The sequence below is a fragment of the Pleurodeles waltl genome, chromosome 2_1 (genome assembly GCF_031143425.1).
Source record: "Pleurodeles waltl isolate 20211129_DDA chromosome 2_1, aPleWal1.hap1.20221129, whole genome shotgun sequence".
In the NCBI taxonomy this organism is placed as follows: Eukaryota; Metazoa; Chordata; class Amphibia; order Caudata; family Salamandridae; genus Pleurodeles; species Pleurodeles waltl.
Window position 1 is genome coordinate 206884081 of NC_090438.1, and position 576716 is coordinate 207460796.

Here is a 576716-nt window from a genome sequence, read left to right on the forward strand (position 1 = left end):
GGTATCATTTTTATCGGGAGACTTGGTGGAACGCTGGGTGGAAGGAAATTTGTGGCTCCTCTCAGATTCCAGAACTTTCTGTCACTGAAATGTGAGGAAAACGTGTTTTTTTAGCCACTTTTTGAGGTTTGCAAAGGATTCTGGGTAACAGAACATGGTCAGAGCCCCACAAGTCACCCCATCTTGGATTGCCCTAGGTCTCTAGTTTTCAAAAATGCACAGGTTTGGTAGGTTTCCCAGGTGCCGGCTGAGTTAGAGGCCAAAATGTACAGGGTGGCACTTTGGAAAAAACAGCTGTGTTTTCTGTCAAAAAATGGGATGTGTCCACGTTGTGTTTTGGGGCATTTCCTGTCGCGGGTGCTAGGCCTACCCACACAAGTGAGGTATCTTTTTTTATCGGGAGACTTGGCGGAACGCTGGGTGGAAGGAAATTTGTGGCTCCTCTCAGATTCCAGAACTTTCTGTCACCAAAATGTGAGGAAAACTTGTTTTTTCAGCCACTTTTTGAGGTTTGCAAAGGATTCTGGGTAACAAAACCTGGTCCGAGTCCCACAAGTCACCCCATCTTGGATTCCCCTAGGTCTCTAGTTTTAAAAAATGCACAGGTTTGGTAGGTTTCCCTAGGTGCCGTCTGAGCTAGAGGCTAAAATGTACAGGCTGGCACTTTGGAAAGAAAAGCTGTGTTTTCTGTCAAAAAATTTGATGTGTCCACGTTGTGTTTTGGGGCATTTCCTGTCGCGGGCGCTAGGCCTACCCACACAAGTAAGGTATCATTTTTATCGGGAGACTTGGGGGAACGCTGGGTGGAAGGAAATTTGTGGCTCCTCTCAGATTCCAGAACTTTCTGTCACCGAAATGTGAGGAAAACGTGTTTATTTAGCCACTTTTTGAGGTTTGCAAAGGATTCTGGGTAACAGAACCTGGTCAGAGCCCCACAAGTCACCCCATCTTGGATTCCCCTAGGTCTCTAGTTTTAAAAAATGCACAGGTCTGGTAGGTTTCCCTAGGTGCCGGCTGAGCTAGAGGCCAAAATGTACAGGCTGGCACTTTGGAAAAAACAGCTGTGTTTTCTGTCAAAAAATGGGATGTATCCACGTTGTGTTTTGGGGCATTTCCTGTCGCGGCTGCTAGGTCTACCCACACAAGTGAGGTCTCATTTTTATAGGGAGACTTGGGGGAACGCTGGGTGGAAGGAAATTTGTGGCTCCTCTCAGATTCCAGAACTTTCTGTCACCGAAATGTGAGGAAAACGTATTTTTTAGCCAATTTTTGAGGTTTGCAAAGGATTCTGGGTAACAGAACCTGGTCAGAGCCCCACAAATCACCCCATCTTGGATTCCCCTAGGTCTCTAGTTTTAAAAAATGCACAGGTTTGGTAGGTTTCCCTAGGTGCCGGCTGAGCTAGAGGCTAAAATGTACAGGCTGGCACTTTGGAAAGAAAAGCTGTGTTTTCTATCAAAAAATGGGATGTGTCCACGTTGTGTTTTGGGGCATTTCCTGTTGCGGGCGCTAGGCCTACCCACACAAGTGAGGTATCATTTTTATCGGGAGACTTGGTGGAACGCTGGGTGGAAGGAAATTTGTGGCTCCTCTCAGATTCCAGAACTTTCTGTCACTGAAATGTGAGGAAAACGTGTTTTTTTTGCACTTTTTGAGGTTTGCAAAGGATTCTGGGTAACAGAACATGGTCAGAGCCCCACAAGTCACCCCATCCTGGATTGCCCTAGGTCTCTAGTTTTCAAAAATGCACAGGTTTGGTAGGTTTCCCAGGTGCCGGCTGAGTTAGAGGCCAAAATGTACAGGGTGGCACTTTGGAAAGAAAAGCTGTGTTTTCTGTAAAAAAATGGGATGTGTCCACGTTGTGTTATGGGGCATTTCCTGTCGCGGACGCTAGGCCTACCCACACAAGTGAGGTATCATTTTTATCGGGAGACTTGGTGGAACGCTGGGTGGAAGGAAATTTGTGGCTCCTCTCAGATTCCAGAACTTTCTGTCACTGAAATGTGAGGAAAACTTGTTTTTTTAGCCACTTTTTGAGGTTTGCAAAGGATTCTGGGTAACAGAACATGGTCAGAGCCCCACAAGTCACCCCATCTTGGATTCCCCTAGGTCTCTAGTTTTAAAAAATGCACAGGTTTGGTAGGTTTCCCAGGTGCCGGTTGAGCTAGAGACCAAAATGTACAGGCTGGCACTTTGGAAAAAACAGCTGTGTTTTCTGTCAAAAAATGGGATGTGCCCACGTTGTGTTTTGGGGCATTTCCTGTCGCGGGTGCTAGGCCTACCCACACAAGTGAGGTATCATTTTTTATCGGGAGACTTGGGGGAACGCTGGGTGGAAGGAAATTTGTGGCTCCTCTCAGATTCCAGAACTTTCTGTCACCGAAATGTGAGGAAAACTTGTTTTTTCAGCCACTTTTTGAGGTTTGCAAAGGATTCTGGGTAACAGAACCTGGTCCGAGTCCCACAAGTCACCCCATCTGGGATTACCCTAGGTCTCTAGTTTTCAAAAATGCACAGGTTTGTTAGGTTTCCCTAGGTGCCGGCTAAGCTAGAGGCCAAAAACTACAGGCAGGCACTTTGCAAAAAACAGCTGTGTTTTCTGTCAAAAAATGGATTGTGTCCATGTTGTGTTTTGGGGCATTTCCTGTCGCGGGCGCTAGGCCTACCCACACAAGTAAGGTATCATTTTTATCTGGAGACTTGGGGGAACGCTGGGTGGAAGGAAATTTGTGGCTCCTCTCAGATTCCAGAACTTTCTGTCACCGAAATGTGAGGAAAACGTGTTTATTTAGCCACTTTTTGAGGTTCGCAAAAGATTCTGGGTAACAGAACCTGGTCAGAGCCCCACAAGTCACCCCATCTTGGATTCCCCTAGGTCTCTAGTTTTAAAAAATGCACAGGTCTGGTAGGTTTCCCTAGGTGCCGGCTGAGCTAGAGGCCAAAATGTACAGGCTGGCACTTTGGAAAAAACAGCTGTGTTTTCTGTCAAAAAATGGGATGTATCCACGTTGTGTTTTGGGGCATTTCCTGTGGCGGGTGCTAGGCCTACCCACACAAGTGAGGTCTCATTTTTATAGGGAGACTTGGGGGAACGCTGGGTGGAAGGAAATTTGTGGCTCCTCTCAGATTCCAGAACTTTCTGTCACCGAAATGTGAGGAAAACGTATTTTTTAGCCAATTTTTGAGGTTTGCAAAGGATTCTGGGTAACAGAACCTGGTCAGAGCCCCACAAATCACCCCATCTTGGATTCCCCTAGGTCTCTAGTTTTAAAAAATGCACAGGTTTGGTAGGTTTCCCTAGGTGCCGGCTGAGCTAGAGGCTAAAATGTACAGGCTGGCACTTTGGAAAGAAAAGCTGTGTTTTCTATCAAAAAATGGGATGTGTCCACGTTGTGTTTTGGGGCATTTCCTGTCGCGGGCGCTAGGCCTACCCACACAAGTGAGGTATCATTTTTATCGGGAGACTTGGTGGAACGCTGGGTGGAAGGAAATTTGTGGCTCCTCTCAGATTCCAGAACTTTCTGTCACTGAAATGTGAGGAAAACGTGTTTTTTAGCCACTTTTTGAGGTTTGCAAAGGATTCTGGGTAACAGAACATGGTCAGAGCCCCACAAGTCACCCCATCTTGGATTGCCCTAGGTCTCTAGTTTTCAAAAATGCACAGGTTTGGTAGGTTTCCCAGGTGCCGGCTGAGTTAGAGGCCAAAATGTACAGGGTGGCACTTTGGAAAAAACAGCTGTGTTTTCTGTCAAAAAATGGGATGTGTCCACGTTGTGTTTTGGGGCATTTCCTGTCGCGGGTGCTAGGCCTACCCACACAAGTGAGGTATCTTTTTTTATCGGGAGACTTGGCGGAACGCTGGGTGGAAGGAAATTTGTGGCTCCTCTCAGATTCCAGAACTTTCTGTCACCAAAATGTGAGGAAAACGTGTTTTTTCAGCCAGTTTTTGAGGTTTGCAAAGGATTCTGGGTAACAGAACCTGGTCCAAGTCCCACAAGTCACCCCATCTTGGATTCCCCTAGGTCTCTAGTTTTCAAAAATGCATAGGTTTGGTAGGTTTCCCTAGGTGCCGGCTGAGCTAGAGGCTAAAATGTACAGGCTGGCACTTTGGAAAGAAAAGCTGTGTTTTCTGTCAAAAAATGGGATGTGTCCACGTTGTGTTTTGGGGCATTTCCTGTCGCGGGCGCTAGGCCTACCCACACAAGTAAGGTATCATTTTTATCGGGAGACTTGGGGGAACGCTGGGTGGAAGGAAATGTGTGGCTCCTCTGAGATTCCAGAACTTTCTGTCACCGAAATGTGAGGAAAACTTGTTTATTTAGCCACCTTTTAAGGTTTGCAAAGGATTCTGGGTAAGAGAACCTGGTCAGAGCCCCACAAGTCACCCCATCTTGGATTCCCCTAGGTCTCTAGTTTTCAAAAATGCACAGGTCTGGTAGGTTTCCCTAGGTGCCGGCTGAGCTAGAGGCCAAAATGTACAGGCTGGCACTTTGGAAAAAACAGCTGTGTTTTCTGTCAAAAAATGGGATGTGTCCACGTTGTGTTTTGGGGCATTTCCTGTCGCGGGTGCTAGGCCTACCCACACAAGTGAGGTATCATTTTTATAGGGAGACTTGGGGGAACGCTGGGTGGAAGGAAATTTGTGGCTCCTCTCAGATTCCAGAACTTTCTGTCACCGAAATGTGATGAAAACGTGTTTTTTTAGCCACTTTTTGAGGTTTGCAAACGATTCTGGGTAACAGAACCTGGTCAGAGCCCCACAAATCACCCCATCTTGGATTCCCCTAGGTCTCTAGTTTTAAAAAATGCACAGGTTTGGTAGGTTTCCCTAGGTGCCGGCTGAGCTAGAGGCTAAAATGTACAGGCTGGCACTTTGGAAAGAAAAGCTGTGTTTTCTGTAAAAAAAATGGGATGTGTCCACGTTGTGTTTTGGGGCATTTCCTGTCGCGGGCGCTAGGCCTACCCACACAAGTGAGGTATCATTTTTATCGGGAGACTTGGTGGAACGCTGGGTGGAAGGAAATTTGTGGCTCCTCTCAGATTCCAGAACTTTCTGTCACTGAAATGTGAGGAAAACGTGTTTTTTTAGCCACTTTTTGAGGTTTGCAAAGGATTCTGGGTAACAGAACATGGTCAGAGCCCCACAAGTCACCCCATCTTGGATTCCCCTAGGTCTCTAGTTTTCAAAAATGCACAGGTTTGGTAGGTTTCCCAGGTGCCGGCTGAGCTAGAGACCAAAATGTACAGGCTGGCACTTTGGAAAAAACAGCTGTGTTTTCTGTCAAAAAATAGGACGTGCCCACGTTGTGTTTTGGGGCATTTCCTGTCGCGGGTGCTAGGCCTACCCACACAAGTGAGGTATCATTTTTTATCGGGAGACTTGGGGGAACGCTGGGTGGAAGGAAATTTGTGGCTCCTCTCAGATTCCAGAACTTTCTGTCACCGAAATGTGAGGAAAACGTGTTTTTTCAGCCACTTTTTGAGGTTTGCAAAGGATTTTGGGTAACAGATCCTGGTCCGAGTCCCACAAGTCACCCCATCTTGGATTACCCTAGGTCTCTAGTTTTCAAAAATGCACAGGTTTGTTAGGTTTCCCTAGGTGCCGGCTAAGCTAGAGGCCAAAAACTGCAGGCAGGCAATTTGCAAAAAACAGCTGTGTTTTCTGTCAAAAAATGGATTGTGTCCATGTTGTGTTTTGGGGCATTTCCTGTCGCGGGCGCTAGGCCTACCCACACAAGTGAGGTATCATTTTTATCGGGAGACTTGGAGGAACGCTGGGTGGAAGGAAATTTGTGGCTCCTCTCAGATTCCAGAACTTTCTGTCACCAAAATGTGAGGAAAACGTGTTTTTTCAGCCACTTTTTGAGGTTTGCAAAGGATTCTGGGTAACAGAACCTGGTCCGAGTCCCACAAGTCACCCCATCTTGGATTCCCCTAGGTCTCTAGTTTTCAAAAATGCACAGGTTTGGTAGGTTTCCCTAGGTGCCGGCTGAGCTAGAGGCTAAATTGTACAGGCTGGCACTTTGGAAAGAAAAGCTGTGTTTTCTGTCAAAAAATGGGATGTGTCCACGTTGTGTTTTGGGGCATTTCCTGTCGCGGGCGCTAGGCCTACCCACACCAGTAAGGTATCATTTTTATCGGGAGACTTGGGGGAACGCTGGGTGGAAGGAAATGTGTGGCTCCTCTCAGATTCCAGAACTTTCTGTCACCGAAATGTGAGGAAAACGTGTTTATTTAGCCACCTTTTGAGGTTTGCAAAGGATTCTGGGTAACAGAACCTGGTCAGAGCCCCACAAGTCACCCCATCTTGGATTCCCCTAGGTCTCTAGTTTTCAAAAATGCACAGGTCTGGTAGGTTTCCCTAGGTGCCGGCTGAGCTAGAGGCCAAAATGTACAGGCTGGCACTTTGGAAAAAACAGCTGTGTTTTCTGTCAAAAAATGGGATGTGTCCACGTTGTGTTTTGGGGCATTTCCTGTCGCGGGTGCTAGGCCTACCCACACAAGTGAGGTATCATTTTTATAGGGAGACTTGGGGGAACACTGGGTGGAAGGAAATTTGTGGCTCCTCTCAGATTCCAGAACTTTCTGTCACCGAAATGTGATGAAAACGTGTTTTTTTAGCCACTTTTTGAGGTTTGCAAACGATTCTGGGTAACAGAACCTGGTCAGAGCCCCACAAATCACCCCATCTTGGATTCCCCTAGGTCTCTAGTTTTAAAAAATGCACAGGTTTGGTAGGTTTCCCTAGGTGCCGGCTGAGCTAGAGGCTAAAATGTACAGGCTGGCACTTTGGAAAGAAAAGCTGTGTTTTCTGTAAAAAAATGGGATGTGTCCACGTTGTGTTTTGGGGCATTTCCTGTCGGGTGCGCTAGGCCTACCCACACAAGTGAGGTATCATTTTTATCGGGAGACTTGGTGGAACGCTGGGTGGAAGGAAATTTGTGGCTCCTCTCAGATTCCAGAACTTTCTGTCACTGAAATGTGAGGAAAACGTGTTTTTTTAGCCACTTTTTGAGGTTTGCAAAGGATTCTGGGTAACAGAACATGGTCAGAGCCCCACAAGTCACCCCATCTTGGATTCCCCTAGGTCTCTAGTTTTCAAAAATGCACAGGTTTGGTAGGTTTCCCAGGTGCCGGCTGAGCTAGAGACCAAAATGTACAGGCTGGCACTTTGGAAAAAATAGCTGTGTTTTCTGTCAAAAAATGGGATGTGCCCACGTTGTGTTTTGGGGCATTTCCTGTCGCGGGTGCTAGGCCTACCCACACAAGTGAGGTATCATTTTTTTAACGGGAGACTTGGGGGAACGCTGGGTGGAAGGAAATTTGTGGCTCCTCTCAGATTCCAGAACTTCCTGTCACCGAAATGTGAGGAAAACGTGTTTTTTCAGCCACTTTTTGAGGTTTGCAAAGGATTCTGGGTAACAGAACCTGGTCCGAGTCCAACAAGTCACCCCATCTTGGATTACCATAGGTCTCTAGTTTTCAAAAATGCACAGGTTTGTTAGGTTTCCCTAGGTGCCGGCTAAGCTAGAGGCCAAAAACTACAGGCAGGCACTTTGCAAAAAACAGCTGTGTTTTCTGTCAAAAAATGGATTGTGTCTATGTTGTGTTTTGGGGCATTTCCTGTCGCGGGCGCTAGGCCTACCCACACAAGTGAGGTATAATTTTTATCGGGAGACTTGGGGGAACGCTGGGTGGAAGGAAATTTGTGGCTCCTCTCAGATTTCAGAACTTTCTGTCACTGAAATGTGAGGAAAAAGTGTTTTTTTAGCCAAGTTTTGAGGTTTGCAAAGGATTCTGTTTAACAGAACCTGGTCAGAGCCCCACAAGTCACCCAATCTTGGATTCCCCTAGGTCTCTAGTTTTCAAAAATGCACAGGTTTGGTAGGTTTCCCTATGTGCCGGCTGAGCTAGAGGCCAAAATCTACAGGTAGGCACTTTGCAAAAAACAGCTCTGTATTCTGTCAAAAAATTTGATGTGTCCACATTGTGTTTTGGGGCATTTCCTGTCGCGGGCGCTAGGCCTACCCACACAAGTAAGGTATCATTTTTATCTGGAGACTTGGGGGAACGCTGGGTGGAAGGACATTTGTGGCTCCTCTCAGATTCCAGAACTTTCTGTCACTGAAATGTGAGGAAAACGTGTTTATTTAGCCACTTTTTGAGGTTTGCAAAGGATTCTGGGTAACAGAACCTGGTCAGAGCCCCACAAGTCACCCCATCTTGGATTCCCCTAGGTCTCTAGTTTTAAAAAATGCACAGGTCTGGTAGGTTTCCCTAGGTGCCGGCTGAGCTAGAGGCCAAAATGTACAGGCTGGCACTTTGGAAAAAACAGCTGTGTTTTCTGTCAAAAAATGGGATGTATCCACGTTGTGTTTTGGGGCATTTCCTGTCGCGGGTGCTAGGCCTACCCACACAAGTGAGGTCTCATTTTTATAGGGAGACTTGGGGGAACGCTGGGTGGAAGGAAATTTGTGGCTCCTCTCAGATTCCAGAACTTTCTGTCACCGAAATGTGAGGAAAACTTATTTTTTAGCCAATTTTTGAGGTTTGCAAAGGATTCTGGGTAACAGAACCTGGTCAGAGCCCCACAAATCACCCCATCTTGGATTCCCCTAGGTCTCTAGTTTTAAAAACTGCACAGGTTTGGTAGGTTTCCCTAGGTGCCGGCTGAGCTAGAGGCTAAAATGTACAGGCTGGCACTTTGGAAAGAAAAGCTGTGTTTTCTATAAAAAAATGGGATGTGTCCACGTTGTGTTTTGGGGCATTTCCTGTCGCGGGCGCTAGGCCTACCCACACAAGTGAGGTATCATTTTTATCGGGAGACTTGGTGGAACGCTGGGTGGAAGGAAATTTGTGGCTCCTCTCAGATTCCAGAACTTTCTGTCACTGAAATGTGAGGAAAACGTGTTTTTTTAGCCACTTTTTGAGGTTTGCAAAGGATTCTGGGTAACAGAACATGGTCAGAGCCCCACAAGTCACCCCATCTTGGATTGCCCTAGGTCTCTAGTTTTCAAAAATGCACAGGTTTGGTAGGTTTCCCAGGTGCCGGCTGAGTTAGAGGCCAAAATGTACAGGGTGGCACTTTGGAAAAAACAGCTGTGTTTTCTGTCAAAAAATGGGATGTGTCCACGTTGTGTTTTGGGGCATTTCCTGTCGCGGGTGCTAGGCCTACCCACACAAGTGAGGTATCTTTTTTTATCGGGAGACTTGGCGGAACGCTGGGTGGAAGGAAATTTGTGGCTCCTCTCAGATTCCAGAACTTTCTGTCACCAAAATGTGAGGAAAACTTGTTTTTTCAGCCACTTTTTGAGGTTTGCAAAGGATTCTGGGTAACAGAACCTGGTCCGAGTCCCACAAGTCACCCCATCTTGGATTCCCCTAGGTCTCTAGTTTTAAAAAATGCACAGGTTTGGTAGGTTTCCCTAGGTGCCGTCTGAGCTAGAGGCTAAAATGTACGGGCTGGCACTTTGGAAAGAAAAGCTGTGTTTTCTGTCAAAAAATGGGATGTGTCCACGTTGTGTTTTGGGGCATTTCCTGTCGCGGGCGCTAGGCCTACCCACACAAGTAAGGTATCATTTTTATCGGGAGACTTGGGGGAACGCTGGGTGGAAGGAAATTTGTGGCTCCTCTCAGATTCCAGAACTTTCTGTCACCGAAATGTGAGGAAAACGTGTTTATTTAGCCACTTTTTGAGGTTTGCAAAGGATTCTGGGTAACAGAACCTGGTCAGAGCCCCACAAGTCACCCCATCTTGGATTCCCCTAGGTCTCTAGTTTTAAAAAATGCACAGGTCTGGTAGGTTTCCCAAGGTGCCGGCTGAGCTAGAGGCCAAAATGTACAGGCTGGCACTTTGGAAAAAACAGCTGTGTTTTCTGTCAAAAAATGGGATGTATCCACGTTGTGTTTTGGGGCATTTCCTGTCGCGGCTGCTAGGCCTACCCACACAAGTGAGGTCTCATTTTTATAGGGAGACTTGGGGGAACGCTGGGTGGAAGGAAATTTGTGGCTCCTCTCAGATTCCAGAACTTTCTGTCACCGAAATGTGAGGAAAACTTATTTTTTAGCCAATTTTTGAGGTTTGCAAAGGATTCTGGGTAACAGAACCTGGTCAGAGCCCCACAAATCACCCCATCTTGGATTCCCCTAGGTCTCTAGTTTTAAAAAATGCACAGGTTTGGTAGGTTTCCCTAGGTGCCGGCTGAGCTAGAGGCTAAAATGTACAGGCTGGCACTTTGGAAAGAAAAGCTGTGTTTTCTATAAAAAAATGGGATGTGTCCACGTTGTGTTTTGGGGCATTTCCTGTCGCGGGCGCTAGGCCTACCCACACAAGTGAGGTATCATTTTTATCGGGAGACTTGGTGGAACGCTGGGTGGAAGGAAATTTGTGGCTCCTCTCAGATTCCAGAACTTTCTGTCACTGAAATGTGAGGAAAACGTGTTTTTTTTGCACTTTTTGAGGTTTGCAAAGGATTCTGGGTAACAGAACATGGTCAGAGCCCCACAAGTCACCCCATCCTGGATTGCCCTAGGTCTCTAGTTTTCAAAAATGCACAGGTTTGGTAGGTTTCCCAGGTGCCGGCTGAGTTAGAGGCCAAAATGTGCAGGGTGGCACTTTGGAAAGAAAAGCTGTGTTTTCTGTAAAAAAATGGGATGTGTCCACGTTGTGTTTTGGGGCATTTCCTGTCGCGGGCGCTAGGCCTACCCACACAAGTGAGGTATCATTTTTATCGGGAGACTTGGTGGAACGCTGGGTGGAAGGAAATTTGTGGCTCCTCTCAGATTCCAGAACTTTCTGTCACTGAAATGTGAGGAAAACGTGTTTTTTTAGCCACTTTTTGAGGTTTGCAAAGGATTCTGGGTAACAGAACATGGTCAGAGCCCCACAAGTCACCCCATCTTGGATTCCCCTAGGTCTCTAGTTTTCAAAAATGCACAGGTTTGGTAGGTTTCCAAGGTGCCGGCTGAGCTAGAGACCAAAATGTACAGGCTGGCACTTTGGAAAAAACAGCTGTGTTTTCTGTCAAAAAATGGGATGTGCCCACGTTGTGTTTTGGGGCATTTCCTGTCACGGGTGCTAGGCCTACCCACACAAGTGAGGTATCATTTTTTATCGGGAGACTTGGGGGAACGCTGGGTGGAAGGAAATTTGTGGCTCCTCTCAGATTCCAGAACTTTCTGTCACCGAAATGTGAGGAAAACGTGTTTTTTCAGCCACTTTTTGAGGTTTGCAAAGGATTCTGGGTAACAGAACCTGGTCCGAGTCCCACAAGTCACCCCATCTTGGATTACCCTAGGTCTCTAGTTTTCAAAAATGCACAGGTTTGTTAGGTTTCCCTAGGTGCCGGCTAAGCTAGAGGCAAAAAACTACAGGCAGGCACTTTGCAAAAAACAGCTGTTTTTTCTGTCAAAAAATGGATTGTGTCCATGTTGTGTTTTGGGGCATTTCCTGTCGCGGGCGCTAGGCCTACCCACACAAGTGAGGTATAATTTTTATCGGGAGACTTGGGGGAACGCTGGGTGGAAGGAAATTTGTGGCTCCTCTCAGATTTCAGAACTTTCTGTCACTGAAATGTGAGGAAAAAGTGTTTTTTTAGCCAAGTTTTGAGGTTTGCAAAGGATTCTGTTTAACAGAACCTGGTCAGAGCCCCACAAGTCACCCAATCTTGGATTCCCCTAGGTCTCTAGTTTTAAAAAATGCACAGGTTTGGTAGGTTTCCCTATGTGCCGGCTGAGCTAGAGGCCAAAATCTACAGGTAGGCACTTTGCAAAAAACAGCTCTGTATTCTGTCAAAAAATTTGATGTGTCCACATTGTGTTTTGGGGCATTTCCTGTCGCGGGCGCTAGGCCTACCCACACAAGTAAGGTATCATTTTTATCTGGAGACTTGGGGGAACGCTGGGTGGAAGGAAATTTGTGGCTCCTCTCAGATTCCAGAACTTTCTGTCACTGAAATGTGAGGAAAACGTGTTTATTTAGCCACTTTTTGAGGTTTGCAAAGGATTCTGGGTAACAGAACCTGGTCAGAGCCCCACAAGTCACCCCATCTTGGATTCCCCTAGGTCTCTAGTTTTAAAAAATGCACAGGTCTGGTAGGTTTCCCTAGGTGCCGGCTGAGCTAGAGGCCAGAATGTACAGGCTGGCACTTTGGAAAAAACAGCTGTGTTTTCTGTCAAAAAATGGGATGTATCCACGTTGTGTTTTGGGGCATTTCCTGTCGCGGGTGCTAGGCCTACCCACACAAGTGAGGTCTCATTTTTATAGGGAGACTTGGGGGAACGCTGGGTGGAAAGAAATTTGTGGCTCCTCTCAGATTCCAGAACTTTCTGTCACCGAAATGTGAGGAAAACTTATTTTTTAGCCAATTTTTGAGGTTTGCAAAGGATTCTGGGTAACAGAACCTGGTCAGAGCCCCACAAATCACCCCATCATGGATTCCCCTAGGTCTCTAGTTTTAAAAAATGCACAGGTTTGGTAGGTTTCCCTAGGTGCCGGCTGAGCTAGAGGCTAAAATGTACAGGCTGGCACTTTGGAAAGAAAAGCTGTGTTTTCTATAAAAAAATGGGATGTGTCCACGTTGTGTTTTGGGGCATTTCCTGTCGCGGGCGCTAGGCCTACCCACACAAGTGAGGTATCATTTTTATCGGGAGGCTTGGTGGAACGCTGGGTGGAAGGAAATTTGTGGCTCCTCTCAGATTCCAGAACTTTCTGTCACTGAAATGTGAGGAAAACGTGTTTTTTTAGCCACTTTTTGAGGTTTGCAAAGGATTCTGGGTAACAGAACATGGTCAGAGCCCCACAAGTCACCCCATCTTGGATTGCCCTAGGTCTCTAGTTTTCAAAAATGCACAGGTTTGGTAGGTTTCCCAGGTGCCGGCTGAGTTAGAGGCCAAAATGTACAGGGTGGCACTTTGGAAAAAACAGCTGTGTTTTCTGTCAAAAAATGGGATGTGTCCACGTTGTGTTTTGGGACATTTCCTGTCGCGGGTGCTAGGCCTACCCACACAAGTGAGGTATCTTTTTTTATCGGGAGACTTGGCGGAACGCTGGGTGGAAGGAAATTTGTGGCTCCTCTCAGATTCCAGAACTTTCTGTCACCAAAATGTGAGGAAAACTTGTTTTTTCAGCCACTTTTTGAGGTTTGCAAAGGATTCTGGGTAACAGAACCTGGTCCGAGTCCCACAAGTCACCCCATCTTGGATTCCCCTAGGTCTCTAGTTTTAAAAAATGCACAGGTTTGGTAGGTTTCCCTAGGTGCCGTCTGAGCTAGAGGCTAAAATGTACGGGCTGGCACTTTGGAAAGAAAAGCTGTGTTTTCTGTCAAAAAATGGGATGTGTCCACGTTGTGTTTTGGGGCATTTCCTGTCGCGGGCGCTAGGCCTACCCACACAAGTAAGGTATCATTTTTATCGGGAGACTTGGGGGAACGCTGGGTGGAAGGAAATTTGTGGCTCCTCTCAGATTCCAGAACTTTCTGTCACCGAAATGTGAGGAAAACGTGTTTATTTAGCCACTTTTTGAGGTTTGCAAAGGATTCTGGGTAACAGAACCTGGTCAGAGCCCCACAAGTCACCCCATCTTGGATTCCCCTAGGTCTCTAGTTTTAAAAAATGCACAGGTCTGGTAGGTTTCCCTAGGTGCCGGCTGAGCTAGAGGCCAAAATGTACAGGCTGGCACTTTGGAAAAAACAGCTGTGTTTTCTGTCAAAAAATGGGATGTATCCACGTTGTGTTTTGGGGCATTTCCTGTCGCGGCTGCTAGGCCTACCCACACAAGTGAGGTCTCATTTTTATAGGGAGACTTGGGGGAACGCTGGGTGGAAGGAAATTTGTGGCTCCTCTCAGATTCCAGAACTTTCTGTCACCGAAATGTGAGGAAAACTTATTTTTTAGCCAATTTTTGAGGTTTGCAAAGGATTCTGGGTAACAGAACCTGGTCAGAGCCCCACAAATCACCCCATCTTGGATTCCCCTAGGTCTCTAGTTTTAAAAAATGCACAGGTTTGGTAGGTTTCCCTAGGTGCCGGCTGAGCTAGAGGCTAAAATGTACAGGCTGGCACTTTGGAAAGAAAAGCTGTGTTTTCTATAAAAAAATGGGATGTGTCCACGTTGTGTTTTGGGGCATTTCCTGTCGCGGGCGCTAGGCCTACCCACACAAGTGAGGTATCATTTTTATCGGGAGACTTGGTGGAACGCTGGGTGGAAGGAAATTTGTGGCTCCTCTCAGATTCCAGAACTTTCTGTCACTGAAATGTGAGGAAAACGTGTTTTTTTTGCACTTTTTGAGGTTTGCAAAGGATTCTGGGTAACAGAACATGGTCAGAGCCCCACAAGTCACCCCATCCTGGATTGCCCTAGGTCTCTAGTTTTCAAAAATGCACAGGTTTGGTAGGTTTCCCAGGTGCCGGCTGAGTTAGAGGCCAAAATGTGCAGGGTGGCACTTTGGAAAGAAAAGCTGTGTTTTCAGTAAAAAAATGGGATGTGTCCACGTTGTGTTTTGGGGCATTTCCTGTCGCGGGCGCTAGGCCTACCCACACAAGTGAGGTATCATTTTTATCGGGAGACTTGGTGGAACGCTGGGTGGAAGGAAATTTGTGGCTCCTCTCAGATTCCAGAACTTTCTGTCACTGAAATGTGAGGAAAACGTGTTTTTTTAGCCACTTTTTGAGGTTTGCAAAGGATTCTGGGTAACAGAACATGGTCAGAGCCCCACAAGTCACCCCATCTTGGATTCCCCTAGGTCTCTAGTTTTCAAAAATGCACAGGTTTGGTAGGTTTCCCAGGTGCCGGCTGAGCTAGAGACCAAAATGTACAGGCTGGCACTTTGGAAAAAACAGCTGTGTTTTCTGTCAAAAAATGGGATGTGCCCACGTTGTGTTTTGGGGCATTTCCTGTCGCGGGCGCTAGGCCTACCCACACAAGTGAGGTATCATTTTTATCGGGAGACTTGGTGGAACGCTGGGTGGAAGGAAATTTGTGGCTCCTCTCAGATTCCAGAACTTTCTGTCACTGAAATGTGAGGAAAACGTGTTTTTTTAGCCACTTTTTGAGGTTTGCAAAGGATTCTGGGTAACAGAACATGGTCAGAGCCCCACAAGTCACCCCATCTTGGATTCCCCTAGGTCTCTAGTTTTCAAAAATGCACAGGTTTGGTAGGTTTCCAAGGTGCCGGCTGAGCTAGAGACCAAAATGTACAGGCTGGCACTTTGGAAAAAACAGCTGTGTTTTCTGTCAAAAAATGGGATGTGCCCACGTTGTGTTTTGGGGCATTTCCTGTCACGGGTGCTAGGCCTACCCACACAAGTGAGGTATCATTTTTTATCGGGAGACTTGGGGGAACGCTGGGTGGAAGGAAATTTGTGGCTCCTCTCAGATTCCAGAACTTTCTGTCACCGAAATGTGAGGAAAACGTGTTTTTTCAGCCACTTTTTGAGGTTTGCAAAGGATTCTGGGTAACAGAACCTGGTCCGAGTCCCACAAGTCACCCCATCTTGGATTACCCTAGGTCTCTAGTTTTCAAAAATGCACAGGTTTGTTAGGTTTCCCTAGGTGCCGGCTAAGCTAGAGGCCAAAAACTACAGGCAGGCACTTTGCAAAAAACAGCTGTTTTTTCTGTCAAAAAATGGATTGTGTCCATGTTGTGTTTTGGGGCATTTCCTGTCGCGGGCGCTAGGCCTACCCACACAAGTGAGGTATAATTTTTATCGGGAGACTTGGGGGAACGCTGGGTGGAAGGAAATTTGTGGCTCCTCTCAGATTTCAGAACTTTCTGTCACTGAAATGTGAGGAAAAAGTGTTTTTTTAGCCAAGTTTTGAGGTTTGCAAAGGATTCTGTTTAACAGAACCTGGTCAGAGCCCCACAAGTCACCCAATCTTGGATTCCCCTAGGTCTCTAGTTTTAAAAAATGCACAGGTTTGGTAGGTTTCCCTATGTGCCGGCTGAGCTAGAGGCCAAAATCTACAGGTAGGCACTTTGCAAAAAACAGCTCTGTATTCTGTCAAAAAATTTGATGTGTCCACATTGTGTTTTGGGGCATTTCCTGTCGCGGGCGCTAGGCCTACCCACACAAGTAAGGTATCATTTTTATCTGGAGACTTGGGGGAACGCTGGGTGGAAGGAAATTTGTGGCTCCTCTCAGATTCCAGAACTTTCTGTCACTGAAATGTGAGGAAAACGTGTTTATTTAGCCACTTTTTGAGGTTTGCAAAGGATTCTGGGTAACAGAACCTGGTCAGAGCCCCACAAGTCACCCCATCTTGGATTCCCCTAGGTCTCTAGTTTTAAAAAATGCACAGGTCTGGTAGGTTTCCCTAGGTGCCGGCTGAGCTAGAGGCCAGAATGTACAGGCTGGCACTTTGGAAAAAACAGCTGTGTTTTCTGTCAAAAAATGGGATGTATCCACGTTGTGTTTTGGGGCATTTCCTGTCGCGGGTGCTAGGCCTACCCACACAAGTGAGGTCTCATTTTTATAGGGAGACTTGGGGGAACGCTGGGTGGAAAGAAATTTGTGGCTCCTCTCAGATTCCAGAACTTTCTGTCACCGAAATGTGAGGAAAACTTATTTTTTAGCCAATTTTTGAGGTTTGCAAAGGATTCTGGGTAACAGAACCTGGTCAGAGCCCCACAAATCACCCCATCATGGATTCCCCTAGGTCTCTAGTTTTAAAAAATGCACAGGTTTGGTAGGTTTCCCTAGGTGCCGGCTGAGCTAGAGGCTAAAATGTACAGGCTGGCACTTTGGAAAGAAAAGCTGTGTTTTCTATAAAAAAATGGGATGTGTCCACGTTGTGTTTTGGGGCATTTCCTGTCGCGGGCGCTAGGCCTACCCACACAAGTGAGGTATCATTTTTATCGGGAGGCTTGGTGGAACGCTGGGTGGAAGGAAATTTGTGGCTCCTCTCAGATTCCAGAACTTTCTGTCACTGAAATGTGAGGAAAACGTGTTTTTTTAGCCACTTTTTGAGGTTTGCAAAGGATTCTGGGTAACAGAACATGGTCAGAGCCCCACAAGTCACCCCATCTTGGATTGCCCTAGGTCTCTAGTTTTCAAAAATGCACAGGTTTGGTAGGTTTCCCAGGTGCCGGCTGAGTTAGAGGCCAAAATGTACAGGGTGGCACTTTGGAAAAAACAGCTGTGTTTTCTGTCAAAAAATGGGATGTGTCCACGTTGTGTTTTGGGACATTTCCTGTCGCGGGTGCTAGGCCTACCCACACAAGTGAGGTATCTTTTTTTATCGGGAGACTTGGCGGAACGCTGGGTGGAAGGAAATTTGTGGCTCCTCTCAGATTCCAGAACTTTCTGTCACCAAAATGTGAGGAAAACTTGTTTTTTCAGCCACTTTTTGAGGTTTGCAAAGGATTCTGGGTAACAGAACCTGGTCCGAGTCCCACAAGTCACCCCATCTTGGATTCCCCTAGGTCTCTAGTTTTAAAAAATGCACAGGTTTGGTAGGTTTCCCTAGGTGCCGTCTGAGCTAGAGGCTAAAATGTACGGGCTGGCACTTTGGAAAGAAAAGCTGTGTTTTCTGTCAAAAAATGGGATGTGTCCACGTTGTGTTTTGGGGCATTTCCTGTCGCGGGCGCTAGGCCTACCCACACAAGTAAGGTATCATTTTTATCGGGAGACTTGGGGGAACCCTGGGTGGAAGGAAATTTGTGGCTCCTCTCAGATTCCAGAACTTTCTGTCACCGAAATGTGAGGAAAACGTGTTTATTTAGCCACTTTTTGAGGTTTGCAAAGGATTCTGGGTAACAGAACCTGGTCAGAGCCCCACAAGTCACCCCATCTTGGATTCCCCTAGGTCTCTAGTTTTAAAAAATGCACAGGTCTGGTAGGTTTCCCTAGGTGCCGGCTGAGCTAGAGGCCAAAATGTACAGGCTGGCACTTTGGAAAAAACAGCTGTGTTTTCTGTCAAAAAATGGGATGTATCCAAGTTGTGTTTTGGGGCATTTCCTGTCGCGGCTGCTAGGCCTACCCACACAAGTGAGGTCTCATTTTTATAGGGAGACTTGGGGGAACGCTGGGTGGAAGGAAATTTGTGGCTCCTCTCAGATTCCAGAACTTTCTGTCACCGAAATGTGAGGAAAACTTATTTTTTAGCCAATTTTTGAGGTTTGCAAAGGATTCTGGGTAACAGAACCTGGTCAGAGCCCCACAAATCACCCCATCTTGGATTCCCCTAGGTCTCTAGTTTTAAAAAATGCACAGGTTTGGTAGGTTTCCCTAGGTGCCGGCTGAGCTAGAGGCTAAAATATACAGGCTGGCACTTTGGAAAGAAAAGCTGTGTTTTCTATAAAAAAATGGGATGTGTCCACGTTGTGTTTTGGGGCATTTCCTGTCGCGGGCGCTAGGCCTACCCACACAAGTGAGGTATCATTTTTATCGGGAGGCTTGGTGGAACGCTGGGTGGAAGGAAATTTGTGGCTCCTCTCAGATTCCAGAACTTTCTGTCACTGAAATGTGAGGAAAACGTGTTTTTTTTGCACTTTTTGAGGTTTGCAAAGGATTCTGGGTAACAGAACATGGTCAGAGCCCCACAAGTCACCCCATCCTGGATTGCCCTAGGTCTCTAGTTTTCAAAAATGCACAGGTTTGGTAGGTTTCCCAGGTGCCGGCTGAGTTAGAGGCCAAAATGTGCAGGGTGGCACTTTGGAAAGAAAAGCTGTGTTTTCTGTAAAAAAATGGGATGTGTCCACGTTGTGTTTTGGGGCATTTCCTGTCGCGGGCGCTAGGCCTACCCACACAAGTGAGGTATCATTTTTATCGGGAGACTTGGTGGAACGCTGGGTGGAAGGAAATTTGTGGCTCCTCTCAGATTCCAGAACTTTCTGTCACTGAAATGTGAGGAAAACGTGTTTTTTTAGCCACTTTTTGAGGTTTGCAAAGGATTCTGGGTAACAGAACATGGTCAGAGCCCCACAAGTCACCCCATCTTGGATTCCCCTAGGTCTCTAGTTTTCAAAAATGCACAGGTTTGGTAGGTTTCCCAGGTGCCGGCTGAGCTAGAGACCAAAATGTACAGGCTGGCACTTTGGAAAAAACAGCTGTGTTTTCTGTCAAAAAATGGGATGTGCCCACGTTGTGTTTTGGGGCATTTCCTGTCGCGGGTGCTAGGCCTACCCACACAAGTGAGGTATCATTTTTTATCGGGAGACTTGGGGGAACGCTGGGTGGAAGGAAATTTGTGGCTCCTCTCAGATTCCAGAACTTTCTGTCACCGAAATGTGAGGAAAACGTGTTTTTTCAGCCACTTTTTGAGGTTTGCAAAGGATTCTGGGTAACAGAACCTGGTCCGAGTCCCACAAGTCACCCCATCTTGGATTACCCTAGGTCTCTAGTTTTCAAAAATGCACAGGTCTGGTAGGTTTCCCTAGGTGCCGGCTGAGCTAGAGGCCAAAATGTACAGGCTGGCACTTTGGAAAAAACAGCTGTGTTTTCTGTCAAAAAATGGGATGTGTCCACGTTGTGTTTTGGGGCATTTCCTGTCGCGGGTGCTAGGCCTACCCACACAAGTGAGGTATCATTTTTATAGGGAGACTTGGGGGAACACTGGGTGGAAGGAAATTTGTGGCTCCTCTCAGATTCCAGAACTTTCTGTCACCGAAATGTGATGAAAACGTGTTTTTTTAGCCACTTTTTGAGGTTTGCAAAGGATTCTGGGTAACAGAACCTGGTCAGAGCCCCACAAATCACCCCATCTTGGATTCCCCTAGGTCTCTAGTTTTAAAAAATGCACAGGTTTGGTAGGTTTCCCTAGGTGCCGGCTGAGCTAGAGGCTAAAATGTACAGGCTGGCACTTTGGAAAGAAAAGCTGTGTTTTCTGTAAAAAAATGGGATGTGTCCACGTTGTGTTTTGGGGCATTTCCTGTCGCGGGCGCTAGGCCTACCCACACAAGTGAGGTATCATTTTTATCGGGAGACTTGGTGGAACGCTGTGTGGAAGGAAATTTGTGGCTCCTCTCAGATTCCAGAACTTTCTGTCACTGAAATGTGAGGAAAACGTGTTTTTTTAGCCACTTTTTGAGGTTTGCAAAGGATTCTGGGTAACAGAACATGGTCAGAGCCCCACAAGTCACCCCATCTTGGATTCCCCTAGGTCTCTAGTTTTCAAAAATGCACAGGTTTGGTAGGTTTCCCAGGTGCCGGCTGAGCTAGAGACCAAAATGTACAGGCTGGCACTTTGGAAAAAATAGCTGTGTTTTCTGTCAAAAAATGGGATGTGCCCACGTTGTGTTTTGGGGCATTTCCTGTCGCGGGTGCTAGGCCTACCCACACAAGTGAGGTATCATTTTTTATCGGGAGACTTGGGGGAACGCTGGGTGGAAGGAAATTTGTGGCTCCTCTCAGATTCCAGAACTTTCTGTCACCGAAATGTGAGGAAAACGTGTTTTTTCAGCCACTTTTTGAGGTTTGCAAAGGATTCTGGGTAACAGAACCTGGTCCGAGTCCAACAAGTCACCCCATCTTGGATTACCATAGGTCTCTAGTTTTCAAAAATGCACAGGTTTGTTAGGTTTCCCTAGGTGCCGGCTAAGCTAGAGGCCAAAAACTACAGGCAGGCACTTTGCAAAAAACAGCTGTGTTTTCTGTCAAAAAATGGATTGTGTCCATGTTGTGTTTTGGGGCATTTCCTGTCGCGGGTGCTAGGCCTACCCACACAAGTGAGGTATCATTTTTTATCGGGAGACTTGGGGGAACGCTGGGTGGAAGGAAATTTGTGGCTCCTCTCAGATTCCAGAACTTTCTGTCACCGAAATGTGAGGAAAACGTGTTTTTTCAGCCACTTTTTGAGGTTTGCAAAGGATTCTGGGTAACAGAACCTGGTCCGAGTCCAACAAGTCACCCCATCTTGGATTACCATAGGTCTCTAGTTTTAAAAAATGCACAGGTTTGTTAGGTTTCCCTAGGTGCCGGCTAAGCTAGAGGCCAAAAACTACAGGCAGGCACTTTGCAAAAAACAGCTGTGTTTTCTGTCAAAAAATGGATTGTGTCCATGTTGTGTTTTGGGGCATTTCCTGTCGCGGGCGCTAGGCCTACCCACACAAGTGAGGTATCATTTTTATCGGGAGACTTGGGGGAACGCTGGGTGGAAGGAAATTTGTGGCTCCTCTCAGATTTCAGAACTTTCTGTCACTGAAATGTGAGGAAAAAGTGTTTTTTTAGCCAAGTTTTGAGGTTTGCAAAGGATTCTGTTTAACAGAACCTGGTCAGAGCCCCACAAGTCACCCAATCTTGGATTCCCCTAGGTCTCTAGTTTTCAAAAATGCACAGGTTTGGTAGGTTTCCCTATGTGCCGGCTGAGCTAGAGGCCAAAATCTACAGGTAGGCACTTTGCAAAAAACAGCTCTGTATTCTGTCAAAAAATTTGATGTGTCCACATTGTGTTTTGGGGCATTTCCTGTCGCGGGCGCTAGGCCTACCCACACAAGTAAGGTATAATTTTTATCTGGAGACTTGGGGGAACGCTGGGTGGAAGGAAATTTGTGGCTCCTCTCAGATTCCAGAACTTTCTGTCACCGAAATGTGAGGAAAACGTGTTTATTTAGCCACTTTTTGAGGTTTGCAAAGGATTCTGGGTAACAGAACCTGGTCAGAGCCCCACAAGTCACCCCATCTTGGATTCCCCTACGTCTCTAGTTTTAAAAAATGCACAGGTCTGGTAGGTTTCCCTAGGTGCCGGCTGAGCTAGAGGCCAAAATGTACAGGCTGGCACTTTAGAAAAAACAGCTGTGTTTTCTGTCAAAAAATGGGATGTATCCACGTTGTGTTTTGGGGCATTTCCTGTCGCGGGTGCTAGGCCTACCCACACAAGTGAGGTCTCATTTTTATAGGGAGACTTGGGGGAACGCTGGGTGGAAGGAAATTTGTGGCTCCTCTCAGATTCCAGAACTTTCTGTCACCGAAATGTGAGGAAAACATATTTTTTAGCCAATTTTTGAGGTTTGCAAAGGATTCTGGGTAACAGAACCTGGTCAGAGCCCCACAAATCACCCCATCATGGATTCCCCTAGGTCTCTAGTTTTAAAAAATGCACAGGTTTGGTAGGTTTCCCTAGGTGCCGGCTGAGCTAGAGGCTAAAATGTACAGGCTGGCACTTTGGAAAGAAAAGCTGTGTTTTCTATCAAAAAATGGGATGTGTCCACGTTGTGTTTTGGGGCATTTCCTGTCGCGGGCGCTAGGCCTACCCACACAAGTGAGGTATCATTTTTATCGGGAGACTTGGGGGAACGCTGGGTGGAAGGAAATTTGTGGCTCCTCTCAGATTCCAGAACTTTCTGTCACCGAAATGTGAGGAAAAAGTGTTTTTTTAGCCACGTTTTGAGGTTTGCAAAGGATTCTGTTTAACAGAACCTGGTCAGAGCCCCACAAGTCACCCAATCATGGATTCCCCTAGGTCTCTAGTTTTCAAAAATGCACAGGTTTGGTAGGTTTCCCTATGTGCCGGCTAAGCTAGAGGCCAAAAACTACAGGCAGGCACTTTGCAAAAAACAGCTGTGTTTTCTGTCAAAAAATGGGATGTGTCCATGTTGTGTTTTGGGGCATTTCCTGTCGCAGGCGCTAGGCCTACCCACACAAGTGAGGTATCATTTTTATCGGGAGACTTGGGGGAACGCTGGGTGGAAGGAAATTTGTGGCTCCTCTCAGATTTCAGAACTTTCTGTCACTGAAATGTGAGGAAAAAGTGTTTTTTTAGCCACGTTTTGAGGTTTGCAAAGGATTCTGTTTAACAGAACCTGGTCAGAGCCCCACAAGTCACCCAATCTTGGATTCCCCTAGGTCTCTAGTTTTCAAAAATGCACAGGTTTGGTAGGTTTCCCTATGTGCCGGCTGAGCTAGAGGCCAAAATCTACAGGTAGGCACTTTGCAAAAAACAGCTCTGTATTCTGTCAAAAAATTTGATGTGTCCACGTTGTGTTTTGGGGCATTTCCTGTCGCGGGCGCTAGGCCTACCCACACAAGTAAGGTATCATTTTTATCGGGAGACTTGGGGGAACGCTGGGTGGAAGGAAATTTGTGGCTCCTCTCAGATTCCAGAACTTTCTGTCACCGAAATGTGAGGAAAACGTGTTTATTTAGCCACTTTTTGAGGTTTGCAAAGGATTCTGGGTAACAGAACCTGGTCAGAGCCCCACAAGTCACCCCATCTTGGATTCCCCTAGGTCTCTAGTTTAACAAAATGCACAGGTCTGGTAGGTTTCCCTAGGTGCCAGCTGAGCTAGAGGCCAAAATGTACAGGCTGGCACTTTGGAAAAAACAGCTGTGTTTTCTGTCAAAAAATGGGATGTGTCCACGTTGTGTTTTGGGGCATTTCCTGTCGCGGGTGCTAGGCCTACCCACACAAGTGAGGTCTCATTTTTATAGGGAGACTTGGGGGAACGCAGGGTGGAAGGAAATTTGTGGCTCCTCTCAGATTCCAGAACTTTCTGTCACCGAAATGTGAGGAAAACGTGTTTTTTAGCCACTTTTTGAGGTTTGCAAAGGATTCTGGGTAACAGAACCTGGTCAGAGCCCCACAAATCACCCCATCTTGGATTCCCCTAGGTCTCTAGTTTTAAAAAATGCACAGGTTTGGTAGGTTTCCCTAGGTGCCGGCTGAGCTAGAGGCTAAAATGTACAGGCTGGCACTTTGGAAAGAAAAGCTGTGTTTTCTGTCAAAAAATGGGATGTGTCCACGTTGTGTTTTGGGGCATTTCCTGTCGCGGGCGCTAGGCCTACCCACACAAGTGAGGTATCATTTTTATCGGGAGACTTGGTGGAACGCTGGGTGGAAGGAAATTTGTGGCTCCTCTCAGATTCCAGAACTTTCTGTCACTGAAATGTGAGGAAAACGTGTTTTTTTAGCCACTTTTTGAGGTTTGCAAAGGATTCTGGGTAACAGAACATGGTCAGAGCCCCACAAGTCACCCCATCTTGGATTGCCCTAGGTCTCTAGTTTTCAAAAATGCACAGGTTTGGTAGGTTTCCCAGGTGCCGGCTGAGTTAGAGGCCAAAATGTACAGGCTGGCACTTTGGAAAAAACAGCTGTGTTTTCTGTCAAAAAATGGGATGTGTCCACGTTGTGTTTTGGGGCATTTCCTGTCGCGGGTGCTAGGCCTACCCACACAAGTGAGGTATCTTTTTTTATCGGGAGACTTGGCGGAACGCTGGGTGGAAGGAAATTTGTGGCTCCTCTCAGATTCCAGAACTTTCTGTCACCAAAATGTGAGGAAAACGTGTTTTTTCAGCCAGTTTTTGAGGTTTGCAAAGGATTCTGGGTAACAGAACCTGGTCCGAGTCCCACAAGTCACCCCATCTTGGATTCCCCTAGGTCTCTAGTTTTCAAAAATGCACAGGTTTGGTAGGTTTCCCTAGGTGCCGGCTAAGCTAGAGGCCAAAAACTACAGGCAGGCACTTTGCAAAAAACAGCTGTGTTTTCTGTCAAAAAATGGGATGTGTCCATGTTGTGTTTTGGGGCATTTCCTGTCGCAGGCGCTAGGCCTACCCACACAAGTGAGGTATCATTTTTATTGGGAGACTTGGGGGAACGCTGGGTGGAAGGAAATTCGTGGCTCCTCTCAGATTTCAGAACTTTCTGTCACTGAAATGTGAGGAAAACGTGTTTTTTAGCCACGTTTTTTAGGTTTGCAAAGGATTCTGGGTAACAGAACCTGGTCAGAGCCCCACAAGTCACCCCGTCTTGGATTCCCCTAGGTCTCTAGTTTTCAAAAATGCACAGGTTTGGTAGGTTTCCTTATGTGCCGGCTGAGCTAGAGGCCAAAATCTACAGGTAGGCACTTTGCAAAAAACAGCTCTGTATTCTGTCAAAAAATGTGATGTGTCCACGTTGTGTTTTGGGGCATTTCCTGTCACGGGCGCTAGGCCTACCCACACAAGTAAGGTATCATTTTTATCGGGAGACTTGGGGGAACGCTGGGTGGAAGGAAATTTGTGGCTCCTCTCAGATTCCAGAACTTTCTGTCACCGAAATGAGAGGAAAACATGTTTTTTTAGCCACATTTTGAGGTTTGCAAAGGATTCTGGGTAACAGAACCTGGTCAGAGCCCCACAAGTCACCCCATCTTGGGTTCCCCTAGGTCTCTAGTTTTCAAAAATGCACAGGTTTGGTAGGTTTCCCAGGTGCCGGCTGAGCTAGAAGCCAAAATGTACAGGCTGGCACTTTGGAAAAAACAGCTGTGTTTTCTGTCAAAAAATGGGATGTGTCCATGTTGTGTTTTGGGGCATTTCCTGTCGCAGGCGCTAGGCCTACCCACACAAGTGAGGTATCATTTTTATTGGGAGACTTGGGGGAACGCTGGGTGGAAGGAAATTTGTGGCTCCTCTCAGATTTCAGAACTTTCTGTCACTGAAATGTGAGGAAAACGTGTTTTTTAGCCACGTTTTTTAGGTTTGCAAAGGATTCTGGGTAACAGAACCTGGTCAGAGCCCCACAAGTCACCCCATCTTCGATTCCCCTAGGTCTCTAGTTTTCAAAAATGCACAGGTTTGGTAGGTTTCCTTATGTGCCGGCTGAGCTAGAGGCCAAAATCTACAGGTAGGCACTTTGCAAAAAACAGCTCTGTATTCTGTCAAAAAATGTGATGTGTCCACGTTGTGTTTTGGGGCATTTCCTGTCACGGGCGCTAGGCCTACCCACACAAGTAAGGTATCATTTTTATCGGGAGACTTGGGGGAACGCTGGGTGGAAGGAAATTTGTGGCTCCTCTCAGATTCCAGAACTTTCTGTCACCGAAATGAGAGGAAAACATGTTTTTTTAGCCACATTTTGAGGTTTGCAAAGGATTCTGGGTAACAGAACCTGGTCAGAGCCCCACAAGTCACCCCATCTTGGGTTCCCCTAGGTCTCTAGTTTTCAAAAATGCACAGGTTTGGTAGGTTTCCCAGGTGCCGGCTGAGCTAGAGGCCAAAATGTACAGGCTGGCACTTTGGAAAAAACAGCTGTGTTTTCTGTCAAAAATTGGGATGTGTCCACGTTGTGTTTTGGGGCATTTCCTGTCGCGGGCGCTAGTCCTACCCACACAAGTGAGGTATCATTTTTATCGGGAGACTTGTGGGAACGGTGGGTGGAAGGAAATTTGTGGCTCCTCTCAGATTCCAGAACTTTCTGTCACCGAAATGTGAGGAAAACGTGTTTTTTTAGCCACTTTTTGAGGTTTGCAAAGGATTCTGGGTAACAGAACATGGTCAGAGCCCCACAAGCCACCCCATCTTGGATTCCCCTAGGTCTCTAGTTTTCAAAATTGCATAGGGTTGGTACGTTTCCCTAGGTGCCGGCTGAGCTAGAGGGCAAAATCCACAGCTAGGCACTTTGCAAAAAACAGCTCTGTTTTCTGTCAAAAAAATGGGATGTGTCCACGTTGTGTTTTGGGGCATTTCCTGTCGCGGGCGCTAGGCCTACCCACACAAGTGAGGTATCATTTTTATCGGGAGACTTGTGGGAACATAGAATAGCAAAACAAGTGTTATTGCCCCTTATCTTTCTCTACATTTTTTCCTTCCAAATATAAGAGAGTGTGTAAAACAGACGTCTATTTGAGAAATGCCCTGCAATTCACATGCTAGTATGGGCACCCCGGAATTCAGAGATGTGCAAATAACCACTGCTCCTCAAAACCTTATCTTGAGCCCATTTTGGAAATGCAAAGGTTTTTTTATACCTAATTTTCACTCTTCATATTTCAGCAAATGAATTGCTGTATACACAGTATAGAATGAAAACCAACTGCAGGGTGTAGCTCATTTATTGGCTCTGGGTACCTAGGGTTCTTGATGAACCTACAATCCCTTTATATCCCCGCAACCAAAAGAGTCCAGCAGACAAAACGGTATATTGCTTTCAGAAATCTGACATCGCAGGAAAAAGTTACAGAGTAAAACATAAAGAAAAATGGCTGTTGTTTTTAGCTCAATTTCAATAATTTTTTATTTCAGCTGTTATTTTCTGTAGGAAAACCTTGTAGGATCTACACAAATGACCCCTTGCTGAATTCAGAATTTTGTCTAGTTTTCAGAAATGTTTAGCTTTCTGGGATCTAGCATTGGATTCATACCCATTCCTGTCACTAACTGGAAGGAGGCTGAAAGCACCAAAAATAGTAAAAATGGGGTATGTCCCAGTAAAATGCCAAATTTGTGTTGAAAACTGTGGTTTTCTGATTCAAGTCTGCCCCTTCCTGAAAGGTGGGAAGATAGTGATTTCAGCACCAGAAACCCTTTGTTGATGGCATTTTCAGGGAAAAAACCACAAGCCTTCTTCGGCAGTCCTTTTTTCCCATTTTTTGGGAAAAAACGAAATTTTCACTGTATTTTGGCTATTTTCTGGGTCGCCTCAAGGGGAAACCACAAACTCTGGGTACCATTACAATCCCTAGGATGTTGGAAAAAAAGGACGCAAATTTGGCGTGGTTAGCTTATGTGGACAAAAAGTTATGAAGGCCTAAGCTCAAACTACCCCAAATAGCCAAAAAAGGGCTCAGCACTGGGGGGGGAAAGGCCCAGCAGCTAAGAGGTTAAAAAAAAATTGGCAAATTGTGCATTTTAAAGCAAATACATTTAGTGAGAAAACAAGGTTTATAAAGCAGTGGACCCGCATAGTCTTGAAATATTACACACATTAAAAACTGTCCCATATCTTATTGCATTATTTTGTTGAACAGTTACCTTAATGTGTAAATCGTACAACGTGACAACTTCAGGCCGTTTAAAGTGGGTGCTTGCCCAAGTTCTTGCACTGCATGCAGCATGACATATAGAAATATGCGCAGAGAAGTTTTAAGTGATTTGAAAAAAATAAGTGCACTCTAACAATGGAACAAGTAAAATGCATTTTTGTGATTCCCATAGTGTGCCACCCTACCAGTACTTAGGTTTTTCTCTGAGACCGTTAATGCATCCAGATATATAACACAATATCTGACTTATACTTAAAATCTACCAGGAGTATTTGTCAATGGATATTAGCTGCTTAAGAAACATGAGTAAAACCATTAATTTGTTATAAATAAATTAATAAATACATAAATAAATATTTTGATTCTCAAATTGTGAGACTGTGATTTAAATATTATTGAGGCAGGTGGAAAGAGTAGGTACAATAGTGTTTTAGACTGATGTTGGGTTTTATTGGCAGTGCGCTTTTTAAGAAGTCAATACACATTTTAATAGTGATTGCTTTGTACTGTGTAATTTGACAAATTTAGCAGTAAACAATAACCAGTAAAACACAGAACAAATGATTGTTGTTTAATGGGGCTTAAAAAAAGTACAGTGTTTTCTAAAAGTGGCTCAACCCGTGGCTTTAGATTTATATAGTCAGTACTAGTTAGTTTGCAAAAAGATAAGGGGTAGTAAGGGTGAGAACTGCCGCACATCCAGGGAGTAAACACAGTATAAGTTACGAATGTAAACACAGTCCAATGTTGGTGCCAAGTGGTCAGGTGCCTTACTGCCCAGTAGACACAAAATTGAGTACCAATGTGCACAATAACAATAAACAAAATGCGACCACAGCACACAAATGTTCAGTCTAATCAAATAGCGAGGATTTGTATCCCTGGTAGGACACTGAGGTTGAGGAAAGAATACGTAAATGTCCCAAGTCTGTTGGAGAAGGTGTCTTTAATTGGAGGCACAGTTTTCCTCAAAACAGATAACGCGTTCTTGAAAATACAGCCAACATGTGTTTCGTCACTCAGGTGACTTCATCAAGGCTAGACCATCCGGCCAGCTAGGAAAAGTTGGAGAGCCTGCGGTTAGGCAAGTAGGTATAGATCTTTAAAAATCTGTTAATGGTAGTGTCTCCAGAACATAGGTTGCTTGGAGTCCCAGTAGCGACTGTGAAGACTGAAAACGGCCCTGATAAGCCTCAAACCACAATACCGTGACACAGTCTGAGACTTGCACACTCGCTTATGGACCGGCCAGACGACCTTTCCGGCTCCACACTGTGACAGCAGTGTGTGAAAGCAGAGTGATAGCAATTGGTGCCTTCTTTTAAGATTCAAATTAATAATAAAATATTTCATGTGCCTATGATTTTTATCTTGCTAACAATTATTTCAAACAATAACAATAACATTGACACCCACCATCTGGAATCATTTCTTAATATCTCATTCAGTATCAAGTCTGTGCCATGAACGGTGCCTATCTTTCGAATTCCAGGCAACATTTTAACTTTTGTTTGATTTGGGTAATGTATATTTCTGCCAAATCTAATACAGAGAGAGCCATGCTGGTTTACTTTAAATTTTCTGTGGTTTCACATGGTGTACATTTTTAATGAAACAGCTGTCTTGTAAAACTCTTCTCCAGAAAATAATCTGTATCATTTATTTGCAGTACTACCTTTACTCTCTCCAACATTCAAACTCATGTGACTTGTTTTCTCTATTTTTTTAAAATCATTTAAACTATTAATTCATCTTAAATATAATTTCTTATTCTGTATTTTCAATTTCACATTGAGTATCCTGGCATTATTATATTTTGGATACCTCCTATAAAATAGACCATTACTTTCTTGTTTTTTTCATGAACAAGAATTGAGCTAGAATTTATTCCACTGGCAGCTGCAAACAAAAACCTTACTAAACCAATAATGCAAATTCTCTCATTCTTCAGATTTATCATGGAAAACTCACTAGAACTTTTCATAATTTGATAGTGTTAGATCTCAAAATGAAACAGTCCAGAAAGGGACCAGAAAGCTACACATGGAAGAGATGGAGGACAGGGCAGTGGAGACTACAGTCATGCATGACAGAGGCCCCCTGGACATGTACACGACTCCAGAGTGGATTAGTGTCAGAGTCACCAGATCCTCAGGGTCTGTGCACGTTCCCAACACGTCCACCACTGAACAGCTCCAAGACTCTGATAGATAAATCACAGAGACTGAGAGAGTTCAAGAGGGGAAGAGGGGATTAGGAGGGGGAACAGCTGGTAAGGAGACCTGTAGTAAGAAAAAGGTTAGAACACATGATATGAAAATTATATCTCCTGAAATCAATACTAGACTATGATTCTAAGCCTAGTCACTCTGAAAACATGAACAATCTAAGAGTTAAGTTTAAAATGACTAAGTTTCAAGATGGCCGGATACCTGTAAGGGAATCAAGATGAATTAAATGAAAACTTTCTTATTCAAGTACTTTCCTTTACATGAGAATCAGAAAAAACATTCTGACAACATTTTAAACCAGTCATATAAATCCTGTTTTGAGAATGTATACTAGGACCATACAATATTGCATCTAGAAACTCTGGCCTTCTGTGTACTCTTAAAATGTTTCAACACAAATTGCGCATATTGCAGATATATATATATATATAGTAAACACCATAAAAGGATTGTGCACCATGAATAACACAATATGGATTCAGGAAACAAATCACACAACTTGTCAACTCGAATATTACATAATAAATATCTTAGAATAGTGGCGTACAATAAACAACATGAATTAAACTCGAGGAGAGAATCGTACGTCTTGCCAATTCGAGTGTCACCATGTAAAATACCAAGAAATGGTAGCACGCAATGAATATCAAAGTCAAATCATCATTAATCGAATTCCGCGTCTTGCCGATTCGTAAAACATGATGTAAATGTCAAGAAATAACAGCTCACAATAAATAACAAGATCAAAGTACAATGAAACGAATCACGCTTTTTTTGGCGATTCTTAAGCCACCATGTAAATGTCAAGAAATGGTGGCGCGCAATGAACAACAAAGTTAAATCCTCATGAAACGAGTTTGCATGTCTTGCCAATTCGTAAAACATCATGTAAATGTCAAGAAATAGTAGCGCGCAATGGACAACAATGTTTAAACACCATAAAACGAATTGCACGTCTTGCCGATTCTTAAGCCACCATGCCAATGTCAAGAATGGTAGCACGCAATGAATAACAAAGTCAAACCTTTATGAAACAAATTGCGCATCTTGCCTATTTGCAAACTACCATATAAATGTCAAGAAATGGTAGCACGCAAGTAATCTGTTACTCATTTAAGAATTAAACCAAGAATATGAAAATTCTCAAAAACGGTGTCAGACAGTCCAACCACCGTCTTACCGCCTGGAACAATGATCACCAATGAAGGATGAAGGGCAGAAGACTGGAAGATCCAAATAGGCCGCCGGGACAGGAGCTCAGGAAGAAGCTGCAGCTCTGCACCGGGACCTCTGAATAGTGAGGACTGGGAGTTGGGCTGGCTCTCTTTTATAGAGCCTTGGCCCAGCCCAGAACCACGCCCAGGCATGTTGCAGGGAAAGTCTCTGGAAGGCCCTGGAAAGGGGCCACACCCTAACACACTCTGAAAACCTGCAGCAATACATTGCAAAAGAACAGTATTTGTAAGCATATTAAAAATAAGTTTTCAGGATTGAACTCTGCAATGCAAAAGATTAAACCACAAAATATCAGCACAATGCATAAATTACGTTGTTTTGAGAGTGCTGGGTTTTTGCATTTTTGTCGCCAATAGAGCGCGTACTTCTCTGGTGTTGACAGTTAGGCAAAGCCCTACAAAGACTATGGGGGTCATTCTGACTCCCGCCGGCGGCGGTAACCGCACGCCCGGCGGGAGACGCCGAATGACCGCACCGCAGTCAAATGACCGCAGCGGTCATTCTGAGTTTCCCGCTGGGCTGGCGACCGACCGCCAGAAGGCCGCCCGCCCAGCGGGAAACCCCCTTCCACGAGGATGCCGGCTCCGAATGGAGCCGGCGGAGTGGAAGGGGTGCGACGGGTGCAGTTGCACCCGTCGCGATTTTCAGTGTCTGCCACGCAGACACTGAAAATCAATGTGGGGCCCTGTTAGGGGGCCCCTGCAGTGCCCATGCCAAAAGCATGGGCAATGCAGGGGCCCCCAGGGGCCCCACGACACTCGTTCCCGCCAGCCAGGTTCTGGCGGTGAAAACCGCCAGAACCAGGCTGGCGGGAAGGGGGTCGGAATCCCCATGGCAGCGCTGCTCGCCGTGGAGGATTCCCTGTTTCCCGCCGGCTTCCCTTTTCTGACCGCGGCTTTACCGCCGCGGTCAGAATGCCCCCGGAAGCACCGCCAGCCTGTTGCCGGTGCTTCCGCGGTCGTTGGCCCTGGCGGTCCATGACCGCCAGGGTCAGAATGACCCCCTATATACTCTTTTACATTTCCACATATTTACAGTTTTAACCTCCTTGGCACCTAATTTAAGGCCCACACATTTATTGTTTTTATAGGTCAGCCAAATAAAGGCTCTGTTTCAACTTAGAGTGGGTGTCTGGCAACGGTGGTTTTTATGAGTCTTTCGTTTTCAGATTAGTTGTGCCCATACTATTTTATTTTTTCCCCTCTTTATTCCCTCATTCCCTTTCCTGTTATCTTGTCCTGTGAGACTGGACTCTGGTGTCTCCTCCACAGTGGTGTGTTCAGCATTCATTATTTAGCTGTCATCACTTTTGCTTCCCATTTTGGATAACCGACCTTGCTCATGTTGCCTGTTCCTGTGGAGTTCATCCATCTTTGGTTCTCAGTCAAGGTTTCTCACTGGCCTGGGGGCTAGTTACAGTGAGACTCCACAGGTCACCAGGTAAGCCACTTAGGGCCTCATTACGAGTGTGGTGGTCTTCAGACCGCCACACTTGCGGTGGCAGTCAGGATCGCCACTGTTGCAGTGGTCCGACCGCCACATTAAAACCCTGGTGCTCAAATTGACAGAGAACCGCCAGCTCATCCAGGATCCTTGATCCCAGTGGCCTGGCGGGAGCAGAGATCATAATCCTCCAGGGCAGCACTGCATGCAGGATTACTAGCTTGTTCTCCGCCAGCCTTTTCATGGCGGCTACACTGCCATGAAAAGGCTTGTACAGAATAGGTGCATTGAGCCATGGGGGTGCCAAGTGGGGGGGGTCCTCACTGCCCATGCACTTGGCATGGGCAATACAGGGGCCCTCCTGCCCAGCACCAAGGACATTAGATCCAGGATTTTCTATAAGTTCAGTTTTTTAGGTCAAGCTTCCGAAGCAGCACAAGCTGCCTGATAGCAAAATACTTGGGGCCTCATCACGAGTTTGGCTGTCGGACCGCCAGACCACCATATTGGCGGTCTTCCAGACCACCCTATTATGAGTAATACAGGCAGGACCGCCAACTGTCAACCAAAAAAGGCATACTTCCAGGCATGGAAATAAGCAGTCCAACCTCCAGCTCCAACAGCACTGCGACCACCACTGATTGTATTACAGGCACACAGTCGCCATGGCAGACCCCCATTGTGGTCAGTGAATGGCAGTCCGAACCACGGCAGGCCTTGGTCACCAAAGTAATACACAACTGCACATTGGATGAATTTGAAAACAACACAGCTGACATACATTGCCACACTAGCCAAACGTGCAAAGGACACTATAAAACACACCACTTCACAGACCGCAATCCTTTGTACATACACTGCAACAAACAGAAGCTAGAGTGAATGTCTTTAACACAGTACAGATACTAGGCACCACTTTTTTCACCATCCCATACAACACCCTGTACACACTTTTGTTCAGTCACACCCTTTTGCACTTCCCCTCTTTAGTAAAACACTGTCACTGGTTTTTTTTATGGCGTGTTAAAAAGAATCTCCATTTCTCAGAAGATTAATTAAGGGTCTTGGTGGATGAAATCATAAGAGTAGACCCACAGTTGTTTAGAGCACAAGTCCAGTATTCTCCTTTCAGTAGGAAAATGGAAATGTGGGGCAGGTTCATTGACAGATTCGATGCTCTAAGGACCACCCTGCACACAAGGGAGGACATTAGGAAGAGGTGGAACAACCTCAGGGGAAAGGTCCATTCCCTGGTCTCCAGGCACCAGCTGCAGGCCAAGACGACTTCCAGTACCCCATTACATCTCTTTCCATGGTGGAGAAGGTCTTGGCTAACCTGCATCTTGAAGGCTTGACAGGAATACCTGCAGGAGTGGAGTCTGTAAGTCACAACACTAAGAATGTCACCAAAAAGCTATGTCATGCAGGCTCAAAGCTTATCTTTTTACACTTCTACCGTTCTTCCACTCACCAGCCCAGTGTCCACCAGTCCAAGAATCTCTATTTGGCAACTCACATTTGAAGTGTACTCACTTGGGGAGATGACATTTGTAGAATGTGGGTAGTACAGGGACTGATGTGACTCCAACTCCCAGCAGCCACTGTTCTATAGTTCCAAATCCCAGACCAGTGGTCACTTCTCCAAATAACCTGTTTTGTACCTATCAATTTAAGCGTACACACCTGGGGAGATAACATTTGTCAAGTGTGTGTGTAGTACAGGTACTGACATGACAATTCCCAGCAGGCACTAGTCCTGTAACTACAAACACGAGCACAGTGGGCACATGCTTTAATACATCTGTTACTGAACTCTCAATTGAAGTCTCCTCACCTGGGGGGAGAACATTAGTCAAGTGTGTGTACTAGAGAGAGTGACCTAACTGCAACACACAGGAGGCACTGTTTCAGCAACTCCAAACACCAGAACAGTGCTCACTTGTCAAAATACCACTGTCTGGCAACTCACAATTTAAGTTTGCTCAGCTAGGAGGACACAATTTGTCAAATGTGAGAAGTAGAGGGAGTGACATGACCACTAAGGTCAGAAAGGCCCTGTGTGTGTAAAACCAACCATCAGCCTAGTGTTCTCCTGTCCAAATACCATTGCTTGTGGACTCTCAATTGAAATGGACTCACCTGGGAGATTAACATTTGTATAGTGTGTGTAGTGTAGGGAGTTACATGACTTCAACTCCCTGCACCCCTGTGTCTATAACTCCAAACGCCAGCACAGTGATCACTTGCCCAAATACACCAATTTGTCATCTTTTCAATGCTCTTCACTCACCTGGGAGTGTACCCTTTGTCAAGTGTTGGTAACTAAAGTGACATGACTGTAACTCCCAGCAGGCCCTGTATCTGTAACCTCAAACACCAGCCCATTGTTGTCTTGTCCAAAGACCCCTGTGTCTTAACTCTCATCTGACGCGTACTCACCTGGGAGGATAATATTTGTATAATGTGTGTAATATAGGGAGTTACATGCAACTCCCAGCAGGCCCTGTTTCACAAACTGAAAACACCAGTTCCATGTCCTCTCCTCCAAAAGAATCCTGTTTGGTAACTCACACATGACGTGTACTCACCGGGGGGGATAATATATGTATAGTGTGTGTAGTACGGAGACTGATATGACTTCAACTCCCAGCAGGTCCTGTTTCTCTAACTCCAAACACCAGCACAGTGGTCACTTGCCCACATATCCCTGTTTGTGAGCTTGCAAATGAAGTACACTCACCTGTGGGAGAATATTGGAAAAGTGTGTGAACTGGATGGAATAACCTGACTGCATCTCACAGAAGGCACTGTATCAGCAACTCAAAACACCAGAACAGTGTTGAAAGACCCCTGTTTGGCAACCCTCAATGTAAGTTTACTCAGCTGGGAGGATACCATTTGTATAGTGCCTGTAGTAGAGGGACTGACATGACTGCTGAGGCCAGGAGGCCGTGTTTCTGTAACTCCAAAGAATATCACAGTGTTCCCTTGTCCAAAGACTCCTGTGTCTGAACCCTCAATTGAAGTGTACTCAAATGAGATGAAGATATTTGTATAGTATGTGTAGGACAGGGAGGTACATGACTGCAAAGGCCAGGAGGCACTGTTTCACTAACTCAAAACACCATTCCAGTGTTCAGTTCTCCAAATGCTCTTCTTTATAAACTAACAAATGAAGTGTATTCACCTATGGGGAAGACATTTATCAAATGTATGAAGTAGCGGGAGTGACATGACTGCTAAGGCCAGGAGGCTCTGTCTCTCTAACTCAAAACACAAGCCCAGTGTTCTCATGCATAAATACCCCTGTGTCTCAACTCTCAAATGGTATATACTCATCTGGGAGGATAGCATTTGTATGGTGGTGGGAAGTAGAGTATGTGATCTGAATGCTGAGCCCAATAGGCCCTGTCTCTAACTCCAAACCCTAAAACAATGCTCACTTTCCCAAATCTATCTCTTTATGAACTCTCTGTTGAACTTTACCCACCTGGAAGGATACCATTTGTCAAGTGTGTAATATGGAGATCGACTTGATTGCAACTCCCAGGAGGCACTGTTTCAGTTCCTCCAAACACAATAACAGTGGCAATTTGTCCAAATACCCTTGTCTGCTAACTCTCAATTGATGTTTACTCACCTGGGAGGGACCAAGATACAGATCGTGCTCAACTTAGTGATGTGTCTGGTCACCTAGCTCTATCTTGACCAGCTAACCCAAGATGAAACTATTGAAGACAGGAAGGATAGCTTACCCAATGTGCAAAACAAAGATCCTAAAGGCCTCAAGATGCATCACCAGAAAGGCAGCAGACACATCCACAATGCACTGACCACATGACGACTCCAGTCACATGAAAAACAAAGTCCTGGGTCTGCCTGTATAACAATCAACTAGGCCTCCAAATGGCCAAATACATATCTTGCTGATCCACTGTTTTGCCTGCACTGGTGGCAAGATGGCACTCTCAGGCCATCCTCCCAAGGGCTAATGATCTGCACATTTTAGCAGCTGTTAGACTTAGATGGAATTGGCATGCTTCACAAATGTCTCATCAATACAACCAATATCATGGGTACTTGCCACAATAAGATTAACTGCAAAATAACTTTGTACCAAGTATATGCTTAGTGTAACATTACATTTATGGAGGCAGATGTCAAAATGCACCAAGTAACATTGTATCTTTCACATCAACAGGTCAAGCTGCCACTGGGCACACAGAGGCCACAGAAGAAACTGCCACTACCCCCCGGATTAAGCCCTCAGTGAAGAAGAAACTCGTGGACATCTGGAAGTGGAGGATGGTTCAGGATCCTTCTAAGCCACCTGGTCAGACACCAATAGTGAGTCTCACTCTGGCCACATCAACACCTCCTGGCCCGGTTGCCTCAACATCACATGCAACCATTCGTCCCCCAGCCTGTGTCTCGAGTACACTTTCTCCCATCATGTGCCACAACGTCCTGGATCCTGAGTTGCAGCGCAACACTTCCGACAATGAGGGTCCAGGAGCCAGTGGGAGAGGGCACTCTGAGGCAGGGGCACATGCCTGTGGGAGTAGGGTGTGTGGGAGGGATGCTGTGGGCCATCATGGTGTGGCCACTGGGGCTAATCTTGGCCAGGACACAATCAGCCATGTCTTGGGGGCCTATCAGGAGCCCCAAGGAGTGATGGGTCAGGTCTTGACTAAACTCCAGGAAATGAAGCAGCTGCAGAGAAACATCCCTAGGGACACGCGTGAACAGTGGGAGGCTCACAATACCAACATGGCTTCCCTAACAGGGGGGTGAGGGACATTAACACTACCCTGAGCATGGCTCTACCACATCACTCTACCCCTTCCTTTGGCACATCAATACAGGCCCTTCTTCATCGGTGCCAGCCACTGGAAAGCAGGCCTTGCCAGAGGAACATGTCCCAGACCCCCCTGCCTCTGTAGCAGCAGATCCCTTCCCCCACACAAGCGGGGACTTCCGGTGAAGAACCCAGGAGGTGCAGATGGCAAGACACCCACCACTGCCAGTAAGTGACCTCTTCCTAAAGGAACTCCCATGTGTGCCACACTTTCACTCTGTTGACTCATCCTGAACTACGTACCTGTTCCAATGGGAGGAGTACTCTGGATTTTGGACTCCCAATGGTGTGGCATCTACTCCAATGATTTTATTCACCATGACAGACACCTTCACTTAATTATTTTTCTTCTTTCTCTGTCCAAATTTTCTTTAGTGCATCAGCACTGTAATTAATTCACTCATCACAAACTCATTGTCTGCTTGCTTGATTGTAACATTTTGCTATATACAGATGTAAGTCCATGTTAACCATGTGAAGAAATATCTTACTTGTACAAAGAGGGATATGTTACAGGTACTTAGTGCCCTGCTCAGGATTACAAACAATACACACAAACACATACGTACAACTGTCTGGTCACACCAAACATTTTATTCCAGTGTACAGCACATAGGTTGTCCATATATCTGGACCTTTGTGACATACGAATGTGTGACTCATACTGAGTCAAAGTACATATTCCAGCCCCCCAGCTCACAGAAGGGAGGGATTTGTCAGACATTGTCCTATAGAATAGGCAAACATTAACATGGATGATATCAGCAGTTTAAGCCTTATCACATACCACACCAAAGTAATCCAACATCACATAAATTCAAGATGCAGACAGATGGCAGTACAACAGTCCTTGATTATAGGCCCATCATAATCCAATGACCATACATCTGGTGGTATGACACAAGCATATGTCAGTGTTGTGGCACAGGCACTGTGGCCTGCAATGATGAAACACATCTACAGCTACATACAGGTCATACAAAAATAGTATTTAGCCATTGTGAACAGGGGATGACTTGCTCACAATGGATGACTGCATATTTCATGCCCACATGATAACAAACATAATGCAATCGGCCCACCACAGCACACAAAACAAGTCCTATGTACACTTCTGACCTTCCACCAAAACACTGCGCAAGCTGCCTTGGCACAGGTCTCCTACACCCCAAATCTGTGACCTACCTTACCAGGAACAATTCATGTGCACTTTGTATGTCAGAATAGCATCAGATACATGCCAATGTCACACATCTGAAATACCCACATGAGGATGTGATGGTGAATGTACCTGTGCAAAAAGAAAACAAGGAGTATAAATAAAAAAAAGATACAATACATTGTGCATGTCTGTGAACATCATGTGTGCAGCTATACAAGTAGCTGTAACCTCACCATCTGACAAGATAGAGGGACAGATCAAGCAGAAAATGATGGTGCGTGCTGCTGTGCCAAATTAGGCAGCATCACGCACAGTCATTTTCAAAATGCAGGGATAGGCCACATACATAAGAATACAGCGCATCCCTGTGTACCCCCATGCACAAGTAGAAATTAGCTGTTGTGCACCAACGCAGCCACCCTTGCACCATAGTGCAAGGATGGCTGCGTTGAGGGGGAGATTGTTTTTATGCAGGAAGGAACACCTTCCTGCACAACAACAAACTTTAAGAGCAATTTGTTCTTCATGCCACCTTGTAAATATAGCACAAGCCATTGCGCCACCTGAACCTCACCAAAAGTGACACTCAGGTGGCGCTTGGGGCACCTACACATGCCCCAAAATACCTAGTGAGCTTGACCCATGTGTGATGCACAATGCTACACATAAGTACAACTTCAACCTTGAGTCAGTAACATGTCACTGAACCTCCAGTGGCAAATAAATGATATCCCATAGCAACAGCCAAAACAATCAAATATTGATTTTACACTCTCTAATTCAGAGGATGATGTCTTACCTCCTGCCAACCTGCCTGTCCTGGATTTTGCAGATGGCATGGAGGACCAGCTGCCAACCATCAATGAACAGTCTCTCAAGGATGTCTTAGGATCACTCTAGACATCACCTCCAGTCGAAGGAAGGACACGCAGCATTGCGGGGTCTCCACACAAACCACCCAACTACCAACACACCCCATTAGCCAGTGCTCAGGCAGCCCTGGACTCCGAGGACCCAGAGATCAGATTTCAGAGGACAGTGGTGGGAGTCCAGTGGGAGCTTGCCAAGCAGGTGCGGATGAGGATGGAGACCATGGCAGGCAACCTAGAGGGAGTGCGGACATGCCTCAGTTCAAATAAGGACAACTCAGCTGCCATCAGAGCCACCCGCTCCCCGCTGCGTGGACTCCTGCAGTCTCTGGCCGACACAGCTGCTGTCATGAAGCAGAGGCTACAACAAATGCCCTCCCATTCTGGCAGCAGCATAACAGACAACAGACTGGGGGCTATGCAGAATACCCTGGAGTCCATACAGCAGGAAGAGGCTGCCTACCACCGAGATGTTGCTGCGGTGTTGAAAAATCATGAGTTCCTCCTTGCTGCAGTGAAGCCTTATGTGTTCCCACAAAGGGCAGCCTTTGACTCCACATCTCTATCCCTTGAAGTGTGTGGCCCCCCTCTACCTCTACAACAGCATCAGCCATGGCACAGGAGGCACCACACACATCAGAGGATGACGATGTGGAAGGAATAACATTCACGAGTAAAAGCACCCAGTAGCACCAGTCTGTGCCACATGGACAGTTTCTCCTTAGTTCTGGGCTTAAGACCATGGCAGTGTTGTTACAGAAGGAAATGTGCCCTCTTCGCTTAACCACTGTTGATTTGTCTGCTATGTACTGTCATTGTCTCTTTCATACAAATTGGCAATGTTTTTAAATCCTCACTAATGCACACTACTCCTAACCATGGCTCATGACATATCCCTCAACCCTGGACACCAATTGTGCTAGATAGGGCTAATATTCACTCATGGGGTCTGTGAACTGGACATTGTATAGAATTCACAAATACAATTGCACCTGGAAATAAAGCACTTTGTACACATGTACCATTTCTATATTTACTGTGATCCATCTAGTCAGCTAAAAGATAGCATAGTGTCAATCCATGTCGGTATGTTCAGAATATCAGTACATGAGCGCATGACTGTCAGACACAAAGCCACACACTAGGACCCTAACATGAGATATCCTTTGAAGTAGACATACGGCATGTATGGCTCTGAACCAAGTCGATGGTAATTCACCCAGATGCGAGCACCAGGACAACTTATTTGTGTGGTACAGAAGAAGCTAACCTTATCAGTGATGGCCACCTGTCAGTGTTGCAGGATGGAGTTCCAAATTTGCCTGTTGTCAAATGTGCCACACTTCCCAACAATGAAATTGCAGGACCCCACCAATGACAGGTAAAGTACCATATTAACCTTTCTAAGATAAAGTATACATATTCACTGTGAATGGCCGGAACACTGGATGGCAAATGTATGCTGACGGTATGTAGCAGCCAATTTGACAGCTCCTTGGTCATAGGGGATGCGCATAGTAATCCTTGGAAATCAAGACAGTAAGCATACCCTAGGCCATTCCTCCAACTTGGCCAGTGCACTCATGAGAACCCCCAGACACTCAATCAATTTACAAAATTATTAGTCTAAGAAAAACAGGATTTATTGTAAAACCAGATACCTACCCTATGCTAAACTAAAAACTAACCTATACTAACTAACCTATTCTAAACCTATCTTTCACATGTAATACCACACTCTAAACATTGCCGCCCCCCCACCCCACTTAAGAAACAAGATACAAGTAGGAGAAAAAACTATGACTACACATACACTAACCTAACCTATGGCCTAAACAAATATATATTTTTTTGGTATTTTTTATTTTTATTTTTGTTCATACAAAAATACCCCAACATGACCCCCACCCAACTCCCTTCTAATAAAAAATGAAGAAGCCCCCCCACTATACTTAACCTAACCTATGCCTACCCTACACTAACATAATACTACCCATCTAAAACATATTCTAAAAATATGTACAACAGTAAAAGGGAGGGGAAGGAACTGGGAGGCTGTAGAATAATATAAGTTAATTTCTTCATTTGCTTTAGTTTCTTTTTTATGTACTGCAACATCCTCCCGTTGTCTGCACTCTCCTTCTCCAATTTGTCGAGTATGGCTAAAATCTTGGCCATGTCCCATCTCATGTCTTGTTCAAATTCGCTTACAACAACTGCAGCAGGTGGCTGAAGAGGTGCCTGGCTCGTGACAGGTGCAGCTGACGTGGAGGGCCTTGGACCACCAAGTGCAAATGCACGCCATTCCCCAGATGCCTTCTCACTGTGGAACCTCCTTCCCACTCAGCGGTATCCTGCTTCCACCTCCATTATGTGCCGGTAATGTTTGGCCTCTTAAGAAATACCTGCCTCTGGGCTGGTGTCATATTGGCAGCGGAAATATGAGGAGACACAAGCATCAGATTCAGCATTGGGTGGAGGTTGAACAGACATATTATGTATACTGCAACTGCAGATAACACATACAGTCCACCACACATTCCTCAAGAATGACTTACTCCTCATCTATGAATATTTCCTACCAGCCATCTACATTATCATGCACATGTCACTAGGATGACAGCTATCTATTGTTAACCAACAGCGCCCAGAGCTCAGTGGACAAAATTGTCCATGATCAACATTTGTGTCATCAAACTTGTGAGGATCATGTACCCCAATTAGTCTGGACTCCCTGTGCCCCTGTGGAGAGGGGGTGCTGTGCATACAATCCCTCACCTCGACACCCCTAGTGAAACATCAAGGCTTGCCTAGTCATCATGGATGCAAGGTGGGGGCCATATGATATGGGGTCTATAAAGTTACCACTGGCTATTCCAAAGTTTGGTAAATCATCATTCATGTGTCCTGATGTAAGACCTGGCATAAGCATATGTTACAAGAGGGCACACCATTGCCCATGATCTGCCCACAGGTACAACTGATGCAGTGACCCCAGAAAGTGTGGCCAAAGCCTGACCTGTGCATCCAAGTTGTCTACACATTACAGAACTAAAGCCCCCTACCATGTGCTATGTTGTACTACATGTGTTAAACCGGCATATACATGGTGGCTGTATGGGAGCCCTTAGAGCCACAGTGAGTTTGGCACTGCACTGGGTCCTGCAACACTATTGTGATACATTGTACATCATATGCACATGCATGTCAGACATCATCAAAGTACCAGGTATGCACACAGCATTCACATCATATGCATATGTGATGTGACCTACATCACTCACAAATATCATGGTGGCAGGGCCATGTTGTGAAAACTGTTGAGATCTGGCATGGGAAGAATCATGGACTTTTCCCACAACCATCTGGAACTGAGTTATCTACTAATTGTGTACACTACTGACTGCTGTCCAGCACAATATGGGTCCTTGCAGTACTACAGCCTCAATACATATCTGAAGGGTACTGAGGCACCTATGGTCCAAGTCTCTCCTATATAAGCCCCATAGAGACCTCTGAAGATATAACCCACATCTGTACTGTCTTGTCAGTAAGTATAAGCTATGTGTGGCACACAGTGGTGTCAATAGTGCTGTAACAAAGTGGCTGTCAACAGGCATGCTATGTACACAAATAGCTGCCCTGACACCTATCATGGTAGACATCAATGAATATGAGGCCAGCCATTACTATTCCTAATACACACAATTCCATGCCAGGACACATTGCCCCTTGTGCTAAAAGCAAGCCATTCTCATTGCACAATATTCTAACAGACTTGGGGGGTCATTCTGACTTTGGCGGGCAGCGGAGGCCGCCCGCCAAAGTCCCGCTGTCAGAATACCGCTGCGCGGTCAAAAGACCGCTGCGGTTATTCTGGGTTTCCCGCTGGGCTGGGCTGGACTGGGCAGCCCAGCGGGAAACACCCTTCCATGAGGATGCCGGCTCCGAATGGAGCCGGCGGAGTGGAAGGGGTGCGACGGGTGCAGTAGCACCCGTCGCAATTTTCAGTGTCTGCATGGCAGACACTGAAAATCTTGGTGGGGCCCTGTTACTGGGGCCCCTGCAGTGCCCATGCCATTGGCATGGGCACTGCAAGGGCCCCCAGGGGCCCCACGACACCCCATACCGCCATCCTCTGCCTGGCAGCCAAAACCGCCAGGAACAGGATGGCGGTATGGGGGTCGGAATCCCCATGCTGCGCCGCCATGGAGGATTCCCCAGGGCAGCGGAGAACCGGCGGTACACCGCCGGTTTTCTGTTTCTGACCGCGGCTGTACCGCCGCGGTCAGAATGCCCAAGGGAGCACCGCCAGCCTGTTGGCGGTGCTCCCGCGGTCGTTGGCCCTGGCGGATTTTACCGCCAGGGTCAGAATGACCCCCTTGATGTCAAAATTCATTCTCCAATGATATCATATCATTGGTCAGGCAAAACCATATTTCATAGCATTCCACACTTCAGACTGACACACCAAACTCTGGATTGGCACACATGACGCACAAGATGATACTTACTGGCTGCATCGGGGTCTTCAAATCAGGCCACCTGCAAGACATGAATGGAAAACATTGCTTAGTGAAATTTGTACATATCAGTTAATGGAAAACATTGTTCACTGTCAACTTGTTAGGCTGAGTGAGCAAGCCATCCTAGTGGTAGATCAGAGTAACTGACAAACATCTATGATCAGGCAATCACACATAGTCTCAGATAATGTAGACCATGCACCTACAAACCATCACTGTCCCTGATACTCCTGTGGTGCTTCTCACTGCACCGTTTATACATGGCAATGTCATGCAGGTGTTAGCCCTACACCTCCATGACCATATGTGACTGCATGACACTGTATATGAATATAATGAATCTGAGGTGCATGAAATGGTTGTTGCAGTGGCTATCCCATTGTGACACTCATCAATCAATCAATCAATCAATGATTTGTTAAGCGCGCTACTCACCCGGTAGGGTCTCAAGGCGCTGGGGCGGGGGGGTACTACTGCTCAAAGAGCCATGTTTTGAGGCGCTTTCTGAAGGTTAGGAGGTCCTGTGTCTTTTGTAGGGTGGTGGGGAGGGAGTTCTGGGTCTTGGCGGCGAGGTGGGAGAAGGATCTGCCACCAAATGTGGTGCGTTGGATGCGAGGGACTGTTGCGAGGTCGAGGCGGCAGGTCGTGATGTGGAAGATAAGTTGTTTGTTGAGGTAGGCCGGTCTGGAGTTTTGGAGGGCTTTGTGTGCGTGAATTAAGATTTTGAAGACAGTCCTTTTGTTGATGGGTAGCCAGTGTAGGGTTCTGAGGTGGGCGGAGATGTGTTCGTGGCAAGGGAGGTTGAGGATGAGACGTGCTGCAGTGTTCTGGATGCATTGGAGTTTTCTCTGGCGCGTGGCTGTGGTCCCCGCCTAGAGGGCGTTGGTGTAGTCCAGTCTGCTGCTGACGAGGGCGTGGGTGACCATTCTTCTGGATTCTGTTGGAATCCACTTGAAGGTCTTGTGGAGCATACAGAGGGTGTTGAAGCAAGAGGACGATATGGCATTGACTTGCTGAGTCATGGAGAGAGTTGAGTCAAGTATGAAGCCAAGATTGCGTGCATGGGTGGTGGGTGTCAGGGGGGATCCTAGGGTGGCTGGCCACCATGAGTTGTTCCATGCTGACTTGTTGGGTCCGAAGATGATGATCTCGTTTTTTCCTGAGTTCAGTTTGAGGTGGTTTGCTGTCATCCAGTTTGCGATGGCGAGAAGTCCGGTGTGGAGGTTGTTCTTGGCAGTGGAGGGGTTCCTTGTGAGGGAGAGGATGAGCTGAGTGTCGTTGGCGTAGGAAATGATGTTGAGGCCATGGGGTCGGATGATGTTGGCAAGAATAGCATTTGAGCCTGCCCCAGATGTTGAAGACATCTACCTCATTGCCACAACAAACTGACAAACAACTGCCCAGGGGTAGTGTGTGTATTACAAAGTGTTGAGGAATGCTGTGATACATCCTTGTGTGAAGTAAGTAATATGTGTGTACCATCACAAGGCACACACACAACATGTGAAAATAGTTATACTTACCTGCACATTGACTGATTGAAATCATATCATAGATGTATTGCCAATAGTGTGTGCCCAGCCATTGTTGGCATGGTACACCATTATTAGTCCAGGGAGGGATAAGAACATGGGCATAGACATATGCCTCAACACAGACACACTTGCTCTGTTATTGAAGGATGCATTTGTTGGTGCAGGTTACTGACTAATATGCCAGTGATGGAGCAGAGACAGGGCAGCCCCATACTGTCAGTGAGAAGCAGCTGGCCTGTGGAACTAATTAAGCACATGTTTGTGTGGTAATAGACATAGTTTAGGGTGTATGTGATGAGGAAAGTGCTAGTAGTCTGGACCCAGTGCATGGTCAAGCTCCCTTAATGACACAAAGGGGCTGATTGAACAACAGTGGTGCAGCACCAAGTGCATCACTACAGTCCTTGTGGCCCTCAGTGCACCCCTTACCCCCGCCATATGTGTGCCTAATGAGAATTAAGGCACAGCATGATGCAGGTAGAGTCCAACTGCATCTATTTATGTGTAGGTAAATGATGTACTCAGCAAGAGTTGCAACACAACAGATCATCACAACTTCTGCTGAGTACATGGGGGCCCATCACATACAGTTAAATAGCCCCATATCACACCTGCTCTCAACAGCCATTCAGAGTGCATGAAATATGGAATTTAGGTATTTCTCATTTTTCCGAGTAGCTTATTTATTTGCCTCACAAACAGGTTTTAGGACCTCCTCCCACACACAATTCATCGTGCAGGCCTCATTTTGTGCTGCTCAATACTGAGTTGCCCTATGCATGCATCACAACACTTTGTAATGGTTGGAGCAGGGAAAATGGTACATCTGCCCTGCCTCTCCTTCATTATTGTACATTTGAATGACAGGCCTAAGGCAGCACTAGGGCTCTTCATACATGTAGCATACAACATGTCCAGATCCATAACCATAACATGCAGCACTCAACCGTATATGCAACTGTCATGCACATGTAAAAAATGGACTTTGTATGGACATGGGATACTTACCAACTGCTCACCAATCACAAAGCCCAGATGATCCAGCAGAAGTTGCTCCCTTGTAATGAGGTTGCCCAGCAGTGCTTCAGTTGGTGGTCATTCCTTCCTGTCACAAACAATCTTGTCCGGTGGTGGAACACCTTGCCCCAACGCAGCTTCCTGGCCTCTGTAGGGTACCCATGAATGACACAGCCACCCAGAACAAGCATCATGGGGAGGTGGTGCTGTACCGCATATGAAACCCCCCATCTCATCGGCCGACATGCTGGGCATCCTCCCTTTCCCCGACATACTGGACTGCAAATGCAGTACACATAAAAAAAAATTAATTCCCTACGACTACCCCAACTATTCAACCCCAGACAAGCACCCCACAATACAGAGACAGAAACAGAACACTTACAACACAAAAGTCAGGTTTAAAGACAAATAAAACACAACAGCTACAGCACACAGCACAATAAACACTATAAACACTCCAAGCACTCCAAAACTTCAAAAGCACCAGCTCTACACAACCTCACACAGTCACAGGCAATAAATGAAAGTGGACTCACTGTACCATGTATGCAGGCAGGGTGCCCTGTATTATTACTTCCTGGGCCTGTGCATCGTGTTTCCAGTCATGCATCATTTCTTTTGATGCATAAAGATCATGCTTTGATTTTTTCCCATTTCGTGTGAAATTGCCTGTGGACGTGCAATTGATGTAGAGGGGCTAGGCGTCTTTTAGCTTAGGAGCATAAATGGTATATGCGTATATGTGCAAATTTTTAATGCATGACAGTCATGTGTCAATTTTTCACCATTGTGTGTGAAATTGCCTGTGGACGTGTCACAGGCATTCAGGGGCTACGCATCTTTTTGCTTAGGAGAATAATAAGGTGTATGCATATTCGTGTACATTTTTGATGCATGGTGGTCATGTGGCGATTTTTCACCATGGTGCGTTAAAAGGCGTGTGAACATGTGATAGACGCTCAGGACTCAGGCGTCCCTTTACTGTTGTTGCAGAGTGTAGATTTGATGCGTTTGCGTCATTTTTTTTTTACACATGACAGGATTGTGTGGAATTTTGCAATGTAGGCCTTGAATACACCCTGATTCACTTACCATGTCACATGGGCTGTGCTACAATGTTGTATATATGGTATGGCTACATGTGTGTAACTATCCAGTCATGTCATAACGGTGACAATGGTATGTTGAATCCATAGGTTTGTTAATGAGTCTGCTGCATATGATTACTCATTCCTTGTGCATATGTGCATGTGTAGCTACACTGTGTCCACCTACATGTTGGCAGATGTGTGCTATGTGTGTACATCTGTGTTTGATTACTAATTTATGGGAGTACAACGTTGTTATGTTTGATATACAAATGTGCACATACCAACAACACAATATATGTTATGGTCTATGTCCAACTCATGGTAAGGCATGTGACAACCATGACAATTTGTACTCAGAGTATACAGTGGACTAGGACTGGGTTGACATCACGTTATCACTGGCAATTTGTGTGTGCATTTGTCCACTCTGTGGTGTGTTTCTGGTTTTTAGTCCCTGATGCTCTGCTACACATATGACATATGCTTCCCCATGCATCTTAGTTGCAGGAGATGTTATGTACACATGTGTTACTGAAGGTTGGTATATGCCGTTTCTGTGTAAAGACATGTGTAGTGTCATTTCTGTAACATATGACCACAGTGGTGTGTTAATGGGATGTGAAACCTCACATTTGACAAATACATGTATAGTGACATCAGTGCCACCTATGTTTCCGTATGTCGAAACACATGTGAAGGTCATTTTTTACAGTCAGTGACCTTGTGATACTTTTTCATTATTTTTGTACTAGGTTGCCTTTTGTTCATGTTAGACCTGACAGCCTTAGGGTGGTCACCGATAACGTTTTGCTTGCCTCCCTCCACTTTTTAGCTACAGTTTTTTGCTGGTTTTAAGACTCTGCACACTTTACCACTGCTAACCAGTGCTAAAGTGCATATGCTCTCTCCCTTTAAACATGGTAACATTGGATCATACCCAATTGAACTATTTAATTTACTTATAAGTCCCTAGTAGAGTGCACTTTATGTGCCCAGGGCCTGTAGATTAAATGCTACTAGTGGGCCTGCAGCACTGATTGTGCCACCCACTTCAGTAGCCCCTTGTCTCAGGCCTGCCGTTGCAAGACTTTGTATGCAGTTTCACTGCCAATTCAACTTGGTATTTAAAATTACTTGGCAAGCCTAAACCTTCCCTTTTTCTACATATAAGACAACCCTAAGGTATGCCCTAGGTAACCCCTAGGTCAGGGTGCTGTGGAGGCAAAAGGCAGGACGTGTACCTGTGTAGCTTACATGTCCTGGTAGTGTAAAACTCCAAAATTCATTTTTACACTGCTGTAAGGCTTGCTCCCTTCATAGCCTAACATTGGGGCTGCCCTCATACATTGTTTGAGTGGTAGCTGCTGATCGGAAAGGAGTAGGAAGATCATATTTAGTATGGGCAGAATGGTGATACAAAATCCTGCTGACTGGTGAAGTAGGATTTAATATTACTACTTTAGAAATGCCACTTTTAGAAAGGGAGCATTTCTCTGCACTTAAATCCTTATGTACCTTACAATCCATGTCTGGCTGGGTTCAGTTGACAGCTCCTTGTGCATTCACTCAGACACACCCCAAACACAGGATACTCAGCCTCACTCGCATACATCTGCATTTTGAATGGGTCTTCCTGGGCTGGGAGGGTGGAGGACCTGACGCTTGCATGTCAAAGGGCAGTAGCCTGCCCTCACACAAAGGACTGCCACACCCCCTACTGGGACCCTGGCAGACAGGATTGAACTGTAAGGTGACCTTGTGCACTTCTAAGCCACTCTTTGAAGTCTCCCCACTTCAAAGGCACATTTGGGTATATAAACAGGGCCTCTGCCCCTACCAACTCAGACACTTCCTGAAGAAGAAACTGGAACCAGAACCTGCATCCTGCCAAGAAGAACTGCCTGGCTGCCCAAAGGACTCACCTGTCTGCTTTTTGGGAAGGACGACTGCCTTGCTGTTGCCCTGCTGCCTTGCTGCTCCCTGGCTGTGGTGAAGAAGTGCTCTCCAAGTGCTTGGATAGAGCTTGCCTCCTGTTCCCTGAAGTCTCAGGAACAAAAAGACTTCATCTCTACAAGAAGGACTCATTGTGAGGCGAAATTCGCCGCACAGCCTGCCAGAAACGACGCACAGCCTGCACCGTGGTGAAAATTTCACTGCACGCCGAACCAGAACGATGCAGCCCGACTTCGCATCGAGCAGATCGACGCTGCGCCAGCGTAGCGACCAGAAATTAGACGCACGGCCCACCGGAACGACGCAGCCTGACTTCCGGGAGGAATTGACACAGCACCTGCCACAAGGTCGAAAATTTCCCGCAACGCCCACCGAATTGGCACAGCTCCTATGACTTAGTCCTGCCAGCGCAGGAAATCCATGCATCGTCCCTGGGGCGTCTGAAAACCCTACAACCTGAAAAGAATCCACGACCAAGCGCTGGAAATCGTGGCACAGCCATCCCTGCGTGAAAACTAAATGACGCATCGCCGTGTGCGGCCCGAGAAATTGACGCACACCCCTTTGTTTCCACTCATCTCCTCCTCTATGGTTTTTAGCGAAGATTTTTCACACAAATCAGGTACTTTGTGCTTGAAAGAGACTTTGTTTGCTTTTAAAAGACTTAAGACACTTTGGCCCTCATTATGACATTGGCGCATACCGCCGGTGCAGCAGATTACCTGTACCCATATTATGATACACACATACCAATCTGTCACTGTACAGCCACACACACAAGTCCGTCAGCCAAAGGTATGCCAAACCCATACCCACACCCAAACCCACACCGTTACGCCAACAGAACTACGCCCACAGCATTATGACCCACGAATCACCGCGGCGGACATTCAACCGCTGCACTCAAAATAAACACACACACATGCAAAACAACACTACATTGGACAATTCAAAATACACACACCTGACACACATACACACACCACACCCACACACTCACACCACTATAAAACACACACACACACTACCCACAACTCACAACCTTCTACAACTAACAAAAATTGTCAACTGAGAGAGATCGACCACGAGCACCCACAGAACCAGGGCCACATAACACCATCACCCATACACCATCCATCCACCTTACAGCACACACCACAATACATCACACCACATACCCTCACCCACACCACTCACACTATACCTATGGCACCACAAAGACACCCCAGGTTCTCAGAGGAGGAGCTAAGGGTCATGGTGGAGGCAATCATCTGGGTAGAGCCATAGCTATTCGGATCACAGGTGCAGCAGACATTCATCGCTTGGAAGATGGAGCGATGGCGGAGAATCGTGGACAGGGACAATGCTGTGGGACAGCACCCCAGAACAAGGGATGACAGGTATAGGTGGAACGACCTACGGGGGAAGGTGCGTTCTGTGGCAGCAAGACACCAAATAGCAGTTCAGAAGACTGGCGGTGGACCTCCACCTCCTGCCCCACAACTAATAACTGGGAGGAGCAAGTCTTGGCAATTATGCATCCTAAGGGCCTGGCAGGAGTAGCAGGAGGACTGGACTCTGGTAAGTCAAATCTTTAATACTAACAAACCCCCACCCGTACCCTCACTCCATCACTCCACCTCCTCACATACACCCCACCATCACAACCCACCCATCATAAATATCAAGCCCTGCACGTAACACCAATGCACAGACCCCTATCACAGACCTGCATGGACACCCATCACTAAAGCATACACACTAGAGACAATCACCTAGCCCACCAAATGACTACTCACATAAGTCAATGCTGCCAGGGCAATCACAACATAGAGGGCAACACACCCATGCACAGGATGTCACACGCAGAAACAATAACACTGCATTTACATTCCCACAGGTCCCCACCCAAACTCACCGGAGAGGAGGTACCAGCAACATCCAGTCCCCCCACAGAAGAGGCCCACAGTGATCACAGCAGCTCTGGATGCCTGGATCTGGATGACCAACCTGGCCCATCAGGGACCTCCGGACAGTCAGTTACCCAGGCATAGTCCCATACCACCACAGAGCCTCCCCCTTCAAGAAACACCAGCACAGCACCTACCCAGCAGACCCATACCTCTGTCCTCATGACACGTCAATCAGCAGGCAACAAAACCTGGCCTTCAGGAGGCCTAGGTCCTCTCGATAATCCTTCTTGTCCGCCCATGTGCTTCATTGTAACGTTCCTCTGCCCTTGTCCTGGCATTTCTCATTGGGGTCAGTAGCCATGAGAGGTTTGGGTAACCAGAGTCACCTGCAAATGACGAGGGACATTATTAAGCCAGACACTCACCCTTAGGGCCGACCCCACACCCATATACCAACATCTACTGAGTGGGACCCATGGGCTCACCTATTAGCCACACCCGGTGCCTCTGGAGTTGAGCCATCACATATGGGATGCTGCTATTCCTCAGGATATAGGCATTGTGCACAGACCCACGATACCCAGCTTTGACATGGGAGATGTACTGGTCCACCAGGCACACTATCTGCACATTTATCGAGTGAAAGCTCTTTCTGTTCCTGAACACCTGTTAATTTCTCCGGGGGTGGGGGGCAAATGCAATATGTGTACCATCAATAGCCCCATTAATATTGGGGATATGTACCATTGCATAGAAGTCAGCTTTCAATGTGGCCAAATCCTCCACCTGGGGGAATACGATGTAGCTGCACATTTGTTTTATCAGGGCAGACAACACTCTGGTCAGCACTATTGAGAACATTGGCTGTGACATTCCTGCTGCCAAGCCCACTTTCACTTGGAAGGAGCCAGTTGCCAAGAAATGGAGCACAGATAGGACTGGACAAAAGAGGGGCGATCCTGGTGGAGTGATGGATAGCAGATATCAGGTCGGGATCCAATTGGGCACACAGCTCTGTGATGGTGGCCCTGTCAAGTCCATAGGTGAGGATGATGTGCCTGTCCTCCATAGTACCAAGTCCACCAGGGGTCTGTACACAGGGCGATGTCTCCATCTCCTATTCATCTGCAGCGATTGTAATCTAGGGGGCAAAACGGTGAGCAGCTGGTCAGTATTCCACATTTCAAAACACTACACTGCATTGCATGATGTGACTGTAACAGTATATTGTTGTATAGGCCCAAATGGTGCCTATGTGTACTGTGACACAGTTAGGTGCCATGTCATTCCCCCCCCCTTGCAATGGCGTCTGCCTGTCCTGTGTGGATGGACATGTGGAAATGAGGTACTTCCACTGACGTTGTGCGCTGTTGCGGGAGGTGGTTGTGTACCGCTGTGCAACTCCTCATTGGTTTTCATTGGGCCCTATGGGTTACAGTGGCCAATGGTGTAAGGGGGGGTTGGTGGAAGGGTCCTGGGCAGCGTGCTGCATGTATGGTGGCCAATGTCTGTGCATAAGGGGATGTGAGGGCTATGGTGGGACATGAGTGTAACAGGCCAGACGGTCTGACTGATACTTTTTTTAGGTGTATTTTTCTGCAGGTCAGCACCAATCAGAAAATGGGTATATGGCGTACCATCGCCAAGGAGGTGCAGAGTCTGGGGGTCTATGGCAGGCGGAGCACCCACTGTTGCAAACGGTGGGAGGACATGAGACTCTGGGCAAGGAAGACGGTGGAGGCCCAGCTGGAGATGGCCTCCCAATGAGGAAGGGGTGCCCATCGAACCCTGACCCCCTTTGATGGCCCGCATACTGGAGGTGGCCTATCCAGAGCAGGATGGGCGCTTGAAGGCATCACAGCAGCCACAAGTGGGTGAGTACAGTTTCCCAATGTACTACTTGCGCGTGGTGGGGTGGTCTCCAGATGGGGGATGTGGGCCTTTGGGTGCCCCAAGGCCAGGCCAGACATTGCAGGGTAGGTCCCATGTTGGGCAGGGTATGATGTGAACCACCTCCAACCAAGCTTGTAGGCATCCACTACTGGTCAGGGGTCTGTGGGTCTCAGGTATGCTGCTATTGGCATTAGGTATTCCTGTCCATGGCCTGGTGACCAGCATTGTGACTGTTAGTGCATTGCCTAGTGCTTAGGGCTGTTCCATGTGTGTGTGTGTGTGTCATGTACGCCAACAGTGGTGTTGGAGCAGCCATTAACCTTCGTCTCTTCCCCCCTTTTTGTTTTGTCACCCTGTTCCTCTGTGCATTAGCATCATCTGGCGGAGGAGCAGAGGCACCGGTGACGGGAGCTGCAGCCTTGGAGGCCGGATCCACCGACGCTGAGGGCACCAGTGGGACGGAGGGCGAGGGGAGCACCACGGCGGAGACAGGAGGGGACAGTTCAGACAGTGATACCTCCTCCGATGGAAGCTCCCTGATGCTGGCAGACACCTCTGTTGCCACCTCAACTACAGGTACATCTGCCACCCCCATACCAGCACTGCCCTACCAGTAGCCCCTCAGCATATTTCCCGTGACCGGGTGGGCATCTCCTTCACCCCAGGCACCTCAGGCCCTGCCCCAGTTATCCCTGCTGCCCTGAGTGAGGAGGCTATTGACCTCCTGAGATCCATCTCTGTTGGGCAGTCAACCATTGTGAAGGCCATCCAGGGGCTGGCAGCCCATTTGAAACAAACAAATGCATTCCTGGAGGGCATTCACTCTGGCATGGTAGACCAACAGACATTAATCCAGGCTCTGTCCTCCTTTCTGATGGCAGCCATTGTCCCTGTTTCTAGCCTACACCCTCCAACTTCCTCTACCCAGTCCCATTACCCTCAACCCCAACCTATCCCAAGCACACAGGCAGACCAGCATGCACCAAGGACATACCAACAACCACTGCCTCCACTATGGCCCCCTCCTCCTTGTCATCCACCTCCCTCCCAGTAGCGTCTACACTCACCCCTGCATGCATTACATCCTCATTCACTACCTCCATCACCAGCACACCTATCACTACCCACCCCTCACTGGCAGTCACCACCCTCACATCCATGCACACGTCCCCTGTATCCTCTCCCACTGTGTCTGTGCCCCCTCCTCCCAAAGTACACAAACGCAAACACTGAGACACCCAACAGTCATCCACTTCACAACAGCCCATGCACCTGCACCCAAACACAGCAGACAGACACCTCCTACAACCACTTCCTCTTCCTCCACTCCCAAACCTTCACCCTCTTCCCACCCCAATGTACCTAAGTAACTTTTCCTCTCCACCATTGACCTCTTCCCTACCCCTCCCCCCAGCCCCCGTCCTTCACGTCAGGCCAGGGTGGTCAGAACCCAGGCGAGCACCTCAGCCACCCAGTCCACGGCCACAGTAGTGTTGACAGCTATTGCAGGTGGGAGAGGATCCCGGGAACCAGCCAGCAGCTCTGAAAGTGTGCCTGCACCAAGTGCATCAAGGAAGGGCAAGGAGGCACCACCACCAGCTTCTAGGAAGGGCAAGGAAGCACCAACAGCTGCGAAAGGAAAGGGCAAGGAGGCATCACCAGCTCCGAAAAGGGAAGGACAAAGAGGCACCATCAGCTGCGAAAGGGAAGAGCAAGGAGGTACCACCAGAGAGGGGCAGGGGGCCTGCACCTGCAGGCAGGAACGACAGGAGGCCTGGTGCTGGGACTCATTCGGAGCCCCCACCACCAACCATGGTGGTTCAGCCATCCAAGGCTGCAGGGGATGGGCTGGAGCCTCCCCCCACCACTGCCAGCACCGCCACCATCACCACCACAAGCACCGCCACCAGCACTGCCACCAGCACCACTGCCAGCAGCCCCAGTGGGGAGCCGTCCGAGGCTGCTGGGGATGGGCTGGAGCCTCCCCCCACCACTGCCAGCACGGCCACCAGCAGCACTGCCAGCAGCAGCATCCCTAGTGGGCAGCTGTCCGAGGCTGCTGGGGATGGGCTGGAGCCTCCCCCCACCACTGCCAGCTCCAACACCAGCAGCAATGCCAGCAGCGGCATCCCCAGTGGGCAGCTGTCCGAGGCTGCTGGGGATGAGCTGTAGCCTCTCCCCACCACTGCCAGCACCGCCACCAGCAACACTGCCAGCAACAGCAGCCCCAGTGGGCAGCTGTCTGAGGCAGCTGGGGATGGGTTGGAGCCTCCCCCCACTACTGCCAGCTCCAACACCAGCAGCACTGTGAAAAGCCCGACGGGTGCAACTGCACCCGTCACACGGCCGCAACACCGCCGGCTCCATTAATAGCCGGCTCCTGTGTTGCGGCCTCATTCCCGCTGGGCCAGCGGGCGCAAACTTGGTTAGCGGCCGCCGGCCCAGCGGGAATGTTGGAATGGGGGCCCCCAACTACTGGAGCATATGTAGGCTCAAAAAATCAAGGGGTCGCTCACCAGTGCAATTCGGGAGGATGCGCCGGCAGCGGCCCAGCCCGCCTCCTCAGCTAAGGCCAACGCTCCCTCGAGCCCGTTTAGGCCCGCCCGGCTCACCTTCCGCCGTCCGAACGGTGCTCCGCCACCACCCGCAGCCTCCTAAAGCTTCCCCGTGTCACTATCAATGTGACCCAGGGATTGGGCGGCTGCTCTTCAGGAGAAGTGGGAGGATTAATTCCCCCGCCAAGCAGAGCCTCACGGTGTGGCGGACATCTTGCTGGTCGCCCACGCCATGCCCCCACTGAGTGCACATTTGAAAGGATACCAAAGACAGCAGAACACAGGCTGCACAAAGTAAAACAATACAGGCTCTAAACACAAATACCAATTTCCATTTAGTTCCTCCAATATAGGTATGCCAACATACTTGCTTCCAGGTTCTCTTGTGCAAGAGCTCTGAAGCGGGCAGTCTGGTTTCTCAGAGCCAGCACATAACTGAATACATCCTGGGATTTACTAGGGGCTTTCTCCAAAGCCTCCTTGACCTGACTCAAAGTCCCCTCACAGGGTCGCCATATAACAGCTCAAAAGGACTAAAGCCAAGCCCTTTTTGAGACACCTCCCTGTAAGCGCACAGAAGGCATGGCAAGAGGACATCCCACTTCTGCCTCAAGGGCTCTGACAGGCCCATTATCATGCCCTTCAAGGTGCAGTTGAATCTCTCAACCAGACCATTGCTTTCGGGGGTTGTAAGGTGTGGTGAACTTGTAAGTTACCCCACGCAGCTTCCACAGAGACTTCATATACGTTGATATGAAGTTGGTACCGCTCTCGGACACCATCTCCTTGGGGAACCCCATGCAGGTAAAAATCCCCGTCAATGCATGGCCCACCACAGGGGCAGTGATCGATTTGAAAGGTATGGCTTCCAGGTACCGAGGGGCATGGTCCACCAAGACCAGGATAAACCGGTTGCCCTTGTCTGTCTTGGGATCCAGAGGCCCCACAATGTCAATACCAACCCTCTCAAAGGGTGTACTAACCACAGGGAAAGGTTGGAGGGGAGATTTACATTTCCCCCCACTCTTGCCATTTGCGTGACAAGTTGGGCAAGACCTACAATGAGCATCAGAGTGCCTGCACATTTGTGGCCATTAGAAGTGGGTGACAAGCCGATTAAAGGTCTTGTCCTGCCCCAAATGACTAGCTAAAGGCACCTCATGAGCCAGACCCAGTAGGAAGGTTCTGAAGCACTGGGGTACCACCAGAACATGGGCTGACCCAGGCTCAGGAACGTTAGGCTCACTATATAGGAAGCCATCCTCCCAGTAAATCAATTGTGATCCAAGCTCCTTGCCAGACGCCTGGTCTGCGGCTTGCTGCTGCAAACCCTCCAGAGTAGGGCATGACTTCTGTGCCTCACAGAATGCTTCCCTGGTAGGCCCCCCTTCCTGCTGCCCCTTGGCAACTCAGGAACCTCACCCAGTTCAGCCACCTGTTCCCCTGTAGCCTCCAAGGCCTCCCCCTCGGGTTCAACCTCCTCCTGGACCATGGGAACTTCTGGGGTGGGTTTCCCGTGCCCCTTGCCCTTCCTCCTTCTGGTAGACATTTGTGCCACTCTTTCAGGCTTTAGAATGCCCTAGACCGGGTAGACCCACAGGCCCACCCAGGCAGTCCTAACATTTCCAAGTGTGACCTCCTTCCAAGGGGAATCCTCCAGGTCACTGCCAAGCAAACAATCTACAGGCATGGTTGGACTCACAGCTACCTTCAAGGGACCAGAGACCTCCCCCCATTCAAAGGGAAACTGTACCACTCTGCACAGGCACTCTGAGTTGTCCACTACAACTACTTGGTGAAGTACATGGGGATTTACCTGCTCTTCAGACACCAGGTGGCTCCTCACTGTAGTCACTCTGGCTCCAGTGTCTCTCAGATCCTCCACCCTCTGTCCATTGATGGTCACCCATGCCTGTACTTCTTAGTGTTATCAGGCACGAGGGTCCTCTGGACAATCTCACTGTCCCCTAGTGAGACAAGGGTCATCTCAGCTGGCTCTCACCCACCTGGAACCAACTCCTCCCCAAGCGCTACACGAGCCAAACCCTGGGACTGAGCATCAGTGAGTGCTGGTGTCCATTTGGGACATTTGGGGTCCCCCTCATGTGACCCTCCTGATCACATGCAGAGCATTTGCGAGACCCCTTCTTTTCAGGCTTCCTTTGGAGACCCATGGTTTCTTTTCTACTTGGGACTGGGATTCTTTACCCTGGGAACTAGGTTGGGGCCCTTTTGAAAACTCCCCCTGTTTACCCTTAGTCCCCCCACTTCTTCTGATGGGGACCCTGCCCACCCTTGGCATGGTCTTCCCCATACCTCTTTTGGATCCTGTTGCTCTCCCAGCAGTCCGCTTCCTGCACAAGGATCCTGAGATCAGTCAGCTTTCTGTCAATTAGGTACTGGCGCAACTCTCTGGAAAACATAAACTGTACAGGTACTCTCAAGCAATCAAATTGTAAGACCCCTCATACGTTGTTACCTTACTGCCCTTTACCCAACCATCCAGTGACCTGCAAAAAGAATCAACATATTACCGCCATATTTGGGATTCCTTTTTCTTATAGGACCTAAACTTGTCCTATACTGATCAGGGGTGAGACTATACCTAGTGATCAGGGCGTCCTTCATGATAGGGTAAACTCCACATGTCTATCTGTTTCCAAAGGGAATCTGCGTTTTAATAATATTTAAAGGCAGCCCCCAGGTTAACCAATGAGAGAGATAGGCCTTGCAAAAGTGAAAAACGAATTTGGCAGTATTTCACTGTCAGAACATGTAAAACACATACGTACATGTCCCACCTTTAACATACACTGCACCCTGCCCATAGGGCTACCTAGGGCCTACCTTAGGGGTGTCTTACATGTATAATAAGGGACGGTTTAGGCCTGGCAAGGGGGGTACAATTGCCAAGTCGAATTGGCAGTTTAAAACTGCACCCAGACACTGCTGTGCCAGGTCCGAGCCATGTTTACAGGCTACTAATGTGGGTGGCACAACTTGTGCTGCAGGCCCACTAGTAGCATTTGATTTACAGGCCCTGGGCACCTCTAGTGCACTTTATTAGGGACTTACTGGTAAATAAAATATGCCAATCATGGATAGCCAATTTACACATACAAGGTCCAGAGCAAACAAAACAGCAAAAACAGAGTCCAGCACGCAGAAACAACCAGTGAACTCTCTACAATGTGTAGTGCAATAAGTTAGTGACTCAATGTGTGTATTACATGAGGCCATGGCAGACTGTCTTTGTGGTCATTTTTCCCCACAGCACTTTATGCTTGACAGTATTTCTATAGAATCTCTGAATTCATTTAGGCGCCAATATTGTATGTTTTCATTAAATGTCTGGGCACAGTAATAAAATCACACACTGCAAGAGTAATAAATTCAGGATCCATATGCTCCAGTGCCAGGATTAAAACATTGAGCTAGTTGTGCAGTCTATTCTCCCAGGGACTGCATAAAGGTTTGTTGAGGTTGGAATCCTCCATCCCTCAATACTCCAAAAATTGCTGCATAAGTCACAGAGTATTGCTGTTTAGTGTCTATAACAGGTTGAACCATCAGTACATATAAAGAATGTATACTGATCAAGAGGAAAAATGTCAATGGGCATGAAGTATTTGTTTCCACTTTGGAGAAATTCTTGAGTTTGTATTGTTGGATCAAAACATAACATATATCAGTGGCAGTCAAGGAAGTGGTCTACTGTATCTTTCTGGCATAAAAGGCTTTCACTTTTGGAACGTTGACCTTCGTGACAGCCTCTAAGGCTGGGACAGGAGTGACAACAATGATGCATTTCCCTTGAACTGGTGGTCTTTACTGGATGACACCCATCTGGACTGCTGTCAGAATTTTCTCAGTGGATGCTAAACACATTTCTGCCTTTGAGATGTGATTTTTATGCAATCGCCACTGTGTCACCTTCATTGAATGCGGCATGAATGAATCCACTGGTACCTGGTATTATCTGCATGACCAAGTTTTATTTATTGACACATGGTTGTAAGTGTCATCCTGCAAACATGTCATTCTGAAGTGACCTGAGAATTTGTGTATGTTCTGGTGTCCAATGTTCATTCGAAAAGTCTGGGTGAATTAAACCATACAGGGGTTTTATGCATTGTGCATAATCGGGGATGTTCTGCCAAAATTAAAAACTCCTTACGAGGATTGCAGTGTTTTGATGGTATTTAGTGATTCTAAGTGTGGTGCCATGCTCTTAACCTCATTTGATAACTTGTATCCCAAGAATAGGACCCTGACAAAAGAAACTTTGTTTTCTTAAAGTTGAATTTGTAGCCATGTTCAGCAAATCCCAAAACAATGTGCTCTACTACGGCTAGATGAGTGTTTAGGACATTGTCTGTTAGATATATGTCATTGACATAAGACAATGCTTCTGGCTCAATGTCATGCAATATCAATGCTACAAGGACAGCAAACAGTCCTGGAATGTTCCCATACCCTTGAGTTGGGGGTCAACAAATCAACGTTGAGAGCTGAGCGCCCTATTTTGGCAGAAAAACACATTGGAAATGTCCAGGTTTGTTTTGTATTTTTTATAGACAATATTGTTTATTAAAGCTATAATATGTGAATTTCCTATTGCAAATGTATGGCTGTTTACATTTCTGTAATCTAAAAGGCATATTTATGAGAGGCTTGCATCACGTTGTGCCAAAACCTTTAACCCACCTTTGGCGCAAGCACCAATCTATGTCTATGAGACGATGCACTAGCCCAAATGCGTAGTTTTATAAGGCTGGCATCGAGTAAAAACTCCACCTAAACCAGCTGTGCCACGCACAAATTAAAATATGCAAGGTTGGCATTGCCCTGCAAAATCTCACGCAAAATCAACACAGTGATTTTATGGGTTTGGCAATGTGTGACGCATTATTGGGATGTGGCCCAAAATATGTGAAATGCACCACAAAATCTGTGCATCAGTAACTCAGGTGTAGGAAATGATGCAATGGCTGTGATATAAAAACCTGAACATCCAAAAATGCCTTTGATAAGCTCAACTACACCATGGAGGTCATGAACCAGCAGCTTGGAGTCACAAGGAGACCACCAACACGTAGGCAGCGAAGGAGGAGGAAGCGTGTATTTCAGTAGCACATCTCCCTCATCGACCTCAGGGAGGATGAGGTCACCATATTCTACAGAGTCAGGAGGGAGCCTATCAGTGATTTGCTCCAAAAGATTGGGTCAAGTCTCCTGCCACCAACTGCTAGGCCCACTAACATTTCTCTAAAGGTTAAACTGATGGCTGTGCTCCACATGCTTGCATCTGGTTCCTTCCAGGTCACAACAGCCAGAGTGGCAGGAATATCGGAGGCATCATTTTCTGCCTTCATACCCTCTGTCCTGGATGCCATCATCCTGCTCACACCTCACTACCTCCTTTTCCCCAAGACCCACCAACAACAGCTGGAGACCAAGCAAGGCTTGTGTGCCATTACAGGATTTCCCCATGTGTTCAGTGCCATGGATTGCACACATGCGCAATTGAGTCCCCTGCCAAAATGTCCCACTTGTACAGGAACTGAACGCACACTTAGTCTATCAAAGTCCAATCCATCATGGAATATCTGGGGGATGTTCACCAATGTGCTGGCCAAATACCCTGGAAGTGTGCATGATGTCTACATCTTCAGGCACAGTATCATCAACAAGCACTTCCAGAATGGCAGATACGGGAATGGCCTACTAGTTGGTAAGTACATCTGGAGTACCCCACTGTTGGAAAATGGGTTATTGGTAAGGGCAGGTAGGTACCTACACATAGCAATAGGCCACTAACCTCCACTTAGGTCCAGTTATGTCTCAGTAAATTAAACCCAGCTCAACCCTTGGTAGCTTGGCAACGAGCGTCAAGGCTTAACTTAGGAGACAGAGTGTAAAGCTTTCAAATATCACAAAACAGTAATTAAATAAAACACAGGAAACAGTTTAAAAATCCAAAACCAATTTATAAAAATAGATTATATTTTTATCTTTAAAATGACACAAAAAACGAATAAAATCAGATAAGGGGAACCGGAGATATGAATTTTTAAAGAATTATATATTTTTTTGCGCCTAGAAACAAAAAGCGTCAATCGGGTCATCTGGTTGCACCTCGACCGGGGCAAAGTCAAAGGCCGACCGCTATGGAGTCCTGCTCGGCTATAGGCCGTGGGAGGCCTCGGTTAAAAGTTTACCTTCACACATAGGTGGTCATTTCAACCTTGGCGGTCGGTGTTAAACCAGCGGCCAAACCGCAAACAGGTTGGCGGGTAAAAAAATGGAATTCCGACCCTGGCGGAAACCGCCAACAGAGACCGCCACATTACCACACCGCCCGCCACGGTGGCACAAAAAAACAGCTCGGCGGTCACCGCCAACAGACAGGCGGGAGTCAATGTTCCGCCCACCCTATCACAACACACCAATCCGCCACCTTTTCCGGGGCGGTAGCCCCGCCGATAAAAACATGGCGGAAACAGCCATTTCAAACGGAAAACGCTCACCTCCATACACCCCACGAGGAATCTGGACAGCATGGAACCCGAACTCCACATCCTCCCAGCGATTGTCTTCCTGCTCCTCTACCAGGAGCACGAACGCCAGCGCAGAAGACAACGGTGAGTACTGCACCTACGACACAGGGGAGGGGGGAGGAGAAAATATTACGGGGACACACATACGCGACACACCCACCCCCACCCTCACCCACTACAACACACACATCAATGCACAGTAATACATCACAGTTACCCCCCCCAAACCCTCCGGAAGAATGCAAAGACAAAAGGAAATGATTCTAAACATTGGAATATATTGTATTACTGGCAGAATTATATATATATATATATATATACACACATCAAAAACACTTATATACATATATGTACAAGTCCGAGCATTGTAGCAGGCATTGTCCGTGGACCACTGGGCCCAAATCCCATGGGCAAAGCCCACACAGGATACCTGACTCCAACGGAGAGAACACTGCAGGGGCATCAGATAGGAAAACTACAGGCACCTCAGGGGGAACGGAAGGGGGGGCACCTCAGCCAGATGAGTGCACAACACCAGATCCACGAGGGGCCTCCATGGCCACTGTTCAATCCTGGGGAGTGCAAAGCCACAGCCTCTCAAGTCTCTGCAGTGGGTGGGTTGCCCACTGTGCCATCCTGTGGAGTGCAAAGCCACAGTCTCTCAAGTCTCTACAGTGGGTGGGTTGCCCACTGTGCCATACTGGGGAGTGCAAAGCCACAGTCTCTCAAGTCTCTGCAGTGGGTGGGTTGCCCACTGTGCCATCCTGGGGAGTGCAAAGCCACAGTCTCTCAAGTGGATAACAGTGGGTGGGTTGCCCACTGTGCCATCCTGGGGAGTGCAAAGCCACAGTCTCTCAAGTCTCTCCAGTGGGTGGGTTGCCCACTGTGCCATCCTGGGGAGTGCAAAGCCACAGTCTCTCAAGTGGATAACAGTGGGTGGGTTGCCCACTGTGCCATCCTGGGGAGTGCAAAGCCACAGTCTCTCAAGTGGATAACAGTGGGTGGGTTGCCCACTGTGCCATCCTGGGGAGTGCAAAGCCACAGTCTCTCAAGTGGATAACAGTGGGTGGGTTGCCCACTGTGCCATCCTGGGGAGTGCAAAGCCACAGTCTCTCAAGTCTCTCCAGTGGGTGGGTTGCCCACTGTGCCATCCTGGGGAGTGCAAAGCCACAGTCTCTCAAGTGGATGCATGTCTCCACTGGTTCTGGAGGGGGACTGGTGCCCAGAGTGCTCGTGCAGCCCTGCCCGACACAGATGCCGGCCTGCCCCTGCCGCTAATGGGCCAGCGGTGCTTGAGACGGCGGTGCCCAGTTCAGCGGTGCTTGATACGGCGGTGCCCAGTTCAGCGGTGCTTGAAATGAAGGGCCCAGTGCAGTGGTGCTTCAGACGGCGGTGCCCAGTTCAGCGGTGCTTGAGACGGTGGTGCCCAGTTCAGCGGTGCTTGAGACGGCGGTGCCCAGTTCAGCGGTGCTTGAGATGAAGGGCCCAGTTCAGCGGTGCTTGAGACGGCGGTGCCCAGTTAAGCGGTGCTTGAGATGGCAGTGCCCAGTTCAGCGGTGCTTGAAATGAATGGTCCAGTTCAGCGGTGCTTGAGATGAAGGGCCCAGTGCAGCGGTGATTGAGACGGCGGTGCCCAGTTCAGCGGTGCTTGAGACGTCGGTGCCCAGTTCAGCGGTGCTTGATACGGTGGTGCCCAGTTCAGCGGTGCTTGATACGGCGGTGCCCAGTTCAGCGGTGCTTGAGATGAAGGGCCCAGTTCAGCAGTGCTTGATACGTCGGCGCCCAGTTCAGCGGTGCCTGAGATGAAGGGCCCAGTGCAGCGGTGCTTGAGACGGCGGTGCCCAGTTCAGCGGTGCTCGATACGGCGGTGCCCAGTTCAGCGGTGCTTGAGATGAAGTGCCCAGTTCAGCAGTGCTTGAGACGGCGGTGCCCAGTTCAGCGGTGCTTGATACGGCGGTGCCCAGTTCAGCGGTGCTTGAGATGAAGGGCCCAGTTCAGCGGTGCTTGAGACGGCAGTGCCCAGTTCAGCGGTGCTTGAGACGGCGGTGTCCAGTTCAGCGGTGCTTGAGACGGCGGTGCCCAGTGCAGCAGTGCTTGAGATGAAGGGCCCAGTTCAGCGGTGCTTGAGACGGCGGTGCCCAGTTCAGCGGTGCTTGAGATGAAGGGCCCAGTGCAGCGGTGCTTGAGATGAAGGGCCCAGTGCAGCGATGCTTGAGATGAAGGGCCCAGTTCAGCGGATCAGGCCATGGCGTGCAGGTCATTTGCCACCTGTCCTGTGGCTGGTGGGGCCTTCCTGCCCATCTGTCGGGTGGCTGGCGGGGCCTTCCTTGTCTGCAGTACCGGGCATGTTGGTGTCCTCCTGCCCACCTGGGATGGGGCTGGCGGGGCCCTCCTGGCCAGCTGGGCTGATGGCGCTCTCCTCTGGCGTGCAGCCCTTCCCAGCCTTCCCTGTTCACCTGTGGCCCTTCCCCACCTTGGGCGGTGTGCCACCTGTCTCCACACTTAGTGCCGGAGCCATGGTAGGGATTTTAGTGCCTGGTGTTTTCACCCTCTCGCGCCGGCCGCTGACTATCTTCGGGTGTTTCTCCGGGGGTGGGCTGCCCGTGCCTTGGCTCCGTACTGAACTGGCTGCCCTTGAGGGTGGGGTACTCCACAGTCCATGCCAGACTGTCATCACAGGGCCCGGTTTTGTGGTGGCTGAGGTGCTGACTGGAGTCCTATGAGATGGACGGGGTGGGGGTGTTGTAGGAAAGAGGTTAAGTTTGGACAGGAATAGCAATTTAGGACTAGTGGGACGGGTAGGTGTAGTGGGTATGGGAGTGGAGGAAGAGGTTATGGTTGTAGGAGTCTTAAGTCTGGTGTCTTTGGGTGCAGGTGCTTGGGCTGGAGGCTGTCGTGAGGTGGAGGGCTGTTGGGTGGGTGGCTGCCTGCGTTTGTGTATTTTAGAAGAGGGGGTGACAGACACACTGGGAGAGGACACAGGGGACGTGTAAATGGTAGTGGGGGTGGTGACTGCACGTGTGCGGGGGGTTCTGGTGTGTGTGCTGGTGATGGACGTAGTGGCTGAAGATGTTGTGCATGCAGGTGTGAGTGGAGACGTGACAGGGAGGGAGGAGGGAGACGAGGAGGAGGGGGACACAGTGGAGGCAGTGGGTGTTGGTATGTCTGTATGTGGATGTTGCTTGTGTGAATGCTTGTGTGATGTGTGGTGCTTATGTCTGGATGAGCTTCCGTTGGGTGTTGAGGTGTGTGCAGGCTGGTCTGATGGTATGTCTGGGATAGGCAGAGGTACAGGTGATAGGGTATGGGTGGAGGAAGGTGGAGGGGGAGGCTAGAGACAGGGACAATTGCTGCCATCAGTGCTGAGGCCAGAGTGTTGAACGATTGCTGAAGGGCAGCCTGACCAGAATGAATGCCCTCCAGGTATGCATTACTCTGGTGCACCTCTCTTTCGACACCCTGGATGGCATTCAAAATGGTAGACTGCCCAACAGTGAGCGTCCTCAGGAGGTCAATGATCTCCTCACTGAGGGCAGCAGGGGTGACTGGGGCAGGGCCTGAAGTGCCTGGGGTGAAGGAGATGCCCACCTTCCTGGGTGAGCGGGCACGGGGCAAACGCTGAGGGGCTGCTGGGAGGGTGGTGCTGGTGCGCTGGGTGGCGGCTGTACCTGTTGTTGCGGGGGGCACGGATGTTGCCGCAACCACAAGGGAGCTCCCTTCAGAAGACGAGTCCGTGTCACTTATGTCTGCCCGAGTCCCCGCTGTGGAGCTCCCCTCACCCTCCGTCCCACTGGTGTATTCTGAATCCGTTGCATGGCCCTTCAGGGCCATGTGGGATGCAGCTCCCTCGTGCTCCGATGCCACTTCTCCTCCGCCTGATGATGCTAATGCGCACATGAACAGGAAGACCACAAAAAAGGGGGGGGGGAGAAAATAAAGACATGTTGAGTGCATGCATTTGCGACAGCGTTGGCGGACAGGACAGACACAGAAGCCCCCTGCACTACGCCGCGCACTTGGGGTCCACTACTCAATCCGTGTGACATGGCCTACAAGCCTATGGACGACATCTGCACACATAGATGACACAGGGCCATGAATAGCTGTACTTGGCACCCTACAGAGGTGGGGGGCGGGGGCACAGGGCCATGCCTTACGGAGAGGCCTAGCCTACAGAAATCGCCCTGGCCTAGGGATACCCACAGCCCTCCTCCCCCACCCAGACCCCTCCACTGCGCGCAAAGTCACCAGAATGAGAGTGTACTCACCCCCTTGTGTCTGCTGTGATGTCCTCACGCGCCCATCCAAATCGTGGTAGGCCCCTGGCAAGATCCGGGACATCAGGGGGGTCAAAGTCCGACTGGCACCCCTCCCACGTTGGGAGGCCATCCCCAGCTGAGCCTCCGCCGTCTTCCTGCTCCAGCGTCGGATGTCCTCCCATCTCTTCCGGCAGTGGGTGCCCCGTCTGTGGTGGACCCCCAGGGCCCGGACGTCCTTGGCGATGGCACGCCAAATGTCGATCTTCTGGTGGGCGCTGACCTATGTGAAATGTACAGGGGGAGAAAAAGAGTCATCACCTTCTGTACCATCAATGTGAGTGGCCCCCATCCCTACCCTTGCCATGTGGCACATCCTGTCATCCGTCGTTTGATGCATGCCTCATTCGCTCCCCTCCCCACCATCTTTCATCCAACCGACTCAACACAGCCATTGCCCCCAAAGCATGGTCCCAGTGTACTTACCTGTTGGTCTGGAGGACCGTAGAGTGGCGCATACTGGGGGAGGACCCCATCCACGAGTTTCTCCAATTCCTGAGCAGTGAAGGCAGGGGCCCTTTCCCCAGTCGCATGAGCCATTGTCTCTTCCAGACCGAGGTCACAGCAGCACTTGCAGTGTAGGTCCTCTCCTGTCGAAGATCAGGTATCGAGTGATTAAGCAGATAGAAAATGACGGTCACGCCCGCGGCGGTGCGTACCGCGGCGGTGCGTACCACGACCGCCGGCGCACATCGTCATTGGCTCCTGAGACCCATAGGGTTCAATGTTAACCAATGCTGTTTTGCGCCGCGGTCTTCGACCGCCTACCACCACGGTGTGCCACGCCAGCACATTTACCTCACATCCCATTGTCACACTTCACAGGTCAGGCAGCCACCATTTCAAGGGCCCACATGGCTTACTTTTAACTGCATCACACATACCTAGGCCTTGCATCAACACTCATACAAACCATTCAATGCATTGGGAATCATGTTATGTGCAAGCTGTGGTTACGTACCTGTGGGTTGATTTACTCTGTGCTCGCTGTTGTCCTTCATAGGCACCGTCTGCTGGGACATGCGAGGAGATGGAGGAATCTTCCCGTGTACAGACCGCTGGTAGACCTGTCGACAATGGAGGAAAGACATGTCATACTGACATACAGGCTTGAGCGAGCCACTATTCATGAACGGTGTGCCCAGCTGGAGCCAGACCTGATGTCACCCATCCGCCAACCCACAGGGATCCCACCTCTAGTGCAGGTGCTGTCAGTACTCCATTTCTTTGCAAGTGGGTCATTTCAAACAACAGTGGCCATATCATCAGGGATGTCTCAGCCTATGTTTTCCAAGGTGTTGTCCAGAGTGTTGTCTGCCCTTCTGAAACACATGCGGAGCTACATTGTTTTTCCTGAGGTGGGGGATTTGCCTACAGTGAAAGGTGATTTGTATGCCCTTGGACATATCCCCAACATCATAGGTGCCACTGATGGGACCCATGTGGCTTTAGTACCCACCCACAGGAGTGAACAAGTGTACAGAAACAGAAAGAGTTATCATTCGATGAATGTACAGAAGGTGTGTTTGGCAGACCAGTACATCTCCCATGTGAATGCCATGTTCCCTGGCTCAGTGCATGATGCCTACATCCTGCGGAATAGCAGCATCCCTTATGTGATGGGTCAACTCCAGAGGCACCGTGTGTGGCTATTAGGTGAGCCCCTGGAAGCAAGACAGTGGGAATGGGTACAACAGTCAAAATGGGGAGCACCCTGTATTCCATTCCAGCATTTGTGACCCCAAGGCATCATGGTAAATGCAGTCATTAGCACGAATTTGAATAGAGTTTTGAAAGTTTTTCACCATAAGTTGGTGCGGCGAGTGCCGTATCTTCGGACACGTGTTTCTGGCTATTTGGCCGTCATCAGCGAAGAGCAACGTGTAGCTGGCGGGGTTGCTTGAAATGCCACCTTGAAAGTATTCACAGGTTTAAGTACCACTCAAGAAGGCGCACAGGTGCTTCATCCGAGCTCGTCAGCTCAGAGGCTCACGGGAGCCTTGATTACAACAGTCAAAATGGGGAGCACCCTGTCTTCCATTCCAGCATTTGTGACCCCAAGGCATCATGGTAAATGCAGTCATTAGCACGAATTTGAATAGAGTTTTGAAAGTTTTTCACCATAAGTTGGTGCGGCGAGTGCCATATCTTCAGACACGTGTTTCTGGCTATTTGGCCGTCATCAGCGAAGAGCAACTTGTAGCTGGCGTGGTTGCTTGAAATGCCGCCTTGAAAGTATTCACAAGTTTAAGTACCACTCAAGAAGGCGCACAGGTGCTTCATCCGAGCTCGTCAGCTCAGAGGCTCACGGGAGCCTTGATTACAACAGTCAAAATGGGGAGCACCCTGTCTTCCATTCCAGCATTTGTGACCCCACGGCATCATGGTAAATGCAGTCATTAGCACGAATTTGAATAGAGTTTTGAAAGTTTTTCACCATAAGTTGGTGCGGCGAGTGCCGTATCTTCGGACACATGTTTCTGGCTATTTGGCCGTCATCAGCGAAGAGCAACGTGTAGCTGACGGGGTTGCTTGAAATGCCGCCTTGAAAGTATTCACAGGTTTAAGTACCACTCAAGAAGGCGCACAGGTGCTTCATCCGAGCTCGTCAGCTCAGAGGCTCACGGGAGCCTTGATTACAACAGTCAAAATGGGGAGCACCCTGTCTTCCATTCCAGCACTTGTGACCCCAAGGCATCATGGTAAATGCAGTCATTAGCACGAATTTGAATAGAGTTTTGAAAGTTTTTCACCATAAGTTGGTGCGGCGAGTGCCGTATCTTCGGACACGTGTTTCTGGCTATTTGGCCGTCATCAGCAAAGAGCAACGTGTAGCTGGCGGGGTTGCTTGAAATGCCGCCTTGAAAGTATTCACAGGTTTAAGTACCACTCAAGAAGGCGCACAGGTGCTTCATCCGAGCTCATCAGCTCAGAGGCTCACAGGAGCCTTGATTACAACAGTCAAAATGGGGAGCACCCTGTCTTCCATTCCAGCATTTGTGACCCCAAGGCATCATGGTAAATGCAGTCATTAGCACGAATTTGAATAGAGTTTTGAAAGTTTTTCACCATAAGTTGGTGCGGCGAGTGCCATATCTTCAGACACGTGTTTCTGGCTATTTGGCCGCCATCAGCGAAGAGCAACTTGTAGCTGGCGTGGTTGCTTGAAATGCCGCCTTGAAAGTATTCACAGGTTTAAGTACCACTCAAGAAGGCGCACAGGTGCTTCATCCGAGCTCGTCAGCTCAGAGGTTCACGGGAGCCTTGATTACAACAGTCAAAATGGGGAGCACCCTGTCTTCCATTCCAGCATTTGTGACCCCACGGCATCATGGTAAATGCAGTCATTAGCACGAATTTGAATAGAGTTTTGAAAGTTTTTCACCATAAGTTGGTGCGGCGAGTGCCGTATCTTCGGACACGTGTTTCTGGCTATTTGGCCGTCATCAGCGAAGAGCAACGTGTAGCTGACGGGGTTGCTTGAAATGCCGCCTTGAAAGTATTCACAGGTTTACGTACCACTCAAGAAGGCGCACAGGTGCTTCATCCGAGCTCGTCAGCTCAGAGGCTCACGGGAGCCTTGATTACAACAGTCAAAATGGGGAGCACCCTGTCTTCCATTCCAGCACTTGTGACCCCAAGGCATCATGGTAAATGCAGTCATTAGCACGAATTTGAATAGAGTTTTGAAAGTTTTTCACCATAAGTTGGTGCGGCGAGTGCCGTATCTTCGGACACGTGTTTCTGGCTATTTGGCCGTCATCAGCGAAGAGCAACGTGTAGCTGGCGGGGTTGCTTGAAATGCCACCTTGAAAGTATTCACAGGTTTAAGTACCACTCAAGAAGGCGCACAGGTGCTTCATCCGAGCTCATCAGCTCAGAGGCTCACGGGAGCCTTGATTACAACAGTCAAAATGGGGAGCACCCTGTCTTCCATTCCAGCATTTGTGACCCCAAGGCATCATGGTAAATGCAGTCATTAGCACGAATTTGAATAGAGTTTTGAAAGTTTTTCACCATAAGTTGGTGCGGCGAGTGCCGTATCTTCGGACACGTGTTTCTGGCTATTTGGCCGTCATCAGCGAAGAGCAACGTGTAGCTGGCGTGGTTGCTTGAAATGCCGCCTTGAAAGTATTCACAGGTTTAAGTACCACTCAAGAAGGCGCACAGGTGCTTCATCCGAGCTCGTCAGCTCAGAGGCTCACGGGAGCCTTGATTACAACAGTCAAAATGGGGAGCACCCTGTCTTCCATTCCAGCATTAGTGACCCCAAGGCATCATGGTAAATGCAGTCATTAGCACAAATTTGAATAGAGTTTTGAAAGTTTTTCACCATAAGTTGGTGCGGCGAGTGCCGTATCTTCGGACACGTGTTTCTGGCTATTTGGCCGTCATCAGCTAAGAGCCACGTGTAGCTGGCGGGGTTGCTTGAAATGCCGCCTTGAAAGTATTCACAGGTTTAAGTACCACTCAAGAAGGCGCACAGGTGCTTCATCCGAGCTCGTCAGCTCAGAGGCTCACAGGAGCCTTGATTACAACAGTCAAAATGGGGAGCACCCTGTCTTCCATTCCAGCATTTGTGACCCCAAGGCATCATGGTAAATGCAGTCATTAGCACGAATTTGAATAGAGTTTTGAAAGTTTTTCACCATAAGTTGGTGCGGCGAGTGCTGTATCTTCGGACACGTGTTTCTGGCTATTTGGCCGTCATGAGCGAAGAGCAACGTGTAGCTGGCAGGGTTGCTTGAAATGCCGCCTTCAAAGTATTCAAAGGTTTAAGTACCACTCAAGAAGGCGCACAGGTGCTTCATCAGAGCTCGTCAGCTCAGAGGCTCACGGGAGCCTTGATTACAACAGTCAAAATGGGGAGCACCCTGGGCCTGATTCCAACTTTGGAGGAGGTGTTAATCCGTCCCAAAAGTGACGGTAAAGTGACGGATATACCACCAGCCGTATTACGATTTCCATAGGATATAATGGACTTGTAATACGGCTGGTGGTATATCCGTCACTTTACCGTCACTTTTGGGACGGATTAACACCTCCTCCAAAGTTGGAATCAGGCCCCCTGTCTTCCATTCCAGCATTTGTGACCCCAAGGCATCATGGTAAATGCAGTCATTAGCACGAATTTGAATAGAGTTTTGAAAGTTTTTCACCATAAGTTGGTGCGGCGAGTGCCGTATCTTCGGACACGTGTTTCTGGCTATTTTGCCGTCATCAGCAAAGAGCAACGTGTAGCTGGCGGGGTTGCTTGAAATGCCGCCTTGAAAGTATTCACAGGTTTAAGTACCACTCAAGAAGGCGCACAGGTGCTTCATCCGAGCTCGTCAGCTCAGAGGCTCACGGGAGCCTTGATTACAACAGTCAAAATGGGGAGCACCCTGTTTTCCATTCCAGCATTTGTGACCCCAAGGCATCATGGTAAATGCAGTCATTAGCACAAATTTGAATAGAGTTTTGAAAGTTTTTCACCATAAGTTGGTGCGTTGAGTGCCGTATCTTCAGACAAGTGTTTCTGGCTACTTGGCCGTCATCAGCGAAGAGCAACATGTAGCTGGCAGGGTTGCTTGAAATGCCGCCTTGAAAGTATTCATAGGTTTAAGTACCACTCAAGAAGGCGCACAGGTGCTTCTTCCGAGCTCATCAGCTCAGAGGCTCACGGGAGCCTTGATTACAACAGTCAAAATGGGGAGCACCCTGTCTTCCATTCCAGCATTTGTGACCCCAAGGCATCATGGTAAATGCAGTCATTAGCACGAATTTGAATAGAGTTTTGAAAGATTTTCACCATAAGTTGGTGCGGCGAGTGCCTTATCTTCGGACACGTGTTTCTGGCTATTTGGCCATCATCAGCAGAGAGCAACGTGTAGCTGGCGGGGTTGCTTGAAATACCGCCTTGAAAGTATTCACAGGTTTAAGTACCACTCAAGAAGGCGCACAGGTGCTTCATCCGAGCTCAGAGGCTCACGGGAGCCTTGATTACAACAGTCAAAATGGGGAGCACCCTGTCTTCCATTCCAGCATTTGTGACCCCAAGGCATCATGGTAAATGCAGTCATTAGCACGAATTTGAATAGAGTTTTGAAAGTTTTTCACCATAAGTTGGTGCGGCGAGTGCCGTATCTTCGGACACGTGTTTCTGGCTATTTGGCCGTCATCAGCGAAGAGCAACGTGTAGCTGGCGGGGTTGCTTGAAATGCCGCCTTGAAAGTATTCACAGGTTTAAGTACCACTCAAGAAGGCACACAGGTGCTTCATCCGAGCTCGTCAGCTCAGAGGCTCACGGGAGCCTTGATTACAACAGTCAAAATGGGGAGCACCCTGTCTTCCATTCCAGCATTTGTGACCCCAAGGCATCATGGTAAATGCAGTCATTAGCACGAATTTGAATAGAGTTTTGAAAGTTTTTCACCATAAGTTGGTGCGGCGAGTGCTGTATCTTCGGACACATGTTTCTGGCTATTTGGCCGTCATGAGCGAAGAGCAACGTGTAGCTGGCAGGGTTGCTTGAAATGCCGCCTTCAAAGTATTCAAAGGTTTAAGTACCACTCAAGAAGGCGCACAGGTGCTTCATCAGAGCTCGTCAGCTCAGAGGCTCACGGGAGCCTTGATTACAACAGTCAAAATGGGGAGCACCCTGGGCCTGATTCCAACTTTGGAGGAGGTGTTAATCCGTCCCAAAAGTGACGGTAAAGTGACGGATATACCACCAGCCGTATTACGAGTTCCATAGGATATAATGGACTTGTAATACGGCTGGTGGTATATCCGTCACTTTACCGTCACTTTTGGGACGGATTAACACCTCCTCCAAAGTTGGAATCAGGCCCCCTGTCTTCCATTCCAGCATTTGTGACCCCAAGGCATCATGGTAAATGCAGTCATTAGCACGAATTTGAATAGAGTTTTGAAAGTTTTTCACCATAAGTTGGTGCGGCGAGTGCCGTATCTTCGGACACGTGTTTCTGGCTATTTTGCCGTCATCAGCAAAGAGCAACGTGTAGCTGGCGGGGTTGCTTGAAATGCCGCCTTGAAAGTATTCACAGGTTTAAGTACCACTCAAGAAGGCGCACAGGTGCTTCATCCGAGCTCGTCAGCTCAGAGGCTCACGGGAGCCTTGATTACAACAGTCAAAATGGGGAGCACCCTGTTTTCCATTCCAGCATTTGTGACCCCAAGGCATCATGGTAAATGCAGTCATTAGCACGAATTTGAATAGAGTTTTGAAAGTTTTTCACCATAAGTTGGTGCGTTGAGTGCCGTATCTTCAGACAAGTGTTTCTGGCTACTTGGCCGTCATCAGCGAAGAGCAACATGTAGCTGGCAGGGTTGCTTGAAATGCCGCCTTGAAAGTATTCATAGGTTTAAGTACCACTCAAGAAGGCGCACAGGTGCTTCTTCCGAGCTCATCAGCTCAGAGGCTCACGGGAGCCTTGATTACAACAGTCAAAATGGGGAGCACCCTGTCTTCCATTCCAGCATTTGTGACCCCAAGGCATCATGGTAAATGCAGTCATTAGCACGAATTTGAATAGAGTTTTGAAAGATTTTCACCATAAGTTGGTGCGGCGAGTGCCTTATCTTCGGACACGTGTTTCTGGCTATTTGGCCATCATCAGCAGAGAGCAACGTGTAGCTGGCGGGGTTGCTTGAAATACCGCCTTGAAAGTATTCACAGGTTTAAGTACCACTCAAGAAGGCGCACAGGTGCTTCATCCGAGCTCAGAGGCTCACGGGAGCCTTGATTACAACAGTCAAAATGGGGAGCACCCTGTCTTCCATTCCAGCATTTGTGACCCCAAGGCATCATGGTAAATGCAGTCATTAGCACGAATTTGAATAGAGTTTTGAAAGTTTTTCACCATAAGTTGGTGCGGCGAGTGCCGTATCTTCGGACACGTGTTTCTGGCTATTTGGCCGTCATCAGCGAAGAGCAACGTGTAGCTGGCGGGGTTGATTGAAATGCCGCCTTGAAAGTATTCACAGGTTTAAGTACCACTCAAGAAGGCGCACAGGTGCTTCATCCGAGCTCGTCAGCTCAGAGGCTCACGGGAGCCTTGATTACAACAGTCAAAATGGGGAGCACCCTGTCTTCCATTCCAGCGTTTGTGACCCCAAGGCATCATGGTAAATGTAGTCATTAGCACGAATTTGAATAGAGTTTTGAAAGTTTTTCACCATAAGTTGGTGCGGCGAGTGCCGTATCTTCGGACACGTGTTTCTGGCTATTTGGCCGTCATCAGCGAAGAGCAACGTGTAGCTGGCGGGGTTGCTTGAAATGCCGCCTTGAAAGTATTCACAGGTTTAAGTACCACTCAAGAAGGCGCACAGGTGCTTCATCCGAGCTCGTCAGCTCAGAGGCTCACGGGAGCCTTGATTACAACAGTCGAAATGGGGAGCACCCTGTCTTCCATTCCAGCATTTGTGACCCCAAGGCATCATGGTAAATGCAGTCATTAGCACGAATTTGAATAGAGTTTTGAAAGTTTTTTACCATAAGTTGGTGCGGCGAGTGCCGTATCTTCGGACACGTGTTTCTGGCTATGTGGCCGCCATCAGCGAAGAGCAACGTGTAGCTGGCGGGGTTGCTTGAAATGCCGCCTTGAAAGTATTCACAGGTTTAAGTACCACTTAAGAAGGCGCACAGGTGCTTCATCCGAGCTCGTCAGCTCAGAGGCTCACGGGAGCCTTGATTACAACAGTCAAAATGGGGAGCACCCTGTCTTCGATTCCAGCATTTGTGACCCCAAGGCATCATGGTAAATGCAGTAATTAGCACGAATTTGAATAGAGTTTTGAAAGTTTTTCACCATAAGTTGGTGCGGCGAGTGCCGTATCTTCCGACACGTGTTTCTGGCTATTTGGCCGTCATCAGCAAAGAGCAACGTGTAGCTGGCGGGGTTGCTTGAAATGCTGCCTTGAATGTATTCACAGGTTTAAGAACCACTCAAGAAGGCGCACAGGTGCTTCATCCGAGCTCGTCAGCTCAGAGGCTCACGGGAGCCTTGATTACAACAGTCAAAATGGGGAGCACCCTGTCTTCCATTCCAGCATTTGTGACCCCAAGGCATCATGGTAAATGCAGTCATTAGCACGAATTTGAATAGAGTTTTGAAAGTTTTTCACCATAAGTTGGTGCGGCGAGTGCCATATCTTCGGACACGTGTTTCTGGCTATTTGCCCGTCATCAGCGAAGAGCAACGTGTAGCTGGCGGGGTTGCTTGAAATAACGCCTTGAAAGTATTCACAGGTTTAAGTACCACTCAAGAAGGCGCACAGGTGCTTCATCCGAGCTCGTCAGCTCAGAGGCTCACGGGAGCCTTGATTACAACAGTCAAAATGGGGAGCACCCTGTCTTCCATTCCAGCATTTGTGACCCCAAGGCACCATGGTAAATGCAGTCATTAGCACAAATTTGAATAGAGTTTTGAAAGTTTTTCACCATAATTTGGTGCGGCGAGTGCCGTATCTTCGGACACGTGTTTCTGGCTATTTGGCCATCATCAGCAAAGAGCAACGTGTAGCTGGCGGGGTTGCTTGAAATTCCGCCTTGAAAGTATTCACAGGTTTAAGTACCACTCAAGAAGGCGCACAGGTGCTTCATCCGAGCTCGTCAGCTCAGAGGCTCACAGGAGCCTTGATTACAACAGTCAAAATGGGGAGCATCCTGTCTTCCATTCCAGCATTTGTGACCCCAAGGCATCATGGTAAATGCAGTCATTAGCACGAATTTGAATAGAGTTTTGAAAGTTTTTCACCATAAGTTGGTGCGGCGAGTGCCGTATCTTCGGACACGTGTTTCTGGCTATTTGCCCGTCATCAGCGAAGAGCAACGTGTAGCTGGCGGGGTTGCTTGAAATGCCGCCTTGAAAGTATTCACATGTTTAAGTACCACTCAAGAAGGCGCACAGGTGCTTCATCCGAGCTCGTCAGCTCAGAGGCTCACGGGAGCCTTGATTACAACAGTCAAAATGGGGAGCACCCTGTCTTCCATTCCAGCATTTGTGACCCCAAGGCATCATGGTAAATGCAGTCATTAGCACGAATTTGAATAGAGTTTTGAAAGTTTTTCACCATAAGTTGGTGCGGCGAGTGCTGTATCTTCGGACACGTGTTTCTGGCTATTTGGCCATCATCAGCGAAGAGCAACATGTAGCTGGCAGGGTTGCTTGAAATGCCGCCTTGAAAGTATTCATAGGTTTAAGTACCACTCAAGAAGGCGCACAGGTGCTTCATCCGAGCTCGTCAGTTCAGAGGCTCACGGGAGCCTTGATTACAACAGTCAAAATGGGGAGCACCCTGTCTTCCATTCCAGCATTTGTGACCCCAAGGCATCATGGTAAATGCAGTCATTAGCACGAATTTGAATAGAGTTTTGAAAGATTTTCACCATAAGTTGGTGCGGCGAGTGCCTTATCTTCGGACACGTGTTTCTGGCTATTTGGCCATCATCAGCAGAGAGCAACGTGTAGCTGGCGGGGTTGCTTGAAATGCCGCCTTGAAAGTATTCACAGGTTTAAGTACCACTCAAGAAGGCGCACAGGTGCTTCATCCGAGCTCGTCAGCTCAGAGGCTCACGGGAGCCTTGATTACAACAGTCAAAATGGGGAGCACCCTGTCTTCCATTCCAGCATTTGTGACCCCAAGGCATCATGGTAAATGCAGTCATTAGCACGAATTTGAATAGAGTTTTGAACGTTTTTCACCATAAGTTGGTGCGGCGAGTGCCGTATCTTCGGACACGTGTTTCTGGCTATTTGGCCGTCATCAGCGAAGAGCAACGTGTAGCTGGCGGGGTTGATTGAAATGCCGCCTTGAAAGTATTCACAGGTTTAAGTACCACTCAAGAAGGCGCACAGGTGCTTCATCCGAGCTCGTCAGCTCAGAGGCTCACGGGAGCCTTGATTACAACAGTCAAAATGGGGAGCACCCTGTCTTCCATTCCAGCGTTTGTGACCCCAAGGCATCATGGTAAATGTAGTCATTAGCACGAATTTGAATAGAGTTTTGAAAGTTTTTCACCATAAGTTGGTGCGGCGAGTGCCGTATCTTCGGACACGTGTTTCTGGCTATTTGGCCGTCATCAGCGAAGAGCAACGTGTAGCTGGCGGGGTTGCTTGAAATGCCGCCTTGAAAGTATTCACAGGTTTAAGTACCACTCAAGAAGGCGCACAGGTGCTTCATCCGAGCTCGTCAGCTCAGAGGCTCACGGGAGCCTTGATTACAACAGTCGAAATGGGGAGCACCCTGTCTTCCATTCCAGCATTTGTGACCCCAAGGCATCATGGTAAATGCAGTCATTAGCACGAATTTGAATAGAGTTTTGAAAGTTTTTTACCATAAGTTGGTGCGGCGAGTGCCGTATCTTCGGACACGTGTTTCTGGCTATGTGGCCGCCATCAGCGAAGAGCAACGTGTAGCTGGCGGGGTTGCTTGAAATGCCGCCTTGAAAGTATTCACAGGTTTAAGTACCACTCAAGAAGGCGCACAGGTGCTTCATCCGAGCTCGTCAGCTCAGAGGCTCACGGGAGCCTTGATTACAACAGTCAAAATGGGGAGCACCCTGTCTTCCATTCCAGCATTTGTGACCCCAAGGCATCATGGTAAATGCAGTCATTAGCACGAATTTGAATAGAGTTTTGAAAGTTTTTCACCATAAGTTGGTGCGGCGAGTGCCGTATCTTCGGACACGTGTTTCTGGCTATTTGGCCGTCATCAGCGAAGAGCAACGTGTAGCTGGCAGGGTTGCTTGAAATGCCGCCTTCAAAGTATTCAAAGGTTTAAGTACCACTCAAGAAGGCGCACAGGTGCTTCATCCGAGCTCGTCAGCTCAGAGGCTCACGGGAGCCTTGATTACAACAGTCAAAATGGGGAGCACCCTGTCTTCCATTCCAGCATTTGTGACCCCAAGGCATCATGGTAAATGCAGTCATTAGCACGAATTTGAATAGAGTTTTGAAAGTTTTTCACCATAAGTTGGTGCGGCGAGTGCTGTATCTTCGGACACATGTTTCTGGCTATTTGGCCGTCATGAGCGAAGAGCAACGTGTAGCTGGCTGGGTTGCTTGAAATGCCGCCTTCAAAGTATTCAAAGGTTTAAGTACCACTCAAGAAGGCGCACAGGTGCTTCATCAGAGCTCGTCAGCTCAGAGGCTCACGGGAGCCTTGATTACAACAGTCAAAATGGGGAGCACCCTGGGCCTGATTCCAACTTTGGAGGAGGTGTTAATCCGTCCCAAAAGTGACGGTAAAGTGACGGATATACCACCAGCCGTATTACGAGTTCCATAGGATATAATGGACTTGTAATACGGCTGGTGGTATATCCGTCACTTTACCGTCACTTTTGGGACGGATTAACAGCTCCTCCAAAGTTGGAATCAGGCCCCCTGTCTTCCATTCCAGCATTTGTGACCCCAAGGCATCATGGTAAATGCAGTCATTAGCACGAATTTGAATAGAGTTTTGAAAGTTTTTCACCATAAGTTGGTGCGGCGAGTGCCGTATCTTCGGACACGTGTTTCTGGCTATTTTTGCCGTCATCAGCAAAGAGCAACGTGTAGCTGGCGGGGTTGCTTGAAATGCCGCCTTGAAAGTATTCACAGGTTTAAGTACCACTCAAGAAGGCGCACAGGTGCTTCATCCGAGCTCGTCAGCTCAGAGGCTCACGGGAGCCTTGATTACAACAGTCAAAATGGGGAGCACCCTGTTTTCCATTCCAGCATTTGTGACCCCAAGGCATCATGGTAAATGCAGTCATTAGCACGAATTTGAATAGAGTTTTGAAAGTTTTTCACCATAAGTTGGTGCGTTGAGTGCCGTATCTTCAGACAAGTGTTTCTGGCTACTTGGCCGTCATCAGCGAAGAGCAACATGTAGCTGGCAGGGTTGCATGAAATGCCGCCTTGAAAGTATTCATAGGTTTAAGTACCACTCAAGAAGGCGCACAGGTGCTTCTTCCGAGCTCATCAGCTCAGAGGCTCACGGGAGCCTTGATTACAACAGTCAAAATGGGGAGCACCCTGTCTTCCATTCCAGCATTTGTGACCCCAAGGCATCATGGTAAATGCAGTCATTAGCACGAATTTGAATAGAGTTTTGAAAGATTTTCACCATAAGTTGGTGCGGCGAGTGCCTTATCTTCGGACACGTGTTTCTGGCTATTTGGCCATCATAAGCAGAGAGCAACGTGTAGCTGGCGGGGTTGCTTGAAATACCGCCTTGAAAGTATTCACAGGTTTAAGTACCACTCAAGAAGGCGCACAGGTGCTTCATCCGAGCTCAGAGGCTCACGGGAGCCTTGATTACAACAGTCAAAATGGGGAGCACCCTGTCTTCCATTCCAGCATTTGTGACCCCAAGGCATCATGGTAAATGCAGTCATTAGCACGAATTTGAATAGAGTTTTGAAAGTTTTTCACCATAAGTTGGTGCGGCGAGTGCCGTATCTTCGGACACGTGTTTCTGGCTATTTGGCCGTCATCAGCGAAGAGCAACGTGTAGCTGGCGGGGTTGATTGAAATGCCGCCTTGAAAGTATTCACAGGTTTAAGTACCACTCAAGAAGGCGCACAGGTGCTTCATCCGAGCTCGTCAGCTCAGAGGCTCACGGGAGCCTTGATTACAACAGTCAAAATGGGGAGCACCCTGTCTTCCATTCCAGCGTTTGTGACCCCAAGGCATCATGGTAAATGCAGTCATTAGCACGAATTTGAATAGAGTTTTGAAAGTTTTTCACCATAAGTTGGTGCGGCGAGTGCCGTATCTTCGGACACGTGTTTCTGGCTATTTGGCCGTCATCAGCGAAGAGCAACGTGTAGCTGGCGGGGTTGCTTGAAATGCCGCCTTGAAAGTATTCACAGGTTTAAGTACCACTCAAGAAGGCGCACAGGTGCTTCATCCGAGCTCGTCAGCTCAGAGGCTCACGGGAGCCTTGATTACAACAGTCGAAATGGGGAGCACCCTGTCTTCCATTCCAGCATTTGTGACCCCAAGGCATCATGGTAAATGCAGTCATTAGCACGAATTTGAATAGAGTTTTGAAAGTTTTTTACCATAAGTTGGTGCGGCGAGTGCCGTATCTTCGGACACGTGTTTCTGGCTATGTGGCCGCCATCAGCGAAGAGCAACGTGTAGCTGGCGGGGTTGCTTGAAATGCCGCCTTGAAAGTATTCACAGGTTTAAGTACCACTTAAGAAGGCGCACAGGTGCTTCATCCGAGCTCGTCAGCTCAGAGGCTCACGGGAGCCTTGATTACAACAGTCAAAATGGGGAGCACCCTGTCTTCGATTCCAGCATTTGTGACCCCAAGGCATCATGGTAAATGCAGTCATTAGCACGAATTTGAATAGAGTTTTGAAAGTTTTTCACCATAAGTTGGTGCGGCGAGTGCCGTATCTTCCGACACGTGTTTCTGGCTATTTGGCCGTCATCAGCAAAGAGCAACGTGTAGCTGGCGGGGTTGCTTGAAATGCTGCCTTGAATGTATTCACAGGTTTAAGAACCACTCAAGAAGGCGCACAGGTGCTTCATCCGAGCTCGTCAGCTCAGAGGCTCACGGGAGCCTTGATTACAACAGTCAAAATGGGGAGCACCCTGTCTTCCATTCCAGCATTTGTGACCCCAAGGCATCATGGTAAATGCAGTCATTAGCACGAATTTGAATAGAGTTTTGAAAGTTTTTCACCATAAGTTGGTGCGGCGAGTGCCATATCTTCGGACACGTGTTTCTGGCTATTTGCCCGTCATCAGCGAAGAGCAACGTGTAGCTGGCGGGGTTGCTTGAAATAACGCCTTGAAAGTATTCACAGGTTTAAGTACCACTCAAGAAGGCGCACAGGTGCTTCATCCGAGCTCGTCAGCTCAGAGGCTCACGGGAGCCTTGATTACAACAGTCAAAATGGGGAGCACCCTGTCTTCCATTCCAGCATTTGTGACCCCAAGGCACCATGGTAAATGCAGTCATTAGCACAAATTTGAATAGAGTTTTGAAAGTTTTTCACCATAATTTGGTGCGGCGAGTGCCGTATCTTCGGACACGTGTTTCTGGCTATTTGGCCATCATCAGCAAAGAGCAACGTGTAGCTGGCGGGGTTGCTTGAAATTCCGCCTTGAAAGTATTCACATGTTTAAGTACCACTCAAGAAGGCGCACAGGTGCTTCATCCGAGCTCGTCAGCTCAGAGGCTCACGGGAGCCTTGATTACAACAGTCAAAATGGGGAGCACCCTGTCTTCCATTCCAGCATTTGTGACCCCAAGGCATCATGGTAAATGCAGTCATTAGCACGAATTTGAATAGAGTTTTGAAAGTTTTTCACCATAAGTTGGTGCGGCGAGTGCCATATCTTCGGACACGTGTTTCTGGCTATTTGGCCATCATCAGCGAAGAGCAACATGTAGCTGGCAGGGTTGCTTGAAATGCCGCCTTGAAAGTATTCATAGGTTTAAGTACCACTCAAGAAGGCGCACAGGTGCTTCATCCGAGCTCGTCAGTTCAGAGGCTCACGGGAGCCTTGATTACAACAGTCAAAATGGGGAGCACCCTGTCTTCCATTCCAGCATTTGTGACCCCAAGGCATCATGGTAAATGCAGTCATTAGCACGAATTTGAATAGAGTTTTGAAAGATTTTCACCATAAGTTGGTGCGGCGAGTGCCTTATCTTCGGACACGTGTTTCTGGCTATTTGGCCATCATCAGCAGAGAGCAACGTGTAGCTGGCGGGGTTGCTTGAAATGCCGCCTTGAAAGTATTCACAGGTTTAAGTACCACTCAAGAAGGCGCACAGATGCTTCATCCGAGCTTGTCAGCTCAGAGGCTCACGGGAGCCTTGATTACAACAGTCAAAATGGGGAGCACCCTGTCTTCCATTCCAGCATTTGTGACCCCAAGGCATCATGGTAAATGCAGTCATTAGCACGAATTTGAATAGAGTTTTGAAAGTTTTTTACCATAAGTTGGTGCGGCGAGTGCCGTATCTTCGGACACGTGTTTCTGGCTATGTGGCCGCCATCAGCGAAGAGCAACGTGTAGCTGGCGGGGTTGCTTGAAATGCCGCCTTGAAAGTATTCACAGGTTTAAGTACCACTCAAGAAGGCGCACAGGTGCTTCATCCGAGCTCGTCAGCTCAGAGGCTCACGGGAGCCTTGATTACAACAGTCAAAATGGGGAGCACCCTGTCTTCCATTCCAGCATTTGTGACCCAAAGGCATCATGGTAACTGCAGTCATTAGCACGAATTTGAATAGAGTTTTGAAAGTTTTTCACCATAAGTTGGTGCGGCGAGTGCCGTATCTTCCGACACGTGTTTCTGGCTATTTGGCCGTCATCAGCAAAGAGCAACGTGTAGCTGGCAGGGTTGCTTGAAATGCCGCCGTGAAAGTATTCATAGGTTTAAGTACCACTTAAGAAGGCGCACAGGTGCTTCATCCGAGCTCGTCAGCTCAGAGGCTCACGGGAGCCTTGATTACAACAGTCAAAATGGGGAGCACCCTGTCTTCGATTCCAGCATTTGTGACCCCAAGGCATCATGGTAAATGCAGTCATTAGCACGAATTTGAATAGAGTTTTGAAAGTTTTTCACCATAAGTTGGTGCAGCGAGTGCCGTATATTCCGACACGTGTTTCTGGCTATTTGGCGGTCATCAGCAAAGAGCAACGTGTAGCTGGCGGGGTTGCTTGAAATGCTGCCTTGAATGTATTCACAGGTTTAAGAACCACTCAAGAAGGCGCACAGGTGCTTCATCCGAGCTCGTCAGCTCAGAGGCTCACGGGAGCCTTGATTACAACAGTCAAAATGGGGAGCACCCTGTCTTCCATTCCAGCATTTGTGACCCCAAGGCATCATGGTAAATGCAGTCATTAGCATGAATTTGAATAGAGTTTTGAAAGTTTTTCACCATAAGTTGGTGCGGCGAGTGCCGTATCTTCGGACACGTGTTTCTGGCTATTTGCCCGTCATCAGCGAAGAGCAACGTGTAGCTGGCGGGGTTGCTTGAAATAACGCCTTGAAAGTATTCACAGGTTTACGTACCACTCAAGAAGGCGCACAGGTGCTTCATCCGAGCTCGTCAGCTCAGAGGCTCACGGGAGCCTTGATTACAACAGTCAAAATGGGGAGCACCCTGTCTTCCATTCCAGCATTTGTGACCCCAAGGCACCATGGTAAATGCAGTCATTAGCACAAATTTGAATAGAGTTTTGAAAGTTTTTCACCATAATTTGGTGCGGCGAGTGCCGTATCTTCGGACACGTGTTTCTGGCTATTTGGCGTTCATCAGCAAAGAGCAATGTGTAGCTGGCGGGGTTGCTTGAAATTCCGCCTTGAAAGTATTCACAGGTTTAAGTACCACTCAAGAAGGCGCACAGGTGCTTCATCCGAGCTCGTCAGCTCAGAGGCTCACGGGAGCCTTGATTACAACAGTCAAAATGGGGAGCATCCTGTCTTCCATTCCAGCATTTGTGACCCCAAGGCATCATGGTAAATGCAGTCATTAGCACGAATTTGAATAGAGTTTTGAAAGTTTTTCACCATAAGTTGGTGCGGCGAGTGCCGTATCTTCGGACACGTGTTTCTGGCTATTTGCCCGTCATCAGCGAAGAGCAACGTGTAGCTGGCGGGGTTGCTTGAAATGCCGCCTTGAAAGTATTCACATGTTTAAGTACCACTCAAGAAGGCGCACAGGTGCTTCATCCGAGCTCGTCAGCTCAGAGGCTCACGGGAGCCTTGATTACAACAGTCAAAATGGGGAGCACCCTGTCTTCCATTCCAGCATTTGTGACCCCAAGGCATCATGGTAAATGCAGTCATTAGCACGAATTTGAATAGAGTTTTGAAAGTTTTTCACCATAAGTTGGTGCGGCGAGTGCCGTATCTTCGGACACGTGTTTCTGGCTATTTGGCCGTCATCAGCGAAGAGCAACATGTAGCTGGCAGGGTTGCTTGAAATGCCGCCTTGAAAGTATTCATAGGTTTAAGTACCACTCAAGAAGGCGCACAGGTGCTTCATCCGAGCTCGTCAGCTCAGAGGCTCACGGGAGCCTTGATTATAACAGTCAAAATGGGGAGCACCCTGTCTTCCATTCCAGCATTTGTGACCCCAAGGCACCATGGTAAATGCAGTCATTAGCACAAATTTGAATAGAGTTTTGAAAGTTTTTCACCATAATTTGGTGCGGCGAGTGCCGTATCTTCGGACACGTGTTTCTGGCTATTTGGCCATCATCAGCAAAGAGCAACGTGTAGCTGGCGGGGTTGCTTGAAATGCCACCTTGAAAGTATTCACAGGTTTAAGTACCACTCAAGAAGGCGCACAGATGCTTCATCCGAGCTCGTCAGCTCAGAGGCTCACGGGAGCCTTGATTACAACAGTCAAAATGGGGAGCACCCTGTCTTCCATTCCAGCATTTGTGACCCCAAGGCATCATGGTAAATGCAGTCATTAGCACGAATTTGAATAGAGTTTTGAAAGTTTTTTACCATAAGTTGGTGCGGCGAGTGCCGTATCTTCGGACACGTGTTTCTGGCTATGTGGCCGCCATCACCGAAGAGCAACGTGTAGCTGGCGGGGTTGCTTGAAATGCCGCCTTGAAAGTATTCACAGGTTTAAGTACCACTCAAGAAGGCGCACAGGTGCTTCATCCGAGCTCGTCAGTTCAGAGGCTCACGGGAGCCTTGATTACAACAGTCAAAATGGGGAGCACCCTGTCTTCCATTCCAGCATTTGTGACCCCAAGGCATCATGGTAAATGCAGTCATTAGCACGAATTTGAATAGAGTTTTGAAAGATTTTCACCATAAGTTGGTGCGGCGAGTGCCTTATCTTCGGACACGTGTTTCTGGCTATTTGGCCATCATCAGCAGAGAGCAACGTGTAGCTGGCGGGGTTGCTTGAAATGCCGCCTTGAAAGTATTCACAGGTTTAAGTACCACTCAAGAAGGCGCACAGATGCTTCATCCGAGCTTGTCAGCTCAGAGGCTCACGGGAGCCTTGATTATAACAGTCAAAATGGGGAGCACCCTGTCTTCCATTCCAGCATTTGTGACCCCAAGGCATCATGGTAAATGCAGTCATTAGCACGAATTTGAATAGAGTTTTGAAAGTTTTTTACCATAAGTTGGTGCGGCGAGTGCCGTATCTTCGGACACGTGTTTCTGGCTATGTGGCCGCCATCAGCGAAGAGCAACGTGTAGCTGGCGGGGTTGCTTGAAATGCCGCCTTGAAAGTATTCACAGGTTTAAGTACCACTCAAGAAGGCGCACAGGTGCTTCATCCGAGCTCGTCAGCTCAGAGGCTCACGGGAGCCTTGATTACAACAGTCAAAATGGGGAGCACCCTGTCTTCCATTCCAGCATTTGTGACCCCAAGGCATCATGGTAAATGCAGTCATTAGCACGAATTTGAATAGAGTTTTGAAAGTTTTTCACCATAAGTTGGTGCGGCGAGTGCCGTATCTTCCGACACGTGTTTCTGGCTATTTGGCCATCATCAGCGAAGAGCAACGTGTAGCTGGCAGGGTTGCTTGAAATGCCGCCGTGAAAGTATTCATAGGTTTAAGTACCACTTAAGAAGGCGCACAGGTGCTTCATCCGAGCTCGTCAGCTCAGAGGCTCACGGGAGCCTTGATTACAACAGTCAAAATGGGGAGCACCCTGTCTTCGATTCCAGCATTTGTGACCCCAAGGCATCATGGTAAATGCAGTCATTAGCACGAATTTGAATAGAGTTTTGAAAGTTTTTCACCATAAGTTGGTGCGGCGAGTGCCGTATCTTCCGACACGTGTTTCTGGCTATTTGGCCGTCATCAGCAAAGAGCAACGTGTAGCTGGCGGGGTTGCTTGAAATGCTGCCTTGAATGTATTCACAGGTTTAAGAACCACTCAAGAAGGCGCACAGGTGCTTCATCCGAGCTCGTCAGCTCAGAGGCTCACGGGAGCCTTGATTACAACAGTCAAAATGGGGAGCACCCTGTCTTCCATTCCAGCATTTGTGACCCCAAGGCATCATGGTAAATGCAGTCATTAGCACGAATTTGAATAGAGTTTTGAAAGTTTTTCACCATAAGTTGGTGCGGCGAGTGCCGTATCTTCGGACACGTGTTTCTGGCTATTTGCCCGTCATCAGCGAAGAGCAACGTGTAGCTGGCGGGGTTGCTTGAAATAACGCCTTGAAAGTATTCACAGGTTTAAGTACCACTCAAGAAGGCGCACAGGTGCTTCATCCGAGCTCGTCAGCTCAGAGGCTCACGGGAGCCTTGATTACAACAGTCAAAATGGGGAGCACCCTGTCTTCCATTCCAGCATTTGTGACCCCAAGGCACCATGGTAAATGCAGTCATTAGCACAAATTTGAATAGAGTTTTGAAAGTTTTTCACCATAATTTGGTGCGGCGAGTGCCGTATCTTCGGACACGTGTTTCTGGCTATTTGGCGTTCATCAGCAAAGAGCAATGTGTAGCTGGCGGGGTTGCTTGAAATTCCGCCTTGAAAGTATTCACAGGTTTAAGTACCACTCAAGAAGGCGCACAGGTGCTTCATCCGAGCTCGTCAGCTCAGAGGCTCACGGGAGCCTTGATTACAACAGTCAAAATGGGGAGCACCCTGTCTTCCATTCCAGCATTTGTGACCCAAAGGCATCATGGTAACTGCAGTCATTAGCACGAATTTGAATAGAGTTTTGAAAGTTTTTCACCATAAGTTGGTGCGGCGAGTGCCGTATCTTCCGACACGTGTTTCTGGCTATTTGGCCGTCATCAGCGAAGAGCAACGTGTAGCTGGCAGGGTTGCTTGAAATGCCGCCGTGAAAGTATTCACAGGTTTAAGTACCACTCAAGAAGGCGCACAGGTGCTTCATCCGAGCTCGTCAGCTCAGAGGCTCACGGGAGCCTTGATTACAACAGTCAAAATGGGGAGCACCCTGTCTTCGATTCCAGCATTTGTGACCCCAAGGCATCATGGTAAATGCAGTCATTAGCACGAATTTGAATAGAGTTTTGAAAGTTTTTCACCATAAGTTGGTGCGGCGAGTGCCGTATCTTCCGACACGTGTTTCTGGCTATTTGGCCGTCATCAGCAAAGAGCAAGGTGTAGCTGGCGGGGTTGCTTGAAATGCTGCCTTGAATGTATTCACAGGTTTAAGAACCACTCAAGAAGGCGCATAGGTGCTTCATCCGAGCTCGTCAGCTCAGAGGCTCACGGGAGCCTTGATTACAACAGTCAAAATGGGGAGCACCCTGTCTTCCATTCCAGCATTTGTGACCCCAAGGCATCATGGTAAATCCAGTCATTAGCACGAATTTGAATAGAGTTTTGAAAGTTTTTCACCATAAGTTGGTGCGGCGAGTGCCGTATCTTCGGACACGTGTTTCTGGCTATTTGCCCGTCATCAGCGAAGAGCAACGTGTAGCTGGCGGGGTTGCTTGAAATAACGCCTTGAAAGTATTCACAGGTTTAAGTACCACTCAAGAAGGCGCACAGGTGCTTCATCCGAGCTCGTCAGCTCAGAGGCTCACGGGAGCCTTGATTACAACAGTCAAAATGGGGAGCACCCTGTCTTCCATTCCAGCATTTGTGACCCCAAGGCACCATGGTAAATGCAGTCATTAGCACAAATTTGAATAGAGTTTTGAAAGTTTTTCACCATAATTTGGTGCGGCGAGTGCCGTATCTTCGGACACGTGTTTCTGGCTATTTGGCGTTCATCAGCAAAGAGCAATGTGTAGCTGGCGGGGTTGCTTGAAATTCCGCCTTGAAAGTATTCACAGGTTTAAGTACCACTCAAGAAGGCGCACAGGTGCTTCATCCGAGCTCGTCAGCTCAGAGGCTCACGGGAGCCTTGATTACAAAAGTCAAAATGGGGAGCATCCTGTCTTCCATTCCAGCATTTGTGACCCCAAGGCATCATGGTAAATGCAGTCATTAGCACGAATTTGAATAGAGTTTTGAAAGTTTTTCACCATAAGTTGGTGCGGCGAGTGCCGTATCTTCGGACACGTGTTTCTGGCTATTTGCCCGTCATCAGCGAAGAGCAACGTGTAGCTGGCGGGGTTGCTTGAAATGCCGCCTTGAAAGTATTCACATGTTTAAGTACCACTCAAGAAGGCGCACAGGTGCTTCATCCGAGCTCGTCAGCTCAGAGGCTCACGGGAGCCTTGATTACAACAGTCAAAATGGGGAGCACCCTGTCTTCCATTCCAGCATTTGTGACCCCAAGGCATCATGGTAAATGCAGTCATTAGCACGAATTTGAATAGAGTTTTGAAAGTTTTTCACCATAAGTTGGTGCGGCGAGTGCCGTATCTTCGGACACGTGTTTCTGGCTATTTGGCCGTCATCAGCGAAGAGCAACATGTAGCTGGCAGGGTTGCTTGAAATGCCGCCTTGAAAGTATTCATAGGTTTAAGTACCACTCAAGAAGGCGCACAGGTGCTTCATCCGAGCTCGTCAGCTCAGAGGCTCACGGGAGCCTTGATTACAACAGTCAAAATGGGGAGCACCCTGTCTTCCATTCCAGCATTTGTGACCCCAAGGCACCATGGTAAATGCAGTCATTAGCTCAAATTTGAATAGAGTTTTGAAAGTTTTTCACCATAATTTGGTGCGGCGAGTGCCGTATCTTCGGACACGTGTTTCTGGCTATTTGGCCATCATCAGCAAAGAGCAACGTGTAGCTGGCGGGGTTGCTTGAAATGCCACCTTGAAAGTATTCACAGGTTTAAGTACCACTCAAGAAGGCGCACAGATGCTTCATCCGAGCTCGTCAGCTCAGAGGCTCACGGGAGCCTTGATTACAACAGTCAAAATGGGGAGCACCCTGTCTTCCATTCCAGCATTTGTGACCCCAAGGCATCATGGTAAATGCAGTCATTAGCACGAATTTGAATAGAGTTTTGAAAGTTTTTTACCATAAGTTGGTGCGGCGAGTGCCGTATCTTCGGACACGTGTTTCTGGCTATGTGGCCGCCATCACCGAAGAGCAACGTGTAGCTGGCGGGGTTGCTTGAAATGCCGCCTTGAAAGTATTCACAGGTTTAAGTACCACTCAAGAAGGCGCACAGGTGCTTCATCCGAGCTCGTCAGTTCAGAGGCTCACGGGAGCCTTGATTACAACAGTCAAAATGGGGAGCACCCTGTCTTCCATTCCAGCATTTGTGACCCCAAGGCATCATGGTAAATGCAGTCATTAGCACGAATTTGAATAGAGTTTTGAAAGATTTTCACCATAAGTTGGTGCGGCGAGTGCCTTATCTTCGGACACGTGTTTCTGGCTATTTGGCCATCATCAGCAGAGAGCAACGTGTAGCTGGCGGGGTTGCTTGAAATGCCGCCTTGAAAGTATTCATAGGTTTAAGTACCACTCAAGAAGGCGCACAGATGCTTCATCCGAGCTTGTCAGCTCAGAGAGCTCACGGGAGCCTTGATTACAACAGTCAAAATGGGGAGCACCCTGTCTTCCATTCCAGCATTTGTGACCCCAAGGCATCATGGTAAATGCAGTCATTAGCACGAATTTGAATAGAGTTTTGAAAGTTTTTTACCATAAGTTGGTGCGGCGAGTGCCGTATCTTCGGACACGTGTTTCTGGCTATGTGGCCGCCATCAGCGAAGAGCAACGTGTAGCTGGCGGGGTTGCTTGAAATGCCGCCTTGAAAGTATTCACAGGTTTAAGTACCACTCAAGAAGGCGCACAGGTGGTTAATCCGAGCTCGTCAGCTCAGAGGCTCACGGGAGCCTTGATTACAACAGTCAAAATGGGGAGCACCCTGTCTTCCATTCCAGCATTTGTGACCCAAAGGCATCATGGTAACTGCAGTCATTAGCACGAATTTGAATAGAGTTTTGAAAGTTTTTCACCATAAGTTGGTGCGGCGAGTGCCGTATCTTCCGACACGTGTTTCTGGCTATTTGGCCATCATCAGCGAAGAGCAACGTGTAGCTGGCAGGGTTGCTTGAAATGCCGCCGTGAAAGTATTCATAGGTTTAAGTACCACTTAAGAAGGCGCACAGGTGCTTCATCCGAGCTCGTCAGCTCAGAGGCTCACGGGAGCCTTGATTACAACAGTCAAAATGGGGAGCACCCTGTCTTCGATTCCAGCATTTGTGACCCCAAGGCATCATGGTAAATGCAGTCATTAGCACGAATTTGAATAGAGTTTTGAAAGTTTTTCACCATAAGTTGGTGCGGCGAGTGCCGTATCTTCCGACACGTGTTTCTGGCTATTTGGCCGTCATCAGCAAAGAGCAACGTGTAGCTGGCGGGGTTGCTTGAAATGCTGCCTTGAATGTATTCACAGGTTTAAGAACCACTCAAGAAGGCGCACAGGTGCTTCATCCGAGCTCGTCAGCTCAGAGGCTCACGGGAGCCTTGATTACAACAGTCAAAATGGGGAGCACCCTGTCTTCCATTCCAGCATTTGTGACCCCAAGGCATCATGGTAAATGCAGTCATTAGCACGAATTTGAATAGAGTTTTGAAAGTTTTTCACCATAAGTTGGTGCGGCGAGTGCCGTATCTTCGGACACGTGTTTCTGGCTATTTGCCCGTCATCAGCGAAGAGCAACGTGTAGCTGGCGGGGTTGCTTGAAATAACGCCTTGAAAGTATTCACAGGTTTAAGTACCACTCAAGAAGGCGCACAGGTGCTTCATCCGAGCTCGTCAGCTCAGAGGCTCACGGGAGCCTTGATTACAACAGTCAAAATGGGGAGCACCCTGTCTTCCATTCCAGCATTTGTGACCCCAAGGCACCATGGTAAATGCAGTCATTAGCACAAATTTGAATAGAGTTTTGAAAGTTTTTCACGATAATTTGGTGCGGCGAGTGCCGTATCTTCGGACACGTGTTTCTGGCTATTTGGCGTTCATCAGCAAAGAGCAATGTGTAGCTGGCGGGGTTGCTTGAAATTCCGCCTTGAAAGTATTCACAGGTTTAAGTACCACTCAAGAAGGCGCACAGGTGCTTCATCCGAGCTCGTCAGCTCAGAGGCTCACGGGAGCCTTGATTACAACAGTCAAAATGGGGAGCATCCTGTCTTCCATTCCAGCATTTGTGACCCCAAGGCATCATGGTAAATGCAGTCATTAGCACGAATTTGAATACAGTTTTGAAAGTTTTTCACCATAAGTTGGTGCGTCGAGTGCCGTATCTTCGGACACGTGTTTCTGGCTATTTGCCCGTCATCAGCGAAGAGCAACGTGTAGCTGGCGGGGTTGCTTGAAATGCCGCCTTGAAAGTATTCACATGTTTAAGTACCACTCAAGAAGGCGCACAGGTGCTTCATCCGAGCTCGTCAGCTCAGAGGCTCACGGGAGCCTTGATTACAACAGTCAAAATGGGGAGCACCCTGTCTTCCATTCCAGCATTTGTGACCCCAAGGCATCATGGTAAATGCAGTCATTAGCACGAATTTGAATAGAGTTTTGAAAGTTTTTCACCATAAGTTGGTGCGGCGAGTGCCGTATCTTCGGACACGTGTTTCTGGCTATTTGGCCGTCATCAGCGAAGAGCAACATGTAGCTGGCAGGGTTGCTTGAAATGCCGCCTTGAAAGTATTCATAGGTTTAAGTACCACTCAAGAAGGCGCACAGGTGCTTCATCCGAGCTCGTCAGCTCAGAGGCTCACGGGAGCCTTGATTACAACAGTCAAAATGGGGAGCACCCTGTCTTCCATTCCAGCATTTGTGACCCCAAGGCACCATGGTAAATGCAGTCATTAGCACAAATTTGAATAGAGTTTTGAAAGTTTTTCACCATAATTTGGTGCGGCGAGTGCCGTATCTTCGGACACGTGTTTCTGGCTATTTGGCCATCATCAGCAAAGAGCAACGTGTAGCTGGCGGGGTTGCTTGAAATGCCACCTTGAAAGTATTCACAGGTTTAAGTACCACTCAAGAAGGCGCACAGATGCTTCATCCGAGCTCGTCAGCTCAGAGGCTCACGGGAGCCTTGATTACAACAGTCAAAATGGGGAGCACCCTGTCTTCCATTCCAGCATTTGTGACCCCAAGGCATCATGGTAAATGCAGTCATTAGCACGAATTTGAATAGAGTTTTGAAAGTTTTTTACCATAAGTTGGTGCGGCGAGTGCCGTATCTTCGGACACGTGTTTCTGGCTATGTGGCCGCCATCAGCGAAGAGCAACGTGTAGCTGGCGGGGTTGCTTGAAATGCCGCCTTGAAAGTATTCACAGGTTTAAGTACCACTCAAGAAGGCGCACAGGTGCTTCATCCGAGCTCGTCAGCTCAGAGGCTCACGGGAGCCTTGATTACAACAGTCAAAATGGGGAGCACCCTGTCTTCCATTCCAGCATTTGTGACCCAAAGGCATCATGGTAAATGCAGTCATTAGCACGAATTTGAATAGAGTTTTGAAAGTTTTTCACCATAAGTTGGTGCGGCGAGTGCCGTATCTTCCGACACGTGTTTCTGGCTATTTGGCCGTCATCAGCGAAGAGCAACGTGTAGCTGGCAGGGTTGCTTGAAATGCCGCCTTGAAAGTATTCATAGGTTTAAGTACCACTTAAGAAGGCGCACAGGTGCTTCATCCGAGCTCGTCAGCTCAGAGGCTCACAGGAGCCTTGATTACAACAGTCAAAATGGGGAGCACCCTGTCTTCGATTCCAGCATTTGTGACCCCAAGGCATCATGGTAAATGCAGTCATTAGCACGAATTTGAATAGAGTTTTGAAAGTTTTTCACCATAAGTTGGTGCGGCGAGTGCCGTATCTTCCGACACGTGTTTCTGGCTATTTGGCCGTCATCAGCAAAGAGCAACGTGTAGCTGGCCTGGTTGCTTGAAATGCTGCCTTGAATGTATTCACAGGTTTAAGAACCACTCAAGAAGGCGCACAGGTGCTTCATCCGAGCTCGTCAGCTCAGAGGCTCACGGGAGCCTTGATTACAACAGTCAAAATGGGGAGCACCCTGTCTTCCATTCCAGCATTTGTGACCCCAAGGCATCATGGTAAATGCAGTCATTAGCACGAATTTGAATAGAGTTTTGAAAGTTTTTCACCATAAGTTGGTGCGGCGAGTGCCGTATCTTCGGACACGTGTTTCTGGCTATTTGCCCGTCATCAGCGAAGAGCAACGTGTAGCTGGCGGGGTTGCTTGAAATAACGCCTTAAAAGTATTCACAGGTTTAAGTACCACTCAAGAAGGCGCACAGGTGCTTCATCCGAGCTCGTCAGCTCAGAGGCTCACGGGAGCCTTGATTACAACAGTCAAAATGGGGAGCACCCTGTCTTCCATTCCAGCATTTGTGACCCCAAGGCACCATGGATAAATGCAGTCATTAGCACAAATTTGAATAGAGTTTTGAAAGTTTTTCACCATAATTTGGTGCGGCGAGTGCCGTATCTTCGGACACGTGTTTCTGGCTATTTGGCCATCATCAGCAAAGAGCAACGTGTAGCTGGCGGGGTTGCTTGAAATTCCGCCTTGAAAGTATTCACAGGTTTAAGTACCACTCAAGAAGGCGCACAGGTGCTTCATCCGAGCTCGTCAGCTCAGAGGCTCACAGGAGCCTTGATTACAACAGTCAAAATGGGGAGCACCCTGTCTTCCATTCCAGCATTTGTGACCCCAAGGCATCATGGTAAATGCAGTCATTAGCACGAATTTGAATAGAGTTTTGAAAGATTTTCACCATAAGTTGGTGCGGCGAGTGCCTTATCTTCCGACACGTGTTTCTGGCTATTTGGCCATCATCAGCAGAGAGCAACGTGTAGCTGGCGGGGTTGCTTGAAATGCCGCCTTGAAAGTATTCACAGGTTTAAGTACCACTCAAGAAGGCGCACAGATGCTTCATCCGAGCTCGTCAGCTCAGAGGCTCACGGGAGCCTTGATTACAACAGTCAAAATGGGGAGCACCCTGTCTTCCATTCCAGCATTTGTGACCCCAAGGCATCATGGTAAATGCAGTCATTAGCACGAATTTGAATAGAGTTTTGAAAGTTTTTCACCATAAGTTGGTGCGGCGAGTGCCGTATCTTCGGACACGTGTTTCTGGCTATTTGGCCGTCATCAGCGAAGAGCAACGTGTAGCTGGCGGGGTTGCTTGAAATGCCGCCTTGAAAGTATTCACAGGTTTAAGTACCACTCAAGAAGGCGCACAGGTGCTTCATCCGAGCTCGTCAGCTCAGAGGCTCACGGGAGCCTTGATTACAACAGTCAAAATGGGGAGCACCCTGTCTTCCATTCCAGCATTTGTGACCCCAAGGCATCATGGTAAATGCAGTCATTAGCACGAATTTGAATAGAGTTTTGAAAGTTTTTCACCATAAGTTGGTGCGGCGAGTGCCGTATCTTCCGACACGTGTTTCTGGCTATTTGGCCGTCATCAGCGAAGAGCAACATGTAGCTGGCAGGGTTGCTTGAAATGCCGCCTTGAAAGTATTCATAGGTTTAAGTACCACTCAAGAAGGCGCACAGGTGCTTCATCCGAGCTCGTCAGCTCAGAGGCTCACGGGAGCCTTGATTACAACAGTCAAAATGGGGAGCACCCTGTCTTCCATTCCAGCATTTGTGACCCCAAGGCACCATGATAAATGCAGTCATTAGCACAAATTTGAATAGAGTTTTGAAAGTTTTTCACCATAATTTGGTGCGGCGAGTGCCGTATCTTCGGACACGTGTTTCTGGCTATTTGGCCATCATCAGCAAAGAGCAACGTGTAGCTGGCGGGGTTGCTTGAAATGCCACCTTGAAAGTATTAACAGGTTTAAGTACCACTCAAGAAGGCGCACAGATGCTTCATCCGAGCTCGTCAGCTCAGAGGCTCACGGGAGCCTTGATTACAACAGTCAAAATGGGGAGCACCCTGTCTTCCATTCCAGCATTTGTGACCCCAAGGCATCATGGTAAATGCAGTCATTAGCACGAATTTGAATAGAGTTTTGAAAGTTTTTTACCATAAGTTGGTGCGGCGAGTGCCGTATCTTCGGACACGTGTTTCTGGCTATGTGGCCGCCATCAGCGAAGAGCAACGTGTAGCTGGCGGGGTTGCTTGAAATGCCGCCTTGAAAGTATTCACAGGTTTAAGTACCACTCAAGAAGGCGCACAGGTGCTTCATCCGAGCTCGTCAGTTCAGAGGCTCACGGGAGCCTTGATTACAACAGTCAAAATGGGGAGCACCCTGTCTTCCATTCCAGCATTTGTGACCCCAAGGCATCATGGTAAATGCAGTCATTAGCACGAATTTGAATAGAGTTTTGAAAGATTTTCACCATAAGTTGGTGCGGCGAGTGCCTTATCTTCGGACACGTGTTTCTGGCTATTTGGCCATCATCAGCAGAGAGCAACGTGTAGCTGGCGGGGTTGCTTGAAATGCCGCCTTGAAAGTATTCATAGGTTTAAGTACCACTCAAGAAGGCGCACAGATGCTTCATCCGAGCTTGTCAGCTCAGAGGCTCACGGGAGCCTTGATTACAACAGTCAAAATGGGGAGCACCCTGTCTTCCATTCCAGCATTTGTGACCCCAAGGCATCATGGTAAATGCAGTCATTAGCACGAATTTGAATAGAGTTTTGAAAGTTTTTTACCATAAGTTGGTGCGGCGAGTGCCGTATCTTCGGACACGTGTTTCTGGCTATGTGGCCGCCATCAGCGAAGAGCAACGTGTAGCTGGCGGGGTTGCTTGAAATGCCGCCTTGAAAGTATTCACAGGTTTAAGTACCACTCAAGAAGGCGCACAGGTGCTTAATCCGAGCTCGTCAGCTCAGAGGCTCACGGGAGCCTTGATTACAACAGTCAAAATGGGGAGCACCCTGTCTTCCATTCCAGCATTTGTGACCCAAAGGCATCATGGTAACTGCAGTCATTAGCACGAATTTGAATAGAGTTTTGAAAGTTTTTCACCATAAGTTGGTGCGGCGAGTGCCGTATCTTCCGACACGTGTTTCTGGCTATTTGGCCATCATCAGCGAAGAGCAACGTGTAGCTGGCAGGGTTGCTTGAAATGCCGCCGTGAAAGTATTCATAGGTTTAAGTACCACTTAAGAAGGCGCACAGGTGCTTCATCCGAGCTCGTCAGCTCAGAGGCTCACGGGAGCCTTGATTACAACAGTCAAAATGGGGAGCACCCTGTCTTCGATTCCAGCATTTGTGACCCCAAGGCATCATGGTAAATGCAGTCATTAGCACGAATTTGAATAGAGTTTTGAAAGTTTTTCACCATAAGTTGGTGCGGCGAGTGCCGTATCTTCCGACACGTGTTTCTGGCTATTTGGCCGTCATCAGCAAAGAGCAACGTGTAGCTGGCGGGGTTGCTTGAAATGCTGCCTTGAATGTATTCACAGGTTTAAGAACCACTCAAGAAGGCGCACAGGTGCTTCATCCGAGCTCGTCAGCTCAGAGGCTCACGGGAGCCTTGATTACAACAGTCAAAATGGGGAGCACCCTGTCTTCCATTCCAGCATTTGTGACCCCAAGGCATCATGGTAAATGCAGTGATTAGCACGAATTTGAATAGAGTTTTGAAAGTTTTTCACCATAAGTTGGTGCGGCGAGTGCCGTATCTTCGGACACGTGTTTCTGGCTATTTGCCCGTCATCAGCGAAGAGCAACGTGTAGCTGGCGGGGTTGCTTGAAATAACGCCTTGAAAGTATTCACAGGTTTAAGTACCACTCAAGAAGGCGCACAGGTGCTTCATCCGAGCTCGTCAGCTCAGAGGCTCACGGGAGCCTTGATTACAACAGTCAAAATGGGGAGCACCCTGTCTTCCATTCCAGCATTTGTGACCCCAAGGCACCATGGTAAATGCAGTCATTAGCACAAATTTGAAAAGAGTTTTGAAAGTTTTTCACCATAATTTGGTGCGGCGAGTGCCGTATCTTCGGACACGTGTTTCTGGCTATTTGGCGTTCATCAGCAAAGAGCAATGTGTAGCTGGCGGGGTTGCTTGAAATTCCGCCTTGAAAGTATTCACAGGTTTAAGTACCACTCAAGAAGGCGCACAGGTGCTTCATCCGAGCTCGTCAGCTCAGAGGCTCACGGGAGCCTTGATTACAACAGTCAAAATGGGGAGCATCCTGTCTTCCATTCCAGCATTTGTGACCCCAAGGCATCATGGTAAATGCAGTCATTAGCACGAATTTGAATAGAGTTTTGAAAGTTTTTCACCATAAGTTGGTGCGTCGAGTGCCGTATCTTCGGACACGTGTTTCTGGCTATTTGCCCGTCATCAGCGAAGAGCAACGTGTAGCTGGCGGGGTTGCTTGAAATGCCGCCTTGAAAGTATTCACATGTTTAAGTACCACTCAAGAAGGCGCACAGGTGCTTCATCCGAGCTCGTCAGCTCAGAGGCTCACGGGAGCCTTGATTACAACAGTCAAAATGGGGAGCACCCTGTCTTCCATTCCAGCATTTGTGACCCCAAGGCATCATGGTAAATGCAGTCATTAGCACGAATTTGAATAGAGTTTTGAAAGTTTTTCACCATAAGTTGGTGCGGCGAGTGCCGTATCTTCGGACACGTGTTTCTGGCTATTTGGCCGTCATCAGCGAAGAGCAACATGTAGCTGGCAGGGTTGCTTGAAATGCCGCCTTGAAAGTATTCATAGGTTTAAGTACCACTCAAGAAGGCGCACAGGTGCTTCATCCGAGCTCGTCAGCTCAGAGGCTCACGGGAGCCTTGATTACAACAGTCAAAATGGGGAGCACCCTGTCTTCCATTCCAGCATTTGTGACCCCAAGGCACCATGGTAAATGCAGTCATTAGCACAAATTTGAATAGAGTTTTGAAAGTTTTTCACCATAATTTGGTGCGGCGAGTGCCGTATCTTCGGACACGTGTTTCTGGCTATTTGGCCATCATCAGCAAAGAGCAACGTGTAGCTGGCGGGGTTGCTTGAAATGCCACCTTGAAAGTATTCACAGGTTTAAGTACCACTCAAGAAGGCGCACAGATGCTTCATCCGAGCTCGTCAGCTCAGAGGCTCACGGGAGCCTTGATTACAACAGTCAAAATGGGGAGAACCCTGTCTTCCATTCCAGCATTTGTGACCCCAAGGCATCATGGTAAATGCAGTCATTAGCACGAATTTGAATAGAGTTTTGAAAGTTTTTTACCATAAGTTGGTGCGGCGAGTGCCGTATCTTCGGACACGTGTTTCTGGCTATGTGGCCGCCATCAGCGAAGAGCAACGTGTAGCTGGCGGGGTTGCTTGAAATGCCGCCTTGAAAGTATTCACAGGTTTAAGTACCACTCAAGAAGGCGCACAGGTGCTTCATCCGAGCTCGTCAGCTCAGAGGCTCACGGGAGCCTTGATTACAACTGTCAAAATGGGGAGCACCCTGTCTTCCATTCCAGCATTTGTGACCCAAAGGCATCATGGTAAATGCAGTCATTAGCACGAATTTGAATAGAGTTTTGAAAGTTTTTCACCATAAGTTGGTGCGGCGAGTGCCGTATCTTCCGACACGTGTTTCTGGCTATTTGGCCGTCATCAGCGAAGAGCAACGTGTAGCTGGCAGGGTTGCTTGAAATGCCGCCTTGAAAGTATTCATAGGTTTAAGTACCACTTAAGAAGGCGCACAGGTGCTTCATCCGAGCTCGTCAGCTCAGAGGCTCACAGGAGCCTTGATTACAACAGTCAAAATGGGGAGCACCCTGTCTTCGATTCCAGCATTTGTGACCCCAAGGCATCATGGTAAATGCAGTCATTAGCACGAATTTGAATAGAGTTTTGAAAGTTTTTCACCATAAGTTGGTGCGGCGAGTGCCGTATCTTCCGACACGTGTTTCTGGCTATTTGGCCGTCATCAGCAAAGAGCAACGTGTAGCTGGCCTGGTTGCTTGAAATGCTGCCTTGAATGTATTCACAGGTTTAAGAACCACTCAAGAAGGCGCACAGGTGCTTCATCCGAGCTCGTCAGCTCAGAGGCTCACGGGAGCCTTGATTACAACAGTCAAAATGGGGAGCACCCTGTCTTCCATTCCAGCATTTGTGACCCCAAGGCATCATGGTAAATGCAGTCATTAGCACGAATTTGAATAGAGTTTTGAAAGTTTTTCACCATAAGTTGGTGCGGCGAGTGCCGTATCTTCGGACACGTGTTTCTGGCTATTTGCCCGTCATCAGCGAAGAGCAACGTGTAGCTGGCGGGGTTGCTTGAAATAACGCCTTGAAAGTATTCACAGGTTTAAGTACCACTCAAGAAGGCGCACAGGTGCTTCATCCGAGCTCGTCAGCTCAGAGGCTCACGGGAGCCTTGATTACAACAGTCAAAATGGGGAGCACCCTGTCTTCCATTCCAGCATTTGTGACCCCAAGGCACCATGGATAAATGCAGTCATTAGCACAAATTTGAATAGAGTTTTGAAAGTTTTTCACCATAATTTGGTGCGGCGAGTGCCGTATCTTCGGACACGTGTTTCTGGCTATTTGGCCATCATCAGCAAAGAGCAACGTGTAGCTGGCGGGGTTGCTTGAAATTCCGCCTTGAAAGTATTCACAGGTTTAAGTACCACTCAAGAAGGCGCACAGGTGCTTCATCCGAGCTCGTCAGCTCAGAGGCTCACGGGAGCCTTGATTACAACAGTCAAAATGGGGAGCATCCTGTCTTCCATTCCAGCATTTGTGACCCCAAGGCATCATGGTAAATGCAGTCATTAGCACGAATTTGAATAGAGTTTTGAAAGTTTTTCACCATAAGTTGGTGCGGCGAGTGCCGTATCTTCGGACGCGTGTTTCTGGCTATTTGGCCGTCATCAGCGAAGAGCAACATGTAGCTGGCAGGGTTGCTTGAAATGCCGCCTTGAAAGTATTCATAGGTTTAAGTACCACTCAAGAAGGCGCACAGGTGCTTCATCCGAGCTCGTCAGCTCAGAGGCTCACAGGAGCCTTGATTACAACAGTCAAAATGGGGAGCACCCTGTCTTCCATTCCAGCATTTGTGACCCCAAGGCATCATGGTAAATGCAGTCATTAGCACGAATTTGAATAGAGTTTTGAAAGATTTTCACCATAAGTTGGTGCGGCGAGTGCCTTATCTTCCGACACGTGTTTCTGGCTATTTGGCCATCATCAGCAGAGAGCAACGTGTAGCTGGCGGGGTTGCTTGAAATGCCGCCTTGAAAGTATTCACAGGTTTAAGTACCACTCAAGAAGGCGCACAGATGCTTCATCCGAGCTCGTCAGCTCAGAGGCTCACGGGAGCCTTGATTACAACAGTCAAAATGGGGAGCACCCTGTCTTCCATTCCAGCATTTGTGACCCCAAGGCATCATGGTAAATGCAGTCATTAGCACGAATTTGAATAGAGTTTTGAAAGTTTTTCACCATAAGTTGGTGCGGCGAGTGCCGTATCTTCGGACACGTGTTTCTGGCTATTTGGCCGTCATCAGCGAAGAGCAACGTGTAGCTGGCGGGGTTGCTTGAAATGCCGCCTTGAAAGTATTCACAGGTTTAAGTACCACTCAAGAAGGCGCACAGGTGCTTCATCCGAGCTCGTCAGCTCAGAGGCTCACGGGAGCCTTGATTACAACAGTCAAAATGGGGAGCACCCTGTCTTCCATTCCAGCATTTGTGACCCCAAGGCATCATGGTAAATGCAGTCATTAGCACGAATTTGAATAGAGTTTTGAAAGTTTTTCACCATAAGTTGGTGCGGCGAGTGCCGTATCTTCCGACACGTGTTTCTGGCTATTTGGCCGTCATCAGCGAAGAGCAACATGTAGCTGGCAGGGTTGCTTGAAATGCCGCCTTGAAAGTATTCATAGGTTTAAGTACCACTCAAGAAGGCGCACAGGTGCTTCATCCGAGCTCGTCAGCTCAGAGGCTCACGGGAGCCTTGATTACAACAGTCAAAATGGGGAGCACCCTGTCTTCCATTCCAGCATTTGTGACCCCAAGGCACCATGGTAAATGCAGTCATTAGCACAAATTTGAATAGAGTTTTGAAAGTTTTTCACCATAATTTGGTGCGGCGAGTGCCGTATCTTCGGACACGTGTTTCTGGCTATTTGGCCATCATCAGCAAAGAGCAACGTGTAGCTGGCGGGGTTGCTTGAAATGCCACCTTGAAAGTATTAACAGGTTTAAGTACCACTCAAGAAGGCGCACAGATGCTTCATCCGAGCTCGTCAGCTCAGAGGCTCACGGGAGCCTTGATTACAACAGTCAAAATGGGGAGCACCCTGTCTTCCATTCCAGCATTTGTGACCCCAAGGCATCATGGTAAATGCAGTCATTAGCACGAATTTGAATAGAGTTTTGAAAGTTTTTTACCATAAGTAGGTGCGGCGAGTGCCGTATCTTCGGACACGTGTTTCTGGCTATGTGGCCGCCATCAGCGAAGAGCAACGTGTAGCTGGCGGGGTTGCTTGAAATGCCGCCTTGAAAGTATTCACAGGTTTAAGTACCACTCAAGAAGGCGCACAGGTGCTTCATCCGAGCTCGTCAGTTCAGAGGCTCACGGGAGCCTTGATTACAACAGTCAAAATGGGGAGCACCCTGTCTTCCATTCCAGCATTTGTGACCCCAAGGCATCATGGTAAATGCAGTCATTAGCACGAATTTGAATAGAGTTTTGAAAGATTTTCACCATAAGTTGGTGCGGCGAGTGCCTTATCTTCGGACACGTGTTTCTGGCTATTTGGCCATCATCAGCAGAGAGCAACGTGTAGCTGGCGGGGTTGCTTGAAATGCCGCCTTGAAAGTATTCATAGGTTTAAGTACCACTCAAGAAGGCGCACAGATGCTTCATCCGAGCTTGTCAGCTCAGAGGCTCACGGGAGCCTTGATTACAACAGTCAAAATGGGGAGCACCCTGTCTTCCATTCCAGCATTTGTGACCCCAAGGCATCATGGTAAATGCAGTCATTAGCACGAATTTGAATAGAGTTTTGAAAGTTTTTTACCATAAGTTGGTGCGGCGAGTGCCGTATCTTCGGACACGTGTTTCTGGCTATGTGGCCGCCATCAGCGAAGAGCAACGTGTAGCTGGCGGGGTTGCTTGAAATGCCGCCTTGAAAGTATTCACAGGTTTAAGTACCACTCAAGAAGGCGCACAGGTGCTTAATCCGAGCTCGTCAGCTCAGAGGCTCACGGGAGCCTTGATTACAACAGTCAAAATGGGGAGCACCCTGTCTTCCATTCCAGCATTTGTGACCCAAAGGCATCATGGTAACTGCAGTCATTAGCACGAATTTGAATAGAGTTTTGAAAGTTTTTCACCATAAGTTGGTGCGGCGAGTGCCGTATCTTCCGACACGTGTTTCTGGCTATTTGGCCATCATCAGCGAAGAGCAACGTGTAGCTGGCAGGGTTGCTTGAAATGCCGCCGTGAAAGTATTCATAGGTTTAAGTACCACTTAAGAAGGCGCACAGGTGCTTCATCCGAGCTCGTCAGCTCAGAGGCTCACGGGAGCCTTGATTACAACAGTCAAAATGGGGAGCACCCTGTCTTCGATTCCAGCATTTGTGACCCCAAGGCATCATGGTAAATGCAGTCATTAGCACGAATTTGAATAGAGTTTTGAAAGTTTTTCACCATAAGTTGGTGCGGCGAGTGCCGTATCTTCCGACACGTGTTTCTGGCTATTTGGCCGTCATCAGCAAAGAGCAACGTGTAGCTGGCGGGGTTGCTTGAAATGCTGCCTTGAATGTATTCACAGGTTTAAGAACCACTCAAGAAGGCGCACAGGTGCTTCATCCGAGCTCGTCAGCTCAGAGGCTCACGGGAGCCTTGATTACAACAGTCAAAATGGGGAGCACCCTGTCTTCCATTCCAGCATTTGTGACCCCAAGGCATCATGGTAAATGCAGTCATTAGCACGAATTTGAATAGAGTTTTGAAAGTTTTTCACCATAAGTTGGTGCGGCGAGTGCCGTATCTTCGGACACGTGTTTCTGGCTATTTGGCGTTCATCAGCAAAGAGCAATGTGTAGCTGGCGGGGTTGCTTGAAATTCCGCCTTGAAAGTATTCACAGGTTTAAGTACCACTCAAGAAGGCGCACAGGTGCTTCATCCGAGCTCGTCAGCTCAGAGGCTCACGGGAGCCTTGATTACAACAGTCAAAATGAGGAGCATCCTGTCTTCCATTCCAGCATTTGTGACCCCAAGGCATCATGGTAAATGCAGTCATTAGCACGAATTTGAATAGAGTTTTGAAAGTTTTTCACCATAAGTTGGTGCGTCGAGTGCCGTATCTTCGGACACGTGTTTCTGGCTATTTGCCCGTCATCAGCGAAGAGCAACGTGTAGCTGGCGGGGTTGCTTGAAATGCCGCCTTGAAAGTATTCACATGTTTAAGTACCACTCAAGAAGGCGCACAGGTGCTTCATCCGAGCTCGTCAGCTCAGAGGCTCACGGGAGCCTTGATTACAACAGTCAAAATGGGGAGCACCCTGTCTTCCATTCCAGCATTTGTGACCCCAAGGCATCATGGTAAATGCAGTCATTAGCACGAATTTGAATAGAGTTTTGAAAGTTTTTCACCATAAGTTGGTGCGGCGAGTGCCGTATCTTCGGACACGTGTTTCTGGCTATTTGGCCGTCATCAGCGAAGAGCAACATGTAGCTGGCAGGGTTGCTTGAAATGCCGCCTTGAAAGTATTCATAGGTTTAAGTACCACTCAAGAAGGCGCACAGGTGCTTCATCCGAGCTCGTCAGCTCAGAGGCTCACGGGAGCCTTGATTACAACAGTCAAAATGGGGAGCACCCTGTCTTCCATTCCTGCATTTGTGACCCCAAGGCACCATGGTAAATGCAGTCATTAGCACAAATTTGAATAGAGTTTTGAAAGTTTTTCACCATAATTTGGTGCGGCGAGTGCCGTATCTTCGGACACGTGTTTCTGGCTATTTGGCCATCATCAGCAAAGAGCAACGTGTAGCTGGCGGGGTTGCTTGAAATGCCACCTTGAAAGTATTCACAGGTTTAAGTACCACTCAAGAAGGCGCACAGATGCTTCATCCGAGCTCGTCAGCTCAGAGGCTCACGGGAGCCTTGATTACAACAGTCAAAATGGGGAGCACCCTGTCTTCCATTCCAGCATTTGTGACCCCAAGGCATCATGGTAAATGCAGTCATTAGCACGAATTTGAATAGAGTTTTGAAAGTTTTTTACCATAAGTTGGTGCGGCGAGTGCCGTATCTTCGGACACGTGTTTCTGGCTATGTGGCCGCCATCAGCGAAGAGCAACGTGTAGCTGGCGGGGTTGCTTGAAATGCCGCCTTGAAAGTATTCACAGGTTTAAGTACCACTCAAGAAGGCGCACAGGTGCTTCATCCGAGCTCGTCAGCTCAGAGGCTCACGGGAGCCTTGATTACAACAGTCAAAATGGGGAGCACCCTGTCTTCCATTCCAGCATTTGTGACCCAAAGGCATCATGGTAAATGCAGTCATTAGCACGAATTTGAATAGAGTTTTGAAAGTTTTTCACCATAAGTTGGTGCGGCGAGTGCCGTATCTTCCGACACGTGTTTCTGGCTATTTGGCCGTCATCAGCGAAGAGCAACGTGTAGCTGGCAGGGTTGCTTGAAATGCCGCCTTGAAAGTATTCATAGGTTTAAGTACCACTTAAGAAGGCGCACAGGTGCTTCATCCGAGCTCGTCAGCTCAGAGGCTCACAGGAGCCTTGATTACAACAGTCAAAATGGGGAGCACCCTGTCTTCGATTCCAGCATTTGTGACCCCAAGGCATCATGGTAAATGCAGTCATTAGCACGAATTTGAATAGAGTTTTGAAAGTTTTTCACCATAAGTTGGTGCGGCGAGTGCCGTATCTTCCGACACGTGTTTCTGGCTATTTGGCCGTCATCAGCAAAGAGCAACGTGTAGCTGGCCTGGTTGCTTGAAATGCTGCCTTGAATGTATTCACAGGTTTAAGAACCACTCAAGAAGGCGCACAGGTGCTTCATCCGAGCTCGTCAGCTCAGAGGCTCACGGGAGCCTTGATTACAACAGTCAAAATGGGGAGCACCCTGTCTTCCATTCCAGCATTTGTGACCCCAAGGCATCATGGTAAATGCAGTCATTAGCACGAATTTGAATAGAGTTTTGAAAGTTTTTCACCATAAGTTGGTGCGGCGAGTGCCGTATCTTCGGACACGTGTTTCTGGCTATTTGCCCGTCATCAGCGAAGAGCAACGTGTAGCTGGCGGGGTTGCTTGAAATAACGCCTTGAAAGTATTCACAGGTTTAAGTACCACTCAAGAAGGCGCACAGGTGCTTCATCCGAGCTCGTCAGCTCAGAGGCTCACGGGAGCCTTGATTACAACAGTCAAAATGGGGAGCACCCTGTCTTCCATTCCAGCATTTGTGACCCCAAGGCACCATGGATAAATGCAGTCATTAGCACAAATTTGAATAGAGTTTTGAAAGTTTTTCACCATAATTTGGTGCGGCGAGTGCCGTATCTTCGGACACGTGTTTCTGGCTATTTGGCCATCATCAGCAAAGAGCAACGTGTAGCTGGCGGGGTTGCTTGAAATTCCGCCTTGAAAGTATTCACAGGTTTAAGTACCACTCAAGAAGGCGCACAGGTGCTTCATCCGAGCTCGTCAGCTCAGAGGCTCACGGGAGCCTTGATTACAACAGTCAAAATGGGGAGCATCCTGTCTTCCATTCCAGCATTTGTGACCCCAAGGCATCATGGTAAATGCAGTCATTAGCACGAATTTGAATAGAGTTTTGAAAGTTTTTCACCATAAGTTGGTGCGGCGAGTGCCGTATCTTCGGACGCGTGTTTCTGGCTATTTGGCCGTCATCAGCGAAGAGCAACATGTAGCTGGCAGGGTTGCTTGAAATGCCGCCTTGAAAGTATTCATAGGTTTAAGTACCACTCAAGAAGGCGCACAGGTGCTTCATCCGAGCTCGTCAGCTCAGAGGCTCACAGGAGCCTTGATTACAACAGTCAAAATGGGGAGCACCCTGTCTTCCATTCCAGCATTTGTGACCCCAAGGCATCATGGTAAATGCAGTCATTAGCACGAATTTGAATAGAGTTTTGAAAGATTTTCACCATAAGTTGGTGCGGCGAGTGCCTTATCTTCCGACACGTGTTTCTGGCTATTTGGCCATCATCAGCAGAGAGCAACGTGTAGCTGGCGGGGTTGCTTGAAATGCCGCCTTGAAAGTATTCACAGGTTTAAGTACCACTCAAGAAGGCGCACAGATGCTTCATCCGAGCTCGTCAGCTCAGAGGCTCACGGGAGCCTTGATTACAACAGTCAAAATGGGGAGCACCCTGTCTTCCATTCCAGCATTTGTGACCCCAAGGCATCATGGTAAATGCAGTCATTAGCACGAATTTGAATAGAGTTTTGAAAGTTTTTCACCATAAGTTGGTGCGGCGAGTGCCGTATCTTCGGACACGTGTTTCTGGCTATTTGGCCGTCATCAGCGAAGAGCAACGTGTAGCTGGCGGGGTTGCTTGAAATGCCGCCTTGAAAGTATTCACAGGTTTAAGTACCACTCAAGAAGGCGCACAGGTGCTTCATCCGAGCTCGTCAGCTCAGAGGCTCACGGGAGCCTTGATTACAACAGTCAAAATGGGGAGCACCCTGTCTTCCATTCCAGCATTTGTGACCCCAAGGCATCATGGTAAATGCAGTCATTAGCACGAATTTGAATAGAGTTTTGAAAGTTTTTCACCATAAGTTGGTGCGGCGAGTGCCGTATCTTCCGACACGTGTTTCTGGCTATTTGGCCGTCATCAGCGAAGAGCAACATGTAGCTGGCAGGGTTGCTTGAAATGCCGCCTTGAAAGTATTCATAGGTTTAAGTACCACTCAAGAAGGCGCACAGGTGCTTCATCCGAGCTCGTCAGCTCAGAGGCTCACGGGAGCCTTGATTACAACAGTCAAAATGGGGAGCACCCTGTCTTCCATTCCAGCATTTGTGACCCCAAGGCACCATGGTAAATGCAGTCATTAGCACAAATTTGAATAGAGTTTTGAAAGTTTTTCACCATAATTTGGTGCGGCGAGTGCCGTATCTTCGGACACGTGTTTCTGGCTATTTGGCCATCATCAGCAAAGAGCAACGTGTAGCTGGCGGGGTTGCTTGAAATGCCACCTTGAAAGTATTAACAGGTTTAAGTACCACTCAAGAAGGCGCACAGATGCTTCATCCGAGCTCGTCAGCTCAGAGGCTCACGGGAGCCTTGATTACAACAGTCAAAATGGGGAGCACCCTGTCTTCCATTCCAGCATTTGTGACCCCAAGGCATCATGGTAAATGCAGTCATTAGCACGAATTTGAATAGAGTTTTGAAAGTTTTTTACCATAAGTAGGTGCGGCGAGTGCCGTATCTTCGGACACGTGTTTCTGGCTATGTGGCCGCCATCAGCGAAGAGCAACGTGTAGCTGGCGGGGTTGCTTGAAATGCCGCCTTGAAAGTATTCACAGGTTTAAGTACCACTCAAGAAGGCGCACAGGTGCTTCATCCGAGCTCGTCAGTTCAGAGGCTCACGGGAGCCTTGATTACAACAGTCAAAATGGGGAGCACCCTGTCTTCCATTCCAGCATTTGTGACCCCAAGGCATCATGGTAAATGCAGTCATTAGCACGAATTTGAATAGAGTTTTGAAAGATTTTCACCATAAGTTGGTGCGGCGAGTGCCTTATCTTCGGACACGTGTTTCTGGCTATTTGGCCATCATCAGCAGAGAGCAACGTGTAGCTGGCGGGGTTGCTTGAAATGCCGCCTTGAAAGTATTCATAGGTTTAAGTACCACTCAAGAAGGCGCACAGATGCTTCATCCGAGCTTGTCAGCTCAGAGGCTCACGGGAGCCTTGATTACAACAGTCAAAATGGGGAGCACCCTGTCTTCCATTCCAGCATTTGTGACCCCAAGGCATCATGGTAAATGCAGTCATTAGCACGAATTTGAATAGAGTTTTGAAAGTTTTTTACCATAAGTTGGTGCGGCGAGTGCCGTATCTTCGGACACGTGTTTCTGGCTATGTGGCCGCCATCAGCGAAGAGCAACGTGTAGCTGGCGGGGTTGCTTGAAATGCCGCCTTGAAAGTATTCACAGGTTTAAGTACCACTCAAGAAGGCGCACAGGTGCTTAATCCGAGCTCGTCAGCTCAGAGGCTCACGGGAGCCTTGATTACAACAGTCAAAATGGGGAGCACCCTGTCTTCCATTCCAGCATTTGTGACCCAAAGGCATCATGGTAACTGCAGTCATTAGCACGAATTTGAATAGAGTTTTGAAAGTTTTTCACCATAAGTTGGTGCGGCGAGTGCCGTATCTTCCGACACGTGTTTCTGGCTATTTGGCCATCATCAGCGAAGAGCAACGTGTAGCTGGCAGGGTTGCTTGAAATGCCGCCGTGAAAGTATTCATAGGTTTAAGTACCACTTAAGAAGGCGCACAGGTGCTTCATCCGAGCTCGTCAGCTCAGAGGCTCACGGGAGCCTTGATTACAACAGTCAAAATGGGGAGCACCCTGTCTTCGATTCCAGCATTTGTGACCCCAAGGCATCATGGTAAATGCAGTCATTAGCACGAATTTGAATAGAGTTTTGAAAGTTTTTCACCATAAGTTGGTGCGGCGAGTGCCGTATCTTCCGACACGTGTTTCTGGCTATTTGGCCGTCATCAGCAAAGAGCAACGTGTAGCTGGCGGGGTTGCTTGAAATGCTGCCTTGAATGTATTCACAGGTTTAAGAACCACTCAAGAAGGCGCACAGGTGCTTCATCCGAGCTCGTCAGCTCAGAGGCTCACGGGAGCCTTGATTACAACAGTCAAAATGGGGAGCACCCTGTCTTCCATTCCAGCATTTGTGACCCCAAGGCATCATGGTAAATGCAGTCATTAGCACGAATTTGAATAGAGTTTTGAAAGTTTTTCACCATAAGTTGGTGCGGCGAGTGCCGTATCTTCGGACACGTGTTTCTGGCTATTTGCCCGTCATCAGCGAAGAGCAACGTGTAGCTGGCGGGGTTGCTTGAAATAACGCCTTGAAAGTATTCACAGGTTTAAGTACCACTCAAGAAGGCGCACAGGTGCTTCATCCGAGCTCGTCAGCTCAGAGGCTCACGGGAGCCTTGATTACAACAGTCAAAATGGGGAGCACCCTGTCTTCCATTCCAGCATTTGTGACCCCAAGGCACCATGGTAAATGCAGTCATTAGCACAAATTTGAATAGAGTTTTGAAAGTTTTTCACCATAATTTGGTGCGGCGAGTGCCGTATCTTCGGACACGTGTTTCTGGCTATTTGGCGTTCATCAGCAAAGAGCAATGTGTAGCTGGCGGGGTTGCTTGAAATTCCGCCTTGAAAGTATTCACAGGTTTAAGTACCACTCAAGAAGGCGCACAGGTGCTTCATCCGAGCTCGTCAGCTCAGAGGCTCACGGGAGCCTTGATTACAACAGTCAAAATGGGGAGCATCCTGTCTTCCATTCCAGCATTTGTGACCCCAAGGCATCATGGTAAATGCAGTCATTAGCACGAATTTGAATAGAGTTTTGAAAGTTTTTCACCATAAGTTGGTGCGTCGAGTGCCGTATCTTCGGACACGTGTTTCTGGCTATTTGCCCGTCATCAGCGAAGAGCAACGTGTAGCTGGCGGGGTTGCTTGAAATGCCGCCTTGAAAGTATTCACATGTTTAAGTACCACTCAAGAAGGCGCACAGGTGCTTCATCCGAGCTCGTCAGCTCAGAGGCTCACGGGAGCCTTGATTACAACAGTCAAAATGGGGAGCACCCTGTCTTCCATTCCAGCATTTGTGACCCCAAGGCATCATGGTAAATGCAGTCATTAGCACGAATTTGAATAGAGTTTTGAAAGTTTTTCACCATAAGTTGGTGCGGCGAGTGCCGTATCTTCGGACACGTGTTTCTGGCTATTTGGCCGTCATCAGCGAAGAGCAACATGTAGCTGGCAGGGTTGCTTGAAATGCCGCCTTGAAAGTATTCATAGGTTTAAGTACCACTCAAGAAGGCGCACAGGTGCTTCATCCGAGCTCGTCAGCTCAGAGGCTCACGGGAGCCTTGATTACAACAGTCAAAATGGGGAGCACCCTGTCTTCCATTCCTGCATTTGTGACCCCAAGGCACCATGGTAAATGCAGTCATTAGCACAAATTTGAATAGAGTTTTGAAAGTTTTTCACCATAATTTGGTGCGGCGAGTGCCGTATCTTCGGACACGTGTTTCTGGCTATTTGGCCATCATCAGCAAAGAGCAACGTGTAGCTGGCGGGGTTGCTTGAAATGCCACCTTGAAAGTATTCACAGGTTTAAGTACCACTCAAGAAGGCGCACAGATGCTTCATCCGAGCTCGTCAGCTCAGAGGCTCACGGGAGCCTTGATTACAACAGTCAAAATGGGGAGCACCCTGTCTTCCATTCCAGCATTTGTGACCCCAAGGCATCATGGTAAATGCAGTCATTAGCACGAATTTGAATAGAGTTTTGAAAGTTTTTTACCATAAGTTGGTGCGGCGAGTGCCGTATCTTCGGACACGTGTTTCTGGCTATGTGGCCGCCATCAGCGAAGAGCAACGTGTAGCTGGCGGGGTTGCTTGAAATGCCGCCTTGAAAGTATTCACAGGTTTAAGTACCACTCAAGAAGGCGCACAGGTGCTTCATCCGAGCTCGTCAGCTCAGAGGCTCACGGGAGCCTTGATTACAACAGTCAAAATGGGGAGCACCCTGTCTTCCATTCCAGCATTTGTGACCCAAAGGCATCATGGTAAATGCAGTCATTAGCACGAATTTGAATAGAGTTTTGAAAGTTTTTCACCATAAGTTGGTGCGGCGAGTGCCGTATCTTCCGACACGTGTTTCTGGCTATTTGGCCGTCATCAGCGAAGAGCAACGTGTAGCTGGCAGGGTTGCTTGAAATGCCGCCTTGAAAGTATTCATAGGTTTAAGTACCACTTAAGAAGGCGCACAGGTGCTTCATCCGAGCTCGTCAGCTCAGAGGCTCACAGGAGCCTTGATTACAACAGTCAAAATGGGGAGCACCCTGTCTTCGATTCCAGCATTTGTGACCCCAAGGCATCATGGTAAATGCAGTCATTAGCACGAATTTGAATAGAGTTTTGAAAGTTTTTCACCATAAGTTGGTGCGGCGAGTGCCGTATCTTCCGACACGTGTTTCTGGCTATTTGGCCGTCATCAGCAAAGAGCAACGTGTAGCTGGCCTGGTTGCTTGAAATGCTGCCTTGAATGTATTCACAGGTTTAAGAACCACTCAAGAAGGCGCACAGGTGCTTCATCCGAGCTCGTCAGCTCAGAGGCTCACGGGAGCCTTGATTACAACAGTCAAAATGGGGAGCACCCTGTCTTCCATTCCAGCATTTGTGACCCCAAGGCATCATGGTAAATGCAGTCATTAGCACGAATTTGAATAGAGTTTTGAAAGTTTTTCACCATAAGTTGGTGCGGCGAGTGCCGTATCTTCGGACACGTGTTTCTGGCTATTTGCCCGTCATCAGCGAAGAGCAACGTGTAGCTGGCGGGGTTGCTTGAAATAACGCCTTGAAAGTATTCACAGGTTTAAGTACCACTCAAGAAGGCGCACAGGTGCTTCATCCGAGCTCGTCAGCTCAGAGGCTCACGGGAGCCTTGATTACAACAGTCAAAATGGGGAGCACCCTGTCTTCCATTCCAGCATTTGTGACCCCAAGGCACCATGGATAAATGCAGTCATTAGCACAAATTTGAATAGAGTTTTGAAAGTTTTTCACCATAATTTGGTGCGGCGAGTGCCGTATCTTCGGACACGTGTTTCTGGCTATTTGGCCATCATCAGCAAAGAGCAACGTGTAGCTGGCGGGGTTGCTTGAAATTCCGCCTTGAAAGTATTCACAGGTTTAAGTACCACTCAAGAAGGCGCACAGGTGCTTCATCCGAGCTCGTCAGCTCAGAGGCTCACGGGAGCCTTGATTACAACAGTCAAAATGGGGAGCATCCTGTCTTCCATTCCAGCATTTGTGACCCCAAGGCATCATGGTAAATGCAGTCATTAGCACGAATTTGAATAGAGTTTTGAAAGTTTTTCACCATAAGTTGGTGCGGCGAGTGCCGTATCTTCGGACGCGTGTTTCTGGCTATTTGGCCGTCATCAGCGAAGAGCAACATGTAGCTGGCAGGGTTGCTTGAAATGCCGCCTTGAAAGTATTCATAGGTTTAAGTACCACTCAAGAAGGCGCACAGGTGCTTCATCCGAGCTCGTCAGCTCAGAGGCTCACAGGAGCCTTGATTACAACAGTCAAAATGGGGAGCACCCTGTCTTCCATTCCAGCATTTGTGACCCCAAGGCATCATGGTAAATGCAGTCATTAGCACGAATTTGAATAGAGTTTTGAAAGATTTTCACCATAAGTTGGTGCGGCGAGTGCTTTATCTTCCGACACGTGTTTCTGGCTATTTGGCCATCATCAGCAGAGAGCAACGTGTAGCTGGCGGGGTTGCTTGAAATGCCGCCTTGAAAGTATTCACAGGTTTAAGTACCACTCAAGAAGGCGCACAGATGCTTCATCCGAGCTCGTCAGCTCAGAGGCTCACGGGAGCCTTGATTACAACAGTCAAAATGGGGAGCACCCTGTCTTCCATTCCAGCATTTGTGACCCCAAGGCATCATGGTAAATGCAGTCATTAGCACGAATTTGAATAGAGTTTTGAAAGTTTTTCACCATAAGTTGGTGCGGCGAGTGCCGTATCTTCGGACACGTGTTTCTGGCTATTTGGCCGTCATCAGCGAAGAGCAACGTGTAGCTGGCGGGGTTGCTTGAAATGCCGCCTTGAAAGTATTCACAGGTTTAAGTACCACTCAAGAAGGCGCACAGGTGCTTCATCCGAGCTCGTCAGCTCAGAGGCTCACGGGAGCCTTGATTACAACAGTCAAAATGGGGAGCACCCTGTCTTCCATTCCAGCATTTGTGACCCCAAGGCATCATGGTAAATGCAGTCATTAGCACGAATTTGAATAGAGTTTTGAAAGTTTTTCACCATAAGTTGGTGCGGCGAGTGCCGTATCTTCGGACACGTGTTTCTGGCTATTTGGCCGTCATCAGCGAAGAGCAACATGTAGCTGGCAGGGTTGCTTGAAATGCCGCCTTGAAAGTATTCACAGGTTTAAGTACCACTCAAGAAGGGGCACAGGTGCTTCATCCGAGCTCGTCAGCTCAGAGGCTCACGGGAGCCTTGATTACAACAGTCAAAATGGGGAGCACCCTGTCTTCCATTCCAGCATTTGTGACCCCAAGGCATCATGGTAAATGCAGTCATTAGCACGAATTTGAATAGAGTTTTGAAAGATTTTCACCATAAGTTGGTGCGGCGAGTGCCTTATCTTCGGACACGTGTTTCTGGCTATTTGGCCATCATCAGCAGAGAGCAACGTGTAGCTGGCGGGGTTGCTTGAAATGCCGCCTTGAAAGTATTCACAGGTTTAAGTACCACTCAAGAAGGCGCACAGATGCTTCATCCGAGCTCGTCAGCTCAGAGGCTCACGGGAGCCTTGATTACAACAGTCAAAATGGGGAGCACCCTGTCTTCCATTCCAGCATTTGTGACCCCAAGGCATCATGGTGAATGCAGTCATTAGCACAAATTTGAATAGAGTTTTGAAAGTTTTTCACCATAAGTTGGTGCGGCGAGTGCCGTATCTTCGGACACGTGTTTCTGGCTATTTGGCCGTCATCAGCGAAGAGCAACGTGTAGCTGGCGGGGTTGCTTGAAATGCCGCCTTGAAAGTATTCACAGGTTTAAGTACCACTCAAGAAGGCGCACAGGTGCTTCATCCGAGCTCGTCAGCTCAGAGGCTCACGGGAGCCTTGATTACAACAGTCAAAATGGGGAGCACCCTGTCTTCCATTCCAGCATTTGTGACCCCAAGGCATCATGGTAAATGCAGTCATTAGCACGAATTTGAATAGAGTTTTGAAAGTTTTTCACCATAAGTTGGTGCGGCGAGTGCCGTATCTTCGGACACGTGTTTCTGGCTATTTGGCCGTCATCAGCGAAGAGCAACATGTAGCTGGCAGGGTTGCTTGAAATGCCGCCTTGAAAGTATTCACAGGTTTAAGTACCACTCAAGAAGGGGCACAGGTGCTTCATCCGAGCTCGTCAGCTCAGAGGCTCACGGGAGCCTTGATTACAACAGTCAAAATGGGGAGCACCCTGTCTTCCGTTCCAGCATTTGTGACCCCAAGGCATCATGGTGAATGCAGTCATTAGCACAAATTTGAATAGAGTTTTGAAAGTTTTTCACGATAAGTTGGTACGGCGTGTGCCGTATCTTCGGACACGTGTTTCTGGCTATTTGGCCGTCATCAGCGGTAATGGGTGTCTGGGGTTGTCCCTACAGGTTAGTGTGTGTCTAACAGTTGTCCCTCGCAAATTTGTAGGTGACTCTGGGTACCCCAACCTGTCATGGCTACTGACCCCAGTGGGGAATCCCAGGACCAGGGCAGAGAAACGCTACAATGAGGCCCATGGGCGAACTAGGAGGGTGATCGAGCGGACCTTTGGCTTCCTGAAGGCCAGGTTCAGGTGCCTGCACATGGCAGGTGGATCCCTATTCTACTCACCAAAGAAGGTGTGCCAGATCATCGTGGCCTGCTGTATGCTTCACAACTTGGCTTTGCGACGACAGGTGCCTTTTCTGCAGGTGGATGGTCCAGATGTCGGTGTTGTGGCAGCTGTGGAGCCTGTGGACAGTGATGAGGATGAAGCAGAGGAAGAAGAGGACTCAGTAATCCTGAAATATTTCCAGTGAAACACAGGTGAGAATACATTCCTGCCTACTACATGTAGTTTTACACTTCGACCTCTATCCTGTCTGTCGTTTTCACCCAGTGTATGGTCACTGAGTTGTCACTTTCCCTTACGGTTTCACAGATGTGGGTCCCAACGTGTGTCATCTGCTTAAATTCCTCATGGACAAGAGCTGTGTGATATAGGTATGTTGACATTACTATTTGAAGAACATTTTGACACTGTAATTGCAAATACACTATTTCGAAATCACAGACAGACTCCAGATCTTTTTGTGCTTTAAGTGTGTTTATTTAAATGCAAAATATTGGAGGGGGAAGTTAAATGGTGAGGGGTGATGGCGGAGGAGTGTCCATGGCAGAGTCCAGTCTATTAGTCTCACAGGTGCATTGCACATATGGGCATAGGAAGTGGAGCTGGGGCAGTTTAAATATGGACAGGGTGACAAAGTGGGACAGTGGTATGACAATCAGGGTGGTCTCATTTCTTGGCGGGAGTCTTGGCATCGTGCTCTGTCCTGTTCCTGGATCTCAGGGATTGTTTGCTGGGTGGTTCTCCGTCTGCAGGGGGTGGGGTGCTGGTGTGGTGGTCCTGTGGCGGGGCGTCCTGTCCACTAGTGCCGGTGGAGGTGGTGGGCAGGTCATCGTCCATGCTAGTGTCAGGGGCCCCTTGTAGTGCCACAGTGTCCCTCCTGGTGTTGAGTACTTCCTTCAGCACCCCTACGATGGTGCCCAGGGTGGAGCTGATGGTTCTGAGTTCCTCCCTCAAGCCCAAATGCTGTTCCTCCTGCATGCGCTGGGTCTCCTGAAACTTGGCCAGGAGCGTTGCCATCGTCTCCTGGGAGTGGTGGTAGGCTCCCATGATGGAGGAGAGGGCCTCGTGGAGAGTGGGTTCCCTTGGCCTGTCCGCCCCCTGTCGCACGGCAGCCCTCCCAGTTCCCCTGTGTTCCTGGGCCTCCGTCCCCTGGACCGTGTGCCCACTGCCACTGCCCCCAGGTCCCTGTTGTTGTTGGGGTGGTGGGTTATCCTGGGTTCCCTGTAGTGGTAGACACACAGCTGATTGACGTGTCCTGGGGACGGAGGTATGGGCCCGCTGGGTGGGTGCTGTGCTGGTGTTTCCAGAGGGGGTAAGGTCTGTGGTGGCCTGTGCCTGTATGAGGGGAACCAACTGTCCCGAGGCCCACGATGGTCCGGGCTGGTCATCTAGTTCCAGTTGGACAGAGGTGCTGTCATCACTGTGGGCCTCTTCTGTGGGTGGAGTGGACAGGTCTGGACCCTCCTGTCTGGTGACGTTGTGTAGTGGTCCTGCAGGGGTGGAAAGGCATGATTATTGCATCTGTGTGTGTCATGGTGTGCAATGGGTGGGTGACCGTGTACCCCAGTGGTTGCATTCCTGTGTGTGAGCTTGTGTGATGATGGGTTAGGGGGATGTATGGGTATGTGCAGTGGGCATGCTTTAGTGATGGGTGTCCATGCTTTGTTGTTGCATGCAGGGCTTGGTGTTGGGATGTGTGGTTTGTGATATTGGTACATTTGTGAGGAGTTGGAGTGATAGGGGTGAGGGCGAGGGTGGGGGTATGTGATAGCATGCAGGTAGGGTGGGGGATGTAATAGGTTAGATTTGACTTACCAGAGTCCATTCCTCCACCGACTCCGGCGAGGCCCTCAGAGTGCAGAATCGCCAAGACCTGCTCCTCCCATGTTGTTAGTTGTGGGTGAGGAGGTGGGGGTCCGCCGCCAGTCCGCTGAAGCGCCTGGTGGTGTCTTGAGACCACGGAACGCACCTTTCCCCGTAGGTCGTTCCACCTTTTCCTGATGTCCTCCCGATTTCTTGGGTGTTGTCCCACTGCGTTGACCCTGTCGACTATTCTTCGCCGTAGCTCCATCTTCCTTGCAATTGAGGTGTGCTGCACCTGTGATCCAAATAGCTGTGGCTCTACCCAGACGATTTCCTCCACCATGACCCTGAGCTCCTCCTCTGAGAACCTGGGCTGTCTTTGCCGTGCCATGGGGTGGTGTAGGTGATGTTTGGGGTGGTGTGTGTGGTGATAAGTGTGGTGATATGTAGTGGGGTGTTTTGTGAGGTGCGTGGAAGTTGTGTGGGTGATGGTGCTGTGTGCCTGTGGATGCTAGTTTGTTGATGGTGGTGTCTCTCTCTGGCCTTCGGTCGTGAATTTTGGTCGTAGGGGTTTGTGGGAGATGTGGGTGATGTGGGTGTGTGTTTTATATTGTATTGGGTGTGTGGGAGTGGTGTGTGTATGTGTATCAGGTGTGTGTATTTCAAATTGTCCTATGTGGTAGTGTTTTGTAAAAGTGAGTGTATTTTGAGCGTGGCAGTGTGTACCGCCAATGGAATACCACGTTTGAAAGACCGCCGCGTGGATTCGTGTGTCGTGATAGTGTGGGCGTATTTCTGTTGGCGTGACAGTGGAGGATTTGTTTTCGCCAGTTTATCACTGACCTTTGGTGTGGCGGACTTGTGTGGGTGTCTGAATTTTGGAGGATTCCGGGCAGTGGGTCATAATGACCGTGGGGGAATTCCACGGCCGCGGCGGTGTGTTGGCGGTCTTCTGCACGGCAGTAAGCGGCTTTTACCGCCAATGTTGTAATGACCCCCTTAGTCTCTTTTTTTGAGATTTTCTTTACCAGGATGAACCAGCAAATCAGGCCGGGTCGCGGTTGAGGCAAGCCGGCAAGAGTTGCCGCGGTGGGTCGGTCCCTCTATGGAGCTTTTTTTCAAAAGTTCTCCAAACTTCTCCAAACTTCTGGGGCTTCTCCCAGATGTCCTTTTAAGGTTCTTTTGAGTTCCACAGCTTTGAAGTTCTGGGATGGTCCTTGGGGGTGCGGACTACAACTCCCAGAATGCACCTGGCGCAAACTCCTTTTTGGCCACTGGACAGTGGTCAGCTGGTCGCTTTCTTCAGGAGTTGGTGCAGGGGACTCTGGTTAGCAATTTTTCACCTGTAGCAAACAGGGAGTCCCTCCTTGAACCAGTTGAAGCCAGGCAAAGTCCTTCTTGTGGTGAAGCCCAAGTGTGCAGCTGGTGCAGTCCTTCTGAGTGCAGGTTCCAGGTGCAGGCCAGGGGTCCAGCAGGGCAGTCCTTCTTCTTCTGTAGTTCTTTCTTGTTGGATGTGGTAGTGAACTGAGGTGTGGGTGCAGGTCTGCCAGTTTTATCCTTGCTCCTGGGTGAAACCCAGGGGGGTCCTGGTTCTCCAATCAGGTGCAGGGTCCTTCCCCCTGTGATGACCACTTCTTGGGAAGTGTGGCAAAAATCAGTCCCAGGAGGCAACATTCTCCAAAAATCCATCATGGCTGAATCTGATTTTTGGAGCTTACATCTGGCTGATCCCACCCACTGGTGTGGCTAAAAATCATAAACACACCCCTCTCATGCCCTCTCTTAATCTAATCAAGGGGGCACCTAGTTGTTTGGGGTTGCAGGATGTGGGGGTGTTGCTGGTTGCTCCAAATGTCCTTCTCTGCCTTTGAAAACCAGTTTGGCAGCCCTCCCCCTTCCTGCCTCACCATCTGCTGAGCGGAGATTCCCTCCCTCAGGCACATTCCTTTGTGTGAAGCCAGGCCACTTCACACCTCATCAAGGCAGCCTGGCCAGGCTGCTAGAGGCTGGCCAATCAGAGCACAGCAGCAAAAACAATGCAGGTCTAGAATTGGCAACTTTTCAGGTAAAGTTTAAAACTCTTTACCTGAACAAGTTATATTAAATCCCACAACTGGAAGTTGTGGGATTTATTACAACAATTAATTTGATACCAAACTCTTGGTATCCATCATTTAAGGGGACTTTAAAAATTAAAATAAAGTCTCCCCATTGTAGCCTATGAAGGCCATTTACTACAATGAGGGAAAAACGAATTTGGCTGTTTTTACCTCACCAGGGCTTATAAAACTATTTTCATAAGGTCCCTGCTTATAGTTACATGGCACCCAGCCCTAGGGGCACATAGGGCACACCTTAGGGGTGACTTATATGTAAAAATAAGGTAGTTTAAGACTTTGGAACTACTTTTAATTCCAAAGTCGAATTTGCATATAACTTTAATTTAAAAGCAGCCAGCAAGGAAGGCCTGCCTTTAAAATGACATGTATGTGTATGTGTGTACCTAGGTTGTTAATAGGTGCGAGGAGTGGACGAGTCAGGAGAGAGACGAGAGAGACGAGAGAGACGAGACGCTGGAGACGCTGGTGCTGGTGACGCTGGTGCCGGGTGGCTCGCGTCGCGGTTTGCTCACCGCGAGTGCGAGCGCGAGGTGCACGGTCTGGGGGCTGCCGCTGCTAGCCGCTGCTAGCCGCTGCCCGTGCTAGCAGGAGAACAGCCGCGGGAAGCCGGGAAGCCGAGTGTGCACGGTCCGGGACAGAAGCTGCTGGCAGGGGGGGAGCAGCTTCCGCGAGCAGGCGGGTGTGACCAGGGCTGCTGCCTGTTTTTTCATCAGCGCTCTTCGCTGTTACAGTGTGGACTACGGCGTGGTCTGGACACTAAGTAAGCCAGAAGGAGCACCAGAGGAGTACCGGAGTCCCAGAGTCCCAGAGCACGAGAGGAGTACTAGAGGGGTACCAGAGGAGCTTGGAGTTGCTGCCCTGCCCTGCCCTGCCATCACATGGACTAGGTGAGCCAAGGAGGTGAGCCAAGGAGGGTATCCGCTGTTTTTCAGCCACCTCAGTGGCACCTAGCCATATTTAGTTTTTCTCTGACCTAACCCAACCTAAGGATATTACCCCGACCTAAGTGACATAAGTGACCTAAGTGACCTAAGTGGCTCCTGTGGCCTGTGGCCAGGCCTGGCCGTGAGCGGATCAAGAGTGGGCCACACAAAGTAGCGCATCAAGTAATGCATAAGCAATGCATAAGCAACGCATAAGTAACGCAAGTAGGCGTAAGTAGCCTTCACAACAGAGACAGAGAGGATCTGAAGGGGCCAGATAGAGAGAACCAGTGAACCAGAGGAGGCCATTAATCGACACATTAAACTGCGCTAGAGGGACAGTTATAATTCGAACATTGCGCTTTTTGTACGGCATATTGTGCATATTGTGCATATTGTGCATATATTGCGCGTCACCACACAGCAAGGCAAGCAAAGCCAAGCTCTATACATTTTAGAGAAACATCCTACAGATCCCGGAAATTGTTGAAGTTGCTGGTCCTGATCTTTTCAAACAATAAGGAAAAAAAATGGTTGGAAAACAAAGAAAGCCAGACAGGCCAACGAGGCACTTGGTAATCCAGTGAAACCCCAAAGACCAGAGCAGGAACCCAACAGCTTACAAGATCTGGGGTCAGACCAAGACCAAGACCTGGACCCTAGAGCCACTAAGTCATCCCGAGGGGAATTTATAAACCAAGGAGTGGTCGCAGCAGCAGAGGAAGCCCATAATGGGATTCCCAACGATGAAAGCAAACCAGGAGAGGAACCGGGTGGGACACCCGAAGCGGCACCAGGGTCTATGCTGTCTATGCTGCTAGTCCATACTGACTCTGACGACATGGGGCATGTATCACTGAATGCAGGTGAAACGGCGGGGGGCCCTGCAAGTCCTCCGCTCAGGAGACAACAGTATATACCAACGCACCTGGGCCCAGGTGGGACCAGGGGAGCAAGGGAAATTAAATCAAAGATAAATACTATTACCAACTATTACAATCATATAAATCTAAATACTGATTGGCTGCAGATGCAAAGCTCTAAAGCTAGCGACCTCCCATCACAGCCATCAGGGGAAAAAGGTGACAATAATGTGGAGGGCGAGCTGGACCTCTTAGAGACCGGGCATCAGGATTCCTGTCCATCCCAGCAGCGATCTGCCCGACCATCACGACTACCCTGTGGAACGAACGACTCCTTTGTGGGTAGTGAAGTGGGGTCTATTAGTTCCCCAGAATGGGGCAGTTTCTCGGAAGAACAAAGACAAAGAAAAAGAAAAAGAAAAAGTAATGAATCACCTCAATCGGAAGCCCTAATGGGACCACTACATTCAGGGAGCTCTCCACTGATATTCCCTTTACCTCATCTAAAAGTAGAACCTACAATCCTTCAAAATGTAAAGGGGCCTGAAACAGAACAATCATTACAGAAATACTCACACAAGCTCTCTACGCCACAGCTTCACCATGGAAGCCAAATTGTAAAAACGAACCTAACGTTGAGCAGATTTCATCATAGTTCTTGTAGTCTGGAGCTCTCTTTGCCTGACAACTCCGTAATTGGTAGTATAGAGCCCCAATTAAACAGTATAACATCGGAAGACTTAAACCTCTTGGAAGGTAGTATAATGTTAGGTCATAGAGGAGAGGACGACAAGAACCTAGAAGGCCAGACAAATAATGAGCAAAGTGAGCAAACCTGGGGAAATAGAGACGATCCCCCATTAGATCAACCAATTCTAAGCATCATGAAAGTTATATGCACAACATTGGACTCAATTGCAACAACGATCATGGTCCAGTCTCAAAAATTTGATGATCAACTTGAGCTAACTAAGCAATTTACTAACTCATTACAGACCATAGACCATAGGATGGCCTTAGTAGAGGGTGTAATAAGGGAAAATCTGTTACTTCAGGCAGTGGCTGAAAAAATGGACAAGATGGACAGGCAAGCTTGTGGCCCACTGCTGGAAAAATTACTGGAAGTTCCGAAAGTAATTAAAGACATAATTGAAGATTGCAAATCTAGTCTCAAAAACACACAGGCGTGCAATCACGAGTCAGCAAAAACAGAATCGAGATTAACTGAAAGACCAATAGATAGCGAAGATAAAGAAGGGCCCTCTGGTACGGGACGAGACGAGCACCCAGACGCAAAAACCCACATAGACAAGACGGAGAGAATCAACAAAAGTCCTGTATCAGCAATCGAAATCTCAAATATAGTAAAAAAAAAGTAAAGGGCATCAACAAACAGGTAGATGGAAATACACATGGAAAAAACCTAGAGGAAACAACAAAGTACCAGCAAAAAAGGCTCTAAATATGCCGAAACAGGCAAGCCCAACAGGGCAGACCAGGAACACAGGCGATGAGTCTACTCAACAGCAGCCTAAAGATCAGTGCATCAAGCCCGAGAGTCTCGAGAAACCAACTGACAAAGATATTAGTTTTATAAATAAAAATCCTGGATTATTGTGCGACAAAAGCTGCACCCACCATTCTCATATAAACCAAATTCCCATTGGCCCTAGGGGCTACCAAGTATCTGGGCATGACTTAGACAAAGGAAAGAGGCCAGAAAAAGACTCAGGTACAAATCACGGGATCAATGAGGCAAACGATCCCCTAGCCAATGGACAATACAAATGGAGCCCAGAGACAACAAAATCAAGTACCGGCATTGATAAGCACCTCCCAGCCATAAAAATAGAACACTCAATTCAGGCGCATTATCCAAATACAGTAGGAGTCCATAATGGAAAACGTCAGCAGCCTCTGAACTTTATTACCGAGGGGGTAGAACAAGAAAACAGCAAAAGTGAAAACGGAAGGGCAGAGAGCCCAGAATGCACAAGAAGCAAACAAAGCACAAGAAAAACCATGTGCATGGATAATATAATAGCCCCGGTTCCCGCACCTCGGTCAAAAGTAAAACACTGCTCTCAGGCAAGTTCGGGAAACCACAACTTTAGTAGCCAGCCAGGGTGGGTTACTGATCCACCTGCTCCACCGCGTCCGGTGCTTGACTTGGAAACTAAAGGAAAAAAGGATAATTGGCCTCCAAAAAGACAACCTCATGAGGAACATAGGAACAAGGAGTTGCAATTCGGGAGGGAAAAATGCCAGGTAGAACGAACATTGACTAGTCGGGCAGCTACTATTTACAATAAAGCAAAGGAAGATAATCAATCTCAAGGAAGATGGTCACAGGAAGGTAACGGGCATACCGAGATTCGCACTGCGATAATTAAAGAGCCTGATGCCACAATCACGTTTATTCCCGAGTACTCCTCAAGAGGAAGTCATGACATTCTAAATAGGACTAACATCCTACATTTGGTCAATTCTCTGCCAGCTCTGCAGAATGTAACAACTAAAGACCTCCTCTCAGTAAGATTTATGCAAAGGAAAGAATCGGAGAACGGGGAATCAACAGAAACAGTCTGGGCTTCACCCTGGATAGTAGAACAGATTTTAAAATGTTCTAACATGATGAAGACATGGGGAATATCTACTGCTATTCCACAAAAGGAACCGTATCCAATAATATTTCTTGAAAAAGCTCCAAAGCAAAATGTTTCGGGCAGGCAAGAGGTAGAAGGCAATTCTGGTTCGATACTACAGGGAGCAATTAGTTCCAAACAACAACTCCCTGAACGAATAAACCTGAGTAATATGAGGTTCTGCCTGCTTGTCAACTCCCCTAGAAACAGCAGGGGCAATCCCCCACAGTTGCAGAATGATGAAGACCAACCATCTAGAAATTTGTAGCAACAAATGGGCAGCTCAAACATAAAAAATAGTACTAGTCCTACATTAAAAATTTTAAGCTGGAATATTGGAGGCCTAAAAAGCAAAATGGAAGATAAGGATTGGGTTGAATTTATTAAACAGCAAGATATCAGCTGCTTCCAAGAAACTTGGTCTACCAACGCCATTGACCTAGACGGGTTTTCCACTTTTTACATACCTGCTATCAAACAAAAAAAAGGAAGACCATCGGGAGGTCTGATCATTTGGATCAGAACTTCGCTATTGGGAAATTCTGCTGTAACTCATGCTATACTAAGCAAGGAAATCCAGTTGCTTGCAGTAAAACATGAGGAGTGGTCACTTGAAATAATAAACGTGTACTTCCCTCCCATTAGCCGGGCCGAAATCACGCCTGGTGTGCGGCTCCTCGAAGAACATATTTTAAATAAAAGATCTAAGGGTTGGAGGAACCCAACACTAGGTTACGCGAACAACCGTCCCCCTCAGTTTTGTAAAACCCTTCTACTAATATGTGGTGATTTTAACACTAAACCCCATTCTATCCTTTGGGATGAACAAGTAGTAGAGGAAGATCACGCTTGGAATATACCAACGCCCCTCATCCAATGTTGTCAAGATTCTAAAAAAGGGGAACTAATCTTTGAAGTACTAATAGAAGGCGGAATTCGCACAGTAAACGGAAGAACCAACTCAGATAGAACTTTTAAATCTACCTTTCGAACTGGAAAAAGACACAGTATAATTGACTATATGGCAATAAACATCGAAGCCTGGCATTATGTTATCGATATGGAAATAAGGGACAGGATCGAGAGTGACCACGACCCATTGCTAATGGAGATAATCCATCCGGACGCAAGCCTGGGGAAGGTTGAGTTTCCATCTAACGGAAATTGCTTAGCAATAACCATGAGACCAAATAGGAAAAACATACTAAGGTCAAACGTAGATGAACCCTATTTGAGCGTACCTAGTCAAACCTGGTTTCTATCACTTAGTACGTTTTTAAACCTACCAGTTAATGAAGCTTTACCCCTCCTGGATAATTTTAACAACTTGCTATTACAAACAACAAAGGAAAGAATTAAGCATCCCCAAACTAACCCTAATACGATGGAAGGCTGGTTCGATGAAGAGTGTTTGAAATTAAAAAATACCTTATCGCAAGCACTAAAGAATCGGCATTTGAATAACCATAATGAGCAATACTTTTATGAATGCAGGCAACAGTACAAAAAATTACTAAAATATAAAAGAAAGACATTTCCACATAAGCTCTGGAAATCCCTCCTGCAGGCAATATCGGCAGGAAACTGCAAAAAGTTTTGGGAGATAGTCAGATGGGGATGCGAAGGCCCTTCAAAAAACCTAGAACTGAATATCAACCCACAACTCTGGGTAGAGCATTTTACCGCCTTGTATCAGGATGAGGTCAAGACGGCATCCCGGAGCACAAGTAACTCAACCAGCCTCATCCAATGACTGGAAGGTAGTAATCAAAGATCAAACAAGGTAGTTCCACTTCAAACGACCTATGTAGCATCATCAAAAAGGTTTGTTAGATCGACAAATGGAACCCAGAATGAATTAGTCCCAAATGAACTCCCCGGCACAAATGCCATGCAAGTAACCCATGCCATCCCTTGTGCAATGGAGCTGATACCGGAATTCAGCGAGAAAGAGATTAAACAAGTTATTCTCCTTCAAAAGCCGTACAAGGCTGCAGGCCCAGACGGTATCCCTTCAGACGTCTATCGTAATCAGTTAACGCTATGGCTGCCGCCTGCTCTAACACGTATATTCAACAGTATTTGGCACCACGAGGTAATTCCTACATCTTGGAAGAAATCAATAATTGTCCCAATTCACAAAAAAGGACCTCGGGACATGGTGTGCAATTATAGACCTATCTCACTGCTTGACAGCGTTGGAAAAATCTTCGCCAAATTGATCCAGCTGCGTTTAGATCAATGGCTGGAGGATGGAGATTTAATATCGACACACCAAGCTGGCTTTAGGAGAGGCCAAAGTACAATAGACCAACTTTTTAAGCTAAATATGATCTGCGCGAAATACGCCACCCTAAAAGATTGTGCATTATATCTGGTCTTTGTGGATCTCCAAACAGCTTTTGATAGCGTCAATCGCCAAACATTATGGCAGTTATTGTCGGAAATGGGCATACAGGGAAAAATTCTAAGGCTGCTAATTCTACTGCATACAGGGAATACTGCCAGGGTTAGATATTCTATGAGAAATGATTATACAGCAGAAATTCCAATCCAGCGTGGTGTAAAACAAGGATGTGTTTTGGCCCCAACCTTGTTTAACTGTTATATAAATAAAGTAAGCCAAGATCTGAGGAAATTAAATCTGGATGTGCCAAAACTAGCCAACGAAAGTATACCTATCCTGCTTTTTGCTGACGACGCTGTACTACTGGCAAGAACAGAGATAGCAATGCATCGTCTACTTAGGGGTTTCGAATCATTTTGCACTTCAAGGAGCATGGTAATTAATGAGGGGAAAACAAAGTTTATGATTCTTAACCCAAAACAAACAATGCATTCGACTTTTAGGGTAAACAACAAGCCCTTGCCCCGAGTGACTACCTATGACTACCTGGGTTGCAGATTGGATGAAAAACAGACATGGAAATCACAAATCTACAAAAGTAACATCTCTTTGGCCCAGCACGCTGGAGCGGTACTTAGATTTGCTAAAGCCACAGGCAATCATTCTGTGAGCTCTGCACTGCTTGCTTATAAAACCAAAGCAAGGACTGCAGCACTTTACAGCGCAGAGATCTGGGGATTTAGAAAGACCCCATTAATACAAGTAACCGAGAATAATTTTCTACGCCGATTACTTTGCTTAGGCACTGCAGCACCAATGATTGCGTTGAGAACTGATCTACAAATGAGAAAGGTCGAGGATTACATTGCACTGGCCCCAATAAGATATTGGATCCGTATCTGGGCAAAAGAGGAACTCAAACCATACAGAGATACACTCATGGACATCATGAAGCTACAAAATCATCGAAAATTGCCTTGGTTTAAACACATCTCAACTACCCTGGCTGCTATTGGCCAAGAAGACCTCTGGCTTCATCCAGGGAAAATCAGAAGGCCCAGTTTATCTGTCATTAAAAAGGCATACTGGGACCAAAAGACCCAGAGTATGTGTGAGATACTTAGCCCTTTACTCAAGCGGTACATTTTGTTCAATCAAGAGCTTAAACCAGCAATTTTCATTGACTGCATTTATCCGGAAGAAAAAAGGGCTCTCTATTTTAAATTTCGTATGGGTACATTACCAGTGATGGCGGTGACTAACAGATGGCAAGCCGTCTCACAGCGCGGTTCAGACTGCTGTCCTTGCCTTCATGGTGGTCAAGAAACATTATCCCACTTCCTTTTATTATGTCATTTTACGCTTAAACTCCGCAAATTGTACTTACGTCCGCTTTTTAGATTATACGGAATCAGGAAATGTAATGAGGCGGAAGTGCTTTGTATGCGATCAGATGAGAAACATATTGTGGCGAAGGTTTCAACTTATATATTGGAAGCATGGAAGCTACGTTCATTAATGTACTCACAGTTGGCCTAAGTATAATTACTTGTGTTATCCTAGCTATCATTTATATGGGAAACCGTTGAAGGTTGCTGATTAAACCGGGCTAGGTCCTGGGTTATTATTATATTGCTGGCAGGTATTGCAAGAACCCAAATGATTAGCGCAAGAATAGGATATTTAAATTTTAGACCTATAATGCTTTTAGAATAAGTAAAGAGTCTTATGCCAATTATGGCTAATTATCAAGTTTTATGATATTGCAGGGTATACTGGATTCACCTAGGGCCATGTAAAATCAAAAACTCAAGTATAGTCTTTCTTTTATTATAATGTTTTATTTAATGTAATTTTATTGCGTGTGATGGATTGATACTTATTGTGAACTATTGTTAAGGCCGGATAGGCTGACAACAATTAAATAAATGGTAAATGGTTAAAATGACACTGGGCACCTCAGCAGTGCACCTAGGGGTGCACTACCTATGCTGTGGTCCCTAAACCTACATGCCCTACCATATACTAGGGAATTATAGGTAGGTTAACTTCGCCAATTATAATTAGCCTAATTTGCATATTGATTTTACACAGAGCACAGGCCCTGGGACTGGTTAGCAGTACCCAGGGCACCATCAGAGTCAGGAAAACACCAGCAAAAAGTTCAAAATGGGGGCAAAAAGGTAGGGGGCCTTTGCAGTCAGCCCTGTTTTCTCACGCCCACATTCCAACAAACATGTGGAAAGGTATGACATAATGGCCATCTCTGTGTTTGTTGATGGAGTGGATGACTCATACTTGAACCATGCATTTTGGTACTGACTCCTAAGTCAGATATTTTAGGACATGCCAAGCCAGTTTTTGACACTTGGAATGGTTTCCAAAATCTGGAGTAATGCAACACAGCGATAAATGCTGTGTTGCATTTCTATGTGTAAGGGAGGTGTTTCATGGGTGTTGTGTGGGTGTATCCAAGCAACTCCCATGGTTGATGAAGTATATCATGTATATCAAACTTGGTAAACCTGGGAATGCCTAAAATAAATATGCCTTCCCAGGAGATGTGTAACAAGGATAAATTATGTCAGTCCTCCAAGTCACTTCAGCTTCCCATGTGTGTTGCATTCTGTGGCACACATACAAAGAGGAATATGCCTCTAAGGATTGTTTATGTGCCAGAGGGTGCTCTTTCCTGCACTAAAACAATCGTTCCTGCAACAAAGTTACACTTGCACCATGGTTCAAGGGTGTCTGTGAATGTGCTAGGCAGACCATGGTGTGCCACTGCAGGGTACAGGAGACAAATGTATGGTATGGCTTGAATACTGTGCATTCCTGGCCTTTCCCAGTGATGCAGTGCAGCACATCAAAGTCACTTGCTGTCACTTGCTGTTCTGCACTCTGCCACTTTGTCAAATATCTGGCCCCTAGTGCAACATGTAGACAATGATTTCCCATTCTGTCAGACTCTCACTAATCCTGTAATGGCAGTAGCAGCAGAAAATCCGTGCTTAGTACTGTGTCATATCACACTGTCTGAATAGACTGAACCACATCATCTGCACTGGCTAACACATCAAGATAATAATCATGTGGTCTACAAGACAACTTAATATTAGTACAAAGTGCACGTGATGTCTAAGTGTGAGATGGGTATTTCTTCAGTGGTGTACCTTGTCTCAGTATCAGTTAAACTTCAAAAAAATATAATGGTGTGTGAACTGATCCTGTGTACATAAGTATGTATGTCACATATGGCTGAATACTTTTATGTAAAACTCTGGGAGTAGTATTTATAAATTCAGTTTGCATCATGCAATGTAAGTGAAGGCACCGGTGATGTGTAAAAGTCAATTTAATACACCAATGTGAGATCCAACACTTTAAAACACACATATGTCTCAACCACACTGACAGTCTACGTACATACTCATGCATATGTATCCAGCCACATTGACATATATAACCAATATGATAGATCACCAGCATAGTTTTGTAACTAGGCCAAATTCCCAGCATATGAAGCCTTCAATGATAAACTCACAAAATCAAACACAATGCTGTCACACATGGCATAAAAACATGGCAAACACCAGTACCTAATGTAGAATGAAATGCAACCAGGGCACGATCTCCCAATGTTTTCCGGATCCCAATCTCAACCTTCTCAAGCCACACCAATGATGACAGAATCAAGACATAGTATTACAGCACCTCCTACAAAGTAGAATCATATACATACAATCGAAACGATAAAGTATTGTGTCCTGGACTCAGCAAATCTCAAGTGAAGGGGCGGGCAGGGGGAGGGACAGGGGTGGGGGAAATATAAAAACAAAAATGTACCTTTTGCAATCGCCCACCCCTCCTGCCATTTTGATCCTCTTTCTTCCCTTGATGTGGTGTCCCAGCATTCACTGGGACACCAGCACAGGCTCCCCAGCAATCCTGGTTCTGCTTTCATGCTAACGCTTGCATGAAATCAGCATGAGGATTGTTTTGTGTGGCTTGGACTGCCACTCAGACACAACCGTGGGGCCTGTGCAGTTTCTCCAGCTTTGCTCTTGTTGAACAGCAGGGCTGGAGAAACCTAAGTGCTCATGTGTGTTTGGCTGGCCTGAGACAGCCTGCTAAACACACATGCGCACTCTCTCCTCCTCCCCTTCCAGATCCCGTGGACCAGCCCGCCCCTCCCTGAACATGCTGCTGGCTGAACCAGCAGCTGAAAGATAAAACAATAATTAAATATTGTTTTATCTTACAGGTCCAGGCTTAGCCGGGGGGTGATGCTCCTTTGCCATTGCGAAGGAGCTGCCTCTGCCTGTGTTGTGATGGAAACCTACTTGTATCTTTATCAGGGTGTCCTACATAATAATTGCTCTCCTCATCAGACCTATGCGTCCATCTAAGTTTAGCATTACTTGTCTAACAGCAAGCATAAATTGCAGGCTGACAAAAAAGGGCCCGAGAAACAAAGGTAAACTTAGATCAAAAGTCTAGGTTTAGGACTTTTGGTATTCACAAAAGTAAGTTGTGAGTAGTATCATTACTACCAGAAGTCAGTCCTAGTTAGACTCTCATGTGTCTCATCTGTCTATTGGAGAATCCTTCGTGATGGAAACAGTAACATCAAATTTCTCATTCACAAACAGTGGCCCATCACTGCTGGTGAATTCATTTCACACTGGAAAAAGGCACTAGAACATGTGGCTGAGTTAGTAACCATCACCGTTGTCTTGTAGATGCAATTGAGTGATTATGTGAATTGTACATAATCATCATTTGTTGCTATTTTCTGTTGACTCCTCGTTTTCATTGCCAAATACAGCAAGAAAAGATTCACCCACTGGAACACAGGTCCCTGCACTTGCAGGGAGGCAACATCATGGGGCACATCAACCCATTCCACCAGCACATCAACCTATTACACCAGCACAAACTGTTTCATACATATGGCCTGAAGAGGGTCCCTTCTAGTACATTGTGATCTGAGAACCCATAGATATTTTACATAGAATCCGTCAATAGTATCAAACTGAACTAGGAAATGTGACACATTAAATGGGTCAACTTCAATGTAAACTAAACACACTCATTTCATTTTAGGCCCTATGACGTTGGCCAGAAAAAGTTAAATTACAGTGCCTTTTGCTCCACCGATGGGTGTGACATCTGGTTCGGCATCACACACCGGGAAGATGGCAGACCCTTGTAAGTACACGTAATAAGGAATATGTAAAAAGGTTATGCTCTTACATAATGGATGATATGTCAGTAGTATGCAGTGTGTGTCTCATGTCCCTGTTACCACTCATTTCCATATGCTCAGATATGTCTCATAAGAGTAAACTACTTCATAACACGAAAACATTTATACCAAAGTCACATAGTATGTACCACATTGCCTATACTGTCTCATCTAAGGGGAGTACCCACAACTGGCTTTAAAGTCTATAACATGGATACTCTCAAACACTTTCCTGGGGGCAAATATGTCTGCCAGCAGGGTGGCAGTTGGTGTTTGGGGGGTGGAGGGGTTTGGCGATAAGGTAGGTGTAGGTGAAGTAAAGCATATATCTGATAGCTGAACTGCACAACATGAAACCTGATCCATGTCATCCGTTTCCCCACATTACCAAAATGTGTGATCCTAGGCAATTGTTTCATTTAACCTCCCCTCCTCTTTAATCATGATTACATATCAGAGACCTTTGAAATACATGGCTTCAGGATGTGTGGTGTCCAAAACTGTTTAATAGGAATGCAGGCCAGTCAAAGAGTGCACATTACAATTGATTAACCTCTACTGATTAACTTCACTATTGCCAATGTTGTCATGGGGTTTAGGGGAGTTAAACACTGAATGCTACCAAATTCATCTAAAAAAATTATCCTTTTTAAAAACGACTCTGTAATTCACCAATATAAACTGATGTACTAAGGTGAAATAGTTTTGCATGTCAATGAATATAATACTGAAGATACTTTTCCATACTTTTGTACGTATGCTGCAAGATGTCTTTACAATTGAAAGTGTTTCTAACATTACGCAATGCAGGACATCCCAGTTACTTCCTTTTTTTAACCTACATTCACATTCATACACACATCTATACTTTTGCACGTATGCTGCATGATACCGTTACAACTGAAAGTGTTTCTAACATTAAGCGATGCAGGACACTCCAGTTACTTCCTTAGTTTAACCTATATTTACATTCACATAGATGTTTCGCTGTGTATTTCACATCTTTTCAATGTCAGTGCTATGTTGAGTTAACAGCAGGCCAGTGCTGCTGTTGAGAAGGGTGGCCACATGTAAAGGGCCACTTGTGGTCCCTGGACTGTACTTAAAGTATCACTGGTCTATACCTATGACATATAATTGTAAAATGATTACCATCTTCCATTGTATTGAAATATGGAAATGTATGCCACAATACAGCTGCTGTTAGGACCTCCTCTGTGATCCACACTACACCATCCAGGGATTTGAGTGACATCCTGGCTGTAGCAGTCAGACTCACCACCATCCGTCCCTCAGGTAAGTGTGCCATATAGTGTTGTAAAGTATTGATTCTCAAATGGTGCCCATAAACCAACTCCTTGTGATAGGATATTAGTAGATGTTATCATTCTTTTTTATAGCATCTGAAGTTGGTGTGTAATATGTAACCAACATCATTAGGAATGTCTGTGTTATACATTACTGTACACATATCAATCATGCTGTCACGTCGTCCTCAAGCTGCTGGATTGAAGACCACATCTTCTGCAAGACACTCAAGGAGCCAAGCTCAGCAGCTGACATCATGGGAGGGCTCTATGCATACTCTATATACTCACTGACACTATGTATAGGCATCAATCATTGTGACACTTGGGGGTATATGTATGGGGGTTTGGTGTAGGACAGCACAGCAAGTCGCCTTGCTGCGCTACCCTGCATCAAAGTTAAAGGGCAGGAGAACGCCATATCTATAACATAAAGCACATTCCTATTCCTTCCCCCTGCACTTGTGTACAATGGGCTGCCTAGTGCCAATGCAGGCACCCTTGCACCAAGATGCAATGGTGTCAGCGTTGCATGCAGGATTGTTCTTGTTGCACCTCCAATGGAGAGGCATATGGTATAGGTGCATCTCCAGGTTGATAAGCTCTTGTAAATCTGGGGATGCGTCAAAATACATGGGTGTTGCGTGAGAACATCCACTGCAATGCCCATGGTATACCGTCCTTGCATACAGTAAGGCAATACAGAGATTTGCACTGCCTTGCCTTACTCCATATCTATGAGGCCAGTCAAATCCACACAAAGTGGCTTTGCATGGCGTCATAGATATGGTTGCAAGGTTTCTGCCATCTTGTGCCACAAAAAGTGATGCAACAGTGGCGCCAGAGGCTCATAGATATGGCCCTTGGTGCATAGAAAGTTTAAGATGTCAATTGTCCAGGTAGATCACACAAATTAACTGACATGTATTCCCCTCAGTCAACTAAGTCATTTGCAACTTTGTCAAGACTATACACTGACATGGACACAACATCTGTAGCAGGCACTAGCTTGTGAGTTCTGAAAACATGTATTGTTGGCCAACTATATGTATGGCCTACAAGGAGTATCAGGATGGAACTTATGGACAGAGTGCTAAATGTCTACCAATCATCATTGACAACAGACTGTGCAACCACCTAAAGTCCGTAAAACAGCTAGTAACTCAAGAGAAAAAAAGTGTCAAACTGCTGGTCAAGCACCTGCATACCCTACCCTCTGTTAGGTAGAATTGCTCTGTTCCCTTAATTCAGACCTAGGTGAGGGTTCAGAGGTATATGCAAGCCCTGTTATACCGCAATATTGTGTGGGACAGGCCACTATTATCTTGTACAGAACTACAGGGGAGTATAGCTGCACACCCCCTGTTCGATCAAGCCACGTGAAATGTGACGTTAGGAGTCCAAAAGTGCACTTTATGGCTCATGTCTGTATCTGTGACCTATTGTACCTCAGCTGCGGTACAGTTCTTGCATGTCTGTGTGGTATGAGGTGATGAGAAGAGACTCCATATGCAGCCTTACCCAATGAAGAAAAAGGACACATTTTGGTGCATGACCCTGTTGCATACTTTAATACTAAGTTATGAAATGGTACATGCAGTGTTTGTTGGCATCATGTATGTGTCACACAAAATATTACATTGTGATACATGTGTATTAAAACAGCTTTACACATCTGTAAACGTGTCAGTAGTTTGAGTGCTTAACCAGAAGCCTTATGTTGTCAAATGCCAGCCACAGGGCCTTAAGTGGCCTACGTAATATGTAGCTGTCATGTGTACTACCAGAGAACACTGTGGGGGTCATTCTGACCCCGGCGGTCTAAGACCGCCGGGGCCAGGGTCGGCGGGAGCACCGCCGACAGGCCGGCGGTGCCCCGCAGGGCATTCTGACCGCGGCGGTTCGGCCGCGGTCAGAAGAGGCAAACCGGCGGTCTCCCGCCGGTTTACCGCTGCCCTTAGAATCCCCCATGGCGGCGCAGCTTGCTGCGCCGCCATGGGGGATTCTGACACCCGCCAGGAACAGGATGGCGGTAGGGGGTGCCGCGGGGCCCCTGGGGGCCCCTGCCGTGCCCATGCCAATGGCATGGGCACGGCAGGGGCCCCCGTAAGAGGGCCCCGAAAAGTATTTCAGTGTCTGCTAAGCAGACACTGAAATACGCGACGGGTGCAACTGCACCCGTCGCACCCCTGCAACTACGCCGGCTCAATTCTGAGCCGGCGTCCTCGTTGCAGGGGCATTTCCTCTGGGCCGGCGGGCGCTCCTTTGGAGAGCGCCCGCCGGCCCAGAGGAAATGTCTGAATGGCCGCCGCGGTCTTTTGACCGCGGTGCGGTCATTCAGCGGCGGTACCCTGGCGGACGGCCTCCGCCGCCCGCCAGGGTCAGAATGAGGCCCTGTATGTACATGCGTAAAGCAGCCACTGACATCACATACACCCTGCACATTGATGGAGTGGCAGCAGTGTCTGTTGAGGAAGATGCGGGCATTGTGGCGAGGTGACTGATATGCTACATGAGTGCAATCAATTGCACCACCCACAAGTGGGAAGCACATGTAAAAATTCCTGGCAACCCTTTGCCTTCCTGCCTGTGCATAGGGCATATGTATGTACTGATGCACTCTCCTATTTAGGCAGTTAAGTCTCTGATGCAAGCATCTGGACAGGCTTGCCGGAGATATGACCACAACCAGGTCTAAGTTTACCATTGCCAATCAGGCCCAAAATGTATAATCATCCATGTCACATGTTGCAAATACAATACACATAGGCAGCAATTTTCAACGTCAAAGTGAACAAATCAAAGGCTGGGTCAATGTCATGTAGCCAAGCAACAACTTTCAGATGGTTCAAAAAGACATGTATGTGTGAGTGTCAAGCAGGTTGGCACTGTCCAAACCTACCTAGTGCTGAATATGTGATACAAATGTTGATCACTACTTTGGGTCTGATATAGAGTTTGGTGGAGGGGGTTACTCCGTCACAAATGTGACAGATATCCGCTGTATTACAGTCCCATTATAGCCTATGGAGATTGTAATACGGTGGACGGGGTATCCATCCCATTTGTGACAGAGTAACCCATCCACCATACACTAAATCAGGCCCTTTGTATTACATTTAGTGAGTGCACATAACATAGAATTGTCCACAACTTTTAGAAATGGCTACCACAGTAATCTACTGTCTAAATATGAAAGTCAGCTTGCAGAAGTGTCCAAAGTATCAGGCCATGGACAATATTAGCATTGACATAGATAACTGGGGCGACATGTGCCATACCATGGTTAACCCATAAAGTTCAATACTGTAAGAAATATCTGAGTTAGTCAGTATTCATAACACACATGAACAGGTATGTCTCTGTAACAATGTGCATAATCATTAAAGTTATTTTCTACTTTCAGCTGACCAAGGGTATCTTCTGTAGCCATCGGTCATGGCCTCATTTCCCCATCCCCGGACGGAGGCCAAAAAAACAGTTCAACCAGGTGCTGACCAGGAAAAAGGAACGTGGTAGAAAGGACTTTTCAGAGTTTTGAAGTCCAGGTTTAGGTGCCTCGACATGTCTGGGGGAAGATTGCTATAAACCCCCCTGTCCCCCCCATGGTATGCAAGATAATTCTGATTTGTGCAATCCTGTACAACATCTGTGCCAGAACAAATGTCCCATGGAACTTGAAAGGAGGGGAGAGTGGCACAATGGAGGAGGAGGATGGCAATGGTGGAGACCTCCAACAGACAATGGTTGGTCGGCTGTAATGTAACATTGGACCAATTTTTTTCATAATTAATTTATCTAATCGACAAAATGTTAGAAATGTTCAGCATGAGAATAAACGTTTGAACTCATTCACTGTGTTGTCCGTATGTTACAGTCAATGTAAATATTAAGTCAATCAAATCCCCTCAAGCAGAACTAGGCCTAAACGTGTATCAATCATGTTGTGAGACCTATTGAGCAAAATGGTGCCATGGCTCCAAATATTCAGTCAGCCAATGCAGCAATGCAATATGATGCGGTGTACTACATGTAAGGGACAGGCCAGGCTTGCCACATATCAACATCTAAATAGTACATTCCTGTCCTCGTGCTCTTGAGCAGAGTAGTGCTGCACAGTTACCTTTCTTTTTGTGCCATGCAGCAGCACTGTTTTTTGTGCAGTACTCAGCAAATGTTGCAACACAGATCTCACAATACATACATACCTGAGACAAACCACTCACTGTAGTGTGTCTTACCAATGTGGAAGCATGCAGAATGGCAGCACTTTGCAGGAGCAAATGTTGTAGCACATACTATCACAGATCATGAGTGACAGTTGTTATGGACAAAGGCCGGTTACGATGTATAAAAGTTAAAACTTTGTACAGAATGCATACATGAATGTGTGGGGATCCTCAAAACACTAGACATGAGTCAATTCTTGGCAAGGTTGTCAGGTATACCACTCCAGGCCAGAGTTGTCAAAACATACATTTCAGTGGCATTGCACAGCAATGTGATGAGACTCAAAGTACTGTAACACAATATTATGAGCAGGTGACGTTGCAATATGAGGAATTACCCAGAGAGATCATGTGGGTTTTGCAGCATGATGTCCATTAGACATTAGCAGTGTACATGTGACCCTGGTTCACTATAGAGTGTCCTACTGGCTCACTCACCTATTCCCAAGGTCTGTTGCTGTGTGTTACACTCACCTCTGCCCAACATCATTTTGAGCAACGTATGTGTGCATGGTAACACCATGTGCAGAACACATGCCTGTGCAAGACATACACAACACAAAGGTTGTAATGTGGAACAGTGTGAACATGCTGACAGTGAGTGTGCTTGTAGCATGTGTTCACATTCAGACACTCTAGCCCAGTCCAAAGGGAGTGTAGAACCAAACAGTGTGCAATGTCTAACTCTTTTTTATGCCAGTCCTGGGCAGATAGTACTTACTGGTGCATTTCCAGGTTTGCCTGGTTTAATAAGTTTGGAAATGCATCTAAAATCATGGGATGTGAATGGCTACCCTCATGCAATGGCCAAGGATCCTCTCTCTGGTACAGTGTAAGACAATGAATTGTTTAGTAAAACATTGTGTCACTTGGGATTAATGACACTTGTCAAGCCTGCTCAAGCTGGCCTTAGTTGGCTCAAACAACATACAATTAGATTTGCTTAACAAATTTACCATGGAACATTGTGCAAGTGCCACACATATTGGTTTCTGAATATACCCCTGAGAGAAGATGTGTCTTTACCACCACATCACAGGCAGACCCTGCCCAGTTTTGTGCACAAATACATGGCTTCCTGACAATCACATGTGCAATTGTGGACTTACACCATATGATTGTTAGAAATTCAGTATATATGCAACCTGGGTGGCATATACACTGTAGTATGGGTGAGCTAGCCTGACTGTAGTGTGGGTGAGCAAGCCTGTCTCAGTGCTTCCCTAAGTGTGTGTTGCATCTGTAACACAGACTGAATTAGTAAAGAGATTGGGCAGAATAGGGCTGCAATAGTCTGTGCCATATCCCCCCTGAGTAATCGTCACATGAACATATGATTGTGGGTGACATTCAGGTGTGCATCTGTGGTAACAACTGTGACAGCTGAAGTGTGATCAGACAACTCCTGATTCCTGCCTTGCTGTGCTGTCATGATCCCTGCTGTTCTCCTGTCTGGGTGAAAAGGAATTCACATGCACTCCTTGAACCCAGACTAACTCCACAGCCCATGTGCCCGCCCACCTGTCATTAAGTGACAGGGGCTTTAACAAATTACAACCACCCAGATTCACAACTTGAACACTGCCCTTTGTCACACAGACCTGCCAAGTGTGTCCAAGGTATGATTTTCTGCATTTCACAGTCCTCTACATGAGATCCCACACATTAGGCCAGATGTGGGTCAGAACCCATGCATCACCCCTGTTGTATGGTGCACGGTGCATTGCACCAGTTGCATCAGTATTAAGTTGCACATCAACACCAATGTATGAAAGTGACTGTAGAAGTGCTAATGCACTGTGCGTTCATCACATAATGGCCACTTCAGCAGTGATGTGTCATAAAAACCTATGCAATTGTCGAAAGTGAGCGGGATACACCCAGGAAATGATGCAATGGGTGTGCAGGCTGCATACTAGGAAGTTTGAAGTTACTTTCACTTTCTGTTACTCTCTGTTAGTTTGTGCTAGGTGTTGTAGGAGTTTATTAGAGTGTCTGTGCCTTTGATGTTTTTTGGGCCTTGTCAGTGTGTGATCTGTCCCTGTCTTGTGTCCTTGTAATACCTTTTTGTCCATTTTCATTGTTTTGTAAAGATATTTGTCACTGCATTGTTAGGAGTTTGTCTTTTTGGGATTTCGTCTGTTAGGGGTAGCTATAGTTGTAAGGGACATTTTGGGGGGGTTTAGTATGTGTGGGAGGGATAGGGACATGCCAGGGAGGTGGAAGAATAAATCCAAGTTGAAGATGGGTAGACTAATCAAGCTGACAGTCCATTACCTGCTCTAGATGCTGGCCTCTGGGGATAGGGTCAGCCAGGGCTACCCACCTAAGGTTAAAAAAGAGCAGTGGGAGCGTGTGTGCTCCCATCACTCGAAGACATTTGGGGTGGATCTGTCCGGCATCCAGATTAAACATCAATGGGTTGACGTGGTGGTGCAGGAGGCTGCTCTCATTAGCCAACTTGGACTGGAGATTGCCAGACCAGTAGGTATGTATGTATGTTCCATCTGCATGTAGTGATGTAGTTATATCACGAATGCCAAACAGAAACATAGACTGTACATCATTTGTTTTGATTTTTAACATTGCAATGTGCACAATGCATACAAAATATATATTAATGTAAGGAATTGAAGCTAACTAAGTGAACTTTGTGTGCCTCAGAGTGACTACATTAACCAACCATAAAGCAAGCACAGTGGCATATGCTCCGTTGCCATACTCTGGCACAAGGGGCTGTTGAATAGATAGTCGGTTGCAGTTTTCAATGAAAATGCATGGAATTATGAGCATTCCCTCATGTAGCATACATGAATGACCAGAGGATGCTTCCAAATTGCCAGAACACCACTGTTGAAGGCTAAGCAGGAGATCTATGTCCAAATTCCATTTATGTTTAATCTTCTATGTGTGCTGCATAGTGCTACACCTGTACACAGATTAATATGCCTTTAAATATCTGCATGTGCAGAACTGTGTGTTTTTCAGGGCAACACCAAAACATAAAACTTGCTTACCAGGCATGCATCCTTGCACTAAGTTGGAAGGTACAATAATTTACCAGTAGTCAGCACTCTGTGCACCAGTGCCAGAAAACCTGTATTTTTTTAAAAAAATATGTTTTTAATATTATATCGCCCAATAGGCAACACTAAAGAAAATACAGGTGCTTATAATTTGCTCCAGGAAATAGTTACAATGAAATTTTCTTGGTTTGCCACATTTCCTATTCCTGTGCGGTCGTTTTCCTCCCCGTGCGCGCACGGAAGCGCTGGAACAACGCTCCCGAGCGCAAAAGGGCGATGAGATAATGTACATTTGAGATACATAATTGGTGCACCATATGAGATAGCAATAAAAGGAATTAAGGATATAGAGGAAGGACACAAAGAAGAGAGCCGGAGCGGATCGAGCGGGCGCTACCGGGGAGGTGGGGAGAGGGGGGAACACAGAGGAGAACAGAAAGGCGCGGCAGGAGTGCTGCCCCCCCCCCAGGCCCGACAAGCCAGCCCCCAGACCAGGGCCGCGCAGCCGCTCCTGCAGCCCAGGAGTGATTCAGGGAGGGACCGGGCATCCAGCCCCCATTCGGGGAGAAGGCGATGGCGTTGCAGTCCCAGAGCAAAAGAAGCATCCACCGCGGTTAGACCCACTAGGGCAGGCCGTGTAATCAAGTACTCCGGTCCCCTAATAATATACCTGTGCTGTCCCCATAGGCCATATCACGGTGTGTGTGTTGGTTTATGATTTGTAATGTGTATGGCAATGAACACTTGTGTTAGTGTCTTGGAGTCATCGTTTGAGTGTCAGGTGTCGTCTGTTATTTACTATTTTCAGGGAGGACGCTCATCGTTCTTACTTTCTACAGCAATCATGAAAGAGTTCCAGGTGTCTAGGACCTTGACCAGGATTCCTCTGTCCAAGAGGAGCAGCAGTGTCTGCGCTTCAGCTTTGGTCCACCGTAGCAGCTCAGCCCGCCACTGGACAATACTTGGAGCGCTCGGCGCTTTCCATTGCATGGCTATAAGGCGCATGTACATCACCAGTGCTAGGGCAATACATCGAAGTGTTTGCTTGCGTTTTTTGTAGCACGGCCCTATACCTAGTAAGCACAGTTCGGGGCTGGGAATTAGTGTAGTGGCTGTCCATTCGGCTAGCAAGGTTATTATGTCATTCCATGTATTTCGGATTGGGGACAGTCCCATGTCATGTGGAAGAAAGTGGCTTCTGCGGTTCCGCATCTGGGGCACGACTGTGGCGATCGGGGGAACATGCGTGTTATGCGATGTGGTGACAGGTATGTTTGGTGCACATAATTGAACTTTGTGTACCGGATGCGGGGGTTATGGGATACTTCATAAATCATTTTCATAGCTTGGTTCCATGTGTGTTGTGTTAGGGGTTCTGATAGCACATTGTCCCATCTGTTTTTTGTTTGTTCCTGTGTTTGTTCGATATGAGTAGTGAGGGTTTTATATATGTTCAATACACTTATTGGGGCGGTTATACTTTCTAACAAGTCGTGAAGTATGGGAGAAACATTAGGTTCCGCGTTGCCACATTTCCACTGTGATCGTATTACTTGTCAAACTGCTCCGTAGGCTATGAAGCTACCTTGTCCCAGGGTATATTTGCGGCCAGTGCCTCATATGTTTGGAGCTGCCCGTCATTATATGTGTCACCGATTGTACGTGCGCCTCTGTGTCCCCATATGCTCAAACCCACCTTGGTTGCTATTTTTGCAAGTTTCGGAGGAGCCAACAATGGGATCCTAGGAAAGTACTGCGGGGTTTTATCGTTTAATAGTACAAATCGGCCCCAGGCCCAGTGTGCAGTAGTCAATACTACTAGTGCGCGTGCTTAGGTCTCTCGCGGTTCATGAGATAATGCAATACCTCGGTATTGCCGAGATCTAATAGAACCCTTTGTGTTTCTGCGCTAGTGGGGTTCCCGATCCAGTTGGATATCCATTGCAGTTGAGCGGCTGCGTAATATAATTCAAATCTGGGGGCCCCTAGTCCCCCCAGAGTAAGTGGTTGGTATATTTTGGATAACGCTACGCGCCTTCGGCCATTGCCCCATATTAGCGCAGTCAGTAAACTGTTCAGAGGTTTGAAAAAGGAAGCAGGTAGTACCAACGGCAGGGCCATAAAGAAATACAGGAGGCGTGGTAATAGTATCATCTTTGCTATGACCACTCTGCCCATAGGCGATAGTGGGAGCGAGCACCAAAAGGGCAGGGAGCTTCTTATGGATCTAATCGCTTGGCCGAGATTGCCGTCTCCTAGATCCCGGTTATCATGATATATGTTTATTCCTAAGTACTTAAAGGTGGCATGGCACCACTTCAGGTCTCCCGGTCTAGAGGGCGTCCTGTGGTTTTCAGGGACTGGGCGCATGGGGAATATGCATGATTTTGACCAGTTCACCCTCAATCCGGTCACCGAGCCAAATCGTTGCAGTAAGTTCCATAGGTCAGGCAGGGATTCCGTGTGATCGCGGAGAAAGATCAACGCATCATCTGCATACAAAGATACTATCCGCTCGGCCATCCCGGACGCCCCAAGACGGGGCCATTGTGCGGAGACGGGCAGCCAGTGGCTCAATGGCCAGAGCAAACAGGAGCGGGGATAATGGGCATCCCTGCCTGGTACCTCTTTCTATGCTGAGCGGCTCGGAGATCATGTCTCCTGTCTTGACCCTCGCCGTTGGATTAGAGTATAACACTTTCACCCAGGCAATATAAGTCTGTCCAAAGCCCATGCGACTGAGCTTTTCAAGCAAAAAGGGCCATCCTAGTGTGTCGAACGCTTTTTCTATGTCTAGTGATACTGCTACTTGATGATAGTCACCCTCAGGGGTATTTTCCATTAGACGCAATAAATTCCTAATGTTGCTAAAAGTATTGCGGCCATGAATAAAGCCTGATTGGTCTTGATGGACCAGTTCTGATATGTATGGGAGCAGGTGGTTGGCTAGGATTTTACCAAGTAATTTGCAGTCTGTGTTTAGCAACGATAATGGCCTGTATGAGCGTACATCTAATGGATCACAGCCAGCTTTAGCTAACACTGCTATCAGTGCCTCATGGCAAGTCTCAGGAAGCTGGCCCCTTTTTAGGGCCTCCGTTAATATTGCTAGCTATGGGGTTAAAGATTGAGACGAGAACGTACTGTAATATTCAATGGGTAAACCATTGCTACCAGGTGCCTTGCCATGTGTTAATTGCTGTAGTGCCTGTTGCACTTCTGTGAGATCTATCAGTCTGTCTAGGTCCGCTATCTGATTAGGCTCTATGCGGTTTAGGGTAATGACGTTAAAGAACTTGCTTAATTGTGTTGCAGTAGGTGGGGGTCGCGCCTTGTATAGTAAGCCATAGCACTCTCTGAAGGCACTCTTTATTTCTGCTTGTGTATTGACTATTAATCCTGTATCAAGGCGGATGGCGCCTATAGGGGAGTTCCGACGTTCGTTGCTTGTGAGCCATGCTAACAGTTTGCCGGCCATGTAATGTCGATGATCAAAGTGCTTGAGCTGATTATCTGTCTCATTCCATTGAGTGAGAATGCTAGAGAGCTCCGCTTGTGTGATCGTGCCTTTTGCAAAGTTACACTCTGAGGCGTGAACCTCTTGTTCTAGTTTACGGAGCTCGCGTGTCAGTGTTTGGCGTACTCCCACTGTCGTTGATATGCATATCCCCCTTATGACTTTCTTGTGTGCATCCCACTCAATAGCTCTGGAGCTTGTTGTTCCATCATTTTGGGTGAAATATGCCGAGATGTGTGTGGCTATCTCTTTTCTGAACGGAGGGTCGTGTAGTAATTGCGTTTGTCGGCGCCAGGTTGGAATACAGGCACGAGGTCTGCCCCATCTAATATGTGTGATAAGTGGGCAGTGGTCCGAGATTACCCTGGCGGCGTAGTCTATACTTGTTATTTTATGCGTTAAGTCCTGTGATGTAAGAATGAGGTCAATACGGGTGTGGAGGAGGTGCACTGGGAAGTTGTAGGAGTATTCTCTGTCGTGTGGGTGCAAATGCCTCCATATATCTATCAAGCAGCGATCTGTCATCCATGATTGTAGTGTCTGTGAGTTTCTCGATAGTGGGGCAGCCACCAGAGGGGGATGTGACCTATCCATCTCTATTTGCGGGACGCAATTCATGTCACCACCCCATATGCAGGATGTCGTTAAGTCATTTGTTAGTTGTGATATCGTTTTTTGTAGGAATTCGCCTTGTCTAACGTTCGGGATATATGACCCATTAATCGTTAACACCTCCCCATCTAACAGCCCCGTTAGTTGTATAAACCTGACATCCTTGTCCGTTATGCTGCATTGTACCGTGTAGGGGACCCCCGGGGCTATCCAAATCAGCACCCCTCTAGCGAAGGACGAGTTTCCAGTGCCATATATTAGTCCCGCCCATCTCTTTTCTAGCCATGTAATGTCTTCCAGTGTGATGTGTGTTTCTTGGAGAATTGCTATATGAATATGGTGGCGTTTTAGATATGCATGTATCCTATTTCGTATATTTATTCCCGCCATACCCTTCACATTCCAGGTTATTATATTATAAACGGGTTCCTTCTTCATTGTATTGAGTGGCGTTGTGAGGAACTATGTGGACTTTCCCAGGGATCCCATTCCTACACTTGTCAGTCATTCGCCGCCAGCCCGCCGCGCCTCCCCCCAGCCCCTCCCATCCCCCCACACCCGCCCGCAAACAACCCTGATCCTAAGAGAGGAGGAATAGACTCAAGATGGGAAAGTGAAAAGAAGAAGAACCACAACAAAAAGGATATTCCGGGCGATGTCCGGTTTTAAACAAAGTGGCACAACCGGTGCCTACGCTAGCGTCCAGAAAGCTCAGTTCCATTCGGGTACCATTCAGGTAGTTGGGGACGTGGATTGATTGAGGTCAGGCCCTTAGTTGGCCCACCTCCAGGATGTTGTTTTCCCTGCGTGATCCTGTGTACGGCAGTGTCATTTAGTAGGAGACAGTTAATGCTTCCAAAGCGGCCATCAGCTGGCTCCCTTCTGATGGCCGCCGCAGTCCTTGACGTGTGGCTACTGAGGGGGGAAGGTCCCGTCCCGGTTACTGCAGCGGACATCCATAACGGGCCCCTAGATTTCGTCCGCCGAGCGCGGAGTAAGGTCAGGGCCAACCAGCAGCGGGGAGGGGGATGGGCTGGAGTCCCTTCCGTGTGAGGCTGTTTCATTAGTATCTGTTTCACTTCTGGAGTCTATTAATGACCGGGTGAATGAGCTGGTTTCCTTTAAGATTTGTGCTTGGTCTGCTGCCATTTGTGATTTTGTTGGGCGCAACGTTGCTTTCGATTTTTTCTTCTTTCTGGAACTAGGGGTGGTCCATTCTTCGTTCGCTGCATCTTCCTTGGCTGGGTCTACCAATCCTTTGGCATGGATCCATGTCCATGCTTCTTCAGGTGTGGAGAACATGAGATTTTTTTCATCTATGACTATGCGCAGGCGTGCTGGGAACATGAGTGAGTAGGTGATATTGTGCTCAAGCAGTAATTGTTTGATCTTAACATATGCGAGCCTTTTATGCTATACTTCCATCGTATAGTCTGGGTAAGCCGTTACATTTCTATTTTCCAGACTGATTGGGTTTGAGGTTCTAAAGTGTTGGAGAACCAAGTCTCTTTCTCTGTAATTTAGGAACCGTGCTATCAAAGGGCGAGGTGGCGCTCCAGGCCGAGGGGGTCTGCCCGGAATTCTGTGGGCTCTCTCTATCACTGGAGCTTTGGTGGGGTCCTGCATGTTCAGTGTGTCTTTCAGCCAACTCTCTATGAATTCCTCTGCTTTTGGGGACTCAATGCGTTCTGGGATGCCAAGAAATCTGATGTTGTTACGTCTTGGGCGACCCTCCGCGTCTTCAGCCCTGCGTTGCAGTTGAGCTATTTCCGTTTCCATTTGTTGTATTTTGGTTCTCATGTCTGCCACTTCAGGTTGGACGGTTTTTAATGCCGATTCTGTATTGTGCACCCTTTCTGTTAATTTGCGATGGTCGGCGCATAGCAGTGAGACTTCCAGTACCGCGGTGTCGATTTTCCCCTCCACTGAGGATTTAGTGTCCATTATTGCTTGCATGATTTTGTCAAACTGGAGGGAATGAGCGCGTAGTGTTTCATTCAGTTGAAGAAGTGTTGCTGATTGCATGTTTGATTGACCTGCAGACGGGGGGGTCTCCATCCATGGAGGTCCCTGGTTTGGGGTGTTTCGGTTTAACCATGATTTTTCCCAGAAGCGGCCCGCCAGATCCGCAAATCAGGACCAAGTGGGATGGAGTCGACGGGGGGCACAGGCAGGGTGATTGCGGGGGCCCCCGCGCAACAGGGAGGCGATGCGGAGCTGTCAGGTGGGCCGATGTATTCTGCACGGATGATGCGGCAGGTAGTGCTGTGTATCTGTGGGCCGGAGGCAGTGCCCCAGAAAGTTTGTCCTCCCAAGGCTTCGGCCGATCCTGCGCCCGTCTGGGCTGTCGCTATGTTATAGTTTTTATAGAATGCTGTCCTTACTGGTAGTCCGCCTTACTCAGTGGCCGCGCCCTCAGCCCTGCTCACCCTTGGGCCATCAAGTATGCATGCCCCGTCCGCTCCCAGCTCACCTTATTTCTTGTTGCCCGCTTCCTGTCCTTCCCGGTGTCCTATGACTTTGTCCCCCTTTCAGGCTGTGCCTTGTGCCTCCTGTTGTTTTACTACAGGTTATGTCTGCTGCCTTTCCACCAATCTGGAGTCTGCTTGTTGTACTGTACGTATCTTTGGTCTCCTTTGTTCTTGCTTTTTATTTTTATTTTTTAATTTTTTACTTTATCCTCCTTTGTGGTTATTCCGTCTCTATGTTGAGTTTCTCATTGCACCACTTTCCTGCAATTCAGTTGGCTCCACAGCTGCTGCGGTCTCCATGTTCTCCGCCCTCTGCAGGGGGGACAGCCCCCGTCCGTGCTGCCGCGCGCTCGGCCCAGGTCCCAGCGCACGCTGTGCCCGTTCCAAATGGGGGCCGGGGAGCCACGCTCTTGCCCAAGTGAAAGCCCAGCGTGATCCCTCCAGGAAAGCGCCGATCCGGTGAGTGAAGTTAGGAGCCGGCTCCGGTGCGTTGTGTATGTTCGCTTGTGTCGCGTATGCCCTCAGGCTGCCCGGCAGGGGCGCGGCCAGCCGGCCTAGGGCGCAGTGCGTGCAGCTCACCTTAGCGGGGCCAGCCCTCGGCACCGCGGCTCGCGCCCACAGGCGTCCCCGCGGCGCCAAGCGAGAAAAGCCCCGAGGGGGATCCAGGGGAGCCAGGCAGGCCCCGCGATGCTGCCGCCCAGTGCACGGCGGGCCCCGCGGCCCCTTGTGTATGTGTAGGCCGCACCGCCGCCTCAGCGTCCCCGGCACCTCAGACCAGGCACCGCCCTCACGAGCCTCGAGTCCTCAGTTCCGTCCCGGCAGGAAAGGGGGACCTTTGCCCACATCAGTCATCGGCTTAGGATGCGGCAGGGAACAGGATCTTTAAAGTGTTGGTGGGCCGTGAGCGGAGCTCTTCGTTCAAGCGTCCGCTCCGGCAGCCATCTTGGCCACGCCCCCAGTAAACCTGTATAAGGCTTTTACATGCCTGTCCTTTCTATTCAAAGCAATACTTAGTTCTTCTGAGGGACAATATAGTCACCCATGGGTCATGGTACAATGGAGTCTGACAAGATGCTGGCCAGCCTTACTGCTGCACCCAATTATCTTGTCATATTTAGATATGAGTTTCAAAGCTGTTGTGTGTACCTCAAATACTGGGATACCATTCTTTGTTAGATATGAATATGAGCAGATTTGAAAGCATTATTTACAATGCAATGTCCAAATTCTTGTCTTCTCTGTGGAAATCTCCCATTCACATGTGCTGTGGTGGACACTTTCCAGGACCCCCATGCTACCAGTAAATGTCATATGAACATGTGTTTGGCATTTTGACTTCTGTGTGCAATCTCTGTGAAATGTAATATTTTATGATGTGTTCTGGGAGTTAACATTCACCTACTATCAATTTGCTGTCAGTGTGCTAAACACAAAATAAACTGCCCACAGATTCATTTGGAATAAACAAGGAGAAAGTGCATTGTGAATGCAGGGTGTATGTAAGAAGGGCCACAGGCTCTAATCATCTTTACATTTGCGTTAATGTTCGTACAGCTATAGTCATGCAGCTATTGATACAGTAAACATCATCTGGTGCATAATCTGAATGCGTTCAAAACAAATACATTAGGCCATACAAGTAATGGGACAGACCATAAGAATTGTGTTTTAATGCATGTTGCAGGATCAGTGAAATATGTGTTGCTAAGCACATATGGGCAGGGTTCTGTTGTGCATGTCCAAAATTATGTATGACTCAGGGGCAGATGATGTACAGTATTAATACACAGACACAGTTAGCAAGTATGAACAGGTAGATATCATGGAATCAGAATCACAAACTGTGAGTATACCATATATTTTCCATCAACATACAGCATACTTTGCTCAGACATGCTGAATACTTTTGAGGTCTCCTGTAACACCATTTTAGTGTGACTGACCATAAGCTTGGCCAACCATGCCTGCTATGTTACACCTAATTTGGTTGGAGACAACATACCTGTCCCTGTAACAGTATGTCAAACTAAAAGCTAAATTGTGTAAACTTGTATGACGGTGTCAGCAGGATAGCCATCACAATCTAAACAATTCTGAATATGATAGATGCAGCATATGCTTTTGTGATGGGCCACATTCATCATATTTGATGGATCTGGCCCATGGCAGACAACAAAAGATATGGCTAAATGTGTGTCTGTTGGTGTGTCTATACATTATCATATGGATATCTAGATCTTTAATATCTTAGCCTACCACGAGTTATAGCTTTGTAATCCCACCTCAGGGTTACTTGAGCCTCCCTCAGAGTCATGGTGCAAGGGTCCCTGCATTATCTGTAACAAAGGTCTTGGTTAGATGAGTACTCCAGCATGCATATACACAATACTGAGAAGCACTGTGTTATTTATAATGTGACCAGATGAATGCAGCCTTGGGATGATGTGTGTATAGAAATAGAAACATGTTTAATTAAGACTCATCAAGATTTTAGCTGCAACTGTGAACCAGAAGCTACATGTCAGCTTTCAGTACATCTGCCTGAGGGTGAAATATTGTAATGTACTTCAGTCATGGTTTGCAGAAGATAAATGACAACCCCTTATCCAGGTATTGGCTATCAGACTGAGTAAGTGAAACCAGCAATGTGTGCTGCCGTCTGTGACTCCAACACAGTGCAACACAGAGACACACTACCTGGACTGTACCACCTTAATGCTTTCACTTGGGTTGATGAGCAAGGATCAGCCCACTTGCATGATGCAATCCCAATACTAAAAATTTCAATTTCTGGACCATGTGTCCAATTTAAAATCTGGACATCATCATGAGTGTGAATCATCGTTCTGTATGATATGATTGTAATCTCATTGTGACTATATTTCCATATTGTACACCTACACAGATGGCATATGCCTAAGTTTTCCCTGCTCAAGTAGTGGATGTCTAAGTGGTAACATTATATTGTTCTTATATCCATCTCTATTTCTGGAGTTGGCCTGGTCAGGCACATTTGACTGTTTCATAATGTCAGCCTACTTTCACACACCATGTACATGTACAGATTGAGCTAAAACGGCTTTTAGAGTACCACTCTAGATAACATGACAGCTGAAGAGGCCTAGACATTGATGATGTGCCGAGACCATTACCGTCACATAAGAAATGTTGGTAAGGCCTAATAGAAGATGGGCAAGCTATACGGGCGTGCAAAGGCTGCAGTGTCCTTGAATGTCCTTCATACAATAGCATCTTCTACTTCCACATATGCCTCAACCCCAACCATGGGTGGGCCAAGCCAGAAGCAGCCACCCCAACCCATGGTACCAACGGCTACACCTGTAGCCACACATCTCACAACTACATGGGCCAGGAGGCCCAGAAGAAACTGGGAGTCTGTTTTTAAATACAGGATTTTATGTGAGTTGTACATAATTACAAAACGGCTGGATGGGATACAGAAGGAGCAGACCAGCCTGGGGGAACATGTAGAGACGGTGGAGGAGGCCCTAGTTCAGGTGTCCTAACTCTTGTAGACTCTGCCTTGGACAATGTTGTTGTTTTGTTACCTTTCTTGTTTGGATGTTTAGCAGTTAGGCATAGAGTAAGTTAGTGATAGGTTTAGTGTAGTTAGGTTTTAGCTTTTAGAAATTTTTATTAGTAATTGTTTTATTTCAATTTTTCTCCTTTTAAACATTTTAGTGTGTGGGAGTTGATGTGTAGTATTTATTAAAAACTATTTATAAAAAGAAAATACCAAAAAATATATATTTGTTTAAATTTACATTTGAAGGTAGTATTTGTTTAGGTGTAGTCCCTATTTGTATTGTACCAATCTATGGCCCTCATTATGACCTTGGTGGTCAGATGATCGCCATGCCGGTGATAGCAGTAGTACCGTCGCTAGGCCGGCAGTAATGACCGCCAAATAATGACCATGGTGGTGATCCTTCCCATAGTCAGCCAGTGTACCAAACCAACCGCCAGAGCAGTACGAACACTGAACACGCCAGTAGCCACCTACAGGCAGGCGGAAGACAAGGATCCGCCCACCTTATTATGACATAGCATACCACAGGATTACCGGGGCGGTAGCAATGCCACCAAAAGCCTGGCGGAAACACATCATATAAAAGGAGACACTCACCTCTGGGGACACAGAGGAGTCAGCGGCCGCCATGGAACCTGAACTGCAAGTCTTCCCGATGCTGTACCACACCATGGCCATCCTGGAGCACCAACGCCGACGATGACGGTGAGTACAGCTGCCTAGCACACAAGGGAGGGAGGGGAGAGTGACACACACTCACACAACACACACCATACACACACACCACACACCCAGAAGCACCTGAAGCTGCAGAGTAAATCGACTTTAACAGGACCCAGGAGCAAAGAAAGCCAGGACACATACCTCTGTTCCAACCACTGTAATCCTGTTGGATGAAGAACCCACATCTAAAATATACAGAACTGCATATTTCCATGCAGGCCAAATGACCAGTTCAAAGTCTGTAATGCCCACAAGGCAAAGTCCAAGCCCACAAGGCAAAGTCCAAGCCCCAACTTGACTCCTGACAACATCAGGACTCCACTGTTCAGGGGCATCATGTTGGAAATAGGCAGGCACCTCAGGGGGTGGGGGTGGGGTCATGGGGAGGTTCTCATTGGGAGGAGGCTCCTTGGCCTCTGTTTTGAGAGGGGATTCCTCGGCTTCTGGTTTGGGAGGGGGCTCCTTGGCTTCTGGTTCAGGAGGGGGCTCCATGGCTTTTGTTTTGGGAGGGGGTACCCTGGCTTTTGTTTTGGGAGGAGTCTCCTTGGCCCTGTGTTTTGGTAGGGGTCTTCTTGGCTTTTGGTTTTTGACGTGGCTTCTTGGTTTTGGGTTTTTATATGGGAGAAGGCGGCACTTTAGTCCTCTGTTTTGGGGGCGGAGAAGTGGCCTTGGGGCGGGGAGGCCGGCATCACACTCATATGCCCCTTAGTGGCAGCTGAAGACTTTGGGGGTGGAACAGGGTCAGACTGGGTGCTGGAGGTACTGGTCTGAGGGGGTGGGACCTTCCTCTTACAGGCAGGATGGAGGGAGGGGGAGAGAAGATGTCAAGGTGGGAAAGGAAAAGCTTCTTAGGACCAATGGGGTCGGATGTGGGAGGAGGGATGGGAGTGGAGATAGAGGAAGCAGTTGTAGGAGGAGGAGGTGCACTGGTCTTGGGTGCAGGTACAGGGACAATGGATGTGTGTGAGGTAGATGGCTGTTGGCATGCGTGCGAGCGTCTGTGTGTCTTTGGAGGGGGGCAGACAGGGTAGGGGAGGTCAAACAGGATGTGTTGATGGATGTTGTGGTGGTGTCTGCAAGTGAGGTGGGTTTGCTGCATGAGGTGGTGATGGTGGTGGTGGTGACTGTGCATGTGGTGTGTAGGGTGCATGGCTGCGGGTCTGCTGTTGTGGTGACTGTGGACAAGGCTGTGCAGGTGGCAGAATCAGGGACTGTTGATGCAGTGCATGCAGGTGTGAGTGCAGATGTGACTGTGAGGGAGGAGGAGGAGACAGTGGAGGCAGTGGATGATGTTGTATGTGCATTTGTGTGTTTGCTGTGTGAGTGCTTGTGGACTGAAGTGTGCTGCCTGTGTTTGTCTGTGCGAGTCTTGTCTGTTTTTTTGTGCGCATGCTTGTCAGAATGTGTGCACGGGTGGGCTTGGGGTGAGGACACTGGGACTGGGAAGTGGTAGTTGGAGGAGGGAACGGAAGACACAGGGACACTGACTTCCATCAGTGAAGAGGCCAGACCCTGAAATGATCTCTGTAGGGCTGCCAAGCCACCATGAATGCCTTTGATGAGCCTCTCCAACTCCTCCAACGTGACGTCTGGGGCCCTTTCCCCTGTTGCACTGGCCATGGCAGGTTCCAGACACAGGTCACAGCAGCACATGCAGTGGAGATGTGGTCTTGTGGAAAGTCAGGAATCAAGTGAAGTGGTAGAAAGAAAATGGCGGTCACATCTGCGGCGGTGAACACCGTTACCGCTGGCGTTGATCATCATTGGTTCCCATACTCCATAGAGGGCCATGTTAGCCAATGAGGAATTGCACAGTGGTGCAGACTGCCTCCTACCATGACGCCTAACGCCAGCTGAGTGAGGTCACTTTCACCTGTCCCTGGATACAGAACAGCCAGTTGCCATTTTCTACTGCTAGTACACATGTGCTGATTTAGAAGGGAGTCATTGTAGTCAAATGTACACACCAAGACAATTCCAGTGTTCAACATACAAACATGATCTGTGTAGACTGCTGTAGTGTGTTCATAGTTCCTGTTGTCACTCCCTTCTTACTTTTGGGTCCCTTAGGTACCAACCACTGGGGAGGAATAGGAAGAGGAGGCAAGCACCTGTGTACAGCCCCCTTGTGGAATTGGCTACACTGGAGGACAGGCACATCATACTCACCTATTGTCTGGACAGGGCCACAATCACAGAGCTGTGTGCACAATTGAAGCCTGATCTGCTACCTGCTATCCGTTGCACAACAGTAATACCCCCTCTTGTGCAGGTACTCTCAGTGCTCCATTTCCTGGCAACTGTCTCTTTCCAGGTGACAGTGGGCTTGGCTGCAGGAATGTCACAGCCAATGTTCTCTATCATGCTTGCAAGGGTTTTGGGAGCCTTGCTCAAACACATGTGCAGCTACATCGCATTCCCCCAGGTAGATGAATTACCCACTGTGAAGGCTGGATTCTATGCAATGGGACATATACAACAGGTTATTGGGGCCATTGACAGGACCCATATTGCCTTAGTCCCTCCCAGGGCCAATGAACAAGTGTACGGGAATGGGAAGAGTATCCACTTCCTCAATGTCCAGATGTGTGCCTTTTGGACCAGTACATCTCCCACGTCACTGCCAAGTGTCCTGGGTCGGTGCATGATGCCTTTGTCTTGAGGAATAGCAGCGTTCCACAGCTGATGGTACAACTACAGAGTCACAGAGTGTGGCTTGTATGGGAGCCTGAGTCCCCACCCAATGTATGTCAGTGTATGCCTTCAGGAGTCATACCCCCTTCCATTGTGCAAGGCTAATGTGTGTCCCTCACTTTTTGCAGGTGATTCTGGCTACCCAAACCTGTCCTGGCTCCTGAACCCTGTTAGGAATCTGAGACCAGGGGCTGAATATAGGTAATATGATGCTCATGGGTGTACCAGGAGGATTGATGAAAGGACCTTCGGTTTCCTGAAGGTCAGGTTCAGGTGTCTCCATCTGACAGGTGGATCCCTATGCTACTCCCCTGAGAAGGTCTGCAGGATTGTTGTTGAGTGCTGCATGTTGCAAAACTTAGCACTCAGACGCCATGTACCCAATCTGCAGGAGGAGGTGGGTGACAATGCAGCAGTGGACAGCAGTGGACACTGAAGACAGTGAGGAGGAAGAATAGGAGGAGGATGTGGAAAACAGGACACATGTGATACAGCAGTACTTCCAATGACACTCAGGTAAGACTGTTGAACTAAACATTTCTCCATTTCAGTGCTGTGCTGTGTGGCTGTAGCATAATGCCAGTCACTACATTTGCATCCCACCTGAATGTCACCTATGCCTTCCATTATTGCAGATGTTGCTGTGGTTACAACAGTGTAGTGCTGTGATGTGTACAGACTGCTGAGACACATTTGTAGGATGGATCAACATATTACTGGACATTTGCACAGGATCAAGCAGTTCATTACAGTACAATACATTGTACATTACCTTCAAATAAAGCACTATTACTCAAGTTGTGTCCTTGGGTGTTTATAAAACATTGGTATACAATGCAAAGTGCAATAGAGTGGTGTGATGGTTGGGAAAAGTCCAGTGTAGTGGGCCAGTCTGTTTGTTGCACAGGTCCAGTGTCCAAGGGCCCATTGGAAGGGGAGCAATGACAGTTCTACGTGGACTTCAAAGGCCAGTGGTCTGTCCTCACACAACAGACTGATAACCTTCTACGGGGATCCTGGCAGGGAGGGCTGGATTGAAAGTTGAACTTGTGCACTTCAAAGCCACTCTTTGAAGTTTCCCCAACTTCAAAGGCATTTTTGGGTATTTATACTGGGTCTCCTATCCCACCAAAACAGACACTTCTGGACCTGCAACTAAATTCTGTCTGAGGGACTGCTTGGCTGCCCAAATAACTTATTTGGGCTGCTTTGCTGAGAAGGACTGCTGCCCTGCTTGTTGCCCTGTTGCCTGCTGCCTGCTGGCCCCTGGTTCTGCTGGAAGGACTCTGCCTTTCCCACAAGTACTCTCCAAGGGCTTGGATTGAGCTTGCCTCCTGTTCTGAAGCCTCAGGGCTACAAAGACTTCACAAAAGAGAAGAAAATCCCCTTTTGTCAGAAAATCGATGCCACACCTGCAGAAATAGATGCAGCGCCTGCCTCACGGCTGAAAAATCACTGCATCGCCTACTGGATCAAGTCAGCACCTGCTCCTTCTCACCAGCACATCAAGGATTTTCTATGCATCGTCCCTGCGCATCAAAATATCTCTGCATCTCAGTGAGGATCCAAGGCTGCTCTCCTGGAAATCGGCGCATCACCGTGCAGCGTAGACAGAAGTGATGCATGGTATGTGTTGCGCCAGAAAATTCGACACAGCACCTTATTTTTCAACACATCTCCTCCTCTGCTACCCTGTGCGTTGTTATTTTTGACGCATCCCATGTACTGTGTGTTACAAGGATACAACCACTTATTCTTAAGAATATAGGCTCATTTAAACTTTTAAAAAGTGATATCTTGACAAGCTACCATAGGGTGAGCACAGGATAATCTGGATTGTGTTGTGGTTTACGCTGACTAGGATTAAGGATAAGGATGTGTAACTCTGCCAACTATAGACCCAATTTCTAACCCAGACTTTGTTATCATTCACTGTATGTTACACATAAATGTGTTGAACATGTTTTAACAACAGTAAAGGAGGGTAAGTCACACTGTTTCTGCCTTGCACATGGCAGTATCTGTACATTGTTCACACTGCCACTGTGTGATAATGAGCCATAATTGTGTCATACAACACACTGCAAGGCAACTACGCAGCTTACTGGCCTGCCCTGGCTGAAACGGCGAATGCAGATAAGTGCCCCATTTACAATGTTGTTAGAAATGGGGTCTTTGGTTGGCAGTTAGGTTACCCCCTGTCCAAGCAAGGTCCCTCACTATAGTCAGGGTAATAGAGAATCACCCTCAGCTAAACCCTGCTTATCCCCTTGGTAGCTTGGCACGAGTAGTAGGCTTAACTTCAGAGTGCTAGGTGTAAAGTATTTGTACCAACACACACAGTAACTTAATGAAAAAAATACAAAATGACGCAACAAAGGTTTAGAAAAATAGGAAATATTTATCTAAACAAAACAAGACCAACACGACAAAACTTCACAATACAGAAGTCATCAATTAAAAAGCAAAAAGAGTCTTCATGTAGGTTTAAACACACACTAACACTGTTAGTGTGAAAATGTACCTCGGGTGCATCAAGAATAACCCTGCACGGGCGAGTGTGCGTCAAAAGGGGCTTGCGATGCATCGATTTCACTCACGCCCCAGACCTTGAGTCGTTTCTCCTTTCGTACGGTCAGGCGTGTCGTTTCTTTTCTCTGCAAGAGAGTGATGCGTCGATCCAGTCAGCACTCTCGGGTCCGGGCAGGCCTTGCATTGTTTTTACATGCCCAGCGGTGTTTGTGTTGGAAATCCAGCCGCACGATGATCAAAAAACCACGCAGCACGGGTTGCGATCTCACCAGCCTCTGTCAGCAATGCTGCACGCCGTTTCTCCAGCTCCGTGCGTCGATTCTTCAGTCGCGTTACAGGCGAGCGACAATTTTCAGCTGCGAAGCCAGCGGCACGTTGATTTCCCAGCCGCAGATCAGAGTTGTGTCGATCTTTTCCCCGCACGACATTCTGTGCGTGGATTATTCCTCTTAGGCTGCCAGCTTCTCCTTTCAGGGTCCCAGGAACTGGATGGGCACCACAGGGCAGAGTAGGAGTCTCTCCAGGGACTCCAGGTGCTGGCAGAGAATAGTCTTTGCTGTCCCTGAGTCTTCAAACAACAGGAGGCAAGCTCTAAATCAAGCCCTTGCAGATCTTCACAAGATGGGAGGCACACAAAGTCCAGTCTTTGCCCCCTTACTTTGGCAGAAATAGCAACTGCAGGATAGCTCCACAAAGCACAGTCACACGCAGGGCAGCTCTTCTTCCTCAGCTCTTCAGCTCTTCTCCAGGCAAAGTTTCCTCTTGGTTTCCAGAAGTGTTCTAAAGTCTGTGGTTTTGGGTGCCCTTCCTACACCCATTTTGCCCTTTGAAGTAGGTCTACTTCAAAGCAAAGTCTCTCTTGTTTGTGAAATCCTGCCTTACCCAGGCCAGGCCCCAGACACACATCAGTGGGTTGGAGACTGCATTGTGTGAGGGCAGGCACAGCCCTTTCAGGTGTGAGTGACCACTCCTCCCCTACCTCCTAGCACAGATGGCTCATCAGGAAATGCAGACTATACCCCAGCTCCCTTAGTGTCACTGTCTACTGAGAGGTGCAACCAGCCCAACTGTCAAACTGACCCAGACAGGGAATCCACAAACAGGCAGAGTCACAGAAATGGTTTAAGCAAGAAAATGCCACTTTCTAAAAGTGGCATTTTCAAACACACTGGCGGTCATTCTGACCGCGGCGGGTGGCGGTGACCGCCCGCCATGCGGCCACCGCCATTTGGCCGCTCCGCGGTCAAAAGACCGCGGCGGCCATTCTGGCTTTCCCGCTGGGCCGGCGAGCGCCCGCCAAAGGATCGCCCGCCGGCCCAGCGGGAAAGGCCCTGCAACATAGAAGCCGGCTCCGAATGGAGCCGGCGGTGTTGCAGGGGTGCGACAGGTGCAGTTGCACCCGTCGCGATTTTCACTGTCTGCTAAGCCCCACGACACCCGTTCCTGCCATCCTGTTCCTGGCGGTAAAAACCGCCAGAAACAGGGTGGCGGGAAGGGGGTTGGAATCTCCATGGCGGCGCTGCTTGCAGCTTCGCCATGGAGATTCAGCCTAGACAGGGGAAATCCGGCGGGAAACCGCCGGATCCCCTTTTCTAACCGCGGCTTTACCGCCGCGGTCAGAATGGGCAGGGAAGCACCGCCAGCCTGTTGGCGGTGCTTCCGTGGTCCTCCACCCTGGCGGTCGATGACCGCCAGGGTTGGAATTACCCCCTATATGTCCTACCTTAACCATACACTACACCTTGCCCTTGGGGCAACCTAGGGCCTACTTTAGGGGTGTCTTACATGTAAGAAAAGGGATGGTTTAGGCCTGGCAAGTGGGTACACTTGCCAAGTCTAAGTTACAGTTAAAACTGCGCACACAAACACTGCAGTGGCAGGTCTGAGACATGATTACAGAACTACTAATGTGGGTGGCACAACCAGTGCTGCAGGCCCATTCATAGCATTTGATTTACAGGCCCTGGCACTTCTAGTGCATTTTACTAGGGACTTACTAGTAAATCAAATACGTCAATCATGGATAAACCAATCAACAATACAATTTACATAGAGAACATATGCACTTTAGCACTGGTTAGCAGTGATAAAGTGCTCAGTGTTCAAAAGCCAACAGCAATGGTCAGAAAAAATAGGAGGCAGGAGGCAAAAAGATTGGGGGTGACCCTGCATAAACTCAAAAGTCTAACACATGTTGTTTGGCTTATTTTCATATAATGGCTATAGTGATGTAAGGTTCACTTATTGACACTACTACTTCCATTTTGTGGTTTTTCAGAGCTCTCCAGCTGTGGAGATTCTTCCTGTGATTACATTTTTTTTATTATTCCTTTGTTTGTCCCAGCATTTTTTAGAAGACTCTGGTGCTTGCTTGGTATTATGCTTTTCAGGATTATTCTTAAGCTATCACTTATTTGGTCTGGCCCCTAGGTTATTGTGACCTGTAGACGAATACGTTTCAGCAATAATGTTTGGGTAAATTATGTTCCTTGTCTATTAGTGAAACCTGTGTGAGGTGTTGGTGAACTGCCGGTGCTGCTACTTCCCCTTTAATGTTTCCTAAAATAATTGAGGAGACCGTGGCAAGGTTGCTAATTAATTTCATCCCCAAGTCCATGGCTGGGGTAGCCCCATTTTCATTTTGTATCTGGTAAAACAGCAAGAGATAGTGAACCATGAGCTAAGGTATAGTTTGAAGCAAAGACTGTACCCCATGTGGTACAGTTGTCAATTGAGGGAACCATCCCAAGTGGCAAGCAGATTTTGAGAATTCTATGTTTATTCCAAGTGTAGCCAATTGTGGCTCAGCAGCCCTTGCTGTGGTAGTTGTTAAGGTGTGTACAGCAAACTATGTTAAATGTCTGTGTAATCTAACCAGATTATTATATAAGGGTTGCAGATCGCCCACTGCTAAATTTTGTATGTTTTGATATGTTGTGTAGCCAGCTAAAACTGGCCATGTGGCCCGTCATTGCTGAAGGAACCCAATCTAATGTTGTCTCCCACTTGTAGTAGGGCACTGTGAAGCCAATTTTGATGTTCCTGAAATGATAAGGGTATTTCTAAATGTTGATATGGTCTATATTGTTCTAATACATTGGCCAATGTGTATGTATGAAATGTATTTGATTTGCATTGACTGCAGGAAAAGTGACCCATGAATAATCAACAACAGTTTTGTATGCATGGTGTGCCTCAACCTCAAAGGTAATATCTTCACCCCCATTAGCAAGCCCATTTTGAAGTAAATGTTGTGTAACGGCATGTCTGCTCATAGCAAGAATATTAATTGGATTCAGCATTTTAGTTACGGAATTCAGAGAAGGGAAGTGCTAGTGTGGGGTATCCTTTTAAGGCTCAAACTTGAACAACCTACATATAAATGTACTGCTGATCCCTAAAACCACAGATGTCTCTGACTTGTTAAATAAATGCCTGACCTATGTACATTGGTGGCTTCATGTCATACGGTTCCTACTAAGATAGGATTTAGGATGGCAGAATTTCTGAATGTGGGGAACCGAGTCCTTCCACACCATAAGAAAGTGTTGGCCGAAGTCCTGGCTAGTTTACAGTGCCTCACCTACACCCCCAACCCTGCAGGGGTTAAAGGTGATTATGGACATCTGAATATGACACTTTGACTCCTCAAGGAAGTTGTGGTAAGAGATCTCACCCTTTCGGTATATTACTCATGCATGCCCAGGCAGAATGCAAGAGAGATACAGGAGAGGTTTTCAATACATTTATTGAAACAATCATAATATTGCATAGAGAGAATGAGCTGCAGTAATTAGGCGATGAAACAAAGCAAGGTAACCAGTATAATGAACATGGTAAAGATAATAAACAATCCAACCATAGTAAATGAGTTCTAGAGGTTCTAGAGTGTCCCATTTAACCCTAAGACTATACGGAGAGCATAGTTGGTGTACCCTACTGCCTGCCTAATCTATGGATTAGCCGTAGTCCCATGCCTGGAAATGGTGTCAGGAGTCTGACTGTAGTGTGGATGGCAATCCTTTCTGAAAGATTGGTAGATAACCACCAGCAGAGCTGCATGTTGAAAGCAGCATTCATCCCAGGATGGTTGCAGCTGGAGTGCTCCCCTCCCCCTTCCAGGTCAGTGTATCAATTATATAATGAACAACTCTGTTTTAGAAGCACATTTGTTAGCAGCTGTCTCCTTAACAGGCAAACCACACACTAGGATATTGTGTACTGTGTTCTTAGCCATGGACAGAACATACTGATTATATGTTGAGAAAAGGCTAACTAAAACCAGCAACGCGTACAGTATACGGTCCCAGAACAGTATCATGCAAGCAAAGTGAAGTAAAGTGTGTAAAATGTCTTTGCTAAAAGTGATGCAGCTAAAATGTATAAATTATGAAATATAAAATGAAGCTAAGAAACGGGGGGGATAACTTGGGTCCTAGAGGTCATCATGACAGGTGTCTGTGTGGGAGGTGGTACAGGACCTCGCCTGGCCTGCCCTAAAGTAACTATAACTCTCACCCTCAGCACGCACTGCTAATTATCTCCGCTGTTACATCACTCATGACATATTCTATGACTTCACCGGTAATGGCACTGCAACATATAAAATTGCATCTTTTATGACACTACTGTGCAGGGCAGGGGCATAAGTTATACTTACTTTAGAGCACAAGTTACAGTTACTTGAGATAACTATAACTGGTCAAGGTCAGTGCATTTGTTTGTTTGTTTGTATGTGTTTTTGCCAATATTTTTAGCAATATAACGTTCCTTTAAACTTTCTCTTTTTCAGTGAATTTCTAAGGTTTTCTTTAATGAGATATTATTACAATTCCTAACTATAATGTCACTTTTTTTGGTCAGTGAATGTAAATATATATGTAATATATTTAATTGATCTCTAAAACAGACTCTTAATTGACATCAGTTTCTAGTCAGAACTGGTGTAAATTGACCCTATATGTGTTAATTTTCTTAAAAAGTATTCAGACTTTTTAATTGTTCTATGGATGGTGCATGACAGCTCAATTTACTAATGTATCCACTAAAATGAGTAGTGTGGCCTGGAGATCAGAGGCTGAGGCATTTTACATCTCTTGCCAAACAGGATCAAACACTAAGGGCCTGATTTAGATGTTGGCCAGTATCGGTCCCGCCTTTGAGTTTTTGACTGAAAACTCGTCCACCATTTGACGGTCCACCCCCTGTATTTAGATGTTGGTAGTCCAATAGATGAAAGCCCACATTCACACGCCACCTCTGCCAAGGAATACCGCCCACGTCGACAGCAGGCAAGGGAAAAGGGGATGCCAGCGGGACCCCAGCCACCCTTCCTACTGTGCAGAATTGGATGTGCCTTACCACTAAGAAAAAAGTGGCAGATTGACCTCCATTTCTGAGTTGGTGGATTGGGGCAAAGGGGTGAAAACTCACCTTTTTTCCCAATACCACCTCCATCTTCGACTAGACTGCCGTCACTGCTGTCACAGACCAACAGAAAAAACACAACCCCCCTGCCCCCATCACCAGACTCAAAGGTAGGGTATGCTGGGTGGACACTGCATGGGAGGTCAGGACCACTGCAGGCATATACATGTCACAGTAATTTTATAAATCACTGTGACATGCATATGTCAGGGAGATAATTGTGTCACACATGGCTCAGTACACACTGGTACAACAAGCATACAACACACATACACAACTATCATTGTGGTGTCATCATTCATTGCAAAATGAATGCTGGCACCCCAATGATTGTACAGTCACACTGGACAATGATGTCCATGTCTGTGCATTGCAAGGGGACTTGAATAGGTAGGTTTGTGCTATTTATTGTATATGTGATGTGTGTAGTTTGGCTGTTTGAGGTGGAGGAAGCTGGAGTGGGTGATGTGGTTGTGTCTGTACCTGTGTCACGTACATGTGAGAATGATGTTGTTGTGTATGTTGTGTTGCTGTATGACACATTCGAGTGAGTGTTGTGGTATGGCAGGCATTGTCATGATATTGTGTAGTTGCATGTGAGTGTGTTTGTGTAGCTGAGAGTGTAGTTGTGCTGGTTGTTATGGTTGTGTCATGTGTGGGTGTTAATAGTAAATGTATGTTGTGTCATCGATGTCCATCAATGTTTGATTGCGGCATGCACATGTGTTGTTGTTGAATGGCAATGGATACGGGTGTGTATGTGGTGTGTTGTGTGTGATGCAGGGAGACATATATGGCAAAGATAAAGTGTGTGTGACTTACCTCTATTCTACAGCAACTGCCTTTGTCCGCTGTCCATTGGGTCCAGCAAACCGCTGCCAGTCCACCACTTGTAGAGCTGTAACATCTAACTATGGCAGACGGAACACCATCCACTTGATGGTCTTCTCGGGTCCATTCACCAGTGCAGCATAAGGTTGCAACCGCCGAGATCTAAATCAGGCCCTAAATCTGCTCCCAACTAGTAGGAGATTTAAAAATGCTTCTGCTGACTAAGAACAGACTTGTGGTCTGTTTCCCTGACCACACTGAATCAGGGGGAAAAGAACCGATATTTCTCCCACCCAGAGGGGGCAAGCATAAATAGCTGTTCCCTCTAGGCAGGAGCCATGCTGGCTCCTAAATCATGTAGAGCCAGCTGGGCCAACAGGTGCTCCGGGTCTTCCCCTGTGGCTCCCAACATATGCTTTTTGGTGCCCTGGGTGGGCACTGCAGCAAACAACACTTGCCCCAAGGGATGATGTCCCCGGGATTGGGAAAACTTGGGGGTGGGGTGCGAGAAGTCCACTACCCCTTTTAAACAAAAAACAGCCCCAGGAGACGGGGTCCCCTGGTGCAATAAAGGTTTGGGTAGGGGGGCTGTGTGGCCCTGTTCCCCTTTTTTATTTTATTTGGCCCTGATGAATTTAGGCTCGGGGAGGGGAGATGTATGCCCACTCCTCTAAGATTCTGGCCCCAAGGTTAAAGTCCACAGGACCCAAGCAGGCTTGGAGACAGAGGGTTTCACAGCCCCTTCCCCTTTTTTATTGGTTTGGTTCCAGGGAATGAGGACCTCAGAACCAAAACTGGCTCAGGGAGGGGCCCCTTTCCTCTTTTAAAAAAAACACAACACACAGGGATGGGGTCCCCGGGGCCTAATGATGATCAGGAGAGAGGCAGCACAGCCCCCTACCCTTTTTATCATATGTGGCTCCAGATATGGGAACTTATTGATGACGGTATATTTGCAGAAGAACTATAACGTATCCATGTCATTTTCAACAACTGGGGGAGAAGTGGTTAATCATAGTGCGTGGTCATTTGCACAGGAAAAAAAACTGTGGGTGTACCGAAGAGGATTTATGTGTGTTTCCGGCAAGATTGGATGATGTACAAGTTACTTTGAGGGAAACGGACTATAAAATGGAATACCATTAGACGTAAGCAGGGTGTGGTGAGAACGTATCTTTCAAAATCGCGTGTTACTAACCGGAGGCAGGATTCAAGTCTCGTTAACGCATGAAGCAGCTGTTGTTCAGCAACGTTTTGTTGGAACCTTCTGGTTGCCCTGAGTGTCAGTCGCGTCGGACAATTGTGTGAATGTGCGTCGTATACCTCATGTTGTACGCAAGAAGTCACAATCTCACGTGCGTTCTGCAACACGAGCAGGAAGTGCAGACACATTATGAGCGTTGCAACGCTACATTCAGTGCTTCATGATTAAGTGGGTGTTGAAAAAAGTAATCAATGGACATAGGGGGTCATTCCGACACCGGCGGGCGGCGGGCACCGCCCGCCGGGCGGAGACCGCCAAAAGACCGTACCGCGGTCAAATGACCGCGGCGGTCATTTTGACTTTCCCTCTGGGCAGGCGGGCGACCGCCAAAAGGCCGCCCGCCCGCCCAGCGGGAAAGCCCCAGCAATGATGAAGCCGGCTCCGAATGGAGCCGGCGGAGTTGCTGGTGTGCGACGGGTGCAGTGGCACCCGTCGCGATTTTTAGTGTCTGCTTTGCAGACACTGAAAATCTTAATGGGGCCCTGTTAGGGGGCCCCTGCAGTGCCCATGCCAGTGGCATGGGCACTGCAGGGGCCCCCAGGGGCCCCACGACACCCGTTCCCGCCAGCCTCTTCCTGGCGGTGTAAACCGCCAGGAACAGGCTGGCGGGAAGGGGCTCGGAATCCCCATGGCAGCGCTGCTTGCAGCACCGCCGTGGAGGATTCCCTGGGGCAGGGGAAAACTGGCGGGAAACCGCCGGTTTCCCTTTTCTGACCGCGGCTTTACCGCCGCGGTCAGAATTGCCCCTGAAGCACCGCCAGCCTGTTGGCAGTGCTTCCTCCGACCGCCAGGGGTCGGAATGACCCCCATAGTGCCTGTTCATTGAGGATATTGTCATAGGAGCTAGTCAACAAGGTAATTTTTGTAAATTTTACGGAAGCAATAGTTTTGGAAGTATTTATCTTCAAAGGAGCATACACAAAAAGTGAAGGCAAAGACAGTGGTGACCACATTATTTGTTTTAGTTAATTATTTTGTGGGGAAAGTGTTGTTATTATATAACTTGTAATATCAGCATACTAGCATTGCATGACAGCGATTTAGTAAGTGTCTGATCCAAGGACTGTGAATACTCATTTAAAATGGATGTTTCATCAATTATTGCCCCTAAAAAATGTTTACAGAATCCTGGTACTCCTGATATGGTATCGGAAGAATGGGGTGAATCTTTCTAAACATATTTACAGGCAATAGATGGTGAACAATTTGATGCATCTAGAAAATTAGCATTGTTGAAGCAAAATTTGGCAGTCAAAGGATGGAAAGTTTTAAGAACTTTACCCAAATCTAGTTGTGCTACATCAAACAATGCAGATGGTGAAGGAGATGAGGAGCCAGTATCAGAAAACATGTCAACTATGGAAGAAAGGTTAGCGTAGTGGTGGAAAGGCATAGGTTTTTCTCCAGAAGTCAATTGCTAGGCGAATCTGTGAACAATACACATCAGAATTAAGGACGTTAGCTACCTTTTGCAAATTTAAGGATTTGCAAGACAAAATAATAAGAGATCAGTTCATTAACAGAATAAGCAGTGCCAAAATACAGGAAATACTGTTAGAATGAAAAGACCCTTCAATGCAGAAAACTATAAACATAGCGAGATGTATAGAGAACACGTCAAAATATTTGAAGGATCTGAGCATAGACCAATGTCATAATAGCAATGAACAAAACAAGGTAAGTTTTGTGAGCAAATCAAAAAAGGAATCATATAATGCTGGCAAATTGCAAACACATAAGGATAAATGCACATGTTATAGATGTGGAAGTTTCAATCACACCGCTGACTCTGCAAGATGCCCCGCAGTATCTGTGAAATGTTTTGATTGCAAGAAGCTAGGGCATTTTTCACATGTGTGCAAGTCAGAAGGGCAAAAAGGAAGAAAGCAAACAGTGAACGTAGTTAAACAGCAGGTTGAGGAACATTCAGATGATGATGGCGATGACAGGGTTGAAGTCTTGGTTATATATAATGATGATGAAATAGGTGAAATAAAAGAAGGGTATCGTCCACCACGATGCACAATGAAGATCAATGACAAAGAGGTGACAGTTTGGGCAGATTCATGTTCACCACATACCATCATTGATGAACAAGTATGGAATTAAATAGGTAAATATAAATTGTCTCCACCTGACATAGAACACATGTGGTAAAACAAGGGAGAGCTTTATTAGGGTGGAGACAACAAAAAGCATTAGGAATAGTTTTGGATCCTAATCATCCAGATCAGGTATTATCTACGAGCGAATGTGAAAAAGACAAGTGGAGCACAAGGTTTTCTGAATTGTTTGGGAACAATTTAGGATGTTTAAGAAAATTTGAACATCTCATAATCTTGAGAGCAGGATGCACACCAAAAGTGCATAAAGTAACAAACGCACCATTTGCATTGAGGGAACAACTGAAAGAGGAATTAAATAGGTTATGTGAAGCCAAAGTTATAAAGCCTATAGAATTATCAAAATGGCTTAGTCATAGTTTTGGCACACAAACCAAATGGAAAATTGTGCATGTGCATCGATTTGAGAGATTTTAATCAGTGTATTTGGGTAGGTCAACATCCCTTACCTCATATAAATGAATTAATATCCAGCGTAAATAATTATTTTTCTTCTATAGATTTATCTAATGCATATCACCAGATACTATTACATCCTGAATCTAGACATCTCACATCTTTTATTGCAACCAAAGGTGCATTTCAATTTATATGAATGCCTTTCGACTTAGCATCAGCATCATGAGTATTTCAGAGTTATGAATAACATTTTGAAGGATATAATTAGTGCTGTAGTATTTCAAGATTACATATTGGTATGGGGAGCAGATAAGACTGATTATGCTATTGTAGTGAACAAAGTACTGCATAAACTGCAAGATGCAGGACTTACTGTGAGTGCTGACAAGTGTAAATTTGGAGTGAAATAAATTGAATATTTAGGACATACGTTGTCAAGTGAAGGAGTGAACCCTAAGTTGCAATTTTTAGAAGGCATTGAACAAGCGTGTTGTGCTGGCAAAGACTGGCAAAGGCTGGCAAAGATCATGAGTAGTTTTAGACGTTTACTTTGTACAGATGTAAAGGAGCCACCCAACAACACGTCCCGTATTCTCACAAACCATCCTCATTCACTCAAATACAAGAGCTCAAGAATACGGTTTTAAACATTACAATATAACTTAGCTACAACATATTCTCTTTCCTTTTTAAAAAAACCTAAAACAACATTCATAAAACTATAAAGACCATAAAAAAGTCTTAACATAATAGGAACAACCCATTCTTAAAACTATAAAGACTACACAAGAAACTAAACATAACCTAAACAAAAAAAAAATAGCATAGACTCAGAAACAAAAACAAAAACAAAAACAACAACAAAATAAATAAATAAATAAACAAGCTTCCAAGGCAAATATCTTCCCCGGGTAGAACTTATACATTCGGCTTCAGCTTCCAAGGCAAATATCTTTCCCGGGTATATCTACATACACACACCTTCCCCGATTCCATAGGAAGACTTTTGAAAAACCTAATACCCTCCATCACATTCAACACCTGAGGGAAACTCCTCTGGTAACTTTACAATCTTGGCCATATTCCACCAATGACCCCCATTACTGCAGTGCCACATGTTTTTTTCATCCTTACAGGGTCACTGACACAGACATCACCTTTTCTTACAAATGTGCTTTTTTTACAAACCAAGTCCCCCGGGAGTATCATTCTTTGTTTAGTGGCTTTTATGGAGTTGTATCTTTTCTTCATTTCCACCTCACCCAAACCAGCGTCCTGCCACTTGTAGACACACCTCACATCTCTTGGAACCATATCTCTTACAGAACTTGCTAACCAAGCAGGAAACAAAATGGAAGTTGGTTTGCGACCTCTTAACGCTTCAAAGGGAGGCACCTTAGTCAATGAATGCGGTGAAGAACGGTAAAACAACAACATGCTCTTAACCGCTTCTTCATTATCAAAGTTGTTGTTCCTTGCTCATTTTATAAAATCCCCAACTACTTTGATCATTCTCTCGACCAAACCATTAGTTTGAGGATGGTAAAGGGAACTCTTTAAGTGCTTAATACAGATTGTTTAAAAAAAACTTTCCATCTCAAGATTAACAGATTGAACCCCATTGTCTGAAATGATAGCTTCTGGAAAACCTTCCCGCATGCAAATGTCTTTCAGGAAACTCACAGCATTGGATGTGGAAGGTGTGGCACAAAAACGTACTTCCGGCCATCTGCTGTGATTATCCATGAGAACAAATGCACACCACAAGTTACGAGGAAGAAAACTAAATGGGCCAATCATGTCGATACCCAGCTTTACTCAAGGTCTCTCTGGAAGGCTCATGGGTTGCAAAGGTTAAATGCTAACCTTTAACCCTTTCTCAGCACTTTTGCAAACTACATACTCTTTTACCACAGCATCCACATCCTTAGCCATAGAAGACCACCAATAATGCTCTCTTAATCTCCGTTTCATCATAGTTGCCCCAAGGCGACCTTCATGGGCAGAATTAATCAATCCAGCATGAACACCATACAGTGGAATATACTTCTCACACCTCAAAATTACCCCATCCTCAATAGAAATTTCCTCTGCGAGTTTGCAAAATGGTTGCAAAGACCACGTCAAATTTCTCTCTTTCGCCAACCATTAGTCACACATTCCCTCACCCTGGCTGGTACTTAATCTTCTCTTTCAGCTTTCTTCCAGTAAGCTTCACTAAAAGCTTTACATGTAGGTAAATCCACACAAGCAACAAAGCAATCTTCTCTTTCTTCCTCTTCACCCATCTCATCCAACTCATTGATTGGTAACCTTGAAAGAAAATCAGCTCTATCATCAACTCTACCTGGTAAGTACCTAACTTCCAGATAAAACTGCAGAAGTTTCGTGGTCAAGCGTGCAATACGTGGTGTGGTGTAATTAACCTTGTCACCTCTCAAAATATACATGATGGGTTTATGATCAGTTAGAATTACAAATCTTCTACCCCAAACATAACTTCTAAACTTCTCACTTGCCCAGACACATGTAAGAAGTTCCTTTTCAGTCACCGAACAGTTTAACTCAGCGGCTGTCAAAACTCTTGAAGCATACTAATGATGACTCCCCCCTGTAATGATTCCTGGGTTAAAACTGCCTCGAAATCACACTTGCTGGCATCTACCATAATAATACACATCAACTGGGAATCATACAAATGTAGCGCCTTAGCATTTGCCATTTCTGATTTCACCAACTCAAAGGTGTCCTGACAATCCTTGCCCCACCCAAAAGCAACACTATTTTTTAACATATTGGTTTCATTTCTCATTTTAGACGCATAGTCAGGGATAAACCTGGCTTAGAATTCGCACAAACCTACAAAAGAGAGTAACTCCTCTTTGTTCTTGGGTGGAGGGCACTGTCTAACCGCCTTGACTAAACATGGTCTGGGTTTGATACCATCAGAGGATATAGCATGTCCTAACAACTCAATTTCTTTCTTCCAAAATTTGCACTTTTCTCTTTTGAGTACCACACCATATTCCTCAAAAATCGGTGAAACTGACCTGAGAATAGCATCATTTCCCACTAATTGTTTTGCAAAAATGAAAAAATTGTCCTGGAAAATCAGAACTCCATGAAGCTCCTTTAGTAGCTGAGACATAATCTGCTGGAAAACCAAAGCCGCAGAGGCGAGACCAAAAGCCAAAAGGCATTCTACAAAATTGGAAACTGACAAAAGGTGTGTTAAACACTGTGTAATGCCTAGAGTTTTCCTCAAGCACCACTTGGTGGTACGCCAATGCCAGATCAATTTTCGAAAACCACTCTCCACCATTAAGTTCTTCTAAGAGATCGTTAATTCTGGGAAGAGGAAATGAATCTTCTTAAGTCAATACATAAACACATCTCCCCATTAGGCTTGCACGCCACAATAATGGGTGACAACCACAGACTAGATTCAACTGGTTCAATCACCCCACTCACTTGCAACTTCTCCAACTCTTGCTCAAGATCATCTCTCAAACTGAAAGGGATTGATCTCAATTTGTGTTTGATAGGAACTGCTCCTTGTTTAACATTAATTCTGTGTTTAAATCGCCTCGTACACCCTAATTTACCCTCAAAATCATTAGGGAATTCATTGTACAGACCTTCTACATCCAACACACTTGGGCCCGTATTTATACTCCGTTTGCGCCGAATTTGCGTCATTTTTTTCGACGCAAATTCGGCGCAAAACTAACGCCATATTTATACTTTGGCGTTAGACGCGTCTAGCGCCAAAGTATGAAGAAAGAGCGTCATTTTTTTGCGTGAACGCCTTCCTTGCGTTAATGAGATGCAAGGAAGGCGTTCCCGTCTAAAAAAATGACGGCGACGCAAATGCGTCGTATTTATACTCCTGGGCAAAAATCACGCCCGGGAGGTGGCGGGTCAAAAAAACCCGCATTTGCGCCTGAATTTAACGCCTGGGTCAGGGTAGGCGTTAAGGGACCTGTGGGCTCAGAATGAGCCCACAGGTGCCCTCCCCTGCCCCCAGGGACATCCCCTGCCACCCCTGCCCACCCCAGGAGGACACCCAAGGATGGAGGGACCCATCCCAGTGAAGTACAGGTAAGTTCAGGTAAGTATAATTTTTTTTATTTTTTTATTTTTTTTGTGGCATAGGGGGGCCTTATTTGTGCCCCCCTACATGCCACTATGCCCAATGACCATGCCCAGGGGACACAAGTCCCCTGGGCATGGCCATTGGGCAAGGGGGCATGACTCCTGTCTTTACTAAGACAGGAGTCATGAAATGGCATCTGGGCGTCGAAAAAATGGCGCAAATCGGGTTAAGACGATTTTTTAGCGTCAACCTGACTTGCGCCATTTTAAGACGCCCTAACGTCATTTTTTCCCAACGCCGGCGCTGCCTGGTCTACGTGGTTTTTTTCCACGCACACCAGGCAGCGCCAGGTCTGATTGCGCCGTCTAACGCCATTCCATAAATACGGCGCCTGCATGGCGCTTCAGAATGGCGTTAGACGGCGCAAAATTTTTGGACGCTAAACTGCGTTAGCGCAGTTTAGCGTCAAAAAGTATAAATATGGGCCTTGGTTCTTCGACCACCATCAATTGTTCACTAGTGACAGGTTTCAGCACCATTCCAAAAAGGCCCTGATGGAACCAACCCAGAATATTAAGTCCCTTGACCACCACATAAACCTCACCATGGATCTTGCGCCCTTTAAACTCCAAAATGTCTTTAATGTAACCATCAAGCTCTATTTTTCTGCCTTCATACGAAAATGGAGTTCGATCAGGAGGAAACAACTTCCTAGTACTCCCATGTTCTCTTAAATAATTCTGAAGTCACCATAGTAATACGTGCACCAGAGCAAGCAAGTTGCAGGGCCTTACCCCCAACCACAACATCCACATAGGGATCCACACACTCACCAGGATCATCTGTGAAAATAGCATCATCCAACACAACCACAATCATATCTTGGAGCTCACTTTCCAATTGCTGATCTGAAACAAGATCAGCTTCAGAGATACTGTTAACCTTTACATTTTTGTTCGTGCTGCTCTGACACACTTTGGCAAAATGTCCCATACGTCCACACCTGCGACATGCAACAGTTCTTGCAGGACAACCCTTAGAATCTCTCCCATGTAGTAAATTGTCACATCTAAAACATATATTAGTACGTTTAAAGAATTGATTTTTCACACTTTTGTACTCTTTACGTGTAGATGCATTGCTAATGGCACTTACTTCCCCCTTTTTTCTAGACTGTGAAGCTAGTTCCTTGAGAGCTACTTGTGCAAGTTCAACGCTCTGTGCCACTTTAATAACTTCTTCAAACAACAGGTACCCCATAGTGAGCAGCTTCTGCTGAATCCGCTTGTCAAGACAATGGCCAATGAAATGATCTCTGACCAGATGATCATGAAATGCCCCAAACTGGCACTGTGAACACAACTTCCTTAGAGCGCTAATAAAGTCATCCACTGATTCTTTGTCTAGTTGGGACATTGTAGAAGAATTTGTGACGTATAACCACAAGACTAGGTTTTCTGTCAAACCTCAAAGCCAGCTTCTTTACAGCTTCCTGATATTCATCCAGCTCTTCATCCTCACCAAGCACTACATCCGGGAGATGTTTTTAAATTTCTCTTCCTTGAAAGCCAAGAGAGTGCATCAAAAGAAATGTTTTCCTTTCAGGCCTGAAGCGTGAAGCACCAATGGCACCCAAATATGTTTAGAAAGCATCCAGCCATTGTCTCCAAAATACTGGAGACTCACCTGGAGATACCAAAAAGGGCGGTGGAGCAGAAACAGATTGCACAATGCCAACAACACAGTTTTAAAAACACACAATGCTGTGCATAAAGAAACAAAGATTACACTTACAGCTGAGTGCCCGCAAGAGGGTACAGCACAACAAAAAGCAGAATACAATTTTATTTTTTTTTTAAAACCCTTAACAACATGTAGGCAGCATGCACATTATCACTCCTAAGCTGTGCACATCAGCATAATTTATCCCAATCCAAAGTGACAATTGCAGAGAAAGCTCTGTGCATCAGTGAAAATCATGAAAGGTGGGTCAAATGCGCTTAAACCATAAAAGCTGTGCGCATAAGCGAAATTGATATAATGCAGTTATGGGCATTGCTTAGCAACCATTCTAGGAAACATCGTCATACGCATTCATGCTTCACCAGAAATTGCTGTCAGTACCGTCAGGAGGCACTTTTTCCTTGCTCGCGCTTCCATCTCGCGCTCCCAATGTTTAATGTTACTCGTGCCTCCAGCTCCCGCTCCCAAAGTTTACTCAGAGATCCTGAAAAAGGGGCAACACGGACAAAATTCCCATTCGCTGAACTACCACACACAGCCTTCACCATCAGAAAGGCTTGTGCCGATATTTGTGCTGAGCGATGTGACGGGACATGAAGCCTCAATTGCAAACTTCTGAAAACAACACATGGGCTCCTCAGGTGGCTCCAACCTCTTGTCGCTAATCTATGTTGTGCTGCCAAAGACTGGAACACAGATCGTGAGTAGTTATAGACTATTATTGTGTACAGATATAAAGGAGCCACCCCACGACACGTCCCATATTCTCACCAATTGCCGCTCCATATCCTCGTTCACTCAAATATAAGAGCTTGCGAATATGGTGTTAAACATTCCAATAGAACTTAGCTACAACAAAGCTTGATAAAGAACAATTGTGATGTTTTCTTGGATTGGCTGAATATTATTCAAAATTTGTTCACCAATTTTCAGAAAAGGTTCACGTGTTGAGAAATTTAATGAAGGCCGGTGTCAAATTTGTATGGTCAAATGAATGTCAGTTAGCATTCGAGGGTATAAAAAAGGAAATCGTGAATGCTGTGGCATTACAACCATTCGATCCTCTTGATCAGGTAATCATCGTGGTTGATGTCAGTGCATATGATTTGGGGGCAGTACTATTACAAAACAAAAATGGTCAGGAGCGTGATGTAGCATTTGCATCACGGACACCTAAAAGAGCAGAACCCTCATATTCTGTCATTAAAAATAGGCCTTGGCGTATTGGTGGTATCAACTATTTCAAAACACACATCTGGGGAAACAAATTTGAATTTAGATCAGATCACAAACCTTTGTTAGACATGTTCACCACTAAAGAAGCTAGTAAGGCTAAGCCTAGGGTAGCCAAATGGTTATACCGATTACAAGAATATGATTTTGAGCCACAATATGTTCCAGACATCAAGAACAGAAATGCAGATTGTTTATCTTGTCTTCCAGAACAAATGTCAGCAGAAAATGATGACATGCAGGATAGCAAAGAGTGGCTAGTAGCCACTGTAAGTGAATCATGTGCTTGTGCTATAAATCTTAATGAGTGGAAGCAAGCCAAAAGAGATGATGCCATTTTGAAAGATGTGTGCAAAGGTTAATGTGTCGGAGAATGTAATGAGAGATTTTGGTGATTATAAAATGATATGGTCTGAATTATCATTAATTGATGGGGTTTTTGTTGAGACTGGCCACTCACCTGAAAAGCTTGATGTCTGCAGGGGCGATGGTATGGCCCCCGACCTCCTGGAACACCTCTCAGCACTTCCTGGTGGACACGGCAACCCCGGCAGGTGTCCCAAAAGGAAATGGGGAGTGGAAGAGAAAGAGACAAAACACTGCCACGTCTTGCGGGTCCAGCCAGGCACCCTGTATCTTCGGGGGGCAGGTCATTGTTGACAGAGTGAGAGTAGAGTTTGTGCACTCAACTTCCTTGAAACTGAATCTCTCTTTCTGATATGGGCACGGGAGCAGTATAAGAACACTAGGATGCTCCAGCACTTTTCTTGGATAATAATAACTGTTGGCACAATTACCAACAGTGCATTTACCAAAAACACAAACTGAGTACCATAACAATAAGTACTGTGACACTAGGGCTGGCTTCACAGAGATTCACTGTTGCACACTACAATTAGAACTGTGGTTGCACTTAACATGCACAAGAAAGACAAACAAGGGCATTATTATATCACGTATAAATTTCCTGCATGCATTGGGATAAAGTAAAAGGAACAAAAACAATCCAAGAAATACAAATGTCCACTCTGGGTTTAAACAGTTAGGGTGGTACAGTTTGGTTGGTTTCACTGTGTATGTGAAAAACCCTTCAAAAGCAAATTCCTCAAACCTGAAACACAGGCATGAATGACACAATTTAAATCCAAGAGTTATGCTATTAGAGAAAGAAAAGTCACGTAAATGCTCTTTTAAAATTGCACTGTCACTTTTTGTAGTACTTGAGCTCAAGCAGATTTCCTGAAGCACATTTAGGCAAGTAACTACAATAATAATGTAGAATGTTCAGAAATGCATTTGTCTCCTCAAGATAAGCACTCTGCCAAAATACGAGGTCTGAAATACACCAGATGTTCTAGGAAAGCGCGGCGCTCAAGGAACAAACTCCCTGGAGAATACTAGTCACTTAGGTGTAGTCTTTTCCGGAATGATGGAGGAATGCCTGGAGTCAGCTGGCACAGGAACGAAGAAACAAATTGCCTCAAAAGTCCTGAATACGAGGATTACAGCAGAAGCTGGACTGCCAAATCAGATGCTGAGATCAGGAAGCAAAACAAAGCCAAGCAGGGAGGCATGCTTCACTCTGCTATTTATAACCAATCAGGAAAGCAGTTAAGTTTCCACATGTGGATGAGTCACCACACACAATTAGAAGCACATGTCTACACCACGCGCAATTAGAAGCACATGTCTAAACCTGCTCACATTAGCAAACACGCATTGGTAAAACAACTATTGATAAAACTAATTGTGTAACACAGCACATAATGTTTACTTAGAAACATGAAGGTTTAACCAAGAACAGAGATATGATTTAACCCTAATCGCTGAGGATGCTGACAGATAACGCAGGAGGCACCTTGTGGAATTTTGACAGTCCTCCCCACCAAGGACCCTCTCAAAGGGTGGGGTTTGGAAGGGTGCAGGAGATGGAATTATTTTAGCAAGTCATGGAACATGAACTGTGGACGTGGATTCCCAGGAATTGTCCTCAGGCCCATAGCCTTTCTAAGCCAATAAATAGTGTAGAACACCACGGACGCGCCTGGAGTCAATAATTTTGGCCACTTCACATTCCCTTTGCCTGTGTACTTTTACCGGGTGAGGTGGTGGGGCATTGCGGGTATCAGGGGAATAGGGACGGAGTAACGACACATGAAACATGGGTGTGCCTTGAAATCATCTGGCAATGTCAGTTCTACTACCACAGGATTGATGATTTTGGCAATAGGAAAGGGGCCTAGAAATCAGGGGTTTAATTTTCTGGATCCTGCAAGATGGAGATTTTTTGATGAGAGACACACCTGATCTCCTATCTGATAAGAGGGAGCAGGTCTCCTTCTTTTGTCTGCTTGTTTTTTTACTTGAGCTTTGTAGAGTTTGGTGGTGTTGTACATGTTTTTGAATCTCTTGTAACTCTTTATGGTGTTTCTGTAGTGATGGGACTCTTGTGGATGTTTGGGACCCAGTTATATGTAGCATTCTTGGGTGCAGACCAAACAAACAGTAAACTGGGGATACTCCTGTAGCCATGTGGACACTGTTGTTATATACAAATTCAACAAGAGGTAAAGCCTTATCCCACTCAGTAGACCATATGTCAATGTAACATCTCAGGATTTGCTCCAGCGATTGGTTGGCACGTTCCGTCTGCCCATCCGTTTGTAGATGATATGCAGAGGACAAGTGGACGTCCATACCGACAAAGGAACAGAAGCGACGCCAAAACCGTTAAATAAATTGGGGCTCATGATTAGAAACAATTGTGGTGGGCAACCCATGAAGCCGTACAATGTGTTGGACAAACAATTCAGAGAGCTTGGAAGCCGTCAGGAGACATTTTAATAGAACAAAATGAGCCATTTTTGTTAGGTAATCTACAACCACCTGTATGACAGTGTGTCCATTGGAAGCTGGGAGATCAGAAATAAAATCCATACTTATGGTATGACATGTGGCCACTGGAATTGACATGGGAAGTAACAATCCTGTGGCTGGAGTATGTGGGGTTTTAGCCCAAACACAGGTGGAACAAGTCTGGAAATAGCTTCTGACATCCTGCACAAATGTGGGCCACCAAAACCATCTTTGACAGCGATCTAACATCATTTTCTCACCTGGATGACCTGCGAGGACAGAATCATGTCCCCAATGTAACACTGTATCCCATAATTCTTTGGTAGGGCCGTACAACTGATCAGCATGGTATAGTAAACCCTCTTTTTCATACACATCAGTTGAACAGGGAACCTTGTGTTGGGCTCCCCGTATTTTCTCAAGGAACTCTTGGGAAGTGCACACAGCCACGATTTTTTCTGGGGGTCTAATGCTTCTGACCTGTTCTAGTGTAACCTCAGAGGACAAACCCATCTTAGACAATGGGGGATCATTACAACCCTGGCGGATGGTGTTAAAGCAGCGGAAATACCGCAAACCGGCAGGCGGACAAAAAACTGTAATTATGACCCTGGCGGTCATAATTCCAGTAATTCAGGAAGGATTCAGGAAGACAATGTACCGCCCACAGTATTACAACCCGCCAATCCGCCACCTTTTCCGGGGCGGATTCACCGTGGATAAAAACCCGGTGGAAACAGCTTTTGCAATGGGAAAACGCTCACCTGAACATATCCCACGAGGAATCCATGGAGCCGGAACTCCAAATACTCCCTGCCTTTGTGTTTCTGCTCTTCTACGACCAACAGCTACGTAGGCGCCGCAGACAACGGTGAGTACTGCACCTACGACATTGGGGAGGGGGGAGGCAAAAGTTAGGGGGACACACACCAAACACCCCCACCCCCAACCTCGCATATTACAACATACACACCAATGCATTCACAAAAATCACAGTTCCAACCCACAATCCCCCCGGAAGAATGAATACACAAAGCGAAAATCGTCAAACAATGTAATGTGCCAATATACATGTCATACAAAAATACACAGATATATATTTGAAAATCAGTCAGAATTATATACAATACGAGAAGTAGTGCAGATATGTACATAACAATGTCCGTGCACCATCAGTCCAAAAATACATGGGCGAGGCCCACAAACGATACCTGACCACAATCGGAGAGAACACTGCCGGGGCATCAGATAGAAATACTACAGGCACCTCAGGGGAAGGGAAGGGGGGCACCTCAGCCGGATGACTGCAAAGCCAGATCCACGACGGGGCTCCATGCCCATTTATGCCCTCCTGGGGAGTGCAAAGCCACAGTCTCTCAAGTCTCTACAGTGGGTGGCTTGCCCACTGTGCCATCCTCGGGAGTGCAAAGCCACAGTCTCTCAAGTCTCTACAGTGGGTGGGTTGCCCACTGTGCCATCCTGGGGAGTGCAAAGCCACAGTCTCTCAAGTCTCTACAGTGGGTGGCTTGCCCACTGTGCCATCCTGGGGAGTGCAAAGCCACAGTCTCTCAAGTTGATGCAGGTCTCTACTGGTGCTGGGGGGGACTGGTGCCCAGACTGGATAAGTCTCTCTGCGAAAGGTCGTGTCCTGTCACTGTCCCAGCTGCACATGGGATAAGGATGCCTGATGTGGCGGCCCATTCATTCCTACCCGGTGCATTGCCCTGTTCAGCGGTGCTTAGCCATGGCGGTCTTTGCCCTGTTCAGCTGTGCTTTGCCATGGCGGTCTTTGCCCTGTTCAGCGATGGTTTGCCATGGCGGTTCGGGACTGTTCAGCGGTGCTTAGCCATGGCGGTCTTTGCCCTGTTCAGCGATGGTTTGCCATGGCGGTTCGGGCCTGTTCAGCGGTGCTTTGCCATGGTGGTCTTTGCCCTGTTCAGCGATGGTTTGCCATGGCGATTCAGGACTGTTCAGCGGTGCTTTGCCATGGCGGTCTTTGCCCTGTTCAGCGGTGGTTTGCCATGGCGGTTCAGGACTGTTCAGCGGTATTTTGCCATGGCGGTTCAGATAAGGACATTGGTGTGTGGCATGACGTTCTATACACTGGACATTGGTGTGTGGCATGACGTTTCATCATTGCCCAGCGGGGCTGTGGCAGCCGGTGCCCTCCTGGGCACTGACTCCGGCGGTGGCCTCCTGACCAGTGACGATACTTGGGCCCTCCTGGGCTGTGACTCTGGCGGTGGTCTCTGGACCAGTGACGATACTTGGGCCCTCCTGGGCTGTGACTCTGGCGGTGGTCTCTGGACCAGTGACGATACTTGGGCCCTCCTGGGCTGTGACTCTGGCGGTGGTCTCTGGACCAGTAACGACGGTGCTGGCGGTTGTGTCTCGACCGCCGGAAATGATGGTGCACTCACAACAGGCTGGGCAGACTTACTCTGGCCCTTCCCCACCTTTGGTGGAGTCACAGCTGACTCTCCAATCCCCTCGGAACCCATGTCAGTTGTTTTCCCACCTGGAGTCTTAACATGGTCCCGTCGTCCACCCTCCAATTTTATTGCCTTTACAGGGGGGGCTGCCAGTGCCTTGGCTCCGGGTCCTACTGCCTGCCCTGGTGGCCGGTGCACTCCAAAAACCTTGAACAGGCACCACTGGTATTGGAGCCTTTTTGGCTGAGGCGCTACGACAGGACTGATGAATTGGAGGGGGTGGGGTGGGGGCAAAAAGGTCAACTTGACAGAGGGACAGTTTCTGATGAACACTGGGATGGGTAGCTGGAGGGGGTCTGGGAGTGGAGGAAGAGGAGGTGGTTGTCAGAGGTGTCACTTTAGGTGTTTTGGGTGCAGGTGCAGGTACTGGAGGCTGTCGTGAGGTGGAGGGATGTTGGGTGAGTGATTGCCCGCGTTTGGGTACTTTGGGAGGGGGCGTCACAGACACACTGGGAGAGGACACAGGGGACGTGTAAATGGCAGTGGAGGTGGTGAGTGCAGGTGAGCGGGGTGTGGTGCTGGGTGTTCTGGTGCGAGTCCTAGTGCCTGTAGATGTAGTGCATGCAGGTGAGAGTGTAGACGAGACTGGGAGGGAGGAGGGAGAAGAGGAGGAGGGGGACACAGTGGAGGCAGTGGATTTTGTTGTGTCTGTATGTGGGTGAGGCTTGCGTGAGTGCTTGTGGTGTGTGTGGTGCCTATGTCTGCTTGAGCTACTTGTGTATGTTGACTTGTGTGCATGCTGGTCTGTAGGTGTGCTTGGGATGGGCTGGGGTACAGGAGATTGGGTCTGGGTGGAGGAAGTTGGAGGGGGGAGGCTAGACACAGGGACAATTGCTGCCATCAGTGCTGAGGCCAAAGATTGCAGGGTTCGCTGAAGGACAGCCTGACCAGAATGAATGCCCTCCAGGAATGCATTACCGTGTTGCAACTCTCGTTCTTCACCCTGGATGGCATTCACAATGGTAGACTGCCCAACAGTGAGTGACCTGAGGAGGTCAATGGCCTCCTCACTGAGGGCAGCATGGGTGACTGGGGCAGGGCCTGAGGTGCCTGGGGCGAAGGTGATGCCCACCCTCCTGGGTGAGCGGGCACGGGGCGAACGCTGAGGGGCAGCTGGGAGGGCGGTGCTGGTAGGGGAGGTGGCGGCTGTACCTGTAGAGGTGGGGGGCACAGATGGTGCCGCCACCACAAGGGAGCTCCCATCGTCGTACGAGTCCGTGTCGCTGCTTGGTGATCCGGTGGCCGACGTGAAGCTCCCCTCGCCCTCCGTCCCACTGGTGCATTCAGAGTCTGTGGTGTGGCCCTCCATGGCCATGTGGGATGCAGCTCCCTCGTGCTCCGGTGCCACTGTACCGCCACCTGTTGATGCTGATGTACAAAAGGACAGGGAGAGCAGACAAAGGGGGGGAGACAGAAGAAAGAGGGTTTTAGTGCATGGCATACCGCTACCGTTGGCGGACAAGACAAACGCAGATGCCCCCTGCATTACGCCGTGCTCCTGCCCTCTGCACATGCAATTTCTGGGATATGGCCTATATGGCAATGGTGGACATCGGCGCACATGGATGCCACAGGGGCAACTATACCTCGACTTGGCACTCTGCTGAGGTGGGGTAGAGTGCCACATGGGCTACATTACGGAGGGGCCTTGCCTACCGAACTCGCCCTGGCCTAGGGACACCCACAGCCCACCTCCACCACCCAGACAACACCACTGCACGCAAAGTCAGCAGAATGAGGTTGTACTCACCCCCTTGTGTCTGCTGTGATGCCCTCAAGCGCCCATCCAACTCCGGGTAGGCCACCGCCAGGATCCGGAACATCAGGGGGGTCATGGTGCGACGGGCACCCCTCCCACGTTGGGAGGCCATCCCCAGCTGAGCCTCTGCCGTCTTCTTGCTGCAGCGGCAAAAGTCCTCCCATCTCTTACAGCAGTGGGTGCCCCGTCTCTGGTGGGCCCCCAGGGTCCGGACCTCCTTGGCGATGGCACGCCAAATGTCCCTCTTCTGGTGGGCGCTGACCTACATGACATGCACAAGGAAAGAGGACCAGTCATTACCAACTGCACCGTCGTTGTGAGTGGCCTCCTTCCTACTCTGCCCTTGTGGCCCATTCATTCCCATGCATTAATTTTCTATGGACTCTGCCCACTTCCCTCTTCCAACCAGCCCTCTCCACCCAGGCCTAGCCCATACAATGTGCTCCCTGTGTACTAACCTGTTGGTCTGGAGGACCGTAGAGTAGCGTGTACTGGGGGAGGACCCCGTCTACCAGTTTCTCCAACTCCTGTGCAGTGAAGGCAGGGGCCCTTTCCCCAGACGCAGCAGCCATCGTCGCTTCCAGACCGAGGTCACAGCAGCACTTGCAGTGTAGGTCCTCTCTGTCGAAGGTCAGGTATCTAGTGATTGAACAGATAGAAAATGGCGGTGACGTCCGCGGCGGTGACGTCCGCGGCGGTGCGCATCATCAACGCCAGCGCACCTGTTCATTGGCTCCTGGGACCCATTGCGGCGCAATGCTGCATGTTAACCAATGCAGCATTGCGCCGCGGTCTACGACCGCCTACCGCGACGGTGTGTAACGCCAGCGCTGTTACCCCACAATCCCATTGTCCCAGTTTAGAGGTCAGGCAGCCGCCATTTCAGGGGCCCACATGGCTTCATTTCATACTGCGTCACACATAGCTAGGCCTACACTCAACACACATACAGGAAGGGTTATGTGAGTGGTGTAGTCTTGTGTGTGACTGTGGGTACATACCTGGAGGAATAATAACTGGTTCTTCGCTGTTGTCCTTCGTAGGCACCGTCTGCTGAGACATATGAGAAGATGGCGGAATCCCCCGGTGTACCGACCGCTGGTGGACCTGTTGACAATGGAAGAGCGACATGTCATCGTAACCTACCGGTTTGACCGTGCCACAATCCAGGAACTATGTACCCAGTTGGAGCCAGACCTGATGTCACCAATCCGCCATCCCACTGGAATCCCCCCTGACGTGCAGGTGCTGTCAGTGCTCCATTTCCTTGCAAGTGGGTCTTTTCAGACAACAGTGGCCATGGCATCAGGGATGTCCCAGTCTATGTTTTCCAACGTGTTGTCCAGAGTGTTGGCTGCCCTGCTGAAACACGTAAGGAGATACATCCCTTTCCCTGAGGTGGAGGATTTGCCTACAGTGAAAGGTGACTTCTATGCCCTTGGACATATCCCCAACGTCATAAGTGCTATTGATGGTACCCATGTAGCTCTGGTCCCTCCCCACAGGAGCGAACAGGTGTACAGGAACAGGAAGAGTTATCATTCCATTTATGTACAAATGGTATGTTTGGCAGACCAGTACATCTCGCAGGTAATTGCTCTGTTCCCTGGCTCAGTGCATGACGCTTACATCCTGCGGAATAGCAGCATCCCTGATATGATGGGTCAACTCCAGAGGCACTGTGTATGGCTTTTGGGGGACTCTGGTTACCCCAACCTTTCGTGGCTATTGACCCCAGTGAGGAATCCCAGGACCATGGCAGAGGAACGCTACAATGAGGCCCATGGGCGGACTAGGAGGGTGATCGAACGCACCTTCGGCCTCCTGAATGCCAGGTTCAGGTGCCTCCATATGACAGGTGGATCCCTATTCTACTCACTGAAGAAGGTGTGCAACATCATCATCGCCTGCTCCATGCTCCATAATTTGGCTTTGCGACGCCAGGTGCCTTTTCTGCAGGAGGATGATCCAGATGACGGTGTTGTAGCAGCTGTGGAGCCTGTGGAGCCTGTGGACAGTGATGAGGATGAAGCTGATGAAGAAGAAAACAACAACAGGGAGTCAGTCATACAGCAATATTTCTAGTGAGACACAGGTGAGAAAAGTTTCATTTTTAGCATTACATTAACTTTCACACGTCTACCTCTCTCCTGTTTTTCGATTTAAGTCAACATTTGGTAACTGAGTTGTACCCTTCCATTACGGTTTCACAGGTGTGGTTACCTACGTGTCAACTGCTTGCATCCTAGCTTTAGAATGGTACACCCATATTGACACTGTCATTGATAATACATTTTCACTAAATCACAGACTGACTCCAGCATGTTTTGTGTTTCAAGGGTGTTTATTGAAGTGCTCAGAAATGGGAGGGGGTTGTAAAATGAGGATGGGTGATGGTGGAGGAATGTCCATGGCAGAGTCCAGTCTATTAGTCTCACAGGTGCACTGCCCATCTGGGCATAGGAAGAGGAGCTGGGGCAGTTAAAGTATGGACAGGGTTACAAAGTGGGATAGTGGGAGGACAATCAGGGTGGTGTCATTTCCTGGCGGGGGTCTTGCCATCGTGCTCTGTCCTGTTCCTGGATCTCAGGGACCGCTTGCATGGTGGTTGTCCGTCTGCAAGGGGTGGGGTGCTGGTGTGGTGGTCCTGTGGCGGGGCGTCCTGTCCACTAGCGCCGGCGGAGGTGGTGGGCATTTCATCGTCCATGCTAGTGTCAGGGGCCCCTTGGAGTGCCACGGTGTCCCTCAAGGTCTGCTGTATGTTCTTCAGCACCCCTACGATGGTGCCCTGGGTGGAGCTGATGGTCCTGAGCTCCTCCCTGAACCCCAAATACAGTTTGTCCTGCAGGCGCAGGGTCTCCTGAAACTTGTCCAGAACCGTCGCCATTGTCTCCTGGGAGTGGTGGTATGCTCCCATGATGGAGGATAGGGCCTCGTGGAGAGTAGGTTCCCTTGGCCTGTCCGCCCCCTGTCGCACAGCACCCCTCCCAGTTCCCCTGTGTTCCTGTGCCTCCGTCCCCTGGACCGTGTGCCCACTACCACTGCCCCCAGGTCCCTGGTGTTGTTGGGGTGGTGGGTTATCCTGGGTTCCCTGTAGTGGTGGACACACCGCTGATTGACCTGTCCTGGGTAGGGAGGTTTGGGCCCGCTGGGTGGGTGCTGTGCTGGTGTTACCAGAGGGTGGAAGGTCGGTGTTGGGCTGTGCCTGTGCAAGGGGAACCGACAGTCCCGAGGCCCACGATGGTCCGGGCTGGTCATCAGGATCCAGTAGGGCAGAGCTGCTCTTGTCACTGTGGGCCTCTTCTGGGGGTGGAGTGGTGTTGTCTGGACCCTCTGGTGTGGTGATGGTCCTTCGGGTTCCTGCAGGGGCATAAGAGCATGATTATTGCATGTGTGTGTGTTATGGTGTGCAATGGGTGGGTGTTTGTGTATCCCAGTGCTAGCATTCCTGTGTGGGGGCTTCTGTGATGATGGTTGGGGGGGTGTACTGGGTATGTGCAGTGGGCATGCTTTAGTGAGGGGTGTCCATGCTTAGTTGTGTCATGCAGGGCTTGGTGTTGGGATGGGTGGTTTGTGTCATGGGTACATTAGTGAGGAGTTGTAGTGATAGGGGAGGGGTTGAGGGAGGGGGTGTGTGATAGCATGCAGGTAGGGTGGGGGATATGATAGTTAAGTATTGACTTACCAGTGTCCCATCCTCCACCGACTCCTGCGAGGCCCTCAGGATGCAAGATGGTCAAGACTTGCTCCTCCCATGTTGTTAGTTGTGGGGAAGGAGGTGGGGGTCCGCCGCCAGTCCGCTGTACCGCGATGTTGTGCCTGGAGACCGTTGAACGCACCTTCCCCCGTAGGTCGTTCCACCTCTTCCTGATGTCCTCCCTATTTCTTGGGTGCTGTCCCAGGGCGTTCACCCTGTCCACTATTCTGCGCCATAACTCCATCTTCCTGGCTATTGATGTGTGTTGTACCTGTGAGCCAAATAGCTGTGGCTCTACCCGGAGGATTTCCTCCACCATGACCCGCTGCTCCTCCTCGGAGAAGCGGGGGTGTCTTTGGCGTGCCATGGGGTGGTGTGGGTGATGTGTGGGGTGGTGTATGTGGTGATGAGTGTGGTGAGTGTAGTGGTGTGTGGTGCTTTGTGCGTGGATGTTGTGTGGGTGATGGTGTTGTGTGCCTCTGTGTAGTGGGGTTGTCTATTCTGTGCTCTCTCTCTGTCGCCTTCGTGTCTGATGTTTTGGTCGTAGGGGTTTGTGTGTGATGTGGGTGTGTGTTTTATATTGTAATGGGTGTGTGGGAGTGGTGTGTGTATGTGTATCAGGTGTGTGTATTTGGAATTGACCAATGTGGCGGGGTTTTGTAGGTGTGTGTGTATTTTGAGCGCGGTGGTGTGTACCGCCAATGGAATAACGCGGTTGAAAGACCGCCGTGTGCATTCGTGGGTCGTAATGGCATGGGCGTGTTTCTGTTGGCGTGGAGGTGGAGGATTTGTTTCCGCCAGTTTATCACTGACCTTTGGTGTGGCGGTGTTGTGTGGGTGTCTGAATTTCGGCGGATTCCAAGATGTGTGTCATAATAGCTGTGGCGGGATGCCGCCGCGGTGTATTGGCGGTCTTCTGCACGGTGGTAAGCGCCTTTTACCGCCAATGTTGTAATGACCCCCAATGTGTCTGCCTTTTGTTGTGTAGTACCTGGCCTATAGGTGATTACAATGTCAAAGTCGTTAAAGAATAGAAGCCAGCGTAATTGACGAGGTGTCAGGGCCTTCGTCGCGTGAAAAAACTGTAAATTTAGGTAATCTGTGTAAATAGTTATGGTGTGTCTAGCTCCTAGTAGGTGGTGACGCCATTCCTGGAAGGCAAGCTTGATGGCCAGAAGTTCCCGCTCCGCCACCAAGTAATTTTGCTCTGTGGGAAGCAATTTCTTTGAGAAGTAAGCTACTGGATGGAAATGCCCAGACTCAAGATCTCCTTTGGGACAAGACGCCACCCACTGCCATTTGGGAAGCGTCTGCTTCCACAAAAAATGGCTGAGCCGGGTCGGGATGATGGAGAATGGGTTCTTCAGTGAATGTGTTTTTAAGATGTTGGAAGGCTTTCTCAGCTTCTGCATCCCAGAGGAACTTAACCCGCTTTCGTAGGAGACGAGTTATGGGAGATTCCACAGTAGAACAGTGGGGTATAAATCTCCCCAAAAAGTTTTTGAAGCCCAAAAACTGTTGCCCTTCCTTGATGGATCTTGGGGCTACTCAATGCAGGATGGCCTGTACCTTGGACCTATCTATGGAAATTCCATCTGGAGTGTTCAAATATCACAGGAATTCTACAATTGTAGTGTGAAAAACACATTTTCCAGATTGGCGAAGAGACGATGCTCACGAAGCCGTTGTAAAACCGCTCTTACATGCCCTATATGTCCCTCAGTGGAAGATGAATAGATCAAAATGTCGTCTATGTATACCACTACACATATATCCGGAAATTCCTGCGGCACTTCATTGATGAAAAATTGAAACGCTGCAGGAGCGTTGCACAACCAGAAGGGCATCACTGTGTACTCGAAGAGTCTGAATTTAGTTTGGAATGCCATCCTCCACTCATCCCCCTTCATCACTCGGATCAAGTGGTAGGCGCCCCGGAGGTTGAGTTTAGTATGAATGGTCGACTGATGTACCTGATCTAAAAGTACCGGGATCAAAAGAAGAGGATACCGATTTTTTATGGTCACTTTGTTCCCTTCGCGATAGTCTATACAGGCGTGCAGCTTGCGATTCTTCTCGGGCACAAAGAACAAAGATGACGATACTGGTGATGTTGAATGACGAATGAAACCCTTAGCCAATAGATCATCCAGGTGGTCTCGTAGGTATCGATGTCAGGCTCAGAAAGAGCATACACCCTACTACATGGTAGCGTTGCCCCTGGAATCAAGCCTATACGACAATCGTATGACCTATGTGGCGGAAGCTGGGTGGTCTTCTGTTCACTAAAGACATCTTGGAAGTCTTTATATGGTGCAGGAATGGCCAGTGTGTTGTCTGGCTTGATAGCTGCACTATGTGTGGACCCACAATGCCAGGGTGTCACTAGTAATGGTTTGTCTTGGTAACAGGAGTGCCAGCAATGTTTAGAGTCTAATGTCACTGTCCTTGCTGCCCAGTCAATTTTGGGATTGTGTAACTGAAGCCAGGGTATCCCAAAAATGGCTCCAAATACAGGGGTATCTATGAGGTCAAACTGAATTTGTTCTGTATGGTTGTTTGCACAAAGCATGGACAAGGATGTCGTTTGATAAACGATAACCCAGGAGGACAATTCTGAGGTTGAGTTTAGTATGAATGGTCGACTGATGTACCTGATCTAAAAGTACCGGGATCAAAAGAAGAGGATACCGATTTTTTATGGTCACTTTGTTCCCTTCGCGATAGTCTATACAGGCGTGCAGCTTGCGATTCTTCTCGGGCACAAAGAACAAAGATGACGATACTGGTGATGTTGAATGACGAATGAAACCCTTAGCCAATAGATCATCCAGGTGGTCTCGTAGGTATCGATGTCAGGCTCAGAAAGAGCATACACCCTACTACATGGTAGCGTTGCCCCTGGAATCAAGCCTATACGACAATCGTATGACCTATGTGGCGGAAGCTGGGTGGTCTTCTGTTCACTAAAGACATCTTGGAAGTCTTTATATGGTGCAGGAATGGCCAGTGTGTTGTCTGGCTTGATAGCTGCACTATGTGTGGACCCACAATGCCAGGGTGTCACTAGTAATGGTTTGTCTTGGTAACAGGAGTGCCAGCAATGTTTAGAGTCTAATGTCACTGTCCTTGCTGCCCAGTCAATTTTGGGATTGTGTAACTGAAGCCAGGGTATCCCAAAAATGGCTCCAAATACAGGGGTATCTATGAGGTCAAACTGAATTTGTTCTGTATGGTTGTTTGCACAAAGCATGGACAAGGATGTTGTTTGATAAACGATAACCCAGGAGGACAATTCTGAGCCATCCACGGCTCTGACTGGTTCAGGGACGTTTTCTCTGACAGTCGTAAAATGTTAGGTTTTAGCCAAACCCAAGTCTAAAAAGTTTCCGGTAGCCCCAGAGTCAAGCAATATGGGAATGACCTTATGAACCTGAGGGGACAACACTAACATCACAATAAGAGTTAGATGTTGAGGTACTGGACTGGTGGTATTAACCAGAAGATGTGAGACCATATTGAAAGAAGCGCTCAATAAAATGGTCTCAGAAGTTATCAAGCCAGACAGTTTTCTACCTGGTCAGGAAGAGAGAATTCAGGCCCTGTTACCGCTCTGATGGCTTTCTTTGGAGCAGTAGGCGTGTTAGGACATGCCCGAACAAAATGCTCTGCCTTACCGCAGTATAAACACAGTTTCAAATTTTTCCTCTGTTCTTTCTCTTCCTTAGATAGTGGGCCCCCGCACACTGCCAATTTGCATGGGCTCAGGTGTATCAGGAGTGGGAATGGTGGACTCCTTTTTCTCAGTTTTGAGCACCACTAAGCGTGTGTCACCCCAGAATTTTTCTCCCTTACGTTCACTGAAGCGGTGATCCAATCGTACTACCAGGTCAATGAACTCGGAGGTTCCACAATTTGGGCTAGAACATCCTTGAGATCGTCCCCGAAGGCCACGATAGGAGAGGGAGGTTCTCTTCTCCTCGGGCCACTCAGTGTCTGCCACCAATCGATTGAAAGAGGTGATATAGGACAGTGGATCCTTGTTTCCCTGGCACAAATTCAGCAACGCCTTGTCACTGGCTTGCAAAAAGAGATGTTTGGTGAACAGTTTCCGCAAGGCTTCCTTGAACCGGTTGAAATCATACAGTATAGGGTCATTGCGCTCCACCAGCGGAATAGACCAATTAGCTGCACTGCCTCCTAAATAAGAGATAATAAAAGCTACCTTTGCAGCATCATTGAGGAATGCAGCTGCCCGACATAAAAACTGTAGCTGGCACTGGTTAAGAAAAATGTTGAACTTGGCACTGTCTCCAAAAAACCCTTTCTGGAGGAGCTAAGGGCACAGGGGTTGGTGTTGTGGCCATTACCTGCATGGGTTGTGTGGTGGAAGTAGTTGGGCCTGAATCGGGTCTGGGAACATGATTAGAAGGGTCAAACCGAGGGGCCTGAAGCACTGGAGATCTTTGTTTTAGTTTGACTCCTCCCCAGGGGGTGTCTTGTGGTTTATACCATTGTAGTTCAGTGTGCAACTCCAGGTTCTCTTGCTTTAAGGAAAGAACTTCCTTCTGTAATCCCGCTAGGGCCCTGGTTAAATCTAATAAAGATGAAGCATCTTGATCAGCTGGTAAAGCCTGCGCTAAACCTTTGAAAGTACTCATTGAGGAATCCATCGCCCAGGCAGCCCTGTATGTTGTGGCTTGGCTTTATGTCGAGATGGGCCACTCACCTGAAAAGCAGGATGTCTGCAGGGGCAATGGTATGCCCCCGACCTCCTGGAACACCTTTCGGCACTTCCTGGTGGACACAGAAACCGCGGCAGGTGTCCCAAAAGGAAAGGGGGAGTGGAAGAGAAAGAGACAAAACGCTGCCATGTCTTGCTGGTCCAGCCAGGCATCCTCTATCTTCGGGGGGCAGGTTGTTGTTGACAGAGTGATAGTAGAGTTAGTGCACTCAACTTCCTTGAAACTGAATCTCTCTTTCTAATATGGGCACGGGAGCGGTAAAAGAACACCGGGATGCTCGACAACTTTTCTTGGATAATAATAACTGTTGGCACAATTACTAACACTGCATTACCAAAAACCCAAACTGAGTACCAAAACAATAAGTACTGCAGCACTAGGGCTGGCTTCACAGCGATTCACTGTTGCACACTACAATTAGAACTGTGGTTGCACTTATCATGCACAAGAAAGACAAACAAGGGCATTCATTACATCACATATAACTTTCCTGCATGCATAGGGTTAAACTAAAAGGAACAAAAACAATCCAAGAAATACAAATGTCCACTCTGGGTTAAACATTTAGGGTAGCACTGTTTGGTTTGGTTTCACTGTGTGTGTGAAAAACCCTCTTCAAAAGCAAATTCCTCAAACCTGAAACACAGGCATGACTGACACAATTTAAATTCAAGAGTTATGCTATTAGAGAAAGAACAGTCACGTAAATGCTCTTTTAAAATTGCACTGTCACTTTTTGTAGTACTTGAGCTCAAGGAGATTTCCTGAATCACATTTAGGCAAGTAACTACAATAATAATGTAGAATGTTCTGAAATGCATTTGTCTCTTCAAGATAAGCACTTTGCCAAAATACAAGGTCTGAAATACACCAGCTGTTCTAGGAAAGTGAGGTGCTCCTAGAACAAACCCCTGGAGAATACTAGTCACTTAGATGTAGTCTTTTCCGGAATGCTGGAGGAATGCCTGGAGTCAGCTGGTACAGGAACGAAGAAAAGAATTGCCTCACAAGTCCTGAATATGAGGATTACAGCAGAGGCTGGACTGCCAAATCAGATGCTGAGATCAGGAAGCAAAACAAAGCCAAGCAGGGAGGCATGCTTCACTCTGCTATTTATAGCCAATCAGGAAAGCAGTTGAGTTTCCACATGTGGATGAGTCACCACACCCAATTAGAAGTACATGTCTACACCACAACCCAAGTAGAAGCACATGTCTACAACTGCTCACATTAGCAAACAAGCATTGGTAAAACAAGCATTGATAAAAACCAATTGTGTAACACAGCGCAATTTGTTTACTTAGAAACATGAAGGTTTAACCAAGAACAGAGATATGATTTAACACTAATCCCTGGGGATGCTGACAGATAACGCAGGAGGCACCTTGGGGATTCCTGACAGTTTTGAGGAGAGGGGAAAGGTTAGTGGTTCCTGTATGTTTAAGGAGCAGATTGTTGAAGTTATTACATAAAGGTCACAGTGGTATGTCAGGTATGAGAAGAAGGGCCCGAGTGGATTTTTGGTGGCCTGAGATGGATAAAGGAATTGAAAGATGTGTGTGGAATTGTATGGCATGCATGTGTTGTGACCACTCTCATCAGTCAGTAGAATCCCCCATATGGTCCACTACATTGCCAGAAAAACCTTTGGCAAAGAGTAGCAATATACATTTGTGGATCATTTGTTGCTAGGGGAGTTGAAAATAATTATGCCATTGTATTAATAGATTATTATTCAAAGTGACCAGAGGTAGCTTTTATGAGGGAAACTAAAGCCAGTAACGTCATACATTTTTGTGAAGACATTTTTCAGAAGGAAGGATATCCTGATTGCATTGTTACTAATAATGGGCCACCATTCACTGCGGAGGAGTTCAAAAGGTATCTAAAAGAGTAAGGAGTAGAACAGCATACCATTGATGTATATAATCTAGGAGAGAATGGTCTTCTTAAGAGATTTAATTGTGTATTGAAGGAATGTGTACAATTATCTGAGGAGCAGGGTAGTGACTGTAAAAAAGTTGTCAAGGAAATGATTTGGAGTTATTGCAATACTCCCCACTCTGTTATCAAAGTTTCTTCTTTTAGTTTGTTAAAGGGAGGAGTAGCAAGAACAAGGTTGACACCTGCATGGATGAACAATCCCATTTAAAAAAAAAAATAAAGAGAGAGGATATTGAGTCAAGAATGAGAACATATCAGGAGAAATATGCAAGCAGACATAACTACAAATTGAGGAACAAAATTCACAGGTTTAAGTGTTGTGATTGGGTAAGAACTTTTCAATTGCAAGGTCATATGTCTCATTCATCAAAATGGTCAAAACCAAAACAAATCAAGAACATAATGGGTAACAATGTAAGGCTACACAATGGTAAGGAATTGAATGTGCGTAGGATAATGTTATGTAGTAATTTAGAATATAAGGAGCATGACCGGGAAAGATCTTTTCCTCATGTAGAAAGCAGCAATAGATTAGGACGGATCAAAACCAAACCTGTATGGCAGAAGAATTACATTTGCAAGTGAATCACCTATGTAATACTGTATAAAGTTATTTTAGTTGCAACCAAAATGTTATGTTTTATAAAAAGAGGAGATGTGTTGTATCTGAATAATCTTGTGCTTAGGGTGCTTAGCAGCTTATGCTCTTCCACAGAATTCTAGATTGTGGATTCCTGGGGCAGAGAGAGCAGACAGTTGCTGAGCAGGGAGGTTTAGAAGGGGTTGTTGTCCTGTACTCAATAAAACTCTTAAAACATGCATGGATGGAGTCTTTGAACTTAAAACCTACCACCAACCGTACCACTAATTTTAGATTTTGCCATTTGTTAAACACCCCTTGCCCTACTATGCCATGCATTGCTCTTTTGTACAAAATGTCTGTTCGAAATGTTTTGTCTGCTAAACATATAGCAAGTTAAGATAGGTAATTTGTGGCCTGTCAGAGGTGATGGCTGGATCTGCGAGGGCGTCTGCCACAAAGCAAGCTCCTATAGCAAGGGGAGCTATTACACTGGCTGTCAGAGATGTTTTACAAAATCCAAAGTCAATGTTTATGTGTTTGTTTAGGTAAAACATCACTAACCATCGTTTAAAATGATGGAAAGTAACACACTTTGATAATGTGTAATATGGAACAAAATAGCACCTCCGTGCATATTAACAATATCCAGTTCATTTATATAGTGCAGTTGTAGGAAATGTAAAAACACAACATAACAAGCATTGCCAAGGGCAACAGTCCTGGCATTTTCTTTTGTGAGTGATAGTGCTTTTTACTGATTGTTTTGTGAACAGCTGTATGCATAGGTGAGTGGATGAATTCAAGAAAATCAACCATTAGAGGAATAGATGGATGAGTGAATGCGTGGGTGGAAGGATTGATCACTGGATAAATAAGTTAACATATCTGCCCCCAGATACGTGTAGAACTGGCAATAGAAGACGTCCACCCGAATTCTGTTTTCTTTCCCAGACAGCTAGCACATCACGTAGGCGATGTGGGGATAATTATCATTACTTTTTGGTTATCTAGAACCTGTTCACAAGTCTTTGGTTTGCAACAGAAAGTTCTTGTCTCTGTTGGTGCCTGATTCCCTTTAATGAGTATGGTACCAGAAAATCGTGGACTTTGCAATATTCAAGTCATGTAATTTCATTGATCTAAAGGATAAGGCCCTGGCCTACTTAGTCAGGGGCGAGGGTTTAAGGCTAAAATATTATTTTTACATATATTTGTTTTTTACATAATACATTCCAGGTGGGTTTATATAACATTCTCAGTGGCAACAAATGGTAGGCTCTGTTTCCAGCCTATGACAAAAGGAGGAGGGAACGCAGAAGCCAAATACGATATCTAACAGCAGTGTGTGGCACAGGAATCAGCAATTTATTTATAGCTATTCAAAGCAGCTCTGCTGGTCAAATAGACAAGGCACTGGCTACCTAAGACGAAGTTTGTGGGTTCAAATCCCATCTTGGTGGAAATCTCGTTTTTGAATATGTCTCTGAAAGCCTTAACCTTTCGGAAGTCGTTGCTGAGATGCTTTGAGGAGTAGCACAGGTCAAAGTAGGTGTTAGGACTTCTGGGTACTAGAGAGTAGAGGAGAGGAGAGCACTGCAGAGAATCTGCTGAACTATTGTGAGCTGTGGAGGCGAGGATGGTCAGAGAATCTCAAGTACTAAAGCCAGACACAGAGAAGATGACATTGAGGCAAGGAAGCTGGCACACCTATCGTGAGCTATGGATAGAAGGAATGACATGCAGAAATGCTGTCAGGACGTCTTTGCTGTCCAATAAGGCAAAGGATCTAAAAACACAGCATGGCCATCCCAGTGCCATGTAGGGGGGGTGTATTTTAGGGCCCCCAATGGCACTTAAAAAAAAATACTTACCGGTACTTACCTATACTTACCTGGGATGGGCTCCCCCATCCTCCACTGTCCCTCTGGTGTGTGTGGGGGGGTGTCCCTGGGGCCTGGGGAGGGCACCTATGTGCTTATTGCATGGTGCTCCTATTTTTTGACCCCCTCCTTCTCCCCGTGCATGATTTTTGCACAGAAGGATAAATAAGGTGCTAGGGCCTTAGAGTCATTTTCTTTGTCCAGGAACGCCTACTTTGCATCTCATTGATGCAAAGTAGGTTTCCACATCCACAAAAATGACTTTAACTCCATAAGTTTGGTGCTAGACAGGTCTACAGCCAAAGTATAAATATGGAGTTAGTTTTGCACCACATTTGCGTAAACAAAATGACTCCAATTCGGTGCAAAACAAGTATAAATATGCCCCTTTGTGAGGTAAAATATCTCAAACACTGTTTTTTCTTTCAGAGAAAATCTAATTACAGAAACAGATAAGACAAGCATGAAAATATGTTACTTACTAAACAATTGTTTCACCCAATTTAAATTATGTAATATAACAAAGATGTGTGGCGGTTATTACATACAGGAAAACATTAGAAAACTGGATGCGATATTGATTGTTACTCGGAACGAAAATGTTAACTAACAGAAACTGTTAGCAATTAAGAGGCAGTGCAATAACGTTTCCAGTCTTGCTTGCAACTGCTCTGTGGCAACATAGAATATGCCATTCCTTAGAAAAGCATATGATTACAATTTTACATTTTGGAACCATTGTGGGTTTCAGTTTGTACAGTTTCCAATTGCTCTTGCATGCTTGGTTACAAGAAAGCTTATTGCTGAAGCGACGCCATCTGTTGTTATTGTTAAAACGGTTGTCATGTGGATAACAGAAATGGAAACATTCTTTAATATAAAATAGTTGAAAAGTGTGCTGGTTACACAGTATTAACATTTTCACTGCTCAGATTCGTCTAGCTTTAGCATCAAGGTGACATACCTTCAAGGTAAACTTATCATTTTAGATTTATATTTCAGATAGCTACAATTAACAAAATGCAGCAATTATTAAATATGAATATTTGTTGCCAAGGCATGCAGAGTATTCGATCATGCACAATGCTAACGAGAAGATTACAAAATTTACACGAACTAGCATTTTATGGTAACAGGCCTGCACAGTGCATTCTCAATTCTTAGCCCTCACTTAATTTACAGGCCGAACCAGCAAGCATGCCAAATCCATGATGTATATGGGCCTTCACTTAAAGTGCATAATGAGATGGGCTTGCTCATGTGCAAATACAAGAGCCGTCGTTCTGATCTTAGATTTGTCAAGCCTAGACTGTGGAAACTCTGTTTCTGTAGGTATGTCCAGAACTGACCTTCTCCCTTTCAAAGCAACATTACATATGACATCAACACTGGACACTGAGTCAAAAAATCTTTCACCTATTCTAATCTCTCTGTGATGGCTTCCCTCCGTAGCACGCAATATATTCAACTTGCCTGCATCCCACACACAACACTTTAAAAAGATATTCCAATTACCTCTCTCAGAACCTGCAGACCTTGGATGGATAGTGGTTACTTGGGAGGTAGCAGATCATTCAGCAGCCTTTAAAAATATGAATGACACAGGCCCTCATTATGAGTCTGGTGGTCGTAGGACCCCCAGACTCGCGGTGGCGGTCGGACCACCGCCAATGCGGCAGTCCAGCCTCAACATTATGATGTGGTGAATGCGCCAAAGTCAGACCACCAGAATCGCCACTTTTTCGCCAGCCGATGGCTGGTTGGTTCCAGGGGTCTTAATCTGCCAGTGCAGCGCTGCAAATAGAGCTGCCCTGTGGATTACGAGCCCCCTCTCCACCGACTTTCTGCTGGTGGAGACGGGGTGCCAGGGACCCCTGCACTGCTCATGCACTTGGCGTGGGCAGTGGAGGGGCCCCCATGGACAGCCTCCTCACACTTTTCACTGTTTGCTTAGCAAATTCTGAAAAGCGTGATGGCTGCTGTTGCACCCTACGCACCGCAACATTGCTGCCGGCGCGGTTAGGAGCCGGCATAAATGTTGTGGGCTGTTTTCCGCCAGGCCAGCGGCCCAGAGGGAAACTTGTAATAGGGGTCGTGGGAAGGTCATCGCACTGGCAGTGATCTGACCACGGGAGTTTGGCGGGCGGTCTATTCTGCCCGCCAAACTCGAAATGAGGGCCTCAATCACTCTCTGGAAGCACGCCTAAAATGTGGTCCATTCCCCAGAGCATCAGGTAAACCGAGTCCTGAAAATCATTCTAAAAATTCAATCAAAGTAAATCATTTAAATCATGTAAATCATTTGGAAAGAGTTGAAGACTCATCTTGTTAAATAACACCTCAATACAACAACACATTAACCGTCCACAACTTAGCTTCCTCTCCTCTTCTCTTACTCACATACGTTATACATGCCTTTGACCTTATATCATGGTCCACTGGCTGTTGGCTAGATTCATGCTACACAAAAATACCAGATACATGCATACATACAAAAAAGAACTGAAAAAGCTACTTTTCAGAACATACATCAACACATAAATAGAACAGAATACCTGGATGCAAGTCTTCCCAAAGCTTCATATGATTTGCCAAATCTAGGTTAACAAAAACAATCTACCCTAATATAATGTGGATACTGTACCCCAATGTTATAATCCTTTGGTTACACTCCTATGTAAAGTACTCTGTTACTTGGTCTTAATCTGTGCTCTACAAAACTGTCAAAAATAAAGGAAAAGAGAAGAAATTGTGCAGTATAAAGAAATTAACATCGGCAATAGGTATATTATTAGTATGTGTCTGCCTCAATCTCAACCCTTTCTGACATCCAACTACCCAGTCTACTTCATGCCTCTGTTTAAGAATTTATATAGGAACTTACTACAGAGGCGAACAGCAGTAGGCTATACTAGCAATCTAAACCTTTCTATTGCCCAGGTTGCCTTCTATTTAGTGTGCAAGCAATAGTCATTGACTGCAAATATGATTGATCTGATTTGTTATTCGATTTGAACATTCCCAAAAGGGTGGAAGGTGTTATGATTAATATTACAGCAAATTAATTTTGTTGACACTGTAATGGGCTACATATTTTTGATTCCAGAGTGTTTAACAACAGTAATGTTTCAGCACAATATTTTGTGCTTGATATTGTGACATATCACGTTGGCTTGGCTGCCATTACCCCGTAATTCACTTTATGAACTGGCCACATGATATGCATCAAATAACTTTGTTGCCGCAAGAAGAATCTTTACAAAATTTTCTAAATTTATAGTTTGCTAAGTTCAGCTTCTGTTTTGATGGTTTCAGGGTGATCTGTCAAGTGGGGACTAAGAAAAAGGGGGGCTCAAAACATGTTTCCCCACTCATTTTTCCTTAGGACTTTTAGACATGCTTACAGCCCGAACTGAATTAATTACACCAAATTTGGCACAAAGCTAGGTTCTGTTCCGCAGATCACACTTTTTGTTGTTTGGTGTAAATGCCTTCAGTAGTTTTGGAATGATTTAAGGCCAAAAAATATAGATATATGGGGACACAGATCCTCTACAGGTCCAACTGTCCCCGTGCTGATATCTGATTGGCTGCAAACACTTGAACAAGGAAGTGTTGGGGGCCATATTGGGACTTGACCTCAGCTGAGTCCCAGAAAAAAAGGACAAAAGAAAAAAAAAGGGGCTAGCGTAGAGTCACCCTGACCCCTTAGCCTGGGTGCTGGGGCCCCCTAGGGACCCTGCCAGAGCTAAAAAAACATTTTTTAATAAAAAATCAGAAAACTCTGTGGGTGGATCCGCTGATTTTTCCAAGATTTATTTTTTTTTTAAAGCGGTCTCCCTCACTTTTTAAAAAAAATTGCCTCCCAGTGGGAGAGGTCCCGAGAGCATTTGGTGTTAATGTACAAGAGGAGCGCATGGGGCCCTCCTCCTTGGGGTTTAATAAGCCCCAGGGGCCACCACCTCCCTGGGGTGATTGAGCTAATGGGTTCGGAGGTGGCACATGGCTCCGGTGCCCCAGGGACCTCCAACCTCCAGGGCAAATTGCTTTTTTAGGACTCCCCTATAGCAAAAATGGTTTAAGTAAGTTGGGAGAACCAATGGCCTCCCCCACACCCTGAGGGCCACCACCTCCCCAGGGCTACACTGACTAATGAGTGGGAGGCCGAACAGCCCCCCCGCTGCCCTGGGAACAACCACCCCCGGGGCAAATATTTAAAAAAACAAAAGGGGACCACTAAACCCTGGGGACCACCACCTCCCAGGACTACACTGATTTATGAGAGGGGGCTGCGTGCCGCCGCTTCTCCTGGGACCACCATCCCCCAGGGCAAATATTTAAAAAAAGAAAGAGGGTCCCTTTGGGATCCCCAAGCCCTGGAGACCACCACCTCCCTAGGGTATGCAGACATTGGAGGGGTACCACGCGGCCCCCCTCGGGGCGCCTTTGATGGCCCTGGGCCCGCTCCTGCTATGTCCCGGGGTGCCCACCAAGCCACAGCAAACACTTCAGGTTTTGACAGTGGGACCTGTAAAGCAGATCCCTCTGTCAAAATCCGAATCTTTCATCTCTGTCCCGTGCACGCGTGCAGGGAGATGCTTGCTGAATCGCTGGCAGCGCGGGAGAAGCCTTAAGGCTTCCCCGCGCTGCCAAATAGCCCGTAAGGGCACTTTTAGTAAATATATATTGTTTTAAAAAAAAAAGTAAATAATTAAATATGTTAGTGGCTAAGAAAAGAAAATGCAACAATTAAAACGTTTAGCTCAGTATGAAGTTAGCTAGACTTTCAAACTAAGCAGTTAGGGTTCAGGTCCAGCGGGACTCATTTCCCTTTTTTAAATTATTTTTTTGTTTTTAATCAAAATAAATTACTATATATTTTTTGAAATAATAAATACATTTTTTTTGCAAATTGTACAGAAATATCTCATTCTAAGTATCTCAGCCATCAAAGCCTAACAAATTCTCTCTCTCTCTCCCTCTCACTTTCTTTCTTTTTGTCTCTCTTTCAATCAATTTCTCCCACTCACACACCCATTCAGACACTTACGCATCTACTCACAGACCCATTCAGACACTCATGCACCCACCCACAGACTCACTCAGACAGTCAGGCACCCACTCACAAACCCACTCATTCCCTCATGCACTCACTCACTCACAGCCCCAGTCAGACCCTCACGCAACCACTCACAGACACAGACAGTTGCGCACCCAGTCACACACCCACTCAGACTGTCACACACCCACTCACAGACCCACTGACACCCTCATGCACCCATTCACAGACCTACGCACACATTGCTCACCAACTGAAACACTGATGTATGCACTCTCATACCCGCAGACAATATGACAGCTACTCTCACCCCGAGATAGAGCCTTCCACACCTATTCTCACACCCAGAGAGGCTGCGGACAACTCCTGCCACGCACGGGCAAAGAGCAATGCACAGCATGGGGTTTGGTGGTTAGGGAGGTTGGCCTCATGGTCTGGCTGCAGGCCAGGTTTTGCGGGCAACCTCCGGTGCACATGGGTGAAGGCAGTACACGGTGTAAGGTTGGGTGCTTATAGGGGGTTGGCCACAGGGCCGAAGGTCATGCGCGGCAAAGTTGGATTCACGTATAGTCATGAAAAGAACTATCAGCGAAAAAAAACATAGAAATTAACTGAAAAAAACAAAGGTTTAAGGATGTTATACTTAGGCTCATATTTCAAACGTACAAAATCTGAGAAATTAGCCAGTTATAGTTAGAGGTATTCCAACTAACTATAACTCATGCCCTAAGGTACCTATACGTCATACCCTCGCCATGCACTGCTAATTACCCCACAAATTACGGCACTCATGACATCTTTGATAACATCATTGATAATATCAGGGTAATATTTGCAATAACATTTTTGACAAAAAAACTGTTTATGGCAAGGGCATGGTTTATAGTTACCTTAGGGCAAGAACTATAGTTAGTTCAGATAACTCTAACTGTAACTGGTAAATTTGAAAAGTTTAGAATGTTTAAAATGAGAGCTTAACTTTAACATCCCTGCAACCTTTCTTTTTTCAGTGAATTGTACATATACATATGTATATATAGGTGGTGTAAAATACACTAATTTTCAAGTATGATTTTTAACTTTCACACCACTGGTGCATTTTGTGTGCTTAAGCCTTTACATGAAAGTTAAATGAGCCATTTAGGTGAAATCAATGCACAGTACATGTTTTAGGGGAAAAGTTTAAATGTTATACTACTATTTAGCTGGGGGCAACTGGACAACAAAAATGGGGGCCTTTCAGATCTCAAGGTAATTAATTTATGCTATGATACCCCATATGCGATATAATATAGTCAAAGAGTACATAATAAATTGTGTAGTGTGTGTCCAAAGCCTGTCCACATTTCCAAGAGAACAACTGGGTATGTAGCCTTTGTCTACACCACACCATCCTTAGTTTAGAATGTTAATGTATTTCATAGTTGAACCCTCAACTCATACTTTCTTATGGGACATTGTATATTTTTTTAAGCTAGTTCACCTTGTCCCCTTGACTAAGTTGCCAATAGCTGTAAAACTAGTTAAACACTTTATGGAAGATGATGTCAGGCCCCATGTTCTGACCGAAGAAGTCAGTTGGAGCTTAGCAACTTTGAATCATCTAGCAATCGACCCAACTCATACTGTCTTATCCAACACTGTAAAATATTTTTTTTAACTAGCTCACTGGGTCCTCTTGACCAACTTTAAATCATCCAGCAATCACCCCAAACAAATAAGCAGACTAACAGACTCAACAAGACTCAACTAGATCAAACAATATATATGTTGCTTTAACTCAGAGCATCGGTTTAGCATCTTTGATATATTTGGCTGAGCATGCCTACAACGCTTTACTTATGTCTTTGGAGTTTTCCTTCTTTTTACTTTAACTATGGGTTCCATTCCTGTATTTTTGATTGTGATTTATTCATCAGTACATGTGCTCAAAGGGCACTCTTTGTTACAGCCTTTACTTAGGTCTTACAAGTCAGAGGTCCCCAATTTGCTCTTGGCCAAGTCCACCTGTAAGAGGCTTGTAGACCCTTTATGAACCTTGCAGCTAAATACAGAATAGGAGATTGAGTTTAATTCTCTGAAATCCATTTAAAGATCCCTAGTTCCAATCTAAAGTTCACTCCATGCTTTGTTAGTCCTTTATTTACTAAATGATTAGATGGCATTGCAGCCTACTTTGAAAATACATCCTTTCTTCCACATATATAAGACAGAGGAGAAGGCCTCACCCAGGGGTTTAGGCCTCCTCCTGTTGTTACTGTGCAAGTGCATCCAACATTTGAACCTGACGCCAATCTCTAAAGTAATGTTCGGAGAGGCCTTCTTCAAAATCACATTACATTAAGAGGATTCTATGTGACAGGTAGATTTTGGGTCCCCTCTTCATTTGTTCATGCCCTTAGATTGGTGAAGGATTTTCATTTTTGCTTTCCTTACGTGCCAACTGGTAGCATAGAGAAGTGGGTGTTGGCTGGGGGTACTGTCAGGAAAAGGCAAAGCTGGGCACTTACCTCACCTCATAGCCTATGTAATGCATGGAAATACAAAAAAGTGATGGATGAAATATTCGAATTGATCTCAGACATTGGTAATCAATGAGAACCACATACTAGTTCATCATTTTTTATACACTATGGCAGCTCAGATTAAAGGTAGCTATATGCTAATCTTCCTTGGTTCACCTCCTCTAGGAACAGTCCAGTCAGTCCGAACTGCCAAGGTGTCTCTGAACTGCAACACAAGCAATCCAAAACTGGTTTCAGCCTAACTGGGACTCTTCGGTTGGGTGCAGCTTGGTTTCAGTGACCTTTGCCTGGGCATAACAGTTGCACATAGGAAATTGTACTGCAGAATGCAAAAAGCTGATGGAATACTTGAATTATTTCAAGTCACTGTTAATTACTGGTGTATCACCCCAGTGCATTGCTTTTTTGTCCACCATGCCACCAAGATTGTACCCAGCCATATGCACTTCAGCCTTGGTCCTGCTCCAATAGGAATAGTTGATCCCAAACTGCCAATTCAAGTCCTCTCTGAACTGGAATATGAATGAGGCTGCAGAGGCAGGGGTTGTAATGAAGAGCCTGGAGAATGTGGCAGACCGTGTTCTGGAAGCTGCAGCGCCCCTAAAGTCAGGAGGTCTTTGGGGCTGCACATGGATATGAGACTAATCATACAGCAAATGATCAGCAGAGCATTGCTTTTGGAGTAGGATATGAAGTGCCAATGGGAAGCTTTTCTTGCCTTACAACTTAATTAGCTGTATGGTTACCGCTGTTGTCTGTTTGTTCATGGTTCTGTTTATCACGCCTTTTTTGTTTAAATTCTTCCCCTCTCTAATTTTTCCATTCCCTGAGTTTTAATCTATGGTATCTTTCTGGAACTCTAGAGCATGGTAATTTTTCCTGGTTCTTCAAGGATTGGCAGCTTGTCAGCCATACTGGCAAATATGCCTACCTAACTGAAATGCTCTAGCCAACTATGGTCACATAACTTGCAACACAAAACAATAAATCCTACAAATTCCAAATAATTTAAACAGTAAACTAAAAAACATTTTTAGTAGATATAGTAGATAAGTCTCCTGGAAAGTCTGGAAAGAAGAGGGTTAATGAAGAGAGGAAGAGAGGTAACTGAGGACCCTAGGTCCCTGCCTGAGAGTCCAAGGCCCAAATTTATGGGTTTTGTGGCACAGAAAGTACTCTGTATCACAAGGAACGGGCAGGAATGTACCATATTTATCCAGTATGGTACATTCCTGCCCTGCTCCCTGCGCTGGTGCCCTTTTGGCAGCCTAGTGCCAATGCATCCTCCCTTGCACCGTGGTGCAAGGATGCCTGCATTGCATGGAGAATTTTTTTGCGCAGGATGGCACACGTCCGGCACAAAAACAATCCTGAGAGGCTTTTTCTCTTTCTATGTGTTCGCAGAATGCAGCACACATTGAAAGAAGGAAAAACAAGGAGAAACAAATATATTTTTCTTGTTATGCCTCACCTGCTTGCAGGGGGCTAGCTCTCTATTTAGTGTATGAAAATGACGTGCACTGTGCGGAGAGTCTAAGCAACCCCACTTTAGTATCCAGAGGTAAAAGTAGACCATGTTCTGCTCTGATTTTGTGGTAGTGTGGGCGGGGAGTTAGGCTTATTTTGGGGATGTGGTAAGCATTTGTTGTACTCACAGTATCAATAAATGTGGACATTCGGAAGAATACTTCAAGTACAATTTACAAAAATGCTTCAGATTTTTATAAACTTTTTAAGACAAAAATTCAGCAATATATAGTAAGCATTTCTTTTGGTATGATTTTTCAAAGTTTAGAAAATATATGCTTTTTGTCCATAATAACACATCATAGGAATGAGTGGGAAAATATTTTAAAATGCATATAAAATCAGGCAATGCTCTCACAAGTCTCACCTTCTACTTTTAGGTTGAGCTCGTTGAGCCAGCCAGAGATGTTTGTTTGGTTACCAGTTCAAGCGGGAGCAGCGGCTAAAAGTCTTGGAGTTGGGGCACAATGGAGAAGGGGACCACTTGGAAACACCCTGTAAAGGTAGACTTGGTGCTTGCTTCTCTTTGGAGAGTCTGGAGTGGACTTTGAGTCTGGATGTCCAACGTTCAAGGTCCAGTACACAGGGCAATGGTACGTCTCTGGTCCTGAAAGTCCCAGCGCCACCAAACTTGGCACAGGCTGATCAGGCTGCTGGGTCTGGTTCATTGGTCAGCAGCCAGTCAGAATACTTCACTGGTTTCTTGCTTGCAGGTTGCAGGGGAGTTATATCCCTTCACTCTGAGGGAGGTTCTTGGTGATTTTCAGAATGCTTGAGGTGCTCCGGGGATTTTGTAAGGTCCTTCAGGTTTCCAGGCGACACCTCAGTGGCAATTGTCAACTCCTAGGAGAAGCAGGCAGGGTTTGGCGCGTTTTTTTATGTGAAGCAAGACTTCTGTTCTTGTGCCTCGGGTCTTCTTTGTTCCTGGTCTTCTTGTGTCTATCAAATTGGATCTGTTCATCTAGGGATGTCCACTAAATACTGCATTTAGGAGGCGTTCAGGGGAGTACCCGGTAGTGGTCAATGGGCCACCTACCTTAGGGTGGCTACACCCAATAATGACCACTTCCTGTGGGAAGGGACACATCCCTAACCCTGACAGGCTATTTCCCTTCCATCCAGGATGAAGGAAAATGAAATGGAGTAATCACCTCGCCTACCACGCCTAAGGGATGATGCAGGCTAGGGATGGCCACTCCTCCCAACCTTGCTAGTTTTCCCACCCAAAGTGGGTGGAAAACCATTGGGTGGACATCGGCTGCTAAAAGCAGAGGCGGAGATCTGATTTCAAAGGTGGTGACGCTGCAGGGTGCCTCCCTGGGGAAGGAGGTGTAAGACCCCCACCCAGGAAAGGCTTTATGTTCTGGCTCCTGAGAGCAAAAGGCTCTCACACCAGGAGTCCAGACTTGTGTCTGGTGATGGCAGGCTGGACAGGACCAGTCAGCAACCATGCCATGGCTGTTAGATTTTGCAGGGGCACCTCTTAAGTGCCATCTGGGTAAATTTTATAATAAATCCAAAACTGACATCAGTGTGGGTTTATTATTCTGAGTTGTTTGATACCAAACAACCCAGGGTTCAGAGGGGCCATCATGTAGCTGGGGAACTCGCAATGACCAGTGTCCAGCAATGTATTGGCTATCGCTCCCCTGTACACTTACTATGTCTTAAGGTTTAGCAAAGACACATTAGGGGCCTATTTGCTCATGCACACATATACCCTCACATGTATTATAGTGCACCCTGCCTTAAGGCTGTCAGGCCTGCCAGAGAGGTGACTTACCTGTATTGTATTCAACATTAGTGGGCATGGCACTCTGAAGGAGTGCCATGTCGAGTTTGTAGCTTTTGAATACACCTTGTCATGCACTTGCAATTGCAGTCTGCATGAGGCTGGTGTGGTTCCTCTCAGAGTGGAACAATTGGTGCTGCAGCTCTGGGGGCCCTCTTCAGTACCCATGCTTTAGGTACCAGGAGTACCATTTACTAGGGACTTACCAGGGTGGCTGAAGTGCAAACATAGTACAGTTTTAAAGAAAGACATCTGGCCCTGAGAACTTGTTTAGCAGGGGCCCAGAGTACTTACAGGTTGAAACCACCTCATTTACTAGGCAAAACGTGGGGTGCTACTATGTCAAAAGAGGCCCTTTCTCACAGGGGGGAAGGCGTATGTTTTGGTGCATTCCCAGGTTGAGCAGCTTTAGAAAATCTGGAAATGCATAAAAAAACATGTGAGTTGCATAGGAATACTCACGCAATGCATGTGGAACACCTCCATTTTGCGGAGTATGGCAACGCAGTGATTTGTGCTGCCTTGCCTTACTCCATATTTTTGAAGCCATGCAAAACCACACAAAGTGGCTTTGTGTTGCTTTAAAGATATGACATAGTGCTTTGTGCCACGCATGTACCACGTTGCCTGGTGCAAGCATGGTGCAAACTGCTCATAAATATGCCCCCATTGTCTTTATGGTGAAAGGTGGAGATCTGAATTGATGCACAGAGTGGATTTGTTGCTGTCAGTATGCTTTTGGAAGGCTATCGGAAAATAGTAGAGTGAAAGATGGTTGTATACAAGGAACTAGAATATAATTTTATCATTGCAATTTTAAAGGAATAGCAGGATGTGACGTTTTCAGATGAAAAGGTGGCAAGAGAGTGAAGAAAGAAGTGACTATGTAGCATAGTTTCAGAAGGCGGGGTCTATGATAACTGTCCATAGAGAACTTTTAAATTGGTTGAGGTGAGGGCCAAGTTTATGGCTTTACTGCTCTCTTCACAAAAAGTACTACAATTGTGCAATTTACACCTGACCATTATATGGTTTTTGCATATATTGCTTTCTGATAAAAAAGGTATATTGCATTTAAGTGGTGAAATACTGACATTTGAGTGCCATACATGTAATCTGATCACTGACTGAATTATACCATCAATGTAAACCATGCCAGAAAAAGTATACTGCATTTTGAATGCATTTGCCCTTAACAAATCTGCTCCTGAACAAATGATTGTTTTGTTTGAATGATGTACACTGAATGAATATATATTTTGCTTTGTGATTAAAGCTTCACAAATTTGTAACGTAGGTATGACTTAAACATCCTGGCTTTCATAGATCCATATTGATTTGGCTATCTACAAAAATGTTTGATATTTAAGCAAACATCCCTCCTTCTGCTCTCTGGTACAGTTAGCATCTCAAGTCAATTGTACCTGTACTACACCACTGCCAGACTCACGAAAGCAATAAAAACCAGCCTTGTGTATCATACCCCCTACTTCACTTCCTGTCCATTCAGTACACAATCCACACTCCCAAAATATCCATTTCTGTAAGCGGTTTCAATCCAACATCATACACACTGCCACCCATATGTGCATCTGAAAGCTAGCTACTGCTCTCAGTAACGTCCATGTATCCCGATCCACAAACACTAAGCCATCATTTCTGGCCTTCTTATACACCACCACCTTAACATTCTCTCCATCACTGAGACCTTGCTGCCCGCTTCCTTCACCATCATACATAAACTTTCACTCCATTGTTCAGCTCTCCTCGCCTCTTGACTTCCACCACATACAGGTTTGATTGTCTCTCAGCTCAGCTCACAGTCTACACCACACAGTATGCGACTTTTCACCTCATGTACTGATCCCCCATCTATTAAAAACACCTCATAAATTATATCTCCAACTGTATCACCCTATTCAACACTTTTAATATCATCTACATTGTGCATTTTAACATCTCCAAAACAAAGAATACCAGAGACATTCAAGACTCCTTCTAGACCTCTTTCTAGAAATGTAAGACTCACTCATCAATCTCACTTAGCAACCCACCGACCCCTTTCACATTCTTTGCACTTATCTTGTTCCCATTCTCTTTGGCTCACTATCTCTAATCTTCCCTTATGTCTTCCCTGACACAGCTGGATTGACCGTTGTTCCCTACCCTTCCAGATTACACAGTAAAAAAAACCTTCAAAGATAATTTAAAATTGCTCCATATTGTTCTGATTTATTTGTAAGAATCTTCTCATAGGAGTACTTCAGCATACTCTGACCTTCCTCCACATCCAATGATGCAACTCCCATTGCTACAATCACCGCCACTACCAAAGCCAAAATACACTCTTTCAAGCAGGAAAATCAAAACCAAACTTAAAGCCTCTTGGTGTTTCTAACACCATCCAAACACATCTCAATGACTCAGGAAAACTGTTAGTCTTCCAAATCACTCTAAAAGCATGTTCTGTTAGAAAATCAGGCATTTCCACTCCCAAGTTATACAAACTGCATTGATCCTATTAACCCTAGAGTAGTGTTTCAGAACAAAAGCAAAGCTCTTTTTAAAGCAGTCACACACTGCTTAATCTCACTCCTGTCACTCATCATTCATCACCTACTGAGCTAGCCATAGTGTTGTTTATGGATTTGTCATTCATTCCATATGTTAATTTTGTACTGGTTAAAGGCTGCAAGCAAACATTGAAATTTGCACTGCACTACTGCAATATTGTCAGCCACATGTGTGATCTTTGCAAACTGACCTATGATCAATGAGGGGCTTGTGCCAGATAGTTGTCTTTCTCACACTACCACATTTGTAGAACCATTCATTGCTCTTTCATACAAGAGTGCAATGGGATTTGAAAAGACTGCACCCTCTTAATTTGTTTTGTGACCATTGGACAGCTGGTATTTATGGGTGATATGTCATTCAGATTGTGTACCACACGTGAGAAAACAGCATTTTATGTCTATGTTTAAAAGTTCTCTTGTCATAAAAAGTATAGTTTCTAATGTACATACAAAGCTTATTAGGTCCTCCTTCATTAATCATTGGTGTTTTGCTTCCAGCCTTGTTTGGCCTTTGACTTGAGACTTTGGCTTAGCCCAGTGGAGTATTTTGCTCTCAAGTAATGTGTTTAGCTGTTTGGAAGCACCATTCTGCCTCCAAATAAGTGCTTGGATTGAACTACGTGAGGGACCATTTTACCACTACAGGCCTCCCTGTTGACACTTTGATGGAGGTTTCCTCCTGTGTCCATGCTCAGCCTCCTTGCCCCTCCCTCTTTCCCATGTGTCATTTTCCCTGTTCACCCAACTGTGTGCGGTGGCACATCCCCTCACCCTTACCTCATGTATGTCACTACTCATTCCTCCACCCCCTCTTTATATTGTATCTCTCTCCTCACCTCATGCCCCTCCTGCCACATCTTTCCCTCATTACCGCTTCCACCTGGTTTCTTCTTCTCTACTCACCATCACTTTCCTCACATATTTCCTTTCACCCATTCTCATCCATCCCTTCTGCCTAACTCCCTGCTATCTTTCCCTCCACCCTATCTGCACTCCCAGGCCCACAAAAACATGCACTAAACTGGACAAGCTCCCTTTCTGCAACTTTTGTTTCTCACAGAAGTAAAGGAAATTTGAATTCAAGATTTCCCTTGCCTTCTTTAATGTACTCTTTGTTTCGATACGAAATGAATGTTGGCCAACAAATGATTCTTCATATTAATACTATCTCCTACTATGTCATAGAAGTTATAGAAGGCCTTTAGTTTATGCTTGCTTGCTGTCTGCAATGAAGAAAGGGGGACTTTAATGTAGACTCCCTTTCATTCCTTAAACCTTTATTGGGAAAAAGCTGTCTCTATGTTCTAGTACATTTAACCCAGACTTATAGTCTCTGCCAGTGCCTGTAATGCTTGCCAATGAATGGGAAGTATGTTGCGATTTGTAACGAGATGTTAGCAATCAAGCAGCTCACATGTTTGCACTTTCTTGGTAGTCTCCAACTGCTGAAAACATCCTACTGTCTGAAAATAAGTTGTGTTACCATAAGGTGGTTTTGTAAATGGACCTTTCCCCTCTCTGTCACTTTTCAATGCGATCTATTTATTATTAGGCCATGTCACAAAATGCCCATGTTTCCCATTTGGGAAAACATCGGAGGAGTATGAAGTGGTTCACTGAACGACTTCCTGTTCTCCCTGAAGGCACCTCACACGAGTCCAAAGGAAAAGCTGTATCTAGGACATTGTACTTGTACAGGTAGCAAACTGCAGGCAGTGAACCATTGATTATTGTCGTAAATGTGTATATTTGTGGGCATTTTCAACCCCCTCTTGCGTCCTTTTCACTTTAGAAAGGAATGCATTTTTACTCAAGGCAATGGTTGGTGTTCATCCCTTTTCAGGGTGGGATGTGGGTTGAATCACCCACAGATTATGGGAGGAACGGCATGGGGGAAGGTGCTTCGTCGTAAAAAACAAAACAAAAATATGGTTGTACAGGGGATCCTATTTTCTTTTGTGGAGATATCTGCGATGAAAAACTACGCACAGTGGGAATATGAATCCACTCAGGATGTCACATGATCTTCCCAGGAATCTGCCTGGAATTTGGCATGTCAGAAGCATTAGTGGGGCTTTAGGTCAAAACTTTTTTCAGGGCATCTCTTAAGTTCTAACCCAAGAAGCATCTCTTGATAAGGAAGACGTACTCTGGGAAAAGTGAAAATATGGTATTTGGTGCCAACTAGTGTGGTTGTCATTTTATCTGCATTATTTAAAAACAGGAGACGCCTTCTGTTTAATTATTAAACATATGGTGTAATAATGTCACATTACCTTTGACCCTGATCACATCTCTGGAAGTACATCACTAAAGTTAAACACCTTTTAATAAGTGCAACATATTAAAATATTACAATAGTTATTTTAATCACCAAATATATTTTAATCAAGGTGCTAGCGTTATATGCCAAGGAACAATCATCACCTATTTAAGTACAGCCAATACACACGAGACACATTGTTATGAAATTACGGCCTGAAATGCCTATGTACAACCACTATACGCCCAGACATTTAGCTACATTGCCCCCTTGATCATTTTTCCTTTTCTGCAATTTGTGGAACGCATAAAACACCACCGACATGAACATTTTAGTTCTTGCTCTATGAAAAACTGAATATGTTGTCATTTAAATTTGATAAGAATGTCCCAATTGTCGTGTACAATAAATCATTTAGTAAATAATGCACATAATGTTTTTTATAGATTCTTATAAATGCCACGTCATGTATAGAACTTCTGATTCCAATGAAATGTGAAATCGAAAGCTGAACAATAGAAAAGTCACACAAAGCTTACCACATTATTTTTCACAAATATGGACAAAGTCCCACTTCTCAGTGCAAACCTCAAATACTAAGTCCAATCATCCACTGCATTCTGCAAACGTGTGAGGTGCAGCGCTAGCATTAATTGCCTGTTCTTATCTGACAGGCAGATTCGTCAAGGTTAGAAACTGGCGCAAAGTCACTACATTTATGCAAACTCCCACAAAATCTTAATAAAATATTTACTTTCCAAGGCAAAACTTGTTTTGTGCTATAAAATTGCCAAAAACAACTCAAATAGATGTTTGCGCTACTTTGCATTAAAAGGGTGTTTCATGGGTGATACATGGCCATTCCCATTAAATTACCCACGGGTTTTGGCACATAGCCCCATCTATTCACAATGGAAGACATGGTTTTGCACCATAAAATAAATTCTCCTTGAGGCAGTTGTTAAAAAGGAGAAATGTCTTTATTTTTCCAGAATTTTTCCAACATTGCTTGTGGGCAGTACTATACAGCATACATCAAATGTAGGAAAACGTTTTAAGTTAATGAAAGGATAGATTATGGAACTGGGAGGCTACCACATTTTTTTTTAGATACGGCGCTGGCTGACTCTCCTCTCTGATGGAATGCAGTACAGCTGTTCTGGTTGATGCACTGTGTTGTGCGACATATTTGTAAACCTGCCCCTGGGTGAACCACAGTTGATGCTTTTCTTGAGGTATACTGCTCTGGCATGTTGCTGCACTTGAAAATAGCAATAGATTACCTATCGACTGTCATTGCTATCATGATTAGCCACAGGGGTTTACTTTGCAGATAATGTATATTTAATTTGCTAAATTCAATGACATTTATTTGATCAAATTTAAAATGATGTAAGGTAGAGGGAGGTCGCCACAACGGAATACTATGGCCATGGGGTCAACACAGAAACCAGTGGCAGGTGCATTATTCCACTGAATCATCAGACCTGGGGGCATATTTATACTCTGTCTGCGCCGAATGTGCGTCAAAAATTTTGACGCACATACAGCGCAAACCTTGCCCCATATTTAAACTTTGACGCCCGAGCCCGCGGACATCAAAATGCCGCCATGTGCATAATTTTTTGGATGCGGGAACCCACCTTGCGTTAATCATATGCAAGGTAGGCGTTCACGTTCAAAAAATGACTTAAACGGCCGTGCGTTGTATTTATGCTTCCGGGCAAAAATACCGCACGGCCGGGAGGCGGAGCCAGAAAATGACGCACGGCCCGATTTGCGTAAAAAATTAATGGCTGGGTCAGGGCAGGCATTAAAATGGGGCAAACACACCTGTATTTAATCAGAACACAGAGAAGCAACAGCAGAGCAGCAAAAGGGAGACATAAAGGTGCTTCTCATCCAGCGTGCCCGCAGACGCAGAGCCCAGCAACAACAACAACAGCTACCACAACACCAGCAGGGACCCCAAAGGCAGCGCAGAAGGCAGGAGAGAATATTCCGCACCAGAACAACCCTTCATGGCCTCAGGGAACATGACATCATCCAGAGGAACAGGTTGAACTGGCCGGCCATTCAACAGCTGCTGCTCAACATAGAGCCACAGTTGGCACCCACCTTGCTGACACGCCGCACCATCCCAACAGAAACCAAGCTGCTAGCTGTACTTCACATGCTGGCAAGTGGCTCCTTTCAAAGCACTGGCGCCCTGGTTGCAGGAATATCACAGTCATCATTTTCTGCCTTCTTACCCAAAGTACTGGATGCCATCATTGGACTCACACCCGCCACATCAGCTTCCCAAACACACTGCAGAAGCAGCAGGAGACATGAGGTTTTACCTCATCAGTGGCTTCCCAGACATCCTTGGTGCCATCAACTGCACACATGTACGCCTTGTGCCACCTGCTGCAACTGAACACCTCTACCGCAACAGGAAACACACACATTCCATCAATGTGCAGGCCATTGTCGATAACCAAGGATTGTTCACCAACATCGTGGCAAAGTATCCTGGGAGTGTCCATGACTCATTCATCTTCTGTCACTGTACCATCAATCAACACTTCCAGGATGGACGATATGGCAATGGCCTACTTGTTGGTAAGTACAGAAACCGACTACACACTGCACAGCAACCCTCTAGGACACACAACACATACACCACAACAGCAACATGTGGACAGGAACACACTGAGGTCATGACATCACTAGCCATGTTTCATAGGTCTGCAGTGAACCTGTCACACATCTAAAATTAGTGTACAGTCTAATGTCAATACATCAATGATCACAATATATGGAGAGGTTTGGCCAATTGTCACCTTGCAAAATATAAGTGACTCACTGATGTTTAAATTAATCCATTGCATATGTCTAAAGGTCTGGGATGTCCAGGGTAAATAGATGCTAACGTGTTACCACCACTGTCAAAATGAATCTGTGGATGGAACTATCATCTCACCCCCAGTGAAGACACAGGGACACCTGTATCACAAGTCACAATGCTAGGGAGTGTACACTACGGCAAATACCCAAACATACTGCTGACAACCGGTCAGCAGGCAAACACTTGTTCAGCCAAGGAAACAACCCAACGCAGATGGTACATCCTACAAGCCTAGGAAGGAACACAATAATACAAAAGACTCACAGACAACACAAGACAACTACTACCATGCAAGCTGATATCAATCGGGCAAGCTACATAAACATGATCCCATTAATTTTCTTTTTCAGCTGATCAGGGATATGGGATCCAGCCATGGATTATGACACCATTTGGCAACCCAAGCACGCAGCATAGTCGAGAGGACCTTCGGCATCCTCAAGTCGAGATTCAAGTGCCTCAACATCACTGGTGGCAGCCTCCTATATTCCCCAGAACTGGTCTGTAAAATCATTCTTACATGTGCCATCCTGCACAACATTTGCATATGAAGGAACATTCCCCTCTTAGAACCAGAGCCGCACATGCCTGAAGAGGAGGAAGAGGAGGATGCTGGCCTGCAACATGAGGGGGAACAACAAAACACAGCTGCTGGAGTGCGTAGGCGCCAATATATTGTGAACAATTTCTTTTAAACCAACTCACCATCACCACTGTATTAACTAATGTAAATAAACACCAATAATAATCACCATATCATGGTTTGGCTAATCATTTTTGCTCACCTTCATCTCTAACTATCAGAATAATAGTGTAGCCTCATGGAGCATTGCTGATATACCGATCATGACACAGAAAGTTCCTGAGGAATTGTGATGCGTATCATACAACAGTCACATATACACACAATGTAAATGACATATATCCTGTGCGTTTCACCTTTGAAGGGCAACAGCAGAGGACCACACATATTTCACACATACATGTTGGCAACATGGTTCATTGCAGCATATGGCACACAACTAAGACACCATCAGTCACTAAGGGAAAAAATGCCTCATACATGACGCAGTGGATGTGCAATTGCATCGGTAACAGGAATGTCTGACCAGACCCTTCACAGCAGTAAGTCGTACAGCACCTATCTTTGCAAGGACTATCTATGACTAGAGTTCCATAGAAGCAGAACATAGACAGTACAAGTGCCACACCTATGACTTGCATTGCGCACATGACATTCCATCTACATGTCAGCCCATTTCCTAACTCTTGACACACCCATGCCCCTGGTCTCAACCCACCTGTCTGAAGAGGTCCCTGGAATGGTAATATGTGTACCCCGTAATTCCCTCCTCTACAAACACAGACTAACAATAGTCATCCAGTGTGCTACACCCTTTCCTATGGTATGCCATTGTCATAGAACACCTGACTGCATGGACGTCAGGTCAATTAATGCACTGGCTTGTAGTTTCTAAGCCCTGTTATCACCTGTAGATTGCTTCCTGTGTGAAAGGTACTGTTGGCCATTTGAACTCGGATCTCACCTATAGGACTTGTGATAAACTGATGCAGCACACACCTGTGATCACCTCCATGCACACCACCCATTTCAGCATGCACTGCCCATGCAGGTGATTAGAACAGCATAGAATTTGCCATTTTGTCAAATACACTGTTATGCATTGCTAGTATTTAAGCCGTGTAACACAGCCCTTGGGCTTATGTGTCACCTTCAAAAGCACAGGACAAACACAGTTTTCCTTGTCAACTGTCTTGTTCTTCCTCCTACCATTCTTAGTCAGACCACTGCGTGTGTACCTTGTGAATTTCCGAATCCTGATTGACCCTGCATCCTTTCAGCCTGACTGGCACCTGTCTGTGCTTTACCCTAAAGGTCCCTTGTGGCTACATATGCACCACACTTGCATTGCCAAACCTCGCATTCCTCGGGGGTATTTTGTCAGGTGCTTCCTCATTGCATACCCAAATACATTGTATAGCATCATCTGCTTTTTAATTGCACCATATTAGTAAAATTGTCTTTGAATACCAACATCATGGCCTATCTCTTGTCTGGGTCTCATGTATGCATGAACGACAAGGTGTGTCAGTGTACCAGGGCTGTATGCAGGGATTGGGTATGGTGCCTCCAGCAGAACCAGCAGAACCAGCAACCTCTGATAATGTGCATGAAAAGTCCACACATGTTAGGACCCCGATAGTTCACACGCAGAATCACATTGCTCACAACGTATTGAAGGTCTGTGAGTGATGAATAGCTGCAAGATTAATCAACACAGAGGCTATGATGTTCCCAGATGCAGTGGGAACTTTACAGGCCAACCTGTGTACAAATGTTGTAATGACACCTGCCGGAACATGACTCCTGACATGTGATCTCACTCAGCACACCAAGGTTGCCCTGTTGACAGTCTCATAACACGTCTGCAGTGACAGGGTGGGACCATCCCCATGTAGGTTATCATGTCCTCATTGACTTTACTCACATTGATCTCCGAAGGATACTCAGCAGATACAGGAATAGGCACAACTGACTCATGATGAGACCTGGACGTAACGGTGACAACATACACCCCGAAAAATATACTGGATCAACATTGGACTACACACATGAACCAGACACCTCTGTGCAATTGACCACTGGAAATATGTGTCCATGTGCTGCCTCGTCTGCTGGTCCACCCCTGCCACTCGAGAGTTGTGGCTTAGTCATATGACCACAACTGTGGCGTGATATAACAGTTGGGGGGTCACCTTTGGCTGTCTGTGCCAATAACATGGTACCCACTTAGTCTGTACATGTGCCAGATTCACGGTGGGTTCACCAACAAGTGCCTAGGAAGCAGTTACCAAATTTCTTGGACAAGGGATGGGCAACTTGCGCACAATTGACATGAACAAGCGTCTGCCATCTATCCGGTGCATGCTCTGTCATTTGTGGTGTCTATGTTACCCAAATTCTTGGAAGTGCACACAACAGATGTTGCTACATGTATGACTAGCACATGTCCTCTCTCATTTCCACACTGACTTGCATCTAAGGTTTGACACATTGACTTCACATTCATACAAGCATATTTTCAATAATGCATCTTGTGATGCACACACACTGGGTCAACAACTACATTAGTAGCCAATGCGCACACATTGAGCCATAGGCATTGAGGTATTGTACTTATGTGCATCACCTTGCTATCCTCTCCTGACACCAAACATGTCCAATTTGTGCAATACATATATGTAGGCCACACATATGGCCATCTAGTGTGTCAGCCAAGCGTGAGAATCATGTTAAGGAAGTAGCGGATCATGGTCCGCAGCAGTATGATGTCTCACATGTGTCCATACACTGTCAACATCAAAGTGGGTGCAATCAGCCTATCTCAGTTGTGTCACAAATGTAACATTACATAAAAATGGCAAAATTACCCAAACCTAGTTACTGCCCTGAAATGTTGACGCATACGCGTCAAAAAATGACGCACAAGCATAAAAAAATGACGCTCATGCCCGAAAAACTATGCATTATGCCCTTAAAACGGGTTGACTGTTAAGACTATTTCAAAATATATGGATGTGGCCTAATTTTTACTCCTGTGCATCTAAACAAATGACGCACATACTGTATGCGTAAGAAATGACGCATAACGATAAAAACGGCTGCCATTTTATGCAGGAGGTGATGCAATAGGATATCCTGTTTACAGAATATGTACAGTGGGGGTACTTTCACTTTCACTTTGCAGTCTGTGATTCTTCTAGACTGTGTGGCTGTGTTCTGAGTTTTGTCCAGTGAAACTGTGCTTTTGTCTCCTTTGTGCTCCATTACTTGTTAGTTTGTTATTTAAAATTGTTGTTGTATACTGTCTGAGTATTTATTGGGTACTATTGTCCAGTATTGTATTGTCTTTGTTTTTTGTGGGAGTCTGTTGTGAATAGTGCTAGTTTGGGGATAGTTGGGCTCTTTTAGTTGTTAAGTTTACTTTTTTGTCATTCTACTTTCCCCCTTTTCTCCTTTGTTCTTCTTTATCCCCTATTCTCCTTTTTCGGTGCTAAGATGTTGGGTTGGCCACGTCTTGGCAAGATGGGTGAGGAGGAGCTTGTGGGTTTATATGGCTGGTGTGCCATTTCCTCCCACTGATGACTGAGGCAGGGGGCCGGGTGATACAGTGGTATCACACCGAGGCACGTAGAATCCGGTGGGGAAAGGTCCTGCATCACTTGCAGCGCGTGTATCGGAGCCAGAGGAATGACCACCAGCTGAAGCACCAATGGGCTGACCTCATCTCCAGGGAGCAAGATCTGCTTGACCACCTGGGAATAGTGATTGGTGGCCCTGTTGGTGAGTACAAATCATGTAAATGTGCACGATTAAAAGCTCTGTTGTGACATCAGATGATTTGTACAATATCTGCCGGCTAAGATGTTGAGTGTGTGGAATGCTTCGGAAACATACAGGGTCATTGATGAACTATGTGAAGTGCTCTGCAAACTTACTGAATATTAGCAACCTTTGTTGACGCAACAGCTAGACTGACTTTAGAAACACTACATGGTGCAGAAAATGAGTGCAGGCTTCACGTCAATTGATGATAGCAATGCGGCCCAGACATATGTCTCATGTGTGTCTGGTGAGTGTGTAAGGAAAGCGTTCACGGAAGTTCTATGAATGTTAAGGATTATTGTGGTCCTTCATCATCTTGGATACATGTCAGATCTGGATTTGGAAACAAAGGGAAAAAGTGTAAGGTGCCCTCAGCTAACATCTTACACTGGTATTTGGTGTTTGGTGTTCCACCTTTCGTTTAGGGATGGCAGGCCAAAGGTATGCACATGGGTTCATATCTCTATGGTTGGTGCAAATCACCATAGCTGGGCCACATCAAATGAAGAAACTGTAACAACATGAGGGCTTACAAATGTCCCTGCCCCTCTGTACATTGTACCTATGTATCATAAATTTGTCATGGCCACAATGGCTGTTTGACTGGTAATGCACTCCTCAAGTAAACAGGCTTTGGATGTCTCTCTTGGATGCACATGATGAGACAAATACACGCCATTATTATGTCTGCTCACTAATCAAGGAGCATGTTTGCCACCACATGATAGTTAGGGCCACTGCATGTGTGCAGATATGTGTGTAATTGTCACAGGAGACCCATGCTATGCACATGTTAGCCGTGCTATATCGGATGCAGTATCATCATGTCTGAGTGGCTTTACTTACTTATGTCATCTTACACATAGTTTTTGTCTTTGGAATTGTTGGGCAGTGCACAGATTTTGAGCACATTTCTTCCTTCCATGCCTTACAGGTGGACCGGCACCCTACACCGTGGGAGAGGTGGCTTCATTTGAGGACCCCGACAACTCAAGTAAGTGTTGATATGTCTGTTATGTGTTGTGTTTGCTGGTGATGTGTGATGGACTCCAGTGTGTTGAACACATAGCAAGGTGTGATGCGCTGGCCCATCATTTGTCTTGTTCCATGAGTGGGATTTCATTTTCTCAGCAGTTTGGAGTTTGCCAATGCTTATCCTATTGTCTTATCTAGGGATTCTAGGTCATTCCTGTAGGCCCCGCAATGTGAATTGGGGTGAGTCATGTGGATAACACTTGTATCAACAAGAGTCGCACTGGACCTAATCTCAGATTTAGTCTGCCTGTCAGACCCACATTCTCCCAGAATGGGGCTGCAAAATGCTTACCCACAGACTTCTGCTTCCCTATTCACTAATGTACTTATGAAACTGTAGGTTGAACTTCCTAGCAGCATGTAGCTCCACATGTAGTGCTACAAGTATGTGACACTTGAGTGCAATGGCCTAGGTGTGCATGCAAATAATGGCCAGGGGTGTTCTTGAAACTCTGTGTCTGTTGTAAGTCATGCCTTACTGGAAGTATATGATGTGGACAAAGGTCTGCATTACCAGACATGTGTGGCGCTGGGATTGGTCAAGGGTTTTCTGTCTCCTATTTGTAGATACACCTTACCTGTGGTGTGTGTGTAGAGCCAAACACATGTCCAGCTTTCCTAAGCTTCCTGGGTGTCCATGTTGTTTGAAATTGTTAGTTGTTTCTCCACCCCCCACCCACAAACACAGGCATGGGTTTGTGAATATTGTACCTAGGACTGATGATACAAGTATGTTACACAGACATGTAAATCAGTGAATCTTTGGTCGGAACCTAGTATACACACTCAGGTATAGCACATGATACTATACTAGCAAGTCCATTTACAACTTGCAGATCATGTGGCCCTAGATTTCCATCCCGTACACTGACATTTGTAGCCCTGGCATTGGCGGAGGATGTGCTGCATGATTGTTAGCTGACAACTGTCAGAACTCTGATGCCAATTTCATTCCAGTTGTTACCCATCTTGTAGGGTTTGGATTACTATGTGTGATATGACCTTTGCAGGCTGGTCTGCCATGTACTTCCTCAAGGACATTCAATCCTGTATGATGATATGAGCTGTTACAAGTACAGTAGATGTACTGTCTGATTTATTTCTTGTGCCATTTCACACAATGCAGTTCCTAATGTAATTTTTTGCCTTCGTCTTCACAGCTGCTAACATGACACCCATCCAGGTCCGTGAGTTCCAGAGGCGGGCAATGCGTTACCAGCATATTCTGCTGGTAGAGTCGGGGTACAGACGGATGGCCCGAAGATACAGGACTGAACGTGCCTCCGGGGCATGGAGGGCTTTCCCACAGGGTGGCCCTACTTTGCCCACACCAGCCACCACCAGCACGACCACCACTTCCACCCAGGTGGCACCACCCACAGCTGGGACTGTTGTCCCAACAACGTCTGCAAGTGCTCCAGGCCCTAGCAGTGGACCACCTTTAGGGCAGCCCACAGGCATTGACAATACACGGCCACACACGTCCCCAGCTGGTACCCAGACCGCCCCAGCTGCAACAATTGACCCTGCTGCTTTTCAGGACATGCAGCGCAAAATGGACCGTGTCCTCTGGAAAATTAGTCACCTGAGCCGGGATGTTCGCCATATGAACAGGCGTGTGCTGTCCATAAAGCGGACCCTCCGGAGGGCCAACCTCTAGACTTTGTCAATGGACATGATTCCCTCCCCTCCCTCCTCTTTCCTTGTTCTTATACTTAGTGGGCTTAGGGGGCTTAGTGTTAGGTTAGTATAGGCTGTTAGTTTAGTTAGTGTTAGTGGGTCCTGATTATTTCATTTTTTTCTTTTTGAGTGTGTGGGTGGGTGTGTGGTCGGCTATGTTGGGGTTCTTGTGTGTTTAGAAAAAAATAAAAATACAAAAAATACAAAAAATACAAAAAATATATATATTTGTTTAGTATAGGACAGTATGTGTTTAGGTTAGTATCTGTTGTCCTCCATGTGTCCCGTCTCATAATGGGGGTGGGGGTTTATGTTTAGAATGTTTTGTTACATGTGATAAGTAAGTTTAGCTTAGGTTAGTTAGGGACAGTTGTGGGTAATGAGTGGTTAGGGTAGATTAGGGTAGGTAAGACTTTTCCCCCAGTTTCCTCTTCTGTTATTAACATTTAATAAATATGTAGTGAACCCTTTACAGTATGTGTAAAATGCTTGTTGATCAGGGCCTTGGCATAAGTGTACTGAATTTTGTTCTATTACATTTGTGTCCTATGCTACGAACAAATCCCAACTGAGCTGTAAGATTGGCAGCTACCCCAGAGCTACCTTGCAAAGATTCCACCATTCATTGCAACCACCAATCACAGTTACTATGGATCCCAACGTTTTTTTTTCATTACGTATGTTTTCAAAGTCACAAACAGTGCTTCCAGATTTGGTATTGGGGAAACAGTTTTTATGTCTGACTGCAGTGTGATGTTCAAGGAAACCCTTATTAGCTGAGTGGTGGTAAGCACTCTTGTAGTATCATGTTCATGACTCACAGACATCATTTGTGACACTGTTTGGCATGATTACTTTTTTGGATGTAAACTCAGACACCTTCATTCATGCAGTTTGTTGACTGTTTGCTTAGATTTGTGGGCACTGTTATATGTGTTAGTATTGCATGGTGGCAACATTTTGCTGCCACTATTTGATGGCTTAGATATCCCTTGAGGAATCATTATTCTGTCCAACACAGCATGCTGGTGTATGGTTTCTCTTTTTTTATCAGATATTTCCCTCATGAAGGGCAGCGTATGGTGCAATCCAGGCCACTGGGCATAGTTATCAGACTATATAATTTCAGGATAGTTGTATTGACAACCTATGTAATTTGACAGGAGGCACCTTTCAGTTATCTACTGCACAGTTGATGTGTCACATTACACAGAGACAAAGTGGTTGTTTAAGTGCTATTTATTGAAAAGTGCTGCAGTGGTATATGTATATTGTCCATGATTGGGAGTCCATTATAGTGACATCTTCCATTGTGATCCTACACAAGTGCTAAAGGAAAATGCATTTGACATGCTGGGGTGATGTGTCAGACAGTGCAGAGGGACAGGATTTGCCATTGAGTAAGTGAGAGACAATGACTGGGCAGGATGACAAGATAAACAGTGGTTTGCAGAACAGTCATTGAGTACAGTTGTTGTGATACTGGCATGTTACAAAGCACTGGACCTTGGTAATAGTTGGCCATGTGGCAGGGACTAGTGCTTCCGGATACTTTTCCGTGTGAAGGTGATCTGTTCCATGTCTTCTTCTTCTGATGTGTGTGTTGCCTCCTCTGTCCTTGGTGGTGGTGGTTGTGAAGGGGCAACACACACCTCAGTGTTAGAAGACGTAAAGTCAGACGTCCCGTTGCTGCTACCTGAAGATCTTAAGGGCAGTACTGCTGCAAGGAGGATCTGCTGATTCTTAAGAATAGCAGCCACATCACAATGGTAGGCAGCCAGGTCGGCCCTGAGGGGGTCATGATTGCATTTGTGCATGCAGTGGAAGGTTTGGGGTGCGAGGTGTTGTGGCAACTCCCTTACTACAGTGGTGAATTCCTTGACCGTTTGTTGTAGTCCTTGCAGGATGGATGTTATTGCTTGCATGGCTGCTGCCTGATCTGCAGATGACATCATGCACGAACGCACCCCTTCTAGGCTGGCTGCCATAGTTTGCATCCCCACCCGCACCTCCTTGGCCAGCTCCCGCTGTACTCCGACTACAGTTCTCTCAAAGCTGGTGCCTGTGTCGTCTGAGTCCTCAGCTGTAGTGGAGCTGGCAGGTCTTACAATTGGTGTTGTGGGTGGGTCCTCTGTGATGGCTGCTTGTTCTGAGCTCCTCCTTGTGACAGAAGGTGGGGTCTGGAGGGTTCCAAGGACCTCTTGGAGGGTCTGGTGGCTGATGTTTTTCAGCTCGTCATCCATGTCATCAGGGTATTCCTGGACAGGCATATCCGCAGGAGATCCATCATCCTCTGCAATGAAATAGGGTACAATTAGTGTGTCTGTGTTGTGGCATTAGTGATGTGACATGCCTGCATTGTGATGTTTTCACATTGTGATTTTGTTTCCTGTTCATAGCTCCAGTCTTTCAGATGGGCATTCTCCCAGGCCTATGGCCCACCTGTATGTCATATGTATTGTAGTAAGCTTTTAGACTTGTCGGCATCATCTCCTCTAGTGTTCTTTTAGGCCAAATAGTGAATTGCCACCTTCTTGTCCTACTCAACCCTCCGTCTACATCCATTCTAATGGTGAGGCCTTTCACTGGCTGTGGGTGTTCTGATGGCACTAGCAGCACACTTAACAATCTGGACCTGCCCCAGTCTCTGATCTTTCACATCCACTTATATGTAGTTGACATGTAGCGTATCCTATGCATAGCATTGTTATGGCACGATATGGATGTTAGCATTGGTAATGCGTACAGCTGATGTTGGGGAATGTGTGGAGATTGGATTGCCCTGATAGTCGTAGCAGTGTCCTATTTCCTCCTCTGACTGTGCAGGTGTATTTCAGTGACCAGTTACATGTGTCCTCCCCCTCAATGCTGTTGTCTGAGCAGTATGACATTTGGGATGTTGCATTGTGACCCAGGCACAGGATGGAGCCTGGCATATGCAGCATGGGTGTGTCCTTAGTGCTGTGTAGCTCCTACTGTTGATGACATTGGCTGATGTTTGCGGCAACTATGGGCATTCACAATTGCAAGGACTGGAGCATTTGTCTTGTTTCAGGGGATTGTTAAAGTTGTCGTCCTCAACCCACTAATTTAGGTGTGTATGATCCATGGGGACGTTACTGCCATTGGCAACTTGAGCTGCACACAGAGCGGAGGTGGTAGTGGCAACTGTTGTCACTGTTACATTCCAGTTGTCGGTATAGCTAGAGGTTGTTAACTGGGCCCTAGTTAATGTAGGGGGTATAGTGGCTGACGTGTGATGGGATGTCAGTTTGACGTTGTGCCCTGCCCTCCTGGCGTGGCTTTACCTTTGCTCCATCGTTGGCATGGTAGCATGCCCCCATGGGACTGTTGTTGGTGTAGTGTTATGGTGTGCCCCAGCTTCTCTCTGTACAGGCCATGCCACCATGCCATATCCCTTTACCAGTGCCACTCCATGTGTATGATGACTTCCATGCATTTTGTGGTCGGTATTCCCCCCGCTTACAGTTGACAGTGCATTTTAATTCCCCATGCGATTTACCCTGCATGTGCGTTGTCTCCTGCTAGTCTGCGCTGTCCTGTCCTTGAATCCCTGTGACGATCTCCTCTGGGATGACGGCTGATACCATCTCCTCCATGTGGTCCAGGGCCTCCTGGTGTGCTGGACTCCCACCTCCAGTCTGCAGTGCTGCCTTCCTGTTCCTGGCCATTTTTTCCTTGATCCTGCGCTTGCAGTCATGCCAGCGTTTCTTGCACTCGATGACTGTTCTGCGTACTTCTGCCACACTGTTAATCTTGTCAACAATTTGTTGCTATATTGCCTCTCTCCTACTGATTGGCAACTTTGAGGTGACAAACAGTTGGTGCTGGTGTTCCGTCACCTCTTTAACCAGAATTTCCAGTTCCTCTGCACTGAAACAACACTTTCTTTTCTTCTTAAAACTGTCCTGGGTCTTGTGTGGGTCCTCCTGGCTGGTTCCTGGTCATCTTCCTGGGGTCTGTACAGGCATCTGGGATCCATTTTGGCTCTCCTCTGCTGAAATGGCTGTGTTTGCTGGGAATAACGCTGCATATCCGGTGTGACCCAGAGTCATTTCCGCCGCGTTAACATCGTTTTGCTTTACGACTTGACGCTGCGGTGTGCGTCAAAAAAAATTACTTACACCTGTGGTTACGCCCTCACGGTGCACCGAAATGGCGTTAGACGGCGGTAATATTTTTGACACAAAACTGCGCCGGCGCAGTTTTGCGTCAAAAAGAATAAATATGGGCCCTGGTTTTTAGTAACCCACAGGGCCAACATTTTTCTCTCGCGACATTATACTTGTAATGCACAGTGCAAAATAATTGTTCTTGTATGTTATACTAGTAATTAAAAATATCAGCATGTCCACACACAGTTCTTTTAATGGAACTGTACTAGCACCTTTCAATGGGGCTGCCTTATTAATATCTGAAAATGGGACTGCGATAGCACTTCTTTGCAGACATTAGTGACTCATTAATTACACCTGTCTCCTAAACACTGCACTCGGAATTGAAAAACATCCACGCATATTGTAAACATTGAATATTATAATATTACTTTTAACAATTTAAAGTATGAAAGAGAAGACACATTTTGTTAACAGTGTGTTTTAAAAACCATGCTTTATGTGCCTATAACTCATGGGTCTTTTATGAAATATCATCGTACAGGATATGAGCCGGACAACTACCTCCTTTCCTCCAACGTGCCATATTAACTCTAGAAACTCCACACTGATGCTCAGAAACCCTCAGTTGGACTTCACCATGGTACAGCTTACCCCCAACCAGTAAAACTGTCAAAACACAGTTATCAGGCTCTTGTAAGAATGAAATGAATGAAAATCATGAAAACACGCTCTAAACACACGTATTACTAATTACTCTTTATCTATGTGACTCCTCTCTTTCCGTCGCATCGCATGCCCAAAGGTCAGAGAATACAACAGCACCCTCTATGGTACGTTGTTGTTTGACACTTCTGGAGCTAGACTTAGCCCATTTGACGTGAGTCCAGGCCACGTAAAACTAGTGTACAATCTTAGGAACACCGAATGAGCACAGAAATTAGATATGCAAAGATTTTCTAGTAAAGACCGACTGCTTTATTATTTGCCAATGGGACAGCTAGCACTTCTCTTTCTCAGCTTTTCATTTGGAAAGCAGGAGGACAAACAAAACAGAGTAATCACTTGCGACCTGCCCACACCCAACAGCAGCGACAATAAACTAAAAATGACATATTACAAATAAAACAATAATTCCTAACTAGTTAATGCCCAATTAACCTGTACATAGGAATGTTCTTCAGTGCATCAGAACAGTGCACTGTGGCCAAGAACTGTGTCACTGTTAGGCTGCAGGATAGCATTAATACATCACCAGGCATCTCAAGTGCATGTACACGTCCTTGATTTGGCGGGGCAGAACTACCTCCACTCAATCCTGGGACTAGGAAACAACAAGTATCGTCAAGGACCCCAAGCCAGGAGAGAATGGCCTGCTGCTGTGCCCTGTGCAGAGAGCCCACTGAAAGGGAGGGGCAGGAAGATTTCAAACGGGACAATGGGAAAGCAGTCTAAAATGGAGGAGAGACATGTCGTTTGGGACAGGTAAGCAACAGAAAGAGAGTGGAGAGAGAAAGAAGGCACCAGAGCCAAGAGAAAGAGAAATTAAGAGAGGAACGGAGGAGGGGAAGGAAGGCAGTGGAGATAAAGAACAATAGGAGAGAAAGCATAGAGACAAAGAGAAATGGGGAAGAAAAGAAAAACAGGAATAAAGAGAGAAACGAAGGGAAAAAATGGAGGCAAAGGGAAAGGGAGATGAAGAAGAGAGCGAGAGAAAGCAAGGAAAAGAAGTGGAGTGAAGGAAAAAATAGGGAAAGAAAATAGAAAGATTGGGAAGGAAGACGAACAGAAGAAAAGAGCTAAGAGAAGGGGAGAACATGGCAGAATTACAGCAGAGTGCCTAGTGCGTGCCAAAATTACCACAAAAGTAGGTCACGGGAAAAGGAATAGGATATAAGCTATGAGATACCAGTTGGGTTGTATGTGCTTTACAAATACAATTAAATAAATAAGTACAAACATAAAGACGTAATCTCAGCACATAGGCCCTCATTACAACCCTGGTGCTAAATCCCGCTGACCGCCGTGCCGACAGCCACCAACATACCGTGTCCGCGGCGGAAATGACCCACACTGAGAATTCCACCACTATACAGACACCCACACAAGTCCGCCACACCAAAGGTCAGTGATAAACTGGCGATAGCAAAACCCACACCGTCACGCCGTCACGCCAACAGGAACATGCCCACAATATCACGACCCACGAATCAACGTGGCAGTCATTCAACCGTGGTAAACCATTGGCAGTACACACAACCGGGCTCAAAATACACAAACACTTACAAAACACAACCACATTGGACAATTCAAAATACACACACCTGACACACATACACACACCACACCCACACACTCACACCACTATAAAACACACACCCACATTACCCACAACCCCTTACAACGAAAAAGTTTCAAGAAGCAGAGAGAGAGAAAAGCAGAGACCACACCAGCATCCAGAGGCACACAACACCATCACTCATACACCATCCACGCACACCACACCACACACCACACACCCCAACACATCACCCCACACATCACATCTACCATCACCTCACACATCACTCACACCACATCGTGGCACCTCAAAGACACCCCAGGTTTTCAGAGGAGGAGCTCAGGGTCATGGTGGAGGAAATCATCCGGGTAGAGCCACAGCTATTCAGATCACAGGTGCAGCAGACCTCCATTGCTAGGAAGATGGAGCTATGGCGGAGAATTGCCGACAGGGTCAACGCAGTGAGACAGCATCCAAGAACCAGGGATGACATCAGGAAGCGGTGGAATGGCCCACAGGGGAAGGTGCGTTTAGTGGTATCCAGGCACCAAATAGCCGTACAGAGAACTGGCGGTGGATCCCAACCTCCTTCCCCACAACTAACAACATGGGAGGAGCAAGTCCTGGCAATAATGCATCCTGAGGGCCTCGCAGAAGTAGCAGGAGGACTGGACTCCGGTAAGTCAAATCTTTATGACTATATCCCCCCACCCTACATGCATGCCATCACATATTCCCACCCTCACCCTCATCCACACTCCCATCACTCCACCATCTCCCACACACCACACCATCACGCCCCACCACTCCCACAACCAAGCCTTGCATGCAACAACAATGCATGGACACCCATCACAGACATGCCTGGACACCCATCACCAAAGCATGTCCAAGAGAGAGACTCACCCAGGGCACACAATCACCACTCACACAAGGGCCAAGGCGATATTGCAAGCCCAGTAATAGAGGGAAACACACCCATTGCACAAGATGGGACACACAGATAAAATAACAATGCATTTACCCCCCAACAGGACCCCTACCCAACGTCACCAGACAGGAGGTGCCAGCCATATCCAGCCCCCCACACCCACCACAGTAGAGGCCCACAGTGATAACAGCAGCTCTGCATGCCTGGATCAAAATAACCAGTCTGGCCCATCAGGAACCTCTGGACAGTCGGTTCCCCTGCCACAGTCCCAAGCCACCACAGAACCTCCCCCCTCAGGAAACACCAGCACAGCACCCACCCAGCGGGCCCATGCCACTATCCACAGGACAGGTCAATCAGCAGTGTGTCCACCCCTACAGGGACCCCAGACCACCCACTAACCCAAGAAAATCAGGGACCTGGGGTCAGTGGCAGTGGGCACACGGTTCAGGGGATGGAGGCACAGGACAACAGGGAAGCTAGGAGGACTGCTGTGCAACAGGGGGAGGACAGGTCAAGGGAACCCACTCTCCACGAGGCACTCTCAAACATCATGGGAGCATACCACCATTCCCAGGAGACCATGGGCACGGTACTGGCCAAGTTTCAGAAGACCCAGCGGCTGCAGGATGGACAATACATGGGGATCAGGGAGGACCTCACCAACATATACACCATCCTGGTCACCATTGCAGGGGTACTGGCTGACATAGGCAAGACCATGAGGGAGGCAGTGGCACAACAAAGGGCCCCTGACACTAGCCAAACCGATGAACAGCATTCCACCTCCGCCGGCGCTAGTGGACAAGAGGCCCCACCACAGGAACAACAGCCCACCAGCACCCCACCTCCTGCAGAAGGAGAACCACCCCGCAAACGGTCCCTGTGATCTAGGCAGAAAACAGAGAACATTGCCAAGACCCCACCAGGAAATAAGACTCTCCTGATTGTCACCCTTCTGTCCCACTATGTCACCCTGTCCACCTTGAACTGGCATTACTCCCCTTCCTATGCCTTCTTGGACAATGCACCTGTGATACCAAGAGACTGGACTCTACTATGGACCTTCCTCCACCATCACCCTAGCCCCTTCCACATACCCCTATACACATTAGCCCCTAAATAAACACCCTTGAATCACAAACCAATCTGGAGTCAGTCTGTTCTTTCACAAATGTATAATTACAACATCACCAACAAATATGAATGTAAATGTTCATTTGCTCATACCAATGTATGACAGTTGTTGGGCAGCTGTACATATAGCAGAAGGCAGAATGAGGTACCCAGATCTGTGAAATGGAAAGCCAAAGTGAACTGTCAGTGTCCATAGACAGAGGTTAAGAGGCTGACTTATACAATGTCCTACAGTAGTCAGATATGAGAGGAGCAGTGCCAGTCTCTTAACTGTGTGTCACTGGAAGTACTACATGATGATGTTCGTTCGGTTGTCAATATCTACTTCCTCTACCTCTTCTTCCTCACTGTCCACAGGCTCCACCGCTGCCACAAGACCATCATCAGGCCCATCCTCCTGCAGAAAAGGCACCTGGCGTCGCAATGCCAGGTTGTGCAACATGCAGCATGCCATGATTATCTGGCACACCTTCTTCGGTGAGTAGTATAGGGAGCCACCTGTTAGATGGAGGCACCGGAATCTGGCCTTCAGGAGGCCGAACGTCCTCTCAATAATCCACCTAGTTCACCCAATTGCCTCATTGTAGCGTTCCTCTGCCCTTGTCCTAGCATTCCTCACTGGGGTCAGTAGCCATGAGAGGTTGGGGTAACCAGGGGTAACCCTGCAAATGTCGAGGGATATCTGTTAGACACACACTAACCCTTAGGGATGACCCCATACCCAGACACCTACTCATAAAGTGTGGGAACCTTGGGCTCACCTATTAGCCACACCCGGTGCCTCTGGAGTTGGCCCATCAAATAAGGGATACTGCTATTCCTCAAAATGTAAGCATCATGCACAGAGCCAGGATACTTGGCATTCACATGAGAGATGTACTGGTCCGCCAAACACACTATCTGCACATTCATAGAATGGTAGCTTTTTCAATTTCTGTACACTTGTTCATTTCTGCAGGGGGGGGGGACAATTGCTACATGTGTACCATCAATGGCACCAATGATGTTGGGGATATGTACCAGGGCATAAAAGTCAGCTTTCACTGTGGACAAATCCTCCACCTGGGGGAACACGATGTAGCTGAGCATGTGTTTCAGCAGGGCAGACAACACTCTGGTCAACATGTTAGAAAACATTGGCTGACATCCCAGATGCCATGGCCACTGTAGTTTGAGAGGAGCCACTTGCCAGGAAATGGAGCACTGACAGGACCTACACTAGAGGGGGTATTCCTGTGGGATGGCGGATAGCTGACATCAGGTCTGGCTCCAATTGGGCACACAGGTCTTAGATTGTGGCCCAATCAAGTCTGTAGGTGATAATGATGTGTCTGTCTTCCATTGTCGACAGGTCCACCAGGGGTCTATACACGGGAGGATGACGCCATCTCATCATCTGCCCCAGCGGATGTGTCCTATGGAGGAGAATGGTGAGCAGAGGGTCATGTACCACATAGGTTGCACAAGTGTGTTTTCAGTAATGTGAGTAAATCCGTGTGTGGCGTAGTTTGTCCTTATATCTGCTAAATTGTGCTGTGACGCAGTTAGGTGCCATGCCATGTGCCCCCCTGAAATGGCGGCTGCCTGACCTGTATGGAGGGACAAGGGAAAATGAGGTAACTGCGCTGGCGTTGTGCAGCGTCACGGTAGGCGGTCAAAGACCGCCGCGCAATTTAGCATTGGTTATCATTGGGCACCGTGGGTTCCAGGAGCCAATGATGATGTACGCTGGCGGTGAAGGTACACACCACCGCGGACGTGACCGCCATTTTCTATCTGTTCACTCACTTGATACCTGACCTTCAACAAGAGAGGACCTACACTGCAAGTGCTGCTGTGACCTGAGTCTGGAAGCAACAATGGCTACAGTGTGTGGGGAAAGGGCCCCTGCCTTCACAGTGGAGGAGTTGGACAAACTGGTGGATGGGGTCCTCCCCCAGTACACGCTACTCTACGGTCCTCCAGACAAACAGGTGGGTACACTGTGAGCATGATGCGTGGGAAATGCCTGTTTTAAGTGGTGTGGATGGAAGATACATGGGCTGGAGGGGGCTGAGGCCTGCATGTGAGGATGGTGGGTGTATGTGCGTCAGGGCATTGGTGGGAACTGGTGGGCAATGTGTATGATGGTCCAGACGGGTGAGTAATTTCCTTTCCTCCTGTACCTTTCCTCTAGGTCAGCGCCCACCAGAAGAAGGGTATTTGGAGTGCCATCGCCAAGGAAGTGCGGACCCTGGGGGTCTATCATAGACGGAGCACCGACTGCCGCAAGAGATGGGAGGACCTGCACCACTGGAGCAAGAAGACGGCAGAGGCCCAGCTGGAGGCCCAGCTGGGGCTGGCCTCCCAACGGGGAAGGGGTGCCTGTCGCACCATGTCCCCCCTGATGTTCCGGATCCTGGCGGTGGCATATCCGGAGTTGGATGGGCACTTGAGGCCATCACAGCATCCACAAGGGGGTGAGCAGTGTCATTAAGCTGACTCTGCATGCTTCACGAAGTGTCTGGGTGGGTTATGTGGGCTGTGGGTTCCCCTAGGCCAGGGGGAACTTGGTAGGGTTGGTCCCTTGTAGGGCAGGCTCTGAAGCACTCCAACCCCAATAGTGTTAGTGGGCATCTACAACTAGACAGGCTCCTGTGGGTCCCAGGTGTGCAGCAAATGGTGTTAGGCATAGTACCCCATGGCCTGGTGAATTTCCTACAAACTGCTAGTGCATGGCAAACTGCATAGGGCTGCTCCCTGTGTGTTGTGTTATCCAACGGAAGTGGTGTTGCTGGGATTGACCATATGTGTCCTCTGTCTTTCCCCCCTTCTTGTTTTGTCACCCTGTCCTTGTGTGCATTAGCATCATCTGGCGGAGGAGCAGAGGCTCCAGCAACGGAGGGAGCTGCATCCCACATGGCCCTGGAGGGTGAATCTACAGAGTCTGAAGGCACCAGTGGGACGGAGGGCGAGGGGAGCTCCATGACAGGGACAGGAGGGGACACCAGTGACAGCAACTCCTCCTCAGATGGAAGTTCCCTGGCGGTGGCGGACACCTCTGTGCCCACCCCAACAACAGGTACAGCCGCCACCCCCCTACCAGCACCACCCTCCCAGCAGCCCCTCATTGTGTTTCCCGTGCCCGCTCACCCAGGAGGGTGGGCATCTCCTTTGCCCCAGGCACCTCAGGCCCTGCCCCAGTCAGCCCTGCTGCCCTCAGTGAGGAGGCTCTTGACCTCCTGAGATCCCTCACTGTTGGGCAGACCTCCTGAGATCCCTCACTGAATGCCATCCAGGGTGTCAAGAGGCATTTGCAGCAAACAAATGCATACCTGGGGGGCATTAATTCTGGTGTGGCGGCCCAACAGAGAGCATTTCAGGCTCTCGCCTCAGCACTGATGGCAGCCATTGTGCCTGTGTCCAGCCTCCCCCCTCCAACTTCCACTACCCAGACCCAATCCCCTCTACCTCAGCCTATCCCAAGCACCCCATCAGACCAGCATGCAAACACATCAACACACAAAAGTGGCTCAGGCAAACATAAGCACCACACATCCCACTGGCACTCACACAAGCACCATACCCATGCAGACACACCAACATCCACTGCCTCCACTGTGTCCCCCTCCTCCACGTCCTCCATCTCCCTCCCAGTCTCGTCTCCACTCACACCTGCATGCACTACATCCTCAGCCACTACCTCCATCACCAGCACGCCCATCACTACACACCGCTCACGTGCAATCACCACCCCCACTTCCATTCACACGCCCCCTGTGTCCTCTCCCAGTGTGTCTGTGAGCCCTCCTCCCAAAGTACACAAACGCAGGCACACACCCACTCAACAGCCATCCACCTCACAACAGCTTCCAAACCATGCACCTTCACCCAAACACAGCAGATGTACACCTCCTACAACCACTACCTCTTCCTCCACTCCCACACCCCCTCCATCTTCCAGCCCAATGTGACAAAAAAACTTTTCCTAGCTAACTTTGATCTCTTCCCTACACTTCCCCCCCATCCTTCCCCTCGGGCCAGGATGTCTAGATCCCAGGCCAGCACCTCAGCCACAAAATCTGCATCCGCTGTGGTCCCTGCTACTCCAATACGGTCTAAGTGGGCACCCGTCAGAGCTGCCAGTGTGCCACCGACAGAAAAGAAGGACCACCTTATTCCACCACCTGAAAAGGTCAAAAAGGGTCCGGCCTCCCCTTCCTCCTGAGATGCCTGTTTTTTTTCCGACCTGATGCCCCTGCAGTGTTCTCTCCGTTTTGAGGCAGGTGTCATGTGTAGGCTTCACCCATGCTTTTTGGGACCACTGGTTGACGGACATTTCATGGGACAGTGTACGGACTTGTGTACTTGCTGTAAATATTTGTATATACAGATTATTTTCTGTTCTCTTGGTCTATCTGATTGTTTGAATATTACACTAGTTAAACTCATTTTGTTTGGTCCTTGCGTTCTTCCAGGGGGTGACGGGGTGTATCTGTGATGTTATTGGATATGTGTGTGTGTGTGTTGTTGTGGGTGGGGGTGTTGCGTTTTGCGTGTGTGTGTCACTCTCTTTTCCCTCCTCCCCTCCCCTGTGTGCTAGGTGCAGTACTCACCGTCGTTGTCGCCGCCGTCACCTTCTTTCTACTTCGTGGTGTATTAATAGATACAGCAACATGGGTAGGATCTCCAATTCGGGCTCCGTGGCGTCCTAGTTCTTCCTTGTGTGTCGAGAGGTGAGTGGTTTCACTTCCAAGTACTGTTTCTGCCGTGCATTTGATGGTGTTGGTACCGCCCCGGAAAAGCTGGGGGATTGGTACCTTGTAATAGTGTGGGCAGTACACTGTCTTCCGCCTGTCTGTTGGCGGTTACCGCCACGGTGTTTGTTACTACCGCCATGGTGGTCGGAGTGTTATAGTGGCGATCTGTGTTGACGGTTTCCGCCATGGTCGTGATTTCATGTTTTTTACCACCGGCCTGTTGGCGGTATTACCGCCACTTTAACACCAGCCGCCAGGGTTGTAATGAGGGCCATAGTGTTCCAAAACATGGGTTTCGAGAAAAAAATTGTTGGACATATAAATTGCTCGAATGCACACAAAACCGTTTTGGTGGGGTAGCACCAACTCTGCTGACCCCAGGAGAAGAGCAAAGAACAAGAACCTACGAAGAGCTCAGTTAGTAGAGATTCATTCATACATGTTAGAAATGGGATCAGGGTAAGTCACACACAATCCAAATTATCCTGTGCCCACTCTCTGGTAGCTTCACACTGAGCAGTCAGGCTTAACTGAGAAGGTAATGTGTAAAGTATTTGTGCAATAAATCATACAATACCACAATATAACACCACAAAAATACACCACACAGTGTTTAGAAAAATAAATAATAGTTATCTGGTTAAATGCAGGTCAAAACGATTAAAGATGAAATAAGCAAATGTAGGGATATCACTGAAAGTGTCTCAGAGTTTAAATATTACTGTAAAAGCAATAAAAAGTGTCTTAAGTTCTCCTAGAAACAACAAGTGTCTCTTGCAGGGCAAAGTACCTGGTTTGTGTTGAAAAATCCTTTCACGGGACCTCAGAGGAGGAGGAACGTGGAAAACGGTGAGTATGCGTCGGTTTCGCCCCTTCGCACACGGACTTGCATCGTTATTTTCCACGTGGGGAAGACGCTGCATCCATTTTCGACGTGCGGAGTCGGATCCTCTTCGGGTTGCGGGCTTTTCAGACGCCCCGGGGATGATACATGGAATCCTGGGCTTGTGGAGCGAAATCACAGGGGCTGCGTCGATTCGAGTTGGCGATGCATGGAATTTTCTTCCACACAGCAGGCGCTATGTCGATTCCTCTCAGGAACTCAGGCGGGGTCGTTCTGAGTCAGCTTGCGTCGATCCAGTAGGGCCGTGCATCGAAGTTCTGGTTGTGTCGCTGGCACTGCGTCGATGTTCTGTCACGAAGTCGGGCTTGCGTCGCTCCGGTCTCGCGTGGGGTGAATTTTTCACCGTGAGCAGGCTGTGCGTCGTTCTTGTCAGGAGGTGCGTCGAATTTTCACCGCACGGGGATTTCAGCTGCAGGAAGAAGTCTTTTTGGTCCTGAGACTTCAGGAAACAGGAAGTCCGATTGGGAGCACACTGCCTAATATTCCAGTCGAGTTCGCCCCAACTACTGATGAAGGGCACTAACCCAGAAACACGTGTCTAGAGATGAACAGTACTGTCTGCACTAACTTTAGTGAAATACTACAGATTTTTTCGAGGAAGCGTTAATTGTTCAAACTGCATGTACCAGGATGCAAGGGGCGAACTCGACTGGAATGTTAGGCAGTGTGCTCCCAATCGGACTTCATGTTTAAAAGGCACCCTCGAGCCATTGAGCTGATGAGCTCTGGAGACGCACCTGTGAGCCGGGGAGTGGTACTAAACCTGAGACAATATCGGCGGCATTTCCAGCAACCCCAGATATTTTTGTTGCTCTTTGGTCTCTACTGATGAAGGGCACTAACCCAGAAACACATGTCTAGAGATGAACAGTACTGTCTGCACTAACTTTAGTGAAATACTACAGATTTTTTCAAGGAAGTGTTAATTGTTCAAACTGCATGTACCAGGATGCAAGGGGCGAACTCGACTGAAATGTTAGGCAGTGTGCTCCCAATCGGACTTCAGGGAACAGGAGGCAAGCTCTATCCAAGCTCTTGGAGAGCACTTCTGCAGCACATCAAGAGAGCAGCAAGACAGCAGGGCAACAGCAAGGCAGCAGTCCTCTTCAGAAAGCAGTCAGGTGAGTCCTTTGGGCAGCCAGGCTGTTCTTCTTATCAGAGTGTAGGTTCTGGTTCAGGTATCTTCCCCAGGAAGTGTCTGAGTTGGTAGGACAGAGGTCCTGTTTTTATACCCAAATGTGCCTTTGAAGTGGGGGAGTCTTCAAAGAGTGGCTTAGAGGTGCACCAGGTCCCCTTTCAGTTCAATCCTGCCAGGGTCCCAGTAAAGGGTGTGGCAGTCCTTTGTGTGAGAGCAGGCCCTCCACTCTCTCAGCCCAGGAAGACCCATTCCAAATGCAGATGTATGCAAGTGAGGCTGAGTATCCTGTGTTTGAGGTGTGTCTGAGTGAATGCACAAGGAGCTGTCAAAGAAACCCAGCCAGATGTGGATTGTAAGGCACAGAAAGATTTAAGTGCAGAGAAATGCTCACTTTCTAAAGGTGGCATTTCTAAAATAGTAATATTAAATCCAGCTTCACCAGTCAGCAGGATTTTGTATTACCATTCTGGCCATACTAAATATGACCTTCCTACTCCTTTCAGATCAGCAGCTACCACTCAAACAATGTATGAGGGCAGCCCCAATGTTAGCCTATGAAGGGAGCAGACCTCACAGTAGTGTAAAAACGAATTTAGGAGTTTTACACTACCAGGTCAGGTAAACTACACAGGTAAATGTCCTGCCTTTTACTTACACAGCACCCTGCCTCAGGGGTTACCTAGGGCACACTTTAGGGGTGACTTATATGTAGAAAAATGGGAGTTTTATGTTTGGCAAGTACTTTTAAATGCCAAGTCAAATTGGCAGTGAAACTGCACACACAGGCCTTGCAATGGCAAGCCTGAGACAAGGTTAAGGGGCTAATGAAGTGGGTGGCACAATCAGTGCTGCAGGCCCACTAGTAGCTTTTAATCTACAGGCCCTGGGCACATATAGTGCACTCTACTAAGGACTTATAAGTAAATTAAATAGCCCAATTGGGTGTGATCCAATGTTACCATGTTTAAAGGGAGAGAGCATATGCACTTTAGCATTGGTTAGCAGTGGTAAAGTGCACAGATTCTAAAAACCAGCAAAAACAGTACCTCAAAAGTGGAGGGAGGCAAGCAAAAAGTTAGGGGTGACCACCCTAAGGCTGTCAGGTCTAACAATACGATATTATTTTTTTCATATCAGTCTCAGGGCCATAGTTATGGAAGCTTAGTGTTGCCTTAGTGCTATTTATTTTGGTGCTAAAGCCATGCAAACTGTACTCCATATTTATATTGTGACACTAAACCCATCTAGCGTCACAGTATTGGAGTTAGTGCCCTTTTTAGGATTTGCGAACCCACCTTGTGTCAATGAGATGCAAGGTAGACGTTCCCGTCCTAAATATGACACTAGCCACCAGCGTCATATTTAATTCATGGCGCACAAACGATGCACGGGTGGGAGGTGGCCCTAATAATGGCGCTAAGCCTGCTTAGTGCAATTATTTAAAGCCTGGTCAGACCAGGAGTTAAAGTGCAGGTAGGTCCATTTCCATGCCTAAACACTGTGGAATGAGCACAAAGATGCCCACCCCAAGCTCCAGCAACACCACCACCCATACCAGTGGGACACTACTGGAAGGGGGAGCCCATCCCAGGTAAGTTGCAGGTAAGTGTTTGTGTAAGTGTGTGGTGTGTCATTCGGGGTCCCTTACATGGGGCCCCCTGTCTGGCACTGGGTATGTAGGGCTTGCCCAGGGGACACTGGTCCCCTGTGCTGGGCATTGGGGTGGTGGCAATGACTCCTGTCTATACTTAGACAGGAATAATTTGTTGGCTGCTTGTGCATCAATAAATGACACTAGGCTGATTAGTGGCAGAAATATTCTTGCTAACCACCGTAACGTCATTTCTGACCCACTAGCCCTATTTGCTCTAATGCCATCCCCCTACCGGCTTGCGACTTTTTTTGTGACGCTAGCCATTCCTTAGCACCATTGTGCGTCATTTCATAAATATGGTGCACGGATTGCCTTAAGGAATGGGGTTAAAAGAATAATACTCAAGTGCGGTAGGGCAGTTGTGCGCCATTTTTCATAAATATGGGCCTCAATGTGCATACTGCAGTCTATCTCCGGACCAGGCCCTCAATGGGCTCTGCAGGATTAGCATCAACATTTTTTACACTAATCCTGCAAAGCTCCAAACTAGCTTCAAAAATATTGACACTAGTTCCCTAACTACCTCCATGGTGCGTGGTATCTTAGATACGGCACACACATGGTGGCATTAGAGGGGTGCTAAGGGGTGTGAGAAAAGTGGCCCTACACTGGGTGCAGAGCTACTTTTCTTAAATGTGGCCCTTAGTGTTTTGATCCTGTAGGAAGGTAGCCTCTTTCTAGCCTTGTTAGCCCCACTTTTGTTTCAGTGTGTTTGATATGTGTCACTGGGATCTTTCTAGCCAGGACCCCAGAGCTCATAAGTTTGTGGCCTATATGTGTTCCCTGTGTAGTGCCTAACTGTATCACTGAGGCTCTGCTAACCAGAACCTCAGTGTTTATGCTTTTTCTGCTTTTAAAATTGGCACTGCAGGCTAGTGACTAATTTTACCAATTTTGATTGGCACACTGGAACACCCTTATAATTCCCTAGCATATGGTACCTCGGTACCCAGGGTATTGGGGTTCCAGGAGATCCCTATGGGCTCCACCCAGCGGCATTTTGCCACCCATAGGGAGCTCAGACAATTCTTACACAGGACTGCCACTGCAGCCTGAGTGAAATAACGTCCACGTTATTTCACAGCCATTTTACACTGCACTTAAGTAACTTATAAGTCACCTATATGTCTAACCCTCACTTAGTGAAGGTTAGGTGCAAAGTTACTTAGTGTGAGTGCACCCTGGCACTAGCCAAGGTACCCCCACATTGTGCAGGGCAATTTCCCCAGACTTTGTGAGTGCGGGGACACCATTACACGTGTGCACTACACATAGGCCAATGCTTATATGTAGCGTCACAATGGTAGCTCCGAACATGGCCATGTAAAATGTCTAGGATCATGGAATTGTCACCCCAATACCATGATCCTAGACATGGGGGTACAATTCCATGCATCCCCGGGTCTCCAGCATAGAGCCCGGGTACTGCCAAACTAACTTTCCGGGGTTCTCTCTGCAGCTACCGCTGCTGCCAACCCTCAGACAGGTTTCTGCCCCCCTGGGGCCTGGGCAGCTTGGTCCCAGGAAGGCAGAACAAAGGATTTCCTCTGAGAGAGGGTGTTACACACTCTCCCTTTGGAAATAGGTGTGAAGAGCCTGAGAGGATTAGCCTCTCCTGGCCTCGGGAAATGCTTTGAAGGGCACAGATGGTGCCCTCCTTGCATAAGCCAGTCTACACCGGTTCAGGGATCCCCCCCCCAGCCCTGCTCTGGTTCAAAACTGGACAAAGGAAAGGGGAGTGACCACTCCCCAGACCAGCACCTCCCAGGGGAGGTGCCCAGAGCTCCTCCAGTGTGTCCCAGACCTCTGCCATCTTGGATGCAGAGGTGTGAGGGCAGAATGGACAGCTCTGAGTGGCCAGTGCCAGCAGGTGACATCAGAGACCCCTCCTGATAGGTGCTTACCTTTCTCTGTAGCCAATCCTCCTCTGAGGGCTATTTAGGGTCTCTCCTGTGGGTATCTTATCAGATAACGAATGCAAGAGCTCACCAGAGTTCCTCTGCACTTCCCTCTTCGACTTCTGCCAAGGATTGACCGCTGACTGCTCCAGGACGCCTGCAAAACTGCAACAAAGTAGCAAGAAGACACCAGCAACAGTGTTACGCCAGACCCTGCCGGCTTTCTCGACTGTTTCCTGGTGGTGCATGCTCTGAGGGCTGTCTGCCTTCACCCTGCACTGGAAGCCAAGAAGAAATCTCCTGTGGGTCAACGGAATCTTCCCCCTACCAACGCAGGCACCAAACTTCTGCATCACCGGTCCTCTGGGTCCCCTCTCATCCTGACGAGCGTGATCCCTGGAACACAGGAGCTGGGTCCAAGTGTCCCCGACAGTCCAGTGGCCCTCCTGTCCAAATTTGTTGGAGGTAAGTCCTTGCCTCCCCACGCCAGACAGTAATCCTGTGTCCTGCGTGAACTGCAGCTGCTCAGGCTTCTGAGCACTTTTGCAAGACTTTCTTTGTGCACAGCCTAGCCCAGGTCCCCACCACTCCGCACTGCATTGCCTAACTCGCTGAGTTGGACTCTGACGTCGTGGGACCCTCTTTTTTTGTTCTGAGTTGACTGTCGTCCTCAGATCTTCTAAGTGCCTGTTCAGGTGCTGCTGTGGGTGCTGCCTGCTTCATGGGCTCTCCATGTTGCTGAGCACCCCTTCTGTCTCCTCCTCCAAGGGGCGACCTCCTGGTCCTTCCTGGGCCCTAGCAGCACCCAAAACCTTCAACCGCGACTCTTGCAGCTAGCAAGGCTTGTTTGCAGTATTTCTGCGTGGAAACAACTCTGCATCCTCCAGCACACCATGGGACATCTTCTGACCAAAGGAGAAGTTCCTGGCACCTTCTGTTGCAGAATCGTCAGCTTCTTCCACCCGGAGGCAGCCCTTTTGCACCTTCATCCGGGGCTTAGTAGGCTCCTGCTCCCCCCGGACACTTGCGTGACTCTTGGACTTGGTCCCCTTCCTTTACAGGTCCTCGGTTCCAGGAATCCATCTTCAGTGCTTTGCAATCAGTTGTTGTCCTTACAGAATCCCCTATCTCGACTTTACTGTCTTTCTGGGGTAGTAGGGTAACTTTACTCCTACTTTTCAGGGCCTTGGGGCGGGGTATCCTGGACACCCTAAGTGTTTTCTTACACTCCCAGCGACCCTCTACACACTACACTAGGCCTGGGGTCCATTTGTGGTTCGCATTCCACTTTTGGAGTATATGGTTTGTGTTGCCCCTAGGCCTATTTCTCCCTATTGCATTCTATTGTGTTCTACACTGTTTGCACTACTTTTCTAACTATTACTTACCTGATTTTGGTTTGTTTGTGTACATTTTGTTTATATTACTTACCTCCTAAGGGAGTATAACCTCTGAGATACTTTTGGCATATTGTCACTAAAATAAAGTACTTTTATTTTTAGTAACTCTGAGTATTCTGTTTGCTTCTGATATAGTACGAAGTGATATAAGTGGTATAGTAGGAGCTTTGCATGTCTCCTAGTTCAGCATAAGCTGCTCTGCCACAGCTACCTCTCTCAGCCTAAGCTGCTAGAACACCTCTAACCTACTAATAAAGGGTAACTGGACCTAGCACAAGGCGTAAGTACCACAAGGTACCCACTATAAGCCAGGCCAGCCTCCTACAGATCCCAGGTAAACTTACTCTCACAAAGTAAATGAAGAAACAATCGAACATTAATGTCTAAAACAAATGCTTACTTTGGGGGCGAAATCTGGATGGAAAAACCAGGCCTGGAGTCGATATTAGTGATGAACGGAGAAAATACCTCCTTAGAATCTCGGGAGGAGGTCAGAATAGGCTGCCACCCCTTCCTGAGCACACACGCACCACACCCAGTGAGCTCCTGCAGATGGACAGAGGTATAGGTTTGTGGAAAGGTGAAAAGGGTAGAACGCATGAAATTACAATTTAGTCTGAAACAGGTGAAAAAGGTGACATGCCACTGAGAGTCTGTGCAAAGGAATAGGCTTAAATTCAACATGTACAGAACATTAAAACTTACACAAATATAAGTTTTTAAATCAGCAAACGGAAGAAACATAATCAATTAGCAGATGTAACTGTAGGAAAGGGAAAGGGATGGCTGAGGGGGCGTCACTACCTCAGGGACACCATTCTGTACAACCTAGGATTACCACCACTCTATGTCAGGACCCCCAAGACAGGCCTCACTCTTAGAGATTTTCTGTCTCGCTACAATCACGAAAGAGCCCCTGTCCACACGCGTCAATCACAACAGCAGCAGAAAAAGTGAACCACAATTTACTGCTGACTCCTAGAACTAAACGGCAGCCTCCGTGCGCCCAATCTCACATCTGAGATCCTTAAGGCATTCTATGAGGGGCCATTTATGTGTGCATCGCGTTGCACAATGACCACCGAGGTTTAATAAAAAATGGTGCCAGTGCGTAGACTGGAAGAACATTCTTAGACAGCATGTTTTCTCACATCTGCTAGTTTCAATTTTTTTTATATTGGTGTCAATTTTTTAGAACCCCATCAGTCAACCTTTTCAATACCCCATTATGTGCCTTCAATCTCAGATCTTCTTTTATTATGGATAAAAATAAAATCAAACGCATATTTACAGAGACCGAATGTCTACAAAGAGCAGATCTTCCAAATCCCTTGGGCAAAGAACAGACCAGCATCAGGCAGCCTTGTGAAAAGACTGAAAAATGCTCAGCTTAATTACACTACCAATGAATTGAACAGAAGTAATTCAAGTTTATATCATATCTTTAAGCCCTTTAACATTAAAACCTTATTAAATCTTAACTGAGATTTACTTTGTGTACAACAGAGCCTCTAAATGTGCGACTAAAATGCTCAATGTAGGTTTGATTTCAAACAATAATCCGATTACTTTAGGTCAAGTTGATGAAACAGAAATACCTATTAATATTCAAACCCACTGCTGTGAATCTCCTTTGCCGTGTAATGTAATGACACACAGAGACGTAGAAACGCACAGCTTGTACCTAACAAAGCAAACATACGTGTCTTGTTTGCACAGCGTTCCTCTCCACATGTTTCAGCCAGTGTCTACTACATCATTAGGCAGCCAAATAAGCCCAGACCACCTTTTGAAACCCATGCATATATGTTGTACACTTTACCCACGTGCTAGCAGTTATAGTGTGGCCCAAATACAAACATCTTAACTTTATAACTTTGACAGCTATCATGAAAAAACATTAACTATATTGCAAACTAATCACAGAGCGTATTTGGAGGCCCTCGTTGAAAGTTAGATAGACTTAAAGAGATAGACTCTGGATAGTGACAGCACTTTTAAAAATGTCAAATTTGCATGAATAGTTTACGTATCCCATACTAAGGCCATCATTATGAATATGGCGGTCCGTTCCGAGACGCTGGTGGTGGCGGTAAAAACCGCCAACAGAGGAACGGGCTGGACCGCTAAATAATGAACCAAACGAAAGACATGCACCCCGAAAACCACCCACCGCCAGCAGAGGAGTGCTGACGACAACGGCAGAGTCCGCCCATAGGCCGAAGGAAAGGCCCAACCCACCCATCAAATAATGAACCACCTGTCCGCCGCCAGTTCCGGGGCGGGAGCCACCGCCACCCAAAGCCAGACGGAAATGAACCAAATATAAGGAAACACTCACAGGGCCCACACAATGCACCAAAACAGACATAGATAGAGAGCTGCAGATCATGCCAGCCCTGCTCCTTGCCATATACCTCCACGACCGAGACCGCCAACAAAGACGACGACAGTAAGTACTGCAACCTACGAAACAAGGGAGGAAAGGGCACAGTCACATACCCACCCACTCCACCCACCCTGCAATGACCCCCCAAACCTTCACATCAGCACAAGTCATACACCCCACATCAAGAGGTACTTACCCGACACAAGGCAAATCCAACTTGACCATAGTACATACAAATGCCCCACACCCATAAACAATGAAACGAATGACCAGGGTTCAACAGGCCACACAGATATTTTTAATGAAAGCTCACAGAGCCAAATAGTCCAAACAAGGACAATGGCCAGTCCATACGGCTACAATTGCCATGGGCCACAATGGACCCAACCTGACTCCCAAAAGTGCACGGTACTCCACCTAATGGGGCAAAAAAGGGGAATCCAGGCACCTCACGGAACGGGGGCAGGGGGTGGTGGGGCTGGGGATTAGCGACGGGGGTGGTCCTTGGACTTTCGTTTGGAAGGTGGAGGGGGGTGGGCTTGTCCTTTGAAGGGGGGGTGTTTTGAGCTGGTGGAGCCAGATGGACTAGGCTCTGCCCGGGCCTTTTTTTCCTCTGGGGAAGGGGCACGGGAATGTGAAGGGCGGACAGGGGTGGGCTGTGAAGTGGAAGGAGTGGAAAGGGCAAGGAGGTGAGCACGCTTGGGGACAAGACAGGGTGGGCCAGTGGGTTGGAAGAGGTCAGCACGGGAGAGGAAAAGTTTCTTTGGAGCAATTGGGGTGGTCCTGGATGAGGGCGTGGGAGTGGAGGCAGAGGCAGTGGATGTATGTGGTGTAAGGGTGCGTGTAGTGGGTGCAGGTGACTGGACGGTATGCTGTGGTGTGGTGGATGTGTGATGGGTGGGTGTCTTGGTGCGTTTGTGTGTTTTTGGAGGAGGGGTGGACACAGTGGGAGAAGACAGGCAGCTAGTGTGGATGTATACTGTGTGGGTGTCTGCAAGTCTGGTGAGTGTGCTGCATGTGTCAACTACAGTAGTTGTGGTGAGTGCAGGTGTGGTGCATGGGGTGCATGGGGTGCATGTATGGATGTCTGCTATTGTGGTGAGTGCAGTAAGAGGAGCAGCAACAGTGACTGCAGGTGCAGTGCATGAGGGTGTGGATGTAGAGGGGACAGACAGGGAGGCGGAAGAGGTGGGCACACTGGGGGAAGTGGATGTTGTTGTGTGTGCATGTGTCTGTTGGCTGTGTGAATACTTGTGGTGGCAGGTGTGATGCTTGTGTTTAGAAGTGTGCTTCTTGTGTGTTGACGTTTTTGACTGCGTGTCCGAATATGTGCCATGGACGGGTGAAGGGAGTGGGTTGCTGGAAGGGGTAGAGGATGTTGGCGGGGGGACGGAATGAGCAGGGAAACTGGCTGCCGTCCAAAAGGAGGCCAGAGCCTGAAAAGATCTCTGTAGGGCAGACACAGCACTGTGAATGCCATCCAGATAGGCATTTGTCTGCTGCACCTTTGATGCTAGCCCCTGGATGGCATTGAAAATGGTTGTCTGCCCTACAGAGATGGTTCTGAGGAGATCAATAGCCTCCTCTGTGAGGGCAGCAGGGCTGACTGGGGCAGGGGAGGAGGTGCATGGGGCGAAGGAGACACCCACCTTTTTGGGTGAGTGAGCACAGGCAACTTTGTGGGGAGCAGAAGGGAGGGCAGTGATGGAATGGGGGGTGGCGGAAGATGTCACTGCAGTGGTGTGGCCAGTAGGGTCTGCCACCGCCGGGGAGCCTCCATCAGAGGAGGTCATGGAGTCACTACCTCCAGTGGTAGTTGCCTCCTCCGTGGAACTCCCCTCGTCCTCCCACCCACTGGTCCCCTGGGAGTCGGATGTCTCTGCCTCTGAGGATCCATGAGCCGCTGCTTCCCCACTTGCCGGTGCCTCAGCTCCCTCGCCAGATGTTGCCTCTGTACCAACCAAAACAAGAGAACAGGGATGGCGAGACAAAACAGGAGAGACAATTGTAAATAGCTGAATGAAGGTACATAATGGCCAGACATACACCCACCCAGAAGACACACCCAACAGGTAACACTGTTCACTATGCCCAGGGCCATGCCCCTGACTACTGACCAGAATACTGTTCTACACCCATCCCCTGGACTACCTAAGGAGGCGACGTGTGGGAGACCTGACAAAGACACCCCTACACCCTTTGGGGACCATAATGTAGATGGAAACCAGTCGAAGTCCCTGCCTCTAAGCAGCATGAACCCTAATGCACACACAGACATCCTTCCAGACTGAGGTTTGTGAAATGAGTACTCACCCCCTTGTGACTGCTGTACAGCCTTCAAGCGCCCATCCAGGTCTGGGTACGCCACCGCCAGGATACGTCGCATGAGGGGGGGTCAGAGCCCGACGGGCACCCCTTACACGTTGGGAGAACTTCCCCAGCTGGGCTTCAGAGATCTTACGCGTCCAGTGCCGCAGGTCCTCCCACCTCTTTCTGCAGTGGGTGCTCCGCCAGTTGCAGACCCCCAGGGTCCGCACCACCTTGGCGATGGCATGCCAAAGTGCCCTCTTCTGGTGGGCGCTGACCTAAAAGGGTGACACAGATGTGGAACACAGAGGTCAGGCACTTGCAAGATAGGTACAGCTGGCTAATTGACCACTATGGGATGGACAGTACTCTCAGACTTACGGGTTATACGCACGCAGCATGCCATGCACCACGGCCCATGCAGGCTCAGAGGTGCACACATATGTCCATTCAACACCATCCATTACACCCAAACAGTGCCCCCCAGACTCACCTGTACCTCTGGCCGTCTGTACAGTTTTGATACAGGGGCAGGACCCTGTCCACTAGCCTCTCCAGTTCCTCCTGGGTGAAGGCCGGGGCCCTTTCCCCTGCAACACATGCCACATCCATTACCAGAGGCAGGCCACAGCAGTACACACAGTGGAGTACCAGTCCGCATGAGATCAGGGCTTCAAGTGATTAATCGATGACGAAATCGCATGCGTACTGTGGCGGTGTGCACCGTCACCGCCGGCGGCGATCATGATACGCCAGGATTCCCTATTGGCATCCATGTTAAGCAGTGAGAGTGCGAACGGCGGTAAACACCGCCTTACGCTGTGATGTCAGCCGCTAGCGGCATGAGGTCACTTCCACAACGAAAGGCCTGGATTACAGTGGGCAGACATTTTGGCAGTAACTACGCATCTATAAATAATGTGTTATATAGGTATGTTCATTTTATTAGTCTATATCTTATGTCTTCTATTTTTTTCTTTATTACATCTTTATTGTTCTTTTTTCCTCCTTTCTTTGTTCTTTTATTCATTCCTTTTCTTAGTTTCCTTCTTCATAGCTCTATCTATACATTTTGTCATCTTTTTCTGTTTGATTTTAATGATATTTCATTTCTTAGTTTATTGATATTTTTTCAATTGTTATATACTATTCATTTATTTCATTTTATATTTAATTATTACCTTGTCATTATCTTGATTCAATGGACATTTTATATGCTCCTATGTACACAGGTTCTTTCTTTCTATCCTAAGGGTTCTCTTATAGAAATTACTATATTTGCTTATTTGTATACTAAGCATAGATATAGTGTTATTCTTGTAGAATTTCTTAATTTTAATATAAATTATTTCTTATGTTTCTTCGAATAATTACATAGAACGTTAAAGTGTTAGGTTCACCTATTAAAAGGCGAAGGGCACTTACACATTTAGACAAATTGAATACAGACATAGCATTATTACAAGAAACACATGTTATTGATAAAGAAGTTTGTTTTATGTAAAAAAAATGTAATGTTAATTATTATCAAAAGAAAATGACACGGAAGGCCGTTGGCTATTTTTAAAACTTATTATCAATAATACACCAATAACAATTTTTAATGTATATGCACCCACTCATCTGGATAAAACTTTTTGGCCAAATATTGCCAATAAGTTGATGTCTATTACAGATGAGGTGGAGGTGATTGTAACCTTGTCTTTGAAACTTTTTTAGATTGTTCTTCTAAAACTAATTTTATTCCCACATCCATACATAACCAATTAACTTCAACTATTACACAGGGAGCTCTTATTGATTCATGGAGACTTAGCAATCCCATGTTGCGAGAATACACTTTTTTTTTCTCCTGTACACTTTCCCCAATCCAGGATTGATTATGTATTTATATCTAAATCATTATCTCAACATATTTTATGTTCTGAGATTGGTACTATTTTAATTTCAGATCATGCTCCAGTCACACTAGATCTGTAATTACCTTCCGTTACTCCCAAAATTAAACGTTAGACGCTTTAATACCTCTCTTTTAACAGATATTACATTTATTAAAAACTTTCAAGATTTTATACACAAATATTTTTTATTAAATGATACATCTGAAATCTCTTTTCAGATAATTTGGGATTCTTTTAAAGCCGCCTTACAGGATTTTATTTTGACATATGTCTCTAATGAAAAGAAATAAAACAATAGAAAATTACTTGACATTATTAAACATATTAAATCCCTTGAACAAACTTATTATACATCCAAATCCAAAGAATGTCTAAATGAATTAGTTAAAGCTAAATTACAATTCAACAAATTCCCTACAGTTAATGCTGGCTCATTTTTTTTTAGGTTAAGTGCCAACTATTATGGAGGACACAACAAAGCGGGCAAGCTCCCAGCAAATTACCTGAAAATGTAGATTTTCCTAGTAATTTATGACGGAAAGTCTTAATTTTATTAAAGACACGGAGGCAAATATTATGCGTTCTTTTCTTACTTTAATTTCAACAGCAGCAGTCAAGAAACTACAGCTCCCAAGAGGATTAGCTGTCGGCTAACCAATGGGAGTAAAACAGGAACTAGAATTGAACCAATCGGAAGAGGACATAAACCATAGAGAGCATCCTTGACTGCAAGCAGCCCTCTTTTCTTGAACAAGCAAGTCAAATAGAGTCATAAAACAAAGGGTAAATAAGTCCAACAATTGCCAGAGACAAAGAAATGGTACACAAGTCTTGAACAACAGCGATGAGCCGAGAGGGCGATGGCTGAGAAAGATGATCCGGAACGGGTTGCGATGACGCTTCCAGAGGACTCTTCTTGAAGAAGGAACTGATTGAGCCAACGGCGTTATCCGGAAGCTGGAGGCAATGCTGGAGTCGCTGGGAGTGAAAGAGAAAGTACATATTAATAAAAGTACTGAGGTGGGATAATATTCGCCTCCGTGTCTTTAATAAAATTAAGACTTTCCGTCATAAATTACTAGGAAAATCTACATTTTATGACAAGACCGGAGGCTCTATTATGCACGTTTAAAGCTTGTCAATAACTAAGGAAGAAGCCGTTCTAACGGGTTTACAATAAAAGGTTTTAAAAACATTATCGTTTGACCAATCTGCCGACCTGAGAATGTCCTCTAAACTGGACCCAAGGGCAAAAGCCTTAGAGGCCATGGCCCCCCTGGAAGAATGTACTCCAAAAACAGAAATATCTATTCCCGCTAGGGACAGAATCCATTTGATCCAGTGGGCCAAAGTTGCCGAAGTCACTGGCTTGTGGGGTTTGCGAAAAGAGATCAACAATTGATTGGAAGAGGACGTTCTCAGGTTAACAGTTCTCCTTTCATATTCTTTTAAACAAAGATCCACATATAGTTTTGGCCTGTCAGGAAAGAAAGGGTAGAAAACGGAATGTAAATTAGTTTTGGTGCGTTTGGAAATGTGAAATAAAACACCTGAAGGTAAGAACTGCCGGGCAGAGACTTCTAAGGACTTAACGTCCGAAGTCCTTTTAATCAAAATTAAGCATAGCAACATAGTAAGCTTGGCAGAGAGCATTTTGAGGGAAAGACATGAATTATCTGGCCAGGAAAGGAATAAATTGAAATCAAGAGAAACGTCCCAGATATGTGAATACTTGGCGGCAGGGGGTCTGGAAAGCTTGACGCCTTTCAGGAGACGGCAAATCAAGGGATGGGACCCAATAGGATTGCCATCAACATTTGAGTGGTTCATGGATATAGCGGATCTGTAAAGATTTATTGTGCGATATGACTTACCTAAGCCCGCCTGGGCGGCTAGGAAATTAATAATTAAATTTAGATCTGCTGAAAAGGGATTGGAACATTTTCCCAGACACCAGCTTGACCAAAGAGCCCAAGCCGATTTGTAGGCTCGTCTTGTGCCGGGTGCCCATGCGTTATTAATGAGCTCTGAAGCTTCTGACGAAATAGCGAAGGGCTGTTGGGAAGACCGGAAATGAGCCAGGCTGAGAGGGTTAAAGATTGGTCGAGAATTAGATTGTGGGGGCAACCAAAAGGATCCAGAATGAGGGATGGAAAGGTCGGGAGTAAGAAGGGAAATCCACTGCCAGTTCGAGGAGGGGTGGAAACCAAACTTGAGATTGCCAAAAGGGAGTCAAGAGGACGAGAGACGCCTTCTGACGTCTGACTTGGTTTAGGACCCTGTTGATTAGGATAAAGGGAGGGAAGGCATAATTGAGGGATCTGGACCAATCTTGTAGGAAAGCGTCTGTAGCTAAGGCTAGCGGGTCCGGACGCCAGCTGAAGAAATTGGGAAGCTGAGTGTTGAGCCTGGACGCAAAAAGGTCTACTTGAAAAGGACCCCATTTCCTTTCTATCTGACGAAAGACTGACTGGTGTAATTTCCAATCGCTGGAGTCTGAGAGGTGGCGTGAATACCAGTCTGCATTGGAATTCAATGATCCTGGTAGATATTCGGCTATGAGGGAGAATTTGTGGGACAGGCAAAAGTCCCAGAGGCTCTTGGCCAGCAGGGCCAGAGGTCTGGATCTGGTGCCTCCTAAATGGTTGATGTAACGCACCGCTGATATGTTGTCCATACGGAGCAGAATGGAGCATCGCGCTCTGTTTTTTGTGAAGCTTTTGATCGCAAAGGAGCCTGCAAGAAGCTCTAAACAATTTATGTGCAATCTGGACTCTTCTGCGGACCATGTACCGCCAGTCGATATCGAACCACAGCGGACGCCCCAGCCCGTGAGACTTGCATCTGATTCTAACACAAGATCGGGCACAGAGGGGAAGATGGATCTGCCGTTCCAAGCCTCTAAATGGGATATGCACCATTGAATTTCCAATAGGGATTCCTGATCCAAGGAGATGAGGTCGGAAAAGGCCAACCCCCGACGAAGATGAAGGATCTTGAGGTGCTGGAGGGCGCGGTAGTGAAGGGGTCCTGGAAAGATGGCCTGGATAGAGGAGGAGAGAAGGCCGACCACCCTTGCGAGCGTTGTGAGTGAGATAGTGTCTTTTTGAAGAGTTTGGATTAGTTCTTTTTTGATTGCGGAAACCTTGGAACGGGGAAGGAATGAAGAGGCCGAAACGGAATCTATTTGGAAACCCAGAAATTCTATTTGTTGAGAGGGCAAAAGTACGGACTTTTCGTGATTTATCATGAAGCCGAGGTCTGAAAGGAGAGAGGATGTTATCTGTAGATGGGTCAGCAAGGAGGATTTGCTCTGGTGCATGATCAGAATGTAGTCGAGATAGATAATCAGTCTGATGCCTAGGGATCGAAGGTAGGTGACGACCGGTTTCAATAGTTTTGTGAAGCACCAGGGTGCGGAGGATAGGCCGAAAGGAAGGGAGGAAAAATGATAAGTTTTTGAATCCCAATGAAACTGCAAAAACTTTCTGAGACTGATGAATGGGAACGGTCAGGTATGCGTCCTGTAAGTCTAGTCTGACTAGCCAATCGAATTGGAGCAAAATATCCCTGAGATGGATGATGGTTTCCATCTTGAAATATCGATAGATGACAAATTGGTTGAAAGATTTCAGGTTGATTACCGGCCTCAGCTTTTTGTTCTTTTTGTGGACGAGGAAGATAGAGCTGATGAATCCGGAAGGGTCTGGAGTGCAATGGTGGATGGCATCTTTTTCTAAAAGGGATTGAATCTCTAAAGAAATTAGAGAGGACATTTCGAGAGAAAACTTTGGAAGAGGAGGAAGACAATATTGGTGGGGAGAAGAAAGGAGTTCGATATGATATCCCTGAATAGTGGAAAGGACCCAAGGGTCTGCTGAGATTGACTTCCATTTTTGAAGAAAGAAACGAAGGCGACCTCCCACGGGAGGGCCAGAAAGTTGGCTTACCTTGATTATTGGGCGGTCTGGAGAAGCGCTGACCACGGTTGCGGAAACCCCTTGATCTTTGTGGGTAGAAGTGGGTTTTAATTCCTGGAAATAGGTATTGAAGGAGTTGGAATATCCTCTTGAGCCTTGATTTCTGTATGTGCGGCCGGTAAAGCGGCTCCTACCTCTACCGGCCTGGGAAAAAACACGTTGGTTGAATACTTTCTTCAGGTTTTGTTGGGCTTTGTCCAAAGAAGAAAAGGTTGAAACAAATCGGCTAAGATCCTTGATAAAATTGTCGCCAAAGAGTTTACCGTCGGCCTGGATGCCGGGGTCCTGAGTGGCCAAGTTAGCCAACTTAGGGTCCATTCTGAGCAGAAGGCCCTTGCGTCTCTCGTGAATAATAGCAGAGTTCGCATTGCCCAATAGGCAAAAGGCTCTCTGGGTCCAAATGGAAAGATCTAAGGGATCAATAGGCGATTCATCAGATCTGGCTGATTCGGCTATATCAAAAATCCTTGCCAGAGGACCTACCACGTCCAGGAGTTTGTCCTGACACGTGGTCCAGGCTTTGCCTACTCCCATACGGGGATCCTTACCAAATTTGGTAAAGAAAGTGATTAGAGAGTCATCAATGGTTGGTGTTACTGTAATATTGGAGTCCAAAGACGGTCTGGGACATTCCGATTTTAATTTGGATCTCGTCTGTTTGTCTAAAGGAAGACGTAAGCGGGAAGCAATATAATCACCTACGTGTTCCAGGGGAAGCCACTCTGTTGAATTAGGATGGTGGATTAGGGATGGGTCAAACATGGGAACACCCTCAGAATCGACCACACTGGTAGAGGGGCCACCTGACGCCAGTTTGATACGTTTGGGAGAAGGAGAGGATGGGGAAAACGTATCATCAGGATTATCGGATTGAGATAAATCGTCCAAGTCCTCATCGTCCAAGTCCAATATTTTTGAAATTACAATCTTTTTTGGCGCATTTATATGTTTTGATTTTGATTTACATTTTGATTGAGATGCCGTATTTTTGGTGAAATTCCCCTCCTTAGTAGGAGGCCTGGGAGGAATCAAGTCCTCAGTCTGGTGTGAGGCAAGCTCACTTTCTGCCTGTGCGCCTTTACATGGCTTAAAAGAGGATAATTTCCGTTTTCTGCTTTCCCCCGCAGAATGGGCCATAGACTTGGACACCATGGACATAACTGAATTCTCAATATTTTTTTAAATTTTGTCCATAGATGCTTTCATAGCATGTTTCACTGAGGACTGGATACATTTGTTTAAATCCTGTCTGAAGGATTCCTCATCCTCTTCAGAGGCAGACCTTGAGGGAGAACTCCCCAGTTCCATAGCAACAAATATAGGTACTGAGGACAGAAAACCAGAACAAATAAGCACCAGAAATGTGCTGTAAACAGAAATCCGATTGTGGTGAGTTAGGGGTTAAAAGGAGCAAGACGCTCCCAGAACAGTGGAAGAGCTCCGGGAGAAAGACAATTCGGGAACGAAGAGGCACTAGGAGGAGGCAGCGATGCAAGCGCTGTCCTCCGTGTGCAAGCGGAGACCTGCCAAGCCGCTTGAGAAGAGCTGCGCCAGTCCCGAAGGCCGGTAAGTGGTTCCCTGTCAGACGCGCGTTGGCATATAGCGCGCACTGACGAACGGGGAAGCGAAGGGCACAATAGAACGCTCGGCGGAGCGCGAGCTGGAAACGACGGTTGTACAAAGGTGGAGGGGGGAGGGTGGTGAGGGAAGGATAATAAAAGCCGCGAAGCGGCAAAAACAGCAAAAGTATTACTCCCAAATTAAACAACAGTAAAGTGACACCAAAAGATAAATAGTTTGTAATAAAACATCTAAGGAAACAGTAAAAACGTAGAAGACCAAAGGAGAGTACTTATCTTGACTGCGAGCAGCAAGAAAAGATGGCTGCTTGCAGTCAAGGGTGCTCTCTATGGTTTATGTCCTCTTCCGATTGGTTCAATTCTAGTTCCTGTTTTACTCCCATTGGTTAGCCGACAGCTAGTCCTCTTGGGAGCTGTAGTTTCTTGACTGCTGCTGTTAAAATTAAAGTAAGAAAAGAACGCATAATAGAGCCTCCGGTCTTGTCATAAAATTAAAAAAGATAGAACTAAAACAGAAATGATTCTACATGATGATCACACACAAGCAACCAATGATAGGGATATCTTGCATGAATTCTCTGATTACTATAAAAAGCTTTAAACACCAGAAAATTCTCCATCTAATATAGACATTATTTCGTACTTAAAATCTATTAAACAAGAGTTTGACCTCAAACATTGATTTTTCTCCTCTAGATGCTGAAATTTCCTTCAAGGACATTGAGGGAGCAATTAATTATATTAAAATAAATAAAGCCCCCGGTCCAGATGGTTTTCCTGTTGAGTTCTATTTACATTTCTCACAATTATGAATTCCCAAATTGCACAAACTCTTCACCTTTTTTGCAACATCTAACACAGCTTCTGGCACTTTTCAAGATGCTTTGATTTGCCTTAGCCCAAAAGAAGGTAAAGTAAATCATGCAAAAATTATCGACCAATATCCCTAGTTAACACTGATTACAAAATCTTTGCTAAAATTCATGCAATTGGATTAAAATCTTTCCTCCCCAGTTTAATAGGTAAGGAACAGTCAGGTTTTATGAAAGGTAGATACCTTTCAGATAATACTAGACTTTTCTTTGATGTTTTGAATAAATCTAAAACATATTAGAAATTATTAGCTGCTACATCCTTAGATGTTGAAAACACGTTTGATCACATTAATTGGGATTATCTCTTTGCAACCCTTTATTGGTTTGGTTTTGGCCAGAAATTTATCAGACTAGTATCTATTCTATATTGTTCCCCTAAAGCGTCAGTTCCTGTTCATGGTGTAACCTCTCCATCTTTCTCTCTTCACAAAGAAGTCAGACAAGGATGTTCCTTGTCTCCTTTGCTTTTTATTTTGGCACGTGAACCCTTCTTATCTTCTATTCGCCAAAAGTGCTAACATACAAGGATTTAAATTGAGAGACATACATATCAAATGGTCAATATATGCTGATGATATCCTATTATATTTAACTTCCCCTAAACTTTCCTTAAAACCTTTTTTGGATACAGTCTCAAACTTTGCAATAATTTCAGGTTACAAGCTGAATACAGATAAAAGTGAGATTCTTCCACTTAATAAATGGTGTTTCAAACATGAATTTGCATTTTCAAACTTTCTGTGGAGTCCTACAAAAAAAAAAAAATATCTAGGTATCTGGTTCACAACTTACTGTTTCTATTGACACTTAAAAATCTAACAACAAGATGGAATCCTTTGTTTCTATCATGGTGGGGTAGATTAGGTTCATTTAAAATGATGCTTGTTTCTGTAATCATTTTCTATCTCTCAGATATTCCCATTAATATTTCCTTTTCCATTTTTAAGAAATGTAATTCTATGTTAACCTTATTTTTATGGAATAACAAAAAACCTTGAATGTCTCTTACGAAACAACAACGATCTAAACATAATGGGGGAGTTGTTTTTTTTTAATTTTCAACTCTATCATACTGCTTTTTTGTATTAAATATTCATCCCATTTACATCAAGAAGATCCTTTACATCAAAAACGTTTATGGGTTAATTTAGAATTATCTTTTATTCCCCATTTTATGTTTATGGAATGTATTTCTCTCACTCAACGCCCAGCTAATATATCATTACCTGTTCTTAAAACTGCTTGTAAAATATTACATCCCATCTTTAGTTCTAAGTTTTCCAATTCAGATAAATTTCTTATTCTTCAATGTGGTACAATAAACTTATTAAGATTAATAATAAATGTGTTTTATGGAAGTCTTGGCATAAAAAGGGCTTAGGCCCTCATTCCAACCGCCAAGGCGGAGGGCAGCGGAAGCACCGCCAACAGGCTGGCGGTGCTTCCTGGGCTATTCTGACCGCGGCGGTAAAGCCGCGGTCAGAAAAGGGGAACTGGCGGTTTCCCTCCAGTTTTCCCCTGGCCCAGGGAATCCTCCATGGCGGCGCTGCTTGCAGCGCCGCCATGGGGATTCCGACCCCCTTCCCGCCAGCCTGTTTCTGGCGGTTTTCACCGCCAGAACCAGGCTGGCGGGAACGGGTGTCATGGGGCCCCTGGGGGCCCCAGCACTGCCCATGCCATCGGCATGGGCAGTGCAGGGGCCCCCTAACAGGGCCCCACAAAGATTTTCACTGTCTGCTTAGCAGACAGTGAAAATCGCGACGGGTGCCACTGCACCCGTCGCACCCCTGCAACTCCGCCGGCTTCATTGTTGCAGGGGCTTTCCCGCTGGGCCGGCGGGCGCTCTTTTGGAGGGCGCCCGCCGGCCCAGCGGGAAAGTTGGAATGGCCGCCGCGGTCTTTTGACCGCGGGCGGTCATTCGGCGGTGCCGCCCGCCGCGGTCAGAATGACCGCCTTAGTATGGATATCTCAATTTTTAGATGATCATTCAATACTTTCCTTCTCGCAGGCCAAGAAGTTATTTAATTTTCCTAACTTTTTTCAAAACAAATATCAACTCTTAAGCACAGCTATTTTATAATCGTATATCTCTCTCTTGTCTGTAACTTTCTCTGTACTACAGATTTTACAAACCTTTTCCTCAGCCTCCAAAATGTACTCTCACCTTAACTATGTATCTCAACCTAGAGAGAAAACATCATTGGAATTACAATTGGAAAATTACTTACAAACTTTTTCCTATCCCTTTATGGAATAGGAGAGGGACTAAAATTTGCAAAACATTCCGTGCAGCTAACACTACTCAAACATTATCTTTTATATATAACAGATTACTACTTACACCACATATTTTAAATACAGAAAATTCTTCTATAATGCCAATATGTTGAACATGTCAAATCTGTAATTCAACTTTAAAACACATGTTATTTCAATGTCAACATACGTATCAATATTGGCTTCAGGTATGGACTCAAATTAATATCAGATTAATTTTCATACCTCCATACCCTTTTCTTTCACAAATGTATTTTTGGGAAGCCTTTCCGATATTTGAATAAATTGTGAAATGAATGTGCACATTGTGGATTTATTATTTGCTGTAGCTTTCCAACAAGTAACAAAAACATTGCAAAAATGCACTTACCATTTTATGATCATAGGTAAGTGTGTCTGTCACTAACTGACACATAGCAGACAGCCAGGCTGTCTGACTAAGGGGCTTAACAATGACAACTCTGTATTGCACCTTTTTCTAGGTGATTCTGGCTATCCAAACTTGCATTGGCTCCTGACACCAGTGAGAAATCCCAAGACAGATGCAGAGAGGAATTACAAAGAGGCCCATGGACGTACTAGGAGGGTGATAAAGCAAACAATAGTTCTCCTGAAGGCTATATTTCGTTTTCTACATATCTCTGGGGGTTCCCTGGCCTATGGGCATGAAAAGGTGTGTAGAATAGTGGTGGCCTGCCCATGCTGCACAACGTGGCAGTGAGACATTCTATCCCCCTCTTGGAGGTGGAGGGTGCTATATGTCTTGACCAGCTACCTCAGAGAGGTGAGGAGAGTAATGGTGATGATGAGGAAGGGGAAGATGTCAATTCCAGGACCCAACTGATACAACTATACTTCCAGGAACTGTATGGGACTTTGGCCTGACATTGGGGTTTGTGACACATACTGGCAGTGTGCTCAGTCATATGGGGGGGTTGATAATGATAGGTGAAACATGGTCCATTTCTGCATGGTACAGATTGACATTTTCTGCATTTACTTATTGCCAACATTTAGGCACACAGGACTCCCTTGATGCACAGATTTCACAATAAAGTAGTTATCAGCCAGTTGCATCCATACTTCACTTTGTTCACATTTTAACACAGGGGACAGTGTTACAGGTGTGATATGTGTTTTATTGGTTGCAGGTATAGGAATAGTGCTATTTACAGTGATGGCAAGTCGTAAGGGGTGGGTGTTCTCAAAACCAACATGATGGCAGCCTTGTTGGTAGTAATGATGGGTCCATCTTTTCTTACATTAGTTAATTTTGCCTCTTAGCAATGTGTGGTGGCTGATTGAGTGGGATGATTGCTGTGCAAATTGTTGCTGAGTTACTTCTTGAAGGGGGCCTTGTTCTTTGCTGGGGTTCCAGTGCCATATCTTGGTCTGAGGGTCAGTTTGGGCACCTGCTGTTGATCTTCAGGGGATTCAGGATTTCCTGTGAGGGTAGTTCCTGGGACGTTTCTGCTGATGGTGAAATCTCATGGTGGGTGTCTGGTGCTGTAGTGGGGGCCTCTTGTCCTGTGTGGGTGTCAGACTGGGTTTGGACCAGCTGCAGCAGTGCGCCTGCTATGGTGGACATTGTGGTGTTGTGCTGTTTCCACTGCTCCATGGCCTGTTGGTGGTGTTCCTGCTGCATCCACTGACTGTGTTCCAGGGTGGACACAATCTGTGCCAACCTGTCATGGGTATGCTGGTAGGCCCTAAATACCTCAGATATCGCGTCCTGGGCTGCTGCATCCATCCTGTGGCCTCCCCCTTGGCCCACTGCCACCCTTGCACTTGCCCTAGCCCCCTGTGCCTGTGTCCCCTGCACAAGTCTGGCAGTACCACTTGTACTGGGGGCCTCACCTGCATATTGTGAGTGGGAGACTGTGACCTCTGTACCTGTGTTCCACCAGTCTGTGGCCTGGATACACTGGTGTGGGGACACTTGCCCTGGGCTGCTGGTCTTGACTGGGTGGTAGGGGTGACAGTGGTTTCCTTGGTGGGGCTGCTGCATGGTGACAGTCCAGGACTGTGTGAGGGGCCTGCCTGCTCATCAGTGTCCAGGGATCCTTCACCAATGTCCTGTGAGGTGCCTCTGTCTCCCTGGGGGTCACTGCCACTACTTGTCCCGTCCATTGCATGGGTGGTGGTGCCTGTTGGGGGACATAGACATGTCTGTTACAGCTGCATGAACGTTTGAGGTGAACGGGACTGGGCTATTTTGTGCTGGGGTTACTTTCAGTGGCCTTACAGGGTGCCTTTGTGAGGTTGACACTGCATTTAGCGTTGACTGTGGGTTGCATTGTGGTGGGGGTGTTGTTCCATTGTGGGTACTTGCAGGGGTAGGTGACTGTGCATAGAGGGATGGATGTGGTCCTGTGGTCATGCAGGGGGTGGATTTAGTGGCTGATGTCTGGGTGGGGTGTTGGTCCTGGTGGGTGTGGGTGGGGTGGTGCATGCATTGCAGGAATGGTGTATATGGGGTATATGTTGATGACTTACCTGAGTCCATTCCTCCAGTTAGTCCAGTGAGTCCCTCAGGGTTCAGGACGGCCAGTACCTTTTCTTCGCAGTCGGTGTATTCGGGTGGTGTTGGTGGCGGTCCTTCCCCAGTCTTCTGGACTGCAATGTGGTGCCTTGATGCCATGCCCCTAACCTTCCCCCACAGGTCGTTCCATCTCTTCCGGATGTCATCCCGGGTGCATGGATGGTGTCCCACTGCATTGACCCTGTTCACAATGGTCTGCCATAGCTCCATCTTCCTTGCGATGGGTGTGTGCTGCACCTCAGCCTGAATATTTGTAGCTCCACCTTCAGGATCTCATCCTCCATGGTCCTTAACTCCCTTTCTGTGAAGCGTGGATGTTTGGGGGTGACATGGTGAGTGTGGTGAATGGTGTCGGGCTGGTAACGCGGTGAGGGTGCTTTTCTGTGGGTCGGTGTGCATCTCCTGGCTGCTGGTGTTCGATGTCTGCCTCTGGTGCTCTCCGTCTTCTTGGCCTGGTTTTCTTGCAAAGCATTGTGGAGTATGTATGGGGGTGTTTTATGGGGTTATGGATGTGTGTCAGGTGTGTGGGTTACATGCTTATCCAATATGTGCACTTCTTGCTGTTAAGTCCACTTGCCACCCGTGGCGGTCGTAGCCGCCAATGGTCTTCCGCCCTCCACTGTTCGCCAAGGTGATTTGTGCATCATTATTTGGAGGTCGGTATGTGGGAGTGCTCGGCGGTGGCGGGTGGGGAGGTCCGGGATGCCCGCCGACAGGGTCATGGCAGGGAGTGGTGGTCTGGTGATTTCTGGCGGGATTGGGATTTTCGTTCATTATATGGCGGGTTTCCATTCACCTCCAACGGCGGCCTTCTGTTCACCGCCGCCACAGCGGTCGGCGGTGTTTGCCGCCGTGTTCATAATGACCGCCTAAGTTTCTCTGAAAGAGCGGCCAACTCGCCAACTGCCCGAGCTGTATTAAGACACACGGACTTCAGACCCACCCCATAACTCTTCGACCTTTCGTTATCCAGTGCATCTCCCAACCTCTTCCCCCAAATAGATTGAATTGCATTCACACACTCTCAACACCACCACTACCCTCCACCTCATGCTCCGTTCACAGAAAGTATCTGTAGCCTAGAATCCCAGGACTTTTGTAGCCGACAAATAGCTTTGTACTTGAAAAGGTGCAAGTAAGAAAAGGCAAGAAGTAATGATGTAGTTGGTGCAACTTGGAACGTATGCTATAGCCATTGAGGCTGAATTACTGTGGTCATAGTACACAATACTACTTTGTTTTTTTTACCCAAGCTGGAACAGTTGCTGCCTTTGTTGAGGGCCACTGGCATGATTTTTAAGCGGTTAAGAGTTGTAAGTGCAGTTACTCACCCCGCTGGCTAACACAAATTGTCATATGAGTTTCATGTGATTCTCCAAGCCTAAGATTGTCCTTGGACAAAGAAGATTTTTTAAATTAAATTGTAATAGGAGGTTAGAACTTAATGTGTTTGTAAGCCCACATCCATGCACTTCATACCAGCCTCTTGGTCCAAATTCCAGACGTCATCCTTGATCCAGTTATTTTGACAATCATGATCTCTAAAATATTTCTTCATCTCTAGAAAAATCTAAAACAATCAGAATATTGTGAGGCTGTCATATTAGCTAACCTGATATCCTGCAACCTCATTTTATGTCTTTGAAATAAAAAGGAGATACACTGAGATACAACATTTCTAACAGTTCAGAGTCCTCCTATGTGAGGGAACGTAACTGTTCTCCAGAAATAATGGCTCTTGTAGCCCTTTCATTGAAACCAAAGGACAGCACTTTGTTCTCAGTGAGTCTCACCAGAATACAGTCAATAGATATGAAGTAAGAAACTCCTTCACCCTAACCTTCAGTCATTGAACTCCACAACGAATGAGCCATTCCTTTGCGTAACCCACCTATTTCACCGGATCATCTAGCATCAACCAACAGCCTCATCAAACTTCCTCTGCTAGAAAACATCCTTGTGCGTATCCTATTTAATGCTACATTCAATATTGAAAATGTTGCCAGCATGAATGACCTACTCAAAGAAGAGCTGTCTGGGTGTGTGGCTTGGTGCTGATTCAAGATGTCCGCACCTACGTGAGCTCCGACGCGGTCGTGGGAGAAATCGCCTGTTTTTCCTATCAGAAAGGGCAAAAAAATCTATTGGACTGCAGGAAAAACACCAATACCATTTCTACTACCTGTAGAGTCATTTTTCTTCTACTTGACATGCCCTTGTCTCTATTTATTGAATGGAGTGGATACTCTGAGGAGAATATTTACGCCGCCATTTTGGATTTAAGCAACACTACATTTCTTCATAAGCAATGCTGTTTTCTCTTTAATAGCCTTCAGGTTTTCAACAAAACTGTTTTTACTATCTGTTCCAACATTTCTGGCTCCATGTTTTTTTATACTTTAACATATATATTTTGCAATGTTAGATGCAGTCAAAATCTCTTGCAATATCTACTAAATGTGAGAATAATCTTTTCTCAATATTTCCAATGAATAATTTTAATCATACATGAACATATTTTATGGGAAGAGCTAAGAGCCAGGCACGGCCTTCTGTTTTAGCTGCTGCTGCCATGGATTTCTTAATTAATTCCTTCTCAATACCTGCAGCAAATATGGATAGCAATATTTTGGAAACTGTGGCATCCTCTTCTCCCACTGGGACTATAACGCAAAATAAGAAGTCAACTTCCAAACAAAAGGATGGCATTACTTCAGCAACTAAATGGGCTAAAAAAGACCCTCCATCACCTATTAAACCTATTTCAATTGAGCTACTGTTAGAGGAAATCCATGCCTTAAGACATTTTATGGAAGAAACCAATAACAAATTGCAGACTTTAACATATCATTGATCTCTTATTGAAAATAGAGTCACTCAAGTGGAGCAACAAGTCAGTGATGTTGAGGATACAGTTCAAAGTTTGCAATCACCTAAATCCGAAGTAATTCAGCTTAAAAAACATGCTGAAGACCTTGAAAATCGGAGTAGAAGAAATAATCTACCCATTTATGGCTTATCAGAAGGTATGGAAGGCTCAGGTCCTATTACATTTTTTCAATTTTTTCTTCCTAAGCTTTTAGATCTTCCTTCTACATCATTATTGAATAAACAATGAGCCCACAGACTAGGACATTCATCTCATCAAGCATCTTCGTCACAAAATCCAACAGGTGTTATTATCTACTTTCCAGAATATGTTGAACTTCTTCAAGTTCTTAGAGCTGTTAAATACAAAGGAAGAATTTCATGATAAGGTTCACATTTTTTCTTCTCACAAGACTATGCTAAACTTACAGCTGACAGAAGAAAACAATTTTTGGGTATGAGACCTGCTCTTCGTACTCTCAATGCAAGATTTGGCCTATTCATCCATGCTCTTTTAAAGTAACCTATAAAAATAAAACCACGGTGTATGAGGATCCCAAGGTTTTGCAACGCTTCATCGACTCATGTAGAGGAGAAGACAAGGACATCTCAAAACAACCTGCAGCTTAAATTCGATTTAATCTTGTTTCTCTTCCAGATAGTATTTTCTTCATGTTTAGTTAATCGTTATTAGCAACATAAGTAATGTTTCCTCAGGTATCCCATACCTCTTAATGATCTTTTGTCTTTCTTATCAGGTATTGGTTGTTAGATATCTCCATGATGACTTTGTCGTCTCTGTAATTGTTTCCATCCCTCTCCTGTGGATTTTTCTGAAGTTCCAGTCGTGCCATCTTCCCTTCGTGGTATTATCACCCTCAATTTCATTTCTGTCACCACCCTCAATTTCATTTCTTAGTTCATTAATATTTTTTCAATTGTTATATACTATTCATTTATTTCATTTTATATTTAATTATTACCTTGTCATTATCTTGATTCAATGGACATTTTATATGCTCCTATGTACACAGGTTCTTTCTTTCTATCCTAAGGGTTCTCTTATAGACATTACTAAATTTGCTTATTTGTATACTAAGCATAGATATAGTGTTATTCTTGTAGAATTTCTTAATTTTAATATAAATTATTTCTTATGATTCTTCGAATAATTACATGGAACGTTAAAGTGTTAGGTTCACCTATTAAAAGGCAAAGGGCACTTACACATTTAGACAAATTGAATACAGACATACCATTATTACAAGAAACACATGTTATTGATAAAGAAGTTTGTAAACTCATACGTAATTGGGTAGGTTATGCTTTTACAGCCCCTGGCATGGGTAAACATAATGGTGTTGTTGTTTTATGTAAAAACAAATGTACATGTTAATTATTATCAAAAGAAAATGACACGGAATGCTGTTGGCTATTTTTAAAACTTATTATCAATAATACACCAATATTTTTTTTAATGTATATGCACCCACTCAGCTAGATAAAACGTTTTGGCCAAATATTGCCAATAAGTTGATGTCTAATACAGATGAGGTGGAGGTGATTGTAACGTTGTTTTTGAAACTTTTTTAGGTCGCTCTTCTAAAACTAATTTTATTCCCACACCCATACATAACCAATTTATTTCAACTATTACACAGGAAGCACTTATTGATTCATGGAGACTTAGCAATCCCATGTTGCGAGAATACACTGTTTTTTTCTCCTGTACACTTTCCCCACTCCAGGATTGATTATTTATTTATATCTAAATCATTATCTCAACGTATTTTATGTTCTGAGATTGGTACTATTTTAATTTCAGATCATGCCCCCGTCACACTAGATCTGTAATTACCTTCTGTTACTCCCAAAATTAAACGTTGGCGCTTTAATACCTCTCTTTTAACAGACATTACATTTATTAAAAACTTTCAAGATTTTATACACAAATATATTTTATTAAATGATACATCTGAAATCTCTTTTCAGATGATATGGGATTCTTTTAAAGCCGCCTCACAGGATTTTATTTTGACATATGTCTCTAATGAAAAGAAATCAAATAATAAAAAATCACTTGACATTATTAAACATATTAAATCCCTTGAACATACTTATTATACATCCAAATCCAAAGAATGTCTAAATGAATTAGTTAAAGCTAAATTACAATTCAACAAATTCTCTACAGTTAATGCTGGCTCATTTTTTTTTAGGTCAAGTGCTAACTATTATGGAGGACACAACAAAGCGAGGAAGCTCCCAGCAAATTACCTGAAAATTAAAAAAGATAGAACTAAAACTGAAATGATTCTACATGATGATCACACCCCAGCAACCAATGATAGGGATATCATGCATGAATTCTCTGATTACTATAAATAGCTTTGTACACCAGAAAATTCTCCATCTAATATAGACATTATTACGTACTTAAAATCTATAAAACAGGAGTTTGACTCAAACATTGATTTTTCTGCTCTAGATGCTGAAAATTCTTTCAAGGACATTCAGGGAGCAATTAATTCTATTAAAATAAATAAAGCCCCTGGACCAGATGGTTTTCTTGTTGAGTTCTGCTTACATTTCTCACAATTTTTAAGTCTCAAATCACACAAACTCTTCACCTTTTTTGCAACATCTAACACAGCTTCTGGCACTTTTCAAGATGCTTTGATTTGCATTATCCCAAAAGAAGGTAAAGTTGTTAAATCATGCAAAAATTATCGACCAACATCCCTAGTTGACACTGATTACAAAATCTTTGCTAAAATTCTTGCAATTGGATTAAAATCTTTCCTCCCCAGTTTAATAGGTAAGGAACAGTCAGGTTTTATGAAAGGTAGATACCTTTCAGATAATACTAGACTTTTCTTTGATGTTTTGAATAAATCTAAAACACATTCGAAATTATTAGTTGCTATATCCTTAGATGTTGAAAACGCATTTGATCACGTTAATTGGGATTATCTCTTTGCAACCCTTTATTGGTTTGGTTTTGGCCAGAAATGTATCAGACTAGTATCTAATCTATATTGTTCCCCTAAAGCATCAGTTCTTGTTAATGGTGTAACCTCTCCATCTTTCTCTCTTTACAGAGGAGTCAGACAAGGACGTTCCTTGTCTCCTTTGCTTTTTATTTTGGCACGTGAACCCTTCTTATCTTCTATTTGCCAGAAGTACTAACATACAAGGATTTAAACAGAGAGACATACATATCAAATGGTCAATATATGCTGATGATATCCTATTATATTTAACTTGCCCTGAACTTTCCTTAAAACCTTTTTTGGATACAGTCTCAAACTTTGCAAACATTTCAAGTTACAAGCTTAATACAGATAAAAGTGAAATTCTTTCACTTAATAAATGGTGTTTCAAACATGAATTTGCATTTTCAAACTTTCTGTGGAATCCTACAAAAATAAAATATGTAGGCATCTGGTTCACAAGTTCTCTGAAAGATACTGTTTCTATTAATTTTGACACTATTTTTTCTACCCTTAAAAATCTAACAACAAGATGGAATCCTTTGTTTCTATCATGGTGGGGTAGATTAGGTTCATTTAAAATTATGCTTGTTTCTGTAATAATTTTCTATCTCTCAGATATTCCCATTAATATTTCCTTTTCCATTTTTAAGAAATTTTATTCTATGTTAACCTTCTTTTTATGGAATAACAAAAAACCTTGAATGTCTCTTACTAAACAACAACGATCTAAACATAATGGGGGAGTTGTTTTTTAAAATTTTCAACTCTATCATACTGCTTTTTTTGTCTAAAATATTCATCCCATTTACATCAAGAAGATCCTTTACATCAAAATCCTTTATAGGTTGATTTAGAATTATCTTTTATTCACAATTTTACATTTATGGAATTTATTTCTCTCACTCAACGCCCAGCTAATATATCATTACCTATTCTTAAAACTGTTTGTAAAATATTACATCCCATCTTTATTTCTAAGTTTTCCAATTCAGACAAATTTCTTATTCTTCAATTTGGTACAATAAACTTTTTAAGATTAATAATAAATGTGTTTTATGGAAGTCTTGGCATAAAAAGGGCTTAGTATGAATATCTAAATTTTTACTTTCCTTCTCGCGGGCCAAACAGTTATTTAATTTTCCTAACTCTTTTCAAAACAAATATCAACTCTTAACCACAGCTAGTTTACAATCGTGTAACTCTCTCTTGTCTGCAACTTTTTCTGTACTACAGATTTTACCAACCTTTTCCTCGGCCTATAAAATGTACTCTCACCTTAACTATGTATCTCAACCTAGAGAGAAAACATCATTGGAATTACAATGGGAAAATTACTTACAAACCTTTTCCTATCCCTTTACGGAATAGGATAGGGACAAAAATTTGCAAAACATCCTGTGCAGCTAACACTACTCAAACATTATTTTTTATATATAACATATTACTACTTATACCACATATTTTTATTAAAACAAATTCTTCTATAATGCCAATATGTTGAACATGTCAAATCTGTAATTCAACTTTAAAACACATGTTATATCATTGTCAACATACGCATCGATTTTGGCTTCAGGTATGGGCTCAAATTAATCTCAAATTAATTTTCATACCTCCATACCCTTTTCTTTCACAAATGTATTTTTGGGAAGCCTTTCTGATATTTGAATAAATTGTGAAATGAATGTGCAAATTGTGGATTTATTAATTGCTGTAGCTTTCTAACAAATAACAAAAACATTGCAAAAATGCCCTTACCATTTCTTTCCAAGCATGGTGGTATGGTGTTTGCTATAACCACAGATTAGCTAATAATACTTTTGTTACTCCATTATCTTTAGCTATTAAAAGACAAGTCTGTTGCTTGCCTGTAACAAATTTACTAAACTGTTCTGCCTTAAGAGCTAATTTACACCAACCCATCTTTGAAGAAGTGTCAAAACCTCCTTGAAACTCCCTTATTACTTATCTAAATGCTGATTGTTCAATTGGTTATATTTCTCAATCTACTGTTCAATTTATAAGGCTAATGTAGTTTTATATTATAAAAAATGCTTATTCACAGTTTACTTTTCTTTTTTCTCTTTTTATTCTTTGTTCTCATATTTTCTTATTACGTCTTGATTTGTAAATTATTTTTATGAACATAATACTTGTAACAAGATATTTGTTTTGATCCTATATTTTATCCATTTTGTTTTGTTCTCATCAATTTTAACATGTTATTTGTAAATTTGTAATAATATTCTTTCACACTTAAAAAAGAAAAGCTGTCCAACTACTCACACTCACCAAGACATCTTTCATGGATTTAGGCACACCAAACCTTACAGACCACCTTTGGGCCAACTATCACATTCTCTTCCGAGAAAACCCATGGTGTTGCCATGATTTATCAAGTATATTGTGTTTAGGAAGAATAAACACACACTAACTCATTTTATCATCTTGTAATGAAATGTATCAGCATCCAAACCACATCCTTCTTTTAGATCTTAGTTTACAATGACCTACAGGAAAAAGCTGGCCAAATAAACAATCAGAAAATCACATCAATGTGCTGTACAAATGTAGTGTCAGTTCTCACTGTACAAAGTGTATTGTGATTTGTAATGACCGTTAGGATGAACAATTTAATTCCTACAAATCGGTGCACTTTACAAGGGAATTCGTGGCAATATGTCATGACTGACAAGGTGCGTGCACAGATGCTTTACAAAATGTTCTTGCAGTCACAAAGAATATATACAGAGGTATGTATAAATCTTTATTGCTTGATTATTAACACTGTTGCAATGCAGTACATAATAAATATGTTAAAAAGAAAACACATGTACAGAAAACCGGCACAATTCCTGCACTATTGCTTGTTCTAAACTGGCACAAAAGCAAGGTATGGCAAGTATCTCAACTGCCAAGATATGTATAGATCTGACACACCAGTTGAATATTGTGGATTTTCTAAGCATATCAAAATCAGTAAAACCAGACGCAGTGAATAAAGTGTAGTAAACCTTATTAATAATCCGACTAATGGTCGACATAAATTAAGACAGTGGTTGAGTAAGGTGCTAGAAGTCTAGTCAGAGAAAAGTGTTGGTGCAGTGGTCTGGGCATCTAAAGCTTTATTCAGTCAGTGAGCCATCATACACAGGCTGAGACGGGGTAAAGCCTTTGTTTGAAATCCAAATAATAAACAATAAATGTGAAAAGAATTAGGTAGCAGCGGCCAAGGACGGGGTGTATTAAATGCATTAGTAACTAATTACTTCCCCCAACTTGTGAGGCTTCCATGGTGCGTTTGTGCATTACTAACTTTGTACTTCTCCCAGCTTTTAAAGCCTACATGCCCGTAAGGGGTCAGGAGCAGGGTTTAACCTAAATGTTAAGGAGTGTATTATCTAGTACCACCGCCCCTTCCACTACTTGAGACTTGGCCTCAAACATTTTTGTAAACCTCTGGAGAAATTTCACCAACAAACAGTTTAACCTGATGCCAAAGGGATCAAAGCACACCATCACTAACTCCCTCCAGGGAATATGACACTAAACCACTACTACCTAAACAACTACTACTTAAACAACGACTTCCGAACACCGAAAAAACCTATAAAACGAATTATTTTACAACGAAAAAAAACATTAACTAAATTATTCCTGAACAACGAACACCTATTTAACGACTACGAAAACCACTAAATCACGAATATTCAACTAAACCACTACTATGTAAACCACGACTACCTAAACAACGACTCCCCAAATAACTACTACCTAAACAACGACTACCCAAAAAAAATATTACCTAAATAACGACTACCCAAATAACGAATACCCAAACAAACTACTACCCAAACAACGACTACTTAAACAATGAATCCTAAAATAACTACTACCCAAACAAACGACTAGCCAAACAATGAATACCCAAATACTACCCAACACCGAAAACGCCTAAACACCTAATATATTTAAAACGAACTCCAAACAACGAAAAATATTAATAATTAATATCACAACTAAACAATAACGATTAATAAATAAAATATTAAAACCACTACAGTACTGCGTAAAAAATAAACGAAATCGAAAATAACAATATATTTCCTACATACAAAAAACAAAACATCACAAAAATCCAAAACATATAAACACCGTTTTAAATCAAAATAAATAATACTTAAATAATTATAAAACAAACACAACACAAAAAAAAAAACCTACATAAAACGATAGTCCTACAACACTTTCTACATGACCCATGAAGTACTTCCTCTACTAAACAAACGAGAACGAACATAAAAAGAAATACAAACTACAAAACAAATACACTCCACAATTATATATATCTAACATCACAAACGAATTCATAATAAAAAAACACATTGAAAACACATTCAATTTACAAGTAAAACAATACTTACAAAAACACATATAAATACCAACGACCTCCATTTTCTACTCATTACTACACCGAACAACTTACAGAGAAGACGAGCATATCACTACGGAAAAGAATTAAAATATAATTTATCCAACACCGCCATCTACTGAGATAACAAGGTAAAATATCCATAAATAAATATAAAGAAATGTACTAACCTATACCACAGCTAAAATAATATATAATTAATGTACCTTTCGTACTATTTTGTTACAGGCATAAATATCAAGAATCTGACCAAAAAGATAAACACCACACCTTCACCATCAAAGGTAAACCATTACCATTATTCAAAAACAATTTCACTAAACCATAAACAATTGCATTAAAAAAGTTGTTAAATAACGAATACCATAATATAATTAAAATATATATATAAAATATTAAACCTACAAATTAGTTACAAATAAAAATTAATTCACCTAATAAATTTAACCAAAAACCAAATATTATTCACCAAATTTCAAACCTATTAAAAAAATTACTTCTAAATCAAAAAATTAATAATTAATAAAACAAAAGAATAAACTAAATAATACACTCTTTCTTATTTCTTACAGACTCCAAGAACCCCAAAAAACACCAGAAGACATAAAAAAGTGAAATAAATCAATTAAAAAAAAAAATAACATTTAAAATAAGAAAATAAAATCAAAGTAAGTATAATATTTTCATTATAACATACAACCAGATTTTCTAGTTAAATAAAACTGAACAAACATTCTTATTCAAATACCCCTTAACTTAACACCAAACACATAAATTCAATGAAATTAAAAACACTTCACAAACACAGTACATATATTATATAAAAAAAATAACTATTACAACTCCACCAAACACTTACCTCTAAACAGCTGCTGGACTATAAACATAAATAAATTTCACAACAAAACACCAACTTCCAAAACAACTAGTACCTTAACAACAAGGACAGAACACCAACCTTGTTCTTACTACTAATAATTTTACCACAAATGCCTTAACAACAATATTTCATTGTAAAAGCATTCTTAATAAAAGCATTACTAATAATCACCATTCACCCTACATCCCTCACCCCACCCCCCAACCACACCCCAAAACCTAAAACCCCCTGACCCCCCACCCCCTCCCCAAAACCAAAAACGGCCCACCCCCCCAACCCCAAAACCTAAAACCCCCTAACCCCCACCTCCTCCCCAAAACCAAAAACGCCCCACCCCCCAACCCACCCAAAAACCTAAAACCCCCAAACCCCCCACCCCCTTCCCAAAACCAAAAACACCCCACCCCCCCCACCCCACCCCAAAACCTAAAACCCCCTGACCCCCACCCCTTCTCCAATACCAAAAACGCCCCAACCCCCAACCCCACGCCAAAACCAAAAACCCCCTCACCCCACACCCACTCCACAAAACCAAAAACACCCCACCCCCCAACCCCACCCCAAAACCTAAAACCCCCTCACCCTCCACCACTTCCCCAAAACCAAAAATGCCCCACCCTCCAACCCCACCCCAAAACTGAAAACCCCCTACCCCATCACCCCTCCCCAAAACCAAAAACGCCTCACCCCCCAACCCCACACCAAAACCTATCCCAAAACCTAAAACCCCCTCACCCTCCACCCCCTCCCCAAAACCAAAAACACCCCACTCCCCCAAACCCACTGCAAAACCTAAAACCCCCTCACCCCAACCCCCTCCCCAAAACCAAAAACGCCCCACCCCCCCAACCCCACCCCAAAACCTAAAAACCCCTAACCCCCCATCCCCTCCCCAAAACCTAAAACCCCCCACTAACCTAATTACCTCAATAAATAACACACAATCACCAAATATAAAAGATAACAAACCACCTACACCAAACACTTACAAATAGAACACATTATATATCAATTAACTTACTAAGTAGTAAACTAAATCCACCACAAATGTCATAATAAAAACTGCAAACTTCTTTTAACCTATTTCTTTTATATTATTTACAGATATTTCACAAATGGCATCGCAAGGAGAAGCAAGTTACATAACCTCAAGAACCGGAAACCAGCTACTAAAATATGAAGGTTATCTTTATTGCAGAGACAAGGTTGTCAACCTCAGGAGCCATTGGAGGTGTGTACAATTCTACTCTTCACATTGTAGAGGCAGAGCTGTAACTCTAGAAAACACAGTTGTTAAGACATCAGATCACAACCACTCTGCCTCTGCAATAGAAATTGAGATAAGAGAAAACATACAAAAAATAAAAAACATTGCACACACCTCCAATGACTCCTGCGGACAAGTTATAAGGGAGGTAGTACAATATATTCCAGTACAGATTTCTGGTAGCATGCCCTCTGTACCAAACCTTAGGAGAATATTTCAACGAGAAAGACTGGCAAGTAATCCCCAACATATAACACCACAAACCTATGAAGACATTAACATCCCCCCAGGACTAACAATTACCTTCTCCAAAGAAACTTTCCTCATTAACGACAACGAAAACCCTCAAAAAAGAATTTTAATATTCAGCACAACATCCAACTTACTAATCCTACAAAATAGTGAAATTTGGATGATGGATGGAACTTTTAAATCTACACCCCATCCATTCACTCATATTTACACCATACATGCCACAAAAAATAACACTACAATCCCCCTAGTGTATGCATTACTACCTGATAAACATTCCTCTACATACAATGAATTTTTATCAACAATCAAAAACAAAACATTAAATAAAACACCTAGAAAAGTAATACTAGATTTTGAATTATCAATGATAAATACAATACTAAAAATATATCCATAAACCCAAATTCAAGGATGCTTTTTCCACTTTTCACAAGCATATTGGCGTAGAATACAAAAATCATCCCTAAGTAGAGAATATTTCTCAGATTGCATACTACAATTTGAATTAAAAAAACTCACAGCATTATGCTTTGTACCACCTACAAAAGTAGATGACTATTACACCGCAATAACAGAGTCTAACTATTATACACAAAATGAAGACAAATTAGAACCCTTACTAAATTACTTCGAAGAAACCTGGATTGGACACCTAAACAGATCTGGTCGCAGACGAAAACCAAGATTTCCAATAGAATGGTGGAACTGCTACCAAACCTGTTTAGAAGGTGGTGCAAAAACTAATAATGCCATTGAAGGATGGCACAACGCCTTCAATAAAGTAATAGGTAAACCCCACCCAAACCTGTATCATTTCATGGAAATTTTGAAAAAGGAACAAAGTTTCCAAGAAATGAGACTTGCTCAATCACTGTCAGGTAGCCTGAACCCTCGCACAAGTAAAAAAAGCAAAGAAATGACCGAAAGAATTTTGGCAAAAATACAACAATTTGATACAATAACACCATCAGAGTACCTCAACAGTCTAGCATATATTCTACATTACTAACAACCACTAACCTACTGAAAAATTACTTGCCAGTTCTAAAAAACACCAAACACCATCAATTAAATTGGCATTTTTCAATTTTTTTTTACACTAAATTTACACAACAAAAATTGTTCTTACCTTTCAAGTTTTCATGTCTTTATCCAAACATGTGATGCTGAATAAATCTTCTTCATTAATATAGAAAGAAGCATCTCATACTTAGAAAAGAAAAAAAAAAACATTAGTCATCCAAAAACAAATAAAAAATATTCACATTGCATGGATGATACAAAAAACAACTCTATATACTATAAAAACAATGAAAGAAATAAAATATAATACTTTACCAAACCAGAAATTCGAGAAATATCTAAAAAACGTAAAATACCAAATATACTTTTTTTTACCAAAAAAAAGTAACAAAATGAATCACCTACTAACCAAAGCCACATCATTAATTAAAACATTAACTATCAAGAAAAAGACATGAAAACAATATAAAGGATACTACTAACACAAAATAAAAAATTTATCACAAAACCTATTAATCCCAAAACTAAATTTATCAAAAAAATATACATTTCTTTCCAACTACTACAAAAGCAGTATAATCATTTGTAAGATAAAACACTGCTAAACAAATTTGTTTACTTTTACGAAACCAACTATCGTATTCAAAAATATCCGATAAAAAATAATTAAACATAAGAAACATAACAAACACCAAAAATCTACTACCTACCTTATAACTACCTCCAACAACTATTTCTGTAATAAGAATACCATACTGCATACTGTAAAAAAAATTATAATCCCACTTACCTGAACGAGGTCTCTGCTTCCGTCCTATCTTGACCGCGACGCTCCACCGACTGAACACAGAAGACGTCAAACAATGTAAACATGGAAGAGCACTAAAAATAGAAAACGGACTATTTCACTCATAGACTATAATAGGGAAAATAAGAAAATACCACAGAAAATAGATAAAGAAATATAAAAAAAAAAAAAAAAAAAAATCCATAAATCTGTAAATATCAAACAATAATTTAAAACATTTTTTTTGCATTTTTTAAACTTGATTATGTTACAAATAAAACATATTTAAAAAAAAAGAATGGTATTTTTATTTTTTTTAAATTACATTTACATGAAAAAAAACATTATTGCAAATGCAAACATTTCTAACACCAAAACAAAAAAAAATTCTATATATAATCTACAAATAATTCTTTAATTAATTAATTTTTAGAAATAATATTAAGACACATTAATATATGTATACAATTATACATCCAAAAAAATAAATACAAAATATGAATAATATTAATTACATCAGATAAAAAAAAAAAAAAAAAAAAAAAAAAAAAACATTTTAACACATTTTAAAAATCACAATTTCTTTTTTAAATCTAATAAATATTTAAAATAAAAAAGTAACATTATTATATTCCAAAATCTACTATACCAACTACTATACTATTAAAAAATCAAATATACATTTTTAAACATAACTATTTTTAAACACAATTATTTTTACACCTTCAATAACAACAACAAAAAAATACAAAACCTAAAAATATAACACAAAAAAATAATTCACCCATAATAAAAAATTATAAACTATCAATACATGTCCAAATCATGATCCACCAATAAACCAAATTGCATCCCCAAAAAAAGAAATAACATTAAAAAAAAAACTCAAACATAGAACAACAAAAACTAATCATAAGAACAATACCCCAACCATAAACCCTACATCCCCTATATCACACCCCTAATTCTAAATATACTTTCAATAAAAAAAAATAAAAAAATAACCAAATACAATAAATAATACCAGACTACTAATATACTTCCCACCCATAACTCCTAGATCCCATATGTCCCACCCCTAAACCCACAACATAAATTCCAAATTTTAATAAAATACAATAACTTAAATTAATACCCAAGTATTAATACACTTCCCCACCCATAACCCCTACATCCCATATATCCCACACCAAAACCAACAACATAAATTGCAAAATTTAATAAAATACAATTACTTAAATTAATACCCAAGTATTAACACACTTCCCCACCCATAACAACCACAACCCATACATTCCAAAAATTAATCCACAATATACCCTTAATAAAAGATAAAAAAAATACTTAAAGTCCTAATAAAATACTAAAATATGAATATACTACCCCACACCAATTTCACAAAACAAAAACAAAAATACCCAACTATGTAAATTAACACCCAATTACTAATACACTTTACCACCCATAAGCCCTACATCCTATATATCCCGCACCTAAAACCACAACATAAACTACAATATAAAAAAAATACATGTACTTAAATTAATACCTGAGTATTAATACACTTCCCCACCCATAACCCCAACATCCCATATATCCCGCCCCTAAACCCACAACATAAATTACAACATATAAAAAAACACAGTACTTAAATTAATACCTGAGTATTAATACACTTGCCCACCCATAACCCCTACATCCCACATATCCCGCCCCTAAACCCACAACATAAATTACAACATATAAAAAAACACAAGTACATAAATTAATACCTGAGTATGAATACACTTCCCCAACCATAACCCCTACATCCCACATATCCCGCCCCTAAACCCACAACATAAATCACAACATATAAAAAAACACAAGTACTTAAATTAATACCTGAGTATTAATACACTTCCCCACCCATAACCCCAACATCCCATATATCCCACTCCTAAACTCACAACATAAATAACACCATATAAAAAAACGCAAGTACTAATACACTTCCCCACCCATAACCCCTACATCCCATATATCCCGCCCCTAAACCCACAACATAAATTACACCATATAAAAAAACACAAGTTCTAAAATTAATACCTGAGTATTAATACACTTCCTCACCCATAACCCCTACATCCCATATATCCCGCCCCTAAACCTACAACATAAATTACAACATATAAAAAAACACAATTACTTAAAATAATACCTGAGTATTAATACACTTCCCCACCCATAACACCTACATCCCATATATCCCGCCCCTAAACCAATAACATAAATTACAACATATAAAAAAACACAAGTACTTAAATTAATACCTGAGTATTAATACACTTCCCCACCCATAACCCCTACATCCCATATATCCCGCCCCTAAACCCACAACATAAATTACACCATATAAAAAAACACAAGTTCTAAAATTAATACCTGAGTATTAATACACTTCCCCACCCATAACCCCTACATCCCACATATCCCGCCCCTAAACCTACAACATAAATTACAACATATAAAAAAACACAATTACTTAAAATAATACCTGAGTATTAATACACTTCCCCACCCATAACCCCTACATCCCATATATCCCGCCCCTAAACCCACAACATAAATTACACCATATAAAAAAACACAAGTTTTAAAATTAATACCTGAGTATTAATACACTTCCCCACCCATAACCCCTACATCCCATATATCCCGCCCCTAAACCTACAACATAAATTACAACATATAAAAAAACACAATTACTTAAAATAATACCTGAGTATTAATACACTTCCCCACCCATAACCCCTACATCCCATATATCCCGCCCCTAAACCAATAACATAAATTACAACATATAAAAAAAACACAAGTACTTAAATTAATACCTGAGTATTAATACACTTCCCCACCCATAACCCCTACATCCCATATATCCCGCCCCTAAACCCACAACATAAATTACACCATATAAAAAAACACAAGTTCTAAAATTAATACCTGAGTATTAATACACTTCCCCACCCATAACCCCTACATCCCATATATCCCGCCCCTAAACCCACAACATAAATTACACCATATAAAAAAACACAAGTACTTAAAATAATACCTGAGTATTAATACAATACCCCACCCATAACACCCACAACCCATAGAATCCATTACTTAATCCACACAATATACTTTAAAAAACTAAACATATAATATTTAAACCCTAAACAAATAAAAAACAAAACACAAAACTCACCTTAAAATTCATCAAAAAATAATTCACTTACTTTAAAATTCGTTGTTCTGGCATTAGTTGTTAAGGTAAAATCGTTGTTAAACCAGTAGTTGTTCAAAACTTCGTTGTTAAGACCCAGTAGTTCTTCAAGATTCACTGTTAAAGCAAATAGTAATTCAAACGTAGTTGTTAAGGTTGTTTCCCCCTCCAGGACCTAATGCCACATTCATTCCAAATTCTTCAAAGGAGATCTCGCTTATCCCTCAAAAGTGCAGCGCACAAGCAAAGAACATGAACAAAGTTTTCTTGAATCTGAGCACATAGCTGACGAGACTCTGGACCTCAAGTCTTTTCCATGCTAACCAGTGATATATGATCAGTAAAAACCCGATCCTGTATTTCATAAACTGTACCTTTGTCCAATCGTTGAAGGGTTTGCTTAAGTACCTCTGTAGTTTCAACCTCCTGTAATTATAAAGCATCATCCAGCCATGCCTGCATCAAGAAAGAGAGTCCTTATCATCATGCAGTGAAAGCAGATGTGAACTTTCTTTTGCCAGGCTTTTAAACTCCTGGTGGCAAATAGGAAGGTCCTGGCGCTTGTAAAATCAAGGGTGTTCAGGGCCTGCAACAGGTAGGTCCTGGTCTGGGAGCGATAGTTTGTTTCCAGTTCAGACCAAAGATGATGACCCAGTGAGCCTTCCCTTGCCTGCTTGAATTTACGGCAACAAATCATGAACGTCGCCTTCTGTGCAAATGACTGCTTGATGATGTCAAACTTCAGCCTAATCTTGGCTGGGGATTAGCAGGAGGGTAGTTGAAAGGTTGATCTATAGACCATGAGTAACATTTTGTCCAGGTTATCGCTGTCCCATCCCCTGAGTGATTAACTTCCATAGGCTAAGATAAGGAGAACCTTTGATTGAGCTACCTGAAGGATTAGCCTGAGCATAGGGCCTTTCAATTTTATGTAGAGAGACATTAAACCATAAGCCAATGCATTGCCCTTTTTTCTAATTTCTTCCAATTGATCACTGTACCGCCCATTCACATTGAAGAAAACTCCAAAACATTTGAATCTTTTAGTTGACCCTAATTTCCTTGATCCAGGAACCAGATAGGTTTATGTGGTCTGGAACTTTCAATTGCAAGGACTTTGGTTTTCTTCCTGTTGATCGTCAATCCATTACTTGCTGAGTAAGCTTAAGTTGCATCATGCAGATACTGCAAGCCAACCATTTGACAGATGGAAGCCCCCCAGTTTGGGAGGATGGGAGCTCACTGCATTTATAAAGGGAGTAAGATCTGATAAAAACAGGTTCAATAATGGAGCAAAGACACAGCCCTGCTTGAGGCCTTGCATGGTTAGGTCGCCCATCCCAAAGTCAGAATCAGGCTCCTTGGGAGGCACGTTCCAAGGACTCAAAATAACAACACTGGTTGATGGTCCTCCGCCGTGGACCTACCGTCTGGAAGAGCGTCCCGTAGGTGCCTCCCAAGGAGCTTTACTTTAAGTTTACTTAAATGTAAGTGACCGTTTTTTTCTAACCCAAAATTAAGGTTTTTTTCTGTATTTGGAGAAGAGTTGATTAAACCCTTTATTTCTGGTCCTGATGAAGCGTCAATGGATCCGGCTGGACCGTAAGACGCGAAACATGTCGACCCCGGTTTAGAGGTTCTATAATAATTATAGTCCTCTGTAGTTTGCTGCTCTTTGAGAGTAATTGAGCATTATCACTCATTTTGTTACTTTCCTTCTTGTTTTTAATCTTGGTCTTCATCCTTTTGTACTGATTAAAATTATGATGTGTATTGCGAGATGAATAACCAATTTTAAGTATATTTTTCTGTTCTCTCCTATGTGTGCTGGTGCCTGAATGCAGGTATCCTCTGTCTGTATAGTTTGAACCCACCAGTCACTATCAGAACAGTACGGCTTAGAGCCCCCCTTTCGGGGAGCCCGTCAGGCGTTGCAGTGCCGGTCTGGTGAGGAGCATTTCCCGATGATGATGCTAGTCATCCATTGTGATGCTTGAGGGCTCTTGCTGCTGAGATTTTAGTCTCCTAGGTGGTTAGAGGATTTTGGAACAGTGTACCTTTATTTATATTACTATAGCTGGGAGACTTTACACTGGACCATATAACCTCCCGGTCCCTCCCCCCTCTTGTATTTAGATACATTGGACATGCCCTGGTCTCTACAGGCTGAGCATACAGTACCTACATGACACTCACATTTCCATCACTTCCATGCATGACATTACATAATGTGGACATCAGTAATGTGGGTTGTGGGGCAACCTGAAGGGCACAGTGAGTCATGATATGCCTTCCAGACAACAGTTTGGCAAGGCCATATGTGGGGTGAAAGATCTGTGGCACAATACACATTGCTTACAGGATCCTCAAATGACTCAGACAAGATGCATACACAGCTCATGCTGTCATGCACCTCTCATGCAGATACATGTTGTCTAACATTTACAACCATCATAAACAAAGATATGTCATTGTATGGCAGTAAAATCTCCTTGCTTAGTAATGTGCATCCAACACAATGAGGATCTAGGGCCTCACAAAACATCACACAACACAACGTGAATGACCACAATATATAGTACTGATCTCCAGTATGGGCACCATGTGCATCCTATTGATGCCAAACAAAGTGCAACAACAGGTACACAGGAAGTCTAACTGGCACACAGGGGCATATTGTAGCCTGTGAAGAGGGAAAGTATGGAGTTCAACCGAGTCAATTTTGCCTTTGAGGTACTTACCTGCTCCTCTGGTGAACCATAGAGCTAACCATAAAGGGGATGGACCTCCCTCACAAGCCTCTCCAGCTCCTCTGGGAAGAAGGCAGGGGTCCTATCACCTGCTGGATGTGGCATGATTGCCCCCAGAGGTGACACACAGCTGCTGAAGTGGTGGTGGTGTTGCTGGCAGCCGTGCCAGGAGTCAAGTGACTGCTTTTGCACAACGCAGCATACAAGTACATGATCATCACTGCCGAAGGACAAAGCTATTGGGCCATGACCACCACAGCCAACAACATTAGTTTATGGCTGTGTCTGCCAGGGTTGGTTCCGCCCACCGTGTGGACGACTTTCACCAGCAGATGTGGGCGGTTCCTGATGTCCGGTGAAGTAGGTCAGGCATCCGCCATTTTGGAGGTTTGAAATACTGTATATGGCCCTGTTAAATGTACCACAACAACAATATACGTTGAGAATCATCACAAACATAATTAATCTGTCTTGTTGTGTAATTCTGACTACACAACCACCAGTGTAGTGTTTTTCAGGGCACCGATGGCATATGACGGTGGTGCATGGTCCACTGGCGGTATTTTTAGTGGTCGGAAAAGACTGTCACATTGTATAGGGGCAATTGAGTAGCAGATAGTTGGGTATCACCCAAATCCATGTTGTGGACACATATGTTCACAAGCATGGGGCCAAATTTGACGATTGTGTAGTTGACAGCTGTGATGTGTACTGAGTGTAATGTATTTCCAGTCAGAAATGCTTTGTCACATGATATTGTTGTTATGCATCATGCATGTTGCTTTGGACACAATGAATAATGTTTCAAATTATGTATTTTCACACATAGGTACCATAAAAGAAGGAGTATGCGACAACCACCTGTCTACCATTGCCAGACCTCCAGACTATGGAGGAATGCCAGATCATCCAGATGTACTCTCTGAATAGACAAACAACAGTGGATTTATGCCATCAGTTGGGGCCGGATCCGATGCCAGCTAACAGTAATCCATTCTGCATACCACCCATTGTTCAAGTCATGTCCCTATTGCACTTTCTGACCACAGGGTCCTTCCAACATGCAGTTGCCCTATCTGGTGGTAAGTCCCAACCTATGTTCAGTCTGATGTTGAGAGATTTCCTCTCAGCAATGTTCTAACACATTGACTGCTATATCAGGTTCCACCGAAGTTAGTGTTCAGCCAATGAGAATACTGACTGCTATGGTTTTGCCCACCTCCCACATGTGGTGGGAGCCATTGAATTAACATGTTGGCTTGGTGCCACCGCCGGCCACTGAACAAGTCTATCCCAAAACAAAAACTTCCATTCGATCAACGTGCAAGTTGTCTATTTGGCGGATCTCTGTATCGCAAACACATGTGCCCATTTTCCTGGATCAGACCATAATTCATTTATAATGCAGGACAGCACCATACCCCAGCTGATGTCAGAACTGCAACCAGAGAGGATCTGGCTGGTTGGTAAGTCACTCATTGTTGCACTTATGTCCCATTCCTTAACAGGAGACTCAGCATATCCAAACTGTCCATGGTTATTAAAGCAGCTGAGGAATCCAACTACGCATGGGGAAGTCTGCTTCAATGGGGCCTATGGAAGAACACAGCGGGCAGTAGAGTGGGCTTTTGGGCTCCTAAAGGCCAGATTTTGCTGTTTGGGCAGAACTGGAGGAGCCCTCCTCTGCTCATCCAGAAAAGGGTGTCAGATTGCTGTGGCATGCTGCATGCTCCACAACATAGCCCTGAGGAGTAATACCCTGCACATCCCAGAGGAGGGAGAGCCTGCAGTGCCACCGGGTGAGAATCCTGAAATGCAAACTGAAGGTGACAGTGGTGAAGAGTAAGAAGCTGCGATGTGAGAAGATCTGATCCACTGCTACTTCTATGAGTGTAAGTATGTCATGTAATGTCATGTCTGTGACTGTACAATGAAATGTAGTTGCTAGAATATGTGGAGATTAGTGTTTCTGAAACAGGGAGCTGATGCCCTGCAAAAAATCAATTGATGAGATAGCTTTTGACACATCCCCACCTTGATGATGTTGCTTTGTTTGTGTCAGTTTCCTTGCAATGTAATTTGTTTTCCAGATGCTTGCTATGTGACTTGTGTCATATGTATGGTTTCAAGCGTATACTCCTTGTTTTGTCCTTTGTACAGGTACCTTCACCATGACATATTCATGTGGCCATTTCAGAGTTGTGACATTGGCAAGTATGTATGATGTTTTGACATACAAAGTGGACATGAATTGTTCCAGGTAATGTAGGTCACTTAGTTTGTGTGTAGGAGACCAAGACAGCTTGCACTGTGTTTGGATGGAAGTTCAGGAGTGCCCATTGGACTTGTTTTGTGTCCTGTGGTGGGTCTGATGCATCATGTTTGCCATCATGTGGTCATAAAATATGTAATCCTAGGTTGTGACTAAGTCAGTTCCCATTCACATTGGATAAACACTCTTTTTGTATGACCTGTATATTGCTGTAGATGTGTTTCATCATTGTAGGCCACAGTGCCGGTGCCAAAACACTGATATATGTTTATATCATGCCACCAGATGCATGAGTGTTGGAACATGATGACGCTGTGATCAGAAATGTTCGTACTGCCATCTGTCTGAATGCCTATTCTACAAGACAATGTCTGGCAAATCACTTCCTTCTGTGATCAGGAGGTCTGCACCTGTAAATATATTCATTTACTCAGTATGATTCAATCATTTATGATTTCCAACTGTTCAGACATATTAACAGTTTACTTACTGAACACTAATACATTTTCAGTTTGATCAGATGTGTGTATGTATGTGTTTGTGTGGGATGGCTGTAATCCTGAGCTACATACTGTGTACATGTAACATATACCATTGTGAACAAGTACCTTGGATCATCATTGTATGGTTCACGTGGTCTGACATATCTATATGGCTAAATATGACATCAAAATCAGCAGACAATGAGTCAGTGATGGGTGATTTCATTGTGCAGTTATGACTAACAGAAGATATAGTGACATGAATCAACAAAAAAATAGGAAATTTGAAGGGTCAGTTGTGGTGAATGAAATAATTAGAGTAGATGCCACACCATTGAAAGTCCAAAGTCCAGAGTACTCTTCCCATTGGAAATGGAAGGTGGTTCAGGATCAGTCCACAGGGTGAATGTGTAACACACAAGGGAGGATCTTAAGGAAGAGGGTTATTGCTGGCAGTGGTGGGTGTCTTGCCATCCACACCTCCTGGATTGTTTGCTGAAAGTCCCCGCTTGCTGGCTGTTCCTCTGGCAGGGCCTCCCTTCCTGTAGCTGGTGCTAATGTAGATGGGCCTCCTGTTGATCAGCAAAAGGAAGGGGAAGACAGGTTTTGAAAAGCCCTGCTCAGGGTTGAGTGTATCCATCACCACCCCTATTTGGGAGGCCATGTTGGAATTGTGGGCCTCCATCTGTTCACGCATGTCCCTATGCATGTCCCTCTATAGCTGCTTAATTTCCCGGAGTTCAGTCAGCACCTGGCCCATCACACCTTGGGACACCTGATAGACCCCCAAGATGTGTCTCATAGTGTCCTGGCTGACAGCAGCCCAGGTGGCATCACTCTGCTGGCCCACAGCATCCCTCCCACACACCCTACCCCCACGAGCCTGTGCCCTTGGCACAGTGTGCCCTCACCAACTGGGTCTTGGAACCTCAGTGTCCGAAGTGTGGAGATGCAACTCAGGATCCAGGACTGGCAGGCACAAAATGGTGGAAACTGTGCAGGTACACAGGTTGGAGTTAATGGTTTTCTGTGATATTGATGCAACACGGCTGGGAGGTGATGTTGTGAGCACAGTGAGACTCACTGTTGCCACCTGACCAGGTTGCCCAGATGGGCCAGAACCTTCTTCCATGTCCACAAGTCCAGGAGTGGCCACAAGTCCAGAAGTGAAGATCAGGGCTTCATCCAGGGAGGTAGTGGTAGTCCGTTCTGGGTCCTCCATGTGCCAATGGCAGATCCATCTGTTGACGAGAAGGTAACACTGTTACTGGTTGAATTGTGACATCTACCTCCAAAGGTGTTTTATTACAGTAAGTACAGACATTGCGAAAAGTTAAGGTAGGTAATCCAATTGTGCCAAGTAACAATGGTCCCCGCTTGCTGGCTGTTCCTATTGGGTGATTTGATATGACATGTGTGAAACATGCCAAACCTATTTGAATCAAGCAGCTGCTGAGGTGTGCAGATTAGTTGCACTTGGGAAGATTTCCTGAAAAATACATCTTACCACCAGTGCAGCCAACATAGTGGATAGGCAATATGTGACTTTGACCATTTGGAGGCCTAGTTGAGTGGGATGCAGACAAACCCACGACTTTCTTGTATATGTGACTGGAGTCGTCATGTGCAAAGTGCTGTGTCAATGTGTCTGCTTCCAATACCAATCTGGTGATGCATCTTGAGGCCTTGGGAATACTTGTTGTACACACTGGGTAAATTGTAATTCATGTTCTCAATAGTTTCATCTTGGGTAAGCAAGTCAAGTTGGAGCTAGGCAGATACACATCTCTAAGTTGAGCATGATTTGTATCTTGGTCACTCTCAGATGAGCAAACCTCAATAGAGAAATAGCAAACAAAAGTATTTGGACAAGTGACCACTGGGCTGGTGTTTGGAGTTACAACAACAGTGCCTCCTGGGAACTGCAGTCAGATTACTCCCTCTACTACACACACTATACAAATGGTATCCTCCCAGGTGAGTACACTTCAATTGAGAGTTCACAAACAGGGGTATTTGGACAAATGGACAGGGGGCTGATGTTTTGAGTTGGACAAACAGGGCCTCCTGGGATTTGCAGTCAGGTCACTCTCTCTACTACACATACTATACAAATAGTATGCTCCGTGGTGAGTACTCCTCACGTGGAAGTTCACTAACAGATGTATTGGGCTAAGTGGACACTGGGCTGTGTTTGAGGTTACAGCAACAGGGCTTATTGGGCTTTGCAGGCAGGTATCTCTCTCTACGTCACACACTAGACAAATGAAATACTCCCAGGTGAATAAACGTAATTTGAGAGTTAACAAACAGGTGTATTTGTGCAAGTGTACACTGGGCTGGTGTTCGCAGTTACAACAACAAGGCCTATTGGGCTTTGCAGTCAGGTCAGTCCCTCAACTTCCCAATGCTTGGCAAATGGAATAGTCCAAGGTGAGAACACTTCATTTGAGGGTTCACAAACAGGTATATTTGGGCTAGTACACAATATGCTCGTGATTGGAGTTGGAGGAACAGTGCCTCCTGGGAGTTGCAGTCATGTCATTCTCTCTACTACACACACTGTACAACTGGTATCCTCCCGGGTCAGTAATTTTCAATTGAGAGTGCAGACACAGGGGTAATTGTGCAGGTGAATACCGGGCTGGTGCTTGGAGTTACAACAACAGGGGCTAATGGGCTTTGCAGTCAGGTCAGTCCCTCTACTTCCCAGCACTAGACAAATAGTATAACCCTAGGAGAGTACACGTCATTTGAGAGTATATACAAACAGGTATATTTGGGCTTGTTCACAATGTGCTGGTGGTTGGAGTTACCAAAACAGTGCCTCCTTGGAGTTGCAGACAAGGCACTCCCTCTACTCCCCAACACTTAACAAATATTGGGTATTACATATCTGTATGCAGGCTGCATTTAGGTTTGAGCATACATTTACATTTTGGGACGTACCATGAATCCTAGAATCTGTTTTTGGTATTGTGACATTTACAGGCACTATTTGGACTTATGCATGTGATGGGCCTTGGTAGCTGTGATGTTGGGTCCAATAATCCACAGGGACGGTGTTTAAACGTAGATACTCTGGGTTTTGAATGTTGGGGAAGTACATGAACAAGACAGTGACAAAAGATGTGCTGTAAGCATGCATGACATTGTATTTGTGCACCATTTTGTGTGTTGTAACTTACCCACTCTCCAAGGTATTCCTGTCAAACCAATAGGATACAGGATGGCCAAGACCTTCTCCTGACGAAAGGGTCCTAACAGGGTAATAGTAGGCCACTGCCAGTCTTCTTGACCTCCCGCTGGTGCCTGGAGACCAGGAAATGGACCTTGACCCTGAGATCATTCTAACTCTTCCTGGTGTCCTCCTGTGTGTGCAGGGTGGTCTCTACAGCATTCACTCTGTCAACTATCCTGTCCCACATTTCCATTTTCCTACTGAGAGGAGCATGCTGGACTTGGGCTCTAACAACTGTGACCGTAGTATAATGATTTCATCCACCATGACTCTCAACTCATCTTTGGAGAAACAGGGATTTTTTGAACATGACATGGTGGAAAACAATGGGCGACAAGGACTTAATTAACAGAAGAAGTGCAATAGGGAGTGGATGGGCAAAAGTGTGTGCAGGGTGCCTAATCTATGTAATATACAAAAAAGGTGCTCAGGGTTCTTTGTCTTCCAGTGGAAATGCAAATGATTGTTGTCTGTGAAGCAGTGTGTTTTATCGTATGCTTTTCAGGTGTGTTCACTGGAGCAATGTGTGTCAGCTGTGTTGTTTTTTGTTGTTTGTTGTTGTTGTTTTTTAATTCATCCAATGTGCACTTGTCTGTCACTTTGCTGAATGTGGTCCGTGGTTGTCGTCTGCCATTGGCTAACTGCTGCCAGGAGACCACCATGGTGGCTATGTGATTGTAATAGGCTTGGTCGTTGGCCATAGCACTGAACACTGGAGGTCTGCCTTTCTTGCTTGGTGGGCAGCGGTCATGCCTGTTTGCATCATAATATGGCTATGTGGAGACCCCTGGAGCAGTGGTCTTTTTGGGACCGCCAACATGGCCGTCTGTCAGTCTGACCGCCAAACTCATAATCAGGCCCTATTTATTTGTCAAAGTCTGGCACACAGATTGTGTGTGAAACTGTGCAGGACCCTGCACAAGATTTCGTTTCTGTGCCATCATCTGTCTCCTCTGTTGACCGCAGATCGATTCCTGGTACAGATTCCACTTCAAATCATAATAACGGACACCCTGCTAAGAGAAAAAGGCACAATGGGTTAAGTAAGCTTGATCCTTCTTTAGCCTCTCAATTCCACAAAGCTGTAGACTCTATTCCGCTCAGTTCAATGGACTTTAATTCCTTCCAGAACAACTTCTTGGATAATGTGAGGGGTGTAATTGGAAGTTTGCTTGTTTCCGTATGTTCTAGGCTGGGAGCTATTGAAGATCTTTTAGCTAGCGTTAATCAATCAACCAAGAACACCCAAATGCAGGTGCTGGGAGAGCCGCAAATACATTGTGACCCTTTTGTAACACCATCCCATGGTTATTGTTGGGAGAGTCATACCAATAGCCCAAATGCACTGTCACCTCCACAATTTTGTCTATTTGAAGCTGTCTTTGAAGTGGCAATTTCTGCAGGGTCACCCCCAAACTTTTGCCTTTTACCCTCCACTTTTTGCTGAATTTAGTTTTGCATCCTTCGGAGTCTGAGAACTTTACAATTGCTGACCAGTGCTAAAGTGAAGTTACCCCTAAGGTGGGTCCTAGGTTGCCCAAGGGCAAGGTGTTATATATCTAAAATGTAGAATATGTACTTTTAAGTTTTAAATGTCTGGTAGTAAAAAACTCCTGAAGTCGTTTTTCACTACTGTGAGGCTACTCCTCTCATAGTTCAACATTGGGAATTCCTTAATGCACTTTTAAGCTGTAATTCCTAATTAGAAAGGAATAGCTGTCTCATGTCCATATCTCTGCAATGGTAATAATGACTCCTCTTTACTGATAAAGCTGGATTTACCATTACTATTTTAGAAATGCCACTTTTAGAAATGTGTCATTTCTCTGCTCTTATAGCTCTGTGTGCATGCAGTCTGTCTCCAATACACATCTGGGGTAGATGACAGCTATACTTTGTGCATCGCCTCTAGACAGCCACCAACACAAGTGTGCCTAAGTGTTCATCTGCATTCTTCTGTATTCTGGTGGCTCTTCCTTGGCTGGAAGGGGTGACACTTACATCTGAATAGGTAGTGCTTGTCCTCACACAAAGGTCTGAAAACCCCCTCCCGATAGACTACAGCCAGGGCTGAGGAAGAAAGAATACTTGTGCACTTCAAAGACCCTCCTTTGAAGTCGCCCTAACTTTGGGTATAAGTACTAGGGGCTATATTTATACTCCATTTGCGCCGGATTTGCGTCGTTGTTTTTATGCAAATTCGACGCAAAACGATCTCCATATTTATACTCTGGCGTTAGACGCGTCTAGCGCCAAAGTCCATGGAGTTTGCGTAATTTTTTAGCGTGGACACCTACTTTGCGTTAATGATATGCAAGGTAGGCGTTCCCGTCTAAAAAAGTGACTCCAAGGCATGTGCGCCGTATTTACACTCCCGGGCAAAAATGACGCCCGGGAGTGGGCGGGTCCAAAAAAATGACGTCCAGCCGCTTTCGCGTCGTTTTTAGCGCCTGGTCAGGGCAGGCGTTAAGGGACCTGTGGGCTCGGAAGAAGCCCAGAGGTGCCCTCCCATGCCCCCAGGGACCCCCCCCTGTCACCCTTGCCCACCCCAGGAGGACGCCTAAGGATGGAGGGACCCATCCCAGGGAACATAAGGAAAGTTCAGGTAAGTAATTTTTTAAACAAAAATTTTGTGGCATAGGGGGGCCTGATTTGTGCCCCCCTACATGCCACTATGCCCAATAACCATGCCCAGGGGACAGAAGTCCCCTGGGCATGGCCATTGGGCAAGGGGGCATGACTCCTGTCTTTGCTAAGACAGGAGTCATTTTAATGGGGGTTGGGAGTCAAAAAAAATGGCGCAAATCGGGTTGAGGCGAAAATTTTGCCTCAGCCTGACTTGCCCCATTTTTTGGCGCCCAAGCTCCATATTCCCCTACGCCGGCGCTGCCTGGTGTATGTCATTTTTTTTTATGCACACCAGGCAGCTCCGCCGGCTAACGTCATTGAATAAATACGGCGCCCGCATGGCGCTTCATAATGGCGTTAGCCGGCGTTAGATTTTTTGACGCACAACTGCGTTGGCGCAGTTGTGCGTCGAAAAGTATAAATATGGCCCTAGGTCTCTAAACCACGAAATCAGACACTTCCGGACCTACAACTGGACTCAGTCAGAAGAACTGCTCTGTTGCATCAAGGACTGTCACTCTGCTGGAGTAAGAACCGTACCGTGAGAACCATCATACCATGAACATACAAGTGATTAGCAATGCCTCCAACATCATAGCCAAAGTCGTGGCCAGATACCCAGGTAGCACACATGACTCGTACATCTTTTGCCACAGCGGAATTCACACAAGACTACTAGCTGGGGAGTTTGGCGAAGGATATCTACTGGTTAATTTGATAGTTGACAATGTTGCATTGATATATATGTGATGTCAGATGTCACAAGTACTCATTTTACTCTCTTTTCATTCCAGGAGACAGTGCCGACTCAGTGTGGACCTATATACTGACGTCCTACCTGAGCCCTGCAATGCCAGCCGAGAGGAGGTACAATGCAGGGCAACCCGCAGTGTGGTGGAGAGGACGTTTGGACTGCTGAAGAGTCTCTTCAGGTGGATCCATAAGAGTGGAGGTGCACTACAGTACAGCCCAGAGACGACCTGCAAAATTGTGGCTACATGTGCTATGTTGCACAACATTGCAACAACAAGGGGCATACCTGTGGAACCCACAGAGCCAGACTCAGATGAGGATGGTGATCCCTTACAACCCTTTCACCCAGTAGACAGGAGCAGTGCAGCATAGGGCAGGCTAAGACGTAATGACATCACGTGCAACCATTTCTGATGTAAGTAATGACAACACCACTTTAATTGTATGTATTTCTGTAGTTAGCACCTTTATTACCTTGACTTCAAGTAACATATGTGTCAATAGGACATAGCTATGCACTATAGGCAAACATGTGCGAGTAACAGTGTCACACTATTAGCATCATAGTATAACTGTATCGTTACATGTTAAGGTAGTCCCCTGTAGCCCTCAACATCACTTCCATTGTCCATGCACTCCACTTGAGTGTTCAGTGGCCTCGCTGGCACCTCTTGTAGCGGGTGCCAAGACAGTACTGTGTCTGGTACTGCAACATCTAGGATCCATCACAGGGGCCGTACGACTGCTGAGACTAGAGAGCTCCTCACTATCCCTACCACCAAGGTCGCTATTTGTAGCACTGCACGCTGTCTGCATTGCATCAAGAACAGTGGTTATCTGCACCAATCCCTGTGCAACGTCCGACTGCAATGTGCCATCTCCACCTGTATGCCCACGGCACATCGTGATAACAAGGCAGTTGAGCTAGCAAGCCGATTGAATGATCTGCAGAACCCATCAAACCTTCCCATAAATTGTTGATGGCTCCTACGATGGCTGACACACTCCTGCTGAATCTCAGTGCAGAGTTCCCTAATGGCGTTTGTCAACTCCTTTGAGTTTTCTGCTGCTGTTTGCTGTCCCTCATTCAGAGGCTCCATTTGCTTGTGCATGGATCCCATGTTTTTAATGAGTGTATCCAACTGCTTGTGCAGTACTCCCATATTGTCATTGTGAGACACCAACTGCCTGTGCATTGACCTCATGTGTTTGCATTGCAGGTGCTGCACTTTCAGCATGAAAGCTTCAAGGCCGCCAAGGATTGATGGCCCCTCTCCTTCATCAGTGCACTGTCTGCCTGCATCTTGGTGCCTCCTGGGGGGAGTTGACTGACGCTGGGGCAGGGACTGATGTCTTCCTGTGGATCTAGCATCTGGGGGTGGTGTGGGTACTTCCTCCAGCAATTCATCCAAAAAGTCCAGGTTATACTCTGGGAGAGGTAACACCCTTGCCCTGCGTCTAGTTGGTGCAATACTGAAGGACTCACTGGTGTTTGAGTTGGACTGTGGCTGTATTTCGCCACCACCCACATTTCCACCTTGTGCTGCGTCAGGGCCTGGGACATCTACAACGAAAATGTGCAGCATGTCATTTATGAATATTTCACAAAATGTTGCACAATAGTAATGACCGTACACTAACATCGTCTCACTGTGAGTTGTTTGTGTTGTTCCTCTCTGTGGCTGTACACTAACTTGCTATATATGTTGTTTTAGCACTTTAGGGGTGTGGACTACCACTCCCATAAGGCATTGTTGCGTTGTATGTAAGATGTGGCATAGACTACTTATCACAATGCATCGTGCTAATAGCTATTGTCTAAGGGGCATTTGTACATGGACATATGCAGATACACATCATTACTGCCCTTACCTTTGTTGGTGCTGGGTGTCCCTGAGGTGTCACTGTCAGTGACACCACTGACAGCTTCAGGAAGCAGTGTAAACTCCACCATATCTTTTATTGGTGTAGATGGTGTCTGGGTGGGTGGTCCTCCACCGGTGCTCCTTGCATCCTTTTGCCTGCTGGCCACCCTCTCTTTGGCACGAGAACGCAAGTCGTACCATCGCTTGTGTATCTCCTCAACAGAGCACTGCGCAACACACACTGCGCATATTTTTTTGTCTGGATTTCTGACCACAGTTTCCTCTTCTCATTTTCAGGTACCTGGAGAGAGTACTTCCCAAAATGTTTGTCGTGGTTGTTTATCACCTCCTCAGTGAGCACCTCCAATTCCTGCTCTCTGAATTTGAGCTTGCGCTTCATGACTCTTTTCTTCTTCACATTCCCATCATTGGCCATGTTGCTGTTTGGTCCTGGCTGACTCACACAACTGCCTCCCTGGTGCTGTGTTGTGTCTCTCTACTTGCTCCTGTGGGTGTGGCTCCAGGAAACAGCATGGGCTGACTCACTTCCTGGCTGTGATGTCATCAGCCTGTTCAGGTTTGCCATTTTCGCAATTTGCGATTTTCAAGTACTGATTCGCTAGTTTTTTGCGATTCGGTATTTGTAACTTGCATTTGCGAATTTGAAGAAATAGCTATTACCGACTCGCAATTTTGATACATCCCATTTTGCATTTCTAAAATAGCGTTTTTTAAAAATGTGCTATTCAAGAAATACAAACTGGGAGCTTGATACATGTGGCCCATGTCTTTTGTTGGTGGAAGACTACAATTCTTCATCGAATACACACCCATACTTTTGTTGGTATAAGTGCACATACCACAATTGATAATTTTCAAATTAGCTCTACTGCTAGCCGTCTAGTCTCTAATATTGGGGTAAAATAAACTGCAATAAGTGATCATAACCCAACTATGTTACTTATGGTCCTCAATGCTATCTGCCCTAGAGGCCCTAATTGTATAGCTAAACCTTTTTCAATTATTATTCCAGTTAGGCTGCATGGAATTCTTATTTAATAGACTTGTGTTGACCCTATGTGTGTGCTGAGAAGGTTGTAAGTTATTAATGCAGGACTGCTCCCCACAGCATCCCTAGGGACTATCTTGTCATCAAGTCTCTAAGGAAGCAAGATAATGAGGGGAGTTTCTAAGAAAAAGGAGCTCAGGTGATCCTCATTCAGGCAGCTGAGACTGGTGATGATATCCTGTTCTTGAATATGGTAAATGCTCTGCTTTTGAAAAATGACTCCTTTCCAGAATTCACATCACACGTCCCCCTTCATGCCTCGGTTGATCATATTGAAAGGGTCTTCGACCCTTCAGCTAATATGCTGACACACACTCCCCCAGCCTTAGAGGAGACAAAAGTGAGTGTTACCTGTATGAGTAGTAGGCCCTTTGAGTTTACCCTAGACAAAGTTCTTGATGCACTGAACGGATGTGTCAAAGGTGAAGCTACCGGACCAATGGGGTTCCGGGTGATGCTTTTAAAGACTTGAGTGCGATATGGGGATCTATTTTGACTCTAGTTGTTTATGCTGTGGTAATTGGCACAGTACCCTCTACTCATTGTCCCCATTTTTAAGAAGGAGGACAGGTCTGACCCAAAGCGTTATCACTCCATTTACCTCCTGGATTCATCTGTGAAATTCCTGAGTAAGGTTGCCAAAACGGTAGGAGGATTGAGCTATTGCTAACTCCATCATGTCGGTTGTCCAGTATGGATTCAGGAGGGGTCTGGGGAAGGTGAAACAATGTGTAAATCTTGACCTTCTTATTCGGAAATATACTAAGGCCAAGCGTAGATCACTTTAGTTGTGTTTTGCCCACCTCAATATCACAATTGATTTGGTGAACCATTTGATTTTTTGGCAAACCCTGATTTCATACGGGTCCCCCCAAAAATATTGTCTGTCTTCCCGGCTGTACAAGAATCTCTTAGACAAGGTACAATATGGCCCCAATGGGGAATGTTCCCCCTCCTTTAGAATTAAGCCGGGCGTTGAACAAGGGTGTGTGTTGGCCGTATTTTTATTCTCACTTTATATAAATGGTGTTGATGATGTTGTTCAGTCCTTGCGGGCCAATCCTCCAACTACTGCTGGCCGTATGGTCCCTGTTCTCTTGCGTCCCAGCAATGTGGTCCTAATTTCTAAGACCACTTTTGACCTACAGCGGTTAATGGTCACCATTGCTAGTTTTATGGCAACCAAGAAATTAAAAATCAATAAATCAAAGACATTTATATTGCCCTGTGGGAAAACGGCCCAGAAGATCAGGTACACCAATTGCAAAGGGTATTCAGGTTTTTCCACAAGCTTGGATGCCACCCTATTAGGGAAGTGACTACAATCTCTATAGCGCAAGTACCGTCAGTTGCAATGTATGGTGGGGGTGTGTGAGGTTATGCACCTGATAGCCTTCTTGGGATGAGAAAAATGCCTTCCTAAGGCATCTCCTGTGCACTCTCTCCTCATCATCATCCTCTACTGTTCATAAGGAAGTGGGGTACCCCCACCTGGACGTTCTGTGGCCAGTCAACCTATATTATTGTGGCATTCAATATAAGCTAAACCTCAGACCGAATTTACGAAGACAGTTATCCGGGATTGCTTAGTGCTAGTTTATGCTTGTAACATCAAGTGGCTCTCCTACATCAACAACACTCTTGAGCAGGTGTTTGGTTTCCCTGGGCTCCAGGAGCCCTCTAAAATTATTGTGCCCCAGAAGTCTGAAGTTAAGACATTTTTACTGGGTGTTAAGGTGGGAAAAAGAGCTCCTGTTCATTCTAGAAAACCCAAGGTTCTTACATATATGTTGAGTGCCCTTCCCAAGGGTATTCAAATGTATCTGTCCCTGGTAACAAGCATCCAACACCATTTTGCTTTAGCAAGATTGTGGCTGGATATTGTTCACCACCTTATTACTTTCCTATTATTAACTAGGGATATTGAGCATTGGTTCCATGACCATATGGAGTTTGTATGATAGAATCACGCATGCCGGAACAACACATGCCTTAACACGGTTGGAATCATGACGGTGCCGTTTTCATGCATGCCTTTATCACACATGCATTTGCAACACATTTTCATTGTAAAAGCATGCCTAGTAAAGGCATGTGTGGAAATGGCATGTGAAACGGCATATCATGCAACCCCCACCCACCCTGAGGCCCAGAACTACCCCCACCACTAATACCTAAACTATCCCCCCAAAAAAAAAACTATCCCAACACAGCCCCTAAAAACTAACGTACCCTGACCTCCCCACCTGGCCTAAACCCTAAAAAAACTTCCCCAACCCCCCACCGCTGCCCCAGAAAACTAAACTACCCCCAACTGCCCGAGCCCTAAAACAAAACTGTCCCAACCCTTCACCTCTGCCCCTTAAAACTAAACTACCTGACCCCCTCACCCACCCTGAGCCCTGAAAAAAACCTGCCCCTGCTCCTACCCCTAAAACTAAACTACCCCAACACCCCCACCCACCTTAAGCTCTAAATCCTTCCCCAAATAAGTAAACTACCCTGACTCCCTACCACCCTAAGCCCTATAAAAAACTATCCTGATCCCCACCCCTGCCTCTAAAAACTAAATTAATCCAACCCCTCCACCCCTGCCCTTAATAACTAAAGTACCTTGACACCACTCCCACCCTATGCCCTAAATCCACCCTATCACTAAAAACTACCCACCAACCCTGCCCCAATCCCACTTACTTCACCGCTTCCTTTTCTGATCCTTCCTCCTCTTCTCTCCTCCCTCCTCCCACCCTTCATTAAACCTTCTGCCAACCCTATAAAAATAAACTACCCTGCCCACCCACCATAAGCCCTAAAAAAAAAATACCAAACACCCCCACTCCCGCCCTAAAAAAAAATAGCCCGAACCCCCCACCCTAAACCCTAAAAAAATACCCACCCCTTAAAAAAAATAGCCCGCCCTGAACACCCCACCCACCCCAATCTCTCAATCCATCCACCACCCCTGTCCCAGCCCCACTTACCTCACCGCATCCTCTGCGTCCTGCGCATGGCTTTTTCTGTGCCTTAAACACACATATGCATAGTTTAGCTCATGCGTGGTTAAGTCACAGACAAAGCCATGCGTTGTACCAGCAAGCGTGGTTAGGCTTGCATGGCAAATTATTGTATCAAATTATTAAAATGCAAAGAAGCCAAATTTGCCCACCTAATCACCAATTAATTAAAAAATAATTTAAAATATATACTTGTACAATTGATTTTCAAACACTTTCCACCCTTTTCGCATGCAAATACAGCAAGCCCCCCCAAAAAACACATAAGCAAAACAAAATCAAATACATGTAACACAACAATGAAATATTTTACCAATATATAAAAAACGTAATTAAATGGAACAAAAAATATAAAAATTAATTTTGCAAAAATAAAACATAAAAAACAACTTTACTTACAATGATTTTAAAGTAAATAATATTTTCACCAACAGTATATTTTACTACATCCACTAAATATATTGATTTTAAATTGTCCCCTTTCCCAAATTATAAGGCAGATTTACTGATATTTCATGCGACACAACACAGCAAGGGAACTTGCTGCTTTGCATTTCATGGAAAGGAGAGAGCAGAAATGCTCCATGCTTTCAAAGATATATACCATATCTGCTCTGTCCTAGTGCTGATGCACTGTGTGCAACCTCCAGCCAAAGTAGACACCCTTGCACCATAGTGTAAGGGTGTCTGTGTTACGTGCCATATTGCTTTTGTGCTGGGAGGGATAAAAATCCTTAGAGACATATTCCTCTTTCTGTGTGCTGACTTGATTTATTTCCTGTATTGCCTACTTGCATAATTGATGAGCCCCCAATGGTGATAACTATGGGTACCTTATCTTCACGTCCTCACTTTCTTTGTCTGAATCTGAATTTACGTTGGCAACTTCTAAACAATATTTTACTCATTTCATTTGGAGAGACAACCATCAAACCAGACTCATAGCGTTTGATGCATGGAGTATGGAGCATGCATTTTAGTAAATGGAAAAGAACACCATGAGCAAGACTAGGGGTAAGACCGAGGTTCTAATGACACGAGGAGCAGAATGTAACATATTATTCCTTTATTGACCTCCTAATCAAGCAGCACATAACTTCTTTAAAATGAGGGTATGGGACACGAATATGTGACAGAACAACTAGGTCCTAAATAACTATAGCCTAAACCACTACTGCTAAACAACTAAAAAGTCTCTACAACTAAGTACTGAACAACTACTGTCTGAACAACTACTGTGTCTGAATACCAATTGCCTGAAGAACTAATATATATATATATTCTAAACAACTAATAAACCATAAAAACCAAAAGGAAAACCTTACCTTAAAATTAGTTGCTCAGGCAATTGTTATTCAGACACAGTAGTTGTTCAGACAGTAGTTGTTCAGTACTTAGTTGTAGAGACTTTTTAGTTGTTTAGCAGTAGTGGTTCAGGCAAGTAGTGGTTTAGACCTAGTTGTTCAGGATGTTTCCCATGGGACACGGGGGCCCTTTTGGATTCCAAGCATTCATTGCATAAATCAATGCAGTGGTCAATTGCATCAATCTGCCACTATCCTTAGTATGTAAAATTATTATTTTTTCCAAATGAAAGATCAGGTGGAATTTGTGATGGCACTCATAGATTATTGCAACATCGTGTACACATGGCTCCAAAAGAATCTCATTGAACGACTACAAAGGATCCACACCCAGCCAAAGGTTTCCTCAGTATACCTAGGCATGGCCAAATCAATAAGCTCTCAGAATCTCTAGAGGGAAATGGTGGATAAAAATAGGTTTAAAAAGTTTCTATACCATGCATGCAGACTTTTTTGCTAAAAATGACAGATGCCTGCAGAAACTCAAGGTGTGGTACTACAATATTGTACTCTGAATATTGTTTGACATAAGTAACATGTTCTAAATACATTTTACATAAATAATAACTGACTGGAGTCAGAATTAGAAAATCTACAGCCAAAGGAATCATTTTTGTAAACAAAATTAAGCACACAATATTTAAGTGAAACATTTTTCTGACTATGATATTTCGGCGTACAATCAAAATTAAAACCCCATTATGCTCAAGAAAGGAACTCATACTTGGTAATTACACATCTGAGCTCTATCTTGGCCTTCAGAAAGTGGATGCACCTAGAAAGGGCCCTTGGAGACCAAGGCCTAGGATCTGAAACGCACTATAGACAACATGAGGGCAGAATTGAACTATAAGGTTTCAGGAAAAAGCTTGTAAGAGACCTGTTACAGTTATTTACTGGTATATTCTATGTTTGTTTGTCAGGTGATAGGAGGCTTGGAGCACTATGCTGTGATTTTTCTGGGATCAAATGAAAAATAAAAAGTCGTTCGTAGTGAATCACACAAGCATGCATGCCTTCCATACTGTCCTATGCAGGTAGGTGTGAGTAGCTCATCACGGGGGTCAGACTGGGACAAAAATAGGCCTTCTTTAGCGAACCATATAGCAAAAAGTGGAAATATAAGGGAAATCAACAGTAAAAACCGGCCCACACATTGATCTGTCAGACCAGCCCATCGGGCTCTGCATGATTGCCCCATAGGCCAATCCGACCCTGTCATCAAGTTCCTTTTTCATTAGAATTGTGGAAGCTATAGTCCTGTGTTAGCTATAGGGAAAATAATCTGCAAGAGACTGGAAAGAATAAAACCACGACTGAATAGGATACTTGGGCCATAAATGAATCCTATGTTCACAGAATTATTGGTGGTGCCTAGTTTATGTGCACAGCTCCACCAAGGCTTTGAGATACTGGGGCAGTACCAGACCGCAAACCGAGCAGCTCTCCTTTCCACATCATAAAGATTAGACTTTCCACTAGCAATGTGCTGCTACAAGCACTGAAAGAAATATGTACTTTAATTTAATAGTTTACTTGATGAAACAGAATATTTGACAATTTAGTCGTGTGGTTAGGTCAGGGCAATGGGAATCACCTTCTGTGAGAGGCAATATCAAAAACAATATCCATACACTATAAATGTCAAAGTACAGGGAGCACTGTTGCTTCTCTCTGTGTAAGGAGCACTAAAAGTTTTACATTATTGTTTGTAACGTGTTAAATCGTATGTATATGACATCATGAAGGGGTAGGAAAAAGTAGAGTAATTAGTGCGGGCACTGCTGCGCAAATATAAATACAGTGGGCAATAATATTATCAAAATATTTTCTTTTATAATTGAGGACTGCTCATCTTTTAAAGTCAAGATGCAAAATCGGTTGATAAAATAGTCAAATAACCATAAGATTTTTTTGGATGTGGTTTCAGTTGTGCAGATCAGAAGAACAAAGCTGCCCTTGTTTTAAAAAAAGGACAATAAATCGAAAACTGCCAACTGGAAGGTTCTGTTTAGGCTTGATTTATGGAAGGTCAGTCTGTGAAGTATTCTGAGCGATAATCACCCTTTACAGATTGAAGCAGAGGTAAACCTATTTAACAAACAAACACACAGGCTTTGAGCTGTCTTTTGGCTCTACTGTGTTTCTTGCAGGCCGGGGTCAGGGTAAATAACATGCCCATTATAAATTGCTTGAATCTGATATAATTTTTCTAACAGAATTAGACATGTTTCCGGATCATGCTACCTGGTATATGTCTGTCCATTTCACAATGATTGGCATCAACTGGTGACCTTTGTAATCAGTGAGAAATGACAAAGTAAGTATGTTCTTTTTTTCAGTAAACTTGACAATACTTCATGACTTTAAACAGTTCATTGCGCCATCTGGTGATCAGAATGGGACAAGATTCCTTGGAACTACAGCCCCAATGTAATATAATTCTTGGAATTTACAAGCCACGCAAAGTCTATTTGATTGACTTTGCATTCGTTAGAAATTGGGTCTCTGGTTGCAGAGGTATGCACCCTGTCCAAGTAGGGACCACAATCCTAGTCGGAGTAAGTGAGATGCTCACTTTAAAGTGTCCTGTTGTCACCCTAAGGTAGCTTCACACAGAGCAGGCAGTCTTCAGTGGCAATGGGTAAAGTATTTGTGCAACCCACACAGACAGTAATGCAATGCAAACACAACAAAAATACTTTATCTGAGTAAAACAAGGCCAAAACGACACAAATCCAATCAGTAGAATTCAAGATATGAATCTTTAAATATTAAATGTGTGATAGCGCTTAGAAGTCACTAGCGATCAAATAGTTACTTGAGGTTGTGAGAGACCAGTGCCTATCCAAAGGGTAGGCCAGCTACAGAACCCACACAGGGCCCCCTGAAACAGTACCTTTGAGGGAGCAAAGAGTCCACATCAAGGGCACGATGTGTTGGTTACAATCGTCGTAGTCAGGTACCACGTCGTACTTCGTTGAAGTGAATGGGATGCATCATCGTCAAGCCAGGCAGAGCGTCGTCATCGAGCCTCACAGACTGTGAATCTGCTGTCATCGAGCAGCCTCTCTGTCGGCATTAAAATTTCTCTTACGCTTGAGGCGATATGTCGTTTTTTGCAGAAATCAACTGCAGAACCCACTTCTGATGCCTAGGAATGAAGTGAGCACCTCAGACAAGCACCAGGAGAGTTGCAATCAGAATTTGATTTCCCTGAGACTACAGAAGAACAGGGGGCAAGCCAGCAAGCCCTCTGAGACACTCTGGGTCAGCAAGATGGGTCCAGTCCTTGTCCTCAGCAGGGTACAGATTAGAGGCATTAGGGCAGCTCAGCAATGCAGAGAAGCAGTTCCTTGGAGCAGCAATCCAGGCAGAGTGTCAGTCTTTACAGCACAGCAGTCTTTACTCCAGCAGAGTTCTTCCCAAATCCAGTAGTGATCTAATCGGCCAAGGTCAGAGCTCCAGTACTTGTTCCCAAAAGTGCCTTTGAAGTGGGGGTGACTTCAAAGCAGCTCCTTGAAGTGCACAGGACCCTCTTCCATCCCAGCCCTGGCTTCAGAATATCAGTAGGGGGTAATCAGCCTTTTTGTGTGGGGATAGGCACTTTCCTACTGAAGTGTGAATGTGAGCTCCTCTCCACCTTTCCAGCCCAGGAAGGCACATCCGAATGCAAATGAAAGCAGATGACTCCTTTGTCACACCCACCCATCCTGTGTTTGTAGCGGTTTGGGGGGAATGTATAAAATGTAGCTGTCACCTAGCCTAGACATGTATTAGAGACAGGCTGCAAGGCACACATAGCAGTAAGAGCAGAGAAATGTCCACTTTCTAAAAGTGGCTTTTCTAAAAGAGCAATGTTAAATCTGATGTTACCATTAAAGAGGATTTATCATTACCATTCCAATGATATGAAACATGATGTAGATACTCCTATCTTATCAGGAATCACAGCTTAAAAGTATATTAAGGAATTCCCAATGCTGGACTGTGAGAGTAGGTCTCGCAGTAATGAAAAACGACTTTGGGAGTTTTTCATTACCAGGACATGTAAAACTTAAAAGTACATGTCTTGCCTTTTACTTACTTAACACCCTGCCCTATGGGCTGCCTAGGGCCTTCTTTTAGTGGTCATTTGTATGTAATAAAAAGGGAGATTATGGCTTGGGAAGAGGTTTTAAATACCAAGAAGAAGTGGCAGTGAAACTGCACACACTGGCCCTGTAGTGGCAAGCCTGAAACATGTTTACAGGGCTACTTAACTGGGTGGCACAATCAGTGCTACAGGCCCACTAGAAGAATTAATTTTACAGGCCCTGAGTATATGGGATTCCACCTTACAAGAGACTCACAATTAAATTAAATATGCCAGTTGTGGATACACCAATGTTACCATGCTGAGCGGAGAAGCACATGCACTTTAGCACTAGTCAGCAGTGGGAAAGTGCTCAGAGTCCTAAGGCCAACACAAAGATACAGCAAAATTGTGAGGCAAACAGGCAAAAATGATCACGGGAAGACCACCCTAGGGCTGCCAGGTCTAACATTGTGCTTTATCAGACACAAAGGAATCCAAGGCAGTGGATAGCGTAACTTGTTTCAGGTAGGGGGTACATAGGTGGAACATGGTTGATCCTGTGCCTCCACCCATGTATTTCTGAGAAATGTAGATTTGCAAAGACTTGCATCCCTGACAGAGGTGCAACAAGGAGAAATGTCTTTATTTATTTTAGTTTCTTTCTCTTTGTATGTGTAGAACATTCTACATGACACATAGAAATAGGAAATTGTCTCTAAGTATTGTTTTATTGTAGGAAGATATTCAATGTGGAGCAGGTGTAGAGGGGTGGTGTGGACACTAAACCAGGGACCACTAAACTATGGTCATGCGGACTGGTACAGAAAGAGGGAAATCTGTAAAGCAGAAAGGAGGTGCTCTTAACTCACAATCATACACTGCCATTGCAATTTGAGGGTGCAGGACACCCCACAATTTTGATACCCCAAAAATTACCTTAATAGAATGCCCACAATTTTGATGAATTGGAGGTAGTGTTAAACCTCAATTTTGTGAGGCAATGTGCCCTATGAGTAATACACCTCCCAGTACACCAAATAGATCAGAAATGCTGTCAAAAAAGTAAAAATGTCCACACAAACGCTGAGCCCTAGATCAGTGGCTAGTTTAAAACTTTATTACAAAAATTCAAAGTACACTACAGAATAATTGCCATGAAGGCTTTCAGCAAATAGAACAATGCAGAGAATTACAAAATCAAAAATATTTTAAGTCCCAAGTGGACAGCAAAATCAGGGTAGAAACAGACAGCATCCCTAATAGAACAAGAAAGGTCTCTTGTTCACCTCTAAAATCTGGGGATTTTATACATAATTTTTGCAGATTAAATTAGTAGAAATGCAGAATTATCAAGGTATGATTGAAAATGTTACATTCATAGCAAATCTGAGCACAATCTCATTAAGTGTCCTATTGCTTTGACACCTAAACAAGTTTCCACTCCATAAATGATTATTCCGCTCATTCTATGCTAATGCCATTCGGAGATGGTAGAATAAACTAGATACATAAACAACTTTGTGTTAATATGAATGAATAGGGTACCGTGGTCTAGGGAAATACCTTGAAGTAATAGTTGAAGTTTTATGACTGAGCCATGAAAGATTCATTGAGAACTGTATATACAATGACAATTGAAATGCTAGAAAACATGCTGCAGAAATACCAGATAGTGAAATGTGTAGGAGGAAGAGAAGGATGTCATCCATTTTGAAAAAATGCCTGCTAGGCCCCAATTGAGTGCTAGTTAAAAGAGTCATGAAAACACATTTCTGCACATCATAGGAAACGTGTTTGAAAGACAACAGTGCTATATAATTGTATATATGTATAATCAGTCTCCAACTGTATTCTGCACATTGGTAATGATGCACAAAAATATAAATCCCTAAAAAATCTTCCACATCAGGAAGAAATGTGGTGTGAGTGAGAGGGTAACAGCAGCACATGAGGTGGGGGAGAAACACACAAAGCAGAAGGCAGCACAGAACACAAGGAGCAATACACAAGACAGCTTACAGTGCTTGAGGTAGACAGCAATAAGGAAAGTGTGGGGAGATAATAATAAAAGGGAGAGAGCTGGAAAACACAAGTACTCAGTCTCATAGTACTCGTTTTCATAGTACTCATTTTCATAGAACGCTTAAGCAAGATGAAAAAACTTGAAAGTGAATGCTCAAAGGAGCAAAGTTGGCCAGTCACACAAATGGGAAAGAGGCTATGGTCCATGAGCTGGACAAGCTAAGACAAGGAAATCCATTGAATAAAAAGCAATCAAACAACACTGAAAATAAAGCCAAAATGGTAAGCAATAAATGGGCTTCAGGCCCCAATATCTTCTTGGTAAGCCCACATTAAGGGCCTCATTATGGGTTTGGTGAGCTGTCGACTGCTATGGCAGCCTTGGCAGTCCGACCTCTGTCTGCTTCGACGTCTGGCCTATGGAGCAAAGACCACCGCAGTCCAACCAACACCGCCAGGCAGCACACACCATTGCAGTCATGAGGCACCACATGCAGGCCAGCAGAGCCTGTGATGCCCCCAGACACATTGGGCCGTATTTATACTCCGTTTGCGCCGAATTTGCGTCGTTTTTTTCGACGCAAATTCGACGCTAAACTAACGCCAACTAACGCCATATTTATACTATGGCGTTAGAGGCGTATAGCGCCAAAGTTCCCGGAATGTGCGTCATTTTTTAGCGTGAACCCCTTCCTTGCGTTAATGATATGCAAGGGAGGCGTTCCCGTCTAAAAAATGACTCCCAGGCCTTTACGTGGTATTTATATTCCCGGGCAAAAGAGACGCCCGGGAGTGGGCGTGGCTAAAAACGGCGCATTTGCGCCGCTTTTTAACGCCTGGGTCAGGCATGGCGTTAAGGGACAAGTGGGCTCAAAATGAGCCCAGAGTGCCCTCCCCTGCCCCCAGGGACCCCCCCTGCCACCCTTGCCCACCCCAGGAGGACACCCAAGGCTGGAGGGACCCACCCCAGGGACATTCAGGTAAGTTCAGGTAAGTATTTTTTTATTTTTTTTTAATAATTTTTTTTGGCATAGGGGGGCCTGATTTGTGCCCCCCTACATGCCACTATGCCCAATGACCATGCCCAGGGGACAGAAGTCCCCTGGGCATGGCCATTGGGCAAGGGGGCATGACTCCTATCTTTACAATGATAGGAGTCATGTTGATGGGGGATGGGCGTCGTTAAAAAATGGCGCAAGTCGGGTTAAGACGATTTTTTTGCCTCAACCTGACTTGCCCCATTTTAAGACGCCCTAACGTCATTTTTGCCCAACGCCGGCGCTGCCTGGTCTACGTGGTTTTTTCCACGCACACCAGGCAGCGCCGGTCTGCTTGCGCCGGCTAACGCCATTCCATAAATACGGCGCCCGCATGGCGCTTCAGAATGGCGTTAGACGGCGCAAAATTTTTTGACGCTAAACTGCGTTAGCGCAGTTTAGCGTCAAAAAGTATAAATATGGGCCATTGTGAGGCTGCATACCGCCAATGTGCCCGTGGAGATCCAACCACCACATCTTATCAGGAGGTAACAGGGACTATAAAGGTAGACACTCCCCTGCAGGCAGCCTTACACATCAGGTGCCTCCATGGAGCCCATCACAGATCTCCTGCCACTGCTGATGATCATCGATGGAGCACAAAATCTATGCCGCCATAGATGCAACTGACCTTAAGTACTTACACCTGCCTGGGTTTTCCCACCGGGATTTCTCTGACTGGGTTTTCCCACTCACCGTTCTTCCCACAAACAGAACTACACTGACCTCACTTCACTGACCTCTGTTCAGCATTTGCATTGCTCCCCCCATGCAGCACCCACCACCTGTTGCTACTGCTGCCCTTCATCCTCTGAGCGTGCCTAGCTAGGTGTGTTTGAGGTCCTTCTCCACTGCAGGCACCCACCTGTGCCTTATCCCTGGTGGCCAGTGCTGACCTTCTGCCTCTCTGCTACCTTCTGCCTTTCTTTTTTCTTTCTTTTCTTTTTTTGCTCTTTTTGCCTTTCTTATCTTTTCTTTTCTCTTTTTGTACCTCTTTCACCCTGTTCCTTGTTTTGTCCTTTTCATGCCTCCTTCGGTGATCCCCGCGCTCCCCTGCCTCTACTGGCCCTGTGGCCCCATTCCCCATCCCAGCACTGTGGTTCCCGCCATCCGGCCTCCCCGCTGAGTGACCCCCACCTCCCTCTCCTGTCTAATGGCAGCCACTGCACGTTGAAGGGGCAATTTCATTGGCCTGTGGTCAGCGTTAGCATCACTCCCCCGCGCAGCACCACCTGTTGCTGCTGCTGCCCTTTGTCCTCTGACAAGGTGTGTTCGAGGTCCTTCTCCACCGCAGGCACCCACCTGTGCCTTATCCCTGGTGGCCAGTGGTGGCCTTCTGTCTCTCTGCTGCCTTCTGCCTTTTTTGCCTTTCTTTTCTCTTTTTGCTCTTTTTAGCCTTTCTTTTCCTTTCTTTTCTCTTTTTGTACCTCTTACACTTTTTTGCCTTGTTTTTGCCCTTTTCTTGCCTCCTTCGGTGATCCCCGTGCTCCCCTGTCGCTTCTGTCCCTGTGGCCCCACACCCTCCCAGTGCCATGTTTCCCACCCTCCAACCTCACAGCTGAGTGACTCCTCCCTCCCCCTTTTAATGGCAGCCACTGTGCGGGTGCGCTGCTGGTGTGCCAAAGGTGCACCATAGGCAAACCCATCTGCGCCCGGACCGCGCCCAGTACCACGTGTAGGAAAGTACCATCTTGCCTGGCATGTTACCCCCATATTTCACTGTATATATGTTGTTTTAGTCTATGTGTCACTGGGAACCTGCCAGGCAGGGCCTCATTGCTCATAAGTATGTGCCCAGTATGTGTTCCCTGTGTGATGCCTAACTGTCTCACTGAGGCTCTGCTGACCAGAACCTCAGTGGTTATGCTCTCTCTGCTTTCCAAATTTGTCCCTAACAGGCTAGTGACTAAATTTACCAATTCACATTGGCATACTGGGACACCCATATAATTCCCTAGTATATGGTACTGAGGTACCCAGGGTATTGGGGTTCCAGGAGATCCCTATGGGCTGCAGCATTTCTTTTGCCACCCACAGGGAGCTCTGACAATTCTTACACAGGCCTGCCAGTGCAGCCTGAGTGAAATAACGTCCACGTTATTTCACAGCCATTTACCACTGCACTTAAGTAACTTATAAGTCACCTATATGTCTAACCTTCACCTAGTGAAGGTTGGGTGCAAAGTTACTTAGTGTGTGGGCACCCTGGCACTAGCCAAGGTGCCCCCACATCGTTCAGGGCAAATTCCCCGGACTTTGTGAGTGCGGGGACACCATTACACGCGTGTACTGTACATAGGTCACTACCTATGTACAGCGTCACAATGGTAACTCCGAACATGGGCATGTAACATGTCTAAGGTCATGGAATTGTCACCCCAATGCCATTCTGGCATTGGGGGGACAATTCCATGATCCCCCGGGTCTCTAGCACAGAACCCGGGTAATGCCAGACTGCCTTTCCGGGGTCTCCAGTTCAGCTGCTGCTGCTGCCAACCCCTCAGACAGGTTTCTGCCCTCCTGGGGTCCAGGCAGCCCTGGCCCAGGAAGGCAGAACAAAGGACTTCCTCTGAGAGAGGGTGTAAAACCCTCTCCCTTTGGAAATAGGTGTGAGGGCTGGGGAGGAGTAGCCTCCCCCAGCCTCTGGAAATGCTTTGATGGGCACAGATGTTGCCCATCTCTGCATAAGCCAGTCTACACCGGTTCAGGGATCCCCCAGCCCTGCTCTGGTGCGAAACTGGACAAAGGAAAGGGGAGGTGCCCAGAGCTCCTCCAGTGTGTCCCAGACCTCTGCCATCTTGGAAACAGAGGTGTCTGTGGCACACTGGACAGCTCTGAGTGGCCAGTGCCAGCAGGTGACGTCAGAGGCTCCTTCTGATAGGCTCTTACCTCTCTTGGTAGCCAATCCTCCTTCCTAGGTAGCCAAACCTCTTTTTCTGGCTATTTAGGGTCTCTGCTTTGGGGATCTCACCAGATAACGAATGCAAGAGCTCAGCAGAGTTCCTCTGCATCTCCCTCTTCACCTTCTGCCAAAGGATCGACTGCTGACTGCTCAGGACGCCTGCAAAACCGCAACAAAGTAGCAAGACAACTACTAGCAACCTTGTATCGCTTCATCCTGCCAGCTTTCTCGACTGTTTCCAGGTGGTGCATGCTCTGGGGGTAGCCTGCCTCCTCTCTGCACCAGGAGCTCTGAAGAAATCTCCCGGGGGTCGACAGAATCTTCCCCCTGCAACCGCAGGCACCAAAAGACTGCATCACTGGTCCTCTGGGCCCCCTCTCAGCACAATAAGCGTGGTCCCTGGAACTCAGCAACTCTTTCCAAGTGACTCCCACAGTCCAGTGACTCTTCAGTCCAAGTTTGGTGGAGGTAAGTCCTTGCCTCCCCACGCTAGACTGCATTGCTGGGTACCACGTGATTTGCAGCTGCTCTGGCTCCTGTGCACTCTTCCAGGAGTTTCTTCATGCACAGCCAAGCCTGGGTCCCCGACACTCCTTCCTGCAGTGCACAACCTTCTGAGTTGTCCTCTGGCATCGTGGGACTCCCTTTTGTGACTTTGGGTAGACTTCGGTTCACTTTCCTTCTAAGGGCCTGTTCAGGTACTTCTGTGGGTGCTGCCTGCTTCTGTGAGGGCTCCCTGACTTGATGGCTGCCTCCTCTGTCTCCTCCTCCAAGTGGCGACATCCTGGTCCCTTATGGGCCACAGCAGCACCCAAAAACCCTAACCGCGACCCTTGCAGCTAGCAAGGCTTGTTTGTGGTCTTTCTGTGTGGGAACAACTCTGAAAGCTTCATCGCGACGTGGGACATCCATCCTCCAAAGGAGAAGTTCCTACTCCTCTTCTTTCTTGCAGAACTCCAAGCTTCTTCCAACAGGTGGCAGCTTCCTTGCACCCTCAGCTGGCATTTCCTGGGCTCCTACCCACTCTCGATACTGTCGCGACTATTGGACTTGGTCCCTTGTCTTACAGATACTCAGGTCCGGAAATCCACTGTTGTTGCATTGCTGGTGTTTGTTCTTCCTGCAGAATCCCCCTATCACGACTTTTGTGCTCTCTAGGGCTAGTAGGTGCACTTTACACCTACCTTTCAGGGTCTTGGGTTGGGCTATTTTTCTAACCCTCACTGTTTTCTTACAGTTCCAGCGATCCTCTACAAGCTCACATAGGTTTGGGGTCCATTCGTGGTTCGCATTCCACTTTTGGAGTATATGGTTTGTGTTGCCCCTATACCTATGTGCTCCTATTGCAATCTACTGTAATTTTCCACTGCTTGCATTACTTTTCTTGCTATTACCTGCATAATTTTGGTTTGTGTACATATATCTTGTGCATATATCTTATCCTCATACTGAGGGTACTCACTGAGATACTTTTGGCATATTGTCATAAAAATAAAGTACCTTTATTTTTAGTACTTCTGTGTATTGTGTTTTCCTATGATATTGTGCATATGACACCAGTGGTATAGTAGGAGCTTTACATGTCTCCTAGTTCAGCCTAAGCTGCTTTGCAATAGCTACCTTCTGTCAGCCTTCGCTGCTAGAAACACCTCTTCTACACTAATAAGGGATAACTGGACCTGGCACAAGGTGTAAGTACCTCTGGTACCCACTACAAGCCAGGCCAGCCTCCTACACCACGGATCCTGGATCCCACACCACCCTTTGTTACCATGCAAGCACTCTGCACGCCCTCAACTCCGGATGCTCCACTGCCCGCCCAAAGACACTCTCAGCCTATTCTCCTAGCTCAAGTGCACCTTCACCTGTCCACGCACACTAAACCCCCCCTCCGCTGGACCACCTCAACACCTCAAATGTATACTAATCAACACCGGCTCCCTCATCAAGCATGCAATAGAAGTTTGGGACCTCCTCAACTCCACCGCCCCCAACATCGCCTTCTTCACTGAGACCTGGATCACCACCTCCTCAGCACTGGACATTGCCACTGCCATCCCTAATGGCTACAAAATCATACATCAAGACCATGTCAATATACCAGGAGGAGGTGTTGCCATCATACACAAAAACTCACTCTTTCTCAAGACCAGCATTGATGTCCAGACCCCCATCGCCGAACACCTGCACTTTCAGATCTAGACAAATTGAACACCACCCTCTGTTGCACCCTCATCTGTAGAGCCCCCTGGCCCTGCCCATCCTTCAGTGAAGCCCTGGTTGACTTTATCATTCCCCATGCCATCACCTCAATGCACTACATGCTCCTCGGCAACCTCAACTTCCACCTCAACAACCACAGAGACCTGAACACCTTATCCCTCATGGACAACCTCGCCACCCTCAGACTCAAATAACTGGCCAACCTCCCTACACCCTCAGTAGGACACACCTTGACCCCGTCTTCTCCGGAAACCACATCACCTTCTCACACAACTCCGAACTCCACTGGACTGATCACCACTGAGTCCACTGTGCCTTCACCAAGACAGTCAAATGGGCCCACCACACCACCCCCTCGCAAGAACTGGACCAAGATCACCAAAGCCCAGCTTACCACCACTCTCAGCCACTCCCCAACACTGGATACCACAGATACTAACACCCTGGTCCACAACCTCCACCAACAGATCACCGACTGCCCCAACATCCTAGCCCCCTAAGGAAACCCACTTGCAATTAACAACACAAGAGATCCATCTGGTTCTCCTCTGACCTCCAAGAATCCAAGAGCACACGCAAACCACTCGAGAGAAAGTGGAGAAGCAGTAAAAGCCCAACAGACCACAAAGCCTTCAAAGACAGAGTCACATCACACCACCGGCTCATCAGAGCAGCTAGAAAATCAGCCATTCAGGAGTGAATCAACACCAACTCACACAACAGCAAGCAACTTTTTCCCATAGTGAAGGAATTAATGAAACCTGGCACGGACACCAACAACATCCCACCCTCCCAAGACCTCTGCAAAAACCTCTCCACCTTCTTCCACCGTAAAATACCGGACATCTTTGAGGGATTTGCAAGCAGAGACCCGCACCCCCATCACCAACCAATAGTGAACCACTGGACCCTCCTCACCCCGGAAGACACTGTGAAGCCCATGAACACCATCCACTCTGGGGCACCCTCGGATCCATGACCCCACCACATCTTTATTCGTGACAGCACTACCATTGCACATGAACTATGCCGCACCATCAACCACTCCATTGAGACGTCACCTTCCCAGACACCTGGAAAAATGTGGAGATAAACCCCCTACTGAAGAAGCCCTCTGCAGACCCAACGGAACTGAAAAACTACAGGCAGATCTCACTGCTCCCTTTTCCAGCCAAGGGAATTGAAAAAGCAATCAACGCACAGCTCACCTACTCCATCGAGACCAACCACATCCTTGACTCCTCCCAATCCAAATTCAGGCACAGACACAGCACCTAAACTGCACTCCAAGCTCCCCCCAATGACACTCATTCTCCACTGTACTGCGGCGAAACAGCAGCCCTCATCCTCCTCGACCTCTCCACCACCTTTCACACCATCTCCCACATCACCTTGTACACCAGACTACACAACGCTGGCATCTGTGGCAAAGCCCTGGAGTGGATCCGCTTCTTCCTCACCAGCCGAACCCAGAGAGTCAGGCTCCCACCTTTCACCTTGAAGCTGACAGAAACCAGATGCGGAGTTCCCCAGGGATCCTCCCTGAGCCCCACACTCTTCAACCTCTACATGACCCCGCTCACCAAGATCGTCAGACACCACGGGCTCACCATCGTCTCATACGCCGACAAGCACACAGCTCATTCTCTCCCTCACAGATGAATCAGCAACAGCCAAAGTAAACTTTCACAACTGAATGAAGGCAGTCGCCGACTGGATGAGAGACACCTGCCTCAAGCTCAACTCGGACAAAGCGGAGATCCTCATCCTGGCCCCCACCAGTACTGCATGGGATGACTCCTGGTGGCCAAGCGCCCTTGGAACTGCTCCTTCTTCTACTGACCATACATGCAACCTCTGCATCATACTCTAATTGTCACTATCCATGACCTGCCAAGTCAACACCGTCTCATCCTCATGCTTCCATACTCTCCACCTACTCCGGAAGATATTCAAGTGGATACCCATTGACGCAAGAGGGCAGTTACTCATACACTCGTCAGCAGTAAACTCGACTATGGCAACACACTCTATGCCTGAATCAACAAGAAACTCCAAACTAGAATTCAGAGAATACAAAATGCTGCAGCAAGACTGATTCGGGACAACCCCTGCCACCGCCAAATGTCCACCCACCTGAGAGACCTACACTGGCTCCCAGTTAACAAACGCATCACCTTGAAGCTCCTGACACACACATACAAGGCCCTTCATAACATCGAACCTGCCTACATCAACCAACACCTCTCCTTCTACACGCTATCTAGGAAACTCTACTCTGCTCATCTGGCCCTTGCCACCATTGCCAGGATCCAGAAAAACACAGCCTAGAGGAAGATCGTTCTCCTACCTCGCTGCGCAGACCTTGAACACAATGCCGCTCCACCTCAGGAAGTCCCCCTTGCTGGCACAGTTCAGAAAGGACCTCAAGACCTGGCTCTTTGAATGACTCGCGTCCCCCAGCTAGCGCCTTGAGACCCTGCTGGGATAAGTCATGATTTATAAATGCCTATTGAATGATTGTGTCATTACTCAAAAACAGATCATTGCACCGTCAGCCACATTATATGGGGGTCATGCTACAGCCTCCAAGTACACTTGGCATCGTGTTCCGCAATGAAATCAGACACAAAGAAGGACCCATTCACAGTCACAATACACACCCTATGGACAGGTCACTCACACTGTCCCACAATACTACTCAAAAACACCTCTGCACAGGGACAGTGAAGTGTACCCAACATTGTCTCACACAACACCAACAACACACCAACATCACATCTACAAACGTAACTCACACATTCACATTCCTCACATGCCATGGACTGTCGATACATTCAACACACATATGTATGGATATTGCATGGAACACAAACACTATTTACAGTAAACAGCCCTGCAATGGACACACACATCACCCACATTGCAACACAATGGAAGGACAATGGGTTGCACAATAGACAGAGACAAATATACAAAGATCACTATACAAACAATACCTGCACAATAGGGATGGGGCATCAGGAGCACTTAGGGAAGGAGGCTGCTTTGGGACACATGTCACTTTGCACATGCCCCAAAAACAACATTTGCACAGAAACCGGCCCTACATGTATCTCGGGGACAAACAGTACTAGACCCAAATGACAAGCCTATCTGCACAATGTGGAAGTGAAAGTCAACAAAGTACATGCAAATCCAACTGCATGGGCCAGACATCTACATAAAGTAGCTGCAAAGTACACACTGCTTAATGGACACATACACAGTGAAATGCAAACGAAGGTAGCACAATTGAACACACTCCATGTCCACACAAACAAACCTCAAGCTCACACATAGTAGATGAATCCATAATCCATATCAAGGGGAAAAGTCTAACACCATACATGCTCACATTGGACAACACAAGATGAAATACCATGTCAAACAGTGCACAATGCAATGACACCACCATTTCATTTAAACCCTCATATCCAGACAGTCAACATATAACCTTGTCTTGGGGGACATCAGCACTGCCCACAAAGCAAGATACTGCAAACAATAGCAAATGGATCAGCAAGCAGGCTAAAACACACACACAACTGTAGGCAAACAACGTAAGTCACTCAAGAAAAACATAAAGGTAGAAAAGGAATTGCAGGACAAAGGTATACAAAAAATAAACTGTTTGGGTTTATCGAATTCAAACTTTTTACAGTTTGGCCAGTCCATTTGGTTCTGCACAGGCACATCACCGTGCTGTAACTTGACTCCTAACTGCCAGGGAGCCTCCACAGAAAGGGGCATCAAGTAGGCAGGCAGGCACCTCAGGCATCATCTTAGGGGGGTTCAGATTTGAGAGGGGTGGGTTTGGGTTTGGGAGGGGGGGGCTTCTTGGGGAATATGGATATGAGTGCTTGCAGGTGGGGCAGATGTGACGGGTAGGACTTGGAGGTGGAAGAGAGGGGTGGAGGAGTTTGCCTCTTGGGTTTAGGACAGGAGTGGGGGGAACATGGGAAAGATCAAGGTCAACCCAAAAAACTTTTCTTAGGTACATAGGGATAGTCAGCAGAAGGGGTTGGGGATTTGGAGGTCGAGGGAGTGGTTGCTGTGTTGGTGTGGATGTCTTGGGTGTGTGCATGTAAGAGGTATGCGTGAGTTTGGGTGGTGTCTGTTGCATGGATGAGTGTGTGCGTTTGTGTGTCTTGGGGGCTGGGAGGTGGAGGTGCTGCAGGATGTAGTGGAGGATATGTGTGTGTCTATTGGGGCAGTGTGTGCAGGTATGCTGGATGTGATGGATGTGTCACTGACTATCGTGGTGGTACCTGTGGGTATACTTGATGTCATGTGTTGGCCAGTGGGGGTCGTGGAGGTGTCGGGGGAGAAGTGGTGACTGTTGTTGTGTCTGGGGTGCAGGATGTAGTGGAGGATATGGGTGTGTCTGTTGGGGCACTGTCTGCAGGTATGCTGGATGTGTCACTGACTGTTGTGGTGGTACCTCTGGGTATACTTGATGTCATGCTTTGGCTGGTGGGGGTCGTGGAGGTGTCGAGGGGAAGTGGTGACTGTTGTTGTATCTGTGGGTGTCTTTTGTTTGCTTGTATACCAGTGTATTTTGTGGTGCTTGTGTCTGTGTGTGCTGCTCTTGTGTGTTGAGGTGGGTGCATGTGGATCGGTCTGTGTGGTTCTGGTAGGTAGGGGATTGGGGGATTTTGATTGGGAAGATGGAGGTGGAGGGAGGACGGAAGGTGGGTGATCGGCTGCCATCAGTGTGGAGGTCAGAGCCTGAAACGATCTCTCTAGGCCAGACATTGCACAATGAATGCCTTCCAGGAAAGCATTAGTCTGCTGCAGTTGGCTTGCCAATCCCTGGTTGGCATTCATAGTGGCTGTCTGACCCATAAAGATACTTCTCAGGAGTAGCCTGGGCAGAGTTCACGAATTTTGGCTTCATGGAATTCTGCTGAGTTGAATAAAAACTCTGTGGAATCCTGTGGAGGCGGACTTCCATGACCCACAGAGTCCTGAATGCGCTGCCGAGATCGGGCTCATTCAGAAGAGGGTTCTAGGCAAATAAAGCTGCTGGTTCAGGCTTCTTGTGCATCGGCCTGTTCATTGTGCACTGCAAACGGGGCAGGTCGGTGCACTAGAGGCCTGGAATGGCAGCTTTCAATGCCTACGGCCATTGCCTGAATTCAGGCCAGGGCCATAGGCAGCGAAAGCTGCAGTTTCAGTCCTTGTTTGTGCACCAGTGTGCAAAAACAACAAAAAGAAAGAGAATTGCAGACAAGGACTTCCCTGGGTCCTTGTCGTCCTTCCCCCAGCAGCCTGTTTCTCTTTGCCTCCCTCTGCCCCCTGCTCCACGGTTGGTAGAGGGAGGCCTGGCCCTCCATGGATCCATCACCGGACCCTGTGTGCACTGCAGCCCACTTATGGGGTACACCTCTCAAGCACAGACTGTCTGCGCTTGCTCTGTGTAGCCCATAACAGGGCTGCAGGGCGCACTGGGTGAGTTCCGCTCCACTGGTGTGGCTAGCAGAATTTTTGGTGAACTCAGCAAGCATGCCATCTGAACTATCAACAGTTGCCCAGAGGAAAATCAGGATCTCAGACAACTACAGTTGCATGGCTGAAGTTGTGCAATCACAGTAACCATTGAACTAGTAAGAGACCTCACCACCCTCAAAGCTTTGCCCTATGGAGCAGACCTCAGTTACCTGTTGTCATACAGTAGTATGCCAATGACAACTGCATACCCAGAGATCCAACACAAGGTGATGCACACATTTATTTGTCACATGTATTACGACACAACCATAAGAAATGATGCTTCAAAATCCTGCCATGGTGTTGACAAAAGTGCAATAGCCTGGAGAAGGTGGCATAGAAATACTCATGTCACACTGGAAGCAGTTCCACAATGCACATCTCACCAAGTGATATTTGTCCCAATAGTCATGGAGATAGTACTGATGTTGCTCAGATAGGCCACTAATGTGGCATGGAAATGGACACTGAAGACATTATATGCAATAAATATGTCAGGGAGAGATGTCCCTAAAAACCACAACACAATGAGTCAGGAAGCAACAGGGAAATCACCACTAATATCTGGTATCCCTTATGATGACTTTGCATCAGGAGACCCCATTAGTCCCTTAGATATTGGCAAAGCCAAGACATTTGCAAGCACTTGTTGAAGGCCCTCAACATGTTGCCCAATTGGAAGCTACATCATTGTCTCCATTATGGCCATGCAGACCCAGATGTCTGTGGATGAATGCTTGTACTCAAACACATGGGATTTCAACATTACTGCACGTCACTCCTAGATGAATGCCAACAGTCAGGTTACAAACCTTACCCATTTCACATGTGCAATGCACTTTGCTACATTATGCCACATCAATGGCATAGAAATGCACATTGTGGCTCAAAACTCTAGGCCTACCTGTCAGGCCCATCATTGCTACTGCAGTTGTACATGCGAAATGAGATGCTATGATGCATGAGGGAGTGTGTCAGCCAATAAACAATGGTGAAACTCTGCTGTATGTGGCACAACGTAAAATGTACCCCCATTGTAAATGTCTTATTCCACACTGAGGTTGCCATGCACATATATGTGAGGGAATATAGACATCATCTCATCAACACATGTAGACCATGCATAAATCAGCAGCTAACAAATGTTTTGCTGATGAGAAAGGGGCACATGCTGACATATAGGCACAAGGAATGTTGGCAGCAGTGATGGCACATAAAACATGTCAATGGGCATAAAGGAAAGTATTGATAGGTAGCCGCACCCAAAGTACAATGTATGCTCTTTCACATCTATGATGGCCATCTTCATATTGCAGACTGTAGTGCAACACCAACACCGTCATCCACTGAAGACAAGTGGTCTCTGGGTGGCAGATGCCAAAATACTCATTTACCCAGACACATGGCATAGGACAATGATCCATCACTTCATTACCCTTGACCTGTAATATTGAGGAGTAGTCGTCTGTTGAATAAAATTTACACCCACTACAACAACAATTAGTACTTAATTGATCACTGTACACAGCCGTATGTTGTCCCTGGATAGCAAGTTGTTTGTGGATTGTACACAATTGTGTCCTAGGTTCGTGGACCAATAGGCAAGGCACATCCATGTACAACACATGACACGTCTACACAAACAATCACTCATGTACTGTCTTACACCTGGTTCATCCCTAATCGTCAGGGGGAGCTGTCAGACCCATTCACTTGACAATGTGACAGGCAGGAATATGCCCTGTACTGACCCCCTCGTGTCTGCTGTCTGGGTAAGGCACCGCCAGAATGTGGGCCATTAGGGAGGGGTCATAGTATGACGGGCATCCCACCCACGTTGGGAGGACATCCCCAGCTGAACCTCTGCGATGTTCCGGGCCCAGCGTCCCAGGTCCTCCCACCTTTTCCTGCAGTGGGTGCTTTGCCGGCTGTGGACCCCCATGGTCCGCACCTTCTTGGCAATGGCTCTCCATAGTTAATTTTTTTTATGAGTGTTGACCTGCATGTATGCAAAAGACAAATCAGGAGATTATAAGCACAAGTTTCATCACAAGTGGTTGAGTCACATACATGTCAGTAACACCAAGCCAGGACCTTTCTATTTGTCAGTACTCTCCAAGTGTGACACACACAAGCCAAAAGGTACAGGGACATGACTATAGACATATGTATTTGCTTCTGCAGACTAACCCACTACCCTGTTCATGGCTTACAATGACTAAGCAAGTTTACTGACATCAGGTAGCCCATGCTCTAGCAACCTGTACTATGTGGCTTATGAAGGATAAACTCCTTAGACATGAATGGACCAACACATTCACACTCTGTGAGAATGACACACTGCATGCAGTCTCTACAGGCAACTGCCAGAGTACAAACTTCAACATTACACATGAGTAACAATCGAGGGGCTGGTATGGTGGGTACAGAAAGCATTTTCCTTGTGCATGTGTGGTATGTGGCCTACCAAATGCAGACTCATGCCACTTCAGCTAGTGGGGTTCTGTGTTATGAACCTGTGCCACGGAACACTCCTTTAGACATATGTATCTATCATGCAGCGGTAGCAGCCAACAAACAAAGGTATGCATTGTACAGCTTCTGCTATGTGATTAAGTTACTAAGTCACATGTTATGGCCTCCCAGGCATCAACACACTGTCTGCACTGTGGACTGTCCTCTATGCAATACGCCTGTACAGGACTAATATGTGTGAAGGTGACAAAAGAGCTGTGGTAGTAAGGGACGTGTCATGAGTCTAAGACACACATTGACATATGCTAAATGCACATGTGGACTAGATTAATGATTTACCTCTGAACTCATTCCTAATGTAGTCAAAGGAACAAGGCATTTAGGGCAGGTTTTGCCACCAGAGCCTCATATTGGCCACATGACAGGATCTGCTGGGGTACAGGGAGTAGGCACAGCACCACAGTTGCATATCCACAGTGACTCTACCCCAGCCTAGACTAGGTCCCATGCTGAGTGATACATTTGACATTCGAGCTGGCAGAACCTACATGACACTCCATTCCCATCACTTTCATGCATGACAGTACATCAGTACATCATGTACATGACAGCAATTTGTCATGTGGTGTGTGTAGCGACCTGAAGGGCAGAATGACTCATGATATGCCTTCCACACAACAGTTTAGCAAGGGCAGATGTTGTTTGAAACATTTGTGGCACTATACACATTGCTCACATGACACGCAACTGACTCATACAACATGCACACACAGTTCATGCTGGCATGCACGCACATGTTATATGATATTTACAAACATCATTAAGAAAGAGATGTCAGTGGATGGCAGTGATGTCTCCTTACCTAGTTATATGCGTCCAACACGAGGATCTAGGACCTCAAAAACATCACACAATACAATGTTACTGAACTTAACATATGGCACTCGCTACCAATACCTATACATTGTCCATCCTATTGATGCCACAACGACTGCAACCACAGGCACACGAGTAGTCTAAATGGCACAAATGAGCATATTCTAGCCTGTAAGGAGGGAAAGGATGGTGAAGAACAGAGAAAATTGTGCACATGAAATACTTACCTACTCCTCTGGTGAGCCATGGAGCTGGTCATACAGGGGTAGGACCTCAGTCGCCAGCCTCTCCAGCTTCTCTGGTGAGAAGGCAGGGGCGCTACTACCTGCTGGACATGGCATGATCTCTCTCAGAGGCAACACACAGCAGCTCAGGTTGTGGTGGTGTCAGGAGTCAAGTGAGTGAAGCTGCAGAACATAGCGGTCATGTCTGCCATGTACGTGGTTGTCACGGCCAGTGGACACAGTGAGAGGCCCGAGACTGCCACTGGCAACAACGTTAGGCTATAGCGGTATCCGCTGCATTTGCAACCGCCTAAAGCTATGATGACTTCCATCGGCGGTCGCGGGCAGTTCCCAATGTCAGCAGAGGAGGTCAGGCAGCGGCCATTTTGGCAGACTGAAATGCTGTATTGGGATTTAGGAACTGAGACAAACCTAGAAAAAATGATTTTTGACCTCCCAAACACCCCTATTCTGTCTTGTCATATAGGTCCTACTACTCAGACACCATTGTATTATGCTACAGGACACATGTGACATTTGACAGTGGGGTACAGTCCACCACCGCTGATGGTCATTTTGGCAGTCAGGATATCCAGTCACATTTTGAGGGGCTATTGTGTTGCACATCTTTCAGTCTGGTCCATATACATGTTGTGGAAACATGTATTGAAAACCATGGGGGTCACATCTGACCTTTGTGTTATTTGTGGCTGTGATGTGTACTGGTTGATTTGTCTATCCAATCAGAAATGCCTTGTCACATGATATCATTCACATGCATCATGTATGCTTCTGTGGACACACTGACTAATATTACAAATCATGTCTTGTCATACATAGGTACTCATGGGGAGGGAGGAAGTGTCAAACTCCTATCTACCGCCCACTGACAGACCTTCAGACCATGGAGCAATGACACATAATAACATATTACCGCCTGGATAGGCAAACAATCGTGGACTAATGTCATTGGATGGAGCCAGATCTGATGCCAGCTATTAGTTATCCAACCAGTATACTACCCGTTGTAAAAGGCATGTCAGTATTGCACTTCCTAGCCACAGGGTCCTTATGGCCCGATATGCTGGTATGTCCTAACCTATGTTCAGTCTGGTGTTGAAGAATGTCCTCTCAGCAATGTTGAAACACGTTGACGGTTATACCTGTTTTCCCCGGCGTGAGGATTTAGCCCATGTAAAAGCTGACTTTTATGGTTTTTCACGCATCCCACATGTGGTAGGGTCCATTGATGGTACACATGTTGGCTTGGTCACACAGCTGGCAAATGAACAAGTATATCGCAACAGAAAGAACTTCCATTCTAACAACATGCAAGTTGTCTGTTTGGCGGAGCTGTACATTTCACATGCCCATGCCCATTACTAGGGTTAAATCCATGATTCCTTCATAATGCAGAACAGCACCATACCACAGCTGATGTCACAACTGTAACCAGAGAGGGCCTGGCTGGTTGGCAAGTCACATCTGTCCTGTTTGTGTGTGTGCCATGTCTGGTGCCACAATCATTAAGTGAGTAGCTCATTGTTGCACATATGTTCCATTACTTAACAAGAGACTCTGCATATCCAAACCTTCCTTGGTTGTTGACACCACTAAGACGTCCAACTATACAAGGGAAAGTCTGCTTCAATGAGGCCCATGGATAAACAAGGTAGTTAGTGGAGCGGGTTTTTGGGCTTCTGAAGGCCAGATTTAGCGCCCATTTTTATGAAATGGCTTCACCGCGTTAGCGTAATTTTTTTTTCTGCTAAAGCAGCTGAAACCTAACTCCATATTTATATTTTGAAGCTAGACCCATCTAGCATCAACATTTTGGAGTTAGCACCATTTTTAGGAAGCACCAATCCCCCTTGCCTCTCATTGCGACAATGACATGCAAGATAGATGTTCTCTTCCTAAAAATGACATTAGTCCTCTAGCGCCATATTTTCCTCCTTTCCTCCCCATGAAAAATACGACACATACCATGGAAGCAGACTGAAAAATGGCACTAAGTACGATTAGCATCAAGATTTTATGGATGGTTAGACCAGGCGTTGAAAAGAGGCCCACACACCACCACTGAATGAAAACACAAAGAAGGTGCATTTGAAACCTCCAGGAAAACATGGAAGTGCTCCAACTTGGCACATGCCGCAGACGGCAGCGAAGACAGCTGGTCCCTCCACCATCACCGCAGCAACCCCAAACACCACCACAGTAGCCACAAAGGCAGCACAGAAGGTGGTAGAGGATCTTCAGACAGCGCACAACCATCCTTGGCCTCAGGGAACAAGATGTGATCAGGATATACCAACTGAACCAGGAGTCCATTATGCTGGTGTCTGGATCTTTTCAGGTAACGGGTGAACAAGTGGCTGGTATGTCCCATCCATTCTTCTCAGTCCTCCTACCTAAGGTCCTGGATGCCATCATACGCCTCACACCCCAACACATCTGCTTCCCAAACACCCAGCATCTGCAGCAGGAGACCAAGCAAGGTTCCTACGGAATTGCTGGGTTCCCGCATATCCTGGGTGCAATGGACTGCACCCATGTGCAACTGGTGCCACCTGCAGCAACGGATCACCTATATAGGAACCACAAGCACACCCATTCAATCAATGTACAGGCCATTGTGGACCACCATGGGCGCTTCACCAACATCCTAGCAAAATATCCTGGTAGCTTCCATGATGCATATTCTGCTATTGCATTATCAACAAGAGGTTCCAGGATGAGCAATATGACAATGGTCTACTCATAGGTAAGCCACCATACCAATCATTACACACACAACACACCAACCATGTAGGACAAACAAGACAAACACCACATTAAATACACATGGGCAGGCGAACATAGATGTACAGGCAACAACACATATGTAACATGCCACATTATACCGCAATCATTGCACACCATGTGTGGGCAGGTGGAGCTATGTCCCCTTTGCACACAAAGCTGCTCACAAACTACTACATGTGTCCACTGGTTGACAACTAAATACAGATCACACACACATTACACCAAACAAAGAATAGCTCAGCCATGCCAATAGCATAGGCCATGGCCAGTTAAAGAAAGTCACACATAGGCACAGTCCCATGTAAATCATGGTGTGCAAGCCTCTGGCAGAACCTATATCAAATGCCACCCAAGTGGTGCCATTACCATTTACATACCTGACATACCTGTAGTGTGCACATACTCATGTCTGCTGCAATGTGTTGCACACATACATATACAAATTGACCTGCCATGAAAGACCATGGGGTAGAATCATGAGAAATGGGGCAGCACCTACTCAAGTGCCACCTCACATGCACCCCTAGCACCCCCTAACACCACCATATCTGTTCTGTATACTAGAAACGGTTCACCATGGTGCAAAGTTTGTGAAAAACTATAAAAATCATAGATGCCATAGTAGGACTCAGTAGGAGTATAGCGGACATACCTGACTTTACATGCACCGTACTAAGGGACCCATGCGAAAAATAGCTGTGCCCCCTCCCAAAGCCTGCACTGTACATGTGTTTAAAGTGTCTGTAATAAATCATGTATTGGAAGCTAGTAGATACTACTGCACCAAATTAGATCACCCTACAAATATGTGATACACACCCTTGTACACTTCAAGGTTGGCACAACCATCATCTGCCACAAAGGGTCACTAAGGGGGTCATTCTGACCCTGGCGGTAATTACCGCCATGGCGGAGGTCGGCGGTAGCACCGCCAACAGGCTGGCGGTGCACCGCTGGGCATTCTGACCGCGGAGGTTCAGCCGCGGCCAGAAATGGAAAGTCGGCGGTGTCCCGCCGACTTTCCGCTGCCCTTGAGAATCCTCCATGGCGGCGGAGCGCGCTCCGCCGCCATGGGGATTCTGACACCCCCTACCGCCATCCAGTTCCTGGCGGTTCTCCCGCCGGGAACAGGATGGCGGTAGGGGGTGCTGCGGGGCCCCTGGGGGCCCCTGCAGTGCCCATGCCAATGGCATGGGCTCTGCAGGGGCCCCCGTAAGAGGGCCCAAAAAAGAATTTCAGTGTCTGCCTAGCAGACACTGAAATTCACGACGGGTGCAACTGCACCCGTCGCACCTTCCCACTCCGCCGGCTCAATTCTGAGCCGGCGTCCTCGTGGGAAGGGTGTTTCCCGCTGGGCTGGCGGGCGGACTTTCGGCGGTCGCCCGCCAGCCCAGTGGGAAAGCCAGAATGACCGCAAGCGGTCTTTCGGCGGGAACCGCGTGGCGGGCGGCGACCGCCGTCCGCCGCGGTCAGAATGAGCCCCTAAGTGTCTCACTGCATGTGTAGGGTCACATAGTAACATGGATGGCACAGTTTGCTTTGTAGGGCTACTATTGTGTCTCTACATCTGACACCATTGTGGTGCAAGGAGGTGGTAGGTTCCATCTAACAATAGGACACTGCTTCAAATATGGACTACACAACACATTTTTGCTAAATTATAACCATAATTTTAGAATCAATATGAAAATTCCCAGGTTCTTGAGACAATACCCAAAATTGTCATGTCCATCAACACAGTCCAATGAAACCATTTCACAAGGACAGGAACGTACGCTATACCACAAGCAAGTCTGAGTCATCACTCCAACTACAACTAACAACTGCCATGGTATATTCCAAACCACTATCAAGTTTTACCAACATATCTTCTCTCATTCCTTTGCAGCAGATCAAGGTTATGGCATACAGCCATGAGTAATAACTCCATTTGCCATCCCACAGCGGTGGAAGAGCGTGCCTACAACGAAGGGCACAGAAGAACACGCAATGTGGTGGAGAGGACATTTGGGCTACTGAGATCAAGGTTCAGGTGCCTGGCCGTGACAGGAGGAAGCCTTTTGTATGCTCCTCCACTCGTATGCAAAATCATACTGGCATGTGCAATCCTCCACAACATCTGTGTCAGAACAAATGTCCCCTGGGATGAACAGGTTGATGTCCCCAATGAGGAGGAGGAGGACAATGATAGAGCAGATCATTTGGAGGGGGAACAACCGAACACGCCTGCAGGAGTTCGCAGGAGAATCCACATTGTAGAGAACTTCTATATATACTGACTGGACTAACATCATCACATTGTAAACAGCACAAATAAAATACTTTGCACCTGATTCTCCTTGGTCTACTCATTCTCCACTACATATACCATTATAATGTGACTCAAACCTCAGGGAGCAGGTAAGAAACACAAAAGTTGCAAGTATGGTAGCAACATTGTGATATACGAGGGTTTACTGCCTTCATCTCACATATCAATGACAGACAATTCACAGGCATGTCACGCCTGGAGGCCTAGATCCATGTACCACTACACATATTGTGCTGTCAAGTGGCCAAAGAGATAATTCCTAGCCCATTCCCCACAACAACATCATGCCCACCAGAATGTATACAAGGGGAGCACACATGAGGTAGGGGCTGTGAACAAATGAAGTTTAAGTAAAGGCAGAACTGAACACTGTCACATCTCAGGGTGATTGCTGCTTTGCCTGCACTGTGCATGCGTGACAAGGGGGGGGGGGGAGGACATCATAGGTAACTATGGACCTGCAGTAATTTTCCAATCAATCAATCACGTAATTTATAAAGCGTGCTACCCACCCATCAGGGTCTCAAGGTGCGGGGGGAGAACTACTGGTAGAATAGCCATGTCTTGAGGTGTTTCCTGAAAGTAAGTAGGTCCTGGGTGTGGCGTAGGTGGAGCGGTAGGGAGTTCCAGGTCTTAGTGGCGAGGTGAGAGAAGGATTTTCCTCCGGCGGTGGTGCGGCGAATGCGGGGGACGTAGGCGAGAGCGACGCTGGCAGAGCGGAGCTGGCAGACGGGAGTGTGGAAGGTGAGTCTGTCATTGAGGTAGGCCGGGCCTGTGTTGTGGAGGGCTTTGTGTGCGTGGGTGAGTAGCTTGAAGGTAATCCTCTTCGATACGGGTAGCCAGTGTAGGTCTCTGAGGTGGGCAGAGATGTGGTCGCAGAGTGGGACGTCGAGGATGAGTCAGGCGGAGGCATTTTGGATACGTTGCATTTTCATTTGTAGTTTAGCTGTGGTTCCAGGGATTGTAACCAATGTCAGATGCAGAGTCTGCACAGTGTATCCATGGAATTATGTCCTGACACTGCCATTGGGCATAACCCTGACACATGGTGGACTGTACTTCACTTATGACACACACACGTGGGCTGTGGAGTACGCAATGTGTTGCCAGACAAATTAAACAGCTATAGGTGAAGAATCACTATCCAAACACATGACCATTGTCAGGATCTAAGAATTTTATGGGACAATGCATCACCAAATAATTGTCTTGGTGGAATGTAGGCAGAGTATGTTACACTCCCTATGTACACAAGATGTCACATTAATCTACTGTCTTGACACATGCCTACAGCAATTCCAGATAAACATGTGCAGACTGATGTACGGATGTATGTCCTAGGTAGCAACGGGTTTGCTAGCATCAACAATGCTTGACATGTGTCAGCTTGTTTACCTAGTATGCTCTGTATAACAACATCACACAGCACATAGCAATACACACCACTCTTTGTCACTCACATGACAGAACAAGTGCATGGTAGCAACAGTAACAAATTATCCCATACATGTTTTGGGCTCAAACATCGCAATCAGGTGTGGGATGTGCAACTATGTCCAGCCTTGTTCAATAATGTCAGAGACCCATCATTAAACTAAATGGGAGTAGCACTAGCCATAGATTTTGCATTTGGCTAATGATAATTACACCACTGAGATGATTTCACACCTCAACATCATTCAGTCATGGTAAGAGTTACCTATGTTGTGGCGTTCTGGAAGAAATGCATACCTATGTTCAACTGAGGATGTGGATGGACAGCTGAGAGACACCCACAGATACTTCCAAATACAACATGGGATGTCACTTGGAGACAACACATGTGCTGTGGCAGGTGTAATGTCATGTGTGCATGGCACTCATTACATCTCACAAATATCACCAATTGGACGGTAACTATTAAGTAGTCAGTACTAGGAGGTGTGTACATCTACAAATTACACAAGTCACATGTGGCATCCTGTCCATGTCTGATCATACAATGTTGCTGTAGAAGATGTGTACAAAGTGCAAGCAGCCTAAAGAATGGGAGCAATGTAGGAGACAATACATATCTTACCAGTACTGCGGGAAAACATGGAGAAGGAACACACATAGACCAATACTGACTCTGCAACACATTAATGTCTACATTTCAACATTTCACATATGTGCAGAGAGGATGGCCAGGCCAGTACATAACTCAGTCATGTTTGCCACTACCATACCCTGGTATTTGCCTATCGCATGCCACCATGACAGGAGGCAGTACCAGACAACACCATCTGTACCCTGGCACATTCCCAAAATTGAAGTCACAACTACAACCCCTAAACAAGCTACCCATGGAAATAACTAAGGACATCAAATAATGAGACATGTTCTACACATGCAAGCACCCAGACCTCTGTACATGAGAGTGGAAGGCTGACATCAAGTACCGCAGAGGAAAATGTGATATCCCAGTGTTGGACTTGGCCCTTTTAGCAGGGTCATCCCCAATTTGTTTTGCCTCCTTTCTCCTATTTTTTCTGACCTCTTGTTGTTGGCTTTGGGACTCTGGGTACTTTACCACTGCTAACCAGTGCTAAACTGCATATGCTCTCTGTGTAAATTGTATTGTAGATTTGCTTTCCATGACTGGCATATTTGATTAACTAGCAAGTCCCTAGTAAAGTGCACTAGAGGTGCCTAGGGCCTATGAATCAAATGCTACTAGTGGGCCTGCACCACTGGTTGTGCCACACACATTAGTAGCCCTGTAAACATGGCTCAGACCTGCCACTACAGTGTCTGTGATTGAAGTTTTAAACTGCCAAATCAACTTGGCAAGTGTACTTACTTGCCAGGTCTAAACCTTCCCTTTCTCTACATGTAAGGCACCCCTAAGGTAGGCCCTAGGTAGTCCCATGGGCAGGATGTAGTGTATGTCAAAGGTGGGACATGTACGTATGTGTTTTACATGTCCTGACAGTGAAATACTGCCCAATTCGGTTTTCACTGTTGCAAGGCCTATCTCTCTAATAGGTTAACATGGAGGCTGCCTTTAAATGTTATTAAAGCTCAGATTGCCTTTGGGAGCAGATAGACATGTGGAGTTTGGGGTCTTTGAACTCACAATTTAAAAATACATCTTTTAGTGAAGTTGGTTTTTAGATTGTGTGTTTGAAAATGCCACTTTTAGAAAGTAGGCATTTTCTTGCTTAAACCATTCTGTGACTCAGCTTGTTTGTAGATTCACTGTCTGGGTCAGTTTGACATTTGGGCTGTTTGCCCCTCTCCTCTAGACAGTGACACTAAGGGAGCTGGAGTGTAGCCTGCATATCCTGATGGGCCATCTGTGCTGAGGGGAGGGGAGGAGTGGTCACTTACACCTGAAAGGGCTGTGCCTGCCTTCACACAATGCAGTCTACAACCTCCTGGTGTATGTCTGGTGCCTGGCCTGGGCAAGGCAGGATCAGGAAAACAACAGAGACTTGTCTTTGAAATAGGCCTACTCGAAAGGCAGCAAGGGGTATAAGAAGAGCAACCATAACACCTAAAAATCAGATTACTTCTAGAACCAAGAGGAACCACTGCCCGGTAGAAGAGCTGGAATAGCTGCAGGAGGAGTACTGCCCCTTGGCCTGTGACTGTGCTTTCCTGGGTTGGCCTGCAGTAGCTGCTTCTGCCTGAGAGAGGACAAAGAATGACTTTTGTGTGACTTTTCACTGGTGAAGAATCTCCAAGGGTTTGAACTGAGCTTGCCTCCTGTTGTTGAAGTCTCAGGGACAACAAAGACTTTTCTCTGCCAACCTGTCTCTGGGCCCTTGAAAGGTGCAGCTGATGGAAAAGGACAGAAATCCATGCAAAGACTGCCATGTGGGTAAACTTTCGATGCACCACCAGCCTTGTGGTTGATAAACGATGTGCCGCCGGCCTCGCAGCAAAAATCGACGCTCCACCTGCATCGCAGCTGGGAGATAGACACAGCGTGGCTGGAGAAACGATGCGCAACACCCGCAGCGGCTGTTGTTCATGACACAAGCCCCCACGCAGCGCGGTTTCTTGACACTGTGCGACCGGATTTCAACGCAATATCGCTGGGTCCGGAAAATCAACGCAAAGCCTGCCCGGACCCATGTTCACCGCTCTACTGCGGGGGAGAAGAAACGACGCACGCCGACCTGACCGGAGGAGGAACAACACACGTCTCACCTGCGGGTGAAAAATTGACTCACCGCTGCGCTTTATTGACACACACTTGCCCATGCGGCTTTATTTTGACACTATCCAACTACTTTTGTGCAATAACAGCATTCTCACTATTTTCTAAGGATTAAGGCCCTCATTATGACATTGGCGGTAAATCACACTTACCGCCATGCTGACTGCCACTAACATGCCACCGCCGCAGCGGATATCCGTTCACCATATTATGACACACACACACACCAATCTGTCACTATTCAGCCACAGACACAAATCCGCCACACTAAACGTCAGTGATAAACTGTTGGTATCAAAACCCACACAGTTACGCCAATAGAACAACGTCCATCACATTATGACCCACGAATCACCACACCAGACATTCAATCACAGTAAACCATTGGCGGTACATACCGCCACGCTCAAAATACACACACTCAAACAAAACACCACTACATTGGTCAATTTAAATAACAGACACCTGACACCCATACACACACCACACCCACACGACTATAAACCACACACCCACATTACCCACAATGCTTCACGAATACAAACCATTGCCAACATACTGACATCACGACTACAGACAAGACCAGACCCACACACCACCATCACCCATGCACCCCACATCACACACCCCGACATATCACCTTACACACCCTCACCCACACCACCCCCACAACACCCATGGCACCACAACAATACCCCAGATTCTTTGAGGAGGAGCTAAGTGTCATGATGGAGGAAATCATCTGGGTAGAGCCACAGCTATTTGGAGCACAGGTGCAGCAAATATTCATTGCTGGGAAGATGGAGCTATGGCAGAGGATCGTGGACAGGGTCAACGCCGTGGGACAGCACCCAAAGAACCGGGGATGACATCAGGAGGAGGTGGAAGACCTACGGTGGAAGGTACATTCCATTGCAGCAAGACACCAACTCGCTGTAAAGAGGACTGGGGGTGGACCCCCACCTCCTCCCTCACAACTAACAACATGGGAGGAACAAGTCTTGGCAATCATGCATCCTGAGGGAATGGCAGGAGTAGCAGGAGGACTGGACTCTGGTAAGTCAACTCTATGTCTATCACCCCGCTACCTGCAATCCATCACATACTCCCACCCTCACTCCCATCACATCACCACCTCCCACTCCCCCCACCATCACATCTCACTCATCCCAATGCCAAACCCTGCATGCCATACCGATGCATGGACACCACTCACAGACCTGCATGGACACCTATCACTAAACCATGCACACTAGAGAGAATCAGCTAGCCCACCACATAACTACTCACACAAGTGAAAGCTGCCAGGGCAAATACAACCAAACAGGGCAAGCCACCCATGCACCATATGTCACACACAGAAACAATAACAATGCATTTACATCCCCACAGGTATCCCAGCCAATGTCAGCCGAGAAGAGGTGCCAGCAACTTCCAGTCCCCCCACAGAAGAGGCCCACAGTGATGACAGCAACTCTGGTTGCCTGGATCTGGATGACCAACCTGGCCCATCAGGGACCTCTGGACAGTTGGTTACCCAGCCACAGTCACACATCACCATAGAGCCTACCCCCTCAGGAAACACCACCACAGCACCCACCCAGCGTACCCATACCTCTGTCCCCAGGACACGTCAATCAGCAGTGTGTCCACCACTACAGGGACCCCAGGGCACACCTCATATCGAAGACAATCAGGGACCTGGGTTCAGTGGCAGTGGGCACACGGTTCAGGGGACAGAGACACAGGACAACAGGGAAACCGGGAGGAGTGCTGTGTGCGAGGGGGAGGACAGGCCCAGGGAACCAACCCTCGAGGAGGCACTCACCGAGATCCTGGGAGCATACCAACATTCCCAGGATTCGCTGGGCCAGATCCTGGACAACGTGCAGGAGAACAGGCGACTGCAGGAGGGACAGTACCAGGGGATCAGGGAGGACTTGCAGGCCATCAATACCACCCTGGTCTCCATAGCAGCGGTGCTGGCAGACATGGCCAACATTATGAGGGAGGCAGTCTTACCACAGGGGGCCCCTGCCACTAGCCAGACTACTGAACTGCCCTCCACCTCTGCTGCTGCTAGTGGACAGGAGGCCCTGCCACAGGACCAACATGCCACAAGCACCCATCCCCCTGCAGAAGGAGAACCATCCCACAAACCTTCTCTGCGATCCAGGCAGAAGCCAGAGACTATTTCCACAACCCCGTCAGGAAATAAGACTCTCCTGTTTGTCACCCTTGTGTCCCACTCTGTCACCCTGTCCACCTTGAATTGCCTTTGCTCCCCTTCCTCTGTCCCCTTGGACAACGCACCTGTGCTACAAATACATGGAACAATACCCTGGACGTTCCTCCATCATCACCCCAGCCCATTGCACTACCCCCTTTTCTTCATAGCACTCCAATAAACACACTTTGAAAAAAATAGTATGGAGTATGTTAAATGATTTAAGTATGTATTCGTTTAACAATGTTATGTGCACATAGAATAGACCTGTAGTTGGCTGCAGTGAACACACCAGAAGCGATAGTGGGGCACCGACATCTGCAATAAGAGTATTCAGAAGGGTACAGTGAGTGAGCTTAGAAGTGGGAAATCACAGCCTGCCAGTGACATTGTGAAACAAACAAATTACATTGAAATGTGAATTTACACTGTCTTACCTATGTGTCATTGGAAGTATTGTCGAATCCCTGTAGTTCTGTTGTCCTCATCCTCTGCCTCCTCATCCTCACAGTCCACAGGGTCCACTTCTGCCACACAGCCATTTCCAGTCTCCTCCTCCTGCAGAAATGGCACATGGCGTCTCAAGGCAAGGTTATGCAACATGCAGCATGCCACAATTATCTGGCAGACCTTCTAGGGTGAGTAGCACCTGTTAGATGGAGGCACCGAAACCTGGCCTTCAGGAGGCCAAAGCTACATTCTATAATCCTTCTTGTACGTCCATGTGCCTCATTGTAACGTTCCTCTGCCCTTGTCCTAGGCTTGCTCACAGGGGTCAGTAACCATGATAGGTTGGGGTAACCTGAGTCACCTGCAAATACTGAGGGACAAGATTTAGCTACACACTATCCCATATGGCCCACACCATACACCAACATCCACTAGGGGGAACCAGGACTCACCTATTAGCCACACCCTGTGCCTTTGCAGTTGGGCCATCACATTTGGGATGCTGCTACTCCTCAGGATAAAGGCATCATGCACAGTCCCAGGATAGTTAGCATTGACGTAGGAGATGTATTGGTCCGTCAGGCACACCATCTGGACAGTCAATGAGTGAAAACTCTTTCAATTTCCGAACACCTGTTCATTTTGCCGTGGGGGGAACAAATGCAATATGTGTGCCATCAATTGCCCCAATGATGTTGGAGATATATCCCATTGCATAGAAGTCAGCCTTCACTGTAGCCAAATCCTCCACCTGGGGGAAAACAATGTAGCTGCACATGTGTTTAATTAGGGCTTCCAGCACTCTTGTCAGCACTATTGAGAACATTGGCTGTGACATTCCTCCTGCCAATCCCACTGTCACTTGGGAAGAACCAGTTGCCAAGAAATGGAGCACAGATAGGACTTACACAAGAGGGGGGATCCAAGTCGGGTGACGGATAGCAGATATCAGGTCAGGCTCCAATTGGGCACAAATCTCTGTGATTGTGCCCCTGTCAAGTCTATAGGTGAGGATTATGTGCTGGTCCTCCATTGTTGCCAAATCCACCAGGGGTCTGTACACGGGGGTATGGCTCCATCTCCTATTCATCCGCAGCGGTAGCAATCTATGGGGCAAAAGAGGGAGGAGACGGTCACAAACTGTACATTGTAGCCACAACAGTACACTGCATGAAGTTAATTTGAAATGTATAATTGGCATCTGTCCTGTACGTACAATTGTGAACTGTGACGCAGTTATAATACAAGGCCTGTCTCCCCCTGAAATGGCGTTCACCTGTCCTGTGTGGAGGGACAGGTGGAAGTGAGGTAATTCCGCTGAAGTTTGGTGCATTTGAGGGAGACGGTCGGGAACCGTCGTGCAACGCCTCATTGGATAATATTGGGCCCTATGGGGTACTATGGCCAATGGTGATGTACACCGGCAGTGACGGTATGCACCGCTGCGGACGTCACTGCCATTTTCCATTTGTTCACTCACTTGCTACGTGACCTTCAACAGGAGAGGACCTACACTGCATGTGCTGCTGTGACCTGTGTCTGGACCCTGTCATGGCGCGTGTGACTGGGGAAAGGGCACCTGCCTTCACGTCAGCAGAGTTGGAGAGACTGGTGGAAGTGGTCCTACCCCAGTACGGACTGCTGTATGGGCTGCGTGGGGCATGAATGCATGGAGTGGTGTGTGTGAAGGTCTTCTGTGGGGGGTTGGTGGATGTCACCTGGGCAGCGTGCTGCTTGTGTGCTGGGCCAGGTCTGTGCAAATGGGGACTGGAAGGGGTATGGTGGGCCACGAGTGTAACAGGCAGGACGGTCTCACTAATACCTTTCCCTGTGTGTATTTCCTCTTCAAGTCAGCGCCCACCAAAGGAAGGATAAATGGCGTGCCATCGCCAAGGACGTGTGGCCCATGGGGGTCTAGGGCGGTGGGAGCACCTGATACGCTGGGCATGGAAGACGGCGAGGCCCAGCTGGGGATGGCTTTCCAACGAGGAAGGGGTGCCCGTCGAACCCTGACCCCCCTCATGGCCCGCACACTGGCAGTGGCCTGTCTGGAGCTGGATGGGTGCTTGAGGGCATCACAGCAGCAACAAGGGGGTGAGTACAGTGCACATCATTACTACTTATGCCTGGTGGAGTGGTATCCGGGTGGGGGATGTGTGTCTGTGGCTGCCCTTAGGCCAGGCCTGACATTACAGAGTAGGTCCCATGTTGGCCAGGGTTGTGATGTACTATTCCTCCTACCTAGGTTGTAGGCATCCACTACTGGGCAGGGCTGTGTGGGTCCCAGGTATGCTGCAGTTGGTGGTATGTGTCCCTCCCCATGCCCTGGTGACTAGCATTGTTACTGGTAGTGCATTGCATAGTGCTTAGGCCTGTTCCCTGTGTGTGAGGGTGCTGTGTACGCCAACGGTGATGTTGGTGCAGCCAATCATAAAGTGTATCCTTTGTCCCTCCCCCCTCTTTTTGTTTTGTCCTTATGTCCATTACCATCATCTGGCAGAAGAGCAGAGGCACCCGCGATGGAGGGAACTGCATCACACAGGACCCAGGAGGAAGAGTCCACCGACGCTGAGGGCACCAGTGGGATAAGGGCGAGGGGAGCACCACTGCGGAGACTGGAGGGGACAGTTCAGACACAGATACCTCTTCTGATAGAAGCTCCCTGGTAGTGGCGGACACTTCTGTGACCACCCCAGCTACAACATCCGCCACCCCCGTACCAGCACCACACTCCCATCAGCCACTCATCGAGTTGCCTGTGCCCACTCACCCATGAGGGTGGGTATCTCCTTCGCCCCAGGCACCTCAGGCCCTGCCCCAGTTAGCCCTGCTGCCCTGAGTGAGGAGGCTATTGACCTCCTGAGATCCATCTCTGTTGGGTAGTCAACCATTGTGAATGCCATCCAGGAGTTGGCAGCCCAAATTCAACAGACCAATGCATTTCTGGAGGGCATTCACACTGGCTTGGCGGCCCAACAGAGATCAATCCAGGCTCTGGCCTCCTCTCTGATGGCAGCCATTGTCCCTATTTCCCCCTCCCCCCTCCAACGTCCTCTACCAAACCCCATTCCCCCCAACCCCAACCTATCCCAAGTACACAGGCAGATGTGCATGCACACAAGACAACACACAAGAGTGGCAAAGGCAAACACAAGCACCACACATCATCCCACAGGCACTCATACAAATACCATCCAGAAGCAGACATACCAACATTCACTGCCTCCACTGTGTCCCCGTCCGCCTCCTCCACCTCCCTCCCAGTTGCATCTGGACTCACATCTGCATGCACTACATCCACATCCACTACCGCCATCACCAGCACACCTATAAGAGCACGCACCTCACTGGCAGACACCCCCACAACAGCCATGCACACGCCCCCTGTGCCCTCTCTCACTGTGTTTGTCCTCCCTCTCAAGGTACACAAATGTAAGCACTCAGACACCCAACAGCCATCCACCTCACAACAGCATCCAACCCAGGCACCTGCACTCAAACACAGCAGACTGACACCTCCCACAACCACTCCCTCTTCCTCCACTCCCATACCTCCTCCCTCTCCCTGCCCCATTGTCCCTAAGCAGCTTTTCCTCTCCACCATTGGCCTCTTCCCTAAGCCCTCCCCCATCGTCCACATCTGCCCAGGGTGGCTAAAACCCAGGCAAGCACATCAGACACCCAGTCCACGGGCCCAGTAGTGTCCACACCCACTCGTGGTGGGAAAGGAAACAGGACACTAGGCTGCCTCACGGAAAGGGTGCCTACCCCAAGTGCTGCCAGGAAGGGCAAGGAGCCATCCCCAGCTGCTGCCAGGAAGGGCAAGGAGACATCCCCAGCTGCTGCCAGGAAGGGCAATGAGCCATCCCCAGCTGCTGCCAGGAAAGGCAAGGAGCATGTACCAGCAGGCAGGAAGGAGAAGGGGCCTGGTGCTGGGACTCAGTCGGAGCCCCCACCACCAACCATGGTTGTGCAGCCATCCGAGGCTGCAGGGGATGAGCAGGAGCTTCCCCCCACAACCACCACCAGCAGCAGCAACACCCACTTGATAGTCTGTGACCTTGCCCCCCCCAAGATATGCATCACAGGGTACAATGCTCCCTCCAAAACCAGTGGGTATGGCGCCCACTCACCCCATCCTCCCCAGGATGAAGATCACAGGGCATGATGTCCCCTCCAGATCTAGTGGGTATGGCATCCACTCACCCTATCCTCTCCAGGATGAAGATCACAGGGCACAATGCCACCTCCAGAACCAGTGGGGATGCCACCCACTCACCCCATCTTCCCAGGATAAAGATCACAAGGCACGATGCCCTCTCCAGAGCATGTGTGCAAGTCACCCACTTGAGAGAATGTGGCCTTTCACTCCCCAGGACCAAGCACAGGACATGTCGCCCCCTCCAGAGCATGTGAGCAAGTCCCCACTTGAGAGACTGTGGCCTTGCACTTCCCAAGACCAAGAATACAGTGTGTTGCCCCCTCCAGAGCATGTGGGGAAGTCACACACTTGAGAGACTGTGGCCTTGCACTCCCCAGGACCAAGCACAGGGCATGTTGCCCCCTCCAGAGCATGTGGGCAAGTCACCCACTTGAGAGACTGTGGCCTTGCACTCTCCAGGACAGAGCAATGGGCATGGTGCCCCCTCCAGAGCATGTGGGTAAGTCACCCACTTGAGAGACTGTGGCCTTGCACTCCCCAGGACCGAGCAATGGGCATGTTGCCCCCTCCAGGACCAGTGATGTTGTTCAATCTGCCGGCTGAGGTACCCCCCCGTTCCCCTGAGGTGCCTGCCTATTTTCCAGCTGATGTCCATGCAGTGTTCTCTCTGTGTTGGTGCAGGAGACAAGTGGGGCCTTTGACTTTGTCATGTGGCCCTGTGGCCCACGCACATTGAGGACAGGGCAGTGTCCCTTTAATTGTGCATATGTATATAATTGTACATATGTATATACTTTTAGATTGGATGTATTTATTTCTACTGTATTGTATATTAGTACACTAACTTTCATCTATTCCTGTAGTCATTGCATTATTCCTGAGAGGTACGGGGTATATATGTTTTCTTACTGCATCTGATTGTGTGTATGGTTTTGGGGGTGGGGGTGTGTGTTGTGCGTGTGTGTGTCACTCTCTTTTTCCTCCCTCCCTCCCCTGTGTACTAGGCGGCTGTACTCACAGTGGTCGCCTTCACCGTTGTTGGTGTTTGTGGTGGAGGAGGACATAAAAATTAATCGGAAATATTTGCAGCTTGTGCTCCATGGCGGCGTGGTTGTTGTCTGTGTCTCCAATGGTGAGTCCTTTCCCTTCTGTGCAGTGTTTTTGCTAGGTTTTTGATGTCGTTGGTACCGCTCTGTAAAAGGTGGCAGATTGGGCTGTCATAATACGGTCTGCAGAACATTAGCTCCCGCCTAACTGTAGGTGGCCACCGCCGTGGTGGCTGTTATTTCCACCCTGGCGGTCTGTGTGATAAAGTGGCTGTCTATCTGAGCTCTTTCTGCCATGGTCATAATTTGGTGGTAACTACCGCTGACCGGTTGGCAGTACTACCGCCACTTTATCACCGACCGCCAGGGTTGTAAAGAGGGCCTAAGACTCTTATTCTTTTCAAAACTCATATCTTGACTTGTGTATGTCAGTTTTTTTTTTGTTTTGGCCTTGTTTTGTTTAGATAAATATTACCTATTTTTCTAAACCTATGTTGTGTCATTTTGTAGTGTTTTCACTGAGTTACTGTGTGTGTTTTACAAATACTTTACACCTTGCTTCTGAAGTTAAGCCTGCCTGCTCATGCCAAGCTACCAACGGGGTGAGAGGGGGTTAACTGAGGGTGATTCTACTTTACCCTGACTTGAGTGAGGGTTCTCGCTTGAACGGGGGTAACCTGACTGCCAACCAAAGACCCCATTTCCAACACCCGGTCTGTTTGATCACAATTGTGTATGTGTCTGTCTGTTTGATCACAATTGTGCATGTGTCTGTCTACAGGGGACTGTGCATAGTTTGTTGTATAGCTATTTTAGCCATGTTTTAGACATGTTAACTTAGAAAACTAGGCCTCCTGTTGCGCATTTTAACCCAGTTACATTTTATTCAGAATCGCTTTATTTTTCTGGCATTAGCCACAATTATGGTGTTTTTATTTTCTCTATCTAGTTGTTCTTTCACCTAGGAAAGCATCACGTTCTTAACAATGCATTCATTTGCTTTGTGCTTTCCTCAAGGCTGCAGTCAGACAGGATTGCCAGCAAAAGAGGTACGCTGTGTCTCCGACATTCACAGAAACATACACATCCTTATGTGGGGACATTCTTCCTGAAACATCCTTTGTTTTATTATAAAACACTTCTCCGTCCCATACACGTTAGAGGAAAATTCCTGCCAGATGATCACAACTGCATGCCTATTGCTGATCTTCTTTGCTACAGCTGCTTGCTTAGACTGCTGAATTCCTGGCCTGCACAGGGATGGTGTCTTTTTAGACAACAGACTTCCTTGCTCAGGTATGGGGGATAATGTTTCCCCAGGGGGGAAACCTGAATGGTCCATTAGGCTTATTAAGCTGTGCTCTAACATAGCTTAGGTAGGAAACAATTATGTCCTTCCTAGTGACAGTATGGTGGGACTGTTTTTGTGTTTCACTCTCCTTGTCACAATTTTGCTTCTAGCGTGTTTTATTATCCTAGTTATTGCAATGCATGGCATTGAATCAATGATCCAGTTACTTAAATAAACCTTATTGAACTATACTCTGTTTCTGTTTGTCTTTGCATGTGAGAAACTCATGTAACTGAGAGAAAGGGATGAGATCTGATCGACCACGATTCCCCTGAGGAGTCCTCACTGTCATGTGCCCGGTTGCCACAATTAACCCCGCTCTCAGGTGGAGATGAGGCACTGCTAGTTGGCCGTAAAAACCTTGATTGGGCCCACAGGTGTCACATGGTGTGGGGTGGGACTCAGTACCCTACAATTCAGGTGATTCTGCTGCCCAAATCCAGTCTCATTGGGATAATGAGAACATACGTGACATGGCACCACCAACATTTGGTGAGGCACTCATTTTAGGATCCTCCTAAGTATCTCTGTCTCACTGAGTTCTAAAAGCACCTCATTACTATATATGGAGAGATCCGTGGTATTGAGGATTTCTTCCTCAGCTAAGTAGGTAGTACCTAACTAACGCTGTAGGTTGATCAAGCTTGAACCATAAAAGCGTTAATCCCCATTTGGTGTCCTTATCTCTGAGCAAATACCTTTAGCATTACCATGGCGAACCCGCAACAGATTTTAATTGCAGCAAACATCAACCCATTCTGCACACTTATTGGCAATTGGCCTAACAGGCTGGGGGAGGGGTCAAGTTACATTTGTTGTTGAGGCTCATCCAGCCTACAGAACAGAAACCTTTTATTCTTGGGTTACTTTTCAGCAGTTGATGGGAACACAAATACATTTAATCACTACACACCTGTTAACATATCTGCACAATATAGAGCATATGCATATTTAGATGTACCTCTATCTTATCAAGACCATAATAATTGGATTGATGGCGCCCTACCACATACAATACTGCACGTTAGGTTAGGTCCTCTGAGCAATGATGGCCCAACCTGGCCTTTATTGGCCACATATGCAGCGCACCCTGAAGCAGCAACCTTGGAGGTAGCTGAGGTTCGCCACCTATGTACAGAACTCATGGCAATATACAGACTGTTAGTACAGTTTGCAAAGCAAACATTAAATAGAAACCCAGCATATGGTGCCCGAGCGCAACCACATGTAGTTACGCCAGGCATTAATCCTGCAACTGTACATTTGATCAAGGGTAAATTACCCACCAAGTGGGAAAAAAATCAGTTTTGGTTAGCTCAAAAGATCAATGCGCTGGAAGCAGTTTTTCACCATACGGGGCCTCAGGATAAACATAGAATAATCACTATGTGCTTGCCATTTGGGATTATTCCCACAGTAGATAACTGCAATACTTGGGGCATGATATTTGCCATGCTTTATACCACAGCACATGGTACACCAACACTTGCCAATCATCCTGAGGTGTTGAAACAATTTCAAGACAAATACGTGGCTTCCCTGGCCCTGGATTTGGGGGTGCAATAATGGGCTATTTTGCCACAGTATCCTCAAAAATATTGAGTAATCTCAATGGGGAGGCAGTTGCACTAGTGGTGCGTATGCCGTATGCCACTCTGGGACGTTCCTGCACAGGATCAAGAATGTGAGCTGCCAAAGATTATTGCTGAGACCTACTCTAGTATTGCTCGAGATAGTCTGGGGGCCACACCCATTAAACCAGAATTACAAGGTAGATCTAGTAAATGTTCTACTAAGCAAGCACCAGAAGGATCTAAAAAATGCTGGGGAAAAAACTGCGAACATCTAAAAAAGAAAGGGGAGAATCTCTGCACTCGGAGAACTCTCAAAAGCCCTATAATCGTAGAAATAGAAATAATATAAAAACACCTGACAGATATCAGTATACTGATACACGTCAACCTTGTTCCTTTCAGGACTCACCGGAAAAACACATTGAGAGAGGTGGGAAGTCAGAGCAGCGAACAGAGTACGTGAACCGAGGAATGACTTGCAACACTCGTCTGAATTTTCAGTTAAGAAAGAAGATAAACTTTACCAACAAAAACCCCAATTCAAAACGAAAAAAGTGGCAGCAACTGCACTTTGACATACCACTTAGGAAGAGGGATTTACTGGACACTAGCACTGCTAGACAGTGCAGCAGAGGTCACAATAGTACATTGAGATCTTCAAGAGCATCTGGAGGTGAAAGCTACTGATGACTTCTTACAAGTTGAGACTGCGGACATGTGTGTCTCATGCCCAACAGGGTTTACAATGTAACTATACAATTAGAAGGAGACACTGAACGCACAATTGACGCCATCTTTTAGGATTGCATCATTACCATTTGTGGTATCTTGCTGGCCGAGAAGGATTGGCCACCAGAGTTTGTCCGTAATCTCCCTTATGAGGAAGAAATAATTGAAAAATCTTTCTCTCCTCTTGCTTCCAGAACGCTTGTAAAAATTCATGTCATTGATTGTTATATCACAACCACAGAGGGTGGGATAAAGATTCCCCCATCATGTAATACCAATTAAATCCCAACCTCAACCACAACCCCAGTATCCAATAAAACATGAAGCTAAAGCATGCATGAAAGAAAATCTCATACAGTTTATAGCAACAGGGCATAATTGAACCCCTCGTCTCACCAATGAACAATCCATTGTTCCCCGTCGCTAAACCCAAACATTCATACAGAATAGTCTTAGACTAAAGACATTTAAACAGTCACACACACACATTTCCTATACAAAATGCACACAGCACACCACTTATGAACAGCATAGTGCGCAAAAAATGCAAAACATCCCTGGATATTTCCAATGGGTTTTTCTGCCAAAATATAACACCTGAAAATAGGGACTTGACAAGTTTCAACGCTTTAGGCTCTCAGAAAAAAACTTGCCAACTCCCACAAGGTTACAAGAACAGTCCAGAACTGTTTTCAGCTTGTGTCACATCTATTTTATAGGATAATGATCCTGAGGCGTTGTCCTACGTGGATGATATGTACCTTACGGATGATAACATCATGCAACATATAAGATGGGTAGCCCGCATTGTTGTGGGATTTACCTAATTCGGCTACAGATTCAATTAGAAAAAAACAAAAATAGCCTTTCTCAGTGTCCTGTTTTTGGGATACCAATTATCAGATAAAGGCAAGAGCCTTGCGCCCCAATTTTTTTAGAAAAATGTGCACAACTACAAACTCCAAACACCATCAAAAGGTTCAAGTCTTTGTTGGGCTTTTTAAATTTTGGCAGAACATACACTCAAGATTATGCACAATACCTTAAACATTTATACGACATGATACGTCCTGACTTTTCCATCTAAGACTGAACAGTCGAACACACATGCATTCTCAGAGCATTACAACAAGACATGCTTGCAGCTAAACACCTACACACAAGGGACAACGAAAAACACTTGGTCATCAGAGTAATTGCTGGTGCCATTGGTTTTACCTATGTAACGTTCAATGAGGGTGAGGCCATCCCGATTACATACAAATCACATCTATACTCTACAGCAGAACAACGCTTTGCTCCCACTGAGAAAACTCTCACTGCAGTTCAGATGGCTGTCATTAAAGAGAGACCTCTGGCCCAGGGGAAACGTATCATTGTAATATCCCCCATTCCGGCCCTTGAAGCTGTTACCAAATCTAGCGTTCCTAATGCTAAAGCATTACATCCACGTTGTTTTCAATGGCCAATCTCTCTGACAGCCACTGATATTGACTATATATTTAACTCAAAATTACAAACTCAAGAATTTTTGCAATACAAACTTGAATACCCAGTTCCAGCAAACACATTGCCTATTGAACAATATCAAACAACTATGTACACTGATGGTTCAGCCCAACCAGCTCTAGACACAAAACATCAATCATCGTGCGGGTTTATTTTTGACGTTAACCAGGTACTTTGTACAAAATCATCGTTTCCATTGTTTTCTATGGAGTGAGGCTCTTATTCTTTTGAAAATTCATATTTTAGCTTGGATATGTTGGATTTTTGTCATTTTGGTTTAGATAAATAGTACCTATTTTTCTAAACTGGTGTGGTGTCTATTTTGTAGTGTTTTCACTGTATTACTGTGTGTGGTGGTATACATAATTCAGGCCTTCCACTTGGACCAGGGCCCTGCTTTTGACTCAAGGGCTTTCAGGGTTGCCATGGCTTTGTTAGGGGACCAACTGCATTATTCGTCTCCATTTCATCCGGAGGAAAATAGTGTTCTGGAGCAAAGAAATGGGGATCTAAAACAATCCTTAACAGCCAGACTTTTAGGCACGGGTCATAGATGGCTTACACACCTGTATGGAGTCCAGAGAGCACTTAATAATCTTCCCAGAATGTCCCTGGGGGGCGTACCTCACACAAATGCCTGTTCGGAACACAATGCATGTTCCACATCTTGAAGGTCCTGGAATGGAGGTGGCAGATACACCTTTTGACATAAATGAATGTGTCACTGTCTTGCAGGACTTACAACAGCTCAGTGATGACAACTCATCTTCCAGTGCCACCTCCTTGGGAATAAGGGATGTACGAATACCATCTACTGGTGGATTCTAAAGGTTGGGGATCTAGTTTGTAAAAAGATTGCTGTGAAGAAGGAGTTTGGTCCTTCCTATCGTATACTGGTTCCAGTCCTGGGAATACACAGTACCAGAACTGCCATTCTACCACCGCTGCCTGGCTCTAAAGAAAAAGACTTTGTCACCATTGATAATGTCAAGCTACACCATATGGCTGATCCTGCACAGCAGACTTAAGGCACTCCTGGGTAGTACCCTAATCCCTCTTACTACAGACCAGGATGTTCCCCTACAGGTTTTAGGCAGCAACGCTGAGACCTCTCTGAGCTTGGGGAGGGTGGGAAGTGATCTTTCATTAGTTCCACTAACTTCTTCTGTGACAAGTAACGTCAACAACATTGAGCGATTCTACTCAAGTTCTACACAAATGGATGGTATAGTCTACTATAAACCACCGAGGGAGACTTCTGCTAGCTCTCCTCTTCCAAACACGGCTCCGGTCTTTGCATGAACTGCTTCTGGATATTTTGCCGACATCAATGACACTTTCACCTACTCACCTGCCTCTATTGCAACAGACCTGTCAAGAGCACAAAAGCTGATAATTTGGCTAAAAATGAACTACTTTATTCTTCCATGGAACTATCTATGTCTCTTATTAATAGTACTTGCATTTCTCCTTTGGATTGGGTTTGTCATTGTTTTCTTTTTACTGATACATGGTCATTACCTTCCTGAACGGCCTACAGTTGAACCGGTGGATGAAGTCCTAAAACCACATTTTTCTTCTCACAAAGATCGCAGAAACTTGTCCCTAGTGAACATTTCAGCTATACCAATTCCTGATGAGATTGTCTGGGATAAAGTATCATTTGATATATACGGCTCGACGGAGGTCGTTCGAATTCCTTATGTATTTAAACTTTCCAAGAACTATGTAGTAACACCCGGAGATGTTTCTGATGATTGGGATATAAAAAACGTTGATTCTATGATGACTGATCTGCAATATTTCACTGTATTTGAAAGTGAGGATGTTTATCAATCCATAGAGAAATTATGGAGATATATTCTGTTATAATGATTATGGACATCATTTCCTTCACAGAGCAAGTACCCCAAAAGCTATTTTTAATTTTACTCAGTGGGAATACTGTCCGACTCTTCCAAAACGTATACAGAAAAGTTTGCATATTTCTCTGGGCAGAGTGTTAAAAATACTGAGTCATATTATTTTCAATTGCCAGTAATTGAAAGTCAATACATTTTATTGACTGATACAAATTAATTTATGCTGATTCCTTTGTTTCCCAGTTAGCTATAGAAGGCTACGAATATTGGTTGAAATCGATAGACTTAAAAAGTGTGTGGGGAATTACATTTTGGAATTGAATATGGGCAAACAAGGGGGTAGAAAGCTTTATTTAGAGCATGCCTGATACTTGTTCAAATGCTATTTTTAAATGAAACTGTACAACAGACAAGTTGTTTAGGCTTGGCAAAAATGTAAAATTTGAATGTACCCAGTAATCCTGCTCCTGCAAAATTTTGCAAATGGCAAAAATACGTAAATGCATCTGAAAAACAGCTCAATGGGTGGGCCCACAATGGCACATTTAACACACCACTTTCACATCCTGGTGGCTAGTTATGGAGGCCACTGGACACCAATGGGTGCCATAAACGTTTTGTAAACTCGATGGAGGGTTTTAGAACAAGTAGGCCAGACCCTCGCTATGCCTCATCCGAACACTCAAGTATAGTAACAACATATAGGGGGTGATTCCAACCTTGGCGAACCCCCTTCCTCCTCTTGGCCCACACATTCGGTGGCCTGATTTCTTACCCCTGTGAGGCCTGTTAGGTGGCCTGGGTGGGCCGCAGGCACCTGCAGGGGTGTGGGCCCCTCGTGGTGCAGGAGGCTGGCCATCTCCGGCATGCCTCTCTTGAGCTCGGGCACTTTTTGGAGCTTGCTGCTGCCTGGGGCCACGGGGGTGTGGGGCTCCCCCCTTTTTCTTCCTGTGTGGAGAGTTGGTGACAGCTTGAGGAGCAGTGGCCCGGCACCTTGGCCTGGATAGGGGCCTGGCTACAGACAACTGGCGAGGCCTGATCGGCGGCGGGACTCAAGCCGCGTGACCCTGAGGTGGAGTGGACTTGTCGCCCGGGGCTGCCGCTGTGGACTCCTGCGGCTGGATTCAACTTTGAGGGGGGTAAAAAGAAGAGCGGTGCTGCCGGACATTTGGCAGATGACTCGCTACCTGAGGAGGGGGCTTGGGCTTCCTCCAAAAAGGCTATGTTTTTCGATCTCAAGCATAGCCTGGCTGGTATCGATGCTAAGCTTGACCATTTGACTGAGCAGATAGATCGTATAAATGAATGGGTGGATAGTCATGATACTCGTTTCGAGCAGCTGGAATCTCGCACCTCAGACTTGTAAGATGGATGCAGTGGAGACGGGTAACAGTTGCTGCGCATGGAACGTGTGCTGGAGGTGATCCGCAACAAGAACGAGGATCTGGAGGCCTAGTCCCGCCGCAATAACATCTGCATTCTTGCCCTTCCCGAGTCGACGGCTATGGGCCGTATGCAGGACTATGTTGAGACTATGTTGCCTGAGCTATTTCCCGGTAAACTCTCCCAGGTACTGGTGGTGGAGAGGGCCCACAGGTCCCTGGGTCCTCGCCCACTGCCGGGAACTCCCTGCACCCTATAGTTGTTCGTTTGTTGAACTATCATGACAGGGACACCGTACTTAGACTGGCCAGAGAGCATAGACCTGTGATTTAGAACAACACTGAGCTTAACATTTTTCCTGACTATACCCTTGGGGTGCAGGCTGCCCGTAGGGCTTTCCTGCCAGTAAAGCGCACTCTATGTCAGACGGATGCTAAATACTCCCTCATTTATCCAGCTAAACTACGAGTGCAGCATAAGGGCAAGTTGCATTTCTTCACTGACCCGAAATTGGCTGCTAAGTTAGCAAAATCGGTTCCCAAAAAGGCACTGGCGGAGGGTTCAAGGGATTCTGGTGGAGAGAGAGGTGCCCTGAGTGACAATGTCTAAAGGGTTTCTGCTGCTCCGGGGTGATGGTAGCCCTGCTCGCTGCCTTATTACTAGTACACTGGTTATTGTTTCCAATATGTAAGATGGCTGCTCTATTGTACTTTTTGCATTGTGAGTTCCCCTGCCTCCCATCCCGCATGGGATGGTGTTTCGGATGGCCTGTTCCACGCCACTCTGGATGAGTCCTTTGATACTGCTTAATCCTGTTGTGTGGGATGTGTATTTGGGGATGGGTGAGATTGCACCACAGACCCATTTGGGTGGTCAGCATGGGTGGGAGTTTGGGTTGTTCTGGTTTTGTAATGCTTCCTGTGTCTTTCTTTCTTTGTATTTACCCCACCATCTGCATGCTGACAAAGCCTGGATTTTGATGGTGTGGAAGGTGATGTGACTGGATGACTGTTTGGAATGTTGAGGAATAGCGTGACGCCTGTGCACTGCCTAACTTGGAATGTACGTGGGCTGAATGACGGGCGCAAGACGAGACTGCTGTCTGCTTATATGCAGCATCATGCGATTTGCATGTTGCAGGAGACCCAGCTGGTTGCGGCCACCCAAATTAGGATAGAGGCTGGCTGGATTGGAGAGTGTCATGCTGCACTGTATTCGCGCTATGCTAGAGGTGTGGCGATTCCAATTAGGAAGGGGCTACAGTGGCGCACCAAAAAGACGGTTGTGGATCCGGCCGGTCGATACGTCATGCTGCACGGCCTGCTGCTGGATAGGACTTGTAGGTTGGTGTTGATTAACGGTCCAAATACTAACGACCCTGATTTTTTCCGGGAGATGGGTCGGCTGATTGACTCGTTGGGCTCTGGGACCTTGCTGGGGGGGGGATTTTAATGTGATATTGGGTCCTGTGGCAGATCGTGAGAGTCAAGCTCAGCCGCAAGATGTGGGGGCTGCTAGGGCTCTTTTGCATGTGATGGCTGAGGGTGCTTTGGTAGACATATGGAGGGTGAAGCATGGTATGATAGGGAGGGCACCAGTGTCAATAATGCTCATAACAGCTGGTCCCGTATTGACAGGTGGCTTGGTACCAGGGATGTTGAGCTTTGGATGAGGTCGGTTGAGCATATGACACGCACTTTGTCGGACCATTCTCCAGTTCTGCTGGAGTTGGCTATACCAGGAGGCCCCTCGTGGGTCTTCATGTGGAGACTTCCTCACGGTGCTCTTAGAGATCAGGTATTCCGAAATGAGATCCGTGACGCCATCCTGCATTATTTTGCTGAAAATCCGGGGTCGTGGCTTCTGCTGGGATGGTGTGGGAGGCTTTTAAGGTGGTGATTCGTGGCATTTGCCTCTCTAAGCAGCATGGAGTGCTGAAGGTGTTGAGGAGGGAGTTGGCGGAGTTGGAGGCCCAGCTTGTTGAGCTGGAAAAATGCTAAGCAGTGGATTGGTCAGGCGCTACTCTGGCCACCCTGAGAAATAAAATGACACAGTATGAGGAGGCTGCGTTGGGAGAGGTTTGCTTCTTGGAGAAGCATACTGTGGCGAGAAGATATGGAGAGGGGGAGAGGGGGAGAGAGCTTGTCGTACACTAGCGGGCATGATCCGTAAGCCGTGGGCAAGCAATTATATTGTTGAGTTGTCGGATTCAGCCGGTGATCGCCACACTGGCACTGAAGAGATTAAACGTGTACTCACTAATTTCTATGCAGATCTGTGTGCTGAACCTCCTGGGTAGGACTCGGCGGCGTCTGCTGATTATTTTGAGGATATCAGTTTGTTGTGGTTTAAGAATTCACATCCGTTATATCTGGATGCCCCCTTTTCGGTGGAAGACGTGGTTCAGGTGATCCACAGCTTGCCGGGTGATAAAGAACCTGGGCTGGATGGCTTAACAGCATCCTTCTATAAGGAATATGCTGATATCCTTGTGCTGCACCTCCTTGAGGTTTATGCGGAAGCGCTGGATGCCGGGGTTCTTCCTCCCTCACTGCGAGAAGCCCTCATTGTGACTATTTTAAAACCTGGGAAAGATCCGTGCAGCTGTGACTCCTCTTTCATTAATTAACATAGATAATAAGATCCTGGCGAAATTACTTGCTGCCTGTTTACAGCCTTTACTCCCATGCCTGGTGTTGCCGGACCAATCTGGCTTTGTACCTGCCCGTTACACCTTGCACAATTTCCGTACCTACATCGTGGTCTATGGCGCGATCGACCCTGATGACCACTCAGCGGCGGTTTTATTGGATGCTACCAAGGCTTTTGACTTCCTTGCGTGGCCGTACATGTTTGCCCTGCTGGCTCGGGTGGGACTGAGTTCCAGGTTTCTCCAACTGATTTGCTTGCTGTATTCAAGACCTTCTGCCCAGTTGAGAGTGAGTGGGACCATTTCTGAACCCTTTCTGATAGCTAGAGGCACTCGCCAGGGCTGTCCACTGTCTCCGTTGCTTTTTGCAATAGCGATGGAGCCGCTGGTTGCTCGTTTGAAGCAACATCACAATCATAGAGGATTGGCATTTCAGCAGCGAACAGTACTAATTTCTATGTAAGCGGATGATGTTGCTCTGTATGTCCGAGATCCGCTGTGACATCTTGATGGCATGCTCAATGAAATAGTGAGTTTTGGACGGCTATCTGGGATTATCATCAACTGGTCCAAGTCGGTCGTGTTGCCTTTCTCTGCGGATACAATACAGTTCCCCTATGAATATCCCATCGGCTGGGCTGATGGCCTGATGCAGTATTTAGGTGTCTGGCTGAGCAGGGACATCACTACGCTTTTGGTCAGCGAATTACGGCAGAGCTCTTGGGTGGTTGGAAGACAAGGTTGAGATGTGGCGCTCGCTGCCATTGTTGTGGACGGGTCGCATCGCGTTAGCGAAGATGGTTAGCCTGCCAAAGTTTCTATATCTGTTTATAAACCTACCCCTTGTTCTCACTGTGAGTTTTTTAAAAAGGCTTAGGTCCACTCTGGTGAAGTTAGTCTGGGCGGGTAGACAGCCCAGAATCTCGTGGGAGAGTTTGACACTTTCGTTCGCGATGGGCAGTTTGGCTGCTCCGGATTTAGAGCTTTATTAGTACTGTGCGCAGGTGCATTTCGCGCATTTCTGGCTGTATCCCGCATTGTATCTGCCACACTTGGCACCTGAAAGTGACGCTATATGGCCTGATAGACTGCTGCATGTGCTGGGGAGCCCGGTTGGGCCCAGGCCGCGTGGGGTTAATACTGTGGCTTGCACGGCGAGGGCTTCATCTGCGCTGTTGCGGCGTGTTAATGTGTGTGGGCCGTTTGCCCCTGCAATGCCAGTTTTGGATGTTGCGGACGGGCAGCTTTTGGGAGATGCCCGTGTGCATGAGTTTCTCCGTGAGTCTGGTTTGACCACCTTGGGTTCTTGGTTTTCTGATGGGCTGGTCATCACGTCTCGGGTGGTGCTCGGTGATGGGCGAGACATTGTGATGAACCGACTTACTCACAGAGGTTCTTGTGGTTCTGTCATCTGTGGAACCTGGATCCCTTCTGGATTCTATTGACATTGTCAATATGGATGACATCTTGGAAGCCTCTTCTAATTTCAATTTGGCTATTGTTTTTAAACAAATTATTTATGATTTAATTGGTTTATTTTTAAATTTTGTTTGTTTGCGTTGTTTTTTGGGCTGTTGGAGTGAACATTTTGGGGGTCATTCTGACTCCCGCCGGCGGCGGTAACCGCAAGCCCAGCGGGAGCCGCCGAATGACCGCACCGCGGTCAAATGACCGCGGCGGCCATTCTGGCTTTCCCGCCGGCCCAGCGGGAAAGCGCCTTCAACGAGGAAGCCGGCTCCGAATGGAGCCGGCGGAGTTGAAGGCGTGCGACGGGTGCAGTGGCACCCGTCGCGATTTTCAGTGTCTGCTTGGCAGACACTGAAAATCAATGTGGGGCCCTGTTAGGGGGCCCCACGACACCCGTTACCGCCATCCTGTTCCTGGTGGTGAAAACCGCCAGGAACAGGATGGCGGTAAGGGGGTCGGAATCCCCATGGCGGCGCTGCTTGAAGCGCCGCCGTGGAGGATTCCCTGGGGCACCGCCGGTTTCCCTTTTCTGACCGCGGCTGTACCGCTGTCAGAATGACCCCCTTTATCTCTTTTATTCCTTTCATAATGGGTTTTTTTTAACCTGTTTTTTTCACGAGCAAGGGAAGGTATCGTGAAGACCTCTTGGACCCTAGTTGGCCACCCAAAGTTTTTTACTTTAAAAAAATATTAATAAGAACTCCAAAGCCCCTAAAATTCCTGCTGGCTCCTCACCCATACTGGCATTTTTTTAAGTAGGTGCCAAGGTGCCTAACTGGGCCACCCACAATTTATGCTAGTGCTAGGGGATGCAGAGGGAGTCCATGTGCCCCACAAATCGGCCCTGGCTGGATCTGTCTTTTTTGTGGGTGTCTAGTGCCCACTTTGGGTACCCACATATCTGCAAATCACTGGTGACCCTGGAGAGGGACCTCCAATGCCCCTGCAATCCCAGCTGGCTCCATAGCAAACACCCATTGTGGAGCTGGCAGGAGACAGCTTTTTAACTTTACTCCCACCCAGTTAAAAACAGCATTTCCCTCTCATCCCTCTCAGGTGGGGGTAAAATTCTGTTTCCTGTTTGGGAGATTGTAGAAGGGAATGTTCACACTTTCCTGGACAGGAAACAGCAGTATTCTGGTGAATGGGGACCCCAATACATTGCTCACATCGAGCCTTGAGGGATGGAGTTCCAGGGGCCACTGACCAGCTCGGAGAGGAGGGCTGCACACTTCCCTCTCCTAATTATCATTACTAGCCTGGGTTATCGGGCCCGATGCCTCACTAAGTCCCTGGGAGAGGGGGTACACACCTCTCTCCCTTAATTATGAGGATCAGTCTCAGGGGCTAGTGTTGCTGGGGCCTTAATAATGTTTGTGAAAGGACCATACACCTCCTTCCCCAATCAACAATAAACCTACAGACCCCCCGGGCCCTGGCCCACCTCAGGGACCTGAGATTCAAAAACGGCCAGAGCCCACAGTTTGTTTTTTTGTACTGGAGTATCAGGTCATCTGAGCTAAAGAACCATGGATCCTCTGCAAATCTGCAACATGATAAAAGATTTGCAATTTAAAATCCAACTTCACCGTAAATTTGAACTTGATGGTGTTATCGCTCCTATTTGGAAATCACACTTATAGAGTGTAACAAGGTAATTGTAATGTTAACCTATGGGAGGGATAGGCCATGCAGTGGTGAAAAACGAACTTAAGAGTTTTTCACCACCACGACATGTAAAACTTTGCATCTGTCCTACTTTTTAAATACATTGTATCCTGCCCTCTGGGCTGTCCAGGGCATACCCTAAGGGTTTTTTATAATAGAGGGCTTGAGCCTGGCAAAAGGTTTATTTTGCCAGGTTGACCTGGCAGTTTAAAACTGAACACATAGATTTTGAAATGGCAGGCTTGGTACATGTTTAAAGGGCTACTTGAGTGGGTGGCACAGTTAGTACTGTAGACTCACTAGTGGCATTTAATTTACAGGCTTTGGCCACATGTAGTTTACTTTTCTAGGAACTTATAAGTGAATTAAATATGCTAATTGGGCATAGGCCAATTCTAATGTCTTTTATGGAGCGAGCATATGCACTTAAGCACTGTTCAGCAGCGGTACAACCCACTACAATGCAAGGAGATTTTGTTTCTTGCCTCATTGAAAATGAATTGTTTAAAAAAGATAGCTTATGTTGCTGGTTCTGATGCTCATCTCGCAGAAACAGATAATATAATGTCACTTGCACATGCATTTCAATAGCTGGTTAACTAGACAGATGTGATGCCTGACCAAGGTCTGGCCCAAAATAGTCAACGGGGCTATTTGCTGCACACAGTATTACTCGTGTTAAAAAGTCTAGACACATAGAAGTAGGACTTCAGAAAATAACAAACTTGGAGCAGATAGTCAATAAATAAGACAAGTGTTGGACCTGGCCCTTTTACAGGGTCATTCCCAAGACTTTTTGCTTCCTTATTTTTCTGACCTTTGTTGGCTGACGTTTTGACTCTGAGCACTTTTTCACTGCTAACCAGTGCTAAAGTGCATGTGCTCTCCCTCACAAAATTGGTATGATTGGCTTATACCTAATTGGCATATTTAATTTACCTATAAGTCCCTTGTAAAGTCGTATCCCTATACCCAGGGCCTGTAAATCAAATGCTACTAGTGGGCCTGCAGCGCTGCTTGAGCCACCCACTGAAGTAGCCTGTCAAACCTATCTCAGGCCTACTAGCGTAGGGCCTGTGTGCGCAGTTTTCTGCCACAGGTACCTGGCATCTAAATGTACTGGCCAGGCCCAGAACACCCCTTTTACTACATGTAAGTCACCCCTAAGGTACGCCATAGCTAGCCCTATGGGCAGGGTGCCCTGTATGTAGAAGGCAGGACATGTGCCAGGTTGCATGGCCTGTCCTGGTAGTGACAAACAGCCTAACGTGGTGTCTCACTGCTGTGAGTGCTGCCTTCTCATAGGATTGCATTAGAAATGCCCTGCCTTATGTGTAAGGGGTATTGTCTGATTTATGAGGGGTAGAGTAGGCATGCTTGGTATGGTTGTGATAATGATAAGAAATGCTGCTTACTGGTGTAGGTGTATTCTTTATTACCATTACAGAAATGCCACTTCTAGAAAGTGCACATTTATCTGTGCTTATGACTCTGGTGTTTTGCAGCTTGCCTCCAATCCACATCTGCACAGACTGACAGGTGGGACTTTGTGCATACTTTTCAGACAGCCTGTACACAGGGAGGGTGGCGGTGTCACAGAGGTGCATCTACATATTGTATAGCCTTCCTGGCCTGAGAGAAGGGAGAGGCGGGGCACACCTGCATTTGTAAAGGCTGTGCCCTGGCCTCGCACAATAGGGTCGTTTACCCCCCACTGATGTTTGGAGCCTCTGTTGGAGGAGAGAATGGACACTCCCAGAACCAGTTGTAACTGGTTGGAACCCCTTCTCCTCCCCATTGTAAAACACACTGTAAACTTAGTACAAGTACAGGGGAATTTTCCCCACCAGTTAGACATCCTTTGGACATTCTTGGGACTCCAGAAACCTTACCTGGAGCTGGACACAGGAGGCTGTTGAGAGAACTCACCAGGACCACCTTGGACTGCTGCTGCTGTGCTAACCTGTTACCTGCCTGGTCACAAGGAGAAACTAACACTGCTGACATCCACTTGTGTGCTGGCCTGTAGCTGGGTTCACCAGCCCTGCATCCCTTCTTCATTGTTTCTTTTCTCCAGAGGTAGGGTGCTGTGGCCCCTGACCTCTGTAAACTTATTCTTGCCCAAGGAGGGCTGTTTTGAGGATGAAGCGCTGGGAGAGCGCAACTGAGTGCCCTGCACACTTTTAAAGCTCTTTTCCTGGCCCAAAATCATCACCCCAGCCCGGGATCACCATTGTGCCCCTAACGCTGTTTTGAGCGCTCTCTTGTGCCTGAAAATCATCACCCCGGTGACCCAGGGTCATCTGCGCTCGAAAGCGCTCAATTCTGCTGCCGGGATTCACGGCCGCAGCCCAGGGGTTTGTTGTGGCCTGAGCACATCGCACTCCATCGAGTGCCCCCAGGGCACCCAGAAAAGAAGAACAGGAGTGAGCGTGATCCAACAGTGGCCCTGGGGCGAAGCACGCTTTTTGACGCCCCCCGGGGCACCTGCATGCACCATCCTTGGTGCCTGCGCCACGCAACAGCCCAGGTCGGGCTGGAGAGCGGCTCGTGCACCATGCCGGATGCGGCCGCTTTGGGAAGCAGGAGGGAAGCCTCATCGGAGGCCCCTGCTTCCCTCCTTATTTTTGGCAGCCGCACCGAGGACGATGGTGGCTGCCTACCACCACGCAGGACACAGGGTGGAAAGGGAGTTCCCTTCCCCCTCGATCACTGCCCTAGGGGTGCGATTGCCCCAGTTACTTAATCTTGTTGGGTTTTGGGCCCCCCCCTTTGGGAGAGGGCCATTGGAGGCCCAGGAGGGCCCCACAAACATTGTGGGCCACAGGAGGGGCCCATTTTGTCACCACAGAGAGGGTGCAGTCCACCCCTCTGCCCCAGGAGCATTGCGTGGCCCCCGTTTCGAGCATAGGAGCACCGGGCCCCTATGCTCCTCTTCTTGGCATGAGGAGTGCCTCTTCTTAAAAAAAAAACAGGTACTTTTCAGGAGATATTGGCTCCATGAGCCTAGTATGGACCTTCGGGGGTTTATATGTTTCCTACCTGCTTTGGTGACATTACATATATGTGCTGATGTTCCTTTTATGGGCATGACCTGCTGATATGTATTTTTTATGACTTGTGATACATTCTCTAATGTTCCTTTTATGGGTATTTATGAGGTATTCATGACAAGTGCATAGAATTCTTACTGTAATTCCTGACTACTGCTTATGTTGCAGAATCTTGAGTACTTACGTGTTCTAACGTGACAACTGCGTATTCTTGCAGAGTATTAGTAACTCGTGTAACGTTGTGACAACTGCTAAGGTAGCAGGGTATTACTAAAGTGTAATGTTGGTCTGATTATGTTTTGTGCAATACAGTTTATTTTTACATAGCTCAGTGTTGTGTTTACTTTGTGGTGTATATTTTGCGTCACACGTGTTGTGTGTGTTGTGCAAATGCTTTACACATTGCCTCCGGGTTAGGCTTGACTAAGTCCTTTGGGGCCCTCCGTGGTTTTCCATGGCACCAGTGTCCATTGCTCTCAGGTCTGCCTGTGAAAACTGCACGAGTAACATATTTTTTAAAGGACATTTCCTTAACAATGTAATCCTAGTGGTCGATGGGATATCTATCTCTCTGTCCTCCATACCACATGTACTTTACAAATCATGGGCACATTTATTATCAATCTAATGAGCAGTCTTTGTTGACACATAGCTTTCTACCAGGCAGGACACACACCGCCAAGTGTTGGGAGAAGGATTACACTCTACCCAAGAAAAGCCTTCCGTGTTTGTATAGATGTCGTGACGCCTGATTTCTTTCATTAAAAGAGAATGTAATTAGGATCTAATGAGAATGTCATTACGACAAACACTGAGGTGTAAAATAATAATTAAACACACGTTTGTATACTCACTCGACTACGTCTGTTGTGCGGAATGGTCCAAACCTCCTCTATTACAGAGACGAATGTCCTACAACTAATTACGGCAAAAGAGCAACAGATTCTAAACATCGGAACAATTTGCCATAATTTAGAGAAAGACCCCTGAAAAATAGCTGCAATCGCCATGTCGTAAAATATGCAGTTTAAAAACAAATGAGAAGCAAAGATTGATACTGAGAAACCAGTCACATAGAAGGTGACAATGCACTTTTTTAGTTGTCTGAGCACTTTTAAAGCTATGAGAGTTCGGAGGAGTATGGAAGCATTTCCAGCATAACACAGAATACTGGGCAAAGGGCTTCAGTCGGACGAGATGCTCCTCCAGAGACAATGTGACCGATTGTCACAAATGTAGAATTCGAAGCTACCCACAGCCTCAATTTATATCTCCATCCATTTGCAAGTTCCCCCAAGCCATGGATTAATAAACAGTCCATCAGGAATATTCGACAAGCTCAGGCATAAGCATTTTTTCAATCTAGACTGGGAATTTAGGGCCATATTTATGAACTAAGTTGCTTCGCAATTGCACCAAGAAACTCAAAAATGAGATTTATCAGGCCAAGCAAAGCCACACTGCCTGGAGTAAAGCAACACAGCATAAATCACTACGTTGCATTATTTTGGCCCAGGGAAGCATTTCCTGGGTGTTGCATGGGTGTTCCCACACAATATCCGTGGATTTTGAGACATTCCCAGATTTACCAGAAATGGTAGACCTGGGAATGAGCCAAAATGCTACACCTTCCTAAGTGAGGCGTTGTGAGGAGAAATATCTTTAGTTCTCATTGTGTCTTCCTCCTTTTTGTAAAACAATCCTCATTACAACTCAGGCACCCTTGCACCCTTGTGTAAGGATGACTGCATTGGTGCAAGTGCACGGACAAAAATAGGAATGGACTGTATTCTTTTAAATACTGTGCATTACTGCCCTTCCCCTGTGACGGAGCTTTGTTATCAATATGTTCCTTACTGCACGACCTTATACTTAAGTATGTATATGCGAAATGTAGGTGGTTGGACTCCTTGATGTAAATAAACAAGCAAACACTTATTCACAAAGACACCCAATTGGCAGTTGAAAACTCTCTGCAGAAGCCTAATATGAAAATTCCATTGAGATCAATAGATCCCATGGACACAGTTGTCTGAAAACATCAACAACACAAAAATTGCCAGGAGCCACAACAGGGGATATTGGGCCAGATGTACGACCCAGAGTTTTGAGACTCACAGTTTGTGACTCATTTGTGAGTTGCCAATTGCAAGTAGCAAAACCATATGTACAACAGTGTACCTCACACTGTTTGCGATTCCCAATGGGGTCACAAATGACCTACCTCATTAATATTCATGAGTTAGGATGCAATTTGCGACCCCATTGGGAATGGCTGCACTCACAGGGATGGTGGCCTGCTGGGGACAGCAGACCACCATGTCTGTGACTGCTTTTAAATAAAGCAGTTTTTAAAAAAAAATGCAACCTGTTTTTCTTAAAGAAAAACGGGATGCATTTCAAAAACAAAAATGAAAAGTTTTCTTTTCATTTTTTCAGAGCAGGCAGTAGTCTGTGCGACCACTGGCTACTCTGAAAAAATATTTTCGCTACCATTCACAAAAGGGAAGTGGTCCCTTGGGGACCTCTTCCCGTTTGCGAATGAGTTAGCACCAATTTGAAAATTGGTGCTAACTGCAATTGTTTTGTGACTGTGTTCACGGTCACAAAAAATCATACATCACACTATGAGTCGCAATTAGGAAGGGAACGCCCCTTCCTAATTGCGATTCGCAAATCCTATTTGCTATTCGGTAAAGAGATTAGCAAATATGGGTTTGTGCATCGCCAAATGCTTTTTTCTTGGCGCAAACTTTGCGATGAGAAAAAACCATTGTACATGTGGCCCAATTTCTTTTTCAGCTCCACATAACTGCGTGAAGAGACCAAAAACACTGTGGACAGGAGAATGTAACGAGAACAATGTCTGGGCCCTCTTTGTCTGTTCTCATTGTCTTTGTTGCAAATCGATATGTAGATCAAGGTGGCTTAAAACATCAGGAGCCAGCATCGCTGTTTAGGTAGCCACTCTGACGTCCACTAGATAACATCGGGTTTTCCACCATATGTGGTAGTTACATCTGTGACTAGAGGATGAACTGAGAGAAAATACACTGTGGAAAATATGGGAATGTGTTGTATTGTGCTCTCCTGTGCAGCCAGGAGCTAAGCTAGGAGGACATGCATCACAGGCTCTTAAGTGTGTATGTATACTACTACTGACACTTTTGTGCAACCCTGCACTGACTGTAAACAGACTTTGCTAAACTTCATTTGGGCACAGGCCTGACTGTTGTCTTTATGTTGTGCTGGGATTTAGCTGCACGATGCTCTTCATCATGCTGAGCATGAATGAATTGCAAATGTAGAAACGCAGAGCTGACATGATAACGTTGGAGTCTCAGCATGTCATGACTGGCAAAGTGGCAGCAACAATTTAGAATTATTGAAGGGCAATTGAGATGCCACTGGCATGGGTACATCACAAGAGGAACGAAGTTACTGGTTCATTTATATCAACATGGGAGCAGGTTCTGGGCGTCTACTGAGCCAAAGATTGATAACGCTCTTTATTTACTGATGCAGTGCAATATCATGAAACGCCCAACAGATAAGATCGATCTTTTACATTGCTGTGGTGGAGGGGATATAGGAGTTCTTGTACAGTGTGCAATAATTACAGAAAGATTTGTGATTTCTATTACCTGCTCGTTAATGCAATGGGTGGATATGTGTGATGTTTATACTGGTTTTAATATATTTACACCTAAAGCAAGGCAGAAGATATAGGTTTCGGGGCAGATGCTTTCACCTGAAAACGAAATGCGGTAGCAAATGCATTGTTTTATGTGCATTTGTGTAAAGGAATGTAATTTTTGGACTTACCTGCGCTGGCTGTCTGCCCTGGTGGGGCTTGGTGTCCCAGTGCCCTCTGCTTCGCCCTAACTGGCCGCAGCTGCTGACAAGGGAAAGCGCCTACATCGCACCACAGAGCGCTGCCTCTCTTCTGTAGCACGGGGTTTCTTGGACTTACCTGACCTGCTGTCTGTCTGCCCTGGTGGGACATGGTGTCCCAGGGCCCTCAGCTTTGTCCTTACTGGCCGCAGCTACTGACAGTTGGAGGGGCTTACATTGGGCTAAATAGTGCTGCCACTCCCCCTAGAGCACGGGTTGTGCCTGGGTGAAGACTGGGACAAGAGTGGGCCCCTCTGTGCCCGTCGGAGCCCGGATGAGGGTGGGCTGGGGCCAGTCTCTTTCGCCCCCATTCCTTTTTTGCCTTTTTATCATTGGCCCCATTTTCCTTTGTGAATCTATGCTATGTTAGGCATTCTGTGTGATGGACTTGAATAATTCTTAAAATACTGCTGCTATCTTTTATCCTGGGGTGTTTTTGTGGGTAATTATTAATTGTGAAGGAAATGGGGAGACGTCTGAAATTGCATTACCCAGTGTTTTTTTTACCATCAGGGGAGTGTGGTAAGTTACCAGCAATAGGGAAGAGCAAATGTACTGGAAAGGGGGAGTCCCCGCTACCTGTGCCAAAACCAACTTCAACTGACTTGATGCTAAAAAGGGACATAGGATTGGTTGCCTCTGAAATCACACTTACAGAAAGGCACTTGTTCCTCAGACAAGACGCGAGTAGTGTACCCATGGCACCCGCTCCCCTGCCTCTACTAATCTGGCCATTCTGGACAATGTTGAACCGCTGGAAGAGCCTCAGCAGCATGGTATAGACACACCGAGACTGAATAGTGCCACAGACTGTCTGCTCAAAGGCAGTGAGGAAGAGGGGAGCTGAGCTACTGCCATTGGTGGAATGGTTGTCATTATTGGAGACTGCTAATAAGACTGTAATAAATTCTGTTTCTGCAAAGGGGGGAGGACAAAGAGGATATAGGGACACAAGTAGATCTCACCCCTGCTAATAAAAAAGATGGGATTAAGTCGCTGACTACCAATGAGAAGGGGAGGGGTGAGAGGGGGTCTGGTTGCTTGCTGCTCAGTTTTAGACAATCAGGGGCAGGTGGAGGGGAGCAAGGTTCTATACCAGGGGAGTGTTGGTGTTTTTTCTAGGCCAGCGGATACAAAATGGAGCACGAGAATGAGGGTGTCATGATACTCCCCACTATCAACCTCCCACCAGCTTCTTGTCCCTATATTGTGGTTCTGGCAGTGGTTCCCACATTGAAAGGGAGTCACAGCAAAAGCCATACAACAAATGCCTGCATTGGTTTGTTAAGAGTGGTAAGCTTCCACTCAACCTGGCCAGTAATATTATTATGGCCTGGAGAGTCAGCTGGATTGGGCCAGGTCCTGTTGATCAGCCCAGTGATTGTGTTATTGTAAATTTCAGAGATCTGTGGCTGGTCCATAACATTTTATTAGTCGGTCCAAGAGTGCAGGAGATAAGTTCATCCATTTGTGCACTTCCCCTGGGGTACTTTTTTAGGCCCGCCAATAAAGAGAGAGTTCTCAGGAGTAATTTCCCTCCCCTACACTGATAAACCATTCTAAACCTACAATACCCACCTCTAACCAGTATGAAGTCCTGGGTGAGGTGGATGGACCTTTAGGCATCAGCTCCCCTTTTGCCCGTAAGATGAAGGAAAGTGTTAAGGTGGATAGGCTTAAGGGGGGGCTGGACCTGCCTGAGGTTAAACAGTATAGTGGTGGGCAGAGTTCTATCACTCAGAGCAGGATACAGGGTACAGAAGTGTCCTGGTATTCCTACCTTGGCACTTAATTCCACCGTTGTTGGTTTAGTTGGGTGCCCTAATCTCTGTGAAACTGCTTCCAAAACAACCAGGGGCTTCAAAATGATGGGTGGAGATAAGTTAGTTGTGGAGAAAAAGTCTACCTTAGGGGGAATCATTAAAAATTGTGTAAGGAATCCTGAGGCTGTGGAGTTGACCCAAGTTCAAGGCCCACCCAATGTTCCATTAGGTAGCATGGTTCGGTTTAAAATAGCCTCATTTAATATTGCAGGCCTGAGGAACAAACTGACCTGCCCAGATTGGGGTAACTTTATTGAACAGTATGATATTTACTTCTTACAAGAAACTTGGATGACACAGGAGTTTCAGCGTCCAGGACTCACAGTTTTTAAGAAAAAGTAGCAGTAGGAGGAAGGCGAGGAAAACCGTTGGGGGGTCTTTCAATTTGGGTTGCTACCCACCTGGGTTGTAGGGTTGTTCCAGTGGAACTTTGTTCCAACAACATGCTTTGCCTCTTACTTAATTTTCCCCCTAGATTAAAATTGTATGTGATTAATATCTATTTGAGACCGGTTAGTTTGAACTGTAAGTCAGGTGTGGTGGAGTAGTTAGAAGAACTTCTTTCTACACTCTCAGTGAGTGCATATAAGGTAAGGTCAGTGTGTCAGACGATTTTAATTGTCAATCCGAGCCTTTGATTGTGGAGCAAGATGGCACATCAGGTATGGCAGATAAGATCTGGGCTATTCCAGGGTTACTCATTCCCTCAGTTAAAACGTGGTCTCCACTGGACTTACAATTGAATGCGTTTACACTAAACTTTTCACTACATGCCTGTAACAGGCAAACTGAGTCTGACTGCCATGGGACCCACGGTTTTAATCGTGTTATTCAAACTTCTTTGATAGATTACATTTTGGTGGATATAATGTTGTGGCCTTGGATATGGAGGTTATATTCAGACAGGACAGTGACCACAATGTCCTCTCCTTAGAGTTAATGCTTCCTCTCAATAAGGCCACAGGAATGCTATCTGCCCCATTAGATGATCGGCTCACACTGGCCCAAAATCAGTAGAGAGTTAAATTGTGTGAATTGGAGCAATCATCTGACATTATCAAAGCACTGTGTAATTCAGTAGGAGCTGCACTTGATGAATTGTGTAAGGTTACAGAAATTGACGATGACCCAGGGCAAATGGCAATAGTGGCCAGTGTTCATCAGAAGTTGACAAGCACTCTGGATAATTTATATAATGCATGGATTCGACCTACGGCCAGGAGGAAAAGTAACTTGGCCAGGTTTAGGAGCCAGTATCGAGAAGCTAAGCTCTAACTGGTAAAGGCCTTATGATCTAAAGAAAGCGTCTCAATCCATTTGGCTAGGGCTTCCTACAAATATGCTGTCAATTGCGCCAAAAGAGAATGGGAACGAGATAAGTGGGAGTTACTGCTCACTGCTCTAAAAAACAAGAATTGTAAAGCATTTTGGTGCATAATAGCCACTGGTAGCCCAGAGTCATGTCCCTGGATTGAGAACAACATATTTGCAGATATGTGGAAAGAACATGTTCGATGCTTGTATGGGCTGGAAGATTGTGGGTGAAGAGGTATTAAAAGCAGTTGGACACGAGGGGGACCTCCCATGCCAGGGTTGTTTTTTTTAATTTTAAAACCCTTGAGTATATTGAGAGGGCTATTAATTCAATTGCCCAAGGGAAGGCACCAAGAATGGATTAAATTCCAGGTGACTTTTTTCACGCAGCACCTGAAATTTGGGGTCTATATCTAGGCCTTGTGTTTAATGCCATCATGGAAGGGATGCTAATTCCACATTCATGGCTAGGAGCTGTTTTTATTCCTGTTTTTATTACTGCTACCCAGTAATTACAGGCCTACTAGTCTGATTGATGTCCTGCAAAAAATCTTTTCTGGAGTGTTCCTTGAGAAGTTACAGGACTGGATGGAGGACTTGAATGTTCTTAGCCCATCTCAAGTGCACTTCGACCATTACGCAGTTTTTTAGGCTACATCTACTTTATTGGAAGTCCGTTGTCCTGGAGGGAGGTAGTCTGTATTGATCTATGCTCCACTTTTGATCTGGTCCCTAGGGACAAGCTTTGGCATGTTTTTAGTCGACTTAGGGGTTCCCACCCTATTTGTGTCATATTTTACAAAGACTCCATAAAGGGAATTTTACGCAGGTTCGCTGTGGCCAAATAGAAGAGCTTTCAGATCCTGTCTGAGTTTTAAAAGCTGTTTGACAGGGTTGTGTGCTGGCACCTACGTTATTCTCTTTGTTTGTTAACAGGTTAGTTGATTTCTTGCAAGGCATAAGCAATACCGCCCCTAAGTTAGAGAACATTAAGGTACCATCTCATATGTTCGACGATCATACCCTCCTACTCACAAAGACCCCTATGGGAATTCAACGGTACTCAATAGTTTCCACACTTTTTGTAGGTAAAGGGGTCTAGAGCAATGGAAGCAAGAAAAAATGGATGATTCTGAACCCCACTAGGACTACGCGCTCCAATCCTGCCTTGAACGGGATTCCATTAGAGAGGGTCTTAATCTTTGAATATCTATGGATTACTCTCAGTGAACGTATGGACTGGCTTTTCCATATGGAAAGACAAAGATTGAGGGTAGACTTTCAAAGGTGCACAGGGGGTCACTGCTCAAGCCAATTATCCCCGTAACTGAGATATATAAAATGCAAGCTGTAGGTGTGGCCATGTATGGGGCCGCACTATGGGGCCATAAGACACTGGCAGAGTTTATGAGCATTGAGAATAGGTTTATGAGACAGGTGCTGAGCCTTCCAGCCAGTACCCCTCTATTGCCCCTTCGTTTGGATTTGGGTATAAGACCTCTAGCAGAGGACATTAGACAGTTAATTTCTTATAGATCTGCCCCTGAGGAGGTTCTAGGGATTGCTGGGGTGAAAAGATTACCTTGGTTGAGATATGTCAAGGTTACTTTGGAATATATGGGGAAAGCGTAATATGTGGGATAATAAGGTAGAGGCTGTCTTTCCATCCATGAGCGGGATTTATAAAATGCTACAGGGATTATATGTTTTCTAACTTGTTAAGGGTGCATTCCCGGTGATCGCGCGCCGGAGCAGCTAAGATGGCCGCTCGATAACGACGCTCCCGAGCTGCCAAGGACGTTTTTCTATCGGAGGGAGGCGTTTTTGACAGCTGGCTATTTCTTTTCCCAGAATTTGATGTTGGAACAAGCATGGAGCAATATGGTGAGTTTTTTCTTTTTTTAAAACTCTGGTATTTTACAGAGTTTAATCTTTTCAACCTACTGCTCCCTTTCTGACAGGAATGCGGCCGCCATTTTGAGAGTATTTTTTTTCTTTATTCCTAAAAAATATTTTCTTTTTTGTCTTTTGGCTACTTTAATTAATGTGGAGCACTTAATACTTTTTTGACACTCTACGATGCCACCCTTGAAGCTGGTATAGTCATTTTATTCTGGATTTTCTACTATAATTTTCAATATTTGTCCTCTGAGGTGACTTAATCGATGTTGCAGAAATATTAACTAAACTATTATATTAAATATATACTGTGTGGCTGAAATGGAAGCCCTTCACACGTCCAAAATATCTGTATCCTCTGTCTCTAACTCTAATGGTCGTAAAGACTCTGGGGGGCACAAAAGAGTTAAAAAAGACCCATCCTCTCCAACTAAGTCTCCATTGCCCCTCACATTGGATGACATTATGGATGAGCTTAAGCTAATAGAGCCTTTTGTTATGGAGACAAATATTGCGTTACAGCGAATTGAGGAGAAATGGTCACGTCTGGATTCTAGACTTTCTGAGGTGGAACAGAGGATCAGTGACATACAAGATACTACTACTAAAGTTGATAACTTGACTTAGGAAGTCGTACTACTTAAAAAACAGACAGAAGATTTGGAAAATCGCAATCGGCGAAATAATCTTTGCATTTATGGCATTCCGGAAGGTTCAGAAGGCCAAGATTTGATAACATTCTTGCAAACTCATATTCCAAAGATTGTTGGTCTTCAGAATACTACTGCTCTCAACATCCAGAGAGCCAATCCAATTGGTCTCGTTCTCCATCAAAACCAAGAGGAATTATCGCCTACTTCCTACAGTACTCAGATTTAATGACTGTTTTGACTGCCGCCAAACAACGTAAACAAATGTTGTGGTCGGGCCAAAAGATTTTCTTTAGCCAGGATGTGGCCACGGCGACCGCCAAATGAAGGAAGGAATTTCTGGATCTCCGACCAGCCTTAAGATCTATGAATGGTAGATTTGGCCTTATTCACCCTTGCTTCTTTAGGGTCACCTTCAAGGACAGAACAACTACTTTTGAAAATCCCTCTGATCTGAAACAGGTTATATATACTCACAAAGGGGAGGCAATGGAACTCAGCAAGACTTGATTGGTTAATGTGAAATTCTTAAATTATTTATTTCTTCTTTACAGATATTGAAACCATTGAAATCGCAGGTTGAGAAAATCCTCTTTCCGATTGTGCCTATATTCCTGTATATCTCGACATCATAGTGTTCTTTCCCTTGTTGGTAAGTCATGTCGTCAGTTGTTCATATTGTAATGTATTTATTCTGTTCCTTCGTCTCTCCTCTCTCTTGTTATCCAGTCATTGTAGTTCCTCGGGGGTACTGTTGCTGATTGGCCTCTTTTTCTTTTCTTGCTCCTCCCTTTCTCCCATGCAAAGTATTTTTCTTTTCTTAAAGACAATTATGACTGAAGCTTCTTGGCTTTTTGTCATTTTTTCTTTGTTTTATCAATGGGGTGTTTTTTTATCTTTCTACTTTTCTTTCTTCCTTTATTATTTTTTATGTCCTACAATGCAAGATTGGCATCAACACATAACCTCACTTAGATATATGTTCATAAGTTTCCCTTCCACCTTCTTCTATGATTCACATGTTGTTTGTTTCTTAGGTTTCTGTAAGGTTCTGTTGTCTACATGTCTTCTACTAGTTAAATGACCAGTCTTCGTATTATCTCATGAAATGTTAAAGGTTTATGTAATCCAGTTAAGAAACAAAGAGTGCTCCAACATCTCTCTAAATTGAATTGTCAAGTTGCTCTAGTACAGAAACCCATCTTAAAGAGCAGGATTTTAAAAGTTTGAATAGAAATTGGGTTGGCCATGTTTTTGGATACTCTGCAGCTCATAATAAGAATGGGTTAATAATATTGTTTCATAGATCCTTACAAATACAAGTTTTGGAGTAGATTAAGGATGATATAGGAAGATGGATTTTACTGACAGTTAAGATTAATGGTATGCTGTTTTCCATCTGCAATGTTTATGGTCTAACTGGAGTAGAGCCTCAATTTTGGGTTAACTTTTCTTCTTTATTATTATCTTGCAACTCTGAAAATCTTGTGGTAGGAGGTGATAGCAATCAATTTATGGATCCTTTTATAGATCGTCACTCTCAAACTTGTTATATCCCTAATAAAATGCAAAAAACATTTTATCATGCAATCTCCTCCAGAGGTTTACGTGATGTATGGAGAATTGCTCACCGAGATGTATTAGAATTCACGTTTTATTCTCCAGTACATCACTCATATTCTAGAATAGATTATGTATTTGCTACACAAAGTGTTATACAAACAACTTCACATGCTGATATTGGGTCTATTCTTTTATCAGATCACGCCCCAGTAATCATTGATATGAACCTTCCAGGAAATTCCTCCTTTTCTAATCGCTGGAGGTTTAATAACACTTCATTGCAAGATCATTTATTTATTGAACAATTTACAATGTTTTCTAAAGAATTTTGTATGCACAATTTACCTTCTAATACTCAGATGAACTTTATATGGGATGCATTTAAAGCTACTGCTCGAGGCTTTATTATAGATTATGTTGCCATTAAAAAGAGAGAAAAAACTAAAGTTTACTCTCAACTGCTCACACAAATAAACTGTCTTGAGCATGAATATTTCTCATTTAACAAACCAGACACCTTATCCAGGATGATTGATGCTAAATTACAATACAATAAGCATTCCTTGGAAAGTGCATGTGAAACTCTACTAAAAATAAATTCCAAATTTTACGGGGGGGGGAAATAAAGCGGGTAAACTATTGGCAAATTATTTAAAGATCAAAAAACAAAAGTCTAAAATTACTGTTATCACAGACACATTTGGAAATAGACACACTAAAGATTCAAAAATCCTAGAATGCTTTACCAACTATTATACCACATTATATACTCCCGAAAATACTCCTAATATGACTGAAGTAGATACCTTCTTCCACTTCATTCCTTCGAAACAAAAAGTAGATTTGTCACCATTAGACTCTGACCTATCAGAAACAGAAATTAAAAATGCCATTACCAAGCTTCCTAAAGATAAGGCTCCTGGCCTAGATGGCTTTTCAATAGAATGTTACTCAACTTTTGCATCTATTTTAGTTCCAAAGCTATTAACACTAATACAATATTTCACATCAAAAGATCAAGCAATGTTGTGTTTGATTCCTAAAAAGGATAAGGATGTATCCAAATGCAGTCATTATAGACCCATATCCCTTATTAATGTTGACTGTAAAATCTTTGCAAAAGTCCTAGCCTTACGGATTAATCATTTTATCCCAGACTTAATAGACATTCATCAGTCAGGTTTTGTTAAGGGGCGATACATATGGGATAATTCTAGAACTTTTCTCAATATTATCCATCTTGCCTTTAAGTCCAGGGATCCTATAGCTGCCATAACTCTAGATGCTGAAAAAGCCTTTGATCAAGTTTGTTGGGATTTTATGTTTTGAGCATTAAAATGGCATGGTTTTAGTCCTCATATTATTAAACGTATTAGACTTTTATACTCTTCACCCTCTACATCAATTTTAGTCAATGGTAAACAATCCCATGACTTCCCCCTGCACAGAGGTACTAGACAAGGTTGTCCTCTATCACCTCTGTTATTTATATTAGCCCTTGAGCCCCTTCTAGAGAAAATACGCAGGTCATCTGATGTTTATGGTTTTAAGCATAAAGACACTGAGATTAAATTCACAGTTTATGCTAATGATATTTTACTTTTTATTTCTAATCCTCACAAGACTATTCCGGAATTTTTTAAATTATTACAAGAATACTCAAGTATGTCAGGGTATAAGCTTAATGTAGATAAATCAGAGGTTTTGCCATTAAAGGCTTACTGTCTACCAGACATGTTTAAAGATACTGGGTTTACGTGGAACTCTTAGCATATCAAATGCCTGGGCATATCCTATTCCAACTCTCTTACACTATTCGATCTAATCTCAAAGAGATAGAGTCAAGGATTGTGAAATTACTTCACAGATGGTATCCTCTTGATTTAACTTGGTGGGGAAGACTGCCCACAATTAAAATGATGTTGTTGCCCATTTTACATTTCTATTTATCTATGCTCCCAGTTCAACTTCCTTCTAGTTTTTTAAAAACTATAAATGCATTATTTATGACATTTTTATGTAACAAACGTAAATCGTGTATATCTCTAGCTAAACTGCAGGAATCTAGAGATAATGGAGGTGTAAATTTTCCATGCCTTAGAAGATATCACTCTGCATTTGTTTTAAAACAAGTATGGTTGTCCTCTCTCTCCCACATTTCATAAAGGGACCTATCTATGGAGTCAATTGGAACACTCACAAATTACACCATTTACATTTAGAGATGCAGTTCGGCTTTCAAAACCTCCTAAATCTCTTTTCTCTCCGATAATAAATCATTCTATTTCTATTGCCAGGCCATTACTTCTTGCCTCTCACTCCTCATATGAGAACCTTAGGCAAACTCCTATATGGTACAATAATGATATTAAATTTCATAATAGATTTTTAATATGGAAAGAGTGGATGCACAAAGGCATTATAACTTTAGATCATTTAATTCTAGATAATGCTGTACTTGAATTTCAAGATATTCAACGGACATTTCATATCTCCACTTATTACGCTGTGCAATATCATACTCTCTTTGCTATCCTCTATAACTTATTGTCTCAATCTTTGGTGGCTCCCTCTTCTACACAGCCTAATTCCCAACCTTGTAATTTTTCCTCACAAGTCCCAGCGTCTTTTATATACAGAACCCTTACACATACCAGTCTTGTGAGACCAAAATCTAAAATAGAATTAGCATGGGAGCAGGATTTCAATCAAAACATTCCTATATGTACATGGAAAAAAATATGATCAAAACTCCATACAACATCCTGTTCAGCATCCACAACCCAAACGTTATTTTACTTTTATAATAGGTTGTACTATACTCTTGTAGACCTTTATAAATTTAAACTTACTACAGATAGCAAGTGTTGGTCGTGCTCTAAAGAAAACAGTCGTAATATGCACATGTTTTTTGAATGCCCTGCAGTTCATACTTTTTGGGAACAAGTTTGGGTTAAAGTTAATCAGATTTTCTCCATCAATGTACCTTTCAATTTATGACATGTTTTTTTGGGTAGTACTTCATCTATTTGGTATTCCCAACCACTGCTTGGTAAATTGGCTGATTTGCTCATTGCTAGTGCACTGCAAATTATAACTTCTAATTGGAAAGATACTACAAAAATATCTGTTGTAACTTGGTGGAATCTGATCTGTTATAATCACAGAATGGATCGAGCAAATGCTAATACTACTCAACTGTTAATTAAAAGGGACATGCTTTGGCTTCCTCTCACCTCTTTCCTTTCGCAACACAAGACCTTTCATAATACTGTTAATACTTAATGATTGCTTTATTGTAACTATGTGATTTTTAATTTGCATTGTTTTCATTTTTCTTTTCTTTTCTTTCCTTTCTCTCTTCTCTTTCTTTCTTTACTAAAACATAACAAAAAATTATATTATTCTACGGTACAATATTATAGTCTGGTTGTGTATACAAATTGTTTCTTATAGTTATAATTATCTTTATGATTATGATTATAATTTTTATAGATTTTTTTTTCTGGTTACAATGTATTTATTTTATTGTACCAGTGTATGCTAACTTATACAATAAAGCATTATTAAAAAAAACAAACAAAAAAAAAAAAAAAGCATTCCCAAGGCAACATGATCAGACTATTCTTAAGTTTTAAGTATTTTTACTGTTTTGAAAGATGCCTTGACGTAAGTCAACAGGCTCTGGCGAGAAAGTTATATCTACAGTTTAGGCATGGTATTCTCCCAGTTTGTTCCTTCACAAGTAAGTGGAGTCAGGGGAAGCAGTTGATGGTGGATAGCTTGTGTCCATAATGCATTCAGAAGGAAGAGACAGTGGCACATGCTTTCTTCTTTTGTCCAGTTTATAGGAGATATAGATCTGCTTGGATAATTCCAGTTTGTCGCAATTTTGGATTTAATCACTGTTTTGAGGCACTAGGAGGTTTGAGGACAAATGTGCACCAGCCCATATTTTTTGCTGTCTCCAGTTATTTATTCAAGGTCTGGTGCGTAAGATAAAGGGTGCTGGGATGATATGAACCCTGATATACACTTGTTTATGGCTTGTACAACATTTTGTTTTTATCTAGTAAAGTTGTAAGATGCAGGTTGCACTCAGATTTTACGGTATGTATAATACTTTGTTTTTATTTAATTATGTTGGTGGGTGCATGATGCATCCAGCTTTAGAATGAGCTGGAATGCATGGTTTGTAGAAAAATTGTCCTCAGAACTAATGTCAGTCTTGGTAGTGTAACATGCGTGGATTCATTTCCCAGGAGTTGGAAGTCAACGCAGCAATCCATGGCTACTCCTATTTGGAAACCTTGATGTCTCATCATCTTATAATAGTGGACGCTTTCTATGGAGAAAGTTTTAGATATCTCTGTTAATTTAATACTGTGCATGGTTTTATATAGATTTGATTTGTGTAAATGTTATTATTTTTTTTTTTTTGCACTTTTATGGCCTTGAGTGCCGCAATAAAGTATTGTATTGATTGGTATTTCACAATCTGCACCACTAAATAATTGTTCCTTCAAAAAGTGTGTGCCACCTGTTTTTGGGACTGTGGTCATTGCATAAAGCTATTATGCATTGCTATCTATGCAGAATCTCAGAAAGCGGTTCTGTCACAGTCACCAACTGCTGGAAGGATTCCAGGGGTTTGCTAAATGTTTCACTCAGAAAACTGTCATACATGTGTTGTCTGTGTCCTGGCTTTGCAGATTTCTTGTACATTGACGGTGTGCCAACTATGACTTTTCTGAAATAGATTTTGCATGTGTTTTGGCGGCTTCAATGCTACAGGCAATAAAGTATTCAATGGAAATATCATATCATAGAGCTATTGTAGCACAATTCTCTGTTATGCACAGACTGTGGCTTGGTGTCAAGAAAAATACAAAAGGTTATGGAAGGATTGCTTGCAATAAGTTTAAGCACCTGGAACGCTCAGGGTAACATTCCAACCTATCATTCAGTGGCCCACCACCTCAGTTTGGCCCCATCCATATCCAAATCAATATTGAACATCCTGAACTTCCAGGCCTGGTCTTGCATGAACTGAAGCAACCCAAGACCAGCTTGGTTTCATACTGTGGCACAGGACTGAGGAGACACCCCGACCTCTGAAGCAAGTGTCTCAGATGTTTGGCTTGCAAGTTGCCAAATGTGATGCCACTGGCCGTCTTGAAAGCGACAGCTTGCTGAGCTGTGTGAGACAAAAAAGGGCTTGAGCCAAGGTTAGTGCTTGGCTAGCTATCCTGCATTAGCACTGTAACACTTTTATTTGCACTCAAATAAGTTTGTAATATTTTAGTATATGCTATATGTAATTTTTTCTTCTATGTCAATGCTGAAATGCATGTTGACATAGCTATTCTGTAGGTTTGCTGGAAATGAAGGAATTGTGAGTTATATTTTATGCTGTTGTGCTGGTAGCTTGCCATTTGTTCTCCCTGGTATCTGTGGGTTCTGGTATTTACCCTGGGACTGATCTCATATGAAGATTTATAGTTGTGATGGTTGCAATACAACGTGTATCCAATTCAATGCACAAGGCAAATGTGGAGAATAGACCCTAAGCAGTCAGCTCTGAGGTTTTGTGAATTAGCATTTCTTCATTCTGATTTCATGATTTTCTTTAGAACGCCCTTATAGATAAAAGACACATTATTTTGGTCATCAAAGGATACCCACTCTTCACTTTCATCTATTCACAATTAAAGTGTGGATATCTAGAAATTCAAGACACATACACAAAGTATATATTGTGCCGGAGGATACATGCATATACACCTTAGGGGTGGGCAAAGATTATACTTTACTGCAAAGTCATGAAACTCTGCCATTTGAAAAGATGGGCATAGTTTGCTGATATTGTCTCAGTTAGCCCTAGGGGTGGGATTACTGATGAGCAGTGAAAGGGTGATGAGTGACAGTGTGCAGCTTTGCACTAAAGGCAACTTATGGCACTGAACTGAAGCAGGAATGGTTTCAGGCTGTCAGCTTTGGTCCTATTTTAGCATATTTTTGTATTAAATCTTCACTAGCTTTGTACTTTGAAAAGGCATAAAAGCTTAAACATATTCAAATATGCAAAGGTGTTATGCCTCATTTATACATTGGGGGCAGGCATACTCAATTGCAATGGAGACAGAGTATGCTTACCGCTAATATAATGGTCTGACCACCAAATTTATATGCAGGCCAGTCTGCATAGACTACTCCATTTCTGGCGTGGCCAAACTACCCTGACAGCCCGATAGAGTGATGGCTGTTGGCGAACTGGTTATATGTTTGTCTGCCCAATTTAGATTGGCGGATATATAGCTGCTTTTTGCTGCATTTTGCTGCCAGGGAAATCCTGATGTAAAGGGGCAGCAAGACACTAAAAATTCCATTCTTTGCCATGGGAAATGATTCTAATGGTCGGAGAGGCATTGTTTTTTTTATTTCCAAAAACAAAAACCCACTTTGGGGTTTTGTTTTAGAAAATAAAAATGTTCTTTAAACATTACCATACAGCTGTGTCATGTTTGATGGAGCCATATGGCAAAGCTCTAATACATTCACAAGAACTGCTTGAAGGCAGTTCCTCTAATAATAGAAATAGCCATCAGGCTGATGGACATTTATCAATTTGGCAGGCAGGCACTTCATCAGGGTGTCGGAGTAATTTATTCCTTCGCCCTCTCGGAGTACACTCCATCTAGTAAGTTATAAATAACTGTTAGTTTTCACAATTTCACGCATGCCTCATAATTCACACTATCTTTAAAACCTGTAATTGAAATTGCATATCAATATGTGTCACCAGGGAGAAATGAAAATTGAATGGGTGCTCACCTTAGATACATTGAGAATCTCTGTTCCTGTCTATCACTACTTAATAACATATAGTAGTACTAATCTAAGCACCTATTCATGTGTAGTGTGGCATTTATCTCTTCAACATAGTGATTGTCTAGTAAAGTGGGCATCAAGATTATAAGCCTGCTTACAAGGCTGGAGGTCCGAAGACTGCCAGCCTCGCGGTAGCGGTCAGACTGCTGCATCTGTGGCGGTCCGACTGCTACATTACTCCATTGCAGAATTGCCAACCTACCACCACTGTGCAGACAGTGGGCATTACAAGGGTGCTGGTTCCTCCTGCGTGTGGCAGCATTGCAACCAGCACTATTATGAACCAGCAACAATACTGCCACATCTTTCCCACTGGGCTGACTGACAGAAACCTTGGGTCTTAATGGGGCCGGCGGGGAGGTTGCCAGCATGAGTTTGCGGCAGGGTTTTTCCATCCACCAAACTCCTAATCGGCCCCTATGTCTACCAATGACCCTCTGAAGTCCCAAACTTTTTTGCTTATAACAGAATAACAGTTTGTGATATTTTTGTGGTTTGCAGAAGTAACTAAAATAGCATCCATATCGTATAGGCATTGTTATTATTTGAGTAAAAATACATTTTATATACAATTATCTTCATTGATCTCAATCAGAGAGTTGCTTTTAAAAGAGAAGTTAGTCTTCCCAGTTCTCACAATAATTATACTTACACAAACTTACATTGAACTGTTGATTCCCACAGGGAATGATGGTTTTGGCTTTTTCTGCATAGTTTATCCAGAGGGCATACCATATGTTCTTAGATTGTTTTTTCAGTTTCATTGAAAATGAAACAGCCTATTGCTGGCATTTTTTAAGGACTGGAATCTTAGTTCAGGCAGTGTACTCAAATATTTTCTCAATATATTCCTTTATAGAGTAAATGTATAAAATCCTTATTGTGGTGTACATCAACTTATTAAAGAGACTAATAACTCGACTAAATATGCTCTATGTCACAGTTCCTCAAGAGGCCCCTCTTCCGCAACTGTTTTGTCAAAGTATAAAACTGACAACTCAGCTTGTAATAAATATTTTTAGAAAGGTTTTGGGATTGAACATAGGCTATTCAAAGTTATATTCTCTATATTAATAAATACTCCAACACATAAGTGCTAAATAGTTAAGTTCACATATTAACTGAATAATCATGCATGAATCCTATTAATGGGTACCATTCATGACAGGATGAGTTCTTTTCAACTAATTTAAAAGTTTCAGTTCTTCATTATCAGATAATGAGCATCTGTTGAGCTAGAAGGACTAGGCTCAGTAAGCATATATCAAAACTATATAACCAGTCATCATTTAATCTGGCTACATGGGCACTCCTGTTGGAGACCCATTTCTGCTCTCTTCTATGCAGAATAATCTCAGTGTCACCTCCTCCGAGTTCGTTGTGCCAGGATAAATTGTGGTCAATTCTTTGTCATTATAACTGTGTTGCAACCCGTTGGAATTGTAGGAATTCACAGTATTTCATTTACCCAGGCATATAACACATTTATGTTCAATAATAATGTGTGTTTAAAAGTGTAGTACCTGAGATGATAATCAAGTAGACAACATTCTTTGGTTTACAGTTAGTGCTTTTTAACTGTATCCATAGGTTACTGATGGGTATGCTGGCAGTTTTCACATAATAGATGGTGTATATATAGTCATGATGGTCACTAAAAATTGTTACGTAGGTGACACTTTGCTGTTTGAATTGTCTCTGTTTTTTAATTCAAAAACACGTAGGACAAGTTTTTTTGGTAACACATTGAAGATTTAAACTTTCCTTAGTATACTTTGGTTACTGTGAAACCATACTGTGAAACAATAGTCATAACACAAGAAAAGCTGTTGAGTTCATGGCTCAAATACAGCCTTTGTGTGTTTATTTTGCATGTTTTATCACAGTCAGTAGATAGCAACATTGTTAATTTGTTACAGGGCATTATATTACGCACCAAAAGTATTTAGGAACAGTTTATTAAAGGGGGATTCACTTTTGCACCACGCAACAGGCTGAAAAAGCAACACAACCCTTAAAGAGCAATTTATCAAGCCATGCAAGCCCACCTTGCATGGCCCTGAGTGGCGTTATAAATCCAGAGTAATACAACGCAGCACAAATTACTGTGCTGAATTATTCTATCCCAGGACACAGGTCATTGGTGGTGCGTGGGTGTTCCCACACAACATCGAGCTATCTTAACACATTCCCAAATCTACCATAAGTGATAAACCTGGGAATGTGCCAAAACTGCTACATCTCCCCAGCTGAGGTGTAATGAGGAGAAAGATGTATTTGTCCCTGTTTTTTCCCCTTTCTATGTGTGCTGCATTTTGCAGCATGCATAAAAAGAAGAAGATGCCTTAGGGCATTGTTTTTGTGCTGAAAGCTGCCCTCTGTTGCGCTGGGTGACTTTTTAATAAATGTGCCCCTTAATCTTATAACGATTCTTGCAATTCCTGTGGAACTGGTAATCTAGTAGATGGTTATGACGAGATACTGTAAAAAGGTGTAAAATTCTAAGAAAGAGGTTTATTTTCCAAGGGCTTGGTATAATTCTTTGTTTCCAACTTAACATGTAATTTTTCATAATTGCAAGTGACAGTGATTTTGAGTTTTTCATTGAGGAGCCAGTGATAGAATTTTGTGAATCATTATGGTAGCTACCTTGGAATGTTAAAATAAAAAGGTTATGGATGGAATGCTTTAATTAATCTCAGCAACTGGCAATCACTCTGGCCTCATCCCAATCCATCGCTTTTCACCCACCATGCCTCCTCAGTTTGGACAGAGCAAAATGCAAATCAGTCTTGGCCTTTCTCCTCATGGGAATAGTCCAGCCTAAACTCTCAGGCCAGCTACTCCTGGAAACGGAACACAAGGAACCTAACACTGGTTTCACCCTAGTTACTGTTATTAAGCCAGTCTTTGCTTGGTTCTTGTGCCACAGTGACCCCATGACTCACATCTGGGCATACCTTGTCACTTAAGGCGTCAAATGTTAAAACAACAAGAGGATGGATGGAATGCTCAAATTAATCTCAGCCATTGGTGATAGTTCAGGCCGCATACCAATCCATCATTTTTCATCCATCATGCCACCTCAGTTTGGACCCAGCCATACGCAATTCAGTCTTGACCATGCAAAGCATGGGAACAGTCCAGCCCGAACAGTCAGCCCAGGTCCTCCGTGAACCAGAACACAAGCAACCTAGGACTAGTTTTGCCCTAGTTAGGGCTCTTCAGCCAGATATAGCTTAGGTTCAGTGGTACAGTGAGCCCGGACCTCATGTCTGGGCATACCGGGCACACTGGCGGCATCAAACGCAAAACAGTAAGGTGATGGATGGAATGCATAAATTAATCTCAGTCACTAACGATCGCTCAGGCTGCATCCCAATCCATCATTTTTCACCCACCTTGCTACCTCAGTTTAGACCCAGCCATATGCAAATTAGTCTTGGATCTGCTCTGCATGGGAACAGTCCAGCCAGAATTTTCAGGCAAGGCCACACCTGAAATGCAACACAAGCAACCTAGGACCAGTTTTGCCGTAGATAGGGCTCTTCAGACAGACATGGTTTGGTTCCAGTGGCAAAGTGAGCTCAGGATCCCATCTGGACATACCTGGCACACTTATGGCGTCAAATGCAAAAACAACAAAGTGATAGATGGAATGCTTAAATTAATTTCAGCAATGACGATTGCTTGTGCAGCATCCCAATCCATCAATGTTTTCCAACCATGCCACCTCAATTTGGACCCAGCTTTATGCAAATCAGTCTTGACACTGCTCCTCATGGAAATCGTCCAGTACAAACTATCAGTCCAGGTCCTCCCTGAACCAGAACACAAGCAATTTAGGACCAGTTTCACCCTAGTTAAGGCTCTTCAGCCAGGTATTGCTTGGTTCCAGTGGCAAATTGAGCCTGTGCCCCAAATCTGGGCTTTCATGGTGCACTTTGGACATCAATTGCAAAAACAACAAGGTGATGGATAGAATGCTTGAGTTAATCACAACCACAGGCAATCACTCAGGACCCCATCCCTATCCATCATTTATTGCCCACCATGCCACCTCAGTGTGGACCCAGCCATATGCAAATCTGTCTTGACCCAGCTGCTCATGGGAACAGTCCAGCCTGAACTGTTAGACCAGGTACTCCCTGAACCGGAAAACAAGCAACCTAGGACCAGTTTTATCCTAGTTATTTTGCTTTGGAAGTCTGACTGGCCTATGAGGAAAACCACATTGCAGAATAAAATATTAATTCTGCTGACTTGGGTTTCTAGAACAAATTTTCAATCACTATTTTATTATTAAAAATACAATTAATAGGTGAAGTTAGATTTTCAATACATATTTAGGAAACGTGACCTTTGGAAAGTTACCTTTCCTCTGTGTGAAGTTCCTGGAGGCTAATTTGTGTTAGCCTGCCAACAGCTATTTTATCAGTGCTTCATATTAATGAGGTGTGAAAACTGCTCTCAGAGCAGAGACAAGGGCTTAGGCTTGGTGACTGAACAGGCTGGGTATGGTGAATGTGATACAAATCAGCTCATTAAGGGCAGCTAGGGATGTTCCAGGTACCACATTAACTAGAAAGGGACAGAGGTCAAGCCATTTATAGTTTAGTTGTCTTTAGGCCCAGTTGGGGAATTGGAGCTCGTCACAGAAACAGCCTGGTGTGGCTTAGGAGGAGGGGACTGCTTATTCCCCTATATAATATCCCTGACTGGCACACAAGCCTCTTCTAAGGGTAGAACTATGACATGATAATTTCCCACAGAATAGTGCACTCTGGTATGTCCCCCAGTAAGGCAAACAGGATGTTCCGTAAACATTGCATGGGTTAACCCTGGAACTTTTTCTCTATTGGTTAGAAAGTGTCCAGAAGTCACTCCCACCCACTGGCTATTGAACTGTACAAACATGAAACTCACCACCAGCCCTTCAGAACACTGTGGAAGAACAGTCAAAAGACCAGTGAGCAAGACCTGTGAAGAGGATAGAAGGTCTGGATCTTCTTCCACTTGTGCAAGTAGACCCCATGGCTCATAGGACTGACATCCTGCTTGGATACAGGCACACAACAAGCTTCAACAGGCCTTTTCTTTTTCCTGGAGTAACCAGTGGCCAGTTGCAACTGGAAAAGGACTAAACACTACTGGTAGCATTTGCTGGAATTGCTGACCCCTAAGGTCATGGGAGCCTTATTGGTGTCATTAAGGACTTTTACTGAACTATCTAAAAATTTGACTTTGAGGAATGTTATACTTCCAGACATCAGAGAGTTTGGACCACCACCCCAAGTCAATCCAACCTCGCTGGGAAAGTAGATCAGGTTGGTCCAACATATAGGAGGTCATTATGATCCCAGCGGTAGGTGATAATGTGGTGGTAGTACAATATAGCCACATTATGATATTGGCGGGTTGGCTGCAGTCAACCAGCCAATTTACTGTTCCTAACGCCATTGCGGTAGCAGCCGCAGGGCTGGAGATAACAATCTTCACCTGGCGGCCAGCATTGTACCGCCGGTGGCATTTTGAGTCTGCCTACTGCCATGGTTTTCTTCGCACTCGTGGCTGTCACTGGTAGGAGGCTTACCCAAACCCCCAAAATTCCCCACATGCCCACCACTCCCCCTCCATCCACACTCCGCCCTTCCAAACCCCCGACCCCCATACACACACACTCGCAGACACGCACCACGCATGCACACACTCACTCACACTGGCATACATGCATTCATTCATGCATGTATCCTTTCATTCTCGCACACATCCGTACACACATTCACACTGACATGCAGACACATGTTCACATTTCCATTTGAACACGCATTCTCACACATGCATACACCACAACACTACACACACAGTCGCATTCACGCACTCACTCACACATACATACACACAACCCCACACACAACACCCCCCTCCCCTGTCAGAAGCCCAACTTACCTGCATTCAGGGGGTCTTCCGGCAGGCAACAGGATGGGGTGCTGCTACCGCCAGCAGCGCCCGCCAGCAGACCACCAGCAGGCCGTATCATGTGTCATGATACGGCTGGCGGCAGTCTACTGGCATGGCACTGCTGGTGGTAGCAGCACCACCATAGCACCATCTGCCAGTATGGCCACGCCGGATTTCCGCCCTTCTTGTGGTGAAAACCCCGCTGTGGTCATTATTTGGCGAACGGATGGTAGCCGCAACTACTGTCTTTTGGCGGCCATCGCCGAGAAGGTAGGTGGCTTTTACTGCCAATGTTAAAATGAGGGCCATAGTGATTTGTTGCCTGAAAAGCCAGTTCAGTGGGCCCTCAGGGCCGACCTATCTGACTTCGATGAACCTTCCTGCATGATGCCTGTAGCATTGTTCTACCAGAGAATTTTGAGCTCCAAAAATGCAACTAAGTATGACGGTAGAACTTGACTGGCTGAAGGTACCAAAAGTAACTGGCAGATGAGATGACTTCCCTGGTCATGAAAGTTGAACTCCCACTCTCAGATTTTCTCATTAAAAGCAATGATTCAGGTATGCCTTGCTTGATGTCTATCTGGCTTCGTAAGGATTTCAGTGGCTACTTCCTACAGCCCTGACCTGCTCAAAGACTTTCACCTCCATTTTAGAGACTAAGGGCCTGACTTAGAGTGTGATGGATGGGGTTATTCCATCAACATGTGATGAATAGCCTGTCCGCCATATTACGATCCCATTACATCAAATGGGAATCGTAAAGCGGCAGACAAGATATTTGCTATGTTTGTGACAGAGTAACCCATCTGCCAAACTCTGAATCAGCCCATAGTCCCAACGTAAAATTTCCAACTGGGGCAAACCTGCTTGGTGTATCCTTCTCATACTCCATCTTGATTGACCTTAAGTCAAACCTATGTGCTGTGCCAACTGAGAACAGTGACTATTTATTGGTGCTTTACAAGGCACTTGTTCTTTTAGATCATTAAAAATTCATAGCTTTTTATTCTTTTGGTACTTCCAAATGCAATACACGGTTCTGTGAGGTTCTCCATCATACTATGTCAGGATTTGATCAACCCGATGAGGCTTTCAGTCAGGAGCTGTGCAGCTCTGCAAGCCTTTGTGTCACTTTGCAGTTGGTCTGGTAAAGCCTTCTATGAGGAGCTTCATGGTGCAAATCTGCATTTCTCTGCATTTCTCTGCATCATGCTGCATTGGCTCCAGTGAGGCTTCCAGTTGGGAGCTACACAGTATGGTTCTGCAGGGCTCTGCATCACTCAGTGTCAGTTTGTTAAAGCCTTTAGTTAGGGGCTGCGAGGAGCGACTCTGTGGGGCTTTGGGTCATGCTGCAGCTGATCTGCCAAAGCTTTCAGGTAAACAAGATGAAGTACAAGCCAGGGATCCATGACTTTGGAGACAGAACTTGGGAGGGTCACTCCTACGGAGCCCAGCAGAGGAAACAAAATCTCGGACCAGTCGGGTCTGGCCAACTGGAAAGCAGGAAATGCTTTGGAAACTCCAACCGGGGCATACTGGGCATACTGGTTCTGGTCAGTTCTTCCAATTCCCCTGGGTATGGCTGTAGCCTGGCTAGTGAACCAAAGGGCAGGGAGGCCAAAGTGAGGTGTGAGATCCATTTGCCATTGACATAGTAGGCTTCTTCTGAAGTCAGGAAGAGCTGGATACAGCCAACAAGCTTGTCTTTGAAGTGCAACCAGGGTAGGGGCAGAGCCCCTTCTGAGCCATACTGTCAGGAAGACCACTCTCCTCTACACCTAGGTCCATTGTCTATTGTTTGGTTCCAATATACATTTCCCACTGTCCTAGACATCAACAGTCAGGAGTCCCTGACCGCTGGCAGAAAAGTACATTTGCTTAGGCACAAAAATGCCAAATTTCTCAAAGTAGGATTTCCAAAATAGTAATATAAACGCTAATGTTAATCTTTAAGAGGATTTAAAATTATGATTAAAATGGGTGGAAGAAGTATTTTAATAGCTGTTTCCAAACTGAATTTAGCACTTTTTAAAAGACAGCCGAGGTTACTCCGGCTTAATACCGCCAGTGGTGGCAGTCTCCCGCCTATCGTATCATGACTGCTGGCAGCTCTCCGCCCTTTTTTGGAAGGCGAGCTGCCAGCAGCCATACTGGCGGTCGGTGGTGAAGTGGAGGCTGTTCCACCACCACGTCATCAGAGCACCGCCCGCCGAATCACATCCCAGTATTCGGCGTGGCGGTCTTCTGGTGACGGGGTGCTGGCGGCGGAGCAGCCCCCATGGATCCTGTTCCTCCTGGAGGATCACCGGGCCAGGTAAGGTGATTGTCCGTTGGGGGTGTGGGGGGTGTTGTGTGCATGTGTGGGGGTGTGCGTGTGAGTATGTAGAGGGGTTGTGTGAGTGCGTATATGCATGCGGGGTGTATTGTGTGTATGGGAAATATGTGCGTATATGTCTGTGTGCATGTGTGCGTGTATGTGTATGAGTGGTGTGGGAGTGCGTGTGGAGGGTGGGGGTGTGTGGATGTTTCTGTTGGGGGTGGGGTGCGGCGGTGGGGTGGGGGTCCTGCCACCTTTGGGGGGTGGTAGGGGGGTCGTGGGTGTTGGGGGAAGACTCAGGGGAGGGGTGGGGGGAAGGGGAGACCCCTATCAGTGCCAGGGAACGAATTCCCTGGCACTGATAGTGCCTACCGCCATGGATTTCGTGCCAGTACAAAACCCCACGAAGTCCATGGCGGTATGCGGGGTGCTGATACCGGCGGCGGTCTAGTGATGGCCACCGGGTTGGAGACTGAAGTCTTCAGCCCAGCGGTCGTTACCACCCTGGCAGTAGCAGTGTAGAAGTGGCGGTTTTGCATGGCGGTAATTAGGGCCTAAATGTGCATGTCACCTGTGGGGGGTCGTAGGGGGGTCGTGGGTGTTGGGGGAAGACTCAGGGGAGGGGTGGGGGAAGGGGAGACCCCTATTAGTGCCAGGGAATGAATTCCCTGTCACTGATAGTGCCTACCGCCATGGATTTCGTGGCGGTACAAAACCCCACGAAGTCCATGGCGGTATGCGGGGTGCTGATACCCCTGGCAGTCTAGTGACGGCCGCTGGGCTGGAGACTGAAGTCTCCAGCCCAGCGGTTGTTACCACCCTGGCAGTCGCAGTGTAGAAGTGGCGGTTTTGCATGGCGATAATGAGGGCCTAAATGTGCATGTTCTACTTTTTAACTACCATGCACCCTCCCCTATGAGCCTTTAGGTCCAACATTATGGGTGGCCTCTAAGTTTTAAAAAGCAAGGCTTAGGACTGGCAAAATATTTATTTTGCTGTGTAAAATTGGCAGTTTAGGACTGCACTATAGGCTGCAGTGGCAGATCTGAAACATGTTTACATGGTATTTAGGCGCAGGATACAATGAGTGCTGCAGGCTGCTAGTTCTAATTAGTTTGCAGTCCCTGGGTCTATAAAGTACCATATACTAGGGACTTGTATGTAAATTAAATGTACAAATTAGTTTCATATCACTTTAACCATGTTTTTAAAAGGGAGAACACAAGTGCTCAGAGTCCTAAAGCCAACAAAATGGGATTCAGCAAAATAGGGTAGTGAAAGCAAAGATCTGATAGAATTTCCCGCAGAAGATCATCATCTCCAACAACTATATTTAGATCAGATAATATTCAAAATGAGAATGAAAAGTATTTGCTTATAAAAAGATAGGGTTTTAAAATACATATTTGTGTGGCTGCTGACATGTAAACAAAATACTAATAGTGTGACATTGCTATTTAGATATAAGATTCTAAATCTAGTAATAATAAATGCAAGGTTGTGATACCGGGACCCTATAAATGGGTTAATTAAATCAATTAATGTTTAAACTGTACAGATTAGGACAAAAGTGTTAGGAAATATTGACATTTGTTAGAAATAAAGATAAAATTGACAGCGAAAATAAAAACAAATCAAAGATGGGATTTATATCTCTAATACTTAAATAAAAAATTACAACCAAAGGGTTCTTTAAGAATATAAAAAGAAATTTGGTAGGGCTTCTAGTGGAGTTTAAGGAGAGAGTACTTTCCAAAATAATCCTTTGTTGTTGAACAAAATCCAGGGTCATACCCATTTCCCCTGAAACCGGTAAAGAATATCTAGGTAAATTGTAATTTGAACGAACCTGATCTGGAAATATATAACTAGGCATAATTCTCAGGGTAAATATCAAAAATTTAATTTTGTTAATTGAAAACTCTGTAAAGCAGTAATGAGAACAGGTGAACAATACTACAAGGGCATTCACAAACACATCTTTGTCTTCCTTTGTGAATCAGCAAATGTATGTTACTTTACTACCCCTAAAGCACTCTTTGGCAACTACTCATTCTAATTTATAATTTAAAATCAGTTGCTCACACTTACACCTTATTTGAACATTTGCCTACATTTTGTGAAATGGTACTAATGTAAATTAATCATCTGAAGTGGGTTAAGTACCAAATGGAATCATTTACCCCTAAACGCACAGGAATATAGTTGTATTATACTCATTTAATTATATAATATTTGAATGTGTATGAGCTCCCAAACATTTAAGTTGGGAGCTAAACTGGCACCTAATCACTTCATGCACATATAGCTTAACGAATCCTAGGAAGGTTTTTGTACTGCCATAGAAAAGCACTATGTGTACCTTCCTCCTTGTGAAGTTGAGTTACTAATAAAACCTAAGTAATTGGAAATATACTAATTTTAGGTCTGGTTCTTTCATTTGAGTAGAACTGCCATTGGCGAGAAAGTTACTCAAGACAACTGACATAAATCAGTGCAAATTTGACAAAAAGTCCCTAAGGTCTGTCTATATTAGCTAGGCCCCAACTCCATCTTAGCTTATGGATGTTGGCATCTTCTCCATCTCGAACACTGGAGATCTCCATGTTCCCTGTTTCTGACTAATCATTGTCATGTCTGTATGCTAACACAGTTGTCGCCAGACATTATGGGGGTCATTCTGACCTCGGCGGTAAAAGGCCCTTACCGCCGGTCAGAAGTCCGCCATACTACCGCCGCGGCCGCGGTAGACCGCCACGGGCATTCTGACCATCAACTGTGAAACCGCCAAAAATCCGACATCCAAGGAAGGCCGCCACATCAGCGGGCCGCGGAAAACTGGAGATGACCAAACCTCCACCGTCACGCCAACACAAACATGCCCATGCCATTCTGACCCACGAATCCACGCGGCGGTCTTTCAACCGCGGTATTCCATTGGCGGTACACACCACCGCGGTCAAAATACACACACAGCTCCAAAACACTGCCACATTGGACAATTTGAAATACGCACACCTGACACACATACAAACAACGCTCCCACACATCCAATCAACTATAAAACACACACCCACATCACCCAAAAACCCCCACTAGTTGGAAATCGGAGCGAAGGCGAGAGCGAGAGCGAGAGATAGCGATAGCGAGCACAGCATTAGAAAACCCCAACACACACAGGAACACAACTTCATCACCCACACCACATCTACGCACACATCACCACATATCACCACGCACATCACCACAAACACCACCCCACACCTCATCCACACCACCCCATGGCACCCCAAAGACACCCAAGGTTTTCGGACCAAGAACTCCGGGTCATGGTGGAGGAAATCATGAGGGTTGAGCCCCAGCTCTTCGGCACACAGGTGCAGCACACCACCATAGCAAGGAAGGCTGAACTATGGCAAAGGATCGTAGACAGGGTCAACGCTGTGGGACAGCATCCCAGAAATCAGGAAGATATCAGAAAGCGATGGAACGACCTACGGGGGAAGGTGCGCTCGATGATCTCCAGGCACAACATCGCTGTGCAGAAGACTGGCGGCGGACCCCCACCCACCCCACCCCAATTCACAGCATGGGAGCAAGGGGTGGTAAACATCCTGCATCCTGATGGCCTCGCTGGAGTACAAGGAGGAATGGACTCTGGTAAGTAGAATCTCAACTACTTCACCCCCCCAAACACCAGCATGGCAACCCCCCCCCTCACCCCCAATCTCACCCCCAGCACATAACCTCCCTGCCAATGTCTCACCAGCACAACCCACTCTAAACAAAACCAACCCCTGAATGCCAACACAAACCATAGACAGCCACCACCAAAGCATGACCATTGCACATACCCATACACCCCCCCCAAACCCTCACAACACCTCCCACAAGGGAATTCCAGCACTGGGGGACAAGGGCACCCAAAATGCACGCCATGGCACACACAGAAACAATAACCATACTCCTTTACCCCTGCAGGGCCCGAACGACAACACACCGCCACAGAGGGTCCAGAGATGTCCATCCCACCCCCAGAACAGGCCCCCAGCGAGGACAGCAGCTCTGTCGACCTAGAAACTGACGACCAGCCCGGACCATCGGGGACCTCTGGACAGTCGGTTCCCCACACACAGACACAGGCCACAGCAGACTCAAACCCCTCTGGGAACACCAGCACAGCTCCCACCCAGCGGGCCCATGCCTCTGTCCCGCGGACGCGTCAATCAGCGGTGTGTCCGCCACTACAGGGCACCCAGGCTGACCCAACACCCCAACAACAACAGGGACCTGGGGGCAGTGGTAGTGGGCACACCGTCCAGGGGACAGAGGCCCGGGGAAACAGGGCAACTGGGAGGGCTGCTGTGCGACAGGGGGGGGAGGACAGGCCCAGGGAACCGACTCTCCAAGAGGCCCTCACCACCATCATGGGAGCGTATCATCACTCCCAGGAGACGATGGCGACGGTACTGGCCAGGTTCACTGAGATCCAGGCACAGCGGGAGGAACGGAACATGGGGTTCAGCAACTCCGGGCCATCGCTACCGCAATGGGGACCATAGTCCAGGCCCTCAACCGCATTGAAACCACATTGGCACCGCAAAGGGCCCCTGTCACTAGCCAGGAACAGCCTACCACCTCCGCCGGCGCTAGTGGTCAGGAGGCCCCCACAGAACGACGGGCCACCAGAACCCCACCTCCTGCTGAAGAACAACCACCCCGCAAGAGGAACCTGAGATCTCAAAGGAAGACAGAGTAGGATGCCAAGACCCCCGCCAGTCTAATATCCCCCCGGATGTCATTCCACTGTCCCACAGTGTCACCCTGTCCAACCTTGAACTGCCCCTGCTCCATCCTTCACCGTTTTAAAATCATGTACCAAAATATAGCACTAAAAATAAATCACTCATTGCACATAAATCATTCTGGAGTCAGCCTGTATTATTTACAAATGTATAACACATTACTTATCAATAATGTTCTGTTATATATGTGTGGACAACATACCGATGTCAATAAGCATTAGTCCATGGGCTAACCAGGCAGAAGTCACGCAGTGGGTCATACAGCACTGAAAAGGGAAGGGAAAAGTAAACTTCAGCTTAAAAGAACTGGGGGGAAATACACAAAGTAAAGATGCAGGGGGCATTCACTAAATGGTAAATGGTGTGGGTGATTCCTACCTGTGTGCTACTGAAAATACTGTAGGATAACTCTGTCCCTGTTGTCTGGGTCGTCCTCTTCGTCTTCCTCCTCTTCACTCTCCGCAGGCTCCACAGCTGCTTCAACACCACCATCTGGACCATCCTCCTGCAGGAAGGGCACCTGACGTCGCAATGCCAGATTGTGAAGCATACAGCAGGCCACGATGATCTGGCACACCTTCTTTGGTGAGTACATCAGGGATCCCCCTGTCATATGTAGGCACCTAAACCTGGCCTTCAGGAGGCCAAAGGTTCTTTCAATGACCCTCCTAGTTCGCCCATGGGCCTCATTGTACCGTTCCTCTGCCCTGGTCCGGGGATTCCTCACTGGGGTCAATAGCCAAGGTTGGTTGGGGTAACCAGAGTCACCAATTAGCCACACACGTTGTCTCTGTAGCTGTTCCATCACATAAGGGATGCTGCTATTTCGCATCACATACGCGTCATGCACTGACCCAGGGAACATGGCATTCACATGGGAGATGTACTGGTCAGCCAAACAGACCACCTGATCGTTCATCGAATGGTAACTTTTCCTGTTTCTGTACACCTGCTCATCGTCTTTTGGGGGTACTAAAGCCACATGGGTCCCATCAATGGCACCAATTATGTTGGGGATATGTCCAAGGGCATAAAAATCACCCTTCACAGTGGCCAAATCAACCTCCTCAGGGAATACAATGTAGCGCCGCATGTGTTTCGTCAGGGCAGACAACACTCTAGACAAGATTTTTGAAAACATAGGCTGAGACATTCCAGATGACATGGCCACTGTTGTCTGGAATGAGCCACTTGCCAAAAAATGGAGGACTGACAGAAGCTGCACTAGAGGGGGAATTCCTGTGGGTTGGCGGATGGGGGACATCAGGTCTGGCTCCAGCTGGGCACACAGTTCATGTACAGTGGCTCGGTCAAGTCGGTATCGTAGTATGATGTGGCGTTCTTCCATTGTCGACAGGTCCACCAGCGGGCGGTACACGCGAGGATTCATCCTTCTCCTCGCAAGTCCCAGCGGACGGTGCCTAGGAAGGACAACATGGAGCACAGAGTCAAGCAAGTCACAGGTACGTTCACCACTGCATGCACAGTACACAAAAAGGTATGGATGGCTATGTTTGGATGTGTGGCAATGCAAGGCCTAGGCCTGTGTGACGCAGTTGAAATTAAGCCATGTGGGCCCTTGAAATGGCGGCTGCCTGACCGGTGAAGTGGGACAATGGGATGTGAGGTCAATGCGCTGGCGTGGCACACCGTGGCGGTCGAAGACCGCTATACGAACCCGCATTGGTTAACATTGAACCCTATGTGATTCAGGAGCCAATGACGATGTGCGCCGGCGGTCGCGGTACGCACCGCCCCGGTACGCACCGCCGCGGTACGCACCGCCGCGGGCGTGACCGCCATTTTCTATCTGCCTAATCACTCGATACCTGATCATCCACAGGAGAGGACCTATACTGCAAGTGCTGCTGTGACCTCGGTTTGGAAGTGACAATGGCTGCTGCGACTGGGGAAAGGGCCCCTGCCTTCACGTCTGAAGAGTTGGAGAAACTAGTGGATGGGGTCCTCCCCCAGTATGCGCTACTCTACGGTCCTCCAGACCAACAGGTGAGTACACTGAGTGCACATTGAATGGGTTATGCCTGTGTGGAGTGGGGTGGATGTAAGTTGTTGGGGTGGGGAGAAAATGAGGACTGCAACGCACGACAGATGAGAGAATGGGCCACATGGCAAGGTTGGGGGGGGGGCATGTACTCCAAACATGCCGAAATTTCACGTATTCTCTTTCCCACCCTGTACATGTCTAACAGGTGAGCGCCCATCAGAAAATCGACATTTGGCGTGCCATCGCCAAGGAAGTCCGGGCCCTGGGGGTCTACACCAGACGGGGCACCCACTGCCGCAAGAGGTGGGAGGACATCCGCCGCGGAACCCGTAAGACCGCCGAGTCACTGCTGGGGATGGCCTCCCGACCTAGGAGGGGTGCCAGTCGTACCCTGACCCCCCTGATGTCCCGGATCCTGGCGGTGGCCTACCCTGATTTGGATGGGCGCTTGAGGACATCACAGCAGACACAAGGGGGTGAGTACCTGCACATTCTGCTATCCTTAAGCGCAGTTGAGGCGTCTGGGTGGGGGAGGAGGGCCGTGGGTGACACTAGGCCAGGGCGCTTTCTGTAGTGTAGTCCCCTCCCTTAGACATGGCCCTGTGCCCCCGCCCCCCACCTCTGTAGGGTGCCAAGTACAGCTATCCATGGTCCTGCATCACCCATGTGAGCGTCTGTTGTCCCTAGACCTGTTGGCCTAGTCAGAAGTACTGAGTAGTGTACCCCAATTTCGCGGCTTAGTGCATGAGGCACCTGTGTCTGTCCTCTCCGCCAACGGTATTGACAAGGCATACACTCAACTTTGTATTATTTCTCCCCCCACCCTTATTCTTTGTCTTCTTGTGCATCAGCATCATCAGGCGGAGGAGAATTGGCGTCGGAGCACGAGGGAGCTGCAAGTCACAATGCCCCGGTAGGCACTGGAACAGACACCAAGGGCACCAGTGATCCGGAGGGCGAGGGGAGCACCACAACGGGGACCGGTGAAGACACCAGCGACACGGACACGTCCTCGTTTGGGAGCTCCCTAGCGGTGGCGGCAACATCCGGGCCCCCGCCTCCACAGGTACAGCCGCCACCCAGCGCTCCAGCTCCGCCCTCCCAGCAGCCCCTCAGCCTTCGCTCCGTGCCCGCTCGCCCAGGAAGGCGGGCGTCTCCTTCGCCCCAGGCACCTCAGCCCCTGCCCCAGTTACCCCTGCTGCCCTCAGTGTGGAGCTCATTGACCTCGTGAGGATGCTCATTGTTGGGCAGACTACCCTTTTGAATGCCATCCAGGGGGTGGAAAGGGAGGTGCATCGGAGCAATGCCTACCTGGAGGGCATTCATTCAGGTCAGGCTGCCCATCAACGATCGTTCACTGCTCTGGCCTCAGCACTGACGGCAGCCATTGTCCCTGTCTCCAGCCTCCCTCTTCTAACTGCCTCCACCCTTTCTCTGTCTCCTGTCCCTCAGCCTATCCCATCCACACCATCAGACCAGCCTGCACACACCTCAACACCCAAGGCCAGATCATCCAGACACAAGCACCACAGGACACACAAGCATTCACCCCAGCAACACCCAGATGCAGACATTCCAACAGTCACTACCACCTCTGTGTCCCCCTCCTCCTCGTCCCCCTCCTCCCTCCCTGTGACGTCTACACTCATACCTGCATGCACACCACCATCAGCCAGTGCTTCCATCACCAGCACACCCTCCACTACAGTCCTCACACGTGCAGTCACCACCCCCACTGCCATCTACACGTCCCCTGTGTCCTCTCCCACTGTGTCTGTCACCCCCTCTTCCAAGACACATAAACGCAGGCAGACACCCAAACAACAGCCAACCACCTCACGACAGCCTACGCCTCAGTCACCTGCACCCAAAGACAGCACACCTGACTCTCCTACAACCACATCCTCTTCCTCCACTTCCATCACCACTACTCCTACCCTTTACCTTGGTCCTAAGAAATGTTACCTCTCTAATCTTAACCTCTTTCCCTCCCCTGACCCACCCCCTCCATCGGTTAAGAGTCCCAAGAGCACCTCAGCCACCACCAGCCCAGCTTCGAGTGTCCAAGTGGTGCATGGCTTCTGGAGTCCACCCTTTGGCGGCAGTGACACTTCACTGAGCAGCAAGGGGACATCCAGCCCACCCCCAGGCAAGAGGACACGTAAACTGAAGGGCCTCCGTGAGAGGACTGAGATGGCTGCCCCCAAGGAGCCAACAACGGCCACTTCACCTGCCACAACAGCCAGGGGAGGCAAGGGCCCGAGAGCCCCATCTAAGGAGCGAAAGGGCAGCAGGGCGGAGAGGTCATCCATCAGGAGCGCGGAGCTGGAGGGCCCCGCAAGCCCCATCCCGCCTGCAAGGGACGACAGCAAAGGGCCCAGGACTCCGTCCCCGAAGGGGCCTGCCACTGCACAGTCGGAGGGCGAGTGATCAGGGTGTCCAGCCCAGGTCTGGCTCCCTAGACTTCCTGGAAGAGTACCGCTGAAGAGGGCCCCGCCGTGCAGAAGAGCACCGCTGAACAGGGCCCCGCCGTGAAGACAGGCACCGCTGAAGAGGGCCCCGCCGTGAAGACAGGCACCGCTGAACAGGGCCCCGCCGTGCAGAAGAGCACCGCTGAAGAGGGCCCCTCCGTGAAGACAGGCACCGCTGAAGAGGGCCCCGCCGTGCAGAAGAGCACCGCTGAACAGGGCCCCGCCGTGCAGAAGAGCACCGCTGAACAGGGCCCCGCCGTGAAGACAGGCACCGCTGAAGAGGGCCCCGCCGTGAAGACAGGCACCGCTGAACAGGGCCCCGCTGTGCAGAAGAGCACCGCTGAACAGGGCCCCGCCGTCTCAAGCACCGCTCCGCTGGGCCCTTCCTGTCAAGCACCGCTCCGCTGGGCCCCGCCGTCTCAAGCACCGCTCCGCTGGGCCCTTCCTGTCAAGCACCGCTCCGCTGGGCCCCGCCGTCTCAGGCACCGCTCCGCTGGGCCCTTCCTGTCAAGCACCGCTCCGCTGGGCCCCGCCGTCTCAAGCACCGCTCCGCTGGGCCCTTCCTGTCAAGCACCGCTCCGCTGGGCCCCGCCGTCTCAAGCACCGCTCCGCTGGGCCCTTCCTGTCAAGCACCGCTCCGCTGGGCCCTTCCTGTCAAGCACCGCTCCGCTGGGCCCTTCCTGTCAAGCACCGCTCCGCTGGGCCCCGCCGTCTCAAGCACCGCTCCGCTGGGCCCTTCCTGTCAAGCACCGCTCCGCTGGGCCCTTCCTGTCAAGCACTCCCCAGGATATGGCAGTGGGCAATCCAACCACTGTAGAGACATTGAGAGACTGTGGTTTTGCACTCCCCAGGATATGGCAGTGGGCAATCCAACCACTGTAGAGACGTTGAGAGACTGTGGCTTTGCACTCCCCAGGATATGGCAGTGGGCATGGTGGCCCCTTCGTGGGTCTGGCGTCGTGGACTCATGTGGCTGAGGTGCCCCCCCTTCCCTTCCCCCTGAGGTGCCTGTAGTTTTGTCATCAGATGCCCTTGCAGTGTTCTCTCCAAAGGACTCAGGTCTCGCGTGTGGGCTTTGCCCTTGTGTTGCTACACTTTGGCCCACGGACAAATCGTTACTACGTAAAATGTGCAGGACTGATTTCTGCAGTTGTCCACTGCTGTGTATATAGACTTTTTAAATGTAAATATTCTGGCTAGTTGACCAATACTTATCGGAGGCTATTTTGGACAGAAATATTTATTGACAATTTTGAAATGTCATTGCATTTTTTACGGGGGTTTGGTTGGTGTCACTGTGACTTGTTGCTCTGCATTGGTGTGTACAGATTGGGGGGGGGGGGTTGCATATGTGTGTGCCCGTAACCTTTCGTCCTCCCCCCTCCCGTGTGTCGTAGGTACTGTACTCACCGTTGACGTCTGCGCCGGAGTTCGTACTCGTGATAGATGAGCAGGTAGACGAGAGCAGGTATGATGTTCAATTCGGGTTCCATGCTGTCCTCCGTACTCGTGGAGTGCGTAGAGGTGAGCGTTTTCACATTCGTAGTCTGTTTCCGCCGTGTTTTTATCGGCGGGGCTCCCGCCCCGGAAAAGGTGGCGGATTGGTGGGTCATGATAGTGTGGGCGGTACATTGTCTGCCGCCTGGCTGTTGGCGGTGACCGCCGTGCTGTTTGTCGGTCCCGCCGTGGCGGTCGGAGTGTTATTGTGGCGGGCTGTGTTGGCGGTTCCCGCCAGGGTCAGAATTCCATTTTTTGGACCGCCAGCCTGTTGGCGGTTGGGCCGCCGCTTTATCACCGACCGCCAGGGTTAGAATCACCCCCTATGTTTCTAAGAAATGTGATATTGTCCAGTACATTGATCAATGACATAGATACAACATCTAAGGTGACATTTGTCTGGTTCAGATGTTGATTTCCTATTATGTCAAGGATAAATGACAACTGATATAGATATTTAGTGAAAAGAGTGTAGTCTGAATTGATGGCTTTCTTCCCTCCATGCCCATAAAGACAATGTCAGATTCATATACTTTGATGTTGATAATGCTTCGATATTCATAATCTAGTTCAGCCATTCCAATCTTTGATAAGATTTAGGATATAGGAACTGTCATTCACTTACTTGGCAGAGAGTTCCTTCACCCAAATTATCATCTGAAAATTTTACACAGATGATTCACCTACTATCTGTGCACTTCACACTTTGCAGTTAACACATCTTGAATGAAGCTGATAAAGCCCAGTGCCGGAGGAGGACCGATTGACTTCTACTGCAGGTTGCCCTTCATGGGGAAAAGTCTTCATGCCTCTGCTGCTGAAAACAGCTTTTGCTGTCAAGAAAGTATGTAGTGCATTCCCACTCCCTCAGAAACTCTAGTTTGCAAGTTCCTTTGCCTTTCTGCTCTCAGGGTTTAGCACACAGAATCAGGCAATAGGGTGCTAGGCTCTAGATAATATTTGTAATGATGTTTTAGAAATGCTGGAAATGTTCATTTTATTCTTGTGACTTGTAACATGTCTCATGGCCATTGTTATAATATCCGTGCAGTTGTTTTAAATATGCTAAGAAATAGATTATTTCTGTAGTAATAAATACTTTTAACATGTGTTCATTCTTCTTACTACAGTGTGTGTGATACTCTGAATAATGAAATGAGGTTACTGTTGTTTCCAGAGTGTCCCTGACCCCTTATATGAATGTTAGTAACTCAAAAGCAAAACCTCTGTGTCAATTACACATTGAATAATGTCTTGCAGGGCTACAATGAATTGTCTTTCACACTCAGTGTTGGAGTGTTGAAGTAAGTTCACTTTTGTGTCCCATGGGTTGGGAGGCACCTCTTGTAGAGTTACACCAAAGTCATAAATTATGCAACAAGTCAGATATTTGCATGGGTACTAATGCTGTCCTAAACAGTCTTATGGTAAACAATGTGGATGAATATATTTGGAGGCCAAATGCGGGTGTGGGTGATCACACAGCGCTGTGCAATTTTGTGCTACATCCATGGGCTTTCATATTGGTAAAAGAATTGATGCAGTGCTGGATCTAGCTTTGAGACACTAATCCTTTAAAAAAGACAAGTGCTAAAACAGAGAACCACAGTTCAGAAATGAGCCTCTCATGTAATTACCAGGTGTGCAACATAATTTGTGTGAGGCTCTCTGCAATTAGAAACTGTTCTAGCTTCCCAAAACACAATAGTAAGTAAAATGGCTAACAGTTTAGTCTTGTACAGTAATATATGATGAGCAATGTGCAAGGACAGTAAATGTCTCAAAGCAGAAACTGATATTTTGCATTCTTCCAAGGTCGACTGGGAAAAAAAGAGAACTGCACAGATATTGTTGGTGTCAAAGAGAAGAGCACTGGTCAGGAGGTCATCTACACACACACACACTGTCACCTACACACATACACACACACACACACACACAAACCCCCCCCACACACACACACAGAACACACACCCATACACACACACAACCGCACAACCACACACATTTTATTGTTGTTTTCTCATCATGGGCACTGTTGTGTCTACCATTTATCTACCACATGATTATGCCTAATACAAGTTAGAGCTATTTTTTACTAATGAGACCACAAACATTAATTGATAAACAATCAACAAACACCTGATTACTGTTACAGAAATTGATATCTTGAAAGTGGTTTCTCAGACTGTGGCCTAATGCAGAAGCTCTTGGTGTCTGTCCTGTCTCAAAAGAGAATCTGCCAGTGATACTGATGCTGAATAGTCTTTAGATGCTGGTTACTATCATGGTTAGACCCATCTTCTTCCAAATGTAGATACTGAACAATATGTTTCTTCTACTAAGGGTCTTTCAAAGTCTGCGCAAAATATTTAAAGGCTGCTTTATTCTGTTTCTGCTTCCATTTACTAGAAGCGGGCTGTAAAAGAACTTTGGACCTAGCATTGTGCCCTAGCCTTTGGTGGTCTCATGATCTTGAGCAAAACCTTGGGAATACCACCACTTGCTTCCTGCACTCCACACACCCAGAACTTTAGCTATTTGGTGCTTGTGTGTGCAGCAGGAGCCTGGGGTACCCCTACTAAACTGTGTGTACTAGGGTACACACTGTCTACTGCCGTCCAAGGTTATCACTTTCTTTTAGGGTCTCCAGGAGGTCCACCTTCTACTGTACCCAGGAGAGAGGTGGGAAGCTACTGGCACTAACTCTGGAGACAGAGCCCAACAAAAGCCCTTAAGCTACAAGTCTTGAGTGTCCCCCCATTTGAGACACTGGTTCATCCACACTGTGAGTCCACCCTTCAAGCTCTTTTCTTACACATTGGTTTAAAAATGCAGGTGGGGAATTCCAGAATGTGGAAGTCCTTGCCCAATAAATAGACTCCTTTGCCCTGACTTACTTTTGCTTCATGCAGTCACTGGGCTGTCCAACCCCTCCAACAGCAGTCTGATAATTTTTAGGATGATAGATTGAAGTGACATTGAAAAGGATGCCTCTGTCTTACTCAAACTCAACCCACCCAGGATTGGTTTCTTTACTCCAAGCCTCAAATAAAAACCCTGTTGTGACTGGAGACAGTGGTGCGCACCCTACCTTTGTCTTCTGTGGAAGTACTCTACCCAAATGTGGTAGAGAAAGGTAGATGGACAGCTTTTAGAGATTTTTCTCCCCTCCTTCCTTTCCCATTAGATAAGTAGTCCCTAAGGATCCTCATATTGTTCATGAGAGAGCTTGGAACAGTCAGGTAGCCAGCAGAGTAACTAACGTGAACCTGCAAAATGTTTCCAGTTTTAAAACTCAAGAATAAGTACATGCAGGGCAATCTTTAGACTGGATCCATGGTCAGAACAGAGGAATTATGAAGTCAACCCTTCATCATACCAATTAAAAGTTACAATCTAGGTACATTTTCCAAAACTGTAAAAACAGTTTCAACATTCCAACATTGACACTTCAGCCAAGAAAATAATAGGTATTTCTTCTTGGATCCCAAATTGAATAATGAGGTCTCAGAGGTCATTATAAGTCACTCCAGGTCCTAACAGGAACCGTTCTACTTGTGTGCAGTTAGATAAGCAGTCCATCTGCCTGCCTCTAAAATCCTGCACACATGTGAATCTGTCAAGTGCAACCTATTCAGAGCCCATTATCCCAACTGTACACAATAGCTAACCTTGTGGTAAAAGGTAAGCACAGACAATTCCAGCACAAGACAATTTTAAACAAAATTGGTGAGGCTTCATTTGGAATTACAATGCAGAGGTCCACCATCCAAGTGATCCAAAAAAACATATGGGTTTTTAACCTGCTCTCTCACAATTAACTAAGAGTTTAATGCATCATGTTATTTCAATCCTTGTATCATGCTCTATGTGCTCTTAATGTGAAACGCTTTCCATTCCTGCACCGAAAGTCAGCTTTATCAACCCTCACAGGTGCTTTGCTATGTGCGTGCATGCCAACCCTCAATCCCAAGATATAGGATGACACAAGCAGTTGTCTTCTTCTTTACCGAGATGGCTGTGTAAAATTGGGAGGCTCCTCTGCATTTGCATCTTGAGGAAGACCATGTGCCCCTGAAGATTCAGTCATTTTTGCTACCTTCCTTGCATTTTGTTTGTTTTATTTTCTTCCTGGAGATCTATGATGTATCAAGCTTTACAAGAAATTCTCACAGTAACATTACAAAGTAGAATACTGATAATGTGACAGAAGAGACTGATGAGTGTACAACATTTAAGTATGCATTTATAAAAAAAACTAAGCTTATAGAAACAAAACAAGTAAAGTGTATGGTATGGCTAAGGAAACAGGAGAATGCAACACATTTATTGGTGTGTGGCCATCTATGTTTCCAAACAAACCTAGTATAGCATTGATATGATACAGAGCATACTCCAAGGCTATGATCTGAACACTCATCTTCTTTAATGTTGCCCAGATTTTTAGAATGCATGTGAGATGGTCAGTGATGCAAGATCAATGGCCGGCCTCTGGCTACATCTTTATTGTTTCCACCTACTGTGACAAGAACCACTTCTTTAGGCTAATTTGTACTCTGTTGTAGTGCTGACAGTTATTAAGGGGACCATCTCCTATTGATTTGCTCTTTAAGGATCTAAATACAAGTTGCACGTTTCCAACAGGCTGGTAAATCTGGATGTAAAATACTGTGCTAGTAGCATACCATTATGAGTTTAAACAGTTGCAAAACCACACTGAATTCCCAATTCTGTGGAGTTTAACACATACATTTACTACCTGTTCTGAACAGGGGTAAATGTGTCTTGTGGCTTTTGGGTGGGGTGGGAGTGGACGGATCAGGTGTGGCATATAGGGATGGGATGGAGAAGCTACTTTCTGGCAACATTTTATGCTCCCCCTGACAGAAAAAAGGAGAAATAGGCTTAGTTGCTGCAAAAGCTAAGGTCTTGTGCACTTTCTATGTTTAGAGTTATCACCCAGTAATATCAGACCAGTGTTCAAACATCCAGGAGAACTGGGTACAGGAACACAGACCTACTCAGAATCAGATGGAGTGGAATTCCATATAGTAAGTTCACTCTGTCTGACTCTTATTAAGGGTCAAAGTTTGAAATAAAAAGCTAATATGTTGTTAATATCCAGACAGTATTTACCCTACCATTCCTATTTTCAATACTTTCTGTCTTTGTGTCTCTCAAGCTCCACACAAATGTCATTCCCTGCAACATGCCCCAAAGAACTCTTTTCATTCTTTCCTGTTCAAATATGGTTAGCAAGACTGACAAAAAGGTGAAATTATCTGCAGGACTATTTATTGATTATGTGAGAAAATACTGACCAAGGATGGCTAGAGACATGGGGAATTAAAATGGAAACAACAGCACCATCTTTTTAAGAGTGCATACTAAGTTAGGCTTTGCCATTCCTCCTCTCTGTAGGAGGCCTTGCCAAGTGCTAGTTCAGGGAGTAGTTTTCCTTTCTAGCCTTTATAGTTAGATAGCTGAACTGGGAAGTGTCACGTTTGCACTTACCTGTGGGGCAGTGCAAAAAACTAAATTTATTAAAACCACATGCCACTTTGGCACTCTTAAGGGGAATAAACCTTTGGGGTGGTATATAAAGTAAAATGGCTGCAATACAAACCTTTGTTATTCAAAACACTTATCTCTATGAGAGTCAATGATGAGAGTTTAAGTTGTAGCTTTACATTTTATTTAAAATATTAAGTTTAATCATTTTTATTAGTCAAATCAATTTGCTGAACATTGCATAAAGTGTGTCCTGAAATCTAGCCCTATTCTAACACTTCAGTCTAGACAGTAAATGATATAACTCATAAAGAATACAGTAATAGTCTTTGATAGAAATAGTCTAACCAGCTAGAAAGTCTGATAATAATAGTTCTTAAAAGAAATTAAATTGGTTATTCTGTATGCTATCTTCCTTTCACTCAGTAATACAATCCATCAATTCAACAGCCTTCACTGCTCTCTCTCTCTCTCTCTCTGTATGGACCGTTGCTTGAAAGTAACCTTCCTACTCACTCTCGTCTCTGCTGTGCATTCTCTCTGCATGCTGTATTTGTTGAGCTGAGTTGTATCTGCTCTTTCCCTAGGACACTTTCATAACATAATTCCAGAAATAAACATTTTAATATGTTTCATTTCATGTTCAGTTTCTTAATGATTGGAAGACATTTGCTCGATGTAGCTTTTTCATAAACAAAGAACATCTCAAAATTGTGGATACATTTGCAACATGCATGCATTTTCACACTTGCTTTGCTTCTGAAAAACTAAGTATTTGTATGAATTCAACAGTTTATTTTCTTTTTTCGTCTCTGTAGGAAAGTCCTCCTTTTTGCCCTGGTCACCCCCATACTTTGTAGACAGGTATTGGTGGTTACTGACTCTTGGCTGTGCCCTGGGTACTGCTTACCAGTCCCAGGGCCAGTGCTCTGTGTAAAGTGGATAGGCAAATTAGTCTGATTATAATTGGCAAAATTGACCTACCTATAAGTTCCTAGTATATGGTAGGGAATGGTAGGGACCCCAGCATAGGTAGTGCCCCCATAGGTGCACAGCTGAGGTGCCCAGTGTCATTTTAAAGGCAGGCCTGCCTTGGTGGCTGCTTTTAAATTAAAGTTACATGCAAATTCGATTTTGGAATTAAACATAGTTCCAAAGTCTTAAACTACCTTAGTTTTACATATAAAGCACCCCTAAGGTGTGCCCTATGTGCCCCTAGGGCTGGGTGCCATGTAACTATAAGCAGGGACCTTATAAAATAGTTTTATAAGCCCTGGTGAGGTAAAACAGCAAAATTCATTTTTCCCTCATGGTAGTGAATGGCCTCCATAGACTAGAATGGGGAGACTTTATTTTAATTTTAAAAGTCCCCTTAAGTAACAGATACTAGCAGTTTGGTATCAAATTCATTGTTATAATAAATCCCACAACTTCCAGTTGTTGGATTTAATATAACTTGATCAGGTAAAGGGTGTTAAACGTTACCTGAAAAGTTGCCAACTTCAGCCCTGCAGTGTGTTTGCTGCTGTGCTCTGATTGTCAAGCCTCTGGCAGCATGGCCAGGCTGCCTTGATGAGGTGTGAAGTGGCCTGGCTCCACACAAAGAGATGTGCCTGGGGGAGGAGATCTCCCCTCAGCAGATGGTGAAGCAGGAAGGGGGAGGGCTGCCAAACTAGTCTTCAAAGGCAGGGAATGACATTTGGAGCATTCCAGCAACACCCTCACATCCTGAAAACCCAGACAATTAGGTGCCCCCTTGATTAGATTAGGAGAGGGCAGGAGAGGGATGTGTTTAGGATTTTTAGCCACACCAGTGGGTGGGCTCAGCCAGATGTAACCTCCAAAAATCACTTTCAGCCATGATGAATTTTTGAGGAATGTTGCTCCCTGGGATTGATTTTTGCTACACTCTGCCCAGGAAGTGGTCATCACAGGGGAAGGACCCTGCACCTGATTGGAGAACCAGGACCCCTGTGTTTTTTACCCAGGAGCAGGGATAAACTTGGCAGACCTGCACCCACACCTCAGATCCCTATCAGATTCCAACAAGGAAGAACTACAGGAGAAGAAGGACTGCCCTGCTGGACCCCTGACCTACACCTGGACACTGCACTCTGGAGGACTGCACCAGCTGCACACTTGGGCTTCACCACTAAAAGGACTTTGCCTGTCTTCTACTGCTTCAAGAAGGGACTCCCTGTTTGCTACAGGTACAAAGGAGCTGCCCAGAGTCCCCTGCATCAAGTCCTGCAAGCAGAGCCCAGCTGACTAGCGTCCAGGAGCCATTTGAGGATTCTAACGGGGTGCATTCTGGGAATGTAGTCCCAACTCCGAAGGAGCAACTCAGAGCTTCTGGAACCTTGGATCAAGTTGTGGACACTTCAAGGACACAAAAAGGACCTCTGGAAGAAGATCCAGAAGTTTAGAGATGTTTGGAGCAACTCCATAAGTTGAAGAGGTGCATTGTGGGAGTTGTAGTCCCAGACCCCAAGAGGCACACCATAGCCTCTGAAATCTTGGCTGGTGCTGTGGACCACTTTCCTGAATCAAACACTTCTGAAAGTAAGTGTGACAGTGTTACCTTGTGGGTGGATGAACTCTGGACTTTGTTCCTTTCCAGTGTGACCTTTTTTTAACCCTTTAAGCGCTAGTTGCTTCTCTGTCCTAGAAAGCATTAATTCTTTAAAAATTCATATCTCCGGTTCCCCTTATCCGATTTTATTCGTTTTGGTGTATACTCTATTTTTATAAATTGATTTTGGATTTTTAAACTGTTTCCTGTGTTTTATTTAATTACTGTTTTGTGATATTTGAATGCTTTACACTTTGTCTCCTAAGTTAAGCCTTGTCACTCGTTGCCAAGCTACCAAGGGTTGAGCTGGGTTTCACTGGACCTAAGTGGAGGTTAGTGGCCTATTGCTAAGTGTAGGTACTTACCAATAACCCATTTCCCAACAATCTCCCTTTCACCCATACTCACTATAACCTTATTCATAAAATATGCAACTTTATAGATTAAGCCAATTAATTCCTGCATTCCAAAGCAGGTCAGTAAGGCTTAATACTGTTGTCTTTGTTGTAGCAAGGATAAATTGTATTATGCATAGGCCATGCAAAGGTTAGGACAGAAACTTGTATGTCAAGGTAAGTTTTAAAGAATGTGTTAACGTTAGGAGTTGAGCAAGTCAAGCAACAAAGATCATGCAAAGTTTAAAATGAAAGCACACTTTCATGGGCAGCTTTGGTTAGGCCTAGTTTCAGTCATTCAAGTTAATTAAATATTTTGATTTTTATGTTTTAAGGAAAGATTTTATACACCCCCTTCAATGTTTTGGTCCCCCCGCAAAATAATAATAATACATTCATTAATTACAATTCACCTTTATTTTTATCATCAAAACATTCTAGTCTTTTTCTTTTCAGGTTTTCTTTTTTATTTTCTTATATTCCTCATTCAATCTGTCACTCAATTCTAAATCTCTCTTCATTCTTCTGTTCATTTCTCTTTCTCTTTTTTGTCAGAATCATTTTTATTGCATTGTATATATATTTATAGTTAGTGTAGGCAGGAAACAAACTATTAGAACTAATACAGGTACTAGTATAGTTTTAAGAATTCCTCCTCCTAATGCTCTAAGCCAGGTAGCTAATGTTGCAAATCCTTTGGAAAAGCTTTGAACTATACTAGTATTTTTGAGAGGTTCAAGATCAAGCTTTAAGTCAGTAATGTTTTTTACGTTCTATACTATATTTCTGCTCTCAACAGGAATGTGGCTACAGCAATTTTCAATTTTCAGCATCTTGCAGATACCCCTTTTCTACATGAGGAATGTCTCATGCATAACGGTTTAGCAGAACCATAGATCTAATAGGTATGTAGCTACAGCAATTTTCAGCATCTTGCAGGTTCCTTCCTTTTCAGCAAGAAGAATGTCTAATGCATCACAGTTTAGCAGAACCATAGATCTAATAGCTACAAGCTCTGAAATTTCTAACAATATTGCTCAAGATGTACTTGTTGCTAATCTATCAACTACAGTTGAAAGCTTTCTTATCTTCTCATTATTCAGAATAACACATAGAGTAGGTATCATGGCTCCAAATATTTGAGTTCCTTCATTCCCACCTTTTCTACGCCTTTTGTTTGCTGGTGTCATTGTTAATGTATCTAAAGTTTGTACATGATACATTTTAAGAAACAACAATCCTAAATAACAAATTCCCTCCCAAAACGCAGGCAACCTGAAATATGCATTCTCTCCACATATAAAATACACTCCTCGTACTGTTGGATCATCCTCTTGTAAAATCTGTCATGATCTACCAGATAATTCAAATATATGCTCACAGTTGCTATTTCACTCTGGTACTTTCATCCTACGTGTTATTCTTTTGAACACACGCACACCTTCCCCTTGTGTTATCTGCCTAGCTTTAGTTTAGGTACATATATTTTCTTTCTAATGTCATCCTCTTCCTTTTTCCACACATTCTTTTGGACATCTTCTTTCTTATATGTACTTCTTGTAAGTTGCTAATTTCTCTCCTCAAACATTTGGATAAAAGCTTTTTCTTGTGAGTTCAGTAAGCAAGTTAAATGTGCCTATACAGTATTCACAGGAAGAAATGGTCTACAATAATGCCAAGATGTCTCCATTTCTCTAGATTGGGGATGTAATTTCATACTTTTAATGAATGGTACTTTAAAGAGTACCATGTAAAAATTAGAATAATAATATTCAAAATGTTGAGCTAAGACGAATATTACAAGAGATAGCATATGAAAGTGGAATGCAGTGGTAGAAGCCTGCTCATCAGCTGAAGATGGCATGTGTGCACAAACAAAACAGTCCTTAATTTCTAAAGCTTTAGTGTATTCTTGTACTAATCTAGAATAGACATTCACTGAATAATATTCATACATATAATCTACAAATTATGTTTTTAAATCATATTTAATTTAATCCTACCACAATTATTAATGTAAGTAAAGTCCCTAAGAATATCTTAACTCTATTTTTATTTGCGATACACGTTGTCTCTCTAATCATATCTACTACCAGAAGCCATTTGTAACACCAAACACAGCTTGTCTAGTTGGACAATTTCAATGCACTTCTTATTCAGGTTAGTTTTTCTTCTGAATTAGTCTTTCTTTATAGTCTTTTACTTTGTTAATTTACAATAAATCTTCATATAGACAATTCTTAACCCTACTATCGCATCTTCTTTTACTTGGACCTTGGTATGCTTTTTATCTTCTTTTTCAATGTACTTTCTATTAGTCTTTTTTTATTGTTTTAGCCGTAATACACTGTATCAGTCTTTGAGTGTCTCACATTCTGTGATCACAGTCAAAATTATTTTTACAAATGGAAATTTCAAGGAGGTTCTGGCAGTTCTGTGCTCCAAACAAATAGATCATAAATAGGAACATTCAAGATATGGTTTAGATAATATGTCCTTTCAGGTGATTAATATCTTCAACAAGGTACTCTATCTCTTTTTGATCTTCTAACTGTGTTTAATTCTTCCTCAGCATCGCTTGTGCCACTTGATTCTGCTTCTTCTTTGATTAAGTGGTTCTGATTCCGCAGGCACACTCAACGTTTGTTTCTTTTTGTTAGTATATTTCAGGTCATCTTTCATGATATGGATTTCTTTTTGTACTTAATCCAGAATGTGCGCCTTCTCTTGGATCAATGGGGTGTTCTGCTTGCTCTATGAATATTTTATAATTTTGTTCTCCAAAGGATACATTCAGTATTCCTCCATCATCACTTTGTGAGATGTTCAACTATTGGACCACTTCCCCTTTGGTTCTTCATCTTTTTTTCCTTCGGACAGTCTTTGATCGCAATCTTGTCTTTCTTGTTTTTCTTCTTCTGCAGTGTGCTGAGGCACATACACAGGGGCACTTGGTTCTTCTGGGCCACAGAACACTATTTCTTCATGGGTATTTCTTGTTCTTTGGGTGTGTGATGTTTGTACCCAATTTGGAACCCTGCACACTTGACTGCTGTATTCGTGATCAGTATTACTTGAAAGGGGCCTTTTCAACATGGCTCTAAACGGGGCTTTCTCACATGCTTTTTAGCAAGGACCCAGTCTCCAAGACTTAGGTTGTGACATAACCTTGACTTGGATTCTCAGTCACAGTTTCAATCTGTCAAGAGACAGAACATACCACATCAGCCAATTCCTTGCAATAATGGAGTACTATGTCTCCTGTGATATTCACAAGTGCATTTGCTGGAACTGCAGGCAGTATTGTTGCTCGACCCATTAGGACCTCATGGGGTGATAAACCAGTCTTCTTGTCAGGTGTACTTCTCAGACTCATCAGTACTAAGGGCAAAGTATCAGCGCATTTTAATGAAGTGTATGCACAGACTTTTTGCCTATCTTGATTTGATAGTGCCATTCAATTGCTCCACTATTCCTGAGGCTTCTGGATGGTACCTGCAATGGATCTTGGGCTCTACTTGTAATGCTGCATATAACATTTTAATAATCTCACTGTTAAAGTGAGTATCTTGATCTGACTCTAGAGAGACAGGCTTACTGTACCTAAGTACTAACTCTCTCAACAGTAACTTTGTTACAGAGAGACTATAATTTCTCGTTGTTGGATAGGCTTCTACCCATCAGGAGTAAATGTCTAGAATTACAAGAACACCTCAAACCATTGCAAATGGGCATTTTGATTAAATCCATTTCTATCCTGCTGAAAGTACCTCCTGATCTTCCGATATGACTCAATGTAACATGTGTTCTTTTAGCAACGTTTATTTGTTGACATTTCATACATCTGTGGCATACTCCTCTGCTTGAGCTCTCAATTTGGGATTAAACCAGAATTGTTTAAAATTTCTGACCATTGCGCCTCTACCCAGATGAGCTTGGCCATGAAAGTGCTTTGTCATTGGAAGAAGTAAACTGTTTAGCAAAATTGATCCTCTACTTATTAAAACCCAGACATTGTTTTCATCATTCCTACAACCTCCTCTGATCCAACCTTATTATTCTGGAGGTAACCACAATAGTCCCCTAATGAACCTATTTCCTCTTAGCGTGGGCTGTTTTGGGTAACGTATACCCCTTAACTCAGCCCCATATAAAGCTGTGGCTTGAGCCTTATGTTTGTATATCTCCAGGGCTGGAGTAACCGTTTTGGATTGGGTTCCTTGATATTTTTTCAGTGATAGCCATTGAGTTGGGTACAAGGAACACTTTTGCTTAGCTCATATGGGAAAGCCATGATAATCTAAAGTTGAGTGTTACACAAGGTAACTGCAATTGGATACAGTTTTTGTTTTTGGACTGTAAAAACTTTCCTAAAGGTCCTATATGGTTTGATGGCCATATACGTGGTATTACTGGTGTTGATTTCTAATCCCTTTGCAGCACAATATGTATTAAACCCATCAAGTAATTTTGGAGACCCCCTTCGTGTCTGTGACACCAAAATGGTTTTATCCGCAAGCAATAGCACTGGAATGGGGGCACCATTATGCTTTGGGAATCAAGGCTATACTTCTTAAACTGGTCAACTATATCATTCATAGAGTGAGAACAGGGTAGGTGCGAACACACACCCCTGCCTCACTCCCCTATTAATGGGGATGGGTTCAATGAGTACCACCATGCAGACCCCAACACACCTTGGCACAGTTGCCTTGATGTAATCTAATTATCTGGGTTAAGGGATCATTAAGTACACCTTGATTCTTTAGCATGGCTCATAAGGAGCCTCTTGGGACAAGAACGAAAGCAGCCCTTAAATCAATGAATGCATTATGCATATGCCCTCCCCTCGATTTAGTGTATTTCCACAGGAGACGGAGAAGCCTGAAGACCTGGTTGATTGTGCTTGCGTGGGTCCTAAATGCTGCTTGATAGACTGATAAGATGTCATTATCACCCATCTAGTCATTCTGTTTTCTCAGTACCTGCCTGGCATGTATATGTTTGCAATACATCTATGAGGCTGCTTGGCCTGTAATTAACGGGTTTCTGTTTGTTCCCTTTTCTTTGGATCAGGACTATTTCAGCCCCTTTCCATGTAGGAGAAGCTGAAGCGCCTGATGCCACTGCGTTGCTGATCACGTTTCCATAAGGAGTCCATACTTCTTTGCCATGTTTGAATAAATCTCAGGATTTTATCCAAACCAAGGGGCTTTCTCTGCCTAGTGGCATCTATGGCCTTCAGCATTTTGTCCATAATAAAGTAAGCTGTAAATTCCATGGCTTTATTTATACAATTATTCTGAGCCCAATGTGATTCTTGGGTATGCTCCAAAGATTCAGTGTACAGGGCAGTAAAATGTCAAAAAGTGTTAAGATCCAAGTATATGCTGTGCAGGTTAATGCGTCTTTACTTCTATGAGCAACTATTTTCCAAATGTGATGGTATCTTTGCATTTAGCTGCTTGGAGCAGATTGTTCTAATTCAACTCTTTTCATTCCTTTCAAATCTAAATAATGCTTTTTTTGTTAGCCCTGGCCTCTTGCACTGGTGTTTCATTTTTGATCTTTAAAACTTTGAGTAGCAACTTCTTGGCCTCTTTGCATTCCTTCGTATATCAAGGATTACACAAAAGATCCTTCTCAGCCCCTTATCTTTCCTTCTATGCTGGAAGCTTAGTTAGACACAGACTAAGGGCTGTAATCAAAGATTAAAGAATATCCATTGTTGGTATATTAGATGAGATACAATTATCTTAAGGGATAATTATGTCAGAAAATGTGTTTTAAATATTAGCCAAAGTCCCTAAATTGTTCAGTATGGAAGACCATTTTACAAACTTACAGTCGTTTCCAATAGACGGTTGTGTTAATAGTGTACCCCTTACCAAGTGATTGTATTTCTGGGAGACTCCTTGACATCCCTAGACATAGTGGCAAGTGATCGCTGTCTTGTCTACTGTCTATTTTAAAGACAGTTATCATATTTCATATGTACGATGTAATCTAATTTTTATCAAATACTATGCCTCTTGAATGTCTATAAATTGGGATTATCAGAATCAATCCTCCCATTACATGCTCTCAAGCCATGTTGTAATGTAAGAGGTATCAGTTACATAGCTGCTACCGTGCATGGTACAAGTGGACCAGCTATTAGTTGAGTGATACCTCTTCCGTATTCTCATCCTCCATGATAGATTCTAAGCCATTTATTTCCTCTTATGTGTTGTTAAGTCCCTGCCTATAATGGTCGTGTCATTGGAAGCTATAGTTTTGAGGGTGTTATCTAATGTTTCTACAGTCTGTGAATCCTGATTACTTCTCCTTGGTCTTATGGACATGTTAAACAAATGTAGTAGGGTCTTGATATGTATGTGTAAGTTTACTCCTAGAATATATGGTGAATCTATAGGGTACGCAGTGACTGTGACATTTAGGGAGATTTTTAACCAGAGGACCCCCCACCCCCGATGGTCCGCCACTCGGTTAGGGAAGTTAATTAATATAATAGGTTTTATACCCTAACTTATATTGTGGATTCAATAGCCAAGTCTCCTGAAAAAGGCCGAGATGGAACTGGTCAATGTACTTATGCCAGTCAGGGTCCATTTGCTTGTATCTTAGTGCTTCCACATTCCATGACACCCGGAATAGTGGTTCCAGTTCAGATGGTATTAGGGTACTTGGTACAACCTTTTGCCTTGCCTTGGTGCCAACACTGTTAGGTGGCTTCCTCTTTTCTTTTCCTCTATGGTGCGTGGTTCGTGGTCTTATTCAGGATTATATCTGACATTTCCTTTAACGTTCAGCCCTGATCAGTTGGTGGCTTTCTACTACCTGTGCTTGCTAGTGCAATGTAGCTCAGTCAGTCTACTTCTTCAAGATTTGTTGTATGTTGGTTGTGTGTTAGTTGGCTAATCGGGACATGCTGGTTTCTAGATGAGTCATTTTCATCAATCAATGGTTTATGTAACTTACACCTCATTGTGAGTTTTAGGATTGAGCTAGATCTTAAAACCATGGCAATCAAGCCATCTACTACTGTTTTATCACTAACCATGAGGGCAATAGTATTATTGCTTCCAGTCCTACTAGATAGCCATTCTGCTTTCACTATATCCTAGCACACAATGGATGAAGATTGCTGGATGTGCCTGATACAGTGAATGACATTATTTTTGAGAGACTCCCCATCCTCCTGACTGCCTTGGCCTAGCTTTGGAACATTTCTTAGGTACACTCTATGTTCCCTAGTTATAACTGAGTGCTTGTTAGAGTGTTGTGTAGCTTTGAGGCTAGGTTCCCACCTAAACTGGGTCATATATCATGTGACAGGTCTATATTTCTCAATTATTAATTCTATAGGCAAATAATGTATCTTTAACTTGGGGAACGATCCTGCTGTTTCTTGCTGAACTAATTTATACTCAGCATCCTCATCATGTGTCTAGAATTTAATTCCCTGTGTTGTACAGCTTATGGTGCAATTTGACTTGCACAATAAACCTCTTCCTAGTAAATTAATAGAACTTGAATCACACACCACAAATTGATGATTTTGGTCAAATGAACCTATTTTTACAGGTAGTTCTTTTGAAATTGGAATGGTAAATTGTTTATTTGTAACTCCCACAACTTGAATTTCTCTTCCTGAGAGGGGTAGGTCTGGTACTTCCACTGTTCGTACAGTGGAACAGGTAGCTCCTGTGTCAATAAGATATGACACTTGGTGGCCATTCACTTCTCCATCTAAATGTGGTCCACTCTGGTCCATATCTAAGACTGCACCAAGCCTGCAATCTGCCTCTTCTCTCAGGCATCCCAATTGGGACGTGCCAGAGTCTAGCATTTTATATTTATCAAACATTGGTAATTGCAGGACTGATTTTGAACTTGCATCACATTTCAATTCAATTTGGGTAACTAATATTGATTAAACTTTACACTATTCATAGTTGGCTGAATCATAGAGGCTTGTGGCATGGACAGGACCCGATTTTGATTTTGCATGGCTACTTGCATTTGTTGCATTGGAACATATGACATTGGCACTTGATTCACTCCCAACATCTGGTTATTAAAATTTTTATCTGGAATAAACGTACACTCACGCTCCCAATGCCCCACCTTATTACTCACATGACAATGTGTCATTTTAATCAACATTGCAACATCAACACCTGTACTCAGATCCAGCAGAGGCACCACTTCCTCTCCCTGAAGACCACATCATACCTCCTTGAACTCCCTGCATTCCTCTTGTACTGCACAGCCATTTTGGACAGCCGACTGATTATATTAATCTTGCTGTGCAAACTTTGTCTTAGCTAACATTAATTTCTTTTTAATGTTATGCTCCTTTATCTCTTGCTCATCACTACAGTACTGAACATACTTCACATACTTCAAAATCTCATCTAATGTTTTCATTTGCCAATAAATCATATTCTTCTGTATGTTTGACAAACCTCAGGCCTCAATCCATGCACAAACTGTGTAATAAAAAATCCCAGAACTGCAATATTAAAATGGATTTGCACTGTATGCTGTTGAAAAGCTTTCAACAACCTTTCAAGAAATAATTGACAGATTCTTTAACTTCCTGTTGCATTTGATTCAGCTTCAAATAATCTAAATCCTTGGGTGGAACTCTGCCTTTCAAAAATATTATCACCTCCTTATACTTAGTCATTACCACAGGCAAAGGTGCATTTATAGCTGGATCTCTTGTTGGTTCTGTACCTGGCTATTGAACAGCAATCTTTCATTCTGCCCACAAATCACAGTATCAAAAAATGTGTCTGAATCAGTCCACAACACATTTGACAATTTAACAAATCTCTTAACATGTGTATACGACTGCACTGCATTGGGCACTCTCTCAATTTTGAAAAAAAAAAGATTTGCAAATGATGTAAGATCTCCTCTACTTCAATACCTGGAGGGTATGTACAAGTCCCTTTAAGGATATGCTGAAGCTTTCTTTTCTGGTCATTCTTTCGGCTTTCTTTTCTCTTGAGCTTCTTCAGTTTGCTTCTTATTCTTGTCTTGTGTATGTGCACATTCATTTCTATATTTATCCATTTCACTCCATTTACTTGCACATTTTATTAATTTCACAAGAAGTGTTCTGCACCCTGGGGAATGCATGTTTTTGATAGATTTCTCATCTAGCTGCACCCTGATGCTTCTCTGCAAAGGCACACTCTTAGCAAAATCCACATCATATTTGTTTGCAAATTTAGTTAATTTGAAGTGTGCTGTGGCAGCTTTTCTTGTAATCTTCGTAGACAGAGAGATTGATTCTTTTTCTTGGTATTGTTCTATGTGATCAAGAATTAAACATCTTAAAATTTCTTCCAATTCAACCTTTAGCTTGGGCAAATTTAAAGGTTTCTCATCTTCAGAAATTTGGCTAGTCTCTATACTTGTGTTGGTGTCCGGTCTTTCTGCATCCTCAACTTTTGCATAATTTCAGGCAACTTATTCAACCTTCTTCTAAGTCAACTTCCTGTGAAATTGTTTGCATTGTAAAGACAAATTGCCTTCCTTCCCCTCATGCCTAATAATTTGTAGTGGAGTCCACTCTGCAGTATGTGAATTCTGTGGTCGGGATAAATCTGTGTACTGTATTACCCCCAGTTGTTTGTTGAACCACTAAAGTCTGTGCAGCTACCATTTGTTGAGTAACCAATCCAGGAACCTGTGTAGTTGTGTCCATCTGGAACATTTGGTGGAGATATCGTTCGGGCTATACTCATTTGTGCTGGGGCACTGGCTATTGCTCGCTTTGATACAAGCTTGGTAATAACAGGCTGTTAAGCTGGTTGTACATTTACAGGCAGCACTGCTTGCATCTGGCTAGTGTTAATGCTGATTTTATTAATGAAATTATTAATGAATATTAATGTACTTTGGGTGTTGAATTTGCGTAGAAATTGTAATAACTTAGAGAAAAGTAATGCACGCATTTAAAAGCATGACCATGTGAGTGGGCGCTAATGTTCACGAAGTGTACTTATTAATATGAAATATTGAGCTTATGTTTGATTAATATAGTAATATGTCATATTTAGGGCTATGTATTATGTATTAGCTTTATTAATTGCAGGCCTTAACTTAGCAGAGGTCTTGACCTAGTTGCACGGCCTCATGTTTCTTAGGCGTTTAATAAAATGTCTGCTTAAAGAATTAAATTGTGATTTTCCACTGTACTATCCATGTGCTGAAAGTCTTTCTCATGAGAACTGCTTGCTGGGAGATTTTGTACTTGCTGGAGATGATGTACTTGCTAATGCAACATTGTTTTATGTAATGCGTGTAAGACTGACTTTATCAGGAGAATACAATGGACACTCTAACTGGAGTATAAGCGCAGCAATATTGTTTCCTGTCGAGCCGGATGATGAGAACAGTACGAGATGAACCAATCATCGACATGTGAACCATGTACTAGTGAAAATGTAGATTTGAAGTTTTGGTTTTATTGAAAAAAGTGTGAACATGAAATCCTTTGACCAATAGGGACTTGGGAAATAGTTTTAGGAAATCTAAACTAACCAGACTGCACAGAGAGGAGAGACCCCCATTTCTTTCGAACTGCCCAACGAGCCACTTTGGCCCATTTTTGCCCATTTTCCGTCTTGAGAAGAGACATGCTTAACTTTATTGCTTAAAGACTTTGCCTTTTCTGAGCCTTGATGCTGAATCCTGATGCCTTGCTGACCACACTGGTGTCCTGAGGACAAAGACTGTCACAGCTTGCTGATCCAAACTGAGGATAGGTATATTGACTATGATGTTGTATGCTATCCATTTGCTTTTGTTTCTAGGTACCAGCCACACTATTTTGATAGAGTATAGTTCGATGTTTTTCCAAATTTGTGTTGACTAAATTGTTTTGCATGAAGCCCAAACATGCTAATTCTAATCTGGTGTTAGTTAGGGTTCTCACTAATGAAGTTTGCTATATGAAATAACAGCTGATATCCTTTTCTTTGCTGAATTTAAATGTATGTAATATCGTTTGCGCAGTTATCCTTTGTACTGTAATCTTAGAATGTGTAGTAGCTCAAGCCTTGATTAGATTGTGTTTCTTTCGCCTCTTCGGACAGCCAGTATTGTTTTTGTATGTTTATCAATTGATTTTGAAATTAACCTACATTACATTAGAATTGTTAATATAAAGAAATAAATATTCAAACCTTTACATAAAGGTGTGGTTATTCATGACTGCAAGGTCATGGTGTGTGATAATTACTGACTCCTCTTGATTGCTAATGTTATTGACTGTTATTGATTATTGATCTGCATGTATGGGATATGTGGTGGAAACATCTTAAGCGTAGTCAAAAAGTTCATCGGCCTATTCACGTCCCCTTGTAAGTTTACTTATTAAGGTCAGACGAGCTATCACTAGTGATTTGAAAAACATCAGGTTCAGTGGAAGCTGTAGCTGTGATCACATTATTTATCAGCTGATTTCCATCAGTTGGTGTTGCACCCACATATGGTGGTGGGCGTGTCAACAACATTTCTTCCAATATATCTTCTCCTGAATCAGATTCTGAATCTATTAGTAATTCAACCTTTGATTTTTTTTCTCCTTTACATTTTTCCTTACTGTATTTTTCAGAATATTTTGTTCCAATTGTTTCTTCTCTTGTATGAAAAGTATATAATCTAGTACCTTCCGCTATACCTTTTCTCCATATCTGTGCCCTACTGTCCCAAATTGCATCTGCATCATTTCTTGCTGATCTTTTAGTTCTTCTTTCAAATCTCTCTTTATGTTGTTTCAATGCCATCCTTTCCCATTCACTCTCTGCCTCAAATTGTGTAGGTCTAGGAGGTTGCTTCATTTCATGTAAAATATATCTCAATTTCCCAACAAATCCCAAATTAAATACACCCCATCTAAGCAAATTCACTGACCCTTTATTTCCAGTGATCCTACACCATTAACAAAGCCAAATACATGTATGTAATAATTTCTCAACCATCATGTGATATGCTGGCATACCCTCTGAAGATGTCTCTTCACTATCTCTAACCGGAATCCCTACATCACCTCTTATTAAGCTCCTTGCAGACCTTAAACACTTCATGAATTGAATTGAATTGAATCTAATGTCAACATCACAGTGTTTTATGTTTTGAATCTATTCTGTATATGTCAGGACTCATACCCATTTTGCCCCTTCCTGCACAGCAACAATCCTGTCTACAACCCAGACACCCTTGCACCACGTTGCAAGGGTGCCTGCGTTGGTGCTAGGCTGCCAAAATGGCACCAGTGCAGGGGGAAAGAGGAGCAATGTGGCATTTGCCATACATATGGTGCATTCCTGCCCTCTCACTTTGACCCAGGGCAGCGCATCAAGTTATCTAGAACTGGACACTGCTGGAAAGGACAGAAAAAACTGAATGTTTAGGGTTATGTGTCTTGCATAGCTCTTATCCTACATAAAAGCAAGGATTAAATAAAGAAATGCACATGTCCAATTCCATACATGTGTGAGAAATTACATCCAGAGGCAGCTTTTAAACTCTACATCATAGTTTAATGGATTTGCTGAATATGCTTGTGTTCCACACTTTGCATGTGTGTTAAAAAACTACACACATTCCAATATGAACATTATATACTGAGCTAATCATAAACATAAAGATTACCATTCAACAAAATCAGAAAGGTCTTTAAAAGATCATATCCAATGCCACTGTGTTGCCCGTGTGTATGTGTATCCACATGATAGGAGATATGTCTTAATTTACAAACATTTCAACAATCAAATTAATCTTTTAAAGTATGTGATTGTTCGAAGCTTCAGGATATTTAATACATTTGGAGAATGCATTCATCAAACAGACAATACTGTGTAGTGTTTCTAAGAAATCTGTTTCCTTGACAAGTGACCCTTATTCCTGTGTTCTTTTACTTTCATTATGAAAAATGGAACTTGAATGTTTTCCTTTACTCTTATGTCAGTAATACAATATATGATTCATAGATGTACTTTGAAATGTAACAAATTATGCTCACATTAGCACACTTTTTGTGAATCAATGTTAATTAGATACTGAAGGTAATAGTAAAATGATTGATGATAAAATTGATATGTCATAACATTTCAATGTTCAGGCAGAATGTGTAGTTATAATCATATGTCCATATAGGTTGGTTTGATACAGTAAAAGCATATAAGTAAAGGTAACATACACATTTAAATTAATGCCATTTACTGCTGCTATGTGCTTACTGCTCCCTTGGACTACATCATGTTGGTATTATCATGTTGTGCTGTATAGTGTGTGTATGTGTGTGTCAGTGTTTATGTGATGTGATGTGTGTGTGGCACAGTACCTGCTGGGCTGCATTTTTAAAATTAAATATAGGACATGAATGCATGGGGAGGTGGAGGACCAATCTCATCCAGATTTAGTGATTCCATGCAATCCTGATAACGGAATGTTAGACACACTGTTGGAAGGGATTGTCAGTGAAAATCCAAAAAGCTGTTTGAACATGCACACGACAGTGGGCATTGGGTAACACCCTTTGTTATTAATTGAATGTGCCTGCTAAAGCAAACACTGCAGATGGAGTGAGGTATAAAGAGCATGACTGGTGCATATTATTTTCAAAGTTAGAGTCGGACACAATTCCATGTGTGATGCGTTACACAGTGTAACATGTCCTGGGTTGTGGGCCTTTTGATGTATTTGCTTGAGGTGTGACAGTCTGCTTCATCAACATTGGACAGGACAGAGAAGTGTGTACTTTGAATGAGGCATCAAAAAACACCAATTCATACTATACATACACTACAGTATATCATATCTGGCTATGAAAAATGACATCAAAAAAGAAAAACAGTGAATCTAAAATTGAAGTAGTCAAATAGTTATAATGTGCCTGAACATTAATATTAATAAGCTTCTGCGTGCTGTGATCAGAACACACATCCAAGGTGTGTTACTTTTACTGTTGTATCAAAGACCATGGGAATGAAAAGCACGTGTTCAGGAACACCAGCATCTGCTTGTCTGACAATAACAGGGGAATCTATGAGATGGAGGACATTGCATGGTGATTTTGTGGGCAAGCAGTGATCCTGATGAGTAGAACCCCATTAATCAAAGTCTGTGTTTCATGTTCCACTTGGAAACACCCTGCAGTTTGTGAACTCTGCCTATGTGCCATTCCATTATTTTATAATGTGAAGAAATAAATGAAATTATAACAGATATTGAAATTTGGAAACATTTAAAATGTGATCTATTTATGTTAACAGAACTCTCATAATTAATTAAGCATGAGAACAGTAGTGATGACAGAACCTGAAAGTAAAAAGATATTTCCTATGTTAACTGATTACAATTCAAACATTACTCACCAGCAGCAGCAGGATTCTGAAATTATGCAATGTCTTGATCATCAAAAGGAGAGGAGTCACCTGAAGCAAAATATTGGAACCATTATAAATATTAACTACAAAAAATAATTTTAGCATAAAAACTATACTGTTAAACAGTACATTACTGTATATATTAAAACAATGTTAAACAAGCACTGTAAACATCCTCAGAAATTATGAAAGTTCTGATAATATACAAGTTCAATGTAAATTCCTATTAATTTCTAAAAGGCATAATATGGTAATGTACTAAAAACACCTACTTTCGACATTGATGTTACACCAAAATTCAGGTCCCATAGTGGATATGTTTCTGTGTTGGTGTATGGCTAAGGAGAACAGGGAACCACACCATGAAAAAATGAATGCACCAACCCATTTATATTTGTGAAAAAATATACTCCCACCAATTCAGCCCAAATAGCCCATAAATGTGAACTACAGTGCTATAGAAATCTAGGCTGTCTTACAAGGTGACAAAAGAGCCTCTTGTTTGCAATTGAGATTCTGGCTTTAAAATACCTAACTCTAATAAGGCAGAAACAAAATTGTTTTGATTTTGCTTTGTTTTTTTTTCTTTGGACCCCAGACAAAGGGGCTCATTATGAGTTTGGTGGCCCCATTTTGGCACCGCCATGGCAGTGGCATCCCCCCATCCTATCACAAGGTTTCCGTCGGCCTGACCTGGCAGACCAGCAAAACCTTGAAATAGAGCATGTTTGCTTGTCCAAACAGTGCTACAAGATTGCACTCGGCTTTCTTAAAGGAGCCGAGAGCTATCTTGTAACACAGAGGGGACTGACCAGCACCCTCTGAATGCACACTGTCTGCAAAGCAGTAAGGGAGCATTCCAATGGTGCTGGGCATAGGGGCCCCTGCACTCGTTTTCTACTAGCCTTTTCATGGTGGAGAAACTGTCATGAAAAGGCTGGTGGAGAACAAGGTTATAATCAGTAGGGAGGTGCTGAGTTCAGCGCCGCCCTGGCTGATTACAACCAGGACCACTGTCACCCTGTCAGGATCATTGATCCTGGTGGAGACGGCGCTGGTTGGCAGTCAAATCACCGCACTTGTAATGTTGCAGTCGAACCACCATAGCAGTGGTGAGCGGTCCACCACCGCAAAGCTGGTGGTCTTTAGACTGCCAGACTCATAGGGCCTCAATACGAGTGTGGCGGTCTCAGGACCACCACACTCGTAGTGGCAGTCTGGACTGCCGCATATGTGGTGGTACGACCACCACATAAAAACCCTGGCAGTCTAACCACCAGGGAACTGCCAGCTCCGCCAGGATCTTGGATCCCAGCTGTCCGGCAGTGGTTAACATCCTAATCCGCCAGGGAAGCACTGCATGCAGCGCTGCCCTGCAAATTACGACCTCATTCTCTGCCAGCCTTTTCATTGCAGTAACACCGCCATGGTAAGGCTTGGGGAGAACAGGTGCAGGGAGTTACAGGGGGGGCATGCATTTGGCATCTGCAGTGCAGGGGCCCTCCTGCCCAGAACCATCGCAATGTTCACTATCTGCTTTGCAGAAAGTAAACATTGCGAGATTGCTGGTACACCCTGCTGGCTACAGCATTTCCACCGGCTCTATTACGAGCTAGAAGCAATGCTACAGCCTATTTCCAGCTAGGCTGGTGGTTCCGTCCACCAGTCTAGCATGAAACTCTTAATGGGCCCGGTGGGGAGGTAGCCAGCTCATTTGAGGGCATTATGAAGCCAAAGAAAATGTGTAATTGAGTTACTTTGCAATAAAAAAAATAACACAAACACAACGGTTTGTGCTGCCTTGCATTACTTTAAGTCACAAAGGGCTTCTATGGGTGGTGCATGTGTGTTTTCATGCTTCCACCCATGGAATAATATGCAAATCCATATGAACCATGAATAGTGTACATGATTTACCATCATAGTAGTATGCTTGCCTGAGGGCACCATAACATGCAGAACAATTGTATTTGAATCACATTATGGGGGTCATTACAACCCTGGCGGACGGTGTTAAAGCAGTGGAAATACCGCAAACAGGCCGGCGGACAAAAAAAGGGAATTATGACCCTGGTGGAAACCGCCAACAAAGACAGCCACTTTAACACTTCGTCCGCCATGGCGGTACAGACAAGCAGCGCGGCGGTCACCGCCAACAGACAGGCGGAAGACAATGTACCGCCCACAGTATTACAACCCGCCAATCCGCCACCTTTTCTGGGGCGGATTCACCGTGGATAAAAACACGGCGGAAACAGCTTTTGCTATGGGAAAACGCTCACCTGAACATATCCCACGAGGAATCCATGGAGCCGGAACTCCAAATACTCCCTGCCCTTGTGTTTCTGCTCTTCTATGACCAACAGCTACGTAGGCGCCGCAGACAACGTGAGTACTGCACCTACGACATGGGGGAGGGGGGAGGCAAAAGTTAGGGGGACACACACCAAACACCCCCACCCCCAACCTCGCATATTACAACATACACACCAATGCATTCACAAAAATCACAGTTCCAACCCACAATCCCCCCGGAAGAATGAATACACAAAGCGAAAATCGGTCAAACAATGTAATGTGCCAATATACATGTCATATAAAAATACACAGATATATATTTGAAAATCAGTCAGAATTATATACAATACGAGAAGTAGTGCAGATAACAATGTCCGTGCACCATCAGTCCAAAAATACATGGGCGAGGCCCACAAACGATACCTGACCACAATCGGAGAGAACATTTCCGAGGCATCAGATAGAAATACTACAGGCACCTCAGGGGGAAGGGAAGGAGGGGCACCTCAGCCGGATGACTGCAAAGCCAGATCCACGACGGGGCTCCATGCCCATTTATGTCCTCCTGGGGAGTGCAAAGCCACAGTCTCTCAAGTCTCTGCAGCGGGTGGGTTTCCCACTGTGCCATCCTGGGAGTGCAAAGCCACAGTCTCTCAAGTCTCTACAGTGGGTGGGTTTCCCACTGTGCCATCCTGGGGAGTGCAAAACCACAGTCTCTCAAGTTGATGCAGGTCTCTACTGGTACTGGGGGGGACTGGTGCCCAGACTGGATGAGTCTCCCCGCGAAAGGTCGTGTCCTGTCACTGTCCCAGCTGCACATGGGATAATGATGCCTGATGTGGCGGCCCATTCATTCCTACCCGGTGCATTGCCCTGTTCAGCGGTGCTTAACCATGGCGGTCTTTGCCCTGTTCAGCAATGGTTTGCCATGGCGGTTCAGGACTGTTCAGCGGTGCTTAGCCATGGCGGTCTTTGCCCTGTTCAGTGATGGTTTGACATGGCGGTTCAGGACTGTTCAGTGGTGCTTTGCCATGGCGGTCTTAGCCCTGTTCAGCGATGGTTTGACATGGCGGTTCAGGACTGTTCAGCGGTGCTTTGCCATGGCGGTCTTTGCCCTGTTCAGCTATGGTTTGACATGGCGGTTCAGGACTGTTCAGCGGTGCTTTGCCATGGCAGTCTTTGCCCTGTTCTGCGATGGTTTGCCATGGCGGTTCAGGACTGTTCAGCGGTGCTTAGCCATGGCGGTCTTTGCCCTGTTCAGCGATGGTTTGACATGGCGGTTCAGGACTGTTCAGTGGTGCTTTGCCATGGCGGTCTTTGTCCTGTTCAGCGATGGTTTGACATGGCGGTTCAGGACTGTTCAGCGGTGCTTTGCCATGCCGGTCTTTGCCCTGTTCAGCGATGGTTTGACATGGCGGTTCAGGACTGTTCAGCTGTGCTTTGCCATGGCGGTTCTGATAAGGACAATGGTTTGTGTCATGACGTTTCATCATTGCCCAGCGGGGCTGTGGCAGCCGGGGCCCTCCTGGGCACTGACTCTGGCGGTGGCGGTGGTCTCCTGACCAGTGACGATACTTGGGCCCTCCTGGGCTGTGACTCTGGCGGTGGCCTCTGGACCAGTGACAATACTTGGGCCCTCCTGGCCTGTGACTCTGGCGGTGGCCTCCTGACCAGTGACGATACTTGGGCCCTCCTGGGCTGTGACTCTGGCGGTGGTCTCCGGACCAGTGACGATACTTGGGCCCTCCTGGGCTGTGACTCTGGCGGTGGTCTCCTGACCAGTGACGATACTTGGGCCCTCCTGGGCTGTGACTCTGGCGGTGGTCTCTGGACCAGTGACGATACTTGGGCCCTCCTGGGCTGTGACTCTGGCGGTGGTCTCCTGACCAGTGACGATACTTGGGCCCTCCTGGGCTGTGACTCTGGCGGTGGCGGGGGTCTCCTGACCAGTGACGATACTTGGGCCCTCCTGGGCTGTGACTCTGGCGGTGGTCTCTGGACCAGTAACGACGGAGCTGGCGGTTGTGTCTCGACCGCCGGAAATGATGGCACACTTCTCCGCCGTGACACTCACAACAGGCTGGGCAGACTTCCTCTGGCCCTTCCCCACCTTTGCTGGAGTCACAGCTGACTCTCCAATCCCCTTGGAACCCATGTCAGTTGTTTTCCCACCTGGAGTCTTAACACTGTCCCGTCGTCCACTCTCCAATTTTATTGCCTTTACAGTGGGTGGGCTGCCAGTGCCTTGGCTCTGGGTCCTACTGCCTGCCCTGGTGGCCGGTGCACTCCAAAAACCTTGAACAGGCACCACTGGTATTGGAGCCTTTTTGGCTGAGGCGCTACGACGGGACTGATGAATTGGAGGGGGTGGGGTGGGGGCAAAAAGGTCAACATGACAGAGGGACAGTTTCTGACGAACACTGGAATGGGTAGCTGGAGGGGGTCTGGGAGTGGAGGAAGAGGAGGTGGTTGTCGGAGGTGTAACTTTAGGTGTTTTGGGTGCAGGTACTGGAGGCTGTAGTGAGGTGGATGGATATTGGGTTAGTGATTGCCGGCGTATGGGTACTTTGGGAGGGGGCGTCACAGACACACTGGGAGAGGACACAGGGGACGTGTAAATGGCAGTGGAGGTGGTGAGTGCAGGTGAGCGGGGTGTGGTGCAGGGTGTTATGGTGCGAGTCCTAGTGCCTGTAGATGTAGTGCATGCAGAAGAGAGTGTAGACGACACTGGGAGGGAGGAGGGGGACACAGTGGAGGCAGTGGATGTTGTTGTGTCTGTATGTGGGTGAGGCTTGCGTGAGTGCTTGTGGTGTGTGTGGTGCCTATGTTTGCTTGAGCTACTTGTGTATGTTGACTTGTGTGCATGCTGGTCTGTAGGTGTGCTTGGGATGGGCTGGGGTTCAGGAGATTGGGTCTGGGTGGAGGAAGTTGGAGGGGGGAGGCTAGACACAGGGACAATTGCTGCCATCAGTGCTGAGGCCAAAGATTGCAGGGTTTGCTGAAGGACAGCCTGACCAGAATGAATGCCCTCCAGGAATGCATTACCGTGTTGCAACTCTCGTTCTACACCCTGGATGGCATTCACAATGGTAGACTGCCCAACAGTGAGTGACCTGAGGAGGTCAATGGCCTCCTCACTGAGGGCAGCATGGGTGACTGGGGCAGGGCCTGAGGTGCCTGGGGCGAAGGTGATGCCCACCCTCCTGGGTGAGCGGGCACGGGGCGAACACTGAGGGGCTGCTGGGAGGGCGGTGCTGGTAGGGGAGGTGGTGGCTGCACCTGTAGAGGTGGGGGGCACAGATGGTGCCGCCACCACAAGGGAGCTCCCATCGTCGAACGAGTCTGTGTCGCTGCTTGGTGATCCGGTGGCCGACGTGAAGCTCCCCTCGCCCTCCGTCCCACTGGTGCATTCAGAGTCTGTTGTGTGGCCCTCCATGGCCATGTGGGATGCAGCTCCCTCGTGCTCTGGTGCCACTGTACCTCCGCCTGATGATGCTGATGTACAAAAGGACAGGGAGAGCAGACAAAGGGGGGGAGACAGAAGAAAGAGGGTTTTAGTGCATGGCATACCGCTACCGTTGGCGGACAAGACAAACGCAGATGCCCCCAGGGGCCTTTTCCCCAGATGCAGCAGCCATCGTCGCTTCCAGACCGAGGTCACAGCAGCACTTGCAGTGAAGGTCCTCTCCTGTCGAAGGTCAGGTATCTAGTGATTGAACAGATAGAAAATGGCGGTGACGTCCGCGGCGGTGACGTCCGCGGCGGTGCGCATCATCAACACCAGCGCTCCTGTTCATTGGCTCCTGGGACCCATAGGGTCCAATGTTAACCAATGCAGCATTGCGCCGCGGTCTACGACCGCCTACCGCGACGGTGTGTAACGCCAGCGCTGTTACCCCACAATCCCATTGTCCCAGTTTAGAGGTCGGGCAGCCGCCATTTCAGGGGCCCACATGGCTTCATTTCATACTGCGTCACACATAGCTAGGCCTACACTCAACACACATACAGGAAGGGTTATGTGAGTGGTGTAGTCTTGTGTGTGACTGTGGGTACATACCTGGAGGAATAATGACTGGTTCTTCGCTGTTGTCCTTCGTAGGCACCGTCTGCTGGGACATATGAGAAGATGGCGGAATCCCCCGGTGTACCGACCACTGGTGGACCTGTTGACAATGGAAGAGGGACATGTCATCGTAACCTACCGGTTTGACCGTGCCACAATCCAGGAACTATGTACCCAGTTGGAGCCAGACCTGATGTCACTAATCCGCCATCCCACTGGAATCCCCCCTGACGTGCAGGTGCTGTCAGTGCTCCATTTCCTTGCAAGTGGGTCTTTTCAGACAACAGTGGCCATGGCATCAGGGATGTCCCAGCCTATGTTTTCCAACGTGTTGTCCAGAGTGCTGGCTGCCCTGCTGAAACACTTAAGGAGATACATAATTTTTCCTGAGGTGGAGGATTTGCCTACAGTGAAAGGTGACTTCTATGCCCTTGGACATATCCCCAACGTCATAGGTGCTATTGATGGTACCCATGTAGCTCTGGTCCCCCCCCACAGGAGTGAACAGGTGTACAGGAACAGGAAGAGTTATCATTCCGTGAATGTACAGATGGTATGTTTGTCAGACCAGTACATCTCGCAGGTAAATGCTATGTTCCCTGGCTCAGTGCATGACGCCTACATCCTGCGGAATAGCAGCATCCCTGATATGATGGGTCAACTCCAGAGGCACCGTGTATGGCTTTTGGGTGACTCTGGTTACCCCAACCTTTCGTAGCTATTGATCCCAGTGAGGAATCCCAGGACCAGGGCAGAGGAACGCTACAATGAGGCCCATGGACGGACTAGGAGGGTGATCGAACGCACCTTCGGCCTCCTGAAGGGCAGGTTCAGGTGCCTCCATATGACAGGTGGATCCCTATTCTACTCACCGAAGAAGGTGTGCAACACTATCATCGCCTGCTCCATGCTCCATAATTTGGCATTGCGACGCCAGGTGCCTTTTCTGCAGGAGGATGATCCAGATGATGGTGTTGTAGCAGCTGTGGAGCCTGTGGGGCCTGTGGACAGTGATGAGGATGAAGCTGATGAAGAAGACAACGACAACAGGGAGTCAGTCATACAGCAATATTTCCAGTGAGACACAGGTGAGAACAATTTCATTTCTAGCATTACATTAACTTTCACACGTCTACCTCTATCCTGTTTTTCGATTGAAGTCAACATTTGGTAACTGAGTTGTACCCTTCCATTACGGTTTCACAGGTGTGGTTACCTACGTGTCAACTGCTTGCATCCTTCAAGGGCTTGTGATGTGTGACATAGGTATGTTAGCTTTAGAATGGGACACCCGTTATGACACTGTCCTTGATAATACATTTTTACTAAATCACAGACTGACTCCAGCATGTTCTATGTTTCAAGGGTGTTTATTGAAGTGCTCAGAAATGGGAGGGGGTTGTAAAATAAGGATGGGTGATGGTGGAGGAATGTCCATGGCAGAGTCCAGTCTATTAGTCTCACAGGTGCACTGCCCATCTGGGCATAGGAAGAGGAGCTGGGGCAGTTAAAGTATGGACAGGATTACAAAGTGGGACAGTGGGAGGACAATCAGGGTGGTGTCATTTCCTGGCGGGGGTCTTGCCATCTTGCTCTGTCCTGCTCCTGGATCTCAGGGACCGCTTGCGTGGTGGTTGTCCGTCTGCAGGGGGTGGGGTGCTGGTGTGGTGGTCCTGTGGCAGGGCGTCCTGTCCACTAGCGCCGGTGGAGGTGGTGGGCATTTCATCGTCCTGGCTAGTGTCAGGGGCCCCTTGGAGTGCCACGGTGTCCCTCAAGGTCTGCTGTATGTCCTTCAGCACCCCTACGATGGTGCCCAGGGCGGAGCTGATGGTCCTGAGCTCCTCCCTGAATCCCAAATACAGTTCGTCCTGCAGGCGCAGGGTCTCCTGCAACTTGTCCAGAACCGTCGCCATCGTCTCCTGGGAGTGGTGGTATGCTCCCATGATGGAGGAGAGGGCCTCGTGGAGAGTGGGTTCCCTTGGCCTGTCCGCCCCCTGTCGCACAGCAGCCCTCCCAGTCCCCTGTGTTCCTGTGCCTCCGTCCCCTGGACCGTGTGCCCACTACCACTGCCCCCAGGTCCCTGTTGTTGTTGGGGTGGTGGGTTATCCTGGGTTCCCTGTAGTGGTGGACACACCGCTGATTGACCTGTCCTGGGTAGGGAGGTTTGGGCCCGCTGGGTGGGTGCTGTGCTGGTGTTACCAGAGGGTGGAAGGTCGGTGTTGGGCTGTGCCTGTGCAAGGGGAACCGACTGTCCTGAGGCCCATGATGGTCCGGGCTGGTCATCAGGATTCAGTAGGGCAGAGCTGCTCTCGTCACTGTGGGCCTCTTCTGGGGGTGGAGTGGTGTTGTCTGGACCCTCTGGTGTGGTGATGGTTCTTCGGGTTCCTGTAGGGGCATAAGAGCATGATTATTGCATGTGTGTGTGTTATGGTGTGCAATGGGTGGTTGTTTGTGTACCCCAGTGCTAGCATTCCTGTGTGGGGGCTTGTGTGATGATGGTTGGGGGGGTGTACTGGGTATGTGCAGTGGGCATGCTTTAGTGAGGGGTGTCCATGCTTAGTTGTGTCATGCAGGGCTTGGTGTTGGGATGGGTGGTTTGTGTCATGGGTACCTTTGAAGTATAATGCAAATGACTCTGTGTAAAGATCAGTATACAGTACTTTTAATACAGTAAGCGTTACCTTCATGCATTAAATATATACTTAGGAACTTTTAACTCTTTGCATGTATTTTGCTGAATGCATCACACATGCATAAAGGATATAGGAGGTCATTACAACATTGGCGGTAAAAGGCGCTTACCGCCGTGCAGAAGACCGCCAATACACCGCCGCCGCCGCGGCATTCCGCCACAGCTATTATGACACACATCTTGGAATCCGCCGAAATTCAGACACCCACACAACACCGCCACACCAAAGGTCAGTGATAAACTGGCGGAAACAAATCCTCCACCTCCAAGCCAACAGAAACACGCCCATGCCATTACGACCCACGAATGCACGCGGCGGTCTTTCAACCGGTACACACCGCCACGCTCAAAATACACACACACCTACAAAACACCGCCACATTGGTCAATTCCAAATACACACACCTGATACACATACAAACACCACTCCCACACACCCATTACAATATAAAACACATACCCACATCACACACAAACCCCTACGACCAAAACATTAGACACGAAGGCGACAGAGAGAGAGAGCACAGAATAGACAACCCCACTACACAGAGGCACACAACACCATCACCCACACAACATCCATGCACAAAACACCACACACCACTACACTCACCACACTCATCACCACATACACCACCCCACACATCACCCACACCACCCCATGGCACGCCAAAGACACCCCCGCTTCTCCGAGGAGGAGCTCAGGGTCATGGTGGAGGAAATCCTCCGGGTAGAGCCACAGCTATTTGGCTCACAGGTACAACACATATCAATAGCCAGGAAGATGGAGTTATGGCACAGAATAGTGGACAGGGTGAACGCCGTGGGACAGCACCCAAGAAATAGGGAGGACATCAGGAAGAGGTGGAACAACCTACGGGGGAAGGTGCGTTCTGTGGTCTCTAGACACCAGATTGCAGTTTAGAGGACTGGCGGCAGACCCCCACCTTCTCCCCCACAACTTACAACATGGGAGGAGCAAGTCTTGGCTATGCTGCATCCTAAGGGCCTCGCAGGAGTGGCTGGAGGAATGGACTCTGGTAAGTCAAATCTTAACTACTTCATCCCCCACCCTACCTGCATGCTATCACATACCCCCACCCTCACCCCCATCACTCCAACTCCTCACACATGTCCCACTATCACAAACCACACATCCCAAACCCAAGCCCTGCATGCAACACCAAAGCATGGACACCCATCACCAAGGCATGGCCACTGCACATACCCATACACCCCCCTAAACCATTATAAACACAAGGTCCCACACAAGAATGCAAGCACTGGGGTACAGGGTCACCCACCCATTGCACACCATGGCACATACAGATGCAATAATCATGCCTTCACCCCCCTCCCGGACCCCTACCCAACGTCACTGGACAGGAGGGTCCAGACATGTCCAATCCACCCACAGAAGAGTCCCACAGTGATGACAGCAGCTCTGTCCAACTGGATCTCGATGACCAGCCCGGCCCATCTGAGACCTCGGGACAGTCGGTTCCCCTCACACAGTCACAGGCCACTACAGAGCTTCCCCCCTCTGGAAACACCAGCACAGCACCCACCCAGCAGGCCCATACCTCTGTCCCCAGGACACATCAAGCAGCAGTGTGTCCACCACTACAGGGAACCCAGGCTAACCCACCACCCCAACGACACCAGGGACCTGGGGGCAGTGGTAGAGGGCACACGGTTCAGGGGACAGAGGCCCAGGAACACAGGAGAAATGGGAGGGATGCTGTGCGACAGGGGGAGGACAGGCCCAGGGAACTCACTCTCCACGAGGCCCTCTCCAACATCAAGGGAGCCTACCACCATTCCCAGGAGACGATGGCAACGGTACTGGCCAAGTTTCAGGAGACCCAGCGGCTGCAGGAAGAACAGTATTTGGGGTTCAGGGAGGAACTCTAATCCATCAATACCACCCTGGGCACCATTGTAGGGGTGCTGAAGGAACTCGTCAACACCAGGAGGGACACTGTGGCACAACAAGGGGCCCCTGACACTACCCTGGATGATGAACTGCCCACCACCTCCGCCAGCGCTAGTGGGCAGGAGGCACAGCCACAGGACCACAACACCAGCACCCCACCCCCTGCAGATGGAGAACCACCCGCAAACGGTCCCTGAGATCCAGGACAAAGACAGAGAACAATGCCAAGACCCCCGCGAAGAAATGAGGCCACCCTGAATGTCATCCTTCTGTCCCACTTTGTCAGCCTGTCCATACTTAAACTAACCTAGCTCCACTTCCTATGCCCGTTTGGACAATGCACCTGTGAAACTAATAGACTGGACTCTGCCATGGACATTCCTCCACCATCATCCCTGACCAATTTACAACCCCCTCCACTATTTTACACTTAAATAAACACCCATAAATCACAAAACAATCTGGAGTCAGTCTGTGCTTTCGAAAATGTGTATTTGCAATAACTGTGGAAAAATGCTATATCCATTGTATTGTCAATATACCTATGTCACACAGCTCTAGTCCATGCGGAAACAAAGCTGATGTCACACAGTGGGACCCACATCTGTGAAATTTAAAGGAAAAGTGACAAATCAGGGTCCATACAGTGGGTGAAAGTGACGGACAGATGAGAGGTAGAAGAATTAAATCAGATGTAGCAGGCAGTGTTGTCTTCTTACCTGTGTCTCACTGGAAGTATTGATGAATCACCGTGTTCCTGTTGTCTATGTCCACTTCTGCTTCCTTGTCTTCACTGTCCACAGGCTCCACAGCTGCCACAACACCTCCATCTGGACCATCCTCTTGCAGAAAAGGCACCTGTCGTCGCAAAGCCAAGTTGTGAAGCACACAGCAGGCCACGATGATCTGGCACACCTTCTTTGGTGAGTAGAATAGGAAACCTCCTGTCATATGGAGGCACCTGAACCTGGCCTTCAGGAGGCCGAAGGTCCTTTCTATAATCCTTATAGATCGCCCATGTGCCTCATTGTAGCGTTCCTCTGCCCTTGTCCTGGGATTCCTCACTGGGGTCAGTAGCCATGACAGGTTGGGGTAACCAGAGTCATCTGCAAATGTCGAGGGACAACTATTAGACACACACTAACTCTAAGGGACATCCCCAGACATAGACACCTAGTCACACTGTATTGGGTCCATGTCCTCACCTAACAGCCACACACAGTGCCTCTGGAGTTGCCCATCACATAAGGGATGCTGCTATTCTGCAGAATGTAAGCATCATGCACTGAGCCAGGAAACTTGGCGTTCACATAGGAGATGTACTGGTCGGCCAAACACACCATCTGCACATTCATAGAATGGTAACTCTTTTGGTTTCTGTACCCTGTTCACTCCTGCGGGGGGGACCAAGGCCACATGTGTCCCATCAATGGCACCTATGATGTTGGGGATATGTCCCAGGGCATAGAAGTCACCTTTCACTGTAGGCAAATCCTCCACCTGAGGGAACACGATGTAGCTGCGCATGTGTTTCAGCAGGGCAGACAACACTCTGGACAACACGTTGGAGAACATAGGCTGGGACATCCCTGATGCAATGGCCACTGTTGTTTGAAAAGACCCACTTGCCAGGAAATGGAGTACTGACAGGACCTGCACTAGAGGGGGGATTCCTGTGGGATGGTGGATAGCTGACATCAGGTCTGGCTCCAACTGGGCACACAGTTCCAGGATTATGGTACGATCAAGTCTGTATGTGACAATTACATGTCGCTCCTCCATTGTTGACAGGTCCACCAGCGGTCTGTACACCGGAGGATGCCGCCATCTCCTCACCTGCCTCAGCGGACGTGCTCTATTGAGGAGAACAGCGAGCAGAGAGTCAACCAACACCGAGGTACATAAACACAACTTTATTCCATAATTTTTTTTAATTGATATATGCCTGTATTAGTGTTTATGCAAGGCCTAGATATGTATGACGCAGTCAAAATTAATCCCATGTGGCCCCCTGAAATGGCGGCTGCCTGACATGTAAGGTGGGACAAGGGGATATGAGGTAACTGCGCTGGCGTTGTACACCGTCGCGGTAGGCGGTTGACGACCGCGGCGCAATCCTGCATTGATTAACATTGGACCCTATGAGTCCCAGGAGCCAATGACGATGTACGCCGGCAGTGACGGTACGCACCGCCGCGAACATCACCCCATTTTCTCTCTGTTCACTCACTTGATACCTGATCTTCGACAGGAGAGGACCTACACTGCAAGTGCTGCTGTGACCTCAGTCTGGAGGAGACAATGGCTCATGTGTCTGGGGAAAGGGTCCCTACCTTCAGTCGGAGGAGTTGGATGGGGTCCTCCCCCAGTACACTCTACTCTACGGTCCTCCAGACAAAAAGATAAGTACACTGTGAGCATGCTGGATGGGCAATGCCTGTGTGGAGTGGTGTGGATGAAAGATGGGGGGGGGGAGAATGAGGCGTGCATGAAACGACAGTGAGTGCATGTGCGTCATGGCAAGGGTAGGGATGCGGGCCAATGACTGTGACGGTGCGGAGGGTTATATCTTCTCCTTTTCCCCTGTACTATTCGTGTAGGTCAGCATCCACCAGAAGAAGGATATTTGGCATGCCATCGGCAAGGAAGTCCGGACCCTGGGTGTCCACCACAGACGGAGCACCTACTGCCAGAAAAGATGGGAGGACATTCGCCGCTGGAGCAAGAAGACGGCAGAGGCCCAGCTGGGGATGGCTTCCCAACGTAGGAGGGGTGCCGGTCGCACCATGACCCCCCTGATGTTCCGGATCCTGGCAGTGGCCTATCCAGAGTTGGATGGGCGCTTGAGGGCATCACAGCAGCCACAAGGGGGTGAGTACACTCTCATTCTGCTGATTCAGCGTGCATTGTAGGTTTCTGGGTGGGGGAGGTGGGCTGTGGGTTCCCCTAGGCCAGGGCGAGTTTAGTAGGTAAGGTCCCTTCTTAAGGCAGGCCATTTGGCACCCCACCCCACCTGTATTCAGTGCCAACTACACCTAGTCAGGCTCCTGTGACTTCCATGTGAGCAGCAATCGGGCATAGGCCTTGTACCCCATGTCCCTGTAATTAATTAGGGAACTCAAAGTGCACGGCGTAGTGCAGGGGGCTTCTGTGTCTGTAGTGTCCGCCAACGGTAGCGGTATTGCATGCACTCAACATGTCTTTCTTCTGTCTTCCCCCCCTTTTTGTGGTCTCCCTGTTCTTGTGTGCATTAGCATCATCAGGCGGAGGAGCAGTGGCACCGGAGCAGGAGGGAGCTGCATCCCACATGGCCCTGGAGGGTGACACAGCCAGTCAGAAGCCACCAGTGGGACGGAGGGCGAGGGGAGCTCCTAGGCGGGGACAGGAGCTGAAACCAGCGACACAGACTCCTCCTCTGATGGGAGCTCCCTTGCGGTGGCGGGCCCTCTGTGCCCCCGCATCTACAGGTACAGCCGCCACCCCACTACCAGCACCGCCCTCCCAGCAGCCCCTCAGCGTGTGCCCCGTGTCCGCTCACCCAGGAGGGTGGGCATCTCCTTCACCCCAGGCACCTCAGCCCCTGCCCCTGTCAGCCCTGCTGCCCTCAGTGAGGAGGCCATTGACCTCCTCAGGTCCCTCACTGTTGGGCAGTCTACCATTTTGAATGCCATCCAGGGTGTGGAGAGGCAGTTGCAACAGACGAATGCATACCTGGAGGGCATTCATTCTGGTCAGGCAGCCCAACTGCGAGCTTTTCAGACTCTGGCCTCAGCACTGATGGCAGCCATTGTTCCTGTGTCCAGCCTCCCCCTCCAACTTCCTCCACCCAGACCCAAACACCTGTACCTCAGCATATCCCAAGCACACCATCAGACCAGCATGCACACACCTCAACACACAATGGAAGCTCAGGCAAACATAAGCACCACACATCCCACAGGCACTCACGCAAGCATCATACTCATGCAGACATACCAACAACCACTGCCTCCACTGTGTCCTCCTGCTCCTCGCCTCCCTCAACCCTCCCAGTTTCATCTCCACTCACACCTGCATGCACTACATCTTCAGACACTACCTCCATCACCAGCACACCAACCACCACACCCCGCTCACTTGCACTCACCACCCCCACTACCATTCACACATCCCCTGTGTCCTCTCCCAGTGTGTCTGTGAGCCCACCTCCCAAGGTACACAAACGCAGCCACACATCCACCCAACAGCCATCCACCTCACGACAGCCTCCAGCCCATGCACCTTCACCCAAAGTCAGGCAACGTACACCTCCTACAACCACTAACTCTTCCTCCACTCCCAAACCCCCTCCATCTATCCATCCCAGTGTGTCCCAAAAACTTTTCCTGTCCAATCTTGACCTCTTCCCCTCACCTCCCTCACCCCTTCAGTCCCCTAGGGCACGCCTTTCCAGGTCCCAACCCAGCACCTCAGCCACAACATCTGCGGGAACAGTGGTGCCAATAGTAACCGGCTTCTGGAGTGCGGCAAGCACCAGGGCAGCCAGTGGGCCAAGGAGCCAGACCACGGACAGTCCCCCACCTCAAAAGCACAAAAAGTTGGCCACTGCCCGGCGGTAGAGAGGCACAACATCTACCACCAAAGCCTCTCCCAGGAGTGCAGTTGGGAGTGGGAAGACAGCTGCGCCACCATCCAAGGTGGGGAAGGGGCACAGAAAAACAGGCAAGTCGCCGAAAACCTGCACGGCGGACAAGACCGCCACCATGACCGCTGAACAGGACACCACCACCACCAGCACCGCTGAACAGGACACCGCCGCCACAAGCACCGCTGCCAAGGACACTGCCGCCACAATCACTGCTGCCAAGGACGCCACCAGCACCGCTGAACAGGACACCGCCGCCACCAGCACCGTAGGCCAATGAGCGCTAAAAGCTCTGACGCTACTGAGGCCGCCACGAACAAGATGAAGCACTCTGGGCACCAAGCCCCCTCCAGAACCAGTGGAGTATCACATCCACTACCTTAGTCCTTGGCAGGATGAAGCACTCTGGGCACCAAACCCCCTCCAGAACCAGTGGAGATTCACATCCACTACCTCAATCCTTGGCAGGATGAAGCACTCTGGGCACCAAGCCCCCTCCAGAACCAGTGGAGAAAGGCATCCACTACCTCAGTCCTTGGCAGGATGAAGCACTCTAGGCACCAAGCCCCCTTCAGAACCAGTGGAGAAAAGCATCCACTCACCTTGTCCTTGGCAGGATGAAGCACTCTGGGCACCAAGTCCCTCCAGAACCAGTGGAGTATCACATCCACTATCTGAGTACTTGGCAGGATGAAGTACTCTGGGCACCAAGCCCCCTCCAGAACCAGTGGAGAAAGGCATCCACTACCTCAGTCCTTGGCAGGATGAAGCACTCTGGGCACCAAGCCCCCTCCAGACCCAGTGGAGAAAGGCATCCACTACCTCAGTCCTTGGCAGGAGGAAGCACTCTGGGCACCAAGCCCCCTCCAGAACCAGTGGAGATTCACATCCACTACCTCAGTCCTTGGCAGGATGAAGCACTCTGGGCACCAAGCCCCCTCCAGAACCAGTGGAGAATGGCATCCACTGCCTCAGTCCTTGGCAGGATGAAGCACTCTGGGCACCAAGCCACCTCCAGAACCAGTGGAGTATCACATCCACTACCTCAGTCCTTGGCAGGATGAAGCACTCTGGGCACCAAGCCCCCTCCAGAACCAGTGGAGAAAGGCATCCTCTACCTGAGTCCTTGGCAGGATGAAGCACTCTGGGCACAAAGCCCCCTCCAGAACCAGTGGAGACTGTTATCCACTTGTGAGACTGTGGCTTTGCACTCCCCAGGATAAAGCAGTGGGCAAACCACCCACTGTAAAGACATGTGAGACTGTGGCTTTGCACTCCCCAGGATAAAGCAGTGGGCAAACCACCCACTGTAAAGACTTGTGAGACTGTGGCTTTGCACTCCCCAGGATGCAGCAGTGGGCAAACCACCCACTGTAAAGACTTGTGAGACTGTGGCTTTGCACTCCCCTGGATGCAGCAGTGGGCAACCCACCCACTGTAAAGACTTGTGAGACTGTGGCTTTGCACTCCCCAGGATACAGCAGTGGGCATGGAACCCCCTCGTGGATCCGGCGTCGTGCACTCATCCGGCTGAGGTGCCCCCCTTCCCTTCCCCCTGAGGTGCCTGTTGTATTTCTATCTGATGCCCCAGCAGTGTTCTCTCCGTTTTGATCGGGTATCTTGTGTGGGCCTCGCCCATGCATATTGGGCCTAGTGGTCCACAGACTTTAATGGTGGAATACCTTGGACTTGTATTCTTGGTGTATATATTTGTTTATAGTGCAAATATATATATTTTTGATTACTGTATTTTAATAGATTACAAACGTTCAACTCATTTCCTTTTGTCCTTGCATACTACCAGGGGGGGTTGGGGGTTGTAAATGTAATGTATCAACATGTACTTGTGTGTGTGTTGTAGTGTGTGAGGGTGGGAGTGTTGCGTGTTGCGTGTGTATGTCACTCTTTTTTCCCTCCCCTGTGTCGTAGGTGCAGTACTCACCGTGGTCTTCGCCGCCGTCTTTGATGTTCCTGGTAGAGGAGCAGGAAGACAAAGGCTGGGAGTATCTGGAGCTCGGGTTCCATGGCGTCCTGGTTCCTCGTGGGGTGTGTAGAGGTGAGCGTTTTCCCTTCCAAGTCCTGTTTCCGCCGTGTTTTTGTTCACGGTGAATCCGTCCCGGAAAAGGTGGCGGATTGGACTGTTGTAATACAGTGGGCGGAACCTTGTCTTCCGCCTGTCTGTTGGCGGTTACCGCCGCAGTGTTTGTTTGTACCGCCGTGGCGGTAGAAGTGTTAAAGTGGTTGTCTATGTTGGCGGTTTCCGCCACGGTCGTGATTCCATTTTTTTTACCGCCGGCCTGTTGGCGGTTTTACCGCGGCTTTAACACCGACCGCCAGGGTTGTAATGACCACCTGTTTTTTAATTTTAAAGTCACTAGTCAAATTAATATTATTTTAATAACAATCTGTTATAAAATGTTATATAGATTTAATTTTGATATGTTGTTGTTCATATATGTTTTTTTAATGTTAATGTTTTCCTTAGTTTTAATACTATTCTTCTTTTCTTTATTTTTATGTATCTCTTTTCAAATTTAAATATATATATATATATATGTATATATATATATATATATGTAAAAATTAAAACTTTGTTTAAGAATTTTAAATTCATTTTAATATTAACATGAGGATATATATATATTTTTGGATCTGTGCAAGTTTGCACATTTTTTATTTCTTATTATTGTTTATACATTTAGTGTAATCTATTATGTACATTGTTTCATTATTGTTTTATATGTGTTAAAGAGTATATTAATGTGTATATTTTACTAACATTACACATTACAACAATTTTCTTAATTATATTATTATTTTGTATGTTAGTATTGTAAATAAAGTATGCATAAAGCTATATATAATACAATTTCGACTTACCTTTTTTTACAATATTATGTTGCACAATACTTTCGAAACAATATTTTGGTAGTTTACATTCAAAGTATTTTAACTCACTATTTGTGTAGACAATATTTTTCACATGGTATTCTGATGTCACCATATTGTTGTTCCTGATATTCTGTAATACAAACCTTCTCAATTTTGGCAAGCCCATTGTATAAAAATGTACTAATCTGCTAAAAAAATGCAATGCTAGCCTGTGCTCCATTTGATCATTTTTTTAACAATAGATGTTGTTATGAAATGTAGGCTAACACCAAACGTTGCTATGCATTTTGCAAGGTCAACAATAAATCACTAACTCTTGTCCCATCTATAAATACTAAAGGGTAGACTTTCTGGTTTGAGTGAAAACATGAAGCACCTAATGTAAACTTTTTTTGTAGTTAATAGTGGTTCCATGTGTCGAGAAAAGCCATGTGTGGAATTCCAATTTCCATAGTGTGTTTGGTAGTATAATGAAAACCTCTCAGATATATTGACAAAATTCCTTCAGTCCATTGAATATTCCACTCCAACGGCATTGTGAATCTACCAAATTCCTTCAGTCCATCATTTTTTTCACTCCATACTCTATCGCTATCTACACTACAATTTTATCTTGTCTTGTCAAATGTGATCATATAAAATATACACCTGTTTTATCTTACGTACAAACACATTTGCATGTATATTGTCATGCTGCTTTACACAACAGTGCTATCCATTAGTGAATAAAGCACTTTTTGTAATACAAATTCATGGTACAACATTAAATGAAGCTAATGTATGGGAGCCTGCAATTCCTCTATAAAAACGGTCTCTAATTTCTTCATTATAGTTGAGACAATGTTTGCCTGCACATTCTACACATGAAAAAATGCTGAACCTCACAGAAACTGTAGCTCCTAGACCACAAAGTTAGTATCTATGTACGTTTACCTGCACAAATCTTACTTCCAACTTTAAAATCCCACAAGATGCTCAGACTGTTTATTAGTTGTGAGTGATACCAAGAGAATGGAAAGTGGGCCCCAAGTGGTGTTTCAAGAATGTGGGCAATTAAAAATGGTATGAACTCACTCAAATTACTATCTTTGTTATAGTGACAAATATTTGCAATCTCTTTATAACATTGCAGTACACTGAAATAACAAACAGGAAGTGTCTATTCTGGTCTAGAGTTCTTGTAGAGCACATGGGAACCCAAAAGCCTCCTAGTGCTAGATCAGACATTGCAGGTCATCAAATCACTGCAAAGTGAAAACATTGTTCTTAAACAGCCAGGATTTTAGAGCACATGGGAACCCAAAAGCCTCCTAGTGCTCGATCAGACATTGCAGGTCATCAAATCCCGCAAAGTGAAAAATTTGTTCTTAAACAGCCAGGATTTTAGGGCTTTATGGAAAGAAGGTTCATGCTCCAGTTGGCGTAATTCTGAGGGTAAGGTGTTCCAGAGTTTGGGGGCCAAATAGGCAGTTGAACGACCACCCCATTAGGATCAGAGGATCTTAGGGACATTCAACAGATGTGCCAGGGAGGATCTGAGAGGACTTCCAGCCATGTATGGGGAAGCTGGAGGTCTTAACAATAAGGGGGCTTTTTTGATGAGTGCCCTCTGGATAATGCATAAGGTCTTAAATTGCAATTCTTGCTCCACCGGGAGCCAGTGTAGATCTGCCAGAGCCTTTTTGGTAGATTGGTGTCCCTGGATGTTCATAGGGAGCTGGGCAGTGGTGTTCTGGACAACCTGCAACCTTCTGACCACATATTGGGGCGAGCTGAGGTACGGGGCATTCCCGTGGTCCAGGCGCATTAACATGAGGGCCTGAACAATCAATCATCTGGTGTGAAAGAGAGAAGATTTAGCACCTTCCTCAGCAGTCTCAGGATGCCAAAGCAGCTGGCTGTAAGCTTTTGCTTGGTCTATTGTGAGGCTAGATTCTGGCCACATCCCAAGGCTCTTTATTGAGCATTTTGGGGTAGGAAGCCTACTCAGACATCGAGCATGGGAGTTGAAATTTGGTTACAGAGATTGTCACCCATCACTACAACCTTTGTCTTGTCTTCGTTAAGTTTTAATCAGCAGTTAGCCATCCATATGACTACTTCCTGAAGGCAAGGGGTTAGAGGTAGCTGGCTTGAGCTGGGGTCAGGAGAGATTGACATGGACAGCTGAGTGTCATTGACATAAGAAACCTGTGAAAACCCCAATGAATGCACAATTTCAGCCAAGGGTTACCTATAAAGGTTAAAAAGGGTAGGAGGGAGAACCCCTGAGGTACCCCACAGCTAAGAGGAAGGCTGGTAGAATAGCAGGACTGGTCCACAACCTGGAAAGTTCTGCTCTCCAAAATGGAGGAAAGCCACTTTAGTACTCTGCCCTCAATACCTACATTTGAGATTTTCCAAATTAGTGTAGAATGATCTATTGTATTGAAAGCCACTTTTAGATCTAAAAATATAATGGCTGCTTAACCTCCTTAACTCAGAAGTGTCTGAAGTGTATGTACTGCTGAAAATACTGGAAAAGTGCATTGGATTTCCCTCTTTTAAGTTTACATAGGGGAAAAATATACAAGAAAAATATAAAAATATGAGATATTACACTCGACTTAATTCTTGACCTACCAATGTTCTGTAATATGTTGGGTCCACTTTAGTTGGTTATGGTACATCGAGGTATGCTAGGAAAATTGTGAGTTTCTTAGTATGTGAGTTCTCTTTCCATGTTCTAGAAAAAGGCATATATTGGCATTTAAGGTTTGAACTTAGTCTGTGCTCTGGATCCAAATTATCAGCATTATAAAAGGTATTAAATAAAAAATGGATTCTCTTCATACATTTTCTTCATTGGATTTCTGAATTTAATAAGTTATCAATTACCTTTGCAAATACATCACAGTAAAATCATAAGATGAACAGCAAATAATTTACATGTATATTTGAACATTGAAAAAGACTGACTAGGTTGGGGGATGATAAGGAAGGAATAAGAAAAGGAAAAGTTGGTGATTTTTCATGGAACAACTGGCATGGTAAACCCCAATGATTATGGAGACAATGGGCCTGATTACAACCTTGGCAGACAGGATACTCCATCTCAAATGTTACGGATATCCTGCCTGCCATTTTACAAGTTCTGTAGGATATAGTGGAATTGTAAGACGGTGGACAGGATATCTGTCAGATTTGTGACAGAATATCACATCCGCCATGGTCGTAATCATGCCCAAAGTATTTGTGATCCTTTCGTGAATGTCACATTAGGACCAAAGAGATTCTGGCCCCAATTTACCAAGCCTTTGTATTATCTTTGCGTCCCAAAAGGGGATACAAGGAAAATGCAAAGCCTTCAGCAATACTGGCAAAGCCACGTAAGAGGCATTTTGCACCACGCTCTGTTGCTTTATAAATAATGTAATGCAATATAGCTGCTTGTTCTGCGCTACATTACATGTGAAGCAGGGAAGCTTTCCAAGGACATTTCCATGCATCCACCCATGAATTTTGATGCATTCCCAGATTTACAAAAGCTAGTAACCCTGGCAGTGCATCAGAATGCTACGCCTTTCCCAGGCAGGACTAATGAGGAGAGGAAGTATCTTTATTTCTCCTTATTGTTTCCTCTTTTCACGTGTGCTGCATACTGTAGCACACATAGAAATAGGAAAATTACTCTAAGTATTGTTTTCATGAAGGATGGTGTCCCTTCCTTCACAAAAATAATCCTGCCTGTAACGTAGACACCCTTGCAGCATGGTGAAAGGGTGCCTGTGTTGACCCTAGGCTGCACACATTTCTGCTCTATCCCTTTCATGCAAGGAAGAGAAGCAAGTTTTCTTGTTGTCCTGTGTTACATGAAATGTTAGTAAATGTGCCCCTCTGTCCTTTTACACACAGTGGCCCGGGGGTTCAGCTGGTGTGTGTATCCACTTTGTGTGACCTTGCTGCACTGAGCTTTATCTTAAGAGGTCATAGATGTTTGCACAGCTATTTCCAGTTCATATCAGTGATCCATGTGTCTCAGTGCCATGTCCAGCGGGGGTTCTCTCATTTGCTAGAGGTTGTTTCCATGCAAAGGACGAAACACTTTGCCTCTGCTCTCATGCTTTATTTTAGAAAAGGGCACAGAGGCAAAGGAGCCCTCAAGACGTAACCTAATTGTGTGGCACAGAGAGGTGGGGCACTGTTAGTGAGCCCCAACAAGGAAAACCTTTGGAAATGGGAAAAGCAGGCTCTATGAATCCTTCAAATATCCCCCTGCAGGCGGGTGCAGTTTCTCAAAACACCCACATGCAGGGCGATCCATGCCCCCCTTTGAAAGGCATGCAACGTTGGTGCCTGCAAAGTGTAAGGCAGACCGTCTGCTTCAAAGAACCCGTCTACCTTTCAATAATGTGCGTTCCCCCTGCTCAGGCAGGGCCTGGGGAAGCACAAACCTGTAATAGCGTGCACTGTCCCAGGCTGTGCTCAGGATAGCCAGTTACATGTTTTCTACAGCGGAGACAAGGGCAGTGCACCTTTTACATCATATGGCCCCTAATGAAAAGGTTGCAGAACAACCTACGCCACACTCCGCTCCTCGGAATGGAGAACAGCATGTGCAAGGAATGAGTTGTCTCCTACTCTGAGCTCTGAAACCCGGAATGGTGCTGTAATACCGCACTTGCCCAGTAGCACACACCATGCCATAACAATTGTGGGTGTAGTATTACCATATCGGTTTGATGCAGGTTCATAATGACCCCTTTGGTGGTAGTTTCGTGACAACTTCATAAAGTTGTAGGTGTCTGGCTGCAGCTGGACTCTGCTAAAAAAAATCCAAAGACCCTTTTCAAAATCTCCTATTGTTTTTTTAACGTTTTCTAATGAAACACTTGTTTAAGGGTGATAAAAAAGACAGTTATCTCTGACCCACCAAATGTGCTGCGATGCCACAATAACGCAGATATTGTTTGCAATATAAATTACAAACAGCGATTTCTATTTATGAATAGTCTCTGTAAGGGTAACATGATTTACATTATTCGACTAGGCTTAATAACGCATGTGACTGCAATAACGTTGTATGAACAGCATCCACTATTTTAAAGCATTGGCTTCGCTTAGGCAGATTGAAGCCGGGAGCCACGATTGCGTCTGCATATTTGAACACTGTGGCCCGTATTTATACTTTTTTTAGCGCCGCATTTGCCCCGCTTTTTGACGCAAAACGGCGCAAACCTACAAAATACAATGGTATTTTGCAAGTTTGCGCCGTTTTTGCGTCAAAAAACGACGCAAATGTGGCTCTAAATACGTGTGTATCTCAAGGACAGAGCTCTAGATAACAAACAAAGAGACCAGATTTAAGGTCATGTGCATTCCTGATAGCTTGTTATATACATGAAGAAGTGAGAATGAATATGGAAATCGAAAGTGATTTGCAAAATGCTACGATCTGGTTTTCATGCCTTTCAAGCCCAGTACACTAAATTAATTTTGCATAAATTTGTCGAAATGTATGAGTTACACACATTTGTATCTCGAAACCAAGTTTTGCTACCAAAGCAATGATCATTACTTCGCAAGGCATCGTAACAGAAACAGCTAGTAAAAGTCAATGTTAGACATAAGAGTTCGAAAACTGAATGATAATGGTGTTTAGTTATTTTTTATAAATACATTACGGTTTCATTACAGTATACCACACAATTTTATGTTATACCATTTTGACGATTTTAACATCAATCTCATTTATTGTACCGAATTTTATTTCAAAGCTAATCGTGCGTTTCAAATACTTTACAGGTATAGTATGTCACCTTTTTGCCAGCATTATGGTACAACCATGATTCGGCTCATTTAGGGGTATATTTAAGAAAAGTGGCGCTGCACTGTGTGCACCGCCACTTTTCTTGCAGCCCTTACCGCCCCCTAACGCCACCATGTGTGCGCCATATTTAAAATACTACAAGCATGGTGGTAGTTAGAGGACTAGTGTCAGAATGCTTGACACTAGTCTGCAGCTTTGCAGGATTAGCGTAAAAAAAAAAATACGCTAATCCTGCAAAGCTCATTGCGGCCCAATGTAATCAAGGGTGTTAAATCAGTGTAATTTTAGAAATAGGCAGAATAACGTAACAATAATAAAAACAGTATCTACAAAAATATGCAATATGTACGTAAGGCGTACATTGTCCCTTCCAAATGTCCGTTGGCCACTGGGCCAAAAATCAAAGGCCAAGCCCACACTTGACTCCTACCTCAATACGGAGAGAACACTGCAGGGGCATCAGGTCAAAAACACACAGGCACCTCAGGGGGACGGGGAAGGGGCGGGCACCTCAGCCGGAAGATGGTACAACACCACTTCTCCTTGAGGGGGCTCCATGCCCACTGCTTGGTCCTGGGGGGTGCATAGCCACAGTCTCTCAAGTGGGAGGTTTGCCCACTGCTTGGTCCTGGGGAGTGCAAAGCCACAGTCTCTCAAGTGGGTGGTTTGCCCACTGCTTGGTCCTGGGGAGTGCAAAGCCACAGTCTCTCAAGTGGGTGGTTTGCCCACTGTTTGGTCCTGGGGAGTGCAAAGCCACAGTCTCTCAAGTGGATGCCTTTCTCCACTGGTTCTGGAGGGGGCCTTGTGCACAGTCTGCTTCATCCTGCCAAGGATTGGGTGAGTGGATGCCTTTCTCCACTGGTTCTGGAGGGGGCCTTGTGCCCAGTCTGCTTCATCCTGCCAAGGGGGGTGAGTGGATGCCTCTCTCCACTGGTTCTGGAGGGGGCCTTGTGTCAAGTGATGCAGCACTTGGGTTGTGGCAGTTCTCATTCCCTCACCTGGGTGTCTGAGGCACGGGATTTCCAGGGACCAGGTTGCATGATAGTTCATGGAGGCAGGGCTAGACTCCATGCTGCAGCAGCCAGGGCTGCAAACTGGTGGTGTTGCCGGTGCTGGTGGGGGTGCTGCCACTGGTGGTGGGAGGTTCCAGCCTGTCTCCTGCAGCCTCGGACGGCTGCCCACTGGGGATGCTGCTGCTGGTAGTGGTCCCACTGTCAGTGGTACAGGTGCCGGTGCTTGCGGCGGTGCTTGCGTCGGGGCTGCTGGCGGTGCTGGCTGTGGTGCAGGTGCCGGTGCTGCCAGTGGTGGAGGTAGGCTCCAGCCCTTCTCCTGCAGCCTCGGACGGCTGCCCACTGGGGATGCTGCTGTTGACAGTAGTGGTGGCAACGCCAGTGCAATTAACTCATTTTCACTCGTCCCTTCTCACAGGTCAGGCATTTGCCATTTCAGGCAGACATTGGCACGGCAACTGACAGTTGGTTTCAAATTTTGGTTCTGTAAAGTAAACAAATCATCACTAGTGCAATAAATGTGGGAATATGACCCTCTGCTCACTGTTCTCTTCCTTAGGCTTCAACCGCTGACGTTGAATGTGAGATAGCGTCATCCCCGGTGTACAGACCCCTGGTGGACCTTGCGACAATAGAGGACAGACACATTATCATTACATAGAGACTTGATCGGGCCACCATCAAGAACTGTGTGCCCAATTGGAGCCAGACCTGATGTCAGCAATCCGTCAGTGCTCCATTTCCTGGCAAGTGGTTCCTTCCAAACAACAGTGGCCATGGCATCAGGGGTGCCTCAGCCAATGTTCTCCAACGTGTTGACCAGAGTGTTGTCTGCCCTGCTGAAACACATGCACAGCTACATCGTGTTCCCCCAGGTGGAGGATGTGGCCACAGTGAAAGCTGACTTTTATGCCCTGGGTCATATCCCCAACATCATTGGTGCCATTAATGATACACATGTGGCATTTGTTCCCCCCCTGGAGAAATGAACACGTTTTCAGGAATAGAAAAAGCTATCACTCTATGAATGTGCAGATGGTGTGTTTGGTGGACCAGTATATCTCCCATGTGAATGCCAAATATCCTGGCTCTGTGCATGAATCCTTTATCTTGAGGAATGGCAGCATCCAATATGTGATGGGCCAACTCCAGAGACACCGGGTGTGGCTAATAGGTGAGCCAAAGGTCCCCACACACTATGATTAGGTGTCTGGGTATGGGGTTGTCCCTAAGGGTTAGTGTGTGTCTAACAGTTGTCCCTCGATATTTGCAGGTGACTCTGGTTACCCCACCCTCTCATGGCTACTGACCCCAGTGAGGAATGCCAGGACAAGGGCAGAGGAGCATTACAATGAGTCACATGGGCGTACAAGGAAGATTATTGAAAGGGCCTACAGCCTCCTGAAGGCCAGGTTCTGTTGCCTCCATCTGACAGGTGGATCCCTGTACTACTCACCAAAGAAGGTGTGCAGATCATCGTTGCATGTTACATGTTGCATGTTGCACAACCTAGCCTTTTCTGCAGGAGGGTGTGCCTGGAGATGGTCTTGTGGCAGCGGTGAAGCCTGTGGACAGTGAGGAAGAGGAGGCAGAGGAAGAAGATGTTGACAACAGAATCAATATTATTCAGCAGTACTTCCAGTGACTCACAGGTAAGACACTGTAGGTTCACTTTACATTTAATTTTTCTATTGGACATTGAACATGGCAGCCTGATTTCCTTATCTATATGCCACTGACTGTACCCTTTGGCATCTCTATTTTCAGATCTCTGTGTCCCACTCTGGCTCCTGCTATGTGTACTGCTGCCCACCAAAGGTCATTCAAAAGTATATTTCAGTGTACATTTGAGTTGCAATGTTTTGATAATGTTGTACTAATAAATTTGTGAATCATTTGACAGACCGCAGATTAGTATTTGTTCCAAGGGTGTTTATTTAAGTGCTTATAAGTAGAGGGGGATGTGCAATGGTATGGGGTGATGGAGGAGGCATGTCCAGTTAGAGTCCAGTCTCTTGGTATCACAGGTGCATTGTTCAATGGGGTATAGGAAGGGGAGTAATGGCAGTTCAAGATGGACAGGGTGACAGAGTGGGACAGAAGGGTGACAATCAGGAGAGTCTTATTTCCTGGTGGGGGTCTTGGCAATGTTCTCTGGCTTCTGTCTAGATCGCAGGGGCCGTTAGCGGGGTGGTTCTCCTTCTGCAGGGGGTGGGGTGCTGGTGGCCTGTTGGTCCTGTGGTGGCTCCTCCTGTCCACTAGCACCAGTGAAGGTAGAAGGCTGTTCATTGGTTTGGCTAGTGTCAGGCGCCCTTTGTTGTGCCACTGCTTCCCTCATGGTCTTGGCCATGTCAGCCAGCACCCCTGCAATGGTGACCAGGATGGTATAGATGTTAGTTAGGTCATCCCTGATCCCCAGGTACTCTCCCTCCTGCAGCCGCTGGGTCTCCTGCAACTTGGTCAGTATCTGGCCCATCGTCTCCTGAGAATGGCGGTATGCTCCCAGGATGTTGGAGAGTGCCTCCTGGAGAGTGAGTTCCCTGGGCCTGTCCTCCCCCTGTCGCACAGCAGTCCTCCCAGCTTCCCTGTTGTCCTGTGCCTCTGTCCCCTGAACTGTGTGCCCACTGCCACTGATCCCAGGTCCCTGATCATCCTGTGTTTGTGGGGTTGCCTGGGGTCCCTGTAGTGGTGGACACACTGCTGATTGACGTGTCCTGGGGACAGTGGCATGGGCCCACTGGGTGGGTGCTGTGCTGGTGTTTCCTGAGGGGGAAGGCTCTGTGGTGGGTTGGGACTGTGGCAGGGTACCTGACTGTCAAGAGGTCCTTAATGGGCCAGGTTGGTCATCCTGATCCAGGCGTGCAGAGCTCCTGTCGTCAATGTGGGCCTCTTCAGGGGGGGGAATAGATGTAGCTGGCACCTCCTCTCCAGTGACGTTGAGTAGGGGTCGAGTGGGGCTGAAAATGAAGTGTTATTTTGTCTGCGTGTGCCATCTTGTGCATGGGTGTGTTTCCCTGTATGGTTGTGACTTCCCTGTCAGCTTTGCCTTGTGTGAGTGGTGATCTTGTGGGCTGGGTGAGTCTCTCTACTGGGCATGCTGTGGTAATGAGTGTCCATGCAGGTCTGTGTTGGGGGTCCATGCTTTGATGTTGCATGCAGGACTTGGTATTGGGATGGGTGGGTTGTGATAGTGCGGTATATGTGAGGTGGTGGAGTGATTGGGTGAGCGTAGGGGTAGGAGTTAGGGATGGCATGCAGGTAGGGGGGGATAAAGTAGTAAAGATGTGACACCAGAGTCCAGTCCTCCTGCTACTCGTGCAAAGCTCTCAGGATGCATTATTGCCAAGATTGGCTCCTCCCATGTTGTTAGTTGTGGGGGAGGAGGTGGGGGTCCACCGCCAGTCCTCTGTACTGCTACCTGGTGTCTTGCAACCACGGAACGCACCTTCCCCTGCAGGTCATTCCACCTCTTCCTGATGTCATCCCTTGTTCTGGGTGCTATCCCAAGGTGTTGACCCTGTCCATGATTCTCCGCCGTAGTTCCATCTTCCTTGCAATGGACGTCTGCTGCACCTGTGATCCGAATAGCTGTGGCTCTACCTGGATGATTTCCTTCACCATGACCCTTGGTTCCTCCTCAGAAAACCTGGGGTGTCTTTGGGGTGCCATGGATGTGGTTTGTGTGATATGTGTGAGGATGTGTGGGGTGATGTGTGGGGTGATGTTTTGGGGTGTATGCTGTGATGTGCGTGGATGGTGTTTGGGTGATGGTGTTCTGTGGCTCTGATTGATTGGGTGCTCCTGGCTTGTGTCTCTCTGTGTAGGCAATCTTTTTTTTTTCATTGAAAGGGTTGTGGGTAATGTGGGTGTGTGTTTTATAGCGGTGTGGGTGTGGTGTGTGTGTGTGTCAGGTGTGTGTATTTTGAATTGCCCAATGTGGTGGTGTTTTGTAAATGTGTGTGTATTTTGAGCGCAGCGGTATGTACCGCCAATGGTTTACCGCGATTGAAACACCGCTTCGGTGATTCGTGGGTCTTGATACTGTGGGTGTATTCCTGTTGGCGCAATGGTGTGGATTTGGCTATCTCCAGTTTATCACTGACCTTTGGTCTGGCGGACTTGTGTGAGTGTCTGTATTGTGACGGATTTCTCAATGTGGTCATAATACCCATAGCAGAATACCGCCACGGTCACGGTATGTTGGCGGCCGTCAGCACGGCGGTAGGTGACATTTACCGCCACGGTTGTAATGAGGGCCTATGTCTGGCACAGGCATCATGTAGCGCAAAGGGTTACAAAGTGGCTCAATGTGTGCATTGCACCACTTTGTAAATATGGCACAGGGATTTTGGCCTCGTTGGGCCACATTAGCGTAAAACAAAATGACGCTAATGTGGTGCAAGGAGGTATTAAGGGCTCTGAAATATGCCCCTTAGAGTCCACAGCTAAAACTCGCAGTAATACCGAAATGCAGTCCTCAATTTACCATCCATTACTTTGTGACTTGCCCATAAAAACCTGAATTAACTTGTGGTGCCAACATGAAAGAACTTTTAATTTCTGTGTGGTGTTTTGTTTTCATTAGTCTAACCCTCGTGGAAAGCTTTAACAGCATTACTGTGAGTAGTAAGTAACAAGATCATTCTATGATTAGGTTAGAAGTAAAATTCTGATATATTTCTACACATTTTCTGCAATCAAGGAACATTGCTTTCTTGGCTGTAACTTTAAATAGCCCTGTTTCAAGTTCTGGCTGTGACTGTGCCTAATAGATATCACCTGGCTAGGAGCCAATCAAAATGCAGCATTTTGTACTATTCTTTATACATGAATCCAAATATTTGGCATTCCTGCACAATATCTTCCTTTTCCTGAGAGAAAACCAGAGATGGCACGCAAGCTGGGTACTGAGATCATAAATTAAAGCATGTTATGACAACACAATGCAAGAACTGGGAAGAAGAATTAAGATACTAACAAGCATTGACTATACCAATAGGTATGGCTTATAAATGAAAGTGCCTTTTTGTGTCACTGATGGGTGTAGGCACTTTGTCACTCAAATAAAAAATCATTCATCCATTCATCAGTTCACTGATTCATCCTCTCATTCATCCTCTGACATAACTGCAAAAAACACACACATTCAAAATCACATTCAATATAAATTAAAAGAATACAAGTATAAAAACAGAAAACATGCTGCCTTCGAAACATAGCGGGATGTGTTTGCAATAACAAACCTAACATAGCAGTGGCTGTCCAGATTGTGAAGGTATTTTAAATAGTCTGTCATTGTTTTAAAGTTCAAGGATGGTCACCATATTAAGAACAGTCTTAGCCATCTTGGAATGGTAAATCAATGATACGCTATGGACAACAGCATTCCATAATGATCCCCTCGCCCAGGGGAAGTGGCCATGTGGAATGAGGCTCACTACAGATCAAATGAAAGGCAAGCAAGCAACCCGCTAGCACCAATCGGAGAGCTATAGTGTCCTCTTAAGAAACATTAAAATAAAAAGAGAAGGAGCAAAGCAATGAAAGGGAAAATATAAAAAGAGAAAATTCCAAACTAAAGGCCTGGTCAACCAGCTCTGAAATTGAAGGACACATGTTTTTACGTGAATATGTATACATGATCAGATAATGTCATCATTCACAGGGCAAAGGAGCCAATGACTGATGTAGACTGAACATTGTCCCATGCAGTATGCTGTCATGGAGGGAAGCAGAGTGTAAATGACACTCAGAAGACCAATGGCAGAACAGAGTTGGTCCAAAAACTCTTTGTGCATCTGTGCGGATAAATATATATATACGTGTAGATGTATGTATTATTAATGATCTTTTTATTACAAAATCCTGGCAAATATCTTAGAAGAGATTTTAACAAGAATTATTACTTAGCAAATCTTCTACCCTAGGGCTTGTCAGAGGCAGTACCCAAAAAAGGTAATCTGACATTTTGTGTAACAAAATAACTTTGTGTAGGTTTTAAACAGAAAAATAACAATGCACCCTTAAAAGCCAGTTGATTTTGGCACATGCTTTTTACAATCAATATGTCAGTCCTTACGTGTTTATCTTAACTTTTCATAATAAACAGATCAGACCTATGGTATCCTAAAGATGTTTTCCTAGTAAATCAATCAGGTCTGTAGGTGTTATCAATGTCTTATCACCATAACCATCTGAGGCCTCCCGTACTGAGCATAATCTTTCCCACAAGGCAACCATTAGCACCAGTCATAAAATTACATAGGGTACAAAATTACAGCTGGCAAAATACAATGCGTCTCTCCTACGAAGGTCTAACAAGGATCCTTACAGTACAAGTCTTCTATACCACTGGTTTGTCACAGGGGGTAACAAGCAAATTACTTATCTACTATGGTAATCTGTGAAATTCCACTTACCTTTATGCTTTAATACAGATTAATAACAATTTATCTTTAAGCACCTATTAACTTTAACATATGCTTTTCACAATCACTATGTCAGGCCTACTGACTTTATCATAACTTTTCATTACAAACAATCAAACCTATAAGCTTTATCACTGTCTTGTCACCAAAAGCAACCCATTCCTTCTGTGTTGGTTCATAAGCCTTCCTACAAGGCACCCATTAGGTATACCGTAATACAGTTACAAATATGGACAAAATGCAGCTGTCAAAACAATACAAAATCCCTACTCGTAGAGCCACATAAGGATCACCTTAGTGCAAATGGTCTGTCCCCATAGTTTGGCCACCAAAACATATGCCTAATACAGCATTCTGTCTCTCTGCCTGCAGGCTTTAGCACAGTGTTGTAACAATCCACCCTTAAAGGCCCTTCACAGATACTTTTTACAATAAGTAAGACCTACTTGCTTTGCCATAACTTTTCATAAAAAATAGAGCAAACTTAAGGAACCTGATATATCTTTTCCCAGTAAACTTTAAGGACCCCATCATTTACCAAGGACCTAAGACTAAGTACAACTCAGGCCTACAGAAATGTACAAAAGCTGCAACCATCAAGCATGCATGTATATTATTTAAAATGTGCGCAAAATTACAGTTGGCAAAATAATATACAGCCCCTCAATAGGCCCTAACAGCACTGTGAAATTCTAGTCCCAGGGTTTGTCAGAGTGTGTGTCTAACACTATGACCCTTGCCTATGATGGTAATCTGTACAATTGCATTTATCCAAAAACTTTTCTACAACCTGTAACATTATGGGACAAAAAGTCACTGTTAAAGCCCTTCTAGCTTCACCATATCCTTTTCAAAATACATACGATAAGCTTACTGCCTTTATAATAACCTTTTCATAGTTAATAGGGCAGACCCATGGCATAAAATTTCCCTGCACAAACTTTTTCCACAATGCAACCATTAGGCATCTTGTGATAACGTTTCAAATGTATACAAAATTACAGTTATCAAAGCAAAATATTTGTAGGCTTTTAATTCAGAGCAATAACAATCCACCCTTGAATGCCTAATGACTTTAACATATGCTTTTCACACTCAATATGTAAGAGATGTTGGGGGTCATTATGACCCTGGCGGAAGGCAGAGAAGCGGCGGTAAGACCGCCAACAGGCTGGCGGTCTTTTTTTTTGTATTATGATCCGTCGGTTCTCCGTTCCGCCCGCCAGGGCAGAGACGACTGCCGAGCTGGAGACCAGGGTCTCCAGCCCGGCGGCCGCCACTATACCGCCGGCGGTATTTGGACCCGGCTGACCGCCATGGATTTCATGCAGTTTGAAACCGCCATGAAATCCATGGCGGTAAGCACTATCAGTGCCAGGGAATTCCTTCCCTGGCACTGATAGGGGTCTCCCCCACCCCCCACCACCACCCTGATTCCCTCCCTCCCCTACCCCCCCACCACTCCTGCCACCCCCCAAAGGTGGCAGGACCCTCCTCCCCACCCCGACCCCCAACATAACATCACTCATACACACACGACAAGCACGCAGGCACCACCAACACACATAAACGCACACACACCGACATACATGCAAACATCCACACACACAGTCAGACACGCACATCCACATTCAAACATACACGCACACATCCATACAGACATACCTACAGACATACACGCACCCATTCCCAAACACACAACACCCCGCAAGCAAACACACACTCACACACCCCCTCTACATACACAGACGCACACCCCCATGCACGCACACAACATACAACACCCCTCCACCCCCCTCCCCTCACGGACGATCGACTTACCTGGTCTGACGATCCTCCGGGAGGGGACGGGAGCCATGGGGGCTGCTCCGCCGACACCACACCGCCAACAGAACACCGCCACGCCGAATCACAGGACGTGATTCGCTGGGCGGGGTTCTGTTGGCGTGGTGGTGGAGGTGGAGCAACCTCCATTTCCCAGCCGCCCGCCAGTATGGCTGTTGGCTGCTCTCCATCCGTAAAAGGACGGAGAGCTGCCAACGGTCATAATAGGCCGAGCAGCAAACCGCCACCTCTGGCAGTCGCACGGCGGTCCCTCAGTGGTCTTGGAAAAAGACCGCCGAGGTCAAAATGACCCCTCATTGCCTTTATTATAACATTTCATAAAAAAACAATCCGTCATACAGCCTTTATCATTGGCTGGTCACTATAAACAACAAAATACCTATCTGTACATTTAATAAAGAACAATAACAATTCACACCTAATTGCCTATGGAAACAATGTTTTCATAATAAATATGTCAGACCTAGTTCCTTTATTGTAACATTTCAAGAGCCATGATCATTCACTTGCCACCAGAACCAAGTGCTGCCTCATAGAGTATAAACTTTCAACAAGACAAAGAGTGCAACACATGCAGTCTTCTTATTTAAAGTATTTAAATTCGGCCCAACCTAATTCTGTACTCAGGGAGACAAACAGGTGACTACAACTTAAGACCCTTTTTGAGTAGCACTCTGAAAGCTCTTTTTTGCTAATCATGTAAGATCAAATGACAGATGCACTGTCAAACATGACCTACAAATTCATGTGGGTTAATGACTATCGTCCTCCCATCTTTGCTGCTGCCAAAGGAAAATACTGTAAATATATTGTTTTCTAAGACACTTTGATAGCATTAAAATGTCATGTGTGTATTTCTGAAACTTCAATCGCAGACAGCTGGATGAATAAATAAAATGATCACACAAGCACTTTTTTGCGGAAGCATAAAAATTCTGCACTCATGTATTCCTGTCTCTCAACACACGGGTGGGGCCAAAGCCCCTCTCGTTATAATTATCACATAAGTGCCTGGCAACGGTTGTCAGCCAGGCCATAAAAACGGTCTCACAGTATTCCAGGAGATGTGTATGAATTAATGGAAAATGAAAACTGAGAAACAACATTGGAAGAAACCAAATTACGGAAAACTGATTTTAAAGAAAGACAATTTAAAGGAAATGCAAAAAAATAAAGAAAATATAATTTTAAGGAGAATCCAACATTATGTTAAACTTTGTAGGATTATTAGACTACTGTGGTGGTTTGGTGTTCAGGGATAGGTAATGTTTATGGTGTTGAGCATTTTTTAGGGGTCAGGAATAATTGGAGTTTGGGCTTAGAAAGTGTTTTTTAGGGTTCAGAGATGGGCGTAAGGGTGGTGAGAGGTTTTTAGCATTCATGGATGAGTGGTGTTTAGGTGTTTTTAGGTTTCAGGAATGGGTAGAGTATAAGGTTGTTGAGGGATTTTTGCATTCATGGATGGGCAGAGTTTAGGTCTGGTGAGGGTTTTGAAGGTAGTGGCTGGGGAGGTGAAAAGGCTTTAGGGTTCAGGATGGCGTGGAGTTATTGTGGTGAGGGTTTTTAAGGATTCAAGGATAGGTGGAGTTTAGATGTAGAAAGGGGATTTTAGGGTTCAGTGGTCAGTAGTATAGGATGAGTTCTTAGGGGTCATGGATAGCTGGTATTTCAGGGCTTTTAGGGTTCAGTGATGGGTGTACTTTGGGTGTTTTGAGTTGTTTAAGAGGTTTGGGGTGGGTGGGATTTAGGCAAAGAAACTGACTTTAGGGTTCAGAAATTGGTGGAGGTAAGGGTAGTGATTTATTTTATTGTTCAGGGATGGTGGATTTCTGGCGTAGAAGGGGCTTTTAGTCTTCAGGGATAAGTGTAGTTTATGTGTGGGGAGGGTTGTAGGAAACAGTGATTGACGGTGCTTAGGGGTTGTGAGGGGTCAGCAATGGTTGGTGTTTACAGGTGGTGATGGGTCAGCAAATTAAAAGCATCCAAAGTATTGTATGACAATGTACAAATATAAATATGAAATAATGCCCCCTGGAGTAAAGCACTGAAAAATATATCTCTAGCAAAACTGTTTCTGAAAGTAAGAATTGCAACCATTGCATTTATGCTTAAAAAATAAGCATTCAAAAGCCAATTTTAGCCAAAAAGACATTCTATTAAATAAGAATAGTTTCTTATTAAATGCTTTAATGGGAAATGGCCCTTAGTGCAGGGTCATCTCCAAATGTTTTGTCTTCCTCCTCCTTTTTTTCTGACCTTGTTCTTGTTAAATTTAGGATTCTGGGCACTTTACCACTAGTGACCAGTGCTAAGGTGCAGTTGCTCCGTACTCTAAACATGGTAAACTTGGATTGTCCACAATTATCACATTTAATTTACTTGTAAGTCCCTAGTAAAGTGCACTGTATGTGCCCAGAGCTTGTGAAATAAATGCTACTAGTGGACCTGCAGCACTGATTAGGCCACCCACTACACTAGCCTTTAAAACAAGCCTCAGGCTTGCCACTGAAGAATCTGTGAGTGCAGTTTTAAACTGCCATTTAGACCTGGCAAGTGCACACACTTGCCAGGCCCAGACCTTCCTTTTTATTATTACATTTAATTCACCCCTAAGGTAACACCAGCCCCCGCCCTGCCAGAAAGACTCCACCAGCCATATTATGACCTGTAATACAGCCTGGCGTTGTCGTGATGGCGGGGCACTGCGGGCCGTGGAAGCTCCTGTTCCCATTCCCTGCCGGGAGACCTCCTCCCCGTACCACGTAAGTCAATCACCTGACAGGGGAGAGAGGTGGGAGGGTGGGGGTTGTAGTGCGGGCGTGTGTGAGTGGGCGTTGTCTGCGTGTGTGCTTATATGTGTGTATGCGTGGTTGAACGCGTGTATAAATGTAGAAGTGAGTACGTGTATGCGTGTGTGTATGCGTGTGTATGCATGGTTGAATGCAAGTATGAGTGTTGTAGTGAATGCGAGTATGATTGTAGTAGTGAATGCGTGTACGAGTGTTGCAGTGAATTCGTGTATGGATGCGTTTGAGTGAATGCATGTATGTAAGTGTAGGTGAATGAGTGTATGCAGGGAGCGTCTGGGTGTCTGTGTGCATGTGCATGCATGAGGGGAGGATGTGATGTACCTGAAGGGGGGAGCTGGTGCTGTACTTGAAAGGGGTGGGGGGGCTGTACATGGAGGGGGTCGGGAGGAGGGGGTGCTGTACAAAGTAGGGTGTGGGGGGCTGGGGCGGTTTTGTGCTTACTGGGGGGTGGGGAAGTCATCTGCTGGTGACAGGGAAGAAATTCCCTGTCACAGGTAGCCTTTCCTCCAGGGTTTCTGTGGCAATGCTACTGCCACGGAACCTCTGGTGGAAAGCCCGGTCTTAATACCACTGGCGATCTTCTGTTGACCGTCAGGTCGGAGATGTTCATCTCCGGCCCGGCGGGTCCAACCACCCTGGAGGTATGAGTGGGGATGTGGCGTACTTCACCACCAGCCTGTTGGAGGTGAAACCACCACCTTTGCCCTTGCGGTCAAAAGACTGCCAGGGTCATAATAAGGGCCTTTGTTTTTATGAAATCATCACACAAGTAATTTCTAATACTACATTGAATAAGGGTGTTGTTGTTTGTTTGAGCATGCACCAGTATTTCTTTGTACTTTAACTTGATTTAAAAATGTATAGTGGTAGCGGTTGGCCTGGAGTTTAAGTATGGGCCTAGCTTTTATTTATTTTGCATTTCATGTATTTTTCACCTTTTGTAAAGGAAAATTGTTGCACAGCTCAGTACCTTTTCTACATGTTTCATTTTGCAATATAATTTTACCAAGTGTTCTAGAGTCCAAAGGGCCATTAGCCAGTCATCCCAGGACAGTAATAGTAGTCATCAGTGCATGAAATAAATGTTTCAGCAGTATAGGTTTGTAAAACTTCATTGTTGGCTATTGTTTGCATTTCATGTTTTTTTTCCAAAGGATTTATATCTTGTGGGCTAATAATATTTGAAGGCATAGGAGGATGTATTTTGACCATGTCGCTGGCTGACAGCCATTTTGTCCATGCAGCCAGTGTCCTTTGCCATAGGCTTACATTGCTCTTTGTTTGCCATGCCTCCTTGCTCCTTATTGTTGTTGTTTGACCATGTGGCTGGCAGCACTTTTGTGCATGTAGCCAATATCCCTTTGCCTTAGGCTTGCATGTGTTCTTTGTTTGCCATGTCTCCTTGCTCCTTTTTGTTTTTGTTTGACCATGTGGCTGGATGGCAGCCATTTTGTCCCTGCACCTGCAGTCCTTTGCAATAGACTTGCATGTGTTCTTTGTTTGCTATGTCTCTATGCTCCTTGTTGTTTGACCATCTGACTGGCAGCCATTTTGTGCATGCAGCCAGTGTCCCTTTGCCACAGGCTTGCATGTGTTTTTTGTTTGCCATGCCTTCTTGCTGATGTTGTTTGACCACGTGGATGGCTGGCAGCCATTTTGTCCATGCAGCCAGTGTTCCTTGCCATAGGCTTGCATATGTACTTCTTTCTCCATGCTTCCTCCTTGCTCCATATTGTTGTTGTTTCACCATGTGGCTGGCTGGTAGACATTTCAGCCATCCAGCCAGTGTCCTTTGCCATAGGCTTGCATGTGTTCTTTGTTTGCCATGCCTCCTTGCTCCTTGTTTTTGTTGTTTGAACATGTGATTGGCTGCCAGACATTTTGTGTGTACAATGTGCAGCCAGTGAGACTTTGAGTTGACAAAGGCTTACATATAAGCATTATTAGTTATTGATCATTTCTGATTTGATTAATTTCTATTCTTTTTTCCATTTTTATTTTTAATTGTAATTAGATTTGTATGCCATTTTTATTTGTTTGTTTTACATTTTGAATGTTTATTTTACGTTTAATTTTTAAAATGTTTTTCATTTCAATTTTTATATTTCATTTTGTATTTTGTATTTTTTCTTATTTCTTTTACTTTTTTCTTTTTCTTTTTACTTTTATCCATTTTTTATTTTTATATTTTAACTTTTTTTAAATAATTTTTAATTAGAATTTGAATTTTTATTTAATTCTGCTTTTTGCCTTTATCTATCCATCCAATCCATTCCATTCATCCATCCATCCATCCACCAAAGCATTTTCCCAGGACCACTTTGCCACATAGGTTAATTAATTTAAAAGATTATTCCATATACCGATGTACCACTCCCTGACTACCCCAGATGTCTCCTAAAACAGATGTAAATAAAGCAAAGAGCTAGATCTGCCTTTTGTGCTGTCTGATTTGAAATGACATTTTTTATGGTGTGGTGGTGTGGTTTGTCTTTACAAAAAATTCAAGGTATATTACATAAATAATTAACCGCACTAAGATTGCATTTCTCTGTACTATTTTAAACCAGTTGCAACAATGGTATGCCACATTTCATTAGCTTCATGTTTTTCTTGCTTGGCTGTTTTTAGGTGTTCAAGAGAAGAGACCCCACATCACCTGCGGAACTGCCAAAGAGAAGGCCCAACAGTTACTTTGGACCACAGGCACCAATCTATTTCACTTGTGCATCTTAGTGCCACTGCCAACCTACAGCAAGTTAAGATACCCCCAAAGAAAGTTGCTCCCAAGAAAGTGGCCAGTGAGAAGAAGTAGCTTTCTGCCAGTGGGGTGCCAACTGCAATCCTTTTTGGGAGACGTGTTTCTGCTGCCACACTGGCCTCCAGAGAAGAACCTCAGAGCACTCCTGCATCAACAACAGCATCACCCCAACCCAAGCCCAAGCCAATGTCTGGTAGTAAGGCAGCCACTGCAAACATGGCAACACCAACGAGCAGTGATGTTGAATTGGATTTGTCCCTTCTACAAAGTAGTACCCAATCAGTTCAAGAAACAGAGCAAAGTGGACAGTAGCTGCAGCCAGATCTACCCGAAGTTGGAGCAGAACAGGAGGTCCAGCTTTCTGTTGAGCAAGATCCTCCTATTTTAGAACTAAGGGCTCCCAGCTCTCCAGCAAGAAAAAGGAAGGATACTACTCTACCTTCTTCTTCAAGCACTACTTCTGTTGACAATGATAGGGACATGAAGTGGACCCCAGCAGAGTCCGGGAGATGCAAGGAGAGGCAAGGGAAAAGAAAAGTTCCATAAAGCCTTAGAACCATGTAAAGGGATGATGATGAGGATGATGACAACAACACAGTCATTGTAGAAACTGGCAAAGAGGAGTCTGACATTACAACCCAACCTGCTTCGAGGAATGTGGCACAGACAGCACCACCAGCTCTATATTTGTAAGGTCAAGCAGAGACCTGCACCAAACCCTACCTCAAGAAGGGTATGCAGTGGAAAGACACAATCGACACACACACGACCATCTACATCCAATTCTTTTTCAGGCATTGTCATGACTAATAAGAAAGTACTCCTCCCCAGTTTGGGACTTTTTTACAATTAGCAAACAGGAGGAGAACATTGCCATATGCTCCATTTGCCATGCAAGTGTTTGTTGAGCTAAGCCTGGTTCACATTATGGTACTGAATGCCAGATAACCCATATGAAGAAACATCATGCAATCCGATGGGAGCAGCACCTTAAATGGCTCAACGTAGTCGTGGTGGTGAAGGTGAGGAGAGCCAGGAAACATCAGCTATACCTGGTCAAATCACACTGGAAGGTGAGAAAGAAGAGGGTAACATCATTCTCACTCACGCAAAGCAGCCCTGTTCTCAGAAGTACACCAAAATTACCCGCCTCAGTGACCCCACAATGGCACAGGAAGACTCAGAGTCAGATGGAGAAACCACAGCATATAGTGACTGCAGCACCACGATGGGCACTGAGTCAACCACCACCTACATCTGAAAAGTCATCTGCATCAGTGGCTCCACAAAAGAAGTAAGTCCAGGCTATAAATTCGGGCATGTTTAGGCAGGAGGGGCCGTATGACCGCAACCACCCAATGGCACGTTTGTACAATAGCAGGCTGGCAAAAATGTTAGCGCTGGACCTCCTTCCTTTTTCTTTTGCGGAAGGAGTGGGATTCTTACAGTTTGTGGCAGCCCTCTTCCCAAAATGGAAGGTTCCAAGCCAGAGCTATTTTGCCAGAGTTGCTGTTTCAGCACTGCATCATGATGTGCTGCAATTGGTTGGACAAGCTTTGCAGCAAAACGTTATCAACACTATTCATCTGATGACACACATGTGGACCAGTTGTCAGGCAACTGATTACAAATGCATCACTACACACTAGCTATCTTTTCTGGGGGTAAAGCAAAAGCTATCTACAGGTCATGGCGATGAAGACATTTTTAAAACCATTTAGCGGCATGCAACAGTAGCCATGTTCACCATGGAGAAGTCATGCACAGCTGCAAACATCTCAGAGGAATTTAATAGCATGGTGTCTAAATGGCTGCGACCCAGAGGTCTTTAAGTAGAATTTGTTGCTATGGACAATGGCAGTTACATAGTCAAGGCCATGGCAGATGGTGGCTATTTCAGGGCCCTGTGTTTGGCTCACTGTATCAACCTGGTTGTGCAAGACTTTCTTAAAAAAAAAAAGAAGGCATAGTCAGCAACATACTGACCAACTGCAGATGCATCTGCACTCATTTCAGCTATTCTTTTAAAGCCTGGAAACAGTTGCGGATCATTCAGCAACATAACAGAGTACCAGTTAAAGCCCTTGTACAGGAGGTGCCAATACATTGGAACACAACCTATTATTTGTGTTGCAGTGTCTGTTTGAGCAGTACAAACAGATCAATGACTATGTCATTGAAAGAGGAGCTGATGTAATTGGGAGAGCTATGACCATGGATGCAGACAAACGGAGCATAGTCAAATGCCACATACAGATGCTGCTCCATTTTGAGATTTTCATATGGGAAGTTAACAAGGAGGACAGTACAATGGGCCAAGCTGTACTGTTACTGCATCTGTTACAGGAGCAGCTAAAGATGGTGTCTGAAAGGTTCACATTCATGGGTACGAACAAAAACCCTGAAGCACATGCAGTGGTTACTAGCCTAAGCTATTGCTTGATTAGTAATGCAAGGCTGCAAAATGATATCATCTCATCCAAAGAGTACATTTGTGATCGACTACCTGATCCACAATACAAAAAAAATCTTCCCACTATCATTCCTTTTTCTGAAGGGGATGTTTCACAATACAAGAGGTGGATGGTTGAGCAAGCAGAAAACTAGAGGAAGAACGGCTGGAACTTAGAGTCCCACCTTCCACTTCCAGAGAGGACAGTGTTGTCTCACATCCACCAACCCCACCAACAAGAAAACCAGTGATAACAGCAAAAGAAAAATGGGACCTGTAATGGGTTCTTTGCCTCCGGGGAGTGATATTGGTATAACGCTATAGGCCCAGGACTGAGGTGATAATAATTGTATTTGTTATGGATTCAAAGTTGTCCTCTTTGTTTCTTATGTTTCCAGTTGGCTTGTGATTATATTCATCCGGTTCTTTTCCCTCTTGTAGGTTTTTGGGTCGAGGTTCCAGTCCAGCCCGTCCCCTTGTTGAAGAAGGCCACCTTTTCTCCCTCGTGACGACCAACGGGTTTTCTCCCCAAAACAAAAAGAAGAACGGGACAACAGGTAAGTGTAGAGGTAAGGTAGGGGATTTAAGTGGGTTAAAAGGGCAGGTGGGAGGAGTGGACTGTGCAGGGTTGTGTTTGGGGGACTTCACTCAGTATTGCGTTTCACCTTCCCGTGAACCTTTCTCTTTCCTTCCGCCCCCCTTCTTATCTTTCTTTAGCTAGGAGAGATTTTCCCTGCAGTGATGTTAATGGTTAGAGATCAGTAGATTTCCCCTTCTCTGCAGCACCTCCCCTCCCTGTTCCCCGTATTTCCCTCAGTCGGCTTTCCACCCTTTAGCCAAGCCGGCAAGAAAACCAATGCTAGGTACGATCGTACCTGTGATTGCCACGCCCCTCCTGGGACGTGGCTGGCCCCTTCGTGGTATACGGGTTTCTCCTCGGCGGTTGCGGAGATGCTCCGAGGCTTCCCCTTCTCTCCGGCTCCTTTCTCCTCGATTTGCGGTCTTTCTGGGATTCTCCCTGCAGTGGCGTGTCTTTCCTCTCGGTCCGTGTTGGCAGGGTTCCTTCCTGCTTTCTTGAACGCCGGTATTCTTGTCCATCGTCTATTTCAGTTTCAGAGCAGACGCCGTCCGCGTCTGACGTCATCCGTTTGGGACTCCCAGGAGTGCCCCGGGGGTATGGTGTTACGGGCCCTGTTGGAGAGAAAGTAACCGCGGCGATAGACGCCCGGTTACACATCCCCTCCCAAGAATGGGGCTGTTCGAGTCCCAGAGAGGCCGGATACCGGGACAAATAGTCAGCCTGACCCATTGGTTCACCTAGAAGGTGGCAGACCTGGAAAGAAAAAGGTTGAAGTTCCATAAACCATCTCAGAATACGGACGTTGGTATCTTTGTATCTTGAGAGCCATGTAAGAGGAGCGTGGTCAGTATAGAGTAAGAAGGACCGTCCCAGGAGATAATACTGCAGGCTTTCAATTGCCCATATGATGGCTAGGCACTCCCTTTCTATGATAGGATATCTTTGTTCCCTGGGGAAGAGTTTGCGACTAATAAAGACTATAGGGTGGCTTACGTTCTCTTTGTCTTTTTGGAAAAGACCTGCCCCCAGGCCTACATCAGAGGCATCCGTCTGCAGGTGAAATGGGAGATTAAAATCTGGACACCTCAGTGCCGATTGAGTAGTAAGACACATTTGTAAGGTTTGGTAGCTATGGGTTTGGACCGGGTTGAGACTCACAATATTTTTGGGTTGACTTTTGTTCAAAAGATCTGTTAAGGGAGCCGCCAAGGTGGAATAATGCGGTATAAATCTCCGATAGTACCCCACCAGGCCTAAAAAAGAACTTACCTCTTTCTTCGTGGTAGGAGCTTTTATGCGAGTAATAGCCTCTACTTTGTTCATCTGTGGTTTAATGATACCTCCTCCGATGTGATACCCCAAGTAGGAGATTTCATGAAAGGCAAGTCGGCTTTTGGAGGGATTGGCTGCAAGTCCCGCCTGCTGTAAGACTGTAAATATCTTATGTATATGGGATAAGTGGTCCTCCCAGGTTTCGCTATAAATAACAATATCATCCAGATAGGCAGCTGCGTATCTGGTATGAGGTAGCAATATGGTATCGATAAGACGCTGGAAGGTGGCCGGAGCCCCGTGTAACCCAAAAGGGAGAACATTAAAATGATATAGGCCTGAGGAGGTAGAGAACACCGTTTTTTCCTTATCTTCTGCTGCTAAGGGAATCTGCCAGTACCCTTTTGTCAAGTCAAGGGTAGACATATACTTGGCTTTCCCTAATCTTTCTATGAGTTCGTCTACCCTAGGAAGGGGGTAGGTTTCAAATTGGGATACTGCATTGACCTGTCTGAAGTCAATACAGAAGCGTATCGACCCATCCGGTTTGGGAACTAATACCACCGGGGAACACCAGGGACTCTTTGAGGGCTCTATAATGCCTAGGTCTAACATTTTCTCTATTTCTTTCTCCACTAGGATTTTCCTGGCCTCGGGGATACGATAGGGTCGTAACCGGACTATTTTACCAGGTTGGGTTACAATTTGGTGCTGTACTAAAGTAGTTTTACCCGGTTGTGTAGAAAACACTTGGTTATGACAATTGAGTAGTTGGGTTAACTGGCTATTCTGCCTTGAAGTGAGATCTGTATTTCTTTGGGGTTCTTCGGTTTTGGAAGGTCGGTCGGTAGGACACCACCCTATCTATAGTTCCTTAACCGTATTGACCAAATATCCAGTTGTTGGGGCTACTATAGGTTCTTCCCATTTCTTTAGTAGATTGATGTGAAATATCTGGGTTCGTTTGGGATTATCAGCCAGTTGGATGTTATAGGTAACAGGGGTTACTGCTCCTATCACCTCATATGGCCCCTGCCATTTTGCCAATAGTTTGTTATCGGAACTCGGTAGAAGTACTAACACTTTTTCCCCTTTTGTTAAGGTCCTCATTCGAGTGTTCCTATCATAATAATGTTTTTGTTTATTTTGGGCTTTTTCCATATGTTCCCTTACATCTTCCCATACAGTTTGTAATCGAGATTTTAAATCGCTGGTGTATTCCAAAAGGGATTTATCCCGGTATCCTCCTCCTCCCACAGTTCCGCTGCCATATCTAATAATGTTCGGGGTTGTCGTCCGAACATTAATTCAAAAGGACTATGTCCTGTGGAGTCTTGCTCATGTGTCCGGATGGCATACAGTACTAATGGTAACCTTCTATCCTAGACCTTGCCTGACTCCGAAACCGATTTTCTTAAGAGGGTTTTCAGGGTGCGGTTGTATCTCTCCACCAAACCATCGGTTTGTGGATGATAAACCGCAGTCCTTATTTGTTTAATTCCCAGAAGTTGACAAATCTGGGCCATTAAATTGGACATGAACTGGGTGCCTTGGTCTGTTAAAATTTCTCGGGGAAAGCCTATTCGGGAAAAGAACCCTATCATTGCATTAGCAACACTTTTGGTGTTAATACTGGTGAGAGGGATGGCCTTGGGGTACCGAGTGGCGTAATCTACTAATACTAATATATATCGATAACCTTTTGAGGAAGGTATAAGAGGACCTATGATGTCCATCCCTATCTATGAAAAAGGTGTTTCAATAATGGGAAGAGGCTGTAAGGGAGCTTTTTTCTTGGGTCCAGGATCGATAAACTGGCATTTAGGACATTGTTGACAGAATTTTCTGATCTGGGAAAAGACACCAGGCCAATAGAACCTTCTTAACAGATACTCTTCCGTCTTCTCTCTCCCATAGTGACCACCCCCCGGCTGACTATGGGCCAGATGTAACACCTGTTGTCTATATGGCTCGGGAACCAGTAATTGTTTCTTTTCCTGCATGTCAATGTTAGTGATTCGATACAACAGGTTTCTGATTATGGAAAAAGAAGGACCCTTATCATCAGGGTTTCGAGGTCGGGCGTTCTTCCATGCTTTAAGCAGGCTTGGATCTTCCCTTTGGCAAGTACGGAAGGGGGAAGACTGTTGAGGGTATGAACTCGTGTAATTACCCTATTATAGTACGTGTCCCTTTTTCCATGAAGTCTCCTTGTTTCCCGTTTCTCTTTCCTAGTAGGTTTATACCGGCTAGCCTGGGTTTGTATTTGTACGTTAGAAAAGGGGGCACTCTTCCACCAGGAACTCATATCGTCTTTATTCTTGGTGCTATCCAGAAGGGTAGCAAAGTCCTTGAAATCTGTTCCAATTATGGCTTCTTCAACCAGCCGTTCAACTACTCCCATTCTTATGGGGGTTTCTTTTCCCTCCCAGGAAAGGATGGCCCAAGTCATGGGGTACTCTCTGGTTTCACAATGGATACAACAAATGGAGACAGTAATCCCTGGTGTAAGGGTGTGACAGTCTATTAAGTCAGCCCTAATTACTGACTGACTACATCACGAATCGATAATGCCACAGTTAGTCTCTCATTGATAAATAGCTCTTTCTTGTAATGGGTATCTTTTCCCCCTGTAAAGAAGACTCGTCCTCTAGTAACCATAGGCTCTGGTTTCTCAGTTTTAAGGGGACAGACTCGGGCTATGTGACCCCATTCCCCACAACTATAACACTGGGGTTGCTGCAAAAACGGTCTCTCGACCCCTCTGGGTTTTCCTGGGTCTTCGACCTGTCTTCTCCCCAGGGAGGGGTTTTGTCCTAGGTTTTGTCAGATTGGGGTAGGGGTGGTGCGATGGAGAGGTGTCTTAAACTCGAGGGAGCGGTGGAAAGCACAGGCCAACTCGATGGTAGTATTCGTGTCGGGACTTGGATGTTGTTTGATCCAGTTGCGGGTAGTGACAGGTAGAGCCTCTAGATATTGTTCCAAGAGGATGGCTTCAATAATATCTTCCCTATTAGTCCCTATGGGTCCTAGCCATTTGAGACCCAAATCTTTTATCTGAAAATACAATGCTCGGGGGTTCTCAGAAGGTCCCCACTTGGCTTTCCTGAACCTAACCCTATAATGTTCTGTATCTAACCTTACCCTCTCCAGGATGCTCTTTTTAATATCTTGGTAGGGCGTCGTACCTCCCAGGTTGACTGCTTGATAGGCTGCTTGAAGGGTTCCAGTTAACAAAGGGGCAATATACTGGCCCCACCTATCCTGAGGCCAGGTAGCTGAAGTAGCGACTCACTCAAAGTTTGTAAAAAAGGCATCCAGATCTTCGCCTTCCTGGTACTTTTGTAACACTGAGCTTGGTACATTCTGATGTACTCGAGTGGCCGCGATGGTGTCCGTTTAGGATTTTAGTGCATTCTCATGTACCAACTGATTGTTGGCCATGATAGTGGCCTGACTTTTAAGAGCGCTTTGTAGGGCTTCCCTTTCCACCTTTGCTTCTTTCTGTTGTTCTTCCCACACGATCTGAAGATGCCTCTGGCCTTCAGCCAATTACTGCATCATGTCCGCTATGGTGGGAGTACCTTCCATAGTCTCAGTCTGTCCTGCCGCCTACTCCAAATATCCCACTTCTGACACCACTGTAATAGGTTCTTTGCCTCCGGGGAGGGATATTGGAATAACGCTATAGGCCCAGGACTTAGGGGATAATAATTTTATTTGTTATGGATTCAAAGTTGTCCTCTTTGTTTCTTATGTTTCCGGTTGGCTTGTGATTATATTCATCCGGTTCTTTTCCCTCTTGTAGGTTTTTGGGTCGAGGTTCCAGTCCAGCCCGTCCCCTTGTTGAAGAAGGCCACCTTTTCTCCCTTGTGACGACCGACGGGTTTTCTCCCCAAAACAAAAAGAAGAACGGGACAACAGGTAAGTGTAGAGGTAAGGTAGGGGATTTAAGTGGGTTAATAGGACAGGTGGGAGGAGTGGACTGTGCAGGGTTGTGTTTGGGGGACTTCACTCAGTAGTGCGTTTCATCTTCCCGTGAACCTTTCTCTTTCCTTCCGCCCCCCTTCTTATCTTTCTTTAGCTAGGAGAGATTTTCCCTGCAGTGATGTTAATGGTTAGAGATCAGTAGATTTCCCCTTCTGTGCAGCACCTCCCCTCCCTGTTCCCCGTATTTCCCTCAGTCGGCTTTCTACCCTTTAGCCAAGCCGGCAAGAAAACCAATGCTAGGTACGATCGTACCTGTGATTGCCACGCCCCTCCTGGGATGTGGCTGGCCCCTTCGTGGTATACGGGTTTCTCCTCGACGGTTGCGGGAGACGCTCCGAGGCTTCCCCTTCTCTCCGGCTCCTTTCTCCTCGCTTCGCGGTCTTTCTGGGATTCTCCCTGCAGCGGCGTGTCTTTCCTCTCGGTCCGTGTTGGCAGGGTTCCTTCCTGCTTTCTTGAACGCTGGTATTCTTGTCTGTCGTCTATTTCAGTGCCAGAGGAGACGCCAACCGCATCTGACGTCATCCGTTCGGGACTCCCAGGAGTGCCCCGGGGGTATGGTGTTACGTGCCCTGTTGGAGAGAAAGTAACCGCGGCGATTGACACCCGGTTACAGGACCCAACCACTGCATTGGCTTGGTTTGAAGTGGCAGGTCTTAAGTCCAGTTCAGACGTGAAGGAAAAAGCGGTCAAGCAGGTGGCAGCACCAATGACCATTCAGAGGATGTTCCAGGAGTATCTCAATGACCCAAAAGAGGTGCATGTGGATCAAAACCCATCTGTGTATTGGTATGGGAAGATGCACCAATGGCCAGAGCTCAGTATGCTGGCCATAATGTTTCTGGCTTGTCCTGTAACCTGTGCATCTGGTTCAGTTGTTACAGTGAGAAGGGCCAGTCTCTCTCCTCAAAACATGGAGAGATTAACCATGATCACAATGAACGAGCATTTCATACCATCTGATTACACCATTCCTAAAACACCCACAACAAGGAAACACCACAGGAGGAGGACGAGGATTATTGGTCCGAACCAAGCAAGTTAGCTGACCAACCTCTGGTTTATCCACCAGAGTTTGAGGATTAATTATATTGCCCGGATTGAGTATGCCAGTGCCACCACAGAACTTTTTCATTATTTCTAGGTCAGCCTCTTTTTCTCTTTCGTTGTTTTAAAGAAAATGCTAGTGCAACATTATTTTTATGTCAGATTTATGCTGCCCCACCTTTGATTTTAAAGTCACATACAAGCCCGGATTGGAGTTGGACCCATGTGCGTTGAGGAAGCCCCCACATACCATTACCTGCATGGGTTGTGTGGTGGAAGTCATTGGGGCTGAATCAGGTATAGAAACATGATTAGATGGGTCAAACCGAGGGGCCTGTAGTACTGGCGATCTATGTTTTAGTTTGACTCCTTCCCAGGGGGTGTCTTGTGGTTTACACCGCTATAGTTCAGTGTGCAACTCCAGGCTCTCTTGCTTTAAGGAAATAACTTCCTTCTATAATCCCGCTAGGGACCTAGTTAAATCTAATAAAGATGGAGCATCCTGATCACCTGATAAAGCCTGTGCTAAACCTATGAAAGTACCCATTGAGGAATCCATCGCCCAGGCAGCCCTGTATGTTCTGGCTTGGCTTTATGTCGTGACTTGGCCACTCACCTGAAAAGCAGGATGGCTGCAGGGGCGATGGTATGCCCGACCTCCTGAAACACCTCTTGGCACTTCCTGGTGGCTACAGAAACCCCGGCAGGTGTCCAAAAAAGGAAAGGGGGAGTGGAAGAGAAAGAGGCAAAACACTGCCACGTCTTGCCGGTCCGGCCAGGCACCCTGTAACTTCGAGGGGCAGGTCATTGTTGACAGAGTGATAGTAGACTTAGTGCACTCAACATCCTTGAAACTGAATCTCTCTTTCTGATATGGGCACGGGAGCGGTAGAAGAACGGCAGGATGCTCCAGCACTTTTCTTGGATAATAATAACTGTTGGCACAATTACTAACACTGCATTACCAAAAACCCAAACTGAGTACCATAACAATAAGTACTGCAAAACTAGGGCTGGCTTCACAGAGATTCATTGTTACTCACTACAATTAGAACTGTGGTTGCACTTATCATGCACAAGAAAGACAAACAAGGGCATTAATTATGTCACGTATAACCTTTCCTGCATGCATAGGGTTAAACTAAAAGGAACAAAAACAATCCAAGAAATACAAATGTCCACTCTGGGTTTAAAGAGTTAGGGTGGCACAGTTTGGTTTCACTGTGTGTGTTAAAAACCCTTCAAAAGCAAATTCCTCAAACCTGAAACACAGGCATGAATGACACAATTTAAATCCAAGAGTTATGCTATTAGAGAAAGAAAAGTCACGTAAATGCTCTTTTAAAATTGCACTGTCACTTTTTGTAGTACTTGAGCTCAAGCAGATTTCCTGAAGCACATTTAGGCAAGTAACTACAATAATAATGTAGAATGGTCAGAAATGCATTTGTCTCTTCAAGATAAGCACTCTGCCAAAATACGAGGTCTGAAATACACCAGCTGTTCTTGGAAAGCACGGCGCTCAAAGAACAAACTCCCTGTGGAATACTAGTCACTGAGCTGCAGTCTTTTCCGGAGTGCTGGAATGCCTGGTGTCAGCTGGTACAGGAACGAAGAAAAGAATTGCCTCAAAAGTCCTGAATATGAGGATGACAGCCGGGGGTAGACTGCCAAATCAGATGTTGAGATCAGGAAGCAAAACAAAGCCAAGCAGGGAGGCATGCTTCACTCTGCTATTTATAGCCAATCAGGAAAGCAGTTGAGTTCCCACATGTTGATGAGTCACCACACCCAATTAGAAGCACATGTCTACACCACGCCCAATTATAAGCACGTGTCTACACCTGCTCACATTAGCAAACAAGCATTGGTAAAACAAGCATTAATAAAACCAATTGTGTAACACAGCACATTATGTTTACTTAGAAACATGAAGGTTTAACCAAGAACAGAGATATGATTTAGCCCTAATCCCTGGGGATGCTGACAGATAACGCAGGAGGCACCTTGGGAATTCCTGACAATACCCTTCAGGATGTTGGAGATGCTGCCTGTAGGGCTGCCATTGAAGATCATTGATTAAAAGACTGCTAGTGCCAATGTCTAATTCCAATGTGTGGATACCATCAAAGAGGAGGTATTATGTTCAACCACCATGCTTGGTTTGGAAGAGGTAACTAAGTAACTATTGCACCAATGAGTGATGATAGATTGATTGATTGTGATTGTGAATTTGTGAGTGATAACTGAGGTATGTGCTGGCTGACAGTGAGTGAGTGAGTTCAACAAAACTGCAAACTTGTTTCTGATGATTTGCAATGTTTGGGGGCTCATGGGTGATACTTTTTTCCTAAAAGTTAATAGCTTTTCAAAAGTGGCAAAAATTACTTGGAGGGTCCAATCCTTTTTTCTGGTTCCTCGTAACAAACCAGCCACTTTACCTACAGAACACAAATCTACACAAAAAATATTCCAGCTCTGTTTCACTATTTGTTCTTCAATGGTAGTGCACTTCACAAGTCTACCTCGCTCGGTTTGGGACTGGGACAGATTTACTCATCGTGGGACTACCTCAACAACTAGAAAGGAGAAAGTTTTCAACTTCAAAGAGAATCCAGGATGATGGCAAAGACTCTGGGGCCTAATGCTCAGTCAGCTCTGTAAAATGGAGAGAGGTGTGTTGATTTAGAAATGCTGCTGAGTATGTGGTTGCTGCATTGCTAGCTCAAACGGGAAACTCTGCTTGTGATCTTGCTCTGCCTCTGAGATTTCTTTGTACACTCCTGGGTCCTCCTGATTCCTCATAAAGCTTACCTTGATTTATTTTGGTCTTTTCATTTACTCTATAATACAACTACTGTTTTTATCAATACATAGGCCTTTCTATTCCTCTCCTTGCAAAGCCCAAGACCCCAGCTTCCCTACAGGACAGGTTCAGACAGGTACCAGAGTGACTGACATTGCAAAAAGAATGGAGATGCATCACCAAATTTGGCAGTACAGTATCTTTTTACTTTTAACAATCATAATTTTTAGAACTGGGTGGGTTACATTCAATCTTCCATATTTCAATACTGGAAGACATAACAGTTAAGATATGCTATCTGGGCTTTCTCTGGGGCAGAAGGACTCTTTCCAATACATTTAATGAACTGTGTCATACTCATCCCTTTGTTTTCTTCTACAGCAGATTGATGATGGTGTGCTACTAAGTGGCCTAACAAATATTGTTGTGGTTTCTTTTGTGTAGTGTTTGTCTTTGTCACGCCTTTCCCCAAATCCCCTTTCCCATCCATTCATTGAGCCCTTAACTCTCCACTTGCTGTGTGAGTTATTGAGGTGTGACCTCATTTTACACCATAAATAAATCACACACTTGTTGGGGCGGATGTGGTGAACGCAAGTAAGCAACACCAACTCACTGCATGGCCTTCTATTACCTGAGCAATATTCCACACCGGCTCCATCAACATCTTCATTCATGTCTTGTGTGTTCCATTAATGCTTAACCTGGTTGAAACACTCTTGAGTCGGAGTCCGCTTCTGAGTCCATGATCTCATTTCCTAAGTTTAGTTTTATTATATTATAACTCTCCATCATTGCTCAGAAGAAATTGATATTCCTATAGTTCATTATCATATCAGCTCTTTTTCTTTGTTTTGTGTCAACTCTGTCATTGTGGTAGTCTTGTCTCAGTCTTCCCACAGTTATGATATATGATGATGACCCACTAATGCTCTATTTTCTTTCAATCGATTTGACAGTGATTTATAAAACTTTGATTAGTCCTGTAGTTGGAGTTCACATAGGTGGAAGTGGCACTTTCTGTCAAGTTCTGCCTTCCCTGTTAGCATGCTAGCCTGATACTACTACTACCTACCTACCACTACTTTAAGATACCATCTTGAGAAAACCGTTCAATAAGAAGAAGACTCCCTCACTTTATCTATTCAGGTAGGAGAAGTACTATGGATTGTGGTGAACTTGTTTAGTTAGCATTTAACTCCTACTGAAGAAGATGCTGTCTGTCTGTAGGCAAGGGCAATCATCCCCTAGTGGTTAAAAATAGTTGCAGCGGGCAATGGAGCAGGGGTCTAAGTAAATGACATACATTTTTTTAGCTGATTAAAAATAACAGGCTACACTAAAAGGCAGCGGTGCAAACTAAAAGTCTAAAACACCAAAAAAAAAGATTTGCAAAGCAAATGAAGTAAACAAATATCCATCTTATTCTCCACCCACAACTTTCCCACCCCCTCCCTGAACAAATGTAACCCCATCCACAAAAGGTCCAATGAAAACTCCAAACTTGAAATCAATCCCAACTGCCTCCCCCCCCTCCACCCACAACAAGGCACTCCCACCAAAAAAAAAAAAAAAAAAAAGGGCTTAAAAAATGCACTGTTTATATGGGTCCTGAGCTGGTCAATACTCTGCTCTATCCTGGTCAGCTGGCTCACCAAACGGTCCATCCGCTGCAGGATGTGTCTTTGAAATGCCCTGGTGGAGCGGAGGATACAGCAGAAGATGCAGTCAGGGACCCTGACTGATGGTGGCAGTGCCGGCGATGTAGTGGCTGGGAGGCTGGGGGTTGGCATGCTCTTCTGCTGGGTCCTGGGTCTGAGGGAGTTGTTTCAACCTCTTCCTCCTCCCGGATCACTAGGCGCTGGTACTCAGCCCGAATGTTGCCAAGCCTCTGCTCTCACAGACAGCACATTATCTCCTGCCTAGTTAGCGGTGGTCATCAGGCAGGAGTAGCCATACTGAAGAAAAGAAAAATAGCAAAAGACAAATTGTAAACAATGGTCTGAACAAACACTTGTTCAAATGATAAATAGTGGGTGGCACAGTAGCACTACATTGCTGGTCCCCTAGAGATGATGGAATGTGATGTGATTATTACTTATGATTTGGAGAGTCACAGGACTGACATTTTATTTGTTTAGCTACACATGTCTCACATAAGAAACACTAAGGGCCTCATTATGACTTTGGCGGTCTAATGGCAAGACTGCCATGGTGGCGGCTGCCAAAAGACCGCCATGTTGGCGGTAGTCCGACCACTGTGTTGTGTCACACCATGAAGACTGTACGAAAACAGCCACAAATCCAACACTGCCAGGACTCAGGAGGGTGTGAAAGAGGCAGTTCCACCACCAACACCGCCACACTGACAAACTTCCACCCACCAGTTTACAACCCACAAATCGCTACAGCATTTCTTCCAAGGTGGAAAACCATTAGGGGTCCAAACCACCACACTCAGAACTCACTCCTGTCAGATTACAACACCACATTGGGCAGTTCGAATACTCTATACCTGACACACATACACATACCAGGCTGCACTATAAAACACACCCACACACAACCCACAATCCTTTGCAACACAAACTACCACTGTATACACCAAGAAGCCACAATCTCACTTAGCACTCACACACCATAGGCACATTTAAACTTCACACTCACCACACACAACACAACTGCACAAAGAACACTCTACATACATCACAAATACAACAACCTACCGACACTCACAACCAAACACTCCCACCCCACCAAGCACCCAACACAACACCCATAACACAACCACCATGTCACATCAAAAGCACCCATGCTTCAGTGACAATGAGTTGAGGGTCATGGTCAATTACATTTTCATAGTAAAGCCACAATTCTTAGAAGCACAAGTACAGCAAACCTCCATAGCCAGGAAAATGGAGTTATGGCAGAGAATAGTCGATAGGGTCAAATCAGTGGGCAACCATCCACGCACAAGGGAGGACATCAGGAAGGGGTGGAATGCCCTAAGGGGGAAGGTACATTCCATGGTTTCACAACATCAGATAGCCGTGCAGAAGACTGGCGGTGGGCCCCGACCTCTTCGCACAGAGCTTACATCGTGGGAGGAGAAGGTCTTGGACATTCTGCATCCTGAGGTCCTGAGTGGAATACCTGTAGGACTGGACTCTGGTGAACACCTACCACTCCCCTGGTACTAATTCCACCTGTCCAGCATGCTTCCTCACCGTCCAAACACCCCCAATACACCCCATCTCCCACTACACCTCCCACCTAATCACCCAATGCCCCTCTCATGCATGCCACAACACCACCCTGCTCCAATGCCCACACACTCCCTGCCAAGTGCATGGATAGTACAGCCAATTACTATCACTACGATGCACTAGCCCATCTACATCAAAACCGGCAACGTGCACTTCACATCACATCACTTGCATGTATGACTATTGCACTAGCTACAACAACTGGATGCTTTGACTGAGGACAACTATATGGCAATGATAGCAATGCAATGGCACAACACAATGCCAAACAATGCCAAACACAGAACCAGCACTGTCACCATACCTAAGGGCCACTTATTCAGATCAACAAACCTGAAATGCACTGATCCTGGACATGAAACTAAGAAGGTAACTCCATGCACAACATGAGAGGACGAGCTACCTTGCATACACACATACTCACCTCCCACCTGGACAACATGCTCCAATGTACAATCATTCCCACTCACATCTAGCACGCCAGAATGGCCACCTGCTAACAGGCCACACCTGTCATGTGAACCATCACACTGTAACAGTACCCACCCACAGAGCTAAAGTTACCAAACCTGAAACACAACAACCCCTATGGAGCATGGTAAACATGTCACAATCCACTATCCACAAACTGTATTAGCACAGCTGCACCTGTGACTCCCCTGCCACCCCTCCCTCACAGACACTACACTAGACACACCTGCAGCCACCAACCACACCATCATGTATGGATCCAGCCACCAGTCCCATCTTACCCACAGTGCACAATAGCAGACGCGCAGACATCGACCCAATCACCACATCCGCAGCCACCACAACCACTGACACCCCCATATGCAGCACATGTACCAAACCTGTAAACACCACCCCAACAGACAGTCACCCATCCACCATGGCATCTCCCAGCACCTCATCTCCCTCCTCCCAAAATACCTAAACACCCACACTCACCCATCCCCGCACACATCAGCATTCCATGCACGCACCTGCACCCAAGACATCCACTCCTTCACATCTGACAACCACTCCCAAACCCTTTTGCCATGACCGCCCGGTGTGTCAAAGAAGAATTTCCTTGCAGAGTTTTCCCTGTTCTCTACCCCTCCCCCACCCCATGAAACCCCCAATTGCTCTTTGTTCCTGCCTAAGTCCAGCCCTTCCAACCCCAAGTCCTCCCCTGACCCCGCTAGTGCCCATGCCCGTCCCCTTGCCAAAAGGTCTGACCCTCCGAAGCCGAGGTCCAAGGACCCCCTTCCCAAGCCCAAGGATACCCTCCCTAGCCCAAGCTCAAGGACCCCCCTCCCAATTCCAAGCCAATCCCCCCTTCGCCCACCCCAATCCCTGAGGTGCCTGCCTCCTTGATGCCCCTACCCTGTGGAGGTCATTTTGCAGTCAGGAGTCAAGCTGGGGTACAGTGAGGTGCCATTTGGGTCTTGCCCACCTAAGACTAAAGACTGGTTAATGGCCTTCTATTTCTATATAGTTAGTTTTATATCTTTTATTATTTTAATATTTTAATGGTTATTCAATATGCTGTTGATATCAATGGCAACATACTTGTCCTGCCTTTCTTTCTACATGGCTGTCTAGTGTTTGTTGTCTTTGGTTTGAATGCCTGTAAGATGTATGTGTGTGTTAGTTGTGCTAGCTGTGGTGCCTGGTCTGCATGTGTGTGTATGTCCCTCCCATTGGTCCGGCTGTCATTGCTGTGTTTTGTGTTTATGATATATTTGTGTTTGGTACATGCATGAGTGTAGCCAAATTGTGTATAGTTTGTGTTGGCATGTGTAATGGTGGGCTTGTGTGCCCTTGTGTGGATGTTGTGTGTGCGTCTGTGTGTGTTGGCTATGTCCTATGCATTGCGTGTGGTTTGTGTGTTGTGTGATAAATAGTTCGTTGTATGGCAGTGTGGTAGTGTTGATTGGTATTGTGGTGTTGTTACATGTTGTTGTATGTATGTGTAGTCATGTGGAGGTCTACATTGAGAGTGCTTGGCGAAGCATGTGTGTAGTTGCAGTTGTGATGTCGCTGTGTAAGTCAGTGGTGTTGTGTATGATTGTGTTAGACAGGGGCGGTGCTGCTTGTGTGTGGGTTGGTATGTGTATGGTTGTGGTGTGTGTAGTTTGGGTATGCATGTGTGTATATAGGTGTGTGTGTTCATATGGGCGTGTGGTTACATGTGTGTGTGTCCAACACAAGCCATTCCAGATGTGTGCGTGTGTACTAAAACCTTTCCCTCCAGTGTGTGCTAGGTGTCTGTACTTCTGGTAGTTGTCTTCATCGCCATCGATGGTTCAGGAGTCATGCAAGCAGGATCAGTGAGAGTACTTCGAGTTCAGGCTCCATGGCAGGTATGTGTTCCTGAAGGTGAGTGTTCCCTTTTACAGAGTTGCTTTCTGCCAGGGTTTTGGTGATGGTGCAACCACGGCAGAAAGGCTGGTGGTGTGCAGCCTCGTAATGTGTCTCGCAGAAATATGCTCCCCGCCAGTTTGAAGGTACCTACCACCGTCTGGGGTGGCCTAGCAGCACTGGCGGTACTGGCGCTAGTTTGGCTCTGTTCTGTTGAGAACACCGCTATGGTCATAATTTGGCGGTCTTCACCGCGGGGCAGTTAGTGGCACAACCGCCACCGCAAACATGGCAATCCTGAGACCGCCAAATTCATAATGAGAGCCTAACTGTCTGGTAGATAAGAAGTAAGGCAGAATAAGACCAGATAAAAAAGCTGATGATTTCATTTTGTTTCTTTTAAAGGCTTTTCTAGTAACTAATTAGACACATTTAGTGGAAAAATAAAAAAATAATTACTTCTCATTAAGATGAGTAAGGCATTATGCATTATAGAGTATACATTGTTGTGCCAAAATTATTGGAGGCATGCTAGCCAGCGATTCAAGTACGTTGCTATTGACTGCAGCTCAGGCAGCTGTACCTGACAATTATCTATCTTTTATTCCAATGGCCCTGCTCGTCCCCACATGCCTTTCACTTAGTTTAGTTTCTACCCTAACTCCAAAGAGGCAGATGAATAAAGAAGACACATCACACATGTTGTGTATAAAATGCAGATATATTTTCCTGTCTGCCGTAAGAAGATGGAGGAGGGGGACAATGCACTGCACTACAGGGAAAGGAGTGGGCTATGTAGATTGTATTTGGCACGTTCCTCACAGACTATCCCCTACGCCAAACTTGAAATCAAATCAAGCACTTACTAGACCCACTTTACTCACTGGTCTTGCCCACCATCACAAATTCTTTCCAACAAATTGATTTGCTGGGCAGTAAGGAAAGTAAAGAAACGTGACTTATTCTACTGCAGAGTAAGGCAGATGGATTAGGCACGCTCCCTTCTTTATTCATCCAAACAATTATTCAATCATCCTTTTATTCTTCCTCAATATACAGTATTTACCCATAGCCACCATGATTTAAGCTTTACATTCTCTCATCCAATCTTCCACCCAAATTCACAATCCTTTAACCATCAAATTCAGTATCCACAATATCCACCCTTTCTTTCAATCATCCTTTCACCTATCCATCTATTTACCCAATACTAATACTAACCAACGCATCCTTTTTCATCTACCCACGCACCCTTTCCTTTCACTCTTTTCGCCCATTATTTTCTTTTAACCTTCTGTTCCTTCCCATTTCCATCAAGCTATCATTTTTAGCATACATTATGTGTGCTTTTGCTGAGTTGCAGATAGAAGAGGCCATAAGTAACCCAACCATTGCTGCAGCTATAATGCAGGGGGTTTATGAATCCGATCACGAAATCGCCCTTGTAGCTAGTGAGTAACAATAATTGTCAATAAGCAAGCAATTTGACTTACCAGCACCCGTCCCTGCTACCCCATCTCCCTCCGCTCCATCTGCCCCGGCAGCAGTGGAACTTGAGCTGGCTCCTCCTACTCCACTGTTGTTTGGTATGGCTATAAAAAACAGTATACAGTTTTTAGATGCCAGATCCCATTCTTAATTCTTAAAATAAAAAAACTACAACCACAATCGTCACAGTTGGGTTAGCTCTTCAGTATCTTCTGTCAAAAATATCACTCTGGCCATTTTGTTGGAATGTTAGAAAAGTCAGCCAAAAGCTTTGTGTAATAGAGGGGAAGATATATAGCCTATGATCGACGATGACTCGGAATCATTGAAGAGCAATGAAGGGGTGGAATACAAAATGGTCAATTAAAGACAGAAAAATGATAATGAAGGGATAACAGGAAATAAACAAAACTTGGTTGGGGAGTTGGAAAAAAGGAAGACAGTATAGAAAAAATAAACAAGGCAACATTAAAAGTAGTATAAAAGTGGGGAGAAGTACAAGTTAGGGAAATAATAATAATACTATTAAATAATAGGACTTATTGGGATGTGCAGAGCAATCAGCATCTGTGCTGGTGGTCGGCGCCTCCCAATCTCCTGCTGGAGCCACCTGTGAAGTGCCCTTCTTCTTGACCTCGGGTGCTGATGTAAGATTAGAAAGAAGATTAAAAAATATATTAGTGGTGCCATTAATCTCTACAAAAGTATTATATAAGAGCCAAATGCAATAACATTGTAATTAAATCAGATCACCTATAGTATTATACTAGCATCATCAACTTTCATTGGGTTGGCTACACTCCTGAAAATCCTTATTTCACATTTCCTTAAGAAAATCTATATTTAGAACTAATGCATTTCAATGAATGATTTTTCATTTTATTCTCATTTATCATGTCCCTTGATGGACCTACTCAGTCTCCTTTTTTTTACAATGCATGCATGCTCACATCAATGTGAAGTTGCTTGGGACTGTATGTGCTACATAAAGTCACACAGAACGCTAAGTTACTGATAGCACTAATTCACTATGGAGTGAGGAGGAGGACAGAGGAGTCTGCGTTGCAATGGCTTCTTAAATAAACAACCAAAGAAAGTGCCTGCCTATGAGTATAAAAATCAATGATGTAGCACTGAGCACCTGGCTAGTTCTAATTAGATCACATAATAAATAATAATCTAACGTAAAGTAAACATGACTTGCCTCTGAGTGGAAGCTGCATGCTATTCGGAAAAATAGCTAGCTTTGCAGAACACAAACACAATAAAAATATAATACTCGCCAAGCCCTGGGATCTCCATGCCTAGCAGGTAGAGCAGGTTTAGAAGGGGTGGTTTTGGGTTTGGGCAGGGTGGCTTTGGATTTGGAAGGGGTGGGTTTTGATTTGGGAGGGGTACGAAGATGTTTAGGTGGAATGGTCTGGAATGAGGACAGGGCACGCATGAGGTCTTCTTTAGGAAAACATGTAGGCTGTTCAGGAGGCAGTTGCAGTTAGGATATAGAGGGACTGGCTAAGTCTGTTATGTGTGTGTCTGTTGAAGGTATGGGTGCCCGATGGTCTGTTGTATGTACTGTATCTTTAGGTTTTTATCTCTTACTGATTGTCTGCTGGGTGGGTGAGTGTGGGTGTTTGGGTGTAGTATGTCTGTGTGTGGATGTGTTTGTAGTGGATGAGGTATGTGTGTGTGGTGTCTATGGGTGTGTGGTACATGCATTTGTGGTGGTGGGTGTGCTGATTGGGGGATGTGCTTGTGGGGTGTGTGGGTGTTGGTGTGGTGGTGGTTGTTGTGTCTGCGGGTGTGCTGGTGGTGGGGGGGGTGTGTTGCGATGGGTGTGATGCTTGTTAGTATGCTTGTGGTAGTGGTGTGTGTGGTGTCTGCATGTATATGTCTGTTCCTGTGTTTTTTGCAGTGTCAGTGTTGGGATGTGCTGCTCGTGGTTTTTGTTGTGTGTACATGCATATGTTTGCTTTTGCTATGGATAGGGCTGGGTTGAGGGATTTGGGATGAGGAAGCATTGGGAGTATGGGCACAAGGTTGGGATGTATGGGAGGCTGTTGCTAATCAGGAGCCCAGACCCTGGAATGACAGCTGCAGGCCAGACAGGGTACCATGAATGCCATCCAGTTAAACAAGTGTTAGAAATGGGGTCTCTTCTTGGCAGTTAGTTTGTATTCTGTCCAAGCAGGGACCCTCACTTTAGCCAAGGCAAGGAAGATCCTCACTTAAAATAACCCCTGCACACCTCCTTCGTAGCGTGGCACAAGCAGTCAGGCTCATCTCAAAGGCAATGTGTAAAGTATTTGTACCAACACACACAGTAATACAGTAAAAACACTACAAAATGGACACCACACCAGTTTTAAAAAATTGCCAATATTTATCTAAATCAAACAAGACCAAAACAACAAAAATGTAATATATGCAAATACAGTTATGAAGTTTTAGGATAAAATAATCTTACTCCATAAAAAGCAATGGAAACGTTGTTGTTACACAAAGTACCTGGTTTGTGTAAAAAATAAAGCCATACAGGCGAGCGTGCATCGGAAAAGTCAGCGAAATGTCAATATCTTATTTGCAGGTGATGCTGTGTGTCATTTCTTCTCTAGTAGGATAAGCGATGTGTCGTTTTTCTCTCCCACAAGAGAGTGATGTGTTGATTTCTGAATGGGCACCTCAGGTCTGGGCAGGTTCACGTCAATTTGATGCCCAGCAATGTTGGGTGTGCAATATGGCCACACGAGGACGGGAATCCACGATGTGTGGGGTTTGCGTCGATTTTAGCAGCCACAAGTGGGTGTTGCGTCACTTTTCCAGTCGCGATGCAGGAAATGCATTCATTTTTCTGCTGCAATGCAGGTGGTGCATCGATTTCAGTTGTGATGCAGATGGCGCGTAATTTTTACAGCTGCTTTGCAGGAGGTGAATCGAAATTTCCCACCACGGATCCTGTGCATGGATTTCCACCTTGGTTCCACCAGCTTCACCTTTTAAGGGCCCAGGGACTGGATAAGGCACCACTTGGCAGGGCAGGAGTCTCAGCATAGAGTCCAGGTGTTGGCAGAGGAAGTCTCTGATGGCCCTGAGACCTCAAAACAGAAGCCAAGCTCAGTTCAAGCCCTTGGAGACACTTCACAAGCAGGAATATAGTACAGTCTTTGTCCTCTTTCAGGCAGAAGCAGCAACTGCAGGTCAACCCAGCAAAGCACAGTCACAGGCAAATGGGACAGTACTCCTCCTCCAGCTCTTTTCCGTGGCAGAGGTTCCTCTTGGTTCCAAAAGTATTCTAAAAATCTGGGGATTCGGGTCCACTGCTTATACCCCTTTCTACCTTTGAAGTTGGCAAACTTCAAAGGAAAGTTTCCTTTGTTCACAAGATCCTACCTTGCCCAGGTCTGGCCGCAGACTCACAGCAGGGAGTTGGAGACTGCATTGTGTGAGGGCAGGCACAGCATTTTCAGGTGTAAGTGTCAACTCCTCCCTCCACTCTAGCCAGGTGGCCCATCGGGTTATGCAGGCTACACCCAGCTCTCTTTGTGTCACTGTCTAGTGGAGATTCAAAAACAGCCCAACTGTCAGTCTGGCCCAGACAGGGAATACATAAGAAGGCAAACTCACAGAATAGTTTAGGCAAGGCAATGTCCACTTTCTAAAAGTGACATTTTCAAACTGACAATTTAAAAACCAACTTTACCAAAATATATATTTTTAAATTGTGAGTTCAGGGAGCCTAAACTCCATACCTCTAATGGGAAACTGCACTTAAAAGACAATCCCCATGTTAACCTATGAGAGAGGTAGGCATTGCAACAGTAAAAAACGAATTTGGCAGTATTTCACTGTCAGGACATATAAAACACATTAGTACTTTTAACATACACTGCACCCTGCCCAGGGGGAGACCTAGGGCCTAACTTAGAGGTGCCTTACATGTACAAAAAGGGAAGGTTTAGGTCAGGCAAGTGGGTACACTTGCCAGCTCAAATTGGCAGTTTAAAACTGCACACACAGACACTGCAGTGGCAGGTCTGAGCCATGTTCATAAGACTACTCATGTAGGCGGCACAATCAGTGATGCAAGCCCACTAGTAGCATTTGATTTACAGGCCCTGGGCACCTATAGTGCACTGTACTAGGGACTTACTAGTAAATCAGATATGCCAGTCATAGAAAAGCCAATTACACATGCAGTTTACACAGAGAGCACTTGTACTTTAGCACTGGTCAGCAGTGGTAAAGCGCCCAGAATACCAAAAGCAGCAGAAACAGAGTCTAGCACACAGTCAAAAACACAGGCAAAAAGCTAGGGAGTCTACACCAAGGCTGCCAGGTCTAACAGCCAGAATCTGGGTGTTCTGGCCAGCCAGCCCCGGGATGGCATTCAGAAGTGCAGTCTGGCCTAGAGCAATCATCCGTAAAAGGTCCACAGCCTCCTCACTGAGCGCAGCCTGGGACATCGGGCAGTGTCACGGTCTGCACGATGCTTCTCACCTTTGGCTGAAGAACTTGAAAGAGCACCCGGTCTTCTGCTGGTTCTGGACTGACCAAGATAAGGGTGACCCTTTCTAGTAGCCATGATGTTGCTTGACAAAGGAACGTCTAAGCAGACCGTACCCTCCAGAAGGAGTCCCAGAGGAAAAAAAAAAAAAATGTGGGAAAAAAACTCTGCACAGGAACTCCTAGAAAAGAGGAAAAAACAAAGGATGAAAAAAGGTAAAAATTGGAAAATCTCAATCAAAGCAACAGGAACAGGAGAAAAACACGATAAACAGGAGCGAGGATCACCACCAAGGGGAAGTGTTTGCAATGCAAAGAAGACCAGAACTAAAAGGCTTCTATACCAGGAGACAGGAAGTGACAAACAAGAAGAAAGAGCGACATATCTTGGATTGGGAAGGCCAATGTGTTCTCTTGGCTGCGCCGTGAGAGAATACAGGCAGAAACGTGATACTCGGAGCAGAGGCCTGACCACGGCTCGCAGAAGGGAGGCCGCAGTAGAGTGCAGCGTCACAGTTGGTCCCCTCCTCAAGGCCCCAGGATTATCAGGAAAATGAGAATAAAAAATGCTAACCAAACGGGGTGCATGGACTGATGATGCATCCTCCCAAGAGCAGTCACTGAGAGGATAACCCTTCCAGTGGATCAAAAACTGTAGTCTGTTCCGAAACAATTGAGAATCACAGATCTCTTGCACCTCATATTCAGGATGGCCATCCACAGAGAGGGTAGGAGGTCGTTGAAAACGTTGGTTGTACGGATCAGGAATGAAAGGCTTTAACTGGGGCACATAAAAAAACAGGACGAACTCTCCAAGTTTGAGGCAACTTTAGCCTAACAGCAACAGGATTCAACACTTGAAGTATCCAAAAGGGGCCATAAAAGTGAGGTTTACATTTGTTTTGAGAGAAACTTGAGGGCAGAAATCTAGATGAAAGCCATACTTTGTGTCCTGGTTGATACAAAGGTGCCTCCTGACATTGACGATCCGGCTTCATTTTCATTGCTTGTTCAGAAGCCAAAAGGGTGGTTTGGATTAGGCCCTGGATATGGCAGATTTGTCATGTGAATGACGTGAATGCAGGAACAGACAAAGTTTTACAAGGAATAGTGGAAAAAGCCCTAGGATGGAAACCATAGGTGCAATAAAACGGTGTTGCTCCAGTTGCGCTATGTACTGTATTGTTGTAGGAAAATTCAGCAAGAGAAAGAAAGTCTGACCAGTTACTTTGAGTGGCATTACAGTAACATCATAAGTATTGTTGGAGTTCTTGATTCACGCGTTCTGTCTGACCGTTGGTTTGTGGATGAAATCCTGATGACAGGGACACATCAATGTTTAATAAAGCACAAAAGGCTCTCCAAAATCGTGACACATATTGTGGACCTCTATCAGAAATAACCTCTTGTGGAAGGCCATGGATGTGAAAAATATCTTGCTATAATATAAACGACTCATTTCAGGGGCTGTGGGTAATTTCTTTAGGGCTGTGAAATGCGCCATTTTGGTAAAGGAATCAACAGTTACCATGATGACATGATTACCTGAAGACGACGGTAGAGAACATATAAAATCTGTGGGAAGGGTGCACCATGGAGCTGAAGGAACAGTTAAGGGCATCAATAAGCCTGCTGGCTTGGTTCGGGGTATCTTGGTTAGGGCGCATACAGGACATGCTAATACATAAGTTTCAGCATAGTTCTTAAGGGAAGGCCACCAAAAAGAAAGTTGAAGCAGCTCCTGGGTCTTCTTGACTCCTCAATGCCCAGCTACAGGAGAATCATCACACATCTGTAATGCCTCAGTTTGTACCTTTTTAGTAGGTAAGAAAAGAGTGTCTTGATGATAGCTTTAATCTTGCTCCTTTTGTAAGAGAGGTGTCAATGTATCCCACTCTTCAAGTGGAAGGAACTAGTACTCAGATTTAACACAATCCAGAAAAGATTGAGTGACCACCATGATTCGACTGGATTCAGTGATGTGTGGAGAGGAGGTATTGGCGCTTTCAGGATATCGACGGGATAATGCATCTACCACTAAGTTCTGGGATCCGGGAATGTGGGTTATCACAAAATCATATTGACTAAAAAAGAAAGGCCATCTTGCTCGACCACTGTTACGGCATTGGAAGCTTCGAAGACATTGTAAATTACGATGGTCAGTTCTTGCTTCAAAAGGTTCTCTAGAGTCCATCAAGAAGTGTCTCCATTCTTTGCACGCCACCTTGAGAGCAAGTAGCTCTTGTTCTAATACTGAGCAATTGCATTCTGCTTCGGTCAGTGTGTGTGAGAGGTAGAAGATAGGATGTTCCAATCCATGGTCGTCATGTCTTTGAAGTAGAACCAACCCTATGGCTCTTTCCAAAGCATCAGCTACTACTATAAATTTCATTGTAGTATCAGGGTGTCACAAAATAGGTGCTTGAGTGAAGGACGTTTTTAGATTTTGAAAGGCCCGTTCTGGATATTATTGGTCCAGACAAATCCCTTCTTCAGATTTTCTTTTTTAATAGCCTGGGTGATATAACTTTGTTGATGGGCAAAGTCCTGGATAAATTGTCGATAGAAATTCGAAAGCCCAAGGAAACACTGAGGCCCTCATTACAACCCTGGCGGTCGGTGATAAAGTGGCGGTAATACCGCCAACAGGCCGGCGGTAAGAAAAATTGAATTACGTTCATGTTGGAAACCGCCAACACAGACAGCCACTTTAACACTCCAACTGCCACGGTGGTAGAAACAAACACTGCGACGGTAACCGCTAACAGACAGGCGGAAGACAATGTACCGCCCACACTATTACAAGGCACCAATCCGTTAGCTTTTTCGGGGCGGTACCAACGCCATCAAAAGCACAACGGGAACAGTACACAGAAGGGAAACAACTCACCTCTCGACACTCAACAAACAACCAGGATGCCATGGGGCCCAAGTTACAGGTCCTGTCCATGCTGGTCTACCTCCTCATCTACCAGGAACATCAAAGACGGTGGCGATGATGACGGTGAGTACTGCACCTAGCACACCAGGGAGGTGAGGAGGGAAAAGAGAGTGACACCCGCACGCAACACCCGCACCCCCTACTCCCCACCCTCAGCAACACAGACACACATATCCAATCACATCATAGATACACCCCGTCACCCCCTGAAAGAACGCAAGGACCACATGAAATTACTCTAACAAGTATAATAATCGAACAATCAGATAGGCCAAGATAAATTTAAATCATCAGTATATACAAATATTAACAGCAAGTACACAAGTCCTTACACTGTCCCATTAAATGTCGTGGGCCATTGGTCCCAAAAAGCATGAGCAAAGCCCACACATGACACCTGCCTCAAAACAGAGAGAACACTGCAGGGGCATCAGGTTGAACAAAAACAGGCACCACAGGGGAAAGGGGAGGGGGGCACCTCAGCCGGATGATGGGACAACGCCATTGCTCCTCGAGGGGGCTCCATGCCCACTGCTTGGTCCTGGGGAGTGCAAAGCCACAGTCTCTCAAGTCTCTCAAGTGGGTGGTTTGCCCACTGTTTGGTCCTGGGGAGTGTAAAGCCACAGTCTCTCAAGTCTCTCAAGTGGGTGGTTTGCCCACTGTTTGGTCCTGGGGAGTGCGAAGCCACAGTCTCTCATGTCTCTCAAGTGGGTGGTTTGCTCACTGTTTGGTCCTGGGGAGTGCAAAGCCACAGTCTTTCAAGTCTCTCGAGTGGGTGGTTTGCCCACTATTTGGTCCTGGGGAGTGAAAAGCCACAGTCTTTCAAGTCTCTCAAGTGGGTGGTTTGCCCACTGTTTGGTCCTGGGGAGTGTAAAGCCACAGTCTCTCATGTCTCTCAAGTGAGTGGTTTGCTCACTGTTTGGTCCTGGGAGTGTAAAGCCACAGACTTTCAAGTCTCTCAAGTGGGTGGTTTGCCCACTATTTGGTCCTGGGGAGTGAAAAGCCACAGTCTTTCAAGTGGGTGACTTGTTCCACAGGTTCTGGAGGGGGCTTTGTGCTCAGAGTGCTTCATCCTGCCAAAGACTGTGTAAGTGGATGCTTTTCTCCACTGGTTCTGGAGGGGGCATTGTGCCCAGAGTGCTTCATCCTACCAAGGACTGTGTTAGCAGATGCTTTTCTCCACTGGTTCTGGAGGGGGCTTTGTGCCCAGAGTGCTTCATCCTGCCAAGGACAAGGTGAGTGGATGCTTTTCTCCACTGGTTCTGGAGGGGGCTTTGTACCCAGAGTGCTTCATCCTGCCAAGGACTGTGTTAGTGGATGCTTTTCTCCACTGGTTCTGGAAGGGGCTTTGTGCCCAGAGTGCTTCATCCTACCAAGGATTTTGTTAGTAGATGCTTTTCTCCACTGGTTCTGGAGCGGGCTTTGTGCCCAGAGTGCTTCATCCTGCCAAGGACAAGGTGAGTGGATGCTTTTCTCCACTGGTTCTGGAGGGGGTTCTGGTTTGTGCCCAGTGTTGCAGCACCAGGGGTGTGGCAGTTCTCATTCCCTTACATGGGTGTCTGAGCCACAAGATTTTCCGGTAACAGGTAGCATGATACTCCATGGAGGCTGAGCCACACTCCACCTTGCGACAACTTAGGCTGCAAACTGCTGGTAGTGCCAGTGCTGGTGGTGGTGCCTCATGTAGTGTGTGCAGGGTCCAGGACATCTCCTGCAGCCTCGGACAGCTGCCCACTGGGGATGATGCTGATGTCCGCTGTAGTGGCACTGGCTGGGCACGTCCCGGGGCAGGTGGCGGGGGCTGCGGCGGTGTCTGCGGCGGAGATGCTGCCGGTGGTGCCTGTGGTGCAGGTGTCTGTAGTAGTGGAGGGAGACACCAGGCCGTCTCCTGCAGCTTTGGAAGGCTGCCCACTGGGGATGATGCTGGTGACTGTAGTTGTGGCAGCGGCGGTGCAGGTGGCGGTGCAGGTGGCGGTTGTTGCGGTGGTGCCCACAATGGTAGAGGTTGTTGGCCTGTCTGGAGAAATGGGGGTCACCAGTCCCTCAGCTGAGGCTCCGTGCCCTGAGGTGACTTTCCTTTGCTTTTGTGTCCCTTCCCCACCTTGGCAGTCGCTGCTGGGACCTTGGCACTGTCCACTGTGGTTCTGGAGCAGACCTTGCTGGGTGGGTGGTGCGGCTTTTCTCTCCTGCATGCCAGCCCCTTTTTAGCTTGGCAGGTGGAGGAATAGGGTGGTCCTTGGCTTCAGTAGAGGGCACACTGGCAGCCCTGATGGGTGCCCCATTCGATCCTCCCGGACTTGCAGACACCACAGTGGACGACGATTTGGTGGCTGAGGTGCTGGTATGGGCTCTAGACAGCCTGGCCCTAGGGGAAGGATGGGGGGTAGGTTTAGGGAAGAGGTCAATGGTAGCCATGATGATGGCCATAGCTCCATCTTCCTAGCAATGGATGTCTGCTGCACCTGTGATCCGAATAGCTGTGGCTCTACCCGGATGATTTCCTCCACCATGACCCTGAGCTCCTCCTCAGAACACCTGGGGTGTCTTTGAGGTGCCATGATGTGGTGTGGGTGATGTGTGAGGTGATGGTTGTTGTGATGTGTGGGGTGATGTTTTGGGGTGTGTGGTGTGTTTTGTGTGGATGGTGTATGAGTGAAGCTGTTGTGTGCCTCTGGATGCTGTTGTTGTCTTAGCTTTTCTGTCTCTCTGCTTCTTCCAAAAATTTCGTTTTAAGGGATTATGGGTAATGTGGGTGTGTGTTTTATAGTGGTGTGAGTGTGTGGGTGTATGTGTGTCAGGTGTGTGTATTTTGAATTGTCCAATGTGGTTGTGTTTTGTAAGTGTGTGTGTATTTTGAGCGCGGTGGTGTGTACTGACAATGGTTTACCGCGGTTGAAAGACCGCCGTGTTGATTCGTGGGTCGTGATAGTGTGGGAGTATTCCTGTTGGCGTAACGGTGTAGGTTTTGGTACTGCCAGTTCATCACTGACCTTTGGTGTGGCAGACTTGTGTGGGTGTCTGTTTAGTGGAGGATTTCTAACTGTGGGTCATCATACCTGTAGCGGATTTCCGCCACGACACAGTATATTGCGGCCGTCGGCACCGCGGTCAGCGGGATTTACCACCAGGGTTGTAATGAGGGCCTGAGTTTCTTTTACAGAAGAGGGAGAGAGCCAGTCTAGGATGGCTCTTACTGAGTCTTGATCCATGGCTATTCCTGTCTGATTGATGCAGAACCCTAGATACATTACTTCAGTCTTGTGAAATTCACATTTCTCTGGTTTACAATATAATTGATTCTTTTTTAGTCTTTTCAGAACCTGCAGTACATGTCCAGTATGTTTTTCAGGGTTACGGAATATATTAGGATATCATCCATATAGATCACCACGCTTTGATTCAATAAGTCAGAAAACACAGAATCCATGAATCGTTGGAAAATAGAAGGTGCATTGGTTAAGCCAAAGGGCATGACTCGATATTCATAGTGACCAAATGGAGTACGGAAGGCTGTTTTCCATTCAACTCTTTCCTTGGCAAAAGATGATAGGAACCTCTTAGATCTAACTTAGTGAACATCTTGGCTCCTTGGATGGTGTCCAGTATATCCCTAATTAAGGGTAAGGGATAACGATCTTTGATTGTTATCTTATTAAGTCCGCGAAAATCGACACAGGGACGGAGATCTTTTGTCTTCTCAGGAATGAAGAGGAGATCAGGAAGGAGCAATTAACCCATGCTTTAAATTGTCATCTAAGTATTCTTTGAGTACTTTCTTTTCTTGGTCAGTCAAGGAATACATCCAACCAAATGGAACCACTTCATCGGAACCAATGGAATAGCACAGTCATAGATACAATGAGGAGGTAAGATGGGGTTGCAAGGCTTCTGAAAGATGTCAGAGTATTCTTCATAACAACTAGGTACTCCCTGAATCATATTAATAGAGTTAGCTTTATTCTTGGGAGAATGATTGAACCCTTTAGGAGACTAACACGAGTTGGTAGAATAGCAATTATGTTGACAAAACTGAGATGTCAAGGATACTGTTCTCATTTCCCAATTTATATATGGGTTGTGCCTAGTCAGCCAAGGTATTCCTAAAATCATTGTGTGGTTTAGCGAGGATATGAGATAAAATGCGATAGGTTCTCGGTGTCTCCCAAAATGCAGACAGAGTGTAGAAGTAGACTCCACTACAGGCCCTGAGGTTAAGGGGGAGCCATCTACTGTGTGTACTTGCTCTGGCGTTTCCTTAGGAATACGTGGAATACCTCAGTCCTTGGCCCAGGTCTCATCCAAATAGATACCACTGGCTCCACAGTCCACAAGAGCAAAGAGCTGCTCTTCTTGACCTTGTGAACATTGTAATGTAACAGATAATATGAACAAGGTGGAAACATTTTCACTGGAGGAACATATTGATGGTACTTCAACTCCTCCCGTCCCCTTCCTCCTCACAGGGGGTGGAAGTTGGCATTTCCCGAAGGCCTAGAGGGACGGACAGGACAACTACGAATCAGATGTCCAGCCTTGCCACAATAAAGGCAAAGACCTTTTTGCCTCCTGTCCTCCTTTTCAGAATCGGACAGAGGACCACTAACACAATCAATCTGCATGGGTTCTTCCTTGTATATTGAGATGCTTCAGAATGGACTTCGTCAGATCGTCGGCTTGTGGTACGGTGTGCTCTGGACTGATATGGTAATCGTGTTCTTCGTCTTTCCATGTTGCGTTCTTGTTATCTATATTCTATGTTCATTGATTGGTCCATCAGTTCTTTCAAAGATCGAGTTGGAGTGGAGTGTACGAATTCATCCTTAATTTCTTCTTAAAGTCCTTGGCCGAACAGGGTTACAAAGGTGCGTTCCACCCGTGTGGTTTCAGCTGCCAACTGTTTGAAGCGAGATATATATTGTAAGACATCCTGATTGCCTTGCTGTATGTCACGTAAGGCCTCCTCCGCAGCTGCCTCCAGCCCAGGTCGCCCAACATCTGCTTGGAGAGTTCAAAAGAAGCAGGATAATTATTCAGGACTGGATCTTCCGCAGAGACCAACTTTGATTCTCAAGCTACTGCAGGGCCAGACAAAGCACTGATCAGATAACCTACCTTGGCCTTAGAGGAAAATTGTATCAGGCGAAAAGCAAAGAAGACCATTAAGGCATCCAGAAACTCTTTTATCTTATGCGGATCCCCAGAATAACGAGGTGTCGAGGTGGACACAGGTGGTACATCCATTGACCGGGAAGACAAGACTTGCCTTCGTGCGGTATTCTCAGCCCACAATTGCTGTAATTCTTGAGCTTTTTGTTGAACTGTCTGAAGCATGGCTTGTGCATTTTCTACGACGTCTTCCCGTGGTCCTTCCATGGTTATTGTACAATGCAGATTCTTTTGGCGTTTAAATCTGTCACGGTCTGCACAATGCTTCCCATCTTTGGCTGAAGAACTTGAAAAAGCACCCGGTCTTCTGCTGGTTCTGGACTGACCAAGAAAAGGGCGACCCTTTCTAGTAGCCATGATGCTGCTTGACAAGGAACGCCTAGGCAGACCGCACCCTCCAGAAGGAGTCCTAGAGGAAAAAAATACAAAAATGTGGGAAAAGCCTCTACACAGGAACTCCTGAAAAAGAGGAAAAAACAAGGAATGAAAAAAGTAAAAATTGGAAAATCTGAAAAGCAAAGCAACAGGAGCTGGAGAAAAACACGACGAACAGGATCGAGGATCACTACCAAGTGGAAGTGTTTGCAATGCAAAGAAGACCAGAACTGAAAGGCTTATATACCAGGAGACAGGAAGTGACAAACAGGAAGAAAGAGAGACACCATCTTGGATTGGGAAGGCTACATAGGAAAGAATAGGAAAAAAGTAGCACTATAAAAGGGATGAGAAAAAAGGCATGCTGGGAAAAAAGAACACCTAGAAGACAAAATGGACACCAGAACAAAGAAAGAAGTAAAAGTGGAAGACAAGAAGAAGAAAAAAGGAAGAAAGAAGAGGATTCCCCCCAGGTAAGGAATGGAAAGTGTATCAGGTAGGCAGGCTGGAAAAGCGGCTCGACTGGGAGCACAGAATGTGCTTTCTGGTCCGTGCCACGAGAGAAGACAGGCTGAAACGCAGGACGCGGCGATGCCGTTGCTCGATACTTGGAGTGGTGGCCCGACCGCGGCTTGCAGAAGGGATGCTGCGGTAGAGTGCGTCGTCACAGGCAGGTGCAGAGATGCCTGCAGCAAAGGTAGTGCTGCCCCTTTTAGGGAAGTGGCTACAGCCAACTGGAGGGATGCAAGAGGGATGGTGGAGATTAGAATTGGAAGGTGGACGAAGATGCAGATGTCACAGTCGCCCCAGGGTCTGCCTCCAGTAGGGACTGGTCTTCATTGGAGGCCTCCGAGGAAGATGTTATATCACTCATGGCCTCCAGGCCAATCATCTCACCCTCCATGCCACTAGTTCCCTCTATGTCGGTGGTGTCCACACCCAATCCCCAGTGCCAGCTTTATCCCCGCTGATGTGACCGCTGTCACCTTCACCTTACTCACTTGATACTGAAAACACAGATACAACGGTTTTAGGGTGTCTGTCAAAATACAATTGGACCTTAATGTACATCACACAATATTTGCACTACGTTCAGTAATCCTCCATCCCAGCTCCCATATCATGTATGCCTTTGTCACTTATACACTTGTAGTTCTCTCCATGACAAAGGTCTCCAACTGCATGAGTAAACACATATGCCTGGAGACACCTCTGAACTTCTGCAGCACGGAGCCAAAATTGATTCACTTCTCCCAAATGGTAAGGTGTTGGGATGGAAATTGACTGCTCACCTATGTGATGTAATCTTCGATATGGAAATGTCCCTTTCAGTATCACGTTGTTCTCCATCCTCAATTTCTCCTCTGCGCAGAACTAATGACACAAACATGTTGTCTGTGAGACTTACAACTCTGTCACCAATGTGGACACATTCTGGTCTGTTGCAATCAATACCGATTGGCAGACAAATTCACATTGGTAATCAAAGACTGGCTTACATGCACATTCGTGAAGGGGTCAGGACTCAGGTCTACCTATTACTGTCCACATTAAGTTACTAGACGTTTGCTGGAAAAACTGCTTTCAAATGTGTCAGATAAGGAATGATGCCACTTTACACAGAAATCCAAAACGTTTGGTGCAGATCCACCATTTTACCAACGTCAATTCTGATATATCAGTTACATTATAATTGTGCAGCTGTCCACAGTTACCAGTAACGGGTCCTACATTCACTACACACATTTTTGACTTACCATTTCACCTGACTCAATCCTTACATCGGACATGTTTTGTGAAACTGTCTCTCATGTTATTGTGAAAATGCTGGAAATCCCTTTGTATGTATGCAGCATATGTCTACCCACAACAGTAAGGCCCTCATTATGACATTGGCGGTAAAAAACGCCTACCGAAGTGGCAATGGCCGCCAAAAGACCGTCGCCGCGGCTACTAGCCGTACGCCATATTATGATCATAGCCGGATTTCCATCACAAGAAGGGCGGAAATCTGGCTGTGGCCATACTGGCAGATGGCGTTAAGGTGGCGCTGCTACCACAAGCAGCGCCACGCCAGTAGACTGCTGCCAGCTGTATTATGAAAAATAATATGGCCTGGCAGTGTTCTGCTGGCGGGCGCTGCTGGCGGTAGTAGCGCCCATCCCCTGCCGGAAGACACCCTGGATCGAGGTAAGTTGGGACTCCGACAGTGGAGGGGAGTGGGGGGTGTTGTGTGTCTGTGTGTGTGTGGGTGGGTGTTTGCATGTATGTGTGAGTGTGTGCGTGAATGCTGGTGTTTGTTTATTGTTGATTGCGTGTGTGAATGTATGGAAGTGTGAGTGCGTGTATGTACAGAAATCAGAATGCGTGTCTGCGTGTATGTTTTGAAGTGTGTGCGGATGTGTGTGTGTGATTGGATGTATGCATGCGTGTATATATGTGTGAATGAGTGTGTGTCTGCGTGTGTGTGTGTGCATGCGGGTGTGGTTGTAGGGGTGGGGGTGTTTGGAGAGGTAGGAAGGTGGGGGCATCCTATCAGTGACAGGGAAGGAGTACCCTGTCACTGATAGGGCCTACCGCCATTGTTTTCGTGGCATTACGAACGCCACAAAAACCATGGCGGTAGGCGTGGTCATAATCCTGCAGGCGGCACAATGGCGGCCACCGGGCTGAAGATGGATATCTCCAGCCCGGCTGCTGCTACCGCCATGGCGTCAGAGCCAACCTGCCAATGTCATAATGTGGTGGTAAGTACCGCCAGCCTGTTGACAGTCCTACCGCCATATTAACTCCGACTGCTGGGGTCATAATGACCCCCTATGTGCCTTGTGAGGAGGAATCTAGTGGAATCCTTCAGCACAAAGCAATACACCACACACAGCATCAGACACTATCTGATCAACTTACATCTCTAGCTCCAGAAATTCTCATTGACTTTGGATGTTTGTCAACCTCACTGTTGATGGCATACAACATAAGCTGGAAAGTAAAAAGGTAAAAACACAACAATATCTACAGACTATGATTTACCCCCTTGTTGTTGCTGTTTGGCCATCAACTGTCCATCAATCTCTCAGTAAGCCACCACAAAGATGCGGGCCACTAGGGGGGTCAAGGTGAGATGCACCCGCCTGGTTTGCCGGGAGGGCTGCCTGAATCGGGTCTCAGCAGACTTCCGTGTTGTACGATGCAGGTCCTCCCATCTTTTCCTACAATGGAGCTGCGCCGCTTGTAGAACCCCAGGGTCCGCATGTTCTTTGTGATGGCCTTCCAAATTCTGATAGGTGTAGACCTGTATGCATGACACAAAAAAACAAGAAATACATGTGGGTGTTTCTGTTTGCAGTAATGCTGTGACATTGCATTTTGAATATTCACACATATATTCACCAAACAAAATATTGCATGTAGCTTAAAGATACTGATTTCCAGTAATCTCATGAGCACCATCAATACTTGCTAGCTCCTCAAGTTACCTAATCAGGCCTACAACAACATCTTGGTCAGAGCTCTGCTTCCTATCCTGTTGTGAGAGCCACCCCTGATTACTCACAATCATTGTGAGCTACTAAAGGGCAAACCGCCTGCACAATCCTTGCACATAATCCCACGCACAGCTACATTGACTTTCTGCCTAAACTAAAGAGTCAGAATCAATGGCCTGTATCACATACAGTGACTAGGGGCATGATAGGCTGCTATGTGTCCATGAGAGCAGGGATTTGTGAGAGGATAGAACGAGTGTGTGGTGGAATTAAACAGACAGGGATGGATGATTGTCAGCCAGTGTCATCTGAAATTGCTTCACATAAACTAACTTTACCTATATGTGACTCCAAGACAGGTTTAAACAGTACAGAGCAACCTAATACACATTATGGCCCTCATTACAACCCTGGTGGTCGGTGTTAAAGCAGCAGTAATATCACCAACAGGCCGGCGGTAAAAAAAATGGGATCACGACCATGGCAGAAACTACCAAAACATACAGCCACTTTAACATACCGACTGCCACAGCGGTAGCAACAAACACTGCAGCGATAACCGCCAACAGCCAAGCGGAAAACAATGTACCGCCCACCCCATCACAACCCACCTATCCGTCAGCTTTTCCAGGGCGGTACCAACGCCATCAAAAGCATGGCGGAAACACTACGTGGAAGGGAAACCACTCACCTCTCGACACTCAACGAAGAACCAGGACGCCATGGAGCCCGAGCTCCTCCCCATGCTGGTCTACCTCCTCATCCACCAGGAGTACCAACGGCGACGGCGACTATGACGGTGAGTACTGCACCTAGAAGACAGGGGCGGGGGAGGAAAAAGAGAGTGACACACACAAGCACAACACCATACACACAAACACATGCAGCAACATTACATTTACACCCCGTAACCCCCTGGAAGAACGCAAGGACAAAAGGAATACAGTCAAATCAGTGATATTTTAGAAATAGCCAGATATACGTAATAATTTTAAAAACAGTATTTACAAAAATATACAATGTCTACATAAGGCGGTACAATGTCCACTCAAAATGTCCGTGGGCCACTGGGCCAGAACTCATAGGCCAAGCCCACACTTGACTCCTGCCTCAATATGGAGAGAACACTGAAGGGGCATCAGGTAAAAAACACACAGGCACCTCAGGAGGAGGGTGAAGGGGGGTGCACCTCAGCCGGAAAATGGGAGAACGCCACTGCTCCTGGAGGGGGCTCCATGCCCATAGCGATGTCCTGGGGAGTGCAAGGCCACAGTCTCTCATGTGGGTGGGTTTCCCACTGCTTGCTCCTGGGGAGTGAAAAGCCACAGAGTCTCAAGAGGGTGGTTTGCCCACTGCTTAATCCTGGGGAGTACAAAGCCAGAGTCTCTCGAGTGAGTGGTTTGCCCACTGCTTGCTCCTGGGGAGTGCAAAGCCACAGTCTCTCAAGTGGATACCTTCTTCCACTGGTTCTGGAGGGGGCTTTGTGCCCAGTGTGCTTCATCCTGCCAAGGATAGGGTGAGTGGATGCATTTCTCCACTGGTTCTGGAGGGGGCTTTGTGCCCAGTGATGCAACACTTGGGGAGTGGCAGTTCACAGTTCCTCATCTGGGTGTCTGAGGCACGAGATTTTCAGAGACCAGGTTGCATGATAGTCCATGGAGGCAGGGCTAGACTCCACCCGGCGACGGCTACAAATTGGTGGTAGTGCTGAGGCTGGTGGGAGTGCTGCCAGTGGTGGAGGGAGGATCCAGCCCTTCTCCTGCAGCCTCAGACGGCTGCCCTCCGGGGCTGCTGCTGCTGCCAGTGGTGCTACTGTCAGCGGTGCAGGTGGCAGTCCTTGCGGCGGGGCCTGGGGTGGTGCTAGCAGCGGTGCAGGTGGCGGTGCTGGCCGTGGTGCAGGTGCCGGTGCTGCCGGTGGTGGAGTGAGGCTCCAGCCCTTCTCCTGCAGCCTCGGACGGCTGCCCACTGGGACTGCTGCTGCTGACAGTAGTAGTGCTTGAGAAGGTGCAGGTAACAGTGTAGGTGGCGGTGCAGGTGGCGGTGCAGGTGGCGGTGCAGGTGGCGGGGCTTGCAGCAGTGCTAGGAGCAGACCTGATGGAGGTGCTGGCCGCGGTGCAGGTGGCAGTGCTGGCGGTTGTGCTGGTACACACCAGGCCTTCACCTGAAGCCTCTGATGGCTGAAGTGCCTTGCCTGGTTTTGTCTGCTTCTTCCTCACCTTGGCAGATGGAGGTGTGACCTTGGGTCTGGCAGCTGGAGTCTTTGAGGTGGCCTTGCTGGGTGGTTGTGGCTCCGTCGCCTTGCTGGATCCTGTCACCCTCTTCACCTTGCCAGGTGGCGGAATGGCTTTGGCCTTGGCAGGGGTTGGTGGCATGCTTGCTGGGCTGGTGGGTGCCTCCTTTAAGCCTTTGATAGCTGCCGGAATCAGAGCGGACGACGAGTTGGGGGCTGAGGTGCTGGGCTGGGTTCTGGCCACCCTGGTCCGAGGGGAAGGACAGGTGGGAGGGGTAGGATAGAGGTCAATGTTTGCCAGGAAAAGCTTCTTGGGGACTCTGTCTGCTGAGTTTGGGTGCAGGTGCATGGGCTGAATGCTATTGTGAGGTGAATGGCTGTTGGGTGGGTGGGTGCTTGCATTTGTGTACTTCGGGAGGAGGGGTCACAGACACACTGGGAGAGGCCACAGGAGACGTGTGCATGGATCTGGGGGTGGTGACTGCCAGTGACGGGTGTGTAGTGATGGGCGTGCTGGTGATGGAGGTAGTGGATGAGGATGTAGTGCATGCAGGTGTGAGTGGAGATGCTACTGGGAGGGAGGTGGATGACAACGAGGAGGGGGACACAGTGGAGACAGTGGATGTTGGTATGTCTGCATGGGGGTGGTGCTTGTGGAGTCCCTGTGAGATGAAGTGTGGTGCTTGTGTTTGCCTGAGCCACTTTTGTGTGGTGATTTGGGTGAATGCTTGTCTGAAGGTGTGCTTGGGATAGGTTGACGTTGAGGGGATTGGGACTGGGTAGAGGAAGTTGGAGAGGGAGGCTGGAGACAGGGACAATGGCTGCCATCAGTGCGGAGGCCAAAGCCTGAAATGCTCTGTTGGGCCGCCATGCCAGAGTGAATGCCCTCCAGGTATGCATTTGTTTGTTGCAAATGCCTCTCGACACCCTGGATGGCATTCAGTATGGTTGACTGCCCAACAGTGAGGGATCTCAGGAGGTCAATAGACTCCTCACTGAGGGCAGCAGGGCTGACTGGGGCAGGGCCTGAGGTGCCTGGGGTGAAGGAGATGCCCACCCTCCTGGGTGAGCGGACGCAGGAAACATGTTGAGGGGCTGGTGGGAGGGCAGTGCTGGTAGGAGGGGTGGTGGCTGTACCTGTAGTTGGGTTGGGCACAGAGGTGTCTGCCACCGCCAGGGAGCTTCCATCAGAGGAGGAGTCACTGTCTGTGGTGTCCCCTCCTATCCCCGTCGTGGTGCTCCCCTCGCCCTCTGTCCCACTGTTGCCCTCACCATCTGTGGATTCAGCCTCCAGGCCCATGTGGGATGCAGCTCCCTCCGTCACTGGTGCCTCTGCTCCTCCGCCAATTGATGCTAAAACACACAAGGACAGAGTGACAAAACAAAAGGGGGAGAGAGATTCAGAGGATACACTTGGTCAATGCCAGCAACACCACTACCGTTGGCGTATACAACTCACAGGGAGCAACCCTATGCACTAGGCCATGCACTACCAGTTACTAAGATAGTCACCAGCCCATGGGGTACAATGCCCAACACCATTAGCTGCACACCTGAAACCCACAGGACCCTGCCCAGTAGTAGATGAACACTAACACTATTGGGGGTGGAGTACCTCAGAGCCTGCCCAACAAGGGACCTATCCTGCCATTTTCGCCCTGGCCTAGGGGCACCCACAGCCCACATCCCCACCTAGGTAAATCTTAATACGCGCAAAGTCATGATTCTGAATCTGTACTCATTCCTTTGTGGCTGCTGTGATGCCTTCAAGCGCCCATCCAACTCCGGTTAGGCAACTGCCAGGATGCGGAACATCAGGGGGGCACCCATTCCTTGTTTGGAGGCCAGCCCCAGCTGGGCCTCCCCCATCTTCCTTGCCCAGCGGCGCAGGTCCTCCCACCGTTTGCGGCAGTGGGTGCTCCACCTGTCAAAGAACCCCAGGGTCCGCACCTCTTTGGCGATGGCACGCCAGATACCCTTTTTCTGATGGGCGCTGACCTGCATGGAAAAAGACAGCAGAAAAGGGCATTACGTAACCGTCCAGACTGTCACACTCATGGCCCACCAGATCCCTCCCATCCCCTGACGCACATACATTGACCACCAATACATGCATCACCCTGGCCAGGATGCCTCAGTCCACCCCCCTACATGTGGCTTACACACACAGCAATCCATACATTCATGGCCCACGCATCATGCTCACAGTGTACTCACCTGTTTGTCTGGAGGACCGTAGAGTAACGTGTACTGGGGTAGGACCCCATGCACCAGTTTCTCCAACTCCTCTGCAGTGAAGGCAGGGGCCCTTTACCCAGACACACGAGCCATTGTCGCTTCCAGACACAGGTCCTCTGCTGTTGAAGGTCAGGTAGCAAGTGAGTGAACAGATAGAAAATGGCGGTCACGACCGCGGCGGTGCGTACCGTCACCGCCGGCGTACATCGCCATTGGCTCCTGGAACCCATAGGGCCCAATGATAACCAATGGGAAGTTGCGCTGTGGTCGTAGACCGCCTACCGCAACGGTGCACAATGCCAGCGGAATTACCTCATTTACACTTGTCCCTCCTCACAGGTCAGGCAGCCACCATTTCGGGGGAGCACAGGCCATGGCACCTAACTGCGTCCCAGCAGACATTGGCACAGCAACTGACTCTCAGATTCACATACAGGTTCTGTAAAGTAAAAGATGCATTGTTATTTCAATTGATGTGTGAATAAGCCCCTCATCTCACCGTTTTCCTCCATAGGCTTCTGCCGCTGAGAAAGAATATGAGATGGCGTCATCCTCTGGTGTACAGACCCCTGGTGGACCTTGCGACAATGGAGGACAGACACATTATCCTAACCTACAGACTTGATCAGGCCACAATCCAAGAACTGTGTGCCCAATTGGAGCCAGACCTGATTTCAGCTATCTGCTAGCCCACGGTTCTCCCCCCTCTAGTGCAGGTCCTGTCAGTGCTCCATTTCCTGGCAAGTGTTTCTTTCCAAACAACAGTGGCCATAGCATCAGGGATGTCTCAGCCAATGTTCTCAAACGAGTGTTGTCAGGCCTGCTGAAACACATGTGCAGCTACATTGTTTTCCCCAGGTGGAGGATTGGGCCACAGTGAAATCTGACTTTTATGCCCTGGGACATAGCCCCAACATCATTGGTGCCATAGATGGTACATATGTAGCATTTGTCCCATCCCGGAGAAATGAACAAGTGTTCAGGAATAGAAAAAGCTATCATTCTCTGAATGTGGAGATGGTGTGTTTGGTGGACCAGTATATCTCCCATGTGAATGGAAAGTTTCCTTGCTCTGTGCATGACGCCTTTATCTTGAGGAATAGCAGCATACCATAATTGATGGGCCAACTCCAGAGGCACCGGGTGTGGCTAATAGGGGAGCCCAAGGTCACCACCCAGTAAATGTTTGTGTCTGGGTATGTGGTTGTCCCTAAGGGTTAGTGTGTGTCTAACAGGTATCCCTCGATATTTGCAGGTGACTCTGGTTACCCCAACCTCTCATGGCTACTGACCCCAATGAGGAATGCCAGGACAAAGGCAGAGGAACGTTACAATGAGGCACATGGCTGAACAAGGAGGATCATTGAAAGGACCTTTGGCCTCCTGAAGGCCAGGTCCCGGTGCCTCCATCTGACAGGTGGATCCCTGTACTACTCACCCAAGAAGGTGTGCCAGATCATTGTTGCATGTTGAATGTTGCAAAACCTGGCCTTGAGATGCCAGGTGCCTTTTCTGCAGGAGGATGAGCATGGAGATGGTCTTGTGTGAGCGGTGGAGCCTGTGGACATTGAGGAAGAGGAGGCAAAGGAAGAAGATGTGGACAACAGAAGTAATATAATACAGCAGTACTTCCAGTGACACACAGGTAAGACACTGCAACTTCACTTTACATTTCAGTTTTCTGTTGGACATTGTACATGGCAGCCTGATTTCCCTATGTCTATGGCCACTTACTGTACCCTTTGGCATCTCTATTTTCAGATCTCTGTGGCCCACTCTAGCTCCTGGTATATTTACTGCTGTCCACTAAAAGTCATACCAATGTATATATAACTGTATATATGACTTGCAATGTTTTCAGAATGTTGTTCTAATACATGGTTCAATCATTTGACTCAAGATTAGTATTTGTTCCAAGAGTGTTTAAGTGCTCATACTTAAAGGGGGATGTGCAATGGGCTGGGGTGATGGTGGAGGAATGTCCAGTTCGAGTCCAGTCTCTTTGTATCACAGGTGCATTGTCCAAGGGGGCATAGGAAGGGGAGTAATGGCGGTTCAAGGGGGACAGGGTGACAGAGTGGGCAGAAGGGTGACAATCAGGAGAGCCTTATTTCCTGGCGGGGGTCCTGGCAATGATCTCTGGCTTCTGCCTGGATTGCAGGGACCGTTTGTGGGGTGGTTCTCTTTCTGCAGGGTGTGGGGTGCTGGTGGCCTGTTGGTCCTGTGGTGGGGCCTCCTGTCCACTAGCGCCGGCGGAGCTGGAGGGCTGTTCTTCGTGTGGCTAGTGTCAGGGGACCGTTGGTGTGCCACTGCCTCCCTCATGGTCTTGCCCATGTCTGCCAGCACCCCTGCAATGGTGACCAATGGTGTAGATGTTTTTGAGGTCATTCCTGATCCCCTGGTACTTTCCCTCCTGCAGCCGCTGGGTCTCCTGTAACTTGTATAGTATCTGGCCCATGGTCTCCTGGGAATGGTGGTATGCTCCCAGGATGTTGGAGAGTGCCTCCTGGAGAGTGGGTTCCCTGGGCCTGTCCTCCCTCTGTCACACAGAAGTCCTCCCAGTTTCCCTGTTGTCGTGTGCCTCAGTCCCCTGAACCGTGTGCCCACTGCCACTGACCCCAGGGCCCTGATAGTCCTGTGTTTATGGGGTTGCCTGGGGTCTCTGTAGTGGTGGACACACTGCTGATTGACGTGTCCTGGGGACTGTGGCATGGGCCCGCTGGGTGGGTGCTCTGCTGGTGTTTCCTGAGGGGGGAGGTTCTGTCTCTGTGGTGGGTTGGGACTGTGCGTGGGTACCGGACTGTCCAGAGGTCCCTGATGGGCCAGGTTGGTCATCGTGATCCAGCCGTGCAGAGCTGCTGTCATCACTGTGGGCCTCCTCTGGGGAGGGACTGGATGATAGTGGCAACTCCTCTCCGGTGACGTTGAGTAGGGGTCCTGTGGGGATAAAAATGCAGTGTTATTGTATCTGCGTGTGCCATCTTGTGCATGGGTATGTTTCCCTCTATGGTTGTTATTAGCAAGGCAGCTTTGGCTTGTGTGAGTTGTGCTTGGTTTGGCTAAGTGATTGTCAGTAGTGTGCATGCTGTGGTGTTGGGTGTCCATGCAGGTCTGTGATCGGGGTCCATGGATTGGTGTGACATGCAGGGCTTGGTTTTGGGATGGGTGGGTTGTAATGGTGGGGTATATGTGAGGTGGTGGGGTAATGGGGTGGGGGTAGGAGTTTGTGATGGTTTGCAGGTAGGGTGGGGGATATAGTATTAATGATTTGACTTACCAGAGTCTTGTCGTCCTGGTACTCCTGCGAGGCCATCAGGATGCATTATTGCCAAGACTTGCGCCTCCCAAGTTGTTAGTTGTGGGGGAGGACGTGGGGGTCCACCGTCAGTCCTCCGTACGGCTACCTTGCAACCACGGAACACACCTTTCCCCGTAAGTCGTTCCACCTCTTTCTGATGTCATCCCTTGTTCTTGGGTACTGTCCCACGGCGTTGACCCTGTCCACGATCCTCCGCCATAGCTCCATCTTCTTAGCAATGGACGTCTGCTGCACCTGGGATCCGAATAGCTTTGGCTCTACCGGGATGATTTCCTCCACCATGATCCTTAGCTCCTCCTCTGAAAACCTGTGGTGTCTTTGGGGTGCCATGGATGTGGTGTGAGTGATATGTGTGGGGTGATATGTTGTGGTGTGTGCTATGTGGTGCGTGGATGGTGTATGGGTGATGGTGTTCTGTGGCTCAGATTGAGTGGGTGCTCCTGGCTTGTGTCTCTCTCTGTTGGCAATCTGTTTTTGTGGAAAGGGTTGTGGGTAATGTGGGTGTGTGTTTTATATTGGATTGGGTGTATGGGTGTGGTGTGTGTATGGGTGTCAGGTGTGTGTATTTTGAATTGTCCAAAGTGATGTAGTTTTGTAAGCATGTGTATATTTTGAGCACGACAGTGTATACCGCCAATAGTTTACCGCGGTTGAAAGACCACCGCATTGATTCCTGGGTCCTGATACTGTGGGCGTATTCCTGTTGGCGTAACGGTGGTTGTTTTGGTACTGCCAATTTATCACTCACCTTTGGTCTGGCTGACTTGTGTGGGTGTCTGTATAGTGGCGGATTTCTCAGTGTGGGTCATAATACCTGTAGCGGGATACCGCCGTGGTCACGGTATCTTGGCGGCCGTCATCACAGCAGTAGGTGGCATTTACCACCAGGGTTGTAATGAGGGCCTATGTGTTGGAATCCCACTTAACAGTGCTGCATCAGACAACTCCAGATCCTCTACACTTTTCCCTCAACATCACTATCATTTCAACGTTGGCTACATGTTGTCAGTCATACTACTGGTACACTGTCTACTGGCCACTGTTTGTCAGTAGCCTGCAGTTTGTGTGATGAAATATGATTTGTGTGTTACATGGATACACATTGCAATTTCTACTTTCTGGTGGCTTAGCATTGCATGAACAAACATTTCAGACAGTAGCAAACAAGCAATCTGTCCCAGTTACATCATTCTGTCAACTCAAACAACACTTCCCCAACCAAAAAGGAACAAAATAGCCTGTATATCAGAAAGGAAGAGGTTACTCAGCCAGAAATTCCTCAATCAGACATGTACCTGTTCCTCTGGGGTCCAGAGAGCTGGCTCTAAGGAAGAGAACCTCCCTGATAAGGATCTCCAGCTCTTCTGTGCCAAAGGCATGTGTCCTGTCACCTGCTTTGCCCAGCATCCAGGCTCCCTCAGGTCAGTAACAGCAGCAAAAAATGGAGGAGGTCTTGTTGGCTGCAGTACTAGGAGGGATTGGAGTGTTTTTTCACAACACGGTGTATAAGTACACAGTGGACACAATCCGTAGCTGTCACACACATTAGCCTACAGCAGGGTCAGTCGTGCAGGGTGCCACCTACTACGCGGTCAAGGTCTGCCTATGGCTGTTGGGTAGCCAATGTCTTGATGGCAAGGTCAGGCAGCTGCCATTTTAAGGTGCGTAGCTGTGCATTTTTCAACTGTTAGTGTGTCACTAGCAACCATAATGGAGGCTAGTGGATACAAACGTCACTTTTCTTGGCAAGATTTGACATAATAAAATGTGAACCGTGGCTGTGTTTGACACTGACAGTGCCATGGGGAAAGTACTACTTCCATTTACGTACTTCCGTTTTAAAATATATATATATATATATGTAGATAATAGATTTGAAATGTATTATTTGCAAAGAATGAAAAAAAAAAAAAGAATTGAAAAATATTTATGAGGTCCAAAAATGTGAGGTTAATGTGTGCACATGTAATACCCAATGAGATTTCCACTGTTACCAAGATCTCACATGTGTGTTGACATTAAAGCATAGTGTGACCAGTTCATCTGACATTTCCTTTTCCATACTTGCAGACATCTGAATCCAGCCACGGGGAGTAGACGACAGCCTCAGGTGCTCCAGCCCTTTTCTTACCTTGCCACAATGGAGGAAAGGGACTTCTTCAAGCAATACCGTCTAAATAGACAAACTATCTTGGATTTGTGTCAGCAGTGGGAGCCTGATCTCCTGCCTCACAATATGAATCCAACAGCCATAACACCAATAGTGAAACTCATGGCAGTACTGGATTTTGTTGCCACTGTCACCTTTCAATACACTGTGGCAGTATCTGGTGGCATGTCACAGCCAAATTTCAGTGGTGTGCTACAGAAAGCCCTTGCTTCCTTGATTAAACACATCACCAGCTACATCCAATTCCCATGTCCATAGGACTTGGGCACGATGAAGGGCAAACATTTTGCTTTGGGTGGACTATCACATGTGGTTGAAGTAATAGATGGCACACATATTGCTTTGATGCTACCACACGCAAGGGAACAGGTTTAGAACAATCGGAAGACCTTCCAGAGCATCAATGTGCAAGTTGTCTGCTTACCAGACTCATACATCTCAAGTGTGTGTGCCCTCTTTCCTGGGTAAACACATGATTCATTTGTACTACTGAACAGCAACATACCCATGCAGATGTCACAACTTGGACCGGAGAGGCTCTGGCTTGTTGGTAAGTACAATATGACTTGGGGATCTTTTGCCTGAATCCTAGTTTAGGAAGGGTCAATCACTTGATATGTAAGTAATATGTTGATGTGTTGCTTCCATGCAGAAGACTCAGCGTATCCTAACCAACCGTGGTTTTTGGCACCACTGAGGAATCCAACAAAGCCAGGGGAGGTCCACTTCAATGAGGCCCATGGAAGAACACGGAGGCCAGTGGAGCAGGCTTTCAGACTCCTGAAAGCCAGGTTTAGGTGTATGGACAAGACCTGTGGAGCATTCCTCAATTCACCTGAGAAAATTTACCAAATGATGGTTGCTTGCTGCATTCTCCATAGCATTGCAATTTGCAGGAACATCCCTTTAATTGCAGAGGAGGGAGACCGTGAACATCCAAGGCACAGATGTTAGTGGATCAGAGTTTCCCTACATTAAGTACTGTGGTCATGGACAGAGATTAACTATGCTTGTGCTACATACGTGTATCCTAATGACGTGCAAATTGAGTTTGATTTAATATGTGTTAAAATTAATTTTCCCTTGTTATTCTGTTTCATTGCACTTCACCATGTCATCTTCATTTGGACATTTCAAAGTTGTGACATTTGCAGTAATATGTTGCTATTGGAAAGTACAAAGTGAACATGTGTTCATGCTGGGAGAGACACCCACTTGGGATGGACAAATCTTTTACAGAGACAACTTTCACTGTGATTGTATGGAAGTTCAGAAGATTGTATCAGACCTGTTTTCTTTGTGATGCTACCATTAACACAATATGTGACACTTTACTTGCTCAAGCCGCATGTATTTCAATCCCTAGCATACTGTTCTTCCTTTACATTAGCTAAATCTTCAATTGGTGGAGAGTGAAGGTAGCTGTTGATGTGTTTCCTCACATGTGATAGAACTTTTTGTTAGCACACCACTTAATGGTGAATGTGTCATTGTACCAGATACTGCCCCAGAGCCCTGTACTGGTCATGTGGCCTCAACTGTTGTTACTGCCATTGTAGACGTCTTGATGAAGTCAAAGACAAAACTTATCAAAGAGAAAAGAAAATGTTATTTAACGTGACACAGGGACGGCTGACTTGAAAAGCCAAGTCCAAGAGTCCGAACTGGGGAACTCCAATACAATCTTTTATTCCTGTAAACCACAAAAGGAATAACTAGGTGTTCCATCAATTATCTAATACATTTTGAGCATATGATAATTTCTCGAAAATCACAGTTAAGATTTCATAACATCTATATAGAAGATCCAATAAAATTAGAGATTAATAGTGCATGATAAACAAATACATAATAGTAGCCCATGTGCCCTACATGGTTGAGTGGAGAGTTTCAAGATTGAGAAATACATTAACCAAATAGCAGGTTTCCTATTCATCAATGCTGTAGTAAATCATAATTGCTGTCTCTTGAGCAAGCCCAGCATAAAATTAGAAAAAGAATGGTTCATCAGGGTCATGTGCTTCAACAACAGGCATTGCTATTATTGAGTATTGCAGGACGAAGCAAAACAAAATGGATTCCATACCTAATGAGAAAATTCAATTCCACATACCACCCTTTGATACTCAATGACACCTTACACAAGTTCCTTCAACAGTAATATCTCTTCCTTGCCCTCAGGCCCACAAGTACCATTTCATAGGCAATTGTTCTTTGGGGAGGGTGTAATTCTGCTGCAGCAACTAGTAAAGAACACCTTTAGGCATGTAGAACATACCTGTATTAACACACACAAGGCCACCAATGCTATGATTCCTATCATCAGTGCTTCCAACAGCCATGCCCCCATGTTGCTAAGCCATACCCCCAATACTTCCCATACACCACCTGTATGTATCCCTCTCGCCTCATATTGGACCTTCCTAATGTACCCTATGGCGTTGTTGATATTATTAGTCTTGTACGGTATGTAGGCATAGCAGGTTTGATGTAGCATCTGACATACCCCTCCTTCTTTGGCGAGGAGAATATCTAACGCAATGCAATTCTGGATCACTATGGTCCTCATAGCAGTTAATTCCTCCATTATGTTTCCCAGAGCCGCTGTTGTAGAATCTGTTAGTTTCTCAATTAACCATGTCAGTTTGTATATCCTAGATGTTGAGTGTGCTATCCCTGCAGGTGATGTCAGTTCAGCCATAACTGTCATAGTGTTATCTATCCATGTAAGTGTCCTTTTCTTGCGGGTCCTTGGCTTGGCCAGGTGACCTATCTGTGACATGTTAGTGACATAAGTCATTCATGGTAACACTAATGAAGGGTAACAGCTGTCGTACCATCCAGCAGGCAGCCAGAAATCACACATATGAAGAAAAGCCCTTCAGGTCCTACAAACTCCAGTGATAACTGCTTAGGACCATCCTATAGCCTGTCCAAGTTTGCATACCTGTGGAATTTACTTTTAACTACATATATGCTAGGTTTTTCCCTCATTGGATGATCTCAACAGGTAAAGGGCCCCTCTAAGGTAAGTAGCTTCAGTATGGCACATGGTCCATACACCTTGTTGGTACTAACTGAACCATCATCCTTGGAGTACTTTATGCACCATGGCGCAGTTACCTCATTGTGGATCCTTAGATGCAGCACACCCAAAGCCTTGTCCATTTTGGTGGTCATTACAACATTGGCGGTAAAAGCCGCTTATCGCCATGCAGAAGACCGTCAACACACCGCCGCGGCAGTGGAATTCAGCCACAGCTATTATGACCCACATTTCGGAATCCGCCAAAATTCAGACACACCAAAGGTCAGTGATAAACTGGCAAAAACAAAACCGACACCGTCACACCAACAGAAATACGCCGCGCTCAAAATACACACACATTTACAAAACACCACCACATTGGACAATTCCAAATACACACACCTGATACACATACACACACCACTCCCACACACCCATTACAATATAAAACACACACCCACATCACCCACAAACCCTCACGACCAGAATCACTGGGAGAAGGCCAGAGAGAGACACCACAATCAACAAACTAGCATCCACAGGCACACAACACCATCACCCATACAACTTCCACGAACCTCACACAACACACCACTACATATCACCACACTTATCACCACACACTCCACCCCACACATCACCAACACCACCCCATGGCAAGGCAAAGACACCCCAGGTTCTCGGAGGAGGAGCTCAGGGTCATGGTGGAGGAAATCGTCCGGGTAGAGCCACAGCTATTCGGAGAACAGGTGCAGCACACCTCCATTGCAAGGAAGATGGAGCTATGGCGAAGAATAGTGGACAGGGTCAACGCAGTGGGACAGCACCCAAGGGGGTGGACAGGCCAAGGGAACCCACTCTCCACGAGGCTCTCTCCTCCATCATGGGAGCCTACCACCACTCCCAGGAGACGATGGCAACGGTACTGGCCAAGTTTCAGGAGACCCAGCGCATGCAGGAGGAACAGTATTTGGGCTTCAGAGAGGAACTCAGAACCATCAGCTCCACCCTGGGCACCATCGTAGGGGTGCTGAAGGAAGTACTCAACACCAGGAGGGACACTGTGGCACTACAAGGGGCCCCTGACACTAGCATAAACGATGAACTGCCCACCACCTCCGCCGGCGCTAGTGGACAGGACGCCCCGCCACAGGACCACCACACCAGCACCCCACCCCCTGCAGAGGGAGAACCACCCCGCAAACAGTCCCTGAGATCCAGGACAAAGACAGAGCACGATGCCAAGACCCCCGCCAAAAAATTAGACCACCCTGATTGTGATCCTACTGTCCCACTTTGTCACCCTGTCCATACTTAAACTACCCCAGCTCCACTTCCTATGCCCATATGGGCAATGCACCTGTGAGACTAATAGACTGGACTCTGCCATGGACATTCCTATGCCATCACCCCTCACCATTTCACTACCCCCTCCAATATTGAGCGCTTAAATAAACACACCTAAAGCACAAAACGATCTGGAGTCTGTCTGTGATTTCGAAATAGTGTAGTAGCAATTACTGTGACAAAATGCTTTTTAAATAGTAATGTCAACATACCTATGTCACACAGCTCTAGTCCATGAGGAATCTAAGCAGATGTCACACAGTGGGACCCACAGCTATGAAATCGTAAGGGAAAGTGACAACTCAGTGACCATACACTGGGTGAAAATTACAGACAGTAGAGAGATAGAAGGCTTAAAGTACATGTAGTAGGCAGGTTTGTATTCTTACCTGTGTCTCACTGGAAATATTGCCGGATCACTGAGTCCCTATTGTGCATGTCTCCTTCCTCTGCTTCCTCGTCTTCACTGTCCACAGGCTCCACAGCTACCACAACACTGCCATCTGGACCATCCTCATGCAGAAAAGGCACCTGTCGTCGCAAAGCCAAGTTGTGAAGCATACAGCAGGCCACAATGATCTGGCACACCTTCTTTGGTGAGTAGAATAGGGATCCACCTGTAATATGGAGGCACCTGAACCTGGCCTTCAGGAGCCCGAAGGTCCGCTCGATCACCCTCCGAGTTCGCCCATGGGCCTCATTGAGGCATTCCTCTGCCCTTGTCCTGGGATTCCTCACTGGGGTCAGTAGCCATGACAGGTTGGGGTAACCAGAGTCACCTGCAAATGGTGAGGGACAACTGTCAGACACACACTAACCTGTAGGGATATCCCCAGACCCAGACAACCATTCCCAATGAGTTGCTTCCAGGTGCTCACCAAATAGCCACACACGGTGCCTCTGGAGTTGCCCCATCACATAAGGTATGGTGCTATTCTGCAGGATGTAGGCATCATGCACTGAGCCAGGGAACATGGCATTCACATGGGAGATGTACTGGTCGACGAAACATACCATCTGTACATTCATGGAATGATAACTCTTCCGGTTTCTGTACCCCTGTTCACTCCTGTGGGGGGGGGACCAAAGCCACATGTGTCCCATCAATGGCACCTATGATGTTGGGGATATGTCCCAGGGCATAGAAGTCACCTTTACCTGTAGGCAAATCCTCCACCTGAGGGAAAACGATGTTGCTCCGCATGTGTTTCAGAAGGGCAGACAACACTCTGGACAATACGTTGGAAAACATAGGCTGGGACATCCCTGATGCCATGGCCACAGTTGTTTGAAATGAGCCACTTGCAAGGATATGGATCACTGACAGCACCTGCACTTGAGGGGGGATTCCAGTGGGATGGCGGATTGCTGACATCAGGTCTGGCTCCAACTGGGTACACAGTTCCTGGATTGTGGCACAGTCAAGCCTGTATGTGATAATCAAATGTCGCTCCTCCATTGTCAACAGGTCCACCAACGGTTGGTACACCAGAGGATGCCGCAATCTCCTCACATGTCCCAGCGGATGGTGCCTATGAACGACAACAGCGAGCACAGAGTCAAACAACTCAGAGGTACGTACCCACAGTTTACACAGCACACCATTCATACACAAAAGGTGGCCTGTATGTGTGTTGAGTCTAGGCCTAGGTCTGTGTGACGCAGTTGAAAATGAAGCCATGTGGGCCCCTGAAATGGTGGCTGCCTGACCTCTAAAGTGTGACAATGGGATGTGAGGTAACTGCGCTTGCGTTGTACAACGTCGCGGTAGGCGGTCGAAGACCGCAGCGCAATGCTGCATTGGTTAACATTGGACCCTATGGGTCCCAGGAGCCAATGACGATGTACGATGGCGTGCCATCGCCAAGGACGTCCGGACCCTGGGGGTCTACCACAGACGGAGCACCCACTACCGTAAAAGATGGGAGGACATTTGCCGCTGGAGCAAGAAGACGGTGGAGGCTCAGCTGGGGATGGCCTCCCAACGTGGGAGGGGTGCCCGTTGCACCATGACCCCCCTGATGTTCAGGATCCTGGTGGCGGCCTACCCGGAGTTGGATGGGCGCTTGAGGGCATCACAGCAGACACAAGGGGGTGAGTACACTCTCATTCAGCTGACTTTGCGTGCATTACGACGTGTCTGGGTGGGGGATGTGGGCTGTGGGTTTCCCTAGGCCAGGGCGAGTTCCGTAGGCAAGGCCCCTCCATAAGGCAGGCCATGTGGCACCCCACTCCACCTCTGTAGAGTGCCAAGTACAGCTATTCATGCCCCTGTGTCATCTATGTGTGCAGATGTCGTCCATACCCCTGTAGGCCATTTCCCAGGAATTGAACAGTGGAGCCCCAGAGCGCGGCGTAGTGCAGGGGGCTTCTGTGTCTGTCGTGTCCGCCAACGGTAGCGATAATGCATGCACTCAACATGTCTTTCTTCTGTTTCCCCCCCCTTTTTGTGGTCTCCCTGTTCTTGTGTGCATTAGCATCGTCAGGCGGAGGAGCAGTGGCACCGGAGCACGAGGGAGCTGCATCCCACATGGCCCTGGAGGGCGACACCATGGAGTCAGAATTCACCAGTGGGACGGAGGACAAGGGGAGCTCCACGGTGGGGACAGGAGCTGAGACCAGCGACACGTAGTCGTCCTCTGATGGGAGCTCCCCCCTTACCAGCACCGCCCTCCCAGCAGCCCCTCAGCCTTTGCTCCGTGCCCGCTCACCCAGGAGGGTCGGCATCACCTTCGCCCCAGGCACCTCAAGCCCTGCCCCAGTCACCCCTGCTGCCCTCAGTGAGGAGGCCATTGACCTCCTCAGGTCCCTCACTGTTGGGCAGTCTACAATTTTGAATGCCATCCAGGGTGTAGAGAGGCAGTTGCAACAAACCAATGCATTCCTGGAGGGCATTCATTCTGGTCAGGCGGCCCTTCACCGAGCTTTTCAGACTCCGGCCTCAGCACTGATGGCAGCCATTGTCCCCGTCTCTAGCCTCCCCCTCCAACTTCCTCCACCCCGACCCAATCCCCTGTACCTCTGCCTATCCCAAGCACACCTACAGACCAGCCTGCACACACGTCAACACACAAGGAAAGTTCAGGCAAACATAAGCACCACACATCCCACAGGCACTCACGCAAGCATCACACACATGCAGACACATCCTCATCCACTGCCTCCACTGCGTCCCCCTCCTCCTCGTCTCCCTCCTCCCTCCCAGTCTCATCTACATTCACACCTGCATGCACTACATCTACAGCCACTACGTCCCTCTCCAGCACACCCACCACCACACCCCGCTGACGTGCAGTCACCACCCCCACTACCATTCACACGTCCCCTGTGTCCTCTCCCAGTGTGTCTGTGATGCCCCCTCCCAAGATACACAAATGCAGGCACACACACACCCAACAGCCATCCACCTCACAACAGCCTCCAGCGCATGCCCCTTCACCCAAAGTCACCAAACGTACACCTCCTACAGCCACCACCTCTTCCTCCACTCCCAAACCCCCTCCAGCTACCCGGCCCAGTGTGTCCAAAAAACTTTTCCTGTCCACCCTTGACCTCTTTCCCACACCTCCCCCACCCCGTCCATCGCATAGGTCCCGAAGTAGCACCTCAGCCACAACATCTCTGGGACCAGTGGTGCCTGTAGTCACCGGAATGTGGAGTGCACCGGCCACCAGGACAGCCAGTGTGCCACGGAGCCACAGCACAGACAGTCCCCCACCTGTGAAGCATCAGAAGTTGGCCAGTGCCCGGCGGGAGAGGGGGAAGACTTCAGCCACCAAAGCCGCTCCCAGGGGTCCCGGTGGGAGTGTGGAGTCAGCCGTGACAACTTCCAAGGTGGGGTAGGGACACAAGAAACCCGGCAAGTCTGGGAAGAGCAGCACGGCGGAGAAGACCGCCATCATCCCTGCTGCCCAGGAGGCCACCGCCAGCCCCAGCCCAGCTGCCCAGGAGGCCACCGCCAGCCCCAGCCCCAGCCCAGCTGCCCAGGAGGCCACCGCCAGTCCCAGCCCAGCTGCCCAGGAGGCCACCGCCAGCACCAGCTGCCCAGGAGGCCACCGCCAGCCCCAGCCCAGCTGCCCAGGAGGCCACCACCAGGACCAGCCCAGCTGGGCCATGAAGGACCGCCAGCAAAAGGCCCGTTGGGCCATGAAGGACTGCCAACAGCTGAGACCCTGCAATGTAGACCACCATCTGAAGCACCGCTGAACAGGACACCGCCATCTGAACCACCACTGAACAGGGCACCGCCATCTGTAGCACTGCTGAACAGGGCACCACCATCTGAAGCACTGCTGAACTGGGCACCGCCATCTGAAGCACAGCTGAACAGGGCACCGCCATCTGTAGCACCGCTGAACAGGGCACCACCATCTGAAGCACCGCTAGCCCATGAGCGGTAGGGGCACTGACGCAACTGGGTCCGTCACGGGCTGAATGAAGCACTCTGGGCACCAGTCCCCCTCCAGAACCAGTGGAGACTGTCATCCACTTGTGAGACTGTGGCTTTGCACTCCCCAGGATTGAACAGTGGGCAGACCACCCACTGTAGAGACTTGAGAGACTGTGGCTTTGCACTCCCCAGGATTGAACAGTAGGCAACCCACCCACTGTAGAGACTTGAGAGACTGTGGCTTTGCACTCCCCAGGATTGAACAGTGGGCAAACCACCCACTGTAGAGACTTGTGAGACTGTGGCTTTTCACTCCCCAGGATTGAACAGTGGGCAACCCACCCACTGTAGAGACTTGTGAGACTGTGGCTTTTCACTCCCCAGGATTGAACAGCGGGCAACCCACCCACTGTGTAGACTTGTGAGACTGTGGCTTTGCACTCCCCAGGATTGAACAGTGGGCAACCCACCCACTGTAGAGACTTGTGAGACTGTGGCTTTGCACTCCCCAGGATTGAACAGTGGGCATGTGGCCCCCTCGTGGATTTGGTGTCGTGCACTCAACCGGCTGAGGTGCCCCCCCTTTCCCTCCCCCTGAGGTGCCTGGTTTCTTGCTCTCTGATGCCCCTGCAGTGTCTCTCTGTCATGGTCAGGGATCTTGTGTGGGCCTCGCCCATACCGTGTGGTCCCTGTGTTCCACGGACTTTCTTTGTGCAGTACCTGGACTACTATGCCTGGTATTTATTTTGTACATTGTGTATATATATATTTCTGCCTACTTGTTTTTAATATATTCCGATGGTTACACTCATTTTCTTTGGTCTTTGCATTCTTCCAGTGGGGTTTGGGGGGTGTAACTGTGATGTATTGATATGCATTAGTGTGTGTGTTGTGGTGGGTGAGGGTGGGGGTGTTGCTTGTTGCGTGTCCCTGTTTTTTCCCTCCCCCCTCCCCTGTGTCGTAGGTGCTGTACTCACTGTGGTCTTCACCGCCGGCGTTCGTGCTCCTGGTAGAGGAGCAGGAAGACTATTGCAGGGAGAATTTGGAGTTCCGGTTCCATGGTGTCCTCGTTCCTCGTGGAGTGTGTAGAGGTGAGCGTTTTCCCTTCGAAATTCCTGTTTCTGCCGTGTTTTTATCTGCGGTGAATCCGCCCCGGAAAAGGTGGCGGATTGGCCTGTCATAATAGTGTGGGCAGTACATTGTCTCCCGCCTCTCTGTTGGCGTTTACTGCTGCGCTGTTTGTTTGTACCGCCGTGGCGGTCGGAGTGTTAAAGTGTCTGTCTTTGTTGGCGGTTTCCGCCACGGTCGTAATTGCAAATTTTTTACCGCCGGCCTGTTGGCGGTCTTACCGCCGCTTTAACACCGTCCGCCAGGGTTGTAATGACCACCTTTGTCTCCTGGGGAATGGCAAGTTACTGGATCCTTTTCTACATCCATTTCCCTTTGCCTGTTTATCTTAAACTGGTCTAGAAGTCACTGGTCTCATGACCATGGGTGCATATTGGTGCAGTATAACCCAGCCTGGGATCCGGCAGAAGGTGTTTAGTCCCCCTTGTAAGGATATTTTACCCTTACATCAGACTTTGGAGACATACCATAACATGTGTGTACTATTTCACTGACCATATTACACCCTACATATTTTCCAACTGGAATGGCTGTATAGCTCATTGCTTTCTGGAATGCATTGACTGATTTGTACCGATATAACATCCTGATTCATTTGCTACTTCCACTTTCATCTTTACCATTTGCACAAACGTATTCTCATTATATACTTCCTCATATTCACTCCATGGTATTCTCTCCTCATTTCTCATTTCCCCTGGTTTCCCTACTCCCTCTGCTCCTGATGAGTTCAATAGTTGTTCTTTGCACAACATTTCAGTTTTAATATGGTATTTGGCCCATCAAGGAACGGTGCAAATATCTGATCAGTGAATAGTATTACAACTGTTGTCACTACTATCCCCTGAATAGGGGTAGAAATTGCTCTCAGCATCCATGGCCACTTCTTTCCTTCTCTTATTCTTGACATTGTCCTTGCAGTTGGTCGTACTGTGACAGAGACAAGGAGATCCTTAAGCATTGTAATTATAGTCTGTATAACCATCCAGTGTGCTCCCCTCTCCTGTTGAGGCAGGCGCCAGCAACTCTGGATCAAAGTATGATGGAATAGCAATCAATTTTCCTCAAATGATAGTACCCCTCCAGTACGCATCAGAGGTTAACCAGCATGTGATGCTCACTTGGGTACTTTGTGAGAAAATCAGAACAGGACCCGCTTGCTCCCTCTGTCCTCTGGAGGTGTGCAGCTAGAGCAACCCTATGAAGAATCAGAACAGGGCCCGCTTCCACCCTCTGTCCTCTGAGGGTGTGCAGCACAATCGGCCCTGTCAGTACCTGCTTGCTGTTTTTGCTGAGCGGAGGTTGTATATCTGTGGGAATGGTGGAATTGCTGATGGTACCATTGGTATTTGCTGCTGATCGTTTGGTCCCGCTGCCTTCTTACTCTGGGAGCTGTGGATCCAGGAGGTCAGCCCCCCACACTTGATGGCTGTGGCAGTTGTCAGGAGGACCTGTAATGGTCCCTTCCACTGTGGCTGGAGGCAGTGTTGTCTGGTGTGGGCCTTTACCAAGACCCAGTCCCCAGGCTGCAGTCCGTGGGTTGGTGGTGTATATGCTTCAGGTAGGACCTGCAGCACCTGGCAATGAAGACAACACAGGGGGTCATTCTGACTCCCGCCGGCCGCGGTAACCGCAGGGCCGGCGGGAGTCGCCGAATGACCGCACCGCGGTCAAATGACCGCAGCAGCCATTCCGAGTTTCCCGCTGGGCTGGCGGGCGACCGCCAGAAGGCCGCCCGCCAGCCCAGCGGGAAACCCCCTTCCATGAGGATGCCGACTCCGAATGGAGCCGGCGGAGTGGAAGGGGTGCGACGGGTGCAGTTGCACCCGTCGCGATTTTCAGTGTCTGCTTGGCAGACACTGAAAATCTTGGTGGGGCCCTGTTAGGGGGCCCCTGCAGTGCCCATGGCCCCCAGGGGCCCCACGACACCCGTTACCGCCAGCCAGGTTCTGGCAGTCAAAACCGCCAGAACCAGGCTGGCGGTAAGGGGGTCGGAATCCCCATGGCGGCGCTGCTTGCAGCGCCGCCATGGAGGATTCCCTTGGGCAGCGGGAAACCGGCAGGACACCGCCGGTTTCCCGTTTCTGATCGCGGCTGTACCGTTGCCAGCCTGTTGGCGGTGCTCCCGCGGTCGTTGGCCCTGGCGGTCCATGACCGCCAGGGTCAGAATGACCCCCACAATGTCTCTGTTAGTTTCTTGCTGTATTGTAACAGTAAGTCATCTGATATTGACAATGGAGAAATAGACATGTGGCCTGGAATGTTCATGGGGCGACCAAATAAAATCTCATGTGGGCTCAGTTTTGTAACTCTATCAGGAGTGCTTCTCATTGCCAACAAGGCTAGCAGCAGTGCATCAATCCAGGACAGTTCAGTGAATGCATACATTTTCCCTATCTTGTTCTTTAACACCCCATTCTTTCTCTCAAAAGCTCTCACAGCTGGTGGGTGGTATGCATAATGCAGTTTCTGTGTAACCTCCACCCCCTGAATCACATGGGAGAGGAACCCCCGTCAATTGTCAGAGCTTAGAAGGACTGGCTCCCAAAAACTTGGGAACAGTTCTTTCAAAAGGCATCTAGAAAAGGTTTGCGCATCACAATTCTTAGTTAGGTATGCCTCCGTCCATTTGCTAAACATACCCACGATAACAAAAACATACTTGTATTTGTGTGAGGAAGGCATTTTGATGAAATCCATTTGCAAACTCTAAAATGGTCCACGTGGTGGAAAGTGGCCTGGTGCAGTTGGTGTACCCTTTCCCATATTGTATTGTGCACACACAAACTAAATTGCCTACACAAGTGTTCAGCATATTGGTGAAATGTTGTGCTGTTTCAAAATTGAGAAAGCAAGCAAATCATTCAATCATGTCCCACATGAGAAGGACCATAGAAAAGATGGGCCACAGAGGAGCGCATCATTAGTGGCAAACATATCTTACTATTAAGACCTGTCCATATCCCCTCTTCTGTTTGCACACATCCTCTCCTCTTCCGTTCTTCCTGCTCCTCAAACTCAGCCTGTTGTTGAATGTATTTGAGATCAAAATACATTGAGTCATCCTTTACCTGTGGACGGGACGCCACCTGTACCATCGCAAAATCGCACCCTGTCAGGACTAATCTCTTTGCCGCCTCGTGAATAAATGCATTTTCCTTTCAATACAAAGGTCCTCATTACAACCCTGGCGGTTGGTGGAGAAGTGGCGGTAATACCGCAAACAGGACGGTGGTTAAAAAAATGAAATCACAAGCATGGAGGTGACCGCCATGCCAAACCGCCACTTTTCCACTCTGACCGCCAGGGTGGTAATGACCGCTGGGCTAGAGACTTCGGTCTCCAGCCCGGCGGCCGTCACTACACCGCCGGTGGTATCACGACCCCACATACCGCCATGGATTTCATGGGGTTCTGTACCACTACGAAATCCATGGCGGTAGGCACTATCAGTGCCAGGGAATTTGCTCCCTGGCACTGATAGGGGTCTCACCCTCCCCAGAGTCCTCCCCCCAAACCCACGACCCCCCTACCACCTCCCAAAGGTGGTAGGACCCCCCTCCCACAACCCCCCAGACATTGACATACACACACACACCCCTACACGCACACTCACACAACTACTACACATACACGCACACATACACGCACACATACACACAGACATACACACAGACATAAACGCACACATTTCCCATATACACAACACACACCCTGCATGCATACATGCACTCGCACACCCCTCTACACACTCACACGAACACCCCCATGCACGCACACAACACACAACACCCCCCCACCTCCCTCCCCTAATGGACGATCACCTTACCTGGTCTGGTGATCCTCCGGGAGGGAATGGGATCCATGGGGGCTGCTCTGCCGCTAGCACCCCGTCACCAGAACACCGCTACGACGAATCCTGGGACGTGATTCAGTGGGCGGTGTTCTGATGACATGGCGGTGGAGCAGCCTCCACTTCACCGCCGACCGCCAGTATTGCTGCTGGCGGCTCTCCATCCGGAAAAGTCATAATACGCTGTGCGGAAAATCACCTGCACCGGCGGACTTCAGCACAGCGGTACCTCAGCGATCTTGAAAAAAGACCGCCGATGTCCACCTGAGGCCCATAGTCTTTGGCAGAAGTATGTGTTGCCCATAACTGACCAAAGTTGAGTGTCACCCCAAATGCATACTGTCTGTCAGTGTATGTATTGACTGGCTTTCCTTCAGCCAGTTTGCATGTCCTGGTTAATGCCACTAGTTCTGCTGCTTGGGCACCTTTAACAGCTGTCAATCTCCCCCCCTGCAGTTTCTTGGCTGTGGCAAACACATAGAACGCCTGAAGTGTTCCAGTGTTATCTCTGATGCATGAGCCATCAACAAACAGATCTTCCTCTGCATCTGGGCATGATGTGTGCCTAATATCTGGTTGTACCTTAGTGTGTCTGCCAACTGCCAGCACACAATCATGGAATGCATTGTCTGTGGAAGATCATCCTGCTCACGCTCAGCTGGTAGCAAGCAGGCGGGGTTTAGGGTGGTGCACCTTTTGATAATAATGTATGGAGCCAACAGTGTCAGTTCATACCATATAAGGTGTGGATTTGTCAGGTGCTGTGTCTTCATTGTGGTCAGCAATGTATTCACTGCATGGGGGATTTTCAGAACCAAAGTGTGCCAGCACTAAATTTCAAGGTTGTTCTAGTGCGAGAGCCACAGAGGACACTGCCCACAGACATGGCAGGTGAGCTGGGACGACAGGGTCTAAGGTAATTTGCTACTGGTTGGTAGAAGGATACATGTTTCAGGGCCAGCACTCCTAGTGAGCAACCTACCTTCTCATGACAGAATAGATGTAACTCCTTGATGTAATCTGGGAGGCCTAGTGCTGGTGCTGCACACAGTTTATGTTTCAATAATTGAAATGCCTTCTCGCAATCCAGGCACCATGGTACTGGGTTGGGCACTTCCTTGTGGGTGAGATTCTGCAGTGGTCATGAAATCAGAGAGTAGTTGGTATCCAATGTCTGCAGTAGCCCGTCACCCCTAGGAAAGGCCTCACCTCCTTCTCCGTGTGTGGTCTAGGAAATCGTGTGATGGTGGAAACCCTGTCTGGTTACTGAGATAATTCATGACCCAAGTATCATACTGTTGGCAGACAGAACTGCAACTTCTTTGGGGACACCTTGTAACCCTTCTTTGCTAAGTGACATAGTAGTGCCACAGTGTCCTTCACATAGGCTGTGTGAGAAGGTGAGTCCAATAACAGATCATCAAAGTATTGTACCAAGGTGGAGCCCTTAGGCAGTTGTAGGGAAGCCAAATCTGTTTTAATGCATTGAAAAAAAATGGATGGTGACTTTGTTTACCCCTGGGCCAATCTTTCCCAGGTCTACCTTTTCCCTTGAAACGAGAATGCAAAGTGATAATGTGATTCATGATGCAACGGGATGGAAAAGAAAGCAGATCTCAGGTCTAATACCATGAAGTAAGTAGCTGCAACTGGAATACTGGACAGGATGGTGGCTGGGTAGGGAACAACAGGAAATGATGGGATCACTCTTTTGGTAAGTTTGCAGAGATCTTGTGTGAATCTTTATACAAGGGCCCCATCTGGTCCCCTTGAGGCCTTTTTCACAGGGAGTATGGGGCCGTTACAGGGGTTGTGTAGTATTTCCATTATTATTCCCTGTTACATGCGGTATTTTATTATTGGGGCTATACCTTCCTCTCCTTCCTCGGAAATCTTATACTATGGAACCCGTGGTAATGGTGACCCAGGTATCACTTTTATTTGTGCTGGAGGGTAATCCATCACCCGCCCTACATCATTCCCCCTGTGTCCAAACCTCACTTGAGGCGAAGTCCGTTTGCCTTACTCTCCAGAACAAAACCTTTTGGTAAGAAGTAGATGGTGCACTGTAACTTGCACAATGGACACCTTCCCAGAAAATTAACAGGACAGCATTTGATGAAAACAAATTGGTGTTCAACAGTGATGGGACCTAATACCAATTCCAAAGGTCGTGGGTTGTGTCAAATACTCTTCAACAGGATGTTCTCTCATGCCGACTGCTGTTATCTGTGTACCCGAGAGCGGTACCTCTGGTATCTCAGATGCCTTCAGCATTGATCTTGTTGCTTCAGTGTAAACCAGGAAAGGAACAGTCTTGTTTAGTACGGTCCTCTCCACACATGGACCCTACCGGTTGACACGTATTGCTGGAGCTATTAGGGAGTTGTCCAATCTTTGGCATCCCTTAAAGTATGTCTCTGGCGGATTTGATGGGAACCCTCGGTCCTGCCATCCTCTTGATGTCACTGACCCCTATTCCCCCCTGGGTCTGATGGCAGTGGAGGGGCATGTGTTGGACGATAACATAGCTGTATGGTTTCTGGTCCTCCCTGTTTACTATGAACTGTATCAAATATGTTCTGAATGTAGGGAGGTGACGCATTTCATGGATGGTAATGCTGCCTTTGGGGCCCTCGGCCCCTTGACCTACCATCCAGCAAAGGGAACTCAGCTCTCCAGTGCACGGGCTGGTTGTTCCAGGTGGGGGTTTCAGAGGATGCTCTTTCATTTGCTCCTCTTCCCCGTCCCTTTGTAAGACCTCTCCCCCTACCTCTATTCTGTTCCCCTCTATAGAGCTTCTCCTGTGCCACCATCAACTTCACCTTTTCCTTCTTCACCTTTTCTGGCTCCATAGCTTGCAAATGTACATGATAATCTGTGCAATATCTGGCTGCTGCCAGTACCTTCTCAATAGGTTCTTGTTGCCAGCAGATGTATGCTGGTGTGTTTGAATTGGTTGCCACAACCCAGAGACAAAGGTAGTAAGAAAAGCCGGCATGGCCTCTCCCAGTGGGTTTCACATGCCACCGCTCTGTTGGTAGACCTGCAAAAGGTGGTCAAAGTAGGTATTCCCACTTTCATCTTTTTCCTGCTTAACGTGTATTATCCTTGACCAATCTACCTTGTCCTCTGGTACCTTTTCCTTAAGATACTTCACTACCTCCTTTATCCTTACTTCAACCTCGTCCCTGCCACTCCCCTTTTCCTCTCTCTGGTTCCTCTGCAGGCCACTTTGCTACTTTCTTACAGTCTTCACACAAATCGTATGGCACAATAATGTTAAACAATATATCTAAGTCCTTGCAAAGTAGCCCTCCCATAGCTAGTATTCTATTTAATTCTGATTACCACTTGTGTGGTTCATCTCACAGTTTAGGGTATTCCTTTGTGAATGACATGAGGCCTGCCCTAGTCCATTGGATGTGTATGTATGGCAGGACATTTTCGTCCTCGGCAGAGGTGCTGTGGGCATCTCCTGTAGGGGCATAACCAACTCTGTTTTTTTTATTACTGGGAAGGTATTCATGTTCATCTTTGTCACCACCTCTATAGTCTTTAGGGAGTTTAGCAATCCTTTCCACTGCTGTAACATAATTATGGCATACTGCAATGTCTCAGCTATTTTGGCATCTTCCCAGGACTGCAGATGAGAATCCGTGAAACTAGGATATGTCCCAATTATAAGTGTTTTTTAGGAGGGGCATTTTCACGCCCTTTGCGTGGCATTCTTTCCATAGCTTGTCACATTCTTTGTCTAGCTTCCTAGCAGTATGTGCTACTTCCTCTTTTATTTCTTTCATAGAATGTATGTCTGAAATGTCCTCTAGCGCTATTCTTATTACTTCCTCATTTACAAGGCATTGTGCCAGGGTGCGGCTTTCTGCCTGCTGTACTGGAGTTAGCTCAGTGTGTTCAGTCCCTGGAGGACACATTTAGGCTGAGTGATCTTTGCTTAGAATAGTGGCCCCCAGTGTGGTCCCCAGAGTATTTCCCATCCTACCCATCAATATGTCTTCCATTAATGGGTCCTCCCCTTCTTCCTGGTCCTGTGGATGTGTACTTGCCACAGAAACAGATGGGAAAATTCCAACAACCTCTAGCTGGTTTTTCTTCCAATTCTCTTTGACACTTAGTTCCCCCACCCTCTGCTAGAATACTTTTTTCAATTTCAAAAGTTCTTTATGTGCCTTATCTTTTGTATCACTAGTTGCTCTCCAATCTTGCAACTTTGCAACCCACATCAACCGCTTCCCACTCAAGCGGCCTTATCTTTTTCTTTCCCTTCAAAATCAGTATCTGCCGCAAATAAGACGATTTAGCCATGTCACAGGTGCCAGTCAGTGGGAACTGTAAGTTGGGTCTCTTGGCAAGCAGGGCATGCCATTTTTCAAGGTACTCAAGTGTGCTCAGGCCTTGGCATATAGCCACTTGATGGGTGGGGGAGTTCTTGGGTGGGGCAGGTTGGCTGCAGTCAAGATCGCTTTTGCTTAGTGGGTTATCCATGGTGTGAAACTAGTTCTCCCTTTTGCATGTGCAGACAATTCAATTATATTTAGCACAAGAAACAAGAGGAGTCAGTAAACTTGTTTTACCTCTCATCCCCAGGTCACAATGGGGGAGCGAACATCACACTGAAGGGTATGTCAATCATTTAGTCAACCAGCAGTTTGCTTTCTTAGTTTAAGCAAAGGAGTCAGCACCTCATTCGAAAGATTTTTCCTTTGCTACCAGTTCACCAGAAAGCATCCACCAGTGGAAAGAAATAAAAGGCTAAAGGTGGTGGTTCCCCGGCATCCTTGTGTAGTCAGAGGACAGATGACAGGAAAGTGAGATTAAACACAATATTTGCACCCCCTGGAAATCCCTCCCACAGGGGAGTTTGGGGCTGAATGCAAATGAAGCTGCCTGAATCCACAGCCAGTGACACACAAATTGAGCAGATAATGGTGAACTCTGCATGCACTTCACACATTCATACACATGTAATACAATAAGTGGGGAACTGGCCCTGAGCTATGCCAGTACATCCTACCCACACTTTGCACCGAAATGCCAGGGTCATTCTACCAGGAAATGAGGAGTCCAAATCTTATCAGAAGTCTAAAAGGTTTAATAGGAGTTGAAATATTAGCAGTGTGATGAGGAAGTTGACCCACATAAGAAAAGTTATGTAAACTAGTGCTAGTGGTGATGTACAGACCAAGAGAAGAACTAGGAAGTTGGGCAACATCCTGCAGTGCAACACATCCCATCAAAAAACATAACAGATATTCACAAACCCACAATCATACAATGCCCTGATAAGAGTAGTGTTAGACCTGGCATTCTTGTTGTGGTTTCCCCTGTCTTTTTGCTTCTGCTTCCTGTATTTGTGCCTGTGTGCTGGACTTCATTTTTTCTGGTTTTGGTACTCTGGGCACTATATCACTGCTGACCAGTGCTAAAGTGCAAGTGCTTTCTGTGTTGCAACTCTAAATGATGTTTTCATGATTGGCATATTTGATTTACTAGTAAGCCCCTAGTAGAGTGTACTAAAGGTGCCCAAGGCCTGTAAATCAAACGCTACTAGTGGGCCTGCAGCACTGATTGTGCCACTCACATGAGTAGCCCTGTAAACATGGCTCAAATCTGCCACTGCACTGTTTGTGTGTGCAGTTCTAAACTGCCAATTCAACCTGGCAAGTGTATCCACTTGCCAGGCTCAACCTTTCCCTTTTTGTACATGTACAGCAGTCCACAGGTAGGCCTTAGGTAGCTCCATGGGCAGGGCGCAATGTATGTTCAAGGTAGGACATGTATTCATGTGTTTTACATGTCCTGACAGTGAAATACTGCCAAATTTGTTTTCACTGTTACAATACCTATCTCTCTCAAAGGTTAACATGGAGACTGCCTTTAAATATGTTTTAAGTGCAGTTTCCCATTGGGAGCAGCTAGAGATCTGGAGTTTGGGGTCTCTGAACTTACAATTTAAAAATACATCTTTTGGTAAAGTTGGTGTTTAGATTGTCAGTTGGAAAATGCCACATTTGGAAAGTGGACATTTTCTTGCTTAACCATTCTGTGCCTCTACCTTCCTGTGGAATCCACATCTGGGTCAAACTGACAGTTGGGCTGTTTGTGAATTCCCTCTAAAGTCTTTTCCGAATTTTATTTATCTATCTGCATCAAACGTGCAGCTGCTTCTATTTGCAAAAGCTTCCAGATCTCATTGTATATGGCTTACAAGAATCTCTTAGAGCAGGGCTTTCTGGGACCTAGCAAGAAATCCTGTAAGTCCATTTCCTCTGAATGGAGATGAAGATGTTATTTCACTGCTGCTAAGGTGTTAGTCTGTAACCATTGTTGGTACAGTTTACCCACACTGTACGTGATAACTGTATCTGAGTTTTGACTCGAAACAAAGTGACTGTCCGGCCGGCTAATCTTGAAACCCCCTGAGGAATTAACAAAACACTCCTGACCCCCCTTTTTTTGTCTACTGGCCACAATAACTACCCGCCGGGACTGGAAAGTGATTAATTATAGGTAGCATCCTGAACCTTCACATTTAGTTCCCCTTCTGTGACATTGAAGAATAAATGCCAATTGGTGATTTGGCTGGTGTGGCGATACCGGGCTCATTCATTTATTTTATTTTTGCTAACCCTAAGCAGGATGTCTGTTGAATTGTGTAATTTAAAAAGATCATTTGAACAGGAATATGGCATGTTCTAAATAAAGTGCCCCTTACCTGAACTTGCCAATCTTGCCTTCCTCATACACTCTTTACATCAATAGTGTTCTTCCAGTATTCATATCCTTGAACATCAAGTTGGGAAACAAAGGAATGTGAATAAATCAATTTAGTGTTAGTTAGCAAAATCTTCCCAATTTTAGAAGGTGGTAACTTGAAGTAGAATGACTCTGCATTTCTAACGTCATGCCCAGAAAAGTATGCAAATGTATCTGAATAATGCTTTGGGCTTCCCACAGTTGGAGTTGAACAGTGTTCCCACTGTGTGTAATTAAATACTGATCTATGTCTTGTTGCTCGGTGCAGGTACTAATGTCCTCAATTATTATAACAGAACATTTCCCAATAATTCTTTATGTTAGTGTACACATCATCACTTTCTAATACAGTGTAATATTGCAGATCAGCAAGCATTGAAATAACTGTTTGAACATTCCAGTCATCAGAAACAACACCAGGTGTAATTACATCAGTCATTGAAATTTTGAAAACATAAGGGATTTGAATAACCTCAGTAGGCCAGAAAATTTCAAAGGGAACTTTATCCCAAACAATCCCATCTGTAATTGGTACAGCTGAAATATTTACAAGGGACAAATCTCTTCGGACATTAGGTGAGGAAAGATAGGGTGTTACAACTTCATCCACTGGCTCGACAAAAGAGCAATCAGGAAGATAATGATGATTTATAAAGAGAAAGAAAAAAGTCACAAAACCAATCTATAATAGAAAGGCAAGCAATGTCAGAATTATCCAGAGACAATTCCATGGGTAAATCGAATAGTTGAGTTTAAACCATATGTACAGCTTACGTGTCTTTGAAACTGTTACAGTTGCAGGTATGAATGAAGTTGAAGAAAAGTCATCAAAGTCGGTGAAAAAAACAGAAGCAGTCTCTGTAAACACAGGAGCCGGTGCATTACTGGTGGATCGATTCACTTCACGTAGAGGTTCATAGTAGACAATGTTTGTGTTGAGATGGAGTAGAAGACGGCAACATCTTGGACAGTTGTTGTCAGAGAAGTGGTAACAGGAATCAGCAAAAGATAATTTTCTGTCCTCCCCATACTTGAGGAGGTATTTGTAGCATCGTTGTACATGCTGGTGTAGTCAGAAGAGTTGTTGTTTCTTCTTTGAAGAGGAAGGTTCTATTGGGTAGTGCGAGGGGACCGGGAACTACCCAAGGGACCTCTGGGTCTACTGTGCAGGATCAGGCACATGGTGCAATTTAATGTTGTGATGGAGACCAATCTGTTGCCTTTGGAACCTGGCAGTGGTGGTAAGATGATAGTTCAGGTGCCTTGTATTCCCAGGAATGCTACCAGTGCTCTGTAGGATAGACCCAATTCCTTCTTCACAGCAATATTCTCACAAACCAGATCCCCAACTTTAGGAATCCAGCCTGAAGAAGTTGTTGGCAAATCCCTTATTCCTAAGGTGACAGCACTGGTGGATACATTTTTATCACAAAATTCCATAAGCTCCTGTATGACAGTGAGACATTCATTTATGTCAAAAGGTGTATCTGCTGCCACCAAACCAGGGCACTCTAGATCTGGGACATACAGAGGTATCCCAAAGAGGACCTTGTAAGGAGGCATCTTCCCAAGGACCATCTTGGCAGATTATTCCGTGCTTTCTGGACCCCATATAGGTGACTAAGCCATCTGTGGCCTGAATGTAATATTCTGGTTGTTAAGGACTGCTTCAGATCTCGATTCTTCCTCTCCATGACCGAATTACTCTCTGGATGGTAGGGTGAGGAGTAATGGAGTTCAACACCCATCGTCCTCATAGTTTCCCTGAATGCCTTAGAGGCAAAAGCAGGGTCCTGGTCCGAATGGAATACTGCAACAGCATATGTACCGATAAAGATAAGCAAGTCTTTTATAATAGTTCGAGTGTCAGATGACTGCTGTGGTCATACCGACAGGAATCTAGAACAAGAATTCACAGCAACCATCAGGTTGTAAGGGACCACAATGGTCCAGGTACACATGTTGCAGTGGCCTGTTGGATACTAAGTGGGATGCCTGCGGTGGGCGTTTAATGTTTGAGCCCTTTATCTGCTGATAAATGTCACAGCAAAGAACATAGGGGCACATGTACGTTCCATTTTACCTGTCACAAACGGCCCGGTTTGGAGTATCGGACCGTTTGCGACAGGAGAAAAACATTTTGGTATGTATGGACCCTATTTTGTGATTCAGTAATCTATTTACAGAATCTCAAAATAGTTTTGCGAGTCACAATTAAGAAGGGGCGTTCCCTTCCTAATTACAAGTCGCAGGGCGATGTAGCATTGTTTTGTGACCTTAAATGCGGTCACAATACAATCGCAGTTAGCACCAGTTTCAAACTGGTACTAACCCATTTGCAAATGGTAAGGAGTCCCCCTGGTACCTCTTCCCCTTTGTGAATGGCAGCAAAAATATTTTTTCAGAGCAGGTAGTGGTCTCAATGACCACTGCTTGCTCTGAAAAAATTAAAAGAAAACTTTTCATATTTTTGTTTTTTAAATGCAGCACATTTTCCTTTAAGGAAAACGGGCTGCATTTTTTTTTTTTTAAACTGCTTTATTTAAAAGCAGTCACAGACATGGTGGTCTGATGACTCCAGCAGACCACCATCCCTGTGAGGGCAGCCATTCCCAATGGGGTAGCAAATTGCGACCTACCTCATGAATATTCATGAGGTAGGTCATTTGCGACCCCATTACAAATCGCAAACAATGTAAAGAACACTGTTGTATATAAGGTTTTGTGGCTCGTAATTTGCGTTTCGCAAACGAGTCGCAAATTGCGAGTCGCAAAACTCGGGGTCGTAAATCTGGCCCTTATTGCTTGGTCTGTTTGTATAGACTCGGCCACCAGAAGCATTTCTGTAAGAGTGTTACCAGCAGGTGCAGAGGCGACACCCTCATGCACTGCTCTAATTAGATCTAATCAGCATTTATGTTTTGTACCTACAAAATGTTAAAAGATGTTAAAAGGTGCAGGGTACTCCTGTTCGTATTGGAGAAATTATTTTGTTTTAAGTTTTGTATCAAATATGTAATCAAAGTCAGTGGCAGTCAGGGAAGTTGCCCACTGAATCCAACGTGGAAGTAATGCTTGCTTTGGTGACAGCCTATAAAGCCGGCACCGGGGTAATGACAATAATGTATTTTCCTTGGGTAAGTGGCCTTCCCCTGATGACATCTATACAGCAGTTAGACATTTTTCAGTGGGTGCAAAGTGTTGTAATGAAATGGAGTATACATGTGATTTATATGCTATGGGCACTGTGTCACCTTTGTTAAAGATGACATAAGTGAACTCTGGCACCAGCAATTATTCTGATGACCAAATTTGTTTTATCAGAGGTTTTCAAGTGTTTTGCTTCTAGCATGTTTTGCTGCAATCCTCTAAGGATGCGCGTGTGTTCTTTTTTCCAGTCTGCTTGAGAAATCTGGGCGAACTAAGTCATAGAGTGGCTTGATGCGTTGTGCATAATCAGGAATCTAAGTTCTCCCAAAGTTAAAGAAACCAAGTAAGGACTGCAGTTTCTTGATAATGTTTGGTGGTTAGAGTTGAGCGCATTTTTCTAAAAAGTGCGGGCCAGACTCATGCCCTTGTTTGACAGCTCATATCCCAGGAGCTATACACAGAAAACGTCTATTTTAGTTTTCCTAAAATTTAATTTGTAGCCTTGGGCTGCGAATGCCAGAACAATCCGATCGACCCTGACAAGATGAATGTTGACGTTGTCATCTGTGAAATAAATATCCACATAGGACAACGCCCTGGGATCAATATCATGTAATAATGATGTTACACAGGTTAAGAACAACCGTGGGCTGTTCTTGTAGCCTTGGGGCAAATGACAAAAGCGGTTTAGTGAGTCAAATGAAAATGCACTCAAATGCCTACTTTCTTGTGCTAAGTTCTGGCAGAAAAAACCTTGCAAATATCCAAGGTTGTGTTGTATTTTTTACGCACTATTTTATTGATTATTGTAGTGCTATGTGAATTTTGAATTACATATGTCTGTGTGTGACTATTTAAGTGTCTGTAGTCTAAGACTATTCTATATGAATGATCTGGTTTTGCAATGGGGCATAACAGGTTATTCATTGCAGCAACACAGGGCTCTATTACTCACTGGTTCATGAGCTGAGTGAGAATCTCCCTCACTGGAGCTTTAGCCTCGTGTTTAACAGGATATTAGGGCTGAGGCTGGGGAGTAGACCTAATCGGTATTACAGGCTAGGGGGTTGCGGTATAGCGCAGGTGCTTGCACCAAAGCCCAGTCGAAAGGCTTGTTTAACCGCTCCGGAACAAGATCTGACAAAGAAGGCAAAATTACATCTTCCCATGTGGGAGCTTACGGACGTGCTCAGGAGGCCAGTCTCTTTCAGCCAATAGGATATTACAATTAGGTTGATCCCAAAAAAGTACACTAATGGTGTGCTGTTTGTCTCTTTCAATTTGGATACATCATAAACCAAGTCAGGTGGGAGAATGCACCCATCTGCAGTCTCGACTGCTCTAAAGTCACTAGTTGCTGTTTCATCCAGATGATCTTTCAGACTCTGGTGACATTTCGTGACTTCTGCTGTGCTGTCTAGCAGGGTCAGTGACCACGTCTTGATCTTTAGCAATGTTCTCACGTTTGGTGGCATGTTTGAGATTACCGCCACCTTTTTCTTTTGAAATTATGGCTTTTGTTGGGGGATTTGTAATCTTTTTTGTACAAAGACTCTTTCACATAGTCAGGACATTGGTCTGACCGACCCACTCTCTCGCTACGTCTATCCAGTGTGTCCTGAAAGGAACGAGAGGGACGTGAATCAGTATATCTGTCAGGAACTTTTATATTTTCACTATTTCTGAGATTATGGTGCTGATTATGATTTTGGTGGTAATTCCCGACTTCTGCCGTGGTGACGTCCTCCAGCATACTACCACGGCAGCAACCATCCGTCTGCCAAAATATGAGCACTGCCTGACGTCCGCCACAATAAGGGCGGAAATTCAGCAGAGTTCATATCGGCGGACAGTAGAGACCTGGTGCTGCCACCACCAGCACCACCCCGTCGGTAGAACACCGCCAGCTGTATTTTGAGCTGAAATACGGCCTGGCAGTGTTCTGCTGGCAGGACACAGCTGGCAGTAGCAGTGCTCCTTCCTGTTCCCTGCCGGAAGACTTCGTGGCCCAAGTTAAGTCGGGCTTCCGACGGGGGAGGTGTTAGGAGGGTGAGGGGTGTTCTATGTGTGTCCCCGTGTGAGTGCATGTATGAATGCATCTGTGGTGTTGTATGCCTGGTTATATGCATGTTGGTGAATGCGTGTAAGAATGGTGAAGTGAGTGCGTGTCTACAAAAGGCCACCAGCGTTAATATGAGGGCCTTTATCTCCTTTTGGAGTTCTCTGGGTGTGGAGAGTCTGCTCTCTTACTTCGTCTGTACCCGATTTGCGCCATTTTCTTTCACTCCCAACCCCCATAGAAATGACTCCTGTCTTAGCAAAGACAGGAGTCATGCCCCCTTGCCCAATGGCCATGCCCAGGGGACTTCTGTCCCCTGGGCATGGTCATTGGGCATAGTGGCATGTAGGGGGGCACAAGTCAGGCCCCCTATGCCACAATTTTTTTTTTTTTTTTTTAAACTTACCTGAACTTACCTTAATGTCCCTGGGATGGGTCCCTCCAGCCTTGGGTGTCCTCCTGGGGTGGGCAAGGGTGACAGGGGGTGTCCCTGGGGGCATGGGAGGGCACCTCTGGGCTCCTTCAGAGCCCACAGGTCCCTTAACGCCTGCCTTTTGCAGGCGCTAAAAAACGGCGCAAAAGCGGCCGTACGTTATTTTTTTTGACCCGCCCACTCTCGGGCGTGAATTTTGCCTGGGAGTATAAATCCGACGCACATGCCTCGGAGTCGATTTTTTAGACGGGAACGCCTACCTTGCATATAATTAACGCAAAGTAGGTCTCCACGCTAAAAAATGACGCTAACTCCATTGACTTTGGCGCTAGACGCGTCTAACGCCAAAGTATAAATATGGAGTTAGTTTTGCGTCGAAATTGCGTCAAAAAAAAGACGCAATTCCGGCGCAAACAGAGTATAAATATGCCCCTAGGTGTGTTAAACCTAAACTGCCAGTACCGTGTCCATGAGAAGCACCCCCCATCCCTTGTTACCTGGAATGAGGTCTCTAGATCAGACTCCGAAGTGACATGAATCCTGGGTCTGCATCAAGGTGACCTGCAGCATAGATGGTGTCAATAGCATCTGGTAGGAATCCCGCTGAAAACCTTGTCTGCGTGAGATGTATTTATACAGATCTAGTAGGACCACTGATGCAGGTATGTTCCCAGACAATACATAAGGAGGCATGCTTGGGGCGGCAATTATATTAACAATTCCCTCTAAAAAGTACATTATGTTCCTCTCACACGGTGGTGAGAAAGGGACATAATGTGATTACCTATGTATCTCACTTAACTTTGACCCTGATAGTGACGCCTTCACCGAATGGCACTGAAAATGTAAAATCAAAACATTTCACTTACTATAAACATAGCCGCTATTTTGAAAGAAATAATTAAATAAATAGGCTAAGACAAAGCAAGCTAAGTCGGTTAAAGGGCACTATGTGACAGGGGCACAGGCCTGCAAGCAAGAAGGTTAAGCTAAACTCCTGATTCCCATTAAAACTAAATAGAATCCACTACAGTTACACAAAGGGAGCTGACAGGTGTCCTGCATATCCTGATCAGTCTCCTGGGCTAGAGTGGGGGAGGAAGGAGCTGACACTTACACCTGGAAGGGCTCTGCATGTCCTCACACAATGTAGTCTCTACCCCACTGGCGTGTGTCTAGGGCCAGGCCAGGGCAAGGCAGGATCTTGTCAACAACAGAGACTTTCCTTTGAAGTTTGCCTACTTTGAAGGCAGAAATGGGTATTAGTAGTAGACCTAAAACTACAGAATATTAGAACACTTCTGGATTTAGAGGAACCTCTTCCAAGGAGAAGAGCTCAAGAGCTGGAGGAGGAGAACTGCCCCTTTGCTGTGTGTGCTTTGCTGGGTTGGCCTGCAGTTGCTGCTTCTGCCTTAGAGAGGACAGACTGGATTGTGCTGTGTATCCTGCTTGTGAAGTTTCTCTAAGGGCTTGCACTGAACTTGCCTCCTGTTAATAAGTCTCAGGGATAGCAAAGACTTCACCTGCCAGCCTCTGGATTTATGTGCTGTGGACCCTAACTTGCCAGGTGGTGCCTACGCCAATTCCTAGGCCCCTGGAAGTGAAAGGTGGTGAAAAACCAAGGGCAACGACATCGGACTACATCGAACTGATGTCGCTGCCTGACCCCGCAATGCCACCTGCAACAGAAACCACGGTCCTCACTGAGGTGTGACAACCCGACCAACATCGCAGGCCAGATGTTGCAGCAGCCACTGACGTCCTGTGATCTTGTGAGATAGGAGTGTCATGTCACTGACGCTGAGACACCCGACACCAGGTGTCAGGAACACAGGCACAGACGGACCAAATCATGGTGGTGACAGGCAAACCAGCAGAGCACCACCTGCATGCAAAACCAGACGGACCCCTAGTGCCCCAAACTGGCCAGAAACATCAAAGTGCACATCCCACACCCACAGCCCAACCAGCTGTGAAAACCAAGAGAGGAAGATTGCCATCCACTCAGCAACAGCCCTACCAGCTGCAGAAACCAAAAGAGAGCACCACCCACTAACACCAGGAACCGATGTACCACCAATACAGGGACATGGGTTCCTCTGCATTGGAGGCAAGCCTGCAGAGGACCACCAACTCTGAATCCACCCAAATAGTACCAACCAGAGTACTATCTTGCCTGTCACAAAGCACACAATATACAAACATGGCCAGAAAGGCCAAGCACCCCAGCAGAAGAGAAATGCAAAAAATAATACTAACAACCTGATCCATGGGAAAAGGGGGAATGAAAGAGCATGGGAGCAAGAATCCACCAAGGAAGTGACGTGTACTCACAGCAGCACCAAGAGGTCAGCACAAGGTGATGCAGGATCCACTGGGCTAGCAGACCCCCCAGGACGGGGGAGTGTGGGAGTAGAGCGGTGGGAGCAGGAATCACACCTCAAACAGCATTCTCTACGACGAGAAGTAGCAGGATCATTACCTGCATTCTCCACCACATGTAGAAGTCTAGATCAAATCAAAGATAAGACCCATGAAAGGCAAAAGAACATGTTGTTTAATGTGACACAGGGACGGCTGACTTGAAAATCCAAGTCCAAGAATCCAAATTGTGGAACTCCAATACAATCTTTCATTCTGGTAAACCACAAAGGAGTAAATAGACGTTCCATCAATTATCCAATTACATTTTGAGAATATGATAATTTCTAAAAAAATAAAAACCAGTTAAGATTTCAAAAAATCTATACATAAGACCCAATCACATTAGAGATAAGAGGGCATGATAAACAAATACACAATATTAGCCCTCGTGCCCTACATGGGTGAGTGGGGACTTTCAAGATTGAGAAATACATTAACCAAGTATCAGGTGTCCTATCCAAATTAGGATGTTATTGCTGTGCTTAGCATACTGTGGGAAATCATGAGTGCTGTCTCTTGAGCGAGCCTTGCATAATTAAATTAGAAAAATAATGGTTCATCAGGGTCATGTGCTTCAATAAGATGCATTGCTATCATTGATTATCACAGAACTGAGCAAAACAAAATGGATTCCTTCACCATGATGTAGACTATTGGTGTTATTGATATAGGATTCCTATTGTAAGAGCAGGATGCATGGCTCTAATTGAGCTCATGCATCAGTGATAGTTAACCTATTTTATTTGATCCCATCATTTATTCCCTTTCTTCCATGGTATTCAGGTTGTGGAGCATATAACCCTGAATTGCACAGATTATTGGGGTTAGGCCCGATTATTGAAACCCAGATTTCATTTCAAGGATTTGTTGCCAGCAAATGTAAGTTCCAAATACATTCTGATTTTGAGTTTGTTTTCTTTAAATAAATTGGATAACACTGTACCTCTTTGTCATTTCTACATTGTTTTGCAAATGAATGTTCAAAGGATTTGACAACATGATGGTGGAAGACGGGCATGACAAATGAAAGGTCACAAATAATCAAACAAGAGTCTTGTAGTCTGTGTCCATAACATTTATTTGAATGACACAAAACAATATTAAGGTAAATCAAAATTGTTTGGAGTCCAATGTCCAAGACACAACTGTCCTTAGAAAAGGCAAGTATATCTATGAAATAGTCCACAGAGTGATTGGTAGACACACACTGGAGGAAATTAGGTTTGGTGTCTCTTGGAGGTGGTGGTGTTGGTTTTGACATCCTCTCCTGCTGGTCCAGAAGACCATCCCCTCTGGGGAAGAAGGGGGGCACAGGTGCAGGGACTGGGCTGTGGGGTGTCATTTGAAAGGGCCTCCCTGTCTGTGTCTGGCAATGGTATACTTTGCCCAGATGTGGAGGGGCCACAGACATGGGTAAATGTAATGGGAAAAGCCCTGCACATATGGTGATAGATGTCAAAAAGCATCCAGTCAGGAAGCTCATTCTTTCAATATGATTCTGTAGTTCCAAGATGTGCTCACTCTGCACCTTCTTGATTGCCTGTAGCTCAGTTATAACACGGCCCGTCATGTCTTGGGACTGTTGTATTCATCCCAAGACTCGGTCAATGGTGGTCTGGCTGGGAAAGACTGCAGTGGCCTCACTTGGCTGGCCCACAGATTCCCTCCCACGACCCCTACCCCCACTTACCTGTGTCCTTGAAACAGTGTGCACCATCACACTGGGTCCTGGCATACCTGGGGACGGTGTCTCAACAGCAGCTAGGACTGGGGCGCACAGCATTGCAGTGGATCTCCTTGGTACACAGGGAGTGGAGGTGTCCTCATGCTGAGGTGTTGTTACGGCTGGGGTGGAAGGTGTGGGTGTGGTCCGAGTGCGACTCGCTAGAGCTGTCTGACCAGACAGCCTGGATGGACCAGCTGGCTTGTGGTCATGCTGACTTGCAGCATTACAGTCCTCACCGAAGGCTCCAGGGCTGGAGTGGGGGTGTCTTGATTGCCAGACAGTGGTCCACTGGGCCGGCTGCTTGGACCTGTGAAAGTTGCAGAGAATATATAATTTGTGCATGTTATGAATCCATATCATGACATAGTGATGAGCTAGCTTTTAAAATGTGTGTACACATGGAAGTAAAGGACAGTGGAACAACATTACATTGCACTATTGTTTTTCAGATCCAAAAACAGAGTATCATGGTGGTTGTAGTCATCGGTTGATACCACAGACAATACTTTCTTAAATAGTAAGTACACATGTCACTTTCAATGACTTTATTGGCGATGAACATACATTTGCAACATGTACAGACGTATGGCTATAATGTGACTAGGAGAAAATGTCACTTAGAAATTGTATACTTTCCTCTGTAAATAGATGAAGTTTTGCACCTGTTTTTGGAAGAACAGCAGCATAAATTGATATAAAGCAAGGGACAAAGCAAAAGCAAGCGATGATCCATGGGGAACTACACACAATCTAACTATACATATTGCACATTGGTAAAAGGGAAAGTAGAATCATGCTGCTAGTAATTGGTATGACACAATGGCCATCATTACAACCCTGGTGGTCGGTGATAAAGCGTCAACAATACCGCCAACAGGCCGGTGATAATAAATATGAAATTATGACCAAGGCGGAAACTGCACAGACAGACAGCCACTTTAACACACCGACCACCAGGGCAAAATCAACAGGCACCGCGGCGGTAGCCACCAACAGCCAGGCGGAAGACAATGTACCACCCACAGAAACATGACACACCTATCCGCCACCTCTTCCGGGGCGGTACCAATGACATCAAAAGCCTGGTGGAAACACTGCACAGAAGGGAAAAGACTCACCTCTGGACACTCAAGGAAGAACCACACCGCCATGGAGCCCGAGTTGCATGTCTTCCGCATGCTCTTCTACCTTCTGCTCCACTATGAACACCAACGCCGGCGAAGACGACCACAGTGAGTACAGCCGCCTAGCACACAAGGGAGGGGGGGAGGAAAAAGAGAGTGACACACACATGCAACACGCAACACATCCACCCCCAACACCACACACACAACTAGATGCGGTAACATAATATATACACCCCGTACCACTCAGGAATACTGCAAGGACAACTACTATAGTGTAAAAAGGCTGTAATAAGATAAATATAGGTGAAATTCGTGCATCCAAATATAAAAGTATATACATATTTACAATGCAAGGGGCACTGCTCAGTCCTCAATGTTCGTGGGCCACAGGGCCACATCACAGAGTCCAAGGCCCAACCTCAACTTCAAGGCTCCTGCAACAATACGGAGAGAACACTGCAGGGGCATCAGGTCAAAAACAGACACGCACCTCAGGGGGACGGGAAATGGGGGGGGCACCTCAGCCAGAAGATGGTACAGCGCCACTGGTCCTGGAGGGGGCAACATGCCCATCACTCTGTCCTGGTGAGTGCAAGGCCACAGTCTCTCAAGTAGGTGACTTGCCCACATGCTCTGGAGGGGGCAACATGCCCTGTGGTTGGTCCTGGGGAGTGCAAGGCCACTCCAGTGGGTGACTACTTCCACTGGTTCTGGAGGGGGCATTGTGTCCAGTGTACTTCTTCCTGGGAAGGATGGGTTGAGTGGATGGCTCCTTCACTGGTTCTGGAGGGGGCATTGTGCCCAGTGTGCTTCTTCCTGAGATGGATGGGGTGAGTGGGTGGCTTCTCCACTGGTTCTGGAGGGGCATTGTGCCCAGTGTGCTTCTTCCTGGGAACGATGGGGTGAGTGGATGGCTTCTCCACTGGTTCTGGAGGGGACATTGTGCCCAGTGTGCTTCTTCCTGGGAAAAATGGGGTGAGTGGATTGCATCTCCACTGGTTCTGGAAGGGGCATTGTGCCCAGTGTGCTTCTTCCTGGGAAGGATGGGGTGAGTGGATGGCTTCTCCACTGGTTCTGGAGGGAGCATAGTGCCCTGTAATGCAGGTCTTGGGTAGTGCAAGGTCACAGTCTCTCAGCTGGGTGTCAGACCCACAGGATTTGCAGGGGCAGGCCACACAAGAGCCCATGGACGCAGGACCACACTCTGCCCGCCGGTGGTGATGGCTGCTCAGTGGTGGCAGTGGTGGTGTAGGTGTCGGTGCTGGTAGTGGTGGGGGGAGGCTCCAGCCCTTCCTGTGCAGCCTCGGACGACTGCCCACTGGGGCTGCTGCTGCTGGCAGTGGTGCTGTTGGCGGTGCTAGCAGTGGTGGGGGAGGTTTCAGCCCTTCCCCTGCAGCCTCGGATGGATGCCCACTGGGGCTGCTGATGCTGGCAGTGGTACTGGTGGCGGTGCTAGCAGTGGTGGGGGGAGGTTCTAGGCCCTCCCCTGCAGCCTCAGATGGATGTCCACTGGGGCTGCTGCTGCTGGCAGTGGTGCTGGTGGCAGTGCTAGCAGTGGTGAGGGGAGGCTCCAGCCCTTCCCCTACAGCCTTGGATGGCTGCCCATTGGGGCTGCTACTGCTGGCAGTGGTGCTGGTGGCAGTGCTGGTGGTGGTGCTAGCAGTGTTGGGGGGAGGCTCCAGCCCATCCCCATTAGCCTCGGACAGCTGCCCACTGGGGCTGCTGGCAGTGGTGCTGGTGGCGGTGCTCATGGCAGTGCTAGCAGTAGTGGGGGGAGGCTCCAGCCCATTCCCTGCAGCCTAGGACAGCTAAACCACCATGGTTGGTGGTTGGGTCTCAGATTGAGTCCCAGCACCATGCCTCGTGTCCTTTTTGCCTGCTGGTACAGGCCCCTTGCCCCTCCTGTCAGCAGCTGGGGATGGCTCCTTGCTCCTTTTGGCAGCAGCTGGGGACTGCTCCTTGCCCTTCCTCATAGCAGCCGGGGATTGCTCCTTGCCCTTCCTTTTACCAGCTGGGGGTGCCTACTTTCCCTTCTTTGCAGCAGCTGGGGGTGTCTCCTTGCCCTTCCTTGCAGAACTTGGTGCAGGCACCCTATCAGTGTGCCTGCCTGGTGCCTGGGATCCTATCCCACCTGGTGTAGCTGTGGATACTACTGTGCCTCTGGAGTGGGTGGCTATGGTGCTGGGATGGGTTCTGACCACCCTGACCTCACGTAAGGGATGGGGGGAGGGCTAGGGAAGAGGTCAAAGGTGGGGGGGGAAGCTTCTTAGGGACATTGGTGCAGGAAGAGGGAGATGGTTTGGGAGTGGCGGTAAAGGGAGTGGTCGTAGGAGGTGTCTGTCTGCTGTGTTTGGGGGCAGGTGCATAGGCTGGATGCTGTTGTGAGGTGGATGGCTGTTGGGTGTCTGAGTGCTTGCGTTTGTGTACTTTGGGAGGAGGGGGCACAGACACAGTGGGAGAGGACACAGGGGACGTGTGCATGGAAGTGAGGGTGGTAACTGCCAGTGAGGGGCGTGTGCTGATGGGTGTGCTGGTGATCGGTGTAGTGGATGAGGATGTAGTGTATGCAGCTGTGAGTGTAGACACAACTGGGAGGGAGGTGGACGAGGAGGAGGAGGGGGCCACAGTGGAGGCAGTGGATGTTGGTGTGTCTGCATCTGGATGGTGTTTGTGTGAATGCCTGTGTGATGAAGTGTGGTGCTTGTGTTTGCCATGTCCAATCTTGTGTGTTGTCCTGGGTGCCTGCTTGTCTCACTGTGTGCTTGGGATAGGTTGGGGTTAAGGGGAATGGGATTGGGTAGAGGAAGTTGGAGGAGGAGGCTAGAAACAGGGACAATGGCTGTCATCAGAGAGGAGGCCAGAGCCTGGATTGATCTCTGTTGGGCAGCCATGCCAGTGTGAATGCCCTCCAGGAATGCATTTGTCTGTTGCATTTGGGCTGCCAGCCCCTGGATGGCCTTCACAATGGTTGACTTCCCAACAGAGATGGATCTCAGGCGGTCAATAGCCTCCTTACCCAGGGCAGCAGGGCTCACTGGGGCAGGGCCGAGGTGCCTCGGGCAAAGGAGATGCCCACCCTCCTGGGTGAGCGGGCACGGGAAATGCGCTGAGGGGCTGCTAGGAGGGCGGTGCTGGTACGGGGGTGGCGGCTGTACCTGTAGCTGGGGTGGGCACAGAGGTGTCCGCCACCACCAGGGAGCTTCCATCGGAGGAGGAATCCGTGTCCGAACTGTCACCGCAGTGGTGCTCCCCTTGCCCTCTGTCCCACCTGTGCTCTCACCGTCAGTGGATTCGGACTCCTGGGCCCGGTGGGATGCAACTCTCTCTGTTGCCGGTGACTCAGCTCCTCCACCAGGTGATGCTAATGCACATAAGGACAGGGTGACAAAACAAAAAGAGGGGAAGAGACAAATTATACACTTGGTCAATGGCGGCAACAACACCACCATTGGTGTACACAACACATACACACAGGGAACAGCCCTACGCTCTAGGCAATGCACTACCAGTTACAATGCTAGTCACCAGCCTATGAATAGGGACACCTAACGCCAATTGCAGCTTACCTGAGGCCCACAGACCCCTGCCCAGTAGTGGATCCCTACTAGCTTGGTTGGAGGCATCTTACATCAGAACCCTGCCCAACATGGGACCTTCTCTGCTATGCCAGGCCTGGCCTAGGGGCACCCACAGGCTCACATCCCCCACCCGGATACCACCCCACCAGGCGTAAGTTGTATATTGGAGTACTGTACTCACTCCCTTGTGGCTGCTGTGCTGCCCCCAAGCACCCATCAAGCTCCGGATAGGTCACTGCCAGTATGCGGGCCATCAGGGGGGTCAGGGTTCGATGGGCACCCCTTCTTCGTTGGGAGGCCATCCCCAGCTGGGCCTCCGCAGCCTTCCGTGCCCAGTGTCTCAGGTCCTCCCACTGTATGCGACAGTGGGTACTCCTCCTGCCGTAGACACCCAGGGTCCGCACGTCCTTGGCGATGCACGCCGTATACCCTTTTTCTGATGGGCGCTGACCTGCAGGGAAATGGACACAGGGAAAGATATTAGTCTGACCGCCCTGCCTGTTACACTCATGGCCCACCATACCCCTTACCACCCCTATTAGCATAGACATGGCCCACCATACATGCAGCATGCTGTCCAGGGCCCACCCACCAACCACACCCTACATGAGGCCTTCACACACAGCATTATATGCATTCACGCCCCATGCATCGTACTCACGGTGTACTCACCTGTTGGTCTGGAGGCTCATACAGCATTGGGTACTAGCGTAGGACCCCATTCACAGTTGCTCCAACTCCGCCAAGGTGAAGGCAGAGGCCCTTGCCCCAGTGACACGAGCCATGGTCAGTTCCAGACACAGGTCACAGCAGCACTTGCAGTGTAGGTCATCTCCTGTTGAAGGTCAGGTAGCAAGTGAGTGAACAGATAGAAAATGGTGGTGACGTCCACGGCGGTGCATACCGTCACCACCGGCGTACATCACCATTGGCCACTGTACCCTATAGGGCCAATTTTAACCAATGAGGAGTTGCACAGTGGTTTTTGACCGCCTCCTGCGACGGCGTACAACATCAGCGGAATTACCTCATTTCCACCTGTCCCTCCAAACAGGACAGGCGCCATTTCAGGGGGGGTGCAGGCCATGGCTCCTAACTGCGTCACAGTACACATATGCACCATTTGGACCTCTCCAACAAAATACAGTCACAATCACGACATGCATTTAAGTGTAGTAGTTGGAAACAAGAGAGACTGACCAGCTGCTCACCATTTTGCCCCATAGATTGCAACCGCTGCGGATGAATAGGAGATGGAGACATACCCCCATGTACAGACCCCTGGTGGACTTGGCAACATTGGAGGACAGGCACATTATCCTCACCTATAGACTGGACAGGGCCACAATCAAAGAGCTGTGTGTCCAGTTGGAGCTTGACCTAATATCTGCTATCCGTCACCCCACCGGGATCCCCCTCTTGTGCAAGTGCCATCAGTGCTCCATTTCCTGGCAACTGGCTCCTTCAAAGTAACAGTGAGCTTGGCAGCAGGTATGTCTCAGCCAATGTTCTTAATAGTGCTGACCAGAGTGCTGTCTTCCCTGATTAAACACATGCGCAGCTACATCGTTTTCCCACAGGTGGATGATTTGGCTACAGTGAAAGCTGATTTCTATGCAATGGGACATATCCCCAACATTCTTAGGGCAATTGATGGTACACATATAGCATTTGTCCCCTCCCCGCTGAAATGAACAGGTATTCAGAAAACAAAAGAGCTTTAATTTGATGAATGTGCAGATGGTGTGCCTGGCCGACCAGTACATCTCCCACGTCAATGCAAAATATCATGCATCTGCATGATGCCTTTATCCTGAGGAATAGCAGCATCCCATATGTGATGGCTGAGCTCCAGAGGCACAGGGTGTGGCTAATAGGTGAGCCCTGGTTCCCACCCAGTGGATGTTGGTGTATGGGTATGGTGTGGGCCCTATGGGTTGGTGTGTGGCTAACAGTTGTCCCACAATATTTGCAGGTGACTCTGGTTACCCCAACCTCTCATGGCTACTGACCCCTGTGAAGAATCCCAGGACAAGGGCAGAGGAACATTACAATGAGGCACATGGGCGAACAAGAAGAATTATAGAGAGGACCTTTGGCCTCCTGAAGGCCAGGTTTCGTTGCCTCCATCTAATAGGTGGATCCCTGTACTACTCACCTAAGAAGGTCTGCCAGATCATTGTGGCATGTTGTATGTTGCACAACCTTGCCTTACGTCACCAGGTGCCTTTTCTGCATGAGGGTGAGGCTGGAGATGGCTGTGTGGAAGTAGTGTACCCTGTGGACAGTGAAGATGAGGATGCAGAGGATGAGGACAACAGAAGTGCAATAATTTGTCAATACTTCCAATGACACAGAGGTAAGACAGTGTAACTTCACATTTATTTAACAGTTTTGTGTTTGTCATTGTCACTGGCAGGCTGATTTTATCACTTCTATGGATACTCACTGTAGCCTTTGGCATCTCTATCTGCAGATATTTGTGCCCCACTGTCGCTCCTGGTGTGTTGACTGTAGCCAACTACAGGTCATTCCTATGTATACATTTCTGTACAGTTGATTTTCAGTGTTTGAACCTTGTTTCACGAATACATACTTAAATCATTTGACATACTCCATACTTGTATTTTTTCAAAGGGTGTTTATTTAAGTGCTAAGAAGTAGAGGGGGATGTGCAATGGGATGGGTGATGATGGAGGAAAGTCCAGGTTGAAGTCCAGTCTATTTCTATCACAGGTGCATTGTCCAAGGGGTCATAGGAAGGGGAGCAATGGCAATTCAAGGTGGACAGGTTGACAGAGTGGGACACAAGGGTGACAATCAGGAGAGTCTTATTTTCTGCTGGGGTCTTGGCAATAGTCTTTGTCTTCTGCCTGAATCACAGGGAACGTTTGCAGGGTGGTTCACCTTATGCAGGGGGAGGGGTGTTGGTGGCCTGTTGTTCCTGTAGTGGGGCCTCCTGTCCACTAGCGGCATCGGAGGTGGAAGGCTGTTCATCGGTTTGGCTAGTGGCAGAGGCACGGTGGGGTGCCACTGCCTCCCTCATAGTGTTGGCCATGTCTGCCAGCACCCCTGCAATGGAGACCAGGGTGGTGTTGATGTCCTTCAAGTCCTCCCTGATCCCCAGGTACTGTCCCTCCTGCAGCCGCATGTTCTCCTGAAACTTGTCCAGTATCTGGCCCATCGTCTCCTGGGAATGGTGGTATGCTCCCAGGATCGCGGTGAGTGCATCCTGGAGAGTCGGTTCCCTGGGCCTGTCCTCCACCTGTTGCACAGCAGTCCTCCCAGCTTCCCTGTTGTCCTGTGCCTCTGTCCCCTGAACCGTGTGCCCACTGACACTGACCCCAGGTCCCTGATCGTCCTGTTTTGTGGTGTGCCCTGGGCTCCCTGTAGTGGTTGACACACTGCTGATTGACGTGTCCTGGGGACAGAGGTAGGGGCCTGCTGGGTGGGTGCTGTGATGGTGTTTCCTAAGGGGGTAGACTCTGTGGTGATGTGAGAGTGTGCCTGGGTAACCGACTGTCCGGAGGTCCCTGATGGGCCAGGATGGTCATCCAGATCCAGGCAAGCAGAGCTGCTGTCATCACTGTGGGCCTCTTCTGGGGGGACTGGATGTTGCTGGCACCTCTTCTCCAGTGACATTGGCTGGGGGACCTGTGGGGATGTAAATGCAGTGTTATTGCTTCTGCTTGTGACATTTTGTGCATGGGTGTGTTGCCCTCTATGGTTGTTGTTGCCCTGGCAGATTTGCCTGTGAGTGAGTAGCTATTTGGTGGGCTAGGTGATTCTCTCAATGTGCATGCAGTGGTGATAGGTGTCCATGCAGGTCTGTGAGTGGTGTCCATGCATTGGTGTTACATGCAGGGCTTGGTATTGGGATGAGTGGGTTGTGATGGTGGGGTATGTGGGAGGTGGTGAAGTGATGGGAGCGAGGGTGAGGGTGGGGGTTTGTGATGGTATGCAGGTAGGGGGGGTGATAGTATTAGAGATTTGACTCACCAAAGTCCAGTCCTCCTCCTACTCCTGCCAGGCCCTCAGGATGCATGATTGTCAAGACTTGCTCCTCCCATGTTGTTAGTTGTGGGGGAGGAAGTAGGGGTCCATCGCCAGTCCTCTGTACAGCTAGTTGGTGTCTTGCTGCTGTGGAATGTACCTTCCCCATAGGTCGTTCCACCTCTTGCTGAGGTCGTCCTTTGTTCTGGGGTGCTGTCCCACGGCATTGACCCTGTCCACGATTCTCCGCCATAGCTCCATCTTCCTAGTAATGGATGTCTGCTGCACCTGTGCTCCAAATAGCTGTGGCTCTACCCTGATGATTTTCTCCACCATGACCCTCAGCTCCTCCTCAGAAAATCTAGGGTGTCCTTGTGGTGCCATGGGTGTAGTGTGAGTGGTGTGGGTGAGGGTGTGTTGTGGTGATGTTTGAGGTGTGTGATGTAAGGTACGTGGATGGAGTATAGGTGATGATGTTGTGTGGCTCTGGTTTTGTGTGTGCTCTTGCTGTCTCTCTCTGGTGGCAATTCTTTATAGTCATAAAGGGTTGTGGGTAGTGTGTGTGTGTGTGTGTTTTATAGTGATGTGGGTGTGTGGGTGTGGTGTGTGTATGAGTGTCAGGTGTGTGTAGTTTGAATTGTTCAATGTGGTGCTGTTTTGTTAGTGTGTGTATTTTTATGAGGGCGGCGGTATGCACTGCCTATGGTTTACTGCCATTGAATATCCGCCATGGTGACTCGTGGGTCATAATGCTGTGGGCCTAGTTCTGTTGGGTTAACGGTGTGGGTTTGGATACCACCGGTTTATCACTGACCTTTGGGCTGGCGGACTTGTGTGTGTGGCTGTATAGTGACAGATTGGTATGTGTGTGTGTCATAATATGCTTGGCGATTATCTGCGCCGCCGTGTTATGTTGGCGGCAGTCAGCATGGCGGTAAGCAGGATTTACCGCCAATGTCATAATGAGGGCCAATATATTTTGTGGAATCAAATTTAGCTATTTCTGTTTTGCTAAGGATGTTGCAGCATCCTAACTGTCAAACTTAAGGGCAGTACTCCATTTGTGATTTTGAGACATTGCTAAGTGTAACTTACCAGACTCCACTCCACAAGGGATTTCTGCCAATCCTTCAGGATGTAGGATCTGTAAAACGTTCTTCTCCCAAGATAAGGGTTGTAATGGGGGGGCTGGAAGAACCACCACCAATCCTTTAGGCCTCCAGGTGATACTTGGAAGCCAGTGAGTGAACTTTACCCCACAGGTCTTTCCACCTCTTCCTAATCTTCTCGTTTGTGCAGATTGTTAGCTACAGCATTCACAATGTCAACTGTTCTGGACCACGTTTGCCTCTTCTGGTATATAGTAGAATTTTGGGCTTGTGCTCCAAACAATTGAGGTTCTACTATTATGATTTCATCCATCATGACAGACAACTCTCCCTCTGAAAATGGGGATTTCTCCTCCCTGACTTAGTGATTTATTGATAAAAACTAGACCCAGAAAGATGAAACTAAATATGGTTTTAACAAAAAAATACAGAGGGAAAGTAACTCAGAAAACTACCTCCTGTTTGGCAAATCCTGCATCCATCCAAATGGGCTGCTGCAATGTGATAGCAAAGGATCATGGTCTAAAAGGGAGTGAGTTTTATATTAGATGCAGGTCTTCAGAATTGTCTAATTTACAACAAGTGTGTGCAGCTTGCATCCAATCTGCGATGGACGCCTGCCGTCATACGTCTGCCGCTGGCACACCATCAGCACAACTGTGTGATCTAAATAGTCTTGGCGAGATGTAGCCATCAAGACGGTTATGGAGGACCTATTCGTTGACATTGGAGTCTTCCAGGTCAGCTGCAGGATGCAGAGGGAGTGTAACTCAGAAAAATATCTGTCTCCTGTGTGGCAAATCCTGCATCCATCCAAATGGTCTGCTGCAATGTGATGGCAAAGGATCATGGTCTGAAATGGAGTGTGTTTTATATTAGGTGCAGGTGTTCCGAATTGTCCAATTTACAACAGGTATGCGCTGCCAGCATCCAATCAATGGCCACAGTCATAGTTCTATACTGAAAGGGTACTGCGATGGATACCCGCTGTCATGGGTCTGCCGCTGGCACACTGTCAGCACAACTGTGGGATCTAAATAGGCTTGGCAGGATTCTGCCATCAAGATGGCAATGGAGGGCCTACTCGTCCACATTGGAGTCTGCCACATCGGCTGCAGGATGCAGATGGTGCGACGGAGTGTTCTTCGTATAGCACACTAAGGCGGTCATTACAACCCTGGCGGACGGTGTTAAAGTGGCGGTAAGACCGCCAAAAGGCCGGCGGTAAAATTTTTTGCAATTACGACCGTGGCGGAAACCACCAACAAAGACAGCCACTTTAACACTCCGACCGCCATGGCGGTACAAACAAACTGCGCAGCGGTCACCGCCAACAGACAGGCGGGAGACAATGTACCGCCCACACTATTATGACAGGCCAATCCGCCACCTTTTCCAGGGCGGATTCACCGTGGATAAAAACACGGCGGAAACAGGAATTTCAAAGGGAAAACGCTCACCTCTACACACCCCACGAGGAACGAGGACACCATGGACCCGGAACTCCAAATTCTACCTGCGATAGTCTTCCTGCTCCTCTACCAGGAGCACGAATGCTGGCGGCGAAGACCACGGTGAGTATTGCACCTACGACACAGAGGATGGGGAGGGAACAGGACATACACACGCAACACCCCCACCCTCATCCACTACAACCCACACACTAATGCATATTAATACATCACAGTTACACCCTCCAACCCCCCCGGAAGAATGCAAAGACAATAGAAAATGAGTGTAACCGTTGTAATATATTAAAAACAAGTAGGCAAAAATATATATATACACCATTTACAAAATATATGCCAAGCATAGTAGTGCAGGTAGTGCTCCAATTAAGTCCGTGGAACACTGGGCCCACACGGTATGGGCGAGGCCCACACAAGATCCCCGACCATGATGGAGAGAACACTGCAGGGGCATCAGAGAGCAACTAAACAGGCACCTCAGGGGGAGGGAAGGGGGGGGGCACCTCAGCTGCTTGAGTGCACGACACCAAATCCACGAGGGGGCCACATGCCCACTGTTCAATCCTGGGGAGTGCAAAGCCACAGTCTCTCAAGCCTCTACAGTGGGTGGTCTGACCACTGTCCAATCCTGGGGAGTGCAAAGCCACAGTCTCTCAAGTCTCTACAGTGGGTGGTCTGGCCACTGTACAATCCTGGGGAGTGCAAAGCCACAGTCTCTCAAGTCTCTACAGTGGGTGGTCTGCCCACTGTTCAATCCTGGGGAGTGCAAGGCCACAGTCTCTCAAGTGGATAACAGTCTCCACTGGTTCTGGAGGGGGCATGGTGCCCAGAGTGCTTCATCCTGCTAAGGACAGAGGTAGTGGATGGATCTCTCCACTGGTTCTGGAGGGGGCATGGTGCCCAGAGTGCTTCATCCTGCTAAGGACAGAGGTAGTGGATGGATCTCTCCACTGGTTCTGAAGGGGGCATGGTGCCCAGACTGCTTCATCCTGCTAAGGACAGAGGTATTGGAGGATGTATCTCTCCACTGGTCTTGGAGGGGGCATGGTGCCCAGAATGCTTCATTCACCCCGTGACGGACTCAGTAGCGTCAGTGCCCTTGGCGCTCATGGGCCAGCGGTGCTTGAGACGGCGGTGCCCTGTTCAGCGGTGCTTGAGACGGCGGTGCCCTGTTCAGCAGTGCTTGAGACAGTGGTGCCCTGTTCAGCGGTGCTTGAGGCGGCGGTGCCCTGTTCAGCGGTGCTTGAGGCGGCGGTGCCCTGTGCAGCGGTGCTTGAGGCAGCGGTGCCCTGTTCAGCGGTGCTTGAGGCGGCGGTGCCCTGTTCAGCGGTGCTTGAGGCAGTGGTGCCCTGTTGAGCGGTGCCTGAGACGGCAGTCTCCATTGCAGGGTCTCAGCTGCTGGCGGTCCTTCATGGCCCAGTGGGGCTTTTGCTGGTGGTGGCCTCCTGGGCAGCTGGGCTTGTGCTGGCAGTGGCCTCCTGGGCAGCTGGGCTTGTGCTGGCAGTAGCCTCCTGGGCAGCTGGGCTTGTGCTGGCGGTGGCCTCCTGGGCAGCTGGGCTTGTGCTGGCGGTGGCCTCTTGGAAAGCGGGGATGATGCAGGCAGTGGCCTCCTGGGCAGCTGGGCTTGTGCTGGCAGTGGCCTCCTGAGCAGCTGGGCTTGTGCTGGTGGTGGCCTTCTGGCCAAAGGGGATGATGCTGGCAGTGGCCTCCTGGGCAGCGGGGATGATGGCGGTCTTCCCGCCGTGCTGCTCTTCCCAGACTTGCCGGGTTTCTTGTGGCACTTCCCCACCTTGGAAGGTGTCACAGCTGACTACACACTCCCACCGGGACCCCTGGGAGCGGCTTTGGTGGCTGGAGTCTTCCCCCTCTTCCGCCTGGCTCTGGCCAACTTCTGATGCTTCACAGGTGGGGAACTTTCTGTGCTGTGGCTCCGTGCCACACTGGCTACCCTGGTGGCCGGTGCACTCCAGATTCCGGTGACTACAGGCACCACTGGTCCCGGAGATGTTGTGGCTGAGGTGCTAGTTCGGGACCTAGGAGACGGATGGGGTGGGGGAGGTGTGGGAAAGAGGTCAAGGTTGGACAGGAAAAGTTTTTTTGACACACTGGGACGGGTAGCTGGAGGGGGTTTGGGAGTGGAGGAAGAGGTTGTGGTTGTAGGAGGTGTTCGTTTGCTGACTTTGGGTGAAGGTGCATGCGCTGGAGGCTGTTGTGAGGTGGATGGCTGTTGGGTGGGTGTGTGCCTGCGTTTGTGTATCTTGGGAGGGGGCATCACAGACACACTGGGAGAGGACACAGGGGATGTGTGAATGGTAGTGGGGTGGTGACTGCACGTGAGCAGGGTGTGGCGGTGGGTGTAGTGGAGAGGGACGTAGTGGCTGTAGAGGTAGTACATGCAGGTGTGAGTGGAGACGAGACAGGGAGGGAGGAGGGAGATGAGGAGGAGGGGGACACAGTGGAGGCAGTGGATGTTGGTGTGTCTGCATGTGTGTGATGCTTGCGTGAGTGCCTGTGGGATGTGTGGTGCTTATGTTTGCCTGAGCTTCCCTTGTGTGTTGACGTGTGTGCCTGCTGGTCTGTAGGTGTGCTTGGGATAGGCTGAGGTACAGGGGATTAGGTCGGGTGGAGGAAGTTGGAGGGGGGAGGCTAGACACAGGGAAATGGCTGCCATCAGTGCTGAGGCCAGAGTCTGAAAAACTTGCTGAAGGGCTGCCTGACCAGAATGAATGCCCTCCAGGAATGCATTGGTTTGTTGCAACTGCCTTTCTACACCCTGGATGGCATTCAAAATGGTAGACTGCAGTGAGGGACCTGAGGAGGTCAATGGCCTCCTCACTGAGGGCAGCAGGGGTGACTGGGGCAGGGCCTGAGGTGCCTGGGGCGAAGGTGATGCCCACCCTCCCGGGTGAGCGGGTACGGGCGAAGGCTGAGGGGCTGCTGGGAGGGCGGTGCTGGAAGGGGGGGGTGGCGGCTGTACCTGTAGATGGGGGAGCACAGATGTTGCCGCCACCATAAGGGAGCTCCCATCAGAGGACGAGTCCGTGTCACTGGTCTCAGCTCCTGTCCCTGCCGTGGAGCTCCCCTCGCCCTCCGTCCCACTGGTGAACTCCGAGTCCGTAGTGTGGCCCTCCATGGCCATGTGGGATGCAGCTCCCTCGTGCTCCAGTGCCTCTGCTCCTGTGCCTGGTGATGCTAATGCACACAAGAACAGGGAGACCACAAAAAGGTGGGGGACGACAGAAGAAAGACATGTTGAGTGCATGCATTACCGCTACCGTTGGTGGACACAACAGACGCAGAAGCCCCCTACACCACGCCGCGCTCTTGGGCTCCAGTGTTCAATTCCTGGGAAATGGCCTACAAGGCTATGCACGACATCTGCACACATAGATGACACAGGGGCATGACTAGGTGTACTTGGCACTCTACAGAGGTGGGCTGGGGAGCCACATGGCCTGCCTTATGGAGGGACCTTGCCTACGGAACTCGCCCTGGCCTAGGGAAACCCCCAGCCCACCTCCCCCACCCAGACCCCTCCACTGCGCGCAAAGTCAGCAGAATGCGAATGCCCTCAAGCGCCCATCCAACTCCGGGTACGCCACCGCCAGGATCCTGAACATCAGGGGGGTCATGGTGCGACGGGCACCCCTCCCACGTTGGGAGGCCATCCCCAGCTGAACCTCTGCCGTCTTCTTGCTCCAGCGGTGAATGTCCTCCCATCTTTTCCGGCAGTGGGTGCTCCGTCTGTGGTAGACCCCCAGGGTCCGGACGTCCTTGGCGATGGAACGCCACATATCTTTTTTCTGGTGGGTGCTGACCTATATGATTTGTACAGGGGGAAGAGAAAGTTATTACCAACTGCACCGTCAAAATGGTTGGCCCCCATCCCTACGCTTGCCATGTGGCACATGCATTCACTGTTGTTTCATACACGCCTAAATCTACCCCCCCATCTTTTATCCACCCCACTCCACACAGGCATAGCCCATACAGCATGCTCCCAGTGTACTCACCTGTTTGTCTGGAGGACCGTAGAGTAGTGTGTACTGGGGGAGGACCCCATCCACGAGTTTCTCCAACTCCTCCGATGTGAAGGCAGGGGCCCTTTCCCCAGACACTCGAGCCATTGTCTCTTCCAGACCGTGGTCACAGCAGCACTTGTAGTGTAGGTCCTCTCCTGTCGAAGATCAGGTATCGAGTGATTGAACAGATAGAAAATGGCGGTCACGTCCACGGCAGTGCGTACCGTCACCACCGGCATACATCGTCATTGGCTCCTGGGACCCGTAGGGTCCAATGTTAACCAATGCAGCATTGCGCTGCGGTCTTCGACCGCCTACCGCCACGGTGTACAATGCCAGCGCAGTTACCTCACATCCCACTGTCCCACTTTAGAGGTCAGGCAGCCTCCATTTAAGGGGCCCACATGGCTTCATTTTCAACTGCGTCACAAATATTTAGGTCTAGACTCAGCACACATACAGGCCACTTTTTAGATTATGAATGGTGTTCTGTGTAAGCTGTGGGTACGTACCTCTGAGTTGTTTGACTCTGTGCTCGCTGTTGTCCTTCATAGGCACCGTCCGCTGGGACATGTGAGGAGATGGCGGCATCCTCCGGTGTACGGACCGTTGGTGGACCTGTTGACAATGGAGGAAAGACACGTGATAATCACATACAGGCTTGACCGTGCCACAATCCAGGAACTGTGTACCCAGCTGGAGCCAGACCTGATGTCAGCTATCCGCCATCCCACAGGAATCCCCCCTCAAGTGCAGGTGCTGTCAGTGATCCATTTCCTTGCAAGTGGGTCCTTTCAAACAACAGTGGCCATAGCATCAGGGATGTCCCAGCCTATGTTTTCCAACGTGTTGTCCAGAGTGTTGTCTGCCCTGCTGAAACACATGCGGAGCTACATCGTTTTCCCTCATGTTGAGGATTTGCCTACAGTGAGAGGTGATTTCTATGCCCTGGGACATATCCCCAACATCATAGGTGCCATTGATGGGACCCATGTGGCTTTGGTCCCCCCCACAGGAATGAACAGGTGTACAGAAACCGGAAGAGTTATCATTCGATGAATGTACAGATGGTATGTTTGGCAGACCAGTACATCTCCCATGTGAATGCCATGTTCCCTGGCTCAGTGCATGACGCTTACATCCTGCGGAATAGCAGCATCCCTTATGTGATGGGTCAACTCCAGAGGCACCGTGTGTGGCTATTAGGTGAGCACCTGGAAGCAAGTCAGTGGGAATGGTTGTCTGGGTCTGGGGATATCCCTACAGGTTAGTGTGTGTCTGACAGTTGTCCCTCACCATTTGCAGGTGACTCTGGTTACCCCAACCTGTCATGGCTACTGACCCCAGTGAGGAATCCCAGGACAAGGGCAGAGGAACGCTACAATGAGGCCCATGGGCGAACTAGGAGGGTGATCGAACGCACCTTCGGCCTCCTGAAGGCGAAGTTCAGGTGCCTCCATATGACAGGTGGATCCCCATTCTACTCACCAAAGAAGGTGTGCCAGATCATTGTGGCCTGCTGTATGCTTCACAACTTGGCTTTGCGACGACAGGTGCCCTTTCTGCAGGAGGATGGTCCAGATGGCGGTGTTGTAGCAGCTGTGGAGCCTGTGGACAGTGAAGGCAAGGAAGCAGAGGAAGAAGACATGGACAACAGGGACTCAGTGATCCAGCAATATTTCCAATGAGACACAGGTAAGAATACAAACCTGCCTACTACATGTACTTAAACACTACTACCTCTCTACTGTCTGTCATTTTCACCCAGTGTATGGTCACTGAGTTGTCACTTTCCCTTACGATTTCACAGATGTGGGTACACTGTGTGACCTCTGCTGTGTTTCCTCATGGACTAGAGCTGTGTGACATAGGTATGTTGACATTACAAATGAAAGAGCTTTTTGCCACAGTTATTGCTAATACAGTATTCCGAAATCACGGACAGACTCCAGATTGTTTTGTGCTTTAAGGGTGTTTATTTTAGTGCTCAAAATTGGAGGGGGTAGCAAAATGGTGAGGGTTGATGGCGGAGGAATGTCCATGGCAGAGTCCAGTCTATTAGTCTCACAGGTGCATTGCCCAACTGGGCATAGGAAGTGGAGGTGGGGCAGTTTAAGGATGGACAGGGTGACAAAGTGGGACAGTAGGATGACAATCAGGGTGGTCTAATTTCTTGGCGGGGGTCTTGGCATTGTTCTCTGTCTTGTTCCTGGATCTCAGGGACCGTTTGCGAGGTGGTTCTCCCTCTGCAGGGGGTGGGGTGCTGTGTGGTGGTCCTGTGGCGGTGCCTCCTGTCCACTAGCGCCGGCGGAGGTGGTGGGCAGTTCATCGTCCAGGCTAGTGTTAGGGGCCCCTTGTAGTGCCACAGTGTCCCTCCTGGTGTTGAGTACTTCCTTCAGCACCCCTACGATGGTGCCCAGGGTGGAATTGACGGATCTGAGTTCCTCCCTGAAGCCCAAATACTGTTCCTCCTGCAGGCACTGGGTCTCCTGAAACTTGGCCAGTACTGTTACCATCGTCCCCTGGGAGTGGTGGTAGGCTCCCATGATGGAGGAGAGGGCCTCGTTGAGAGTGGGTTCCCTGGGCCTGTCCGCCCCCTGTCGCACAGCAGCCCTCCCAGTTCCCCTGTGTTCCTGGGCCTCCGTCCCCTGGACCGTGTGCACACTACCACTGCTCCCAGGTCCCTGTTGTTGTTGGGGTGGTGGGTTATCCTCGGTTCCCTGTAGTGGTGAACACACTGCTGATTGACGTGTGCTGGGGACGGAGGTATGGGCCCGCTGGGTGGGTGCTGTGCTGGTGTTTCCAGAGGGGGCAAGCTCTGTAGTGGCCTGTGACTGTGTGATGGGAACCGACTGGCCCGAGGTCCCTGATGGGCCGGGCTGGTCATCTAGATCCAGTTGGACAGAGGTGCTGTCATCACTGTGGGCCTCTTCTGTTGGTGGTGTGGACATGTGTGGACCCTCCTGTCCGGTGACGTTGGGTAGGGGTCCTGCAGGGGTATAAAGGCATGATTGTTGCATCTGTGTGTGTCAAGGTGTGCAATGGGTGGGTGACCGTGTACCCCAGTGCTTGCATTCCTATGTGGGACCTTGTGTGATGGTGGTTTAGGGGGGTGTATGGGTATGTGCAGTGGGCATGCTTTAGTGATGGGTGTCCATGCTTTGTTTTTGCATGCAGAGCCTGGTGTTGGGATGTGTGGTTTGTGATAGTGGGACATTTGTGAGGAGTAGGAGTGATGGGGGTGAGGGCGAGGGTGGGGGTAGGTGATAGCATGCAGGTGGATGGGGATGAAGTAGTTAAAGGTTTGACTTACCAGAGTCCATTCCACCACCTACTCCTGCGAGGCCCTCAGGATGCCGAATCGCCAAGACCTGCTCCTCCCATGTTGTTAGTTGTGGGGGAGGAGGTGGGGGTCCGCCTCCAGTCCGCTGAACCACCAGGTGGTGTCTGGAGACCACGGAACGCACCTTCCCCCGTAGGTTGTTCCACCTCTTCCTGATGCCCTCCAGATTTCTTGGGTGTTGCCCCAGTGCGTTGACCCTGTCCACTATTCTTCACCATAGCTCCATCTTCCTTGCAATTGAGGTGTGCTGCACCTGTGATCCGAATAGCTGTGGCTCTACCCGGACGATTTCCTCCACCATGACCCTGAGCTCCTCCTCTGAGAACCTGGGGAGTCCTTGCCGTGCCATGAGGTGGTGTAGGTGATGTGTGGAGTGGTGTGTGTGGTGATAAGTGTGCTGATATGTAATGGGGTGTTGTGTGAGGTGCGTGGAAGTTATGTGGGTGATGGTGTTGTGTGCCTGTGGATGCTAGTGTTGTTGATGGTGGTGTCTCTCTCTGGCTTTCGTTCGTGATTTGTTGTCGTAAGGGTTTGTGGGTGATTTGGGTGTGTGTTTTATAGTGCATTGAGTGTGTGGGAGTGGTGTGTGTATGTGTATCAGGTGTGTGTATTTAGAATTGTCCAATGTGGCTGTGTTTTGGAGATGTGTGTGTATTTTGAGCGCTGCGGTGTGTACCGCCAATGGAATACCGCGGCTGAAAGACCGCCGCGTGGATTAGTGTGTTGTGATAGTGTGGGCGTATTTCTGTTGGCGTGACGGTGGAGGTTTTGTTTTCGCCAGTTTATCACTGACCTTTGGTGTGGTGGACTTGTGTGGGTGTCTGAATTTTGGCGGATTCCGAGCTGTGGGTCATAATAGCTGTGGCGGAATTCCGCGGCCGCAGCGGTGTGTTGGCCGTCTTCTGCACGGCGGTAAGCGGCTTTTACCGCCAATGTTGTAATGACCCCCTAATTACATTGTATAGCACACTAATACCAGAGAGGGTATCCAGGTTCTTTGGCATGTGTAGGTGTGTATGGTCCCCAATGTGCCTATATAAAGAGTCAGGACTTCAGCTTCTTGCACAACTCAAGAAATGAGAAGGAGGCTCTGATGTGTTGAGGGAGGTTGTTCTATGTCTTGGATGCGATGAAGGAGAATAAATAACCTCCAGTTTTGCTTTTGCAGGTGTGGGGAGTGCGTACGAATGAGAGTGAGACAGAGCATAGGTGTCTGGTGGGTTGGTGAAAGTGTATGTAACTGTTCAAGTAGTCTGGTCCTGTGTTATGTTGGGCCTTGTATGTGTGTGTGAAAAGTTTGAATTAACTGCGCTTATCAATTGTTAGATATAGGGTGGTGGTTGTTTCCTGATCAGCGCAGGCAGTTACCCAAGTTTTTTCAATATAGTCCATTAGTGATAAGAGTTTGTTTTTGTTTGTTTGGCAGCATAGGGATTCTCAGACCTGCCAACTCACACGCTGTCACCATGTGACACACAATATTGACTCCCTTAACGCGGTCTCCCGATGAGGAGCTGGTATCACACAGTGGCAGGAAAAACGAGCTGAAAAACACAGTAAAAAATGGTTTTCAGCTTGTTTTCAGAGGCTTTTAACTGCTAATGTCTAATATTGGGTGTGAAAACATCCCAGGACATCGACAGCAGCCTTAGCAAGCTTGCTTTTTTTTCAGAGGGGTTTTAGGGCTTGGGTGGGGGCAAAAGTGCCTCCAAGGTGCTTCTTGGCACAAGATCACATCCCATCCAAACCCCCGTCCCCCTCCTCCTACTGTTTCTGGAGAAGTTGTCATGTCTCGATTCTTTTAACATTCGAAGGTGTTTGGTTAATTCTGTGACGGGAACTTATACAAATGCAGATTTTGCTATTTCATATGCAAATTCTGCATTTATGACATATTCTATACTCAGTATTGATGTTTGTAGGTGTCTCTAAATCCTTCGATTAAAATGAAAGCAGCACCACTGTATGGCTGTGTGTGGGTACACTTTTAGAATTGTTGAACTCAAATCTTGGGATAGTGATTGTTTGATTAGTGGTAAGGGTTTGTTATAGGTCTCACTTTTCTTGTTACGCTGTAGTGCATATATTGAAAAGTCATCTGTGTAGTGTATCTTTGTGTAAATGGTGCTCAGAATGATTTAAATGTCCCGTTCACCATGCATGTGTTGTATTGCGTTAGTGAACTATTTTAGTTGCAATGAGAATTTTTCTTTTTGTAATTGTCATTGTCATGTAGTAAGAACACTTTCTTGGTTAGTATTTGTTATTGTTCGTACTTTGTTTGCCCAGTCATCCTTGTTTTGGACTTCCTCCAAAATTTTGCCTTCCATCCTCCTGTTTTTGCAGACTTTGTTTTTTCTGGCCTTAAGACTCTGCACATTTTACAACATGGTAAAACTGAATTTCACTCAATTTGCATGATTAATTTACTATTAAGTCCCTAGTTAAGCTGTATACAGGTGCGCAGGGCCTGCAAATTAAATGCTGCTAGTAGGCCTGCAGCACTTGTTGTGCCACGCACATATTTAGCCCTTTTAAACATGTCTCGGGCTTGACTTTACAGCTTTTATATGAAGTTTTAAGCTGCCATTTCTACCAGGCAAAATCAACCTTTTGCTAAGCCTAGACTTTCCTTTTTAATACAAATACATCACCCCAGGGTAGGCTCTAAAGAGCCCATAGGGTAGAATGTTGTGTGGGTAAATGTTGGACATGTACTTTTAACTTTTACTTATCCTGTAATTGAAAAGACTATTAAAATTACTTTTAACTACTGCAAGACCTGATTCTCTCATGGGAAAACAATTTGTTATCTATTTACACTTAATAAGTAAAAACATTAAATTGAGAACAATTGGGAATGTTGAGTTTGGTATCTAAAGAATTGTGATTTAAACCCTATTTAACGGTGAAGTTGCATTTAACTCACAATTCTAAAAGTGCCACTTTTACAAAGTTGGCATTTTCTTGTCCCAACAATTTGGTATCTATAGCCTGTATTCTGGGTCACATGACTATGCGTACCTGGCAGTTTTTCTTTATCTATTCCTCCCAGCTAGTGAGATAAATGAGTCTAGGGGTGCAGCTGTCACCTCATCCACACTTGCACATCAGAAAGGCTCTACCTGAGCAGACTCATAAATGGGGTTTGACACTAGTCTTTTGTGACCAGAGACAAGCTGGAGACAGGGCAGGAAGTCAGGGAATTTCAAACATCTATTGGGTTGGAAACTTACAGAACCTTCTCCTACTTCAAAGTGGGTACCATGTACAAATAATGAACATCAGACCCAACTCTTCAGTACACCTCTGGACCTGTGAAAAAATCAGAAGGGCTGAGTTTTTCTCTGCAAGAAGGACTGATACTATACTGCCACGGTTGCCTGAGTGAGAAGGAATGGTCCTGTATCTTGATCCCAGGACCTCCAGAGTGACTTCAAGGGCTAGTTGGCTGGCCTCTTGAAAGCCTCATGGACAGAAAAGGCTTCAATCACCTTAAACCCAGCACCTGGGATATATCTGCATCCAGTCTTACTCTCAAGAGGTGCCATCCCAATCCAGGACCCTTAGAAGTGGTCCTGAAGGTGGTCTGCAGGCCTAGCTTTGGTCCTGTGGCCAGAACTGATGCAGCCCAACACATCTCCTTGCAGCTCTGCTTCGGAACCACCACAGTGCAACACATCCTCAGTGTAGGAACTGGCATCGCAGTCTGCAGCTTCCTCGCAACCACCACTATGCAATGCATCCTGGACACAGACCTTTACATCACAAGCCCTTCATCAATGGCATCCTCGAAGATGATGCAGAAGTTTGCATCACAGAACCACAGATTCCTTTGAACCGCTGCTGTGGAACACATCCTTGAGATGGGATCTTGCAATGCTTTGTAAACCTGAATTTAGAGTCCTTTGCTCAATGGGCCTATCTTGGTCCCTGTATTCAGCCTGCACTCCATGCAGTCAGAATTAACAGGTGACCAGGTTACCACAGTTAGTGCTTTGTATTTCTAGGCATTATTTGCACTTTCAAATTGCATATCTCAGGTTCTACTGATTGGATTTTTGTGATTTTGGCCTCAAATAATTTATTTTCGTTTTATTCCATTTTGCCTTATTTTTTCTAAATTGGTGTGGAATTTGTCTTGTGTTGTGTTTTCACTTTATTACTGTTTGAAGTGCTGCATAAAAGCCTTACCCATTGCCTCTAAGTAGAGGCTGACTGTTTTTATGCCAACCTACCAGAGGGTTAAGCACAGGTTAATTTGGGGTTTGCTTCTGTTTTCTGCTTGAGTAGGGTTCCCCTTCAACCAATAACCCAATTTCCTACATTGGCATTCAGCAGTGAGAGTAGGGAGTGTTTGTATTGTGCCACAGTGATTGTGTGTCACACTAAAACTCCCAGATGGATACTTTGGTACCAATTTGAGTTTATTTTTAATTCTCCTTGATTGCTTTTTCCAAATTAACTCTCATTCTACCTGAAAGTAGCTACACCTGCAAGAATGGAATTTGAGCTCACCAATCTGGAGGGCTACACTGTGGTTGAGCTCAAACTATTCTGTAAGGCAAGGGAGCTTTCAACCAGAAAGGCACCAAGAAGTTGGAGCTTCCGAAAGCTCTGAGGTCCTGGGTGGAATCTCAGCAGTGACTGATAGCAACAGATGACCGGGATGGAGAGGATTTGGAGGAGCAGCCGCAAGACCTGGATGTATGTCTTGAGATGCAGTATTCAGGGCAGGGAGATGACTTGTCCCCTGAATTGGAGCTCCCTGTCAAAGCGGAGAGAACAGTGCATCTTCACGAGGCCTGTCCTCAGAGGAGCTGACAGACAAGAAGGCGGAGAGGGAGTTTAGGCTGCTGATGGCCAAGCTCAAGTTGGAAGCAGAGGGGAAGAAGGCTGAGGCTGATAGGGCCTTGCTAGATATAGTATTGCTCATTGTAGGATCCTCAGAGAGCTGGACATAAGAGATAAGCAATAATGGTAGCCACAGAGCACTCTGGAGACAAGAGGGTCCACATTCCAAAGGATCTGGTGCCTATGTTTGTTGTGGGAGATGACACCTGCAAGTGGTTTGAAGATTATGAGATTGCTCTGGAAATACATATGTCCCCTAAGGAGGATTGGGGGCATGTCACTGGAGGCACATTCCTAGTGAGGTGAGGGATGCCATGCTGGCCCTTACGAAGGGAGATAGGATGAAATATCCGCCAATGATAGACACTCTGGTCTGGAAGTATGGCCTTACTACAGAAACCTACAGGCTGAATCTGCCCCATCAATCCTGGGTGGATTGTGTAGAATCCTTTTGCAAGGCCCCTGATCGTTGGGTGAAGGGCAGTGAAGTAAAAGATTGCGAGGGGCTGCAAAATCTGTTGGCAAGAGAGCACATGGTCAGTCTTTGGTTTGCAGTAATGCACTAACACCTGATTGATAGCAAGCTCACTGACCCCGGAGAGCTTGCCAAGGAGGCAGAGCACTTGATCAGCACCACAGTCCACAACTAGGTATCTGGGGGGGATCACCACAAAAGTGGGAAGTAACCCCACCAAAAGAAAGAGGGGGATATAAAAATAAAGACAAGGAGGTGTCTAACAGTCCCTGAAATAGTTCCATGGAGATGACCAATTACCACCTGAACAGATGAAGAGTAAGTTCCTTGACTATAAGTCTTCAGGGAAGTTCACCCCTAAGTGCTATGAGTGTCAGCAGTTTGGGCACTTCAAGGGGGAAGCCAAGTGTCCCAAGCAATCACAGGCCCTCACTGATAGGCAGACACTGGGACTGGCTAGTGTAGCACCTGGGGAGGAGATTGCCTTAGTTAGTAAGGGGGTAATGCAGAGGTTACTCTACTGTCCCTGGGTGACAGTGAGATGGGGCCAAGAGCCAAAATACCTAGCAATACCAAGAAGTACAGGCAGTGAGTCACCATCAATGGGCAATGGGTGGAGGCTCTGAGAAACATAGGAGTCAGCATGACACACATTGTGTGTCAGCTGGTGTCCGAAGAGCAGGTAGTCCCTAATGTAGTCCACCAGGTTGTAGTAGCAGACCACCTTGCAAGCCACAATCCAGGGACTCTGGTTCCCTTTGAATAGGGGGAAGGTATCTCAGGTTCCTTGAGGGTAGCTGTGAGTCCACCTCTGCCTGTGGACTGGCAGCTCAGTAATGACTTGAAGAACACCATCTGGAAAGAAGTAGAGCTCCGGTCTCACCTGGAGATTTTGGGTTTGCCCGAGTGGGTGTGCCTGACTTGACTACATGGGCCATGTCCATCTGACTGAGAAAGAATTCAGGAGGACCCAGAGCCTGGAAAAATGGCCCTGGCTGCCTGCCAAAAAGAGAAAAGGCAAGAAGCATGGGAAACCCACTCCTGAAATCCCCATGGTCTGGGAGGAGGCTTAGTCTGAAGGTGATGCCCCGGAACCTACAGGAGAGGACATTGCCACCAATGAACACCTCCCAGAGCTAACCAATTGGTAGAAGGATGGAAGTTACACAAGGGAGAAGTTGTGCAGAGAGCAACAAGCAGTGCCCTACTCTCAAGGGTCTATGGCAGAAGGCCAAGGCTACTGGCGACACCTCTGGTAATCACCTGATTTATTGGGAGAATGGACTCATGTACAGGTAGCCTAAGTTTCCTAAGCCTGGTGCAACCCATGTGTTGGTGGTCCCAAGTGTTACAGAGCCTTCCTACTGGAGCTGGATCATGATGCTTTCCCCTGGCAGGTCACCAGGGGCAAGACAAGACTTTTGGCAGGTTTGTCATCCACCTTTATTGGCCTGAGATGAAGACGGCATCAGATGCGTTCTCAAGGTCAAGTCCCAGGCAAGTGGGAAGTCAGGAGGGAAACACAAGGCTTGCCAAGTTCCCTCCCAGTCATTGGCAGCCTTTTTGAAAGGGTGGACATCAACTTTGTTGGGACTCTGGACCCCAAGACAGCCTTGGGAAACAGGTTCATCCTGGTCTTGTGGGCCATGCCCCACGGTACCCAGAGGCTATACCACTGAGGACAGTTACTGCCCCAACTGTGGCTAGGCACTGATGGGGATCTTTACCTGTGTGGAGTTCCCCAAGTAGGTACTATCTGGCTGTGGTCCAATTGGGATGAGTATGGGGTAACATACAAGTCCTCCACACCCTATTAGCCCCAAACCAATGGGCTTGTTAAGAAACTCATCAAGACTCTTAAAGGGATGATCAGAGGCCTGTCAGGGCCACAGAGGAGGAGGTGGGATGTCCTCTTGCCATGCCTGTTATTGGCATACAGGGAGGTACCAGAGCACGGGGTTAGATTAAGTCCCTTTGAACTTCTGAACATGCACCCTGCCAGAGAGCCTCTCAGCCTGGTGAAGGAGGGTTGGGAGAAAGAAATCCCCTCAGGATGTGGTCAGCTACATGCTGGACCCCTGCACCCAGATAAAGCACTTCTCAAAGAAAACAAAAGAGAATCTGGAAGCTAGCCAGGAGGTTATGAAACAGTGGTATGACCAGAAGGCTCCTCTGGACGAGTTTTGGCCTGGCCAAAAGTACAGCTGATGGAGTCTACGAGCCCAGGGCCCTGCAAGATCAATGGTCTTGCCTCTATGAGGTGAAGAAGTACAAGGGGGGTGTTACCCCCCTGATAGACCTCCAGACCCCAGAAACCCTTTATGGTACTGCATATCAATTGCCTCAAACTTTACCTCAAGCGGTCCAAGGTACCCATGCACCTGGTCACAGATGATGAAATGGAGCAGGAGAATTACCTCTCCCGACCTTCTTTCATTGAAGGAGCAGGATGGGCCAGTGGAGGGTGTCACCTTCCAGTACAAAACCTATGCTAGACTCACACACTCGCTCCTGAAATATTCATACAAAGGGATGTGTGAGGTGCTCGGCAGCCTGATTGTGCACCATTGCTAGGGAGAGGGGAGACTAGTGCGATGCAGCACAAAGGTTTTGGTTGCTGCGCTGAATTGTGTGTAAGTTTTGTAAATCTGGGCCCAAGTTTGGCCTGCTGAGAGCGGCACCTTATGTCCTTGGTTCGAGGTTTGTACTGCAATGCTTTGTGAGGCTTCTCAATGTTGCATGTTGGTTCCCATAAAGCTGTCTGGAAAGGCTTTGCGGGACTTTGCATCACTCAAGGTCAGTTCAGATGAAGCTTTAAGCTCTGTGACAAGAGTTTGCGGGGCTTTGCATCCCTCAGCATCACTTCCAATTAAGTTTTGAGCTCTGTGGCAAGGCACTGATTTGATGCAACCTTCAGTTAAGCAAAGGGGAGTGCTCTCTGATGCTAGCCATTGGACCATGACCTAGAGAGGCACCTCTTGGGGATCACAGACTCACTCCAGCATATGTCAGCAGAACCTTAGCAGGTCCAGTTGCAAGTCCAGTGTAGCAGGTCAGTTGCAGGGAGGCCTCTGGAACTTGCTGTGTCTCTGTAGCTCAGAACAGGAGCTCATCCAACAGCACTTCAAGTCCCTCAAGTTAGTCTAGGATGAAGGGAGCATGTCCAGTCTCCTCACACAGCAGGACACACCTTAAGCAGCAGGGCAGTCCACTGGGGAACAAAGCAGGCCTTCAGCAGCAGGGCAGTCCTATGAGAAATAAGGTAGGCCTAAACCAGCAGGAAAGTTATCGAGTAGCAGCAGGCCAGTTCTCTGAGGAACAAGGCAGGCCTCAAGCAGCAGACAGTCCTCTGGAAAATATGTCAGGCTTCAATCAGCAAGGTAGTTCTCTGGGGGCCAAGGCAGTCCTTTTTCTGTAACATCCACAGGTTCAGGAGTGTACTGAAGAGTTGATCTGAGGGTCAAATATTTATACCTGCTGCCAGCCTTTGAAGTGGAGGAATCATTCAGGCTACCCTCACATCTGGTTGTGGAAAGTTCTTCCTTTCCCCTTTCAAGGCTCCAAGAAGTCCGAGGAGACAAAAGACTACTGTCAGGTTCCATTTAGAGTGTGTTGAAATCAGTCTTTTAAAATGTAAGTGGGGCAGGGAACAGCTTCACCCTCAGCAATCCAGGCAGGAAAGCCCATCCTGCCATCGCCTAGTCAACTTTGGCTCACTGTTTTGGAGGAACACACAAAGCCCAACAGCTAAGCCATTCCCAGTCATGTGACTCAGGGCACTGGCAACATGCACCAAATGGTGAAGTTAAGAAAATTTCACCTTAAGTGACTTGAAATCTGGCTTTCCTATAAAAGTGATTTTCAAATTGTATTTACCTCCAAACATGTTATTTCTACCCATTCCTAATCAAGAGTTAGCACTTATTGGATGCAATTAAGGTAGCTCAATGTTATCCTAAGAGAGAAGGAGACCTAACAGTAGTGAAAAATTATTTTAAGAGTTTTTCACTATCACAACATGTAAAACTAAAAAACATATGCCCTACTTTTTAAATAAAATGCACCCTGCTTCATGGGCTTGGGAGCATGAAGAATCCTACATTTATCAAATACCCTACAACTCACAGACACCCAGGAGGAGATCATTTGAATGGGCTAGAATTAAAAGCTACAATTTACCACAAGAATTAATCAAATATTTTTTTAAACACCAATAATGAGAGTTCTAGTTAGATGTTAAAGTTGCATTTATCATGAGTATTAAATCTTCTTTTTATTAGTCAAATAAAGTTTATAGAATATTGCATAAAGCATGTTCCAAAATCTATCCCTATTCTAGTATTCTAAATCAGCAAGAGTAAATCATTTCAGTCAGAAATAGCAAAAGGAATATGGTTCTAAGAGGCAATCTAACCAGTGAAGCTATCAGTACTTGTAAGAATACTGCAACAGACTCAGAAAGAGTATATTCTCAGCAGAAAGAAAAGTCTGTCTAAGAGAGAATTAATCTTAATCTGAGACCATGAGAGCTAAGAGCTTGTGTGCATGCTGCTATCTCTGGTGCCCACTATCTCGCTACCTGTTCTTTCCCTAGGACACTTTAATAATGTAAATACAATGACAAACATTTTGGCACAAATGCTTGATCTAAAATTTTAGACAGTCGATCACAAACAGTGAACATCAGGAGACGTGATCAACGTCCTCAGAGATGGTAGCTTTTAACAAATACAGTACTACTGCAAAATGAATTTAAGAAAATTTCTACATAAATTGTAATTTTGAAAGATTTTCACAATCACCTTGGACTCTGAAAGAAAAGACAGTCATGTAAATGTTGTGCACAAATAAACTTAGGTCATACTTGTTCTCATACATTTCCATACAAAAGCCTATTCATAAAGAAGCATGTTTCAGATTGGTTTAGTAAGGTTTGCATTTCTAATGGAGGTCAAGCGGGTAAAAAGAATGAAATAATATAGCCCTCTTTGTTAGTATAGGAAGCTTCTATCATGCTCAGGACATGCACAAGGTACGAGAGAAACATTTCTGCTGAAATAAAGATTTTGGGAATTTTCTGTTAGTAAATCAAGTAAGTCAAGCGAATATGAGTCATGCAAAATTTGGAAAGGAAAGCACAAATTGAAAATGTAGCTCTTGGTTAGGCCTACATTTCACTCAGATGGGTCTTCGATGAAATAGATTGTATTTATAGATTTTATTTTTAAGGAAATCTCCAGCAACTTCCTCATCTGATGGATTGGAATCATTGCAAAATTTCATTCACAAAGGTATTTGAAAGAGTTCACTTTCATCGTCTTCTTTAGTATCTCACCTTTTCCCTTTTAGATGTTCTCTTTCTTTTAATCTCTTATATTCTTACTTTACTCTGTCACTTAATTCCAAATCTTTCTTCATTCTTTTATATATGTTTCTAGCTCTTTTCTTTATCAAACTCATTTGCATTTACTTTTATATTGCTAGCGTAGAAAGGAAGTAAGATCCCACAATTAATAGAGGAACTAATTTTGTTTTAAGAATTCCTTGTCCTATTGCCTTTAGCCAACTAGCCACCTGCAATGATTTCAACTTTTGGTTTTTAGAGGTTCAAGATCAAGCTTTAGATCAGAAATATTCTTTGCATACTCTACAATCTTTCTTCTCTCGTCAGGTATGTATGTGCAAAAATGTTCTATTTTCAGTATCTTGCAGACTCCACCTTTCTCAGGTAGTAAGGTATCTAATTCATAGCAGTTCTGCAAAGCCATAGATTTATCTGCTACAAGCTCAGTATTATTGAAGAATAAAGTTCCAGCGGTACTAGTTGCTAATCTATCAACTACTGTGAAAAGCTTTCTGATTTTCTCATCATTCAAGACTACTCCCACAGCAGGTATAATTGCACCAAATATGTCTCCCACTAACAGTATTCTCTCATTTACACGATGGGTACATCTTTTATGTGCTGGTGTCATTGATAGTACATCTAAGCTCTGTATGTGATACATCTTTGGAAAAAGTAAGCCTAAATAGCAAATACCCTACCAATAAGCAGGCACTCTTAAGTATGCATTCTCTCTACACATAAAGTACAGTCCAGGAATTGTAGGATCATCTTCTTGTAGAATTGACCATGTTCCTCCACACAATTCAAACACATGCTCACAATTACTATTTCACACTGGTGTTTTTCTCCCAATAATTCTCCTGTAAAATATACATACTTTACCTTTGTATCTTTTATCTAATTAAGCTGAGAAACAGAAAATGTATTTCTAAATTCATCTTCTCCTTTTCTCCATACATTCTTCTGAACGTCCTCTTTCTTATATGCACTTCCAGAAAATATCTCATTTCTCTCTTCTAACATTAGAATAAAAGCTTGTTCTTGTGAATTCATTAAGCATGTTAGGTTCTCCATCAGCTAAAACAGTGCTTACAGTAAGAAACGGTCTAAAGTAATGCCAGGCAGTCTACATGTCCTTAGCGTGTGGGTGTACATTCATACTTAGTGGAACTTTAGAAAGTACTATGTCAAAGTCTGAGTAATAGTATTTAAAATGTGATTGCCCTTACACCAATCTAATAAATATACAATGGGAAAGAGCATAGGAAATGGAATATGATGGTAGGAAACATGTTCATCTGCAGAGGATGGCAAGTGTGCGCTGACATAGCAATCCTTGACCATAATAGCCTTAGTGTATTCATGAATTAGTCTAGAGTAATCTTCATCCATGCAATCTACAAATTATGTCTTCAACTCATCTTCATCTATAGTTGGTTTAGATGTGGCATTTACATATTCTGCTACAGCCTTTTCAGTGTCAGGTGTGAAGTGCATAAGGAATACTATTGCTATTCCCAAATAACCTTTAAGTATGAGAACAGTCCCTAAAATATGTTTTACCTAGTTCTATTAGCATTCCACATGTTTTTCTACAATCAGATCTAGTACTAGTAAATCGTTTGTAACAGCAAATTATCCCTTGTTGAGATTGAACAATATCTGTAAAACCTTCTTCAGGTTAGTTTTCTTCTTGAATTAGTCTTTTCTTTTAATTATTTTTTCTTTTTCTTTCAATCTTTAGCCTTGCTAATGATAATATCTTCATATAGACAACCCTTAACCCTACTCCTTTCTCTTCTAAAATGGTATCCCTACTCTTCAGCTGCTCCCTCTGTACTCTTCTTACTTTATTTTCAATCAGTTTTTATTAGTCTTTTTTTATTCCATAGACAGTTTAAATAATATCTCTGTCTATCATTTTTTTATGCTTTTTCAAACCAATAGTTGTTTTGTAACCAGTAGCTTTCAAGGGGACTCTGGCTGTTCTTTGCTCCATTCAAGTAAGCCAGAAATTGGAACATTCAAAACTTGACCCACATAATATGTCCATTCAGGTGATGAGTATCTTCTACAAGGTACTCTAGATCTTTTTGATCTTCTGAGTGTATTTGGTTCTTCTTTTATGTCATGTATACTACCTGATTCTACTTCTTCTCTGATTGACAATGGTATTGATTCAGCTGACAGACTCAATCTTGAATTCTTTCTACTGAACGCTTGTGGCCACTTTTTGTTATATGGATTACTTCTTATCTCTATTCCAGAATTGTTCCTTCTCCTGGATCATCAAGATTCTCCACTTGTTCTGGAACTGTTTCAGAAGTCAATTATCAGACTGTGTTACCAGTTCTTCTCCAGTACCAGTCTGTGGGATATCCCACAGTTGAACCTCTTCATATGTCAGCTATTCTTCACTCCTTACTCCTTCTTGCTGTCTTTGATTACAGTCTTTTCTTTTTTGAGTCTGTTCTCGTGTGGTACGCACAACAATGCTCTTGGTTTTGGCTCGTAGAATACTTTTTATCATAAGGATCTCTTGTTCTTTGGGTATGTGAAGCATGTATTCAGTTTGGGATTCCAGCAAGTTTAACTAGGGTACTTGTTGTGAGAATTACTTGTTAACGGCCTTAACAATGTGGCTCTAGACAGGACTTTCTCACATGAGTCTTGACTTAAACCCAGTCACCAGGACTAAGATTGTGACACTGCTCCTGGTTTGAATTTACAGTAACAGCTTCAACCTACCTAAGGCCCGAACTTACCAAAGCAGCAAATCTTTTGCAGCAGTGATACTCAAAGTACGGCCCGAGGGCTGCACAAGGCCATTCTGGCCTGTACATGCAGCCCCTAGTTGAACAGCAGACCTAAGCTGTTGTTTACAAAGTACTAACATTCGTAAAGATGTTAGGTACATAGCAAACACTTATTTAAAGACAAACTGAAGTGAAAGGAAAAAAAGATGCACAGAAAGTGAACCTCTTAACTTTAAGAACATCTTCATTTTTAAAGCCATCTTGCAACAAACACGTCAAAAATATTAATGTTCCTTCAAAGTTCAAAAAAGTGCATTTCATTAGAATGCAAAAGCGTTTTACCTTAGTACATTAGATGTAAATCATTGCACTGAGAAGTTTCAATTTTTTTAAAAAGTGACAGTTTTTAAACATGAATTTAGAAAGATTCATGCCTCCCCCCGCCCCAACAACAATGCCACTAGTGAAGTAAGAGGCAAGTCAGTTGTTATGTGCTCCCTTTGGCTGGCCTGGGCTGCTATTATATATAGACAATTTTGCAGTTTATTAAATTAAACACAAGAAGATTTTGTAGAGGACATGTCCTGAAGTCATATTTCAAGGTCCTCTGTTATATGATAATGAAGAATAAAGAAGCAAAGGGAAATCAAACAATTGCCTGGGATCATACAATTTAGTCAAATGGGGATGCAAGGATTGATCCCAGATGGAACTCAACCACTAGATGCATATCTGTTGTTTCTCTATGCCCACTGTTAGACCTGACAGCCTTAGGGTGGTTACCCCTAACTTTTAGCCTGCCTCCCTCCACTTTTTGGACACTGTTTTTGCTGGTTTTGGGACTCTGCACACTTTACCATTGCTAAGCAGTGCTAGAGTGCATATGCTCTCTCCCTTAAAACATGATGACATTGGATCATACCCAATTGGCTTATTTAATTTACTTATAAGTCCCTAGTAAAGTGCACTATATGTGCCCAGGGCCTGTAGAGTATATGCTACTAGTGGGTCTGCAGCACTGATTGTGCCACCCACGTAAGTAGCCCCTTAACCATGTCTCAGGCCTGCCATTGCAAGGCTTGTGTGTGCAGTTCCACTGCCAATTCGACTTGGAATTTAAAAGTACTTGCCAAGCCCAAAACTCCCCTTTTTCTACATATAAGTTACCCCTATGGTGGGCCCTAGGCAACCCATAGTCAGGGTGCTGTGTAGACAAAAGGCAGGACATGTACCTGTGTAGTTTACATGTCCTGGTAATGTAAAACTCCTAAATTTGTTTTACACTGCTGTGAGGCCTGCTCCTTTCATATGCTAACATTAGGGCTACTCTCATATACTGTTAGTATAGCTCCTGATCTGAAAGGAGTAACAAGGTCATATTTAGTATGGTCAGAATGGTAGTACAAAATCCTGCTGACTGGTGAAGTTGGATTTAATATTACTATTTTAGAAATGCCACTTTTAGAAAGTGAGCATTTCTCTGCACTTAAATCCTTCTGTGTCTTACAATCCATGTCTGGCTAGGTTTAGTTGACAGCTCCTTTGTGCATTCACTCAGACAAACCCCAAACACAGGATGCTCAGTCACAGTTGCACACATCTGCATATTGAATGGGACTTCCTGAGCTGGGATGGTGGTGGGTCTGACACTTACATGTCAAAGGACAGTAGCCTGCCCTAACACAAAGGACTGGCACACCCTCTACTGGGACCCTGGAAGACAGGATGGAACTGAAAGTGGATCTTGTGCACTTCTAAGCCACTCTTTGAAGTCTCCCCCACTTCAAAGGCACATTTGGGTACTTAAACAGGGCCTCTGCCCCTTCCAACTCAGACACTTCCTGGAGACAACCTGAATCAGAATCTGCAACCTGCCAAGAAGAACTGCCTGGCTGTCCAATGGGCTCACTTGGACTGCTTTCTGAGAAGGACTGCTGCCTTGTTGTTGCCCTGCTGCCTTGCTGCTCTGTGGCTGTGCTGAAGAAGTGCTCTCCAAGGGCTTGGATTGAGCTTGCCTTCTGTTCCCTGAAGTCTCAGGACCAAAAAGACTTCATTCCTGAAAGAAGAACTCCCTGTGCGGTGAAAATCGATGCACAGCCTGCAAGAAATGACGCACAGCCTGCATCGCGGTGAGAAAATCACTGCACCCCGAACCGGAACGACGCAGCCCGACTTCGCAAGGAGAAGTTTCCACGCAATGCCCACGGGATCGATGCAGTCCCTGTGACTGCGCCATACAAGTGTCTGATTTCAACGCATTGTCCCCAAAGAGGAACCAGTCTACGTGCCGGAAATCAACGCAAAGCCTGCCCTGTGTGAAAACTCGACAACGCATTACCGGTGTGCACCGGAAAAATCAACGCTCACCTCCCCGTTTTCCACGCATCTCCTCCTCTGCGGTTCCTTGCAAAGAATTTGAACGCAACCCAGGTCCTCTGTGCTTGCAAGAGACATTTGTTGCTTTTAAAAGACTAAAGACATTTTGACCCTCATTACGACCCTGGCAGTCAGTGATGAAGTGGCTGTAATACCGCCAACAGGCTGTATTACACAATTATGAATATGGCGGTGATATCTCCGAAAGACAGCCAATGTACCACACCGACGGCCAGGGCGGAAACAACAGTCACCACGGCGGTAGCCGCCTACAGCCAGGCGGAAGACAAAGTTCCTCCCACCATATTATGACATGCCAAACCGCCACCTTTTCTGGGGCAGTACCAATGCCATCAATACCTGACGGAAACAGAACTCAGAAGTGAAATGACTCACCATTGGAGACACAGGGAGAACCACGCCACCATGGAACCCGAACTACAAGTCTTTCTGATAACCTTCTATGTCATGCTCCACCACGAACACCAACGCCAGCGAAGATGACGACGGTGAGTACAGCCGCCTAGCACACAAGGGAGGGTGAGAGGAAAATGAGAGTGACACACACACGCACCACACACACCCCATACACACACCATACACACAACCAGCTGCACAAGAAAAACAATTTATCCCCGTAAACCGGCAGAATAATGCAATGACAACAGAAATTGACTAAAGTGTTTGTAATAAGATCAACATCAAAAACAATAAGTCGATGTGGTAATGCAACAGATATGTACAAATGTACAAAAAAGGGACACTGCTCAGTCCACAGTACACAGGGGACACACTAGATTCCTGCACCAATACGGAGAGAACACTGCAGGGGCATCAGTTGGCAAATAGGCAGGCACCTCAGGGGGAGGGTGTGGGGCACCTCAGCTGGTTCTGGAGGGGACAACGTGCCCTGTGCTTGGTCCTGGGGAGTGCAAGGCCACAGTCTCTCGGTGGGTGTCTTTCCCACTGGTTCTGGTGGGGGCAGGCCACACAGCAGCCCATGGAGTATGGATCAAATGGGGTCTGCCAGCGGTGATGGCTGCACTGTGGTGGTGGTAGTCGGAGGCTACTGCTCAGCCCCTGCACCCTCCGATGGCTGCACTGTGGTGGTGGTAGTGGGAGGCTCCTGCTCAGCCCCTGCACCCTCCAAGGGCTGCATTGTGGTGGTGGTAGTGGGAGGCTTCTGCTCAGCCCCTGCACCCTCCGATGGCTGCACTGTGGTGGTGGTAGTGGGAGGCTCCTGCTCAGCCCCTGCACTCACTGATGGCTGCACAACCAAGGCTGGCGGTGGGGGCTCTTTGGCAGCTGCTGGTGCAGGCTCCTTCCCCATCTTGCTGGCTGGTGTAGGCTCCTTCACCTTTTTGTTGGCTGGTGCAGGCTCCTTCCCCTTCTTGCTGGCTGGTGCAGGCTCCTTCCCTTTTTTGCTGGATGGTGCAGGCTCCTTCCCCTTCTTGCTTGCTGGTGCAGGCTCCTCCCCCATCTTGCTGGCTGTTGCAGGCTCCTTCCCCTTCTTGCTGGCTGTTGCAGGTTCCTTCCCCTTCAGTATTTGTGGCCAGGAATCCTTTCCACCACACAGGGAACTGGCCTACGCACTATGCATTGCACTACCAGTGATATTGCTAGCCACCAAGACATGAGGAGGAGCCCACACCACCAACTGCAGCACACCTGGGACCCACGCACCCCTGACAGTAGTGGATGCTAACAAGCTAGGTAGGCAGTATTTCCCCTTGAGACCCTTAGCCACCTGAGGGCCTACACTGCTATGTCTGGCCTGGCCTAGGGGCACCGACTGGCACACACCCACCACCTGGATACCACCCCTCCAGCAGTTTCCTCAATGATAGCCACTGTACTCACCCCCTTGTGGCTGCTGTAATGCCCTCAAGTGCCCATCCAGCTCTGGATAGGCCACCGCCAGTATGCAGGCCATCAGGGGGGTCAGGGTTCGATGGGCACCCCTTCCTCATTGGGAGGCCATCCCCAGCTGGGCCTCCGTGGTCTTCCGTCCCCAGAGTCTCAGGTCCTCCCACCGTTTCCGACAGTGGGTGCTCCGCCTGCCATAGACCTCCAGGGTTCGCACCTCCTTGGCGATGACACGCCATATACCCTTCTTTTCATGGGCGCTGACCTGCAAAGGCAATACAGACAGGAGAACACCATTAACCAAACAGTCCAGCCTGTAGCACGAATGACCCACCATACCCATTTCCATCACTATTGGCACACACATAGCCCAACACTCGACGTGTACCCAGCCAAGAGGACATCCCTTCCCCTTACACAATGCCTTCACACACACCTCCATACATTCATGCCACATGCATCGTGCCCACAGTGTACTCACCTGTTGGTCTGGAGGCCCATACAGCAGTCCGTTCTGCGGTAGGATCCCACCCACCAGTCTCCAATTCCTCTGTAGTGAAGGCTGGGGCCTTTTCATCATTCACACAGGCCATGGTAGGTTCCAGACACAGGTCACAGCAGCACATGCAGTGTAGGTCCTCTCCTTTGGAAGGTCAGGAAACAAGTGGGGAATCAGATAGAAAATGAAGGTCACGTCCGCGGCGGTGCGTACCGTCACCGCCGGCGTAGATCACCATTGGCCACTGTACCCCATAGGGCCCGATATTAACCAATGAGGAATTCAAGGACAGTTTCCGACCACCTCCCGCCACAGCACATCAGAGGCATTACCTCACTTCCACCTCTCCCTCCATACAGGACAGGCGGATGCCATTTCATGGGGGGGCAGGCTTATGGAATAATGCAGCATCACAGGAGAAATAGGCACATACTTGACCAGTCACACTGTCCCATAACATGTTTACAGATTGCAGACTACTGTTGTGGCTCCATTGTTCAGTTTGTGACAGCCTCCTCACGCTTGTGTCCCTTAGATACCTACTGCTGCGGATGAATTGGAGATGGGGACATACCCCAGTGTACAGACTCCTTGTGCACTTGACTACACTGGAGGACAGAAACATAATACTCACCTATAGACAGGGCCACAATCACAGAGCTGTGTGCCTAATTGGAGCCTGACCTGATAGCTGCTATCCGTCATCCCACTGGGATCCCCCCACTTGTGCAAGTGCTATCAGTTCTCCATTTCCTGGCAACTGGTTCTTTTCAAGTGACAGTGGGCTTGGCAGCAGGAACATCACAAGCGATATTCTCAATAGTGCTGGCAAGAGTGTTGTCTGCCCTGATAAAACACATGTGCACCTACATTGCATTCTCCCAGGTTGAGGATTTGGCCACTGTGAAAGCTGAGTTTTATGTAATGGGACATATCCCCAATATAATTGGGGCGATTGACGGAACACATTTTGCATTTGCCCCCCCCGCCAGAATGAACAGGTGTTCAGGAATCGTAGGACTTTCCACTCTATGAATGTGCAGATGGTGTGCTTGGCGGACCAGTATATCTCCCACATCAATGCTAAGTATCCTGGGTTGGTGCACGATGCCTTTGTCCTAAGGAATAGCAGCATTCCAAATGTGATGGGCCAACTACAGAGGCACAGGGTGTGGCTAATAGGTGAGCCCTGGTTCCCACCCAGTACATGTTGGTGTATGGGTATGGTGTTGGCCATATGGGATAGTATGTGGCTAAATGTTGTCCCTCAATCTTTGCAGGTGACCCTGGTTACCCAAACCTATCATGGCTGCTGACCCCTGTGAGGAATGCCAGGACAAACTCAGAAGAACATTATAATGAGGCACATGGGCAAACCAGAAGGATCATTGAAAGGACCTTTGACCTCCTGAAAGCCAGGTTCCGGTGTCTCCATCTAACAGTTATATCCCTTGGTACTCACCCAAGAAGGTCTGCTAGATAGTGGTGGCATGCTGCATGTTGCACAACCTGGCCCTCAAACGCCATGTCCCTTTTCTGCAGGAGGAGGAGACTGGAGATGCCCCTGGGGCAGCAGTGGACCCTGTGAACAGTGAGGATGAGGATGCAGAGGATGAGGATGTGGACAACAGAACATCTGTAATCGGTCAGTACTTCCAATGACACACAGGTGAGAGAGTGCAACTTCACATTTCAATTACTTTGGTTGTATTCTGTGTGGCATTGGCATGCTGGCATTTCCCACTTCTTTGCCCACTTACTGTTCCCTTACTGTGATTTGACAAATACTCCTGGTCATTAATTCTATGCTAATTCTATGAACAGTTCATTTGCAATGGTTGTACCTGTTTCAATCAATACATATTTGAAATACATGACATACTCAAAATTGATTTTTATCAAAGGGTGTTTATTGTAGTGCTAATATATAGAGGGGATTGTGCAATGGGGTGGGGTGATTATGGAGGAAAGTCCAGGGTATTGTTCCAGTCTGTTTGTAGCAGAGGTGCATTGTCCATGGGGACATAGGAAGGGCAACAATGGCAGTTCAAGGTGGACAGGGTGAGTGAGAGGGACACAAGGGGGACAATCAGGAGAGTCTCATTTCCTGGTGGGGGTCTTGGCAAGTGTCTCTGGCTTCTGTGTGGATTGCAGGTAATGTTTGCGGGGTGGTTCAGGGGAGGGTTGCTGGTGGCCCGTGAGTCCTGTGACGGGGCCTCCTGGCCACTAGCGGCAGCGGAAGTGGAAGGCTGTTCAGATGACTGGCTAGTGGCAGGGGCCCGCTGGTGTGACACTGCCTCCCTAATAATGTTGGCCATGTCTGCCAGCACCCCTGCTATGGAGATAAGGGTGTTGTTGATGGCCTGCAAGTCCTCCCTAATCCCCTGGTACTGTCCCTCCTGCAGCCGCCTGTTCTCCTGCACGTTGTCCACGATCTGGCACATCGTGTCCTGGGAATGTTGATAGGCTCCCAGGATCTCGGAGAGTGCCTCCTGGAGAGTCGGTTCCCTGGTCCTGTCCTCCCTCTGGCGCACAGAAGTCCTCCCAGTGTCCCTGTTGGCATGTGCCTCTGTCCCCTGAATGGTGTGCCCACTGCCACTGACCCCAGGTCCCTGAATGTCTTGTGTGCGAGGTGTGGCATGGGGCCCCTATACAGGGGGGCACTCTGCTGATTGACGTGTCCTGGGGACAGAGGTTTGGGGATTCTGGGTGGGTGCTGTGATGTTGTTCCTGATGGGGGAGGCTCTGTGGTGGCCTGCATTGGGCTTGGGTAACCGGCTGTCCGGTGGTCTATGACGGGCCAGGTAGATCGTCCAGATCCTGAAGACCAGAGTTACTGTCATCACTGTGGGCCTCTTCCGTTGGGGGATGGATAGTGCTGGAACCTCCTCTCCGGTGACATTGGTTGGAGTACCTGTGGGGATGTAAATTATGTGTTATGGTTAATATGTATGACATATTGTACATCCCTGGCTTCCCCTCTATGGTTGGTGTTGCCCTGCCAGCTTTTACTTGTGTGTGCTGGTGTATGGTGGGATTGTTTGTTGTCTATGCTGTGCATGCTTTAGTGATGAGTGTCCATGCATGGCTGTGAGGGGTGTCCATGCATTGGCACAGCATGCAGGGCTTGGCATTGGGATTGAAGAGATGTGATGGTAGATTGTTTGGGATGTAGTGGAGTGATGGGATTGAGGGTGAGGGTATGTGATGGCATGCAGGTAAAGGGGTGATAATAGTAGAGAGTTAACTTACCTGAGTCCAATTCTCCTCCGACTCCGGCTAGGCCCTCAGGATGCAGTATTGCCAAGACTTGCTCGTCCCATGTTGTGAGTTGTGGGGGAGTAGGTGGGGGTCCTCCGTCAGTCCTCTGCTTGTGGAGCTTGTGTCTTGCTGCTATGGAACGTACCTTCCCCTGAAGGTCGTTCCACCTCTTCCTGATGTTGTCCCTTGTTCTTGGGTGCTGTCCCATGGCGTTGACCCTGTCCACTATTCTCGGCTACAGCTCCATCTTCCTGGCTATTGATATCTGCTGCACCTGTGCTCCAAATAGCTGTGGCTCTACCCTGATGATTTCCTCCACCATGACCCTTAATTCTTTGTGGTGCCATGGGTGTCATGTGACGTGTGTTGGTGAGGGTGTGTTGGGTAATGTGTTGGGGATGTGAAGTGGGGTGCGTGAGGGATGTATGGGTGTATGTGGTATGTGTATGTAGTTGTGTCAGTGGTCTTGGTGTCAGTCTTGTGCCAATGATTTGTATTCGTAAGGGGTTGTGTAATGTGGGTGTGTGTTTTATAGTGGTGTAGGTGTGGTGTGTGTATGGGTGTCAGGTGTGTGTTGTTTGAATTGTCCATGTGGAGTTCTTTTGTCTGTGGGTGTCCATTGTGAGCGCAGCGGTACGTACCGCCAATGGTTCACAGCAGTTGAATGTCCTCTGTGGTGGTTCATGTGGTGAGCGTTGTTCTGTTGGCGTAACGGTGTGGGTTTTGATACCGCCAGTTTATCATAGACCTTTGTTCTGGCGGATTTGTGTCTGTGGCTGAATTCTGTTGGATTTATGTGTGTGTGTCATAATATGGTGAATGGATATTAGCCGCCGCTGCGGTAAGTTGGCGGCCGTCAGCGTGGAGGTAAGCAGATTTTATCACCAGGGTCATAATGAGGGCCTTTCTATAATTTTTACAGTGATATTTCAACATATACTTATTGCATCCTAATCGTTTTGACCTGCATCTTACCAGATACATATTATATATTTTTCTAAACACTGTGTGGTATATTTTTGTGGGGTTCTACTGTGTTATTGCATGGATTATTGCTCAAATACTTTATACATTGCCTTCTAAACTAAGCCTGACTGGTCAGTGCCAAGCCACAACTGGGTGGGCACAGCATAATTTGGATTGTGTGTGACTTACCCTGACTAGAGTGAGGGTCCTTGCTTGGAGAGGGGGTAACCTGACTGCCAACCATAACCCCATTTCTAACTCCCACCTTACACCTCCCAACCTACCATCCCTGACCGCCACATTGCTGGCATCAATGTGGCCCTCGGTCACCCACAGACTGAAGTTTGTGGCCCCTCGGAAAATATTTGTGAGTCCCTATGCCTTGCAGTAATCAAGTACCATTCCATCTGTTAGATTCACAAGTTCATTTGCTGTAACTACAGGTAATCTCATTGCTTTGCCCATAAGAATCTCATGGGGCAATAAACTATTTTATTCTGTCAGGTATACTTCCTAGACTCATCAACACTAGAATCAAAGCATCAGGCCATTTCAGAGAAGTGGAATTACAGACTTTCACCAACCATGATTTAATCATCCCATTTACTTGTTCCACTATGCCTGAAGCTTCTGGGCGATAACTGCAATGGAGCTTCTGTCCAACTTGTAATGCTGCACACATATTTATAATCTCTCTGATAAAGTGAGTACCTCGAGCTGCCTCCAGAGAGACGGGCATGCCATAGCTGGGTACTGACTCTCGGAACAGTAACTTTGCTACAATGAGACTATAATTTCTTCTTGTTGAATAAGCTTCCACCCCTCTAGAGAAGATGCAGATAATCACCAACATGTATGTCATCCCATTGCAAATAGGCATTTCTATGAAATCCATCTGTATCCTGTTGGAAGGACCTCCTAATCTTCCTACATGACTCAATGTAATGTATGTTCATTTGCCTGCATTAATTTGCTGATATGCTACACATCGATGACACAATTCTTCTTCTATTTGGGCACTGAATATGGGATAGTTTAATTTTGTTTATGGGATTTGTAGAGCGCATGGCTAACCAAAAGGCATCCCAGAGCTGATAAAGGACCACTATGCAACAGGAACAGGACTATGGGGGTTATTACAACTTTGGAGGAGGTGTTAATCCGTCCCAAAAGTGACGGTAAAGTGACGGATATACCACCAGCCGTATTACGAGTCCATTATATCCTATGGAACTCGTAATACGGCTGGTGGTATATCTGTCACTTTACCGTCACTTTTGGGACGGATTAACACCCCCTCCAAAGTTGTAATAACCCCCTATATGGAGAACAGTACAGTTTTCAGTTTTCTATGGAAGGAAGTTCAGACGTATCATCGTGAAGCTCTAAAGGGAGGGAGTTCCAGATATTAGTTGCTCTACAGGCAAAGGATCTGCCTTCCCATCTGGATTTATTAGCACAAAAGGAGTTGATTAGGGAAGCTGATGAAGATCTAAGTGATCTCCGGGGGGTGTAGGGTGCAATATTTCAATCTGAAAAAAAAAACGACCATTATTTCGAAGGGCTCGATGCACAAAACACATGGCTGTAAAGGTCATCCTCTGTTAATTAGGAAGCCAGTGAAGAGAAGCCAAAACTGGTCTGGCAGACAGATGTCTGGGGGTGTTCGTAAGTAGACGAGCGGCAGCATTCTGCACCACTTGTAGTCTCTTTAGGACATAAGAGAGGGATAAAACCAGAACTGTTTGCAAGTTCTGATAATTGTGTCACTACCTAGGTAAGTTGGGCCATGGTAGAAACGCAATGATCAGAGCTTGCAAACAGTTCTGGTTTTATCCCAGACTCTTTTTGTCACTGGAGATAGCAGATTGTCTGGCAATACTTGCCTTTTATTCATTGAAACCCAAACATTGCACTCATCTATCTTTCATCCTGCTCTGATCCAACCCTGTTTCTCTGCCTCTGGTGCATTTTCTTGCATTCGTCCTCAATTCATCTCAATTATCAGCCCCTTTCAATATCATATAAATGAGCTGTTAAATGTGCGGACCACAATTTCACTATAGTGTGCCACTTCATTGGCATACATGTTGGCCACTGTGACATAACTACTATCACTCCTGTGTGCTGCACATTTCACAACTGCACTTTCAGTGAAGAGTTGTAGAGCTTCTAATTAATATTTTACCTGTTCCCCATTTATAGAGAGCAAACCAGATGAGGTCCTAAAAACTTGCTGTGACCACAATTGCCCAAAATCGTGGACAACACCACATCAGTACTGACTATCTTTACATATGCTGTAGAAAGGGAAATTAGTTCTACAACTTGCACTGAAGAAATTTCTTGAAGCCGTGAAGCTTCTATTATTTCTTGAATTGTGCAGACAGCATAAGCTGCTCTTAAAGAATGTTCATTCGTTCTCAAGCATGAGCAATCCACATGTAGGACATAATCTGGATTTATTAGAGATTAATCTTTTATGTCTGGTCTGGGTTTGGTGCATAAGTCAGTGACCTCAAAATAATCATGTTAAAAATAATCAGATTCTTCTCCCTCCAGATGGGTAACAATGTGCTAAGATTCAGTACATGACATCTTCTCAGAACAAGATTATTTTCCACCAAAATGTACTCTTCATAATGAGTTAGTATTGAATTAATAATATGCTGTATTTTACGTCTGGTAAGTAATACCTCAACTGAGTGAGGAACCATGACTAATAAAGGATGTCCCATCACAATGTTATACACTTCTAGAGGCTTACACTCACTGCAACCACTGTTTTAGGACAATCAGGAAAAGCAGAAGCTACAGCGTCAAGAGTTACAGAGAAGTTTGCCATAGGCTTTTTATCATCTCCACGAATTTAGGTTAGCACTGAGAGAGCACAGCCCTCCATCTCACTGCAAAACGGTATAAAATCATTTGTATAATCTGGCATTCCCAGTGCCTGGGCACAACAGAGACTTTCTTTCAGTCCTAGGAATGCTTTCATGCATTCGTTGTCCCATGGAATCGAATTTGGGACATCTTTGTGTGTCAACCTGTTGGGTAACCAGTGCCTACAGTAGCCAACCATTTCCAAAACCATCCTGACTTCTCCCTCTGTTTTAGGAGGACTAATTTTCAGAATAGCTTTGGCTCTTTCTCTTGACAACTTTCTTGTTCCTTTTTCAATGATGTGTCCTAAATATTTGACCTCTTTTTGACAATACTACAATTTGTTTGGAGACACTTAGGCCCTCATTATGACATTGGCGATAAATCCTACTGACAGTCGCGGTGATGGCCACCAACATACCGCCGCAGTGGAGGAAATCTGTTTGCTATATTATGACACACACACACACCAATCCGACAGAATACTGCCACATACAGAAATCTGCCAGCCCAAAGGTCAGTGTTAAAGTGTCATTCCAACACCCATACCGTTATGCCAACAATACAACGCCCACCACATTATGACCCATGAAACACCACAGTGGACATTCAATGGCGGTAAACCATTGGCGGTACACACCCGCACGCTCAGAATGGACACCCAAATACAAAACAACTCTACATTGGCCAAAACCAAAATCACACACCTGACACTGATACACACACCACACCCACCGACCCACAGCTCTATAAATCACACACCCACATAACCCACAACCCTTTGCGAACACCAATTATTGCCACCAGATTGAAACCAAGACCACTGAGACAACTAGATGCACACACCACAAACAACCATACATCCATCATGCACCCCACATCCCTTACTCCACCACATTACTCAACACACTATCACCAACACACATCACCTATGTCCCCACTAAGGCACCCCCGTTTCATTGTTGAGGGGTTGCGGGTCATGGTGGAGGAAATACTCAGGGTAAAGCCACAGCTGTTTGGAGCACAAGTCCAACAGATATCCATTGCCAGGAAGATGGAGGTATGGCGGAGAATCGTGGACAGGGTGAACGCAGTGGGACAGCATCCAAGAACAAGAGACAACATCAGGACGAGGTGGAACCACATGCGGGGGAAGGTATGTTCCATGCCAGCAAGGCACCAGCTCACCCCCCACCTCCTCGCCCACAGCTCACAGCTAGAGAGGAGCAAGTCTTGGCAATCCTGCATCCTGAGGGACTCACTGGAATTGCCGGAGGACTGGACACTGGTGAGTCAATATTGACTACTTATCACCCCCATACCTGCCCGCCATCACACACCCCCACCCTCACTTCCATCACACCACTCCATCCCACACACTGCACCTACACATCTGACTAACCCCAATACCAAGCCCTGCATGCTATAACAATGCAGGGACAGCCTCCCAGCCCTGCATGGACACCCATCACCAAAGCATGCACAGCATGGAGAACTAACAAGCACAAATCCATCACCATACACAAACAAAGGTGGCAGGGCAACAGCAACACTAGTGGGGAAGCAAGGGATGTACACTATGTCACAGACATGAAGTATAATACATCACTCACATCCCCACAGGTGCCCCAGCCAATCTCAGGGGGAAGGAGGTGCCATGACTAACCAGTCCCCCAACAGAAGAAGCCCCCAGTGATGACAGTAACTCTGTACTTCAGGATCTGGATGAACTACCTGGCCCATCAGAGACCACTGGTCAGTCGGCCACCCCAGCCACTCACAGACCACCAGAGCCTCCTCCATCAGTATCCAACACCACAGCACCCACCCAACGTCCCTACACCTCAGTCCCAAGGATACATCAATCAGCAGTGTGCTCACCTGTACAGGGACCCCAGTCCACACCTCACCCACAAGACAATCAGGGAGCTGGGCTCAGTGGCAGTGGGCACACCGTTCAGGGGACAGAGGCACAGGGGAACAGGTACAATGGGAGGACAGCTGTGTTCCAGAGGGAGGACAGGCCCAGGGAACCGACTCTCTAGGAGGCACTCACTAATGTCCTAGGGGCTTACCAACAATTCCAGGACAAGATGGACCATATCCTTACCAACATGCAGACTGCAGGAGGTACACCATCAGTAGTTCAGGGAGGATTTGCAGGCCCTCAACACCACCATGGTCTTCATAGCAGGGCTGCTGGCAGATATGACCAACATCATGAGGGAATGGACAGCACACCAGCGGGCCCCTACCACTAGCTAGTCTACTGACCAGCTCACCACTTCTGCTGCAGCTAGTAGGCAGGAGGCCCTGCCACAGGACCCACAGGCCACGGCACCCCTCATCCTGCAGAAGGTGAACCACCCCACAAACGTACCCGGCAACCCAGACAGAAGCCAGCAACACCTTCCAAGACCAAGACCCTCCTGAATGTCCCTCTTGTCCACTTTGAACTGCCTTTGCTCCCCTTTCAATGGCCCCTTTGACACTGGACCTGTGCTACAAACAGACTGGAACAATACCCTGGACTATCCTCAAACATCACCCCGTTCCATTGCACTTTTCCATCAATAATGTGCACTACAGTAACAACCCTGAACACAACCTCTGTGAAAGTGTTTTATGTGATAAAAATGTGCATTTATGGAAACAGTCATATCATGCGCAAATGATCTGAACACTGTGAGAGCATGCATTGTATGACCTGTATATGTCTGTATCATCATATCAGTACACTGTTGTCATATCACCAGCATCTGAAAAATGAGAAGCCATAGGTGACAGTATGTAGAGATGCAAAGGAAGTGACTACCATCCTGCTTCAGCCACACACAAGACATCAATAATCAGAGGAATGGTCAGTTCCACTGTCTCACCTGTGTATCATTGGAAGTAATGACATATAACTGATGTTATGTTGTCCACATCCTCATCCTCTGCTTCCTCATCCTCACTGTCCTCAGGGTCCACTGCTGCTCCAGGGGCATTTCCAGTCTCCTCCTCCTGCAGATAAAGCACATGTCGTCTGAGGGTCAGGTTGTGCAACATGAAGCATGCCACTAATATATGGCAAACCTGCTTGGGTGAGTAGCACGGGGATCCACCTGTCAGATGCAGGCATCCGAACCTGGCCTTCAGGAGGCCGAAGGTCCTTTCAAAAACTCTCCTGGTTCGCCCATGTGCATCATTGTAATGATTCTCAGCCCCTGTCCTGGCATTCCTCACATGGGTCAGGAGCCACAATAGGTTTGGGTAGTCTGACCGCAAGTATTGAGGGACAAACGTTACCCTTACACAATGGTATGGGTTAACACCAGAAGGTATACACTGACATACATTGGGTGGGCGCTCAGACTCACCTATTAGCCACACTCTGTGCCTCTGTAGTTGTGCCATCACATTTGGGATGCTGCTATTCCTCAGAACAAAGGTGTCATGCACCAACCCAGGATACTTGGCAGTGACGTGGGAGATGTAGTGGTACGCCAGTTACACCATTTGCACATTGAGTGAGTGGAAACTCTTCTGATTCCTGAACACCTGTTCATTCTGGCGGGGGGGGACAAATGCAATATGTGTTCCGTCAATCATCCCAATATTATTGGGTATATGTGCCATTTCATAGAATCCTGCCTTCACAGTGCCAAATCATCCACCTAGTGGAAAGCAATGCAGCTGCACATGTGTTTGACCAAGGCAGACAGAATCCTTGCCAGCACAATTGAGAACATTGGCTGTGACATTCCTGCTACCAAGCCCACTGTCACTTCTAAAGAACCAGTTGCCAGGAAATGGAGCACTGATAGAGCTTGCACAAGAGGGGAGATCCCAGTGGGATGACGGATAGCAGATATCAGATCAGACTCCAATTGGTCACACAACTTTGTGATTGTGGCCCTGTCCAGTGTATAGATGAGTATTAGGCGCCTGTCCTCCAGTGTAGCCAAGTCCAAAAGGGGTCTGTACACGGGGTTTGTCTCCTCCTCCTATTCATCCACGGTGATAGGTAACTAAGCGACACAAGCGTGAGTTGGCTGTCACAATTTGAACAATGCAACCACCACCTCAGTGTACATCGAACATTAATGTGATGGGACAGTGGGAATGGCAATTTACATGCAATATTCAGCAATGACGCAGTTATGGATTTATCTGAATGTTGTCAACCACAAAAAAATAGCGACCGCCTGTCCTGTATCTAGGGACAGGTGGAAGTGAGGTAACACCGCTGATGTTGGGCGTCGTGGCGGAAGGCGGTCCTGCACCGCCATGCAATTCCTCATTGGTTAATATGGGCTCTATGGAGTACAGTGGCCAATGGGGATCAGCAGCGGAGGTGACGGTACACACCTCCATGGACATGACTGCCATTTTCTAGCTAAATCCTCACTTGATTCCTGACTTTCCACAGGACAATACCTACACTGCGTGTGCTGCTGTTCCCAGACAGGAAACAACCGATGCTTTTACATTTGGAGGGACCTGAAATCCACAAGATCAGCAAGTCGGTGGACGAAGAAGGCCCTCCGTTTTCCTATCAGACTGCATTTACAGCCTATTTTGAACCATTGGCAAATCCTGATTATGAACGTTTTCTTCTCAGGCAAGACAGGCAACTCCCCAAGGAGTCGGTGGATGTTTTCTATGCTAGACTTAGGGACCTGGCTAGTACATGCAGGTTGCCAGACCCAGGGGATGAGATACATGCGCAGTTCATTTAAGGGTGTCATTCTACTAAACTTCGTGAACACATTTTGCAAGTCCTGGGCATGTCAATGGCGGACGTGCTGACAATAGGACGATCAAAAGAACTGTCCTGTATGTGGGTGGCACACATGGAGTCGGCGCTCACGAAATCCATAAAGGTTGAACCTCTCAATGCCGTCATGGCGGGGGCCACAGCAAAACTGAGAGATAAGAGTAAATCCGCAGGTGGTAGTCATACCTGTTATATGTGTGGAGGAGTGTACCCCCACCAAGGCAAATATCCAGCAGCAGGGAAACAATGCACTAACTGTCAACGCCTTAACCATTTTGCCAAGGTTTGCCGCTCAACCCCGAAGCCAAAGTCGGAAGGGCCAAAGACGGCACATGCTGCACAGGCAATCCAACAACAAGAAGATACGTAGGACATGGACGATGATGACGAACCGGAGGGGACAGTGTATGTCATTCATACCACTCAACCAGGCAATATATTCCGGCGTATTCACAACAGACATTGTGCATGAAGATGCAACCACTCAAGCCAAGATACATGTCACGAAAGTTGGGACAGGAATGCTGTTAAGTTGTCCTACAGCTGAGGAACTTGAAATGGTTACGTTTGCCTTCAGCATACATGTGGGGCTCTTGAGAGTTTGGAGGAAGAATACTCAGATATTTTCAAAGGTATTGGCTGCCTAAAGGAACGACAAGTGAAGTTACATATTGACAAGTCCATTGAGCCAGTGGCACTGAAACACAGACGCATAGTGTTCCACCTCCAACCAAATGCTGAAGTGGAGTTAGCCAAGTTGGAAGAGGCAGCCATCATTGAGAGGATTGAAGGGCCAACACCATGGGTTTCACCCAATGTTGTCACTCACAAGCTAAAGCAACCGGGCGAGGTGCGCATTTGTGTGGACATGCGATTACCAAATGTGGCCATCCAGAGGGAGCGGCATCTCACCCCCACAGTGGATGATATTGTGGCGGAAGTCTGTGGATCAAAGTGGTTTGCCAAGATGGATCTTCGTGCAGGGTACCACCAACTGATGCTGGCCCCAGAATCTAGTGCAATAACCACTTTTTCCACCCATGTGGGGCTGAGACAATATAAGTGTCTTAGTTTCGGCATTGCCAGTGCCGCTGAGGTTTTTCAGGACACAATCCGAGGGGTGCTGGCTGGACTTGAAAGGGTCATCAACGTGAGCGATGACATACTGGTACACACTCCCACGAATAAAGGGCACCTCAAAAGACTCCGTGCCACTTTCCACAGGCTCCACCAAAATGGGCTGACACTACATCGGGAGAAATGTGAATTCCTGAAACAAGACATTGCTTTTTTTGGATATCATTTCTCTGCAAAAGGGGTCAGGCCTGATCTGGAAAAAGTGGCAGACATCCAATCAGCATCCCCTCCCACATCAGTGACAGGAGTCTGCAGTTTTTTAGGGATGGTTACATACTGCGGAAGGTTTATTCCCAATCTGACATCCCTCACGGCACCATTGAGGAAGCTCACGAAGGCCCATACTCCGTGAGAGTGGACATCAACACATGCTGATGCTTTCCAAGCAACCAAACTAGCATTGTTAGCTGACACCACCCTTGTGTACTTTGACTCCTCTAAAGACACTGAGATATCGGTGGACGCCAGCCGAGTAGGTCTTGGAGCCGTTGTGTCTCAAAAAGGAGAAGATGGTAGCTTATGCCAGCCGGGCTTTGACAACCACGTAGCAACGCTATTCACATATAGAAAAAGAGGCGATGGCCGTACATTGGGGCTGTCGTCATTTCCAACTGTACATATATGGCCACCTGTTTGTTGTACATACGGATCACAAACCACTTATACCACTTTTCAATAAATCTGCCTCTCAACCCCCACCCAGGATAGGGAACTGGATTCTCCAACTACAGGAGAATCAGTTCTCAGTGGTGTACAGACCTGGGGTACAAAATCCTGCAGATTATCTGTCAAGGCATGCTAGACCGGCCACAGCCCAGGAAGAAACAGAAACTGAAGGCGTCGAAGAGTACGTGAGGCTAGTGGTGGAACGGTCAAGACCACTTCCTATCTCTGTTCAGGAAATTCAAGAAGTTACGCGAGCCGATGAAGCTTTGCAGTTGGCGATATCGTGATATCGTGTGTCCGCGATGGGAAGTTGCACTTGTTAAAACAGAAACTATCTCGTAGAACGATGGAAGCGAGTGCAACATTAACCTTGTGGTACAGTGTTCGACAAGAGTTGGCAGTATCATCAGAGGAGTGCCTGTTTCGGAGGACAGTTGATTTAGCTCAGGCTTCTCATCAAGAAGTAGTGAAAACTAAGGTGAGATTGCGAAGCAAGGTGTGGTTCCAAGGCCTGGATGCCCGGTTGGAACAGACCATGCAACACTGTCACATCTGTCAGACACTCAGTCCAGCCGATACGCCAGCACCCATCATCACGGAGCCGATTCCGTCAACTCCTTGGCATCGAGCTAGTGCAGATTTAAGCAGCCTCCCTGATGGTCGACATATGTTGGTTGTTATCGACGAATTTTCCAAATGCCCGGAGGTGGAGGTCTTGAATTCTACCACAACTGAGCGAATCGTGCCCTGCCTAGAGAAAATCATGGCCACTCATGGAATCATTAAGGCACTAAGAACAGACAATGGTCCCCCTTTTTCGAGCAACGACCTTGAATCTTATTTGGCTTCTCATGCCATCAATCATCGAAAAATCACCCCTCGTTGGCCCCAAGCCAATGGGGAAGCCGAACGTTTTATGAGGACTTTAAATAAAGTGCTGCGAATTGCGATGTCTCAGGGCAAGAATCTGGAATGTGCCCTGTTTGAATTTTTGAGGGAGTATCGCCTAACTCCACATGTGACGACCGGCATTGCTCCCAGTGAGGTGTTATGTTACGTGGTGTGAGAGACACTCTGCCTCAGGTGAATGATTCCACATGGCTTCATGATCAAGTAGCTATCCGACTACGTCACCGCCAGGTGCAGAATGAGTGGATGTCTCAGAAGAGGCGATCAGGTTTTAGAAGCTTACGAGTGGGAGTTATGGTGTTGGTGAAGAACCGATACCCAGGGGG